At 43.8% G+C, this 419,626-nt stretch overlaps 4 protein-coding genes, 2 long non-coding RNA genes and 1 pseudogene across 9 annotated transcripts; 5 read left to right on the top strand and 2 right to left on the bottom strand.

Moving 5' to 3' along the window:
• The first annotated feature begins 30,410 nt into the window (after window positions 1–30,410).
• On the top strand, window positions 30,411–81,712 carry LOC114502638 (endothelin-1 receptor). 3 transcript variants are annotated; one of them, XM_036031867.1, is made up of 9 exons: window positions 30,411–30,832; window positions 31,496–31,500; window positions 34,991–35,470; window positions 59,921–60,048; window positions 69,074–69,272; window positions 72,599–72,751; window positions 76,702–76,835; window positions 77,256–77,364; window positions 79,249–81,712. In XM_036031867.1, exons 3-9 carry the CDS (start codon window positions 35,051–35,053, stop codon window positions 79,387–79,389), a joined length of 1,284 nt encoding a protein of 427 aa, XP_035887760.1. In that variant the 5' UTR covers window positions 30,411–30,832; window positions 31,496–31,500; window positions 34,991–35,050; the 3' UTR covers window positions 79,390–81,712. The 3 variants fall into 3 exon arrangements, with proteins under 3 accessions (XP_035887760.1, XP_035887759.1, XP_028375516.1); XM_036031866.1 differs by lacking the exon at window positions 31,496–31,500 and having other exon boundaries at window positions 34,987–35,470; XM_028519715.2 differs by lacking the exon at window positions 31,496–31,500 and having other exon boundaries at window positions 35,000–35,470.
• Window positions 81,713–118,517: 36,805 nt separating this feature from the next.
• Window positions 118,518–119,133, top strand: LOC114503582 (annotated as a pseudogene).
• Window positions 119,134–120,520: 1,387 nt separating this feature from the next.
• TMEM184C (transmembrane protein 184C) lies at window positions 120,521–137,044 on the top strand. Its single transcript, XM_028520235.2, has 10 exons — window positions 120,521–121,234; window positions 127,161–127,291; window positions 127,388–127,424; window positions 128,091–128,296; window positions 130,985–131,059; window positions 131,726–131,819; window positions 133,773–133,885; window positions 135,363–135,462; window positions 135,914–136,085; window positions 136,309–137,044. The coding sequence occupies exons 1-10, from the start codon at window positions 121,016–121,018 to the stop codon at window positions 136,563–136,565; spliced, it is 1,404 nt and encodes a 467-aa protein (XP_028376036.1). The 5' UTR covers window positions 120,521–121,015; the 3' UTR covers window positions 136,566–137,044.
• A 1,532-nt stretch (window positions 137,045–138,576) lies between these two features.
• Window positions 138,577–159,041, bottom strand: PRMT9 (protein arginine methyltransferase 9). The gene is made up of 12 exons (XM_028521936.2): window positions 158,634–159,041; window positions 156,194–156,342; window positions 153,214–153,450; window positions 152,292–152,459; window positions 149,970–150,072; window positions 148,827–148,933; window positions 146,676–146,868; window positions 144,704–144,887; window positions 142,324–143,041; window positions 140,584–140,737; window positions 139,236–139,358; window positions 138,577–138,941 (listed from the first exon to the last, which is right to left on the bottom strand). The coding sequence occupies exons 1-12, from the start codon at window positions 158,820–158,822 to the stop codon at window positions 138,726–138,728; spliced, it is 2,541 nt and encodes an 846-aa protein (XP_028377737.1). The 5' UTR covers window positions 158,823–159,041; the 3' UTR covers window positions 138,577–138,725.
• A 25,371-nt stretch (window positions 159,042–184,412) lies between these two features.
• Window positions 184,413–419,344, top strand: ARHGAP10 (Rho GTPase activating protein 10). Of its 2 annotated transcripts, XM_036031868.1 has the most exons (23): window positions 184,426–184,579; window positions 248,113–248,208; window positions 248,282–248,343; window positions 262,733–262,804; window positions 271,485–271,586; window positions 276,192–276,302; window positions 278,320–278,424; window positions 283,182–283,311; window positions 284,601–284,707; window positions 286,578–286,672; window positions 305,818–305,899; window positions 308,817–308,862; window positions 311,090–311,155; window positions 325,569–325,643; window positions 331,871–331,958; window positions 339,452–339,510; window positions 346,746–346,851; window positions 348,199–348,358; window positions 377,453–377,603; window positions 398,622–398,769; window positions 414,921–415,073; window positions 416,209–416,300; window positions 418,572–419,344. In XM_036031868.1, exons 1-23 carry the CDS (start codon window positions 184,426–184,428, stop codon window positions 418,658–418,660), a joined length of 2,349 nt encoding a protein of 782 aa, XP_035887761.1. In that variant the 3' UTR covers window positions 418,661–419,344. The 2 variants fall into 2 exon arrangements, with proteins under 2 accessions (XP_035887762.1, XP_035887761.1); XM_036031869.1 differs by lacking the exons at window positions 248,113–248,208; window positions 248,282–248,343 and having other exon boundaries at window positions 184,413–184,579.
• LOC118501931 lies at window positions 198,365–210,936 on the bottom strand. Its single transcript, XR_004904583.1, has 3 exons — window positions 210,432–210,936; window positions 204,919–204,930; window positions 198,365–198,376 (listed from the first exon to the last, which is right to left on the bottom strand). It is a non-coding gene; the product is annotated as an uncharacterized LOC118501931 (long non-coding RNA).
• On the top strand, window positions 208,495–228,732 carry LOC118501932. Its single transcript, XR_004904584.1, has 3 exons — window positions 208,495–208,506; window positions 225,968–225,970; window positions 228,574–228,732. It is a non-coding gene; the product is annotated as an uncharacterized LOC118501932 (long non-coding RNA).
• Window positions 419,345–419,626: the final 282 nt, after the last annotated feature.

Raw genomic sequence — 419,626 nt, forward strand, 5'->3', positions numbered from 1 at the left:
ACCTATCCAAGAATGTGAGGACTCGGAGCTAAATACCAAGATCAGTCTATTAAATGCCAAAAGCACTGGCCTCAGAGTGTCACTGATCATACTTTCTAATCCCAGAAAACCCAAAGGCCCTAAATCTTGAGTTCTGCTTAGAGAAATGCTCTAATCCTCGGACAGGGGGCTGGATGACCCAGGTGTGGTAGCAATGAGATGGTATAGAGGACCAGTATAATATCAGTAATAGTAGTCATGATGATAAAAAGAAACGCTCACATTTGTTGAGCATTTATTGTTTCCAGGCACTAGCAGTGTATTATCTTTTGTCATCCTCTCCACAAGCTACACGTGATTATTATCCACCGTTTGCATGATCAAACAGCTAGGGCTTTGTGAGGTTAAGTAACATGCCAGAGCATTCAGAGCTAGTAAATGTAGGCAATGAAGCCAATTTCCCTGACTCCGTACTGACATGGCCTCTGTGAGATGCTTTCTGGCAGAGTAAAGAGGGAAGTGCTCACAAACCCCTGGGGTCCTCTTCCACTCTCTCCTGCCTCCCTAAATATACAGCTTGCACACATCCCTAACGCCAAACACACACTCTACACAGAAAGACGGCCGTGTGAACACACAGCAAGAAGGCTGCCTTCTGCAAACCAAGGAGAGAGGCCCCCGGATATAACCAACTCTGCTGACACCTTGATCTCAGATTCTGGCCTCCTTGTCTGTATGGAGAAATAAATTTCTGTAGTTCAAACCACCCCGTGTCTGGTGTTTGGTTATGGCAGCCCTAACAGACCAATATACCTCTCTTTCCTGAGGGGGCGTTTAACCCCCACCCCTCATCTGGACTGTGGGTCGAACTTAGTGGTTTGCCTCCAAAGAACAGAGTAAGGAAAGTGAGAAACAAGGACTTCCCAGCGGAGGGGCCTAGCCAACACCACACCAAAGCGACTGAGGCTACTGTCACCAGTTCTAACTCATGCTGGCAGCATGGACCACCTGATGGGCTGGACAAGAAAGGCATTTCACATCCGAGGTATTTGCCCCAAATATCCTTCGTCCCAGATGAACCATGAAAAAAAAAAAATCAGACAAAGCCAAAGTGAGAGATATTCCACAACATATCGGACCAGTACTCCTCAAAATTGTCAAGGTTATGAAGAACCAAGACGAAAAACTGTCACACAAGCCAAAGGCTAAGGAAACATGATGATCAAGTGCAATGTGGTGACTTGGACTGGATCCTAGAAGAGAAAAAGGACATTAGTGGGAAAACAGATGAATCTAACTAAGTCTGAACCTTACTTAACAGTAACATCCTAATATAGGTCTCTGAGTTATGACAAACATCCCGTGGTAATACACAATGTGACCTGGGTGTGCAAGAACTTTCTGTACTATCTCTGTAGCTTTTCTGCAAACCTAAAATTATTTCAGAATAAACATTTGTTTTCTTCTCAATGGGCAAGGCAAATGAACAGGCCAGTCACAAAAGAAGTGTATAAGGTCAAAAATCTATGGGAATGATATACAAAGAAACCTAAATGGTAACAGGGAATCATTTTTCACCCCTCTGAGTGACAGCAGTTGTCAAAAGTGATAATATCTGATGTTTTTAAAAAGGTATGGGAGAATAAGTAATTTCCCAATGGTATCTAATGTCTTTACCGAGTATATACCTCAATTCATTTCCTAAAGGAATTAGCAAGTCGTCAATATAATAATAATTATTGAAAACTTACAATGCTCCAGGCACTGTGAAAAACAGTACACATGCAGTGGATCCTTTGATTTTGATGATAATTCTATGAGGTAAGTACAATAGTTATCATCTACATTTTAAGGATGAAAAACCTAAACTGTAATACGTATACAACAACTGGCATGTTTATTACAGTAACGACCTCCACCAACGAAGCACGCCTCCCCGTATCCGTGCCCCAGCGCAGTCCTCTCCCGCAGTGACTCTGGGTTTAACCACATCTGCATAGTCCATGGACGCAGACAACAGTGTGGTGACAGCCAGAGGAAGGGACAGGGGCTGGGTGGAGGTGGGCAAAAGGGGGAAATGGGGGCATCTGTAATAGTGTCAATAATAAAAATAAAGAAAAAAATTAATGTAATTGCAAAAACAAAAACAAAAACCCTAAGGCTCAAGGTCAGTCAACAGTCAGCACCAAGCACCAGACATGGGAGAGACGGGGCAGCTTTGCTCCAAGGTGCTCGACGTGACACCCACAGTGTCAGAAAAGCTGAGCGGTTCAGGATTGTTTTTAGAACCTAATAAATATGTGGCCATGGATCGTGGACTGAAAGACCCTGAGGGACACATAACAGTGGTTATCTGCCTCTTCTAGCACACTGGTTACCAATGACTACATTTAATTTAAATCAAGTCAATGTTATATTTACCACCTCCAGTCTCTATTATATGCTGTCATTTTTTTATTGTTGTTCAAGCACAGTTGCCTGCATTTTCCCCCACCTCTTCCCACCAGCCCTGCCACCCTCCACCTCCCTCCTCTGATTCCACTCCCCCCCTTGGTTTTGTCCACGTGTCCTTTATAGTGTACCTGAAAACTATTCACCCTTACTTCCCAAGATAATAATAGAGCAGAGCTTGGTATGTGGTAGTCATAAACACATATAGCATTTAATATTCACGGTGTCCAATGCTGTGAATAAGATGTAATGTATTTGAACATGAACAGGAAACCAATGCAGGTGTCGATTTGTACACTGTAGAGCTGTTTTATCCGCGACATAAGGTTTCACACGGCACCACTAGACACTTAGTCAGGAGCAACGTCTTTTCCCTGTAAGAAATCTCCCGCTCTAAGAGAGCAAGAAAAAAAGCAGAAGTTTGTGAGCAGGTGTAGCATCTTGAATGATCAAAACCACGTATAGAGAGTGTCTAATACTTCCCCAGAAAGGCCATGCTGTCACCAGGTTTGGAGACCCCGGCCCCCAGCACTGAGGCTGGAGACAGAGAGAGCACTCAGAAGAGGTCGCACAAGGGACTCAGACGAACGCCTCCATCTGTGGACTGAGACCGCACGGTTTACATCAGCAATCCTCCAGCTTCCATGAGCACATGCACTGGCGTCGTGTTGCAGCACGGATTCTGGTTCAGTGGGTCTGGAACGGGGCCTGAGAGCCCGCACGTGCAAGAAGCTCACCGATGGTGCTGATACCGCTGGGCCAAGGATTTCGGTCACAAGTAGTAAGGATTTTCATTACATTTTTTATACTTCAGTTGATTCATGAAAAGACATTTGCTTTTACTTGTTATAGTGGCTAATTTTGTGTCGGTTTGACTGGACTAAGGAATGTCCAGATAGCTTGTAACACATTATTTCTGAAAGTCTGCGGAGAGTGTTCTGGCAGAGATTTTCACCTGAATCAGCAGAGTAAAGAAGACCACCCTCATCACCACAGGTGGCATCACCTGATTCTTCAGAGGCCTGAACAGAACAAAAAAGATGGGGGAAGGGCAGATTTGCACTCTCGGCTTAACCTGAGACATCCGTCTCCTCCTGCCCGCAGGCACCAGCAGCCCGGTCTCGGGTTTTCAGACTCAGGCGGGCCTGCACCTTCAGCCTCCCGATCCGATCCGAGGGCCTTTGGACCTGGAGTGAGTTAACCAGCGACTTCCCTGGTTCTCCAGCCTGCAGACCGCAGGTCACCAGACTCCTCAGCCTCCTGATCACGTGACACAGTTTCTGTAACAATTTCCTTTGGGGTTTTCACTGTGCATCATGGTAACTTATAGTATCACATGGCTTTTTAAATTTAAATGACTTTAAATTAAATAAAATTTTAATTTTAATTTTAATCCCTCAGCTACACGAGCCCTACTTTAAAGACTCGGTAGCCTCATGAGGCATATTAGACAGCATGGGAGGGCATTTCCATTGTCATAGAAAGTTCCACTGATCAGTGCCAAAGTGAAGACTGTTCCGTTACCAAATGAAAATCAGAATATAAGGGTTACTCTAAAACAAATCAAAACGTAAAATCTTGAGCTGTCACCTATAAAATTCCGGCCATTTTTGCTCAGAAAAACAACAAACATAGGTCAAGACAACATGATACCACCAAGAAAGGAAGCTTACGCACCTTCTTCTCAGCGAAGTGCCACGCAGCCCACCCTCGAGTGCAACGTGCCAGGGGGTGGGCTGGAAGGCAGAGCAGGGTAACGCTGGACAGCTGGGGCTAAAGCGAACAGGCCCCGCGCTCTTCATGCCTCATTCCACAGCCATGTTCATCACCCTTTACTCCTATCGGTCAGTCTCCTGGCCTGATGGGGAACTAATACCAGTGAGAAAAAAGTTTAGCCGATGATGTGGAGTGCACTTTCACGTTCTATCTGGAATACTCAACTCTGACTATTCAATACAAGTAACAACAAGCAAAAAAAAAAAAGGGAAAGAGTATTTATTAGTTAGAAAGTTAGGTTCTCCACAGAAAACAGAACTAATACAATAGGTAGCTAGGTAGATATAATTTCAGTTATATATATATATATATATATATATATATATATATACACATATATATATATATATATATATGCAAGATGAAGGGGGATCCAAAAAACCTCAGAATTTATTATTAAAAAATTGTATTTATTCTTACATGTTTAAACTTTAGTCACTCTTCAAAGTACTCTCCATTTGATGCAATACACTTATCGAGATTATTTTTTCCACTGCTCAAAATAGTTTTTGAACTTGTCGATTTTCATACCTTTTTGTGTTTCAGCTGTTTTTTGTTTCACCTCTTCCACATCAGCAAAACATTTTCCTTTGAAGACTTTTTTCCTCCAGGGAAACAAAACCAAAAAAAAAAGTCACTCCAAGTGAGATCCAGTGAATAGGGAGGGTGAAACACAGGGTTCATGCTGCTTTTGGTCAAAAACTTCTGAACACTCAGTGTGGTGTGGGCAAGTTGCTTGTAAATTGCCCATCATGAAATGGGCAAACACATTGAAAGTTTTAAAAAAAAATTTCAGGGAAGCAAAACACAGCCTCTCACAACAATGCCAGCTGGTACACTGATATAGCTGGGTTCCCAGAACACTCCCCTATGTTACAAGGGGCCCCACCCTCCAGAAGGTCATTCCAGTTTTTTGATGCCCACCCCCATAGTCAGAGAGAGAGTGGGGGGAGACAGACGTTAAGGAGTGGGCTCCTGTGATTGCGAGGGCCGGCAGGTATGAATGTGCATGCCCGCAGAAGACTCGTGGAAGAACTGGTATTGCAGTTTTGAGTCTGAAGACAATCTGAAGGCAAAATTCCTTCTTCTTGGAAGACCTCAGGCTTTTCTCTTCAGGCCTTCAGCTGATTGGATGAGGTCCACTCACATTGTGCAGCATAATCTGCTCTAATCAAAGTCTACTGACTTCAGTGTTAATGTCATTTTAAAAATACCTTCACAGAAATACGTAGCCTGGTGTTGGACCACACAAGAGGGTACCATAGCCCAGCCAAGCTGACACAGAAAATGAACCATCCCCGCAGGACAGAGGTTGTGAAATCTTGAGCTCCCAGATCCCTAGCATGTGGGGCCTCTCAACCAGCTCCCTCTCTTGTTCCTCAAACCCCAGCGACACCAGTGGAGACTGCAATGACAGGGATGCTGTCATCACAGCACGTAATGAAGGCGGACTTAACTGTGGTGGCCGCCTGTCCCCTGACTCACACTGGACTGTTGACAGAGAGTCTCCATGAGCTCTCACAAGGGGACACCTGATGTCAATACTGAGATTGCTCCAGGCCACGGGCGTAGCAGTGAGCATCAGCCTTCTCTCTGCTTCTAACTGCCCCCTGCAAAGCACACCCAGCTTTGAACACTGGAATTACATTTTGCTGATTATATGACCAGTTGGGAAATCCGGAAAATACAGGAAATGTTTGTCAACTACCCTGGGCATCTCAAAACATCAGCCCTGTTGGAGGGGGGGAAGGGTTTGCACTAACAGAGTCCTTCCTGGCCTCCAAGCCCAACCTGATTTTCCCCTGGGCTGGGTGTATACAGAAGAGAGTTTGCTTACCAGAAAAAAATAATTTTCTCACACCATGTTTTTTGTGTGCTCTGAGAGATAAGATTGCATTTCCACTAAAATGTTCCTTCTGTCTTTAGTCCTAATTTTATATTCATAATTGATGAACATATAGCCCGCAGTGGTGTTATCTCAGTGAGAAGAGGGAATGAAGTTCTAAATCTATACAAATCCTTCCTCTCCATAATAATATTAAATATTCAGGCAGCACTTTTCTGGACTGATTTCCTTTACCGCATTTAAAAATGTAATCATAAACTGTGTGAATCACAGGCACTAATATCCAACTGCAACTTTTTGTATTTGCTTTGGCATGGTCCTTGGGGAGCTTTTTCTAAGCACTGGGTCAGAGAGTGAGCCCCACTTGTGATATTACAGGCCCCATTCTCCGCATTTGTTTATTTCACCAGACATCACTAGACTCCACGGTTACCAGTTACTCTCAACTGTTAATGAGAAAAGAGTATCAAAAGTACAGTTACCCAAGCAAAATATAACCAAAGACACAGAAATAGAGGACAGGCTGACAGTGACCACAGGGGAGAGAAGAGGGAATTTCAGGGGACATTGGGAAGGGTTCACGGGAACAAATTTAAAGGACACATGGACAAAAACTAGGGGGAGGGTGGTAATGGGAGGGAAGTGGGGAGGGTTGGGGGGGCTGGATTGGGAGTAAAAGGGAGAAAACTGTACTTGAACAATGATTAAAATAAAATTTAAAAAAAAGAATAAGGAATGGAAAAAAACTACAGTTACGTAAACCCATGAAAGTATTGGTTTATTTCCACTCCTGATGTAGACTTCGAAAGATTCCACGAAACAAATCCTATCATAACTGGGTGTCATAGGAAGTATGAGAATGATATACAACGAAGGTGACTCAGTTTCCGATAGTCAATGTCAGTTCAGGAAATGAAACCAGTAGGTTCATTCACACGGGGTGAAAAAGCAGACTGAGCATCTGCCCCTTCGACAACTTGGCCTGCGATCCACCCTCCCGCGTCCTAGACTTCTCTCCTGCTGCCTCCGCCTGCTCTATCTTGCATCTCCCCCTTCGCAGATGCATCCCTCCGATTAACTTGGACCCATCAAAGTCCTCTCTGCTAGGTACTCACGACTCAAATCCCATAAACCTCCTCAGAGTGTCTCACTTAGAATTAATCTCTCCTCTTCTGTCCTTTCGAATATATTGTCTTTACCAGATTGGAGCCTGCATCACATTTCGGGTTGGGGTTACTTGTGTGTCTTTCTCACGATTGGTGAGCTCTGACTCAAAAATGTACTGTATGCCATTTTTCTTTCTCTTCCAGCACCTAACACACACACCATCCGCCCAGATGTTTGAAACGGAGTGGGACGGAAAGGAACGGGAGCCGCTGCGAAGAAGGACAGAGTCACAGGCGCGAGTTAAGCTGTGCATACAGCTCTCAGGGAGCCCTGTGATTCCACAACGCAGCACAAGTCTTTAGGACACAGGGGCCCAGAGACGGGAGAAAATGTCCTTAAAGAAGGGACGTTTCTCTACACAGAGAAGTAGAGGAGGATGTGGGGAAGCAGGTTGGGGGTCAGGTGAAGAGACACTTCAGCAAGGACCAGGGTGCACGCACTGTCCCAGAACTGCCTCTCACTTCCTGTACTGGCAAGAAGATTCCCCCAGCTCTGTGAGTGGATCTTCCCTAGCCAAGAGCAGAGGTAAACTACGATTGTTTCTGAACACATGCTACAGTAAATAATAAGTTGTGTTTAAGGCTCTTCCATACACATCACCACATTCTACTTCTATGTGCCCTGTGAGGTAGCATGGTAGGGTTTTCTTTTTTTCTATTTTATAGATGGAGAGAGAGAACCTCAGGCATTAAATAATTTCGCTAAGGTCACACAGGCAGTCTCTGGCAGAGCTGGAACTGTACCTCGGGTCTTTTTGATTCCTGTTTCAGGAGTGGAGGTGCATGCGAACTACACTCCCGCTTTAGCAGGAGTAAGGATTCCAAGCCTTGACCACTGCTTACCACTTCTGCCGCAAACACTGTGGATTGGGAAGGGCAGGGAGAAGCCGGGGTGGAAGCAGGGAAAGCTCAGGCAAGGCAAGGAGTGGGGCAGGTGGGGAGACTGAGCCCTGAGTGTTGGATTTGTTATGTCAGTAAATTCAGACTTCTGTTGAGCCTTTTTCTCTAGAAGCAGAAACTTTGTCTCTTAAGACAAAGCCTTCAAAGTCGTTACAATTACCATGTCGAACAAAAGGACTCCCTGCTGGTGTGGCATCAGAGAGCTTCTGGAAACCCATTTGGGAGCCACTGCTCCAGCCAGGGTGGAGAAGGGACTGACCGTTTCTTGGGAAAAAAAGAAAAAGTTGGGGTTCTTGGAGCTCTCAAAACGTGCGATCTTGACACATTTGATCCCGAGATAACGTGCAAGCACCTCCTTGACTGAAGTCCTGGATGTTCAGCCACAGGCGGCAGCCACTTTTCATGGGCAAGACTTGCTGACAATTCGCCTTATTCAGTGTTGTGACATTTCATGGGGATTGATCCTACTACTGCTACACAGTCATAACAGGTTGGGTAAGAAAGATGTTCCAAAATGCAAGGCAAGGTTGGCCATAAAATCTTTTTCAACTCTCTGGCATTTGGTGCAAAAAAGGGAAGTGAACACATATATTAAGCCAACATGTAACACATGTAAATTGTACATCTGATAACAAGAGGGAAAATGCATGTTGCTCCTACATAAGATCTGACAGCTCCGAGTAGGTCCTCAGAGTGGGCAGGTGAAGGGAAGGAGAAGACTGGAGATAAACTGGGAGAAGAATCCCAGATCCCTGAGGTTGAGGAGGAAAAGAGAAAAGCAAACCAAAATGATGGAAGGAGATGACTAAAAACTGAGAGGGACAGAAAAAGGTTAAGGCTCTGCAAATATGAATATCTGCTCATCAGAAAAAGATTTTGACTTTTTAACCTAGGTTTCAAGAATAACATTTCAAAAATTTACTTTAAACATTATCCCATTTTGCTTTGGTAGATTTAAAGTATACAAAAAGAGCTTAGCTTTTTAAATATTAAAATATATAATTTATGGAGGTGGTGGGACTGTGAACAATTTGTAAGTTTATATAATTTTAACATTGCTTGGAATATGTATGTGTGAATACATACAGGATCTGCCCAGAAAAAATCCAGCCATTGTTAATACAATGAGAGCAGTTTGCACAACATCAATGTACCCTGGCAGCCAAGTAGAATGGACTGGAGTGCACATGCATGAACGATGGTGACTTCACTGTACTAATCAGTGGGGATGGAAGACGCTGTTGAGTGAGTGAGCGTGTGTACTGTGTGGCCGTCATATTCAAAATGACTGAGCAAACACAGCAAGGAATCTGCATCAGATTTTGTGTTAAGCCTGAACATTCCTCCCCAGAAACTGTTCAGATGATTCACAAGTCCACAGCTGTAGGCAAGATGAAGCTGGTGATTGGCAGCTTCATCACAACAACATGCCTGCTCATGCATCACATCTCATGCAGAGTTTTTTGGTGAAACATCAAATCACCACCGTGACTCAGTCCCCCTACAGCCCAGATTTAGCACCCTATAACTTCTGCCTTTTCCCAAAAGTAAAATTACCATTGAAAGGGAAGAGATTTCAGACTGTTGATAAGATTTCAGAAAATACGATGGGGCAGCTGATGGTGATTGGGAGAACTATGTGAGTTCCCAAGGTGTCTACTTTGAAGGGGACTGAAACATTATTGTCCTGTGTGCAATGTTTCTTGTATCTTCTTCAATAAATGCCTCTATTTTTCATGGGATGTGGCTGGATACTTTCTGGACAGAACTTGTATGTTTACATGTGTGCAATACATATGAGGGGGCATGTATAATATATGTGTTGTGTATACATACACTTATGTATTTAGAAAAAAACTATATATGTACAAATATAGTATGTGTCTATGTATATGTATATGTATGTATACATATACTTTTCTTTAAGAACACTGGCAAAGGCCAAGAGATCTTAAGCAGGTTTTGAACTTTGGGTTCACTAGCCTACACAGAGTAATATTTTAGCTAAAAAAACAAATTGTTGAGAAGAATAAATGGCTAGGTTGCTGTTGGTCCAAAACAACAGAGACAAGGAAATGCACATGCCCCCCACCCGCAGAGGACAGCCACGAGGAATAGAAGCAGGAAAGAGATTAGCCCTTCGATTTGGAAGAGGGGGCCTGCAGAAAGCTGTAGTCCACAGCTAATTAAAAGAGCCAAATAGAAAACGTCCAACTACCTCCTTTCAGATAAAACCAAACTACTTCCTTCTGATAAAGAGGAAGAAATTAAAGACTTTGTTACAGGGTTCTGTACAGCATGTATGTGCATGTGTGTGTTAATACCAAGTTAAATCAGACTTGTAATTACTGTCAGACAAGTAGAGTCTAGAGGCAAAGTTTTGACCCTGGAAAAAAACAAACCAAAATGAATTGTATTTTATTCAAAGAAGTAAATCCATTATTATTTATTTATTATTACTTCTTGCCTATTTAAAAAGTGTGGAGGGTGGGAAACCTGATATAGCTTTTGGTTAAAGTCAGGCATAAATGCCGTTGAAATAGAAATTAAAACCAGAGAGGAAGAAATAAATACCCTAAGCACAAAGGATAATTCAGTTACTGTGCTTGAGGTCTAGGCTTGGCCCCGAGCTCCTTGGCAGTCAAGACCAAAAGGAAAACACAGTGAGTTATATAATGCCAACAAACGAGAGCACACAGATGCTTTCTTCTGCTAATAAATTTTCCAGAAATCATTCATCATTAGGTTAAACAATAATTGATAACAGTTGAGGTCTTGTGGAAGGAGCTTGCGTTTGTATTTCTTAAAAAGTGCTTTTTTTTTTGTCTTGGCATAAATGTGTTATTTGCTCTTACTTATGAAAGGTTAATTTATCTAGTGATGTTAAACCTGTATGGTTGTAGAAAAGTGTAAAAGACCATGGACAACACATTAGGGTCTTACTCTCAGGTGTCCATGTGCAAACTTTACCATTTTAATCAAAGCCAGATGCCAGGCCACGGTGATTTTCATCGCAAATCGACTATAGGCTATAACAAACTACCTCTGTCTTCATGAATAAGTGAGCATTCTCCAAAGAGTTATAACGTCCATGGGAATTTAAGATAGCTTGGACATTTATATGAGGATATTTTATTATAAGTCAAAGTGTTTTGGAGTGCAGTAAGTTTATTTCCATTTTAATGTCAGAGTAGGGGGATGGGTGGATTTGCCTTCCTTAGGACGATGCAGAGAAGTATCTCCGTAGAAGTGTCAACACAGGCACAGGGGAAAAGGTCACCGGAAAGATTAAGAAGCGAAGATAAAGGCTTATACCAAGAGACAAAAGGGGGAGGGGGAATGCAGATGCCAAAGGAAACAGGGCTAACAGACACTTCTGAAGAATATGAGACAGAGATACAAGTGAATTTTCAAGGAAAAGGTGAGCTTTAGAAACAAATGATAAAAAATTGCTAGAAATCCTATTTTAAAACTAGAGCTGAAGATCAAATGGGAAAACAACTGACAGAGACTACAGAAATTCTATAGGCCAAAGGGGTCACTGAGAGTCTAAGGTGCACAGTTCTAGAATGTGTGATATATGAAGTTTATGCCATGTAAGAGCAGGGATAATTACAGCCACACGAGGATTTTAAGCCTGTGGCTGTTGCTGTCATAGCCAAGCAAAGTGGAAAGAATGGAGTTAGATATTATAGGAGGTTTGGTAGAGAAGGAGGGAGAAAAGAGAGAGATGATGAAAAGCAGCAGCATTGATAGGAAAAGCATGGGTTTGGAGTTGGACTCACGTGGATGTGAATCCCTTTTCACCGCTCACTGGTTCTGTGATGTGGGACCAATTACAGAACTTCTCTAAGTCTCACTGTCTTCATTCATAGAGTAAACATAACAGTAAAATTATGAGGAGAAGTGAATGAAATAATATTGAGAACACCTAGCCCAGGGCCTTCCACAAAGGTTATTAATGGGGATGGGGTGGGGGAGATAGAGAGTGAAAGAGGGAAAAAGAAAGGAAAGGCAAAAGAAAGAAGAGGGAGAGGGAGAGAGAAGGAAGGGAGGGAGGGAAAGAGGGAAGGAGGGAGAGGAGGGAGGAGGGAGAGAGGAGGGAGGAAGGAAGGAAGGAGGAAGGAAGGAAGGAGGAAGGAAGGAAGGAAGGAAGGAAGGAAGGAAGGGAGGGAGGAAGGGAGGAAGGAAGGGGCTTTACTTAGGGAGCCTGCAAGGAGATTCAGACAGTCAAACAGAACAGTGGGGAAAGCCTATGCTGTTTTTTCTATTGGATGTCTTAGAGCAGAAATGCCCCTTAGAGATATTGAATTCAACTACAACTTTGTGGATAGTTAAAGTGATGCCCAAAATGGTACTATTCAAGGTCACACTGAAAGTTGGCAATAGGTAAAAAATCTATTGTGGTTATTTCAGAAAGAAATTTAATTTCAGGCAAGGTTGGATGATTTACTTACGGCCATCACTGTGGGGGGTGGGGTGAGCATTAACCGTGGCTGGCTTGAATTTCAAAATTTAACCTGAATTTTTTACTTGCTTTTGGCCTAGTCACTTGAAGACTCCTCTACATTTAATGAACAGTGTTTCATATTCTATTTAAATATATTAATCTAAAGAATCGGTTGAACATTTGATTCATTATAAGACTGCTAAGACTGAGCGTGTACCTCCTTGGAGGAAATAGTTACTACCTCTCTGTTACTTTAACCATTGTCTCTGAAGACACTTTAGTCCCGATGTGTCAATTAATAGCAGAATCCTTGGTTCTTGGCAGCCAGAGCTTCTTGATGCCTTTCCCCTTCTGCTAGCCGAATCCTAGCGACCACAATCACAGAGACACTTTTTGACTCCCCATAACCTCATTGTTGTTTTCACAGTGTAGCCAGGAAGAGTATTTCTCAAAGGAAAAAAAAAAGGTTTCTTTCTTCTGAAGAAAAGAAATGTTTCAGCCAGGGAGGCCTATTGTTGAATGTTTATAGAGAGTGTAATAATATATCTCCTTTCTTTGTGTTAAAGTCCAACTCACAAAAAAATACTTGGAATGGGATTTTGTTTATGTTACTTGTTTTACATCAGCCTATGTCACAAGACCTGCTCAGGCTGACTTCAGCTCAGGGACACGGCAGAGGTCCTTAGTTGCACTGCTTAATCGATAACTTGATTCCTGCCTTTATAACACAGAGGAGGCCCAGGGAAAGTAAGATTCCACCTGAGTCCTGAAGGACAGAGAAGAGTTCACTAAATGCAGCAGTGGGAAAAGGTATGGGCACCAGCAAAGAGGTGAGAAAAATCACAGTTTGCCTAGAGCTGAGAAAAAGATGGCAAAGATTGGCTATTGGGAACAACGAAACCACTGAGACTTTAAAAACAAGAAATGGACAAATAAAATGACATTTTAGGAAGATGAATCAACAATCATGTATAAGGTGGATTCAAAAGCCAGAGGACCAGCTCGCACACCCTCACGATGAGTCACACGAAGACCTGAACAAGCAGTGATGGGAAGAGCTGATGAGAAACACGACATAAGGGGCAGCTGACAGGGCCTGGGGAGTCAGAAAAAATGAAGAATCAAAGGTGGTGCTGAACTAAAGCTGGACAAATAAGAGAAGGACATCACTACTGACAGAAATTGGAGAGTTGATTTAACAAAGACAATGATGAATTAATTGATCGTTTTCCCAAAGTCACTGGTCCTCCTACACTGGTGATTCTTCACTGCATTACTTCCGCCCCCCGACAATCCACGTTTGTATTTCCCCAGGTTTAGTCCCTTGAACTCTCCTCTTTTTCTCTTCCTATTCTTTACCCTACAGACAGTGCATTCATTCCCATAGCCTCAATGGTGATATGTATTTTCGTATTCCTCAATTCCTATCTACATCCAGCCTTAGCTTAGTCCTGAGTTCAATCTCTGCACCAGCATGCTAAGGTTTCCCCTGGGAGACACACCCACCATCTCAAACCAACGTGTCCTGCAGTAAGCGAAGTAATGGCACACAGCCAAGCTGAAAAAGCCAGCCTTCGTTGCCAACCCATATGGCCAGTAGATCTTGATCCTTCTTATGCTTTGGACTCAACTAGGAAGCATTAGAAATGCACACGTAGCCAGTCCATAGCCCATCCAGGAGAGGGCATATATGTATGCTTGAAAACCTTCACAGGTCTTCCTGTTGTCAAATGCGGGTTGAAAGTTACTAGACCAATGATAAGGCTGATCAGTGGACCTATAGTCTGGAACGAGGAAATGGAACAGTCAGGAGCTGGAGTCAGGTTATAGAACAAAGCTCGGTGTCCTGAACGAAACAACCCCAGCAAACACGTACAAGGGTTTGGATGACAAGATTAAAATGGGTTTCAAGTCAAAAGCAGGTATTGGACAACAAAGGAATAACAAATAGAGGAAGCATTATGGTTTGGACAGGGATTCCTGTGAGCGTGATCCCAGACCAACAGCTTCGGCATCACCTGGGGACTTAGAAATGCCAAGCTCCTCAACCACACCTGACCTCCTGACTCCCAAACTCTGGTGGTGGGCCCAGCAACATATGTTTTAAGAAGCCCTCCAGATGACCGTGATGCACAGGGAAGCTTGAGAACCACTGCTTGGGAAGCTCAGGGAGCAGACGGAAGGAAAGGACCTAAGCAGAGACCAGGGTACCTGGAGGCCTTCAGCTGTTTCCAGATTTCATGGAAATCTCATTAATTAATCATTCCCTGTACTACACAGGAAGTCGTATCTAATACTAAGGTACGGACAGTAGTCTCTGGCAGCAGTGAAACAAAGTCAAAAATCAAAACAAAAGTCTGTAAAAAATACAATTAAAAATCATGCTTCTAAATAAGTCATTGAGGAAACAAAATTGTACTAAGAATTATAAAATACTTAGAACTGAATGTTGACAAATATACTACATATAAACTTACTTGCACAATGCCACAAAGAGATATTTAAAAGGGAAATTATAATCTTGAATACATATATTAGAAAAGCTTGGTATTAAAAATTGATGAATTAAGATTCCAAACATAGAGGACATACACCATTTTCTGAATTTACCAAACATAACTCCAGAAAAAAATCTGAAGTTGAATAGGCTTACAATCACAACACAAAGGGTCTCAAACTGAGAGCCTCAGACCAGAAATAACCTCTCTTGGGAACTTGCTCTGCAGATTCTCAGGCCCCACTGGTACCTGCTGAGTCAGAGTATCTAGGGGTGGGGCCCAGCAATCTGGGTTTTAGCAAATCCTGTCAGTGATTCTGGTGCAGCTAAAACCATAACGCCCACCCTATAATGGAAGCTACAAAAATCATATCCAGTCATTTTTGTCTCTGATTAACCCAGAGATCTTGCTTGTAATCATTATGGAGGCCGGAACGGGTTTCCGTAGGTAAAGTGAGTGGCAGTCACATTACATGGATTGCGTTAAGATGGTATAAAAGTCTGGGATGCCCTGCGTCCTGCAGGATGGCGCCCTAGCTCAGATCTCTGACTGGTCTGGTGTCCAGCCTTGAATCCAGGGGATCTTAGTTGTCTGAACTGTGCCCTAGAATACCGCCATGTTTGCTTTAACGACATTTTCAAACAAGCTGTGGTCAGAACGCCTAGAGGGACAAAGATTTGAGATTTTTGTTTATTTTTATTTTTGTACTGCTTCTTAATAAATGTTGCACATGTGCCAGGATTGTCTCTGAAACTTGGTTATATGTAACTGGGTAGTGAGATGGCAGAGGGAAGGAAAACCCCCACTTGTTTCTCTTGGTGGATACCATTACCAGCCAAAAAGAACCCAAGTGACATATATGACCAATTAGTCTGGGCTAGTTCCCATTTAATGGATGTAAGAGACAATTTAAAAAAGAGAAATTGAGCCCTGGCTGGTGTAGCTCAGTGGATTGAGCATAGGCTTCAAATTAAAGGGTCGCAGGTTCAATTCCCAGTCAGGGCACATGCCTGGTTGCAGGCCAGGGTCCCAGTAGAGTCCACATGAGAGGCAACCACACATTGATGTTTCTCTCCCTCTCTTCTCCCTCCATGCCCCTCTCTCTAAAAATAAATAAATACCATTTAAAGAAGAATATAGGATTTAAAAAGAGAAATTGAGAACAATGAGTGCATGAGACAATTATTTTAAGAAATCTTATAAATGGGAGCAGAGATTTAGGGCCCTGAGTGGTCTGGAAATGGGGCAGGGTGGGGGGTGGAGCGAAGACAAGAAAGTGGTAGTCAGTAAAGTAATCCTCCCTATCTTTTCTTTTCTAATCTTACCCAATACACTGAGAGTATCACAAAGAAAAATACTGAGTGCTCGTGATGCTCAAAAAACGCACTAAGATGGTTTCAATAATTCACATTCTTAATCTGTCATAGTCTACATTTGAATGTGCACATGTGCAATCTATTTATCATCCCAAAGAGTTTTGCAAATGAGGAAGTATATTTAGACCAATAAAGTCAGTTTTTAAACTTTTAATGTTTAAAGCAGGACAGTCTTGGGCTTTCCATGTGGCATTTACTACTGGGTTCCCAGCTCTATGGGACACCATTCCCCCTCAACCAGCACAGACTTCCAACACTGTTTCTTCTTTGGGACACTTTGTTTCCAGAGCTTCAGGTCACACGAAGACTGGATAGGAGAGAGGGACTATTCATTAATGAATCCCTCTCTTTTTTCAAGTTGCAATCCTAATCCATTAGAATGCTTAATTTTCTTTGGTAATAAATATGCCCCCAAAGTTATTCTCCCTGGTGAATTAGCTGGGCACAAATTAATCCTGAGTTCTCGTCCCCTGACTTCACATTTTCTTTTATAGTTCGCTGCCTGGCAGAATTCTTCTACTGAAGACTGACTCATACAGACTGCCAGATTGGACATTCTGATTAAAAGAATTGGGTCTCCTCAGCTGACAACTAATTATTGGAACAGAACTAATCAAGGAGAGGGTTAGTCCTAACTATCTATTCTAGTAAAAAGGCTTAGTCAGCCAAAATAAATTGAGTATACTTAGACCAGGCAAATTCTAAACATTTCTAACCCACTATCCAGATGTTTCCATAAAAACATCTCTAAATTGGTTCCTTTTGGAAAGCATAATTTTGAAACTGATGAAAACAAATCTCCGTTTCCATCAGATCTAATGAATTATTCTACTTTATTAAACAAAGAACTTATTATTCTGCATCTGGTTTTTCCTCATACAAAAAGGTCCTCGTTTTAATAATAAAAATAATAAATACTTGAATTCAAGTAGTCTTTTCTCCAAGGAAGTCACAAATTCCTATTCATTTTAAATCTAATTGTTTGAAGACAGTCGTCGGCAAAGTATGAGAATCCTTAATATGAAACTTACATTTGACCGACTTTGGTTTCTTAAAGGCCCTCCACACTCATTATCTCACAACCTGGAGATAGGAACAGGCAGGGTTACTGACATTTGCAGATGGAGCAACTAAGATTCAGAAAATGTGAGGGACTTGCTCAAGCTCCCACAGCTAGTGGGTGCTATACGCAAAACCCAGTGATATGAGTCCAAACTCCAAACCCACCGTCTTTCATCACTTTTTTCCCATTTGAGTAACTGAGCAGAAGATAGTGGATCCACCAGTACCGTCCCTGTTGCCGAGGGGGCTACATGCCAATCTTTTCTCCATTGATTTAGCGATTAATTTCCAGATTGGTCTTACTGAATGAACTGCCATGAACTCCTTAGAGTTTTATTTAGAAAACAACACTTTTGAACCCTCAAATAACTCATAGTCAAACATAATAGTCTAAAGTTTAGAATTGATTAAAAGAAGTATTTCTAGCCATGGTTTCATTCATGTCAATGGGTTTGCATAATATTAAACATATCTTGAATGTTGTTTAGCATTCATTAGACAATAAAAAACTCTAACATAAATGCATCAACAGTTAGGAAAAATAGTGTGCATTGTTAGAAAAGGGATGGAGCAAGAGGCTAATAAAGTTGTGCATTGCTGTACAGAGCCCGTAAAGCTTTCAGTTCAAGGTGACAGACAAAACACATATGTTTAGTTTTATACCTTCCCAAACCCCACTTGAAATACTTTAAAAAATTTTTAAAGAATAAATCCTCAACAGCACTGGAAACAAGAAAGGTACAATCAGTAGACAGAAGTTTTGAGAAAATAAAATTCAGATGAGATCAGACAGAGGAACAACCCCAAGCAGAGGAAACTGCAAACACATGCTAGATGTGGGAAGAGCGGCCACGAGAGATGTTGGTCCCTGAGAACTCTGCCAGGGGAGGAACTGGAGCTCTGCACGTACAATTGTGGGATCAAGTGGGAGTAACAAGATGACCGAAACAGTAAAGAAATAGCTATAGAACAGCTGAGCTGGCTGCATCCCTCCTACTGACTATGCAGTCTGGCTGGGGATTTTGCTTCCAGGGAATCTGATTGGGTAGGGCTCCTAGCACAGGGCAAGACATGGCCGCATGCCAAGTCTGAGGGAACTCCAGACATCCACGCTGGACACACGCACACACACTCAGGATGGTGAACAAATTCCACACTCAAACTTGTCTTCCACTAGCAATCCTGGGGTTTCTCAGATGGCACAGCTGTTCCCAGCTAACATACTCTACAAGAAAGCACGTTGAATTACACAAAAATGTTTTAATTCTAGAAGAAAGGCTATGTCCCTAGAAAAGGAAATAGCCATATTTCTAGAATAAGTTGTAGAGCCAGATTGGAAAAATTAGACCATAAGATAAATTAAATATATAGGGGAATGTATGTCTACAAAAAGGCACTGGGCCCAGACCACTTTATGGGAGAATTTCTTCAATAAAACCAATTCTGTCTATTTTATTTAAACCATCTCTAGAAAAACAACAAAAAACTCCTAACTTGCTCTGTGAAGCTAGCACAAACACACTTACCAAATGCTACTTGCTGGGTTTCTCAGGGCCACATCTGTCTTTCCAAGGTTACATTTAGATAGCATCTTTTTTAAACCTGACGATAAATGTTATGAGACCCAACATACATTTTCCTATTACGACAGTCTTTGCTTCTCTGTGAACCTCATCTAACTCTACTCATTTTTTTTTAAATTTGGCTCCTCTAGGCATTTCAGTTTATAGTTCTTACCACAGAACCCACTTGACTAGTGGATGTAATTTTAAAGTTCTTACTAAAGTATTAGCAAATCAAATCTAGCATAGAGTAAAAGAATAAAGCATTATAACTAGAGTTCATTTAAAAAGAGGTTAATCATTAGAAAATTATTTTACAGAATTCGCTTTATTGATAGATTAAAGAACTATTTGATAGACTGATACACATACACACACATACTTGAAAATGTTTATATCCATTCTTGTTTTTTTGTGACTATTAGTAAGCTAAGTATAGAAGGAAACGTCCTAACTGATAAAGAGAATATATCTGAAACAGAAAGCAAATGATATTCTTAAAGGTAAAAGGTGAGAAAGAACTAAGACAAATCATCACTATTATTCAAAATTATTCTGGAGTTCCTAGATAATGCAATAGACAAGAAAGTAAATCAAACATAAACATTAGAAAGAAAATAAACAAGGCTTTGAATTGACATCTGTCAACAAGGTGTTTGGAGGATCTCCTTACAATGTCATTTCCTTATGAGATGTAGTTTTCCAGGAAAACCGGTGAGTCAATGAGATTTGCCTATACCTGCCCTACCTTTTTCATAGTATTACTATAAGTTTTTTCAAATGTTGGCTATAAATGAACATTTAAAAGCTACCTGAATTAAATGCTAACTATTGTTTAAAAACAGTTCCTACCCCAGAAATATTCTATCCTAAGGTACAAAATATGATTGCTATATATGCTCATCCTTTTAGATTTCAAAATTTGTAGGACCAGGGGCTGTATCTATTATATTCTTTTCCATTACAAAGCCCAAAGTAGGCCAAGTCTGGAAAGAGCTCCCTGGTGGGTCAGAGGAGGTGATAGAAAGGCGAGAGTGTGCGTCTGAAAAAGAATGAAGAGGCACTCTGGTCAGAGTGAGTAGCGTAAGGGAAGGCTATGCCAGCAGGAGAGGGTGCAACTGCATAGCACTTGCTAGAAAGTTGTCAAATACATTTGACTAAACTCAAAGAGCACTAGGCTGAAAAGTAGGGCCTTATCTATGAAAAAAGACAAAATACACTCTGGTAGGATTTCAATTTGTAATGCTGATAAAGAGATAAGGCAATGGGTAGTTTTAGTTTCGTGTAGTTGCAAGGAAGAATATGGTGAATGTCTTTGCAGGATTCTGGGCTGGGAGTGTATGTGCAAGCTCACTGCACAATGGTTCTGTTATGCAGAACTGGCTCTAAATAAAGATGGAAAGAGGGATTGGGGTGGAGTCATTCATATAAATGCTTAGTTTAGTTCCTACTAGATATGAAAGATAAAGAAAAAAAATTTCTGGAGAAATCTGACCACAGCCCAGAAATGAAAAAAGGAACATCTCCAAAGAATAAAATGGGTAAGGGCTCAAAGTAAAAGAGCTAGACATGTTGTTAAAAACAACAACCAAACTCACTATCCTTGGGGCATGATTTTTGGGGGTCTCATACGAACAAAAGCCTGGAACTACAGCATAAATAACTTTACCTGGGATGACTAATATGAATATAATACTACTACTAAAATGACGAATAATGACACATAACCACATCCTTGAGATTCACCTAATTAGCGTTTCCTAATGTTACTTAATCACAGAATGCTTTACTATAATAAAATGTTGGTGAAACACCAACCTAGAGGGAATTATTGTGCTTGCTTGATCAAAAAGAGACAGCACCAAATAAGCCTTTCAGGAAATTATCACAACTGAATTGATGTTTGAGAAGAAACATTTAATAAAATCGTAAATAAATTCAACAGGAAAATGTTCTTATATGTTAGAGATGATCAAATATTTAGAAGTGAGTGTTATGATGTTTACAACATAGTTTAAAATATTTCACAGAAGCTCTGATCAGGTGGCTCAGTTGTGGGGGGCATTGTCCCGCACAACAAAAGGTTGTGGGTTCAATTCCTGGGTCAGAGCACTTGCCTAGGTTACAGGACCCATCCCCCATCAGGACACACAAAGGAGGCAACCAATCAATGTTTCTCTCTCTCCCTTCCTCTCAGTCTAAAATCAATGGACATATTTTTTAAAAAATTAAAAAATACTTCCACAGAAATATATACATTTGTGAACATTTTTGTTAAAGTATTCAACTCCAAAGAACAATACACGAAGCAGCAAGCTGGAGCAGAGCCACAAAGGCTGCAGTGTAGCGTGTGAGCGAAATACACCTGCAAAATCACATTGTCGTTCAGGCCACAGAGGGCAATGTCATGGGCTAAATTGTGCCCTCCCTAAAATTTATGTGTATACCTCAGAATGTAGCCGTACTGGGAGACAGGGCTTTTAAAGAGGTAATTAAAGCAAAATGAGGTCACATTTTGAGCCCTAATCCAACATGACCAGTGTCCTCATCAGAAGATTAGGACACACACGTACACACTCAAGCTGGGAAAAGACACTGGGACAACCCAGCAGGAAAGCTGCCGTCTACACAGGAAAGAGGCCTCAGGAGAAACCAAACCTGCTGACACCTTGATCTTGGACTTCTCACTTCCAGAATCTGAGGAATACGTTTCTGCTGTTCAAGCCACCCAGCCCGTGGTATTTTGCTATGGCAGGCCCAGCAAACAAATGCAGATGTCTTCCCAAATATATTCAAATCAGAAGGCTGTACGCAAAGGTCCTTGAGATGCTGTCTAATCTATCCATCCTCGTAGGCAAAGCCACCTCTCAGCCTTCTAGCAAAGATGAGGAGAGTGCCTGGGAGAGTGCCTGATGTCCACGGGACACAACAGCTGTGAGAGACGGCCCAGAGAGTAGAACTCGAAATGTCAATCCTAAATTCTTTACCGCTCAAACCCCATCCTCCAGTAGCGTTAAAGCCTTGGCGAACAAATTAAAATGAGCGGCGGGGGCGGGGGAGAGTGTAAGGCTTTGCTACAGAACACACTCTGCAGTAACATTACTTCATTTTATTCAATAAATACACAGGAAAACCCAGAAGTCTCCCTCATTGTCTCTTCAACCCAGAATTCAGATCAGGTAATGAAAGACATTTTTATATTTTAAAAATATAAATTAGACATTTTAAATCAAGCATTTCTTCCGACTTTACCTCACATGCATGGTTCCTTGTCTCTTCTTCACCTCTCTATTAAAAAAAATAATAACAATAAGTAGGATTGTTTCCCAAGCAAATTCCTTTTCCAAAAGTTACCAAGAAGTCTTGAAAAAAAGTCAAACGTAGCACATGCTAATTATAGATGGTGCTGATTTTTCTTCCACAAATTACAGAAATAAATCTAGCAAAAAGATTTACACTCACAATTCAGCCATATTCCTGCACTGTTTCTAATTACCTAGTTATTTTGAATGTAAAGCAGCAGAGTTTGCCCAAAGGCTTGGCTTGACATCCTCAGAACAATGGCCCCTTATCGCCCTTCTCCATGACCCATGCCCACTCTCCATTTCCGTTGACCTCTCTTGACCACCCGATCACTCCTGAAAGTCTCTTCTTTCTTCATGTCACAAACACTGCCCTTCCCTGGTTCTTTCTCAGATGCCTCTCTCTGTTTGGCAAGTTTCTGGTTCAGCGATTTTCAACCAGCGTGTCACGGCACAGTGCTGTGCTGCACAGATTTTTAAAACATGCGATACCTGACTACTTAGTCAGGGGCACTGACCTCTTTTTCCCTTAGATTGTCAAATTTTTAAAAAATGACAACAGCCAACACAACACTAGCCAGCCGGTGTGAATGAATCAAAATTATAACTGTGTTTTTTCAGATCAGCAAAAAAAATAATCCTTGGTGTGCTGATTTTAGTCATTAGTTCATGTGTGCCATGAGGTGAAAGAGGTTGAAAATTGTTGCTTGGGTTGATTATCCTAACTGACTGCTTTGTACAAGGATTATCCAAGTTAATTTGACCTTTTTCATATTCGGTCCCCGATGGAATGTATCCAACTCACACTTCACTAACTGCCTCATGCGCACTCATATTTCAGCCCCGAAATCCTCACCTAGACCCGGGCCTACAGTTCCTTGTGCCCTTAGATTACAGTCACATCCAACTTCAATGCTTTCAAACAGTTCAAACATTTAATTCTCCTTCCCACATAAGCTACCGTTTCCCCTCAGATCTGGCTTCCCTTTCCAGGTGCCCTGAAGGGTTCACGGTCAGCCTTCCTCACCTGGCCCCTGGTGCACTAACACCAAGTTCAGGAGTTCTGCCGGAGACCATAGGTTCTCAAAGTCAAAATATTTACTAGATAACCATTCTCAGAAGATGTTTCCCCACCCCCTGTTCAGCAGGTAGCTCTATCCTAACACTTAGTAGCTTGTTTTTAGGCTGTTTTTGCATATCTTCCCCTCCCCATTAGGCTTCATTAGAATAGAGTCATGTCTTATTCATTGTTGGTTTTGTAAATTGTTATTTCTAGCACAAAACCTAGTACACAGCATTTATTCAATAAATATTGGTGAGCTGTTTTGAACTCCCTCTAGAAAATTTTGGAGTCATTTTTGACCCTTCCTGCTTCACCCCCTAGGATCACATCTAATCTGCAACTGCTCCCCACTCCAGAAAAACAACACTTGGTTGCATTAGATTGTTTGCAATAATTCCCTCTTTTGCTCTCCATGCCCTTGGCTAGTCTCCCCCAATGCTGACTTTGGGCTTGCGCAGGTTACTTGCTTTGGCCAAGGGGATAAGCGCAAATGCAATGCAAGTGGACACTCGAATAGAATGTGGTCACTAGGCTCGCCATTCCTTGCTGCCCTTGGAACCCTGGTACCACCAGATGAACGAGGCAGGCTAGCCCACTGGATGATGAAAGACACATGGCCCGGAAAACCCCCTACGCCAGCCAAGAGCCAGATAATGTAGGCGAGGCCAGCGAATGCTGACTGGCTGCAGAAACACAAGGAAACTCTACTGTGTGAATGAGCCCGGCCAAGGCCAGCGAAACGCCCACCCAGATGAGCCTAGCCATCACTGCTGACCCACAAAATCATGAGCTAATAAACCATTTTCTTTAAGCCAATATGTTGTAAGTTTGTGTGTTTGTTTTCCAGGGATAGCTACCCTCTCGGGGTAGCTGTATACAGCATAAACTAGCTGCTACATTCGTCTTCTTCATTTTAAATGTTTCTAAGATTTGTGCCTTAAACTTGACGCCCGCAGAACCAAAGCAGTGTCCATCACCATGTTATTCTCAACCCACATGCTATATATATACTAAGACAGCACACCGAGCTGTCCTCTTGTTGCTGACTTCTATTCAGACCTGTAAAACACTTCTGCCAAATCAATCTCCCTCAGACTCTTCTTCCCACCATATCCTGATCCATGATGGACAAGAACAACTTATTGCCTAAGTTCAAAGTCAACGTGATATCCTGAATTCTATTTTTGTATTCAAAACATCCATTTTCATCCTCAAATCATTATAAGATAAGCCGCAGAGAAATGAACCATAGAATCGTAGATAATATACACGGACAACTTCCCTTTTACAGATGAGGAAACTGTCTACCCTGTGCCGCCCCACCGTTGTGCTCGGGAAGCAGGGACTTCGCAGGTGCACAGCTGCAGAGGATGCCTGGCTCTGGGTGAACCCCACCTCCAGTCACACCCATGTCTGATTTTGGTAATATTTCAGGGAGGCTTTGGAGCCCAGACTTCGGAGTTGATGCTGGAATGAATGTAAGACTTCCGGGGCTGTTGGGAGGGAACAGATGCATTTTGCATGTGAGAAGGACAAGAGTTTAGGGGAGCCAGGGGCAGGATGCTATAAACTGAATGTCCGTGCGCCCTCAGATTTCTCTGTGGAAGCTTTGTGACAGTGTGACTTAGTAGGTGTACATATCCGGCCATCAGATGACAAAAATCTATGTCCCACATATACTCGACCTGTGTCACTCTCTCTCGCCCTCTGCCACACTCTCCCTGTGTTCTGTGAGCACACAGCCAGAGGGCGGCCCCCCAAAACCAGAAGGGAACTTTCACCAGCCCCTGAGCATGCTTGTACCCTCATCTTGAACTTCCAGCCTCCAGAACTGTGAGGATATAAATTTCTATTTAAACCACCCGTCTGTGGTATTTTATTATGGCAGCATGAGCTGACTGAGACAATTTGTCAACATCCACAAGGCAAGGATCACTGGCATCTCTACCAATCAAAATTAATATTTTTTTGTCTATGGATGAGAATCCCTTACACTGCTACCAGTTCTCTACAACTTACAGAGTTGTAAAATAGCTCAAAGATGATGGAGGGCGTGGATAACACAGAAAATTGCCCCAGACAGGACACCTGGTAATCCTTCCTGCCAATTTCGAGCTCTACCGCAAGTTTCCCTGCCACACCTAAACAACCTACTAGAAGCTAATTGCCCTGAAGCTACTCCAGAGAGACCTGCTATCACCTCTTTTAAGTCTTTTTTATTCAAGCACGGGCCGTTTTGTTTGTTTTCATTACCAGTGCACCCCACAGTTCCCAGGCCTCCACCAGCCTGAAGGAGCATCCAGGAGTCGGTCACAGTGGTGTCGCCAGAGCATCCAGCCTGGTCTCTAGCCCCTCCACAAACTCTGGAACCCTCAGGCCCTGCTGGTCTTGTTACGGGATCCAGGCTGCGGTGCTGTGTAAGTCCCGCTGTGGACGGTTGGTCTCATCATGGCTAACTGAGGGCATCAGACCCCCTTCCAGCTTTTACCTTGGGGCTCCCAGGACGCCACGGATCTCCTTGGCCCTGGTCACGCCCGCTGTGAAGCTGCTCTTTCTGCTCTACCAGCCACCTCGCTGACACACGGGAAGGAACACACGAAAGTGGATGAGCTGTCGTTTACTGAGCTCTGAGTATCTGCCACGCTCTCAGGTGCTTTTCACTCTTTTACTTAAACTTACGACATTTTTGTTTCTGCTTTGGTACAATAGTTAAAGCTAAGGTATACCTCCCCTAAAAGAATCTCTAAAATATGAGACCATTTTCCTATGTGCCCCAAAATAACAACATTTCATAAAATTAATAATTGCTTAATAATATGTCATAACTAGTCCAAATCTAAATTTTCCCAGTTGTCCAAAAAATGTCCTCTCCTGTCGGTTGCTACAAACCAGGGTCCAGTCCGGGACAGTGCAGCTCCTGTAAGTCTTAGTCTGGAAACACATCCCTTTCTCCTTGACGCCTTGAAGAGGCAGGGCTAGTCGTCCTATAAAACGTCACACTTTCCGGATTTGTCTGTTGCTTCCTCGCGGTATTTATTTACCTTGCGTGTCTATCTCCCACCTTTCCTCAAAACAGGAATAGCTGTGGTCTCAGTGCAAGTTAAGTATTTTGGGCCAGATGGACGCCACTCGCTGGGAGGCTGAGGGATGTGCCGGCCGCCCAGTGAAGCCAGCAGCCGCTTACAGAACATGAGGCTATATCAAGCCTTACGTTTATTTTGATGAGATAACCTGCAGTCCTGCCCGCCAACACACTTCAGAATCCTCCACAAATTAACATTTGGGAGTACTTCCTTTGGAAAACAAACTGCCTGTACTGTAGTGAATTTTCATTAAAAATGGACTTTCAGCTCACAGGCTTGCTTGGTTTCCTCCAGGCCGGTGATGGTCACTGCCAACAGGGAGCTGGCTACGGCGCAGCCCAGTGTGGAGGCTGCGTGACGGACTCCGTCTCCAGTGTGCGCCTCCCCAGTTTCTCCGCCTGTCCTCCCACAACCAGCCTTTCTTTCTCTCCGTGGTGGGTGCTTCTCTGAACCTCACGTGCTTTGTTTCCCCCAGGGAGCCCTACAGGGAGCACAACACACTTAGCAAATACTCTGGGACTCAGATCCTTTGTTGCATTTCCAGTTGGAGGGCCTCAGGAATTAGCCATTGTGAAATGGATTTGCAAATTTGAATCAAGAAACTGAAATTCATAATCACATTTACCCCGAGGACACATGGAAAGTTGGCTTTAAGTGCTATCTTGAGTACTTCCTCTTCAGCAATTACCATTCAGGAAGTCAATAATGATAATACGATGCTGAGAAAAGTCATTGTAATGACCATTACAGTAACGCTCCCTTTAATGAGCTGCTTGAACCGGGTGTCAAGGGAGGTACTTCTGAAACCCAGAAGACTTGCAGATCTGTATAAGGAAAAGAAGTAACCTTTGGAAGTGAAGTTGAGAAACGTAGTCAGATGTATTAATTAAATGTTCGTTATCGGTACGAAGCAGGACAACAGAGATGGGGCAAGTGCATAAAGCCTTGGCAAGTCATTTTCCCCAAAGCAAAGCAGAGAGGGTGAGCATGCAAATCTCCAACAACTAAGGGATGTTTTTGTTTTTCTCACCTAAAACAAAGCAACCCCAGCCCCCTTACAAAAGCAGGTGTATGCTGCTGATCCACAGAAACATATTTATTTATACTAAAAAAACCTTTCTTAGAAGAGGCAATAAATTTATTCGATGAACGTATAGGGGAGATAAACAAGTGATATTCTAGGAAGGCAGATTTATTTTGGCAAAATACATACAATATCAATGTGTCATTTTAACCATTTCCAAGTGTACGGCTGTGGCACTGAGTACATTCACAGAACTGTGCCGCCGTCACCACCATTCACACCCACAGCCTCCTCATCGTCCCCGACTGAAACTCAGACACATTAAACGAGAACCCCTCCCCTCTCCCTCTCCCAGCCCCTGGGAACCACATACCACTTTCTGTCTGTACCACTTTGACTGCTACTCTAAGTACCTCATATAAGCAGAATCCTAAAGATCTGTCCTTTTGCACCTGGCTCATCTCACTTAACATAATGTCTTTGAGTTTCATCTATGTGGTAGCATATGTCAGAATGTCATTCCTTTTTAAAGCTGAATAATACTTCATTTCATATACATCACGTGTCATTTATCAGTGCATCCACAGATGGACATTTGGGCTGTGTCCACCTTCTGACTCTTATGCGTGTGCTACTGTGAACATGGATGTGCAAATACCTGTTCGAGCCCCTGCTTTTGGTTATTTGGGGTTTATACACAGAAGTGGAATTGCTGGATCATGTAATAATTTTTATGTTTAATTTTTCGAGAAATTGCCATCCTGTTTTCCTCAGCTACTGCACTATTTTACATCCCCACAAGCAACACACAAGGGTTCCAGTTTCTCCACATCCTTGTCAACACCGATTGTGCCCAGCTTTTTGGTAATGGCCACCCTAGTGGGTACGGAGGAAAAAAATTTTAATAGCTAGGTCTGCACCGCAGTGGGACAAGCTGTCCCGGGACACAGGGGCTGGTGAATGTGCTCCAGCAAAGACTGGACAGACTGACATGTTCGCCAGGACAAACCATGCTCTGTCCGAGTGTGTCTGATCACAGGGCAGGTAGGGGCTGAAACCCAGCCCCTACTCACAAACACCTTTCACATTCCAAAGCGCAAACCCAGGTATACAGCTGCCCCTTCTGGAGGAAGCAATGACACTTTTCTAAAAATATTGTCAGCCTTCCAGGCCCTGGTCTCCAAGGGGCACTTTTTTCTTTCTTTTTTTTTTAATGCAAATTAAGGCACTTATGAAAGCTACTGGTTATCTTGGCTGGCTGACTCCTCATCATGGGGTTGTGGTAGCTAGAACAGGTTCATGATACCTCGTCCACCTGGACCAGATGACTAACTATTAAGGCCCCTTTCAATGGTGATACTCCATAGATCTCTGACGGTTTTACAAAATGCCCCACCCCGCAATGCTCTGACACTCCATGCACTGACAGTGGAGTTTACCTTCTCTCACCTTGAACCTGGGATCTGTTTGACTATAGAATTCTGCAGAAGTGACACTGGACCAGTTTCCAGGCCCAGACCTTAGAAAACTGGCAGCTCCCACTTTCTGTCTCTTGGAACACTCCGTCTTGGAACCTGGCCACCCCGCTATGAGGAAGCCTGAACCACTTTGTAGAGAGACACACATGATGAAAAACTAACACTCATCACCGAGTAAGCGAACTCTCTTGGAAGCAGAGCCTCCAGCCCCAGCAAAGATGAGCTGTCCCAGCCGAGACCCACCCAAATTGCAGACTGATGAGTAAAGTAAACGACTGTAGTGGTTTTTGGCCGCTACTGTTTCAGGGTGATTTTCTCTAGCTACAGTCGATAACTGACACAGTCTGAGACATGAAGTGACCAGTTCCCCAAGTGCACATGTCCACGACGGGCCTCACCCCAGCAGACCTCCAAGGCAGGACCTTCTCTAAGGGGCCTTCAGTGGTCCCTCATCTCCTCTCCCAGTCCCCAATTTAGGATAAAATAAATCTCTCTCATATAAGGAGGCTGAGTCCCACCTTCTACACATCTGCACCCTCATTGTTTGGGTTTCTTGAGGAATCATGGGTTTCTCTGAGCCACACGCTGGACCCCTCCATGGACTCTCCTGGCGTGTGCTTTGCCCTGGTCTAGTTTTTTCTTTTTTCTGGTTTTTTTTTTTTACATTTTTGAAGATATATTTTACTGATTATGCTATTACAGTTGTCCCATTTTCCTTCACTCCCCTCCACCCTGAACACCCCCTCCCACACACATTCCTCCCCTTTAGTTCATGTCCACGTGTCATAAGTTCTACACTTCCCACACTATTCTTGCCCTCCCCCTGTCTATCTTCTACCTACCATCTATGCTACTTATTCTCCATACCTTTTCCCGCTGTCTTTTCCTCCCACTCCCCTGTTGCTATCCCTCCATGTGATCTCTCTTTCTGTGGTTCTGTTCCTGTTCTCCTTGTTTCCTTGCCTTGGTCTAGTATTATGCCGCCTTGGGGGGCTGGCTTCAAGGGACAAGGTAGAGGCGAAATGTACTTGATCCAGTAAACTGCTGTCCACGTTGGTTCTTTAACTTGCTCTGAGCTTAAGAGATTCACACAAGCCAAGCAAAGCAGGAGGGGGTGCAGAGGAGAAGCCGTGCCTGGGCCCTGGCCAGCTCTGTCTGCAGCGGCTCCTCACAGATCAGACCTGCTGCATTTCCTAGGACGGGACTGGGTTTCTCTCCAAGGCCTTCGGCGGGTTCTCACGCTTGTCAGTTAAACTATCCTCCTTCGGGGATTACCGCCCCCTCCCGCCCCACCTTCATTTCAGGAAGGAAATAGTTAAAACAAGACTCCAGCCCTTCAGGGCCTGGGAGGGGGCGGTGGCAGCTTGTGCTTTATAGTGGTTGCCTCTAAAAAGGGCTGGAAGCTTAGGACATTCTTGCTGTCCTAGAGTGGAGGAGGTCTGGGAGATCTTGGAGGAGAAGGGGAGGTCGGGCAGGCGGGGGGGCGTGTGTTCCTCCGGAGTTTTCTTTTTCTCGCTAGCCCTTGCACGCGCACGCGCGCGCACAGAAGTCATCCCTGTGGACTGGCGATTGTGGACTGGAGGTGGAGAGGCTCCATCCCAGCTGGTGGCCGGAGGCTGGCTGCCTGGGAGACCTCCCCACCGAAGCGGTTCCCAGGAAGTTTTGCAAAGTAGATGCAACAGTGCAGCCGGGGCCGCCGCCGTGCAGGAGCCCGGGACCCACGCCACCCACGCTACCCACTCTCGCCGGCTCCGCTTCCTCTGGTCCAGGCGCCGTGCGCGGACCAGGCAACCGTCTGCGCCCGCCTAGCTCCACGGTGGGTGCAACTCTTTCCTCTCGGGGCTGGGCAGGGCTGGGGGAAAAGCTTCCTGAGCTCCTTGGCTGGGAGGAGAAGGAGCCGGCATCGTTTTTGCCCGGCGCCCTGCGCGCAACCCTCCACCCAAGGGCTGGCACCCACCTGCCCAGGGGCGCGTGGCGGCCCGGGCGCCTTCCTAGAAGGGGTGCACTCGAGAAACGCCTGGGCTTTGGGGTCTGTTTGAAAGCCCCTCAGCCTCCCCAGGCGGGATTCGGATTTTCAGTTAAAGAATATATACAGTTCTCCCTGGGTATCTCTTTTCCCCAGGCATGCAAGAACTTGGTGGAACTTCACGCCCCTGTCCCAGGCTCCAGAACCTACTTGTGAAGTGTGTCCCGCAGCCTTCCTTACTCACTTGCTTCTCCTCCCTGCACACCCGCGGTTACCAAGGGTAGCCATGGGCAATCGGTGTCAGGGACACATCTTTTGGAAAACCCCCAGTGCAGCTGGTTTGGAAACCTGCTTGTGGGTGTCTGGGCGTTTGGTTCTTTGCTGTCCTTTGAAGGGCACTTGTTGCCTTTCACGTGCAGAAAACTAGGGCTGTTTCTAGATTATCAGCTTCTGTTTACACCATCCGAATGGCGCTCCCCGATAGAGCTGGCAGCTGAGGGGGTTGGGTAGGAGGCAGACTGAAGTCAGACTTTGTCAGTAAGGGGAGTTGCTGATTTATTACCCAGCAAAAAAACCCTACAGAAAACTTGCAAAGAGTGCCTAGTTTTTTTGTTTCTCCTTTTGTAGATGCTTACAGCTTCCTCTGTCCCTCTCCCATGCCTTCTGTTTTAAGTGCTAAGAAACACCTCAACAATCGTTTCAGGTAAACTAAGTGCTCTGAATTCAGGCCATTTGGGTAAAGCCAGAATTTCCAAATTATTGTACTAATTACAGGTAAGCATCGATCTTAGGAATCAGAGATGTTAAATGGTTAAAGTGTAATCATTAGGTTCATTCCTCTTCCTTAATAATGGCTTTTGAACTTCAGCAAATTCTTATACGCCACATAGAAAAAATGCTGAATCTATAAACCATGTCCTGGAGGTCCGAACCTGAGATGCTTTTTCTCTAGAGCCGTGACTGATTATCCCAAGCACAGCATGACTTCGACCCGTGGAAATGAGCTACAGGCTCGTCCTGGGAGGAACATGCATTTGAAGAGGCTTCTTTTGTGGGGGTTTGTGTTTTTCACCCAGTGTATGGTATTCACATGCCTTTGCCAGGTACCCCTTACCTCTGCAGCCTAACCTCTGTAGAGAGCTGTGATGAGCATCTCTGTAGAGATGTCATCAGAAATGATCTCCGTGGTGGTGTCCTTGTTGGCGGGGGAAGGAACACGGCTTTAATGATCACTAGCTCACATTTTGTTAAGAACCCACAGCCTTGGCCTTCTTAGCTCCTGCCGTAATCAGCTGACCGAGCGACCCAACGATCCAGTGCTCAAAGACTAAGGTTGTTCATTTCATGGGTGGCAGGATACCCCCATGGCCAGGTTAGTTCACCAGATAGCCTTCCAACAGACTCTAAAGGGCAAAGAGACATTCCATTTCTGGAAGAAGCCTTCCCTCTCTTAGTTGTAAGACAGCTATTGCTGAGGTTTCCATTCCGATTGGGAAACTGGGAGGCTTTAGTCACTAAACAGCACAAGATCCACTGAAGTGTTTTCCCTGTCCCATCTCTGATCTGGGGAGGAGGGTGCCGGTGTGCTGTGTGCTGTGTTCTCGGAGTCCTGGTCCCCACCGCCGAATGGAGGTAGTGTCAATATTCGGTCAGATTTCACTCCAAACTATAAGAAGCTAGAAAAAAACTGCAAACTACTTACAAGTCCAAGTAGATCTGATATTTACATAGTTGCCCCTAGCTTAGAAAATTGATGTTTTTATCATTTATTTTTACAAGATCAGGCTGAGTCAAGTCCTATAAGCGAAGTAAAGTGAGGTATTGTATCTTTCATGCTGCACCCTGGCCATAAAAACTTGACTAAACTCCCTAGAGACTCGGTCTCCTCATGAGTGAAATGGGGATAGTGCCCCTGCTGACCTACGGTTGTCAAGCTCAAGTCAGGGGGCAGATATATGCATAACAGAATGTATTACTGCTATAAATAAAATGTTATTATTTCCGGTTCCTAGGGAAAGTCTCAGGAGAAGGCCCAAGTATGCAGTGTTTGTACCTTACAGTTACTTTAGACCTACTATACAAGCTGAATAAGTCTTATTTCATCCACATATTGACTACAGCTAAGCTTCATTGATAACTATCAAAGATAACTCAAAATTCCTAAAAGCGGTATCATATTTCATCCACATATTGAGTAAACCTAAGCTTTATTGACAACTGGCAAAGATCACTGTCCAAGTCCCTAAAACTGGTTAATGCCAACCATGAATAGATTGAGAAAAGACACAATTTTAAAAAATTCCATTATATGTCATAGACACACACATCACTGCATAAATGAGCTTACTTTATTTAAAGATTTATAAAAACTCACAAAAAAAGAAAACATAAAACTACTTCAATGGGAGGTGCCGCCAACCCCACCCATTTTCCCAACATCTCGTCTCTAAGGGTTAAAGTGGAAACCTAGACTTCCTGGGCAAGAAGGACCACTTGCTCTCTGCCAGTGACGAAAACAAGCGAACCAACACACAAACGGAAGCTTCATTAAAACATTTCAGGCGCTAAGGAAAGCATGAGAATGAGAGACAGTGTAGTCTAGTGGTTAAGAGCTGAGGCTCGAAGTTGGATTGACTTGCCCCAGAATCCCAGCACCGCTGCCCAGAACCTGCGCCTTTGACAGGCATCCTGACGTTGCTGAGCCTCTGTTTCCCAGTCTTTATAATGGACCTGTGTCTGCTTCACAGGCCGTGGTCTAGATCAGATGGCATCGTGCGTGTGCAGTGCTCATCACCGTGACAAAGCACAGGTCTGCTAGAAAACCAAATGGCGTGCCTGGCCTGGGAAGGTCCATTAGTCCCAGTTTCACTCATTGGCAGATAATTATGATAATAATTTATCATATGGAAATGGAATGGAAAAGCCAGAAACTACTGTCAGAATATGTAGGTCATACAGATAAATCATCAAGGTGTTCAATAAAATAAATATTTTGTCTTTATCTGTTATGTCACGTTTAATTAAGACTAAAATTGTGAGCCCTGGCTGGTGTGGCTCAGTGGATTGAGCACCGGCCTGCAAACCAAAGGGTCGCCAGTTGGATCCCCAGTCAGGGCACTTGCCTGGGTTGCAGGCCAGGTCCCCAGTAGGGGGCGTGCAAGAGGCAACCACACACTGATGTTTCTCTTTCTCCTTCCCTTCCCCCTCTCTAAAAATAAATAAATAAAATCTTTAAAAAAACACAACTAAAATTGTTACGTGTATTGATGGTGTTAACCAGAGTTCTGATAGTAAACTAACAGTTTGTGACACTTCGCATGGCTAACTATGTTGCATTTTATCCCCATGTTCATAATTTACCATGTGTAAAACAGCACACGTTTTGGAATATTGGGTTCTTAATTATAGAATTGGTCATTTTATGCTTTAACACTATGTAAATTACTCAGCATAGAATGCCTTTTCTCTTCCACTAATAAAATTTATCCCAATGCTCAAAGATTTTTTAATTCACATTCTTATCAGCCTAGGTATAATGAATAGAAAACAGTAGGATACTTCTAAATCTACTACTAAAACAAAAACCTGACACGTCCTCATGCATTTTATAACCTAGATAATAAGTACAGCAGTGGGCAGAGATGAGAGATGAGAGAGATGGACAGACAACTTGCCCTCACAGAGCTTTGGTCCCTTCGGGTTTGCTCTGCTTTGGGGTAAGCTGACACAGATACAGAAGTAGATACACAAAATTTCACCAACTTTGATAAGTGTTTCTAAATGCATGCTCATATGGCAGCTGTCACAGCACAATCTAACAAAATTGTTTCAAATAAAGTTAAAGAAAACTAAGTGGAACTAGAGCCATCTCACAGAAGAAAACCAAACGAACTCTTGGCCGACCCAATATCTTACCGTTACCCAATAGCAATGCATAATCATTGACTACCATCTTACTGGTAGCTGAATTCTGTAACCAAATTATTTTTTCTCCCACTTTTTAGGTGGAAAAAAAGTGAGTGTGTGAAAGCAGCACAATAAGAGGCATTTCCTCAGATTTGCATCAAGATGGAAACGTTTTGCTTCAGGGTGTCCTTTTGGGTGGCGCTGGTTGGATGTGTGATTAGCGGTCATTCTGAGAGCTACAATGCAAATCTGAGCACTCATGCGGAAGATGTTACCACTTTTCACGGGACAGAGCTCAGCTTCCCGGTGACCACGCATCGACCCTCCAAGCTGGCCCTACCCAGCAATGGCTCGATGCCCAACTACTGCCCACAGCAGACAAAGATTACTTCAGCTTTCAAGTACATTACCACCGTGATATCTTGTACTATTTTCATCGTGGGAATGGTGGGGAATGCAACTCTGCTCAGGATCATTTACCAGAACAAGTGTATGAGGAATGGCCCCAACGCGCTGATAGCCAGCCTCGCCCTCGGAGACCTTATCTATGTGGTCATTGATCTCCCCATCAATGTATTTAAGGTAGGAAGTCACCACAACTATTATTTGCAAGTTTGAACCTGTGCTCTGATTCTACAGTAAGAGAGTTGCCACAGACTCTTCTGACCTGAATTTTATAATCTATTTCTTCCTGAGAGCAGTTTCTGCAATCTTACAGCTAGTGGCATTTTAAATTTTTATTATTCGTTAAATGTTACACTTCTTTTCTAACTTAATTGTTAACCAAGTAGTATTTTGGGAATGACTCTTCAAAGGTGTCTTTCATGCATGGGATTCTCATGCCATCCCTGAGCTTGCTGAGTAGCTGGGCAATCCCGGGGAGATCACTTGCTTTTTCTGAGACTCAATTTTCAGAGAGAGACCTATTGGGCCCCAAAAGTACTTAAAATAAATGCATTCAGTTGCATTTACCTTTCTAACGTGATGCTGTTCAGAAGCCCGATATCCACAGTGTGGCTTGAAAGGAAAAGCGCCTATTTCACTCCGGCGGCCTAGATTCGTGGGTGGAGCCACAGCACATGCAGGCTTTCCCTGGCGCCTGGGCGCCTGAGAGATAGCGGGCCCACGTGACTGTGGGCCGGGGTGGGCCTCAGTGAGCAGAATCACCGAAACCATTCACAGCAGGCATCCGCACACGGTTGCCGCCTCTGCTGCTCCAGTTTACATTTAGAGAGTGCCCACTGTGTGTCGTCCCCCCCACCAAGCCGAGCAATAGGGTCCAAAAAGGCAAATTAAACAAAGTTAGTGCCTGAGTGAGAGAGGGAGATAACTTATTCACTGTTGCTGTGGTCTCCTTGTTTCCAGGGCTATTTAGCACCAAAACGAACTGCAGCCAGAAGGAATTGGGGGAGTCCATATTTGGTCTTGTGATCGTGAGGGGAAATTGCTGCAAGAATTCAAATGAACCAAAATTCAAATAAAACTGTGATCCATGCCAGATACTACAGCATGTCTTCATTCTAAGCCCAGGAAAAGCACTTTCCTCAGCCTTGAGTTCTTCTTCTATTTACTATCCATGCAAATGAAACTATTCTGCACAATCCTATTTTGAAATAGGACTTTAAATGGCAAGTGTTGTCAATTGAAGGCATAGCTTTTAAGGAGAACAGTAGCCTTTTGGTTTCCAACAGATACACTTAAACAGTGGCAAATTATCCTAGAGTACCAGAAAAATCAGTGGTCAGACAGTAAAGATGTAAGCAATGGTCACAATTTTCAAAACTACAAATAAAAAAAAACATTGCAAATTATCCAGCGCACTATAAAATTGAGGAAATTAGACAAGTGATTTTTTAAAAAATCACATACCATCTCTTTCCACAGACTAGCATGAATACATGTTTTCTACTTGAAATTCAAATGGAATTACAGAACCAAACAATGAGGCAAAATGAAAATGTGTAATTAATTTAAAATGTTTAACATATGCTACGGAATTTTATTTTTTTCCTTTAAAAGGTAATTTTCTCTTTATGAAGTATTATGTGTATTCAACACCTGACTTTCTCATGACTTCTTTAATAATAGATTTGAAAATGTTGTTATGACTCACTCAAAATTTGACTTCTCAGCAGTCACTGTGTGGGGGGTTAAAAAGTGATTATTCGTGCTTTGACACCAGTTAACCAACCCATCATGGCTCACAAGAGTAATTAACCATCTTTGAATTAATGATCCCCATTGGAACATATGCAAAGCAGCTTCTGGGAGGGTGACCTGCGTGTCACTTTTAGGTGCCACCTGCCAATTACAGAAGCAAACTTCATTTCTACTGCACAGCAACATTTTTAAGTCAGATCATCTGGAGTCTCTCCAAATTTGTTGCAAATCCCAAAAGAAAAAAACCTTTATTTTAAAAAAAACTTTATTTTAAATCCATATAGTAATAGATAAAAAAAATAACACATTGTTATTTGACTATATGGTTCTTACCTCTTGGAAATCCAATGCAGTCAGACTTCTGTATCCACAGGTCCTGCCTAGGCAAATTCAACTGACTACAAATAGAAAATATTCTGAAAAAAGCTATGTCGTTGCTGACATGACTGTGTGTTTTGGTGTGCAGTAGTCATGTCTGTACTGAACATGTACAGGCTTCTTCTTCTTCTTGTCATTATTCCCTGGGACACAATATGGCAGAATGGCTACCTGCCTGCATTTACATTGTGCTAGGTGTTATGAGTGACCTAGATGTGACTTAAAATGCACAGAAAGATGTGCCTAGGTTATATGCAAATACTGTGCCATTTTATATAAGGGACTTGAGCACCCAAAGATGTGATTATTTGCAGGGGTCCTAGAACCAATCCCCCACAGACATCGAGGGGTGACTGTACTGTAATGCCTACTGTAGTTTTAAATAATATGGACAGTGTGACTGTGGTATTGTTACATCACAGGTATACATCTGTGTAATTCCTGTTTTACTAAAACTTATGTAATGAATCATTTAACCAACATTACTTTTAGAAAGTAGGCCTTTTGGTTTCAACAAAAACTACTCTTTAGTTGTTTCTATCTTTTCCCAGAGGGAAAAGAGAAAAGCAATAGAGGGAGCTAAAAAGACACCCAGTACTTGGAGGCTACTTCTACTTCTCTCAGTCCTCTCCCCAGGTTAGCAGATGGTGCTGCTTCTCTGACTGCAGTCCAGGGTAGGCAAGAGAAACCCTTCCAAACACTGTGGGCACCAGGCCCTCACGCCTTTTCTCCACAGCTGCCTCCTTCTGTGAGACTCTGACGCTTTGGGGTCTCACATCCTGGACCTGTGATTCCTCTCCAACCATGTCGAACTACCTCTTTACTTCAGGGCAAAGTAGCAGCTGCCCACCTCATTTTACTAGTATGTTTAGGTATCCATGAAATGAAAGTAATGTGTAAACTTGGAGAACATGCTATTAAAAGGATAAATGGGGCTTCTTTGTCAACCCCCCTCCCATTAGAAGAATTAGCTTGAAAAAAGATGGAAGTATCTGCCATGCTCTCCAAAGAATGATGAGCTTTCAAACCACATAGGTCGTTGTGTTTAACAATTCTGTCAATTGCTTGTATACTCAGTTGTAAGGTCTCCAAGCAGAGAACCTTACATTCAGCCATAGCAGTGTCAGCATGAGTGGGAGGGGACAGTAGGAGGGCTGCATCTTTGGGCAAGATAGACCCGCTGACTGCACTGCAGTAACACTGCAAGTGATAAAGCGTTCCTTCTGTTCACATTTTCTTTCCCTTCTCTCACTTTGAAAGATACTGTATTGAAAGTGTTTCGTATGTGAATGCGACGTAAAACACAACGGACAAGCAAAGTCGTGGGGCTGTTTCCGGTCTGTCATTACCCCGTTCAGCTGCTGCAGGGCAGCTCTGGATGCTCTGTGGGCGTGGCAGAGGGGTCACTCCACACAGTTCCAAAAGTTTCCAAAAGATATCTATGTCTTCGGGGTTTCTTCCCTCTACTCTTGTATTGCACTTGGCTTCTATTTATTGAGTGTCCCTCTGCCCCAAAACACCCAGGAGCTCCCATGGTGAGCAGCCAAGGCCCTCCCCACTCTGGACATACTCCAACTACTTAACCACTGCCCAGGGTGCATGCTCAGCTCTTGGGGAACGCCATCACTGCCCCGAAGTACAGTGCTGCACCTTAAGCAACAGTCCCAGGGAGGCTGGATGCAGCCACGGAATTGCTGCTGCTGAGACATGTACAGATCCTGCACTGAGTCAGGTCTGTCGTTACATGTGCTGCATTGAGGAAAACAAATAACCCCCAAAATGGAAAGAAGCCCCTCTGACCCTTGCTTAAACTCACACATACTCAGACACATTACATTCAGTGGTGACAAAATCAGACACTCTGTGAGAAAATGCAAAGCAGAAGGAACCTAACAAAGCAAATGAATGCCAGTTACCTTCCTAGTTTTCAAGCATAAAAGGGCCTTGCAAATGGCGATATTGAGGAAAACCTGTTACTAAATTTATCAAAGAATCACTCTAATTTTTAATTGTTCAAAAAATAATATCTCTAATTTCAAGAGAAGACTGAAAAGAACAAGAGGGAGGAAGGGAAATGAGTTAGCAGCCCTTTTCAAATGCCCACACTTACAATCTAAACAGATGATGGAGTCAATTGGTCAAGAAATTACATTATCGGATATCCCGAATTTTCAAGAAATGCAAAAACTTAGCCATGGAAATTAATCTATATACAAAATATGTGCATTCATTACCAAGCAATTAAAGCACTGTATCTGTTTTTAGGGACCAAAAATAACCCCCAATTACTTAATGACAATATAGATTAGAAGTCTACAACTTAATAACTGTATCTTTAATGAATCATAAGATTTTGTTTATGCCATGGAGTGTCGTCCCCAGGGAGTTAGGTTATAATTTTGAATAGAGTGGAACCCTAGAAGTGATGTTTGTGCGTGGGTGGGCCAGAGCTGGGTACCACGTGCTTTCAGGACAACAGCTCCTCCATATGTGCATGCAGATACGGGGCCTAGTAAATAAAAACAGGCATGTGGGAAAGTACATGTGAGAGTAGAGTGAAGGAGATTAAATAATGGCCACGGGAAGAAGGGGGCGTTGAGTCTGATGACTTGACGTAGGACTCTCTGACGTGCGTAGCGGGCAGTTGGAACTGGCGACGTCAGAGATGACACTGTAGGTGAACCGTGTCTTCATTGAACAGGTGGGCTGCAGCAGATCTGGGGAAACAAGCTAAACAGCCAGTGAGAGTGTTCAGTCATGACTGTTGATTACTACTTGGGTCCACTCTAAGCAACCACCTCTTGTTGAGGACAACAACAATTGAACAAATCCAATTTCTGCATGAAATGATTGGGAATATTCTGCAGTGGAAAGTCAAGGCTCCCAGTATGTTGCCCTGGCAGATGGACACATGGGAAATATGAGGAATGCGGAAACCCCAGATGTTCATGCAGAGCAGTTATGCCACTAGGGCCCATCCTGTCAGGGCAGCCGTGCAAAAGTTGCTTCTCCACACCTCAAGGCGATTCACGTCTCAAACACAAATGCCACAACTTACATATTTTTATGCCTCAAACATAAGTTGTTCAATAAATGCTTATTGATAGGATTTGATTTGATTAGGGCCTTTGCTGTTAAAATGAACTCCTAATCGGATTTCTCTGAGACCTTCACATTAAAATAGCGATAATGATAATAGTGATTTCTGAGAGGGCTTCTTCATTTATGGACAAGGCACAGGATATCATCCGTGGGCTGCACATGCTATTCCCCCAAGTCGATCAAATTACCAATGAGTTGCATACGTGATACGGTATTGTCTAACCCTTTTACTCATCAAGCAGATAAACGGACCTTTCTCCTGTATCCCAGCAATAGTGCTGTACTCGTAACATCAGGCATAGAAACTGTAGCCCTGAATTTTAAGACAGGAAATGTGTCCCTTGACAAGGACCTCTGCCCCTTGTTGGGGCACCACCTGCCAGCTAGTTTTCCTTACGGGTAGCTCTGACCCTGCCCCCTTCCAGGGGCCGCTTCGCGATTTTCCCCTGCCTTTGTCCACTCCAGCTTCCCTGGTCCATCTGAGAAGACCAAGATGACCCTTCCACCTGATATATTTGTCCCTCATGCCTTCTCTGGCTTACTCCACTTTATTCTTCAGCTTACACACCCCTTTGTCTGGCAAGTATCCATGGCCCAGCCTGGGTTAGTGCCTTTCTCCTGTGCTGCCATGACGCCCTCTGTTAACCCTGTAATAGCATTTCACACACACTCTCTATTGTATTTGCCAATTCACTCGCCAGTCAGACCCACTAGACTGCAAGTTCCTTGAGGCAAGCTGCCACCATTCCCATTCATCATTGTATCCCCTGCGTCCAACACTGGCCCAGCTTTAAAAAGATTTGATGAATGAGTAAAATAAGAAAATGTACTATAGTCACCTCTATAAGAATGTTTTTCTCCCACATGATTCCGGATCTAAAGGCAGACTTGCTCTTTGAATTTATTAAATTGCTACTTTTTTCCTTCCCACCAGGAATGTCTCAGGGTCCATAGATGTGCAAGCAAAGCAGAGCAGTACATAATAGGATCGCTTTCCCCCTTTCCCTTTGTCTTCAGAGGTCAAGAGTTCGTGTCCTACGGTTCAGGCATTGTGTTATTTAATTTCCTGTCTCTCTGGTGCATATAACCAAAGGAGGGGTTCTTTCCAAGATTTCTGTGCAACATACATTCTTTGAGCATAGCTGCAATTTTGGTTGTGATTGCAATGTTAAACCTACAAATGATTTGGAATATCAAAATGAACATTCATATCACAAATGATTTCATTTGTTCTTTAAGGAATAGAAAAATAGGTTGATTTTCTGGCATTGCTAAGATGTCCACTGCAAAAGTTCGTTATGCTAACTTGGTGATTTAAGAATATATGTGCATATAAAACGACAGAGTGATAAATTTTTTACCCAATTTTCTGCTATAAGGAAGTTCCTGTCTGGAAAGGCTTCAGAACCCTCTCCGACTCTGCCTCCCCTCCGACTTCGTTTCCTGTGTCTGGGAACCTCACTGCTCTCTCTCGGGTTATGCTAAGTAATTATTCTCATGTGAGGTTCCCCTGCCAGCCCCCGCGTTTGGCTCGCAGCACAGCTATTATCATCTCCCATGGCGGATGGAGACCGTCCATAACTGCAGGATTGCTTCCCGTGGCTGGGGAGGCAGAGAGGGTTTTAGAGTTGCTCTCATTAGGAAGGTGTTGAGATGTAAAAAGCATCGCTCCCAATGATATTCCTCCATCAAAGAGTTTCGTTCTTGAAAGAGTTCGCTGTGTTCTAAATAGAACATAAAGTTTTACCTAGAGAAAGGAACTTCCACGTGCTAAACAGGGCGTGTGTGATGTTGCGCTGATTCCAGCATTTTCCTCAGTAAAGGCAGATGTCCTGGCTATTTTATGGTGAAATGTTCCTATAGGGTATTTATTTTGTGAGTTTCCAGGATGCAAGTGTTGTTTCTTCATTATTATGCAAAGTTAACGCAGTTCGTCTGAAGAGTGTGTGAACTAAAATGAAAGAGGATGGGGAATCAAGTTTACTGAGTCTCAAGCTGGTTCTAAGACCACAGCAGTTAAATAAGGAATGTTTTAAGAAATTCTGTCGAAGTAAATTTGATAGACTGCCAGAAATTCTACGACGGCCTTCTAGCTCTACCATATTCTCCTGGGAGTTAGAGTAACTGCTTCCTATAGCTACGACTTTATTTTTAACTAGGTCTAGTTTTTCTTGGAAAAACTTTATTTCATTATAAAAGTAGTACTTGAAATTAAATTCAATAATAGACCTGAATGTAGGTACCATTCAGTGTTAATTTTTGGTAGCCTTCTTTTTAAATTTAAACATCAAAAATTTTACAGAAGCACATACTAGAAAATATTTATTTAAATTTGGAAGGTTTGGCGTCCTCAGTGTTCCTGCACTGAGGAAGCCCAAGTCAAATGTGTCCCCAGAAAGATTTAACAGGGGGTAGGATCAGGGAGGGACGTGGGGGTGGCTGGGGTGGGGGGAGTGGTGGGGGGGAATGGAGATAACTGTACTTGAACAACAATAAAAAATAAAAACTAAAAATAAATTTAAAAATTTTAAGTTCAAAAAAGGAAAGACAATGTAATTTTTGGGTCTGCAAATTTAGAGGTCACTTTTTAGAACTTAAACATCTCTAGGAGTTCTATCGACAGTTTTTGCCATCACAACTTTTGAAACAACTTCCTTGGAGACCAGCATCAATAATGAGAGCTGGTCAAATTATGCTTCTCACAACACTTATCCTCAACCTGAGAGTGCTATTATTTTAGATCAAATTTTATAAAGAAGGTAATGGGAATGGCAACTGGTTAGCCTTCCGGTTATGTAGTTACATCACAATTTTCTTGTCTAAACGTTCTTACTCATTCAAAAAATATTTGAGCTCCTACTGTGTACCTACCAGTCATTGGAGAAATAGCAGTAACAAAAACAACCAAATATCATTGCCCTCATGGAAGAAGAAAATAATAAGCCGGCTAACTAAGTAAATATATAGTATGTGAGATAAGTGCTAAGGATAAAAATAACGTGTGGAAGGAGGGAGAGGATACTAGCCTAAGAGTGGGTGGAGGAACAAGGCCTGGACGCAAAGTGACAGTTGGGTAAAGAATCAGAGAGCTTTAGGAGCAAACCACGCCACTGAGGAAGAGCAGTGCAGCCAGGGGAAAGGGCGAAAGAAAGGCTCTGAGGCAGAAGCCTGCCGGGAGGCCTAAAGGAGGAGCAAGGAGGGAGGGCTAAAGGAGGAGCAAGGAGGCCTTGGCACCGGGAGGGAAGGAGAGAGCGCAGGGATGGGGGGCAGGGCAGGAAATGGGGAAGGCAGATTCCACAGGGCCCAGTAATAGGGTCACCATGTAATTTATTGTCCGAAATAGGATATTTCTGAGAGTAAGAGAAGACACTAGCCATAATTACATCTGAACAGCAGGCATGAATGAAGACTGTCGTAGATATAAACCAGGACACGTGGTCTCCCTACCAATGCGCCTTTATAAATCCTTTACCGTTTTTCTCTGGATGAGACAGGAAGCTTTTAGAAGTTTAAGAGCAGATGAGTGACATGTTCTCATTTAAATTTAACAAGAGCTTTCTGACTACTATGTTGGGAGATATTTCCTAAATTAACGAAGGGAAATGTGCAATATTAAAATGCTATTCATACCAATATACAACTTAGGAATAAAACTCCCTAAAACTTAAAACTCCCATTACTCTGGGCCAGGGTAACTCATTTGCTCCTCACGAGGAACCTGGGATTCACTACTATTGCCTGAAGCCCCTAACTAAAGAAACTGAGGCACGGAGTCTAAGGACTGCTTTAAGGTTGCGTGGCCAGCGCATGGCAGAGCCAGGATTTGAGCCCTGTCTGACGTCAGAGGTCAGAGGCCGGGCTGTTAGCGAGCTGCCCCACTGCTCCTCCCCCTAGGGCTACCTCCTAAGGCAAACTTCATCGCTATCAAAATGGCATGTCTTGTACGGAAATATATTTTCAAAGACTGTGTTCAATGATGAAAGTTACCTTTCTCTCCTCCATTAAATCTAACAGCATCTTTAGTTGCTTATTTAAAGCAGAAGTAATGTATCCCTGGCCAGGCAGCTCAGCTGGTGAGAGGGTCATCCCAGTACAGGAAGAATGTGGGTTTGATCCCCGGCACGGCACATACAGGAATCAACCAATGAACGCATAAATAAGTGGAACAACAGGTCAATGTTTCTCTCTCTCTCAATCAATCAATCAATAAAATTTTTAAACATCTTATTAAGAAAAGAAGAGAAAAGAAAACAGAAGTAGCTTATTATAAAGGAAAATGTGAATGATACAGATTGTCCTCCAGAGTAGCGTGTATGTTGTAAGTCTTGCCGATTGCATGGGAACATCTGTTAAACAGATTTTTGTATCTATACTCATTGCCGAGTTGGTGAGGCCAGCTGACAGAAGAGAGCCAGAAAATAAAATAAACTGAAAGGAAAGTGTGAGTTCCTTGAGGGACGGATCGCCCAGACACACACATCTGCTCCTCGGCTCAGAGGATCACTTTTTGCCATACTGGCGCCCCACCCCCAACCGCTGGAGAGTCTGGTGTGGACACGATACAGAAAGTGAGTGCCTGTAGCTAGCCCATATTTTCAGCTGGGGTCGAAACATCAGATTTTACTGATAAACCAAACGTTACATAGCTAGACCTCCCTTGTAGGTTTATAAGATGCACAGGAATTAAAAGGGGAATGTGAAAGCAAAACGGATGACATTTGGGAATATGTCTCAACTGATATTTTAAAAGAAGCTAGACTGCTTTAAAAAAAAAAAAAAAAAGCCTGGACTTCCAGCCATCACCACCAAGATGCTCAGCATGTGTGGGAAGCCGTCTTGGGCCCGTCACACCAGCCCATTTAGCCAGCTCAACGCCACTGAGTGACCTCAGTTGAGGTAACAGAAGAATCACCTTGCCGAGCCCTGCTCAGCTTCCTGGGCCGCAAAACTGTGAAATATAATAAAATGGATACTGTTTTAGGCAAAAAAATAAAGAAAAGAAGCTAAGAATCCTCAATTTTTTAAATTTACATATCGAGTATACTTTTTTGTGAAATATTCCATTAAATCTAGAACAGTTTGAAAAAGGAACATTATTAATAGCTCTAACTTTAAAGGCAACATGTAACGCAAACAATATTGAACATGTTCAAATGTCCAAAGTCATTGCTTTTCAAAATATGAGATGTAATGGATACACATCTCTTTGCCAAATATTGAATGACATACCATGACCCACCCCACATGAGTGTTATGTCAGATAAAGCAATTCTGCAGAATGTCTGGACAAAAAAATTAAAAGAAAAAAACTCTGACCACTATGAACTTTTACCTTAGTTCCACAAATAAATATGTCTTGGTGTTTTGTCATAAATGTTGTGTTTCTCTGCATATTTCCATCATTTCCACAAATTTGATTTTCTTATAGAAGCTAAATCTATGAAAATCAGACCACGTTACATCACTGAAGAGCCCTAGCATGTTGTAAATTTCTTAAACGTTTGATTGGAGTGTAGTATACATACGTACAGAAAAATGCATGTATGGCAAGTGTTGGCTCTGTGAATCGCCACAAAGTGAACATACCTGTGTGACCGGGATCCAGAAACGGAGCTGCACCTGCGCCCGGAGGCCCCTCAGTCACCAACCTCCCCAAGACCCAGGGCAGCCATTCTCCCGCCCTCCAATGACATGAATTTGTTTGCCTATTTGGGCGTCTTCTAGAAACATACATAAATGGAATCCTGTGATATATACGCTTCTGCCTGGCTTCTTCTGGTCAACAGTATGTTTGCGAGAGTAACCCATGCTGTCGTGCTTACTTGTGGCTCATTCATCTCATGGTTGGTTAGCACTTCGCTGCCTGAATGTGCCACAGATTCCATTCAGTGGTAGGCCTTGAAAGGGTTTCCAACTTTGAGCAAATGTGAAGAGTACATTTATGGGCAGCCTCATATGCACGTATTTGTGAGAAAATATATGCTGAAAAATACATATGTATATACATATATAAGGCCTCCGTATGCATAGTATATAAAAATGTGTGCAATACTTACATATCAATATATATCTATATGGTTAAAATAATTTTAATATAAATCTTGATCATAATCCTTTTATATTTTAATCAGTAATTTGGGAGAGCTATAGCAGGGTGTGGTACAGTATTAGGTACCAGGCAGAATTTCCTAGACAGATTTCTTTCTAATTTTAAAGCTAAAGATCTGTGTGGCCTTTGAATAAACTTTGCTCACTATAACTCTTCTTTGCCTTTCAAGGAAATCTATTACATGCCTCTATATAATGGATAACTCCCAAATAATTCTCACATTTACTAAGTTTTTATAAAAAACACAAAAAATCTAGGATGAACATGAATTTGAGTTGTTCACATTCTATTTGAGGATACAAGCATAGATTCAATCAAGCTAGACCAAATCCCAGAGCAATTTTATACTCGGTGTTTTCTTGAAATTTTTGAAACCACTGAATACATGAAAAAATAACATTTTAAATGTTAAACACCTGTTCCCATTCTCTTTAAATATACAGAAAAACTGTCATTTCTCCTTCTCCCAAAGTAATATATACAGCTAAAACAGAATTAATTAAATTAATCTCAAGAATACAGAAATAAAATTAGGTTTCATTTCCACTACTTCCCATTACTGCTATAATAAATGGTTATTTATTTTGAAACTCTGAAACACACCATGAAACACAGATTAAGAAGCACTGTTACAGACAGTAAATGTTATGAGAGTAAAAGTTATACTGATGAGATTTTCTAGGTAATCTCTCTGAGGTTATTTTTGTTAAATACTATATACTGCATGTACCAGATGCTAGGTAAAAGTGAGTTTTAATTGTAATCTAGTTACTACATTATAGAAGGACGAGATCGTTACGGGAGTATTGTTACGGAAATTTACCAAATTACAGCATGTGAAGATAGATCTAAAAGAAAATCCTTCTTAATATCAACAAAATTTTGCATTGCAGCCTCCAAGAAGCCACTTTATTTATCAAAACTACTGGCTAGATTTTAAATGGAAGTGTCTTACAATGCAAATAACACATATCCCCAAGAAGGTAATCAGAACGGTGTACAATGTGTGAGCACTGAGTTTTACAGCCCTATGAATGCATTTAAACTTAGATTGGTTGAAACTTTTCCTGCTTTTTGTTCTGGGAAAACAGTTAACTTCACACTAATATTTTCATTGGCTTTATGGTGTGACCTCAAAATTGTCTTGAGCTACTGAGCCACCATAAAGGAGGGGAGCTAAATCCAAAGTAATTATCACTAAGGTGATATTCCAAGGCCTAACCAGAAGCACCTTTCTTCTGTCTGAGTCTTTGACCCACTGGTAGGCAAACTACAGCCAGTGAGTCAAATCTGGCCTAATGACTATCTGTATTAATAAAGTTTTTTTGAAACAGCTATACCCATTGCTTATGTGAGTAGTTTCAACAGACACCATTATGTTCCTAAAACCTAAAATATTTACTGTCTAGCCATTTCCCAAAAAAGTCTGTCCACCCCTGTTGCATCTCACCAACCACTCCACCCTGTCTTTCCTTCCTGCCTCTCATTCCCCTTCATTCTGTCCCATTGGGGGGGGGGGGGTCAGAGCTCAAGTTCTGAACTTCAGAAACACAAATAAGAATTCATCGCCTTCAAAACTCAACAGCAAAAAAACAATCCAAATAGAAAATGGATAGAAGACTTGAACAGAAATTTTACTGAAGAGGATATACACATAACCCATAAGCACATAAAAAGATGTTCAACATCATTATCCATTCAGGACATGCAAATTGAGGCCACAGAAAGATATCACTACGTACAAATGGATACAAACTTTTTAAATGACAGCATCTAATGCTGACAAGGATGGCGAGCAACTGGATTGCTCACACATGCCAAGTTTGGCAGTTTATTATCAAAGTAAACATGCAATTACCATAAGACCCAGCAATTGCATTCTTGGGCATTTATCCCAAAGAAATGAAAGGTATGTTTATGCAAAAATCTGTTCATGAACGTTCAAAATAGCTTTATTTGTAATAGCTCAAACCGGGGAACAACCCAGAAGTCCTTCAGTGGGTGGTGAGTGGCTAAAGTAACCGCATTGCATCCATTTCACAGAACTATACGATAAAAAGGAGCTATTGACACTCACACCAGCTGGGCCCTGACCAGTGTGGCTCTGCTGGTTGGGCGTCACACCACAACATGAAAGACATTCACAACAGCTTGGACGAACCTCAAGGGAATCATGCTGAGTGAAAAAAAAAAAAAGCCCATCTCAAAAGCTCACATACTATGTAGTTCCGGTTACATAATATTGTTGAAATGATAGTTACAGAGATGGAGGACAGGTTAAGGGTTGCCAGGCGTTAGGGATGGTGACTGGGGGTGGGGGGGTGTGGTTATAAGAGGACATAATAGGGGATCCTTGTGATGATGGACCTGCTCCGTGTCTTGACTGGTGGTGGGAACCTACACACGTGATAAATTGTGCAGAACGAAGTCCACAGAAATGAGATATGTAACACTGAAGGCAGAGGAATAATATTGGTGAGTCATATCACTGTCAAAAAAAAGTGGGTGCACCATTCTACATTTTCACCAGCATTCTATGAGGGTTCTGATTTCTCCACATCCTCACCAACATGTATTACGTCAGTCTCTTTCATCAAAGTCATTCTAATGATGTGAAGTGCTACCTCTTTGTGGTTTTAATTTGCATTTCCCTCATGACTAATGATGTTGACCATTTTTAATTTTCATGTTCTTAGTTATTTGTATATCTACTTTGGTGAACTCTCTATTTAAACATTTTAGTCCTTATATCTTTTAATTGTGAGGATTCTTTATGTATTTTGACCAAAATCCTTCATCACATATATAATTTACAAATATTTTTCCACACTGTGGCTTTTCTTTTCATTTTCTTAATGGTGTGTCTTTTGAAGAGCAAAAGCCTTTAATTTCGATTAAATCCAATTTATCAAATTTTTCTTTTATGGATCATGTTTCTGATATTATATCTATGAAATCTTTGCCAAATAAAGATCACAGAAAAATTCTCCCATGTTTTAACAGTTTTATATTTTAGATCTATAATCTTCCTTTTAGATCTGTATTCAGTTTGAATTAAGTTTGGTGTAGGATGTGAGGAAACCATCTAAGTTCTTTCCTTGCATAGTCACGTCTGATTCTTCCATTGCCATTTGTTGAAAAGACTGTTCTTTCCTCAGTGAATTGCCTTGGCACCTTTGTCAAAACTCAACTGACGACAAATGTGTAAGGGTTTATTTATGAACTTCTTTTCTGTTCCACCAATCTCTTTGTCTGTTTTCTGCCAGTGCCATCTTGTCTTGATTATGGTGGGATTTAGTGAGGTTTTAAACAGGTACTATAAACCCTGCCTTTTTTCCCCCCCAAAACTCCTTTGGCTATTCTAGGTCTTTACATTTCTATATAAATTCTAAGATCAACTTGTTAGTATCCTTGAATATAGATAAGGAATGTATTCACCTTTTAGACGAATTTGGGGGAAATGTCCATCTTAACAATGTTCTTCCAATCCATAAACATTTGTGCACATCTCCTATGATTTCTCAGATATTTTATATCTTTCAGTGTATCTGTCTTACACTCACTCCTTTTGCTAAATTTATTCTTAAGTATTGTTATGCTATTTTGAGTGGGATTGCCTCTCAATTTCATTTTTTGGTTTTTCTTTGCTTGTACATACAGTGCAATCAGTGTTTGTATATTGCTCTTCTATCCTGTGACCCTGCTGAACTCCTCATCATTACTCTTAACCCGTCCATCCTTTTACTGCGAGTGTGTGATGGCGAAGAACAGTGACTCCTCGAACAGTTGGGTGCCGCCGTCCTGACTCATGCTAGGGTGCCAGTGGTTCTAACCACAATTGCTTTTGCATCAACAGTACACATGTCAACCAGTGAAAAGGGCAATAATCTCTTAATGATCCCTCAACCTTGCAGACCCCCTGGCAGGTTCTCAAGGATAGCAGACAGCCCACAGACATCACTTACAGATCTAAGTGATGTCTGAAATACTATAATTCTAAAAATTGAAGATAAATGTTTCTTACCAGACTGGTGTTACTGACATTCACTTAAATGGCTGATTTTCGTGGAAGTCAATATTCCTTAGGCGATCGCTGCATGCGGAACATCTCAGGTCCTTAAAAAAATGAAAAGAAAAGAAAGCACTGGCCCTAATCTCATGGAATTGGTACAAGTCCCTGAGTATTCAAGTGTCTAAGGAAGGAGGACCAGCATCACTGTGGGCTCATGATATTAGACCCCAAATACTATGTGTTTTGTTCTGCTTGCACTAAAACAAAATTCCTGCAGTGGAGATGTGGCATGTACCAAATATCACGCTGGAAGTAAAACTAGGTTAAAATCTATTGTTCTTGAAGAGTACTAATTAATGTGATCTCATTTCCAAATGACCATAAATAAGACATAAAACAATATCAAACTAGTCTTCAAAATTATTTTAAAAGCCTTAATTTTACAGTATTATTTATAATAGGCCCTTGGCTAGAAGCTTAAAATAGCCACTTATCTACTATTTTCCTGCATTTTATATATAGTTAGGGTTTTGTTTACAGTATGATGCTTATGGCTCACTGGACAGATTTACTATATGTTTTACTTCTTCCCTGGAGAGAGCTGAAATACTACTCATCCATTCAAAGTAAACAAATAGTCTTAAGGCTTCAGTCTGTGGGACTCCACAGGTTCTAACACCCTTAACCTTTTGGGGTAAGAGAGAAAGGCAAAAAGACCAAAATGCTTAATGATGGGAAGATTCAAAGAAAAATGGGAAAAAATGAAATTAACTATATAAAATGAAGGAAAGAATTGAGGTTAGGTTATGGATAAATGGAGTTAATAACAGTTTCAGAGAAACCAGTTACACACTGGACTTCTGACATGAAAGAAATCCTACAATGTAAGAGCTGGCAGGGAATTTAAAGAAAACTGAGTTCTAGCCCAACATGTTTGTTTGTCGGAGGAGGGACCCAAGGCCCAAAGATTTTCAACAGGTTTAGAGCTGGGAGCCAGAATTTCTAACTTCCCCTTCAGTACGTCCCATCCTTCTCTCTTCACATTAAATAAAACTTCTGTAGTTTTAATAACTTTCTAGACCACACACAGCATTTTCCTAGAAGACAGCCAAGGCTTCTACAACTCTAATGGATGCATTGTTGAAATGCACATCATCGTTATGTGATGCATAGTAACAGGACCCGTAACTCAGACACCTTGAATGTCTTCCTGTTTCACTCCGTGCCTCAGCCGCTGGAAATTGTGAAGTTCTATTTTCTAATGAATTTCTGTTACCAAATACTCAAAATCACCTCAGCCTTATTTACTGTAACACATCAGATTTGGCATCAGTTGTAGTTTTTCCCCCAAAAGACACATATGGTATCATTTTCTAATGCCACATACCGTATCTTTGTTCTCTCATTGTTTCCGTCTACACACAGGATAATTATGACCACATGACATACTTTGTGATGAAGAATTAACTCCAGTTCTTGAGATTTTATACATAAAATCATTAAATAAGATGCATGCTTTCAAATATGCCATGGATTTTCCCTTTTTCCTACTTATCACCGCCTTCCTGGTTAGTTTTGGGGGGTTACTACCTAAAGCTCTGTGTGGGGATCACTACTAGTTTGTTTCGTTTTGTTCTACTGTGTTCCTGCCTGCATGTTTCCTTCAAATGAGTGCTAGCATGTACTGCCATGGAGACCACTAATTAAAATAAACAATAAGACTTTTTCATTAGCTATTGGGCCTTACTGTGTGTCCTGGTTGGAGAACTTATTTTCCATCATTAACTCTGTTTGCACATTGTCTGGAGCGAATGTAAGGCCCCACTCAGCACACGTGTGTGAGATCTTTCCGCCATTCAGGAAAAGCCAGGATGCATTCCTCCCAACGTGAATCTCCTCTCTGCTGTGGATGAAGTGTTAAAGCACTGACACATACACAGGTGTGGGCAAAAGTAGGTTTACAGTTATAATACAAATAAATAATAGAATAATTACTAAATAATAATACAAGAACAAACTCTGTGTTTGGCAGACTCACAAGTGTAAAGCTACTTTTGCCAATCCCTGTAGTTAGCACTAGCCTGTGTTATTTTGATATTGAGTGTTTCTGATTTTTCTAACTTTAGCAAAGTTTAATTCTTGTCCATCCAATGATCCTCTGGTTTTATGCATGCAAAATAAGCAGAAATCTCAAGTCCCCTGCTTCTAGATTAGCATCCTTATGGTAAAGCTATCAAAAAGAGACATTTCTTTGAATCACCAGCCTTCAGGTGACTGGCACTATAGGGTACAATGAGCTTTCATCTTGGATGAATCATCTTTTCTCTAAGGAAAAAAACTTCATGGCTCTGGAACTCTGATTTTTAAAAGCATTTTTCCTTTTTTTTTCCTCCCATCTTCTCCACCTGGTTGTTATTAACATCTAAGTGTTTCAAACTCTAAAAGTTAAGACCTCAGCAGAAACCGAAACACTGAATGTTCAACAGTGGGAGCTGCGGGCAGCAAGCAGCTGCAGCAGCTCCGCATCCTTCAAGTGCAGAGTCGCGGGGCAGTTCCTCCGGAACCGCCTCTCACGGGGACCGACCTTGACCATCTGCCATGGGCCAGGGTCACTGCGCTTAGTTCATTTCACACTCACATCACCCAAAAGGCATAGGTTCTCTCTTCTTCTCCATCTTCACTGAAGCACAGTGAACTCGCCTAAGTCATGCCAGGGCCCAAAACAGCGGGTTGCAACGCCTATTCCCTTTGTCATTGTGCCACACTGCCTCCTGCTGCTGTGCCCCCGCTAAATGTTTCTTACGACTTCATTAGGGACCGTTACTTACTTAATCCTCTAGGTAGTTATCTGCATGAGAACGGGGGCTTTTATGCTTCTGTGCTCCACCAGCCCCCTGCCCCTGGGTGCCCTGGGTGATCCTTCTTAGCAGTCTCACTGGAAAACAGGGCAAAAAGTAGGCACGGACCCCCACAGGCCACGCAAATAGCTCACATTCCCAGATGCTTATTTCACCGAAGCCCTTTCTACAGGTTGTCTCTTCGGTTGCCCACAGCAATCCTCTGACGCAGACACCGCCTCTGTCTTCATTTTCTAGAGGAGGAAGCTGAGAAGCAGGGGGTTGACATTGACCAACACACCAAGGTCAGGAGCATAGCAGAGCCTTCTGTCTGACCCAGGGAGTGACGCTTCAGGGCCCACACCTAACTAGTAGGCCAGACCACTCGCTTTACTTTAATTAATTGAGTCGTTGTGCTCCTCCATCCCCCAGGTCACGGAGGGCACCTGGTGCCAGAACGTGAACATTTATGGGGCCCCTGCCCTGCTCGGCACTTGTCATGCACCTGCAGTGCCTGGGCTGGGCAGGAGGCAGGAAGAGTGGTTGGAAGGAGAAAGCATGTGGGTAGGGGAGCGGCCACAGGCTGTACGTGTTTCAGTGAAAGCTCTGCCTCGATCCTGAAGCAACCAAAGCACAATGGAGGAGCAAAGTCTATTCTGGGTCACCCAAAGTGATTGATTTATTATATTTGATTGTAAATTTGCAACAGCCAGGGAGCGTGTTCTCATTCTAAAGGCCCGTGTTGGGTATCACAGACTGTATAATGATCTCGGTCTGTGCTGTCAGAAAGATGCTTTTCTTTCGACAGTGTACCAAATCCTACCTCCCAGCCCCTCCCCCAGCAAGAAAGACCACCTTGAACCCCACTTTTCTAAAGACTGCTTCCTGGTCCATCATGTCCGATTCCACGCGTCCCTACAGTAATTCATGCTGAGAGGAAGAGAGCCTTTTATCTACTCTGAGTTCTTCAGCTATGAGTACAGAAGCTGTGAGTACAGACTGTACTCCTAAATCCCTCATTCCAGTCTAGGGTGGGTGGAGCGAGATGATGGGGAGGAAGGGAATCCCTCAGCCTCACCAGACAGGGTGGAGGGAAAATAAACACAAAGAAAAATGTGCCACTGGTTTTATTTATCCCATTACTTGGATGTCAGGCCGATTAGAAAAATAATGTCCAAATAATAACATTAAACAGCAGGGAATATTAACATCTGGAAGGGATAAAGGGGGAAATTCATTTATATTGGTTTTTAAGTTGTGCATAAATAGTATATTTCAATTTATGATTGCAAATCATAGCAGTTCAAAATAACTACTATTTGTGTGGTGTGCATTCAGTTTGCAGAATTCTTCCAGAAGCATTGTCCCATTCGAGCCTCCCAAACAGTCATCAGCCACGTGGCAGATATGAGAACCACTCCATTAACATAATGAGGAGGAGAACCTCCCCATTACAGCAGGGAAGTGGCTCACCCAGGATCACACAGTTGGTAACAGGTGGATCTTGTCTTTGAACCTCAGTCTCCTGAGTTCGCTACCTCAGCTGAATTTAGGAAAGAACAGCCTTATTTTGTGGCGCCACACTGGCGAGGCCCAGGGCCTGTAACAGTGGGGTTATGCGTACCAGTTAGGTCACATGTACCTTTATGTACGGATGCTTTAAGGGACCAGTAGGGTGGGGGAGGTAATTGGATGCTAACTACACACCCCCAAACTACTGTGATTTTATTTCTTAGGTCTGTTTTAGACTCTTTGCTGCTCCTCCTGCATTATCTGACTGTCAGCGGTCATTATTTCTCTAGTCATGGTGCCTCTAGAGCAGCAGTTCTCAACATGTAGGTGGTGGACCAGCAGCATCAGCTTCACTGGGAACTGGCTAGAAATGCAGATTCTCAGGCTGCACCTCAGATCCCCTGAACCAGAAATGGTGCTAAAGCAACAATTCTCAGCCTTGGCTGCACACTGGAATCCCCTGGGGGCTTTAAAAAGCATGAGGCCTTTGTCCCAACACCGAAGATTCCAATCTAATGGGTCTACAGCATGGTTTCCAACCTCAGCGTTATTGACATTTTGGGCTGGATAATTATTTGTTGGCCTTTCCTATGCATCGCAGAATGTTTAGCAGCATCACTGGCCTCTACCCAATGGATGCTGGTAGCCTCCCTCCTCCCCACCTCCAGCTGTACTAACCAAAAATGTCTCCAGATATTACCAAGGGTCCCTTGAGTACAAAGATGAGAATCACTAATCTAGGTGCACGGCCCAGGCACTGGGATTGTAAATGCTCCCTAAGCCATTCTAATGTACAGCCAAGACTGAGAACTACCACTCTGGAAGGTTCCTATTAATTAGAAGCTTTGAATGTGCAGTGGACTAAAGAACAACAAAAGCTAAGCTTTATAGCATGGGGCATAAGGTGGGAATAAGTCAACCTGCCGTGAAGACTCGGCCAGTCTGCCCATCAGCGAAGTACACAAGCTTAGACTGTAAACTCTGCATTAACCAGTGGCTCCGTAGATTCCTGCGTACTTTCCGGTTGTTGGGTGTGTTCCAAAAAACGGGCATAAACAGGTACATTTGCACTTATCTAAAAGCTCCCAACCAAGTAGATATTGCTTTGCACTAAACATAGCAGAGGACATCCTGCTTTTGGGGACAGTCGTTCTAAAAACAGGGCGCTTATCAGTGCACCATGTGGTACAAGTCCTTAGGCAAATCTGTTTTGACAGGTTAAAAAAATGTAGCCTGTCAATTTTATGATGGTGATTTTGACACAATCCAAAACAGCCACACAAAACAGGATTTCTATGTTAATTTGTACCATTCAGCAGCATTTTAGTTTTCGGATAATGATCGGGACTGTAATTACAGTTCAACTGTGGAAAAATCCCCTACGTAAGAACCAAGGCAAGTGTCCTTCAGTAAAATCCATGCTCCACAGGTCACCCTCCGCTGCCTCGGTGGGTGCTCCTGGGTGTTCCGTGGGGATCCCCTGGGGGGCAGGAGGGCAGGGAGTGCATTTAGGCCACGGATATGCATCATCTCCAGGCACCCGCTATGCAGCTCTTCCAGGCTGAGCAGCCCCATCACAGCCCAAAGTCTCCAAGAAAAGAGCTTGTGTCACGCGCTTCTCAACCTGGGTCGTAAACAGAACAGTATCATCCCACTTTCTTAAGTAACTAGTTGGCAGGTACATTGCTTCTTTCAACAGTAAGAGTAGAAATACTACTTTTAAGATACTAAGAAATAGCTTTTAAACAGAAAGTATGTTGCAAGATGAATGTATTTTCAGGGCAAAATTGGTTCTTTCGCATTTCAAAATATGAATATGTTGTCCCAAGTTAATGAGTTGGAATCATTAATTCACTCAACACCTACTATGTACTAGGTAGCGTATAATGTGATTGGAAATTATAAATATGAAGGCTATGTAAGAATGCAGACCCTTTTATGGCAAAAAATAAGCTATGATTGCTCCAAGGTGCCAGATTAGCCCCGTGAACTAGTTGGTAAAAGTTCGCTCACATTAATGAAACCAACCAGTTCTTTTGCCGTAGTCTAGTTTATCCTAAGCAGTTACTTATCTTTTTCTATCCCAGCCTAACTTGTTTCATCAGTGTGCTTTAAAAAACCAAAACCTTTTCACTAGGCTTCCCAGAAAAGCACTTGAGGACAACAATGCGTAGAATACTGGTCGTAGGTATTATTTTCCATATGGTTCCACTTGTTTTTACAAAAGCCATATGCTTTTGTGCTTATGGGGAGTTTCTGGAAGAAAACACAATTCGCAATTAACGGTGGTTGCCTTTGGGCAGGAAGTTTAGGGGCCTTGGTCAGAGGGGAGGCTTGCTCTTCCTGATGTTTTTAGACAGCTTATTTTCACCATTTTAAAGTTTGTAACTTCCATTTAAAATGCTAGGGTATAAAAGAAAAGATACATTCCCAGTGGTCTTTCGGAAGCTCCAAATGCCTCTGCTAATGAAAGAGAAAAATGGGTGAGCTACACTGCATGCCTCTCTGAGGGCCCCTTCTGTTTACATATATTTTATTGCTACAGCAGAGTGAGCAGAAAGGAGACTTTAAACGGATGATTACTCCAACATCGGCTCCAAGAACGAGATGAATGAGCAGGTCCTACCCGATCTGAGGCTGGGTAGCTAAGGGGGGCCTCTTTGAAGAAGCCACATTTAACCAGAAACGACACAGGCTGCCTCCTGGCAGGGGCCTGCTCTCCCCCGGCTGCACTGGAGCGGTTACTCGCCATAGCTCTTTCAGAAAGAAGCAGACGTAAGCTAGAGAAGTCTACACACACTGTGACTGTACCTACGAAGTCCCTCCAATGATTTCTTTCACTCCCCTTCGTCCATGCTTTCCAAAAAGAATCCATGCTCACCCCTGGGCGGGGAGGGGAGGGGTGCTGAAAATAACAACACACCTATTTATGTGAAGACAGCCAATCCTGTGATCTTTTGGTGCCCACCAATACCGTGATATCTTCCCCTTCAGTCTGTCCTTTACACCTAACTCCAGTTAAGTCTATGCAAGCATGAAAGAGGGGAAAAAATCCACGGAGACTGGAAGGGCCCCAAACGATGCATGCTCAGTTGTGGGATTTTCTGGATCATTTTTTTAGTACTTGTCACTTGGACCTTCACAGGACTTCAGAGTCCCCCTTGTGAAGCAAGACGTACCCTTTTCTCTCCTCTCTTTGCTGGGTGTTTGGACTGGGAAACCCACCCCGGAGGGCTTCAGGATCCTCTGTCTCTGGGAATGAGCCAACGACAACACAATAGTTCAGCCTTTCCAAACCATACCCTGAAACAACTACGCACACTTTAATTACATCTCCGCGGTCTTTAATGGAGAGTTACAGTTCTGGGGTAACATACTCCGCTCTCCTTCTATGTATGAAAAGTAGTTTTCAGGTTCTCTTTTCTTTATAGGGGGTGATTCATCCTAGAAATAGTGTTTTACGTCTTTACTTGCATCAGGCATTAATAACCAGCAATCAGTGATGGTATAATTGTTTGCTAGCTTCATGAAAGCTGTCAGAGTTTATGGCAGTGTTTTTATGAAGAGCATACCAGTTGTTCTCGGACAAAAGTTTATGTGGAAATTCTGAGAACTCACCCACCAAGGCTAGTTAGAGTAAGAGGAAGAAGAAACCAGGGGCAAGATTGGATTGCAGGCAAAAGTTCTTTTAGAAAACTACCCAGAAGAAAAGGAAATATGTTAGAAAACTAAAAACTTCTAGAATAAAGTCATATAGGGTTTTAGCCATAAAAATAGAGTTTGAGAGAACCCTGTGTTACTAAATTCTCAACATGCATAGGTTCTGATTTTCTGTCTAAGGGGTACTTGTTTCCCACCCTCTTTTAATGGACTCGTGTAAATGACCACATTGAGCATGAAAGTAAACCTCATGTAATGTTTTAGACATTGTAGAACAGAAATTCGAAGCTCAGCTTAGAGCTACTATGGCAATAGGTACTTTGCAGAAAAAGACAAATTTGGTGAGTAGTATAGTGTTTCCTAGTGAGTGGAATAAGTTTAAATTATGAATCACTAAGCAAAAATTAGAAAAGAAGTCAACGCCATCTTTACTCTTGAAAAGGCATCATGTATTCAGCAGGGACTTCCTTTCCCCTTTCAATTTTTCTGCTCCTAGTACAATACCAAATTAGATGAATATCAGCGTCTCACAGGACTTCACATTCTTTCTATTTAACCATGACCACTAGAGGGTGTCCAACCTTTCCCATGGACAAAGACGTTACATTGTCCACAAGAAAAAAATAGACTTTCCTCAAATGCTACAAACAGATTACAGGACCCATGTTTTAGGCAAGTTTGAGCCTAAACAGAGAAAGGCCACTTATGACACACCTACCGAAGCAGCTGGCGCCCTAAGTACAGAGGAAAGGTCAGTTCCAAATGGCTTTGGGTGTTGACCAGCGGACAGAGTCAGCACATCCTAACCCGCTTGTCTTCACGGGATGCTGCATAACCTTGCATTCAGAACTTTGGCTGCTTGTCAGAAGATAATATAATCTTCCAATGTCACCAGCTGAAAATGTGAGAATGATCCGCTTAACTCGTGGTTTAGCAAGAATGGATAAGAGGCGACTGCCTGATTCTCTGTTAAGCTGTCACCCAAGCCCCATACTTTTGCTGCTCTTTGAAAAGTAGTTGGTATGCCTACTTCACACGAGATCAAACGTTCCTCTCTTCCATTATTATATTTATCATTTTCCATGCCTTTCCAAATTGCTGAGGCTTTAAAATATGAAAAAAAAAAGAAGACTGTTACCGCCATGCTAAATGGAATGCATAATGAATACTAAAATTTAGAAGTTTGGAAGATAATTAGAAGTACATGTCCATGTATTCCATGCCAGCTCTGCCATTTCTAACTACAGTGTCTCCTTCTGCAGCTGCTGGCTGGGCGCTGGCCTTTTGATCACAACGACTTTGGCATATTTCTGTGCAAGCTGTTCCCCTTCTTGCAGAAGTCCTCGGTGGGGATCACCGTCCTCAATCTCTGTGCTCTCAGCGTTGACAGGTAACGTGGTTCTTTCCCTTTACTCTTTTGTCGGATTCAGAAAAGCATTTTTGTCATAAAGAATGGAAGTCAGAAAGCCTTGAGAGTTGGTGCCAGGACCGTTGTTAGTTTCAAGTGAATTAAAATATTAACAATCTTGCTGTACAGTTTAGGGTTGCTTTTCACACTCGCTGGTTATTAGCCATCTTTGGCTTAGGCAATTTGTTATCTAGAGCATTTTGCCCATTATATTCATTTGGCACCCTTGCGGCAACAAAGAAATTCTAATGAAAAAGCACGGTTCTAATATCTGGCAGGAGCTGAGATTTGAGCAGCCCTTTTGGAAAACTAAATCCTGCAAAAGGTTTTGCCTTGACCTAGTAATTATGATTTTGGGAGTTAATTTTAAGGAAACCAAAATTTAAACAGAAATTTCATCATGCGCAAAGATGTCCTTTACAAAACTATTTATAACAAAAGTTGAAAGCAGCCTTATTGCCTCACGTTAGGAAAATGGATAAGGATGTTACATATAATTTATATGTATAAACATATGAATATAAAATTCCTTGAAAGAAATATGATAAATATTAGTAGTCGTGTTTAGGGAGAGAGTCACAGGTTTTTATAATGTTCTTCTAATAGAAGAAAAAATTTCTAAGTTTATTTACTTCTATTATCTGTTACCATTTTCCCCACATACTTAATGCCATTCTATACATGATACTTTTTCATTTGCACAGCGCATTCCTTTGACCTTTACTCTGTATCAACCCTGATTTTCTCTGGCTGGGCAGCTCTAAAGCACAAGCACATGCAGGCACGTGGACCAGAACACAGAGGCCTGGGCGAACAGAGGCAAACAGGCACATTTCCAGTCCAGAGTTACTTCCATCCCTACTGTTGTCTTTACAAAAGCTCGATCAAGATTGGGGAGATATCATTTTAAAAATTGATTAAACTTTGTCCCAAAATTTAGGCATCCTGGCAAAAACCAAGGTGATGCACTGGCTGGTGTGGCTCAGAGGACTGAGCGCTGGCCTGTGAACCAAAGGGTCGCCGGTTCAACTCCCAGTCAGGGTACATTCCTAGATTGCAGGCGAGGACCCCAGCAGGGGGCATGTGAGAGGCAACCACACATTGATGTTTCTCTTCTTCTCTTTCTCCCTCCCTTTCCCTCTCTAAAAATAAATGAATGAAATCTTTAAAAAAAAAGAAAGAAAGAACAAAAACCCAGCATGATAATGAATTTTAGGAGTTATTCAGCATTCTAAAAGAAAACCACAACTCTAAAGAAACATCTAACCAAAGCCAAAGACACACAAGACAAGCATATGAGAAACAGGAATAAGAAATAGGAGAATGAAGACCAGGAAGATGCTTGGCTCCTATAAACAATAAAATTTCTATTAAGGCTTACAATCATCTGAGAAGAGAGTCATTGATGAAAAGAGAGGCCAAAAGAGAGGAACGAATTTTGTTGGTATGACAATTGGTATATTAATAGGCAACTTTTCATTCCTGTAAAAAATTTTGTTACAAAATTTAGAGTATGGTTTATGGTGTTACATGGCACAGTACAGTGGTCCCTAATATATTTCATATAAGTCTATTTAATAAACTTTCTTGATAAAAAATATTAAGGCACTTAGTCTTCAGTGATAAGCTATGTAATAAAGCATCCCCACACTGAGTGGTATAATGCACAATTCAGTTCACCATAGAGACCTGAGCAACAAGGGTGTGATGGACAGCCATGGAGAGTGAGGCCTGGCTGTGTCCTTTACGAGCTGCCCAGTGGTGAAGACATGGACTTGGGCACAAGGGAGAATAAAATACGTGATACAGGTATTCAGGCAGTGGGATTCCTAAAGCTTCCAAAAAAACCCATTCTGTCTCTAGCTTACCTTGTTCTTCCCCCTCTTCCTTCCTTGAGAGAATCTCAGAGCACCATTGGGGAGTCTAGCTAAGCTTAGTCTCCCCAATAGAAACTAGCTGTGTGGGGTAAGGGTGGGGGTGTGGGTGGTGACTGGGGAAGTGGGGGAGGGCAGCAAGGATAGAGGGATATAGGTTCACCTCACCTCCATGCATGGGGAAAGATTAACTAAATGTTCAATCACAAATGATCCATTCTGTATCAAATGAAGTGTTCCTGGTTTTAATTAAGACTGGGTCTCGGTTTTAGGTCAAGAAGATAAACCATTTTAAAATTCCACTCCCACAAAAATCTACCTTAATCAAGGAAGTTTTTCCTTGGTAATAAGCTCATCATTCTTTGTTCCCTGGGTCCTTTCTTTATTATTTTTACATTTCATTTGGTTTTGACTCTAAGCTTTGGGACCTGTATGTAGGGAATCCGTTTTGACATTTGTTTCAAAAGCTTTCACAGGGGAGAATGAATCACTCACATTTAATTCCTAAAGATAAGATACGTTTGCTCTGAGTCTTCATTTGGTTGCATTGTACTAAAAATATTAAAATCTTTATTTTTTTACTAAATCAAGGAGCAAAAACAGGGAAACTGCACCTGTTACAGAACAAATTACAACTTCCATGCTGTTGTTGCGTGAACTGAATCAAATTACGGCTCAGCAAGCATTCATGATTTTTTTATATTTTTAAAATATTATACGTATCTTTCATTTCAGTTGTTTTGGGGAAAATAATGAGAGTAACTGTACATCCAAGTTCTGTACAGTTTCTTTATTATTCTGTTGATTGCTCAGTGAGCACAGATGCTGTAGGATCGAAGAAAAGCTCTATCAGCTTTCAATCTGAAAAAGGTAAACGAGATGTTTTTGACTCCTACCCAAACCGGTAAACTTCCATTGCTCATTTCCACTCTAGGCTTGTCTCAGTTAACCGTTTCACTAATTCCTCCTCAAACCTGACTCTTATTATTTGTATTTTACATCCATAGTCACTTAAGAAAAAGATGAAGTGGAAATTTCAGAAAAAGACAGGAAATTTAGAAACGAACTTTGATCCCTAATTCAGCTTTATCAGTGAAATGATTTTTCATTTATTTATTTTATTTATGGACTTTAGAGAGGAAGAGGAAGAGGAAGAGAGAGACGGAGACAGAGAGACATTGACTCTGTTGTTCCACTTATTTATTCATTGATTGTTTCTTGTCTGTGCCTTGACCGGGGATTGAACCCACAACCTTGGCACATAGGGACAAGGCTCTAACCAACAGAGCTACCCAGCTAGGGTCAGTGAAATAATTTTTTAAATGCTAAGGCTGGGTCCTTCTAAAAGCATACTTCTAAAATGAATGAATTTTTCCCGACAAAACATGAATAACCCCCCATTACCAATGATCAAAACAGATACTCTCACACGCCTTGAGAAGTTTTATGTGTTCCTGAGCTTGGTGGGAGGAAAAAGGAGAGCAGGAGTGGGGGAGGAGAACCAGTGCTGTTCTTTGTAGTTAATAGTCATGTTTCAAGTGGAAGATGACAGGGGTCAGACCAGTAAAAAGGTCTGGGTACCGATGCAACTTGTAGTTAAAAGTTGCCTGGGGAAGGAGGTTGTAAAAAGATCAAACCCTTTAACAGCTACTCCGGAATGATGTATAATTACATACCCGGACAAGTTGCAAAGACCCATTAATGGGGCAACTTAGATACGCCTCAAACTCAAAAGTCAGTGTCAGCTCTTCATGCCATCATTGCAAATAACTGCTCGGTGGTCTCTATGGTATTCGCAGAGGTGTATCCTAATTTAAGAAGCACGGAGGTGCTCTTCTGAAAACCTTCATTTGTATGTAGACACAGGCGTGGTATCTCCTCGTGCTCCTGGTGGTACCATTTTCCTCTGCTGCGTGCCGGCAGTGAAGACGTGGAAGAAGTGGCTGAGCCGGGAGGGAGATCCTAGGCCCTGGACAGAGTCAACGATGGCTGAAGGACGGCTCAGGGTCTCTCTCTGGGTTCTGTTCCCCATTGCACACAGTTATTCATTTTCTTGATCTTAACTCTGATATCAAAATTAGAAAACTGGTTCATTTCGCTAGCTCATTTTTCTTTGATAACCAACTACCCCCAAACAGTGACTTAGAACATTTTAAGTGATTTCATTATTATCTCACCAGCTGGATTTCAGCTGGCAGCTGAGCGTCTCCTGGGTCCAAGGCTCACATCTGGCCTGACGGCAAGCACAGCTGGAAGGCTGAGAGCTCAGCGAAGCCCATCTCCCTCTCCGCGGAGTCTGGGGCCCTTCAACACATTCTCTGCAGCAGGCTCCGGGCTCCAGGGGAGCCTGCTGCTCCGCTTAGGGGCAGGCCTGACATGGGCAAAGCACCATTCCAGCTCCTCCCCAGCTGCAGGGCTCAGCTGAAGAAGTGTCAAAGCGTCTGCAGCCATCTCTTAACCCACCAAACCGTGTTTCTCTTTAAAATTCTCCTTGCTGGTGTTTTACCTCCAAACCTCCCTGCAGCCGTTGGTTTGTCTATCACATGAGGCATAAATCGTAAGCAAACATGACAAATAGTCGGGTTTGCTGTTCATCAGAGACGTGCAGAGGTGAAGACGGAAGTGCCGCTTTACCTTATAAAGTAGAAAAATTGAAGGAAGAATAATAAATTCTAATGCACACAAGCATTGATAGGTGCTTGATAGAAACGTTTTTTAATGTACTTCAGTTACTCTACCCACTCATACAATTAATTCTGGAAAATCATTGAAAAAGAGAAAAAACATTTGTAGGTGTGTTATCACAACCCTCAAAGACTACCAATGTGAACATAAGAGAAAGGTTTAAGTAAATTTTACCAACATCTTGTTATATTGGGTAGCCATTATATAGAGTCCCCACCCTATATACAGTAACAAACATCTTACTAAGTAAAACATAATTTATACTTTCATGTTGGCACATCACATGACAGGGCACAGAGTGACATCATGGGGAAGACTCCCCGGGAACCAGCAGGCCAGAGCCCCGCTCCAGGCCCCCCAAATCCACCGGAGACCAGGCAGGGGACATGGCAATACCCGTCCTCATGCTGGAACTCGAAGAAGAGAACCACCAGCCTAAAGGTTCCTCCTGGTGATTTAATTATTTGATTCTAAAATTCTGAAAGTATTGGCCCTTTATCTATGGACTAATTCAGAGACAGCCTGAAAAATCAGAAAATGTCTAGAATGTAGTGTGTTATTGCCTTTGGCCAATAAAGACAAATGCACCGGTAAAGAACTACAGACGCCTAATTCAACAAATACTTATTCAGCACCTATTTGTGTGACCAACACACAAGATGTCTACACTATGGAGCTTACATTCTAAAGGGAAGGGTGGGCAAAGACAATAATATATGGTGGAGAGGAGAAAGGGGAATGAAAGCTGACTTTCAAGTTTTGGCCCGAGGTGGTCAAGACTGGAGAGAGAGCAGGCTTGGGGACAAGGAAGAAGACAAGAGACAGTTGGGGTGAGCTTCAATGCCTGTTAGATGAATGGCATTGCCTTGTGGGTTCCCCATCCTATGGCCAGTCCCCTGCCACCGTTTATCCCCTCATCCCCTCCCACACCTCCTGTCCCCCCTCTCCCTCTGATAGGCACCACAGTGTTGTCTATGCCTGTGAGCTTTATTTTATTTTATTTTTGCTTAATCCCTTCACTTCTTCACCTAGGCTCCCAACCACCTTCCCCTCTGACAATGGTCAGTCTGTTTTCTGTATCTATGAGTTTGTTTCTATTTTATTTGTCAGTTTACTTTGTTCATTAGATTCCACATATAAGTGAAATCACAACGGTATTTGTCTTTCTCTGACTGGCTTAGCAAAATACTCTCCAGGCCCATGTGTTCTGTCACAAAAAGTAAGATTTCCTTCTTTTTATGGCCACATAGTATTCCATTGTGTAACTGTACCACAGCTTTTCTATCTACTCATCTACTGATGGGCACTTGGGCTGCTTCCAAATCTTGGCTATTGTAGGTAATGTTGCAATGAACATAAGGGTGCATATATTTTTTAGAATTAGTGTTTTGGTTTCTTCGAATATCTTCCCGTAAGTGGAATCACTGGGTCATGAGGCAGTTCCATTTTTAATTTTTATACATTTAAGTGCCTCTATGTTGGGTACATAAATGTTTACAAGGGTTATATCCTCTGTTGGATTGCTCCTTTTATCATTATGTAGTGTCCTCCTTTGTCTCTTGCTACAGCCTTTGCTTTAAAGTCTATTTTGTCAGATGAAAGTATTATTACCTTAGCTTTTTTTATTTCCATTTGCATGAAATGTCTTTTTCATCCCTTTACTTTTATTTTGTGTTTCTTTTGTCCAGAGGTGGGGCTACTGAATTCCCACAGGCTGATGCCAGAAGTAAGGTGGCATCTGGGGTGCGTGAGGAACTCAGCACAGGGATCCTGGTGGCTGTCCCTTCGGCTCTCTCTCCTGAGCCACAGCCCCCCTTCTCCCCTCACATGACTGTAGTCTGCCCCACCCTCCCTCTGCCAGAGCCCAGTATGACTGGCTGCAATTAAGATTTTCTCTTGCTGGCCCTTTAAGAAGGCATCTGTGTCTCTAGCAGACTCTTGTCTCTCCCTGACAGACAGAATCGCCGTTGATTTTCACAACCAGCTGCTAAGTGGGCACCTCTTCCCAGCTCTGGTGCTCTGGGCTAGGGAACCTGGCTTGGGGTTGAGACCTCCATGCTTCTCAGGGGAACCTCTGCAACTAAGATGTTCCTCTGGAACCTCAGCCGCTGCCATGGGAACAGAGCCAGCCCTTTTCAAGTGTCTGTCCTTCCTACCAGTCTCATGGTGGCTTCTTCTGTAAATACTTGGTGATAAGACTTCTCTCAAGCTAGTCTTCAGTTGGTTATTCGGTCGATTGCTCTATAGTTTAGTTATAATTCTAGTTTGGTCCTGTGAGGAGGTGAGTGTAAAATCCACCTACTCAGCTGACATCTTGAATCCCAGTATTTCTTATTTTCCACACCTGTCCCCACCTCCATCATCAAAATTGGTTTTAATAGCTCTTATGGTATTTTCTAATTTCATCGAGGTTTTTTATTGTTGTTCAATTACAGTTGTCCCCATGTCCCCCCATGAGTCTCCCCTGCCCTCCCCACCCCCCACATTCAATCTTCCTCCCCCCCATTTCATAGAGATTTTACCAAGATCAGTGTGTGTGTTAATGAAGGAGCAACTACGAATAATCTACTAAACAAGACACTAAACACTGCTTCTACTTATTTCTAGAGATTCAGTTTACACTGGATGATAGACATGTAATAGTCTGGGAACTCATGGCACATTGTAAAATGAAACTGGTCTGTGAGCACACTCGTCATACGAACATGCTGACCACATTTTCTTACTGAAAGTAACTTCTGTCTCCCGTGCTGCCTGAGACACCTGGTTTTCTCACTCCCTTAAGAGATACAGTGTTTTATTTAAGTCACCTTTCCCGTAACTGACCTAAGAGGAGGGGAGAAGAGAGAGATACAACTCTCTGCCAGCCTCAGGGTGCAGACATTCCTTCTCCATTCCTTCCAGCTTCCACTGAGCATCAGGCTGCCGGGCTGATCAGGCAACAGAGAAAAGTAAACAGAAATGGCAAGCAAAACAAATAGCAGTCTTGATCCCACTGGAAATAGCCATAAATTTAAAAATGCAATCTTGGCCATACTGTAAAAGGATTTCCTTGGTCTGTTTGCATAGCTGTATTTTATTCCCTTCTGAACTAATCTGGACTTTTTTACAGATTGTATTATACATCAATCTTATTTACCCTAAAAATCTTTCGAGAAACATTTCTTCGGCAAATTGCACTGTATATATGCTATATGGCATCATTATACATACCAAAACTATAGGTTCTAATCTATAGTGAAGACAAAATAGTATAATTCCTAGGAGCTGTGTTTTCACAGATGTGCCTTGAAGGTGTCCTGAGACAGAACACTGCATGTAAGTGTGGGACTCATCTTGATGGACATGGGTAGCTTGTTGGTGGCCTTGGCTTTACTGACGAACCTCCCACATGAAGTCACATGTCCTGTGAAGCCATGCACACCTGTCTCCAATGCCTTGGTCTGTTTTACAGTCTTTTTCTGGCACTGTCTAATGAAGCTATAAAAAGAAAATGTTTCCTTTCCATTACAACAGCAACAAAAATTTGAAGAATGAAGCCACTAAAATACCACACTACATCACAGGTCCCTTCTTAATACCAAGTCCGAAAGTAGTTAGCACCAGACTATCACATCCAATCAAAGACCACAGAGTTTCTGAAACCAAACTTTCTTTAGACTTAACATTTAAATGTGATTATCACCACAAAAATATTAAAGTAAAAAAAAAAGGTCAACACAACTTCTTAGCGCCAATTTGTTTTTTTAATTGACATAATTATTTAGTCACATTTATATTCTATACTTCTATAAAAATGCATTTTTCTATTGGACTGGAAACCCTAAAGATTAGAAATCAAGGCATCGTTAAGTCATTTTTATGTACAGTAGCAACATGGGACCATGATGGGAGAGATATAGTCATTCTTTGACAGTTACCAGAAATGCTGTCCATTTACTAAAACGGCCACCTGCTACAAGCCCACTGTGACCGTGTTTTGAGGGTAGAAGAAGAGAGAGGATGATGGAGTATCTATGGCCACTATTCACTTAAGCGTATCCAGCTCTGTAGGTAAGATTCCAGGTGTTCTGAGTATACAAAGAAAACTAAGATATACCCAGAATAAGTGCCCCCAGCTTTCACTACCTCTTCCATCATCCAATTTCCCCCCGACTTAAAAAGCACAGACACACCTACCTGATGCTGCCACGTCCTACACTCTCACAAGACTTCGCTAAATGCCAACAAAGAGCTCAGACGCAGATCTGCCAGGCAACAGATTTCCAGTTAGGTGGAACTGTTAATAGCCCACCTGTTGTTCACACCAGACCTCACAGAAAGTCCCTAAAAAGCCAAGGCTTGGTCACTGGCCAAAGAAAGGAGCTCTGTTGCATTTATAATTTTGTAAAATGGAAATAATTTAAAATTTCCTCACAGCCTGACTCCGTCGCCCCATTTCATTCCAGGTACAGAGCTGTTGCCTCCTGGAGTCGTGTTCAGGGGATTGGGATTCCCTTGGTCACTGCCATTGAGATCGTCTCCATCTGGATCCTCTCTTTCATCCTGGCCATCCCCGAAGCCATCGGCTTCGTCATGGTGCCCTTTGAATACAGGGGTGAGCAGCACAAAACCTGTATGCTCAATGCCACGTCGAAGTTCATGCAGGTACAAATAGCTTACAGGGAGTTCACTGGGGAGGGAGGGGGAGGAGGGCTTCATTTTAACTTGACCATCAGCAAGATTTGTTGATACCCCCACAGTGCCCGGTGTGGTGGGTCAGGTTCTTCAGTTGCACAAAAAAAGATATTAACCCAGGACTTAGCTTCTGGAGTAGGACAGTTAGCTTGTTTTTACTCTTGCAGCATAATTGTAGACACAACTTTTGGCCTGTACCAAACAGCCCAGAATTCTGAAATACATTTACTAAAAAAGACGAATGCATATGTATAAATTGCTATTTGTTTTTATAATAAGGAATAGAGCACATGCCGATACTTATTTCATGTTACTTGGGGAAATACATGTTCATACACTTTTTAAAGATAGCTTTACTAACTCAAAGTAGTAAGTCATACTTACATGTACAAATCATGTAAACTGGAAGGACTTTTTAAAAAAGTGTCCAGTTTAACAAATCCAGTTGTTGTTGTGTAGTACACCTGGTCTCACTAATGTTTCTCTGAAAAGCTTAACCACATGAGTGTATTGGGAAACATTCTTAAAATGCGCATTACCTTTGCAAAACTAGTCCAAGGGGCACTCAGGAGGAAAATCAGAGGGGTAACTATTTCTCTCAAATCAGCATAATTTAGTGCTTTGATGTAAGTTTCATGCAGCTCAGATTCCACATTTAATCACTTACAGACATCTCGAGGTATGTTTTCCTAACTTGGAAAACTTACAGAATGAGTGGTTTTCCAGCTGACCAGTTATCCTGCTTACACGTTCTTGTTTGAAAGTTAAAAGTATTCATGAAAGCTGCCAACCTGGCAACCTGAAAATGAAGCTCTGCTTATCTACTGACTTTTTTTACTAAGTCAAAGCTCCATGGTGGAAAACAAAATCAGGAGGAGATTATCAGAATTTGGGCAGTGTAAAGAAGCAATATAAATATTTCTGGATAAAATGTTAGAGAGAAGAAGCTTGATGCCCTGGCTGGTGTGGCTCAGTGGATTGAGTGCCAGCTTGCGAACCAAAGGGTCACTAGTTTGATTCCCAGACAGGGAACATGCCTGGGTTGTGGGCCAGGTCCCCAATAGGGCTCATGCAAGAGGCAACCACACATTGATGTTTCTCTCCCTCTCTTTCTCCCTCCCTTCCCCTCTCTCTAAAAATAAATAAATAAAATCTGAAATTAAAAATAAGAAGCAGCTTACCAATCACTAGAACTGGACAAAATGAAACGAGATACTTCATAATGACTGAGTCTCCTTTATAGAGTAGACAAGCAAGGGGTGGCTATCCTTCAGACAGCGGGAACAGAGGGGGTTGTGGAAAAGGATATGAGTTTGAACAGGTGATTTTTTTATATATATTTGGGATTCTCTTTCTCCTCCTGTTCTTTTTTCTAATTTTATTCCTTCTCTTTGTTCCACACGTTTCTCCTCCACTTTGCTCTAACAGACCAGAGGGAGGCCTCTCCATGCCCTTGCTGATGACATCGGTTCAAAGGGAATTTGTGACCCCTTGCTCTACAGGCCTCTGCCAGCAGGGGAGGGGTGGGGGCAGGGGACTGCATCCAGGCCCGCAGGGGTCAGCTTCCAGACCCTGTGGAGCTGCTTTTGAGCCATTCACACCAGTCCCCGATGCACCTGGAAGAAAATGTCACAAACTGAAGAGGGTACTCAAAGCAGTGTTTACTGTGCACTTAAACAAAAAGACAGCCCCTCTGATTTTTCCTGTTTGTTTGCTTTTTAAGTCCAGTACAGAAATGTCCCAACAGTGTGATGTGGGTGTGGAAATATTTGTATAAGCGGATCTGAATAAACCAACTCCTTTGGGAATTTGCACTTAACCTGAGGATAAAATTCAGGGGTCTATGAACTTGAATGAAAAAGAAATGACATGTGTATTTTCGCTAACTCCTAACCGAAAATTTATCATTTCCTTCTATTATGAATATACACAATGAACTATAATCCAATAGTATTTAATAGCATCACAATTTTTTTCACTAGTAGAAACAACACATTTTCATACCATATGACGCTTGTATAATCTTGAAATATCATTTACGCTCATCACTGCTTCAACATTCTGACCGTCATTAGAACCACCATTAGCTATGTCATTTGATTTGTTAATAAATACATACATTATTATATCAGAATTTTATTTTAAATAATTTGATACCATTTCTGTGTAACTGATTTCCATTATAACCTTACATCTTTTAGTTTATGCATGTAAAAATATTATGCTCAGAAAGGATTATCCTCTTCGCCAGGCTTCCAAAGAGGTCTATGGCATAAAAATAGCTCAGAACCTCTGCCCAGAACTTTTGTTCCTCGGGAACCATTTATAGGCTATTTTAATAAACACGCTATAAATGTAGCCCACTCTGCCTCTCTCTATATTCGGAAACTGTCTAGTGTTTCACAGAGCAGCATGATCAGCTTTTACTGTGGGAACTGAGATATCACGGGAGGCTGCACTGCCTGTAGTAAATAAACAATCTGAAAACCAGAATAAGGAAAGAGGCATCTTCTTCCCAAGATGATAAGTAATTTAGTGGGAAGAAGAATATAGATACAACTTTCCAATTTCCACTTTTATAGGGCATTAACTTTTCTTCTTTAATAAGACATAAAAATGAATAATCCTGGTATTTACAAATCCTGCCCACAGGGAGATCATGCCAAACACGCTTTCCGATAAGGTCCTCTGTTTTGATAGTTTCCAGGTGGTAAGCGTTAAAAAAAGAGTGAGAAGAGGCATGATTATTAATGGCTCAAACTGGCTGGCTGCGAGGTCACATTGCAGGCATTCCAGACAAAGGGTTAACTCCCCGTGACCAGAGCTACACAGATAAGCCATTCACAAGCTCCCTGTTTCCAAGCAAGACATTCTCGTTAAGTACACTTTGACCATAACAGTCGAAAGTCAACCAGGCACTAGCAAAATGTGGAGGCTCATTAAATAAAGGTAAATACATATTCCATACGTCTCAGAATCATGTTTTATGGGCTTTGGAATGGAATTCTTTTTATCGACTGGGGTTCTTCCATTTGAATAATTAAAATCAACTTCTGTTTATAAAAAGTATCTTTGCCAGGGTAACTTTTTTAATGCAGTGTATTCATGTACTATTTTGTAAAGCCAGGGGAACTTCTAGAGTCTCCAGTTTAATTGAGTTTTGAGCACCACCCGCAAGCTCACTCATTACCACAACCAGACAGCGAACAGGAAGATGCCAGAGCTCCCAGGGGCACTGCGCAGGCAGTTTGCGTTGTAAAGCCCCCTCCTCCCCTCTCCCTTTTCTTCCTTTACAGTTCTACCAAGATGTGAAGGACTGGTGGCTCTTCGGCTTCTATTTCTGCATGCCCCTGGTGTGCACCGCCATCTTCTACACCCTCATGACTTGTGAGATGCTAAACAGGAGGAACGGCAGCCTGAGGATCGCCCTCAGTGAACATCTTAAACAGGTAAACATAATAAGATTATGAAAATCTGGCCGAGACTCTCTGGTCCTTGACAACAAAAGGCTGTATTTTGCAGATGTAGCCTGGTATCCCAAAAATAAAGATAATTGTCTTGTCTGTCTGTAGGTCTCATTGTCTTTATAGTTAATAGTATTAGGAATTTCTCTTGTGAAATAGGGAGCCTACCTGCAGGCAGGCCCCAAAAGGGAGAAACTATTCATTTATTTTGCCGAAAGTATTTTGACTACATGCTTTGTATGCATTGGCCTGGAACTGTGTCAGGACAAAAAGAAGCATATGACTCACTCCTCTAGCAGGCTTTGCAATCGTACTGTGGAAATAGGATGCACACATGAAAACAACTGGAAAGTAGAATCACGAGGTGTGGTAAGAGTAGCCCATCCTACAGCAAGCCAAGGAGGTCGTGAGGTTAAGTCACAGAGAAACTGTTCATGGATGAGAGGGACTGACTTGGTCATGGAAGATAAATGGGTTTGATGGAAAGAAGAGGACAGAGGGTATTTCAGGTGAGAAGATAGGAGTCTAATTATGACACGGCATGGGAACCACCCATTTGGGGAGTGAGAAAGGAGATGGACCTCATTAGAGCAACATCAAGGACATCAAAGGTAAGGCTCTTGACAGGAAATGGGACTGGATGTATAAGAAGAGGTCAAATTTTGGAGGGACCTAGGTTCTAGAATGAATTTGAATACAGCAGTAGGGGACTGCTGTTGGCCTCTGCAGGGGGGCAAACAGAACAGAGAAAGCTGTGAGCTTTAGAGGGCAACACTTGGGTCTTACACTTTTGCTGGCTCTGTGACATTGGGAAAATTGCTAAACCCCTCTGAGCTTCTCATAAAATGTATATAATAAAACATCAAGTGGGTTGCTTAAAGGTGTCTAATAGAATCCAGCTCATAATAAATACTCAGAAAATGTTGATACGTAGAATTCAAAGAGTAAAGCTAGGACCATAGGTAAGTTCTAAGTCTCAACGGAGGACACCCAACCACAGCAACAGTTAATGGGAGTTACTGATGGAACCTGTAGATCTGCCCTATGTGATTATCATGCCCAGACTCATCCTTCTTTAGCGGGTTTTTGCAACTACTGGGCTTATTTTCCTGAGCTTCAGGTCCTTATCTATAAATTGGGCATAATTGCATATAAATCAGTGTTATGATGGGAATCAAAAGAATTAATGTGAACATACATACTTTGTAAAAATCTAACACACCATACAGAGGGTAGCTATTACCTTCTATTGAAATGTAACAGGAAAATTATACTGAGAAACTTTAGTATAAGTTTGTTCGAGCATGAACATTTCCAGACATAAAATGTTAAGTAATTAAGACCTCTCATTTCTGCAATGGAGGTAATTAATTAGAATAGGTTTATGAAAAACAGTGGTTTAAATGTTGGTTTTTGTGTCAGCACTGTGAGTGAGCCTGTTTGAGCTATATGTGGCATCTGCTCTGAAAAGACTTCAGTAGAGTTTGGGAGCAATAATAACATGATGCTCCTTCACATTCACCTACCATTTCTCAAGGGGTTTTTTTGTTGTTGTTGTTGTTTGGTTGAGGGGTTTTTTTGTTATTGTTTTTGTTTTGTGGAGCATGAGCAAAGACCAGCCATTCGTATGGAAAATCCACTGTTAGCTTGGGCAGGCCTGTAGAGTAGGTGGGGCAGAGCCTCAGGGAATCACCAGGGCATGGCAAACCCTGTTAGGTTGATGGAGTCTCAGATATGGCCCCCACCTGCCGGTTTTGTGGTTCTGTGGGGGGAGGGTTCAGAAAAGAAACAATGGCCTCTCAAGGCTTGGTAGAGCATCCCCACATGTGACTCCTCCAAGCAGGCTGTGAGACAGTCAAAGTGGACACTATCCTTGTGCAGGTGGTTAAGAGACTGACTCAGCCAAATGGAAATCATATCCCATGACTTGGGCCTCATGCAGTAGACATTCCCTGTGTCACACTCAAAGCTGTGGCTGGTCCTAAGAGCAGAAGAGCAAGCCTGGCTGGAAGGCCTTCCAGTGGGGCCATGGGAGAGCTGGGTCAGCGTGGACGGCCCTGCCACCCTCTGACTAGTATCCTGCGGGGCTCTCGGTCTCCCTTCTTGCATGGTTTCTCTCCATTATACTGACAACAGCTTTATCAGGTAGGGACTGTGTTTGAATGCTGGTAGCAGAAAACCCAAAATAACATTGAGTAGCCCAAGGAGGGGTTTCTCTTCCTGCCACAGCAAAAGGTTCATATGCCATTCGTTCAGCAGTGACGGGACCCATCAGCAGGGCCTGCTGCTCTGCTGACCTCCATTCAGTGTTACAAGAGAGCAGCTATGGCTCTGCCCTTACTTCCGATTTCCAGGCAGAAAGAAGGGGAAGAACGTAGATCACACAAGCGTGTGTGCACCAGAGGAGTATCTCCCACTTTCAGGCAGCTCTACAGAAACCTCACACAATAATCTCTGCTAGATCTAATTGGTCAGAGGTGTGTCAGGCAGCCATGCCAACGACTGGGCCAGGTTCCCGTACTGCTGTAACAAAATCAAGAATCTGATTGCTAGCAGGGAAAATAGGAGAATTGATTTTGATTATGCAAATAGCAGGCGGCCGTGGCAAAGTATTAATATTACCTTTTAAAAGGGCTGTCTTCTTTGAGGATATGCTCAGAGGAGGCGACCTCTCTCTCCTGATACTCTCCTTTTTCATTTTTCTGGACACGCTATCTTTTATGACCACCTAAAATGATGCCCCATTCCTGCACATCGGAATCCTTTATTCCCCTTAATCATTGCTCAGTTTACGTGTTCTCTGAAGCACACATTGCATCTAGCCCAATAGCTCCACAAGATTAAAGAACTCTCAGTTCTTTGAGTTAGAGTAGCAATTTGTGATAACTGCTCCAAAATCTTTTAAACAGCTCTATTAATCATGTGGGTTTGTTGCAGGCTTCCTATACTCAATGCTATATGCTTTGAGCTGAACCAGCATTACCCTTCCAAACCCTGTTTTCAATCAGTTTTATTTTGACATTAACTGATCCCAGTTACAAACAAGTTGCATTTTATGTTCCTAGTTAGGCTTCTGAATGCATGCACGCTAATACTCGAGGATAATGCACACAAATGACCAGTTGCTGATAATTCCTAACCTATGGTTTTTCTGATCCTGTGCAGACTTGGCAGTATGTAAACCTTCAGCTGAAGTCAGTCCAGGGTCAGCCTGTCCCAGTCCTTCTAATCATCGTTGCTGATAGTCCTTCCCCCTTGTCCCTCTGTTTGCAAACAATGTATCTTTGGGAAATATATATGTCATTAGTTAAATGTTTTAAAAGCAAAAATATCCCAGTGCTAGCTTTCTTCAAGATCAAAAAAATGGAGATAAAACATACTGCTGGTGCTTTTTATTTTCTGTTTCCTATTCCTGTGCTGTTTTCCAGACATCTTTGCAGCTTTGTTCATTCTTTATCATGGTGGGTTCAGTCACGCTGACTGCCATGCTGTCGTTAATGCTAGTTAGCTACCTGATATTGCGGCTTTTAGCTAATGAGGCTTTCCTTCATACTCGTACATTCTATTCACCACACACACTCACACACACACACACACACACACACACTTGCCCATACTCAGCTACAGTGTTGGCCCCACTCCAGTCAGTTGCCATTTCTCCCTGCCATGGAACCTCTGCCCTTGTCCCAAGAGCCACCTAAAGCCACCATCCTTCCCTGCAGCTTCCCAAAAAAATCAGGAGCAAACCCTTGACCATGAAGTTGGACTCCAAGTCTTAAAGAGGTGGAGGAGGCACTGTGAGGCGGGCCGTTCTGGTTCCTCTTTAGCTCTTCTTTCCCTGCTCTCTACTGCTTCCTGGTTGTGTTGTTGGTCTTTTAATCTAGCAGAAAAACACTGGACTTACTGTACTTTTTTTCCCTCTCTCTTTCCTCTAGCGTCGAGAAGTGGCAAAAACAGTTTTCTGCTTGGTCGTAATTTTTGCACTTTGCTGGTTCCCTCTTCATTTAAGCCGCATTTTGAAGAAAACTGTGTATAATGCGATGGACAAGAACCGGTGCGAATTACTGAGGTACGATCCTATGTGCCCATTGGGAAACTGAAGTTCCTCTGATGTTCACAGTTACAATACTTTTACAAAACCATCTGGCCTATATTCTCATTAGCCCTGAAAATTAGAACTACCAAGCTGATTAATTTTGTTTAGCTGACACAGCCCATAACTGATCCCAAAATGTGTGCGCACCATGTCTACAATCTCGGTGCTCCCTTCCTGAGGCTGTGCACAACCATCTGAGCCAGCCAAGTGGCAAGTAAATGTTCCGCAGCCCTGAAACTGCCATTTAAACCACAACCTTACAGAAGCTCTGACTGCTACCTCCAAGAAATGGCTTCTGGGCAAGAAACGCCGCTTATTCTAGGAATAAATGCTAGTTGTCAGTTTTAAAGACATTATGTTCTAATCATTCAACTCTGTTTTCTTTTGCTCTAGTTTCTTGCTGCTCATGGATTACATCGGTATTAACTTGGCAACTATGAATTCATGTATAAACCCGATAGCTCTATATTTTGTGAGCAAGAAATTTAAAAATTGTTTTCAGGTAAGACTGCTTTGCAAGTATTTTTAAGGACAACCAAATAAGTATATTAAGTAGCCAACAGTCAAGACTAATTCCAGTTGTAAATATTACTTTCGTCAGCTATACAGGGGTCCGGCACAAATAATGCCCCCTTTTTATTACAAAATCTTTTATTACAAAATCATAAGCATGTCATTCTGTAACATAACAATATCACACTCAAGCACACCATATGACATTTTAGGTAAAATGTTCAAATTAAAACTATAAATTAAGCCCTGGCTGGCGTAGCTCAATGGATTGAGCGTGGGCTGCGAACCAAAGCATTGCAGGTTCGATTCCCAGTCAAGGCACATGGCTGGGTTGCAAGCCATGGCCCCCAGAAACTTCACATTGATGTTTCTCTCTCTCTCTCTTTTTCTCCCTCCCTTCCCTCTCTAAAAATAAATAAATAAAATCTTTAAAAAATATATATATTATTACACCCATAGTATGACCCTACCAACCACACTCAAGCATGTGTCACTTCTGCCAGACCCTGTACTTCCAGTAAAGAAGTGAAAATCATTACTTTGTTCATCAGAAAGATGGTTAAATTGTCAGCATAAAAAAAGTAATATCTATTCAGGCAACAACACATTCAGAGGTTAAAATTAAAAATAACTAACTTAATAACATGCCAATTTAGTATGCTCCTTTAAAAAGAAATGCTCAAATGTGAGCTCCAGGCCACAGAGAATACAGAAAAACCTATTCCTTCCTTATCTTGTTTTAGATTTTAACAGTAGTCCCACCATTTCAATAAAACATAAATTACATTTATTGTTAAGAAACCTCTTGCTAAATGCTACTTAATAGTATATTTAATAATACCTTCTTCAAGGAAAGTAAATGCTCATTACTCTGGAAATCTGAACTAATGTAATTGAGTTTGAAATCTGTTTCCTTCTGTTCTTCAACCCCCTTGTAGCTAAGCCAACCCATGTCCTCCAGAAGCTCCATGCACTTCTTACTGATGTGTCATTTTTCCAGTTTCTGGAACGATTTGAGCACGGAGTTAATCCAAACTGGATCCTGTTATCTCTAGCCAGGATGTTAGTTCATAGTACGTATTAGCAAGGGTAGCATAGAGGTCAAGGGTGCAGGCTCTGGAAGCAAACGATCTTGATTTACATCACAGCTCTGTACTTACTGACAAACCCAGGTCTAGGCGGTGCCCCTCCTGCTTCCTTAGTTTGCTGGTCTGTAAAGTCAGACAATCACAGTATCTTTCTCATAAGTAGGATTCAATGGGTTAATATATGTTAAGTGCCAAGTGCTTAAAACAATAATAAGTGCTCAGTACGAGCTTATCATTACCTGGGGATAGAGGGTACAGGAGAAACACAGTGACTGCCCCAGTTGAATTCACAGTCTAAAAGGAGAACAGACATATATTAACCCAGAATCACACAAAGAGATGAAACTTGGTAGTTTCATATAAGTTGGTAGGAAAACAGCACCCGCCACCCACGGCTGGAAACACCAGGTGAGGTGCGCGACACAGACAGCCACCACACCAGCGGTGCGCAGTGAGGAAATGCCAGGCCTCGCCTATCCCCCCACTCGTGCCCACCCCAAGTTACAACACTCTCCCTCCGGCCAAAACTGCTCCTCTTCCTCTGTGACTTGGTGAACAGAGTTAAACAAGAAACAAGGGACCTATTTCTCTCTGCAGTAGAATGGACAGTTCAGCTTCCACCATGAGATTACAGACTCCACACACCTGATTACTGTTAAGGCTCACATTCTGTCCTCAAACGCTTGTGGACATTTACCCCTTGTTGGTGGGGGCCCGGGGCATCTGCATTACACCGGAAACAGGCTGGTAGACTCACGTCCGTTTGCCTCTGTTCCTTCTCCCAGTCTTGCCTCTGCTGCTGCTGTCACCAGTCCAAAAGCCTGATGACCTCGGTCCCCATGAATGGAACTAGCATCCAGTGGAAGAACCATGAACAGAACAACCACAACACAGATAGGAGCAGCCACAAGGACAGCGTAAACTAAACATCTTCAGAACCATTGATCAATATTCCTTCGAATCCTGTTGGAGAAAAAAAAATCACACCGCAACTATGTCTCCGGAAGTCTCTTCTCACGTGGCTCAGTCCCACCCCTGGAAAATGCTTTCCAAAGCGTCAGAGAGTGGATTGGTTTATACCCACAAACTCACTGAATCTGACTTCTTTGATTTATCTTATTCACATATTCTGCCTGTTATATTCAGCACTAAAAAATGGTGAGGGTTGGCAGGAGAAAGGGAGACTGTCCAATGAAACCAGAAGGATATTTACTACTTTTGCATGAAAATAGTTTTCAAGTGCATGACTAGCTTTCACGGCCGTTCTGCCCAACGTTCAGTGGGAACCGGTCACCATGAAAGTTTGGAGATGACGAAATAGAGATATTTTTTAAGTGTTTTGTTTTGTTTTGTTGCCAAACACAGTATGGACTTAAGTCACCTTTATTTGAGATGTTATTCTGTGCCAGTATTTTTAAGCTCATAGTAGTTTAAAAATAATTATTTGAGCCTATTTATACATATTTTGCAAAAAAAGCAAGTAAAACAGAATTTAGGTGATTAGGTTAATATTTCTCATGTCACTGTTTTTTTCTCAACACACATTCTCAAGCTGCGACAAATGCAGGCACTAAAGCACAAACTTGTGACCACACGTGGCAGTTCAATCACTGCTATTCGAAGGATTTTTAAGAACTTAGTTTTTTAGTGGTTTTTCAGTACAGGAGACCTGAACATAGTTTTATGTTAACTTTTAAAAGTAATGTTCCAGTCAAATAGTTCTATTTTTCATAAGCCAAATCATTTTTATGTCCTTTTGGTAAAACCAATAACATACCAAAATATAAGTGTGCATGTCATTGAACTATAGCCAAGACTTTCAGTGCGATGCATGGAAGTCTAAAGTACACCTAGCAGACAAGGACTGAGTATTTTTAGAAGATTTGGAAATTTTCATTGAGGTTTTTTTGTAATAGTAACATGTATATATATGTATATACATATCTATGTACATATATACACGTGTGTATATACATATATACATATATATAGTATACATATCACCTCATATTCCTTTGATTTGTCTTCAATGCTAACTGGCAGTAAGACTGTTTTGGCCATTCCACTGTCCATATAGGAAACATACTTTCCAAGTGGCTGAGTTGATCATGTCACTGAAATGTAATTGCCCCAAAGGCCATCACTAGCTCCTCACTTCTCCGGGCTTCCAGTGTGAACTGCAACCCCTCCCCTACTCCTAGTCCTCACACGGTCACCATTTCAAAGGGCCCGCAGTGACTTCTGCTGGGCATTTCCCAAGATGTTTACAGACTGTGAGTATAGCAGAAAATCTTTTACTGTGTGTACATAAATATATATATATATATACAACTATACATTTCTTTTAGCGAGTTGTTCTGTTACTATCTCTGTGGAGCATATTCATGTGTGTGGTATCTGCATGTGTGCGATGGGATGTGTGGACTCCTGCAACCTAACAACAGTGCCCTGCCCTGGTGCCACAGCGCACGCTCTGAGTGGCGTCCGGGTGGTCATTCATCATGACGATTGGCCTCAGCCAGTTTCAGTCTGTGTGTTCGTAAACCTTGTGACTACGCCACTCTCACAAATGGAATACGGGAGGCAGCAGGAGAGGGGACGAGCCATCAGTTAACGGTAGGGTTTTGTTGGTTGGTCAGTTTGATAAGACAGTATTTGGGGTTGTATATGTTCCTGTGCTAGAGCAAAAGTCATTAAACTTGTAAGTACTGTCCTAGCCCTCAATCCAGCCTGGTGATGAGGGCGTCAGGTGGTCAGCTGTTCAGAGCAGACTTCACCAAACACATTACCAATGACGAACTAGCTAAGAATTTGCTGGGCTACATTATGGCACAGTCATGTACAGAATGTCACCATCAGCTTCCAGTGGGTCCAGTTGCAGGGCTCCTTATGTGTAAATAGTCAGTTCCATCACTCCGCTGGCGCATCACATGCAGTGAGTGCTACATGCACTCCTAAGTTCTCACTGTTTTGTTAACACAATTGTCTTTTTGTTTAAGATGCTTTGTCTCTTGCCTATGAAGAATGCATTTTTTAAGTTCAGAAAGTCATAGATTTCTGAATAACCACACAGGCTTCAATGTACATTGTGTTTATGGACTGGTAAGTAATCATGGTTTACTAGTAGGAATATTTCTGATTTCTACTTTTATCACATCTTTCCAAGTAAATCTGTAGAAATGAGCCAAAAGCCAAGGCCCTGCATTGGCAGTGGCCTGAAAGTATAAAATAAAGTTTACAGAAAACTTGCAAGTGCCTCTTCATTTTTATCTAGTTCTTCAGAGAAAATGCTTGTTACACAATGCCTATTGTAAACTTCTCCCTAGTATTAGCCAGGCAAGGAATTTTACTTTCAAACAGATACTTCCTTACTGTGCTGTATTCTCAACCTACAGGTTGTGCTGAATGCATAACTCTCTCATTCATTTCCTCATTCACCTTTCCAGTACATTTTACTGAGCATCTACTATGCCCCAGGAATTCTTCTAGGTACTAGAGATATAGCAGTGAACAAAGCAGGCAAAGCTCCTGTTCACATAGAGCTTGAATTCTAGAGGAAGGAGTTAAACAATAAACGACGACAGCCCATAAACAGTACGTCAGATGGATATGAGGAATAAACTCATATGTATCCAACTACTTTATGTAACATCTCCAACTGGATGACCAACAGATCTAAAACTAAGCTCCTGGTGTCCCTCTAACCTGTGCCACCATCACATCCCTCTGCTCATGCATCAGTCAGGTTCTCCAGAGACACGGAGCCACTATGTGTAAGAGAAGATTTATTATGGGAATTGGCTCATGTGACTGAGGAGGCCGAAATACGCTATCATCTGCTGTTTGCAAGCTCGAGAACAAGGAAAGCCAAGTCCAATTCAGCCCAAGTCCAAGGCCTGAAAACTAGGGAAGGCGATGGCGTAACTCCCAGTTTGAGGGCAAAAGCCCGAGGCACACCCGGGGCAGCCCGCAGGTGTAAGTCCCAGAGCCCAAAGGCTGAGAACCGGGATCACTGATGTCCCCGGAGAAAACGGGGGACATCTGTCCTCTACGTTCTCTTTTTCCCCTTCCGGCTGTCTGCAGACGGCTCAGGCCAGCCCACATCGGTGAGAGCTGATCGGCTTTACTCGGTCTCCCGATTCAAATACCCGTCTCTCCAGGAAACATCCTGGAGTAACACCCAGAAGTCATTACTGGCTCACTGGGCGTCCCTTAGCCCGGTCCGGCTGAAACATAAAATTAACCCTCAAGGCTCATTGAAAGACAGCTCCAGCCTGTGAGTTGTCAGGAGAGGTCCTTGAAGCCACTCCCATCCCCTCCTCTCACCCCTTCTCCCCAGGGCCTCCGTCAGCCCTGTCTGCCCATCTGCGGAACAGGCCCAGGACCTAACCACTTCTGCACGCTCCCCCTACCACCCTGCCTGTGCCACCACCGCTTCTGGTCAGTACTGCAGTAGCTCCTGTCATGTCTACTGTGTCCAGCCTGGCCAACACCACACGCCCACTGGGGCCTGTCTCTCATAAGCCATAACTGGTCTGAAGGTGTTCACATTTCCAAGGTAGGCTGACCAACACCCCTTGGGGATTTTTCTAAAAACAGCTAAAGTAAGACAGGGCCCTTTCGCATTGCGGCAAGTCTAGGGGGTTGTGAGCCTGGGAGCTGCAGCCACCGCGGTTTGGGCCACAGGCGGAAAGTCCGAGATTGTTGGGAAGCTGAAAAAGAGCGTTCAGGCTCCAGTTCCCCTTGATGCTCAGCCAGGGCTTGAGTAAGCAAATGAACCCATTGACCTTTGTGCCTGTGCTGGTTTTCAGTCTTCTTAAACGTACCATGTGCTAAGGCCACCTCATCTAAGTTATTTACCTTTGGTTGTGGTTGTTTAGATGAATGGGTTTTATGTTCCTTAGAGTAGTTTCAGGTTTATAAAAAAAATTGAATGGGAAGTACAGAGAGTTTCCACATGCTCCTTCTCCTCCTTCCCTGCACACAGTCCCCCCTATCATTTCCCTCCTGGATCAGTGTGGTAGCTATTACTAACTCAAGTCTATACTTACATTAGGATCCACTCCTTGTGTTGCACACTCTATGCATTTTGACGAAGAGACAGTGGCCCCTATCCACCCCCATGTATCATTCAGAACAGTTTCACTGCCCTAACAGTCCCCTGTTCCACCTTTTCTTCCCTCCCTTCCTGTCCCTCTTGATTTATCTTTCCACTCCATGCAGATACAGTGAACACCCACCATACTAAATTGTCTTACTTGCTGACAACACAAGCATAACTAAACAAATGCAGGGAAGTACTCGGGAAGTACTTAGTGGTGACTCAGCAGGTGTCAGCATAGGAGACAGTAAAGGTGGGAGTGGTCAGCTGGCAACCTCAGTGCACACAGTGGGAGGGCTCTTGCTTCAACAATTCCTACTATAGTGAGCATAAATAAGTCACTGCTAGAAGAATGGCATAATGATAGTCAACATAGTATTGGCTCTACAGCACAGGTGGCAAACACAAGGCCCACAGGCCGAATCCGGCCCTCCACCTTGTTTTATCTGCCTGGCACCTTGTTCCTGCCCAGCGGCTGTGCTGAGCTCTCGCTTAACTGTTAAGGAGTAGTTACATTTACACAGTCCTAAAATTATATTTGGCCCTTTGAAGGCAACCATGAGGCTGATGCGGCCCCCAGTGAAAACGAGTTTGACACCCCTGCTCTATAGGATGAATTTGTTAAGTCAGTGAATGCATATTATTCCCCATCCAAAAATAAAGCTATCCAGTATTTTTTTAAATTAAGGGAATTAAACAAATTAGAGATGAAGTCCAGGAAACAGCCAAGACAAATGGGAATCTTCCACTAGTCTGTTAGTTCCTTTGGTATTTTAGCAGCACGCCCACTAGTCCATGACAGAGCATTGAGCACTACATATGTGTGGAGTGAGTCAAGTGCACTGCCGGTCCTTGCCAGCCTCCCCAGGCCTGAAATCCCGAGTCTACAATTCCTTTCTTTATAGCACAGCTTTGTATAGCATGTATCTACTGATTTTTCTCCATGTTTCAAGCAAAGTTAAATCAGGGCACAAGTCCACAAGAGGCAGTTGATTATTTCTGACCTTCCAGTGGGATCTTTACATTTTTTAAGTGTTTTTTTAACTACTCCTGCATTTGTAGAAGCTTCTGTCACACTTTCCTCTGAGCGGTAACAAAGACAAACCAGTGTTTATATTTGGTCAGTGCCAATACTCTCGCTTTTTTTTGTTTTGTTTCTAAAAGTGAAAGCAGACAGGGCACTGTTCTTACATTCAGGGAATAAGGAAGAACTGAAAACAACATGGTAGCTGCAAAGCAAGGCTTGTTCCCCCAAGAAGCTTGCTAGCAGAGTTCACTTTCCGTGCGAGGAAGCCAGAAGTCCTACTATCTCTTGGTTTCCCAAGCTTTTAGCATCAATGTTATCAGTGGATTCTGTGTCTCCTCCTGGGAGGTAATAAATTAGGAGCAGCAATGCCAAACCTAGATAGAATCAAAAGAGTCACAGAATCTTCCTGCGGGAATATCGAGAATTCCACACATTTTTCTTTTGTGGTCCTAAACCACAGTCCTCTTACCTAATATATCTATGCCAAACAGATCAGATTTTATTTGATTTGGTTCGCAGATGCAGGTGCACACTGGGTGCTGTGACAGATCTGTCCCAGATGGGAGGGAGCCCTGGGCCCTGCCCCAACTGTGGTATCGCGTGACCAGCCAAATCCCAGGCCCCAGGCGCCTGCAGGGCACAGGCCTCACTCACTCCACGTACTCCATGTTTTTACAGAAAAAAGCCATTTCTCCATGAGCTGTAGCTCTCTGTTTTTCTCAAACTGTGGTAATTGGCATTAAATGCAGTTAAATTCTTGTGATTTTTAAAAATCCTAAAATGAGAAAATCTGCTAAGTGTGCCCAGGTAAAGGGAACGTATGTACCCTTGTAGCCTTCGCAGGCATGAGCTTGTGCATGATGGGAAACTGCCCTCACCTCCTCCGCCCAGTCCTTCCTCCTCCTTATGAAGCCTGATGGGGTATAGGCCTGGGTCACCGCTCCTCACTCTCAGTCAAGACCCTGTGGGAAGGGATGGAATTCAGCCACCAGCTTAGCCCAAGCAGGGCCGACTCCTGGAGCTGGAGTGGGGGAGCGGGGGAGTGGGGCCAGGGTGGAAAGGGCTAACTTCCCCAAGGAAAGCCCGAGTGGGCCTAGATAGGGGGCGGAGGGACAGCCACACCACTTCCTTTCTTCACGCTTAAGGATATTGTCATACGTACATCCTACTACCACTGTTTCTGCTGCTCTTTTTAGGTCAGTTAATTCCTCAGTTTTTATTATTTTCTTTAAAAAAATTATCTTCAAATTAGCAAAATGATATATAAAATCGATCTATAATATATTTAAAGCCCTTGCCAAATGGAACAATAATTAATGAATGACCTGTGTACGCAAGGGAGAAAAATCCCTACATATGGGACTGTATCTAAATCAATAATGGAAGTTTAATTTATCCAGTTCTTTTTTGCCACAAATAAGGCTACACTGCACATCTCTGTACAGGCCTCCATGGAGACTTGTGTGATTTCTCTGGGACGGTTAAAAAGGAGTAGGATTGCTCTGGGATCATAGGGTTTTTACATAGCTTAGGGATGTTTACATAACATCCCTAAGCACTTCTCAGATTGCCTCTAGAATGGCCCCACCAGTCCTGGGCTGATCCGTCATGAAAGGTCCCAGGGCTGTGGGTGCCTCGAAAACATTCCACGTTGTACTGGCAGTGTCATGCTGGAGGAGCCTACACTTCCAGGCATATGTAACAGACACTTTTGGAGACCTAACCGGTGCCTCTTGGATCCCTTGTACTGGCTTGCTTACTTATCTGCAGCTTCGGTGTTTTTGCTACTAACTGTACCTGCAACCCTGAGGGGCCTGCCCTTGGACGTAGAGGCCCTGAGTTGGAAAGGAGAAGAAGTGCCTGGGAATTTTATGCCCATCCCACCCCTACTGTGACCTGTAGCCAGTGACTTACAGGTATGGGAGCCCAAAAGCCCGGCTCTTGCATCTCAAATTGGGTAAGCACCAAGCACCCCAGGAGATGAAGCTGAATCTGGAACTTCACCTGAAATCTCACCTTTCTTAGCTTCTTCCCTACCCCCAGCCTGCTTCTTCTCGTTCCTTTCTGGTTTCTTCTGGGGGCTGCACCTTAAACAAACCAGTGACACCCTGATCCCTGGTGTAAGGTCCCCTCTGGAAGAAGCTAGCCACAGGTAGCACGCATTTCCATTTCCCTGCCGACCATCAATGACAAGCTCCAGGCACTGAACACGTTAGACTCCTGCAGCATACTAAATGCGGGCTCATATATGAAACCACTCTTTCAGTTTCTCCGCCTGGGACATCTTAGTATGTGTGAGATCTCTCTGCTAACTGGCCATCCAAACTTTCTCACCCCCCACCTTCGGTCCCAGCCACTGGGATGTCATGTGACTTTTCTGTCAAGTACGCATGCAGATCACTCCAGAAATTCTATTTAAGGCTCCTTGGAGCAGGACTATTAACCTTTTTTGTGACTCCCAACACTCCTCATATCAGAAATCAGCTGTAATTAGAGGAATATACCCCTCCTAAATGACTTCCCAATGAAGGTGTAGGTCATTTATGAAGCTGGATGTCAGCGAGAGGTAACAAAATTAGTCAGCTGGGGGTGGGGGAGTGCAGGTCGAAAACACAGGACACTCTTAAAGGGTTTGATGTGAGGGCACTGGAGAACTAGGACGGCAGCCTGAGGAAACCGCCGGGACAAAGAATACATTTTCATTTTCAAGAGAAAAGCAACCCGAGCATCTTTATGACAGAAGAATTGGGGCCAGTGGAAGGAAGCGATCCTGTATGGGTGAGGAAAAGAAGGTCCTTGAGGGATTGAGGTCCCAGGGGAGGTGAGAGGAGTTGCAAAGGCGGCCTTGGAAAGGAAGAGAGATTCTTCTTCACTGAGTAATCGACAGCGTCTGTTTCTGTAGGCGTGTGGTCTCCTGACTTCCTACTCACAAATGTCCTCTCACTCTGTATTTTGGGCTTCAGGATAAAGATAGGGCCTGTTTGTACCACAGATAGAAGTGTACCACTCTAAACAGTACATGACAAGGGCACCCTGGAAGGATACCCATGCAAGTGCACCTGCACACGTGAACTGTTCTCCTTGGCCAGCTCCTAGCGAGAGGGACTGGGGGAAGACAGACCCATAGCTGGCACCAGAAGGGGGTCTCATCCCCACTCAGGGCTGTCTGTGGGTGCCCGTGGAAACCCCATGACTGTGTGGCTTTTTTCTATAACAAACATGTGTTGCTCTGCAATGAGGGTAGAAAGGACATTTCATCAATATTAATTCTTCTGACACATGAACATGGGATATTTTTCCATTTATTTGTGTCTATCAATTTCTTTCATAAATGTCTTCTAGTTTTCAGTGTATAGATCTTTCTCCTCCTTGGTTAAGTTTATTCTGAAGATATTTTACCATTTTCACGCTATTGTAAATGGCATTGTTTTCTTTATATTTTTCAGATACTTTTGTTGTTAGTGGATAGGAACACAACTAATTTCTGTGTGTTGATTTTGTATCCTGAAATGTCAGTGAGTTTGTCTAGTAGGAGAGGAAAACAAATTTAAATGACCAGGAAAAATATTATTTAGTAATATGTGCTGTGCAAAGAATTAAAACCAAGTGAGCAACTGGGTGACTAATTTGCATCATGTAGTTAGGAGAGGTCTCTCTGAGGACGTGACAGTTCCGCTGAAATTAGAGTGACGACCCCTTATTTGTTGCATACTATGTAATCAGCAGAGGCAGAGCCTGTAATATCATGTGTCGTACAATACAATTCCTAGAGGAGAGCTCTCAAGGGGTAACCACGCAGTGTTCCCTGAAGTACTGGGACAAGTCATCCTAAGCATGGTCAGAAGTTATATCATGATTTTTCCTGAGCCAAATCATGGTTAAGCAGAGCATTAAGTTCCCACAACCCTTCTTTTTTTTTTTGATTGAAAGAAACCCTGGGAAGCTGGGCCCATGACAAAAGTGGGGGGGCTGGAGCGACTTGCCCAAAGAATTATGCTATTTGTCATGTACCTGCAGGATATCGACAGATGATGTAGTAAAACAGAGGGTCAGCACGGAGGATGTATTGAACTCAGGCTCCCTTTTCCCCACTGAATATTAGGCCCAGGGGCATTTTGAAATGGAACCCACGGTGGAGGGGGAGGAGTCAGAAAATAGGTGACCCCAAAGAACCTACAATGAAGGCTCTGCCCACGTTTCCCCCTTCCCTCGGCGTCCAGATGCACACTGGTGCTTCTCCGTGTGCCCCCCTCCCCCCCACACACACACCAGAGGCACGGTGGGGCCCCTCTTCTCGGGGTCTCTGAGCGTAACAATCTTTTCAAGGGCAACCGTCTCCTGGCGATTGGTCTTTCCGTGTCCAAGTAACAGGAAAACCTCATTTTAAAGCAAGGCTTCATCAGATTTGCCCTCTCTCCTCTTTAACAATATCCCGGGCAGATCCCATAGCTTTCCTGCCACTTTCAGAAATTTAGAAAAGTCTTGTTTTCAGATGCTGAAATGCCAGTCGAGTTTAAACCAAAACCTTCACCTCTCCTTTGCGTCAAAGCTTTTCCCCTTCCTGCAGTTCAGGCCTGGCCCAACCCAACCCAGAGCAGCAGGAGAGAAGGCAGAATGATCTGGCTCTTTCACTTCTCTCCCCTTCCCGCTGCTGGATCACCTGGGGGAAGGAAAAGGTAGTAAGTACTACAGAAGAAGGAACTTAGACTGTACTGGTGACTCTCCTTTGGGAAACCCTTAGTTACCCTTCCCCTTCCTTGTGGCAGGTGCTTGTAAGGAACATTCATGAACAAAAGCCACACACAAAACGACAGAGACCACCAAAACTCACCATTTCCCGATGTGAGCACTACACTGAGTTCTCCCTGCAGCTGACAGCTCGCACCACCCCCACGCGGCTCCGCTCTCTGGCAGTGGGCCCTGAAGCCTCCTTCTGCTGGGGCCCTCACTCTGGCCGAGGAAACTCACTCAAGTCAACTGGAGCCTGGCCACTGGGCCCAAGGTAACTCTGGCACTCCTGTCCTTCCTGAAGGAAGTACAGCTTGCCCCCACTGCCGCCCCCTACTGCCACAGGAAACTTGAGTCCACCTTCTCCTAGCTTCCAAATCTTCAGCCTCTGTCTGGAGTCACCTCTGCCCTCAAACTCCCAGAAACACCGGCAAGCTCTCCCAACGTGTGCTCCAGTGCCATGGATTTTGGATTCCACATCTCGGCGAGTGTAGGTCAAGGGTGGCTCTAGGCTTGGTCCCAGCAGAGGAAGCTCCCGTGGGCGCCCGGGAAGGCCCCCACCGCCATCTGTACTCCCGCATGTGGCCTTCTCTTAGTGGACTGTTCGGAGTAATGGTAGCAGCACCAGACTGGCTTCCCTTTGGCAAATCCTCAGCAAATAATGATCTTTCTGACACTTCGCTATAAAAAGTCACAATACTTCCTGTTCTATTATGGACTGTTGCTTTCTCGCTCTCTTTTTCCTTTTTATCGAATGCATTGGGGTGACACTGGTCAACAAAGTCATTCAGGCTGCAGGTGCACAGTTGCACAACACATGGTCTGCACACACCGCATTGTGTGCTCTTGGGCTCCTGCTTTCCCAGCCTCTGCACCACTGTCCTCCTGTGACGGCTCATCGTTGAACTCCTGGGTTCCACTCTAGCTTCCTCTTAAGCTTCTTCACTTTTTTTTTTTTGCCAGTGAATATCCTTGGGTAATTTTTCCAGACAAAAGAAAATGTCTTTTTAAAAAATATATATTAGAAATGTCTTCATTTGCCCTTCGCACTGAATTGATCATTTTGCCAGGTACACAAGTCGAGGTATAAAGCCGTGCCCCCCCCAACCTTGAAGGCCTCTGGCATCAGCCTCTATGGTTGCTGCAGAGACACCTGCGAACAGTGAAGTGCGTATTGACTTTAGGTAATCTCTTCTTTCATTCCCACACTTGAGATTTTTCCCTTTTTACTGGGAATTTTGAACCTTCATTTTGAGGCTATTTTTGTCTGTTAATTCATTCACGCAACAAATTTTTACTGAACAAGTGATATAAACAGGCATATGATGCAGCTGCGAACACAAGAGATTACAATGTCATTTTCTGTTCTGCTTTTGTTTGTTATTCTTTGCTTGGGCCTCTGTGAGCCCTTTCCTTCTGAGGACTGGAGTCTTTAAAATTGGGGAGAAATGTATTAATTAGGACTTATTTGGATTTTTATTTGACTCAGGCAGCAAGTATAAGAGTGAAGGAAAAAGATCCCTCATATTTTCCATCTCTTTCTTTTCAGCTCTAATATCTGAAAGATTATCTCATTTCATCTTTTAACTTACCAACTTAATCTTTTCCCGATCAATTTTACGATGTAGCTAGTCCATACATTTTTTTAAAATTTTGCCACTCTTTTTTAAAAGTTCTGTGTGTTGTTCTTATAGTCTGCTTTCTCCTGGCTTTGTTTGTTGGATGAAATATTTTCTTAACTGTCTCTGAAGATAGTACTGAGAAGTTTTAAAATTTTGCTCCATTCCCCAAATTATCTGTTTTCTCCAGGATAAACTGTCGTTTCAACTCTGGCCTTCCATTTTACACTGTTTGCTTTCCTCCTGTGTCTGGTGAGCTGGTATCTATTCGTATTTATCAATGATGGATGACATTAGTTAGCATAGAAACAGAGAGTTTTTCTCCCCAGTTGGGTAGGGCCAGATCTCCAGTTGGCTCTTCCCTGAACACTGATAGCAGATAAGTGGACAGAGTTGTGCTTCCAGGCAGCCAATATGGATGAGGAGCCAAGAACTCAAATATCAAATTATGAAAGGCTTTTTAGGGTATTTTACCCCTGGAAACTTGCTTCTTCCTCCCCTCCTCCTCCTCCCTCTCTTCCATCTGCTTCTCCTTCTTTCTCTTCAAAAAGACAACTTTTGATTTATTTTGTTGTAGAATTCTGGAGTTATTTTAAGATCTGTGCTACTTTTTCACCAGGTAGAATAATCTTTTTAGGAGCCTCATGCAAACCTTTTGTCAACTAAAAGCAGTTTTGAACTTGGGCCTAAGGGTAAAGCAACTGAGGCCCCAATTTAGGAAGTGAAAGAATAGTACCAGCAGCTAGGACCCCAAAATATAATTTGTGGGTCTTGGTGAAAAATGAAAATGCAGGGTTTCTTGTTTTAAAATTGTTCAGCATTTCAAGACCATGTCAGAGCATTACCACAAGAAGACGCCACCTGTGAGCACAGGCATTGTGCAATCCACAGAATCATGAGAAATTAAAACACACAAAGCAATCATTGTTTTAAGCCCCAAAGTTTTGGTGTGATTTGTTACATCGAAATAAATCACTGAAACACATGGGTCACACCATTCATGGGTCTGTTGTGCAAGCACCGACAGAGGCTGGCTGACATCCACTGGACATACACTCTCGTCCACCTTATTGCCAAACAAACGCTCTGCCATGATGCTCTGCTTCCTAGCAGACACTCTTCGTGCACAAAGACTTTTGTGCTCACACTCGTAAGTCCATTCACCTCTCTCTTTCTCCAGATCTTTACTTCAGTCTTCCAGCCTCGCTCTTTTCAGGCCCCTGACAAACCCGACAAGTCATTTGCCAATGCTTAGAACACTTGTGTCATGTAAGACACAGGATGACAGAAGTGTACTGCTGAAAACTCTACCCCCCGGGAGGATTTTGCCTCGTTACTGTCTTATAGGGTACAGTCTGCAGGGGGCGGCATAGAGCAACAGCAGCCATGTTCAGGTACCACCAACATATTAAGCCAACCGTGCACGAGCCAGGCTGGATGTGTTTCTCCTGTCTTGGCTGGTCATAGGGAACTCCTCGAGAAACCACGGGGGCGAGCTGAGGGGAAGCTGTGAGTGCAAGAGAAAACTGTAACACGGGGGTCAGGCTACCTACCCCTGCAACTTTGCGCCCTCTGACCCTCTCCCAGAGATACCCCTGTACCGTACAACATTACAGCATTGCGACCTGGGGGCTCCACCTCCTGACAAAGTTTATGATAGGCAGCCCCAATCACACAGATACTTGATACCCCCATCGTTAGGCATTCAGAGCCTACTACAATAGCTCCTGGAGCTGGCTGTTCCCACCATCACAGTGCTCCTCTACGGGGAAATCTCTGTCCTCTGGGGCTCTCCATTGACCCAGCAGAGACTGGCCCAGGAACCTCTAATTACTGTGATGCTACTACCACCAGCAATAATGTTCTCTTGTGTTGAGTGATCCTGTCCAGCTAAATAGCCGAAAGCCGATTGTCTACTTTCTGGGACCACCTTTAGTACCCCGTCTTACATCTGCTAAAATCTATGTCCACGTCCATGTCCAGGTGGACATGGATTTCATGGGGACACAACTCCACCCGGTATGGTCTTAAAAGACAAGTAACTAACCACATAGTTCTGCTGTTTTGGCCACATGGGCATGTGGCTTCAGGACCCAACAGAGTAGTGACTACTACACACTCACCATGCTTTACATCATTGGATAACCACACAATCTAAGTCTCCCCAGCCTGTACTACAGCCAAAGCACAGTGTTAAACCATGTCAAGAGGATCCTCTAGTTCAGTGGTTTCTACACTCAGCACTCTTTGCTCAAGTGAAATTTTACTAGAAGTATTCAGATAACCATAACAGATAGAAGCTGTTCTGGTAGGAGGACAGCTGACAGGACAAGGGCCTATGTCCCCCTCCCATATCAGATTATTCAGCTTCCAGAATATTCCTGGAAACCCACTGACCCACTTTCCTGCTTAGTTCAGGAGCCACTGATTAGTACCAGTAACAGAGAGCAAAATAGGCCCATAGGCGCTAAGAGAAAGGGTCAAGAGGAAGAAGAAGTGAATTTAGGAATGGCTAGAGAAGAGATAGTTATGGCCACCTTAAGTATTTTGGGTGCAAAAGGGAAAAGTCACAGAATACCAGCCTATGGCCTCCTGGTGATGCCAGGGGAGAGGGTCAAAGGCTGGAGGGGGAAGGACCCCCTCAGACAATGGTTCAGAGTGACAGCTAGGGTTTGCATGGCCCTGTGATGGGTGCACGGTTACAGCTTCAGTTTCCTGGGTAAATGTTGAGGCAGTTAGCTGCATAGTGCAGGCGAGTTTACATCGAATGACTTAGAGATCTTCTGTTTCCCAAATAAGCAGATAAACAGAAGACTTTAGTCTCCAGACTCATTAATCTAATACCTTCTGTGAGCACTCAGCATGCATACAAGGCCAAATAAAAGCACTCAATATAAATAAATCAATACTAATTTATATCTTTTGATCTCTCCAAAGAAAAATGTTGATATGTGGAGAAAAAAAAAACAAATAAAGTGACATTTAAAGGAAAAACCATCCCTCCCCACAAATTCACAGCACATTTTTAAAATGTGAAACATTAGGCCACTTGACATGTCTTTGGAGTCTTCACCGAAGGGGGAAACAGCTGTCCAGGCGCCAGGGCCTGTGAGTCAGTGGGTCGGTTGAGTTTTTCTAGAGTCACGCTCCCAAGGAGGCACTTTAATTTGTTGCCTTAAGTAGTTTAATATTTTAACCTATCAGTTCTCATATAACTAGCTGAGTCTGAAATGGGGCAAAGAGTGAGTTGGGAACAATTCTGATATGAAAATATTGACGACGACAACATCATGAAAAACCTGAGTAAAGGGTGTTTTGTTTAGTGAATGCTGAGCCACCAATTGCAACTCTGGGACTAGTTCTCAGGGCAAGGCTCTCCTTGTGCAGGGGCTGGGTCAGCTCAGGCGGCTACAGCAAAAGACCGCAGACTGGGTGGCTACAGCAGTAAACAATTGTTTCTCATGGCTCTGGAGGCTGGGAAGTCCAAGGTCCAAGAGCCGGCAGACTCTGTATCTAATGAAAGTCGCTTCCTGTCTACCTTTGTGCTGTACCTTCCCATGGTTGGGAGAGGGAACTGCCTTCCTTTTCTTACAAAGATACTAATTCCATCACGGGGATTCTACCCTCAATGCTTCGTGTAAACCGAATCGCCTCCCAAAGGCCCACCTCCATCCACCATTGCATGGGGGACTGGGGCTGCAACACATGAATTTGAGGGTCAGACAAACATTCAATCCATACCAGGGGCTCTTGGTGTTTTTTGGATCATGACCACTTTTGGAAATCTAGTGAATAATATTCTTAAATGCATTTTTTAAAATACATAGAATTTTAAGAACATCAACTGCATTACAATACCATTATCAGAACATTTTTTAAAACAAATTTGTGATGAGGCAAAATATGTCTCCTGTGTTAACAAAATAGCAAAATCTAGTGGCAGGTGAAATACTTGGCATAATTTCAAAGTACCCACGAGTGTAGGTGATGTTTTGAGAGATCTGCCCACACCTGTAACGTGATGAGAAATATCGGTGATTTCTATCATCGGGAAACGCATAGGCACTAACTCTACTGTGACGTGTTGCCTGTATTCATAACTGAAAGAAATGCTAATTTCCCACTGGGACACAGACCTGAACAGAAAAACACACCCTCAGAAACTGCTGCTCTCACAGTCCATGCCCATGCCCCTGCTAAGAGAGAGCATTTGCGCCCCGCTCTGGCACCTGGGCTGCGGCTCTGTGCCTCAGGGCTCCTGTCCCTGGGCGCGGGGAAGAGAACTGTCGTCACCAGTATCAGAGATTCCAGTAGCAAAGATGGAAGGGAGAACAGAAATTATCTGGTCTCTACGACGACGGCACAAAGCGTGGCCAAGTCAGCCAGAGCAGACACCAGGGGGCACAGGCACCCTCGGGTGTTTTGGGTGCTGCGGCCGGGAACCAAACACATGGATTCTCTCAACAGCTCACTGTTTCACACCGCAAACATGTATGGAGGGCCTACTTAGTGCTAGGCCCCGTGCAAGGTGCTGAGGGTGGACACCACAGCTCTGGGCGTCTGCTGTCTGACTGTAAGAACATGAACGTGCCCAAGTACAATAAACAAGAAAGCGTGGAGGCCAGGCATCTGTAACCAAGAGGTCCCTTTCCTAAATGATGCTCTGAACCCAGGATGCAGCTAGTAAAAGAGAGAGTGAAGAGAACTAACACACGTCAACAATCTGCTGGGTGCCAGGCACGTCACATTCGTTACTTCAAGACACAATTAGGAAAGAGAAAGAAAATGGGTCTCCCCGTGGATAAACAGGTTGTTTTTCAGTTCTCGCACTCTGGGGCCGGCTTTGAGGCCCAGTCTGTCCGTTTTTAAAGTATACAGTCCTCTTTCAGGACGTCATCTGGTGCCGACACTGGGTCAGCCTCTTGACCATTCAGAATCAGCTTCCTTATCGGGGCATGATGATGCTGTGGACCATTGGAGAATATGTATACAAGTGCTCTGGAAATTACAAAACACTAAGCACGTGTTACTATTGTTGTAATCAGACATCACTGTTGTTATTATCATTGGATGTTGAGTACACAATTAAATTTGTAAAATTATCAGAAATCCCAGGCACCCAGATGACGCCATCATAAATGAGCCAAAGTGAGGAGTCACAGTAATGGAAGGAATAATATATTCTGATTTTTCCTGGTAATGGCTTTATTTTTTAAGGAAATTGGATATCCCCAATAAGGAAAATAACTTGCAAACTAAGTCCCACTTCCTTAATACAATATTTAGTTTCTAAGATGTTACATAAGAAATAAAGGAAAACAACGAATACCATTCTAAATGTGACACGGGGGTCTCTTAGCTAACACTGAGGTGAGATACAACTTTCGCCAAGGGGGTCTAAATTTCTCACCATTTCTGGACAACAGCCCTGTGAAAATGGGTGTGTGATAGGTAGCTTCTCAATTACAAACTTGTTTTTGATGGTTTCCCCAAAAGGGTTCATCATGCTGTTCAATGAAAGTGATTTGCTTAAAATAACGTGGTTTGTTTTGTAAATTTTTTAATACTGCTTTTTCTTATTTATAAAAACAGCACTTGCTTATTACTGGGGGTAAAAAAAGAGAGGGAGAAATGCAAATAAAAATTAAAATACCAGAGACAACCACTAATTAATACACTCTGTTAACTTTTGAGCCAATTTTTAAATTTTTCAATAAATTCAATACATTTTTTTAACTCTGACTTTTTTTAGCAAGCTGTCTGCCTTTGGTGCATTTAGCAACACCAACTTTCAATATACAGGGCAAAAATATCTTTTCTGGTCAAAGGAATATGTTTCAATGATCAAATACACGCATACAAAGACACATGAGTATAAACCTCTTTGTGGGAACCAAAAGATTATCCCAAACTTGTAGTTATTATTAGGATTACATGGAAGAAACAAGTAATTTCTACTTTGCCCTTAATTCTCCCTAAGAAACTCCTCAAAACCAAACAAACAAGTGTTTCACTAAAAAATAAACTAGTTGAACAAACAAACCACTTTGATCTCACTGTTCGGTTTAACCCAAAGACAGATCGTAACAGCACAAGAACTTTCTTTTTTCTCCTCCACCATCACCCCTGCCAGAGCCACACTAAGTCAAGGGTATGCACATGCTGACGATCACTTTTAGCTTCCCCAGAGGACTGTTCCAGCCCATGTGGCCGGACCTGGAGCTCCTGACTCTTTCCCTGCGCTTCACGCAGTACAGTAAGAGTCCTCCAGAACAACCACCCTCAAAAAAACTGAACCCAAGAGAAAAATACACATAAAAAGCTTTTGTGTATATTTTTCTACTGAGTTCAGTTAAGAGTTCAGATGCTATTTTTTTTCTATCTAAAGACACAATCAGAAAGCCAAATTGGATCCTTCCAACAGTGGATTTTAACATCAATTGCTGGGCAGTGTGATGTGATTTCTAATGTTTCCTGCAGTTGTATGCATTGTGGGGTGTTTGGAAGTTGAAGAAATGATGCTGAATGAAGAAGGCGAGAGAAACTTCCAGGCCCAGGAGGAGTATGTGCGAAGCATGGACTCTTCAAAGGTCCCCCAGTGTTCTGGGAATGGGGAGGAAGTAGCTCATCGCGGCTGCAGCAAAGGGGTTACGTGGGGTGGGGGTGGGAGACAGGAAGAGAGGTGGAGAAAGAGGAGTGAGCCCTAGACTGCTCCGCCCAAACCTCCCCTGCACGGCCAGTGTGCTCACAGAAGGAAGCCTCTGGCAGATCTTCTTCTCCTTCAACTTCTCCTTCTCCTTCAACCTCTCCTTCTCCTTTCTTAAGTACAGTTGGTATATAACACTATATTGGTTTCAGATGTACAGTATAGTGACTCAATGCTTATATATCTTACAGTGTGATCACCCCTCTAAGGCTAGTGATCGTCTGTCACCCTGCAAACTTTTCACGATATTACTGACCACATTCCCCTTCACCTTTGCACCCAGCCCCCCACCCCATCCCCTCTGGCAACCATCAGTTTGATCTCATAGAAACATACATGCTTCTTTGTCATTCAACTCAATGAGGACATGTGACTTCTGACATTTCTCCCTTGAAGTACTCATTCAAACTAACAGCATCTCCCCACAGACAAATAAATACAAAAGTCTTTGACCCTAATAGTTGCTGTAAAGTACAAATACAGAAAGTGAATGTGTAGCTGGGAGTGTTTGCTCTTCTCCATACAAATATATGGGGGTAATAATGTCTTCCTCCCCACTACTAAGATATTGATGAATGCAAATTGCTTAACAATTATTCTCCCTGTTGCATTTAACCAGCATTTTACTTAACAAGAAAAAGTGGTTTTGGTGGCAAATACATACAGCCTGAAATTTATCACTTTAACCATTTTCAAATGTACAGTTCAGTAGGATTAAATACCTTCATAATGTTGCACAACCATCACCACTATCTAGTTCCAGAACTTTTTCAACACCCCAAAAGGAAACTCCATGCCATTAAGCAGTCACTCCCCACACCTCTTCCCCAACACCCAAGCAACCCCTAATCTGCTTTGTGTCTCTATGGAACATCATGTAAGTGGAATCACACACTACACAGCCTCTCAGGTCTGGTTCCCTTCACTTAGCTAAGGAAGAATGTTAACCTACTCAGCTAAGAGAAGGTAAAAAACAGATAGTAGAATATATGTTTGATATACACATTTTGAGATATCCCTAAAACCACATCCCCTTGGATGTAGTTGCTTTACTGAGGTTTGGGGAACTCCTCCGTCACTCATCTGCCCAGGCATTCCACTCTAAGGTATCATTTCTTTCCATGGAGTCTGACGCTGGGAAGCACACGCTGGCATCAGGCCAGCAGGAGAATGTAAGGGCAATTCAGGGGGTTCCCTTCCCTCCCAGAGGCCTTCCTTCCCTGCCAGTGACCTGGCAAGACCAGGGGGGTCATTAGGTCATACAGCCCTGAAGGGCACAAGGATGGATGTCTGTCCCTGACACTTTAGGTCCTGATGAAAAGAAAAGCAAGTACATCCCTGACAGCCGAGTAAATTATACATGGGCTTTATTTAAAAAGAGAGAGAGCATTCATAAGGAAAGAAAATAGACACTACTTCCAGTTTAAAAGCCATTTCCAGGAGAAGAACTATTTCTAGTCAAACGTGAGGCAAAGACCCTGCCCTGGTAGTTCATACAGCACAGCTACTGAGTTATTAAAGAACCCCATGTTTGCTGACATGCCGCTTTCTACAATATGAGCAATGTGAAAGAATACATAGCTTTATTGGGAATGCACCATGCAGACGGCCAGCCCAGACTAGGAATCTGCCGAAGCTGTGTGGGAAATGAGTGGTTTGGCAGCCCCCCAGCCTAAAGGGTCTGCGACGGTCACGCCAGAAGGAGCAGGGACCGTGGGGACCCCTTTAGAAGGCCAGAGGCCCGGAGGCCCCACTGCAGCGCCTTGGATCGGGTGTGCTGCCAGCTCCCACGGCCTGAGCTGAGGCCTTCCTTTCTTCTTCTCCCTTTTTAACCAGTCTCCCGTTTTTATTAATAATTAAACACAAGTAGCTTGCCAATATTTTTAGGCTTTATTTCTATCCTGTTATTATTTCTACTTATGTGAAGATCGAAGTCTAAATCCATCGTCAAATAATGAGTTCATGTTGTTTTCCTGCTTCTGTTTCAAAACGTGGGCCACGTAGTCTTCGTCGTTTCCCTCCAGGATGACTGGCTCTGGTTCAGTCGTGCACACGCATGAGCTCCGGCAGCTCACGGAGCACACCCGGCGAGGACGAAGGGAAGCTCGCAGGCCTGTCTGAGCACGAGGCCTCCACACGTTTCTCCTACTTTTCAGAAGCTTTTGGAATCGAAACACAGCAGACTCTGGTTAAAAATTCACAATGATTCTTTTTTAAATAACAGCGTTTATCTTTTTATGAGGTCTATCATCCCAGAAAGATTCCTATCTGACAGCATAAATACTGACATTTAAAAGACACGACTACATGGCAAAGTCCCTGGATTTTAACAAACACACCAAGTTTATCCACACAAATGAACTATGTCCCCTCCAATAGGGGGCAACATTCCAAGATATGGTTACTACTGAACCCGATTTTGGAACTCCAGTTAAGAACTGCCTTCCTTCACAAAGAAAGCTAATTGCTTTGAATGCCCCCAATGGTCAGAAAACCCTTTTTCTCATCAGTATAAGTTTTATTTTTGGAAATGACTAAGGAATTCAATAAGGCAGATGGTAATCAACTGGATAGAGCTGCTTTAGCCTAAATAGAAGGTGAGGACAATAAAATAAGACTAGCTTGCACATTCCTTACGTAGTCCCGAAGATAATTCTAACAGAAGTTCCTGAAACATCTAGAACAATCACAGTGTGGTCCAAAGGAGAGCCCAGACCTCCAAAGCAGCTCATCTGAAGAGGATGGCTTCCATTTGATTATACAGGATTTTTTAAGAAAAAAAGCTATCCTCCCCTTTTTTTTATTTTCATTGAAACCCATGTTATTGGTTATTAGGTAAGGGGAGCTGGCTATTTTTCAGCTTATTACAGGACAAAAATTTTATGTAACAATTCAGTTTTGGGAATGAACAGAAGTACGAAACCTGAAATACCTTCATAAACTATGCTTTAGTCATTCTCTTCCACAACGGACTTAAAACGTTCCCATGGACGCACAGTCTGGAAGGCACAATGGATCATGTGTATTAAGTGTACATGTAAGTAGGAACCAAACAGAAAACACTGACTTGGCCAACCAGAACTTACACTTTTGGTTCCAAAGTCTTACTTCCAAAGCTAATTTCATTCAGCACATCTGCCAGTGGTCTGCAAGGCTGGCACAGGCTGGAATGGTAGGCAGTGTGCAGGTTCGTTCCAACAAGTGTTGTATTCTGCCCAGGCAGAGGTATTTGAGGGGGCAGTACAGGTAAACGTGTTTTGTTTTTTTGTATGTGTGTCAATGATGAAAAGAAGAAGGAAATCATCACACATTGGGCACAAGACCTGAACACATTACTAATTTAATTCTCTCCACATCTCTGAGCTAAATATTTTTATTCCTTTTTATAGATGAAGAAACCACGGCTTGGGATGTTTAAATAGCCGAACACCGGCGCCCCACTGACCTGGGGAGAGATGCATTCGGAATCAGCCAACCACAGGAGGGGGAAAAAGCAAAGGGCTGGGCCATGTGTTTAGAAAATAAAAGAAAAGTTTCTTCCCACAGAGAACCTTCCCCCCCCCCCCAAAAAAAGCTGATGTTAACATAGACAAAAACTAGGGGGGCGTGGAAATGGGATGGAGGTGGGGAGGGCTGAGGGGGTGGCCTGGGATGGGAGTAAAAGACAGCAAAATGTACTTGAACAACAATTTAAAAAATTTTTTTCAAAAAGCTGATGTTATTATATTCCCTAATTACTTCTTTCATTAATCTCAATAATTCTTTTGTCATACTTTTCTCCAAAATGAAGTAGTGCAGTTACTTCCTGATCTGGGAAAATAAAATGTTCTGTGAATTGCTGACAACCAGTTAAGTGCTTGAACCAGTCAAGTGTTTGGGTCAGACGTATAAAAATAATGCGAGATAAATAAAGAAATGCTGAGGTAAAAAGACTTAAAGTCACTAGGAGCCTTAACCACCCATGGTGGGGGCGGTGATAGATGGAAGATTTAAATTAGGGAAAGAATACAGAGGAGATCCTGCAAATAAAATGCAAGAGGAAATTGTGAATAAATGTCAGGGCATTTCATTTGACCCTAAGACATATTTTACTGGTGACTGTTTTTAAGAGTACTTCTGGGTTGTTGTTTTTTTTTATTTGTTAATGACCCTGATTTTCCAGTTTATCTCCCAGTTAATTCTGCCTAGTAAAGCTTGATCATGTTCAGCTTTTATTTTCTTGTTCAGCTCCCAATGACTGACAATTTGAAAGGAAATAAATTAAAATACACCACCTGGATTAAATAATGAATGTTCATCATCTTGAGAGTTAACAATTCATTTCCAAAATAAATATAAGCTCCAGAGCTTACAAGTATTTTGTGAGATTCATACCTTATTCCTGTAAGGGTTTCAGTCTCATTGCCACTGTCTTTACCATCGCCAAGAATAAATGCTACCAAAATCCTAAAACAGGTGAAACCTGAAGCGATTAATGTTTTGACAGTGATATGGCCAAAAAGACGGTCTTATCCAGAATTTAGACTTGAGACTATATTGTCTCAAAAATGTCAGAATTAGTTGCATAATTCTGGCTGTTCTGTTTTGTTTTGCTTTCTGTAAGTCGGCATCTGCTTTCATGCCAAAAGGATGTACAGAAACGTGTGCAACTTGACGTCTTATGAAGCGGAGCTGAGTATGAAATTTTCTCTCACTTCAAAGGGCACAGCACAGGGTGCACACAAAGCAGGGATCGGGTCCCTGCAGCCGAACGCTGCCGTCTGGCACACTCAGCTCCCCAGGGATGGAAGAGGGCAAACTCTGGCCCCTTGTAACTCTAGGTAACATTTCCCACAACCCTTGACTCATAAATATTGACATTTGGGGAAAACAGAGCAGAAAAGAAAAAAGGGTTTTACTCAAAAAAAAAAAGTTGGTTTCAAGTTGAAATGTTCTTATATCTTCTAAAGCCTGATTTACACCAAAGATACTGCTATAATTTTAAATAAAACATACTCTACTTTGGTATTTTTTTAAATCTTAGCTATCATCAACTAGAGCATCTAGGAAACAAAACTTTGGACTGAGTTTTTTGTTTGCTTGCTTGTTTTTTGTTGGTGGTGTTTTCTTGCTCATTGCCATCAGGAAAGGTTTACTAACGGCTGAGTTGAATGCAGTCTTTCTAGAAGGAACTTAATGTTCTCAGAGAAAAATTTTTTTGACTGAATAACAACTTTTAAATTAAGGCTTTATTTTTAGAAAAAAGAAAAATCTCTTCTTTTTCCTTTTAAATAGTTGTCTTCACTGCTCTTAGCTTCAAAACCAGAAATAAGATGGTTAACGAAGACCTCAGAGAATTCTCCCCCGACCCTGGCCCCTGTGCTTCCATTGTGGAACTGCAGCGCACCCTGGTGGTGCCTGCTGTTATATCCGATGCATGCGTGTGAATGGCCAACATCTCACCCAAATTAAAAGAACGCCCCGTGTTTAAGCTTTTAGAAAACAAAGTATCAGGAAAAGGAACAGTGGAGGAGCTCTCTTAAATTATAATTACAAATAGATCTTTTCATAGTTTCTAATATAATTACCTTTTAAGAACAGTTTTGTAAGGTTTCTGGTAAGTCATTGACATAAACTGATATAATTTTTAACATTCATATATTTTCACAATAATCCCCTTTAATAACTTTTCCAATTATCTAAACAATGTTTCAAGAGCATTTTTAGGGGTAAAATATCTTTATTAAGTGGTATGCTAGTTTTTTCCCTCTCTGTCCTTTGATTATAATAAGCACTGTCAAAAGATGAAAAAAAAAAGAGAAAGGAAGAAAGGAAGAAAGGAAGAAAAAAGAGAAAAAAGATGCATATGTCATATGACTTTCCCCTAGCCATCAAATTTTTACTAACAAGAAAATTAATTAAGTTCACTTCCATTCTTAAAAAGAAAATGTATTTTTTATATTTTCCCCCTAAAAGAAAAGACAGTTTTATGTGGCTTTTGTTGTTGTTGTTGTTATAGCTAGCAACACCACTGATGCAAGACTTTAGGGACAAAGGGTGATTCACAGTATAGTCAGTTCACATCCAGGATTTCTGCATGTGTGGACTGAGCCAACCATAGATCAGTTGAAAATACTCAAGAGAAAATGCCATGTTGTTGCTTATGAGTACTCTGTAGTTAGACCTGCAGTAGCTCCACCTCTACTGAATAAACACAGGCATTTTTCTTGTCATGACCCCTAAATAACACAGTATAAGAACTACTTACACAGTGTTTGCATTTCATTGGGCATTATAAGTCATGGGAGGAAGGCTGAAAAGGAGCCTGGCTGAGATGAGAGAAACAGAGTGCTAGCAAATTCATCTGATCTCCTAGATGCAGCCATACCTGAAGTGAGCTGAGCTTCTGAACTTTCCAACTACATTGACAAATTCTTTTTCTCTTTAAGAAAGTAGAATTAGATTCAATCACTTGCTACCAAAACAAAAAAGGGTTTTTATACAGTTAATTTTACTAACATTTTATTAAAATGTGTCCTGCCTGTGCCAATAGCCCACATAATCTCAGAAGTCATTTTGTTAAAGTTCCCTCCCTGGCCACCCTGGGTGTGCTACCTCTCTAATCTCTGCCTCCCACACCCAGTTTTTGTTTGCATTCACTTTGAAGAAGTTTTATGAGTTTGCTGTAGCAGCACACCCTCTTACATGTGGCCACTAACAAAGGAGGATCTCTAAAAGGGCTTCCAAAAACAGGGAGAGCAGCAAATAGCTAAGCCCACATGACAGCTGCAGCCCTAGCCAACACCTTGATGTCAGTCCCGTGAATACCTGTGCAGACAAGCCAGCCACCTGACCTGTCAAAACTGTGAGATTGGGTGGTTGTAATCCACTCCTTCTGGTTGTTTGTTACCAGCAATAGAAAATGCATACAGGTCAAATGCAATGATTTGTCCCTCGCTTTAGAAGGGACATGTTCTAAGACATGTCCCTCCCAGTCATTTAGAACATGTTCTTGCCATGTTCTAAATGACTGGGACCTCAAAAACGTTGAAATGAAGACATATGAGCAGATTCCAATGGCGCTGGGTACCTGGAATGCCTGTACTGTGTTGAATCTTCTTTGCCAAGAGAAACAGCCCTTCTAACTGTGCTGTTTCATCTTAGCTTTGTCTTCCTTTGCCCGAAGGACTCTTCTGGTTTGCTGTAAAGAAAGGTATCCCAAGGTTTAGGGAGACTGGACCTTCACCTCCAACATAAAGACAACAAATATCCTTACAGAGACACTTAAGTCGGCTCCCACACTTGCATAAGGTCAAATCTCTGTAACAAATGTGTGTGTGTATTCCAGAGTTTCTGCTTTTCTGGAGATGAGCCCATGGAGATGAAGGAAAGGTCATTGTCACTAGTACCATGTTCAAGGTGTATCTTCTGTGTTCCAGACCCTGGTGTCCTCATAATGTACCTTGCTCAAGGAGTTTTTATCTACTGCTCTGGGAGAGGCAAAAGTCAAACATGTGTTCCCCAACCTGGCTCAAGATGGTCATGGCATATGAGACAATTACAATGAAATTTCCATTAGTTATCATAAACCCATTCTTTATAAAAAAAAAAAAATGATGTGAGCCCTGGCTGGTGCAGCTCAGTGGATTGAGCGTGGGCTGTAAACCAAAGGATCACTGGTTTGATTCCCAGTCAGGACACATGCCTGGGTTGCAGGCCAGGTCCCCAGCAAGGGGTGTGCAAGAGGCAACCACACATTGGTGTTTTTCTCTCCCTCTCTTTCTCCCTTCCTTCCCCTCTCTCTAAAAATAGATAAAATCTTTAAAAAATTATGTGAGAAAATTTATCATTTTTCTGCTCTAAAATATACTTTTTTAAAGTCTTTTTGTTTAAGGAATGCAAAAGACCTAGAAAAAATGACTGATACCATTTTGATTTGTATGCAAGTGAAATAAACACACACTAGCTGTTGCAGTAAGACTTCAGAGATGCAGAACACTAGTGTATTATGGGAACAAGAGACTTATTACAAAAATTAGACCTCACACAAATGTGGGAGCAGCTGAGGGAGTGAAGGTGGGAGGACACGAGCGAATCACTAAGTAGGTCTTCTAAATGCACTGGCGTGAGCGGTTACGTTGAAGCTTGCAGGGAAACCTGAGAGGCAGCTACACCCAGCGGCCTCAGTGGGACTGAAGGGGGAGCTCACGGACAGATGTCTGGGAAGATGTTCCTTCTGTGCAGCTGCCGCCTCTGGGGCCTGCAGCCCAGTGTCCAGCCAGAGGGGAGGAGGAGGCTGAGTCTGCTCTGGGTGAGCAGGAGCAGCCGCCCAGTGGGACGAGGAGCAGGACACTGAGAGCAAGAACAAAGTGGGCCCCACAGGTACCTCTGTGTCTACCTGGTCAGGGTGCCCCTCCGAGAATAATGGTCTTTGCTTCCCCTCGGTGTCTGGGAAGCTCCTCTTTAGCCAGCTCCAACCCAGAACTGTACATGGAAGGAGATTTGTGGAAACATAATTCCCAGCTTAACCAAGATGTCATGGCATAATCCAGCACACTAGCTAAGTAAAAGAGAAATTTATTCCAAGGATCCTGGGGTTCCTCACGGAACTGAATCAGATTAGGTCTCAGGAAGAGTCAGAAACAGGCCCTCAAATGCCAGCTTTGCTCCCTGCTGTCTTGCCTCTCCTGTTGCTCTCCACCTACCTGCTCCTTCACCTTCCTCTCCATAGACCAGCCTGCCACACTGTGGGAGACCTATGCTAACTGCTGACCACTCCCAGACTTTTTTCCCCACAGCTTCCTCAGATGGGTTCACAGGAGACTCTCTCAGCTCTACTTTGTAGTGCCTAGTTCGAGAAATTCTGAGAAAGGACTCATTGGCCAGTGGGCTGAGTCATGTTACAAAATGACTACTCCTGCTGTACCATGTGGGTAGAAAGGAAGAGGCAGTTTTCAGGAGAAAGTAGAGACTTGTGAGCAAAGTAGCTCATAGGTGTACACCACATGGGGAAGTACTTACGTATAACAGGCTCCATGGGTATATTGTCTCATTTAATGCTAAGTCAACCCATTTTATAGATAAGGAAATTGAGACTCAGAGAGATATCTTATTGAAGGTTCCTAGAGCAGGGGTGTCACACTCATTCTCACCGAGGGCCATATCAACCTCATGGTTGCCTTCAAAGGGTCAAATATAATTTTAGGACTGTATAAATGTAACTACTCCTTAGCTAGGGGCAAGGACCTCTGCATTCAGCCCTTTGAAGGCAACCACGAGGCTGATGTAGCCCCCAGTGAAAATGAGTTTGACACTCCTGTCCTAGAGCTTATAAGGAGTAATACTGGCCTGGCTCCAGAGTGCTCTTTGTTCTACACCAGTGGTTTCCAGTGTTTCAAGGGGGCCCAGTAGCCCCATTTCATTGTGATTACATGGTGGGCTTTCCCTCAACATTTCAGTAAAATTTACCATGTTTCCTTAAGTCCTTAAAGCCCACCCCACCACACTGCACTAGCTCCTTTCTCGCCTCTCAGGTGGCAGAGACACGGACTGATGGCCTGATGCACCTGTCTGGAGGGAAGCTCTGACCCCTGGGAGGGAGCACACGTCCCTGTTTCGTCCGGCCCCGAACCTTGATCACCCACAGCAGTAAGTGTGGTCAGAGTTACTTTAAATCTCTTACTTTCAGCAAGATAAAAACCTGTGTTCACTTGAGGACATTTTGTTTAACATAATCAAAACAAAAATTCACACTTAATATAATCACGCAAATTGCTGTTGACACTACTTCAGATTCAAGAATCTCCTACCAGGAAGAAAGTGGAGGAGCTTGGAAGTTCACTGTTTCTTTTCCTTCCAGGATTTCATTATCAGCAACAATGAATGCATATCGAGCATGTTATTATAAAGCACTGTACCAAGCATAATAGAAATACATATGTAATATAAGAATAGATTTGCAAAGTTCCAATAAATTCTTCGAATAAAATATGAGAGAAGTTTCCCCCTTGCTGTACCTTCAGAAGCTACCTCAGACCCCAGGGAAACATGTCTTCAGTCTTCTCTGCCATCAGGCATACGGAGGTCAAACCGCTGGAGAGTCATGAGACGAGGTCCTACCTACTGAGAAAAAAGTAAAAGAAAAAAAATGATGAAATAGCAGCTAAGAGAGGTTCTGAGATCCCTAACCTTTTCTTGAAGAGTTGCAAGTTAAGACCAATGAAATATTTTTCTTTACATTAGCACTAAACTGAATCATGTAGCCTACACAATAAATATTATGAGTATAAATATATAATACATAAGTATAATATTTATAATAAATAATAGAAATGTTATAAGTAGAAATATCCATTTATATCAAGAGGCTTCCACAATAAGAAGGTGTCCAGCTCATTTCTGGGGAAAAATCAACCAAAACAAAACCCTGCTAGGTCTAAAAATTTGTAACTGTACACACAGATACACACAACTCCCCAAATTTAAACTAATCTTGTTAAGAAACCACAGTTCCTTCTTAAAACTGAAATTCTTTAAGGCCTTGAATGAAGATGACAATGGGAGAGCTAATGCAACACATGAAAACAGCTCATTATTAGAAATTTTAAGGATCAACTATAACTGGAAAGAAAACTGGACCATCGAGCTTCATTTTGATATTATATATTTTAGCAGAAAATTTTGCTAGTCTTCAGTTTCAAAATTTATTCTCACTTCGTCTTGTTTTGTCTTTCAAAAACTATGTCGTGCCGTTTTGCGCTCCCTGAGGATAACTAGTACGGTCAGTCTGGTGTTGCTATGAACTTCAGATATAAATGCTGTCACCCACTTGCTCGTCCCAAAGATGTCAGGCACTTATTTCAGGACACATGTCCTATTATACTAGTTTTTAAAAATGCTGGTGACAGTGTAGTTGAAAATTCAAATGGAAAAAATTTGGAAGGGTCAGCTTCTTCTCTTCTGCTGATTTTTAAAAACTGATTCTTTAGAAGAATGTCTCTGTGCGGCACGCACAGGCTATGGCACCACTAATCCTATCGTTGCCACTTCGTAATCGGTGTGGATGGTCCCACGGTTCCTTCAGCCCATACTGATGAGGATCCGCCGTGAAGACGGCTGAAGTAATTGGGGCAAATCTGCAGCAGGCCAGCTCTGTGGTCACATAAAAATGAGGTCATACTCAAAAATCATAATGGACCATATTTTCTATGGGTGAAATAGGAGCGATGGTGAGGAGATATCAGCCAGTTTCAGAAGGACACTAGCAAGTCAAAGATGTAAATCATTCATATGTATATGGGTGTGGAATAAAAATAAACAATACTGCTTATCATAGAAATTTAAGCAAATTCGTGTCTCAAAAATCTAATTTCCAGCTCATAATAAGAAAGTTAGCCAGTAATAAACACTGGGAGTAGGACTGGTGTAACCTAACGTATTGTTTTTAATACTTTGTTTTGTTTTGCTGGGTTGGATTTCTTCCATTTGTCACTCCAAATCTATCCTCTGCCCTTCTCGGCTGTGTTCCATGCCTCAGGAGGCTGGTCTATTCAAACCATACCAACAGGCTCCCTTGTCCTCTGACTTTCAGCTGGGTTTGGCCAATGGGCGGCATGAGTGTGAGACCAGAGAAAGGGAGGAGAATGAGATGGAACTGTTTCCATTGATGGGTCAGCCCTCCACAAGGTCCATCAATATACAAGGTCTTTTCAGAAGACCCACTCCACACAGCTTCTCTACCTTCACGTTCCAGTGACTACGTCCTCTCTTTGCCCTGCTACTGCACCATTTCAAGAGGTTTCCATAGGCATTGCCCAAACCTTTGTAAACATCCCCTGTGAAACTCTCAAGTCATCCCGTTTGAGTGACCACGTGTGACTTTGGTTGAATTATATGACCTGCTGATACCCTGACAGAACCATATGACCAGTAATCATTATTTAGAATTATTTGGCAGTTAGTGTTAATTCAGAGCAATTGTTTGATAATAACAAAAGGCGTGGCTGTTTCCCTTCACCATGTGTATGGCTTCCTTGATAAGCCTGAGACAACAGTCAGATCTGCTCCATATGAGGCCCAAGTGGCACGTCAGCCTGCATCCCAGCCCGGACAGGCTGCAGAGCTCATTCTTTTCCCAGGACCCACCTAAAACTGGCAGCTTGGGACGGAGCAGCGTGCCCAAATGTTGTATGCATAATCGCCAAAATCCAAAAGGTTTCATCCTATACTGTGCTTCTCCCTTTATGGTGATTAGTGCAAGGTACTACCATTTGCCTCTTTCTGCGGAAGGAATTTCCTACTATGCCCCAAATGAATGAACACCTTGACACTTCACTAAAGTGGCAGAGCCCTGAACTACCACAGAGTGGGTCTCCCACCTTCTGGTACATGTGTTTTCTACTTTCTGCTCACTATGTTGAATTAACGATATGATAATCAATGTAAAGGACCCAAGTGATGTTTTATAAAATATAATAAAGGTATACCTTTGTTTCTGCTATATAAATGCAAACTGCTTCTGATTTTGCCTACTGATTGAGATGGAAAATAATGCATACCCAGGTCAATAGTTGCATGTCAGGTGCCAGGTGATAACACGTTCCAGTAAATATACTGTATCTATAACTATAGCTGCAACTACCACCACATTCTTTGTAGGTTTGCAATAATCTGTCATTTTCCAAGGTCCTTCAGGCTTTCACTCTGGTTGAGCAGAAACACTTCACACAGCTATAGCAGGAACCACTACCCCCACTTCCCTCCGGGTTTTTATGGCAGTGGTCATTTCCACAGTCTCTCCAGGAGCACTGCTTACCACTTGCCATTGGTGTTTGGCATGGGAAGAGTTCCAGAACTCTAGATGGTTCTTCCTTTCATAATAGCTCTCATTCCACTGGACAGGGAACCAGAGGGTACTCCACCAGCTACCAAATACATGTGTATGTATTCCTACCACATATTCTGGAACTGGAATAATAAACATAGGATGGGTCTGAAGTCCCACTAGACCCACCATTAGATGAATTTGGGCCAAGGCTCCATCTAACTCCTGACATTCATAAGCTCCCACTTTGGTGGACTATCACAGTCTTTGGGGCCTCTGAGTATCAGTGTAAGATTAGAGCCAGTATATGAGCTCCCGAAGTTCTAGGTATTTCTGTTCCCCCGCTGCACAGTCCCGTGGGTAAATAGCTCCAGGCCATTCTGTGGAACACTTTGGAGGCTATTCACTGAGCACATCTCTGGTTGTGCTGAGGGGTCTTTTCCACAGGCACCGGGCCTCCACTTCTGTTGAGGGGCTTTAGGTCTACATACTGGCTGAGTCCTGGAAACCTGGCAAGAAGCCATGAATCCTAACAATAGTACCTGGTTAGCTTCTCCCCAGCTGACCTTAAAGTATCCCCTCTACTATGTAAAGCAGAGCCTCTCTAGGATGCCCATTTGTTTCAAACGCCCCTATTGTTATACCTTCTCTGTGATTCATTATTGTGCCAACTGCATCTGAAGTTGTCTTTGTCAGTTAGGCTGGACTGCCTAGCCTCCATGCCTCTGGAATTCCATTTTCCCCACTGTAACCAGAAAGGCATTTTTTGTAAAATTTCCCACTGTCTTCTCTGGATATCTGAAGAGAGCCAGCACAGACATGCCTTCCTGCTCCCTTACCCATTCATTGCTTGATGGAGAGTGTGGCCTGCAGGCTATCCTAGACGGTCTATGCTGGACAACATGTTCTGCCCTCCAAGTGTGCAGAGAATGCACCGCCACAGGAAGTCTAATCACTGTTTGAAACTTTAGCCAGTAAGGGGTGTGAGAAATGGAATTTCTTGTTGGATGGTCGCATGTCTACCTCAAGCTCTCCTACTATGGCAGAAGAACAGATTTGGGGAGATCACTTCCAGTCGGCTACACCCCGCTCTCCTTCTCCTGATTCCTTCCCCTCAGCATTTAACCATGCTCACAGGTGGCTTTTCCTTTCTTCCACTTTTGGAGGAAAAATAAAACTTTCCCTCATCTCAGTATCCCTCCTTTACTATTTCCCTCCCCTAATTCTATGTAGTTATATGAAATAATTGTCCTCAAATACTTGTCAGTGGATGTAGGAAAGTCTCAGTTAACATAGGAAAGAAAGCTCTAGATATCAATATACAATGTACAAAACTGACAGCTTCACAATGATTAAAAGTTGAGGACCATTTGTTCCATTTGCGTCAGCCCATATTTTAGAATCACCAGGTGCAGTACGCAGAATGATGACCCCCAAAGATGTCCATGTCCTAATTCCGGAATTTCTGAATATGTTACCTTGCATGGCAAAAATGGATTTTGCAGACGTGATTAAGGTTAGGAACCTTGAAATGAGATTAATTTGGATTATTTGGATGATCCCAATCTACTCACATGGGTCCTTAAATGTGTATGATGAAGCTCTAGCCGTGTGGCTCAGTTGGTTGGAGCATCATCCCACACACCAAAGATTGAGGTTCCATCCCCAGTTGGGGCAAGTGCAGGAGGCAACCGATGAATGTGTTCTCACATCGATGTTTCTCTCTCTCTCTCCTCTCCTCTCTCTTTCTCTCACCCCCCCACCCCCTTCCCTCTCCCTTCCTTTCTCTCTCTAAAGTCAGTAAACATATCTTTGGGTGCATATTTTTTTAAAACTATGATGAAAATAAAAAAGGGTACTCTTGATAGGGACTTGGCTCACTGCTGCTGGCTTTGAAGGTGAGGAAGACAGACCACGGAGCAGGAATGTGGACACCCTCTAGAAGCCGTGGGCAGCAATCAGCTGACGGCCAGCAGGGACAAGGGCCTTAGTGTTACAACTTTAAGAAACTAGATCCTGCCAATGGCTCGAATGAGCAAGGAAAAAAGATCCTCCCTGGAGCCTTCAGAAAGGAATGCTGCCCTGCCAACTCCCAGGTTTGAGCTCATTGAGGTCAATGTCAGACTCGACCTCCAGAAATGTTAAGATAATAAAAATACATTAGGCCACTAAGTTTGTGATTATTTGATATGGCAGCAACAGAAATGACATCAGGCAAGGTATGTTTTCCACTTGTCTTCCCTCCTGGGGACACTGATCAGAAGAGCCAGGGTTCCTCAGAACAGGGGAAGTAGAAAACACTCAGCTGGAGGACAATTGCTTGGCTTATATTCGGATTCAGAGAAGGCTCCAGGGAGAGTGCAAGCAGGAAAAAAACAAAAACAAAAACAAAATAGTGACACTGCTCTCTCCTTGTTTTCCTCTCCTTTCCCAAATGAGAAAACTGGAAAACACAAATCACATGATTTGCATTCCAGGAGCAAAAAATGACTCGTTCTGCCCTGCATAACAAAGATGATACATAAACAGCAGCACTGGTTACACTGGTCAAGCCCTGTGGACCCCATTCAGAATTACGCATGCGCAGCACAGTCAGTCCACAGTGCCGGAGAGCAAGGAATTGCCAGCCTACCTCATGTCTTACCTGTGTAAAGCCATACAGGACATGTGCTCCGTAGTTTACACAAAGGCAAATGACAGCCTGAGAAAAGGAAGAGGTAAAACTCAAGTACCACAGAGAGCTCTTCACACTGGAATAAAATCCTCCATGAATTCTCTGAACCTCATGTAATTCAAAGCCTTCTTTCCAAGGGGGATTACCAGAGTCTAGCATCGCATGTACCAATGCCATGGTGATCCTTGTTTAAATCCTAAGAGAATGTGTCTCAGTAAAAAAATTTTTCTGTTTTTATGATGCACAGAATCTTCTTCCTAACCAGAAATACCTTCTATCCAAAATCTTCTGAATTATCTAGTTTTGAATCTGTGATTTCAAGTAAGTGCCCATCAGTAAATGAGTGGATCAAAAAACTGTGGTACATTTAGACAATGGAATACTACATAGCAGAGAGAAATAAAGAGCTCCTACCCTACACGATAGCAAGGACGGATCACTATAATGTGGATGGATCTCAAGAGCATTATGCTAAGTGAAATAAGCCAGGCGGCAAAAGACAAATACCATATGGTCTCACCTATAAGTGGAACTTAACTAACAAAACAAACAAGTGAAACATAACCAGAGACATTGAAATAAGAAAAAACTGACAGTAGCCAGAGGGGAGGGAGAAGGGGGATAATAGAGGGAAAAATGGGAAAGGAACGTCAAGAAACAAGTATAAAGGACCCATGGACAAAGCCAAAGAAGGGTAGGATTGAGGGTGGGAGGCAGGGATGGGTGGGGTGGGGGAGAGTTGTGAGGGGAAAATGGAGACAACTGTACATGAACAACAATAAAAAAATAAAAATAAAGTTATGAGTTTTTCAAATTCCTTTTAACCTTGTAATTCATATTCCACAAGTATCACTTAAATCAGCCTGAAAATAAAACATCAATGGAGATAAGGGAAAAAAATTCTCCACCAGATACAGCTACTAGAAAGGTCATCTGCTGAGGAATAATTCATTAAAAAGGTAATTTATTATTTACTATGTAAGTTGTTTATACCATTCACAGTGCTCCTCTCTTGAGTAAAGAAGCATAGCGTGTACTGTCAAGGATTATCAGGTGGCTTAAGATACTTTATCACCTTTCTTGTGAGGAAACTGGAGAGCCTCATTGTCATTAATCCAGTAATTCAAGTACCGCACCTTTGAAGATGAGGCAACTCTCCCATTTATTTAAATATTTAGTTTAGTAGTTTAAACAAAGAGCCTTTATAAAGAAAATCCCATGTGCAAGTTAATATACTAAAAGAATAAACCTGAATCCAGAACGTAAAAATTAAATCTGTAAGGGAAGAGAGTCACCAGAAATTATTGTTAGAAAAGTTCTGGAAACGTGGGGAGCAGTATCAGATAAAACGAGAGGCAAGGCCTAGGGCAAAGGAAGGTCCATCTCAGAGACACAAATGGGAGACCCAAGGGCAGCAGTTCCAGCAGGGACTGTGCACTGAGGGCCACAGGGCACTGGAGTGAACTCACTGAGGCACCATGGGATATTTTCAGTTTTTGAGAAAAACACCATGAGATACTTTTAATCTTTGAGAGAATTTCTGTTAGACATTATGTCATGTCTACAATTAGGTTGTTTGGACCCAATTATTTGATAAGTGGAACTATTATCTATTATCTCAAGAAACCCTGAAAAAATCACTGAGATTCTAAGGGTGCTGTAAAACAAGAAAGTTTGGGAATCTCCGTCTTAGGAACATGCTCGGGTTCAAAGGACATGGCCTGCTTAGAGCAGAATCAGAAATAGAGACCAAAGTGGGAAAGATGGCGCCTCCATCCACTGCTTAACCCGTCACATGTGGTGTGGCTTTTCTTGCACTCCACCCTGGCTCTAAAGGACTTCTGGGGCCTGTTACTCGCAATTCACTGTGAAGCCCCTTTAAAATCAGTGAATCTTCCTTTTATATCAGAGAATCTTACTCTTACATAAGATAACAAAAATAAATAAATAAAAGCATGATTTTTCAATGTTGGTTTAGGGAACAAACTAATAGTTTCCCAAATATTTAGTGTGAGAAAGTCTACTAAAATGTAAGTACTTTCCTAGTGAAGAAATGAATGAGCTTTATGTTGCGACGCATTCAACAACTTCATAAGAGCCCATTATAAAAGTTTAAAAATTTGCTCCAAATTAAGAGCTGACATACTTTCTGTAAAGACCAGATAGTAAATAGTTTAAAAGTAGTTAAAATATTCTTTTAATTTTTTGTAACTCTTAGTTTTTTAAAGTTTGATAATACAACTTGTACCCTGTTTTGTTTTCTTCCCCACTCATTTGGTGAATAATAGACCATTTTCCCTCCCATTGAGGGAGGAGAGAAAATGGCTTATCACAAAATCAGTTAGAAAGACCTGCTCTTATCTCTTCCTTGCATTTACCAATTAAACCTAAAACTCACTTAGTTCTTTTGACTGGCACAATCAGACTCTTGAGGCAACGTATTCCTTAAAAAGAAAAACCTGGAGTGATTGAGACATTCCTCCCTAGCATGTTGTCAATTTGGCTCAAATAAGTTCTTATAGAAATAAAAATAAAAATAAACACACACACAAAAAAACCTGAGGCACTTGACCTAGGCTTAAATTTAGCTCTAGGCAAAAGGAAAAGCACTTTAAGCAAGAAGCCTCCTTGAGATTAGACACAGAGTTATAAATAGACAGATATGTTTTCCGTTATCTATTCACTGGAACAGGTGCATAACAAACCCCAAGTAAGTGAAGTAAAATACATCATTTCATTATGCTCATGGATTCTTTAAAAAAAAAGACTTTATTTTTTAGGAGTTTTAGGTTTACAAAAAAATTGAAAGGTATAGAGAATTCCCATATACCCAGTACCCCTTTACATGAGTTGCTTCCACCTTTATCAGAATGTTCACCAGAATGGTACATTTTTTAAAAGATTTTATTATTTTTAGAGAGAGGGGAAAGGAGGGAGAAAGAGATGGAGACAAACATCAATGTATGGTTGCCTCTCGTGCGCCCCTCACTGGGGACCTGGCCTGCAACCCAGGCATGTGCCCTGACTGGGAATCGAACCAGCAATCCTTTGGTTTGCAGGGTGGCACTCAATCCACAGAGCCACACCAGCCAGGGCGGTCAGTACATTTTTAGCAAGGATGAATCACATTAACACATCAAAATCACCCAAATTCCAGTTTACGTTAGGGCTCATCCCATGGGTTTGGACAAAAGTATAATGACATATATTCATAATTATAATATCAGAAAGAATATTTTCCCTACCCTAAAAATCCTGTGCTCTGTTTATTTATCTTTCCCCCACTGCCATCTGGAAATCACTAATGTTGTGTCTTCATAGTTTTGCCTTTTCCAGAATGTTATATAGTTGAAATTATACAGCATATACCCTTTCCAGAGTGGCTTTTTCACTTAATAATATGCATTTAAGGTGCCTCTAGGTCTTTTTATAGCTCATTTCTATTTTTAGCAATGAACATATTCTATTGTCTGAATATACCACTGTTTATTAATCCATTTTCCTACTGAAGGACATCTTGGTTGCTTTCAAATTCTGGCAATTACAAATAAAGTTGCCATAAATATTCATATCTGTTTTAGTGTGAAATAAGATTTCAGCTCTTTTGGGTAAATAGTAAAGCTACAACTTCTGGATAGTATGGTAAGAGTATGTTCCATTTTACAAGAATCCACCAAACGGTCTTCCAAAGAAGCTGTACCATTCTGCATTCCCACAAGTAATGTATCAAAGTTCCTTTTCCTCAGCATCCTCACCCACATTTGGTATCAGTGTTCTGGATTTTGGCCATTCTAGTATGTGTTTAATTATATGTCATTCTTTTGATTTGCAGATCCCTGATGTGGAACATCTTTTCATATGCTTATTTGACATCTGTAGGTCTTCTTTGGTGAGGTCTTTGAGTTTTAAGAGTTCTTTGTATATTTTGAATGTCTTTATGAGATGTAACTTTTGCAAATATTATCTCCCAGTCTGTGTCTTGTATTCTAATTTTCTTGAGTTCATAGATTCTCCAGGTCAGGAATCAAGACAAGGCAGAGGAGGAATGGCTCGCCTCACAAGTCTAGGGCCTCAGCAGGGAAGACTCCAAAAGGGTGACAGGTAACTCGAATGGCTGGGAGTGAGAGTCTGCTTCTCCACCCACATGACTGGCACCTGGGCTGGCCTAACCAAAGGTCTGAACTCAGTGGTGACCGTCAATCAGAGTACCTTCAAGGGTTCTCTCTGTCTTAGCTTTTCACAGCACACCAGCCTCAGGCAGTCAGACCTCTTACATGATGGCTGAACGTTCCAAACACAAGTGTTCCAACAGACAAGGTGGAACTGCATGGCCTTTTATGATGTAGCTTCTGAAGTCACATGTGGTGATTCTGATTACTTTCACTATATTCTATTGGTCAAATCAGTCACAAGCCCACACAGACTTAAGGGTACAGTCTTTTCATGGGTATTTTTAATTTTATTTATAAAAGTACTTAGAGAGAGGAGAAGAGAGGGAGAAAGAGTGGGAGAGAAACATCAGCGTGTGGTTGCCTCTTGCATACTGGAGACCTGGCCCACAACCCAGGCATGTACCCAGACTGGGAATCGAACCAGTGACCCTTTGGTTTTCAGGCTGACACTCAATCCCCTGAGCCACACCAGCCAGTGCTTTTTATGGACATTTTAAACCACCATGGACATATTTCTACAGAGATATGGAGATATATGCCAAGAGTTAACATAACATGCCCACCTACCAGAATCCCTCGAATTTTTATTAATGCATTATTTTAAGTGAGACTGATCTGAACATACCTTCTATGGATGACAAAATTCTATCTACCTATTTTCACATGATACAGTGACAAATAAAGAGAAACTTCATTTTATCTATATGAATTTCATCAAGAATGACTAACAGCTTCCTTTTGACCCCAGTATCATCTGCCAGTTACAGGCAATTCTTATTTTCCAAACACTATCAAGCTGGATCCACCCTCAGGCTTCGGCTGTCATTCCCAGAAAGAACAGAGGCCACCTAAAACAAGCAGAGCAGACAGATTAGGATCATGAAAGCATTGTGGCTGCTGAATTCAGTGGCCATTCCCTGTCTCAGTGATTACTAGACTGTAGGATTTCATAGGCCAAGAAAAATTCGTAAATAAAAAATAAATAGGAGTCAATCAAGTTACCAACTTTTTATTCTGCAAAGTAAGGACATTTAGAAAACAACTATTCTATAATTATCATCACATAAAAGAAATTCAGTGAACAATTTCAAAATAAAGCACAATCCTTAAGAGTAAGTTTGACTAAATGAAAAACTCACTGTATATTTTTTCTCATTTCTTTGTTGATTGGCAGAAACTTCACCACAGAAGAACCCCAGTTCGAAAAGAGGTCTGGGAATAACTTGTGCATCTGACATTTTGGCCTCACCCCCCCCCCCTTGCATTACTCTGATAGTTCTAGAACTTTAGCTTGCTCCTAGGAACTCAGTCTAAAAAAACAGACAAGCAGCATCATAGAAGCACCAGTGGTCAAAATGGAGTTCCATCCTTCTCTGAGTTCTAAGCAGAACAAGAACAGTAAAAGGCATTTGCACCTTCCCACATTTGCAGGAAGACGATGTCTTCTCCTCTTTCCAAGGAGCTGAGACAGAAGTACAATGTTCAATCCATGCCCAACTGAAAGGATGATGAAGTTCAGTTTGTGTGAGGACATTACAAAGGGCAGTAACTGGCAACATAGTCCAGGGTCACAAGAAGAAATATGCCGTCTACACTGAATGAGTGCAACGGGGGAGAGTTAATGGTACAACTGTTCATGTGGGCATTCACCCCGGCAAGGTGGTTGTCGCTAGACTAAGCTGGACAAGGACCGCAAAAAGGTCCTTGAATGTAAAGCCAGATCTCGCCCATTAGGAAAGGGCAAGGGCAAAAACGAAGAAGAACAATTGAGAAGATGCAGGAATAAAGTCATCTTACCTACAACTTTCATTACAAACTTAAAATGTCAAGAAGACAAGTAAAAGGTTCTAACATAACAAGAGTGCTATAGAAAACAGGTGGGAAAATCAAGAAAGGTTCCACAAATTTGGCAGAAAAGGTCCACCCATGAGAAAGCATATAGGTGCAATGACTGTGGCTGAAAGCACAGAGGTAGTCTGTGTATGCAGTATATCCAAGGAAGATTATAGTATGTACCAAAAAAGTAAGTAGTGGTTATGCATTAATTTAATGATCAGGAAATTTTTAAAACAATTTCAATTTTGTAGGTTAGCTTAGGAAGAACCAACAAAAAGGCTTATTTCCCCTTGTTTGTATTACAAGACACCAGATTAGAACACGTAGATGTTAGATCTAGAAGAGGAGTGCAGGAATCAAACTCCAGACTTTGGCTAGGATGAATGACACCAGGGAAGTCAGCATTTGCTCACTGCCTCCGTGAGGATCCAAGGTTGGGTGTCTTCAATACACCTGGGCTTCTTGTCCATAAATAAAGTCATTAGTCAAAATTTCTCAGGTGACAGGTGCTCTCTGACCAGCTCTATCACTAGCTCAGAGAGCTCAGGCCAATTATTTAACCTCTTGAATCTGTTTTCTCCTGTGTAACTCAGAAAACTCCTTACCCTTCCGAATTTTTGTGCAGATTAACTGATACATAGATAAAGAATTAGTACATTTTCTGCCCCTCAGGAAATGACAATTATAACAAAGGACGCATTTGTGTATTTGAGAAGCCCGTATTTGTTTGCTCTATTGGTTTAGAAAGGCTTTAAGAGCCCATTTACCATTTCTTATAGTTTTCGCTAAAAGCTTGAAGCACACAAAATCTTTTGTCTGTTGAAACGTCAGCCTTTTGAAACTTAAATGAGTGTGTCTCTAACACAAGTTCCAAACGCAGAGAGGGTACTCAGTATTCGCAGTTACTTCCAAAATTAAGCTGTCTTTACAATGACCTTTCTGCAGGATCCGGAAACAAATATTCTAGCAACCGACACAAACCTAGGCAGAGGTTTCCAATTCTTCTCTGACTTCTTATTGCATCTGGGCGCCCTAACCACTTCTACAAAGAATCGGAGACCTTTCGTACATTAAAAGGTGCGGCTCTAACATAACCGCCTCTTACCCAGGCTTTTTTAATGCTGGGATATAGTCAACAGAAGAATGTAGTACGTATTTGTCCAGCGTTCTCAATTCTTACGGCTTCTGAATCCTACCCATAGGCCCCCGGGCCAAATTCCAAGGATTCTAACCAATTCCATCAACCTTCTCTTCGGCCCAGCGTCTAACCTTTATACACCCCCTTACAGCCCCGCCCGCCGCAAGTGACCAATCAGAAAGTGGGAAATGAACCGGATAAGGCGGGCCCAGCCTAGCACTATCGACGAATCACCAACTTCAGCCTGCGGAGGCGGAAGCGGAAGCCCTGGTTTGGGGTTGGGTTCCGGCTTTGAGGGGGGATGGCCCATAGCACCAAGTGAGGATTCCATAGGGCTGTAGAGTTTGAACCTTCTGTTCGTAAGCGGCATTGGACAAAGAGACGCCTGGGAGCCTGCAAGGTAGGAAGCTCGACTGCCCAAGAAAAGAGCGAGTGGGTCAGCAGCTGAGAGGCAGAAGCAAACTGCGTGCAGGGTTTTTAGAAACCGTTGTTGATCGCGCCGTTCTCCAGGTCATGGTGCAGCAAGAGCTCTGGGCGATCCCCAGGTGAGGGCAGCGGCTCCGCCCGGGGTTTCCACCGCCGAAGAACTGGGTAGATGCGGGGTGGGGAAGAAAGGATGCTTCCCGTTCTGCTCCCCGGTAGCACCCTGAGCGGCCGCAGTTGCCGCAGCTGCAGCAGACAGCACAGCGCAGGCCGAGGAGGCGGCTCGAGCTGCTGGTAAAGTCGCCCAACAGCTATTTGCGTGTAGGATGCGAGTTGATAAAATAGCCAAAGAAAAGGGCTCCCTACTACAGTATCTTTCGAGCTCTTTTTCCTTGCTATTCGGAGTTGATTTTTGCGGAAACATGCCTTGCACTTGCACCTGGAGAAACTGGAGACAATGGATTCGACCTTTAGCGGCGGTCATCTACCTGGCGATCGTAATGGTTGCGGTTCCCCTATGCGTGTGGGAATTACAGAAACTGCAGGTAAGGAGCGTGCACATCGGCTCTATCCTTTCCTCTACCTTCCTGCCCCATTTGAGGTTGCTCATTTTTACCCCGGATGCCTCAGACGTGATATCCTGAAAACCATGCCATGTAAATGAGCCCAGTTTTAGGATATAAACCTGTCTGGTTTCTTCACGGTTTTTCAGAGCATAACACAGGTGGACATAGGATCAGGTCGAGAAAATGGGATATATTAAGAGCCTCGTAGAAAAGCACTGTTTTGGTTTGCAAGTATTTGTCAATTCTTTGAACGTGAGGTAACTTTATTCCTTAAATCTGATATGTTCCAATATTGGACTTGAATATACTACTTTGAAAGCCATGTATTGAGTTTTATTAGCATTTAACTAGCTTCCTGAATTAAAGGATTCTAGTCGGTTTGACTTTGTTGTTTTTACCTTAGAAACTAACTCTTAACCAACAAAGGTTTTGCAAAAGTCCCTTGTATATTTTTTGATGTCATATTCTTATTATGACATCAATAAAGTACTACAAGCTGGAGGAGCCCAAGCTAAATACTTAACTAAGGTATGTACTTTGTAATATTGTATAATGAATTTTAAATTCTAAGTTAATAATAACCACTTTTACCTAGAAACACCTTTTTACAAGGGATGTGACAAGATCATGGCTACTTGAAGCCTTTATTTTCATTTTAAACAATTTTCTTTTAAATTTTCAAGTACAGTTGACCTTCAATATTAGTTTCAGATGTTCAGCATAGTGATCAGATGTTTATAGAACTTATGAAGTGATCCTTCAGTAGGTCTCGCACCCATCTGACACCCTATATAATTGTTAAAGTGTTACTGACTGATCCCTATGCTGTACTTTACATCCCTGTGACTGTTTTATAATTGCCAATTTGTACTTTTTAAGACTTTCAATTTGAGGCCTTTTATTGTGGAGATGATTTTTACATAAGTGAACAAAATGTGTTCAACACACATTTGTTTTCTGTATGTTCATGAAATTACTTCTCCCATACTGGCATAGTCCATGTAGTTATTTTTAATATACAATATTCCACTACATTAAATATTTCCCATTTGTTGGGTATTTAGGTTATTTCCACAGTTTGTTTACCAAAGACATCTTAATACAAATGGGGATTTCTTGCTTTGAAGCATTTCTTTGGAACATGGCATAGGAAATACTTTTAAAGTTGCTGACACTCATAGCATCAACCTGTTGTAAGTCTTCTCAGTTGTTGGTTTCAACTGTAGTGTTTTAAGTGCCAGCTTTTAAGGAAAATTTTGATCTGCAATCTCCACTGCTAACACTCTGCACCGAATGCATTATGTTCTGCCTGGACTCTTGTCAACACACCAGCAAAAGTATTGAATTAAAACGTAAGTCATGTGATATATGTCCTCTTCTCAAAGTTTCCCTGTCTCTCCTCTTCCCAGATTAAAAGCCAGTGTCCCTAACAATGGCCATCAAGGCCCACAGGACCTGACACCACCCCCCTCTGACTTTCCTCGATTCCTGAGCTCCGCCACACCCACTTCACCCACCCATGAGAGGCACGCTCCCTCCTTAAGGCCATGCACTAAATGTTCCCACTTCATGGCATGCCCTTCCTTTGTGTCCTTCAGGTCTCCACTGAGCTGTCACCCGGCCACTCTGTGTAACATTCAGGTTTCCCTTTCTCAACTTTTTATAGACTCTTTACTACTCTATTTTTCTCCCCAGGACTCATCACCATCTAACATGATGTATATTTTAGTTACTTTGTTTTCCTCTCCTTCTGCCCGAATATCTGATATTGACTGTGAGACCCAGTGATAAATCAGGCTTGTGTTCTGTGTGATGAAAGATGGAAACACAGCACCCACCTTCGTGGAACTTAGGGATGGAGGCAGTGGCTACTTGGGCTGTGGTGACTTATGGCCCAAAGCAGGACAGCAGAAACAGAGAGAGAAAGCTGGATTTAAGCATTCTTAGAAGTGAAGAAATAGGAACTGACAGGGCATTCATTGGGTTGGGAAGGGGAGACAGAGCTAGGGCGGTGTCAGGAATGGCTGTGAGGCTTGTGGCTTGACCACCAGCACAGATATGGTGATGCCCGTTAACTGAGATGGGAAATTGACAGGGACAAGTTTGAGAAAAATTGAGGGGTTGTGTGTTTGTTTGTTTGTTTTTAATTTTTATTGATTTGAGAGAGAGAAAGAGGAAAGCGGAGGAGAAAGAAAAACATCAATTTGTTCCATTTATTTATGCATTCATTGGTTAATTCTTGTGTCTTCCCTGACCAGAGATCAAACCTGTAATCTTGGTGTATTGGGACGATGCTCTAACCAACTAAGCTACCTGGTCAGGGCAAGAAATTGAGTCTTTGGGGCATTTTGTTTGAGGTACATGAGAGATATTCAGGTGGGCATGGCAGATATGCAGTTGGGTATGCAAGTCTAGAGCTCAGAAGGTTTAAGCTCCAGATATAAGTGGGAGTTGTCAGAACAGAGATGCTGTTTAAAGCCATAAAGATGAATGCTATTGTAAGGGAGAATAAAACACTGAGGACCTAGCACCCGGAGTTAGAGATCAAGTAGGGGAATTAGGAGCCTAAAAAAGAAGCAGCAGCCAGTGGGAAAGTGCAATGCCAGGAGAGGTATCTTGGTAGCTAGAACACGAGAGTGTTTCAGGCACAAAGTAGTATATGGTCAGGCACATGCAGTCTTGGTATTGCTGAGATACCTTTGGATTTCACGAGATAGGAATTCATTTTATAGTGATCCGAGAAATGGCTTTAATGGACTAGTGGTGGCTGAAGCTAGAGGGGGTTGGTTGAAATATGAATGTGGTGGGGTAAAGAAGTGGAATCAGGATATGAAGGCAAGTTTTTATTTTTGTTTGTTTTGATTATTTTGACTCTAAGGGGACCTGAGAAATGAATAGCACAGTAGATAGGAGTGTGGGATGAGGGGAGTAGTTTTTTTTCCCTTGTTTTTTGTTTTTAAGGATCTAGACACTATAGCATGTTCCCAAGATTTAGGTATACTTTTATTTAATATTCTTAATAACCCTGAAGCGTAGGTATTATCTTCATTTTATGGATTTGCAAACAGAGATAAGAGGTAAAGGGACCTTGTGCCGACGTGTTCTACATACAATACCCTTATCATTCTCTACGTCATTATTCATTAAATGAGTTTGTGTATCTAAAATACTTAATACCCTGCCTGGCACATTGGAGATACTCGATAAGCCCTAATTACCATTGTTGTTTAAACAATAGCCTCACTGTTGTTGCATTGGAACAGCAATTCTTTTTCTCGTGAAGTAGCATCTTAGTTGGTATTAGGTTCTCTCTTGAACACCTGTGGCAAAGTTTTATGCATCTGCCTGAGCCCTAGAAAGTGGTTGACATTTAGGGACAGCCTTGAATGAAAAATACATGTCTTTTAAACACTAGAATCACAGAGCTCACAGTGAGACATCAGTGGAAACTGAGATTGTAGAAAACAGGAGGTTTGTACAGCTGGCCCCATGCCCACGGTGGGGCATACTGTCATTTATGGGAATGGCAAGGTGACTGCGCTATTTAAGCTCGCTCTGTCAGTCTCTCATTTGGCTGAGTATGTATAATTGAAGTCAAGCGAGTTAGGTAAATGCTCGCATGATGTCACGCTGCGCTGCAGTCATCTCGCCCTGCGCTCTGGTCCTGGTGCTCCAAGTAGCCACCCTAGAGGGTGTCAGTGCTGCTCTCGTCCCCTCCCATTCCTCTCTGGCCTGTGTTTGAAAGCTTTCAGCTGAGGGACAGTTAATTCACTCCTGGATGCTCATCTTCAATGGGTTTTTTTTTTTTTTTTTTCTTGTCTTTCCTCTCTACTTTCAAATTACCTTGTGGCGGGGGAAATCTACGCTACTGATCTCCCCGTTATTTTGTGAGCCAGAAAAACCCTACTCATTGCTGATAAGTTTAATAATGTTAATGGTATCCTTATATCGAATGTGTCTTAAGCTTAAATTAAAATCATTGTAATAATTATATTAATTTCTGCAGATACCTAGAGTTGACTTATATGTGCACACATAAGAGTTTAAGTTTCTTATATATAACAGCTTTTTATGTAGCTCAAAAATCAGAACTGTAAATCCAGTGATTCAAATTAATGGTGCTAATGTGTACAGATGGAACTCAGTTACCACTTGCAGTGTTAAAATGATACTAACTCCATGATGCAAGTTTTTTGAAATTTGGCATCACTTTACTGAAATGACTCAATTATTCAGTCACTTGTTTTACGATCATTTGAAAAAGAACTTTTTTCCTTATAGCACACTGAGGTCATTTTGCCTTTATTATTCACAAGCACATCGATTTTCTCTTTTAAAAAAATATGTTTTCTTTATTTTTATTGTTGACACTATTATAGATGTCCCCATCACCCCACCCTCTTTGCCTTCCTCCACAGAGCCCTGCCCCCCTCCCTCTGGCCATCCTCACACTGTGGTCTGTGTCTGTGGGTTATGCATGTGCTTTGGCAAATCCTTTCCCCCTCTTTCATCATTTGTCTCTCAAGTTCTGTGTTTTGGCCCTAAGACCATCATAAAAACAAATGCGGGCATTAAAATTACTTAGCAATATTGTTCCTAATGGCCACCTTATAGAAGATCTAGAATATGCATTATTATTATTATTATTATTATTATTATTATTTTAGGTCATCGTTAAAATGATTTCAATTTTAAATGGAATTCAGCCAAGCAAAAATCCCTGGAATATGATCGCTCAGACATTCCTTTTAAAATCTCCATCTCCACATAGTTGCATTTCACTGACTGCTTTGATTAATTGCCAGCATTCAGCAAGGCTTTTGTATTTGCTTCTCAAGTTTTCCATACAGTGTGATGTAGGAATTTATTGTTGTAAATACATATATTTGTTCTGTATACTTTTGTTTTCTACTTCTTTAATCTTTGACCGCCTGATAAGAAATCTTGTTCAAAACAGTAAAACCAGAAGTTGTGGACTTAGTTCTACTTTAATTAACTGCTCATACCCCTCAAGTACCAAAAATAAATGTTTACCTTTTTTCCTTTAAAAAGTTAGCATTGCATTTTTTTTTTAATTAAAAGGATTCATACCCTTTAAGGCAGAAGTTCAGATAGGCATAAAATTAATTCCCTAGAGCAGCTCAGATAGAACAGAAGTTCAAGTAAATTTGTTTTTATCAAGAAATGAGTAGATTACTTCAACTCTACCTAGAATGAGATCATTAAAAGCATATTTTTAGAAATTGAGTTTTTATAGGATTGAATATTGATCAGCTATTGACCTAAAAGAGAAATTAGAGCCCTTTAAAATGTAATATGCTGAGTTGACATTGTTATATGTAATATATTAACGCAGGTCGCTTGAACAGTAATCGTGGCAGTACTTACCAAATAGGGGGTTTACAAGTCATAATATGTGTAAAGAACTTACCAAAGTGTCTGTAGTCAGCGTTCAGTAACTGTCCTAATGTGATAGAATCTGCAGAAATTGTAGAAAAAACTGCAGAAAATTTTTATTTTTCTAGACATAAAAAATCAGTAAACCATATAAAGATTTTTAAATTGAGTTGCAGAAAATTTGGAAACTCTGTATATTTCTAAACAGGATAATCAAATCTAAAGCGCAAATAAGCTGGGAGGGGGGTGACATGGTGTTACCGTTCTCAATGTGCACATCACTGCTAGAAAAGGCCCCTGAAGAAACATGCTGAGCGCCACGGGGGAAATTCTGCCCCTCCCTGTACAAAAGCAAACACAGGCTGTTGAATGAAGAATAACTAAAAAATAGCTACTGGTCATTTGGAAAATATGGGGCCTCATTAATAATCAAATAAATGAAAATTTAAGAAATATTTAGTTCTTTTAATATCAGAATTTATACTAGCATGTTCTTCTACCTCTTAAGGTTGGAATACACACCAAGGCCTGGTTTATTGCTGGAATATTTTTGTTGTTGACTATACCTATATCGCTGTGGGGGATATTGCAGCATTTAGTGCATTATACACAACCCGAACTGCAGAAACCAATAATAAGGTAAATCTTAACATATTTTGAATATTAGTGTTGTGTTGGCTTATTTCATAAGCATAATGTAAAATGTTTTTAATTTATGTTTTGCTTTCCAAATAGGATTCTTTGGATGGTACCCATATACAGTTTAGATAGTGTAAGTATGTTTCATTGTATCTCATTAACCAAGAACTTTTTTTGATGATATTACCTATACTTATAGAATGCTTAAAGTAATAAAAGTATTTTTATTTGGCAGTAGGAATCAAATTAAGAAAAGTGAAAAGGTTAACTTCTTTTTAATGTTGATGAAGATAGAGTATGACAATAGAAAAGGCAGATGCTTAAAATTTTTTAAATCTATAGCTGTCGTCTTTGCTTAATTTTTTAAAATTTCTCTCACCCTTAATCCTTAGAAGAATATAATGTTTAAATTTACATTATCATCCTTTTTATTTACTAAATCTCTTATTTCAACAACATAAATCTCCCCAGTGGATTCTAACACAGTTCTTATAGGTGATTGCTTTAGTTTGATTTAATATTAAGAAAATGCTTTTCACAGCATTTTCTATCATTATGTCAAGAAAAAATTTGGATTTTTTCTTCATATTCATCATTTACCCACAAACAAATATTTTCATTGAAGATGTTTATTGCTTCTAGAAATTCATCTCTGGTAGCCCTCACAGGGATAATAAACTTTCAAAAGTTTGATGAACATAGCAAGTTCAAAAATTAGCTTATTGTGAATACCGTGAATTGGAATGATAATTGATTTATCTTATTTGCAACTATTTTTAATATCTGTGCTTTCTTATAGTGGGTAGCTTTGAAATATCCCAGGATTGCAATATATGTGGATACCTGCAGAGAATGTTACGAAGCTTATGTCATTTACAACTTTATGGGATTCCTTACCAATTATCTAACTAACCGGTATCCAAATCTGGTATTAATCCTTGAAGCCAAAGATCAACAGAAACATTTCCCTCCTTTATGTTGCTGTCCACCATGGGCTATGGGAGAGTAAGTATGTTTGGTTTTATTTAAGCTCTCAGTTCTCTGCAAAGCAGTGTGTTAAGTACTATGAGCAGAAGAACAAAATCGAGTCCCTACCCTCATGTAGTTCACAGTCAAGTTTGAAGAGTAATGAAGCACATTTTGATAATCCACACATAGTCCGTTTCTTTTACATTATTCATTCTAAATAGAAAACATAAAATATTATGGGTAAAAACATTAGAAATCATTTAGTCATCATCCTTTTACAGTTGGGAACAGGGTCTGCAGAGATTAGTTACCCAAGATCATATAGCTAGTTCATGACAAAATCAAATGCTTTTTCTCTGTTGAGATGATCATGGTTTTTCACCTTTAACATGTTAATGCAGTGAATTAGATTTGTGTTTTCTTATATTAAAGCCCCTTTGCCCTTAAGGATAAATTCAAAGTGGTTTATCATCTGCTTGACTACAAAATTTGATTTGCTGATATTTTGTTTAGAATTTTTGCATGAGTAACATTAGACTATATTTTACTTTCTTACACTGTCCCTGTCTGGTTTTCATATCCTGGTTGCACTGCCTGAATAGGAATTCCTGCCTTTGACTTTTATGTCAGGGGAGGAGATTGTGTCCTTTACCCTGAAAGATTAGGCCTGACTTTTTGCTGTGTGATGACAGTTATAGAACTAGTCAGGCTTCCTGTTGTTTCTGGAATTTTTTTTTAAGTCTTTAGGAATTGGGCAAAGTAGACAATTTTAAAATGTATGGGCCTACATCACTTTAAAGCTTCTTCACCTCTTTTGGATCTGTGGCTCCTTTCCCGTTTCTGATGTCACTAGTATACATTTTTTTCCTTGAAAAATTTTGCCATAAGTTTCCCTGGTTTTTTTAAGAACTGATTTTTGGCTTTGTTAATTCTCTCTGTAATGTGTTTGTTTTCTATTTCATTAATTTCTGCTCTATTTTTACTTCCCTTCTCCCATTTCTTTGGGTTTACTATGTTTTTTTTCTAACATGTCTTTAATTTACAGCTTTTTCTTTTTTTTAACACTGTATTTAAAGCTATACATTTCTTTTCAAGTTCTACATTCATTCCTTGCATCTCAGTTCTTCTATTTAGGATCATTTCCCTCTTTCTAAAGTATAGCCCTTAAAAATTCCTGTAGTTTCAATTTATCAGTGGCAGATTTTCTCAGATATGCTTATCCAAAGTATCTTTATTTTGTCTTCATTTGTGAAAGATAGTTTTGGATACACTTTTATGTTAACTGGACTTTCTACCATTTTGAAGATTTTATTCCTCTTAATTCTGTCTCCATTTATTACTGTTAACCCTCTACTGTCGATCTGATTGTCTTTCAATTATACGTGACCTGTCTCCCAGTTGCCTTCACGATTTTCTGTTCTTGATGTTGGCAGTTTCACTATGAAGTTCTAGGTGGTTCCGGCTGGTTGGTTGGTTTGAAGCCCTGCTTGATTCCTAGTGTACCCCAGTCTGTAGATGCCTGTCTTTCATCAGTTCTTGAAAGGTCTCAGCCATAATCTCTTCCTCTGTTCTCTTTTGTAATTCTGATTAAATGTTAGACTTGATTCCGTTCTGTTCTTTGTAACTTTTTTTCACATTGTCTCTTTGTCTCAGCCTTTGCTATTTGCTATGTTCTGGGCAGTTTTTTTCAGATACATCTTCCAGTCATTGATTTTCCATAGCTTTCAAAGGTATCTAATTGGCTATTTAATGCATCTGCATAGCGAGTGCCTCTTAGTGGTCTCAGCTTTGTTTTGGCAATGAACTCATAGAATATCATAGGTTTAAGCGGTTCCAACTTAACTGAGCTTTGTAGAGAGTATGAGACGGGAAGCACGATTGTACAGCCAAGAAGGATTTGCGTCGAGCTCTTGCAGCAGTCCCAAGGGCAGTTCCTAGAGCCACCCCCGCTGCCTCAGCGCAGAGAAGACTCTCAGCACACAGAACCCCAGCAGTTACTCAGACCTGGTAACACAGCACCTCAGGGGCTGTGTGCCTGACTCAGAATCTTCTCGGTCTAGATGTAATTCTTAAATTAGGGGATTCATCATATGTAACATTGATAACCACTTTTCCTGATAGAAGTGCTGAATGAGCATTTGCCCTCAGAGCCACCTGGTCTTCTAAGTAGGCTTGCGAGTCTCTCGGGTAGAGAACCTTTTTGTGGTAGTTGTGTATAGGGGCTTTTTTGTTTTTCTTTGTTAGTCCTTGTGAATTTTCCCCTAGATTTAGTGAGCCCAGCGATAGAATGAAAACTGTTTTGTCCTTTCAGAGTATCTAGCCAATAATAGTTTCTGGAATGATATTTAAATACCAAACTTGAAACTGAATCCTAAAATGTAAATACTTTCACATACACATATACACATAATTCATTTGTTAGTCATTTTTTTATCCCAGAAACATACAGGGAACATCCCACTTTTGTTCTTTTTGTTACATGCTACGCTGTTCATGAAAGGGGATTCTTCAGAGGTGTAGTTGTCAAATAATTTTTAAAATAGTATTTAAATTATTTGTTTGCTGCCATCCAAGTTCTTCCCCAATTGCCATTTACAATGACTAAATTAAAATAAATATAAATATGGCATCACTTGTCATCGTGATTTTAATTTGGGGGCTTTGGAGAAAAGCTGATGCTATTTGAATGAATAGTTGAAATGCTGTGTTCTTTTTCTTTGGCAGAGTATTGCTGTTCAGGTGCAAGCTGGGTGTACTGCAGTATACAGTTGTCAGACCATTCACCACCATCATTGCTTTGTGAGTAAGCTACCTGGTAAAACTATTCTCTAAAAATTTAAAAATAAATCAGTTAAAGCAGGTAGAGTGTGTGTTGTGTCTGCTACTCGTAACTAACATTCTGCTTGTTTACAGAGGAACAGAAAAGACAGGGAAAGAAACATTCAGTTCTTTATTCTGCCTTTGAGCTGGCAACTCTTTAGTGATATTTACCTTAGAATTAAGATTAATCCACTTATTTGTGAAGGCATGCTTTATTTTCTGCAGTTTAGAAACTGTAATTGTGTAAGTTAAATACTTAGCTCTGAGTCTTCATAAAATTTACCTCTGAGACATTTAGGGGTAAAATCAGAGGTGTAGTTACAGACCTACATTTTATAACAACCATGCTTTTGACAATTAGGCAGCATAATTTTTTCTGAAGCTATATAGAAGTACACTCTCTAGTTCAGTGTATGTGCCTTACTCAGATTTATTTCACCTTGGAGGTATGATCATATTGTAACATTTTGGAAAAATGTTTTGTTTTTATGTTTTGAATCATCTCTAGGACCAAAATCAAGTAATTATCTCTAGAACTTTTTAAATGAACTGACTTTTAAATTTAAGTATTACTGCCCATGCTGTATTTTAAAATATATTTTGATTCAGTTAATTATAAATTTGTCTCATTTTTACCATTCTTAGAATCTGTGAGCTGCTTGGTGTATATGATGAAGGCAACTTCAGTTTTTCAAATGCTTGGACTTACTTGGTTATTATAAACAATATGTCACAATTGGTAAGTAAATAAAGTAAATATCCCTCTCTTTTTTAACATTTTTTTAATTTTAATTGTTGTTCAAGTACAGTTTTCTGTCTTTTCCTCCCATCCTAGCCCACCCCCCAAGCCCTGCCCACCTCCCTCCCATTTCCACCCCCCCTACCCCGGTTTTTGTCCATGTGTCCTTTATACTTGTTCCTGTTAAATATTCCTCTTAACTGTACTAAATTAGTATCTATAATTCTAAATTCTTAGGGAAAGTATCTTTGGGAATAAAGCTTGTTACTTTTTAATCTTGAAATTTGATTTATAGGAAGAATTTGAAGAAACGGTAACATGTATCTTTGTTAATTATTTGGTGACTTATGCCCTGACCCAGTTATTGTGTCTGTTCATTTGCTTCTGGGTACTTATTGCATACGCACAGAGCCCTCACTTAAAAAAGAGAAGGTGCCCTGGCTGGTGTGGCTCAGTGGATTGAGCACTGGCCTGTGAACCACAGGGTCACTGGTTCGATTCCCAGTCAGAGCACATGCCTGGGTTGCAGGCCTGGTCCCCAGTAGGGGGCGTGTGAGAGGCAACCACACACTGATGATTCTCTCCCTCCCTCTCTTTCTCCTGCCCTTCCCCTCTCTAAAAATAAATGTTTAAAAAAAGAGAAGGAAACCAAACATACCCTAGGCACATTCAGTAAGAGCCTCTCATGTATTTGGAATTAAAGGAAAATTGGGAATGTCAAGTATTTAAAAATTATGTTCTAGATGCTGAAATGCTCTAAATAACTATCTGATACTTTCAACTTAATGTAACTATTGAAAATCTTTTAATTAGTGCCTTCAAAAAATCATTTAGATGGAGTGGCATTCATGTGTGGTGTTAGAGGTCTAAAAATAAAAATCAAATGCCTGTGTATTCAGAGCTTTGCCGTGTGTTTATATTCTTTGGAACCAGTAATTCCATTTCTGGAAATGCATCTTCAAGTAATGGTCAGAAGTACTTTTGCTTTGATTATCTTTGTATATAAAGCCTGTTTGTAGTGGCAAAAGGCTGAAACCAATCCAAAGCCCAGAGAAGGGGGCTGGTTAGATGTACTTTGGTCCTTCCACTGGCCAGAATATTTGGCGGTTACTAAAAATAATTTCTATGAAACCTATGGGAAATGGAGAAGAAAATCAGGCAACAAAATTTATATTTAGTTAATGATACCTGTTAAAAAACACTCTATAAATAGGAATGGTTGGATGATAGGACGATGAACTACTTTATACTTTACTGCTTTCATATTCTCAATATCTTAAATGAACATTTTATGACTTTAATGAGGAAAATTAAACTTTTAGAAAAATGTTTACTGCTCTCCAACATTACACTAATTACAATGGATTTTTTAAAATAAGTCTTGAGCATCTATTTTATAAGTAAATTCTGGTGGATTAACATGCTGCCCTCAAGAAAACTGTTTCCCTGATTCCTTACTTGCAGATGGCATGGTGACACTTTTACTGAAAAGTGCTTATTTAATGTGCTGATTTATAATGAATAGCTCAGCCCTTATAAAATAATGGTAATTTGTGTACAAAAGCCATTACTAAGTAGATAGTGTTTTTATTTTGGCGAATGTGAAGGTGGCTGCACATGTGTGGAAGCCTTTTCGTCATGCATGGTCGTCACTTTGTTGTTCATGGGCCCCAGTGAGTGAGCACCTAAAGCCATCGTCAGGGCACAGGCCACACATCTCTTCTGAGAAGTTTCGTATATGTATATATGTATATATGTATATATATTCATCCACTGTAAACTATAAAAGCTTGTTCATCTAAAAATACCATAATACAGCCTAGAATACGTGGGCTGAAACATTACTGCTGAAAACATTATACTAGGTCTCTGCTTTATAACGTCAGCATTTCTACTACTATATTTAGTTATTCTTATCAAAGAAGTTTAATTGTTTATCTTGATTTTTTCTAGTTTGCCATGTACTGTCTGTTGCTGTTTTATAAAGTCCTGAAGGAAGAACTGAGTCCAATCCAGCCTGTTGGCAAATTCCTCTGTGTAAAGTTAGTGGTTTTTGTTTCTTTTTGGTAAGTGTTTCATCTTAAATATTCTCATTTTCTAAAGGACAATAAAACTGTTAACTAGGGAAGATGTAAAAAAAAATGTTTAATACAGAAGGTGAATTAAAATGTCTCTACTTTTCAAAAGTTCATCCTTTTAGCCCTTCTTGGTTTTTTATAAGGAAATAATCACATGGCCACATAATATTTATAGGAAGGAAATAATTTGAGACAAACTAAACGTCTCAACAGGGTGGGTGACAAGGGCCTAGAAACAAGTAGATGGAATTTAACAACATACAAATAAAAAGTGGAAAAAGTCCTTAATGCCACCACCCAGAATGATTGTTATAAAACTTTGCAGAAATAGCCCTGGTGGCATAGCTCAGTGAGTGGATTGAGTGCAGGCTGCAAACCAAAGCATCGCAGGTTTGATTCTCAGTCAGGGCACATGCCTGGGTTGCAGGCCACGGTCCCCAGCAACTGCACATTGATGTTTCTCTCTCTCTTTCTCCCTCCCTTCCCTCTCTAAAAATAAATAAATAAAATCTTTAAAAAAAAATTTTACAGAACTTAATATGTTCAGTATATTATGGATATAATTCTTTGCCAGTAAAATGAGATACAACTTTGTAGTTTAGGTATTTTTTGGTTTTGCTTAGTATTCTGTTGTGTAAATGTAATTTTTAACTAATCTCCTGTTGACATTTAGGTTGTTCCTAATTTCTTTCACCATTATAAGCAGTATTAAAATGAATAGTGTTGTCTATAAAACTATGAAAGCTTATCTGATCATCTCATTGTTAGCTGATTAAATTTAACCTAGGTTCGTATCCCTAGTCTCTAGTTCCAATACTTCAAGACTGGTTTCAAAATTTTTTTTTAAATAATCTGAATAGTCAGTTAACACATGTGAACATTTCAGTATCTACCCTTTCATGTTAAATGCCTGTTGTGGAGTATTAGGCATTGCCTATGGATAGGAAGAACTATAATTCCTTGTGCACACTTTCAAAACAAAAATTTGACGTATAGCCCCGGCCAGTGTGGTTCTGCTGGTCGCGTAAACCGAAAAGTTCTCGGTTTGATTCCCAGTCGGGGCACATGCCCGGGTTGTGGACTTGGTTCCTGGCTGGGAGCGCATGGGGAAGGCAACCGGTGGATGTTTCTCTCCCTCTCCTTACCCTCTCAAAAAAAAAAAAGTATAAACCAAGTACTAAAGTTCTAAGAATACATGATCAAAATTCATGTGATGAAACTGTACTGGAAGAGTAACTTTGTAAAGGAAGTAAGTCAATTTCATGTAGACACACAGTGTCTTTGGGAATGTGCTGTGGTGGTGCAGTGCACTGTGGTGGTGGTGGAGGCGGTGGTGGAGGTGGCGGTGAGGGTCGTGGTCCACAGGGTGTGCTGGGGTTTAACTTTTTTCAGTGGAATATTTGTAAAACAACTGCTCGTTTTATGCTTGATATAGATTTGGCGTTTACCTTTTCCTAACATATAGGCAAGCAGTAGTTATTGCTTTGTTGGTAAAAGTTGGCGTTATTTCTGAAAAGCACACATGGGAATGGAAGACTGTGGAAGCTGTGGCTACAGGACTCCAAGTAAGCAGTGCTGTTTCTGAGTTCAGTGGAACTTTTGTTAGGCATTGTTATATTAAGCGTGTTCTCTCTTAAACCTGACAGCGTGCAGGCTACCATTAGCCAACTTCTCTAGGGCTCTCCCATTTCATTTGTAAAGTGAGGCTATTAATTACTAATTTGTAGAGCCAGGAATACAACCTAGATTTTGTTATTCCTAGTCGATTTATCTTTCTGCACTTTAGCTCTTAGTCCCTGAGCAGTGGATTGAGCATTCAGTGTACTTTGCTAGGAAATACTTACAGTGCAAAATCGATTTTTTTTTTTTGAGGTCAAAAATTATTTTGGAAAATGGAAAAATTATCTTACGGGAGGAAAAACAGCTATTGACATGCACTTTTGAAGGGGAAGAGTGTTTTTCCTTTACCTACAAAACTAGATGTAAACTCCAAGGTGGCTGACGTTTCTGTTGCAGGACTTCATTATCTGTGTCGAGATGTTCCTCGCTGCTATTGCCCATCACTACACTTTCTCGTATAGACCGTATGTCCAAGAAGCAGAAGAGGGCTCGTGCTTTGATTCCTTTCTCGCTATGTGGGATGTTTCAGACATTAGGGATGATATTTCAGAACAAGTAAGGCATGTTGGTAAGTACCAGCCATTCAGTTCATCCAAATAGGTGCTTTTATTAAAGGTAGTTTAGTAGCTATTTAAGAGATGAAACCACTTTGTTTAAGTTTAAAGCATATACCGCAATAAGGCTCTTCAAATAGGGAGGCGGGAGGGGAGCTTACTTTTAGTAAGCTTGTAGTGGTAAACTATGATTACTTAATTTTTGGCTAACTTGGAAACCTTTATATTATTTTGAAGGAAGGACAGTCATGGGACATTCTAGGAAAAAATTTTTTCCTGAGGACCAAGATCAAAATGAACATACAAGCTTGTTATCATCATCATCACAAGATGCAATTTCTGTTGCCTCTTCTGTGCCACCTTCCCCCGCGGGTCTCTACCAAGGCTTTGGACACACTTTGACCCCCCAGACTACACCCATAGCTGACATGTCTGAGGACATATGTGACACTGCAGAAGAACGAGGACCTTCAGACAAACCCGTGGTCTCCTGAACAGTGTGGGAAAGCAAACTACACTACTGCCGTGTTCTTCAACACATGGTATCACATTGCTCAGGATTTTGTGCTTGGGACAAGCCATAAGTAATGGGAAATTTCAACACAAAAATAGGTGAAAGCCAGGTACTGCTGGATTTATATCACTAAATTTTGTATATCAAATAATCAGTCTAAATATCCTAGACTTCAACTTGATTTCTTAACATTAGAGTATCACACACTGAAATGGTAGAAAATGACACTGTATTAAATGTTCCTGATGTTATTTTATCAAGAGAATGGGCATAAAAAAAAATCGCTTCCTACTACCACAGCTGCATGAATATGATGCTCTGGAGTTAGCAGAAAGTATGATGCAAAAATATGAATTATTGGAACGTAATTATAATCATGTGCCATATATGCTAACAATTATTTCTCTACTTCACAATTAGATGTCTTTCAATAAATAAGACTTTATCATTTTCTGCAACTTTGTGTCTCTTATTCTTTAAACGTAAAACACTACTGTTTTAAACAAAAAGTTCTTGATTAGAAAGGCATAGCGTAAAATAAGTCCAAAAACTTAACGGTTAAAAATTATATACCTACAATGAAAGATACAATATATTCATATTAGAACTTAGCATCTTAACATCTTGGACCTAATCTTAGTAATCTTAAAACTATCTAAAAATCATTTTCAATATTGCTAATAGATTAATGAGTTATTCATGACTTTGAGATGAAAAGAAAAACTGGGAAATAAGAAACCTGTGATAGAAGAGTCTACTTTTCCTCAGTGCTATTAAAGGTATCAGCAAATGTAAATCCCGAAACCAGTCAGAAGACCTGTACGTGCTTTCTGGGAGAAATTAACTTAGCATGGCGTTTCTTAAAACCCACTGCGTCACACTTAACACTTTATACTGAAATAAAGATATGGAAGAGTGCCATAGTAGTATGTTGCAAATGGCAGCAACAAGTATTCTCAAAACTCTTGCTTTACATACTTATACACACACACTCACATATATGTACTAGTTCATAGTAGACTTTACTATGTCCACTATTCAAACATTTTATTGAAAGTAAAGGTGGGTAGTATAATATTAGAAATAAGGAGAATAGGGATTGTAGAATGAAGGTACATCTTATTCTATCTGTGGCTTAAAAAGAGCATATAGTATATATAAAACATGATTTATTAATCTAATTCAAGTCTTTAAAAACTGGACCAATTATTATATATTTCTTCTTGTGCATCCAAATCAAAACTGAAAAATACTGGTTTTAGGTGGATTTTTTTAATTAAAGATTTTTAAAATTTTCAGACAGGAACAGGGAGAAAGAAAGGGAGAAAAACATCAATGCATGGTTGCCTCTGGTGTGCCCACTATGGGGGGTGGGAGGCGGGAACCTGGCCCACGGCCCAGGCATGTGCCCTGACTGGGAATCGAACCGACAACCCTTTGGTTCCCAGGCTGGCACTCAATTGAATGAGCCACACCAGCCAGGACTAGTTTAGGATTTATTCTTTCTTGAATTTACCAACTTTTTCATTTTTCTTTGCCAGAGTAGACCAGGAAAAATGCAGCCTCAAGATTTTAGTTTTTTCCTAACTTAATTACATTTAGCTCATAGCTTATTCCTGAAACACAAAACCTGAGAAGGTATTTCAGAAGTACACCAGTATTTAAACGCAGCAAACCTGTAATTTATAGGTAACCAAGTTTTTGATGTTTCCAATTATAAGTTTGGATTTAAGGAAAAATGCCAAGACACCTAAAAATTAAAAGTTGCGCTTTCTTACTGACCCAGGACAATGAAGATGACTCAAAATACTTTATAGCTTTAGCATGTGGACAAAATTTGTTTAGTACAATTTAATCTATAGTGAGTATAAAACTAAGCAATAAAGGCAGTTTCCTAATGTGAAAAACTAATGACAGCCTTTTGCAGAAAGGAAGTCTGCAGCAAACATTTTCGTAATAATGCTACTCGGTAATTTAGCCTCTTTTAAATACACTTTATTAAGGTCCGTTTTTAAAACTATTTGACCAATACAAGGGATTAATTCTTTACCGCCCCCCAACTTGATGACGCCAGTCGCACTCCTCCGACCAGGCAAATGGGGCGCTCGCTCCGCTCAGTTTCTCATCAGGAAACTGCTCCTCAGCGCTGCACTGTGATGCTGACGTTGCTTTTGTGGTGCTGGACCTGGAGCACGAGCTCCTCCCCCGTCTGCACCTGGATGGGGGGATCCAGGACAACTGCAGCTTGTTTCCAGTGGGAGACTTCACTGGAGGTATCCAGTCGAATGTCGTCGTCCAGGTACATCTGATACCAGAATGGAATGGCCGTCACTTGACCAGATTTACAAACGTGTACCTAGGAAAATTAAGAAAATGAATTTCATCGGAACAAATGAATTAGTCAGTCTTTCTCTTTTTAGTCAATTTTAGATCCAAATTTCATAAAGAAATATATTTAATTACCCAATTCAATTAATAGCAACTTATTCACTAATATTTACTTTTCTAAGCCCATTTTTTGATATTGTTCAAAAAAGAAATGACATTTAAATTCTCAAAGACAGTGGCTAAACCAAGTTTATGTACATAAAGTACTACCTAGTTTAAGATAATTATTCTGAATGTGACAAGAGGAGTGATTTTACATTACCTTCACTTGTCTGTTAGAGGTGTTCAAATAGGGAGTCATTAAATCCAGTCTCAGGAGTTCCACTGGCTTACTTAAAGGTACACAGGGCAACGAGGAGAGGTCCAAAAATGCACGTATAGGTACCTAAAGAAAGGACATGTTTTTCACTTTTACTCAATTCTTTTTGTGACCGAAGCTCACCAACTGATTGCTCAGTACTTGGCTCAGTATGATGCAATGCTTTTTACCTCCTCATTTAACTCAATTCCTACATCCATTCTAAGGAATAAGGAGTTTCATGATTCCAGTTTTACAAGAAGACTAAACAAACTAAGGTTTTACACAGGTCAAGTCGTTTGTTTAAACGACTTGGTTTCATGGTTTCAGTTATCTACAGATTTTCTGCTTTGATGAAAGCAGATTAAATTTTTAGTTAAGCCAAATAGCTCAAAAATTTGAAACCAAGGATGAGCTTATGTGTGCAAGATGAAATAACAAATAGTTTTACATTAATTATTAAATTGAGAATATATGCCAAATTCAGCCAAACAACTTAACAGTGGATTTTGTTTGAATAATAAAGTTTATTCTCAACTTGGGCTGCAAATTACAATCGCCTAGGGACATTGTAAAAAGTCTGGCTGTTCAGGCCGCCCACCAGTGACCTGGAGCTGGGATCCAGTTATCAGTAGTTCTGGAAGTACAGCCATGTGCTTAACCGGGGGTATGTTCTGAGAAACGAGTCATCACGTGGCTTTGTTGTGCCGACGTCACAGAGAGCCTTACACAACCTAGGTGGTGCGGCCCACTACCGTAGTGGTATGTGCTAGGCTTTCAACGACTGGCAGCACCGTAGCTTTTTTACACGCATCATCACAAATACGAGAGGAATGCGTGGCTCTGTGACATCACCTTGGCTATGACATCACCAGGCAACAGGAAGTTTTCAGCTCCATGACAATCTTATGGGACCACCGTTGGACACGTGGAACTTTGCTGACTGACAACATTACGGGACACAGGACAAGACAGTCAAGGTGGAGAACCCACTGCCATAAAGTGTCCCATCACTTCGGCCTCCTCATTTGAAATGAGAGGGAAGCGTTTAAAAAGTGCCCTCCTGTCTGAATGAAATGTTTGAGAACTGTTCATGATGAACAGAGGACACAGATACATCAGCCTCTCCCTGGGCATCCTTGAAGGCATCTGACCGTCCCTAGGTAATTTTTATCCACAATAAGCACCTTTGCTGTAGGAAACAGACTACCATCCTAATCCAGCTAAGCACAATGACTATGTAAAACCACACAGAGAGAGAAGGTAGACTGGGTAACAGCCACCTGGCTGAGTTTCTCTTTTAGACACGTACCTGAAACTGGTTAATAAACGGCGCTATGTTTAATCCGAGAGTTCGTGATGCCCCTTGAACAGCATTCTCTTCCACCAGTGTCTGGGATTCCACAAGCAACCCAAACATCAGCACGTACTGAGGAAAGATCTTACCTCCCGATTGTAGCAAACACCTAGAGAAGGAAAAGTGTTTTAAAAAGCATCATTATGCCTTACATTTTATCAATACCAACCACTAAATCGTGATGCATTAGTGAGTAAAGGGTTAGGAAAATCCTATCTCCAAAATTATCTTAGGTTTCATCTTCTGTTTCCCTGGAAATCCCATAGGTTGAACGTTAGCTGTGTTATCAGCAACACTGCTATGATAAAAAAATTTTAAAAATATTAGTAGGGAGACTGCATCTGGGCTGAGAGAACTGTGAACACACTGGAAATGCCCAATGGCAAGAAGCCGCATTGCATGTGGGCCTCCCTGGAAATGCGAAGCGGTGCCCGTGGGAGGTCCTCGTGCCTGGGTGCAGTTTAGGGCTCTTGAGCCCAGGCAGCCCCACACACACACATCCAGTCTGTTCCCTCACCCCTGAAAACTGCGGCAGATGTGAGAGGGTGGAGGGCACTTCAAGGTACTTTAAACCAAATGGTCCTTTTCATTTGACACATTTTCAATCAAACCTTAAATCCCTCAATTTTACTCAATAGTCCCAGCTGGTTCCAGATGGGTGAGAAAAAGCAGTGAAGAACATATTCCTGGGACAGCAGGGGAAATTTTAATATTCACTATCTATTAAATAATAGTATTTTATCAATGCTAAGTTTCTCAAGTGTGACCATTTTGTGTTGTGTAGAGGAAAGCCTTTGTTCTAAGGAGACACACGCTAATTGTTAAAATAAGGGCCCAAGATAAGCTAACAACTATCAAATGACTCAGCAAACAAAACAGTTGTCTAGTGTTCGCTGCTACTACCTTTGTTTTTCTTAAATTTGGAATTTTGAAACTTTTCCAAATAAAAAGCTGATGGAGAAGTTGACAACAGGTACACAGGCTGCTCCTGTAATGGCTTTCCCTTGTCACAGGAAGCCAACTCACGACCAGGCCCCCTGACGGGCACAGAACAAGCAAGGAGAGTCAGGGGTGATTCGGAACTGCAGCAGCAGCAGACCGACCGAAACAAGCCATGCTTCCAAAGCAGGAACACCTCTCGTCACTAACATAAGCACACGATCATATAGTAATAAGTCCTCTACACACACTAGCCTAAAAATGGACTCCACCCCGACACTAATGCTGTACTCATTTGTGTTATTCTTTTTCTGTTAACTTGTAACGTTTTAGGTGAAGTCTGGTAGAAACTGAATCTCCATAATTGGTAAAATTACATCTCAACAAAATTATACAGTTCTTTAAAAAAAATATATGCATACACACACACATATACATATAGCTCTTACCTAAACTCTTATCAATACCTTTACCAAATCAGAGAAAATTTTAATCCCAAATAGCGACAAAAGGGTACCATTCTATGAAATCGGCAAGCTGAAATTTGATTTTTCCTTAGTCGCCCTGAACATCTTCTATTTTTACAGATCTCTACTTATGTCCATCTTACGCAGAGGCAGCCAATCCCAAAGCAGGCTCTCTTCGTCATATCTACAGAGCAGAGGGCCCTTTGGGGGAAAACATCAGTAACGACAAGCACAGGAACACACAAGATCATGACTCACGAAAACCAACAGTTACGTTTTTTGGTGTTACCTGGATATCGCGGCTTTCTCCATTATTTCCTGCTGAATGAGCCCAGATGGCTCAATGACATCCAGTATGATTATGCTCCACAGCTTGTCTGATTTTGGCCTTTGCAACACGGCAGACTCGTCTTCCACATGTCTCAGCCAGAACTCAAGTGTTTCTTTAGGAAAGTGATTGGCTTCGGATATGAGGTCCAGAGTGGCACGATGCTGGTCCTTCTCCACCGAACTGTAAGGCTTCACCCGCCCGAGGGCGCCCGCGATGATGGGCAGGACGGAGAAGCCCTCGGACACGTCTAGCACGTAGAAGGGCTCCGCGGCACCGGGTTCCGACTCGCCCTGCCCGCCCCCGCAGCTCATCTCACTGTCCTGGCAGTGGGCCTCCACGGCCTGGCCCGGCCTCTCCGGGCTCAGGGAAGACAGCACTCGGCTCATGGCCAGCCTAAAGGCTTCGTGGTACGGAACGTTATTAAGCAGAGCGATTTCTGTGGACTCCAAGACACATGTCTGCTCCACGGCATCTGGTTTGCTGGTCTGCAGGTTAGCCAGGGCGCTACAGAGTTCGGCCTCGTTTCCTAAAGACAGCAAGTCTTCATTCTTGCTGAAACTTTTTCCAACATCCATTTCAGGTTCCGAACTGAAGACACTGACACTCTGGATTCTTAAGTAACAGTCCTGACAAGACACTTCCATCATCACATGGTCCCCAGGCCTTACGCAGTAGTCTTCATAAAAAAGAAGGAAAAAAGTTAGAGTTGATGAATACTAGTGTTTATATAATAAGCCTTATGATCACATAAACACATTGGTCCTCCCATTCCGCCACCCCTCCCCATTTTTAAAATTACTACAGGGAGGATTATATCCATTAATTTATTAGAATTAAGCAAATCAATGTATTCATTTCCTACAAAAAAAAAAAGCTAGGACAATCTCTCCAATTTTACATAGGGAAAAACTGAAGTTTGAAGATTCAGTTAACAGCCTTATACGGAGATTCAAGAGCTACATTATTGGACCCTAACTATCAGTATTTAGTGGCTTTGCTATAATCATTAGGTATCCGTTCGTGTCCCCAAATTCGGGGCTGGAGGAAGGGCCACAGGGAACTCTCAATCTTCTTTGGCAATGAAGCCAACAATAACAATGTGAGATGAAATTTCAGGATTAATACCAAACCTCACTTTAGTTTAAGGGGACATTATTCTTTTCTCTAACGGTAATTTCTACAACAGCAAAGAAGCAGTCAAAAATACCTCTTAACTGTAATACCTCTTAACTGACAGTCTTGCATATTTAGGGATCTGAAAATGTAAGGCAAGACTAAGTCCTACAACAGACTCTACCATGCTCTCTTCCATTAGCTTTCTCACTTGATAAAACTTTAAAATGTGAATGTACGATCACAATCCTTTATGAGTGCTCAAGTCAGTTGAAAATATGAGTTGTTATTCTTATGTTTAAACATTTAAAATGTCCTTTCCCTAAAGATTAAAAAAAAAAAAAAGGCTGTCTGTTATTACTGGAAGAGGCTTAGAATAAATCAACACAAATAGAAACTGTCACTTGGTAAGTGCCTGTCGTCACCGTAGCACTTTACATCCATTATCTCTACGAGCCCTGACTACAGTTCTGCAAGGCAGGCAGCATCGCCCACTCTCACGCAGCACAAAACGAAAGCTCTGGAGGAACCAGCCAGGCCGGCCAGGGACCCGAATCCAGGCCACCTGACGGACTCCAGAACACCGCACCGGCCAAGCCGCTGCACTGACTCCACAGCTCAGTGACTGTGCCCAGTTACAGCCTTGATTCGGACAGAGAGAAACAGCCCTTTAAAAAAGGTAGAATTTTTCTATGCAATACAACTGCTGTGAAACGCATCAAATTGCTGGTAAAGAAAAAATATTCTATACAAAAAAATACCTTCAACACAGAACTTCCCTAGAGAAGTTCATGGATTTATGGACTCGCTAAACCTGCAAAACTTTGCACTTATATGAGCATACATGTCTATGGCCCAGGCTCCACAGACGCCGCCAGATTCTGTAAGCGGTACGGACTGCTGCATGGCGAGTACTACTTTCCACTGTGTTCCATTAAAAATGCACCAGCAGTTCTCTTAGCTATGGGTAACTCGAATAATCAGAGCTGAAGAAATGATTTAATGATAGATCCTTTTGAGTGGCAGCAGAGTTGTGTTTTAGTGTCTCTTCTCAACTACATATATTATTTAAAGCTGCTTCTAATATAGAAAAAGAAAATTCTCAAAAATCAGTCTCCCTTGACTAGAAACTTCACATTCAAAGCACATTTTTGACAATGACTCAAGTGTTTAAAGGGTTAAAGCAACAAATTTAGGAAAACAAAATTATTACACAAGATAATACCTGCGAGGTCCTGTACAGGGTAGACGGCCTGTTCCCAACACGTTTCCTCACTCGGACTTGTGCATAAACTGTGCTCGTCATCAAGCTGCAGTACAAACCAAACCACGATAGCATCTAGTGTGCCTTCTTTCATAACAGGAACACCAATTTTATTGGGTTTTCTAGTTGCAAGACTTTTTAATTCCTGTGGAAATATAAAAGGATTTTATACATTTAATATGTGCATGCCCCAGAAGCATATCACTTTTCATTTCTGCAGGTTCTTAGTCCTGCCAGTGCCCTTGGGGGGTCAGTATCTTGGCACACCTATGGCCACTTAAGGCACCCTGGGTGGGAAGCTGTGAGAGGTCATAATGGCATTCCATGCAGCTATTAAAAACAAGGAAGAGATACACAGTACTGACATGGTTCTAAAGAAGTCCATGATATACGGGGTGGGGGAAGAGTCAGTTTACACGTGTGAGTGCAGGAAACACACAGTTTTTTCTTGTATTATTTTCCATTTGAACAACTGCAAGCCTCCTTTCGCCCCACCTTGTATTGTTGAATGAAGGCAGTGAATGGCAAAACAACAGGGTTGTTTTTTTTTTTTATTTTTTTAATTGTTTCATTTCTTTTCCTTTTTTTTATTGTGCAATTACAGTTGTCCCCATTTTCACCCCATTACTCTCCCCTACCCTACCCACCCCCACCTCCCACATTCAATACCCCCTCCCACTGTCTTTGTCCATGGGTCCTTCATTTTTTAACATTTTTAAAATTGTAATTGTTGTTCAAGTATGTTTTGTTTTTGTAAAAAGTGTGTGTGTGTGCGCATATAGAATAGAAAAGCAAATCTGAAGCGATGCACCTGAAACTGGTGACCTGGAAAAAGGGCCTAGATTTAAAAAGAAAGACATTCTTTCATTTCTCCTTTCCTCTTTTCTGTATTCTTGAAAGTATTAAACAGGCAGATATTACTTTTAAAATGAAAGCCTTAATAGAGGTATTTTTTATTGTGGCAAAGAAAAATTACAATCAGAAAAGCTTAAACTAAGAAAAGGGTCGCTTCGGGGTGCTTCGCAGCTGTAATCACGTTGTTCCCTACTGGAATGTGCTATCAGAAAAGAAGTGTTCTTGAAGCTCCACCTTACCAAGCAATGCCAAAGCGTTCATTTAGCTCCACACCATGTCAAGGGAAAAACAGTAACAATCAATAGGGGAAGCCTTTTGTTAAATTATAAAAATCTTAGGTGGAAATGACCCTCATGAAGGCTTCTGCCCCAGGTGGGCTTCATCTAAAACCTTCTGTACTTGAACAGGCAGCCTCACTTACAGAGCTTAGAGAAGGGCTGCACGTAACTTTTCTTGGTTCCTTTGGGCACTCTTCTTCGTCCCTCACTCCCTTCGTCCACTCAGCAACACCCACAGAGACACTAAGTGACCAACTTGTCCTGGCTTGCCCAAGACTGCCCCGCATCTCAGGAACCTCTCAGTCCTGGGCAAACTGGGACAGTTGGCCCCCCTAACAATCATACAACGCCCAGATATGGATCACTACTCATTTCAAGGAATTAACCAGCAACTGAAAGGGCAGCATGACACTAAGGAAAGTCGGAAACATCTGGGCTGGAACTCCTGCCCTGCATTCACACGCCATGTAACCGGGGGAGACTGCTGTAAGCTCCGTTCCTGCACCGGCACAGCACACAGACAGGTAAAACTACACTGCAGTGCGGGTTTCAGAGGGACCTAAGAACACCTGTGAAACACCTGGCAGGTCACACATTCCCAAAAAACCATAGGGATTTTTTTCTTCTGCATTTAAAGTGAATAGTTTCAGGAGGGAATTTTAATTACTGTTTAATCATTTTCTTTACATAGAGTATGTGGAATCCATGCAAACTCATAAGACTGTTCTATGTATTATTTTAAACAACAGATGAAGTTTAATGCCCAAAAACATTTTTTTTAACCTGAACTTTTTTTTTACCTGAAGGTTGTTGAAATCTACTGTCATAATTTCAAAGCACTCTGTCAAAGCCGAATACCCTCCAGGAACTCGACTCATCTTTTCAGTTGTATAAGGTTCACTTGTCTCTTCGGAATCTGCAGAAGAATGAGCTGGACTCTGAAATTTCACACTTGCGGGCAAGCAGATCCCAGCAATGTCCTTCACACCCACCCTGGTGAGAAAAAAGGCAAGGTGCTGAGTAGAAAATATTGGTGGCACTTCTGTTCAACAAAGGACTCATATATAGAATATACTTTTGAATTCCTAAAAATTAATAAAAGTAAAAGAAAAAGTAGCAAGAGACTTAAGACACTTCACAAAACAGCATATCCAAATGGCAAAAAGCATATGAAAACTTGTTCAGCTTAATTAGCCATCAGGGAAATAAAGTTAAAACCACACTACACAACCACCAAAAGGGGGGAAATAAACAGTCAATACAAAGTATTGGTGAGAATACAGTCTCATACACTACTGGCACCAATATAAAATTAATAAGACCACTTTGGGAGACTTTCATTGTATCTATTCAAGCTGAACATATCAGTATTGAAACCTGAAAGTGTCTGACATTTCCACCCTTAGGAATATGGCCCACAAAAATTCATACACACGATCACAAGAATGTTAGAGGATGTTTAAAGCTGTACTGTTATTTCCAGTGCCCCCCCAAAACTGGACATAATCTACATGTCCCTCCACAGTAAAATGGACAAACGCATCGTGGTATGTCCATACAATGGCATACTGTACACGGCAATGAGATGGAGCAAGCTATACACCAGAACATGATGCGTTGGACAAAGGACAAAAGAAAAGCACATGAAAAATACTGGATGATTCCATCTGTATGAAATTCAAAACAAGAAAATAATCAATGGTGTTACACGTCAGAATAATGGCCACTCTTGAGTGGGGGGGGGGGGATCTAGAATTTCATTATAGCAAGAAATCTCAGGAAGCTACACCCTAGCTTTTCTGGTGGACAATTCAGCAATGTGTCTCTATAGCCAGAAAAATGTACATACCCTTCAACTGAGTAGTTTTATTATTAAGGAAGTTATCCCAAGAAAATACTCAACACAGGTCCATATGGACTAAGTACAAAGATATTTACCACTGTTCTTAAGAGGAGAAAAGTGAAAACCAACCCTAAAATTGTAAACTCTGAGACCTACACTAGAAACTGACTTTAAAAATACATGAAACAAATCTATTAACATGAAGAGGTTCACAAAGGAAAAAAAAACACACTTACTGATACTTCTGAAATAAAATTTAATTTATACACACACACATTTACTTACACAGAGCTGACACTTAACCAGTGCACTCTGACTCAGCCAGTGTGCTAAGGCCACTGCCTGTCTGGCCAGTGCACTGTGCCCTACCCAATCCCTACACATTTTTGCTTCTCACCTTGCAACAGGCATAGAAAAGTATAAGGAAGAAAATGTAGCAAAGGTGAATAGTACTTACCTATAATAGTTATCAGGATGATTTTTATTTTATTCTTTTACTCATCAGTGCTTCCTAAAATATTTGTATGTTACATTTAGCACTACTAACTTATCAGAAGGGGGGGGGCTCTTTGAAAAGTCCTAACAAAATCTGGGTCAACTATTTTAGCAAAACAAAATATTCACTAATGTTCACAAAAAATGTAACCAATAAGCTTCTATAACAAGTAAATCTCAGCAACTCAAGGGTAGAAAGATCCTACAATTTCATTCTCTTCAACCACAGAACATTATAATACCAATAAAGTTACTGAGAAGAAATGAGAGAAATAAAACTAAAATTATTTTCATATTGGAAATTTTTACTTTACTTTCATCTAAAATCAATGAACTTAGTATTTTCCTACAAGAATCTATCACATATCAACAGGATACTAAGTTTATCAAAATTAATTTTCCACTAGAAAATTGAGAGCTGGTTTTAATTCTAGAATCCTTAAGCTTTAACAAATTCAAAAAGAAAATTAAGACCAGAATAAACATTATGAATTTAAAGGTCAGAAAACTACAAATTCTCTTCCAAATAAATATTCATTAAATAATCTTTAAGGTAGAGTCTACTCCTTAAAATTACAATTTTTTAATATTTGCTGTATAAATAATCACTTACCTATGATGTCTTCTTATCTCTGCACATTCTACTGCCATGCCAAATACGACAGCACTTGCTGGTATAACTTTCCCATACTTTTCACAATTACCATTTTCACCTTTGGTCTAAAAAATGTAACAGTAAAAATTAGATTCAGCTACATGTATGCAAAAATATCTGTGTATGATGACAAGCTATAAAAATAAGAAAAAACTTAAAAAACAATAGGTAAGGATAAGTAGGTTGTTTTTCTTTAAAATTTTTCTTTTATTTTTATTTGCCTTATGTATGCATTTATATATTGTGTATATATAAATTTTTTAACAGCACAAATAGGAAGGGAAGGAGAAAGGGGAAGGGGGGAGTTACAAGGGTAAAAGTATGATTAAAGCAAAAAACTTTTGGATATAACTCATTGAAAAACCAAAATCACTATCACCTACTTCAAAAACAAACTGCTCTTCTTTTCAACCTTTAATTAGCTATTTTAAATCCAAATCACTTTCTGTAAGCAGTGAATTCTTATCACATGTTAAAAAGCATTTCATTCAGAATATGTATTGTATAAACCAAATCTACAATTTGTGGGCTACACTAAAGGATTTTAATGTAAAATGTACTTTGGTAATTATAAAAGTTAATTCTGTCCAATTAGCAGCCTGGGTTCAACTAGTACCTTAAAACCATACAAAGTCAACCCTGACCAGGTAGCTCAGTCAGTTAGAGCACTATGTGCCAAGGTTGCAGGTTCAATCCCTGGTCAGGGCACATACAAGACCCAACCAATGAATACAGAAATGGGTGGAACAACAAATCAATGTGCCTCTCTCTCCCTCCCTCCCCCCACCCTCTCTCAAATCAATTAAAAAAAAAAAAGTACCAAGACAGCTATCACTATACACTCTTGATAATCCGCAGGGAGGACTGTGAGACTGAAAGTACTCACCTTTCCAACCCTACTCAAGAATCCAATAGTCCCTCCACTACACAGTCTCAATTCCCATGAATTCCTTCCTGGAGCATTTTTTGCCTGAATACCCCACTTGAACACACAAGTACACAATGGGTTTTATATATGGGTTTCTTTCCAGTACGGGCTGGATAAATATCTGTTAAAATAATGAATTCTTAATCCAATTTAAGAATTTCCATGCTGCTTACCTTTGGCTGCAAAAGTAAATGCTCCCACGCATGAATCAAACTCTCCACAATTCCTTCTCCAAATAAACCTGCATCGACAGTTTCTGTTACAACTAGGGACACTCTATAGAATGATGTTTTAAAGATATATGTAAGTAAAATATCATGCTATTTATGTAAAGATGTCAAAGCTGAGAGAAAAAAGGAAGAGTATATTATAAGAACAGTCCATATGTAAAATAAAATTCCCCAATACATTTCATTTTAATATCTACTCTTGAATCTTGAAGAACTTGACTCTAATGTTCTTCAGGCTCCTCTGAGCGCCACGGACAACTTCTGGCGGGCAAGGGGGGAGGGGAACACAACCTTCCCTGGACCCTGCTGCCGACTCAGACTAGTCTCTCATGGCCTAAATCCTGAGAGAGCTCATCCCCCTTATCTTCCCAGTCTTTCTCCTTAATGCTGACTAACTGGACTTCTACCCCTAACACTCTGTAAAAATACACTGCATCACCAATGACTCTCCTACTTATCAAAATGAATAGTTTTTCTCCGTTTTCATTTTCTTTGATCTATAAATAACATCCAATGCACATGAGAAGTTCTGCCCCTCAAAATCCTTCTCTATCTTTCATTACCTCTGTTTTTACCACTAACACGTTGGTTGGGCCTCTCCTGTGACTTCTCTTGCTTTACCAACTTTTCCTCTGTTCATTTTTTCTTTCTAGAACATTTCACTCAGAGACACACCAAAATGATTTCTCCTTTCTCTGACCTTCTTTAGCACTTACTGTATCATTCATTTGTGTAGTTAGAAGATTAAAAGAGTTCCATTACCATTCCTTATCTTCCTACCTAGACTGTAGGTGCCTTGAGAACAAAAACAACTTGGCTATCCCCCACTGTGCCTAACCCCAGTATTCTATTTATACACAAATTTCTCAATATTTTTGACTGCATATATTTACAAAGTGGAAGGTATCACAAACATCTATTCTAACATTTTAAAGTGTCTAGATTTACTCAAGGTCAAGATAAATTAAAAACCGAATGTGTACTTGAATCTGTATCTCCTGATTCAAAGTCAGTAGATCCTTCCACACTATCTGTGAGAAAAGTGTAAATTAAGTTAAATTAACTTTGATTCACGCTATGGACTAAATTGTGTAACACCAAAATCCACGTTGAGGTCCCAGCCCCCAAAGTGACTGCATTTGGAGAGTCTTCAGGAGGTAAGTGAGGTCAACTGAGATCACAAAGGTGGAGACAACTGATGGAACTGGTGTTCTCGTCCAAGTGAAAGAGACACCAGTGACCTCTTGCTCTCCTCACATGCACAGAGCCGGCCGTGTGGGAACATGGTAGGAAGGCAGCCATCTGCAAGCCAGGAAAAGAACTCTCGCTAGAAACCAAATTTGCCAGCACCCTTGATGATGGACTTCTAGCTTCCCAAACTATGAGAAAATAAGTGTCTGTTGTTTAAGCCACGTAGTCTGCAGGCTAAGACAATTCAGGACATTGTTTATTTCTATTAAACGGGTATAATATGTTTCGACAGTCTACTAGGACTTCTATTTCTGACAACAAATGTAGAGACAGACCACTGAAAAGCTAAGTATTATCTAAATATAAATATTATTATACACACATGAAAGAAGACTTTTTAAGATCATAGTCCAAATGACAGGAGTATAAAGTCCTGTTTCAATATAAACTCAAATAAGATGAGAAGAGAGATCACCGAGAAGGAGGAGTAAAGCAAGTGCTACGTAGAGAAAACTCGACCTAAAATGAGAATGCTGGACCAGATGACTTTAAATCCCTTCTAGCTCTAAATTCCATCATCCTCATGACAGGATCAAAAGCTAGGACTTACTGTATTCAAAGCATTTGAAAGGGCCCAAGCCACTGAGATGAAACTCCCAAAACGTCCAATTTAGCTGAAGATATTAACACAAATTATAACATGGGTATCAAGGCTGACCTACTCAGGTATTATTTTACTGAAGAATTTTCAAATAGTTATTGACCACCCAGGAGATATTATTCATTTTTACGACTAGAACGCTAAAATTAACAAAGGTAAAGTAACTTGCTAAAGGTCAAGTTCATTTATTAAGTCCCTTGCCACACATTTTTCTCCAGATCTTTAAATATTATCAAGAATATGACCTTATTTCAAAAACTGATCTTCTGCCAAACTACCCTATTTCCATAACTTTACAATATAAAGGTTTTAGCATTTTTGTTGAGACTAGAAGCCAGAAGTGGAAATATCTTACTGCTTAAAAAAATTGAATACAGGATTATAAATACCAAAGTTAGTTTACATGGTATTACCTTTCGGGAATGTGTTTCGGAATTTCTATGTCGAGCGACTTCATGTGTAAGAGCGTGATCCCTGCTGCCATCTTGTTCGCGGCCACGACGTCGCAGGCCAGTTCGTACATGGTCTGGGACAGCTCACAGGCGTACACCGCGTGCGCACCCGCTCTCTTAGCAAACATGCTACGGGGAAGAGCGCTCCATCAAGAAAACACAGTCCGCTGCATTCTCCCAAACGTTAGTGGAACTGGGATACTTAGCCATGGGGCTTTCCTTTTATTCTTTAACACGACCATTATTTATTCCATATGAAAACATCAATTAATATTCTCGTCAAGGTAAAAGTCATACAATAACTCATGACATTCACCTGATTAAGAAGACACAACTGGTGTGAAGAATGCTAGTGGACTTAAATAACTAGATTCAAACCAGAATATTTATGTAAAAAAATGCTATTAAAATTCATTATTCAAAATTTCAATAATAACCCCAAATTTTTCTTAGTAGTTAAGCTCAGTTTCTTGATAAAGTAAAAGTTATAGTAAAAAATACAATAGTTGCATAAACAATCAAAACAAGACTATGAGAAAAATGCCCTGGCTGGTGTGGCTCAATGGACTGAGTGCCGGCTAGTGAATCAAAAGGTTGCTGGTTCTACTACCAGTCAGGGCACATGCCTGGGTTGCAGCCCAGGTCCCTGGTTGAGGGCCTGACAGAGGCAAACAACTGACAGCTGATTGATGTATCTCTCACATATCAATATTTCCCTCCTTTCCCCTCTCTCTAAAAATAAAAAAAAAATCTTCAAAAAAGATGAGAAATAAATTAATCTCTAGTTTTAAATTCCAGTTAATTATGCCATATTTGGTAAAAAAAAATCTTTCATTTACATTAATATGCATGCATATGTAATTAAAACACAAGTACAACAAACCTTAGTATTCCAGTTCCTGCTCCAATGTCCAAAACACTTTTGGATCCCAAACAAACTGCCTTTTGGATTGCTGCATTATAAATCATATTCCTTTTGGTGTCATTAAGCATGATAAAGTGCCAGCGTTCCACCAACCAATTTGCAACACGATAAAAATTCTCCTTCGCATCACTGAAATCAGGGTTTAGCTTCACTGCTTTATGGAAATACCCGGCTGCTTCATCTCTAAAGCCCATCCTAGAGCAAAAAAAAGGCCAGACAAGACATTCAACTATATGCTATGAATTACAGCGCCTTTGTTCGTGCCACTCATCTGGCCTGAGAGTGCCTCAGCTGCACCCCAATCCCACTCGACCCAAGTGCCACCTCCTTTGGGAAGCCTTCGGTGAGAGCGCAATCCTTGACCACTTCTTTCTTTTCTGAACCCCTATTATGTTTTATGCATTCCAGGACACTAACAAGTGCTTAACTAAAAATTACTATTGTACTATACTATGTCAGAAGCTCTCAAAGTCGTCCTTCATGTGACCAACCTAACAGAACACCAGTGCTTTCCAAAAACCATTCTCTCTATAAAACCTACTAATGCCTATACCTAGTGGGTCCCTTATGAAGCATCTAATCATTTGTCGAGCAGTATGGCTGAACTGCATGTGACTGGCATGTAACTCACACATCAGATTTCAGCAGCACCCAAACTAGTCCAAATTCTCTTCAACAAGTCAGTTCCCTAAACATACGCTTGGATTTACAGCAATGTCAATCTCCTATTTAGATTTCCAAATATTTATTCTCAATTTCTGTATTTATCTGTCATTGATTGGTAATTTGTAAATCAGCACCAGTGTGTGCTCCACACACTGAAAAGAACTGAGCTAGCAGAACCATTTACACTCAGATTTCTTCACAAGGCACCCTAAAGCATTCCACAAATTTTAAAGAAACTGAATCAGACTATTTATTGAGTATGGTTTAAGCCAAATAAAAAAAAAAAAAAAAGGAACTGCACTCTAACAAAAGGCAAAAGCCTTATGTCAAATGATAGGCACTTATGTTATTTTTAACTATCTTGAAAATAGAGCTGTTTTATTCTTATTCTGCAACTGCCGTAACATGCAATGCGAGATATATCGCATGTAATCATTATTTGTTGAGACCAGAGCAATATTTTTAAATTTCAAAATATCAGTGACATGTTGAATCAATGCCAAGCCTACATCTAATAATTTCCTCCATTTGCACTTCCCTTAGGCTTGATCCATACTAATTCAGTTTTCTTAAGCTGCAATGCTAATCTAAAAACAGATGATCCACTCAAAGTATATCTCATATGGAAATACTCAACATGTGTGTCAATAATATTAGCACACTATAAGAATGCCTTTTTTCTTTTAACAAAAAAACATTATCTTCCCGTTTAGCAATTTAATATTTTTGAAATCTGATGAGTGGCTAACTCAATAATGTAAAGACAAGACACCCCAGACACAAATTTCACTTCACAGATAACTGTCAGGAAAGGAAGCTATCATTTACTTGGGAAATCTTTTTCCCCTGGATCAGTGATTCTTCTGGTGGGCAGTCAGTCATGCTGTTTCGATGAGAAAAGTCAAGTAGAACAAAAGCTATGAACCACTGTCCTAAAGAACAAAGGTCAACTGTTTAGCAAAAGCCACATTCACACTGTCACAAATTCTGAACTGCCGAATGTCTAAATTCAAAATGTTGTATGGTTCCATCTCCCCAGAACAAATGAACGCCAAGATTTTTTTTTTCTCAATGACTGGCAATTGCTTAGGCTAATGCCTTACAGAAACAGGTCACCAACAAGTACAATCTGCCAAAAGCATGTAGAGCTCCAATTTTCTGTTAAACTGAATTAACTCTAAAACATGGTAAGTCTTAAAATGTTATGACCGTTACACACATATAATTGTAACTCTGGAAATATAACGGAGTCCTATAAAGTAACTCTACTTACATAAACTAAAGAAAACGTCAAAATTAAAATGTGGATTTCTAACTAATTTAAAGTTATTTTAAAATATTTTTAAACTGAATTCCATTTAAACGGAGAGGGGCCGCTGCTGTGCAGAGATGGATTCCGTGGATCAGGGTCCGGTTAGTGGTCAGTGCGAACAAACAAGCTTCAGGTGGCAGTCTGTCTTATTCTCCCAGTTACTCTCATGCTCTGCAACTGGAATATGTGTCTCTTAAAGGAGTACTCATTTCACTCCCCTGGCCATTTCAATGAAGACTATTAAACTATAAGGTAGTTACATTAGCGAGGCTGATAGGGATATATATTTCTTATGCCTTTTTCACAGAAAAAAAAACTAACATGTCCAGGCGAGCAGAGCAGTAGAACACCAAAGGACAATAGCTGGAACCTGTAAAATGATCTTACTAGATAGCACAGGGCATTATAACAGTGTTCCCTAGACAAGAAATTTCCCCTTTACTTTGTATAGGGAAGTGAAACCAGATTTACTGAAACAAATGCAAAAAAGTTTTGGTTTTTATCAGTTTCCCTAATGATAAAGTTTCTGTGGAGAGTAGACAGAAATTCCAATGGCAGATTCCAGCAAGTTCCAGAGTACAACTTTACAAGTTCCCTGGTGAGGCACACAGGACTTCCCTGCCATCCTGTGAACCGCGGTTATGCCCTCTTCCACAAGGCCTGGATCTCAGCCTAGTGGGGGGCACTCCTCCTTGAGACTCTAGCTCAGCCTCAGGGACAGTGGCTACCACACATTACATGATACAATGCTAAAACTGCTCTGTTATTATGTATTATATCTGCTATTCCTATATTCTTCTGAGTTTACATCTTACTAGCGAACCCCTCATTACTCTGATCCTGTTATAACTAATAATTCTTTATACTAAGCTTTCCCAGTTCAAATTACTTTACAATGTATCCCTGATTGAGACACGATGCAGGGTAAGTCTTAACGAGTCATCAGAAATCACTACACACCTGAAGAGATGCTCCCCCATGCTATTGCAAATCACTTCGTCATCAGGGAACAGCTCTAGGGCTTGCTCATAGCAGCCAAGCAGGTCTTGGGTCCTACTGAGTGCATCCAGCTCTTCGGCCCATCTGAAGAGTGTGTACTGAAAAGTTTCCTTTACAAAAGAGAAAACAGCAAGTTAGTCGATGACAAAAATGATGAAAGACTATACAATACAGGTTGAAGATTCCCCAGAGAATCAAACCTAACTATAACTAATCACCTTAGATTTTATTTAGCTTTAAAAGGCACTATTTGTTAAACAAACAAATACGTAAATGAATAAATGTGACCACCTTCATGGTTGGAAATTAAGATGGTTTGACCATTCTCTATACTCTCAATTCCTAGCCGTCATTTCACATTCTCCACCTACCTCTTTCTGGGGGGCCCCTGCATTTTGGGAGATGGTCCTAGGTCTTCTCTTTTCTCATTCATTCCCAGTGCATTGACTATCACCTATGGATTGATGGATGCCACATCTACTCAATGCATCTCCAACCTTGACCCTCTTCTGAACCTCAGACTCATAATACAACTTCCTATCAACAATACTTTCTCTACCAGGTATTGCTCCTTGTTATCTCAAATTCAGCTCAACTCAAATGTATCCTGAACAATCAGTGTGCAGAGAAGAGTATGAACATAAATCCTGTTCCTGCCCTGAGGTTCCGTGAAGAAAATTTTAGCATATGATTTTGAAAGAATGCAAAATATTCTAGATGAACCTATCATATTCCTCTGGCACAGGATATAAGGTTAAGGTACCACCTGGCTGCAAGCCATGAAGTCACCCTGCCACCTTAACTCCAATTAGTTTCAAACCCAGCCTCTTCTCTCTCAATTTCTTCAAATCTGTCACCTCCTCTCCTTCCCCAGTGTGGCAAGAGAATCTGACTCTTCGAACCACTTGCTGGACTACAGCAGCCACCTCCCACTGTCAGCCCCTCTCCATCTGCATCTCCCTCCGGACATTCTCGAACATTCTCTGCGCTGCCACACAGCGGAGAGAGAAAGGCTTTGGTCACTCCAGCTTTCTCCTGAATACATTTCACATCATCTTCACGTATCTTCCACAGAAGAGTTAATACCTGAAACTGAATTCTGATAAAGTTTACTAGAGAGTCAAGAATAAGGAAGATTATAGGGGATGAGGGGGGAAAAGCACAGATTATATGGAATTGGTCAACAGAGAATCAGTAAGTAGGCTGGTGTGGCTGAAGTGTGGGTATGAGGAGTAGAGGGAGTAACAGGAAATAAGACTAAAGAGATGGATATTTTGCAAAGGCCTAGGACAAGAAATATGGACTTTGTTCTGCAGAAAACAGAGCTAGTTACTGAATATCAGGTATTGAAATACAAATTTTAGATATACTTTTAATACACATTAAGTATCTGTAAAAAAGGTATTATCCCTGTTTTATAAGAGGGAACTAAGGAACAAGGAATAGAGAAAAAGTACTTGAAATGATCCATTATTCTACTGCTGCCTAGAAAAGCAAACTGTATCTAAAACATATCACCACCTCCTTTAAACCAGTTGGTCCTGAAATTTACATTAAACTTTTGTGAACTGAAAATGTCTAAAGACTACTGATAGCGACTGAATGGAGGTCTGGGTGTTGCTAAACCTGCCACAGTGCACAGGACCACCTCCACAACAAAGAATCATCCCACCTAAAAGCTCAGCAGCCCTGAGTTTGAGAGATCCTGAGTAAAATAAAGTAGCTTGAGGTTGAGAATTGAATCCATAGTTGAATTATTTTTGCAAAATGAGATTCTAAAATAACTTGAAAAAAATGTACAGCATTTTAACATAACAACTATCACAGAGAATCCAATAATTGAACCTAAGGAATGCATCATCAAATGAATACTTCAGGCTAATTCCAAAGTTTATTCCACTACAGAAACCCACAACACTGCTTCTGCATACAGTAGGGGCAAGGCGAATACAGCTGGAATTCAATTTAGGAAGTAGGAGATGATCACCTGAGGCCTCACGTGCGATAAGGCCTTTGAAATTTGACTGAGTCGGAAGTTCTGAAACAGAGAAATTATGTCATCTGACTTTTGTTTAAAGTTCTCGCTAACCTTACTGAGATGGACCGCGGGAGAAAGCCTAGCTGCTAGCCTATTCCAACGGTCAGCAGGGGCTAAAACCAGGGTAGCAAAGGAGAAGGTGGGGAGAAGTGCTAAGATTCCGGATACATTTTCACGGTGGAGCAGAGAGGATTTTCTAACGCGCTGGCTGTGGGGCGAACAAAAGGAGTCAAGGTTGAACCGTAAATATTAATAGCACCTCCAGCCCCCCAACTCTGCCCCTTCTCCCAATTTACTTATGCATTTATTTACTTTTACGAGAACAGAGGATCTGCCAGCAGCTGAAAGAGGGGCTCTCCTCACCTTCACGTCGTCTTTTAGCTCCGGCGACAGGCTGAGCACGAGCAGGTAGTGGGCATAGGCGGTGCCGAAGTCCTGGGCACGCATGCAGTGCTCCGCGCTCTGCAGGGACCGCGACACCAGCTCGTCCCGCCCGGCTCCCCCCGCGGCACTCCTGGCGGCCCGGCGGGGCCTGGGCCGCGAGTTCGACATGACAGTCACCACCCTAAGCACTGCGCTAGTGTAACGGAAGGGCAGATGTTTTGGTAAACGGAACAAGAAAACGACTACGACGGCTACACGCCCCTGCGACTAACTAGACTGCGAGAAGCGACAGAGAAGACATCCCTCTGCAGCCGGGGAGCGCGCCCAACTCCGCCAGGAGGAAGCCCCGCCCCCTCCCACCGGCGGGCTCCACCGACCGCGACGCACGCAGTCCATAATTACAGACACTGGTGGGCGGTGCACGCTACGCAAACGTCTGCGCGCCCGACGTCGCGACCCGCCCCCTTCCGTAGGCGGGCACGCGCCAGGGGCGGCCAGTGCGCGTGCGCTTAGGGGGCGGTCCGTGAAGGTGTGCTGCAGTCTCGCGCCCTTTTTCCTGAGTGAAAGTGGAGGGTCCTCTCACCCTTCCCAGGCCTTCGGGACTGTGTGGTGGGTGGGAAAGGGGGAAAGACCGTCAGGCATTTGTGGTGATGCTTCGGGCCTTTGGTCGGTGATGCATCAAGTCTCAAAATGGCAAGACTGGAAGGAACTCCGGAGATCACGGGAGCACCTTAGGTGTGGTGGAGGGAACGCTTTCGCTGGCATTATTTTGTCACCCTCACGAAACCCTGTAAGGTGGGCCCTCGTCCTAAGGTGGGCATCGTACTCGTCCTAAGGACAGAGGGGGGCGTCCTGAGATGTACTTGCCCGAGATCACAGAACCAGCTAGTGCCACAGACACGGTTCGAACCCGAGTCTCCCGACTGCCTGTTCGGTGGTTTTTAAACGGGCTTAGGGTTCAATGCACAGAAAAAGGTTTTCTAAGGTGTGGCCCCTACGAGTTAGATTCTAAACTTTAGAGGGGAACGGACGTAGGAAACACAGCTTGAAAAGTCAATTTCGTTCCTGGTTTCAAACATGTTCATGGTGAATATTTTCCTTAACAAGAAACAAAAACAGTTTATATGATGTCAGACTAAAACTGGGGGCCCTTCACAAGTCCGTCGTCTGCAGGACTTTTTACCTTCTCTTCTGTATCTGAGTCGCCCTTCCTCTGGACACCTACCGATCCATGTAAGTCCTACTCAGCTCTTCAGAGGTCAGATCACTGCTAGGTTGTGATCCTCAAAGGCAGGCTCTGTTCTTAACCATTTTTTAACTTCGCGTCTAGTGAAGCCCAGATCAAAGGAGGGAGTCAAATGTCTTTTTTAATCTTCATGGAAAGACTCACGCCCCACCCCTAGGTTTTGCAGGTAGGCATTCCCAACCGCTTCAGGTCCTTACCCCTTGCATCTTCAGTGACCACTTTCTCTACTAAGCAACTTAAGATTGAACTGTGTTATAGTCCTAACACGACTGAAAAAGTAAGGTCTCGAGTCCCAGCAGAATATAGTAAAACACGAAAAGGCCATTGAACTTATTAAAAAAAAAAAGTATGTTCTAGTCCACACTTGGTCCTTTCTGGCCCATTCAAGAACCTTTCCTTGAGAGTCATTTGTACAAAGGCCTAACAAAGTCACGTTTCCTACTTTGTTTTTTTCATCAAACTTCGTCTTTATTGTTGACATTGTTACAGGTGTCCCCATTTCCCACCCTTGGCCCACCTCCACCCACAGACACGGGCGCCTCTTCCCCCACTTCCCTCTGGCCATCCCCACACTGTTGTCTGTGTCTGTGGGTTATGCATACATGTGCTTTGGCTAATCCCTTAAGCGTGCTGTAACCATTCTATATCAAATACACGTCTATATTATGCTATGCATTGTTACTATTATCTAGAGTCACTTAACACTTACCTGGATTATTAAAATAAAAGTTAGGTCATGAACACATTTAAGCATTTTTTCACAAATATGTGCAACTCATATCCCGTAAACGTCTAAAATAGCAGGCTGGAATCTCCCTTCAGAAAGCAGAGGGAAACCTCCCAATCTTTCCAAAGATTTGGGTTTGGTGAGGAAGCATTTAGGCTCCATTGTTCTAGTTGCCTCTGTGAGTCGCTCTTCAGCCGAATTACTTCACTTCACAGATTATGTTATACCTACCGCAAGGCATACTTTCCCATTCCACAGGGGCAAGGCTTATTTTATCTTATCTTGCTTTGTTTTGTTCCTGGCTCTGGTTTGTTGAGATAACCCAAATATCTAAAACACCTAGGCTGCACGATGCTCAAAGTGCACATATTGTTACTACCAAGTGTATATAGGCCGAGAGGGAGCAAGGAGTTGGCAGGAAGTGGAGAGAGCACAGAGAAGAAACGGAAGAAGTTAGCCTCAATTGTTTCGTCATCACCCATGTATCAACCTGCGGGCAGTGCCTGCTGCCGACACGGTGCAAGGGGTGCTGTCTGTCCCTTGTGAAACACTTCAGATAACTTTGTGAGCGACTACATCTCTGGTTAAAATGCGATTGAATCAAATACAGAAATCACAGGTATTTTGCATTTCTATGGAGTTTCTATCTTAGATACTCTCGGAACTGACACAATATGGGGCATCTGGTCACCTTAAGAAATCTGGAATAGAAAATATATTTTAATTACTATTTTCCTTTAATGCCTCCTTCCTAATTGAGACTTAGAATTTACTCGAGATTATATTTATTGAAGGTTAACTGTACTTAATATATTACCTTTCACTTCTTTTGGAGTATTACAAAGAAACCTGGAGGACGATGCAAAACAGTTGCAGAATGCAGATTTTACTTCTTGATCCTTAGCCAAAGGTTTCTTTAAAAATATTGAAGGCATCACTCCTTTGCTCACAATAGCTCTTCCTCTGTCCACATCCTGAACTGTTAGCTTGCCCTTTGAGAGTGTGTTTGATGCCGTCATTTATGTATTCTTTTTCACCCTCTTCTAGGGTTCTAAGGTAAACCTCACTGATGTAGAAAACCACTGCTGACTCGAGGCAGGTTTCATTGTGGTTGTCTTTCACCACGTTCTGGGCAGCTTGTCAACAAACCACACACGCCAAACAAGGAAGCAAAACTAGTGGAAGGGCTCAGTCAACTTTCCAATGTGCAGAAGCTGACAGTTAGCAGCGGGGGGAATCTCACTGGAAGTTCATTAACAAGGGATAAACAGCTTGCTGGACTTAAGGTATCCTATGTTTACACCTCCTGTGAAGATTTCTATCTTCCTGTGTGATCCTGTTTGTTTTATCTTGTGGTTTGGAGCCTGATTCTCAATTCCAAGCATTTTTAGGATAATTTGAAGAACTTTTAAATACCAATGCCTGGCCCTCGTTCCCAAAGGTGGTGATTTAATTGGCCTGGTGGAGTCTAATGTCCATGCTAGGGATGTGGGGTATGGGGCAGGCTTCTATAGGGTCTGTTAGGAAATTTGAAGTACTTAGAGTATGTAGTACCAGGCATAAAGGCAATGTAGGGAGTCAAAATGTAATTTGTTTATGGTTTAACAAGAATTGTGGCCCTGGCTGGCGTGGCTCAGTGGATTGAGCGCGGGCTGCAAACCAAAGTGTTGTAGGTTCGATTCCCAGTCGGGGCGCATGCCTGGGTTGCAGGCCATGGCCCCCAGCGACCGCACATTGATGTTTCTTTCTCTCTCTCTCTTTCTTCCTCCCTTCCCTCTCTAAAAATAAATAAATAAAATCTTAAAAAAAAAAAAAAGAATTGTGAAGATTCTCTCAATTAAATTATTGAAGTGATTGTTATATGATATATAGAATATACCAGCATATTGAATTACTTGGAGAAAAAAATGTACATTGGAACAACGACATACTATAGCCATGGTCCAGCTGCTTGGGCATTGACATTTGTGTACATGCATTCACACTGCTAAACACTCTGTTTCTTCAATATTTTTTATTTTACTACAGTTAAGATTTTTGTTGTTTTATAATAGACCTTTTCTAATGGTTCCATGTACATTTCAAAATCTAGAACTCAAAGTTAAATATAAAACTCTAATAATGGCCAGACCAATGCTGAGTTCAGAATCTGAGTATACAAGGGCCTATAATAATGTGACAACAGAGTTCAAAACAGTGTGAGAGAATTCTGGCTGGTGTGGCTCAGTGGACTGAGTGCCAGCCTTTGAACCAAAGGATGGACCCAAAGGGTCGCAGGTTCAAGTTCCAGTCTAGGACACATGCCTGGGGTACCAGGTGGGGAGCTGTGTGAGAGGCAGCCACAGATTGATGTTTCCCTCCCTTTCACCCTTCCCTCCCCTCTCTAACAATAAATAAATACAATCTTTTTTAAAATGTGAGAGAAAATTCATTTATTGCTAATTCTGCAACAGGTGCCATGCTTGGTTCTTGAGAACCTGCCTCAATCTCCTGCTTGGAAATGTCAACCAACGTGTTGGTGACAAGAGTGGATTCCAAGGAATCTGAACAGAGCATGAACTAACAAAGCATTCAGGAAAATGCTAAACTCCAAAACAAAGCAAAGAATCTAAACCCAGGAGTCACCTCATCTCTTTGTACTCTCCTCGTTTATTACTTACCAGTCAATGTCCCTGCAGGAAAAAGGCTCAAAGGGATGAATTCAGGAGAGGTCAACCAAAGGACTATTAACCAAAGGAGGTGAGAACAATGAAGAGATTCATTCAGTGAGGTTTGTGAGGTGTCCAGAGACTAGCATAAGGAAAGGACTATACTACCTGAACCCAGAAAGAGTTGTAGCTATGGAAGAGGGGCGGCCTAAATGGATGTGTGGCCTTAAGCAGAAGAGAGAATCCTGTGGCTTTCCCCCACCCTCCCCTCTACTCTTTTACTGATGCCTATTAGCAGAAACCTATGCAAAGACTATAGCTGATAGAGTTTCTAGAGTCAGTCACCCTCCAGGGCACAGAGCAGGGCAAAACAAGGTAGAAAGTGGTTCTGTGGGGCAAGTGGAGAATAACCAGCATCATTGCCAAATTTTGCCTCTTTTACTTTTCAAGTTTTAAATAAAATCTGTCCTCTCCCTTCAATGCTTATTACTACTGCCTGTGTTCATGTTTTCTCTCTTTTAAAAAAGATTTTATTTACTTTTAGAGAGAGGGGAAGGGAGGGAGAAAGAGAGGGAAAGAAACATCCATGTGTGGTTGCCTCTCTCATGCATTCAACTGGAGACCTGGCCTGAAACGCAGGCATGTGCCCTGACTGGGAATCAAACTGGAGATCTTTGAGTTCGCAGGCTAGCACTCAATCCACTGAGCCACACCAGCCAGGGCTATGCTCATGTTCTCGTCATCTTTTACTTTGTCTGTTTATACTGGCCTTTTCATCATCCAGCCTTTAGTCATGTACCTCTTAAATTCATCTTTCATCTTCCCTGATGTAGCTGGAATGATCTAAGATGCAAATTTCCTATTCGATGGATCCCCAACACCCACTGTTGTGTATTATAAACATTTTTCTTAATTATTTATATGGAGAACTTCTGAAATATTAATTAAAGATATTTGTCTTTTCCTTAGAAAAGGGGAAGCAAAAATCATGTTGAATGTGTAGGTTTGTACCCTGAAGTTGTTTGGTTTAGTTAAAGGTCATTTGAGATTCCTTAGTGGTTAAAAGCCCCAAGAGTGTTTAGTTATAGTGTCTTCCCTGAGCAAAATAAAGTAATTGAGCCAATGAAAATTGATCCTTAGAAATAAATTAATTGGTAAGGATACAGCCTCACCTTCTTTTGTAGCAGCCTAGGAGGAACGGAACCATCCCCACCATTCGAAAAGGAAGTCTCCACCCTGCCTCTGATAACAAGCTAGGCTTGCTGGGATTGTCCTTTTACACCCTTCGCCCTACAGGAGATGCTATAGCAGTGATTATGGAATCAAATGCTGGAGCCAGACTGTCAGGGTTTGAAGCCTAGCCACTTACCACCTAGGAATCTTGAACAAGTTAAGTGACTTAATTTCTGCATTTAATTTTCCTCGTCCATTAAATGAGAATCACACAGCACCTATCTCTTTGTTTTGTTGTAGGGATTAAAATGAGTTAATGCACTTACAGAGCCTGGAAAATATTAAGCCCTTAATAAGTGTTACTTATTATCAGTCCATCTTCCCCTGGAAGTGGTTCTCAAAGAGCCAGGCTTGCACCCAAAAGGAGCCAGTCCTGTAAGTCTTTCCTAATACTTGGATCTTGAGACCTATAACTGGGGAGAAAGGAGACAAGAAGTCCTTCCTTCTCCACCTACCGACATCTAATAAATAAACCCTTGAGACAGCTTACTTTGGTTTTCTCCCACAGCTGAGCTAAAGAAAGAGAAGAAATACTTTGTTTTTCTTGGTGAAATAGATCTTAAAACATATAATAGATCTTAAATTGTGGTAGCAAGCCCTTGGAAGGTTTTTTAACTTGATGGAAAGCAAGTGATCACAGTAGATTCCGGTGACCTAGTTTTTGTGCGCATTGCTGATTGGATGTGCACCAGATCATAAGAAGACAGGCAGAAATAGTAACTGAACATCTCACGTTGTGATTTGTCTTCAGAGCGGAGTTAGCTTCAACCCTTCAGTGCTCATGCTTTCCAAGACAAAGATACCCTCTCTGACCTCTTGATCTGTGTGGTTTTGATAAGCACCCAGCACCTGTGGGTAAGGGAAGTATTATGCAAATGATGGGATGAAAGTTAGCCAAGTGGCTCCTGTTGAAGTTGGTGTCAGAACCGAAGCCATCCGCCATCCGCTGCTCCCCCTCCCTACTCAGTGAACTCTGAGGGCCTTTTCTTGAGCCCAGCGTGAACTCACTGTCCTATGAGATTAAGTCTTAGCTCCTAATTAAGTCCCAGCTACTTGACTGGGCTTCCACTTAACCTCTCTGCCCTTGGTCTTCAACATTTCCTACCTTCATGCACACATTTGCTAAAGCAGTCCTTTCTCTAATATTTCCCATCTTTGTTTGCTCTGCTCACTCTTTATCATCTGAATTCAGTTCAAGATTCTCCACTTCCAGAACAGCATCTCTTAGTTGCTAGTTCAGGCAGAGCCTTCTTGAAATGTAGGATTTACCTTATTGTTTAAATGAAATGTCTGTTTGTCTTCCTGACTGGAGAGTGAGTTCCAGGAAGTATGCCCTATTCGTTCTTTATCTCCAGCGTTCAGACTAGCCAGTAGCATAAAAGAAGCCATCAAAAGCCTGATGAACTGATGACTTGTATAATTATGCAAGTAGAGCTGTACAATTGTCCCTCTGAGAAAGAAAACTAAAGAAATGGTAAAGTTTTGTTTGATAACACATCACGTACATTTCTTCCTGAAAATAATACATAGCATAAAGTATAGAAACAATACACCCCATAATAACCTTTTTAAATAAAAGGGCTGAAAGAAAGGAAATCAAATTATGTATATCTGGGTTCCTTTGAACATGTTATAATCTAACAGGATTAAATATTCTGTCGGTAGAAAGTTGTCCATATTCACTAAGTATTGCTGTTTATAATAGTGTTAGTGAGCAAGGAGGGCCTGATTCTAAGGGGGCCCTGGAGCTGTACTGTACAGTCACACTGATGGGGCCAGAGACTGGAAAAGCCCCCAGAGAGAAGGATGTCTTTGGCATATTTCAGCAGCGAGCTATTGGCTTTTTGGTTGGAACGGTCCTGCACATCGCTGGATATGTACCATCCCTAACCTCCAACCACCTAGTGCTAGCAAATCCTGAAGTCACTGTGACCACTGTAATTGTCCTGCACATTTCCAAATCCCCACTAGGGGGCTTGTATCCCCTCAGTAAGCATTTATCATATCTTTACTAATAAACACTGATGAAGTGGAATTCAATTTGGAGGAAATAATGTTTTTCTTCTTCACAGCCTTTTTGGTTCTCCTTTCCCCTAGTCCTCTTTCTCCACCCACTGAATCAGTAGAATTCATTGCTCCAGGTTGAGGGTGAACATAGCTGAGACCAAAGATACCTAAGTTTCTGAGAGGAGTTTGATTCATTAAAGCTGAAGAAGTAGGCTTTTTATCATAAGGGCAGGTTTCTTGAAAGAGGAAACCTGTTTCTTTGTGTTATAAATGAGTAAGGGCTTAGAAGACACAGGGCGGGCCGTTTATACCATGAACCAAAGAGTCGGGAGATATAAAAATAACCTACCAGAAGGAAACAGAAGAGAACCTGAAGGCAAGTGCCGAGAATTCAGATGCTGGCCAGTACCTAAGAAGGTACTGTACCCACTGTCCACTCTCCTCAGTCAGTTGAGAGGACAAGACACTCTCTGGGGGAAGACCAAGGACTTCAGAGCAGAGGGGATCTGCACCTGGCTTCCAGCGGGCCTCAGTGAGAAGGCGCCTGCCCGCCGCACAGCTGGGGCAGAGTGATGGAGGCTTTCCTCCCACCCTTCAGGATACTGGGCAACCAGCACTTCCCTGAACACCGCCCTCCCTCTGCCCCCACACAGAAGCCACACAGGAGTGGCTGAGAGCTGGATGACAGACAGGAGGGGCCTTGTGGTCAGGGTGAAGCCAGCAGGGATGGATGCAGACACAGGGCAGCAAGGGAGAGGAGCTGAAACCAGACTAGAAGAAACTGCCCTTCTCAGCAGGTGCTGGGCCTCCTGCCCTGAGGTCAGTACAATGTGTAAATCCCCAGAAGAGGGAAGGAAAAGGGAGAGGGGCAAAACTCTGGATTGACTTAGTGTAAATCTGCAAATGGTGAAGTTTATGAGGAAGGTCAAATGTTAGGCTCCTAAATAGAAAGAGGGTTTAGCAATGAAATGCCGTAATAAGGACATAAAGAGCCCAGAAAATTTATTCTAAATATGTTAATAAATATTTACCCTCTCTTTAGTGAAGCCCTTTACCTTTGTGGGAGTAATCTAGATGCCAAATGTCAGCTATTCGGGGTTAATTATTTGTGTGGCTCTGGGTTAGTTATTTGTGTGGCTCTCATGGCTATGCATTAATTGTTCAGGGACAATGTTTTGTGTGGCTCTGATGGCTGTGTATTGCCAAACAAGTGTGCCTTTTACTGCTCTGTGATTGTAAATACGGCTGAAGTAGCCGCCAACTACATAGAGGCTGAAGATCTGTTGTCAATGGATGAGATACTTCCGTTGGAATGTGTCCGTGCTTTAATTAATGTTATATTTACTCTCTATTTTGGGCAAAGTATAGTTTTAAAATTAACTGTCACTAAGAAAACAATGCTTAGACCTTAGGACAGTTTACTTGAAGCACCCTTCAAACATCACAGTGCCAAAAATGAGAATCGTAGTGTAAATTCAGAAGAAGGAATTTCACCTTAGATTTGACTAAATGTCTGGGAGCGAATGATGTTCTCTTTGTGCACACTGCTGTAGAGGTTTTTCATTTCGGTGTTATTTAACATTCAGGTTGTAAATTTGATAGACATACCTGGTGCACAGACTCACCCTGCCTACGAAGATGACCAAAATGGGTCCTCCTATCTCATCCCACTCACTTGCCCCAAGGAAGCCCAGAGTCAGCTGATGTCCTCGTTTTGATGCTACTAAGAAGCTCATGTTGCCCATTAGTAATTTCTACCTTTCTCTGTCTCCAGAAAACAAGAGAACTCTAGTTTGTTCTCTGAGAACACCAAAACAGTCTGAGAAACAAACAAATGAGAAAGGCTTAAGCTCTCATAAGCATGTAATCAGATGTTCCCATCCTTTCCTGGGGACTATTGTTTGGTCAAGTCTGTTCCACGTTCCAGAAAGGCACAGTGGTGGCATTCTAATACACCTCTCATTCTGCAGGAAAGTCCCGTCACATTTCATGGTCTCATTATTAGATATGTGGGCTTTTAAGGGCAGCCTGCTTGCCTTATACTGAAACCAATTGATAAAGCAATGTGCTGAAGTCAGTCTATTTTATTGCATACCTGACACCTTTTGCGGTTGAATTTTATTACTTGCTTATGCAAGCGTGGCTTTCAGGTCATTTTTAAGAGATAGCCTCTTGGTTCATTCTGCTACTTAGGAGCTTTGCATTCTGGTTTTCACTTGTTTCTTTGTTTTACTTTTCAGTGAAAGTGAGTCCATAGCTTGAATGGTACCTATGCTATAGTTATTTGAAGAATAAAGAGAGAAGACTTTTTAAACTCCTTAATCATATCAATGCATTCTATAGGTAAATGCCACTGAGGTCTGAATACAACAGAAAGTTTGTGAATGCAGAATTTATTTTATTTTTGATCACTTCATTCAGTAAGTAACAAAAACACATGAAACGTAAAATTCTAAGAACTTTTAAACTCAACATTTAAAAACCAAGAAAAATGTGAGCTGAAAACTGGATATTAGACATTGAGCATACCAAGCAACTTATTTCTTGCACTTGGAACTACTTCTTTAAAGAGGTTAAAAACTGATAAGAAGTTCTTGGGCAACTCTTATCAGTCATTGCAAAAAGAGCTTAACCCATCCTAATCTGCCAACGATTTAAAAGGCCTAAATTCCTAAAAGCATTAGAGGACTTTTTATTTTTTCCTCTTTTCTACTTGTTAAGCATGCTGCATATGAATCATTTTTGTTACAACAAATTGAGAGTTAAGATATCTTTCTATTTAGGTAATTATACTGAGTGTACTTACAGCCTACAAAAAAGAGGGTTGCTTAAGCTGCCACTGCAGAACGCTGCAGGAAGTGTGGACGAGAACTCGCACAGTTGCTTGGAGTTTGTGGGCTCCAAGCAGGTTTACTTGTGGGAAGTGGCAGCTCCTCTGCTATTGTTCAGCTCCAGGTCACGGCTACCTGTGTGTGTTTCCTACGCTGTGAATGTTTTGGTATATGGCCCTCCTGTCTTTTCCTCTTTTCATACACATATTTTCAATTTGCAAAGTTAATCTCATAGTATACTTGCTATTTCATCATCTTTTTTTATTAACAGGTCATTATTATTAATCTAAAAAAATATGCTCAACCATGTCAGATAATCCATCAACTAGCCATAGCATACTTTATTAAACTAGTTTCCTATTGTTAGACACTTAGGCTATTTCCAGTTTTTACCTATTGTACATATTGTTGTGACTAGCATTCTTGAACTTAAATCTTTGGGCGTACCCTAATTATTTCCTATTGGTAAATTCCTAAAAGTAATATTACTGGATCAAAGGCAAATATTTGTAAATGATCACATATAATTTGCCACTCAAAAATGACCACTGCCAACAATTTTATGCATAGTTTGTCTTTTACAAAAATTAATGTGCATGCACATGGTTCATTTATATATATATATTAAAGTCATTGTGTTATGTATGGGGATGTATTGAAGGATTTGAAGCAGAGGCCTGTATGATCTAATGTTCATTTTAGAAGGATCTCTGTGGCTGCCCTGTTGAAAATAAGACTCTAGGGAGCACAGGTAGAACCTGGGAGCCGTTTGGAGCCTGTTGCAGTAATCCAGGGGAGAGATCAGAGCGGCTTACAGCAGGGGGCAGCAGTGGAAGCAGTGTGTGATGGTCAGATGCTGGATATGTTTTTGCAGGAAAGCACACTGAATGTGAAGTATGAGAGAAAGAAGGGAGTGCAGATTAAGTCCAAGTTTGGGAGACCTGAGCAGTTGGAAGGATGGCACTGACATCAAGTGACAGGGGCAAGCCTGTCGGTGGAGCAGGTCTAGGGAGAGGGCAGAACAGGAGCGGAGTGTGGAGAGAGTGAGTTTTGGTATGTCTGCTAGGTATCCCACTGGAGTGGCTAGTAGAGTAGGCTGTTGAATATGAGCCTGGAATTCTGGGGAGAGCAGGCATTGGAAATACAAATTTGAGGCTCGTTGGCATATAGATGATACCTGAAGCCAGGAGACTGGGTAAGATTACCAAGGGAGTGAGTACAGAGAGAACAGGGCCCAAACCCTGGGCAAGAGGGTCATACCAACAGGAAGAGCACCTACCATGCACCACACACTCCTCAGTGTGCTTTGTGCAGACTATAGGTTGACTCGTTTAATCTCCAAATCAGGCCCAGGAAGGGGTACTATTATTATCCCCATATTACAGAGGAGGAATCTGAGGCATAAAGTCAGTAAATCAGTAACTATTTCATGGTATTACATGTATTTCATGAATTGATGAAATATGTGTAAGTTTGAACTTCTTTTTTGAATAATACCAACTTGTTTTGAAATCATATAAATTTTTTCTGTGCAAGCTTTTTCCAGTATGCCTCAAAACTCCTAGTAGTTACACATTCCAGTTATATTTTAAAGAATCAGCATGAGTCATCAGTTCAAAGGTGCTTTTCTTTCCAGCTGACAGAACATTCTAGGAAGGAATATTGGAGAGAGACAAAAAAAAAAGCTTATGTTTAAAAAGAAAAGGAGATTCATTTTTAGTGTGAGGGCAATGTCATTATTTGCTATCACGTGTCTCTTCCTCAAGAACCATGCATTCTTTGGGCGAGCAGAGATGCATAAGGGTAGAATCGGGGCACAGACTCCCAAGCAGGCCTGTGGTGAAGTGGTGGCCCCTGATCTAAGGCAGGAGTTTTAGAGGAGACGAAGGGATGGGTTCCAGCCACGGCATTTTGTAGCTAAAACTGTTCAGCTCAGCCTGAAGTGCAGGCAGGGCAGCCTCAGTGTGATACGCGTGGGAGGTAGGACGCAGATCCTTTTTTGGTTTGTTTTCAGTTTTGCTGAGTTATAACTGGTGTGCAGTAAACTGCACATATTTGAAAAAATAACCATGCATTCTCCAATTATATGTAAGGGTGGGAGAGGCAAGTCAATAAAGGGGAATTGTTATCGCTGCTACCTGTAATGCATTCAGGATGTCTCAGCAGGCAGATTCTAAGACTATACCTTGCCCTTAACAGAAATGTGCCTAAGACAGGGAAAGACAAAAAGCGCTATGGTGGGGGGTTAATTATTGCAAAAGTCTTCCAGAAAAAAGTATTTACAATTTTACCTTTGCTACCCTGGAGATTTTTACGTCTCGGACAAGGATGCAGGTCAATGGACTTGCTGTATGCTTTTCTGCCTTCTCGTCTCCCTTGGGAAAAGGGTGACTGTGGAAGAGGAGGTGGGTAGGAGAATCGAAAATGGTGTTTTTTTTGTTTTGTTTTGTTTTGTTTTCAGACGGATCACTTTTAAGAAAATCAACAAATGGAAGTTGAGGATCTGGAAATAAACATTTCCCTGCCTGCAGTGCTCCTTGGAAAGTCTTCCCATACTTTTCAGGGTTTCTGTAACTTAAGTTGTAGTGTCAATAGGGAGGAAGGAGAGACTGCAAACTTGGTCCTCTACTGAGCCCCAGACCTGAGGCAGCAGATTAGTGCACACATTTACCACATGCCAGAGAGCAGCACGGCCCTTGAATAACAATACCAGGAAAAGCAGACTCCAGAATGAGCCTAGAGATGTGAAAAGTAGTAAAAAACCAAGAAGGATCCTTTTAAGGTCATGTTCATAGCAAGAACAAAAACATAAAGACTCTGGGGAAAGATGATGCAATGTTGAAAAGATAACAGAGAAAGCAGAACTAACCAAAGCCTCTTTCACGCCATTCTTCTCTCGTGAGCTAACCTCCCATGGAAAGGGTAAAAGAGTAACGGTGGGAGGAAACCTAAATGCGAGGGAGTAAGAACTACCTTAGTTATTTTAAAGAGTTCATTTTTATGGCCAGATAAATTGTAATCTGAGATATTTAGAGTTGATAATATTAACCATGCAACCGTGGTTCATCTTAGAAGATGATTTTATAAACAGAAAGCATAAATGAAGAACCAGTGTCATCACACCAACCTTACCTCTAGGAACTTATTACTCAACTTAAGACCTAGGCTTTCTATCTTTTTTTCATTTAACATTACAGGTGACCCTTTAATGGAGTTATGATCATTTTATATAAAATTATAAATTATTATTTTTTAATTTTAGGTCAGATTCCCAGAAGAGGAGTAAATGAATCAAAAGCTTCATATTTCAAAAGCATTTTAATAAGTATCACCAAAATAGCCTTTGGAAAGAACTACCTATTTATATTCTCAAAAACAATAAATTAGTGCTTATTTTTTTAAACCTTATTACTGCAAGATTTTGGTAGAAACACTTTTCTTTGGTGATTGTGATAAAATAGACACAACATAGAATTTACCGTTTTAAGTGTACAATTCAGTAGCATTAATTACATTCATAGTGTAATGTAACCATCACCCCTATCTCTAGAACTTTTCCATCATCTCAAATAGAAACTGTATCCATTAAACAAAGCAAAACTTAAAAATAATTTTTTAAAATATTGCTCTTCTCTTGCTGTCTATTATTCAGTCCCATCAGCAATACTCTTCCCTCCTCTCCAGACTCTGAAACTCTTCTACATGAGTCAGACTAGGACAGGATGTGCTGCAGTAACAAACATCCCCACGATCTTGTCTTGTACAACAAGTGTTTACTTCTCACTCAACTCACATATGAGTGAGTCTCCTTCTCTCAGTCTTTTAGAGGTCCAGGCTAACAGGGGCTCAATCATTTCATCACTTCACCCTTTGGAGCAGGAGGACTTCCTGGCTACTGAGGCTGGGCAAGAAGTGCTATAAAGCCTTGCACCAGCAATCAAATGCTTCAGCTGGGAAATGCCCCAAGCCACTTCCATGACAGCCAGAAGAACTTGGTGAGACCTGGTAACAGGTAATACAGCAGGAGGTGGCAGGCATATCCCTCCCATGTTGCTGAAAAGAGAGAAGAGCTAGATATGGGTAAGCACTGGTAGTCTCTGTATCTTCATTCATATATCAGTTTTTCCTGATACAAACCGGCTTCATTTAACTATTTGCAAAGGTTCTTTTTTTTTTTTTTTTGCTAACAAGGGACCCCAAACATAAATGTTTCACTTTATGTAATGCCAAAGAAATGTTAGAATAAGTAAGAAAACTAATTTAGAAGGATAGCCATTTGATCTGAGTAAAAAGTCATGTGTCACAGAGATATGGAAACACCGTGCTGTGATAAAATGCCATCTTGGGCCCAGTTCTTTTAATAACGTCTAAATTTTGAAGTATTGTAGTGCTGACACTTTCCCAGTGGTGTCGGGCCCTCTGATTTTTATGCGTCTGGGCTTGTCACTGTGGATGCCCCATGGAGAATGGTAAATGTGGACAAACACTTCACAAGTCCATTAGCAATTTTTTTTGAGAAATGGGAAATCAAAATAATTTTTCATTCCACATGCACTCTTTCTTATAGCTCATTCCTACGAAAGGGTTTTTTTTTTTTTGTACAAAACAAAATAAACCAGTGTTACCAAACAATAAAGTTTTTAAATAGTTGCAGATGTGTACAAGACAAAAAAGAACAAAACAACAATAGCAATGGAGTTACGTCTACTCCATATGCACTATGGCAGCTCTGCTAAATGTTCATTTTCTTGCACATCTGTCACTCAGCCTACGGTGGTCTGTGCTTCCTTTCGTCCTTGCTGCCCGGCGGCATGGCAGCGCCACTGATCTCACAGATTCCTGCGTGGACCGTTCGCTCTGGCTGGGACGCCAAGTAGCTGGCAAGTATAGGGGTGTCAACTACTCCTACGGCTGCTGGAAGGAGAAGAAGCTGTTTCTACCTGGTCATATCCCAGAGGGCTTTATCTTACTGACAACTGCCCTTCATGCTGATTTTGAAAGTAAGTATCGGTTATATTGCTTCTGGAAAAGTCAAGAAAAATGAGACGTTATCCTTAGCCATCTCTCAGATTATCCATACGTCAAAGTGAGGGCTGTTCATTGTGCCTTTCTACCAGATGAGCCCCTGACGGGAGATGGAAATACAGGGGCAAGATCCAGCAAACCCACCTCATATTGTTTTTGAAAATCTTTTCCATGCAAGTATTTACAGTGAAACTCTATTTAGAAATGAAAAATCCAGGAATTATTGTGAAAGGGAGAGGATGCCAGGACAATGGGTGTGAAGCAGGCCAGTTCCAAATGTAAGAAACAGAGTCAATAGGATAAAGGTGTGTGTGTGTGTGTGTGTGTGTGTGTGTATTCGTTGTAGGAATGGGCCCATGTGGGTTTTTGTGGAGGCCACAAATCCCCACAGCCTGCCATCTGCAAGCTGGCGAACCAGGAAAGTCAATGATGCAGTCTAGTCAGAGGCTGAAGGCCTGAGAACCAGGAGCCCCGATGTCCAGCGTCAGAGGGCAGGTAAAGGTGGGCGTCCCCACTCAAGAAGAGCAAAGGCATTCACCCTCTCTTCGCCTTTTGCTTCTCTTCGTGCCCTCAGTGGATTAGACTGGGAGGTGCCCGCCCACACTGATGACGGAGGATGTCTTTCCTTTCCACTGAGTCAATTGCTTACCTCTTCCAGAAACACCCGCACAGACCCAGTCAGAAATAACGTTTTACCAGTTCTCTGGGCATCCTTTAAACTAACCGCCACAGCGCTGTTCGGGTCATGTGACTTACAGCTTAGTGATCAAAGATGCTAAGTTCATGACTTGTTTCTCCAGTGTATACCGGAAAGGTCATTGCCTTTGAGTACCGATCTAGGTATTTACTAATCTTTGGCTGCAAGGGGGGGAAAAACAAACCCTGATTCTGGTGATTTAAGTAAGAAGGCATTTCATTCAAAGTATGTGGGGTGCTGAAGGAGCCTGAAGAACCAGCCTGGGAAGAAAAGCTGGGGCGCCGGCCAGGCAGCTGGTCTCTTTCAACACTCTTGGCTGGAACAGATGGACTTTATTTCTCCTGTCGGTGCTTCACTATGCTCAAGGGTCAAAGTCCTGGGAATGAGAGCCTAGTTGGCTGAGTGCGTGTCCAGTGCCCAGCCCTTGGCCCTGGCAGCCTGAGGCGGCATTAGTGGAAGGAGACTCCAGGTATCTCTTCAGGTTCCCTAGTGTGAGACAGGCACAGGAATTTTACCAAGACTCGGTGCTATGTGGGAAAATGGTTCCCCAGGTGGAAATCGGGGCACTGTTGGGAAGTGGGAATGCAGGCTAAGCATTAAAAAATGCCAGTGTTTTACACTGAGAGAAAAAAAAAGTGATCATCGAAGCCCAGAAAGCCACAAGTCTGTTGAGTTGATATGTGCTGATATATTTTTCTATTTTCCAATTGTTAGATTGCTTCCTTTTTCTCCCTCCTGCAACAAATAGCCCTAATCATATACATCTGAAAAATTATCTTCTCACTTAGGACCAAGTGCCGGGTCTGGAATTACTGGGTCGAAAGACAGGACACGAGTGTTCATACTTTCTTCATTTTCTGTCTTGCTCAGGTGCCCATGCACTTTGAGAATATGCCTCATTCGTGGCAGATTGGCTTTTCAGTGCCACGATAAGTTCCCGGTGAGGTCAGTCATCCTGTGGAAACCTCCCTGTGGATAGTAGCAGGGGCATTTGTAGTGCTGGGAAAGACTCTCGAGTGTTCTTCTCTTTCCTTCTAACATATTTTATATCCATGGCTATCTGGATGCAATAAACTGCAAGGTCACTGCTTAGGTCAGTGGATCTGGATGTAATAGGAGAGAGGGCAGCACTGGCCCGAGGGATCTGTGGGCAGTGGGAGTGCTTGCTGATATAGATGATGTGCCCAACCCCCTCTTCTCCACACCAGGTCTCTCTTCCAAAGCCGGCCGCAGGGGAAGCAGTGATTGCATTATGACCTGGGGCGGGTGCTGGCTGTGTGCCTTGACCCACATCTCCTCGAGCCAGGTTCTTCTAACTGCATACAGGAAAAATGGAAGACCCAGATTTCTTCAGAGCCCTTTTATTCCAATGTGAGAGAATTGGAAAATTCCCCTCCCACACTCACCCCACCCACATGCCCATTCCCCATTGTCCTACCCCGGCTTCACTGAGAACGTCCACTTCTCAGGCAGACTGCCAGGTCGGCTGCACCAAGTAGCAGGGTGCTTTGTTTTATAATTATCCATATGTCAGCTTTTTCCTCATGGCCAGAGTACACCAGATTGCAACGCCTGGAAATTAGGGACTGCCTCGCCTTAGCAGTCCTCGCAGCATTTGCACAGTGCCTTGAGCTCTCCAGCCACCCAATCAACATTTATTGACTAAATATCCTGAGGCAAGTGGAATAGGTCTAGGACTGCTTTGGGGTCTCCAACTCAGAAGTTACAATGTCTCGGGTTTCTGGGAAAGGTGCACTCTCCCTAGAAACAATCAGGGGGCCCTGGAGGAGTTCTGAAACCCCCGTGCAGTGTTCTTGAGGACAGAAGCAAGCCTGGTGCGGGAGCAGATGGGATAGGCCGCACCCCCTCTGCGTGGGCTGCGTGGAGAGCCCATGGCTCCAGCCACATGGGCTTTTTCAATTTCCTGTGCTGGTTCTCCAACAAAGCTCCCTCTGCATGTCTCTCTCCTCTCCACACCACACGCACCTTATTCCTACCCACCAACTCCTCATCCTGCAGGTGTCCGCTTACTTGCCAATTCCTTGCTGGCCTCTCAGAATAGGCCCAATTCTGCTGTTGGAGCACCGGGAACATGTAGCTCTTTCCTAGAATTTATCAGAGTGTTTTCTTTTCTTTTTTTTTTTTTTTTAAGAATCAGAGACAAGTTTTTCATTTGTTCACTTCTTACATTGAAGTACACTTCAATGACACCCTCGGCCCGAGACTTTTTGCTTCAGCCATTAACTACCACACAACTGCAACCAACCACTTTACAGGTTTTCCCTCTCGGGCCGTTTTACAGAGGCCTACCCATTCCTCTGGTTTCTGGTTGCCACCAACCTTAATTAGGCTATTTGGCATTCAGCACAAAGGGCCTCCACCAACCCGACAGGCTCATCATAGGTGGGCCCAAGCACCCAGCTGGCGGCCTGACTGTCTTCTTGAACTGCACGTGCTAGGCCCTCGTGGATAAGAGCGGTCTTCAATGCTTCCTGTGAAGCAGTATTAACATCCATTCACATCCGTGCACATCCATGCCTGCCTCGGCCACAGCTACCTGTGGGTCTCAGGTGGAGCTGAATCTTGAGTGCATTGGCTCTGCAGCAGGGAAAGAGCCAGAATTTTCTCTTGATATTTGGATTTGTAATTATTTATTCTGTCTGACTGGAGACTGTTACTTCGTGCGGACATGAATGTGTGTGTGTGTGTGTGTGTGTGAGAGAGAGAGAGAGAGAGAGAGAGAGAGATGAAGATTGATATTTACTCTAGGAATTGTCGCATGGAATTACGAAGGCCAAGAAGTCTCACGATCTGCCGTTTGCAAGCCGGAGAACCAGGAAGGTTGGTCTGTACGGCCCCCGAGAATGGGAAGCACTGATATCTGAGGGCAGGAGAAGATCGCTGCTGTCCCAGCTCCCAGACAGAGGGACTTTGCCCTTCCTCCACCTTTTTGCTCCATTCAGGCCCTCAGTGAACTGCAGGATGCCCACTTGCAATGGTGATGATGACCTTCTTTATTCAGTCTGTGGATTCATATGCTAATCTCTTCCAGAAACACCCTCAACAGACACAGCCAGAGATGATGTTTGTCCGCTCTTTGGGCACCCCTTAGCCCAATCACTCTGACACCTAGAAGCAGCGCTCCAACAGAGATCCTGGCCCGACTCTCGGTAGAGCTCACCCAGTGGAAGTGTTTGCAGGCAGGGTGCTCCAAGCACGTCACCCAGGCTGCCAGTTCGGGAAGTCTCGGTAGGTGTCCTGTGCAGGAAACAAGCATTTAAGTAATATCAGTGTAATGAAAGTGTCAAACACATTTGGATAGTTTTTATTGTGTGATAATTTAAGAAAAGATGTACTACAAACCGCTAATAGTGGTGATATATATATGTATAGTGGGGGATCTTTCATTTTCCCTTCACTAAACTTTTTTGTTTCTTTTTTATTGTGGTAAAATACACATGACATAAAATGTACCTTTTTTTTTTTTTAATTCTAGAGAGAGAGGAAGGGAGAGAGCGAGAGAGAGAAACATCGATGTGAGGGAAAAACATGGACTGGTGCACCCCAACAGGGACCAAACCTGTAACCTAGGCATGTGCCCTGACCAGGAATTGAACCTGCAGCCCTCTAGTTCACTGGGTGATGTTCCAGCCAACTGAGCCACACCAGCCAGGGGTTCTTTTAGCTATTTTAAGTGTATAGTTCAGTGTATTCACATCGTTGTACTATCACCACCATTACATTTTATAGATGACTAGTTCACAAACTTGTTATACTGGGCATCCTGCTATCTTGGCAGATTAACCCTCCCCCACCCTCCACTCAAAGAGTGGCCCTTGGGTGGCTCCCGCTGCTTGGCCTTAACCCTGCCTTTGTCTCAGTGATCAGCTGAGAGACAGTGTTCCAGGTCTAAGTGAGTGAGGGCGTGGCAGTCCTCTAAACCGGTTTCCTGTCCGGGTTGAAGTAGGTACAGGGGAGCATGTTTTTTAGCTCAGGAAGGGAAATCGTTTACAGGGAAGTCTGGAAGTGTTGAAGCCACGGGGTTCTCATATAGGCAGCTCTCTGGAGGCTGAAATCCATGCCAACAAAGGGGCGGATGAGAGCGTCCCCGGGAGCTGGATGAAGCTGGAGCAGTAAAGGCCTTCAGAAGCCCGCCCTACCTCTCCAGGCAGGTTTTCAGTGACGTGGCCCACTCATGTTTTGTTCAGACTGTTTTGGCGTCCCGCCCCCGGCCCCTTCCCCCGCACCCTAATGCTTGCGAGAGAGAAAGCAGCCTAATATACTTTGGAAGACACCCAAAGATTTATCTTATTTTCTTCTCATTGTATCATTTACGTTTTGCCACGGCTATAATTTATGCGGCTCATTCACTCTGCCTGCAGCAGAGGCTGCTAGGTTCCTGCTCAAAATCTGTTGTCCTTTTTCTCTTTGTGAGAAAATTCAGGCTTCATTCAGGGTGGCAGTACACCTGGATAAAAGACCACCATTTTTTCTTGCAGTGAAGTGTGTGGCCATGCGGATAAGTTCTGGCTCATGAGAGGAAAAGCAAAAACGGTTGTCTAATACCTGCAGAGAGGCTGAGAAAAGTGCTGATTCAGTGGAGAGGGGGCCCCTGTTATCATTTCCCTTCTTCCTTCCCAGCAGGAGCTCTCCGGTAGACTTGTACCAGGAGGCGACACTGATGAAGGAAGCCAGGGCTCCCCTGGGGACTGTGGAGTCACGGTAGACTATTTACTTCTGGGCTTGTTTTACATGAAAGAAGGAGCCTTATGGTTTAAAGCACCGTCATTTTGGATTTTCTGCTATCACATGTCTGAACCAATTTCTAACTGACTCACAGCTTTGAAACATACCCAAAGACTCAGTAGAACCCACCTTTGACTTTAGATAAGTAGCAACTTTGTGACTCATCAGGGAAAGACAATCTCGCATGAAGCAGAATCTACAGAGAAGGAAGGTTTCATCCGAGTTAACCTCTGTTTTATCAAGATTGGAACCTGACCAACCTTCATTGATTCGAATCCTCAACACTTCCTGAGTGAAGCAGAAAAATGCCCGTCTGTGATACACGGTGAACGTGTCACCTCAGACTCACCGAGTCTGAAACTGAAACTTATCTTGCCTGTCACTACCACCGCATCAACCTTTGTTTTTAATCTTCACCTGAGGATTTTTTTTTTTCACTGAGAGAGAGAGAGAGAGAGAGAGAGAGAGAGACATTGGGTACCTTCTCCTACCTACGTGCTCTGACCAGGGATTGAACTTACAACCTTTTGGTCTACTGGATGATGCTCCAACCCAGCCACACGGGCCAGGGCCTACATGACTTCTTATCCTGTGGATTCCTTTCAGTAAATGTTCACTGAAGTTCCTATCCATCTGCCTAATTTATCACGTCAGGAGCCTGGGGCCCATCTTTGACACCTTTTTCATCACTTCTCTGTCCAGGCCACAGTCAGGTCCTGGGGTCTGCCTCTAAAGTGTGTTGTGATCTGCCTGTTTTCCTGTCTCCACTGTCACTTTGAGGGTAAAGCTATTCCACTTCTTGCCTAGACAACTCCAAAAGACTTTCCTCTGGATTCCCATTCACACAGTAGCTAGAAAACAAAGCAGATCACGTTACCACCATGTTGAAAACTCTTTAAAGCCTCCTGACAGCATCAGGATAGATGGGCCATGAGGCTTTGCAAGATCTGACCCCTACCCACCCTCCTGCATCCGGCCTTGTCTTGAGCCAGCATCTCCCACTGACTGTGCTGCAGCGCCCTGGCCTTCTCTTTCGGCCTCTTCCGAGTACCAGACTCTCTCCCATCCCAGAGGCTGGCACGGGCTGGTTCCCTGCCTGGACTGCTCTGCTCACACCCCCTATTCAATGGTCACACCCCCTGATTCTTCTGGTCACTGACAAAATGATTTCCTCATTCAGTCTTCCTCGACCCCACTCCCAATTTATTTAGGACCCCCCAATTATAATTTCTCACACACCCTTTACTCTAACTGTATGACATTTAAATTTTAAATTAGATACATATATTTGCATGATTTTTTTGGAGGGGGGTGCAATGTCAGCCTCCCTCCAGAGACCAAAAGCACAGTGAGGACAGACAGGGTCTGTTCTGTCCACTGCCGTATCACCAACCCCTAGCATGGTGCCGGCACAGGGAAGCTCACACACGCCTGCGGGAAGAATGAATTAATGAATGAGCTGGGGATGAGACCTGGGCACTTAGTAGCATTTGCTTTTGGGATAACTTTCCTTGAATTCTGTCTTACAGGGTTTCATGCTGTGGTTTAAGGGGGAGGCCCCCTTGGCCCCCAAATCTATTCCATACTGATAGAATGTAATCTCCATCACTCTCCTTGCCCACCTCTCTCTCTCCAGCCCATCCTCTCCAACTTCCTCCTTTTCTCATCTTTGTCATTATCATGACTTTCAACAGGTGCTTTACAGACACGGTGTCATTACATCTTCTCACCCAGCCTGTAGCTGCCATCTCCATTTCATGGACAGCAAGCCTGAGATTCACAGACAATGGACCTCAGCTAAGGTCAGACTGTCAGGTAGTGAAACTGACTTGGTGCTCCTAACTTTCTGTCTTTCCCCTGTATCAGAAGCTTTCTCTTCACTTGGTCATACTTCTCATTTGTTGCACGGTTACTGATAATCTCTACCAGGCCCAGTACAAGGTGTAATTGAACAAAACTAATTAGACCCTTCCACTCTTGGTGATTACAAAAGTAGACTTATTTAATATTAAGATTCATATCCACCTGCTGTTTTACACTGGGTTATGTGTGTGTGTAAAGGCCCAAGTAACAATGTTTTTTGCAATGTTGTGAAATTGTTTTAAGCAATTTGTTTTGGTCCAAATATTTAAAAAACTGGCCACAGTGAATGAACCAAAGTGTTTGTGGCTGGGAGTGCAATTGGCCACCCCCAGCACACACCCAGACCAGGGATCCAGCCTGCAGCCTCTGTGGTGAGTGGGATGACACTCTGACCACCTGAACACCCGGCCAGGGCAGCCCCTCTTCCAGAGTGGAGATATATTTCACATACCAAAAAAACTGACCTGTTTAAAGTGCATAATCAATGGGTGTATTTAGTATATTCACAGTTATGTGACCATTACCAAAATTTAAGCTTAAATGATTTTCATCATCCCCCAAAGGAACCCCTTGCTTTACCTCTATACCACCCCCAGCCCCTGGCAACCACTCACTTACTGTCCCCATAGACTTCCCTGCTCTGGATGTCTCATATTGAATAATATAGGTGGTATTTCGTGACTGGCTTCTTTCACTTAGCATCATGTTTTCAAGATTCATAATGCTGCAGCACGCATCAGTGCTACATTCCTTTTTACAGTAGATTGATATTCCATTGTATGGATGCACACATTTTGTTCATCCGTTCACCAGCCGATGGACATGTGGGTTGATTCCACTTTCTGGCTGTCACGAACAATGAAATGCTGCTATGAACAAATGTGGTGTTTGTGTGGACATGTGTTTTCAAATCTCTCGGGTATCTGTTTAGGGAGTGGAGTTGCTGGCGGGTGTGTTAACCCTGTGTTTAACGCTTGGAGGAAGTGTCAGTAGCCCTTCCTTATGAGGAAAGGGTTAGACTGCAGCTGGGAGGACTGAGAGCCTGTCAGTGCAGGCCGTTTTGCTAAGCCCTCCCAGTTTGTTTACATTCCTTCTACTCTCCAGTGTGCCCCCTTCCAACCCCACGCCCCCCAGGTATTGGCTGCTTTTATTTTTTTTCCCTGTAGATTCCAGCCCCCCTGCTGATTTTAGTAGGGGACCAAAGCTTTCAACACCTAAAAGTTGTTTGTAAAGCATTTTGGGCTCTCTGGAGGCTGGACATCCAAGTCATAATGTTTATCTGTTTATCTTTGGGTTAAGCACTCACCCTGCTGTTTTGTAACAAAAGAGCTTTTTGAGTAGGAGGCTTATTTAACTTGGTCCTGAGGGTTACACTCCTACAACATGCTGTCCAAACAGATTCTTAATTACACAGCTTCCACACTGAACGTTTTAAACAATCACTTTGAAGTTTCTTGGTGACATTAACATTATCATGAAAACTGTATATGTAAACGTATGTTGTGAGCTTGTAAAAAACTGTAAGCGGGGTTCCTAGTGTGTTCCTGGCACATAATAATTGGGTCATAAATTGTTAGTTGCCATTGTGAAAAGTTACTATAATGAACAATTGCTTTTTTTGGTATAAATTTCAGTAATTTTAAAAGGCTTAACTTTTTTTAGGGACACTCTTGTTTCAGAACACACGGAATACATAACTCTTCCAGGTGCACTGACAAATTCTCATTTGATCCTCACTTCCACCGTGTGAAAACCACGCATAAGCTGGAGTTTGTTTTCCGGTGTTTATTTTCAGAACAATGAAGATCTCTACCTACCCAAGCAAATGCAACCTGCTGAATACTAGAGAAGCAACTCTTCGGTGGTTTAGCTACCCTGTCCCTCTTAAGTCTTCCAGTGTGGAGACTCGGAATGTCATGGGTGATGCCCGCCTTTGTAAGGCTTTCAATCCAAACTGCAGATTTAATATGCATTTTACTCTGAGTGAACGAGGAACGCGACTGAGGAAGACAGCCCTGCGTGTGAGTGCACTCACAGCGGACCGTCCCTTCCAGGATAAATGAGATGAGTCAATCACGTGTCCCAGCAAGCCAGACCTCCGAACGGTGTCGGTGGTGTCGTCGGGCGGCGGGGATTAGAGATCGCTAAGAAGACTCCCCTTCCTAGTCTCAGTCGAGTTCCTCGTCTTAGGGAGCCGAGAGTGAGTCACCCCGAGGAGGGGACTCGAAGAAAAGGGGAGGCCACACGCCCCAGGGTGGAGGGGAGCAGAAGGACGAAGGAGTGAGGGAGCCTCGGAAGGAAGAGGAGGGGCAACTGCTTGTGGGGAAGAGAAGGAAGAGGCGTCCCGAGAAAGGAAGGGAAGGGAGTGGAGGAGAGGAAGAAAGAAGGCGGAGGAAGAAGAAGGGGGCGAGCGGGGAAGCGCGGGGCGGGACGGGCCGGGGAGGCGCCCGGGGCGGGGCCGCCTTGCGCCGCGGGGAGGGCGATCAGCGCGGGGGCCGCGTGGGGCGTGGCCGCGGGCTCTGGAACTCCGGCGAGGCTGTCGGGAGTGGGGCGCCGGTGCTCCGTGCGGCCAGACTCGGCTCCGAGGGACATGTCCGCGCCGCGCTCGCCGCTCGCCCGCTGCTGCTAGCTTCTCCGGGACTTCTCCCCGCGCGGCTCTCCACCTGGCCGCGGCCCCGGCGCTGAGCTCCGGCTGCAGCGGCGCGCGCGGCGGCGGCTGGCTGGCTGTGCGCGCGGACGGTCGCAGTCATGGGGCTGCAGCCCTTGGAGTTCAGCGACTGCTACCTCGACAGTCCGTGGTTCAGGGAGAGGATCCGCGCCCACGAAGCGGAGATCGAGAGGACCAACAAGTTCATCAAAGAGCTCATTAAGGATGGAAAGAACCTCATCGCGGCGACCAAAAGTAAGCGGGGACCTGGGCGCTTCAGGACGTGAGGAGCCTCTCCCTGGGGCGGGGATGGGGGTGGGCGGACCGGCAGTCCATTGCCCGCGGCCGGAGGAACTGAGGTTCATTCGGGACTGGGAGAGCCTGGGGTCTTCTCGGCTCCCAGGCAGCTGGTCCAAAGCCCCCTCACCCGCTCTCACCCCTCTTTGGCGGCCAGAGCCAAGAACCATGCATGGGAGACCCGCTCGCGAGCCCGGAGCCCCAGCCGAGCGGGCGCCCCTCCGTGCCTGCGTTCCTCGCCGGACCGCGCAAGGGCAGGTTTTACTGCACCTTAAAGCAGCTCACAGCCTCCTCCGAAACAGAAACATCAGTTTTTCCCAGTTTTGTTTCGTGATCTTACTGAGGATTCTTTGAAAAACTTCAGGATGTTGAAGTGCACCCTTCCCTTGGCAATTTCTGATCTTCCCGGACACTCTCATCCCGGATCCTTCTCAGTGTCGAACCAGAAAGTCCACCTGGCGTCGTGCTGCTTTCTGCGCATTCCTTCCCTCCTCCTGCGCTGAGGAGGGGTCAAAGATTGGCCTTCTGAGGGCGCGCAGACAGCCTGCTGCTCTCTGGCCCCAGGGAGCGCTGCCTGCAAATAGGGAATTCCACCCCGGTCAAGTTGGATGCCTTCCTCCCTGGCTCTTTTCTGTCTTTTGAAAGACTCAGAAATGAAGTGGTCACGGGAGAAATTGTGTGTGTGTGTGTGTGTGTGTGTCCCCGAGAACAGTCTTTTTAGGAAGGCGGTGGGCGGAAATTCATGCTGGAACCCTGAGTTGGTGACGCTGCTGCTCACGGGGAGGCGTTAGCTCCGTTGAGAAGCAGGGCATCCTGACCACACCTGTGACCCATAGTCCGTTCTGAGGATGCCTCCGTGTGCTCCCTGTTCTGCCTTACAAAGATCTGCCCATACTGCAGACCATGATGGGGGCCGTATCCAACCACGCAAATATGTGTTAAGATCTTTAACTTTTCCCTAGTTTCTGAATTCAGCCATTTGCAGCCTTGGGAGCTCGACCCTTGTATGTTTGTTTGTGGACATCACCTCTAGGAAAAATACCTCACATCACCATGCCCTCCCTTTGGCAGTAGGGAAGATTAAACATACTGAACAAACTGTCTCAAGTCCCCAGCACAGTGCCCGGGACAGTCAGCATTCACTTAATGAATAAGTTGGAATAAGATTTAATGAGAAGAATGTAGTGAGCCACCCTTGTAACTTTGGAAGCAAGTCACTCAGCTGCTCTGGAAAACGTCCCGAGTTCCTTTTGGTTCTATGACCTCTTTGATGTTGCAAAATGAGCATTGGGAATCACTTTGTTTGGGACATGTGACTAGTGGGCTTGTTTGGTTGATGGCTCTCCTGTGCCTTGGCGTGGCGTGTGTGTTGAGTAGGAGGTAGGGAAGGGCTGCAAATGTGTAGGAGTGAGTGTGGAAAGGCAAAGGCAAGGAGAAGGGCAGCGTATGTATGCATGAAGAAGAGGACTCTTTCCTTCTGCAGCTCGGTGTTAATCAGTGTCATTGGCTGGGGGAGTGTGCCTTCTCTCTTACTGGCTGGAGCAGCTCCCTCTGGAGCTAGGGCACTGATGGGAGAGAGGCTTTGGTGTGGAGAGAGACAGATGGCAAAGCCAGTTTGGCCACTGGTAGAAAGCTATTTATGTGACTGCATATTAGCTCTTCTGCCAAACAGGACACATGCCTGGTGTTCCAGCAGCAGCTAGTGCATCGGGGAGTCAGCTGTCAACCTTCCTCCCCAGAGTGTAGACTCTCTTGAATTTGTGAATTGGTATCATATTCCTTTTGATTCTTGTCCTTTACTGTAAGAGACCTAATTTATAATCATGCTTAAGAGAGGATCCAGAAAGCATCCTTTTTGTCATCATGCTTAATTAACTTAATTTTTTTTTTACCAGAAGGTGATAACAACACAGCTTTAGCTCATGTGCTTTTGTCAAGTTAGGAAGATACTGCCTTTGCCCAGCTTGCTCTGTGAAGTTTACTTCTAGTTCCCTGTAAAAGATTAAGAGCGCCGGACTTAAGTCAGGACGTCTGAGTTTAAGTTGCCTTCACTGTTAGGACCTGGGTACATAACAGCTGGGTAGGCCACTTAATTCTTTTGTGTCCATTTTTTCTTGTCCTACTTCTAAGAGGCGTGTAGTAAGGCTTTGGCCGTGTTTGGAAATCGCCTGAGTAGTTCATTGGAAATCACAGCCTGGGCCAATCGTTTGCCTAACCAGTTGAGCCTTCCCATAACATCTGGGAGTCAAGAAGTCCAGGAAGAGCATGAGGCGGAGGGAGGAGCTACAGCAAGAATAACGAGCAGCTAGGACAGACTGCTTCTATTCTGAGGTGCTTTACATTGTTTTCTCCAGGCATGACATTTTGTGCATTTTCAGAATTGTGTGTTTAAGTGGTTTCTGCTTTTAGCTGCTGTGTAAGATCCCTCCTGCATGCATTACACACTTGTTGGATTTATGTAATTTTGATCACCTTGCTGCTTTGAATATTACGTAGATACTTAAAGAAACGGGAGGGTGTTCTGTGGGACACAAGATATTTAAGGCTTACTGCCGTGTTCAGTTGTGTAGCAGTCGGAAACTACTTAGCACCTACAATCTGTTAAATATTGGGATTGAGATAAAAAAAGGTACGTGAGTTCATTGTTCTCAAGTTGAATAAAGTTTAATCTAGGGAACATGTGCTCTCTGTATTGCCTGTGCTAAGTTCTCAAAGAAACAGAGGACACACAGACACATGGTGAAAGGTTAATAATTCAGTGTCCAGCCAGGGACAAGAGTTGGTGGTGGGCCAGAGTGGAGAAGGTTTGCTGGAAGTTTGGGAACCCTTCAGTGTTTTAAGTCAGGAATAGAACCTTGTCAGACTGGAGACTGCTGAGAAGAAACCAGAGCACCACCGTGTTTGAGGACGACGAGGAGCCCAGTTTGGCTGGAATAGAGACTTCCTTTCGGGAAGCAGAATGGGAAGAGTGGGAAGGTCACTTTCAGATTGTGGAGGTCCATAAAAGCGAGGTTGGGAATGGGGCCTCTATCCTGTGGATCATCGCTGGAGGTTTTGTAGCAGAAGCCAGACCTAGCAGGGAAGAGGGAGCTGAGAGATAGTATGTACATCTGTGTGGGGTGCAGACGGCAGCGGGGGCAGGGGAGCTCCAGAGAGAAGAGTTGGGGATCATTCACTCAGTTCAATGGAGTCTTTGTTTACATGGCGTTTTAGTCCTTTTGCCCCACTCCTTGCCTTTCCTAGAACAACCAGTGTCCTCTTTCAGTGCAGTTGAAACTTTTGTGAGCTTTGCACCTGATGTCTGTGTGGTTTCAGATGCTTGGGGTTTGTAGAAACACGGGGCGCATTTGCCAGAAAGAGCAATAAGCCGAATACGCTTTTCTCATACATTTCACATGAGGCCTTCCTGAATGTATTCTGTGCGGGAGGGGAATACTTAGTTTTAAAGCCCTTCCACGGGTATATAAAATGCTCTTCCGTACAATAAATGCAGGTGGTCTAGCTGGGTGTGCGTGTGTGTCTGTGAGAGAGAGACAAGCTGGAGGTGCCTTCGTATGTGAGCCGGCTCTGACCGCAGACACGGAGGAGGATGTTCGTGGCAGCCAGGACTAGCGTTTACGTCGTCCGTGGCTTGGTTTTTGTGCTTTTTAAGGCTTTGCTATTTTAATGATTTTTGCTTTGTTTTTCTCAGGACAACATCAAAGTTCCCTTTTTGCTCTTTTTGTGTTTATTGTTTCTGAGAAATGGTTCACGTGGCCATTCCTTTTAGGAGAAATTTCTCAAGTTGCTGTTGCATTGAAACATAGGGAAATTTGGAAGACTTAAAAAGAATTGCACTTTGTAAGCTCGAGCATCAGTTTCCTTCTTTGTAAATGGGACGGCTACAGACAGCCTTGAGGGTTGCATAAAATGGTGTGGAGATAGATGGGTTGAAAACCCAGGTGTAAGTGGTTGTTGTGTAATTCTGTTTGGTGGGCCAACATTTATTTTTCCTCCTTCTGACAATCCAATTTTATTCAAGGGTCTACACCTTCTGCTGGGGAACTCGGGGGAAAGTGGTTAGGGGGTCCACTCTGATTAGTCTAACTCAGGGGTTCGCAATCATAGAATCACGTGGGAAGGTGTTAAAAACACGTGCAATCACACGTGTTTTGAGGGTTGAGAATCACCGAATTCTAACTCAGTTGTGGTAAATCTGTTTTCTGGGCCGGTAGCTAATTTAAGAATGAGGAGGTAGCGCAGTTCTGGCCAGTGAGACGCGGTGGAAGGTCTTGTGGGGACTTGGGGAGAGATTTTCTTCTGTGCGAGGAGTCTCAGAAAAAGGGTTCTTTACTCTTCTGTGGTGCCTGGTAGCGTTGCCTTGAGGCTCTGCCACCGTCATGGGACTGAGTGGCCCCGGCGTGAGGACCGCGGAACAGAGAGGTAACTGAGCCTGATTCCTGATGCCATTGCGGGAGCCACCCATTGTTCTGTGCCCGAAACCCACCTCTGGGTATCTTGTTGGGTTTTCTGCTACTTAGCACCCTAATTTTGATGGAATGGTATAATAGTAAATTTTGTGCCGGTGCTCCTATTAAGTGGAATTTAGGCAGGTATAGGGAGAAAATGCTATTTAAAAACACAATTGTTTTATTAATAGAAAATAATATTTCTATTCATTGCTCCAAAGAAATCACGTGGACTCTCCCCTTCTTTCTCCCCCTGAGGCCTGCCACTCACGCACTTCAGGACACCTCCAGGACAGTCTTAAACTCTCGCTTGGGGATTTTACTACTGGGACCTGGTCTCCAATGTGAATGTAGACTTGCCGTACAAATAACTACTGTGAGTGGAGGTGGCTGGTGGACCTAGGCAGGCATTAAAAACTTCAGATGCTATGCACACTGCAGGTGGCCCCTGACTCGGTTTGGAGGAGTTCTTAGTTAGAGCGGGGCAGCAGCGGGAGCCTGTTTGCTTAGAACGTTTTCCCGGTCATTTATCTGATGTTCTCATTCCTGTCCCTCGGACACCTTGCTGCTTCTCTGTCCTCCCAACTGTTCCAGATCCTTGGACCACCTCCTTTTTGCTTAGTGTTTTTCTTGGGGGGTGGGGAGGGGCACTAGAGAACATTGTTGACTTTCAGAAGAGGGGGAGGATATTTTTGTGTTTAATCTTTAAAAGAGCTGATGAGACAGTATGGTATAGAAGATTAAGGTCGTAGGCCGACGCATTAGTGTGTCTGGGTCCACAGCATAGCTCAGCCACTCACCGACGGGACCTGTGGTCAGGTTACTGAGCTTTTCTGTGTCGATGTTGTTATCTGTAAAAATAGATGATAATTCTTTCTACCCGCAGGAGTTACTAGTTGGATTAAATGAGTTAGTACATGTAAAGTGTTTAGAATAAGCACTCAAAATGTTAATCATTATGATGTGTTTTGTAGTGTATATTTTAATAATATCAAGGCCCCTTTCTTGACTGAACAATAGCTGCTCGGGCCCAGAGACTAGTATGTATCCTTTTAGGGCCTATTTACCCTAAGAGTGTATTTGTCCAAATCGTCATCGCCAGTGACTGAGAAGATTGACACACATGTCAGACTGTGGAAAGGCTTCCGAGGTTTGACTCTAGTTCAGGATGCTGGAAGATCGTGAAGGCAAGTTGGTAAGTCAAAGCCAAGTGGCATTTTGGGAAAATATTTTCCAGAATTTATTTCTGATTCACAGAGATTTGACGAAGCAATAGGTAACTGTGGCTGTTGTACACCTAGGCAAGCCCTCTGCAGTCCCTGCCCACACAGCCAGCGGTGGGCCTGTCTTCCAGGGGATGGTGAGGATGGGTGGGGAGAACCAGAAGAGCTCTACTCTGGGGGTCCTGAGACGACACCGTCAGTGACTGGGGCCTTCAGATGCTTCAACATCACAAGGACACTTTAGTGATGTTTAATCCGCAGGAAACCCTGACAACACAATGAATGGGCGGTGCTTGTGTTTGCTATGGGACATTCACAGTGAGAAAAAGAAGGCAGTGAGGGACCTCTCTCAAGAGGGGTGGATATTCTGAAGAATTATTAGGGAATCCTGTTCTGTGCCAAAGAATCGGTAACATGCCCAGAACAAATTCCTAAGGGAGCTGCTTTGAAACCTGTGACTCTATCAGCTATGGCTTCGCCTTATGATTTTGTTTTTTGCATCATAAGAGAGGCGAGAATTACGAAAAATCAAAAAAAAATCTTGTAGCCTGGAAGTTACTATAAATCAGGCTTTAAGTGATTGCTGACTGTATGTGGTGGTAAATAGGCAAAGTGTTTGCGTTTGACCACTGTTAATAACGTGTGGTGTCTTTAGTTACTGTTTGAGTTTGATGTTCAATGGCTATGGAACCATTCACTTAGGAGATGCTGTGTTGTCTTGCATTGCCTTTGACTTTCTACATCTTGTTTAAATAAAAGAGTTGTCTTTATTTCAGGATTTGTAGGAGAGTGTTTAGACATTTCTGATTAAGGGTGTCTTGGATGTTTTACTAGGTTTCTTTCAGTGAAATTCCATTCCAGAGACAAGTAGGTGATTCCAAACAACACCTGAAACGTGTTTTATGTTATTTAAGGTGTATATTATTTAAGCGATTTTAATAATAGTTGCTAACATTTATTAAGCGTTTCCTCTTTGCTTTAGTTTGTGTTAAATTCAGAGTAAGCATTATATTATTTTGACATGAGGACTTTCTCAATGAGGTATGTTATTATTTACCCCATTTTGGAGATTAGGATACTGAATTTACAGAGGCTAATAGCTTGTCCAAATCACTCAATTTGTCAGTGGTGGAGCTGGAATGTGAACCCACATTTGTCTGACTCCAAAACCCTTAACCACAATTATAAGCTGTCTCTATAAAGGGGTGTGGCTGCGGTCTCCTTTTAGGGGAAGTTATGATGATAAATCCTGGCTATCTGGAATGTGTATACATTTCATAATCTAGTTAGGAGACTGTTCTTATTAGTTCAGCAGGGACCATAATTTGAAATATTATGACTTTTAAGGCTCCCTGGGATGATTATTGTAAGTAAAATTGATTGCTAATTTGAATAGTTTAGACATGAGAGATTGTATTGATTTAGGACCGCTTACTAGATACAGACCGCCACTCAGAAAAACACATCCCCTCAGTCTCTCTGTCTCTTTACCTCTCCCTCTGCCCATTCTGCATCTCAACCTTTAGTCAATTTTAATTTTGTTCTCATGCTTCCGTATTGGGCTTTTTAAAAATCCTCACCCAAGGATTGTTTACTGAGTTTTAGAGAGAGGAAGGGGTGGGGAGAGAGAAGAACATCGACTGGCTGCCTCCTGTGTGTGCCCTGAGTATTATTAGGCTTTTTTCCTTTAAAAGTTTGGGAGATGCTTTAGAAATGTAAAAATATATTAAGAATCTAATTATAAATAACTCTGTTTTTGCCTCTCAATTTAAGAAATAAAAGTTGCTCCAGTAGCAACTATCTCAAATCTGGTTGTTTATTCCCAGGAATGTTAATTTACTTGAACACATTCCTAAATAATGGCACATTCTGCACATTTTTAGACTTTATATAATGGTTTCATATTATACTGTGCTGTAACTCCTTTTTCCCCTCATCATATTTGTGAGATTTATCCATGTGGTTACATGTAGTGCTATTTTAGTCAGACTCTTTTTTTCTATAAGTGGCATTTAAAAGTCTTTGCTACTTGACTTTATGTAAATAACATAAGATGTTCTATGGGGTACCTTTTATCCATAGATTTTTTATTGTAAAACAATATATTTAGAGAACTTATTCATTCACTATGAAAGCCATACTATAATTAACTTTATAAAATTTAAAACACTAGCTTTGACTACAATTTGTAAATAATGAATCCGTGAAATTTGAAGACATTTAATAATACGCTTTTTGATATTTTAAGTTATGAGCTTAGCTTGGATCATCAGGGCAAGGCAGTTTAAATTTTAGGACTAAGACTCACGAGCAAAAACAACAAAGTCTTTAAAAGCCTTTTTGCTGTATTGAAACTAGACTTACAATAATAGCAGGTGGAGAAAAAAATATTTGCATTCATAAACACAATTCGTGTTAAGCACCGTCAGTCTAGTTAGGTCAGATGGACGTGATTTTTAGGCAGGGATTGGTTGGTATTTTGGGATAGGCCTCAAAACAAACAGGAACCACAGCCTGCTTTACTTGATTATCCTAATATAGGAGCATAATTTATACATTATGCCAAGGGGATGCTTTTGTAATGAGAAAGCCTTGACATCCTTCTCTTTAAACAAATAAACAAACAACACACACACACACTGAAAAATCCCTGACACTACATTCTAAGGGCATGCAACTCTTGAAGCTTCAAGATCTACTGGAATGACTGTATTGCTACCAGTGCTAGAATCTGCCTCCCTGGTCGAACTAGATTTTCCTCCCCGTGTTTCCTGAGGAAGATGTTAACTCTGGGCCACTTAATATTTTAACAGTGAGTGTGATTTTTTTTCCTTCCTCATTGACTTGTTCACCCACAGGCGCCGTCTGCCTTCCAACACCATCGCAGTGAGTCATGGTGAGGCGTGTGGCTGGAGGAAATCAACTGGGCTCAAGTAATGTCACCCCAGGTCTGAAGACAGGATGTCTCATAGTCAAAAAATGAACGCTTTTCTCTTTGACTATAAAAGTTGGCTCAACTATTTACTAGCAGTGTGACCTTGGGCAAGTTACTTAAACCTTCATTGTCTAACTTTCTGTTGAATGGGGCTAGTAAGCCACCTCATTGGGGGTTGGTATTTGTTCCTCCTATTACATTTTGAAGGTCTTAGAACTCTGCTTGGCCCATGGGAGGAGGAGGAGCTTCTCTCTTTTTCTAAGAATGCTACCCTGACCGCCTGTGTTGAACTTGAGCAGTTACAGCTCTAGTAGTGACAGTAGAAATAGTTTGTGAACACATTTTTTCTCTCTTTTAAGCCAACAATGTTGTGAAGCACGGGGCTGAACGTAGGCTTCTCGTGTATTAAATGGGAGAAAACATCTGTAAAAATGAACGCCCCGTGAAATGTGGCCTGGAGGCCTCAGAGAGCATGCTCTGTAGCTGGAAGACCAGCCTCAGGTGGGCTGGGGGCTGAGGGCTGGGGCAGGAGCCAGTGCTGGGCAGGAAGAGCTACAGAGGGGGTGGGGGCGGGGGCAGGATTGGGAAGGGCCTGGTAGAACAGGTTAAGGATTTGAGGCTTCATTCTGAGGACAGCAGGAAGTAATTGAAACATTTTGAACAGGGGATTGGCAGCATCTGAATCATATTTTAGAAAAGCTTCTCATGCTGCATTTGAAAGAATGTATTTAAGGAAAGCAAGATTGGGGGTCAGTCACCTAGGCCTGACTTTGGTATCTGGAGAGGCAGGTTTCCAGAAGTGGGGATGTAGGGGCTGCAGTCTTTGGCATGTGATTGGGTATGGGATGAGGAAGGAGGTATCCAAGGTGATTCCTCAGTTCTCGTTTTGGTCAGCTGAGTGCTGCTGACTGAGGTAGTCCAGCAAGAGGAATAGGTTTTGTGGGGACAGAGGATACATTTTTGGTTTTGAATGTTAAGGCTGAGGTGCTTCTGAGATATCCAGTGGGCATAGTCAGTAGTGTTTCTCTTACAAGTGTGTATTTCAGGATCAGGGAACAGAGCTAGAGAAATGAAGAGATGTTGGGGACAGAGCATCTAAGTGGGATTGACACTGTGCAACTGGAGAGAGAATGTAGAAGGAGAAGGCAGGGTGGCTCAGGGCAAGTCCTGAGAAACACCAGCTTTTGAGGCGGGTATAGAAGAGCTTGAGAAGGATATGTGAGAGCAGTAGCCATTGATAGAGAGGTGGAATGCCTGGAGAGGGTTGCACAAGCCGAGGAGAATGTTTCAGAAAGCAGGAGGGAGCAGACAAGGCCACGCTACAGAAGTCAAGTACCATGGTCTAGGTGACATTGCATTAACAAGACAGTGTCCTTGGTAAAAGCTGGGAGAGGAGTTTGTGGCCCTGCAGGGGTGGGGCCCAGTTGAGGGCAGAGGGTTGAGAAGGCAGTGTAGGGAAAAGATGTGAGCCTGTGATTCAGAGAGCGCTCCCAAGTCATTGGTGAATGGGCGAGATCCGAACAAGCTGAAGAAAATATCCAACAGAGAAGGGAGCGACAGTTCAGGGAATATTCCAGAGTAGAAAGTGGTTCTGAATACAGGAGATGAGATTCAGATCGCAGGGGATGGGTGAACTAGACACCCTTTGTCTAGTTCGGTAACAGGAGGGTGGGAATGGCGGGGTGCACGCCTAGGAAGACTTATAGGTTTGTTTGGATGTTGAGTTGATTATTAACTGATGCACTTGAGTGACAAGATAGTTTTCAGTAATTAATAGTTTTAATTCTCTCCCAACACACTCTTTTTCCGGTCAATGAATAATGTGTGACGGGTAAGAGTTGTCATAGTAAGTTTGAACCAGACCGGATGGGATATAGGAGTTGAACTATTAAGAAGAGTTAGTGGGGGGAAGGGGAGCAAAAATGGGAGTAAAATATCTGGATAAACAATTTTCAAATCACCAGGAAATGCCTTTATTTGAGACTTAATTCTGCTGGCACTTGAATACTTTATTCCAATACTTCTTAATCTTGGTTTTAAAAAAATGTAAATGAGAACATTTTTTCTTCACTTTCACTGGAAGACAGCTGCTGATTTTTGTGTTTTATCTCAGTGGAACCGTGCTGGTTCTCTCTGGATTCCACAGAGAAGAAAATGCTTCTGGCAACATCTGGGAAGATTCTAGAACTTCGAATTTCTGCCTTTTTGTCTGAGAGAAGAGGAGGGAATAGAACCCAGAAGGGTTAAACATGTAGTAATTATCTGTGATCTAGAAATAGCTTTTCTTTCCCTTTTCAGCTGACTGAATAGGCTTTAACTAGTTTAAGAAATGATTGCTAGAGGAAAGACATTCTTCTGAGCGGTGTATCTCTACCGGTGCACTGGCAGGCAGACGGCCCTTGTCTTCCCTTTTCCATCCAAATGTACTGACCTTAGGCACACAGTGGGCCTTCAAGGAGGTGAAGTGTGGTGGCTTTTAGGTTGCTCAAAGTTGGGGGGGATTCTAGGGCTTCAGTGAAGAAGTTCATTGCTTTTGATCCTGGAGCTAGAGGGGATGGTCTGTTTTTTGTGGAAAGCACAAGAGGGTTTAGAATTAACCTGAACCCCCCTTTTACCTCTAGCATAAAACATATTATATTTACTCATTCATTTCCTTCAGTTCCAAGTGAGAAAAACTCAACACAAACCGGTTGAAGGGAAAAAAAGGAATTTTTAGCTCCTGTGAGTGAAGTCGAAGGAGGAGGGGCTTGCTTTTCGTACACCTGTCCCGAGGGTTCAAACCGTGTCATTAGATCTTTTTCTTGCATTTCCCTCAGTGGGTTTGCCCCTCAGGTTGGCACTCCATGGCGGCGATGGCTAAGGTTTATGTCTTTCTTAGAATTCCAGAGGAGAGTGACTCCTTTTCCTTAGAGCTGCTGCTCTCCAGTGGAGGGCTTTGACCCTCAGAGAACATTTCTGGCTGTCGTGAGTGGGGCGTGCTCCTGGCATCTAGCGGGTAGAGGCCGACGATGCCACTAGACCTCCTGCGATGCTTGGCACAGCCCCCATGCAACGGAGAACGGTCCAGCTCGAAGCGTTAATGATGCTGAAAGGGAAAACCCCTGCTTTAGAGATAGGGAGACCATATAGTCTAAGTCAGGGTGCTTTTTTTTTTTAAAAAAAAGACTATTTTTAAAGTTAGGGGAAGGGTGGGGAAAAAGAGGGAAAGAGAAATTGATTGGCTGCCTCTCTCACACTCCCAACTGGGGACCTGGCTTGCAACCCAGGCCTCTGCCCTGACTGGGAATCAAACTGGCAACGTTTTGGTTTGCAGCATGCTGCCCAATCCACTGAGCTACACCAGTCAAGGCTAAATGAGGATACTTTTGAGAGTAAACTTATGCTAGGACAAGAGGCACACAGGCATGAGCTAGGATTGTCCTGAATAAGCCTGGATATGCGGTTGCCCTCCCTAAATGCCATGTCAGTCCCAGTCACCTGGCCAGCCCAGACCACTGAGACATGGCAGGTGGTGTAGTTCGGCCAGCCTGGTGATGCAGCAACCACGGCGCTAAGGAAGCAGGCAGCAGGTGATTGTCTGCTGCAACGGAACATCAAGGCTCATAACAAAGCGATGTGTAGAACAGAGAAGCATGGTGATGTCCACTATGCAAGAGAACCTGTGTTTTTGAGTGACTTGGCTACACTTGTTTTGATCTGGGCCTAGAGGCTTTGCATGGCAAATGAGGCTAGGTGGTGATAGCAGGTCCACACGAGTATGCCTTCTGTTTCCCCATTGTCTGGTTGATTAATTTTAATCAAGACAGAGAAGGGCAGGAGGGATGGTAGGGCAGAAATAAAGACTGTGGTCTGTGCAGCTTGCCTGGATACAAGGTCAATGTTGTTGATATGTGTTAGTTAGTGTTTGTGCCATATAGTATTCCACCTCTGAGGTATGGAGTCACTATGAAGAACATGTAGACAGAGCTTAGATTAAAATAGTTAATGTTTATACCACTTTAACTTGTTATAGGCCAAGAGAATGGTTAAAAAATTAAAGTGTGATTTGCTGGCTTCTTTTAAATTTCTGGCACTGACAGTGCCCCTGTTTAGTTTTGGGGAATTCAAAAATTCTTTGAATGTAATTCATCTCACAGAGCGGGATGAGTACTTCTACGTTATTTTTTTTTTAAATTTATATTTTTTAAAAAAACTGTCACAGGTGGGCACAGGTAACCAGGTTCTTAGTGATCGGGACAAAGAATTGAACTGAACACCCAGAGTTTATAGCAGAGAACATGGGAGCAGGCCAGCTCCAAGCAGAGATTGACCTCATGGGCTGGAGGGACTCTATTCTTACAGGGCGGGTCCTTCCTGGCTAGTTTTGGTGGGCTTTACTGCGCATGTACAAGTAGTTGCATTACTTTAAAGCTACTGCACATGTGGTCTCCCATGATCCTCCCCGATTGGCCACCAGGGAAGAGGGTCCCACAATGCTACCGAATTGACCCCCGTTCTCCTGGGGTCCCCCTGTGCTAGGTTCGTTCACCTTTCTCATCACCAGGGAATTATAGCTCTCCATGTTAGGGATTGGTGAAAAGGAAAGATGTTATTTATTCAAGTTACACAGCCATAAGAGTAATGACTTAATGTCTTCGTCAAAATCCCAAAGTCCCTTAAAACACCCACAAACACACACAGTCCTTCCTTCCCCCCTTTGCCCAGTCTGGGGTACTGTATCTCAGGGAAAGAAATAGAAGTCCGTGGCTCAGGCAGCTTGAGGTTCTTCCCAGTAATCCATGCTCAGCTGGTAGGCCTTCCTCGGCTCCCAGCACCATCAGCTGTGTTGCCAGGATCTCCAGCTAAAGCCGTGTGGTGGTTCTCTGCTAAAGCCACGTGGTGATTCTTATGGCTTTGGGGGGCGGGGGGGTGCGGGGGGGGCTCCCCCTGTGCCAAAAGTGCATGGTCCTCCTCACATGGCTGCAGCCGCGTGCTTCTTTACGTGGTAGGCGTGCCAGTTGTAGATCTGGCGCAGGGGGAAGGGAATTTTTTTTAATTACTTTATTTATTGATATTAGAGAGAGGGAAGGGGAAGAGAGAGAGAGAAAAACCTTGATTTGTGGTTTTACTTACTGATGCATTCAGTGGTTGCATCTTGTATGTGCCCTGGCTGGGGATCAAACCCACAATCCTGGCATATTGGAAGGGCACTTTAACCAACTGAGCTACCTAGCTAGGGCCTAATTTTAATTTTGAAAGCAATTGAGAAATCCTGTAAGCATCCCAAAACGTTGTCCAAAGAAGTTATATTCTTCTAAAATTCGGTGATAGTCTCTGGAAATATTTCTCTTGTCCATTTTATTGTGTATGCTGGATAGTACCTGAAGCAAGGATTTGAAAGTAGGTAAGTGGCCTATTTGGAGTATTTTCATTGATAGTCTAGGGGAAATGAGATAGGTAAATGAAACGTGACGTGAAATCTAAAATCTTGTAGACCTGCCTGCCATGTCTCAGTTGCTGTCCTCCAAAGGGCCTGTACGCTATGCAAATCAGCCTGTGGATGAACAGTCAGACATCCAGAAACAGGATGTATCACTTAGCCACAGTTAACAGTTTTTTGTTTGCTCTAAGATGGTTCAGTGCCTTTTGGCAGGGACTAACTGCCACAGTGTCTGCAGGACTGATTTATCTCGACAGTCACAGGACAAAAAGGTTTGAAAAAGTGCTTCTTTGTCGAGAGAACAAAGGAGCAGGTCTGTAAAGACCTTTAAATTTTGTGGCTTTGAAGTTTTCCTTCCCAAAGCTTCAGAGCTGAAAGTGTAATTTTGAGTGAAGGCTCTTCCTCAGTTTCAGGTATGCCATGAGAACAGAATGGGCAGGCATGCAGAGGGGGTTGGTTCCATGGTGGGAGCTAGTGTGTGTGTGTGTTTGACCTTAGGCAGGTGTGGAAGGACCACCTAGAAGGGAGGGTGCTAGGCTGCGGCATCTGTTTCACGAATGCATACCCAAGAGTCAGAGTTTAGGCTGGGAAGGAAAGTTAGAATGGAATGAATACATATTGAGCTCTGTGGGCTTCTAGAGAGTGAGTGTGTGTGTGAGGGAGGGGGAGAGAGAGAGAGAGAGAGAGAGCTCGAGAGAGATCTAATCATAGTTCAGATATAAGTAAACTGCTTACTCTGAGAGAGGGATCAGTGATGATTCCTTTGAAGTGAATAGTCATTTCACAACCTGTTTTTTGTGTGCATGCGAATATCCATTTTTATATGTTGAATGTATTAGAATGAAGGTGTCTATGACATATCTTCAGTTGAAAACAGCAATGAGTAGATTACTCATCTTGAATTAGAGATGTTAGATTCTGTTTTAATGGACCTGATAATCTACGTACAAGTTTAGCTATTAGTAAACGTTTTCTAAGATGTATGAAAACACATTTGTAAGTTTACTAGAAGTAATGACGATAATGTGTTGGTTGTAGTAGTCATAGCAGGTAAAAGCTTTGTTAAAAAAGTTTAAAATTTTCCTTAGCATTTACTGTGTAAGGGTTCACACCTTTCAGATGAGTTAGCATTTACGTCCTGTGGGCGTCTCTAGGCCACACGGAAGAAGAGGAGTGGTCTTGGGCCACGTGTTAAATGTATTGCAGTAAGTTCTCTCTCTCTCTCTTCTCTCTCTCTCTCTCTCTCTCTCTCTCTCACACACACACACACACACACACCCCTCATAATGTTTTCAGTGAATGTACGGTTTTGTGTTGGGCCACAGGTGGACACCTGTTAGATGCTCATTCTTTGTTGCCGTCGCTGCAGTGCTGCGCAAGCCCGGTTTGCCGTACTACTTTGTGCAAAGGCAAGGGCGGGACGGTTATGTCTGTACAGTGTATTCAGGGAGTTTTTCATTTTTCCATGAAGTGAGAGAAACTTCCTGTAAGCTATGAAAAGTCACAGGAAAGGAAGTCATCTTCAGATGATCTGGATTATAGAATTCTACTTGTATTACTAAAAATAATAATAAAAAGACTGCTGTTTGCCTTTAAACCAAAGCAGAATTTAAAAAGCAATGCAATTGTTAATGAGGGTGCCTAGGTTTGACCGGTACTGGCCGCCAGTATGCACACCATTTTCAGCTTCCCTGGCTTTGCACTGAGAGGCAGAGGCCCCTGAGATTCCTCCCCAGGAAGGAAACCCTTTGTTCTTGCGTCTGGGTGCTTTACTGGTGATGCCTGTTTGCACTTTGCCCGAGTTTGCTGCTCATCTCCTGCCCCCTGCATAGATTGCCACCTTAATTTGTTCACAGGTAATAGCCATTCCTTTTCTTCTAGGTGTGTTCTCATTCCCTTGGGTGATGGTATCCTGAATGTATTTACTCCGAAATAATTTTTCTGCTGGTTCACCTCAGAGGAGTTTGCTGTCTAGAGGTTAAGAATTTTTGTCCAAAGACATATAGTAATGACTTTGACAACGTCTGTGATGACATTGTAGTTCACCTAAAAATATTTCCATAGCCCTGGCTGGTGTAGCTCAGTGGATTGAGCAAGGGCTGTGAACCAAAGTGTCGCAGGTTCGATTCCCAGTCAGGGTACATGCCTGGGTTGCAGGCCATGACCCCCAGCAATCGCACATTGATGTTTCTCTCTCTCTCTCTTTCTCCCTCCCTTCCCTCTCTAAAGGTAAATGAATAAAATCTTTAAAAAAAATTAAAAACCAAAAAAATAAAAAAATTATGTATTTCCAAGTTTTCCTGATGATTATTGAATGTAGGAAATCTCAGTTTCCACATAGAAAGCTGGAATGAGGGTCCTGGTCCCCTGCCTCGGAGGAAGGAATGCCCAACCTTCTTACTCCCCCGATGGGGAGACAGTCCCCACTTAGGTGTCTGCTTTGTTCTGCCTCTTGGTTCCAGAAGCTCACTGTGGTGTTGAGTTTGCACGGAAGCCACTTTTCTTGTCTGTTTGTATTATTAGTGAACAAGTAAAGGAGGAGATCATATTAAAGGGTGATTTCATTTTTTCCTCTTTGAGATTATTGTCTTGATGCTCACATCCCATTCATGGATGTTGGAAATTGAGATCAGGGTTAGAGTAAGAAAATACTGAGGCTCTACCATGTAATCATTCGCATGAGTGAGTCTTTCCTCTTGATGCTTCATTTGACGTCAAAGGACAGACGTTAAAGATTTGAACAAAGACGGAGTGACATTATTTTGGAGGTTGAGCTTCCATTCATCTTTCGCTGGGTTTTAATAAAAGCGAACATTCCTAAAAACTTCAAGCCCCCACCCCCCTTACTCACGCTCCAGATCCCAGCAGATCCCAGTAGACTCTGGGCCCCTCAAGGGCGGGGTCTGCTTTCAGTCCCCTGCTCTGGGCCTACAACACGGCGGGACTCCTGCTTGCCCAGCACAGGTCGGTCTGGCTCCCGGGATGCTGGAAGCTGGAAGTGCTTCCAGGCTCAGGACGCTGGGTGACACCAGTCGAGAAGCAGGGAAGAACCCAGGGCCCGTGTGTCCTGCCCTGTCCCCAGCCACGGGGGTTAAGGCAGAAAGGGCCTTTTGTAACTTGGTGCTGCTACGCGTCGCCGTCCCATCTCCTCTTGTGCGTCCTTGCCGAGTGCTTTGCTCCTGACGAAACTAATCAAGATCCTAATGCCCAGGAAGGGAAAGTGGCTAGAGTCTGCCTACGAAGTTGTTTTGGCTTCAAGGTGACAAAATCTTCGGAGCCAAAGACCAGGCCCAGGAGGAGCTAGGGCACCGTTGGGACTGCATTCAAACCTTTCTGACGTTCCAAAGTGCCTCTGGATGGATACAGTCGGCCAGTTTGTTTCTTTTGGTTGGCTTTCTGTTGTCATTCCTTAATGATGCTGTGTATTCAATGTGCTGACAGTTGTTTACAGATTTTTTAGTCTGTCTCCATATAAAGAGAAATAGTGCATTTTCACAGTTATACATGCGTAAAGATTGGGTATTTGTGTTTAATTTGTTTCACATAAAGAAAAACAGGAAAAAATAAAAATAGCGATTTGGCTACACAGTTGTACATTTTAAAAGTTAGATTTATAGTGCAACATGGTCCTTGAAGGAATATTAAAGTCCTTTCAGGATGATAGTTTTAAAGTAATTCTCAAGCACTAATGATCAAATACAAGCAAACATTATTTAAGCAAAATCAAAGCTGTGATACTACAAGTACTTGTTATTTTTAAGAAGAACACAGTGTCATGATTTTTCTTACATAACCAATTCTTGTGATAAACTCAGCCTGGACATTCTGTGTTCGTTGCATCACTTCCCATTTAATTTCTCCTAGAAAATTATTGCAAGGCATTCCATTCCATTCGACTCTTTGTAAACAGGAAGGGACCCCGGCTATAGGAGTATCCGTACCATGTTACCAAGAAGAGAGAGAGCATTCCTTTTGAAAGCACTACTGTCATTGGCTTTTGCTTCGGCAAGGTGCTGATTAAGTGTTTTTTAGGAAGTAGCTTTACTCTGGCTCTTACAGACACAGTAAATAGGTACCGCTCTCTCCAGCATCTCTCATCCTTGCGTAGGTAACACTTTTCTGTTTTTCCTTTTTAGAAACTGTGCTGTCACTAGAGAAGGCAGGGGTGTGTGTGGGTGCGGGCGTGTATGTAGTAAGTACATGGCGAGTCAGCCTCTGGCTGTTTTCTCTGTGTGTGGTTCTTGGTTTATATTGAAGGATTTGTCCCACTTCCGTCTCGAGGAGCAATGTACCAGTAGCAAAAATGTCTGCGTGTAACAGAAAAGCTGGGTGACAGACCTGGATTGAGCTGCTGATTTTTTTCCTCACGTAACAAGTCACGTAGGAAGTGGTTGCTGGCTGGTCGTCAAAGCTGGGGATGCTCCCAGTTTCTTGGCCTTTTCCTCAGTGGTGGTAAGATGGTCCAGCCATTACAGCCCCTGGCTAGGGGAAACGAAAGAGGATGAAGGGCAAGGGAGGAAAAATTTGTATCATAGGCACTGCTGCCTCTTGTTTAGGGGAGAGTCTGTCTGTCCAGCTCTTGGGAGGTCACTGGCCAGCCTGTCTTTTGGCTTCTCTTGGATCTGGTGCCTGTCCCTGTCCAGGTGTCTGTAACCTGTGCCATAGAACTGCTTTTCCCAAGAGTGCCGCCTCTCAGGCCTGGAAGCAGAGGGGCAGGCTGACTGAGGGACCGGCAGAGAATGAGTAGGAAACTAGCGCACGGGCCACAGCTGCCATTCTGGTTAATAATCATTGCTTTATGGAAAGGAACTTTTTTCCCATCTCACCTTGTGAAGAATGTGGTGTAGTTACACACGAATAAAGCTTTGGCCAGTGCTTTCCTTTGGTATTTTTTTTTTTTTACCAAAAACTTTATTGAACAGGATATTATTCCCTGTTTTGTTCCACTACCTTTTGCCATCTTTCAGGCAACTTCATTAGTCCATCTTTCCAAAACTTTTTATCTTTTTGAGCAAAGAACTGTTCTAGATGCTTTTGCAGTCTTCCAGGGAATTGACTTTTTTTCCCATTAAGAGAATTTTGTGAAGACAAAAATAAATGGAAATCCAAAGGTGCAAGGTCTGGTGAATACCGCAGAGGAAAGAACTTCCCAGCCAAGCTGTAATAGTTTTTGCCTGGTCATCAAAGAAACACGGGGTCTGGTGTTACCCTGATGGAAGATTATGTGTTTTCTGTTGACTAATTCCAGACACTTTTCACCACATGCTTTCAGTTGATCTGACTGGGAACAGTACTTGTTGGAATTAATCATTTGGTTTTCTGGAAGGAGCTCATAACAGAGAACTCCTTTCCAATCCTACGTTTATACAACATCAGCTTCTTTGGATGAAGACGGCCTTTGGTGTGGTCAGTGGTAGTTCATCTCACTTGCCCCACAATCTCTTCCGTTCCGCACTATTGTAAAGTATCCACTTTTCATCGCTGTTTACAGTTTGTTGTAAAAGCAGGATGCTTTTGTTGTTTAAGTAGAGAATCGCATGCAGAAATATGGTCAAGGAGGTTTTTTTCACTTATTGTGGATCCCAAATATCGAAGTAGTTAATGTAACCAAGCTGGTATAAATGATTTTCAGTGCTTGATTTGGATATTTTGAGCATGTTGGCTATCTTTCCCTGGTATAATGTTTATTGATCTCAGTTAATGTCTCAATTTGATCACTATCAACTTCTCCTGGAGGATAGTCCAGTGAGAAATCTCCAGCACAAAACTTCGCAAACCACTTTTGACACATTCGATCCGTCACTGCACCTTCTCCATACACGGCACAAATCTTTCAGTGCGTTTCGGTTGCGCTTTTACCTTTCTTGAAATAATAAAGCATAATGTGCCGAACGTGTTGCTTATTTCTTTCTGTCTTCAATATTAAAATGGAGTGACTGCCCCTTCTCTCTCCGAAGGCTGTTTTGAGGAGCAAATAACTGAGTGCTTGAGAAAGCTCTAAAGACGTCCGTAGATTTGCTCGATGATGATGCTGGGAGAGCAGTACTCTGGCCACCAGCGCTTCTCGGTTCATGTGTACGGGTCTCTTTGGTATTTTTTAAAACAGCCTCATTGAAATATAATTCATCCGCCATACAATGCAGCCATTTAAAGAGTGTAATTATACATGAGTTTTAAGTGTGTTCACAGATGTGTGCAGCCATCTAGAATGTGTTCATCGGCCCAAGAGGAAACCCTGGGGCTCATCCTTGCTGAGGCTGAGGCTGTGTAACCAGCTGCACTGCCTTTCCCAGCCAGTGCTTTCTGGCCACAGTGTTTCATTTCGCGCCCTGCCCCACCCTCTCCCCCTCCCCTCACCTGCCTACCATGTGCACCCGATCGCTTATTACTCAAGGTCTCCTGTATTTTCATGTGTCTCTTTTAATTGTTTTTCTCAGAATGTAAGCTTTTTGGAGACAGGGTTTTTGTCTTAGTGTCTAGCACACGGTAGGAACTCAGGTATCTGCCAAATGAATGAGTGTTAATCAATTTGTTAAGCTTCCAGTCACTTGGACTTGGCTGTGTTAAGAACTCTGTATCTTACCTCATTGAAGGGCTGTTATCTGTTTTACTCAAATAGAAACAAATTAGAGACGGAAAAACTTCCCCCCCCCGAAATGTAACTGGCAGAGCAAATTTGTGATTCAAAGTGTAAGCTCATTGCTCTCCACTAAAGATCTGATGTAAGCCACATGTCTGCATAAATTAAAAAAGTCTAGTAACTGCATTAATAAAGAAGAAACAGGTGAAATTAATTTTAATGTTTTATTTAACTCAGTATATAAAAATATTTCAGCTTAAAAATTATGGTCACTATACAGTTATCGTGAGATATTTTACAGTTTGCTTCCCCCGCCCCCCAAGCAGAATCTTTGGAAGCCAGGGTGCATTTTACATTAACAGCACAGGCCCGTTGAGACGGGCCATGTTTCAAGTGCCCAGTTGCTCCCTGCAGCTGCTCTGTTGCGGCCCAGGTCTGACCAGCAGTCCCGTGGCCTTGGCCTTGCTGCCCAGTATTTCAGTTCCTCCCTCCCCCACCCCTGCATCTTGGGAGGGTAATAGCAATCAATGTCTCCATCTGTGGAGGCTGACCACTTACAAGAAGCTTGGTTACATGCTTTTCTCCCTAGATCATTATTCCAAGAACTACAGGAGGTAAGTCAGCCAGGTCGCAATCCCTGTCCAGTTTGCATAGGAATTCTATAGGTGACTCTGTGGAGAGCTGGGGAGCTTCAACAGCTGGTCCACATTCACCCGGTTTCCATTTAGAGTAGGCTTCGGAGTTGAATCCAACTCCCCCGAGGCTTGGGATAGTCCTTCAGTGTAAAGGGTTTGTCTTTGTCCCCCAGGTCCAAGCGTGGCCTTCTCGGGGACTCGGTCTGTGAGGGAAACCCGGAGATCCTCTGTCACTGACTTCAGCCTTTGCTCATCGTCACCCCTCCCGTCGCTCCTCTTGTTGTGAACACTGTCCCTCCTTCCCTGTGCTGATTCATTTGTATCCATTCTTTCAGACTAGGTTCCCTTTAGGGCTTTCTTCTTTCTCCAAATTCTCCCTTGGGGGTTCCCTGTTCTGTCCCTTTCCTGATAAATAACTCACAAAAACAAACAAACAAACAAAAAGAAGAAATTAATTTCTTGACTGGGATATTTCAGGGCCAGTAGAGGGCTGGTACAGAACTAGGTGAAGATGATTTTCTCACTTGTGGCTGGTTTCCCAGTGTCCCGGTGGAAGGGGGACTGGGCTGGTCTCTTCTAGTGGTGACAGGAAAACCCTGCTTCCCGGTGGGTGGTGGGTGGGGCTCCCAGGAGCTCAGTGGTGGAGTTCCTGGGTGGCTGCTCGCTTGCCAGGGTTGAAGAGATTCTGTGGATTGGAAACAAAGGCTGGGTGTGATATTCAGGACCCTCGCAGGACAACTGGAAAAGAGCTGCTGAGGCATAACAATTTCTGATAGGCAGTGTGGTAAGTTAAGGTTATCCTCTTCATAGTTTTCTGGCGTTAAATTTGTTTCAAATGGTTTAAATCATCTCTAGGGCCCCGCTCCCCCTCCTCCCCTTTATAGTAATTTCTTCACCGACCGCAAGGGAGTTCTGTGTGTGTTTTGCATTTGGATGTGGCTTCTTGGGGACTTTCTTGGGTGGGCGTGGCAACACCACTCAATGCAAACCACATGAGCCTGAAGCATCGCTGGTGGTTCCTCCCTGATTGAAAACTTGATGTTTGCCATTGTTGCCCCGCTCTCCGTGGGAGAATCAGCAGTCTTTCCCGAATGGAAGGTGTGCTTTTGTTGGGGACAAGAATCTGTGGAAAGTGATCCACGATCTGGAAGGCCTGCAACAAGCGGAACACCTGAGAAAGTTGAAGGTGTACGGGCTGCATGCAGTCAACAAAGATCGGTGACTGACAGTGCGAGAACTGGAAGCCGATCTGGGGATCCCAGAACCACTGTGTCTGAGATTTTGGTGCAGGATCTTGGCATGAAACGTGTCCTGGCAAAATTCATCCTGCAGCTTCTGCTACCAGAGCAGAAGGAGCATTGTTTTACGTGGCTAGTGACTTCATTCAAACCACCGCCAATGAACTGGATTTCATCACGAAGGTCGTAAATGGAGATGATGGGCCTATAGCTGTGATGTGGAAGGTGCAGCAAAGTTGCAACAAGATCAAGGCCATGTTCACTGTTTTTTTTTTTTTTTTTTTAAGTGGGAACGTGTTGCCCATCACGAGTATGCCCCTCCAGGCCAAACCATTAATGAGGAGTACTACCTCAATGCTCTTCGATGGTTGAGAGCTACAATATGAGGAAAATGGCCACAGCTATGGGCAACTGGTGATTGGCAGCTTCATCACGACAACGTGCCTGCTCATGCATCATGTTTCATGCACAGTTTTTGGTGAAACATCAAATTACCCGCATGACTCAGCCCCTCTACAGTCCAGATTTGATGCCCTGTGACTTCTGGCTTTTTCAAAACTAAAATCTTGGAAAATGAAGAGATTTCAGACCATGGATGAGATTTAGGAAAATACAAGAGGAGGGCAGCTGATGGTAATTCCAACAAAGGATTTTGCAGAGTGTTTTTGAAAAGTGGGGGAGAAGCTGGGAGAGCTGTGTGAGGTCCCAAGGTGCCTACCTTGAAGGGGACCGAGGCATCATTGTCCTATGTACAGTGTATCTTGTAGCTTTCAAAGCACATGGATGGATACTTCCTGGACAGGCCTTCATATCCTAGAAGCACTAATTCAAACATGGAAGGTGACCTGGTAGGGGTGTAGGAAAATGAAAATGAGTATCGTTGGAGTCGTGGAAGACTACTGGCTCATCAGGAAGATTTAAAAAATATATTTGGGGCCATGGAACCTTTTGTCTCTCTAGTAAAAGCAAGAGCTGCCTTTCCACAAAAATGTACAGAAGATAATTTGAGGCCTTTCGGAGTCACTAAAGTCAGTTCATAACCCCTGTTGACATTTACGGACTCCAAGAGAATCCTTAGAATAGACTGTGGAATAACTGTGATGTGATGTCATTCCATTTTAGGGGAGTAGTGAATACATGTTTTTCCATTCTTTAATTATTAGCCAAAGTTCATCATGAATTCTGTCATGATAACAATTACTCATTAATAATTAATAATTAGGAGTTATCGAACATCTCTTTAGCAGCTAGTCTTTGAATGAAGTTTGCGTAAGCCATACCAAGTGTCTCCATCTCATCATTAAAGTCCACACCGGAACAGGGATAGATGGGGGGTGGCGTGGGATCTCCATGGGTCACATCCATTTTTCGCTCTTGACAGGCGGCAGAGTCCTGGGTGTGTTTCTGGTTAAGTCTTCAGAGGCCAAACACGAGACAGGATTTAATCCCGCCATTCTCAGTGTGTTTTCTGGGAGGTGCTAGTGGGGACAGAAAGAAGCTCCACGAAAGCAGTGTCTGAGGTCGACACCTTTCCGTAACGCACGACACACAGTGTCCTGTCTGGGAGACACACCGCATGTGTGATTGCGTTAAGGGAAGTCTGGCACTAAAGAAACCTATGTAGCTTTGTTTAAACTAGTCCATTTCTAACTTTATTTAACCAGGGGCTCTCTCCTTGAATAGTCTTTAACTTCTCAAAGGTAAATACTGGGAAACATTAATTTAACTGTAATCAAAGTTGGCAGAATGCAAAATATACATGAAGCCATATGGTGTGTGAGCTGCAGAACCCGCCCCCTCCTTATTCAAAAAACCCCTTTGGAAAGGACGACGTGGATGCTCTGGGCACGTCTGTGGTCAGGATTCTGAGAGACATCGTGAAACGAGTGAAATCTGCCTACACCAGTACCTTTAGAAAATAGCTATGTTTGTTCCTATAAAAGAAGACAGAAAAAATATATATATATTAAGAGGTTATTGAGAATCACGTTGAAAATAAGAGAAAAAAAAACTTTACCGTTTTGTTCTACTCACCTGTGACTTTGCTCAACTGGAGTCCATTCCACAGTGTAAACTGGGATTGGAAAACAATCGTGGCGGGGGTGGAGCACCCGGGAACACCGTAATTGAATGATCCAGGGGGTGGGCCCTAACTAATAGGACAGATGAATTAGGGCACTCGGGAAGGGAGCAAAGAGAAATGATTATGGAATCACGAAGGATATTGTATATAAATATACTGAAGAATACCTTTTCCTCTCCAGCATGGTATGTCTATGACATGAAAATTGCCATGTAATTAATGGATCATTCTTTTTTAATAATCTACTTCAGGATTATTTTCAAATACATCATTGATTTAGAGTGCCAAGCCTGAATAAACATGTAATTGACTGCCCAGTCAGTACCCTAGCTGCTGAATATTCAAGGTAGGATAGGATATGACCCTTGCCCTTGATAGGCTCATAATTTTGGAGGATTTGCTTCCCTGAAGCATTTTTCCTGTGGCTTGCATTTTTTTTTTCTCCAAGCCCTCACTCCACTGCACCTCTCCTGCCCCCACCACCACCCACCATTGGGATAGTCTGATTCCAGGCCCAATGAATCGAGCTGAGCACAGCAATACTTTCTTGGCCTTATTGCCTTGCAAAAACACTTCCCCTACGATACATGTGGTTCTGGGGGTCTGGAAACACTGTAATCTTCTTGCCAAATAATCCCAAAGACTCGACTAATAACATCAATTTACAGACTGGTTAGTGATTTAGTTGCCAAAAATCAGTCCTATCACAGCAGTCTCCCTAGTTAAGAAAAAGTCATTCAGGTTTTGAATTTAATGAATTTTACTTACCTACATTTTTCTCAGGAACAAGACACTTCAGCATGTTCTCAAAATTGTTCATTCTAAAAATCTCTACTAAGTTTTTCATGAGAAAATTTTTTTTTGCCATTTTGAGTCGAAATGGATTTAAGTAAACTCTAGACACTGAAAGTACTTAATGTCAACTCTTACATTTTTGAAAGTTTTCACTTAAACCTTAAGTACTGAAATATGGGGGAAATGAATCACGCGCTCCGTTCTCAGGAAGAGGATCAGAGTTCAGGTGCAACTAATCTGTCTCTGTGGTGCTGTGTTTTCTCACCATGTATAGGAGTTCTGGTCTTTAGGGAAAGTACTTCCCAGTAAACGTTCTTGAGGAAGAAACGTAAAATGAAAGTTATCCACTGTGGCCCATGATGCCAAAAGTTAAGGCAAACCCCTCATTATAAAATAAGTATGTCTGCACTTTATAGGCATGTAGCTTCGTGCATGCCCCTATGAGCCGTGCCACTCCCCTTGAAACCAACCATGTGTCAGGGCGGTCTTTCCCAGGGGCCACGGCGCCTCTCTCTCCGTAGTACATTCCCCGTTCGCTGACATTCTGCCACCTGTTACGTTAGCAGGTTCTTTCTACTGCGATGATTAATACTTATAATGACTACCCTGAGGATCTACAAAATCCTCTCGCATTGTCGAAGGTTAAATTACATTTAGTATGCCTTTTATGTCCCATATTTGCTGTCTTCTGATTGCTTGACAATTGAGAATCTGTGCTATTTTTTTCCTCTTGGCTACATGTCTCATTTCCTGATCATTTCAGGTAAGAAAGGATGCTATCTTTGTTGCTTTTCTTTAAAAACAAGTGTGTGGACTTCAATATGTTGGGGGAGGAAAAGAGAGGGACCTGAAGTAACCACCACCTTTCTCTCGGGGGGAATTGAAAAGTCCCCCTGCTTTCGTGCACGTGCTGCTGGTGACACGTACGGGCCTGAGGAAAGCAGGGAAAAATATTGGGAAGTTGCATTTATACATCCGCCCCTCCTTTATCCTTGTTCCAACGTCCTTAGGTCATAATCAGGCCTAATCCGTTCTATACCATTAATCATAGGTCATCTACCTCATTTTTTTAAAATCCTCCCCTGAGGATATGTTTATTGACTTTTAGACAGAGAAACATTGATGTGAGAGAGACACATCAGTTGGTCGCCTCCAGTACGCTCCCTGACCAGGGATTGAACCTGCAAATTTTTGGTGTGTGGAATGACATTCCAATCAACTGAGCCACCCAGTCAGGGCTCTACCTCGATTGTGAAGCTAACTCCAATCCATAGAATCACTGGTACAGCAGTATTTGTCTTCAACGTGCCTAGGAATTATAGTCCTATCACCGTGCATTGCGGCTTTGTCTCAGTGTCCTAGATTCAGCTGTAAACATGTGCGGTGATTAAGGAGTAGCCACTATTTATTGAGCACTTACTTTGTGTCAGGCAAAGTACTCAATTTGGAAAGATTGTATTTTGACGTGTGTTCAGATTCCACCTCTGCTACATACTTGCTAAGTGGCCTTGATGGACTGACTTAGCCTCTTTGAGCCTCAGTGTTTTGTTCTATATTGCGGTTGTACTGGCCTGCTAGGGCTGCCGTGGCAAAGCAGCACACTGGGTGGCTGAAACCACAGAACTTTTCTCACTGTGCTGCAGCCCGGAAGTTCAAGATTGAGGTGTTGGCAGAGTTTCCTCTGAAACTCTGGCCGTTCTTTTCGGCTTGTCGATGGCTGCCCTCTCCCTGTGTCCCCACGTGGTTATCCTTTGTGCCTGGATCTCTTCCTTGCAGAGGGACGCCGGTCGTGTTGGATTAGGGCCCATCCTAATGACCTCATTTTAACCCAGTCACCTCTTGAAAGATCCTATCTCCAGATATGGTCACAACTCGAGGTCCTGGGAGTTAAGCCATCAAGATGAGTCTTTCCGGCCACACCTCAGCAGCCCTCCGCAGCCATGAAGGCAGCCTGTGTTCAGGTATCGTCGTGAGGATTAAAGGCCCTAACATGTGCAGAGACCTGGCACGAGGGTGCTCGGGGTCACCGTCTCCTTGCTGGAGGTGGGGTGGCATCGAGTTTTCTGTAAATCCCATTCCAGCATGAACGGTGGACATCGGTGGAATTCTGTTAGGAAAACGAGGTGTCTGTTTTCCACATGATTCTCACCATGGCTTATCTCCGTTCATGCAGCTGAACGAGTGATTTGCTCCAAGGCTGCCTGTGGACTCTCCTAGGGAGTTCCCCCGCTCCTGTGCACTGCCCACCAGTGCCGTCATCTCCCCTTTTAAACTTAGCTGGGCTCTTCTTTCCTCCCAGTTGGTAGGAATGCCAGCACCCTCTCCGGAGGGCAGCTCTGGGCTCTGACTTCCTCTCTCCCTGGGTTCTTCTAGCGTTTCCACCTACAGCGCGGTCTCTCTGTTGGATGACGCCTTCCAAATGTCAGGGTCTGTGTTTTTGTCGGCCTGCTCTGGCCCACACCCCCCCACCCTCCCCAAACTTGGCCATCTCTCTTCCCCACCCCTTTTCTGCACACAGAGGGTTCAGGGCAGGGTGGAATAGCTGAGTGAGGCATCAGAGCGAAAGAGCAGTGAGCACAGGCTTGGAATGACTGTTCTGGCTCTGCCCCGGCCCACGTGGTTTGTGTGCCGCACGGTGAGCGAGCTGCATGCCTCTGAGGATGTTCTCTGACGGGTGACGTTCAGCCACAGGGCATTGCCTGGCACTGCTCACCCAGAGAATTCCAAATACACACACACAGTTGAAAAGGTTAGGGTGTAAATGCTCACGAGATCATTTCACTTGTTCACTTGTTTACTTCTGGGAGAAAATAACGTGTTTTGGGACTGCCGTGTAAAAAGCTTTATAGGCGTTCTCATGACTCAGAGGCGTTTCCCGCGGTGTTCTCTGGCGTGAAGGGTTACAAATTAGTTTCCTGACGGGGCCCGGTTTCCTGAAAGCTATTCTTGGTGAGGTGGATGCTGCAGCTGTTCTCCTATCTCTCCCTCCGGACTTCAGCTGGAGTCCCTGGGTGGGCGGAACTGATTAGGATTCCAAAGGCAGTACATGCCGGCAGTGAGGTGGAGCTTTCGGAATTTACTAGGAGAGATTTTTGACAGAACTCCCACATTCTGGAGTTCAGTGGTGAAAAGAACACTTGATGGGCAAAGTATCTGAATCTATGTCTTTTGCATTTTACTTTAGGTTTTTTTTCTTTTGGTTGGTGGAAAGGATGCTTGTTTCTAATAGTAAATTATTTAAGATATGTTATCAAGACAACCGTCCTTGGAAATAATTAAAATAATGTTTCCCTTCCAAAAGGATGTTAATTTGTTGTGGGTGGTGTATGACCTCATTTTCACGAGTCTTCATAGGTCCGTACAAGATATTATCTTTTTTTTTTTTCTTTTAAACACTCTACAGAGCTCTATACTAATTCCACCCAAGTTTGAATTTTGCTGTGTCGCATATTCTGCTTGGGAAGAGGACTTCTAAAGTGGCTTTGGGGGTGGCCAACGTAAACATCCCTTGGAGTGGTCCCCGGCATAATAAAGAGGGCAGGGCGAGGCCTCGTGCTTCCAATTCCAGCTGCCCAGTGACAGCTTGGGAGGTGGTGTTATGTTTTAAAGTTTGCATTAGAAATCAACTCGAATCCATATGTGGGCTCGAATGTTGCTACATTCCTGAGTGATGACATGTGCTGACCTGGTCATGTTTTCTGGTGTGTGGTTTCCAAGGTTGCTGTGATGTCATCAGTAAGCCCTAGACACCCCTGGGGGGGTACCCAGGGGCGGGGGATGCTTGGCTCTCAGTGTCGGGCCTACGGAGCGTGAGTCCACACAGTGAGAGCCCGGGCAGCTCCGAGACAGAGGCCCTCCTCTAGAGTGCCTGGAAGCCCCTTTAGGGGGTCCCTGCTCAGTTGTTCAGTGCTCGGTCAGTGGTGCAGCACAGCCTGAGATGGGTCTGGACGCCATTTGTGCAGCAGTGTGTGGGGGGGGTCCGGTCAGGAGCACAGACTCAGCCTGATTGTGAGACCTGGTCCTGCCTCTCCAGCTGTGCCAGCGGGGCAGCTGCCCGCCTCTCAGTGCCCCAGTTCCTCAGCTGCAAAATGGGCACAGTAGTATTCATAGGGTTTGTAGGGGGAATGGAATGCATTAACCCGTGGAAGGCCTTTAGGGTAGTGCCTGGCACACACAGCCCCGTCGAAGTGTTGAGTGTCATTATCATCTCAGTTCATATTCAGTTCCCATATTTGGTCCTGGTCAGGCCAGGCTGGCATCCAGTAACGTTTGCTCACCATTTCTGAGTCATTTTGTTACTGGGAAGGGGACCAGGCCCTGGAGCGAGTCTGCCTCAGGCCAGCTGTCCGTGTGTGGGTTCTTGACTGTGTGCAGGAAAGATTTCACAAGACCAGTCCAGGTGATTTGAGAGAGTACTTTTATTAAGCTGGGGACAGTGAAACGAGGAAGGGCTTAGGAGAGAAGCAGCAGCAGCTTTGGCTCACCGAGAAGTCAGGGAGTAGGGGCCTTTGGGACAGGTGCATGGGATGAGCCTGGTGTGAGCTGCTGCCGCCTACTGCTCCCCTGGTTGCAAGTCTCGTGGGGACCCTCAGAATGCAGGAGGTGCAGGCCTGAGGGGCAGGGAAAGGCATGGGTGTGCTGTCCGGGGGAAGAGCTTGCACATTGGGTCCCTCATTGAGTGTTTTAAAGGCTGGGGTTTAGGGGAGGGCTTGAGGCAGGGGTCTCAAATAGCCACCAGCCTTTCCAGGTGTGCCCTTTCGGGGCCCTGGTCTCTGCTGATCGGTCATGCCAGGGGGCGAAAGGCCACCCTGGGGGTGAGATCCAATGCCAGTTTTACCTGTAGCCAGCTCCTACCCCTGGGGTATCTGGCTGTAAACTGCTCAGCCAGTTTGTTCAGCTGCCTGCCACAGTGTCCCCTTTCCACTTGCCAGGGAATTTTCCTCGCTCCTTACTTACCAGCCTCCATCTGCCCTGGGTTGTCCAGTTGAATCTAAGATCCACAGGCCAGATAAGCGGGAGCCCGCATTCTCTGGAGTCTTCCCGGCAGAATCTGTTTCTGCAGGTATCCGGCATTGTCAGGCAGGTTCGGTTTGCGTGTATGAGTGTGTATCCAGAGACTATGACTTGGGTTTGTGTCTGCAGGGCGTAAGGGTGACTTTGAGATAAAGTTTTAAAAAAATCTCCTTTCCTTTTTCTCTGTTCTGTAACTTGACATTGTTTTCTTTAAGTTTTAAGGCTCAGTGAGCCTCTTCATTTCCTGCGACTTCACTGCGCGGGGCGGCGGCCACGGGCCGTCAGCAAGCCGGCTGCTCGTGTGTTGAGCAAGAGCTACAACGTTCTGAGTGCTCTTACCCAGCCACAGGGTATGTTTTGCTTTGTTTTTCCCTTGGGCTTGCCTGAGGAGGTAGAGATGAAAGAAGCCTTTTGGAATTTACTACATCCCAGCAGGACTCCGAGCTGACAGATACATGGCACTTGCCCTGCGTCTGCTCCATGCTAACCCTTCACCGTCGGTCACTGCCCCTCCATGATAAGGGGGACCAGGTTTTGCTGCCCCCAAATATGTCTTTGGAGATACTGATTTTAAGCAGGTTTTTAAGAAACAAAGGACTCAGAAAGAACCTTTGACCATTCCCGTTTCCTGAAGGAATTCAATGGGAAATCACCTTAGTATCAAAATACAAACTAAATGTGGCAGACTAGGAGAAATCTATCGTACCTGGTTACCACATGTTTGCTCTTTCTGCGGGCTACCTGTAGATTGCCTGCTTTCCCTTTCAAATCCCAGACCTTGGCCCCCACCCCCTTCTCCTTTATCCAGAATGGCACGTAACCCTCAACTGCCCACTGCCTTTGGGTCTCATATTCTTTTGGTACCTCCAGATGTACGCCTGTAATACATTTCGGACATTCTCCTGTTAATCTGTCTCGTGTAAATTTGATTATTAGCCCAGCCAGAAGAACTCCGAAAACCAGGAATAAAACTGTTTTTCGCGCCCCTACAATGGTCCTTAACTGCTCCTCATGTCCTCACTAGCGGAGTCCGGGTGGAAAGCTTACGTCCCTCCTCCTGGCCAGCACTGAGGAAATACAGGGGCTTTAAGGGGGGTCCCTGCCATTTGCTGCTTCACCTCCCTCTCGGGCTGAGGGCGGTGGCCTGTCTCTGCAAGGGCCAGCTGCGCGGGCGGGAGGTGGCTGGAGGAAAGCAGTGCCTGGTGTTCTGGAGGTGTGCTCAGGGCTGGGGACTGCTGAGACCTTTTCTCGGAGCGGCATCGGGGTTGTGGTCCAAACCTGTTCCCGGGTGTGCTGAAACGTGTGGTCACGTGGCCTGGTCAGGCGGAGAAGCGTGGTCGTTGGGAGTGCAATTGGCTTTCGTGTCTCCGGTTCAGCCAGCAGGCAGAGGAAGAATGTGGAAAGATCCCAGGCTTTGTGGTCAGCCCGGCCTGGGTTTGCGTTCCGGGTCTGTGGCGCACTCTTTTACAAGAAGTAAATAACTCCCATGAACCGTCGTTTCCTCCTCTGGAGTATCGGGCTGCCGATTCCTCCCGCGTGGGGTTGTTGTGGCGTGAAACGTGCAGACGCGCGGCCCGCCCGGACAGTGGCAGATGAGGACGCTGACGACGCTGACAATGTCAGAGGGCTCACGTGGTACCAGGTGTCGTCCTAGATGTGACGTGTACGAAGTGACGTCATCCGCTCCACCACGTCTTCATTTCGCTCACTAGGACGCGGAGGCGCGGGAGGGGGGAGTGCGCTGAACGTGCGGGCGCTGCTGGAGCGCAGACCTGGGTCCGGACACTCAGAAGCGTGTGCTTCTGCAGTGACCCAGCTGCGTAATTTCTTAAAAGTAATTTTTCAAGACTTCTGATGTAATAATGCAGAGCTGCTTCTACATTCCGAGTCTCTGCACAACGGCTCTCTGGCTGACCCCTTTCCCTTCTGCAGGCCTGCCAGAGGGGCATGGCGACAGCCTGCGACCGAGAAAACTGTCCCTTTGTGGGTGTGATGGAAACAGCGCTGTGGCTGCTCTGGTTCAGCCGGAAGCACGTTTCTCCCCTAGGACAACCTCTGGCGCTTCCACAGACAGCAGGCGGTGGCTACGAGGCTGAGAGTCACTGCTTTAATACTTTCGATACATGTGTGAAAGGGAAAGTCTCCAGGCCCTTTTGGTTTTTATTATTATTATTTTTTTCCTAAGCCTAAATTGATTTGGAGCGCTCTTGCCACTGTGGAGGGCGGCTTGGACACGACACAGCTCCCCCGGGCCGTGGTGGGCACCGGGAGGTCTGCTCTGGGACTTCCAGTGGAGCACAGGCAGCCTTCTTCTCTGTTGTGAGGCTCCCATGACAGGATGGGGCTCATTCTGATCCTGCGCAGAGTTCTGGGGACTTTTCCCAGGGCAGGGGGAAAGCTTCAGGGTAGGTCCTCTGCTGGGGGAGAGCCTGCTTTCTCTCCTCCCCAGCGGCCTGCAGCCTCAGTGAGGCCTTGGGGGAAGGTGTCTGGCTGTGTTCATCACTGAACAGTCCAGAAAAACGGGGGCTGCACTTGAGCTGGCAGCAGAAAGTACTCTTTGTGACGTGCTGTTGCCATGGACAGTTTTCTTCTTTTGGGCTTAAGTGCATATTAATGGTCAACTGTTTGAAGATGGATGTGCCAGATTTGAGTTTCAGCTGCATGTCTGTGTCCGTTTACCCTTAGGAAATTGGATTTTCTTGCTTTGCCAATAGAATGAAGGTCTGTGAGGTTGGGCAGAATTGTCTGGCTAGGGTGTGTCTTTCAAACTTGGCCTCAGGTTGAACCCAAGGCTTAGAGATGCGGCCTTCCTGGGAGGCAGATCTATGAATTACGCTGAGAGGACTTGAAGGGTGATGCACATGCGTGTTGTTTTCAGCTGTGTCTTCCCTGTACCCTGGCGGGGACATTTTGCTTCTCAAAGTAGTAGTACGAATCTGGAGGGATTGGTGTGTACTCTACTTTTTATTACTTTCAGTAACACACATGAAGTTATTCAGGGTGGGATGAAAGTAGGTTCACAGTTGAGAGTCCACAAAGCACAGAGTTTATTCTTGTGTTATTACTTGTTAATTACAACTAGAAGCCTTGTTTTGCCTGCCCTGTGCACTGGGGCCCTTACACACCCTGAATGTTGTGTTTTTAGTGATCTACTGTGAGTTTCCAAACTGGATTCTGTTTCCTGTAGGTGGGGAGGCATCCTCAGAAATTGAAAACTAGAAAGGGAGTTTGCAGGTTTAGCCCGTATGTGGTTATAGATTTCATCGTAATCTGTGCACAGCACTAAATTAGGTAGCGAGAGGTCGAAATCAGTCCTGCTGATGTCTTCAGACTGCGTACAGCTTAGCTGGAGGTGAGTGAGGCGGAATCTACATGGTTTTGTAACACAGAAGGTCCCATTAGAAATGTCTGAGTGTTGGCACTGAGGGGAACAGAAAGATTTGACATAGGTGGATCCATATCCTCTGAGCTTGGATTTTGCATGTCTTTTTTTCTTTTGCGAATTTTTTGAAGTTTGAGAGAGGTGGGTGTTGTCGGTCATGTAATAGGAAATGGTCGTTTTGCCCCTCACAGGCCTGGTATAGTGTAACTGGACTTGTGGAAGAAATTAGTAGGTGTGCGCTGTGTTTACAGCGCGCTACAGCTCTTTAACTTGGGTGCTTACGCACTGCAGCCTGCCGTGAGCTGGGCTGCGCTCTCAGCCGTGCAGGGGCCCAGGGTGGTAAGGTGGTGGTCAGTCCGCTCACTGGAGTCCTTTTTGTCTCTGAGACTTGGACAGCCCCCTCCCCCCATCTCAGTTGGGTTAAAACCCTAGTGCAGGTAAGAGATGTCCGTAGAAGGTATGCTGTTGCTCTCTCTCACACTCCGCAAGAAACCACTCCTAGGGACATGCTTACTGAGATGCTGTTTCCTTACCTCGGCGTAGCTTCAGAGTCATTCTTAACACATGGCTCCTGGCTGTCACAGCTCTTAAAGTTGGCACATTTTAGGGAACCTGTAATCCCCGTCCTGGAGGTTTGAGGCGTTGTCATCTTTTTTGCTGTCATGTCAATGAGTGTTGGAGTGGTGCAGAGAATGTGTTCTGTTGGAGCTCAGAACACGACAAGAACACATGTGGTCAGGACAGTCCTTGGTCTGTGCTGTGAAGGCGGATAGGATCTGGGTAGACAGGGGTGGGGAGTGGGCCTGTGGACAGAGGGACAGGGAGGAAAGTTCCACCCATGGTCCGGGGACGGGGACTTGGGGTTTGGCAGATTTGGAGGTTTCTGTGGGGAGTGGTTTCAATTTCAGTGTCAGTCACCTGCTGGGCCCCATTCCTAGAGTTTCTGGTCTAGAAGGTCTGTGGTGGGGCGCTGGCATTTGCATTTCTGACGATTCCCTGTGACACTGATGCTGCTCATCCCAGGGCTGCACTTGAAGCCTGCTATAGGGGACTGTGTGAGATGCTGCTGGCGCGCAGTAGAGTGGAGGTGGAGCCGCCGTGATCCGGGGTCCCAGCCTCAGGAGCTGTTGGCACTTGACTCGGGCTGTGGGAAGCCACAGTAGACACCAGGGTATTATTGTTGGCATCTCCTCCAGCTAATTTGGTAGCAGAGGGGAAAGTGCCCGGAGGCGATACGATAAGCTAAAGGGTAGTTCGGTGTCCTGTGCCTGGGTTATTGCAGTAGCGAATTTTGGAGAAAGATCTAGAAGGTAAGATAGAGGAAGAACGCAGAGGTGACCAAGTGTTTGCTTGGGCTTGGGAGCCTGGGAAAAGGTGCTCACAGGGACTGAAGGGGAAATCAGCAGGCGCTGCTTTGGGGGAAACTTCTCCGTTATTTTTAAGCTGAATTTAAATCGTTTATCTTCTCTTCCGTGGGGATTATGGTCTATCCTGTTTTCAAAGCGAAGGGTCCACATAATTTTCCATGCCTTCCCATTGCTTTTGTCTTTAATGTCTAAGCTTTTCCTGAGTCTAAACATGCAACCACTCGTCTCCCAGAATAATTTCCTCTTACTCCGAGGTTTAAAATGGAAGAATATTGTTTAAAAATATCTCTTAGCCCTTCCACTGTAATTATCTCTAGACTTGTACACTTTCATAGCCTTGCCTAAGTGTGACGGAAATAGTGTTGCTAAAAACATAAGTGACTTACAACAATAGAACCCTAATTATAGTGGGTTGCAGTATATCTCTTTAATTTTTCTGGAAGTTGTCAGTTCCTAATCATTTGATCATTACGGACACCCACAAATTGGTTTATAGTTCAGTTTTTCCTTATTTTTCAAAGTAATACACGCTCGTTGCAGGAAATTTGGAACATAAATGTACGATAGACTCAGCTGTGAACTACCAAACATTATGCCTTTAATGTTTTCGTTCACTCTGCTCCGTCTCTCCATGGCTGCGTGTCTGTAGAGGGATAGAGGTAGGCCCATCTGTGTCAGAGCTGAGGCTCGCTATGCCAGTGTGGGGACTTAGGTGACAGATTTTCTTTTCTCCTGCCTCTCTTCTGCCCCAGTGTTTGGGTATAGCCCATATTTTGCATGGGGCCAGATTACTGGGAGTGCCATTAACCACCCTTGCCACACCCCCCCCTTGTAGTGCCACCATTGACAAGAAAGGAGTCTGTCAGACAGTCCCCAAGTGAAGAGGGCAGCATTCTAGCTTTGGTGAGATGCTGTGCTCATTCCACCTTGTTGGGTCTGTCCTCCCGGGCTGGCGGGCCTTGGGGAGGAGGAGGCTGGGAGACAGACGGCAGTAACCTCTGCCACAGCAGGAACCCCGCGGCTCTGTGGTAGGGTTCCCCTCGCCTGACCCAGGGAGAGGGACCTGAGAAGGGGAAGTTTCTTGTGTATCATGTAGAGAGAAGGAAACGTGTGAGGTCGGTGACAGGTCAGCACGCCTCATCCTATGGGTGGCCCCAGCCCGGCAGCTGGGGTGGGACAATGGAGAAGGCTGTAGAGGCAGGTAGTGACAGAACCAACCAGCGGCACACCCCGGTGAGCAGGTGCCCAGAGGGCTGTTTGCCGGAGAGGCACTCCGGTTGGGGGTTAGTGGGGAGGACTCAGGACAAAAGTAGCAGCGGGCACCTGGACAGGCAGAGGCCCATGGAGCAGCCTGACTGTTGGGTGGGTGAAGCCCTTCCCCCCCACCTGTCCCCTCTAGGGGAGGCAGGGGAGAGAGAGAAAGAAACAAGGGGGAGGGGCTCCCATCGTGTGCTTCCATGGTCCTACAGGTTTAGGGCATAACTGAGCGACTGCACTTAGGACCAGAACTATCGGGCATAGGAGTGGTCACCATTTATTGCCTTGACCAGACTGGGGCACTGTTAGTATTTACACTGCGACTCACCTGGCAAGCCAGGATGTGGCATGCCCCTAGATATTGGGGATGTTCAGTTTCCGTATTCACACCGAGAAGCACCAGAGAACTGCTTTTGTGTCTTAGACACCTGCTTCCCACGGCCCTAAACTGTTGTCATACTTCAAATTTTTTGTTTTGTTAAAAAACAAAACAAAACAGGATAATAGTCCATATTATATTAGGACTGCTTTGCTATACTAGATATTTTACCAAAAATATTGTTAATGGCTGTGTTTCATGTCATGCATCCTACTTTTATTAATTACATAATTGTTATCAAATGAGATTCCTTTTCAACTGTTTGCTACTATGAATATTAACAAAAATAAACAAATCTTTGTGTATGTCTCAGTATTTCCGAAGAAGTCCAATTCTTAGAAATAGAATAACTGGGTCATATTGTATCCTTCTTGTTATATATTGCCAAATTCTAGGCATTATTTTAAGTCTGAATTCCTGAATTGAAAAAGTGACCCAGTTGAGTTGCTTTGATTTGGAAATACAGTGGAGTAAATGATTTTTTAAATGAAGGCACCAGATAGTTTCTACCACTTAGTATTTCTCTTGTGACTTTGGACTGCAAAGGAAGTAATACAGGGAAGGAACAACTCGAATACAGAGAACATTGTTACTGCTAATGCAGCACTTCTCAGATTGCCTTGGAGTGCATGTCTCGCAGAGACTGGATGCTACTCACTTTGGCTGGGATGGGTGTGGGCACAGAAGTATTTGAGTCTGACAGTCTTGTGTTTCTGTTGACAGTTTGCACAGAAGGGTTGGGAGGGCGAGTCCTGGGGTGTGTTCACCTAGGTACACCTTTCACGGCGAACGTGATTTTTTATGTCAGAGATGACAGTTGTAAAACATAATTGAGTGCCGGTGGCGCTTTTCACATGCCACCTGCATTTTGTCATCACCGTGAAACTAGCGTGTTTTCAGCAGTGGGTGCCTCCGGGATGAGTCAGCTTTGAAGCTGGCCAGCTACCACTATGTGGAAACGGTGGTCAGCACGCACACACATGTGCACGTGCACACACACCGTCTTCCTTACCTCAGCAAGAACTAAAGCTGGGAAGCTGGCTTTGAGAGACCCAGTGTGTAGATCGCCGGGTCAGACGGAGTGAAGGGAGCTGCGTTGTAAAGACCATGTGGTGATTGGCTCAGTCGTTGCTAGCGTCTGGAGTGCGGCGTGCCAGCCCTGCGTCTGAGGTGCTGATTACGGACTGTGTTGTAACTTGCTCAGAGGGGTCAGACCAGTTTGCAAACAGGAGAGAAGAATCTTCTGGAAAGTTCGCGTGAAAAGACTTCCTGGTTAGTTTGAAAGCATCCCCGAGTCGTTTCCAGCTCAACTGGTCTGTGAAGACCCAAAAGACCCAGGAAGGATTTCCTTAATTTCACATATGATAGACTACAATGACTTCAAAATGATGAAGTGTGTGGATGATTAATGTGTAACAGGAAGCAATGCTGCTGTTAGTGTGCCACTCAGGTCGTAACACTTGAGCTGCAGGGAAAGAAGGACTACTGATTTGTTTAGCTCTTAGAGCCTTTCCGATTAAGACTTAAGATGAGTGTTTATGCCTTTGGAAGCCTCGCTAAGTCTAAAAATAAAATCACAGGACTGGAGTTCTGCTTTTTTTGATTTCCCAGTGTTCCCTTTTTCTGCTGTGTCTGTAATTCAGTGTTCCATTTTGGGCCTTCCTGTTCTCTGGCTCTGATTTAACATGTATTGATAGAGCTTCCTGGTTGTTTGTGAATGGTGGCTTGACAGCGTGTTAGGCCTACGTAGCAGCTGTCTTATGCTCTTCAGGTTAATTGCATGTAACTTTTAGAACATGAGTTTTGTGAATGTAATGTTCTTGATACCTTAATCCCCTCCTTGAATTTCTTGGATGTCCCTGACATGGATGTATGTGTATGGTGTCCAGGACATAAATGACCTGAAGTTTAGTTCTTCAAAAAAAAAAAAAGAAAAAAAAAGTCATCTGGGCAGCCTCCCCTCCCCCCTGCAGCGTTGTCATAGCTGAGCTCATTATTCTTAAAACGGAATACCAAGTCTGTTGAAGAAATGTACTAGGAGGACATGAACTTGATTTCCACTCTATCATTGTTAGCCATGACTTTCGCCGAGTACATTTTCAGCAGTCATTTCATATAAGGAAGGTTGCATCCTGAGATTTTAATATTACACTAGGTTTAAAGATTACTGTAAAGGCTTGGCTCATAGATGACTCTTAAATGATGCTCATTTTCTTAATCCTCTAGGTATGCAAACCACTCCCTGTTTTCATAATTCAGCACTCAATGCATTTTTTTGCATCCCCAAGAAAGTAGTGAAAAAACTGAACCTATGAAATTTTTTTATGGGATAAATTTGTTTCTGATTTTAGGAAAATTGAGGTTGGTGGGTTCATGTATATGGACAAGAATTTTTCTGAGATCAGTCATTTAAAAGGTGTTGCTTTCTGCCCTGGCTGATGTAGCTCAGTGGATTGAGTGCCAACCTGCGAACCAAAAGGTCACTGGTTCAGTTCCCAGTCAGGGCACATGCCTGGGTTGTTGGCCAGGTCCCCGGTGGGGTGTGCATGAGAGGCCACCCATTGATGTATCTCTCGCACATCGATGTTTCTCTCCCTCAAAAAAAGAAATAAAAGCTGTTCCTTTCCTAATTTCCCATGTGCAAGTTTTTTTTTTTTTTTTTTTTTTGGTTAAAGATAAGGCAGAGGCAGCCTGAGGCCAAGGAGCTGTGCAAATTCTATATGGAGTCTCAAAGCCAGTCAGTTATTAAGTGGAACTGCCTCTATTTGAAGACCAGCTGGAGAGCCTGCAAGCCTTTCTTAGGCAGCTGCGTCCTGTCAAGTAACTGATTTGCAAATAATGTTACTACCAAAAGCAGACCAAGCAGTGTCTTTTTAGGTATTTATTTTGGGAGTCTGGCAGTACAGACATTTGAGTGGCATGACCCGTGAGTGACTGCTCCATGAGAGTGGGAAGCGTGGGAGCCCACTGAGGGGTCCATCGGGAGCAGCTGCCAACGGTGGGGCACAGGAGTGCCTCAAAATTCCTAGGGAGGTTTCTGTCCTCTTTCACGTTAATTTATTCCCTTAACCTAGTATTGTCCCATCTGTGAGAGCAAAGGGTGGGAGAATTCCACAAAACATTTTGATTTTCAGTGTAGTAGGGAAAAAGTTACGATATTACCAAGGATATCTGAGGATAGTGTAGTAACTTAAATTATTGGTACATAAAAATTGGTAGTGCATTTATGATGCAGGTTGTGTATACTGGGTGACACAAATTACTTTCCATGTTTGAATCACTTTATTCATCAGTAATTTCTACCTCAGATGTGTAGGACCTGCTCAAGTGTTCTGGGGGTGTGGATGGAGTTTAAGTGGGTACTGAAATGAATATTTAGTCCCTGCCACCTTACTTCCCACTTGTCTAAAGCGCCTGTAGTCTTTTTGCTCTCTCTGCACTAGTGACAGCTGTCCTCACCAAGATCACACCTCTGATGGCCTTGGACTCAGTGTAGTGGATGCCTTTGACTTCTTATCTTTACTTCCTGGCAGCATTCGATTTAAAGTCAGTCACTCCTTTGTTCTTGAAGCACTGCCTTCCCTATTCTGGAGAGGCTCGGAATGCCCAGTCCTTAACGCTGAAGAAGGTCAGCCTCTTGTTCACTGGTCTTATCTCCCCAACAAGTGTCTGGATCTGGGAGACCTAGGTGTAACACAGCTAGGTGCTGGGGGCCTTTAGACCACGGGAGGGAAGCTGGGAAACCAGGTGTCATTTCTCTGTAGACCTAGCAGAATTGTTTTCTTTGGCTAAGTGGCATTTCAGATGCGCGTGGTGAGGTGGGGGCTCAGTATCTGAATGAATCAAGGCAGGGTTGAAACCAACAGATTGGGTGAGGAAAGAGCATGTTTCCGTTAGGAAACAGCAGAGCAAGCCCACCAGCGGAGGGGAAGATGGAGGTGGTGAAGGTAAAACGGAATCGTTGTCTCATGGGAGAGGAGTGGCGGGAGGGCTGAGGCGGGAGGGGAGCAGGTGGGTGTTCTTGCCAGACTGCGGAGGGCTGAGAATAGCACCGAGGAATTTGGGGTGGCCTTTGTCGGGCAGTGGGTGGGCTGGGAGGATTCTGAGCTGGAGGGGTGGTGGGAGTTGGGAAGACTAATTCTGCGGCAGTGGGTTGGATGGGATCAGAATGGGAAAACCCTCATTTTGGTCTCTCCCCTGGACTCTCCTTGGGCATGTTATCCCCATGGGGGCTGACTCCTACTCACTGCCTTCATGCTGCACTGTCTCAGTCCTCATGAGTGACTCCCTTGTTGTCCTTTACCCCCTTTACCCGGGTCACTGGTCCCATGACCAGTGATCATTGATTGAGTTCCCGTCACCGTATGTGCACAGCATAGTGAGTCATAACAGCTTTAACTCAGGCCTTCCGATAACACAAGTGCTAACCCAGTAACCTTAGTAGAAGGCTTCCTGCCCCGTGGGACCGCAGCAGCCCTGTGGTTGCGGTCCGTGCAAGGTCCCAGGTCCCTGGGGGTGGAGGCGGCCGTCATTGAGAAAGTGAGTGGGGGGGACCTGTGGGGTCGGCGCCTCGGGTAGGATTAGCATTCAAGAGTGTGGGGCAAAACCAGGGCTAATTGTTTTACAATCCCAGTAGTTCCTGATGTTAAAAAAAATTCCCGAGAATATGCTTCAGAGTTTATCAGCTCTTGCTCCCCGGGCCTCCTTTCCCCACATCCACAAACCAAACACACCTCCAGCACCCCATGGTGACATTGTAATAGCTTGTTGTGTCTTTAAAAGTGTAAGTGCTTCGGAGGTCCAGTGAAAATATGAAGGAAGAACTCTGACGACGTCTGTTTGTCCAAACCTTGGTGAGCTTGGGGCAAGGACCAAGGGCGAGTGGTCAGCACGCTGGGCTGGGAAGTGGGGTTCTGTCCCTTTGTCTGTGCTTCGTCCTGGACACGTGTTTGGTAATGTTCTGTGCAGGTGACTTGAGCCGTGGGTAATAAACCTTTGGCGTTACATCAGTATTTGATATCCATGCCAGATCTTTCTTGTTGATAAAAATGGGGTGGGGGGAAGCATCCTTATGAGATATTTGTAGAGGACTGTGATTTATAAGTGTTTTGGTACATTCTCGTGACATCAGGAAAGCAAGATATTTTCGTGGGCTTGAGAAAATATTCATGCTTCCTTGTTATTTATAATCCATAAAACAACATCTGGAAAGTTACTCAAATGGGGTAGAACTGGTTAGAACATCCACTTATATGTATTAAATCACCATACATAGGATGTTGATGCCCTAAGTCCATTGAGCCCTTGCAGCAGCCAGTGAGTGGCATTTGCACTGAACTGGTGACATCAGTGTGCCTTTTCTGGGAGTGGCCTCTGCTCTTAGCAGCTCCAGCTTTCTCTGGAAGTGAGCCCTGGGGAAAGGGGCATTTCTTTTCTTTTCTTTTCTTTTTTTTTTTTTTAATAAGCATTGTCTTGTTTTCTTTCAACTTTGTGGAAGTCTGTTTAACTGCAGTGTTCAAGCCAGCCTGGTGGGATGGTTCTGTGGACGATGTTTTACAGGGTTTGTATCTGTGTCCGTGGGTGGGGGCCACTCGGCTCTGGTCTCCGCATGTTGTCAGGGAGCGGTTTAGATGTTCCCGATGAGTATACACTTCCTAATCCTGACACCGAGGAGGCTGGGCTCACGGGGACCCGTGTCACGTCTTTGGTAAGGTTGTCACCTAAGCAGAGGTGAACTGGCCTGCCCACTGTCATACAACGAGGTGGTATCAGAACTTGGACATTTTGTATTTTCACTTCCTCTGGAGGGCTTTCCTCAGCAAACAAACTTTTCTCTGTGACACAGTGATGAAGTCATTTCTTCGAATCAGAGCATTTCTGTTGGTCCAGGAGAAAGGATTCAGCCGATGCTGTGGGAGTCTCATCAGCTTTCTTCCTAACGGTGGGGGTTGCCGAGGGCTCCCATCAGGTGCTTTTCTTATTAGCAGTTAAGGTGTGTTCTTAGTGAGCAGAAAGTTTTTTCTTTGCTTTTTTTTTTTTTTGGTTAAATCCTCTTGTCTTAGCTTGGGTTGTGCAACAAAATATAGAGTGAGTGGCTTAAACAACAGACATTGTTTCTCACAGGTCTGGAAGCTGAGAAGATCAACATCCACTTCACAGCAGATTTGTTCCCGGTCATTTCCTCTTGTAAGGACACTAATCCTGTCAGGGGGCGCACCCTTATGACTGCATCTAAACACGAGTTCCTCCCAAGGCTCCTTCCTTCTCCAAATACCCATCACATTGGGACTCGAAGCTTCACCATATGCAGGAACACACACACACACACACACACACACACTCCATAATGCCTAGTGCGACTGTGCGTTTAAATGGGCTATTGGGCAGAAAGTATCTTTTCAACTTAAGGGAAGATCCAACATGTCAGTAGCTGCTATTCATGCTCACAAATATTCATAGACGTGGTTGAATGTATTTGAAAATATTCAGAGATGGCTAGGTTAATAACTTGACTGTTTTTTACATGCGTGTCCAGTTTATTCAGTAAATACTTGAGCGTGTTTTGTGAGTCAGGCCCTGGGCTGGGTCACAGGCCACCGTGATAGTGCGGTAGAGCCCTTTGTCGGGGGCCGTTCAGTGGCCAGCGGTCAAGTTCCGCACAGTTGTTTTCTTCCAGTTTCCTTTCAGATACGTTTCAGCAAGTCCCAGGCTTGTCCTCTTCTTTCAGTGAGGAACATTCTACACGCAATATGTAGATGATACCGTGAATACTTAAGTGTCTACACTTGGCTTTATCAGATTTTTATCGTATTTGAAGAAATCATGTGAAAATATTTTTTAAAATATGAGAAGTAAACCTCACTGGGACTCGCCCCTGGTGTGCCCCTCTGTCCTGTGTATCCCCCTTTCTAGAAGGGACCACTGTCCTCAATTTGGGCTGCAGCATTCCCATGCCTGTTTTTATATTTTATTATGTATGTATGAGTTTATGAGCAATATAAAATATCACTTTTAAAGCTTCATAACAGCAAACTACATATATTCTGGACATTCAGAGAGAAAAACAGCCCCATTATTTATTCCTCTTGATATATATATATATAGCTCTAGCTTTTTTTTTAAAGTAATGTATGTAGTAACCCATTGTATGATTATTCAACATTATATTAGTCTATTCTAAGGTTGTCAGAAAACCTAGGAATGCTCCCAAATTTCAATTATTGTAAACGGCACTGCCGTGGGCCTTCTTGTACACGTCTCCTGAGGTGTGTCTGTGAGTGTCTGCTCCCAAATTTCCATGATTGTAAACAGCACTGTTGTGGGTGTTCTCGCACATGTCTCCTGAGGTGTGGAGTTGTCCCTGGTTACATATGCGAGTCAGGAATTGTAGGCAATAGGATGAGAGTGTCTGCAAATCCAAGCTCGTCTCTAGCTTTGCTAGAGAGTGCCCCAGTGCTCTGCCCAGTAGCCATTCACCTTCCCCCCACCCACACTGCTTCACCGCTTACTTTGAATCTGCCTCTTCTCCTATATTGGTATTATGAAAATTTTGAATTTTTGCCTATTGGTTGGGTATAAAGTGATACTTTATTATTTCTATCTCTAAAGCCGCATGCCTTTGATTGGGTGTGCTTGTTTTCCGTTCAGGCTGTTGCTTCTGTGAACTGCCTGTTCATAACACACCCCCACTGCTTTACTGGTGGCGGTGTTGGGACTCAGGTGCCAAGAAGTGATTGATCATAATCTTGGTTCATGACATACTGTCATCACTGTGTTTGGCCTGGCCCTCTCATTGATACATTTAATGTGATCAACACCTGGGAATTCATCAACTTCTGAATCATGAGCAGCACCTCACATCCGCCTGGGCTTCTCCCTGTTCCATCCCTCGTCTCCTTCCCCCGCACATACTGTCCTGACTGTGATCATTCTGTATAACCTGTTCTGTACAGTTGTCTTCCTTCTGGGCCTTGCTTTCCTCATTCTCCATTATTAGCATGATTTGTCCACGTTGTTGCATTAGCGTCGGTTCATTCATCGTCACTGTCATACAGCATTCTCAGGTGGTGGTATTATTTTTCTCGTTTCACATTTGAATGGGTATTTGGGGGTATTCTCAGTTGTTAGGAGCTGTTACACTATTACAGACAGTCACATACGTGAATCTGGGAGGCCACCATCCTGATGGTCTCTTGTGTATTCCCTGGAAGTAGCAATGCTGGATGAAGTGTTTTGATGTTTAACTTTGTTAGCTAATGCCACTTTTCTCTCTCAAAGTCGTAAACCATTTATATTCCCACACGCAGAGGATCAGGTTGCTCCAGAGCTTCTGTTCAATTTGTAGTTGTTTTTGCATACATAATTGTCATTAGTAAACAGGTTTTGGTTTGGTGGACTTGGGTGGTGAGGTTTGGTTTCCTTGTGCTGAGGCAGCTGGTGTGGAGTGTGTGGCGGAGGAGCACATGAGCCTACCCTGCTAATCGTTGGAGTTTGTTCGGGTTTAGGAAAAGAACTTGACCTTGGCTGGCTGACCAAGCGGACTTCGGTCAGTTTGCGAAACTTCATGTGTATTTGATTATTATTTTTATATCTGTAATCATGTTAAATTGACTGGTTTTATAGTCTTGAACGTTTGTTATCTAAAATTTATGGTAGATCTAATCTCTGCTCTTTTATAGTGTCTCCTCTGTTTGGTTCATGTTGGATTGTTTCCTTTTGTGTATTTTAGTTTTGGATTGCGAGCTCTCACTTGGGCTTTATCTCCGGAAATCTGGGGGACCTGGGTGAAAGGTATATTACAATAGAGAATAGGGGTTTTAATTTACAAGTTACTTAGCATGATGGATAACATTTAACACACGTCCTTTTAAATGTACAGATGTGATTATAAAAAAATGGAAAAATCTCCAGAATTTGACAGAAATCAAAAGACATAATTGCAGAAGAGTACACTAGAGCTGAATTTTAGCAACACGCTGCTTGGAGTCTTCACACCAGTATGAGAGGAGAGAGAATAGAGTCCTGAGCAAGGAGTCAGGCCTGGGATCTCCCTCCGTATTGAGTAGCCAGGACCCTCCAATGGCTGCACCCTTGTGGAAGGAGTGGGCCAGAGATAGCTTGCCCCCCAGCTCAGAAATGCCAAGAAGTTTATCTATCTTTGCCTGGGCTCTGGGTAGGGGGTAAAAGTGATCTTGTCCTAAAGTTAGAAAGCACAGAGGTTCTTAGGGTTCAAATATATGCCGCCCCAATTCTCCAGGAATTAAGAGTAAAAACCAGTCCAGAGCCAGTGATGCCCCTCTGCTGTGGTGTCTCACGGAAACAAACTGGGGGCTGTTTCCGTGGCTTCCCCACTTACAGTAAACTTCTTGGAACGTGGGAACCTGATCCAGTGCACCTTTGCACAGCAGTGTAATTTTGCAATGAATGGGTAAGTCAACAAGTTAGAACCACACGGGCCTTTTTAGCAGAACTTAAAGTTCACCCGCAAACATGTTCAAGTCTAAAGCTTAGGAAGGGTATTCTTTTGCAGTTCAAGTTTCCTGCAGATCCTTCTTCCATTCTTAGAATATCCTGCAGACCACAGAATCAGCAGCATGTAGGGAGCACCTTTGCTGTGGTCTGTGCTCTGAAGGACGCAGACACACGTGTGCTCTGCCCCCAGGGAGACGTAAGTGTAGGGGAGTGACCCACTTGGACGTAAGTCTTAAAGTGCAAAGTGCAAAATAAGTGACGTAGTGAATTTTCAAAGTAGTTTCGGGATCGCAGGGGTTGTATGTGATTCATTCCGCCTGCAGAATTGTTCATTCAGTGAACATTTAATAGTGCTTCTCATGTGGTTGGCGCTGGGAGGGCTGTTAGAGTTTCTAATATTTATTACGTGTTCACCCATGTATTAGGCAGCCAGATTTTTATAAACAGTTAATCTCTGCAATGCAGTTTTAATTCTCGTGACATCCTATGAAAAAGGTCCTGTAATTATCTTCATTTAAAAAACTTTTTATTGAAGTTTATCATATATATAGAAGTATACTTTCATGTGTGCACAGTGGGTGGACTTGCGTGAATTATATATACCTGCGTAACCAGCACCCAAAGCAAGAACAGACCAAATGTTGCAGACTCTGCAGAAGTCCCCCTCATGCCCCCTTGACTCCCAGCAGCAAGTTTTTCCCCGATCTTGTGTCTGGTTCCTCTCGTTGGGTCCATCTGCCCTTGTGTGTATGTCCTGGCCCCCCTTGTTGCTTCTTGTTGGTGGAGCTCCCGACAGATCCCCCTTTACATGGTGCTGCCACTGGGGCCCTCCTTTCATCTGGGGGTAGGAATGAGGCCACACGGGCTGTCTGCTGTTGTTAGGATGGGGTTTGGGGGTCTGAATGACTTTCTTCCCGGGGTGGGGGGCAGGAATGCCACACGTCCTCTGCTGTGCTGTTCTTCCGGTCCCGGAGTCACAGATGGGTTTGCTTGTTCCTTAGCACCTCCGAGGCTTCTCCTTTGCACATCTCTTCTGTTACTTCTGGGGTTTTTGGAGCTTAGCAGGGAGGAGCAGAGAGAAGGGCATCTATGCTCTCTTGCTCCTACTCCTTCCTTCTTAAATGTTGGATTAAAATGCAATTAAAGTGAAAAGTTCAGCACTTTTTTCTGTGTAGAGAGGCATGTACTGAGCAGTCTTAGTGGTAAGGAGGCTTGAGACCGAGTCAGGTGACATGACTGGTCCAGGGGTCTCATCGCTAGTTAACTGCAGAACCCAGACTAGAGGTGGGATTCTGGGGAGCAGCCCAGTACTGTTTGTCTCATCGCAGCAAAGGAAGTCCGAGAGTTCTCTAGAAAAGCAGCAAATCATTACAGTGCTGTCATGCTCAGGGTTTTAGAACATGAACACACTGAAGAATTTGTACCCAAAATGGAAAACGTATCAGAATACAAGAAAGAATCTAGTCGTAAATGGTACAGACTGAGATGGAATGCCAGGCTGTATACTTCTCCCCGTTTTAACATTAGTCATTTTTTACAAAGTCTAAAGTAATACACCTCCTGTTTGTACTCTGAGACATTTGAATGTCCTTCTTAGATGTTCCTTCCATTTGTGTTCTGTTTCAGAGAGAGGAAAGAATGTAATTAAGATTGGTGGCACCACCAAACAAATTAAGATCATAATTTGGCATTTCACATGGCCTTTTATCAGATAATCTTGGTGCACTTCACAGACATTAGATATTTCTCATACTATTTCTCCCCTGTATTGCAGAGTCAGAGAAATGGAGAAAGCCAGAAGTTAACTTTTCAGTTGTTTGTAATTTTTTTTCCAAGGCCTCCAGGGTTTTAGAGAAACTAGAGTCAGAGCCGACCTGAAGCCAGAATTCTTTGGGGACCTGAGATGGGGAGCAGTTCTCCCCTGAGACTTTCCCCGAGGCACAGCAGGAAGGAGGTACAATACACAGGACTGAACCTGGGCTCCGTTTAATGTCACTGGGGTGATAATGACCAAGGAGGGGCCGAAGGTCAGCACGGGCTCCCTTCTCCCTTTGCACACTCGCTCCTCTGTTTCTGCTTTTCTGTTTCCTTCCTCTTCCCCAACATTGAGTCTTGCTGTGACAATAAAATCTCTGAACTCTGAAGAAGGGAATTAAGCATAAAGGGCTTTGGAGAACTCTTCCCAGCTCTTACGATAGAACTCTAGTGCAGGCAATCCACACGCTAAAAGCAGTTGTTTAGAATTTGGAGTTACAGTTTCACAGAAGGTCCCATCCAGTATGATGGCTAAATTTTCTAACCTGTCTTCTTTGCTCCGTGTCGTTGAGCTATGATGCGGAAGGTGAAGTGGTAGTAGTATTGCCAGTAACTCACCAGGTGTTGATTGGCCTGGAATTGAAGAATGTTAGCATGGGACAGAGCCTTTGGGACCACTGATCTGACAGCCCACCCTCAGGAAGGTGTCTTCACAGGGCAAGTGGTGGTGAGGCCTCCTCATTACCTGCAATGAGGGAGCCCACTGTATTATAGTCGGTGAGTTGTGCTTGTTCCCTGTACTTCCATCTGTGGTATTGGCTTTTGGATGAGTCTCTAGGACCATGAAAGGTGAATCTAAGAATTGTTCTAATTAATGTCCCTCAAAATTCAGAAACAGATGTAATGACTCCCCCTTGCCACGAATGCTTCTTAACTGGTGGGATTTTTCAGGCTCCTTGTCATCTTGATATATATTTTTTCTGGATGTTTGGTTTTGCCCTTTAAAATGTGGCCCAGACTAAACACAGTGTCCCAAAAGTTTGCTTACTCCTTCTGGGAATGTTATTTCTTTAAAAAAAAAAAGGCCCTAAAACACAAAAATTTTTTAAAAAGCTTGTAAACATAACCATTTTATGTGCTTTATCCATGTATAGAAAGGGGCATTTCTGACCTTGAACCTTCACCCACACTTCCTGTGTCTGTTTCCTCATTAGAAGAAGAGGGGCAGCCACATCTGTCTTGCAGAGCCCTTACCTGTGTTAGAGACCATGCATGTCAGGGGTCCAGACATGGAAGGTGAATCTCTGGCCACCTGGGTACAAGGAGTGGGAGGTTTTAAGTCACTGTACGGTGCTGCCATTTTTGTGTTATCTCTGTGAACCAACCCATTTCTCCTTTTCATGACCATCTCTGACCAGGCTCTGTGGCTCAGGGCCCCTCCCTTGCCGTACATAGATGTGCATGCAATATGCAAAGGCAGGGTATCGGTAAGTTCCATTTGCCACTTTCTGTTCATTTCTAACAAAGCTGGTCCTTAGAAAATCAAAGCAAAAGAATAATCTAGAAGTTAGAGTTAATTAGTTTACTCACAGTGCTTATAGGATGGATAGCAAGCCTGTTTAACCTTATGCTAATAAGGATTTAGGGGATATTATGCTCAGTGAAATGTCAGCCAGAGAAAGGCAAATACCATATGATTTCACTTAGATGTGGAATCTAAAGAGCAAAATAAACAAACAAAATAGAAACAGACTCATAGACACAGAACAGACTGATGTTTTCCAGAAGGGAGGGGTGTTGGGGGACTGGGCGAAGAAGGTGAAGGGATTAAGAAGTACAAATTGATTGTTAGAAAATAGTCATGGAGATGTGGGGTATAGCATAGGGATTATATTCAATAAATATTGTAATAACTGGAAATATCAGGGGAACACTTTGTAAAGTATGATTATCATTATCTAGCCACTACATGGTACACCTGAAATTAATACAAAATAATACTCAATGTAAACTGTAATTGAAGAAAATGCTGGCAATGTACTGATTTTATCCCCACTAAGTCACACATGTGACTTGGAGTAGCAGTGACCTTAGGGTAGTATTTTTCAAATGATGCTCTTGATCAGTGCTTGTCTGCAGACTGGTGGCAGCGAGGAGGTAAGGGGTGTGCTTCCCTACCACCCCCACCACTCACTTACACGGTGGAGATGTAATATCTTGCTGCGAAACAGTGTTTGCCAAACTAAACAATGCACTTGGTGACTTGGTGATTCGTTTGCATTTTGTCCAAATTCCTTGTCTGGCAGAGACCTTGGGACAAACAGTTCAGGGTCTGGCAGTTTGAATGGCACTGGCCACATGTACTACAAAATGTTCTTGTCACCCAGTTCTTAGCAATGTGGCAATCAGGTTTCCAAGCCTCTAGTGGATTTGAAACCAGGTGAAGAGATGCCACACGAATTTGCTGTGCCATTAAGTGCCATTTAGTGTGTGAGCAAGTAATTCTGCCAAACAGAGTCTGGGGACGAAAGATCATGAGTTGGGGATCTGACCTGTGTTTAATTCTGGGTTTACAGTGTGATCTATTAAGTCCTGGCCCCATTTATATGATGGAGATAGGATGAGTATCTACCCCATAGGATGCTTCTAAGGATTTGGGTAATAGTTATATAAAATATTCATCATAACAGTAGATACTTATTGTTGTTAGGAAGAATTATGAAATGTTAGAATTACGAAAAAGAAAAATAAGCAGGGTGATTGTTGGTGTATTAGGTAATAAAAGTGTGACATGAGACCCTGCTTCAGACATGGCCTGGAGAGACACACAAAGGGACAGAATGTGGCAGACATGCCAGAATTTAGTTTTTTTTTTTTAAGAAAAAAAATCACATTTAGGACAATTACAAGATATTTAACCAGAATATTTGCAAAAATAATGGGAAAAAATTGATTACTTAAAAATACACAGAATTCAAAGTCATAATCCAAAATAGAGGCCACAAAAGTAAGAGGGAAAATATTTAAAACAAAATTACATATCAAACTTGTAGAGAGGGAAAATACAGTACATTAATGGGGAGTTTATGCCATAAGAATTCTTGTTAAAAGGGTAATAATAAAGATTAAAAAGTATGAAACTCAATTTTGAAAAAAGTCAATCAAATGCAGTAATTTTTACAGAATCCTACTGCATTTGATTGTGTATTCTGCCTCCAGGAAGTCACGGTCCAGTGCTGTGGTGCATAATCAGGCTCAATTCAAGGATGTCTTATTAGTCAGGTTTGTAACTTACAGGTTTGAGCCTTCGGTTTCTAGGGTTATATGTGACAGTGCATTTTAAATATCATTGGGAAGGAATTTATGTCTTTGTTTTATCCACTTGCAGAAAAATAAAAGGAAACTCAATATTTCCTTTTGGAAGCATTCCTTTTGGAAGCTTTCCATCTCTGATTCAGCTTCCCCCCACCCCCCTTTACACTAACTGTCCCTGTGATAAATTTGCTTTCTGTGACATAGCTTGGAGAATAAGGGACTTGGCTAGTTCTTGCTAAGAGTCCTTTGAACTGGAGCCTGGAAGTCATTAATGGGCCAGAAAAATTCATCAGGGTCCTTCCCATTCCTTTGCTTGTATGTGTGGTTTGGTGGGAGCAGGGTAATCGATAATGTAATGAAACCTAGAAAAATAGTAATTAAAAGTTTAACTGGAAAATATACTTGAGCATGTAGATCTTTGATCAGTATACAGGCAATTATTTCTTATACATCTTAGCGTGGTCTTTTCAGTTAGGTACTGATTTAGAATAAAAACCTGTTGAAGTTAGAATGTACTGCAGCTGTGTGCTTCTACCATATATACATCTAGGAACTTGAACCCTCGTTGTAAAAGCCATCAGAGATGAGCCTGCTGGAGCTTGAGAGCCGTTTCTAATGCAGGTTGTACTTGAGTTCTGGAGGAGGTGGAAGAGGATTCCAGGCAGGAGGCAGTGCATATATACAGAGACCCCAAGAAAAGAAAGCACTTGGGCTTTTCGTCCCCATTCCAGGAATAGAAGGGAGGCTGATAGAAGTTGGGGTTCAGTGAGCTCAGGGGGTGAATGAATGAGGCTGGAGAGCCAGCCAGTCAGGGACCAGATCACGTGGGGTCTTTCAGAGCTTTGGTGAGGAGTTTGGGTTTTATCCTAAGTACAGCAGGATGATGTAGAAGGATTTCAGCGGGGCGGTAAGGAGATCCAATTTATAGTTTTGGTTAACTGCTGCTGCTGCTGCTGCTGCTGCTGTGTGGGAATTGGGCTCAGGGGGAATGAGTGGAAGCTGAGCGGCCAGTCAGAAGGTGGTGGCAGGATTAACAGTGGAGACAGACAAGTAAACAGATCCCCGGGGCACTTTGGATGGAGAGTGGATGGTAGCAGGCTACGGTAAAGGGAGGAATCAGGATGGTTTGTCAGAGGACTACCTCTTGCCAAAATCTGTCAGCCTTACAAAACATTTGGTGCCGTGGAGCATTCTCAGTGTCTTCTCTGAATCCGTACTCTTCCTGCCCCTCGCTTTGGCTGCCTTTTCTGAGTCTTTTCTTCTTCTGCCTCCTCCTTTCTCCATTCGTGAGTCATCTTCGTAGTTTATTTCTCTATTTTCATCTCTAGAATTTCTGTACCTTCTCTTCCTAAAAAAAAAATACCAAAAACAAAAACAAAAAATCACTCTTTATTTCTCTCCAGTCACCTCTCTGCAGGTAGTCAGTACAAGCCTCTGGCCTTGACCGCTATCTGCAGCTGCTTTTCAGAACTTCTGTTCGGTTCGTAGGCTACTTTCTGAAATACCTACAATACAGTTATTTGTTTCCTCACCTCAAATTGGCTTCCTCTCTTGACTTCCCTTTTTCTTTTTAATGGTTCTACTGTTTTCTGTCACCCAGACAAGATAACTTAGTAATTTTTGATTCATTATTTTTCTTTACTGCAATTTGTTGTTTAAAATCTGGTATCATTTCCAAGTTGTCAAGGGAAGAAACCAGAGTTCGGCAAGGTTGTCACCTGCTCAGGGTCACCCAGCTGGTCACTGGTGACACCACTGTGTGAGCCCAGGTCTGACACCAGAGCCCATACTCGCAGTGACTGTGCTGTGCTATAGGCCACAGAGCTTTTGTGATAAGGATTTCCAAAGGACACCTAACCTCACTTTGTTCTGAAAATATGTCTGATTTTCAGAGGTTGAGATCACTGCTATTAACAAATCATACTAGTTGTCTGAGTGTTTTCTCTGTGACCACTGTGCGTAGTGCATCTCTTTTATTAGACACAAAATAAATGTATTAATTTGCTATACGAGGCTGAATTGCATGTTTATTAGTCACTATTTCTTTTGTGAATTACATTGATGATGATGATGATGATGATTTTTAAAATAGCCCTGAGGTAAAAAAAAAAAACAACAAAAACAGCTTGGTAAAGATGAAATAAAATGTGCAATCAGTCTTTTAAGTTCTGCATCAGAAATTGGATTGAGAATGTCTTATATGTGACCTCTAAGTTTTAAAGGAAGCTTTACATTAACCATCTTACTTTTGCATCTGATCTTTATAAACTCTGGAAGTGGCAGGGCAGAGTCACCTGTTTGTGGGGAACTGAGGCTCAGCCAGAAAGTGCGCTGGGTCTGAGGGGTACAGACATGACTTTATTCATGCGGACATAAGTCCGAGAACAGGACAGTGAGAACGTTGCCATGCCCCGGACCTCTCTGTAGCGCTCGAGGATGTGGGTGAGGGCAGTAGCCCAGACACAGTGACCTTCAGTGACCCTTTGGTCTTGGAGAACTGAGCCCAGAATGTTGGGTCCCTGTGACACCAATCTGGAGAGTCTTTGAGTCCATCTTGACAGGGTCTGTTATTTCATTAACGCGGCATATATTAGTGGAGCATCTCCTCTTTGCCTGGTTTCATGGCTACATCAGCGAACCAGATGGATAGGGAAATCCTTGGCCTCAGAGATTTTACATTTGGGGTCAAGTAGAGCCATCCTGGTGGGGGGTGGCTCACCTTTCTTGACTTCCTCAAGTTTAGCACCTTTCTTTGCTTCTTGGTTCCCTGCCTTGCTGACTCTCCCCTACGGTGTTTAGACCACCTCTGGCCTGTTCTTTATCTTCAGTGTTCTGCTACTAAATCGAACAGCTTATGGTGATGAGGGGCCTTCTGTTATTCTTGGTTTCACCATTTCCTGTTTGCAACCCTGAATCCTATCCTAAGTCTGGCTGTCCAGGGCTGGGCCTTGGGCCACCAGTGTTCTCCTGTGGGAGCTCTCTTCTGTCCCCTTTCTGTCTTGTCGTAGTAGCTCCCTGTTGGAGCACTGACCATCACTTTAACGCTTGTGTGGTGAAACAAGTGTAGAGTAAGTATGAGCTCACTGTGTGTGATGGGGTTACTGCTCCCCAGGAAGTTGTTTGCCAGAGGCACGTAGTTTGCACTTGTATAGTTCCTCAAGGCACAGCCCTGGTCTGGGAATCCTGTCTTTAAGCATGGCCACTGTGTTAGCCAGGGTTCTCCAGAGAAACTGAACCAGTAGTATATATTTCTATACGTATACATATGAAGTGAGATTTATTGTAAGGAATTTGTTCCTGTGAGTATGATGGCTGAGAAGTCTTATGATTAGATATTTGCCATCTGTAAGCTGGAGACACTGGATGCCCAGTGGTGTCCACTCCACGGGGTCTAGAGGCTGAGAACCAGGAGTGTCGATGGCGAAAGTCCTTGTCCAAGGGCAGGAAAGACCGATGTCTCAGCTCAAGTAGTCAGGCGGAGAGAATGAATTTTCATTTCTTTGTACTTTTGTTTTATTTGGGTCTCTACCAGGTGAGATGATGCCCACCCATACTCGGGAGGGCCACCTGCTTTGGTCGGTGTAGCCATTGAAATGTGAATCTCTGCTGGAAACACCTCTCAGACACACCTAGAAGTCAGATTTAACCAGATACCTAGGCCTGCCGTGGTCCAGTCAAGTTGACGCACAAAATAACCTTCATGGTCATGTTATCTTACATCTCTGCCTTTCCTGATAGTTGGGTATCATTCATTTTGTTTCGGCTTTAACCACTTTTTTTATCATAAAAGTAATTTATGCTGAGTACAGAAATACATACAGAAATAAATACAGAAAAGGGTAAAGAACATACAAAGAACTATTGGTTAGGACTTGGGGGACTTACTGCTGTATGTGGACTCACGTGTCTTTCTCACACTTTCAATGATTTTTATACACTGATCGTATGTCTTCATTTGTGTGACACCCCCTCCCTCCTTGAACTCGGGTAGTTTTTGGGAGGTCCAGACTGCGTCAGTCTGTCCCAAGAAGCTTGGATTTGTTGATGTGCTGTCTGCGATCTTGGTAAAAGTTGACCTTGTCCTCGAGGAAGCAGGAAACCTAGAGGCAGACCTCACTGCCCAGCCTGCACACTCCTTTCTAACCACCACTTTTGTAAGCTTACTGTGTTTCTTCTTCCAACAGGGCCGTGTGCTCCTCAGGGTGGCAGTCTGTCACCCTGCCCTTCTGCTTGGAAAACTTCCCTTCCCCAGGGGTTCTCCACAAAGCCTTTAAAAAAATTTTTTTTTATTCCTCACCTTTCCTCTAACAGGACAACAGCATCAAGATACTGTGATTACTTACGTCCATTCTGTAAGGGCATTGTAGGCAAAGAGTCTTGTGGCCCAGCTGCAGCCGGGGTAGTTTTTGTTCGTATGGCGAGACTGCCTGCTGTGATGGTTTACAGAGGGCTGGCGCCAGGTTCAAATCCCGCCTTGACCATTTCACCCAGTGTGCCCGATCTGTGTCTTCCTGTGCTCACCTGTAACATGCAGTAACAGATGCTTTCCTAATCGGGTCCAGTGAGGATCAAATGAACTAATACCGGCATAAGAAGTGCTAAATAAGTAGTAGATGGTTACTGCACACACTTAAACCTTTTGGAAGCACTGGGTTTGGAAGAATTTTCTGGTCAGTGATGAGTGTTGCCATTTCTTTATGGTGAGCATAGTTCATCATGTGAAAATGGACTCAGGCCCTGTCTGCTGCAGTTTTTCAGAGGGACTGGTTTCTGCCTGTAGGGGCTTTCTGTGGAATGTTGTGTGTTAACATAGGAGAGTCTTAAAAAATTGTTTGCATTTGCTGGCCTGGGACCTGACTTGTCCCTCATGGCATCTACTGACCTCATACATCACAGCTCCTACCAGGGACAGTGGCTCTGCTCACAGGTTCTGCTGAGCAGAAAGCACTTGGAGAACCATGTGACATCTGTCCTGTCCCTGAGCTGGCTGACTTGATTGATTGGGGTGGGCCATACGACAGCTACTTCTGTCATGGCCTTCTGAGGGAAGAAAATGAGCTGGGCCAATTTGATTCTCTTGAAAACATTAATTTGGGGACTAAGAAGGGGAAAAGCAGCAGGAGCTGAAGTGAAAGAATGCCATAAACTAATGTGAGGACGATGAGAGGGCCCTGCCAGACAATGGCAGGCAGCAGCAGTTCCCACAGGGAGAACTGGTCTGACACAGAAGAGGAGGAGCAATTGCAAGAGATTCAACATTCAGCAAGGACCAAGTTACCTTACAAGCAGAGATCAGGAGAGAAGATCCTAGGGGTGGGCTGTAAAGCAAGTTCATGTTGTATTCTGGGCTCTTTGCAATTGTATTTTCATGGTTTGAGTCTTTATTCCTTGTGTTCAACAGGCCCTAATTTACATAGGTCATATGGTACAGTTGACCCTTGAATGTTGGGTTTGAACTGCACAGGTCAATAAATAATGTATCATACTGTAAATATATTTTTTGTTCCTTATGATTTCGTTAATAACATTATCTTTTCTCTAGTTTACTTTATTGTAAGAATGCAGTATATAATACCTATAACACACAAAATATGTTTATCAGTGTTATATTATTGGTGAGGCTTCTGGTCATCAGTAGGCTATTGGTAGTTAAGTGTTTGGGATTCAAAAGCTGTGGGGGTTTTCAGTTGCCTGGAGGGCGGGGCTGGCGTCCCTCACCCCCACATTGTTGGAGGACCAGCTGTCCTTATTCCCGTCTAAGGATTCCCATATTTTGTTCCTAGTGCGTTGACTGTCTTCCCTACAGGTTACAGCGACTTAAACCCACTTTCAGGATGCTGTTCCAGCCCTCCCATTCCATGCTGTGTTTTCCTGATGACCTGAACGTTTGTATTTTTGCTTGTTTGTTTTGAGTTCGTCCTCCATGAATTTCTCTGGAGTTTGAAATCTGGACCCCTCCGTTCCTATGCGCTACATGGCGGTGGTCCCTCCCGGATGGAGGGCATGAGCCCCGTGGGGCAGCCATCACATCCCCTTTGAATTTTTTTTGTGCACACCGGGCTGTGCCGCCTGAGTGGTGTCTGCAAGTCATGGGCGTATCCAGTGGCATTTCTCTGACCTCTGGACCCTGGTTTAACTTGGACACCAAAGTGGAGGCTTTAGGCCCTCTTTCCAGCAAGTCTTGTTTTACACTCTTAAAAATTTGTTTTCAAGAGAATAAATAATAAAGCATTTGAGAGAAATGGGGCAGTTATGTAGTGTCTTAGTTTTGTTGGACAGCTGAGTTCCTTGTTATGTCAGAAGGGTGGAAAAGCTCACATGCATTCAGCCAGAGTAACGCCTGATGTCTGAATCCCTGCTAATATTTATTTTGGGCCTTGAGCGTATACTGTGGTTAAAAGGTAGCTTGTTTGGGCATTGTCCCTGTTCGTGGTTTTGTTTTTCGTTTTCTCCCCTATCTTGAAGACGTTTTAGAAACCACTTTGTTTGCCAAGTTACTATATTCAATAGCGAAATGTGTGAAGACTGTGGTGTTTTGTCATTGAGCTTAAATCCCTGATCTGTGAAAACAATAAAAAACAGAATAATGAACAGTCCTATACCCTTTCCTAGACCCACCAGTTGTTTACCATTTTGTGGCATCTGGGTCCTGTCTTTCTCTCTGTATGTATATTTCCCAGGTGTCTGTGTCTCAGGCTGGCCCTTGGGGGCAGTTCTGGGGTCAGCTGCCTATTCCTAGTCGTTCCGCCCTGTGAACTTTGAGTAGGGTCACGTGCTACAGCACCTCCCAGTGTAGGAAGTGGGGACTCTGGGCCAAGCAAATTGCTTCAGAAAGTGAGAGGTCACATGTTGTGTTTAGTTTATCAATGGAAATCTCAGTACATTCTATGTGTGTCTTGCCCAGAGCCACAATACCTGGGTGGTGACAGAGACAGTATCAGGACCTAGGCCTGTAGGGTCACAGCGCCTTTCTTGTTTCCCTAAACCCTACTGCCTCTAGTTCATTGTTTCTCTGATTTCTCATCTGTAAAATTGGATCCTTAGACTACATTGTCTCTAGGAATGCGTTCCCTGCTAAAGTTCTTTAATCGAGGCTGTGACTTGGTATCCAAATGCCTCCCAGGGTCAGGAAGATGCTGGAAAGGAGGCCAGTGACCATAGGGAGTAATGGGACTAGCGGTAACCAGAGGGTTTGAGCGACTGAGATTAGAGTTTTAATGGAAGGGATGGCTAAACAAGTAAGTTCGTAGTGCCATCAGCTTCTGGCGCTCAGATTTAGGCACCTTCCTGTACATGTCACGCCTTCCTAATTTTCAGCATGCAGTCTTGGCAGTACACTGTTGGTCAGCCTGTCAGCCATTCTTGTTTTCCATGAAGTGTAATTAAGAAAGCACAGGGTGAGAGTGTGTTGGCCTGGACATATTTACATACTTTTCCATACTTAACTTCTACAGCCCCCAAACACACACACACACACACACACACACACATATCCTTTGCAGCCATTCTCTGGGATGTGCCGTCCAACTGCTGGACCGTGTATTCCCCACTCACAGGTGCACCTATTACTGTCTTCCTGTGCCTCCTAAGGTTGTACCGAAACTGGGATTCTATAACAAAACCTAGACTCTGGTTAAAGCTCTCCTTGAACTGGGTGTGTGCCATGGAGCTAGCTGTCCAGAGTTGTGCTTTTATGTCCCAACTGTAAAGCGAAGGGGAGAGACCCTGTCACTGGTTTTCAGGTTGCGTTCTGCAGGGTGCCCTCTCTTTGGGGACCCATCTGTGGGAGACAGGGACCCCGTTGAGTGGAGTTCTTCATCCTGCCTCGGCCTGAGCAGCTTTGATGATCTCTTGGTTGTGCTGCCCACTAGTTGTACAATCTTGGCCAAGTTGCTTCATCTGTGTGTGTGTGTGTGTGTGTCTGTGTGTGTGTGTGTGTGTCTGTGTCTCAGTTTGCTCCCCTGAAAAGGGGGCATAATAATAGAGCCTGCCTTGTAGAGTTGTGATCCTTACATGAATCCATAAATGTAACTACACCTGACCTTACAAGGTATGGTAGGTCCAAAAGTGGTCCTCTAGAGATGTCCCTTTTTAATTCCCTGAACCCGTGCGTATGTGATTGCACATGGCAAAAGGGACTTTGCTGATGGGATTAAACTAAGGATCTTGAGATACTAAGGGTATCCTGGGTCATCCTGGTGGGCCCCTTGTAGTCACAGTTGTCCTCAAAGGAGTCAGAGAAAGATGTGGTGACAGAAGTTGCAGCAAGGAGATTGGTGGCTGGGGACTGTGGGCCGAGGAATTGGGGCATTCTTTAGGCGCTGGAAAAGGCAAGGAAATGGATTAGGCCCTAGAGCCTGCCCTGTGAGACAGGCAGTCCCCAGTTTGGACTCCTGACCTCCAGAACTATAAGATAATAAATTTGTGTCATCTTAAACCACTGAGTTTGTGGAAGTTGGTTACAGCAACAGTAGGAAACTAGTATGTAAGTGTTAGCTGTATTTTCTGTTCTCACGGTGAATAAGATTTTCTTTGAACAGGGGGATCTGTGGCCAAAGATGCTTTGAAAACCAGTGGGCCAGGTGATTGCCAGCATGCCCTTTTTACCCACTAGCCTGTGTGGCAGGGGCTGTCTGTACCCAGAACCCAGCCCAAGTAGGTTCCACCTTTGCCGAATGTGTACAGTGCCCTTGAAAGCCGGATAAGGTAATAGTGAAGGCTGGGTGGTGTTCTCCAGTGGGGACCTCCTTGTGGGATTGTGTGCAGTTCCCAGCTCCCTCACGTCGGAAGACTTCGTTGTGGTTAGTTGGCTGAGTTAGTGAACAGGATCTGGTTGTCTGTTAATGTGCCGTGTTGGTTCGTGAGTCCTGCACTCCATCCAGGTTTATGCATTTGTCTGGGGTGCTTGGATCTTTGTGGACTCAGCTTAGTTTCCTTTTACTGCATAAATTCATCAGTTCAAGTCATCCTAGTGACATTAGACTCTGCTTCTTCGATGATTAAGAAGAACTCACTGCACAAACAGCCCTGTTGGGCTGGATTTGGGAGTTAGGGCCAGGAATGCCTTAACCTAACAGTTCCAGAGGCCATGCTGGCCCATGAGCTGCGCCCAGAACAGCCTGTGATTTGCCCTTCAGGCCTCGACTAGCCCAGAAATGCATTTCGGGCTTGTGAGATATTTGCACAGCTTTTTATATCTACAGAGTCAGTTATTTACTTTCTTTTTTTACGCATACAGAGAGGCCACAGCGCTGTTCCTGTGTAAAGTGCAGCTGCTGCATTTGTAAATGTGGAAAACACGAAGCAAAATGTGAAGCTAGTCTGCAGTCCTAGAGGAATTTTGTTTCCCTTCCAAGGCACTTGGATTAACATCAGCGTTATTTCCTTGGCATGAATCTGGCGCGAAGGATATTAAGTTCTCAGAATCTGTACCCTGCTTTTCTCTAAATAAAACATTGAAGAATTCTGCGACGTGTTTTGATGTGCAGGATAGTGGCAGAGGTTCCCTTGGCAGAGCTTTCGCATAGTTGATAATCTAGTAATTTAGGTCTCTACATGCAAAGGAATGTGAGCTTCCAGGTGCAGTTTGCCTAGTTTTAAAAAGGTTTCAGAATCCAATGTGGTTTGTGAAGAATCCTGTACTTTAAATTTAATGTGCGAGAAAGGTTCATTTATTTGCTGTATCATTTTTCCCATTCAAGCCCAGAATTCAAGAACATGTCCTCGGATGTCCCCATTACTGCTTGGGTTGATGGGGTGGGAAGTTGCAGGAGATGACAACCTTTTTTAGCCAGGTCAGGCTCGTAACCCCAGGGGCTATAGCATGACCCAGGGGGCTGCCTAGAGTTGAGTTCAAGCAGAGCAACCTGAGTAGAGAGGTATCCCATTCACCCCCAAATGCCTCTATGTGTCTGATAGTTCACGGTCTTAACTGCAAACTCTTAATAGGTGGCTGTGCTATGAGGAATAATTTCCTCGTGCGAAGCCGTCAAGGGTGAGCGGTGACAGCCCGGCCAGTGTCTGGAGGCTCTCCGAATCTGGGTTACAGCTGGGCTTGGATCTTTGCACACAGTGCCTTCCATCTCAAACTCAGCAGATCGCAATTGTAATTCCTCATGTCTCAAACTGCTCCTAACCCTGCGAAGGCCCTGGTTGTGGTTTTCTCTCCCATTTGTCTACAGATTGAGGATCTAAAAATGCCAGTGTGGGAGATTTTGAAGTGGCCAGCTCATTTGAAGAGTGCCGATTACATGAAATCTCTCAAGTTAGCTGTGCTTTCTGTGCACACTCTGGCCTGGCCCTGTCCACTGCCTGGGGTCATACCGGCTTTGAAGGTGTTCCAGGAGAGCGGTGTGCTTCAGAGTACTCAGGAGTGAGTGGGCGGGAGAGGATGGGGACTGGGCATGGAGGCCCATGCTAGTGAATTTTCCATTTGGTTAGAATTCTGCATTTGGACCATTTGGATAACTAGTTGACCTCTGGGTAAAGGACCTGGGAATGATGTGAAATCTCTTGAAAGTTGGAGTGATGTAACAGAAAGGACATTTGTTGAAGCTTGAGAAAATGAGCTGATTCTTGGCCTACAGGAGCTATTACCAGCAGTCTAAGAAGTCTGTGACCTTGATCAAGTCACTAGTCTATCTCTGAACCTACTTAAGATAAGGTAGCACCAACACTTACCTGCGGGCTGATTATAAAAAGTAAATGATAGAATGATATAAATTACTTATTTATAAAAGTAAGTGATATAAATGATTGGAGTAAACATTCAATAAAGGTTGTTCTGACTAGTGCTCCCCCACCCCCATCTTTCTGCAGTAGAGGGATATTACCAGCCTTTGTAACTAGTGAATTAAGATGGGATGAGTTTCATGTGCAGTGGTATTGGAAAACGCATTATCCTTCGCACAAAGCAACTTTGTGCTTATTTCGTAGACTCTGCTAAACCTGGTAAGCTGTCTTGTGATTTTATATTATGCTGAGCAAGGCAGAAGATACCTGTGAAAGTGTAAACTGCATGAGAGAAGAAGTACATTTAAAACGTGCTAAGTAATGGAAATATGATGAATTTGTGATTATTAAGGTTACCCTGTATTAGAAGCAGGTTTTCCACTATTTTCTATTACTCTTCCATAAAAAAAAAGACGAGGACCTCTATATAAGTCTTTTGCAGAAAGAATTCTTCCTGACATTTAAGCTGGGCCTTTAGTTACCTCCCTGATGTTGTTTTTTATGAAAACTCTTTGTACACCTCCTGGGATCTCTGCCTGGAGTTTGACAACCAGTTAAGGGCATCTGGTTGGCCAATGTCAGGCTTTTGAGACCCTTATATATATGTGTGTATGTGTGTATTTTTTAAGCAAAATTTTCATTTATAGTTTACATTCAATAATGCCATATTTTACTATGTTTAATGCACACTTTTTGCCCAAGTATCTGAGGGAAAAATAAGGATGTGCATCATACATGGGCATAATGACCACATACCATAGCTATAACAATCTTATGTATAATGTACACAAAAATCGTGGGTGTGCATTTACATGACAGTATATGGTATTTTTGTATGAGTTTCAGGTGTACTGCATAATGGTTAGACAATCATATACTTTCCAAGTGTCTTCTCCAGTACTTCTAGTACCTACCTGGCAGCACACCTAGTTATTACAATATTATTGGCTGTGTCTCCTATGCTGTACCTTACAACCCCATGACTCTTTTGTAACTGCCAATCTTTCCTTGAGACCCTTGTATTTGAAACCTTGGCAGCCAGCCAGATCTCACTGAGCCCTGGAAGACACTCTCGGGGAGGGGGTGTGTGTGTGTGTGTGTGTGTGTGTGTTCACAGCCTGAAGAAACCGGTCAAGCTCTGACCCGATGAAGCAGAGAAAGGGAAAGTGCCTTAGGGAGCAAGGTGAAGCTACGAGACCTCTGAGGAAGAAGAGGCTGGGGAGGCAATAATCAGTTCTCCAGCACCTGCCCTCTGCCGGAATGGAGAGGCGAAGACAAGCAAGCCTGGAGGAGGGAGGGCACCAGGTAGAGGGTGATGGGCCCCGTGGTGCAGGAGTCGGTGGAGCCTCTCTGCAGACTGAGGAGAGGCGAGCTCTCCAGCTGTGCTGCCGGTGGGAGGGATGATCGTCCTCTCAGCCTTGATTTACAACGAGGACCCAAGTCACGATCGAGTCTCTCTCTCTAGGTCTCTCGGCAGCCCAGCGGAAGTTCGCCCACTCGCTCAGAGACTTTAAGTTCGAGTTTATCGGCGATGCGGAGACGGACGACGAGCGCTGCATAGGTACGTGAGGACGAGGTTCGGGTTTGCTCTCCGTGGCTGTGCCCACCAAGTGATTACTCCTCTCTCTCGACAGATGCTTCCTTGCGCGAATTTTCTAATTTTTTGAAGAACCTGGAAGAACAGAGAGAAATCATGGTGAGTCGTGGGATGTAGATGAGCAAGTCCAGCTTTTAGTGGGGAAAACCTGGGTTTCCACGCTGGTTCTGGTGGACCTTTGGTGCATGCATCCACGGCGGACGTGGTGCAGAGAGCTCTCTCTGGGCAAGGTTTCTGGAGCTGGGAGTTTTAGTTGCACCGTGGTGCTGGCTGTGGTGAGATCTCAGACAGGCTGCTGGACCAGACCTGTTTGTTTATTTGCAAAGTAGTGGGTTGGACTTAGGGCCACCCAGGCCTGTGTGAGCAGTAGAGCCTTTTCATTTAAATTGCGTCTCACACAGAACATTAACATATCAAAAAGATAAAAGCAGAAAACCTTGTGTGGAGGCACAGGGAGGGCAGGGCTGTGTTAAATCTGTAGATTTCGAGGCTGTGTGAGAGGGAGAGAACTCAGGCCTGGATGCCTGTGACATCCCGCTTTGCCTGGACATCCAGGATCCCAGTAGTAATAGGAGCTGCACTTCGTTGGGTCTTCTCCACGTGTTTGGTGCTACACTGAGTGCGTCCAGTGGATGATCTTATTGACGTCGGCCATGCATTTTGAGTGTGTTAAATGATACTGGCTTACCTTCCTTAAAAGCTTGCATTTGCCTCTTATTGACGGATGCTCATTCGTCCCCTAGAGATTCGCAGTAGAATTGGAACTGGATTGTGACATACTACCTATTCTCACCTGTTGTTTTAGACTTTAAGAAAAGGACACACACTAGTTTTTTTCTGTTTTTGAGAATGAGTACCACCTGGAAGTATGTTAAAGTGTGTCTGAGTGTGTTCAGATGTGTGTGGTGGTGGTAATGATATTGAACGTGACAGCTAAGTTAGTTAACCTTTACTTTGTGCCCAGTACTCGTCTAAGCTGTTTACTGAGTATTAAGTCATTTAATTTTCACATCAGCTCTATGTATGAGACACTGTTACCCACCTCTCTCCTTCCTTCTTCCTTCCTTTTAATTATCACCTTAGGATACATTATTGACTTGACAGAGCCAAAGTGAAAGCGAAAGCAACATTGATGTGAGAGAGAAACATCAACTGGTTGCCTCCCATATGCACCCCAACTAGGTATGGGTATTGAACCCACAACCTAGGTATGTGCCCCGACTGGGAATCGAACCCGCAAATTTGGTGTATAGGATGGTGCTCCAGCCAACTGAGCCATCCAGCCAGGCACCACCCACCTTCTTTGCCAGATTTCTTGATGTTACTGTAATCTCATGGGCAGTATCTGGTGGGATTTCTTTCCGGTAGAGTTGGAGTAGGGGAAGAAGTGGGAGGGAGGGCACAGATTTTGGTTTAAAAGTGATGGGACATAAGGTCCCTAAAAGCCCTAATATAATCTGCACTCTACCCTAAATTCTGAGATAATTTGTATACATTGAAAACACTGTAGGGGGCATGTGAAGGTACTGTGGCCCTGGTAGGTTTTCCTGGCACAGACTGACTTGTTCAGCCATTCTTCATGTGATCCCGTCGTCACTGATTTTTCAGCTGAGTGATAGTGGATGGCAATAGTCCGTGACGTCACCTTTCTACTACACGCAGTGGGTGCGAGTGTGTGGGTGGTGGTGCAAGTGCACGTCCTTCGCTTTTGTGAATAGTGCAGACTGTTGTCTCAGCTGTCTTTGATGTTGAGTGTACTTTCCTGGGATCCTGAGCATCCAGCAAATCTGTATTGGGTCGCCATAGAATCTGAGCACAGAGGCAAAGCCAACTCCCTGCCCTCAGGGAGGTTACAGTCTAGAAAGGGGAGGTGATAATACAGACAGATGGACAAGCACATACTACATTGTCAGCTAGTGCTAAACACTACAGAATTTAATAAAGAAGGGTAAGTGGCCGGAGAGTGGGGTGGCGTCCTTTTATAGCTAGGGAGGTGAGGGAAGGCCTTCCTGCAGAGAACGGCGTGAGGCGTCCTGGTATCTGGGGGAAGAGAGGTCTGGTTAAATTGGCCCTGAGTCTTAGCTCTGCAGGGATACTGCACAATCTACTGTCTTGATACTCTGTTTTCGCTTCATGTTCCGTGAATTGAATTGACTGGGTCAAAAAAGTGGCATGTCGTCTTAGCTCCAGGCTATGGATGGCATGGTTCTCAGAGCTATTGTTAGCTGACTTATTGATTTAATCTTATCCATCTTAGGTTGGAGGCTGGTTTTCAGTGCAGGGCGGAAGAATTTGATGTTGTCTGTATAAGGCCATGAACTTCAGAGAGGAATGGGAGTGTCTCTCATAGCCCTTTCGTGGGAACAGCAACACCTGCTGGATAGCAGGAAACTGTGCAGAGCCAGAGAGCCACGGGCGCAGCTATGACCAACCATAGAATTAACAGGACGCCTAATACTTCCGCTGTTGCTGCTGCTGCTTGCTGCTGCTTTTTCCTTTTTCGTTTGGAAAATTTTGAGCATGTGCAAAGTAGAGAAGAAATATGTAATTAAGCCACGTGCAGTTATCACCCGGCTTTGATAACCATTGCCACACAACCAGTCTTGTTTCTTGTGTACCTGTTACAACCCCATTATTTTGACAGAAAGCCCAGTCTCATCCATAAATACGTTAGTATGTAGCTCTTGCATTTTGTTAGCTTTTGTGAAATCTTTTGTACCACAGCGTCCTTGTCACACCTGAAAACAATTCTTTAATATTACAAAGAATTAGATCATACTCAAATTTTTGTGATGTATATTCACATGTTGTAGTTCCTACCCCCTCCCCCAGTAACAGTGGGTTTGTTTGAACCTGGATCCAAACACAATACGTTGTATTGATAAGTTTTTAAGTCTTCTTTAATCTATAGGTTCTTTCTCTTTGTCTCCCCACCTGCTTGGTGAGAGTTCTCGATGCTTTTCTGTGAACTTTAAAGGACCTATATGACACTTGCTTTCTGCATTATCAGTTACTGTAATGAAGTTAATAAAAGTTTAATAGTTTGCCACTTAACCCATATTGATGTTATTTGGGTGTTTCTGTCTAATCTTGATAGTTAGTGGTCACTTTTTTTAAGCATGTCAATTGTATCGAATCATTCTGGCTACCTTTGCTCCTTTAAATAGCTTTGCATACTTACGAAAAAAATCTTCAGTGCTTTACTAGACACCAGCCTTAATCTCTTGAGTAAGAGAAGATACCTCTCTCAAGAAGTGTCCCGTGTGGTTCTGGAGAGAAAGCGGTAAAGAGAGAATTAAAATACATTAGATTCCGTGCAGTGACCGAGGTGGGGGGTGTGGCTGTGTGGAGTGGGGAGCGGCCGTGGTGCCTGCCTTCTCCGGAGGGGCTGATGGAAGCGGCGGTTTAGAGCTGGAGGTCGGGGGCCCAGATGCCCCGGAGGCTTTGTGTGGTTTCCCAAGCTCCTGCGTCCCCGGCACAGGGACGAGGCGACAAGGATGATCTTTCGGGAGCTGGATGCCAGTGCACTCGGAGAAAAACTCGTATTTTACTTCAAATATGATAAACCAGCAGCATGTTGAAAACCACATTTTTTTTAAAAAAAAATGGAATGCAAAATGACACAGCTGTAAATCAAGGTAGAAATATTCTAAGATGGGTTCCAAGAATTTAGGAAAATCCTAGTGGTCACTGCATCTCCAAAAGCAGTCAGGGTTTTCTGAAGTCCTGCAGTAAATGATGCTGTAGTATAATAATTGTGTGTCTGTGAGTAAGACTGAATCATCAAAATGTTAAAAATATGTGTTTTAGAAGGCAAAGACCAGTGCCAAATATTTTCAAAAGGCAGTCTGTTTCCTAAATAAATGTTAAAATAGGATTTGGGGTTTCAACGGATAAAGTCATCTGGAAGCTCAGTGATCCAGGAACAAATTCTTCTGGTTGGTTTTGAGCCACCAGATATACGTATCTTGCCATGCCTAATCTGTGCACGCATGGCATGTGTGTTTACACACACACACACACACACACACACTCATTCCTACAAGTGCTGTCGCGTGCCTGCTCCGTGCCAAGCACTTTGCCAAATGCTGTGAAGACCAGTGCGTGGTTCCTACCCTTCAGGAGTTAGCCGTCCACGGGGGGCAATGGCCAAAAGCATGACACTTCGTCCTGCCGTGTGGGGACAGGGCAGGAGCCGCGGTTCCTGAGCTGAGTTCACAGAGTCAGCCAGATGAGGAGGGAGGGTAAGAGCGGCACTAGTTTCCTCCTGCAGGAAAACGAGTTGGTTTTGGAAAAGAGGGAAGGGTATGTTTGCCTGTCCCCCGCACCCGGGTCCAGCTCCGCAGCTGTTACAGGAATTGTTGGGGCGGGAAGTGGAACGACACCAGGCCCACCAGTCGGTGTTTTCCTCCGTGCACAGGAGTCCAGTTCCTCTGAATGGTGTGGCTCGTCTTTTAAATGGCCAGTACTGTCTTGTTCAGGGACAGTGTTTTTAAGTGAATAGTCTGTGCTGAGAATTTTGCCAGCCTTGACTGTGAAAGTGAGCCTGTCCCTTGAGGTGGGGAGCCGGGGACAGCGAGTGGCCAGCCTGGCTGTGCCGTGCCCTGGGAGTGCTCTCGGAGGGGAGCCCCGCGTGGTGTGGACACCAGCATTCCGGAGATGTTCTCTCCGCCGTGGCAGGACAGGGTGTACTTCTCGGAGGTGGGCTGCTGGCCAGGAATTTAAGAACCTTTAAAATAGCCCTGTAGTGTTTATGGTGTTCTTTTAAAAGAGCTTCCCACTGTATTTACTTCTCTGCACGTCTGCGTGAGTTTTGTCCTCCCAAACAGGACGGCTCAGTGCTGGAGGGCTGGCACCTCAGGGCAGCTGTGGGAGGCCTGGGGGCTGAGAACAGCTTTGGGGAAGCGGGGTAGCAGGAGGGAGGAGGCCTGGCTTGCCAGTTGGTGTGCAAAAGGTGCCCCCTTCGCATCCAGAGGGGGCTGGGGCCCAGGGGGCTGGCAAGCAGACGTGAGGAGGAGGTGTCCTGTCCACCAGCCGCATCCCTTTCCCTCGTTAGCAAGATGACCCTGTGCATGCACACACTCTGGAGGTGCTTGAGACCCTCTTCCTTTTTCCCCCTGTCGTGAAAGCGCTGGGCCAGGGAACGCTGGCTGGGTGATTGGCCCTTGGCTTACACCCTGCTGAGGAAGGCCCGAGGCTTCTGAGGTCCAAAGACTTTCTGTCACTAGTTTAAATGGTTCCAGGGAAGACAATGGTGCTTCCTCAACCCTAGTCTGATTTCCTTCACTGTTTTCTCACCCTTTTTTTTCATTGTGTCAAATATCTTACAGTCAGGTAGGTAAGTGGTTTCTATAACTTGGTGGGTTTTCTTGACAATGACTTTTGCTCCATATTTCCTCTTCTTTTTAAATTTTCAAAAGTGTCTCATGATATTACCAGAATAACACACGTTGGTTAAAATGAACGAAACCATTTGTACCTTTTGGTAGAAGTTCTCATGGTCATCTTTCCTTAGTGCCCCTAGGGCATCGGTTCTCTAAGTGTGGCCCCCGGCCCAGCAGCATCGCCCTCACCAGGGATTCGCTGGAAACGCACCCTCCTGGGCACTGCCCTGGCCTGCCGAGTCAGGGACTCTGCGGTGGGGTTCGTCGGTCTGTGCGTGGTAAGCCCCCAGGGTGCTGTCAGGCACGCTGACATCCTGCTGCGATCCGAACCCCTGCCCAGGGTGCCAGTGACATCTGTCTGGCGCCCCGACCTTGGGGCCAGAGCTGTCTGGCGGTGGAGGCGCTGTGAATTGCCTTTCAGTGGCTGTGTCTACTGCAAGGTTAAAATAGTCTTTAAAGATCTAAGCTTTTACCAAAGGATTTCGGACTATATCTTGCTTGTTTATTTTAATGGCACAGGTTTCTGCTGCTGGGAGTTTTCGTGTTACCTTGTGTTCAGCACTGCTTGTGAGCTCCTGAAGTGCCTAGGCATTCTGTGCCATTGGAGAGATTGTGTTGTAGTTTCATCTGCCTTTAATTGTATTTTTTATGGTATATCAGACCTGTTTTAATCAGGTTTTTTTTAACAAAGTGTCACATTTTTGTGCAAAATTCTGTTGGCAGGCATTTTTCAGATTGGGGGAAAATCCATCTTGAATTTATGAAATTTCTCAGTTTAGTTTAAAAGTTGTCAGGGACCTAACTCTATAGACTCTTTCTCCTTGGAACTGACCTTTACAATTTGACCGCATTGTTTTTTTCACATAAAACCTGTTATTTTTTTTCTTATAAACCCATTATAATTCAGTCAGATGTGGATGTCATTGTGACACCTGTTTTTTCTTTCTTTAAAAAATTTTTTTGAGAGTGTCCCTTTTGAGAGTTGGAATTTGACTGGCCCAGAACCCTGTGGAGGTTTCGGTGAGGACTAACGCAAACCAGAATTCTAAACAAGAGAGGACGTCCCGAGGCCAGAGGCCGGGCCCCCCACCCGGAGCCCCTCTTGTGAGAGGCTGTGCCTCTGACTCAGTGTTCTCTCTGTTGGTGACTCATTGTCATCTGTGGCCTCGCAGCCTTGTTATCCTCGCATCCTACTTCCCTACTGAAACCCTGGTTTCCTATATTTAATATCTTTGGGCGTGTTCTCTGCTTCTGAGGAATCAGCTAGCTCTTCTGAAAAACCAGATAACACTGACACGAAAGAGCAGAGAATACACACACACTCTTCCTCCTCCGCCCCACCCCCCACGTCACAAGGGACACTAGGCGTGGAACCAGCCTGAATTGTCTAATTCAGAGAAGTGGTCCCATTAGTGGGAATTAGTTCAGCTGAATGTACAGTTTTATGAGAAGAATACTGTGGGTGGAGCCAGGGCACCTCAAATCAGTCTTCGGATCCTGCCTTGAAGTGCTCAGGGGTATGGCCTTGGCCCCCAAAACCAAGAGCTGAGAGAGGATTTGGGATGATTTATATTTGACCACTGGAACTGGGAGCTGGAATGATCTGATACATTACAACATAAGTTGGTGACAGAGACTAAAATCGAATCTTGCTACTATCCATTGGTATCCTGAAGACATTATTCCTTGCCTTTAGCTCCTTCTAAGATTTAAGGCCCTTCCCCCCGGCTTTAAACACAGGTGAAATGCGTATGTGTCCTTACAGCTGCTGTCCAGTGAGCAGCAGCCACGAAGAAACATTTGGTTGTATTTCTCCTGGCAGGCCTGCCTTCCTTCCTTCCTTCCTTCCATCCTTCTCCTTCCCCTGGGCTCAGACCTGTATCACTGTCTGATCGCTCTCCCAGCCTTTTCTGACTCCCTCCCCCTTTTCTCTGACAGAGGCTTCCCCTAATAAATTTCTTGTATTTTTAGTCCTGTCTTCTTGTCTGCTTCTTAGAGGACCTGGGTTAACACAGCAATAGACTGCTTTGAGTCAGAGATTATGGATACAGGAGACTCAGTGTAGGTATTTATGGGGCCTCTTTATCACCATCAGCAGGAAGTGTTGCATTTGCACAACAGCTCTGTTCTTTATATTATCTGAGTTTACAGGAGATTCCCACTTCATTAATAAAACAAGGATTTTTTTTTTTTTGAGCTCTGGGTCTAAGCTGGGCAGTGCTATAGCACCTGAGGCTGCATTGAGGAAGGAGGCTCTTGTGCAGGCGGAGGGGCTGGGCTGCTGGCCGAGGAGTGGCCAAGGAGTCATCAAGAGACACTCCAGTGGCCCAGGCCCCACAGAAGGGCTGGAGACCTCTGTTTGTCATTGGTCAGAGGCGTAGGGGTTTTCTCTGGACATTCTCTTTCTCTTACATTTTCTTGATTCAACAGTTTATTGTTTTGTTGCTCAGGAAGTTCCCTTTCTCGCTATGCCAGTGAATTATGCCATTCACTTGAGAAGCTAGAATGTTCGCTTATTTAAAGCTAAAAGCAAAATTGCAGATTCTCTCATGATAGTTTTACAGCTGTCTTGACAGGCTCATCTCTCATTTACTTCTAGGGAGTTTTATTCCTTCTCATAATGTTCTGCCCAAGTATTTGCTTTGTTTTAAAAATAGAAGCCAGTTCCGTATTGTCCCTTCTGTACAGACGGAAAGAAGATCAGGGATGAATCTCTGCACGCCCTTATTAGGTTAACTCCTTAATATAGCCAGTATTTTTTTTTCGGTGGAAGATTTTCATTTTTTCCCTAAGCATAATGAAAAATATCTTTATGGGTGGAGTCTATGTGATGTAAATAATTGAATTATAATTACTACTTTCTTTTTTCCATTAATGTTCTTCAGAATTGATTCAAGGGTTTTTTTTTCTTCAGACAAACCCGAAGATACTTGTTCATGGTAGGTAGACAGTAAGGGATTCTAATTTAAGCTTTTGTGATACACTTCCCTAATCTTTTTTTTTTTCCGGGGCCAGGTCATGGTCACGTATTCTGAGAATAAAGTCAGAGAGCAGAAGTGGTCAGAACTTTAGGTCGCATCCTCTTGGTAGGTTTTACGCTGTTCAGAGTTCAGGAATGAAAGTTGGTAAAAACTCTTGTTGGAGACCTTTTGTTCTTGGACTGTCTGAATAGAAAGCAGGATGTTAACTGATGAATTCAGACACAATATCAATTGGCTTCTAATTTTCAAGTTGAAATTTCGTAGAATTAATTTATAGTGCTGTTACAGAACAGCAAGGTGGGGCCTAGGCAATATACTATTACCCGAAAGGAAGCCCCAGGTCCGTTATGTCCGCTGCCGCCTATAGGAAAGATGTCTCTCAATGCCAGAGATTTGTGAAAAGGAAAGGAAATGTTTATTTAATGCTATACAGATTTCAAGTCTTCATCAAAATCCCCAAGTCCCTTAAAACACCCACAAACACACACAGTCCTTCCTTCCCCCTTTGCCCAGTCTGAGGTACCGTATCTCAGGAAAGGAAATTAGAAATATGTGGCTCAGGCAGCCCCTGGTTCTTCCCAGTAATCGGTCTCGGCTGGGAGGCCTCTCACCTAATAAGTCCAGGCAGGATCTCCAATTAATCCAAAGCCATGCAGCACCTTCTCAGGGCCTACTGGTAAGAGTTCTTTCACCCTTCTTCCAGGCAGAGTCTCTCCTCCTTCCCAGGCCATGCAGCCAAAAGGAGCACCCCAAAGCCACGTGGTCCTCTCCTACCAGAGCTGCAGGGGTCTGCACTCTGGCGAAACCTTGTGAATCTCTTCACAAAGCTGCGGGGAGAGGGGTCGCCACTCTGCCAAAGCCGAGTGGCGATTTTCTGCTAAATCTGCATGGTGATTCCCTCTCCCAGGGCTGCAGGAGTCTCCACTCTGCCAAAGCTGCGTGGTTCTCCCTCCAATAATGATGCCGAGTCTGGGTTTAAATCCCCTCACCAATCTTCCTCTGCAGTCCCATTTCCAACTTCGCCCACACTCGGCTACAGTTGCCATCAATTTCACATTCTTCCAGCTTTACTGGGCTGCCATCATGAGTCTGGGCAGGTGTGGCCACATGTCATGGAGCCAATCATCTCCAAGCTCCAACGCAGGCGCTGTAACTCGAGGGACCTGCCTCCCCCAGTTATGTCTTGTTGGGGAAGTTACTTCCATTCCCCTAGCTCAGAGCATGGCCACAGCTATTTAACATATCTATGTAACCAGTCAAAGGTTATAGATGTGTTAAATGACCACCCCAGAAGTTAGCTGCAAGGCTGTTGCTTGCAAAACAGCTCTCAATGGCCCTGCTCCATTTGTCCCTTCCCCCAACCCACACCTGGGGGGGTGGGGAGAGGACATCCTAAAATCTCCTGGACACCTTGAGTTCTGGACCCCATTTCAAATGCCCATTTGGGGCCCCCCTCTTGGCTGCACCCTGTAACAGCACCTCGATACCCATGGACCAGTTAGAGCTTCGTGTGTGGGTTCATTAAGATACTCATTAGTTTCTAGCTGGTGTGAGCTATTACTAAAAATTTAATTTCATTTTCACATTATTATTTTTTTTCTGCCAGGAGGATTATATGAACTTGAACTGTGCTTAAAGAGAAAATACCACACAGGGATTTTTTGGGGGGAAGTTAAAATTGCTTCTACTGTGATATCCCCTTAAGAAGGTAGAGAGCAAGTTGAGACTATTAAGGTAATAAGAGAACATTGTTTGTTACAACAACAAAACAAAAACAAAACTAGTTAGGACTGAGCCCAACTGAGACAGTGCTGGCATCCTATTTGCCATTGAGGCAAGGCTTTTAGCAAAACTAGTTGTGCAACTTTTTCATTTTTGGTCAGTATCAGTCTTTGACTCTCCTTTCTCTTCTTATTTCAGTTACTAAAAAAGGTGGAAGGACTCACTTATTTTAATTTTTCTATTAAAACTTGAGCCCTGATGGGTGGGAGAAGGCACAGTGCAGGGAGGGACTGGCTGGGTGGAGAAAGAGGTAGTAGCAAAGGGTGAGTGTGGATGGAGAGTCATGTAGTTAGTTAAGAATGAGTTGGTTTAAGTGGGAGAAGAATCTTGTTGAGCAGTGTAAAGAAGGGTAGTCCTGAAAGCATTTGGATGATTATTAAGGTTCCAAAAAATGTTAAAATATCAATCCTGCATGAGTCCGGATTCTCAGTTGCCAGTTCTAGCTGTTTTATACAGAAAGGGAATTCATTAAAGAATGTTAGGTAGACTGCAGTCTTTATAAGGTTTTGGGAACCAAGAATGATGCCCCGGATCACACCACAGGGCTGCATTTGGGGAAGACCAGTGCCACTTCGCCTGTGGGCGTAAACAGCACAGGCTGCACCCGCATCACCACGGTCCCTGGTGGCTGCTGGTGTACCTGCTGCCGCTGGAAACTGGCGTAGTGGCCGCTCCCCACTAGAATCTCGGGTCACCGGTCCTTTGAAGCACCAGCTTCCAAATCAAAGTCTTGGGTGGGAGCATCTGATGGGTGGAACTCTGGCCAGATGCCAGTTGAGGGGAAAATGCAAGATGTCTGTCATTTTCCCCTCTTGTAGTGGGAGGTGGGTTCTGCCTCATCAGGGAGAAGAACTGCTCACATGTAGGAAGGGCCCTCAAGTGCCTGGCAGCCCAAGGGACAGCTATCCACTGCCTGTAACATCCAGGCCCGATAACATGGCAATGCCATTTTCCCACAACAAGAGTAAACAAAATGCCTGGATAGCGTCAGTGAACATGCTTTTAGGTTTGCACATGTGTGTCTGCTAGATAATCACATTTCTACTTTTTATTTAGTCGAGTACGTATGTGTCCACATTTTGAAGTTGAATCATCAGTGTATACTTTAGGAATATTTTCACCCTGTCCTTCATGAAAAAGTCACTCCAGTTCTTGGCACCGTGGACGTTAGGCTGATCACAGACGCATCCTGAAGTTCTCAGCACAGCTCCACACGGCACCTCCTGGCCATGTTTGTCTGTGTTCTCTGTGGTCCAGCCTAACCTTTTACACCGCTTTTTGATGCTTTCACTGGCAATTTTATCTGACACCACAAGTACTCATTTGCAGCACAAGTGGACAGTGCTTTTAAAAATTTATCCGAGTTGTGCTTTCATGATTTTCTTAAGGTAACCACTTACCTTTTAAAGTGGTCTTCACAAAATCACGGACCACTAGTAATTTAGATGTCACCTCCAGAATGACCACTCAGTCTCCCTGCATTTCTTACGTTCCCTTGTTTTTCTGACCCAGGACTGCTCGTGACCTCCAAGCAGTTGAAACGAGATATGACCGGGGCCATTTCAGGTTACTGTTCCTCAAATAGTTCTTTGTTGACCAAAATGATGGAAAGTGTACTTCTTAAGGAAACTGTCTCAGAGTTCTTACATAGAACAGGTCCCTTCTTTATGAGGGACAGCGTTGGGGGAAAATATTCCTTGTGTTTGGAGAAGTGCTGTGATGATAGTTCCTTGGCACTCTTTTTAGGTTCTTCCAAGGAAAATAAGGAACGTGTCTTTGCCGAATGGTTCCTTTGCGGCTTTTCTTGACGTTGGGGTGGGAAGTAGCTGGAGGGTCATGGGAGAAAACAGTGGACATTCTCCTTTGCTCTCAGATAATGCATTCCTCTGGGGTCAAGATGACTTGGAATTCAGGCTTAAAATACTCCAGCCTTGGGAAACAGGCATAAAACCTTCTGTCCTACTAGACTCTGTCCGTTCTTGTTCGAACTGAGTGACTAGAGAGGCATGATTCGTACTTAACACCGATTTATTCATGGTTTTACCTAGGCCGAGTCTTTAAAATATTGTTACTAAAAACATCCTCAGATGCAGTTTTGCCCTTGTTGACTTTTTGCCAAATGCGGGCGTCTGTCCTGGAGCTCCGTTCTCTTTAGAATGTGTGTAGGCCTCGGCCTGATCTCAGACGTGGGGGGCATTTAAAGTGGTGGGCGTGGTTCCTGCCCACAGTGGGGCCTCATTCTCTGCTGCTCAGCCCCTTGGTCCACAGGTTGCTCAGCGCTAGCTCCACCTGTGCCGTGGGTAAAGATGCCACCTTACCTGTCCTCTTCTTTTGAGACATTTAATTTCTTCTATTTGAATGTCTAATGAAAGGGGTTTCAGACTTGACTAGTGGGACGGACCATCGTAATCCCCAGACTGTTGTGTAATAGCCTTGCTCTTTTACTTTGAGCTGTGAAGTCCTGCTGGGGTCTGTGGCTTGCCGCCACACATGATAAGGCAACGTTGACATGTGCAGTAGTTCGTGCTCCTGCTTCTCCCAGTGATGTAGTCCTGCCGTCATGGAGGTGGACGGGGCCCCAGAGGTCTCCAGGGCCAGCTTTCTCTAGTGCAGCACGCACAGCTGGGCTGGCTTCTTTCTTGAGTGGGGCAGCCTCCAGGGAAGATGTGGGATGTGCAGGCTCACTCAGCAGTGTGACACTAGCGGCATGATCCGGATGTGGTGCCTGGGACGTGACACTGGTTCTCATTGAAGTATGCCTTAAATTAGTTTGAGACGTTGCATATCACTTGGATAGTTTTTGAAATGTATGGCAGAGCCTCTCATACCTGCTTTCCCAGATGGAACTTGGGGCGTTCCATAGTGTTTTAGGTAGTTGGCTTTTCCTTGCTTTGTGCTTTAGTATAAAAGACTCTGGTTGGCCATTGTTGGGGGAGTCACATGGACAAGAAGAGAGGATAATACTAATGTATTTTGAAGATGATCCCATTTCCTTGGCTAGCCATTGCTCTTAATTCTTACTTTTAGATCTCTGTTGCCCCAGCTCCTTGACAACTAAGTAGCAAATTGTCGGGGTGGCAGTGAGTGGAACCCAGCTGCCGGCCTTGGGAAGACAGTGTCATCACTGTTTTTGAGGATTCCCTATCACACAGCACGAACAGTCGCTTTGGGAGAAACCCTTACATAGTGAACCACTGCAAAGGAGTCTTCAAGTTAAGAATCTTCTTCTAACTCATTTTTTTCTGTAATTTTTAGCTTGACTTTCTAGGGGCATTTTATTTTTTATTTTATTTATTCATTTATTTTTAGACAGGTGAAGGGAGGGAGAAAAATAGGGAGAGAGACATCAATGTGTTCTTGCCTCTCACATACCCCCTACTTGGGGCCTGGCCCGCAACCCAGGCCTATGCCCTGACTGGGAATTGAACCAGCGACCCTTTGGTTCTCAGGCCAGCGGTGCTCAATCCACTGAATCACTCCAGGGCTTTTTTTTTTTAATTTTTAAAAAACTGGTGGCACATTGTTGTAAAGTGTTTTGGTTTCCTTTTCTATTCTGGATATTTCTGGTCTCCTGGAAAGAGAGGCTGAGAAAGGCACTGCCCACCAGCATACTGATGTTAAATGCATTCTCCTTAGGTGAATGTTTCTTTCTATTTGCGTCTCAGCAGTGTTTGTTGTAGATTCTGCTTTAAACTGAAAAGCCCCCACACCAGCCAGGAGGAGGATGAGTGTGGCTGTGGTGGGAGTCTGCACGTGGCTGCTGTCTTGTGCGTCTCCGCTGCTCCGCTGTTTGCCGCCCCGCCCCACCTTTGCTCTGACTCAGGAGCACCCACCAGTCTGCTTTGCTGTTGTACTCTAAATCCTCACAAGGAATTTTCAGCAGTGAAGGGTGGACTGAGTGTGTTTAAACCTGTAGTCACAACCCTAGCCCTTGACATGATGTAGTCTGATAACTGAGTTTTAACTTTCTGAGGAGGGGGAAGGGAAAGGCAACCACAGACAGAAGTGTTCCGTGAGTGGCTGGGATGGGCCCCTTTGTTGTTCAAAGGCAACCCTCTCTCGTGCTCTCCACCCAGACGGAGAGCTGCGTAGGGCTGCGTGGCACATTTCCCTGGCATGTCTCCCTGCCTCCTCGTGCCTGAAAATATTTATGGAGATCTGGGGTGTTAATAAATTCAGGACTGATCCAATGGCTGCGTTGGCAAGGAGAGATAAAGCAGTTAAATCTGTTGTTCATTTTACTTCTGGGCGGGGTGGGAGAGGGAAGTGAAATACTATGCAATACTAATGTTTTCCCTTTTGGAAACCTGATGTTCTTTTGTTATTACTCTCGTTCTCTAGGCGTTAAGTGTCACTGAAACCCTGATTAAGCCATTGGAGAAATTCAGAAAGGAGCAACTGGGAGCCGTAAAGGTCTGTGTCTGATTTGAGCACACGTGTGCACAGAAAATGTCGATGCCTCTGCTGCTTCGGCGTGCACTTTGCTCACATTTGGCAGCGCTGAAGGAGACGTTGGGATAAACCATCTGTTGTTTCATGTTTCAAATGTGCGTTTTCCCCTTGGGGGGAATATGAAATTGAAGACAAAACAAAAACACCTGGGCAGGACAGTAAAACCGCTGGTAGTCTTCTTGGGCTATACTGTTCCATGTGGAGTTTTAAAAATATCTTTCACCAAACAACACGTTTACCCCCGGGGGGCGTGGCAGGGGGAGGCATCTTTCTCCGTAGGACGTGCACTCGTTTCCGTAGGCCTCCGTGTCAGGGAGGGATGGAGCACTGCTGTGGGCTTGGAGGGCATGGTGGAAGACTAGAAATGCTGCCGCACCGCGATGCCAAAGGAAACTGGGACTGTTCCCAGGGGAGGTGGAGCTCTTGGGGCGTCACAAGGAAAGGAATTTCCCGAGACCCTCGTGGGAGGACGGGGTTCCGTGGCTCACTTTATTAATGATGTACAAGGAAGGGGGTTCCCCTCCTCACTTGCCAGTGTCCCATCTCGCCATGGAAGAGGTCCAGTCTTGTCCTCAGCAAGGCCAATGCAAAAGCCAGTGCCCAGAGTTTCGGCTCCATGTTCAAGTTCAGTCCAGGCCAGCATCCAGCCAGCTTGGAGTGCATTTCCAGCTGCAGTCCGTGGCTGTGCCGCGGTGTTCAGGCTCCCTCCTGGAGCCTGCGTGTGGTGACTGCGCAGCCATCGGCTGTGTGGCTGCCAGGGCCACATGGCCTTGGAGAGGACAGGCGAGCACACTGTGCGAGTATGGGCCATTGGCGGGAGGGGTGGGGAGCAGGCAGAATTTCTTCGTTCCCTTGGGCTTATATTAACTTAAGTTTGGGGCAGACTAGAAGTTTTTTCAAAAGAACCAATCAACTTCCCAAGTTTTCGTGGCCTAGTTTGACTGGCAGGGCTCTTTGGTCAAGCACCTCCCGCTGCGCCCTGCAGCAATCCTGTAGGAGGAGGGTGGGCAGAAGGGGAGGGTGTTACTCCCCCGGGGGTGAAGCTGCAGCTCCCTGGCTGAGCTGGCAGGCTTGTGTTCCCCAGGTCATTAATCTCAATGTCTGTCCCCTTTGTGCCCGTTTCCTAGCTAAACACAGTAACAGGAAGACACTATTAGGTTATTGGGATGTAATTTCCTTCCATTCAACAAAAATTGATTGCCCTTCTGTTACCTGCCAGTGCATTTATAGATTCTGGGGAGCCCGAGATGAGCAAGCCACGTACTGTGCTCTCGGGGCAGCGGGAGGGGGCCAGGATTTCTGGGAATAACGCAGAGATGCTGCCCCCGGGGGCCTGGGGTATATTTAGCAGCTACTCAAGTCTTCTGTAGAATTGGGCTTTGAAACGATCCCAGAGAAATATATTCCATCAACCGTTCCTGGATTTCGTGCATGTACTCAAGGGAGAAAAAGTGTCATTCTCTGTGTGTGTTAACCATTTTTGGCTTGGCCCAAGAAGAGAAGAACATCAGTTTTAGGTGGGGAAGAGAGTTTTCATGTTTGTTATCCGCACCACTCCCCCAATATGCCTTGGGAATGTGAGGTGTTTTTCTTTGTCTTCCTAAAAATACTGTCCAACTCCTTTTGTATGAACTAACATGGTGGCCTCAGATGGAGGCAGCTACACCTCCTGGGGGGTGGGGCCAGTGAGGGCCACGTTTTCAGTTGTGTGTGGGATCAGTTTTATGGTAAGGGATCTGCTCACCTGTTAGACTCTTCTCCTGGGTGTGGCATTTCGCAGTTTTAGGCTGTGCTTTGAGGGAGGGGTGCCCTCCAATCCGGGTTCCCTTCCTGGGACTGTCTGCTGGGCGTCAGGAGGCTGAACGGTGTGTCCTCTGGCTTTGGAGCAGGTTGTTGGAGGTCCGGTTTCACGCCTGTGACCTGGGCAATAGTGGGCTTCCGTTCCTACCCGTGAAATGACAGACTTTGGGCTCTGACTGCTTTATTTGATAGTTTATGACCTGTTTTATCTTGTCTTCTTAGGCTGTTTTAAAACTTGAACATCTTGGTTCTTTTTTAACATTTCATTGAAATGGGCATTGGAAGTGTAATGATATCCATTTTAAATTTATCTTCTTGCAATGGGTCGACAGTGATGGGAGGCAAGGATTGTGTTCTGGAAATGAAAAGTGAATGTGACTTAATGAATAAATGTATTTTCTTTTTTATTTGCTACCCACCCTACCGGTTTTTTCTGACTTGCTGACCCTGTATTTTCTCTTGACTCCTTTCTGCCAAGTGTTTCCGGCTTCTGATACTGTTCAGAGGATATTGTGTAAAGCAGCTGGCAACATACAGGGCCCTGAGACAAGGAGAAATTATTTTAATAATCTTAGTTTATGCCTGGAGCTGGTTATGGGCCCCATTCTATCCCGACGTTCCCCCTTTATATCTGTGTATTGGTCTTCCAGCTTCAGGTTTATGACATGTCCATTCCTGCTCTGAACACACCTGTGTTGGCCGTCATACCTGTCGATGTGATCTTTGAGGAGGGTAACTTGTGGGTCGCAGGGAGAAGCCCTTTGTTTTTACTGGCAATTTTGCATATTATAGGAAACAGTAGAGAAAGGTGATTTTCTCAAAATATATAAACATCTGTCTTATTAGATTGTTAAATCTTTATGAGACAAGACTGTGCTTTATTTCTTTATTTTCTGCTAGTTTCTACTCTGTCTTACTGCTTAAGGTACCTAATAAATAACCAATTCTGATAATTCTAGAAGAACCGAGGAGAGGTTTGTAATCTGGACACTGGATCATTTTCTACATCTGTGATTTCTGAACTGTCAGTCATGTTTTGACAAGCACACGGTCTTGTTCTGTTGGTTTATCTACTACCTGGGACATTTAAAAAATCTATAGGAAAGCGGGGATTCATGTGGGGATTTTTAACAAAAAACTCAAAGTTGACCACAGCAGAACTTCTATGGGTATCAGTGTCATAAGTTTATCTTCTTTTTTTCTCTTCTCTTTTTTCCCTTCTGACGCCGCCCTACCTTTTGCCTTCTTGTTGACGCTGTTTCAGTTCTCTTCATTCTTTTCTCCAGGTTCCAGAATCCCAGTCACATATTTAACTTGTGGTTTTACTCTCATCTAAACAGCTAGGTGGTTTTGTAAATTGGATTTTTAAAAAGTCCCGTGGTATTTTTTTCCTACTGTGTGTTCCCATTCGGATGTGTTTTCCTTCAGTCCGTCACCTCTCTGGTTTGGGCTTGTCCCCCAATTCTGTAGGTTCTGCTGCCTGTTCTTATGTGCTTGCCAGCTTCTCACCTGTGTTTAAAAATCCCTGTTTTCCTTCTCAGGACACAGGTGGGTGTGTGCTGTGTCACACCAGGTGGCTAGCTCAGCCTCTTACCTCCTCAAGGTGTCACCTCTTCTAAGAGTTTGTCACTTACTCCTGAGTGTCTGCCCTCACTGTCGATAGTCCAGGTAGCCGAAGGAAACGGATACAGACACCAGACACAGGGAGCCGGGGAGATTGTGTGGAAACTCTGAGAAGTAGCAGAATGCGATGAGAGTTATGGTGGGAGAATTCAAAATTGCTCTTTCAGATACTCAGACAATCAAGTGATGACACTGTGGCTGGAAGCGTGTAGAGACCACCTGGGTGCTGCTAACATTATATTGATAACAGAGCCTATTCAAATGCTGTTTTGCAAAGGGCCAGTTACCATTTTAATTCAGTAGAATAAAACACTTAACCAGAAGGGTTAAAACAAAAGTTCATCTCATAACTTAACTGCCTCAGCTATTACTAACCGCTCATGCCAAATTTCTTTTATTTCTTTCCAAAACTAACGACTAAATGTTGAATAAAAATTGACGTTTTGAGATTCTGTGATGGCAAAATGTGGATACCAAGTAAATCTTTCTGAATAATTTATTTTTAGTTTTTTTTTCAACTGCAGTTTGCATTCAGTATTGTTTTGCATTAGTGGCAGGTGTACAGCACAGTGGCCCGACAGTCATGCACGTTACAAAGTGCCCCCCGTTATTTCCATAGCCACCTGGCACCACATGTAGTTATTTCAATGTTGTTGAAAAATTTCTTAAATTAAGCCTGGTAACGCAGAAAGGAATATTTAATTTTTTTTTAAATTTTAGTAACAAAACTTGTCAGTGCTTATCACATGGCGTAGTGTGCGAGGTCCTGAGATATAATTATGGATTGAAACTCTACTGCCCTTTAAGACATTGACAGCTCGGTGGGGAGACTCTCAAATATAAAAGCAAAAGGGGCACCGTGCACCCTGCTGTAACGGACACAGGTGCTCTGGGACATACCTGCTGTTTCAACCTGGAGTGCCGGGACGATCTTCTAGGGAGACCAGATTCTTCCTTGTCTGAATCCCATTTCTGCCCCTTAACCAGCTGTGTGATTTGGGGCAGGTTGCTCAAGGGCCGCTAATAAGCCTTGGCTTCCTGATCTTTAGGATGAGACCAGTGACCACTGTTCAGAAGGTCATCGGGAGGACTAAATGCATTTGATAATGCCTTTCCCATGTCTAATGCAGGGCTGGCGTACATACTTGCAATTATTTTATTATCCTGTTTATGGCTTGCTCTGCATCAGCTTGCCAAACAAGAGCAGCTCAGGCTTTCGTCCACTCTCTGCAGGCTGGGTTCAGGGCCGATGTGACAGAGCAATGTGGTGTAGCCTAAGGACCCTCCTGGCCAGGCACTAGTGCCAGGGTGACCGGTGGGTGGCTCTGGAGCCACCGCATGGATAGTACTGCTGCAGCCTGGGCTCCCTCCTCCACTCCTCCTCTGACTGAAACTTCCCAGCCCCGGCTGGCCGCTGAGTGCCTTGCTCCATTCTGTGGGGATAAAGGCTGAGCTCTCATCTCCTTGGAGAGAGGCTGGAGGAGCTTCAAGGGAAGGGGAACAGTGGGGTTCCATAAAGCACACACAGCGTCAAGTGGGGAAGGTGACATTTGGTGCAGGAGTAAAAGGAGGGTGTGGTCTCCTCCTGGAGTGGGGAGGGGGCGCTTTCCAGAGGAGGCGGCGCTTTCCAGAGGAGGCGGCATTTCACCTGGGCTCCAGGATGTTGTCGCTTGGATGTCGAGGGTTTTGTTTCCAAAGTGCTCCTGCTGGTGTATTCCATGGGATATCGTCCCACCTTTTTACCCAAATAAAAAGGCAGAAAGAATTGGAATCTCTGAGAAGGTGTTGAAGTGCTTCTCTAGGCTAGTCATGCCTTACTATTTTATATTTATAGTTTGAAAATAAGCCTTTTCATTTCCTCCTCCTAGAAAATACGGAAAATACCAAAAATTTTTAAGAAGTCATCTGGTAACTTAAAAATTCTCCCCTTTTTTTATAACAAAACAAAACAAAGTTCTAGTACTCTGTAGAAATGCAGACAGTTCACAGCTGTATTCAGACTTTTGTGAATTCTTTATTTGCTCTTTATCCATTTTTTATTTTACATAGAATTATTCATGTGTGATTTTAGTAAACATTGCTTAATAATGTTTTGTATGTTACGAATATTTACTTTTCTTACATATTAATCGCATTGTCTTCCTGCTTTGTTTGCCTTTCTGTTTGTTTATTGTGTATTTTTTGACATCCAGACATTCTTAAGGATTCTTCTGTTGCTTTTTTTGCGTGAGAGGCCCTGCTGTCTTCTAATGTCTGTGAAAATACATTTTTATGACTTCATTTTTTACTTGTGACTCTTTCAATCCATCTGGAATTAATTTTGATATGAGATGTGATTCTCACTCTATTTTCAAACAGTTAACCAATCACTCCAGTACCACTGGTTGAGTAGTATATTTTTTCCGTGCAGTGATTGGTAATGACACCTCTCTCTGTTTAATTTCTAATGTACTCACAAGACCTGATTATTTCAAGTTTGGTTCTTAGGTTTATGAATTCCCTCTACCATTTGTAGTGTACATCGTATTTGACTGATTATGTTTTAAGTAACAGCTCTTCTTTACTATCTTTTTTGTGCATGTGAGATTTTATAAATGATTACAGGCTGACTTCCCATCAATGGTGTTTAACCTATAAACATAATTTTGTTTGGCTTATTATGTCAAAAATTAAAAAAGAAACTTGTTGCCACTATTGAAAAATCACAGGGGTTTTCAGCTGTTGCAGAAGAATCTGAGGACGAGGCCTATGAGCTGGGTTTCCACGCGGCAGGAACCTGCCGGGCCCTGTCGTGGGTGCCTGTCCCCCTGGGTCCATGAGGGCTTTCTGGTTTGCCATGGCCCCACCTGCCTCAAGGAGTTCCACGTCTAGCTTGCTGTGTTCATTTTATTACTGCCCGACTTGTACTTGAGTTTGTAATGCAGTTTTATAAAGATGTTTTTCACTGTGTTTAACTTGAGTCTTGAAAGAGCCTTTTGTCTTAAGTTGCTCAATTTATTTTGCATGTAATATACATCATCCATCCATCCATGTATGTATATCCTATACTGCATGTTAAAGAAACATCCACACTACTTCAGCACAGAAAGTTATGTGAGCACAGAGAAACACTAATATTCTATAAGGGCATTGAGAACAAATGCAGGAAAAAATCATTGTCTAAGGCTTACGACTCAAAAACAAAACACAGCGGCATTTGTATGATACCATACCCTGTGTAAAGGAAAGTGTTTCCACTCTCATTGGTGGGTGTAATGTTGATTCTTGGCTAAATTCTTTCTTGACAAAGCCTCGATAGCACCACTTCTTCCATTCCAAGCTTTACCCACGTGCCCATTTCCATACCCGACTGTTGCTGAGTGTGCTGGGGGTTTCGGTGGTGATTTCAGCATCGCTCCCTCTTTGTTCCATGCTGTGATGCTGACGGACTCACACCAGTAAAAGTGTGTTCAGTAGTCCTGGTAGGTAGTGATCTGCAAAGATAGCAAACAGTTTCTACTCTGTGATCTTGCGTTGCAGTAATCTTGTCAGTGCAACGACATGACAAAGGCCATTACTGTTCTCTGTGAGCCTGGGAAGCTGCTGCTGGGGGGTGCTGCGTGGAGTCCTGGCTGCCACCGCCAGGCCTGGAGTCTCCTGCCACCCGATATTGTGTGCACACCATGTGCACACCACAACATCAGCTTTGTTACATAGTGGAGAGTTTGAAGTAATGGCCATATGTTTGCTTTACTTTTTTTTTTTTTTGCTATTAAAATAGTTGATGAGGAGTATGGTCATGAAAAGTAGAAAATAATAACCATATATTCATGCCTCAAGCTTAAAAAAAAAAGGTTGTAAATGAAACTTAGGGCATAAAGGAAAAGTGCTTCTATTTCAACTGGTGGTGATTCTTACATGTGAGTGAATCACAGGATACAGATCTTTAGGATTGGATCTATGAGTGAGTGAGTGAGTACCCCCAGAATCCCCCATGTTGTCAATAAGAAACGAAGGTCCTGTGTCGTTACTTTTATTTTTAAAGTTGTGCAGCTAGTTTGTACTTCAAGTTGGAGTAGAAATGGGAAGAAACTGCAGTTGCTGAGTCTCGCTCTTCTCCATCAGTGAAGGGTCTTCCGGTGAGCTGGCAGCATTTCTGTCCTGGGTTCCCACGGCAGCAGTTCAGAGCACCTCGTAGTGACAGAAATAATGGATAAATGCGAAGGAACAGAATTCACGTGCTGTATTCTATCTCTCTGCCTAGTAGGGAAAAGAACATACCAGAAAGGGCTGGACCGGTTTATTACTTCTGCTTTAGAAAGTGGAAGTTGGAAAGTAGGGAAGAGAATGTTCCTTTCTGGAGGCCTTGCAGAGCCGGGGAGAGCGTCAAGTTCATGGAAACATTTGGACGGTCTGAGGACACAGTGTGCGCTCGTTGGTGCTCAGAAATGTTTGTTAGAAATCTGCTTGAGTTGGCAGGCGCTGCGAGGGGAGGTAGTCTGTCTCTTCTGCACTGGAAATGTTGGTTACTTGTTTTCTCAAAAGGCTGCTCTGGCAGAAGAAAGCACAGGCTCGTTCTAGGCAGGACCTGAGCGATGCTCATCACGTTCCCCATGGGGTCTCTGTATGAGAATGTCAGTGTTGTAGACGGTGTTCCGGAAGTCCCCGGGAAGGTTGGGCAAGTAGACTGCCTCCAACAGTAGAATGTGTAACAACAGGATCTTCTTGTTACATTCACACTGGAGACAGGGAAGGAGATCCTGTCCCAAGATTGTTTTTTCCCCCGAGTGATTAGTAGGATTCTTTTTTATGCAGAGAAAAACTCAGTGTTAAAGAATTCTATTTCTATGCCACAATATATATAGCAAGTTTGCTTTTTCAGGCTTTATGTTCTTGTGATGTTGTGCGTTCCTCTTTAAATTTTTTTTAACAATGTGGGACGAGTGACATGGCAATTCTAAACACTGATAAGTATGCCGAGTTGAAAAAGAACAGGCTTGGGAAAAAGCCCATTTGGGGAAAACATGAAAAGATAAGTGACTCTTCAGTTCTGATGCCGACTTGCCGATTAAGAAGCAGTGGCTGGAGTGCAGATAGGTTTTCCAGATAACTTCACACTCAGTGGTTCTTGGTTTTCCTGGCAGATATTTTTCATATCTTAAGCTTCTCAGTGGATTTCCTATGTGTATGCATTTTTTTCTTATGTAATCACGGTTGTTTGTGTTTTTCTGATTTGTAGGAAGAAAAGAAGAAGTTTGACAAAGAGACAGAGAAGAACTATAGCCTGATTGATAAACATTTGAATTTATCAGCAAAAAAGAAAGACTCACATTTACAAGAGGTATTGACTTTATTTTTCTGTTCATTTGTTTCTAAAAGTGAATAAACAGTGCATTTGTTTAAAAAAATTTTGGGGGTCACATTGGTTAATGAGATTGTCTGTTTCAGGTGCACAGTTCTGTAACATATCACCTGTCTGTTGCATTCATTGTGTTCACCACCCCAGGGCAAGTCTCCTTCCGTCACTGTGTATTATTTGCATGTCTTTTTTTTAAAGGTGCTTTTCTTTCGAAAACTTTTTATCTAGGGTTATTAAAGATGGAAAAAATGAATAGGTATTCCCCCCAATGAAGGAAAAAGTTCTTGTGGAACAAGACAGAAGATCGTTAGTACACCTTACAGTGATTCATTTAATATGGATTCATAGTATTACAATCTTTGGTCCTCTGTATATATTCACAGGAACGGTTTTAACCAGCGTCACTGAAGAACAGACACGTTATTTTCAGGTCTAGATTCATTAACTGGCTTTCAAGATTTCTTGAAGAAAGGAGTTGAATGTAGTAAGTCCCTATACCATTTAGCTTGTATGTGAAGGCAGCCTTCACCTTATTTAACACTGAGGATTCTGGAGGTCCCACTTCGTTGGATGGAGAACATCTGTTTTGCTTTTGTTAATAGACTCTTTTTTTTTTTTTTTTTTTTGGAGGGAGTTGTATGTAAGGAGAAAGGAATTTATATCTTATCGCTGATTTTCTCTTTCTCTTTTCTGAATTTCCTGCCACTTGCTTTTCTCCCCCTCACACACTTGAATGCAAACTCACAGGTTCGCCATTTGGAACATATGCTTTCGTTAAAAATAATGCTGTTTGCAAACTGTTAGGCTCCTGACTCCTCCCACAAAAGTGTTGGTTTCCCCCCCTCATTTGTTGATCTTTAAACACGTAAGGAATCTGGGCATAATCCACCACCACAATATGCTTACTGAAGTACAAGCCTGGGTTATTTTTAAGTGTCACAGGGGCAGTTGCAAATTGTGCGTGGCCATCTTGATGTTGCCCGCAGGTCGTATTTTCTTGAATACCTTTGACACTTGGGTGGCATTTGACAGTTTGTGGAAGAGAAAGGAGCTTTTGTGCCACTCAGCCCTGGGTGTACAGTGCCGTAGGCGGGTAGGTAGGTAGGTAGGGCTTCCTCCATTGTCTCCTTGTTCCGTGCCCTGTAGAAGAACACGAAATGCTTACAGCTGCTCCCTCATCCCCGCCCCTCTGTAGGTTTTGAAACAACAGCTGTTGTTATCAGAGGCCCTCTTTATGCCCCCTCCCTGCTCCCCTTGTCTCTGTTTTCAGGTGGCCTGAAGGCGTTTCCATGCCCAGTGCTAATTCCCATTTCCCCTTCACTATCGAATTAGGGATCACTATTGAATTAGGGATCTCTGCCTAGATGTTGTTTAGGCAAAACCTTCAGGCCAACCTGGGCCCTGTCCCTCATCCCCACCCCCGACCCCCCCAGCCTGTCAGCAGAGGCCTTCTTTGGTTTCAGGTTATAATCAGAATGTGGCCGCTTCTCCCAGCCACCTGCCCCTGGCTCAGCCACAGCATCTCTCAGCAGATTACTGCAAAAGCCTCTTAACTGGTCTCCCTGCTTCCTCCAGTCTCATCCTACAGTTTATTTTCTATACAACAAGCAGAAGGAGCCTTCATATTGTTCCTCCACACAAACCCTTCTGCCAGCTCCCTCCAGTGGGAGGGAGCTGGCAGACCCCCCCACCCCGCACACCCCGCCTGTCCTCCCACCCACATGGGTGGCCTGCCTTGCTCCAGCTGGACCTGGGCAAGTGGATTTTGTGCCCTGGGCCTTTGCATCGGTTTGTCTTACTGCCTGGTATGTTTCCAACCCAGACCCACACGCGTCACTCCTTCAAATACTTGCTCAGATACCCTCCACTCAGAGGTTACCGAACGAAGAGTTTTCCCTGACCGTCCCTACAGTTAATTTGCCGGAACAGCTCACAGACCTCAGGGGATCCTTTGCTCAGGTTGACCAGTTTCTGGTAAAGGTAACATAAGGGACGCAGATGAACAGCCAGATCAAGAAGTACATAGTGAGGTCGGAAAGGGTCTCAAGTACAGAAGCCTCCGTGCCCACTAAAATGGGATGTGCCACCCTCAGGCATATGGACGCATTCACCAACTCTTGTTTAAGAGTTTTATGGGGCTTAATCTGTAATGCCCCCTCCACCGCCCCATCCCTTTCCCAGGGGTGGGGGCTGGGGCTGCCTGTTTCAAGCCTCTGATCACTGGGTCTTTCTAGTGCTATCTGTGGGCCTCACCTCCTCTTCTCATCAGCATCATCTCAGGTGTTCTCTGAAGGGGCTGCCATATAAGGTAAAAGACACTCCCGTCACTCAGAAGATTTCTCGGGTTTTAGGAGCTGTGTGGCAGGAACCTGGGACACAGACCAGTATGTTCATTCTCCCACCAAATGTGAAGATTGCCTGTCAGACCTGAGTAGGGCTATGAAGAGTGCAGCGAGGTGTGCTGTGAATGCCGACAGCATCGGTGTAAATCGTGGGCCACCGACTGTGTGAGGGGTCGTGGTGGTTCCATCACGCGGCACATGGCCCGAAGTTCTGAACCATCAGAGCGTTGGAGGGGCGTGGGAAGACATTCTCTGGTTAGGTTATTGCAGTATTGTGAGTAAGCAGGGAATCTGCTAAAATTAAAAAAAAAAAAAAAGAAAAAAAACAACTTGGTAAATCTGACCCTGGTGTAATTTTTTCTTAAGACATTTTACAATAACAGTAACATGAATCTACTCATAGCTCCTTATATCTTTATTTTATTCAATACTCAAGAAAATGACATTGTTTTTGCTGGGAGTGGTGCCTATTAACTGCTGGTGGGTGAACTGTCAAACTCTGCTTTTAGAGACATAAAAATATGATGAGTATTGGGTAGAAATTCTCATTTTGGCTGAATAACACTCTTAATTTTTAAATTCAAACATCATTTTGCTTAAAGAATCAGATACATGCAAACATTTTCATTATATGTTAAATGCCTTTTTCCTCCCCCAAATTGAAAAAAAGTGTGTTTTGGTAAAGTATGCGAAGTATAAAATTCATGATTTTAACTATTTCCAAGTGTGCAATTAAGTTTATTCACTGCCATCCATCTCTAGAACTTTGTTGATTTTCCCAAACTGAAATTTTGTGTTCACTCAGTAATAACTCCCATTTTCTCTACCCCCCCACCCAACTCCCTGGCAAGCACCATGCTATTTTCTGTCTCAAAGTTACTGTTCTAGGTATTCATATACGTGGGTTTTATATGGTATATTTGTCCTTTTATAACTTGCTGTGGCACTTCTTACAATGTCCTCAAGGCCCACCCAGATGGCATGTAGCAGGTGTCAGAGTTTTCTTCCTTTTTAAGGCTGAAAAGTGTGCCCTTGTATGTAAATCCCACATTTCACTGATGTGTTCACCTCGGGGTGGATGTCTGGATTGCTCTTGCACTGGAGCCGCTGTGCATGATGCTGCCATGAAGGTGCATGAACAAGCATCCGCTGAGACCGCTTCCGTTCTTTTGGGCGTACGCGTCGCATCCCTGCAGGTGGAATTGCTGCTCATATGGTGGTTCTGGTTTAACTTTGGAGACGCGCCGCACTGTTTTCATAGTGGTGGCATCATTCCACATTCCCACTGACAGTGCACAAGGGTCCCAGTTTCTCCACACCCTCCCCAACCCTTACTTCCTGTCTTTTTGACAGCAGCCATCCTCATGGGGTTGGGGAGGGTGGTATCAAGTGGTTTTGGTTTGTATTTCCCGAATGATTACTGTATGCTGAACACGTTTTCATGTTCTTACTGCCATTCATGTGTCTTCTTTGGAGAGGTGTCCAGATAAGTAATTTTAAAAGTAAAATCAGCCAAATTGGCAAACATGTCACACGATGGGATGGGAACTCTTTCTCTGTGGAACTGGGCTCCTGTCCCCGTTTCTCTCCAGTCAGACAAGATGAACCAGAACCTTTTTTTAGTGTCCCGAGGATCCGCTGCCTGCACCCTCCTGGGCGAGGAGCCACGCTGAGGGCCCAGGAGCCTGACCTCCTGCCCGCGGGCTTCAAGCCCTGACCTGCCTTTGAAAGCCGGGCCCTCGGGACGGGGCCCTTTCCTGCCTCCGCCTCACCTGCTGCCTTCCCTCACCAGTGCCAGGGCCACGGGTGATTCCCCGACCTCGCTCCCTGGCTGACTTTGGACTTAGAGGGTTTGTTCATGGAAACAGCGTTTAGGAGACTCTGATTCCCTGTAGGTGCTTCGCCCTTGGGTGTCAGTTGTTTGGGTGAGTTTTTCATAAAGGGCCTTCCTGGAGGGGCCCCATGCTGTTTCCACTGAGAGCCAGAGAGTGAGTGTTTCAGACCTCTGTGGACCCTGAGGTCCCCGGGGCCACCTGCTCAGTCTGGCTGTTGTAGCAGCGCAGCAGCCAGAGCCACAGAAGGTGCCTGAACGAAGAGTCCCGAGTGCATCCTGTTCCAGCTTCTTTCAGACCCAGCAGGTGGTGGGCCACGGTTGGCCTGCGGGCTGGAGCATTGCCGGCCTCTGGTTGGGGGGTGTCACTCCTCACTGCCTCCCGTTTGATCAGCCTCATTTTTCCCAACGTAGGCAGACACGCAAGTGGAGCAGACGCGGCAGCACTTCTATGAACTATCTCTCGAGTATGTGTGTAAGCTGCAGGAAATCCAGGAGAGAAAGAAGTTTGAATTTGTGGAGCCTGTAAGTATCACAGCAGGTGGCTCTGCTGCTAGAATTTTGTGGTAGGACCCAGATGTTTTTCTTTCATTCTGGGTTTAATGTGTGGTTTCTAGAGGCTGCAGTGCACACACATGAGAAGCCCTACTGTGTACAGGTAAAGGTGGACCCAGGTGCCCTGAAGCTGAGAAATCACCGCACACTTGTGGCCCTCAGCCCTGCTTGCACCGCAACAGGTGATGGATGTCACAGCTGTGGCTGCATGGTCTCAAGGCCTCTGCAGCCAGGTGTAGCTTCACCTGGAGCGAAAATCCCTGCGAAGGAAATGATACTGGGACGTGGGGAGAGGGGTGGTGTGGGTGGGGTAGTCTTCACCCCACCCAGGTTTGTTTCTGCAGCAGGCACACCAGTCCACACTGGGCACTTTCAACCATTATTGGCAACAAACTATTTCTAATACAATTCACCATGCTAGTGGCCACCTAAGTCAGGGACCAGTGTGTAGAACATGTCAAACTATTTTGAGTTACTCTGACATTGCTTGATACTTATTTTAGCAACATGCAATTTTTGTTTGTGCTTATATACATGTATTATAATAGCTTCAGTTCTTTATTAATGTTTATGCACATAGGTGAATATATTTAGCTCCTGAATCAAAATGTAAAGGGTGTTTCATACTGGGGGTTTTAGCCAAAAAAAAAAAAAAAAAAGTCAAGAAACACTGGGGTATAATTTTCAGTACTAATCTTAATTTCAATATAAATGTTTTTGTGTCTGATTTAAAAAAAAACAGCTTTATTGGTATAAAATTGACATGTCTTTCAGTCTACCCATGGTATATATAATTTTGAGCAACAAAAAAAATCAAGTTATGATTAATTAAAAATTGGCATTGATGGAAGCTGTAATCCAGTCGGAGTAATAGAATTAACCTAACTTAGAGAAAACTTTGTATTTCTTAAAGCTTTCTTTTTCACGTGGAGCAGCGAAGGACACTTACTGAACGTTTACAGTGCGCACTCATTGTTTAAGTCACTCTGAGTCTGTGTTCATGCATTTCTTCCACAGAATAACTCAGGAGATTTTTCATTATCTCCCTTAGCAAACAAGCACCCTGAAGCAGGGAAAGTTTCAGCGATTGCCCAAGGGCCCGTGACCGTGCTGAAGCCGGGAATGGAACCCTTGTGACCTACCGCTTGATGTCAAGAGTCCCAACTCCTGACCGGTCACTGTGTGACATTCTGAAGGAAATGAACGTCACGATTTTCTTAACTCTCCCCCCAAAGCTCTTTTACTCACACGTGGGGCAGGACCTGCCCCTCACCTTCTCATCAGTCGTGAGGGGCAGGGGGAGAGTCGGTAGGACACGCGGGCCTTGGTTTCCGCCCGGCTTCTGCCCCAGTGTGAGTAGTCCTTGTGACGAAATAGGCTGCACAACGCTGGTTGCCACTTAGCTCTTCGATTCTGCCATTTCACTTTCTTCACGGATTCTGTGGACCTAGTGCAGGGCTGTCAAAGTCATTTTCGCTGGGGGCCACATCAGCCTTGCCTTCCAAGGGCCGAATGTAATTTTAGGACTGTCTGAATGTAACTACTCCTTACCCAGGGGCAAGGAGCTCGGTACTGCCGCTGGGTAGAAACAAGGTGCCGGGCCAGATAAAACAAGGTGGAGGGCCGGATTTGGCCCACAGGCCTTGTGTTTGCCACCTGTGACCCAGAGCGATGAAATTTCAATTGTAAAGGTATACATAGCGATTCTCTTGACTAAAAATAACAAATGGATGATGTAGAATTTTATTTCTCCTGCCCATTATACTATGAAGGCTGTCTAATGCCTCTGACATTCAAGGAAAAACCACAAACCCTTCCTTAAAAAAAAAAAATAAGATGCAATTAGATTTGATCAAATTCTAGTGATCTTTTAATTATTTTACTTCAGTAGAATCACAGTGAGATAAGGGGAAATATGTGGCCGTTTTTTATTGTTTCCCCCTCCTGGTTTTTTGGTGCTAATGTCATTCTTTCTTCTTTGTCTTAGATGCTGTCATTTTTTCAGGGAATGTTCACTTTCTACCATCAGGGCCACGAACTTGCTAAAGATTTCAATCACTACAAAATGGAACTACAGATCAACATTCAGAACGTAAGGAAATGAAAGCTTTGGGGTATTTGAAGATGTTTGAGATGTGCATTTTTGATCTATTATATGAAAATTCTTTAAAACTAAGACCAGGTGCCGGAAACTAAGGCTACATCACCACCTTCTGGTCCATGAGCGCAACAAACTGCTTTCCACCCGGGTGAAGCTCAGGGAATTCTGCCACCTGCTGGCTCTTCTTAAAATTTCATGTAATTTCTTTTTCTCGCATTTTCAGAAAAGTCACTCAGTGTGCTTTTCATAGCCAAGATTCACATACTTTATTTTTACTTTTCCAGCTTTATTGAGATATCACTGACAGACAATACCATGTGTCCTTGTAATGACATGTATGGCCAAATGATCGCCACACTAAGTTCAGTTGGTACTTGTCACCTTCTGATGAGAACTTTCAGGCTCTGCTCTTCTTTCAGCTTTTAGACGTATCCCAGGGCAGTGTTAGCTTCGGTCGTCCTGCAGTCTGTGGGGTAGTTCTGGGGGTAAGTGCTGTTGGTCCTCCCTGGGGCCTCTGTAGGAAGTGGACAGAGGAGCATTTCCCCTTGGAGGCAAAGCGGTTCAGTTGTATCGATCGATCTAAGTGTCTCTCGTGTACTCATGTGTCTCACTTGATTTTTCTTCCCAGGCAGACTTACGGCGGGAGGAGGAATTTCTTTCCAATGTTTTAAGCCTGTTTACTCATACATTGGGCTCACATTTGCCCTTTGCTTTATTATTTTCCTGGGAAAATGCATGCTTTTGGTAGGTTTTGATAAGAGATTCAGAGGCGCTCTGCTAACCAGTGGAGTGTGCGTTGAGATCAGAGGGTGGGTCGGTGTTCTCTCGTCACTTTAGTTGGTTTTGAAAGTGTCCCCATGGCCTTGGTGGCAGCACAGTGAGTGAGTCTGGGACATACTCCCGACGTGTTGTCCGAGGTGCATGAGCAGAAGGGTGGGCGTCTCCGGGCTGGGTGCCGCTCGACTGTCCATTCCTTAACATCTTAGGAATTGAGGGTAATTTTTGGGGTGTGTAGATTTTGCTTCTACTTTTGTTTTGGATAGCTCCCTACACTCGGGAATATAGGTAATCAAATCTCTTGTTTTTTGTAATTTACAAGTTAATTTCTGTGTGTACATCGTTTGAACATTCAGCTGGATTGAACAACTAAAAGAGTACGTCTCCTTTCCCCATCATTTTTTCATGTAAAAGAATTTTTAAAAACATCCATTAGCCTTAACTTACAACATTGTCTCTGTGGGCAGTAGAACATTTAGCCTCATGATACTGTAGTTTTTCAGGTCACTTCTGTGGGCGGCAGCACGCAGTGTTGTGAAAAAGAGCATTACACATGTCAGGGGTCCCCAGCCTCCTGGCCACAGACCAGCTGGTCTGGGCCTGTCAGGAACCCCGCCACCCAGCAGGAGGTGGGCTTGAATGTAACGTGCTTCAATCATCTGGAAACCAGCATCCCCCTTCCGCCCCCTGCCCTCCCCCTGCTCCCAGGAAAAAAAATTGTCTTCTGTGAAACTGGTCCCTGGTGTCCAGAAGGCCAGGGACTGCTGATTAGCTTATAAAATTAGGTTTTAATCCTGATCTGCACCCCCCATCCCTCCCCCACCCACTCCAATACTAACTGGCTGTATAAGGCAGAGCCCGTGTTCCCAAAGGAAACCTTTCAGGACACCGGGGCCCCTGTGTGGTGCTCAGGCTCCTTGCCGTGAAGCCTGCTTTGCCCCAAGGGCTGGCAGGAGGTGTGGGGCAAATCAGTGTCCCCTGGGGGCTCCAGTGAGACGCTCCCTGCAAGGCCCGCTTATGCCTGGAAGTTCCGTTGTGACGCACCTGGGCGGACAGGGGATCTAGTTACTGTGCAGACACCAGCACCGCTTCTCAGAGAGTCAGGATTGCAGCGTGAACCTGGAGTCTCAGTGATGAGATATCCAAGACCAGCGATCCTTTCCACCGGTCCACCAAATGCCCTGGTAAACATCCTTAATGTATTAAGAACTTAGGACATATATTTGGTAACAACATCCATTTCCTGTGGAGAAATGGCCAAAGAACAATGTACTGGGGGAAAAAAAACCCTGTTTCTGTATCATTTGGAACTTGAGGATTGTCGTGAGCCAGTTGCCTGAAGCCCCCTCCTTCCCCCTTTCTCCCCCTGCCGCCCCACTCCCATTGTGTCCAGGTGTTTCCGCAGCAGCTCCCGTGGCCTTTCCCAGCAGAGGCGCTTCTGTTCGCCTCGCCTTCAGCTTCGAGGAGCCTGATCTGGGGTCTTCTTGGACCTTCCTCTTTGCTTTTAGCCAAGTCGTCCCCCTCAGGAACGCGGGCACCTTGGGAACAGACCCCTTGTTCTATCTCACTGGCTCCACCTCAGCGTTGCTGTGACCCAGGCCTACACCCCAGTCCCTGATGCCATCAGCTTTTGGCACATTAGAGGGAAAACTATGTGCTGCTGGAAAAAACCCTCGGTTGTGTGTTATGTATGTTATGTATGTTTATGTATTTAAGGGAACATGTGCACACATTAGAACCAAATGTTGGAGTTTGGTAACAGTGCGATAGAACATGATAGATAATTGAGAGAACTGGGGCCCACTTTGTAGTCTTTCACAGTACTAAAACACAGCAACACTATTCTATAATCGGGAAAAAAATGAAAGTTGTTTAAAAGGTAAAACACCCTTTTCTCCCCAATCTTGTTTCACCTTTTCGATTGTAAAAATGGTTAGATTTTTTTTTTTGGTGACAGATTGATCTTTATCCACTTTCCACACTCTAGAATAATAAACGGAAAGCAAAACACGGAGCAAGATGACTTTTAGAACACAGATGATGTAGAAGATTGCAAATTGCCTCAAAATGAAAGCTTATCTACAAAAATTAACTTGATGCTTCTGCGATCTCTATCCCCAGAGGAATGTGGGAAAGGAGACTAGAGTAGAATTTTTGGAAGAAAATACAACTTGAGAAGTTTTAGGACTCACAAAGAACCCCTGGAAGATGTGCGGAATGGTTAAAAAGAATTCAAGAAGATGCTAAAATGTTTTTGTTGCTGTGCTGTGAGAATAGCACAACCCCCAAAACAACGAACGAGGCTTTAAAAAAAGACTGGAAGTGTGTGTGGTGTGTGAATGTGGCTATTTCTGAGGGTGCCTTACGGCCACTTTTCACCTTGTACGTTTCCTTTCTGCCCCCCCACCCCCCCCACCCCCACGACTGCCTGTGCTCTTTCCTCTCTGTGTTTCATCACAGTGTGGAGCTGTGCCCAGCACTGGTTTCTAGGTACTGCCCTCCACTGGAAGGAAGAAGGGCTCCTTCGGGGAGATGGCTGATTTTAGGACAGGGCCAGAGAAACTGTAGGAGGAGACCCTGGGACTCCTTTCTGGATGCGGAAGTAAGGAATCCTCAGAGAAGGAGGGGGCCTGCCACAGGACACGGGGGCCAGCAAAAAGGGGCCCCGCTGGTCAGATCCAGCAGTTTGAATGTTGTAATAATGAGAGCATTGGGTGAAGAGGAATGTGTGTATTTGTGTGTGCACACTCATGTCTCTGCATGTATGGTTTGCGCGCACACACACACAGGGGAGAAAGCGAGGGCTGGGAGGAATCAGCAAGGTGGTGAGGAAGGCGAGTAAAGTCAGGAGGCGGTCAGGATTAAGAGGGGAATGAGAAACCCTGGAGGCAGGAGCGCAGGGAAGGTGCGGGGGGGGGGGGGGGGGGGCGCGGGGGGCGGGCCTGGCGGTCACCCCGTGAGCTCCATTCTCTGTGCAGCCTCGTAAGTTCTCACAGTAGGAAAACAGGTGTTCAAAAAGCACTCTCCGCTTGCGTTGACGTCTCTGCGGGTATGTTTTCCCCTTCACCGTCTGCATCGGTCAGACGCTTCCTCCCACTAAGAAACATGGACCGTCTGGTCTTCTGCTTGTGTGACCCCTTTCATCATACGGAGGGGAGGGGAGACGTTTTAGTGGTCATTTTTCTTCGCAGCTCCTCCGGTTTCGCATCAGCAGTTTTTCGGTGTTAACTCGGTTATTTCTGAGAGGGGGCGAGTGACGGGTCCAGAAACGCGCAGGTGCTGATGCATCATGTTCGCCTCCGCCGTCCTCTCCCCTCGCCCACAGCCGTGGCCTTGCCAGCGTGGCCGTGTGGCGGCGATGGGGGCCGGCCCTGTCTCCGGGTTTCGGAAACGCGGTTTGGCGCCTCAGCCATCAGAGACATTACTTGTAGGAGATGTTCCCTGCTTGCCCCCCACCCCATTTCTTTTCAGGAGAAATGTCATTTTCTAGTGCAATCGCCTTGATCTGGGGAAAACGACGCTTATGTTTAAATGGAATAAAAGAATGAACTTTTTAGGTTCTGAGCACTTACACATACTGCTAGTATCATAGTAACAATGAGTCCGATTGTTGCAGAGGAAGGACTTCCTGGATGGAGATTTTATGACTTGTGTTAAAAAAAAAATTCCGTGCTTTAGGATGATTGTGGGAAGTGAATGCAGGGATTGTCATTTTGAAGAACAGAATTATTCTTGGTGTTAGCAAGCTTCTAAAGTTATTAATACCCAGTTACGTGGACTCCTCTATTAGCTGTTTTACCACTTTCTATCCTTTTCTCAACAACAAGGCAACTGGAAAGGCTCAGTTGGTTTGGAGAAACTTACAGGAAAATGCTACCAATTTAATTGTACTTACCCAGAGACTTAAAAATACCCGTGAAAAAAACTCACATGGGAACTTAAAACTCACGCGTGGCTTCCCTCCGTTTCAGACGCGGAACCGGTTTGAGGGCACGAGGTCGGAAGTGGAAGAGCTGATGAACAAGATCCGGCAGCGCCCCCAGGACCACAAGCGGGCCACCCAGTTCACGGCGGAGGGCTACCTGTACGTCCAGGAGAAAAGTAAGGGCCGCCCCGGCGACGGAGGGCTCATTCTGCATGGTTTTCAAGTTTCTCATTGGAATTGCGCCGGTATTTTTGATGTAATCCTTATCACTGTCTTCGGCCCCTCCCATCCTAGAAGGTGCTCCAGGGAGGGGACGGTGAAGCCCCCCTAATTCTGCACCACTGTCTGCTGAAACTTGCTCATGAGGGAGCCAGCACTTGGCGTAAGGCTGAAAGGGAGGCGGGGCATTCTGTTTTCCTCCTTTCGCCTAACCTCGTCCTTGCCACCCACACACATACACACAACACGCAACACACACATTCGTATGTAGTTGTCTTGGCCCTGGCCGGGGGGTTCAGTTGGTTACAGCATCATCCCCGTACATCAAGGCCATGGGTTTGATCCCCAGTCAGGGCACCTATAGGAAGCGACCAAGGTGTACATAAGTGGAACACCACATGGATGTTTCTCTCCCTAAAAAATATAAATAGAGAAAAACCCATTAAAAGTGTCTTTAGTTGGTGAAAGAAAAAATAATGTCAACCTGTGTCAGGCTGAACTTTTGTTGTGTTACGACTGGACCTTTACTGGTGCTTGCAATTCTGGCTGCCAGCCCCCCACCCCTGGCCCCCTCCCCGCCCCCAGTGAAGACCCTTCTCCTTTGAGAGCTCTGGTGCTTGCAGTGCTGACTTAGCAAGAGTTCAGCTTTGGTTCTGCGAATGTCCTGCATTCACAGCTCACCCCTGTGTTCTTCACACCTCATTGATTTAGAGCTCAGCATTAACCTTTACTGTCATCAATGAGGGCAGCTGCCTACGGAGGAGGAGCTACAGTGGGCCTAAAACAACTGGATACGTTTCTGCACTGGGTGCCTTCTCCGAGCACTGCGATTCCATAGCCCTGTCATTTCAAAAGGCCAGAAGTGAATCCAAAACAATGACATATATTAAATAGAATTCTTGAAACCCTCCCCAACTGTTAATACCTCGAAACAAACACAGCTCACAGTGAAGAGGGGTTCCGCTGTGAGATGTTCCGCTGTGAGGTGACGGTCCCGCACGCTGTTTGAAGGGTGTGTCTGCGACTCACTTCTGCATCACTGCTAGAGTGGGGCCTTTTCTCAGAGGCTCTCTCTGAGCCTTAATCCCCCTAGACTTTCCCTTCTGTTCCAACGAGCGGTTTTTGCTGGTTCGTGTCCTGAGCCGTCTCGCTTGCTGCCCACTGGGTTTGTCCTCCTTAGTCAGGTGGATCTCTGTGCGTTTGCTCGGTTGTGAGGAGACGAGGGACGTTATGTTTGCCATTGCAGGGCCTGCTCCCTTCGGGTCCAGCTGGGTCAAGCACTACTGCATGTACCGCAAGGCGGCCAAGAAGTTCAACATGATCCCGTTCGAGCACAGGTCTGGAGGGAAGCTCGTGAGTACTTGACACTTCGTGTTCTATGAGCGTGTTGCCTCAATGACGCATAAGTTCACTGGTGATAAGTACAGCTTGTTTTCTAGCATGAATTTTTTGTTGTTTGTTTCTAAATCAGAAAGGCCAGAAAACAAGAGTTCATGTTTTTTGACTTGACTGCATGGATTTCTATGGTCAGATCTTTTTTTTTTTTTTTCCCCCAAGAGGAGAATAGATCCTCTACATCTGTTATTGGAAGATGCTTGGCGATTTGTCAGGTCAGCGTTTACGCAAAGGATCTGACGCACGCACGTGTATTTACACCCTGAAAACATCACAGAGTAGATGATCTGGAATGCATTTTACTGCTTTTCACGTAGATTTCCCAAGTTCTCACGTAGGTGTTCCCCACTGCGTTTGCTCCTCCCACCGCAAAGAGCAGCAAACAGTGCATGACGGCAGGGACCGGGCAGGGAGCCCACGGCACTGGCTGCGCTTTAAATAGAAGTGCGGCTCATCACAGTAGTCAGTAGTGCTCTGGAGGCAAAGGTCTTCCTGCCAGTTGTGAACATCATTGCTCACATATTTTCAGAAAGGTTAACTCAGGGCTTGCTGGTAGATAGGCAGCATCTTGCTTATGGGAATATACAGCTAACCCAAGTTCCCATCTGTTTACATCGACTTTGTGTCTTCCTAAAGAAACTGTTTACCATGGCTTCTCAGACAAAATGCATTTTCGTAGCAGTAAAGTAGAGGTGAACATCAGGTGTATGGACAGGAGGCGGGAGTGAGTGTGCCCCTCTCAAAGGCCGATGGGGTGAGGAAGGAGCACGGGGCGGGAGTCCGAGTCCTTCAGCGTGAAGTCCTGTGATGTGACTGCTTAGTGGTGGCCGTTTTAGCCACCAAATAATCCAGCGTACCTTTTATCATACAGGGACGGTGGTATTGTGAATGTTTCTATATTTCAGTGCTCACTTAATATTATCTGGAGACCCTCACGCTCTAGAAAGCGTGAAAGTATTCTGGGAGTGTGCATGCAGACTTCATACAGTTCCTTCACGAGGACCTGCGTTTCCACGCTGTTTCTGACTCCCGTCTTCTGCCCCTTCTTCAAAAACATATTTTATTTTTCCCATGACCATTTACTCTCCTGCCCCTGATAGTCCCCACCGGTCGTCCATGTCCATGAGTCGTTTCACTTCTCTCTCGACCCCTCCATCCCCAACCCTCCCACTGCTCTTTTTTTTTTTTTTTTTGGCTATACTTTTTTGAGAAGATGGTTTAGTGAGGTAAAAGGTAGCATACAAAAATTAAGAGAGGATAAATCGAGGATGTTTATTTAGGAAAGAAAAACCACATAGAGTGAGTGGTTCTTGTTTTAGATTATCAGGGTAGCTGACCTAGGGCCTTTCGATTTACATGGAATCAAACATTTTATAGGTCAAAAAATGATCATACATTGCCTATGTCATATGGTGTAATATAATAGATAAAAACAAATTACTATTCTCTTTAAAACAGTACAATAAGAGTAACAAATATTCTAGCCTGTAGAAAATGTTTCGTTACCGTAGCTGTTAAAATCGGTGCCTGTGAGGTCTTGTTTAATGTGTCTGTCACCAAAGCAGGGTCTAGAAACCCCTGAGCAAAGGAGAACGACAGAAATGGCTAAGGCTCTAAACAGTGTTTAAATAGACTAGTTTGGAAGATAATACATAGGATAAAGGGACTTAACATCTTGATACCTCTCGCCCTAAACATGGGGTACCTTAGTGTATGTGTTTATATGTTTATACTGTGTGTGTGTTTATATTGTATATGTTTATACTGTGTATGTGTTTATACTGTGGTTTTTGAGAGTGTTTCAAATGATTTTTTTTTTTTTTTGCAGGGGGATGGAGAGGCGTTCTTTTTGAAAGATTGTTCCAGAAGGCACACTGACTCCATCGACAGAAGGTTTTGTTTTGATGTAGAAGCTACTGACCGGTAAGTGATAGGGATTACTAGACTTCCCGAGTCACTTGAAAAATTGGTTTAAAGAAACAACAGTGGCAAAATGCAACTGAGATTTGCAGAACCTGAAAGAATGTTATCTGGTTACATTTCCAGGCTGTGTATTATTATTCACCATGAGCTGTTTAGTCTGGGCCGCTGTGTCTGGCTCTGGAGACTGGACCTTGGCTGGTGTTTGGAGTCATTCTCAGGAGTGTCGTCACTTACTAACTTGGGAGCATTTCATTGTTGATCCGATCCGAATATGTGGCACTAAAAGGAATAGTGGGCGAAAATAAGGAAGTGGGTGACAAAGCCGAGAAGAGGTGCTGGTGACTCTAAGTACAAATCAACGTTGTCTTTTGTGTGGGAGTTTTCAGAGTATGTCCTCTATACGTGAGGGAGGGTCTTAGGCATCGTCTGCTTATTAAAAACAATTGATTTTTTCTCATTGTATGACTTGCAGTTATTTAGTGATGAAAGAATCTTTGCCAGAGAGAAGGAAGTAAGGAAAAGAAAAAAGTTCCCTTGTTAATGTGACCTCGTGTCTGGCATTTGTGTGTATGTCTTCCTGTGCCACCAGGAAAATTGGGGTACTCAGGTTTGTTTCGTTTTTCATGGTGACAGCGTGGTGGTTTTCTGCAAGGCTTGGGTTTAGAAATAATGTTTTGTTTTTTGTTTTTTAGACAGAGGGGAAGGGAAGGAGAAAGAGAGGGAGAGAAACATCGATGTGTGGTTGCCTCCTGTGCACCTGCAGCTGTGGGGACCTGGCCCACAACCCAGGCATGTGCCCTGACTGGGAATTGAACCAGCGACCCTTTGTTTTGCAGGCCAGTGCTCAATCCACTGAGCCACCCCATCCAGGGTGAAACAGTGGTCTTTAGATAAGGCTGTTTAATGTTACTTGTATAATAAAGGTTTTAAATAAGAGATTTTTTAAAAGCAAAAGTTCATTTTAGGTCAGGACCTAAGAAGACAAAAATAAGTAGTGCTTCCTCTTCCCTTAGATGATAGAACTGAATTCCTGAGGTTGGTACAGGGAGAGAAAATCTGCGCTTTTCTTCCCAATGCATGAACCAAAGACCAGGCAACACATAAATAGACGTGCCCTTAAGTGTGGAGATGCATGTGGTATTATCATGAAAAGGACGGGTAGCTTAATAAGTATTTCGCCAAGATTGATTAAAAAGCGAAGGAGAATGTCTATGCAAAAGAGGTTAACTTTCAACCCAGTTTCTACAACTCGAGCATGCGTATGTGTGCGAACACCCCCAGTGACACATACTGCGTCCTTTCTAAGTTCCCGACAGTGTTCTGAATTCCTCTGTGCTTTCTCTCATCGGATCTTCACCCCACCTCTAGCAGGTAGATACGATCCTTCCCATTTTATGCTGGGGAGCTGGGACATAGAGAATGTATGTGGTCTCCCAAGGTCATGCAGCTGGGAAATGGAAGAGCGGAGACTCGAACTCCTGCATGCTGCCTCAGAGCCCGAGCTCTGAACCACTGTGCTGCAGGCCTGAGCATTACTCGTGAGTGTGATGTTGCCCATGTCATTAACAAACGTGAGTCAGCAGTGATGTCTACTGGAAAATGGGTTAAAGGAGGTTAATCTGATTTGTTTCAAAAGCAGGCTACTTCTGGTTCTTCACCTATTGCTTTAATATAATTTATATTATTTTTGCTTAATCCTGTATTTTTCTCTAAGACTTGATCATGCCACATGCTCTTCTCGGGCACTTTGTGATGAGGTAACCTCTTTCCACCCCTCACAAAGATTGACAGGGGATAATTATGCAGTTATTTTTATCTACAAAAGATAATACCCTGGGAGACCTTACAGCAGATATATTCTAGTGGTTCCAACTGGTACCACTAGGGAGCCCTCTTTTCAAATAAACTTTTGTGCATTTATATAAGAGGAAAAAGAGTTTCCTTATTAAGTGGGGTGGGGCCTGTACCCCCTACTCTTCTCAGTTGTCTTCTTTTTTTGTAGAAATCTCCCATGTATTTCTGTTGACACCCAGAACTGCTTTCTGGATCCACCTGTGGCAGGAGGACTGCTGCTCCAGTCCTGGGGGTTAAAGAAAGGCCTACTGAGGGCATGGCATCCGTAACTGAGGCTCGTGTGGAGTCAGCTTGGGTTGGGACTCGTACTTCAGGCTGTGTGAACAGCCTGGAGACGAGAGGGTGTGACACGCAGGTGGGGTTCCGGGGATCACCCAGCCTCATGGGTTCAGAGGGCCTGGGGGGTGGTGGGAGAGGCTGCAGACTGGGGGCACGGGCCTCCCCTGTAGGCTTTCGAGCTTAATTCCTTACGTGGTTTGAAGCAGGCCAGTGAGTGATGTAATTCTGTTTTTCAAAACTTAACTCTGGCAGAGCAAGATTTAGAGATGGCAGGAGTGATAAATTGGATGTTGGAGTATAGGGTGAAGGACAGGAAGGTTTCTTTCTGTCCTCAGTAACTAGATGGTGCCATTTCCTTAGAGGGAGAGGACCAGGGAGGGATAAGGATGGAGAAAGATGATGACTTCAGTTCCAGTCCTGTTGTATTAGATGGTCCTGGCTCGCTCAGCCAGAAACCCTGTAGGGTGCTGAGTGTCGCACTCGGCAGCTTCAGCAGCATTTGACTTGGTCTGACCTTCAGCCTCCCGGAACTCTCCTGTCCTGTGACTTTGTGACAGTGAGCCGTGCTGGGTGTCCCCAAATTTCTTGGATCTCTGGTTGGTTTCATGTCCTTTTCCCTTCCCTCTCCTCCCCTCCCCATGTTACTCACCCCTGCCCGTTTGTTCTTGCACCCCACTGCCTTTTCATTTTTTATATCCTTTCACTGGTTTCTGATTTCCCAGACCTTTGATGTGTGGAGTTCTCCGGGGCTCAGTCCTCAGATCTCTCCAACCCTGACCCCTATGACCTTGTCCAGCCTCATGACTTTAAGTGTCACGTTGGTGATTCTGCTTGGGTCTCCTCCCTGGACTCCGGGTCCTCGTAGCCATCTGTGTGCTCAGTATTGCTTCTGGGGTGTCCAACAGACGTTTTGAACAATGCAGGGGTGGGCGATACTGATACTGTTTTCTGTCAGTTTTGCAAGAATTCTTGGGAAAGCGAAAAGGTATATTCTCTTGATGGGATCCAACATTTTATATAGGTATATTCAATCTGATCACATAATTACTAATATATAACTTTTTTCAAAAGCAATACATGCGAATTGTAAGTCTTTTTGTAAAGCTCTTTGGTTAACTTGGAAACTGACTTTGTTCATGCATGGGTTTCCTCACGTCGTTGGGATGTTTCTACTTTTCCATTGAATTACAGACTCCTGCTGTCTTTGGTTTATTTTCTCATTTCTAAGCAGGGAAACATCTATTTGGGTTGTATGTTACCAATGAACAATGTTTGTGGGGTCCTTGGGTTCCAACTGTGCCCCACTATCTGTTGCTGCTGGTCCCTCATTTTTGGAGTGAAACCTGGAGGAGTGCGGTGAGGGTGCTTCAAGGTCTCAACCCTAATTCTGAGGCCTTGACGACATATTTCATCATAAGTGTCCCTCAGGTAGGCCCTTTCCTTGTCTGTGTCCCTGATTCCTGGCCAGTTGACTATTGGGCATCATAGGTAATCTGTTCTTTGTCTGTTACATTCTGAATTTCAGAAGGGTAGCAGCCCCTCATCTTAACATTACTTGGTACTGTCGAACCAAATGCGATGCCTTATATATGGTGGGCATTCACCAAATTTGTCCCAGATCAAACAAAATTGAATTGTTGCTCAGGAGTGACAGAAGCGGGGTTAGATTCAATCAGGCAACTGTCAGTCAAGCTTCCTTTCCTTCTGTACCGCGGTGCAGCGCTGTTGAGTGCCACTGTTTTCATTCTGCTTACAGGAAATAAACTGAATCTGTTTTGGAGCGTGTGGGCATTGTGAATGGGGTTCTGATGGTGTTGGTGCAGGAGTCTTACTGGGTACCTTCATATTGCAGTGTCACAGTTGATTGCATAATGTTTACTCTAAATGTATTACAGCTTTCCTCCTGGCATTAACTTTGCTGCTGTGTATTCCTTGTGTTGGAGAAGAAGTCAGGTGACATTGTGATAATGGGTGATACTTCATAACCTGCAAAATAGAGCTTGGGCTTGCCTTTGATCTGTGGGGATGTACATGTAGAGCTTTCACTTAATTGTCACAGGAGTTCAGGTCAGATTTGGTTGCCTGTAGCAGAAAACCCTTTCAGAAGAAGATGATGGCTTAAGCAGTGTAAATGTTTTATCTTATCTCTCGATCAGGAAGCCTAGGGGTGGTCAGGCAAGGGCTGCAGCCGTGCTCTCTGGTGTGGGGTCCTGCTCCCTCGTGTGCACGGTTTGCCTTCCTGGTCACGTTGGGCCCAGGTCATCACACAGCGCTGTCTTTTGTTGTGGGAGCACTTTGCAGAGGCTGCTGCACACGCTACTCTTGCAGACATACCACGGGCTTGAATGGACTTGTATGGTTACACCTTGTATGGTTACACCATACACCTTGTATGGTTACACCTTCCCATAGCAAGGGAGTCTGGGCAATTGTTCTCTTTCGTTTCCAGACATCCATGTGCTGTTCTGATACTTGGAGAAGCTATTACTGAAAATGAAGAAATATTCAATTTGTCGTTCCACCCATTGATGCACTCATGGGTAGCTTCTCGTATGTGCCCTAACTGGGGATCAAACCTGCAGCCTTAGTGTTTTGGGTTGATGCGCTAACCAAGTGAGCTACCCGGCCAGGGTTTGAATGCTTTTTACACCAGGGACTTTATTTAGCAGCTGTGTGCATGGAACTGTACTGTTTGTCAGTGTAAAAGAGTGAGTTAAGAACACGTTGCTTCCAGAAGCCCATACAACTGGACTGAATAATAAGAATGTTACTGTAGCACATTCGCTGCAGTAACAGTTATAAGGACAGTATTTTATAGTGCATAGCATTTACGCACCTAAACAATTGTTCATCGTGTTTGGCCTTGAGGATGAAACTAAAAGGCTCCATCCTAAGGGAACTTACAGACCCTGGAGGGTTTATAAACACGTTAACAGTTCAGAAGTCTGTTTAAGGTGCTTTGGGAGCTGAGAAGCAATAGAGACTGGGGTTGGCTGGGAAAGCTTACTCCAAAAATGGATTGTCAGATTGAATTTTGAAGATTTGGTACGAGGTCGGGAGCTCAGAGGAAGGGAGGCCCAAGGCCGAAAGAGTGATAGAAGTCTTGAGAAAACACGTTGAGACGATCCTTTAAGTCAGAGGTTCTGAGCTGTGAGCCGGTTTTCTCTGGGAACCTTTTGGCTGCTGGGGAGGGCCTAGGCCGCCATTGGTGCTGACATCTCGTGGATCCAGTCCAGCAGTGCTGCTAAGTGGTTAGCACAGGACAGGCCCCTCCAGCAAAGCTTACCTGTTCCCACGTGGTGGTAGTGTAGCTGTTGGGAAGCCCTGTTTCTGAAGCGCTTGGTAAGACAGCAGCTCCAGCTAATGTCTGTGGAGTTAAATGGAATTGTGCTGTTCTCTTTTATGTGACTATATTTATGAAGTGCATATTTTAATTAAAAAAGGGTAACAGTAACTATAGTTCTGGGGATGATTTAAAGCCAGAACAAAAAGGGTCGTGTGTGTCTTGATCCTTCAAGAATTTTAAGATGGGAGTGCAGAGAGAATAGGAAGGGGAATTACTTTGAAAGAATTTAGATGGAATCGGCAGAAAATGGAATGTACAGAATCAGAAAGCATTTCTTGTATTCAGGCTCCTGCGTTTGTCATCTGCATGAGAATCTGCCCGTGGGTGATGATGCTGACAGCGGCACGCTCAAGGCCACGTCTCAGTGGCTGCCAGCATTTAAATGGACATCGAATTTACATTGAATGACTTTGTCCTTAAAATCTGTGCTGAGGAACGTTGGAATCTGTGTCGTAGAAAAGTTGGTGGCTTTTGAGTAACGCTGTAATGAGCAGTTGTGGACACGGGTGTTCGTGTTCTCTTGGATCAGTACCTCGGAGTGGGATTGCTGGGGTGCATGTATATACATGTGTGGAAACAGATGCATATATGTGTGTGCATGTTTGTGTCTATATGCTTGGCTTTTTAGGAAATTGACAGTTTTCTTAAGTAATTTTTAAACTTTATTGTTGACACTATTACAGATGTCCTCATTTTCTTCCTACCCTTGCCCCCCTCCACCCACTCCCCCTTCCCTCCGGCCGTCACCGTGCTGTCGTCTGTGTCCGCGGGTTACGCATCTGTGTTCTCTGGCTCAGCCCTTGACCTTCGTTCATCCAGTGAACGAAGTTCATCCTTGACCTTCCCACCAGCCACGTGGGAGAGTTCCAGTGTTTTGCCTGCTCACCAATGTTTCATTTTTCATTTTAACAGTGCGTGACTAGTGGTGCTGTCCACACCTTTCCATGTGCTTCATGGGTGTTCATATTTTTTCCACTGTGAGGTGTCTGCTCAAGTATTCTGTGCATTTAAAAAATGATGTTGGTCTTTTTGTTACTGAATTGTAGGAGTTAGTTAGGTGACCTGGATACAAACGTTTTGTCAAATACATTAGTTGTGAATATTTTCTCTGATCTGTAGTTTGCCTGTTCATTTTCTTAATAGCGTCTTTTGATGAAAAGAATAGTCCCTCCACTTCTCCAGGACAAAGTTGACTGTAGCATAGAACTGAACACCGAGGTTAGAGTAAAACACATCCTTTCCTACACTGTACCTCTTTTCTGACCATAATGTACGGCCAAACCGAACTTCAGATCAGACTGAACAGTGAGTGTAGATGTATCTCCTCTTCTGTAGTCACAACGAGCGAGAACACTGACCAGTGCTTGCAGCTGAGTTAGTCCTGCAGGTCTGCTTCATGCTTCTTCCCTGAGAGGAAACACCATCTCAGACTACGGCTGTCTAGAAATCCCCGATGTACAGCACTAACCGCAGTTTTAAAGGCAACCGACAATTACGATCTAATGTTAATGCTCAAAATCAAGGCTGTAGACCTAAACATACCAAAAAATTTATCAAACTGTACAAAAATGAGAACAAAGATTCCTTAAAACTTCAGGTTTGATTCCCTGGGAGGTCCAGTTTATTCATTGTATACAGAGAAGATTGTGAATGTAGTCTTCCATCACTGGCTAAAACGAGATGGCCAAAATCAAGCTTTAAACGATGCGGCTTCCACGGGGCTGTAACACTTCCCTAGAGTTTTTCCAGAATGAAAGCTGACTGAAGCTAAAAATAGACAGTTGTAGGCATGTTTCCTGCTAGATGTTAGAAACTTTAGGTTCCACACCCTTCTCTACACTGTACGTGCATTTCTTCGATTGAGTAAGGAAAAGAAAAACAGTCTACTTTTGCTGAAGTTGAATTGATCAGTTTAGAAAAATTGATAGAACTCTTTGGTCTAAGAATTCTTGATCCCAAGGTTGCCAAGATATTTCTCCAGATTTTCTTATAAAACCTTTTTTTTTTTTTAATTTTTATTTTATTTTATTTATTTATTTTTAGAGAGGGAAGGGAGGGAGACAGAGAGAGAGAAACATCAATGTGCGGTTGCTGGGGGTTATGGCCTGCAACCCAGGAATGTACCCTGGCTGGGAATCGAACCTGGGGCACTTTGGTTCCCAGCCCGCGCTCAATCCACTGAGCTACGCCAGCCAGGGCTATATAAAACCTTTATAATCAGTCTCTGACCTGTGGAGATTTTTGGGGGTGCATGGTGTGATTTGTGGAGGTTGAGTGCTACTTCCTGCTTCCTGTACTGCTTGACACTCAGTATTTCCGGCCCCTTTTGTTGAGAAGGGCTTTCCTGTCATTGGATTGTTCTGGCACCTTTGTCGCAGGTCACTCGACTGAGTGCATGTAGGTCTGTTTCTGTGTCTAGATTCTCCCTTCTGTTCACTGCTCTGTCGGTCCCTTTTCAATTCCACATCATCATGACTGTAGCTCTACAGGAAGTCTTGAAGCCATGTTGTGGGATCCTCTGTTCTTTATCAAAGTTGTTCCGGCGGTTCTACATTCCTTGTGTTTCTACATAAATTTTAGTCAGTTTATTTCCACAGAAATACCTACAGGCTAATATTATCAATGTGGAACATTAATAATTCATGGGTATGACTGTCTATTGATTTAGTCTTTAATTTCTCTCAGTACGTTTTATACTCAGTATAAGGGTCATGGTCATCTTTTGTTAAATTTCTCTAAGTTTATGTTTCTGGACATTATTTTGACAGTGTTTTAGATTTTATTATCCAATAAACTATTACTATATGGCAATGCAGTTGGTTTTAATATTGCTGAGTTGATTTATTAGTTCTTTGTAGTTTCTTCAGGATTTTTAAAAAATGTATACAATGGCATTGTATACGAATAAACACGCTTTCTTTCTTTCCATTCTGCATGTCTTTTATTGGTTTTTCTAGTCTTACTGCACTGCCAAGACCTTCAATAAAATATTGAATAGCAGTGGTGATGATTTTGGGCATCTTGCCTTATTCTTGATCATGGGGAAAAGCATTTATTATTTCACTTGTAAAGTACAGTGTTAGCTGAAGATTGTAGATGCTTATCTTGTTGAGGAAGTTTTTGTACATTCTCATTTTTAATCATGAGTAGATGTTGACTTTTGATAAAGTATTTGTCAATATCAATGAAATGATCACTGTTTTTCTTGAATCTGTTAATGAGTGAATGACAATGAATTTTCTAACTGAAACTAACCTCGCATTTCTGAGACAAACTTCTGCTGGTCATGGTGTATTAATCTCTATGTATATTGCTGTACTCATTCTGCTAATATTTGGTTAAGGATATTTGTAATTACATCCAGGAGGATGTTGTGTGTTGCATCCTTGTTCTGTAATGTCTTTGTCTGATTTTGATGTAGGGGTATGGTGGTTTTGGAAGACGTGGGAAGTTTTCCACCTTGCTGTTATTTGAAGTGTTTATGTGATACCAGCATTATTTCTTTCTTAAATGTTGGTGAGAATTTGCCTCTGAAGCCATCTTGGGCTGAAATTTTAATTTTTTGTGGGAAGTTTAAAAATTACAGATCCAGCTTATTTAGTGAGTAAAGGGACATTCATATTTTCTATTTTTCTTTTGTTAGTCTGGATAAATTGGGGATTTTCAAGGGATTTGTTTATTTCTGCTAAGCTTTTGACTTAATGGCAAATATTTGTTTATAATAGCTACTTATTTTCATATCTGTAAGATTTGTAGTGATAACTTTTTTGCATGTTTGATACTGGAGATTTCTTTAAACATTTTTTTCTTGTTAAGCCTTGTCTAAAGTTTAATCAGTTGTGTTAGTTATTTCAGATAAATCATGTCCATTTTATATTTCATTGTCTCCTGTTTTTATCTTTATTTACTTTTATTAGCTTTGGATTTTATTTTTTAATCCCTTCTTAAGGTAGAAGGATTGATTTTTCACATTGTTCTTGAATGTAGACAGTTACATGGATAAATTTCTAATGACTGCATAACTTGCATCCCACACATTTTGATGTGTAGTATTTTCATTGTACTTCTTTTTAAATTTTTTTTTGTGATTAGGATGTAGGTGTTGAATTTTAACTCAGGTGTTACTTAAAATGTTTTAAAATTTTCAAATGGTTGGGGATTTTCTACATGTAATATTACTATTGTTTTTCTACTTTGGTCAGAAAATGTATGTATTCTGTATTTTATCAGTACTTGGAGGTTTATTAGACTTGGTTCATTGCCCCAAATGTGGGCTGTTTAGCAAGTGATCAGAGCCCTGCAGGACAGTGAGTTACCTGCTGTTGCTGGGGGCAGTGTTCCCTAACGTCAGATCAAGTAGGTGGATGGTGTTGCTCGAATACCCTGTATTGTTTGATTTCTGGTATTATTCTATTATTTACTAAACTAGGGATGGAAAAATCTCTCACTGTGATTAGAACTTGCCTATTTCCCATTACTTTTGCCAGTTTTTATTTAATGTATCGAATTTTGAGATCATTTTAGTGCATGTACATTTGTGATACGTCTTCTTGATGAAGTGACCCCTTTCATCATTATGAAATGTCTTTTGTTTCTGCTAGTAATCTTATCTTGAAATCTACCTTGTTTGTTATTAATACAGCCACATAAGCTTTCTTGTGCTAAGTGTCTACTTGGAGTATCTTCTTTTTACCTTTTTCTTTACCTGTCCGCGTGCTCAACTTCAGTGTTTATTAATAGCATAAACTGAGTCCATTTATGTATGATATAATTAACCTGTTTGGGTTTAAGCCTGCCATATTGGTTTTGTTTTGTCCTGTTTGTTGTGTTTGTGCTTTGTTCTTCTGTTCTTCCTTTACTTTTTAGTGAATTCAGTTTTTTTTTTAGTATCCCATTTTATCTCCTCTATTTGATTTTTCATTACTTCTGTTTATATGTGTACTTTTTGTCAGAGAGAGTATAACATGCATTTTGAATTTATCATTGTATCTACCTTTTCATAAACAATATAAGAACCTTACAATGCTAGACTCTTGTGCTCCTGTGCCCTTGTTACACTTTAATTCTACCTACACTATAAACCCAGTAACACATACAACTTTTAATTTATGAAACTGATAATCTGTAAAATTTAAAGAAATATAACATTTCATTTACATATATGTGTATAAATACATATATAAGGATGTATAAATACATATATAAGGATGTATAAATACATATATAAGGGTGTATATGTGTATGACTTTTTTATGTCTTGTTTATACCAACACACTTATTATCAATTCTGATTTTCTTTATTTTTTCTGCAGAACTGAGTTTTTAATCTTGTGCCATTTCCTGTACGTTCCTTAAGCTAAATTAATTTCATTCTTGTGATGTAGGTTTGTTGGAGAATAATTCTTCTTGTTTTGTCTGTCTGAAAATGTCTTCATTTTGCCTTCATTTTGGGTGAGGGGAGAAGTCTACATGGATAGTTTCCCACCCCCCACCCCGACACTTCGAATAAGTCACTCCGTTTCTTCCGGCCTCCGATTTTTCCTCCTGGCAAGTCATCCATCTTTCTTACCGTTCCCCTCGATGTGTCTTTTTCTTTTGCTGCTTTCACGATGTCCTCTTTATGATGTGTCTGAGTGCGGTTTTCTCTGTTTTATCCTGCTTGGGGCTCATTGGAATTTTTGGGGATGTGGATTGATGTTTCCTATCAGTTTTGGAAAATCTTAGCCGTTTTCTGTTCCAACAGTTCTTCTGCTCCATTTTCTCTTTCTTCACATTCTCGGGGTCCGGTTGCATCCTGTCAGACTGTTTGATACCTGTTTCAACTGTACCTGCAGCATTTTAATGTATGGAGTGACTGACAAGATAGTGAGGCTAATGCCATTGGGAGAGAAGTTTGTTATTTTTGGTTTCCAAGAGGAGGAGCTGTGCCATGTCACCCAGGGCTACCTGGGGCAACTTCAGGCTTTGGTCGGAGTCAGGATTGGCTAGCGTGAATAACACTGGGGAGCTCCAGGCTGTAGGGGAAATGCTGGCTTGGTTGGAATTAGATGAAGGATATGGAGTCAGGATGGGTTGGCCTGCATATGAAAAGTATCCTCCCACGCCTCATCATTGTTATTTTATTTTCCAGTCTTGCATGTGCAGTTGTCTCTCTGTTAATAGTTTGCATTTCTTTGCTGAAATCCCCTTCTGTTTATACAAGCGGATCACCTTTTGCACTGGATCCTTTAGCATACTTGCAGTTGTTTTTAGGTTTCTGTTGAATACCCCTGTGGGCACACCCCCCGCCCCCCCCCCCCCCCCCCCGCCCCCCATATCTGGGCTATTTCTGGGGATGGTTCTTTTGACTGCTTCCTCACTTGATGTTGGGTTACATTTTCTTGCTTCTTTTCATGCCTTGTATTTTTTTTGCTGTGTGCAAGAAAGCAGTAGAGACTAAGGTGAGTAGTATCTTTACCTGGGTAAAGAGGGCTTGCCTGTTCTTCTGTGAGGTTACTGGTGTGATGTGTGGGGCTGTCACTTCAGTTGGCTGTTGAGCTGAGAGTCAGCACTGTTGTTACTGTAATTAGGTTTTGTTCATCACAAGCTTCCTGTGATTTGAGGAGGCCTCCGCGCCTTCTCCGAAGTTCTCCTGCCCCGCCCCGCATACGTAATGAGCGCCACGCACCTCAGGGCTGCACCGGACTGCCAGTTGAGTCCTAGGTGCGGTCCCCTGGGAAGAAGTGGGGGGAGGGTGGCTTCAGACTTCCTTTGTGTCTGCATCTTCTGGGGATTCTAAAACAGCCCAGCATCCCATTTAAGACTTTGTTAAAGTTCTGTTTTCCCCATCTCTGGTGGCTTCCTCTTTGTCCTCCTGCCTCACCAACGATGAACACAGCCCTGTGTCCCTGTGCGCATGTGCGTGTGTGCTCGTGAAACTTGGCGCATTTTGGCTCGTTAGGTTTCTTTGCATCTTCAGGTCTTAGATGGTCATTAAAAACAACAACAACAACAATTGTGATTCTATAGGTTCTCCACCGTGTTCTTCTGAGGGGGAGAAGGATGTTGTCTTAACTTTCTACTTCTAAGCTGAAGCAGCACTTCTCTGACGGTTAATGCTTTGAATTCACTTTTCTCTAAGGGTATAACTAAGGGTGTAATCCTGCATCTGACTCAATCATTGCTTATTTTCTCTATCTGAAACAACTTTCTGGTGGACAGAAGAAAGAAGTTAATATAGAGTCTCCATCCCTAGTAAAATCAAGCAACATGCTTTTATCATCTCTGGAAAAATGTGCGATTCATAGATTTGCACTTAAAAGTTTTTGCCAGCAAACCTTATGAGACACCGATGATGACATCCATGTTTCTGTAACTTTTAAAAAGTCTTTTGTTTGGCGCATTCCCATTCCCACAGTAAAACTCGGTGCAGGACTTGTAACGTGCTGGTTTGGTTTATTTATTTTCCTTTTTAACATTCCTCTTAGAAAGAACAGGAGAATGCTTCTCATTGTTACTACCACAAGTTCAGTAGCTGCTTCTTAGTTTTTTCTTTTAATTTCCTCTGTTTACAGCACTAGCTCATTAATCGACATTTCATAACTGTCTTGTAGATGTTTGTCTCCACTTGTGTACATTTGTATATTTTCTTAATTGGTGGGTTCATGGATCTGTCATGTAAAATAGAAGGAGAACACATGTCTTCCATATGTTCTGATAGAACCACAAGAGCCGCAGTTGAAAGGGAACGGGTAGATGTGGGGTCAAGTGTAAACACGGATAACAGCTCCCTAGACTGCCTTTCCTGGGTGAGCCTGCGGAGTGCCCGACGCATAATGGTGCGTGATTTTTAAGAGTGAATGGAAACAGAGGGAGACAGTGCTCTAGAGATAATTACGGTTTTAAGTAAAGAGGGACAGATTATCCTGGCAAGTTACCTTCTTTAACCTGGTTCATTTTTTCTTCCTGAAGTTCGTGCTGTTGCCTTTGCATTCACCAAGAATCAGGTTTGCCTCACTGGCACAGTGAAGCATCCCTAGCTCCACACCGTGCCTAAGGCATGTGTTAGGTACTCAGATGTTCGTTTGGGTGAAATGAATTATTACATGAAGAAAAGGAGGCTGTGTCCTCCGTTGGGCCAGTATCATGCATTGTAGTGATAGTGGCTCTGACAACCCCCAAATTGGGACTTTCTCAGTTCTAGTTCTAGCTGTAGTGGAGTGACTAATTTAGTGACCTTAACTCCTCCACTAAATGAAGATGATATAGTAACTCTTTCCTTATGTAAATGTGGATGATCTAGTATATTGTTGTAAAATTTTTTCCTATCCTTATATTCACCATGTTGTCTCCTACACACATTCAACTTGATAAATAACACATGTCTTTGTTTCAAAAACTAGAGCATTTTTTATAGGTTGGTTTAACAGTGAGATGCTGTTAATACTGTAATTTAACATGTGTGTGGTGTTTCCTAAAGTGTCATTTCTGCTTAATGATTTCCTAAGTATTGATTATTGAAAACAAGAAACTTGAGGAATTTAAAATGGTGAAAATGTGCGTTACGTGGACTGCGTTTTATTTTTCCTGCACCGATGTTTTAGAGGCAGGGGCTCCGTGAATGGGCAGTGAGAGCGAGCCCTCGCTGTAGTGACGGGATGGGGATAGGATGGGGGCCGAGTGTTACACAGCACCAGCCAGTGACTGGTCCCTGTAAGGAGCGTGTCGCAAATGTGAATGTTCCGGAGAACTTGCAGTGCGATGAATTCATTCTCAAAAGGGGAGTTGTTTTGAGTTACCGTGTTATTATTTGTCCAAATGTAAACAGAAGTAGAATTCTTTCCCTGTAGGTGAGACAGGTCTACTTCATCTCTCCTCTCTTGACAGATTTGTTTTCCGTGAGAGCCACACAGGGCTGGGTGGCTCAGGTCTGACTCATTCGTTGTGTTTGGAGGCAAGTCCTGCAATAAAGCTTTAGGTTTTATGCCACGTGGGCTTTTTATCCAGACGTAACATGGCTGTTCAGCTGAAGCCTGACGACTGCTTTTTTCCTTACTTCACTATCTATAATTCCAGTTCATAACTCTTCAGATTCTTCATTATTCAACACTTTTTTCTTGTGTTCCAAGTTCCCAGAACCAGTCATCCTTTCTCTTACCCAGCATCTGTCCTGGCTGCTCTCTGTGCTACCTGGTTAAGAATATCCAGCCACCTACCCGTAAATACTATTTCTCCTCCCCTGTCAATGGACCACCTTAGGGGAAAACTAAAAAGGAACTACAAAGCACAAGGAATTTCATCAGGCCCAGTGTCTGATGCTGTCAGTATAAATATAACATTGAGCCCTGATGTGCTGCAGTTGTTTTTGGCTTTCATGGAATTAATTCCTTCACGAGTTACTGAGGCTGTATTGTAATTGATTGCCTTTTTGTCCTTTGAGTGACAGCTTGCTTACTCAGTATTTTGTCGCCCATAGTGTGTAGAAGCGCCTCTTGAATGTGGCTCCAGTGCGTCATTTCCCCCCTCATTTTGCCATTCCATCTCATCTTCTCAGTCTTCTCATGAGTCCTTGCAGCCAGCTCTTCCCTTTCTCCAGTCCACTGTCCACCCAGCAGCTAGTGTTTACGTACACACTTGATCTGATCTTGTTATTCTCCTGCTAAAAACCTCCGGTGACCTTGAGGATGAACCTGATCTTTAGCATGGCCCTGTGTGGCTGGACTCCAGGCTGCCTCGCCAGCTTCCATTGTGCCTGGTTTACAGGCCCAGTGAGGAGGCCAAACCCAGCTTCCCAACGTGTGCCCTTTCTCTCCTGGTCACCTTCTCAACTTAGCGGGCAACTCTGACCTTGTTGCTCTTGACATTGCTCAGTCATCCTTCAGGCCTCAGATGAACTGTCTCTTCCCCAGGGAAGCCTAACATCCAGGCTTAGGCCAGCCTTTTTCTTGCTCTCATTGCACCTTGAAATGCTGAAGTTGCCCCCTGAGACAGGTCGTGGAGTAACCCACAAACATCTTCTCAATAATTTAAAACAATTTTTAAAAATATTTTATTTATTTTTAGAGGAGAAGTGAAGTAGAAAGAGAGGGAGAAAAATGTCAATATGTGGTTGCCTCTTGTGCGCCTCCTACTGGGGATCTGGCCAGCAGCCCAGGCATGTACCCTGACTGGGAATCGAACCAGTAACCCTTTGGTTTGCAGGCCAGTGTACAATCCCCTGAGCCACACCAGCCAGTATGACCACAGTAACTTAACATATATGAAGTTGAATGCTTTTATATTTGGGCATATATCTTCTGATGTGTCCTTATCACTTCTTTTTCTCCTGGGTAGTTGGCTTTACTCATTTATCATTATCTGATTCCTTTGCAATGCTCTGTATAATTGAAATTAATTTATTATTTGTAGTTTATTTACCTTCTGTTTGCTCTGCTATATAGTAAGCCCTTTGTGGGTGGTATTCCCAGCCCAGTGCCTGGCGCACATGGTAGGATATTCAACAATTAAATCCTGACCCTCTGGTATGAGACCTAAAGGTTAGTAGACAGTCACAGCGTTTGCTGAATTGAATGTTTGTAAACCCTGCGTTGTCTTCCCACGACCATGGTTGCCACTTCTGACCTTGGGTCCACGCATCTCTGCTGGTTTTGCCATTTCCAGATTATAAAAGCTGTCAACTTTTTATTATGTATTTGCGATATCATCTTATTTTACATTTCATACTTCTGTCCCCTTAAGTTACATATGAAATGTTTGAATACGTATAACTTTTAGAGAGGTCTGTAGATGTTTCTCTCTTTACAAGAATGGAGCACCTTTGCAGAGCTGAGCCCCCCACACATAAATACTGCTTTTTTTTTTTTTTAAGATTTTATTTATTTATTTTTTTAGAGAGAGAGAGAGAGAGAAACATCAATGTATGGTTGCTGGGGGTCATGGCCTGCAACCCAGGCATGTGCCCTGACTGGGAATTGAACCTGCAATGCTTTGGTTCGCAGCCCGCGCTCAGTCCACTGAGCTATGCCAGCCAGGGCTTATAAATACTGTTTTATCACTTAACTGATGTAGAGAAAAACATCTGTGCCATCTAAAGTTCTTTCTCACAATTTTCATGGACTCCCCTGGATACCAAGTGAGGGCCACTAAAAACAGGGGCCCATATCTTCACATCCCAGTCCAGGAACTTCTGGAAGCAGCCTGACTGTCCAGGCGTCCAGCCTCGGCCCCTGTGCCGGCAGGAGCTGTGTGTGGCAGAGCCGGGGGAGGTGGCCCCTCGCCTCTGTGCTGCCGGGCGCCCAATCGGTGGTCAGGCTGGGCCAGTGCAAGAGGACAAAGAGCCGTTTTGCTTTTCGGGGGTGGGGGTGGAGACAGTTGGTGATTTTTGTTCCCACAGAAATCACAGTGTGGAGAGATGGTCATAGCTGAGGGAGCCTATCGGTTGCAAGTAGAGTTGCTGTGTAGTGAGTGAGCTTTAAGCAGAGAGCTCCCTGCTTCATCACAGCCAAGAGGGGAGGAGGCGTGCCGCCTGTGGGAGTGGGCGCTGGGAGCAGGGAGCAGGGCTTTGGCAGAGTGCTTTTGGAGGATGCTTTATACTTGATAAAGATTGTGCCACTTACTGCATTACCATTGAATCTCACAGCTTGTGTTATTTGGAAAAGATGATCCAATAGTTAGTTACCAACGAGGTGAAGTACTGTGACAGGAATGGTAACTTTCAAAAAGCATATTCAATATCAAATGTGAATTTATATTTACTTTTCTTTTCAGCCATCAATTTTTATTTCTAGTTTCTTGTATTTTGGGGTGTTTTGCCTTTTAATTGCTTGCCAAAAAAGTTTTACTTTAATACTTTTCATCACAGAGACAAATTTGTTTCAGTAGAGAAACCACCCACTGACAGTTAAGGGGAACTAGTAGTGGCTTTTTTATCTAGTATTATCTAGCAATATTTGGAGTTTTCTGGCAGAAGCTCCTTGTGCTGAATAGACTGATGTGAGAAAGATCAACCTTGGCCCTGAGGACCCAACAGGGTGGAAACAGACCAAATGGTTAACAGCGCTGTCCCGGGGGAGGAATTCGAATGGGGCGGAAGTGACTTTTTGGTTTTGTAACGATAACTATGTATTTTTTTTATAAATAAAAATTTAATCATCACTACCACCTCAGGCTGAACTAGGATGGCTACTTTAAAAAAAAATAAGAGGACATAAGTGGTGGTGAAGACGTGGAGAAAAAGGAACCCTTGGGCAGCTTCTGCAGAAAAGAGAATGGCAGCTCCTCCAAAAATTGAAGGTAGAATTACCGTATGACCCAGTGTGAGCAGAAAGCCCGGCTCTTCCCCCTTACAGAATGCACCTCGACTTCCCGTGTGGGGCCTTTCCACGCCACACAGGTCCGCAGTTCTCTGTGGGAACCAGCCGAGTGTCCTGTGATGTACCTCAGCTCCGACACTAACCAGAGCAGGCGCAGATGCCGCAGATCAAGGGCTCAGCCCCACAAGACCGTCCTCTCCCACTTTGGGTGCCATTTGCAATTCCCGGTCGTCACCCGTGCTTTCGGTTGACGGACCCTTTCGGGTTCAATAACACATTGGGGTGTCTCACAGAACTCAAAGTTTATGTACTGTTGCTGGTTTATTATAGAGGAGAATTTTTTAAAGGATGTAAGTTAACAGCCAGATGAAGAGATGCACAGGGCAAGCAAGGTGTGGTGGGGGAAGGGCTTGGCGCTTCCACATCCTCTCTGGGCATGCCACCCTCCCAGCGCCTGCCCGTGTTCCCGGATTCAGAAGCCGTTCAAATCCTGGGGATGTTCACGGAGGCTTCATTGTGTAGCCAACGATTGGTTAAACTACTGGCCACTGGTGATTGACCTCAGTCTCCAGCCCCTCTCCCTGCATGGCAGGGGAGGATGGGGCTGAAAGTTCCAGTTTCTAATCACATGGTTGCTTCCCTTGGCAACCTGCCCCCATCATGAGGCTATTCAGAAGCCCTGGGCCCCCTCATCTTGTTAGTGTGCAAAAAATGACAGAGATTTCAAGGGCTTTTAAGGAGCTTTGTGCCAGGAAATGGGATCAGAGACCAAATATATATATTTATTATGTTTACCCCCCAAAATTGGACACAGGGCCTTGAGGAGATACTTGTATGCCTGTGTTAATAGCAGCATTGTTCACTGTAGCCCGAAGGTGGACGCAGCCCACGCATGCATGGAGGGCTGAATGGATAAGCCAAATGCACAGTGTAGAGTATTACATAGCCTGACAGAAGAAGGGGATTCTGACATATGCTGCTGTGTCGATGATGAAAGGGGAGGGTATTGTCCCAAGTGAAATAAGCCAGGCACAAAAAGAGAAATACGGTGTGATTCCACTTACAAGCGTCACCTGAAGCAGTCACGGCCACAGACTCTGGAGAAGGGCAGCTGTCTGGTGCTGGGGGCGGGAAGGGAAAGGGGAGTTGTTAATGCTAATGGGCACAGCGTTTTAGTTTTACCAGGTGGAGAATTCTGGAGCTTGGTTTCCCAGCGCTGCTGAACTGTACAGTTAAAATGGTTAAGATCATAAGTTGTATGATGTGTACTTGATCACAATTTCAGAATTTCAAAAACAGCTAGAACACATTAGGAAGTAGAGACGGAGGCATGGTTTCGGCTGGGGGGTGACCTGATCTGTCCCGCTGTCTTTCAGGCCTGGCGTCTCCCTGACCATGCAGGCGTTCTCCGAAGAGGAGAGGAGGCAGTGGCTGGAAGCTCTGGGCGGAAAAGAAGCCGTAAGAATCATCAGTGCTCGAATTTTATCTCTACCCCTTTAGAGTTGTGTTCATTGTTTACAGTACTTAAAAAAATATAGTGCCTGCTGGAACTGGTGCTCGAATTACTCTCGGAAGCCTTTCCGTACTCTAGTAAGTTGGCTTGAGCTATCAGCAGTGCATGCAAGACTGGTGCATCGTTAGTTTTTATTTTCGCTCTTTCATGACGTTGCCACCCAGACTTGCCTTGCTTGAGGAAGTCACCTGAGGTCTCCATTTCTTGTTTCCTACCTCGCAGTGCTCTGGGAGATAAACACAGTAAAGACTTGCAATTCGTTTTGATCTTGGTGGAGGGGGAACAGGAAATATGAGGCAGGGCAGCAGTACTAGAAGTGACTGCTGTAGTTATGTTGCTCGATTTAGCAGCTTATGGGTTAGCCTAATGGAATACTAGATGCGGTGCTGTGCAGCCTTAGTGAATGGGCGTCTGTATTCATAACCGTTTGAGGAATAAATTAAAGTCAGGGCTGTAGACCCAGTGGCACAGAAATGTAGCCTGTGTACCCCGTATCCAAGCACTGCTTTCATTTTCCTGGATGGCTGGCCTTTGGGAGTTGAGAACTGGGAAGGTCATGTGTTGAATTGGGGACTCCGTGAGGAAAAGTACAGAACACACCATAGAGCCAATTTAAACAAACTCTGCTTAAAGTGTTGCAATTCTGATCATTCGCCAGCGCAGGTACCAGGTGGGCCCTCTGGAAAGCCTTCACCACCCTGGCAGGTTTTAAAGAAGGGAAAGGGCGTAGTTTGCAAAGTGGAAGAGGCGTCATATACAGTAAGCAGAGAGGGGTGTCAGGAGAGCTGATGAAACAGACAGTGCTACCTGGCGCTACGGGGAGCCTATCCATCTGGGAGAGCAGAGCAGGTGGGGAGGCTAGGGCGCTGGGCTGAGTGCCTGTGGTGATCTCAATGTGCTGTTTCAAAAATGAAAACCCAGATTATAAATTTCAGAAGCAGGTCCCACAGAGGGAATGTACCACCCACATGGGAAAAAGTAGTCATCAGATTTCTGTCTCATTTTATTATATTTACCAGCATTTAGCCTCCATAGTTTTATTTCTGTCTGTATATTCTTAATTTGTCTTTGCAATTTATCTGGAAGTCGAGAGCACTTACAACAGTAATAGTTACCGAGATCCAGAACCATGGTTATGTTAATCCTGTGCTAAAAACCCTGCACTGACTAGGGCTCCTCCCCTCAGAGAACAAAGAAGTGCTTTGGATAGCGGTTTGCATAGAAAAAGGTCACATGACTAAGTTCCTGAGAAACAAATCTGTCACCAAATGCAATCTAACCTTGAAGACATGAGTAGCCCCTTGTGTAAAGAGCCAAGTAATTTGAGACATACAAATAATGGTAATTCTGCAGAAAGAAAACAGTCCTGCACCATGTGTATGCTCCACCTGTATACAACGAGGTCTGTCCAGAAGGTACCCAGCCATGCAATATGAAAAATGGAGGCATTTATTGAAGAAGATACAAGATATGAGAAACATTGTACATAGGACAGTGACGCCTATTTCCTTCAAAGGAGGCACCTTGGGACCTCACACAGTTTTCCTAGTTGCCATCAGCTGCCCTGTTGTATTTTCCTGAATTTCATCAACAATCTGAAATTCTTCCCTTTCAAAGGTGACTTTAGTTTTGGGAAAAACCAGAAGTCTCAGGGCACCAAATCTGGACAGTAGAGGGGCTGAGTCACCTGGGTGATTTGATGTTTCACCAAAAACTCTGCATGAGACGTGATGCATGAGTAGGTGTGTTGTTGTGATGAAGCTGCCAATCACCAGTTGCCCATGGCTGTGAACTTATGAACCATCCAGATGGTTTCCATGGAGGAATGTTCAGACTTAATGAAATATTTAATGTAGATTTGTTGCTGTACTCACTTAATGATTGTGAATGTGGCAGCCACACAGTACACATGCTCACTCAATGGTGTCTATCACGCCCACTGACTAGTACAGTGAAGTCTTCATTGTTCATGCATGTGCATTCCAGTCCACTCTCCTTGGCTGCCAGGTTACATCAATGTTGCACAAACCATTCTCATTATATTAACAATGGCTGGACCTTTTCCCAGCAGACCTCGTCGTATACTATGGTGGTCCCATAGTTATAATGGAAAAAGGTGAAAAATTCCTTTTGTCTATTGTAGCCTTTGTAATGTATTATGTGTTTGTGCAGATGCCTTTGTAAACAAACCTGCCAGTAGTAGTAAAGTGCAGCACTACTTACAATTAGTCTAGTAGGCTGCATTATCTAGGTTTATGTTAGCATAGTGACGATTGCCTAGCAGTGCATTTCTCAGAACGTATTCCTGTTAAGTGGCACATAACTGTATTCAGCTATATATTTTTATGATGATAGTTAAGGTACGGTGTATTTTTTGCAGGTACTATATATGCCTTGCAAGTAATAGGGAGGCCCTAGAATTCTTAGAAGCAGACCGTGATGATCACCTTTCTATTCCAGATGTAGTTATTTAAATTATATTAAATTTCACATTAATAATTATTATTAATAAATATTAAATATTAATTTAATTAATATAGGAATAACAAAAGAGATGACTGGAGTCATCTCTTAAGTAAACACCAGATTTTGGAAATAGTGCTGAAAAAAATGAGTTTTGTCTTGCCAACTAAAATGTATTTTATATTTGCATGAAGTTTCATTAAGTTTCTTAAGAATTGTGGTTTCTTCATGTGATTTTTGCTCCCTCGGTGAGAGACAGAGTAGACGGTCCTCACCATAGAGCATGCCACAGCACTTCACCAGTATCGGTGTGAGTTCTGCATGGTCCTGAGTGTGCCTACTAGGATCACTTTATTAACTTGTTAAAAATGTCGTCTCCCCTGTTTTCTCTCTTACTAGCTGCTCCATAGTTTTAACCGCGCCATCGTCCCAAGACCAGAAGGAAGTAAGTGCTAATTTATAAACCTGTTTGTCTCCCTTTTCCACGAGTGTCTTTGTTTCATTACTGGTGTCGGCATGGTGCTGGTTGCTCACCTGTGCACCTCCGAGCTAACCTCCGAGTTTATGTGTCTTCTAGAGGTCTTGTCCAGTGGCGTCCTGTTCGGATTTTCCCGGACTATTGTGATCCTCATTTGATCCCATCTTTGCACATTGGGGAAAATAAAGTCTTTGTGTACAACTATTTCCTCCACAAAACCCGAAATATGTTCTCTGTAATTCAGTTTGATATATATTCTTATAGTCATAAATGAACATCTGAGAGTTTCAGGTGTGCATTTGTCAACTTCCTAAGTTATAAGTTCCTGTGGGTTGGAGCTGTTTATCAGGTTCCCTGTTTGTAACCCTTTCCCCACTCCGCCCCCCCCCCCCACACCCAATTCCTTAGAGTCTCTGAGTCCGGCTATACAAGTGATACATCATCGCACCTGAGAGAGTAACAGTGGGAACACATAGTCACGTATTCAGGCATGATGAGTTTCACATGCCTTGTATAAACTAGAGGAAAATGAAGTATTGTGTGGCTCTGTAGTGTGGATTTTTACTGAGATAAACCAAAAATATCAGATTTTCTAGAGTCTTTATGAATTTACTTTGGTATCTTTGGAGAAATTAGGAGTACATTTATCACATGTCCACAGTTTGGAAACGTTGTTATTTGCACACAATTTCAGAATCAGGATGTGCATGTTACTTGAGCCAGTGCTTAAATAAAAGGCATCTCTAGCCTGGCGCTGGAAATGGACAGTGCATCACAGGAGGTTGTAAATGTACGGGAGCATTTTCTTAACCTCATTCTGTCCCTGCCTTCTTCTCCCCTCCCTTCTTCTCCCTTCCCTTCTTCTCCCCTCCCCTCCCCTCCCCTCCCCTCCCCTCCCTCTTCTCTCCCTCCCTTCCTCTTTCTCTTCCCTCTTTACCTCCTTTCCCCTTTTCTCTCTTTTCTCCTTCTCTTTCCTTTCTTTATTTAAAGAAGTAGATATTATTATTTCTTAAATTTTATTTATTTTTAGAGAGAGGGGAAGAGAAGGAGAAAGAGAGGGAGAGGAATATCAGTGTGTGGTTGCTTCTCATGTGCTCCATACTGGGGACCTGGCCCCGCAACCCAGGCATGTGCCCTGACTGGGAATCAAACTGGCGACCCTTTAGTTCGCAGCCGGCACTCAATCCACTGAGCTACACCAGCCAGGGCTCTTTCCTTTCTTATATTTCATAGAGATGGAAACATGCCTTAAAAAAAGTTTTGCCAAGCAGAAAGAAACACTTGCATTTTATACAAGGTTGTGAATTGTAGATCCCTGAACAGCAAACCACTGACCGATTTTCCTCATTAAAGTTCTCTTCGAGCTGTGCATTAAACCTACAAAGTTTATATTCGTGGATTGTCCATGCTGCCCCCGCTGAGAGCCACGAGTTAGTGTCACTGTGGCCATTTCTAAACACAGACTAACGTGTTTGCTTCCCGTTTTATTTCAAACAGGAATTGTCTTTTGTTAGCATGCTCAAGTATGCTAGCTAATCCATAGGGAAGAGTCTGTGTCAGAAAAATAATACAGTTGGATGTTCATAAAAGTCTTCTCTGCTACATGAATCATCTGTTTTAAATTCATCACGAATATAATAAAATATTAAATGCTTAGAGCATGGTATAAGATATGAAATTCTTTTCGAAGCTCATGACCCAAATAATATTTTTGAAAAGTGTTTCCTAAATATTTTCCCCTAGGTTTTAAAAAACAGTATGTGTCATTTCTCCAACTGTCAAGTAATTTTAAAACCTTCACTTGTATATAATTTTTTTTTTTAAACTGAGCTCTTATTGGAACTTTGGCAAAGTATGTCTTGACTATTTCTAGAAAGCTTCCCCTAAAGATTTTTATCACTTCACTTCCACTGTTTAATGTAAGTTATATTTATCAGTATAAAATTATTTTAAATTATACATTTATTTATAAATTATTGATATTGGTAGTAGAGGTCTTAATATTCCAGGAAACACTGCTCTAAATATATGGAATTTTCATTTGCATTATTTAGAAAGAGATACATGGCTTTTAGCTTCCTTTTTTTAAATAGGAACATAAATCAATTGAATTTAAACAGTTTTTCCTGTTTTTGTAAGGAAGAGAAGCACAACTAATTAATCATGCCCTTAATATTTTATAACTTTCTTTTAGGTGCACAGTTGGATAAGATGGGATTCACCATTATCAGAAAGTGCATCAGTGCCGTTGAATCTCGAGGTAACGTGGTTGTCTGGGTTATTTTGCTCGTGAAAGGCGATAGGTACGTGACATCTACGGGTCATTGAAGTTGCTTCCTGCACTGGGCGAGCGTGGACAGCGAAATACATTAACAGAAGTGCACACGTGTATCGTGTGTGTCAGAGAGGCGGCTTGTTTGTTTACTATGAGAGGGTGGGGTTTTCTTTTTTATGTACGTGTTCCTCCCCTGCACCGCAACATGGAGCTGGTGTGACATGGGAATCCGTGGAAGAACCAGCAGTATAGACCTGCCAGCCTGAGTCACTTTTTGTACGTGCACTGTTAAGATATTTCCATCTTCCATCTTTATGTGGGCCTCCATTTAAGAAGTAATCTTCACTGATGTCTAAGTTACATGTAAAAAAGTTTGTTGATTTTAACAGTACACATTGATGAGTTTTGACAAATGTAGACAGTTGTGGAACTACTACTGCAATTGTAGATTCTGTCTCTCCTCAAAATTACTTCGTGCCTCTTGGCAGTCAACCCCTATTCTCTCCTTGGCCCTTACAACCACAGACCTGCTTTTTGTCATTCTAGTTCTACCTTTTTAATTTTTTTTTTGCGTTTATATGAATGGAATCATGCAGTAGATAGTGTTTTGAGCGTGGCTTCTTTATTTAGCATAATGCTTTTGAAATTCATCTGGCTGAGTGTGTCCTTAGCTCATCTTCTTTTTGTTCCTAGGTGGTCTAATGAAAAGACCACCTAGTTCATATGGCTGGATGGAACTTGTTTATCCATCCACCTGTTGATAGACATTTGGGTTGCTTCCATTTTAAATTTAAGGGAAGCTGATCCTTTCCCCGACCTCTGGGGCTGGAAAGAAAACGCTCGCAGGTGTTTTCCATACAGTCCCTAAGGGGAAGTAGGGCTCCGGCACTTTGCAGACACCCCAGCGGATGCTCGAGAAACTAAGTATTGAGCCCTGCCAACAGGCTTTCTTGGAGGCTGAAGTTCTTGTTAAGAGACCAAGAGAAGTAGGGATACATCGAACACTTAACTCACTTTCAGACACGTATGTCCTAGTCCTACTTTGGATACTTAGAGGAAGCATTGCATTCAGGTTTTCTGTGAAAACCAAGCAAGGTCTGTGTCACGGAACAAGCCAGGCCCGCCGCTGGGGAAATGGGAGTGCTGTGTCTGAGCCCTTGCGTGATTTGGGGATTTGCCCGTCCCTGACAGAGACCCAGGCGACCGAAAGCCTTTCCTCCCAGCTCTCACAGGGGCAGTTCAGGCTGTGACCGTTTCCTTCATCGCAGCCTGCACTGAAGTCCAGCTGGCCAATGCCTTCATTTTCCTAGTGCTTCGAGAACTTCCAAACTTTAGAAAAGCGTTGTGATTTTCATACCTCTCATTGTCTTATTCTTGTTTCTGTTTTTTTCCCTGAGCCTCTTAAGAACCTTAATTTTAATTGTATTCCTTGCATGCTTATTATTTTGGTAAATTAAATTCTTTCCCCAAAAGTAACATTTTATATGTACTTGCTTTTTCCTGAGCAGATGGAAATCTATCTAGATTTTTTTTCTGATTGATACGTTAACATAGATGACTGTGTCATGTGAATTGAGGAGGAGTTGTCAGGTTTAAGTTTCAAAGTGGTGCAATTTTGGATAGCTCCTGAAATGCCTATTTTGGGTGCTCCTAAGACAGGCATTTTGGAAAGATTCTTAACCTCTCAGACCCTTAATTTCTAGAAGAATACAACTAGGAATTTCATTCATACTGTCTACCTCCACGCATGTTTGTGAGGATAAAAGAGCAAGTTTTTGTACATGGTAGACATTTCATTAAATGTATTGATGACCTGTCTTCATCCTTCCCCTGAACTCTTTTAATTGTGAAATGTCCATGTTCCTTCTGTAACAGTTATATTGCATGGTGGTATTAATTATGTTTCACGTGTTTATCTTATTTCTGGAACATTACTCTCTCCTTGGAGTGCAGAAAGTATCCCAGTTTTTCCTTGCCTCTCTTCATTTCTAAGCACAGCCAGTGTCTTGCACGTACCGTCAGCACTCTGGAAACAATGGCTTTTTGCTCGAGTGTTCCGAGATTTGATTAAAATGCCACATTAGCAATATTACGTGTTCCAGTAGTGTGTAAAATTATTGGAAGAATTTATTTTTTTTTAGTGGCTGGACTCAGTACTTTGAAATAACATGTAGGATTGGTTTTTACCGCTTCATCGGTTTGTCAGCATCTTTCTGAATTCTGGGTAATATTTCAGACCTCAATAGAAAGATGTATCACGTACCACGTGGAAGAGTCTTCTGGTTTTAGATCTTGGAGACTCAGTACGTGATTTTCTTAAGTAAATAACTCCCCTTCCTAAAAGGAACCATCTCCCCTACCCAGTCCATTGTCTTTTTTTGGAACTGCATGGCACTTAGCTTTTCAGGTGCATGCATTGTAAAATTGTAAAATGTGCAAACAGCAAGTAAGCCTCTTTTGCTTAAAAACTTCTTTGGTTGCTATTTTTTAAACATTCACCGTGATTTAAAACTAAATTTGCATGCCACTTTTTGTTTATGACGTTCCCCTTAAAAAATCTTCCATATGTGAATAATTCAGATATTCACTTTAATTTCTAGAGTGTGGCCTTAAAATGTTGGTCTAGGCCAGCTGTCGGTGATCAGATTCTGCCTTGTAACAAGCTGTGAACTCATGGGCTAGAAGTAGGAGCCACCTCTCAGATGTGACAGTCTTAGGTTTGTCACATCTGAAAATGAATTTCTCCTTCTTTGAAAAGTAAAGTTTTCAGGTTTTTAGAAAATCTTTCTGAAGTTGGGTTGAGGATTATTTTTCTGCTTCCAGAGTATTTCTGGAATTGTATGGGGTCTCAAAATGGGCCTGGAAGAAGATCATAATGTAGTCTTAATATTAACCTTGGTGGGCGGGAAGACGCCCGAAGTGAACTTGCAGTATATTTTGCCCTGATTGCACATTAATCTTAAATTGCCAAGGGCAGATGACGTGCAAAATGAAGAAAACAAAGAACAGCTGTCTCCTGGAAATTTACCGCCAGTAAATGAGAGTTTTTCACTCACTGTCTCTTTTTAATCATAGTGTAATGGGTGTGAAATGAGTGTGGGTGGAATCAGAGGACAGTTGCACGTAGGAGGGAGCTGAAGAGTCTTGTGGTGTCTGCAAAAATGCAAATGCAAACCTGAAATACTAAATCCTGGCCAGTCAGGATGGATTATTCGTTTTCTCAATTAGTCATCTTATTTGCTTTAGGAACAAGTAAGCTTCCAAAGCTGTTAGCTTCCAGACGGATGGCTGAGTAAGATTAATAGGAACGGCCTTGCTACAGAGTGGGCACGCTAGGTTCGAGGTGTTTGGTTCAGATTCTGATGAGGTCCCTGGCATTTCATCATGAGGCACTCTTAGCGAGGGGTGAAGAGCATGAGCTCAAAAACCAGTTGCATTGGGAAGACTTGTTAGCTCTGCAACCAAGTTACTGTAGTTACTCCACCTCTCTGTGTCTTGCTTTTATCGTGTGTAATAGGGGCTAATGGGAGTGTCTCCTTCGGCAGGGTGGGTAAGGATGCTGGTGGCATGGGCACATGCTGAGTGCTCAGTAAGTGTGAGTTGCTCATTGAGAGAGACGTCTATGAAGTGAGGCCAGTTGTAGCTAAGTAGTGCCGTAGTGTTTCAAGACCTGGGAGCACTGAGAAACTTTTAGTTTTCTTAAGAAAGAGTAATTTACATAGGGAAATAAATCATGGGAATGTACCGTATCTAGTAACTTCATGTGGTTCTTGTAACAAGCAGCTGAATTTTAACTGGTTTGGCCTTCAGCCTTCTGTTCTTCAGCATCCTGGAGACACTTGAGCAGGAACATGACTCAGGGACGGTGAAGGAAGGGGAGAGGCTTGGCAGGAAGACTATGGCTTTCAGATGAGCTCAAGCCATCCAAAAAAGAGATCCTCCAAGATTACCTAAAATTGTTTTAGTCCCTGATGCCACAGCTGCTCTGAAGTGGAGGGCAGATGGCGGATGGCAGATGGCAGCAGGGAGACTCCATCAGGCCTCTTCCAACGTTCTGAGCTCTGGCGAGAAGGGATGGAAGGAGCCTTGCAAAATGCAACAGCCAACTTTGGCCTTGACGTTGAGTCCCTTTAGTGGTTTATGTAAGTAGAGTTTCGTAACGACTTACACTTAAGCTATGTGAGTGATGAGTTTGAAAATAAAATGTACCTTTATTTAGCTGTCCTCTCCATTCTAGCGTACTTTAATAGTTACCTATACCTGGACATGCACATGTTAAATGGGATTTAGTCAACACTTTTTTTTGGATGTTTCCTACAGGAAAGGTATTGGAGGAGAAAATGGGGAAGATACAATTTCTTTTCTTAAAGGTTAGCTTCAGTCTAGTTTCAAGACAGTGAAGGCCCTGGGATTTTATACTCCGTTTATGTGAACAAATTATTCACATCACTTTGAGGATACTGGTAGAAGATACAAGACTCCTGGACTAGAGAAGAAGGACAGCTTATTACTCTCAATAGACAGAGTATTATATTTTGTGTTGGTGCCTTGTGCCCTGGTTCTCTAGGTCCCTGCAGAGGGCGTCAGATGATACTTACACAGATAGTAGGTTGCACTGCAGGAGAAAAACTCTGAGTTTGGGAAACTGGACTCTTTTATAATGGCGGGCAAGGGTGTCTGCTCTTGCTGTAGCTGGAGACACCACCTCTGTCTTCCACAGTTGCGCGCAAACTTGCTCTCTGCTCCAGGGCGAGATGCTGGGGTAGATGGTGTTCACCCGCTCTGGGGTGTTGCTGGCAGAGGTGCGTGGGTGGGTTCAACGTGAGAAGAGGCTCTGTGAGCCACCGAAGCCACTGTGGCGGGTCCCAGGTGCTGAGCTGCACTTGGTCCTGTGGGCAGTGGGAAGGCCTGACAGGTGTGAGCGACAGGCTTGAGCAGGAGTGTGTTCACATCTCTGACGGGAAGTGGAGTGGATGGCGGCACAGTGGATGGTTGGGTTTTAGAAATAATCCAGAGAAGAGATGGTAGGGGCTTACACTAAGGCATTGACAATGGAAAAAAGAGATGGCTAGGAAGAGAGACTCGGCAGAAGAACAGACTCCGGCCACCTGTTGGACGGAGGAGGTAAGGGAAAAGTAAAAAGCAAAAAGTAACTTAAGCTTTCCAGCCAAGGAAGGTGAAGACACCTTGAGCCAAGGTGCAGACGGCAAGAGGAGCAGCAGTTTTGGGAGGAATATAGGCTGGTTTTGGATGGCCTGAATTCTAGGCACCTGTGGCATGTCTGTAGGAAGTAGAATGATGGCAACAGGAAAGATGAGGGGTATTGTTTTCAGAGAGGTGACGTTCTGAGTGTCAGTCATTTGGGTAGATGGTGAGGTAAGAAGGTAACAGGGCAAAGGGCGGAATCTTCGGGGATCTCTGCACGTAGGGAACCAGAGGAAGAAGAATAGTGAAGGACTCTGTGATCCGTGGCTGTGAAAGCAAGAAGCTAGAAAGTAGCCAGGTCGCACAGGTCGTACTTCTTGACGCGTCGTTCCCACAGGAACCCCGTGAGACAGTGGCACTTCTCTGCTTTATGTGGGCAGCTGCAGAGGCACGATTTGACTTGTATATGTCTTGGAGCTAGAAGGTGGCAGACTGAAACTCAAACTGAGACCGAACTTTCCATGCCTGTGCTTTGAACCACAGTGAGCACGACGAGGTGGAGCCTCTGCAGGCTGATCTTCTGAGCATGTTGATGATGAACAAAAAAGCAAAGAGGAGACACGCTTTCAGAGAACAGGGGTGATCTGAAACTGTAGACAGTGGGGGAGGGGGGTGGGGAGGGGAGATGTAAGGATGTCTGAAGTGCTCGTCCAGCTGTGGGCTGAAGCCGTCGATTCCTTCTTTCTGTTCCAGCTCCGTCATGGCCTTTGCAGGGGCACCACCACCCCGGGGGAGGTTTGCCCCCTTGGCTGAGACTCTCTGCAGGGCTGTGGGGTCTCCTAGTGGCATCACAACACTGTGGAATCTTCATCGGACAGTATTTTAAATCCCAGTAGGCAGCATTTTATGTTTTCCCGTGTATTTTATGTACTCTAGCTCCCAGGTCCTCTAAAACTCAGTAGGTGGTTGAGCAGCTATGAGGGGAGACCCCCAAAACCCTGGAGTTTATTTATAAAAAATTATATATTCTTACATGTTTAAACTTCAGTCGCCATCAAAGTACTCTTCATTTGATGTAGTGGCATCTATTGGGATGTTTTTTCCACTGCTCAAAACAGGTTTTGAACTCGTCCATTTTGATGCCTTTTAGTGCTTCTGCCTTTTTTTGTTTCACCTCTTTCACACTGGCAAAACGTTTCCCTTCGAGGACTTTTTCCATTGAGGAAACAAAAGCCACTTGGGTTAAGATCAGGGGACAGGGGAGGTGGGGCACAGGGGCCATGCTGTTGTTGGCCAAAAACTGCCGAGTACTCAGTGGGGTGTGGGCAAGTGCACTTGTAACTCACCCGTCATGAAACAGGCAAACGTGAAAGAGTTTTCCAAAACAAAACAAAACAAAACAAAAACCCCAAACACTCACTGAAAGCCAAATGCAGCCTCTCACAGCAACGCCAGCTGGTGCACTGATACAGATGGGTTCCTAGAACACTCACCTAGTGGGGGAAGCCTGTACTACAAGGGGCCTGCCCACCAGAAGATCATTCCAGGTTTTTTGGGTCCCCGCACACATATCTTACTTATTACGCTTTAAGTGCCCGTGTGAGTCTGAGGTTCAGAGCAAGGTCAGGGTGACTGCCCAGAGGCTGTGAGGCAGGCTTTCTTGAAGGCTCGCTTGTGAGGAGAGGCGGAAGGTCACACCGAATGAGTCGTAGTGAGAGCCCCTGTTAGATCCTGGGGCAGCAAGACATCTGGCAACTGGGAGAGCTTTGGGACCTCAGGTGTTACAGGGAAAGCAGGAACTCCTTGGTGTTCTGCAGCTCCCCTCCAGCCCCGGTCTAGGCAGCCTGCCCACTGGCTTGGGCGGTTGCACGGGGAATAGCAACACGTCCAGGGGTTGTCTGACAGGAAGCAGAACTGCCTTCTCTTGTGGTGGCTAGAACCTGGAAAGGAGGCCAGCCCCACCGAGTACTGGGGATGTGTAGTTCGTTCTGACCCAGCTACAGAGGCAGAAGCTAGTAAACAAAACACTGCATTTGCACTTGAATTGGAGGTGAGGCTGAGAGTCAAGTCTAGATGTGCCTGCCCAGACCTGAAGTTATCAGTACTTCCAGAAATACTGGGTCGGACCTGGACTTGGGTAGTTGCCGTTTGCCTTTGTGATACTTCTCCCGCAGGCTGGACGGGAAGCAGCGGAGGAGGGAGATACGATGCGGGGCACTGCCGCCCTCAGGTGCCCAGCAGTGGGAGTCCTGAACCCAGCCTCCAGCCGGCTTGGGTGTGGGAGGAGGGTGCGTGAGTGAGAGCCCAAGCCTGTTCCTCGCAGGGCCTGCGGGGGGAGCCGTTCCTCAGGGCACAGGAGGGGATTTACGTGAGGAGGGGCTGTGGAGGCAGAGCTGAAAGTGAAAGCAGCTCTTTCCTCGGGAAGATGCAGATTCGTTCCCCACGGACAGCAGCTCTCTGTAACTCTTCTCTCAGCTGCCCAGTAATTATGGGCCAGGGGAGGAATTCCGCGTGTTACTGGTGAACGGGAATTCTGTGTTTTCCGTGAGTCATTCACATTGGATGAACACCGGCTGTGTTCCCAGCACGTGCTTTGTTTTATGGACGTGGGCCGTGGCCTGTGTGCCTCGGTTAGGATGACTTGCTATTCACTGTGCCTAGTCATGTTGGGATGTGGAATTTTAGGTCCAGTGAAAGTTGTGAATGAGCGTTTGGTATGTGAGGCTCATGGAGATGCTTTGCAGACGTCATCTCTGCTTTTCACAACAAGCCTGACGTCCTCAGCCTCATTGACCAGGGAAAGAAGCTGGGCGGGGGTGGGGGGGGTGGGGGGGGCGGGGACACGGACTGAGGAACTCACGGATGGGGTCAGGTTGGAAGTTTCCAGGCTGCCCTTAACCTCGACCTGTAACAACTTATACCTTACAAACTTAACAAGTTTGTGTTTCCAGGATGTATATATAAAATTTAATGACAGGCCCAGCATCTACAACGTTTAAAATGTTACTGTCATTTTGAACTTCTTAATCTCTGTACACTGTGATCTTCTAAACACTCCCAGTGCTTAGAAATCACCTCCTGCTTTGCTTTTTGTTGTATTGGGTGCATTGTATGTGCTAAAAATAAGGTATGCCTCTTCCAAAGTTTTAGGATTCTGTAATTCGAGAAATACAATGTCTTAAATTTATGATGTTGAAAGTTACATCCCTCTGATGAAATGGAGGAATCGTTCTTGATTGTGTCGGCTCACATTTAAAATAATTTAATATAAAGACACATTTTCGATGGACCCTTAAAATCTTATGAATTGCCCAGTGTTTTGGAAGGATGTCTGTGTATGGACCAGTGTTATTTTGTTTGCTTTTTTATGTAACTCAGCACAGTGGGTAGCCTGGGACATGCTTGCCATTCTGAAACAGACATTTAAACATGGTGTTTGTTGAAGAATAGTCATAGGAACATGTAAGTAACACATTTGGGACATTTTTATCATTCACCCTGTGACCTGGAACAATGTTCACGAGCCTCATCATTGCTTTTCTCTGAGTCACCTTGATAGCGTCTCATTCTTCACCTTTTTGTTTGGTGTTTTTCTCACATCACTGGTGTTTTCCCAATTATTTTACTTACAGTGCATTTTTTTCCTTTTATTTTCAAGAATCTGTCAAGACTGGCTAATTGTTATAGCTATATATATATATATATATATATATATATAAAATTATAAAACACATTTACAATTAATACAGTTTTACACATATATGAATATTAATCAGGTTCACTCATTCCATAGCTCACAGGCGGTGTGTCTTTGCAGTGCTGGTGGGATGTGTGAACCTGTGTTTCTATTTATGTGTGCACGTGTGTGTGTATATGCACGTGTGCCTCATTAACAGTGGCATGTGGCAGACTTTTGATGTGAAGCTCCTGTGAAGGCGAACTTGAACATTAATGACCTTTCACCCCTGCTGTCAACATGCACGAGTGCAAACAAGTGATTTCTTCCCTCCCCACGTATCGATCACTGACCTCCTGCTGTGACAAGTGCTCTGCTTGTTACTAGATGAGAATGGAATAAACGTTAATTTATAGACCCAGGGAAGTTGATCATTTATTTCTTTAAAATCACAGGCCTGTTAAACTTTTAAAAGTAACTGTGTGTCTTTTACCATCGAAAGTGTTTATGTTCCACTTTGAGCCTTACCCCTTCGTATTGTTACATCTGTGTTTTTTGCTTACAAACTTTTCTGTCTCCATTTTCTTTCCATATCCCTTCACTAATCAGGTATCAACTTATTATTCATTTATTCCATTCATTCCCTAGTTTATTCCCTCCACTGGTTAGATGTGTACCAAGCGCTGAGGACTGTGCAGGGTCTTGAGAACGCTGAGCTGTCAGGTACAGAGTCTATTCCTAAAACTATAAAGAAAAGCGAAAGAAAGACTTTGTGGCTCAGTTGGTTCCAAGTTGCTTTCTCCTTTGGCTTTTAATTCTCTTTCTGATTTTACCCGTGTCTTCAGTACGTGACACACAGTGAGCACTCACCAATTCCTAAGAAGTTAACAGGAAATTACATGTCATGTAATTTTTAGCCCATTATCTCCTCAATTATTTCCAGTTTTGCCTGCCTTTCTTGTGTGTACGTTTTAGTTACGTCTTCTCTCCCCTGCCGCTTTTAACTGCCGCTATGTCGTCTTCTTGCCACATCTGCCTGCCAGCCTTTGCCTCCACCTCTGTTGTTTAACCGGATTTCTCAACCCCGTTACGTTTTGTTTGCTTCTTGCATCGAATTCTTCATTGTCTCAGATCGCCTCATTTCCTCTTGTGCTCTGCAGCCCAGCTGCGAGGGCCTCTGGGAGCCGACGAGATTCTGTAGTCCTGCTCAGGTGCTCTCTGGAGCCAGAGAGGCACTGGCGCCATTCGGGTTCTGACAGGGAAACAGGTGGGCAGAGATGATGCCGAAACCTGGCTGGGTCCTACCTCTTGACCCACCACAGGGAGACCCGCGCTGTGTGAGATGGGGGGAGGCAGGTGGGAGGAAGGAAGACGTTCGGTCTCATTGTATTTACTTTGCCCGGGACAGCTGTCCTCACCTGCTCGTCACTGTACAGGAGAGCACTTTTCCTTTCTTTTCCTGCGGATCAGAACCAATCTCATTTATTAAAAGCAAAGAAAAAAAGATATTTTGACCTGTAAACACTTTGATCGGATGTCAGACATTTGTTAAAACTTACAAAGTGTTGTAGTAATGATGTCAGTCATTGGGTGTTGATGTCCTGAAAATGTGAATAACGTGGATATCTTCACTTCAGGTTTTCATTTGCTAACTGTAATGCCTCTTTTGGCCCAAGTCCAATCTGTGTCTGTAGTTCTAAATTACTTTCAAGCCAAAGCAGCTTCCCCACGCCTGTTCTGCACCCAACAGTTCTGTGCAGGGTGCCATGAGAGCTGCTAAAAACAAACCACCAGAAAGCAAGGTCGACCTCATGTCTTTCCAGGTGATACATTTGTGTGCATTCAGGGAGAGAACGCAGAACACAGGCCCGCAGTTCTTCACCGGAAAATTCTGTGGTCAGATGTGTTTTAGAATTTAGGTATTCTTTTAAATTTGGAAAGGAAATAGGGGAGATACACACACACACACAATGGTAGGTAACGTCCCCGCATAGGTGTGGTGTGGCAATTACTTTTTACATGGTAAAACGTGAATATTCACACTCAGTGGGGAAAATAAACATGTAAGCTGGTGTCAGGTCACGCACTCAGATTCCTGATTTGGGGAATTGTGCGTAAGAGATTGTGGGTTAGTTTTAAAATGTAATTAGGTGTTAAAAGGAATTCATTATGAGGCACATTCAGAATAAGGGATTATCACTGTGGTGTCAGAAAGATGAGGTTTTTATGTGGTTTTGGAGGTCTGGGGGGAACGTCAGTTTTGCTCACTGTTGAATCTTGGGCGGCCAGACCAGCGCCTGCCACGTATTTGATGACTAAATGTTTGACAGATGAGTAACCTGTGAGGAAAAGGGGAAGAGCATCCCTCTGCCAGCTGAGACTTGCCCCTGAACGTAGCGATGGAGGAGGGGGAGGGAATGCTTTCGGTTGTTGTGGGCGAGTCCCGGGTCTGCCCTCATGAAGGCAAATGCTCTGCAGTAAGTGTGGGTAGGTGAGGTGGGGGCCATGATCGGTGGTTGTTGGTTCATGCCTTACGTATTTGGCTGACTTTGGACTTGATTGGAGGGCTTCCTCTTAAATGGAGATAGGAGAGACCCTAGGCCATCAGAGTGGTTTGAAATATAAAGAAAAGGTTGGGAAGAAAGATGATGTTTAGGATGGATTATGGACGTGCGTGTTTCCTGCAGGGTGCCCTCATAAATGTGTGTGCATCAAATGTAAGACCGTTGAAGCAGCAGTGATTACTCGGAGTTCAAAGAAAATGCAGACATTGACCTTCTTGAAATTTAGAAAGTGACAGGGAAGAAATCAAAGATGACTTCAAAATACTAATACCTGGTGATTAGAAATAGTGATCCCTTTGGCCAGAAGAGGGAACTTGGAAAGAAGCTGGAGAGAATATGTTGAACCCACTGATAGGACTCGGCCTCTTGAGTGGTTCCTTTCTTCAGATGTCTTTATCTCATATCTTTTGTGTGATGTGTGTATCTGTAGATATAAAGTATATTCTAGTTTTCTTCGTCCAGAGCCTCTAAGAACAGTGTCACAAAAATCGTAAACAATTTGAGTGCATGTATTTTACATGTTATTTTCTAGCTGCTTTGGTACCAGGTTTATTTCATCTTAAGAAATAAAAGCTTTGTTGAGTAGCATTCATTTCCCCTTGCACCTTTTATTATGCATTAGCAATGAACTCTGCTTCTCTCAGGATGATGAATTTGAACTTGGCCAATTACCCGGTAGTAATGACCCGTCCGGAGTGATCGTTATTGCTGAAGTGACATCACTGTTTCGTGTCTCCGTGCACTTCAGGCACTTCCCGCAGCATCGCGTTTCTTGGACGAGAGACTGTGTCTTGCTCTTTTGGCTTCAGGTGCCGAGGTCAACTAGAGGATGAGAGTGTAGGTCTCTCATCCTCTGGTGCTTTGAACTGTCTGGACATGGCCTCCTGACTTCTAGGGGAAGGAAGGAATGAAGCCCAGTCTTTTCTCCCCTGGAGAATTTTTTTTTCTTGTTTTCAATTCTGGGCAGAGCTGACCTGCCATTTACTCCTGTCTTGCAGGCAGTGAGCATCCCCATCCGGAAGGGGCCTCTCGGCTCCGTTGCTTCTGTGAAGTGTTCCGAGAAGACTTGTGTGGACCGATGGGGCAGCCTTTGCCTTCCCGGTCCTTAGCTCTATTGAGGAACAGAGAGAGAGAGCGTCTCAGTTTGCTGGGTTGTGATAATAAAGTACCACAGACTGGGTGACTTAGCAGGAATTAATTTGCTTGCAGTTCTTGGGGCTAGAAATCCAAGATCAAGGTGTCTGCAGAGTTGGTTTCTTCTGAGGCCTCTCCCCTTGCTTGTGGATGTCCGTCTTCTCGCTGCACCATCACGTGGTCTTCCCTCTGTGTGTGTCTGTGCCCTTGTCTGAGCTTAAAAGTCTATGATCATGTTGGACAGGGCCTATCCCAGTGACCACGTTTTAACATAATTACCTCTTTTAAAGACCCTATTTCCAAATACAGTCACATTCTGAGGTACTAAGGATTAGGTCTTCAATGTAAAAATTTGGGGGTGGGGCACAATTCAGCCCCTAACAAGCAGACAAATAGGACATTTGAGAAGCTTTAAGAAAATGAGTAAGGAAAAATAAAAGGCAAAAAAGAGAAAAAGAAAACAGTCAGCTTTTGCAAGGAATCATGAAAGTTCTGTGAGTGTGTGTGTGTGCGCACGTGCGCGTGAGGTGCTTTATAACTAAGAGAACACGTGCTGGTACCATCTTTTTTTTCCCCCCACAACACGCGGTGCTGGCTGGGTGCTCACAGGAATTATCCACACTCTGAGGTGTCCTGTGCTGCCCAAGGTCTCTGCTCAGGAGTAGCCGAGCTGTGATTTGCATCCAGTTCTTTAGATGCTGTCCAGTATGGTATTTTTTTTTTCATCACCCCAGTAGGGAGGTGAAAAGAAAGGATGTTCCCATGGGCAAATTTCATGGCCTTTTGGGGGTTGCTTTGTTTTGTTTTGGAAACTTTAGGGGTAAAGGCGTCATCCCATCAGTGTTCAGTATTCGTAGTGCAGGAAGTAAACACGTGGGCAGAAAGCTACAACGCTTTGGAGAAAGAAAGAGTGAGGCACCTGTTCTGGAAGTCATTATTTTATGATGGAAGTTTTCAAGCATGGAAAAAAGTAGAGTGGTACAAGGAACTCCCACATGTTTGCCGCTCAGACACAATCATTTCCAGGATGTTGCTACAATTGCTTCATCTACCCCTTTCTCCTTCATAAAGTGAATTGAACAGAGGTCCCTCTTTTAAGTATGTACCTTAAAAAATAACATTTTTGACATAAGGCTACTCAGTTTCCTGCTAGCCTCCAAAAGTCCTCTTACAGTTCGTTTAATCAGATCAGTGTCAAAGCAAGGCCGTGTGGCCACCTACTAAATGATGTTTGACAGTAAGTTTTCTTGCCTTTGTTTCTTGTCTGCTGTGCTCAGGGCTGCTTTGGTTGCAGGTTTCTTCAAAGAGAAAATGCAGTGAGTTTAGTTCATTTGGCTGTAGGGTTTGCAGTGATACTTATTTAAAATGTCAGAGTTTCTCACTGGACAGTGCATTTCACAGTTCTTAAAAGCAAAAAGCAAAAACAGTTCTTCAGTTTTGAATGAATTTCTATGGTCTTCAAGAATCATCCAAACACTGATTTTTTTTCCTGTGTATTAATCAGCACCATGTTATTTTTAAAAGGCTAAAATTTTCAAGAAAAGAAAATGTCAAAAATTAGTAAACAGAAAAGTTGTGCATTTTTACATAGTGTTGGTATACAAAAGTATTGCTTAACTAATTTATTTCATTAACATTGACTCATTACATTTTGTCTGCATGGAACCTTGTTTTATGACATTATTTTCCAACCATAACTCATGCATATATCAAGCCACTAAACAAGTTCTTACATGCTTGCTTTTGTCCAACAATATTTTTGTAATCAACAGGAATGCTGCTAACACGAGTTAGCGGAGAGTCTGAATGCAACTGTTTGTTGACAGCTTTTAAAATATGACAGTCTTGCATTTTGCTAACATTTTGTCTCTTCCAATAGGTATAAATGACCAAGGATTGTACAGAGTTGTGGGGGTGAGTTCAAAGGTCCAGAGACTTCTCAGTATGTTGATGGGTATGCCTCTTTTCTAATCATTTTCCATGCACGATTTGTTTATGTTCATTTAATGTCATGAGTTAATATTTCATAGTCACGTCCAGCCTACTTGCGATCCACTCTTTTCTTCTGCCTATGTTCGTGTTCTCCAAGCCGACTCTGAGAAGTAGATTAGTGTTTGCCTCAGCACCAATTATCCGCTTGCTCTTGACTCACTAAGAACTGGAAGGAACCAAGGCGTGCAGCTCACGGGCGAATGTCTTCTCCTGCTTTCCTCTCCTAGGGAAGTAGCAGCCAGCCGCTGTGATTTGTGTGGCTTCCAAATTGGCCGTCCAGAGTCTTGACAGTACATTTGATTGGACAAGACCACTGGGACTCGCTCATTTTTATGGCGCTTCCAAAACTGTCATTTGACAGCAAGAGTCTGGTTCTTGGGGATTCATTGGTATTCACAGGGGCTTGTTTGTAGTTTGCAGCAGGCTCCTCTCCAGAACCGTGCGTGCTCCATCTGCACCGATAACATGGTGTTCTTTGGCACCGCACGCTGGAGGAAGCCAGAAAGTGAATTCGTTTCATTATTCTAGATGCTATGTGGATGACGCAGCGCTTTTCCATTACACACTGCTGTCAGTCCTGTGCCCCCTGTAAGGCGCCCCACTTCTCTCCCCAGCCCAGAGCAGGCTGCCTCTGGAGAAGTGGTGATGAGTCGTCAGGCTTGAGGGCCCCTTGTGTCATTATGACCTTGCTAAATGTTAATTAATTTGACATCTTACTTTAACTAATCAACATTAACAATGCCCTCAGGTATACTATCACTGCATTTAAATGAGTCTGCATCTCAAAGCGTTTCAGCAAACATTCATTTTCTGGAAGCAGAAACCAAGACAAATAAAATCAACTGAGATGTGACAGATAGGATTGCTTGTTTGGCTGTTATTTGAATTAAGGATTTAATAAGCAACAGTCCTTTTTTTTTTTAAAGATATTAACCACAGGAAAAAATTGCCCATCATCAGTTGCAGAGCCTTATTAGAATACATTCACTCTCGTGAGCTGTTTTTACTTTCTGCCTCTTTGGTTTAACTTGGGCGTGCAGTGCGGACAGTCAGATTTTCCTCTTTACCATCCATGGTCTCCAAATGGAGTAGACTTCGGTTGCCAGTGGTTCAGTAGCAGCTGGAAGTGTTTAATGGGAACTATAGCATCTGCTTTTAGTTAATTTTAAAATTAGAAACACTTCTCTCCTTTCCAAGATGGTGTTGCGATGATTAGAACTGGGAGACTGATATTGGAAGGGGAGGTTTTGGCCGAGAGCTGTGCCCTGTGGCAATAAATTGGCCCTAAGGACCTTAGCATTATTTTTATTATCTCCTTGTTCATGGTCACGGGCGGCTGGAACAGGGTGTGTCTTGTGGTCACCTTGAAGTGTTAAATTGTCCCCAAATTTGTTCTTAATCTCATAAAATCCCACATGCTCTGCATCCTTGAACTCAGAGGGTGGTTTCCTCTGCTGCTGGAAAACATCTCATTGACAGTCCTTATGTTGCGAGATGTTTTAAAAATATCTAATCCCTCAAAAATTCATGAGCTGTGGAACTGTTTTCACTTCCCATGGGACTCAGAGTAGAGAAGCCAGGACCCAGCCGTGACGCAGCCCCGCTTATGGTGCTTACAAGGGAAAGGCTGATATTCTGCAAATGGGAAGTTAGAGCATTGATGTGAGAGAAAGAGACTGGCTTGTTAGTTTTTTTATTAAGTATTTATTTAAAGGAGCTATACAACATAAATTGTTTTACTTAATCTGTAAATAATTCCTAGCCTAAGTTTATCAATCACAGACTTTGGACTTTTATTAGCATTAATATCATTTTCTTACTACTTTGTTACAAACGCAAACTTTAGCTCTTAACAAAGTACATTTATTCACTTAATAAATTTAAGATTTCCTTAAGCTATTTCTTTACTTTCATTCTGATTCAGCAGGTGTTCAAATGGAAATAATTTGTTTCTTCCAAAAAAAAAGTTAAGAGTTTCTGAAGAGTCATGTATACACTGTCCCATAGGTATTCTTTCCAACTTTTCCCACCTCTCTACGTCATTTTAAGGTTATATATCTTAAAGAGAAAAAAATTGAGTTCGCCAGATGTTTAACTTTGTATTTAAACCAATCCATATTTCTCCCCTTTTACTATGAGTTAATCAGATAATTAATTCTGATAGTTTGGCTCATTTGTGGTACTATGCACTTATTTTTAAAAAATTACTATTCTTCAGGTAATGTGTATTTCAGAGTTTAATTTTTTCAAAGCATCTTTTGTTTGCAATGCACTTTTCTTTGTACAAAAGAAAAAAATCTAATTTTAAATATCTGAGAAAACGTTCTAAGCCATTTTATATTTTTGGACAAGGACTTCCATTTACTTAGTTCTCTTTAATTCTTGAGAGTTAATTATTTACTTTGGTATATTTTCAATTATTGCTATTTTTACATAAAGTAGTTTAAGTATTCTTTAAATACTCGTGTGTAAAATTTGGGTGATTTCTAAAGAAAGGATGCCTGCTCAAATCTTGCATGTTTTCTTCACTTGTTACCTTTATTGGAGTGTTTTTCCCTTTACATTTAAGAATAAAATAAAGAAAAATGTTTCTCTTATTCTTCCTTCCCTTCATCCTCCCCTTCATCCTCCCCTTCATCCTCCCCTTCTCCCTCCCCTTCTCCCTCCCCTCCCCCTCCCCTCTTCCTCATCCCTTTCTTTCCCCTCTGGCTGCCAGCATGACATACTGATGGCAGATGACCCCAGAAAGTCCTCTCTAGTCCTCCAAATAGTCAAGTCCTTAGCACCCTTTGTAGGCCAGGGGAAGGAGTGGGCAACTGCCCTCCTCCCCATGGTGATGAGAATTGTCTGCCTTCTTAGTCGTCCTCTCTCCTGGGAGCAGAAGGCAGTGGCCTGCTGGGTTTTCAGCAGCCTCTTGCTTTTCCCTGGACGAGCTTCCTAAAGCAAATGTTTAAGTGAGCAGTTGCCTTCTTTCCCTTCACGGGTCCTGTCCTTTCCTCCCCCTGTGGCTGCAACACAGGGCACACATGGTCTCATAAAAGTTTTTGGGTTTTTGTTTGTTTTTAGAGACCCAGAGCAGTTGGGGAAGGCAGGGAGAAATATTAGGTGAGGTGTTTTGGGGTGAGTCATGTTTTTAGTTGATGGGGCGAGAATGTAGCAGATTAATTGCTATCGTTCTTGGTCGTTTAGAACTGAGATGAGTTAGAATTTCATGTAGTCTGCCTTTTCCCCACTTGAGAACGAAAACGATAGAGCAGCGGAGTGAGGGAAAATGTGACAGTAGCTGATGTGGCTGATGGATGTGGTGGTTGTTTCTAAATAAACCTAATGTGCAAAAAAGTTTGGATGGTTTCAAAGTTAGACAGAGAACCGTAGAAAACAAAAAAAACTAATTTAGAAGTGTTTTACTTTTAAAATATTACCGTGTTTGCTTTGTAGGAGAACTTTTTCACATAGATTGGTGAAAAAGAAAACTAACAGCTGAAAAAAACTTCATTTTCAAAATTCATTCAGTCACTGTGCTTCATAAGTTCTTTCAGATGAGACCAGGTCAGTGTCAACACTTGCCTCTAGATTGGGCTGCAAATGTCCTGTTTCAAAAAAATGACCACTGGCTAGTTATAAAATTATGAAACTTTAACCCAAATAAAAAGTCAGTTGTTTGTATCTGTGCTTGTTAATTTTGATTTTTAAGTAATCCACAAGGTGGTTTCTCTTGGTCAAAAAGGAAGCACATTTTTTACCTAATGATAGGACATATATTCAGTTTGAACAGTGAAATGCATTTTTAGTTCAAATCCCAAATAAGTTATAAACAAATTTACCTAGTCCCAGTGTATCCACTGATTGTAAAAAAACTCCTGTGGATGATTGACTTATTTGAAAACAGTAAAATTTAATGGAGGTTTGGTACTGTAGACACAATGGAGTTATTAGCTTCTGATGTAACAGTTTCTTTTTATTTTATGAATTCAAAGGATAGCTTTATTTTTGCATTAAAGCTGTCCTTTGAATTCATGGAATGGTAATTTGGTAGAAAGCTGAAAAGAAAAGATTTCATTTAGAAGCCTTATCATTAGAAGGATTTAAAAATGGTGATTTGCTAAAAGCAAGTTGATTGAAAATGTTATCTGACTTGTGTGTTAAAATGAGATTTAAATAATTGATTTAATGAGAGAGAGAATATTCAGTTACTGAAGTAATTGGCTGGCAAGACCTTCAGAACAGAATTATTCAGTCCCAGTTATAAAGGATTGTGCCTTTAATCAGGGTGCTTAATTTGATTTCTTGCATATACCTGTGGCTTGTCTGACAAGCCTAGTAACAAATGAGTTTTGAATTGGAGAACTGATCAAAATGTAATCAGTGTCAGTTGCCATTGTTGTCGTTTATTGCATATTGCTGTCAGTTGCTGTAATCAAGAACCATTGAAATGCTTTAAAAAGCCTCCAGACTTTTGAGTAATTGACTTCGTATGTATGATGTTATGACCGTGAAATAACCATCACTTCCTGTTTTACTTGATTTCCAAAAAGTTTGAGAGTAACACTCAGCTGCCATCCATCCTGTCTCATACCCAAGCCTCAAACTTTTTTGGTGGCATATATGACATAATGTGGTGGTCCCATTTTGACAGATTGTGCTTTTTAGTGCTTTTAAAGAGGAAATACTAACATGATGTTTCCTTCCCTAGATAGATGAATGCAGTGTAAGGGAGGAGGAAAAACCCCAGCGCAGCTAGGTTTTATTTTTTTGGTCGTAGTTGAAACATTCTGGAGTGAGGGAGAAATGATGTCTCCTCCACGCATCTCTTATTTTCTCCTTTGTGTGATGGGGTTGCAGAAAAGCAGACAAGTTTATATCCATTGTGTGGCTATCATTCACTATAACCTATTTGCTGTTCCCTCCCTTTGAGGTTGTTACCACCCCTGAATGCTGATCCTTTCAGCTATGGTAATTGCCTACTCGTTTAATAATTTGTGGACATCTGAATACATCCCTGATTTGATGCTCCCCAAGAGCTTTTACATGACCTCCTTTGTGCAGATGAGACCCTGGAGTTCAGATTGGTTTGGAAGTGACTTGCGTGGGGTGGGGTGGGAGTTAGAGCTCCGGCAGAGATTTCAGCCCGGGTATGTGATCCTGGTGCTGCAGTTCGCCCTGGTGCTGTGCCACAGCCGGGTGCGGTTGCCAGCCTTACCAAAATCAGAGATGCCGCCCTACTCAGAGGGCTTGCCTTTCTCACCATCTGGGACTGACTTTTTCCCTTTCAGGATTGGTCACCTCCCTCCCTCCCTCCCTCCCTTCCTCCCTCCCTTCTTTCGATCTCCTTCTCTTCCTCCTCCTCTTCCTCTTTCTTTTTTATGAAGCCCCATGTCTTCAGAGCTTCCTAGCTATTTGAAAAGCCATTTGGAAGAACATATCATTAACATACTTTCAGGACAAAGAAAACCGGTTTAATTTAGAATGAACATCAGAAGAGTTACACACAGGCTTCCAATAGATATTTCCAGGATGAGTGTGTAAATTCTAATGTTAATGGGAAAGATTACTCATAAGTGACTTTTTAAGTTTATGTATCACCGTTTTTTCTATTTTATGTATTAATTTTCAGAAAGATACCTAACATGATAAGTATAAATCTTAGATGTGTGGGACCAAACTCATCCTTTCTTCTCACTGGCTTTTTGGTATTCTAATATATAGTCATTTTGCCGTTAACAATGCTGCGTGTTGTCCCTGTCATAACTCTGTGATAGTAACAATGCCATCTGAACAACTGAAAATATACAGGCACTGCACGTGCCACATTCTCTAAGCCACGGCTACTGAGTAGTACTGGTAATAATAATAATATTAATGATGATAATCACGATAGCTGCCCACGCTTTGCAGTGGTGAACACTGAAATGCTACGTTATGTCCCATTCTTCCCTACTCTCACCCCCGCCCTTATCCATTTATTTTGATTTTCCACTACCGATTTTCTGAAGTGCTAGTAGAAGTGTCTAGTAATAGATCATAGCTTACAGTATTATAAGAAATAGAGTATAATGTTTGTACAGGAAACCACGGAATTAATTATTTGTGGTTTGGCCACTTGTAAATGAAAGCTTTGTGAGCCAGTCAAGAGGGCCTTTGAATGTTCAAGGTTTTAATGTTTGTTTTTTTTTTTTGCTTGCTCACTAGATGTAAAAACATGCAATGAGTTGGACCTGGAGAACTCCGTAGATTGGGAAGTGAAGACAATAACAAGCGCCCTGAAACAGTATCTGAGGTAAGCTCCCCTCAGGAACAGAAGGGATGTGTGGACGATTTGGACACTGAACACACAGCGGATGCTGACTCTGCCCATTAATCTTAACAGTCAGGTTAAACCTTCTTAAAAGGAGGACGTTTGTGAGGCATCTGATGATGTCCCAGCGAGCGAGTGAAGCGGATGAACATCAGTAAATTGCAGCCGGACAGAATTGGAGGGAACAGACAGGATTTGCAATAGGCATCTGCTGTAACTGTTCTGGAAGTGAATGCTACCAAACAGTGAGGAGGAGGGGCTTTGCATTCACTGAATCTTTCATTTGTTTTTGGCTAAAATGGAGATTTCTTTTTAAGCTTAAAATTGAAACCATTTGAACTTAAAAGCTTAAATGATAAAACAAATACAAAGCTATTTGAAAATATGTTCACTCAAGTTTTAAGATAAATTTTCTATTTATTACAAAAAAATTGGGCTACAAATAGAAAAGGTTCAGTGCTTCTGAGAATCATTAACCTTTCTCTAAAAAAAGAAAGAAGTCTCTTTCCTCTGCACCCCACTCTTCAGCCCCCAACATTTTTTGGTGATGAACCTCGGTCAGTTTTTAAAATAGGATTTTCTGCTTTTTGGTTATGGCTGTATTTTATATCCCTATCATTTAACATGGTTCTTTAGCTATCATATTTTATGTAAGCTATTAGTTAAATCTATAGGCTTAATTAGGTACAGGTTAAGGTCATTTATTACAAGAATGTTTATTCATTGCAAGACTGCATCACAGTGGTGCTGTATTCTTCATGTTGTACGTCGGGGGGCCTGTGTGTCTGGCTGTTCGGCTTCTTTCACAAATTCCAATCTATCAGTGGGTTCAGGTGTGTATTATATATTTTCAAGTATTTTATCTAAGCTAGATAGTTTCAGTTACTGTTTTAACTTTTTCTCCAAGTAGGGAGTACATCATCATCATCATTCCCAGACTATAAAGGGGTACAATTCAGGCTAAATCTACATGCTTGTGTGTAGTTTGCCACTGGGAGCACCTAAGTGGTTTAGGTGAGGATTACAGTAAAAACGAATCTTGTCAGCCCCTGCCCTGGGATTAGAGCGTAAGCTTCCTGAAGACAAGACATCTCAGGTAGCATGTTCACTGCAGAATGTCCCCAGCATCGAGAGCTTTACCCCAGATACGACAGCAGTGATCCTCCACCGGGTCGGCTGTGCCCTGACCCAGGGGATACTTGGCAATATCTGCAGACGTTCTTGGTTGTCATGGTTGCAGGCAAGAAGGTGCTACTGGGTGCAATGAGTTGAGGCCAGAGATGGACCTGCAATGTTTGAGAGAGCCCATTTTCCTCCCCCAGATGTCCAAAATGTCGGCAGAGTTGAGGTTGAGTGAGCCTATTTTAGATGCACGATGGAAAGAAGGGATGAGGGGTATGAAAGTATAAGGGATTGCAAATGGTACTGACTGGCAAAGGGTGCTGCCACTCCAGGAGGAAGCTTCTACCTGGTACAGGTAAGGGAGTTGACCAAGGGCATTCAGGCGTTGGGGGGAAATCAAGGACAGAAATCCAGTTCTTTTGTAGTAAATTCGTGTGTTTTCCCACTGCTGCACATAGTCCTTTTTTTTTCTTTTTTTTTTGGTTTTGTTTTTCCCTTGTGAGGAGAATTAGTTCAAATTGTCTTGATACTCTCTGCAGCTAGTTCCTTATTGCTCCTGGTATATAGTGTTGCCCTTTTGTCTCATTACGCTGTTGCATCCTGTGGAATTCCACGGTTAAACATCGCTTACAGAACATTATGAGACGTTAGGAGGGAAGTTATAAGACATATATAACCACATAACACCTTCTGCCTGAATGTGATAAAGTAATGATCGTAAAATGGCAGATGACTTGGAAGGTTTGAAAGGTTGCTGTTCTTTTCCTCCGTTATTTTTAGCAACTGAAAATGCAGTAATTAGGATTTAAATGACACTTTCTGATGATGTGCCCCAGGGAGGAAAACTGAGTTTTTCTGTACCTCCATTCTGACTACCCAGTTGGGCCCAAGCAGATGCATTTCTTCCAGCATAAGAAGTATAATAGTCCAGAGCATGGCCCCAGTGCCAGCCTGCCCAGATTGGAATCCCGGCTGCCACTTAGGGGGAGCCATGGCCCAAAGCTGCAGACAGCTTTTCTTACCATTGCCCTTGGATTCTGCTGCAGATACCCCAGTCACCTAATGGGATGGGAGGCTGGAGGTAGTAGAAGGAAGTAACCAACTCCCCAAATGCCAAACTAAAACAAGAAGCAAAACCTCCAGGGTCTGGAAGAAAGAAAAATAGGTACAGCAGACATACAAGGTCTGTCTGGAAAAAATCCAACCATTGTTAATAAAGTGAGAACGGTTTGCATGACATCAATGTAACCTGGCAGCCAAGGCGAGTGGACTGGAATGTGCATGTGTGAACAATGACGACTTCACTGTACTTGCCAGCAGGGGTGGTAGACACCGTTGGGTGAGCGTGTGTACTGTGTGGCTATCACATTCAAAATGACTGAGTGAGTAAAGCAACAAATCTGCATCACATTTTGCTTGAACGTTCCTCTATGGGAACTATTCAGGTGCTTCAGAAGGCCACAGCTATGGGCCTTCTGGTGATTGGCAGCTTCATCACGACACCATGCCCACTCATGCATCACGTCTTGTACAGTTTTTTGGCAAAACATGAAATCACACAGGTGACTCAGCCCCCCTAGAGCCCAGATATGGCACTGTGTGACTTCTGGCTTTTCCCAAAGCTAAACTCACCTTTGAAAGGGAAGAGATTTCAGACTGTCCATGAGATTCAGGAAAGTATGATGAGGCAGCTGATGGCTATCGGGAGAACTATGTAAGGTCCCAAGGTGTCTACTTTGAAGGGGACTGAGGCATCGTTGTCCTGTGTATAATGTTTCTTGTATCTTCTATCCTCTTTAATAAATGTCTTTTTCATAGTACGTGGCTGGATACTTTCTGAATAGACCTTGTACGTATGGCATCTCCCTCTTTTCTACTGACTTGAGGCAATTTGTTTAACTTTGAGTGCTTTAAGAAGGCTGAATACCAGCCCTCTGATTGATTTTCTATCTATTCAGACCATAATTTTGATTTCCAGCAGTGTGTTCGTTACAACGGTTTCTCATGTGATGGGACAATGAACTGTTTGTGATGTTTTTAGTAAAATGATTTTACCTAGAGGAAACTTCTGAAGCCTGCAAATTGGAATGGGACTTTGGGGGAAGAAATTGCCAGCATAGGTAAATACTATGATTTATATTCTCAGGCAGATCCCAGCAGGTGGCCAAGAGCTGTAGCTCAAAACCACATTGGGTTGGGAAGTTGAGAGATAGGGTGACTCAGGATAATACATTTTCTATGGGGAACTTGTCATTTTTATTGCTGCCTCCCTAACATTAGCCGTATCTAATGCTTACTTTCCATGCTGCATTGCCTAGCAGACATATGGTGATGAGAGGCTTATAGGAGATATTTAGATATAAATTCATTTTTGTTGAGAAAAGTTCCCTTGCTGGTGTTTCTGAGTGCCTCCTTCTCCCACTTTCGGCACCCTTCACTTTCGTTCTTTGCCTAATGACAGTTTTCCTTCTTTGCGTGCTTCCTGCTTTTCCACATTTTGAAACAAAAAGTCCCCCAAAGTTTACTTCTCTCCCTTCATTTAGTCAATGGTATAATTGATTTTATTTTTTATCTTTAAATGACAGTGGAGGGGGTGATGGGGAGAAGAGAGGAAACAAGGGAACTGTTCTCTTCAGTAGAGTTCTAAGTGCGTCAGTTTCCCTGTCTACACTTGTCACTGTGTGTTTGTGTGTCTGTGTGAGTGTGCATGCACCATCATAAGTTGTATGTAAGGAGCGTAACCTGTAAATATGTTTGCATCTATTTTGTTTTTAAACAGTTTTATTGAAGTGTAATTGGCATGCCCTAGATTGTCCGTGTGTGTAGTGTACATTTGCCTAAGTGTGGCCTGAATGTGTACCTGTGAAGTCATCGCCGTAATCAAAATAGTGACCCTCTCGTCCACCCCTGCTGCCCCCGCCCCGTTTCCTCTTGCCCCTCTGAAATCCCTCGCTCTCACCAGCCCTCTTCACTGCCTTATTCTTAGGCAACCGCTAGTCTGCTTTCTGTCATGATATAAAAAATTCTGTATTTGCTAGAATGTCACATACATGGAATATTGTGGTTGTATTTATTTTAAATCTAGCTTCTTTCACTCAGCATAATTAGAGATTCACCTATGTTGTAGCATAGCTCTTTCCTTCTTGTTGCTGACTAGTGTTTTATTGGTTCCGTTGTGTGGATACACCCCAATCTTTAAAAAAATCCATTCACCCATTGTTGGATAGTTGGGTTGTTTGTAGCTTTGGCTGTTGAAAATGAATCAACTAGAAACCTTCATGTACACATCTTTCAGCCTAGGCTTTCCTTTCTCTTGGGTGAGCCCTCATGTCTGTGCAGTGTCTGGGTTCTGCAGTCAGTGTATGTTTAACTTCCTGGTAAACTGACAAGCTTTTACCGAAAGTGGTTGTACTAGTTTACATTTCCATCAGCAGGGGAGAAGACTCTCATTTTCTCTGCATCCTTGCCAACTCTCGATATGATCAGTCTTATTAATTTTAGCCTTTCTAACAGCTGTATGGTGGTATATCATTGTGCTTTTAAATTTGTGCTTCCATAATGATTAATAATATTAAACATCCTTATGTGCTCTTTTGCTATCTATATATCTTCTTGGGATAGGTGTCTGTCCATGCCTTTCATGCAATAAAAATTGGGTTATTTTTCTTAGGATGTTTTGACCATTCTTGATGTATTTTGGATGCAAATCCTTTCTCAGGTAGCACGCTTTGCAAATGATTTCTGCTATCTGTGGCTAGTCTTTTTATTCTCTTAACAGCGTCTTTCAAATGGTTTTTAATTTTGATGGAATCCAGTTTATCAGTTTCTTTTTATGTGATGTCTCAAGAAATCTTTCTCTAATTCAAAGGCACAAAGGTTTTCTATTTCCTTCTAGAAGTTTTATAGTTTGAGGTTTTATACTTAGATCTGTGGTCTATTTTGAGTTAATTTTTGTGAAGATACGGGGTGTGGATCCAAGTTCACTTATGAATATGGATGTCCAGTTGTTCCGGAACAATTTGTGGGAAAAACTATTTTTTTCTCCCCTGAATCACCTGTCAAGATGATCATAGAATTTTTCTTTTTTAGTTCACCAGTATGGAGAGTTACATGAATTTTGCTTTAATATTAAGGCAGTGTTGCATTTCTGAGATAAACTTGTGATGTATTATCCTTTTATTTATCTCTGTGAATTTGAGTTGCTAAGATTTTATTTAGAATAGTTGCATCTATATTCATAATATTGGTCTGTAGTTTTCTTTGTATGCCCTTAATTTTGGAACTACAGTAATGCTGATGTCAAAGAATGAGTGAGAAAGCATTCCCTCTTACCTTTTCTGGAAGAATTTGTATAGAATTGGCATGCTTTTTTTCTTTGCTAGAATTCACCAGTGAAGTCACCTGGGCCTAGGGTTTTTTTTACTGGCAAATTTTAAACTGCAAATTCAGTTTGTCTAATAGATACAGGACTACTTAGGTTGCTTGATTCTTCTGAAGTGAGCTGGGAGTTTTCGTCTTTTAAGACATTTGGCCACTTAATCTAAGTTGTTGAATTTGTGAACATCAAACTGTTCATCACATTCCCTCATCTTCTTTTTAGTACCTTCAGAGGCTGTGGTGATTCTGCACCCGTCTCTACCATTGTTGACATTGATAATTTGTGGCTTCCCTGTGTTATTTCTTAGTCATTATGGCTAGCTTTATCAATTTTATTGATTATCTCAAAGAACTGGGTTTATTTATTTTCTGATTTTTGTTCCTATTTCACTGATTTTTGCTGTGATTTATGTTTTCTTCTGCTCTACTTATTTTAGGTTTAATTGACCCCTTTTTTCTGGCTAAGATAGAAAAACATAATCGATACAAGACTTCTTTTCTAATAATACAGCTATTTAGCAGTTAAAATTTATCCCCAAATATTACTTTACAAACAACTCTCAAATTCTAATATGTGATATACTGCATTTAGCTCAAAATACTTCCTAATTTATTTTCCTTGGAGTTTTCCAGATATATTTCTCTTATTGATATCTAATTCCTTTTCTGTTGTAATCAGAAAAATACCCTGTACAAATGGAATTCTTTTCAATTTATTGAGATTCATTTTATGTCCCAGAATATGGTCTGTCTTGACAAATGTCCCAAGTGCTCTGGGAGAGAATGCACTCGGACGAAGTGTCACTTACGTGAAGGTTATACCAGTTAGGTGAAGTTGGCTGATCACTTTGTTCAAATCCTCTGTATTCAAACGGATTTTCTGTCTGCTTGTTCTACCAGTTATTGAGACAGAGAGGTATTGAAGTCTTGGCTACAGTTACACAGTTACAGTTTTCTCTCGTTCTCCTTGTGGTCTCATCGGTTTTGCTCCATGCATTCTGAAGCTCCTGTTATTAGATCCATGAACATTGAGAATTGTTAGATCTTGCTGACGAATTGGTCTCTTTAACAATATGAAATGATCCTTTATTCCTTGGCATTTTTCTTGGCTTTTGAATATGTTTTAAATCTGTGTGTGTGTATCTTTGTTTTTTTTTTTTAAAGCACTTGAGGAATTTCTGGGTTACATGGTTTAAACATTTTAAATATTCTTACTATCTTGCCAGATTGTCCTCCAGCAATGGGACAGGTAGACCAGACTGATTCTTCTCTTAGTGTTTAAGTGTTTGTGGAGTTCAAAGAGCTGTTTTTTAAAAAAATTTAACTACATATACATGTAGAACTGTAGCATTCCGTGGACCACAGGACAAAATATGCTACCATTTATGTAATCTATTTCAGTAGAAGATTATAATGATGTGGGTATTTTTGAAGTTGTCCTCAATTTTACTTCATATCTATATTGTATTATTTCATAAGCATAAACAAAACATGGATTTTATATATTTATAATAGGGATATGTAAGAGGAGAGAATTTGATTTCTTGGAGTTTGCTTAATATTTTCTCTATATATTCTCAATATTTTAGAGATGATTTGCAAAATTATATGATTATGGTTGCTTGAATAGAATGTATAGCTATCAACAAGTAAATGTGTAGAGGGGAGTTTTGTGTATATAATCAGATGCTTGTAAAGGTACTTTCCAAGATGAAATGTGAAATACCATGTGCTTAAATCTGATAGGAATTCCTGGCTGCTTAAGCTGGGGTAGTGCCTGGTACAGATAGCACTTAATAAAGTGATCCATTTGATTTATGGATCTTTTTGATACATAAAAGTATTCCCTGGGGGAGTTTTACGCATTACTGAGAAATGCACAGCATATTGAATGTGCCTGTCTTAAAACAACGGACCCAGAGAGGGTGAGCCTGTGCAGAGCTGCTCGCTGACACTACGCTGTTCTTTCCCTGCAGGAGCCTCCCGGAGCCTCTCATGACCTACAAGCTGCATGGGGATTTCATCGCTCCTGTCAGTAAGTATCACTCTGAGGTGCAGAGGCGCAGGTGTGTGGTCGATAGTGTGTGTGAGCTGTAAATTCCATGTGAAAATGACTTTCCGTCATTACTATAATTGATATTAAAAATAGAATTCACTGTAGAAGATCTTGGGTTTCTTTTCACCTTTTAAAAGGTGAAAAAGTGGATAATTGATAAATTCGTTCATTCACAGTTATTCATTGTCTACTGTATCCTCATCACTGGTCGATATCAGGAATGTGGAGCTGTGAAAGAATTTCTGCTCAGGAGTCAATGCACGCCTCCCACTGCTCATCAGGTGTATAATAATGGGATGAACAGAATGCTGCGGGAACGTGGATATATTGAACTCGAGGAAGGTTAGGGACATGAGCAGATTTGGAGAGATTAGCAGGTTGGAAGTGGCTTGTCTTAGAAAGAGATTTGAAAATTAAAGGCAGAAAACAATATTTTGAGACAATGCCAGAAGTCCACACAGTATTTGATAGAGTGAATCATATGTGATAAAATGTTAAATGAAAAGAGCCCAGCGTTGGTAGAATTTTAGTTTTGATGGCATTTTTGGTGACTCATATTTATTTGAAGTCTTGTTTTTGTTTTCTGTTTTATCATACACCTCTGTTTTTATGTTTGACACACGGTGTTGAATCATTAGAGCCTCCTGAAGTATGCTGCTCTTAGGTACTTAATAGTTAGGGAAATGAAGTTGGAGAGGTGTTCAATGACTTGCCAGGTTACAGGCGTCTTGATGTAAGTTCTCAGCCCCAGCTCCACCAGCTGAGACCTGCAGTTTCGTTTTCACAGGCGCACCGACAGTAGCTGTCGTACATTCATTTCCTTTTATTTTTTTTCCCCTCGGATGTGTTCCGTAGTTCAGTCTGTCAGAAAACTTAGAGCAACCCCTTTGGGTCCTGCGTTACAGCTGCTGGGACATTGCTTTAAATGGCACCTTTCTGGGAGGCCCTTGCTCAGGCCGGTGTGCGGGTTTCGAGTGCGCTGCAGAGGGAAGCCCTGGGTAGGCCCACTCAGACTCTGCATATGAAACGGCTTTCAGAAAAGGGGAAAACTACGGTCCTAGGCAATTTTATTTTTATGTGGAAGAGGGTTTTTTTTTTTTAAGAGAATTTGTGTGATGAAGGAAATGGGGGAAAGTTTTCTTGGCAGGAACTCAAGCAAATGCTTAGTTGTTTTGATTTCTTCCCTGTGGCATTTTTGACAAATGGGGGAGAGAGAAATGAAACTCCGCTTGGAGGACAATTGTTTCATGTTGTCCGCCTCGGAGACTGGAAAAAGCGGGAGGGTGCCAGTTTTCATCTAGGATCCTCTGAGAATGGGAGAAAGATAAAGGGACTGTGGAGTAAGGTTTTACATTACAAGTGAGTGTCACTGTTATCATGCCTTGTAAATGAAGCCTGTGTGGTTGAAATTCTAATGTCAGTGCATTTTCCCAGAGGAAGGCTTCCTAAGAGGTAGGAATTTACAAGTGGTGGTGAAGGAATTTACAAGGAGTGGTGGGTCACGAACTGAAGGAGCTGGTTGAGACTGCCCTTGAGCAATGTGGTGGAAGAGACTGACAAATACAAAAGGTATCCTCACCTACTGGACCAGGGCCTTGCGCCTCGCTTCCCAACTTTGAGGGGTTGCTGTAACGGAGGCTTCCCAGTTTGAGTAACAGGCCCGTTCCAAAGAAAAAGACTGTTGCTGCGACCATTATTGGCATGTGTTCGCACCTCAGTCAAGTTGTGGGTGGAGTGGGACCTGTGGTTACCTTATTTAATGAGAAGAAGGGCACGTATTGACTGGGCATATTTTCGGGGCCCACGTTTGTCATGCAGACTTGAGATTTTTATCTGACTCCTGGGAGTGCTCTTGTCAGTGCTCACTTTTCCTCTTGGGAGCGGATCCTCTGATCTCTTGCCTGTGCAGTTTCACGAATTGAATAAAACAGTTACAGGAATCAGGTGGCCAGAAGCAGTCTCTCCTTTTGAAGATCATTGGAGAGTTGGGATTGTGGTTAAGCTATCATTTTCCATGAACAATGGCAGCGATTACCTTGTTTTGCTGAATGTCTGTTAGCTGAGCTGACTGCTAAGCTTACAAGCATTGCCTATCTTTGTTACCTCTTCTCACTGCAGAATGCAAGGTGGGTTTTGATGCTTGTCAGCCCTGTGTGGTGGTTTCCGACTGTTCTCTGGTGTTGCCATAGTCTCTGTGGCTGTCCCTGCCGAGGCTTCAGAAAGCGTCTCTTGGGTCCTTCATTTTCTCTCATCAGTTTCTCCCCTGTAGAGTTATCTATGAGTTAATAGTTCTGAAGCATGTGATACAAAAATGCATTTAATTTTATTGTCACTGCAGAAGGAAAAAAGTGTTCTTATTTTTCATTGTTAAGAAATACTGACTTACTCTTCAATGTTGAATGCATTGGGAAATTAAACTTTTTTCTTCCTTAGAGAAAATTGAGAGCATTCACTCAACTCTCTCAACTGAGAGAGTTAACTAAATTTACTGAAAGGAACTAGAAACCATCTGTCTAGGAAAGCCACTCCTGTGTTTCTCCTTTCCTCACACACACAGTGCTTCACTTCTCGTCACCAGATGTGTGGGTTTCTCCTCCATACCAGCCAGTGCTGCGACACCGGCGGAGTGTCCTGCAGTTCAGTTCAGTTCTGATTCTAGCTACATAGAATTTGCACCGGATCCCATAAGTTACACTCAGTCCCACAAGACTGTCCCTCCTTCAGATACTAGTCAGAGGTCTCAGGTTGTCCCCAGTAATTCTGACTGGCTAGAGACCAGGGTTCTCTATCTGCCCTTGGATTTGTAATTTGCTAGAAAGGCTCATAGAACTCAGGGAAAATCAGGCTTCAGTTTAGCAACTTACTACATAATACAGGATGTGTCCGTGATGAAGATGGAAGAGTACATGGGGCGAGGACTGGAAGGGTCCCGAGCTCAGGAGCCTCTGTCCCCGTGCGGCTGGGGTGCGCCACCTCCCCAGCGTGTGGATATGTCCAGGCACTTGGAAGCTCTCCAAACCCTCTACTTTTGGGATTTTATGGAAGCTGTAATTTGTAGGCAATAGGGATTTTTAACTCCATTTCCAGCCCCTCTTGTGTCTCTGGAGAATGGGGGGCGGGGCTGAAAATCTCGAGCTGCTAACCATGGCTGGATCTTTTTGGTGACCATGTCAGAGCCCACCCCAAGGCACCTCATTAGAACAAAAGATGTTCTTACCACCTGGGAAATTCCAAGGGACTTAGGAGCTTGGTGTCAGACACTCCTGTCCCTCAATGAATTATGGAGGTCTTGGTAGCTCGGTATCAGAATCTAGGGTCAAAGACTAAATATTAGAACAAAGATGATCTGAGCACACCCCTATTTACAAGGGTTTTGGGAGCTCTGAGTCAGGAACTGGAGGGCAGATATATGTATCACACACACATGTATATATATGTACATATACATATATGTATATATGCACACACACATTTATACATATACTTGTATATATCTATATTTCGTGAGAATATAAAAGTTTACTAGGCCTACACAGGAATGCAAAAGATCGTAGCCACCTGGGGAAAGCTGGAAAGCATCTGCCTGGGTGTGTAGATGGTGTTGATTACCTTTGAGAACGTTGTAGTCCGTGATCTGTGTCTTGGCCTCGCAGGCTCAGATTTCTTGATATATCATATTGGTAAGAAGTGGACCCATGTTTCTGGATTGGACTCATGTTAAACTCAGTGTGAGAATGACAGCCAAAGCCCGGACACCTACTCTGTCATCACACGGGAAAGTTCAGCCCCCTAGACCAGAACACTTGTGTCGGTATGCTCAAGAGTCAAGGTACATGGGAAGCAAAATCATATTCACAAAGGCCTTTAGTCATTTATGATGAAAACTAGTAACTATTATAGGATGCAGGGCACTGGTCTTTGCCTACCCAGAATGTTCTGTTCTCGTTGGTAAATGTGCATGGGAAGCAAGACAAAATTATAGGGTCTTGGTGGGGGAGAACTTGGAAAACTGGAAACTAAAAGAATTGAATGCTTAATGGCATCAAACTATCTTAGTCCGATGCACTCATTTCTGAGGAGATAGGATCTTCCACCGAAGAACTGGAAAACTTGATGTCTGTGGACTGAAGAAGCCCCTTGTCCCCTGGGAACTGAGTGCTGTTGACATATAGCATTTGAATGTTGAGATAATTTAACATTTACCTGCCCATGTATCTTGGATAAGCTCCAGTAAGCTACGAGCATATCTTGCTCAGTCTCCGTTAGTGGGCACAGTGTCATAAACGGAGAGACATTAAGTGGTGGGGATGCCGATGTCTAAGTTACATAGCTAAAAATGCATTTGCTCTTACACCAAACTCCCAGTTCCTTGGCATGTGCTAGGGATTTGATGCTATGGTTAATTCAGTGTCCTAGATTTTAAAAAAGTTATGCCTTTCATTTTTTTTTGTCAGTAATATAGATTAAAACTGAAGAGAATTAATTTATGTTAGAAAACTTTTTTTGAGTACCTTAAAGTTATTACTATGTTGTAGCCACATGGAAATGTCCATGAATAGAAAGGTCTGATCAATGTAAAAATAAAAAGAAATGGAGAAGAAAGTAGTTTTTCTTTAAGAGCCTTATTCCAAAAGTCCTTCTATTTGGAAGAAGGAGGAGAAAGCAGACTTGGAGAAAAAAACGTGTGTGTGATTCCAGTGAGATGGGATTGGAGAGGGAGAGAAACTCAAACAGACAATGCGAGGTTTGGACTCTCTTTTTTAAAACCAATTCTGTTTCTAGAAATGAAGACCCTTACCTTTAGAGGAAGGACAACAATTTCTCAATCTTGTGTTTCTGAATAAGTAATAAATCCAAAAATATTAAATTAGGTTTTCACTGGGGAAAGGTGATTATTACTGACAAGATAGACACAGGAGTTAGAAGGAGCTGTTTAGTGCAGAGTTTTCAGTACTGTTTAATTTTGAATGCACAAAATTCTTATCGTAAGCAGTTATCCTTTTATTCCCTTGGAACTTAAGACTTCTCTGGAGTCCTTGCTTTGATTTTAAAATGAAAGCTGCGAGTGGAAGAGGTATGGGGGGCACAGATGGTGATGGAAGGAGACGTGACTTGGGGTGGTGGACACATAGTACAGTGTACAGATGTATTATAGAACTGTACACCTGAAGCCCATATGCTTTCACCAGTGTAATCACAGTAAACTCAGTAAGAAGTAAAAAGAAATTAACAGTTGTGAATTAAAAATACTAATATAGTTTTATTGCTTTTATTTTTCTCCGGCTTTGATTTAGTAAGATCTTGGTTTCAACCCCAGATTAAAAACTTGATGATGATTTACTACCCGACTCTTCAGATAGTTGTACTGACATGTTCAGTGTCCCATGTAGTCTGTATCTATACGAGTCTTTCATTATGTGGTATGGTTTGGTTGTCTGTGTTCTGCTTTATCACATCCCTTTTCATTTCTTAGCCTTTTTGCTTTTTTTCCTCTGTAGCCACAACTGTGTCCTATGTTGTAAAATCCCATTCCCCACTCTTAAAACACTACTATGGAAGAAGGGTAAGCTGGAGCAAACTTAATCTTATAGACACTGAAAGCAACCTAACTCATCATGAAACTGATGATGTGGAGCTCCATTTAATGACATGGAGGAACGCCCATGATAAATGAAATGGGCTGTTCAAATATCTCATCACAAAAAAAGGAAAACTCAAAGGATTAAACTAGAATTTACTGGCTTACCTTAGGGTGAGATTGGTTTGGGGCAATTTTAATTTCAGTGAACTTTTTGTTGACACATAACAGAAATGTGCATAGATAATAAGTGTACAGCCTAACGGACTTTTGCAAAGTGAAGATAGCCATGTGGTCAGCGCCCGGATCAAGAACTGCTACGTTATCTGAGCCCCGGGACCTCTGTCTCATACCCACTTGTCCACTGTCCACCCCGCCTCACATGCGCACTTGCCCGACTTCTGACCTCGTAGGCAGGGCCACCGCATTTGAACTTTGCATAAATGGAATTAACAGAATATAATCTTTTGCATCTGGCTTCCTTTGCTTATCTTGTGAGATCCACCTGTGTGGAGTGGCTCAGTAGTTCCTTCATCCTGGTTGCACAGTATGCCATTGTATGAATATACCACCATCTGTTCACCTGTTTCATTGTTGATGGATACTTGGGTGGGGTTTCAGCTTTGGACTCTTGTCAAGAGTGCCACTTCCGTGAACATTCAGTGTCTCCAGTATGATCTCATCTTAGCTGATGACATCTCTGCAAGGACCGTATTCCCAAGTGAAATCACTCTGTTAAGCATGTCTTTTTATTTGATGTTTTAACATCTGGGGCTTTACTGATCCTGAGAGACTAACCTCCCGGGACTTACCTGTTCCTGGAGAGAGTAAACCTGAGCGTGCTTTCCATGTGCCATCCAACCAGTCCAGAGACCACCCCGCCCACCTCTTTTGGGCTCGTATATGTTCTGCCTTAATCACCTAGGGCCAGGTACCAGATAGCCGAGAACAGCCCCTATGCCCCAGAGTCCCCCGAATGAATTCAGACCGGTCCTGAGCCTGCTTGCTTTGCCTCTCCTGTTCCTGCACATAGAAACCACAATAAAGCTTCTTGTCTGCACCTCCCCGTGTTCCCTCTGCCTCTGGACTGGCCCAGCGTGGCACGACATGCCTCCTTTTCCTCGGAATCTGTGCGGATAAACTTCTTCCTTTGTGGTAGTCATTTTCATGCCTGCACGTCTCACCGTAATACCCGATTAGCACAAATCCCAGGTGTGTTTTAAAACAGTCACACTCCGAGATACTGGGAACTAGGACGTCAGCATCTCTTTTGGGGGGAAGAATTTATTTGCTGATAATTGTATTTTCCTTCCTCTGTGGGGCAGTGATGCAGTGACAAGCCCCATGCCAGTGCGTGGTGAGCACAGTGGAAGTGCAGTGTGCCGGAGGAGAGGCGGTTCGCCCTTGTGTAGTATCGGTGGTGAGGGAAAGGCGTGAACCCCAGCCCCATGGACACCCCTCGTGGGGGGCGCGCAGAGATTAAGAATAGGGAGAGGGATGGATTTTCTCTTCCTTTGAAAGGTGGCAAACCATATTTAAATGACCTGGAGACATTGAACAGAGGAGGTACTGTATTTGGTAATTTTTAGGAATATGTTTGATTCTGAATACTAACTGTTGTTCTTCTCTTTTAAAGAAAGTGGGAGCCCAGAGTCTCGTGTGAATGCTATCCATTTCTTGGTGCACAAGCTGCCAGAAAAAAATAAAGAAATGTTGGATATTTTGGTGAAACACTTAACAAAGTAAGCCCCTCTCCCTGCCTGCCTGCCTTCGTGTTGCTGTGGGTGTTGCGTGGCATTCTTGGATTTGTAGCGGTTGAAATTTGGACTGTAAGCACCATACCGGGGACCACACCTGGAAGGGCAACCTGGACATCTGACTCACTGTGTGTGTTTTGGACGAGACTGTTGAAATACGATGCTTTCATGAAGCTGTGCAATTATTTGCTTAACATCACTGCCAGCAACTTGGGGTTTGATGTGAAGTAAGAGAAGAGTATTATACACTTCCCTGTACACAGGTTCTGGAAATGTGATTATTAAGTCTGTTAGCAAATTTAGCTTGGTTTCACACCTACCTAACTCTGAGTTTGAAAATGTCCTTTAAATTTGTTTAATCAGTAATAGGTAGTTATTTCATAAGATCCGTTCTATTCTTTTTATTTTCTCTTTAAAAAAGGAAGTGAAATCTAATAATCCAGTAGAGAAATTAGCCCTTTCTTCAAATATATGACTCCTCGATTACAGTAATTACAGAGTTTTTGAGGCTAGAGGAAGCGGAGGAACACTGTGTTTTCGAGCCTTTATTTTACATGAAAAGCAACGGAAAGGCCAGAAGATATTATGACCTGGCGAGAGTCCTAGTGCTGGTGTCGCCATTCGTTCCTTTGGTCAACAAATAGCTATCGAATGCCTTTTTTACATGCTAGTAGATACAGAATTGAATAAGATACTTTTCAGGAAGTCCCGTCTTTCCAAGGGGAAAAGATAATAAATGGAAAACAGACAAGAATGTAAAATACTTGCAGGTGAGACGTGGTCAAGAGGCACAGTAGGGTGTGGAGACAGAGCGTACATGCTGGGTGTGGGGCTGCAGAGAGGGTTGCTATGGAAAGTCTGTTTGCGGATGAGACCTTTGAGTTGCTGAGAACAGTTGTCCAGGTTGTTCACCAGGCCCAAGGGGTGAACGTGGGTGTCCTGACCAAGGTCTCCGTGCTTGTGAAGGTAATTCTTCTAAGTCTCGTAGTCCTTGGAAGCAAGGGTGCAATGATCTGGGGAAGGAGGGGATGTAGTAAGCAGAGGGCAGTAGTAAATGAAGGCCTTGGAGGGACACAAGCTCAGTGTGTATGTGGAATTGTGAAGACAGCCACTGTGGCTGGGGCAGAGAGCATCCGCGAGAGAAGCAGAACGTCAGGCAGGGGCCTCATCATGTACTGTCTTGTGGGATCCAGTCATTTGCAGACAGGGAGGGTGACTGAGTCCTGGTTTTTAGGGAGATGTAGGGTTGCAGAATCCTCTACATTCCACAGTTTTTGCTCATCTTTTAACCAGAGACCTTTCTTCCCCCCCCACCCCGCACATCAACATTAGCGTGTCAGACCACTCCAAGCAGAACCTGATGACTGTGGCAAATCTGGGAGTGGTGTTTGGACCAACTCTGATGAGGCCACAGGAGGAAACCGTCGCTGCCATCATGGATCTGAAGTTTCAGAACATCGTTGTGGAAATCTTAATTGAAAATCACGAAAAGGTAAAGCTGTGTCTTACTTTCTCCTGAAAGGAGTTGCTGTATTTGGCTTGTCACCTTGTGATGTAAAATTATTTCCTTCTCTCTCTCTTTGAAATTACTTTATCGTGGTGATGAGGTTGCTTTTGAGAGATTCGCCTCGAGCTTCTCTCTTCTGATGGAGCTTCACAACGGAAGCCCACCTGGCCTTCTGCTACTTCACTGGGACGAGGAGGAAACATTTAATCCAGATGCAAAGGCGTATTGACTATGCAATTGTGAACTGTTTTTTTTTTCTTTTCCCTCTGCCTTCATTTCTATCCTTGGATTTCTCACTCAGATTCTATTTCTGTGACACAGGGAAAATATTTTTCTCAATCTGTGTCACATTCTCCCCAGAAAACTTCACATCATTTCCCATCTACCCCCAGGAATCTGGAGACCCCAGGTTAAGGATCTCTGATTTGAAAGGAATAATCTCTTAGGTGACACATCTCGTGACTTGTTTCTCTAATCAAGGGGTATACATGATTTTTCAAAATACAGTAGATTTCTTTCAAGGACTTTCAGACTTCTTTTTCTCATTCTGCCAGTTACAGGTCAGGACCTTGCGAATCATTTTTCCTCTGAGAGAGGGAATTTGAAAGCTGTTCAAACTCTTGGTTACTTATTTGTTGATGAAAAGCTTTTTTAAAAAGTAAGATTGCATTATATGCCAAGTGTGTACTAAGGTGCTGGGATGTGAAGGTGAACACTACAGCGCTTGATAGAAAGCAGGTCACAGCCTGGGAGCTGGAAGTTTATTTGGGGGCTTGTATCCTCTAGCATTACCACTGTCTAACATACTGCATAATTTACTTACTCATTTCCTCAGTTGTTAGCTGTTTCTCCCTGCTGGATCCCTGAGGGCAGAGATCTTTTCTGTATATTTAGAGTAAAACCTGGTACATATCTGGTGCTCAGTGAGTATTTGTTGGATGCACTAATGAACTCACTACCTTTGGAGGGGGTCAAAGGAGTGGGAGAGATGGTCACACAGAGGGACAGTCCCTTGGAGCAAAGCCCTGCAAGAGCATTTCTTGGGTCCTGGCTGCGTTTGCCGTTTGCTAGGACAGTTCTAGCTTGTTGGAGTGTTCGTTCTCATTGAAAAAACGTGACCCTGGTCAGAGATGTTCTTTCCCAGCCTAGTGAAAGCAACTTGTTTACGGGTATGAGAAGTTTGTGGGGCATTTTCTGTTTCTTGGTTTTCAGGAGGTGATGGTGCGTCTGTGCCTTTTACGGTCCCGTCAGGTTGTCCTTAAACTTCATTAGTGTGCACGAAGCTGTCCAGAGAGCTTGGTGGCTGCTACTCATTTTTTAAAAAATAAATGTTAGACTACAATGTTTAGTAAATGCAGCTACCATTAGATTAACTCCCGATTAGGACACTTTTATCCAATTCATTTGTGAGAACACTGGCTCTGGGTCTCGCTCTCACGTGAAAGGATCTCCATTGAGTGCCGTGGCTTCCTGCTTTCCTATTTGAAGCTGGGAAGATAAGTGCATGATTTTTCTGCTGGGAAGTAGGTAGGGCAGCTTCCACCCTATTAACAAATTAGAGGAATTTCCAAGTGGCATTGCTGAACCAACTGTAATGGTTGGCAGCAGATGGAACTGGACCCCTTCTCAGAGATCAAGCTTTTATGGAGCAACGTCGAGAGAGGGCTTTCCGTTTCCCCCGCTCCCTTTCTGTGGCCAGGCTAGATAATGCTAAGGAAGCACAACCGATGTTAATTGAAGCTCTGAAGTTTTCTACCAAGAAGGGGGATGGGCCAGTGCTGAGTTTCAGATTCTTCTCCTAGTGCCTGGGTTTAGTGTGGAAACACAGGGTTGCTTGGCGGGGCGAGGGAGCAGTTAGCTGGGATTAGTTACCATTTCTGAGAGTGTATTTCCCCGTAGCATCTTCTTTCTTCTCTAGTTTCATCCTTGTCTGCTGTCGGTCTCACTCCCCAGTTCTTTGTCCAGGATCTGCGATGAGGAATAATACTTATGCTGACAAGTGTGGTTTTGCAGGAAAACTTTATCTAGACGTCTGTACCCACATGAGCCACAGGCTTGCTTGACAGCAAATGCACAGACGCCACCCAAAGACTTGACCATGGTGCGGGAGGGATAGAGATCCTTTAGTTATGGTTGAGAATGAAAAGAAAGAGAGAAAGGAGGTAAGGAGAGGGGAGGTTAAAGACAGTGATCTTGTGAGGAGGGAAAATATTCTAACTTGGAAAGGAGGGGAAACTAGAAAGGGAATGAAGAAACCCAGGCAGTGTCTGTGGAGGAAAGATAGCCATAGAAGAAAGAAAAGATGTGTTCTTTTCCTCTGTTGCTTATATTTCTGCCCTAGGAATGTGAAAAATGTTGACTAACTAGGACAGTCCCTAAAGCAGAAGAAGAAACTTGCAATGTATAATTAAAGCAAGAAAACCTTGGCTTCATTGTGGAGTTAGAACAAGACCCCTAGTGAATCTGCTTTGGAGATCACATTTTATCCTCGCCTCTCTGCCGCTTTCATAAAATCCATGTGTACTTTGTAGGAAATGTAATCCATATGTTTTGGCTTCATCCCCAACGAGATGCTGTTTTAAAAGAAGTGTTCATGGGCCAAAAATATTATCAAGGCCTTTCTTCGTCTGCAAACCAGAAAATTGTGTATTTCCCAGGTGGGAAAGGGCGCTGTGAAATTCCCAAGGATTTTCAGGTTGGGGTTGTGCCTTGGAATTTGTGAGTTTTGCATACGTTTTGGTCTCAAAGTATATAGGTCATGTGTTCGCTCAGTACAGTGCCTGCTTTGAGTCAGGCGTGGCGTGAGAGTTGGGGGACGGGAGACTGCGGGGCCAGTAGGGGAAAGAAGAAATGTCCAGCAGCAACTTCCGGAGATGGGAGAGAATAAGGGCCGTTAGGGAAAAAGCGGATGCGACTTTAGACTCAGGAGTCCCCAGCCTCCGAGCCACACGGTTCGTGGCCCGCCAGGAACCAGGCCGCACAGCAGGAGGTGGGCATGAATGTAGTGCACTCGAATCATCCTGAAACCAGCCTCTCCTCCCTGGTCTGTCAAAAAATTGTCTTCCACGAAACCAGTCCCTAGTGCCAGAAAGGTTGGGGACTGCTGCTTTAGAGGTAGTGCGTCCTGCTGTCGGGCCCTGGGAACGTATCCTGAATGGTGGTTTGCATCGGTTTCAGGATGGCATCCGAGCAGGCGGGGAAGTTTTACGAGGACATTTCAGGTATGGGGGATGATGTCATCAGACAAACACAGAGGGGCTGTCTATACTGCGAGTGCCGCTCCTGCTGCAACCCGAGGGAGTGAGCTGGGATGAGGCTGGGGGTTCGGGCCAGGCGTAGGGAGGTTGGGAATGCCACCGAAGGCCTTTTGGGTTTAATTTTACAGGTAGCAGGGCCTGCCGTGGTTTTCGAGTAAGCTGTTTCAGGAAGTTTAATTTGGCAGGAAGGTTTGCAGTCGAAAGTAGAGGAATAAAAGACCAGGAGAACGGGGAGTTCACAGGCTGGAGAGCTTCATTTTGTGGGGTGGACTTGTGGGGCATGTCACAGGGCGGTGTCACAAATGACGCTGAGGACTCCATCCTGGGGCAGCGTTGGTGCCGTTAACGATGGGAAAGAACACAACGGCCAGGAGCGAGATGAGCTCCCTTTCTAGGAAGCCAGATGGTTGTTGGAGTCCGATGTCTGGCAGGCAGTCGGAGGCGTGGGCCCAGCCTTGTGAGAGAGTTCCGTGGGCGAGAGTGTAATGTAAATAGGCATGAGGTTGACACGTGAGGGTATCGATTGGGTGCTCATGGTATCCAGTGCTTTTGATTTAGTATATTGGGTGTTCATCTTAAATACCCCTAGTGTTTAATGTGTGTGCATGTATGTGTATGTCTACCCACACACTTAAAACATATTAAATACATGCAATTTCCATCGCATATATGTGTGATAGTATTTCTGTGCATGTACACAATTCTTGTGACATATGTTATCCCTTTATTATACATACGAGACAGCCAGAGGGGGAGAGACTAATGTGGTCATGGCCCATAGCTCGTAAGTGGCGATGCCTGGGTTTAAACTAAGGATTGTCCCGCCTCAAAGGTTTTGCTTCCGCCGCTAGGAGAAGGTAAGAACGATATACTTGAGAAATGCCGGGATTTTACTATTCGGCATGAAAATGGAGCCAGAAGAATTGCGGCCATGTTCAGCGTCAGGGCTGTGGAGGGACGTTGTTGGTGATGTCAGGTTCTGTCGCGGGGTGGGAGGCTTTGGGGACCAGCAGGTGGCACATGTTCTCTCCAGGAGTTAAGTGTCTGCTGAGAGCAAGGGCTGAAACCCACTTGTTTGTCAGGGTTTGCATGGGTGTTCAGCAGGGGCCATAGTGCGTCTAGACGCATTTTGTATGTTTCCCGTATGACAGAAGCATGCCCAGGAAGAACAGTCAGAACAGACGTGATGGGGAAGGGCCAACAGAGCAGGACCTGGGCTGCACGAAGCCTGGTAATCACTGTCATACTCTAGTGACCTCCTCTCCGAGTGTCTTCCCCAGTCCCTGGGAGCTCCTGAGGTTCTGAAGAACATTGGAGAATCATCAAGGAAACCTTTAATATCAGGGTCAGTTTCTTTTAATAGCCACCTTATTTTATGTTAATATTTACATTGGCAATTTATACAAAGTAAGGTATATAATGTCATTCTCAACCAAACTGATTTACATAATATATAGAACATAGTTATAATCCAGCTGATACTTGTCTCATTAAGGTTTTTTGTTGGATTTTCAGTGGGAAATGCTGGCTGCAGGCTGGTCTTGGCTCCGCGTGGGTGGCAGTGTGCGCTGATGTTCACTGACAGTCTGACGGTCATGGAGTGTCTTCCCACCTTTGTGACAGTTTCTGTGGGCCGCCAGGTGTGGAGGGACAGTCAGGTTTTGTGTACATAAAACTGTTCCCCGATGAGAATTCTAGCAAGTTGGACAAAATAAGCATCTTAGCCCCTGAAGTGGGCTCCCCGGCAGGCAGCCTGTCTCGAGTTTCCTGATGTGACCGTGCAGGCCGTGCATGACGGTCGTGCTGTGTGGGAAAGGCTCATGTTGTCTGCCTGCTCCTTGGCCTCTTCAGGACACTTCGGTTTTTCTCTCGCGTGTTGCCAAGTCCTCGTCCTTGAATAGCCAGTGTCCCCCGGTCATGGAAGTACCTAGAAAGAGTGAAGGTGAGAAGGGCAGGCATGTTTCCCAATAGGTGTCCAGTGTGATCACCAGAATATGAAATTACAGGCGTGTGTAGAAGAGTGTCAGTGGTGCGTGGTGTTGCTCTTGTTAACTCGGGACCTGATGTGCATCCACCTGTCTTTGCTGAAAGCGAGAGGATGCTTCCCCGTCACGGTTTCAGTGGTGGGCTGGTTGAAGGAATTCCTTGCTCAGTCCCCGTTTGCAGCCCAGCAGTGGCCACAGGCGGACTGTTTTGGACACGGGGCAGCCCACTCTCCATTCCCGTTGCTGCAAAAACAACATGCATCCTCACCCTCTTCTGTGGGTTGGTTCTGTCCTCCCTTAATGTAACGAGACCCTGGTGAGTAGTATGCAAAACTTTCCTTCTTCCAGTACAAGGAACCTCCCAGCCTTAGAACCTGCTTGACATTTAATGGGAAAAAGAAATCTCTTTTAAAAAAAAACATTTCCTGATTTAGCTTTGCTGGCCCCGGGTTGCTAGGCAGCACCAGTATTCACCGGAGAGAAAAATAAATGTCTTAAACAACAGCCAAACAATAAAACTCCCAAGTTTCTCAAAGCTTTGTGTTTGGCCGAGTAGCCACTGTTCAGCGTAAAAGTCAAGACGAGGATATTTGACAAGTTTTCAGGGGGTGTTTTCCTTTCTTCTTCCAGTTCTCACGAATGTTGGCCTCTTTGGCATAGCCGCGGGATCTGACTGTTAGATATTTTTTCAACAGGGTGTTGTATTTTCTAGTGTTTAAAAAGTAGCTTTGAAAGCACAGAAAAGTTTCTGTCATCCTTTCTGTGTCTTTTAAGTAGAGTCAGAAAAGAATGATGGCATGGTCTCCCCAGTTCAGCTCTTTTCATGAGCGGCAACACAGGAAGTCTCTGCTCTGTGCCGTTAGGTGACTCTGCAGAGGGTGGGTCATCGTATCTTCCCCTGGGGTGAGAGTGGGTGATAAGAGGAAATTTTGGAGACGAGGGTCTTTCGTTCTGTGGTACTTTTGGGTCCAGTATGGAGAAAGCACCGAGAACGACTCAAGAAAATAGAGGAGCTGCAGTCTGGAAGGGGAGTAGATTTGTTCTTTGTTGTCTAAGGAAGCATGCTGAGTACAAGTTGGCAGAACTTGCTGGAGGGTGTGTTTTGATTCAGCAGAAGGAAGGACTTCATCGTATTCTGAAATAATGAGAACGTGTTCATGCTGGAGTTGGGACTGAGGAGCCTGAGGAAAGCTAGCAGACCTCGGAGGTCAGATCCATGCTGAAATTCTCTGCCAAAGGCTCTGGGAACGCAAATCAGCAAAGACAGAGTGACGCTCAGTGCTTGGAACTTGGCACTCAATCAGTGTTCGTAGAATTAAAAATGAGGAGGAGTATGACCCTTTGGTTCATACACCTCACTCCTGAGATGCATCTGTTCTGGAGTTACACGGCTGCTGAATGGCAGTGCTGGGATTCAAACCCGGGACTCTGGCTCCGGAGGCGGAGCTGGCAAGTCCTAGAGTGTACGCTGTTGCTCTTTCCATTCTAAATGGCTTAAATGGAAGTCTTTTGTCTTCATGGTCACCATCTAATAGCCTGGATGGCTATATTTTTATCTTTGGAAACAGCAGATTTGGGATAAATATGTAGATTGAACTAAATCACCCAAAACAAAATATTCTGATATTCAAATATATTTTCAGAAATCTGAAGTTACACCAAATACTATAAGTGGGAGAAGAGAAACATGAAGTATCATCACTTCAATATTACGTAAAATGATCTTTATTAACGGTAAGCCAGAGTAGTGAAAATCAGCTGCATGCTTTGGACAAAAACTTTGGAATAAAAAATGATGAAAGCTTACATTAATATAAATGTATACTGTTGAAGCCTGTCCAATGCTAGTTTGCATCAGATTGGGATACTTACAGAGAAAAGTTTTTTCTTTTTTTCCTGGAAAGATACCCTGCTGCTTTGCAAACAGCCAGGGCTGGGCGAAGAGTACTTTTCTAGACTCGGAACTCACAGCCTGTTCCCTTTACACCCTCTCATTCCCCTGTCCCATCTGTAGTGCCCCGTGTCACTTAGCACGAACATATCCTAGCGGACAACCCTGCCCCTCTGAGAACTGCTGCCTCGGGAGATGGACTCTCCAGCATGTCCGTGGGACTGGGAGTCACTGTCCCTGCAACTGCTGACCAGAGGCAGCTGAACAATGAGAACAGGCACCCAGGAATGTGGGCCCAGTCAGAGTCTCCTCGAGATTTGGAGTGGGGATGTGGGGAGGCCCAGCCAGTTACAGTGAGAGGTTTCCTGGGGCCTGGGGCTGAACAAACAAACCCCTGTATTGCGTCAGGTGCAGAGGGGCAGAGGGTCAGTGAGCAGGGGAGGATTTGAAGATGAAGAGGCAAGGAATGGAGAGTTGCTAGGTGATCATTGATGGCCTTGACTTACTCATTTGGAGCAGTCTTGAGTTCTAGCTCTTTCCACTTCCCGCTGATTGCTTTTCATAAATCCATTTTTACTTATGTCAACTTGGCACTGTTTTGGTTGCAACCAAATTGTTTTTTGGACAGTGCGAAAAAATACAGTGCAAGGTACCAGCGTTTTGGTAAATTTATGGATACACAGCTTCTGCACTGGCTTTGTCCTGACTCAGTTTAGTTTGCATTTCAGTGTCTCCTGCGTGTCTGGCTACGTCCTGGGCCTGGTCCTCAGGCAGACAGACCCCAGATGTCTGAGCAACATCATTGTCGCTTGAACTGGGCTATCGAAGCTCCCCAAACCAGAACCTGCGACAGCATTTCCATGGTTTTACAACTAGAATTTCTTTGAACTTTCTTTTTCCACTTTCTCTTGACAAGCCAGAAATGACTTTTCTCTCAACTCTTACATAATTTTTTTTTCTAGGTAATTGTTTTCTGTCTGTAATCCATTCTATCTGCCACTGCATTCTCCCACACCTCCTGGATACGTGGCCCTTGGGCCTGCCATTCGGTTAGCCAGCCCGAGTTTTAAAGTCCACGCCTGCATCTGACATCCTTTTCCTGTCTAGAGCCATAATTTTGAAGCTTTATTTCATTAGGAGCCACTTTGAAAATTTAATGGGAGCTTTGAGTTCTGTTCCCAGAAAACAGTGTACTATATACAGTAAGTCCTTTCATCAGCAGGTTCTGTGACATGAGGCAAAAAGACATGTAATGACACTGATTTGCCATAGGCTAATGGATATAAACAAGAGTTAAGTTCCTACTGCGTCTCATCAACATGATGACAGAATAACGTGGAGTGGAATGATGTTATTCGAGGGCCCGATGTATACCCCAAAGATGCGTATATGCAGTGTTAGGAATTTCTGGGACTCCCAGGTCAGGAACCTATAACCAAGGGAAGAAACCAAGAGCTGCCGTGTAATCTGTGAGAAGTTAGGGTCTGGAACATTCCTTTAGGCTCAGCCTTTCTTGTCTTTGGCTGTTCACTTATTTTCCATATGTCTGCACAGCAGCTTGGAGGGAAGCAGGTAAGGATGTCATTCGTTTTAGATTCACGATTTATGCCACCGGTGACACATGGCTGTTCCTGGTCCCCACCTGGGGCCAGCCACCAAAGAGACCTTTTATTGAAATATTTACTCGTCAGTTTGGCTGAGTATGAGCTCACAGTGAAAGACATTCTGCCTAAGGAAGGAGACACGGCCACTTCCCACCACTTTGATATCTGTGCACGTGGAGGAGGGGGAGGGCATCAGCCTGGGGCAGTTTGAAAGAGGCACCTCTGTTCGGGTCAGGCCTTCATCATGCAGCCTTGTCTTCTCGTTTGAATTCTTCCGAGTTTCCCTAGAATTGAAACGATCCTGAAGCACCGCTGCTGGATTTAGTGGTAGCTGACTGCCAACCGTATGCTCTTATCTCAGTTCCTACATCTTCAGAATGGCAGCCAGTGATATCCAACCTGCCAAATGTTTTGACTTCTGCGTGTTAGCCAGAAAGTGGCTATATGAAGGGTTGGCAGTGTTTGTTCATGCGCAGTGGGACATAGTGGTTCCAGGCCTGCTGGATTCCTGTTCACCCTCTGGTTTCCCTATAGCCAAAGGTCAGGGCCAGGTGGCTGCGTGGTGAAGCAGCGTCTTCCTGGTGAGTGTGGTGGCTGCGTTTCTGGGTGTGCCAGGGGCCTCCGGACTGCGGCCACGTTTCAGGGTTTGCTGGCAGACTCACAGGACTCAGAGTCTGGTTGGACTGACACCTAGATTTGTCACAGAGGTGTAGTGAGGACACAGTAAGGACAGCACAGGGTTGCCTGGAGGGGTCATACATCATCTTCCTTAAGGTGTCTCCTTCCAGGAGGGCACATTCAGAGCAAGCTCTCCGGGGAAGCCCGTTAGAGTCTGAGTGCTTGTTGGAGACAGTCACGTGGGCTGGTACTTTGCGTACTAGCGTGTGCCCAAGTGCCAGGCTGCAGACAGAAAGCAGGTAGCACCTGTACATGCACATTTTTGTACCGTTTAGGCACAGCCAAGCATCCTTACCATTGACGGAGTGTTTTACGTAAGTTTAGAGAACTGTTTGCCAAACACGTTCCCAGATGCTAGCCAAGGGTCAACTCTGCAAGCAGCCTTTCCAAGCGAGGCCCCTAGGCCTGCTGTGTTTATTCTTCCGAGCATGGTGGGCGTCTTTTCACTGCCTCGCTGAGGAGTGTGGGGGCCAGGCGTGAGGGCACCGTTCCCCATCCCTGGGATTCATTCTCTTTGGCTTGGGAAGTGTCTGCCCCCTTCTGCCCCTGAAATGCGTGTCTTCAGCCTTATTACAAAGGGCAGGATCGACTCTACTGAGGCAGGCGCACGGGGACGGAGAAGGATGCGATCAGAGCAGGTTGAGTAAATTACAAGCCACGCAGTCTTAGACTGGACTAATTTGGCATCGGGTGCAAGTCCCTCACACGCCCCCCTTGTTTTAACTTTCCAGTTTGTGCATTTCTCCGGAGAGTGACCTCTGAGGCCAGAGTCAGTTTCATGGGCTCTGCTTCTGTCACTGCCCTTAAGTTCTGTAGAGTGCTGCCGCGCCTGCCCCGCCCTCTCTGCTCCGTGTGCGCTCAAATCTCCCCTCCGTCCCTCCCCGGGGCTGCCCGGCACCTGGGCACACCGACCCTCCTCAGATCTTCCGCTCCCTCCATTGAGCTTCTGGATTTTTCTCTAAAAAGCCTTTTTATAAAAAGTTTTAAAACCATCTATAGCCCTCTGTGAGTATGTTTTAGGTGAGCTTGCCATCCAGTATTAACACTTTTCTTTTAAAAAAAAATGTTTATTTTTAGAGAGAGGGAAAGGGAGGGAGAAAGAGAGGGAGAGAAACATCAATTGGTTGCCTCTCACACACACCCCAACTGGGGACTGAACCCACACCTGGGCGTGTACCTTGACCAGGAATTGAATTGGCGACCTTTCACTTTGAGGGATGATGCCCAACCCACGGAGCCAGACCAGTCAGGGCTTAACATGGTGTTCTTCTTTTCTATCTCAAGGTCATTATTTCTGCTCATGTAGCTATTTATAAAATTATGGTTTCTCTTTTGTTTTAATAACTTAGGAGGTCATACTAAAAGTATCCCTTAATACATAACGATTCAGGTAAAGTGTGTGGTTTTACTTTTGTCTGTGTCACAGGTCTGCTGTGATCAGGTGGCCATGACTTCTGTCTTCGTGCAGTGTTGTGTGTTCTGGTTACCATAGAGATGCTGTAGGTACTGGCTTAGTGTGGTCAGTGGGGTCTGTGACTAGGAGCAGGAGGACTTGGAACGAAACCATTTTTACCCCAGGCTAATTGCTATAAACAAGAGTTAAGTCCCTACAACATCTTATCAATGTTATAATGAGATGATGTTGAATGAAATGTTCAAAGACCTGCTGTGTATCTAGAATTTTAGGGCCGAGTAAGACCTAACCACCTAAAGCTTCCTTAAGTGCTGCACTTTGTCTGGAAATCTGCTTCAGTGAAGTCTGGGAATATAGATAAACTCAGATGGGTCATGGGCTGGTGTTGACGTAGGTACGCAGTGTTCATTGTATTATTTTTACTTGTGTGTATGTGTGTGTGTGTGTGTGTGTGTGTATGTATGTGTATATATCTGAAGTTGTTCCTGGTAAAATTTAAGAGATCTAGTATTTGGTGTTGGCACCCTTTTTTAAAATGCAATTGTTAATTCAGTCAACAAACGTTTATTAAGCTGTTCTTCCATGCCTTGTATGTTATGGACAAGCAGAAAAGGTTAAGAAAAACAAAAACCAGACCTTGCTTTTGAGCAGTTCCATGTTCAGTGAGACAGGCAGCCGTGCAGCTAACTGACACAGGTGGAACCTCGTAACAGGGTCTGAAGATTGGCAATGAGGAGTTTTGACCTATGAGAAGCCTCAGCTCTCTCTGTCCACAGCCAGGTTAAGACCAGTTCTGCACTTGGAGGACTTAAATGAACTTAGCTGTTTCTTCAGAAGATACTTAACCTGTTCCATTCACAGCCGTGAGCTAGGCCTGCGGGCGATAGAATGGGTATAATTAATTATAAAAGGGAAGAGGATTCCCATTCCTGAGCATTCCATTCTGCTTAGGAGGGAGGCTAGGCACTAGGGCTTCCGAGCGCCTGGTCTTCCAGACACTGGCCAGCTGTGGTCGCAGGAGCCGTGAGCCAGGCAGCCAGCTCGGAGAGGGTGGGTGGTATGGGTGCGCCTGCAGTGTATAGATGACTGGCAGAGCCTGCATCTCGAGGGATGGGGGGGGCTTAAATGAACTTACCCAAGGTCGGCCAGCATGCTTTACTCATTCGCAGCCTGACTTGTTCCAGAAAGGATTCCAGGCAGTTAAGCCACACAGTTAGAAAGTTTCTTGTGGTCTTTCTACTTTCCCAAAAAAAATAAGACCGTATTTTTTTTAAGCTTCAATGATCCATAGCATTTCAGTCACTATTGCTACACAAACAGTTCCAAGTTTAAATTGCACGAAAGTGCGTATGTCTGTGTCTGTTGGAATATGTGAGAGTAAGAAAGGAAATCTCTGTATTTGATAAAGTCTGGAGCCTGATATAGTCCACGGAGCCCCACATGCCAGGGCCTGGTGGTGTGCACGAGAAAGTTCTTAGGAATCATCGCACAGCTGGTGTGCTGTTTGTCATCATTATTACTTACTCGTAATTACCAGAAGTGTACACGGGCTACACACTGTAGATTGTGCCAAACCAATTCTCTAATGTGGCTGGACTATTAGATTATGAAGAGGATTTATCCTTGGTAAATGCCAGCGATTCTGGCTGTGTTCATATAAAGAAACTGCGCATCAGAAACCCATACACAGTCTGGATCATAATCCTAGTGCATTATTCTTAGTATCTACTCAGTATCTTTAATTTGTTGCTGAATCAACTTTTTTTGAATATTGAAAACAGAATTTGTAGGCTCTGCCTTTTTTTTTTTTTTTTTTGTAATTCTTCACCCCCCCCACCTCGTCAGTAATAAAAGTAGAGACATTCTTTCTCCAGGGAGGGCTTCCAATACGTGATTTCTCTGGAATGTCATTTCTGTTTAGACACAAAGGAGGAAGGGGCCACTAAGAGGACTTTCAGATTCATGTAGCTACATGATGTATACAGGGGAGTTTGTTCCATTATGTCAGAATTAAGTGAAGGAATTAGGTCATTTGTGCTTAATGTGCTGCTAAGCTCAGAGGAAGCTGTGCTCACTGATGGACTGAAGCGGAAAGGCCCTCGGAGTGATAATTGTTTCTCGTGTTTGATCGTTTCCTTCCCGGGACCCTGCAGGACTGCGTGTCCTGCGGTGCCCAGGGCCCCGCACACGCACAGGGGAACTTTCCTGGACGTCTGCCGTGGCTTTATCCAAATTCCATGGCACTAAAACTTTTTTCCTTGACTTTATTATTCAGGTGAATCCAAACTGTTGTAAATTGTTTCTGATGCTTCCTTGTTTCCCATACTTGGCAGCTTCTCTGTTAATTACTCTAGATCCGTGATTCATAACAAGTTTTTATGTTTCATACCCCCTTGAGAATGTGAAAGATAACAGTTTCACTTTCTGAAAAAACACAAATGCATCTACACCATTTATAGATGATTTTAGGGCAATGCTAATACTGAAGTCTGAAAAGAGAGCTAGCTCAACTAGGAACCTCTGCTTTGGTGAAATAAACTTAGGTGATATTGAATAATGTAATAAAAATATGTGACCCATTTACACATGGGGAGAGCAAGGGAGGGAGTGAAGGTTAAAGTTACAGGTTTCTACATGTGATAGTGTCTTACTTCTTACCTGTAGTACATTATTCTCAGTATCCACCTCCTATTCTCTTTAATTTGTCACTGAATACAAATTATTTATTGTTCATTTATTACCTAAAAGAGGTATCTCAAACACATGCTTTAAGATGGCAAAGATAGGTCTCAAAAACCTTACAGTATAAGCCCAAACTAAGTTAAAAGAGAAAAAACAAAACAAACCCAAAGAAAAGCTTGGTATCAGTCCATGGAGGAGAAGGCTAGAGATTAGCCAATGAGATTTCTACAAATTGGTATAGGCCAGCTCTGGTTTGCTCCTGACAGGACCTTCCACAGATTTGACATGAAACAGGTGCATGTGAAGTCTTCAAAAATCCGCCCCCTATGGAGGGAGGTGGAGGGGATGGTTTCGGCAGCCTTGGGTAAAGACCAGAAACTTCCATGAAGGTAGGTGCTCCTCCTGACCACCCTGCTGTGCAGTGGAGAAGGGAGAAGAGTGGGAGTGTGATCCCCCTCCTGTCGACACCCCGGGGGCCATGATCTCCAGCAAGAAAAGTGTCAAAAAAAAACAAAGCAAAACACAAAACACATGAGAACCAAAAGTATGTTTAAAAACAAGAGCTTCTGTAGGAGAGGAAGGTGAGAACAAATGAGCCCTTCAAGCGGGGGGGTGGGGGGTGGTGTCATTTCCTACCTTGCTAACTTCTAACTTGAGCTTCCATAAGTCATGTGCTTTTTCCTGGTCTGTCTTCTGCCTGGAAAATGATACGAAGTGGTTGATAAATTGACTACCTCGGGCGGAGACTCCTGGCAGGGGGATGAAGGGCCCGGGCCGCTGCTAACATGGTGATAGCCCAGGCAGGGGACATGGACAGAGGTATGACATTCTGGCAAAAGCACAGAGAGGGGGTAGAGACCAGGCTGTAGAGAGCCCTGGCTACGTCTTTGGACTCCCCAGGTCCTTTGGTTGTGGATTGAATTGTGTTCCCTCAAAATGCCTATGTTAAAGCCCCAGTGTGATTCTCTTTGGAGATGGGGTCTTTGAGAGGGTAGTTTTTTTTTTTCTTTTAAAGATTTTATTTATTTATTTTTAGAGAGGGAAGGGAGGGAGGGAGAGAGAGAGAGAAACTTCAGTGTGCGGTTGCTGGGGGTCATGGCCTGCAACCCAGGCATGTACCCTGACTGGGAATTGAACCTGTGACACTTTGATTCACAGCCCGAGCTCAATCCACTGAGCTACACCAGCCAGGGCTGAGAGAGTAGTTTTAAAGTTACACGAAGCCATGAGCATGGGGCCCTAATCCAACAAGACCGCTGTCCTTACGAGGAAAGAAAACACGACATCAGCGGTATATATGCATGGAGGAGAGGCCATGTGAGGACACGCGAGAAGGGTGCCGTCTGCAGGCCATGGAGAGAGGCCGCGGAAGAAACCAGCCGTGGCAGCACCTTGATGCCAGATTCCCAGCCGCCAGAACTGTGAGCAGATAAGTATCTGTTGTTGAAGCCACCGAGTCTGGTGTTCTGCTGGGGCAGCCCTAGCAGACGAGTGCCCCGTTTTCTCAGGCTGCGGAGCACTCGAGCACAGAAGAAAACAGACATCGGAAACATAGGAGGAGGGTCAAGATGTCACCCGTAATGTGGAGGTGCAAAGAGAAAGCATTGACGGAGCCGCCTGTCTCAGATACTAGTGTAATGAAATCAGCCAACCCGGAATACCCAGCGTGTGGTCCACGTGACTGTATCCCCGCAGGAAGGAAACATGTAAACTGTGGGTGAAGAATCTGTTTTGGAAGAAAAACTGATCTAAGGAAGAGAATAGATGGATGAGCTTATTGACGTTTACTCTATAGAAGAACTGTTTAGTCGGTAAAATGGGAATTCAAAATAAAGTGATTACAGAGTGTTTTTTAAAGGTGCTTACTGAGCTAAGAAAACAGACTAACACCTAAAACAACATTTCCAAACAAATGAACACATTAAAAATGGAAATGAACAGAATTGAAAATTGAAAAACAAGGCGCCATTATTGATGAAACAGGCACATTCCACGAATGAAAGAGACAGAAGAAGTCAGAGAAGACGGTAGGTGTGTGGGGCACAGGTAACCCGCCGCGGGACGGTTCGTTGTCACGGGAACACCAAACCGAGTTCACAGAACAAATCATTTTAACGATAAGACAGAAAGACCTTAATCCAATCAGAGTGGTCGCTGAATTTTAGGAACTGAATTTTAAGCCCTTCAGAATTGTTCAGGTGGAGGCGCACTGGGGCTCAGTTACTGGGTTTTTGAGGAAAAATATTCTCTGCGGTGGGACCCAGCTGGTTGCCTTGTGTGTGCTTACAGCGACTCGGAAGACAAGTGTTGTTTATACATCTTGCGTATCTATTTTTGGGTACAAAGAAAAACTCCAAATTTCAAACTGCAGAAATAGTGCAGACCACTCTTTCTGATCCATAATACTGTACTCTAGCTCTAGAAGTTAATGACAGTAACAATAGAAGCCAAATAAAAGTCCGTGGTTATCTGGACATTTTAAAGCTTTCCTGATTCATGGATCAAAATAGAAATACCAAAATTGCAGGCTTCCTATAAAAGATTATGAAAACGTATCAAAACTGAAAGGGTAGAGTTAAAATTATATTCTCTGGGGAATTTACAACCTTAACTGATTAACTAAGCCAAAAAGAATGAAGTAAGTTAAGCTTTGCCCATTTACTCCCCCCAAACTAGAAAAAACTAAAAATAAAAAGGTGAAATTAATTAGAAGAGAGAAAAAAAGTTTTTTTTTTTTAAAAATTGGTAAATAACTTTTACGTTTTTGATGGACTGGGGAGCATAAAATAAAACAGACTTCTTTGGCTAGGCCAGGCAAGGGCAAAAGGGGTGGGCGAGGAGGCTCACGTAGGTAAATAGAAACAAACGTGGAAATAATCCACAGATAATGCAGTGAACAGAATTTTGAAAATCTGAAATTAGTGACTAACAATAATGAAAGAAATGGAGAAGATTTAAAAAGAGCCACCACTTATTTCCCAAAAAAGTACCAGGCTCAGATATTTTCAGAGGTGAATTCTTTCAAACTTGGAAGAAGCAGTTACATCTGTTAGTATTTAAACTAGTCCATAGCAGAGAACAGAAAAACTTCACGTTCCTTTTATGACTCCAGTTGGGTGCTAAGGCCAGAGCCTGTCAGGGACAAATTTACCCATCAATTTTACTTAAGAATTTTATGCAGATATCTTAAATGATACACTAGCAAACAACAGCAGTACTTTGCCAGCATAATATTTCAATCTAAGTTGAGTTCATCCCTGAAATATAAGGGTGACTCAGTATTAGGGTATACATTAATATAATGTATCATGTTATTAAGTCAAAGGAGAAAATTTTTCAGGAGATGCCTAAAAGCACTTGGCAAAATTTATGTAATTCCTAATCCAATACTTTAGTAAAGTAGAAATTGTGGCTACTTCCTTACAGTGATTTAAAAAGTATTTTAACCCATATTTCCTTCACCAAATTAGGAAAGTTTTCTTTGATTATTTTTTCAAATAAGTTTCAATTTTTTGCTCTTTCTCTTTTCTTTCTGGCACCCCTATGTTTTGAATGATGGTACATTTCAAGTTGCCTCAGAGGCTGCTTACCCAGCAAAACTATCATTGAGAATTGAAAGGCAGGTAATGTGCTTTCCAGACAAAGTAAAGCTAAAGGAGTTCATCATCACAAACCATTATCACATGAAATGTTAAAGGGACTTATGTAAGAAAAAGTTCAAAACTATGAATATTAGAATGGAAATAAATTCACAACTTTCAGCATCTGAGTGTAAAAAACTAAGCAAACAAGCAGAATAGAAACAGAATCATAGATATGGAGGTCATTTGGAGGGTTATCAGTTGGGAAGGAGAAGAAAGAGATTGGGGGAAAAGGTGCAAGAATTAAGAAGTACAAATTGGTAGGTACAGAGTAGACAGGGATGTTCAGAACAGTATAGGAAACGGAGAAGCCAAAGAACTTCTGTGCATGACCTGTGGTCAGGAACTACAAGGGGGGGGGGGGTATTGTCAGAGTGAAAAGGGGAAAATTGGGACAACTCTAATAGCATAGTCAATAAAATATATTCTAAAATATTTTAGAATATTTGTTATTCTAAAATATTTTATTCTAAAATGTTTATTAAATATTCTAATCTAAATATTAAATATTCTAAATATTCTAAAATATATTCTAAAACATTTTATTGACTATGCAAGGGAAAACTGAAAAATATCTTAACTCTCCAGTTAGCATCCTGTTTAATTGTTAAAATGCTTAAAATGCTGAAGCTATGACTCAGCTCACTATTACTAATTATTGACCTAGAATTACGAGTCTAGAAAGGGAAAAAAAATGATATGAAAACTGAAAGGGGAAAATTGTGCCCTGTTTAGAGATAAGATTGTGTACATTGATAACCCAGAAGAACAGAGAACAGAACCAGTGAACACATTAAAAGGATTCATTTGGATGAAGGATTAACAGTACTTACCAGAATCGATGGCTTGCTCATGTACAGCCAGCACCTGACCATACAGTGGGAGCGTAGACCCTGTTACCAATGTCATTTGAAAGGTAAATGACCTGAGTATGAGCCTAAGCCGCCCGGCTGCGAGCCTCCACGAAGAGGTGAAGAACACCCATTTCGAGAATACCTTAACGTCCCACTGATGTGAGGGAAGTCACTTTGAGGGGAGGAAATAAGTGGTCCCATGTACCACGGGCGGGGGGGTGGGTGTCGGAGCAGCCTTTCTGAGACAGTTTGGCAGTGTCAGCGAAGCGTCAAGTGCACTGCTGCTTTGAAGGCAGTCTCTCTGCTACACAGTACTGTGCAGATAACGCTCTCAAAAGTTTGCAAAAACGGAGGGCACACTGACTGCCTCTTGGAGCTCTCAGTGTGGAAACTGGAGACAGCCTTTGGTGGTGGGGAAGAGGGTTTACTGACTGATGTGGTGGCCATGAGAAGACACATTTGGTAGCTTGCTGAAAAAAAGGAGGTGGAAGGAGAAATACTGACTCTGGGGGACATGCCCTGTGGTGACCCAGAGATCCAGGCCCGGGGGGTACCGGTAGGACCTGTGGCTCGGTTATAACTGGTGTCATCAAAGGTGGTGGGACGCCGTTCATGATTGTCCTATCAGACTCCGTTGCAGCAGGGTGGGGGGAGGGGACTGGGCAGAGCAGCCAGTGCAGGCTGCCTGGACGCCTGACCCAGGGAGGCTCTGAGAGACGTGAGAGCTTCCCTACACACCACGCGAATCGGGAAACACAGCATAGTAAATGCATTGTTTTCAGCCTCTGAGTTGGTGGTAGTGTGTTGCACAGGAATACTTTGTACTTTTTACTTCTCATGTCCATAACGTTGCATGTCTCATAGTAGGCATTCAGTCAGTGTGCGAACGGATAATTAAAAATTGAGGTATGGAACTATATTGTGATCCTTTGTGTGTTCAAATGTATACGTGGAACTACACACATGTGCAGGCAAGTGCATAGGCAACTTTTAGAGTTTTCTTAGAAGGAATCAGAGAAGCTGTTGGCAGTGACCACCTTGCTGGGGCCGGGACTCAGTGGTTTTCCAACATTTCATTTGTCAGTGTGATCATCAGCACTGTTTTCAGGATGAGGAGATTATGGCTCATGTGTAGTTTCTTCTTTGACTTTATAAAAATTAACCAACTACCACATACTTAATTTTGCATGACAGAAGGAACAAATACTCTAGTTCCATATCTCAGAGCATAAAAGTATCTGTAAACCTGACTAATCTATTGGAAAAAAAAACCCTGGAAATTGCTGGGGAGTTCAGTTAATAGTTGCAGTTTGAAGAAACTTTTAACAGTGAATCTGAGTCTTCCTGACCGTGAACTTCTTACTTACCTTCTTCCGTGTCCTCCCTTTCTGATGCACAAGCCCGTGTGTGGCCATCTGGTCCCTAGGTGACAAAAACTTGAACCTGTGGAGAGGGAAGTGTGTGTGATCTGTTTAGCTCGTTACTGCAATGAAGTGCTTATATCTTCAAGTGACTTTGGGAATGCTGGTTTTGCTCATATCTAAAGTACCCTCATCCGGTAATACACATGATATCAGATGAAGAAATGAAATAAATGTCTTTATGTGGCAGGTTAGCGATGGCTACGGATTCTTGCACATTCCTTGCAGAGAGAGATGAGACTGTCTCCTTTCTTTAAGTCTTGGTGGACCCTGAGATTGCTTTGATCGTTAGACTGTGGCAGAGATGGCTCTTAACTGTGGCTTGAAGAGACCGAGACGTTTTGCTTCCTTTCTCTTGTAACACTCCTTCTAGGAGACACCAGCGGCCTTAGAAGAAGCCCACCTCGCCTCTCCCCCTAGAGTGAGGAAGCCCACACTCACCGTGCAGAGGCTGTGTAGGGGAGAGGAGGAGCTGAGCCCCGCCGGTCCTGGCTGTCCCAGCCTTCCCATCCTAGGCATCAGGCGTGCGGACAACCAGCTCAGCCCTCCCAGATTCCAGCCCGCAAACTGAGGGACCCAACTGACATCTAAAACTGAGCTCCAACCTGCAGCTCCAGTCCCGGCCACCTCCAGCCATGTGACAGCCCCAGCTGAGGCCACATATCCCTGGTGTGTCATGCCCCAATTCCTGAGCCAGAAAATCAAGGACATAATAAAAGGGTGGCAGTTTGATGCCACCGAGCTTTGGAGAGGCCCATTATGCAGCAGTGAAGAGAAGGAATGTTCCACTAATTCACTGAAAATGAATTTTGGTTTAGTGAATTCTCTTTCCCCATTGACTCCCAGAGGAGTGTTCTTTTAGGTAGAAAAGGGAATGTTTTTAAGAGTTATGTATTTAAAGAACAACAACAGGTTATCTGCATTTTTGCATATGATACAAAGTCTAAAAATGAAAATGCAGTGTGGGGTATGCAGGTGATTAACTTCTCTCATTATTCTCCCCACGCTGACAGTGAATTTAGAGCTCCACCCGCCTGGCTCGGGTGTCCCCCTCCCTGTCCTCCTCTCTCTGGTTCCCCCGAACACAGAGGCTTCACTGGTCAGTGGGACTCCACGGCCTTTTCTGGGGTGGACTCACTACTACCATAGTCTCTGTATAAGTTGCCTTTTTTACATATGTTTGCATAATAGCGTGTAGGAAAACGAGGTTCAAATAGCTGTAGGTGTTAGGTCCTTAGTAAACTTCAAGAGGCTAATGACCATGCCCTTGACAAAAATCCCCGTGGAAGGAAGAATGCTAAGGTTGTTATTTGGGGAGCCGAAAAAGGGTGACTTTATTTTTAATGATTGTAGCTATGAAATGGTAAGTTTTCAAAGCCTTTTCATATACATGCTAATATTTGACACGTTCTCTTTTTGGAAAAAGAAGGCCGGAATGAAAGGAATATTAAAATGGGATTATTGCCTAAACAGTCAGGGCTGTCCCTGTGGCATGTGAACCACGCGTCACAATGTCCTCGGAGCCCACAGAGCCCAGAGCATGGCCGGCTTGAGGCAGGGAAGAGGAGCGCTCGGGGCTCAGCGTGGTGCGGTTATCAGGAGGCAGGGAAAGTCTCCCCTGTCCTGCAGAGAATGTGACAGGTCAGCTGGACAGTTGCTTCCGTCTTGAGAAGAGCGAGTCACTTGGCTCAACTAGTTTGGTGAAGGAGGCTCTCTCGGCACTCGGTGTATAGTGCTTCTCACCCGTAGATTCATGTCAACCTGCTCAAGCCCTGCATGCAGTGTGTGGACGTCTTTTGGAATGCCCCTCGTCTTCCCTTGTAAAACTCTGAGGACACAGAATTCATTATCTCCCAAATTAACCTGCCCAAGAGTCATGTGATTTCCACAGTTCAGAAGGTTTTTTCCACTCATGCTCAGCGGACAGTTGCCTTCTTATAGTCTCAACCTGTGAGCCCTGGTTTTAACCTCTGGGGCCAATGCCAGACCACTCCCTCAGCCATGTGACAGTGTGTTTGCATCTGGGGTCTGGTACCGTTGGGCCTCTCTTCTGGTCCTTCAGTTATATGACTTCGCTTTGAATTTCTCACCTTCCAGGTCATACTCTGTCATGTGATTTGTAATTAGAAATGTATCTTTGGTTCTTCATCCACAGTTCCTGGCTTACAACTCCCCAAACCCTGGGAATTTCCTCAGCGTTAAGAGCAACGGACTTTTATTTTGGTTTTATTTGGTGTCTTGTCTTTGGTGCTTGACAACACTTCAGATCCATGAAGATGAAATGAGGGTCTTATTATTCACGACAGGCTCCTTTCCACCACAGCTGCGTTTGTGTTCACTTTTGGAAAGCACCAAAGGGTGGGGGCTAGTTGCCAGGTAAACTGACCCTGAATTAGAGGATTGGAAATTTCAGTCCCACCCCCTAATTTTGGGAGAGGAGAAAGAAGCTGGAGGTTGAATCAGTCGCTAGTGGCCTATGATTTAATCAATTACACATAAAGTACCAACCTTGACCACCTTTAAAACATGGTTTTGCTTTAGGCACTTTTTTTTTTTTACGAGAACTAAAATGAAGAAGAAAAGGTTTGTTGCATTACCTCTGAAGTATAGGCCATGCCTGGGCATACGTACGTGCTTGGAGAAGATGTCAGGTGCTTCCGATAAATATAATTATATATGTGCTGCCAGGATGTGTTTTCTTCACTGTGGACCCACTAGGATCCATGCTTAGTTTTTCTACCTAGGGAAAAGGTCATTCCAGCCTTCCCAAATAGCTAGGGGTCATCACTTATTTTCCAAAGGGAAAATGTCATTCACCTTGAATATCTCAGAAGATAGGATGAGTCAGTTCTACACGTGTTTACCTGGAGTCGGTTTGGAGTCTCACAGTTAACAGCGAGGCAGGGTCCTCCTCTTTGTGAGGGCTTGAGCTCCCCTGGGCAAGCGAGGCCTCTCCCTGTGGGTCCCCAGCCCTTTGGGGATTACAGGTGGTAGCCTTCCTGTGTTACGGTTCTCTGTGCTGGTGTAAGAGAAGAAAAACAACCTCGGAAGAAGTTGTGCACCCAAATTGAAGGATGAGGAGGAAGTGAGAAAACAAAGGCATGTCATGTATGGAGTATGCCTTGTAGTTGACAGAGTATCTGTATTTCTTAATGTTACTTCAGGCTTTTATTGCTTAAATGCAAGCTTTTGCTTTGCATGTGAGCAAAGGACATATTGATTGGGGGAAAATCTAGTTTAGCACCAGCTCTTTATTCAGTGCAGAATACTTGTAGACAGTTGGGGTATGAAAGTCAAAGTTACAGCTATGTTTGGGTAAGCATTTTCCTCTGACTTTGGAAAATGTTTGCTGCCGTTTTCCAAGTGTTTGCAGCTGCAAATTGATTAAACTGTGCCCAGAGTGTTTTTAAAGGTTTGCAAACCAGAAAAGAGCATTTTACAATCGGGGTTATTTGTTCACACCACAAATGCAAGAGCTTAATCAGGAGAGGTTCCCTTGTGTAGATTAGGGGGAAAGTTACTTAGTGAGCAGCAGAAAACGTCCTTTGTGCCACTGGGTTCCCGATACATCATCGGAGTTATTTATTACTATTATTCCTCTGTTGGTTTTTGTTGAACACTAGAAAGAATCAGGGTACCAAGAGACTAGTTACGCCCACGGTTAATGTCCTTTAAAATGTTCATGGTTTGGAATAGGTAGTTCTGGGGTGGTTTTAATTTTATACAGCCTGGTTGATAAAAGTCGTCATTTACTGAAATCTTGAAGCCAGAACTCAAAGTCAGTTATGTGTTACTGTAGCACGTTGAGTGCTACCCAGATTGGTGTGGTACAGCCCACTGGGACTTAGGAAGGGGGTCTGAAGGTGTCTCCTGAAATTCAAGTTCAAAGCTTACAAAGGAAAAGAAAATCAGAAAGTCTGCCATTTTGTGAATTCCCCCAAGTGCACCTTTTACTTTTCTTTTTTATTGTAAACCAAGATTGAAGTTGTTTTTTAAGAAGCTTGTGGGAAGTCAGGGCCACAGTCAGACCGGAACCTGTGGGCTGAGTGACCGTGGGACTGGGAGTGTCTCCTGCCCGCTTCCCTGCCGCCCCTGACATAGTGGAACACGCTTCCGTTTTCTACCTCACAGGCCTGCGTGTCCAGGCTTGCATCAGATAACGCATATGAAAGCACTTGGAGGAATTTCATCTATTGAGCAAAATCTCCCCCATGAGAAAGTACGTGATAAAGGATGGTCTGTTAGAAAAGAGTAGCCAGCAAGCAGGGAAATAGCAATTGGCATCGAAACCTTGGTCTGGGAGTAAAGCCACTAACTAGTGGTGTGAATATGAACGAATCTTTAATCATAGGGCCCTCAGTTTATTCGACTGTGAAATAAAGGGACTGGCCTAGGTGGTAACTAGGCCAAGTTTCAGCTCTGAGATTCTGCGTTTTAAAGAGCCAGATCAAACATGAAGACGTAGTGTATTTCCAGCATCAATCCTGAACCCAACTGGTATTTTACTGCCAGTCCCTATTACCAATTCTAGTTAAATTCTCTATGAAAGACCATATTTAGTCATTGGGTGGCACTGATTCAAGGACAGGCAGCTGGGAAGTTTTCAGAGCTCCCTGGGTACCAGTCCCATGGGATCCGAACTCTGACCTTACGTGGTAGATGGAGGCTCAGGCTGCCTTGGAGCCAACTTAGAGCTCAAGAGTCAAATGGCCCCAGGATGATGAGTGTTTTTATAAACACTGAAGCTGAAAGTATGTTTGGCCATTTTGTAGTTACGTATTTTAGACAGAAGACTGAATACATTATTTTTGTCTCTCCTTTCTATTGCTAAAGGCTTTCTAAGGAGAGTGTGCATTGAGTTCCAGCTGTTTTCTGGTCATAGCCCCGTCTGTTGTGTGAGATGGGTTCTCACCAGTGAGGATGCAACAGGGCCCAGCACGACTGGGTCATGTGGGAGGCAGGCGAGCGTGGTGTCGAAGGCATGCACACGGAGATCAGGAAACCTGGGTTCGGACCTTCATAGGTCAGCCACTTGGCAGGCATATTGCAAGCACCCAGTCGCTGTAACTGTTCTTGTTCAAGATGACAGGAATATACAAGCATGGTGGTAGGCTATTTATGATAAAGACCAGTGAACTCGTCTGTAAAACATCTTTTTGAAAAAGAATGACCTCATCCTCTTTGATTTCCTTTAACCATACTGTTTGTTAATTGAGCTGAAGCAAATGCAGCAGGTTTGAATTGAGTACAAAACAAAATTTCCAGAGACCATGCTCGCTTCTTGCTTTGTGGAAAGTATTTCTGGCGAAAGTGGACCAGCCGTGTCCCCATGTGGCCCCTGGGAGCAGAACATGAAGGACGCTGGGAGGAATTTCTATGTATGGCTGTTGCCTACGGGCACGAGCATCCAGTTGTTGAGTCTGAGGAATCTGTGGCTCTGAACAGTGGTGCCAGACTTTTGTTTGTGCTGGCACTCCGAGGAGACCTGAGCAGGCGCCTGCTTCCTTGACACGCCTACACGTGGAGTTTTGTTTTTTGTCATTGCCTTGTCTGGTGCGAGTGTTTATTATGTTGTAAAAAACGTAGGTGCGGTGAAGGAACTTTCTACCCTGAAAAAAAAGAAGTTTTGAGTAGACTTGATCTCTTGATTCCGAGTGCTGGTTAAGACGAGTTCGTCTGGCCTCCAGCAAAGGTCACGTGGGACACGATGCTGGAAGTCAGGGGCGTCAAGGTATTTTGGAAAGAGACGTGAACAGTGGAGGCACCTGCACTCGTGCAGTGGCCCCGGAATTGGGAGATCACTGTTGTGTGTGAGGGTGATGCCCAGCTTGGCTCTGCGGAGCAGAAGCTGAACATTAGCTTCCAAAATCAGGTGTCCAAGAGTAGGTCAGAATTTTGAATGGTTTACTCTTTTCTCCTCTTGTAAGTGTAAAAAGAATATCCTTTTAATTGTTTCTGGGGTTTCAGAGAGGACCATAGTTTTGTAGCTTAAAAAGAGCATTTAGGACAGAAGCTAGTGCAGGCAAGGTAACCACCTGACATGTTTAGGAAGACATAGGACAATAATGGTGCATCTGTACGGATGTTCTCCCGTTTCAGTCTTTCTAAACACCGAAGGAACAGTAGTAGTTGGTGATTTTCTTGTTTCCTGAGGATTAAATTGTGTTCGTTGTGTAAACTGGCAGCGGGGGCTTTGGAAGCAGAGTTGAGAGCTCAGGTACCAACTGTAAACCATTTTCACATTGTGGAGACTTGGGCTGATTATTTAATCTTGGAGCTTTTCTCATTTTAAAACATGGAGAATAATACCTCAAAGGTTGTTGAACATATTAAAGTGCTTCAGAGAAAACCTGGTAGGTGTTTATTAAATTTTAAATGCATTCAAAGAAATAGGAAGTCATTTAACTACAAAATCCAGCGTTGAAGTGCAGAAATAATTACACAAAACAATGATATGATTCTAGATGACTTGGGAATTTTGAACAGATGCTCTTTGGCTTCTCTTTGACCCATTACTTGTTGAATTTTCCCCACCAACCTTTAGAATAACTAAACACTGAACTTGAGGAATATTTAAAACCTCAACAAATTGTGGTGTCTTCTCAAAACGGTGATTGAGTTGAATCATGAGGGTCTGCATTCGCTTTTATTATCATTATTTACTGGGTGTTTTCATATTATAAATACCAGTAGCTGCCATTTATTTCTGGTTACTGTGTGCCAACTACCGCACTAAACACTTGATAAACTTTATCTCAAAACTTAATCCCTGAAATAATTGAAGATGTAGGTGTTATGGCCCTTACCATCCAGATGAGAACATGAGGTGCCCAGTGTTTTAATATATGGAAACTTCCGTAGCTGGAGGATAGCGCTTCTCAAGTGAGCGCATTTGCTTTGCTACCAGGTAATCCACGTGATAGCTTAGCTCTTCGAAATGCTAACATATCACAGTTTCTCGAGGGAGTGGTTGGCCTTTAGAATCTTTGAAACATTGTGCACCTAATCAGGACTTGGGAAGGTCCAAGGAATTGACTGCGTATGTCTAGTGCCAGTTTTTTGGAAATAATTTTTTCGGTGTTTTGATTTGGACATTGGCCCATCCAAGACAAGCCCAGAATGCTGTGGAATGACTGTTTAAAGGGGGGAGTTTTAAAATGCAAACTAAAAACAAAACAAAACAAAACAACTCTGAAATCCAGTCCTCGTTCCCAGAAACTGTTTTTTTTTTAAATCCCAGTTATATTGAGATGTTATTGACATATATCATTGTATTAGTTTTAGGTACACAACAATTGACACACACACACACACACACACACACACACTTTAGAGAGAGAGAGAGATGATCACCACAGTGAGGTTAGTTATCAGTCATCACCTCACGTAGTATACATCTTTTTCTTGTGATGAGAACTTTAAGATCTACTCTTAGCAACTTGCAAATATACAACACAGCAGGAAGTGTAGTCATGCTGTAACTTACTCACCTTACAACCAGAAGAAATTTCCACCTTTACCGATTTTCTTCTCTCCTGAAGACCCCTGCCTCTGACAACCACCGATCTGTTCCCTGTTTCTATGAGTTGGGTTTTTTTTTTAGATTCCAGTGTGAATGTGATCATAAAGTATTTGTCTTTCTCCGTGTGACTCATTTCACTTAACACAGTGCCCTTGAGATGCGCCCAGGTTGTCACATGTGGCGGGAGTCACAGTCCTGGGTCCTGTTTTGCTGGGTAGCCTGATGCTGCGAATTGGGGCCGCCCCCATGCCTCACTCCTTACTCTCCCCCCCGCCCCCCCGTTCCTCATGAGTCCGTGGTGGTGGTGGAGGAAGAGGAGAAGGAAGAGGAGGATTTGTCAGCGTTTGTACCATTTCAGTCTGTGTGATCTTCCAGAAAGTTCTTCCTGGAAGTTTATCAGCTGTGCAGTGCCAGTTCTTGGGATATAACTTTTCCATCGCTTATTTAGGCTCTGGGTGCCTTGGCTCTTTGTTTTGCTTGGTTTCCTAGTCCAGTAACACCCGAGAGGCATTTGTTGTGTTTGTGAAGGCAAACAGAAGTCAAGGAGCTCTTGCAAATGTTGGTCACACACAGGTGCTGCTTTGTTACAGTCGAATTATGTTTTCCCGTCTTTTCTTACTGACTTCAACCTACTCTTCTCAACCTAACTTGTCTCCTATCCCCACCACTCCACATACTTTTTTTTTTATGTGACAGTGACAGACAGCAATAAATTTAGCTGCAGACAGTAATCTGGACAGCAGAAGATTTTTAAAAACAGATAAGTAACGTGCTCTTTGTAGCATGCTGTTTGCCAGAGTGCCCTGTTCGAACACAGGGTCTGTAGAAACACGGTGTGCGCAAGTTACCAGTTGGGGCACCACATTAAATTTTCACTAGCAAATATTTGTCCATGGCCGTTTAAATCACTTTTTATTCTGTTTACACATAAGGGGGCAGTATGGTACTATGTGTGCTGGTGAGATGCTTATTTATATTGGTATATAATAGTTTTTAGGTGAGGATTTCCAGACTCTGATTACAACTCCGATACAGTTTTCTCATGTGAACCGTGATACACAGATGTGATACCCTCACTCATCTGCCCAGGTCACATGGCTGTTTTTATTCAAATACATAAGTCTATAATAATCTCCTTGTAACAGTGGGGCTTTTATGCCGTGCCTTCTATTGTTTTGTATTTGTTTTGTTTCCTGTTCGCTGGCTTTCTTCCTGTTCCTTGCTTCTTCCCGAGGAGCATCAGCCCTCCGGCACGCCGTGTCTGTGCAGTGGTTGTCTTTAAAGACTTTATTTCATGCCCTCATTGAAGGGGGACGGGTCTCCTGTGTTGTTGGGGACAGGAAGCCTCTGAGCCCAGGTCTTGGCAGCAGTGGAAAGTCCACTATAAATCACCTGTGTGATATACTTCCCTTTATGGCACAGAGTGCTTTTCTCAAAAGACAAAAAAATTGCGAGGCAAAGACACAGCACGTGGTAATGAATACTATTGCTAATACGTGAATGGCACTGTGAATAATCATGGTGCTAATCTTCTAGGTTTCATAAGCGGAGGGGCTATTATTAACGAGAGGTTGGAGGGTATTAAAGTGACTTGATAAAATCTACAGAACAGTTTATGGAAAATGTATGTGGGAATCTGAAAAGTAATTTCATAAACACCAGCTATTTTTTAAAATGTAAAAATATTTGCAGTCATATGTTTTTGTTTGTGCAGTTTGAAAAAAAATTGAGACCAGCTTTTTGGCATGACTATAATGCTGTGTGAAATTTCAGGGATATTTGTTTGTAATAATTTATCCTGGCTACTTCCCTTATGGCTAAAGAGCTGTGCTATTGTCTATAGCTGGTGGAGACAAGTACACTTGTTTAGTTTGGGGAATGAATTTATTGTGAAATGGAAAGATTTCATGTTGCTTTGACTTAATTTTAACGAGAAATATTCTTTGGAAATCTTCTGTTAAAAAATAAAGACTTACAGCTTACACCCAAGCTTTGAAGGAATGGAGTTTTGGCTCCAGCTCACTTTTGGATGAACTCCAAATCAAATGTTGCTTGATGCTGGTTTACTGTTGGAATACACAGGTTTCTGCTCAGGGGAAATAATTAACGTCCTTTGTGCTTTGATGGCAGATTTTTAGGACCCTGCCTGATGCCACCTTCCCTGAGCCAGTCTCCCTGTCAGCGTCACCCCCAAATGCTCCACCGAGACAATCGAAGAGACCAGGCCAGAGGACCAAGCGACCCGTGGCTGTGTATAATCTTTGTCTTGAGCTGGAGGATGGTAAGATGTTCGTCACATTTTTCTGCCAACAGTGTGTTGAGACTATGGCATATCGTATGGGCCCCCAGGCAGGCCATGGTTTTCCGCCTTTTGTATTTTAATTTCTTTTCCCATAAGATTATAATTTATGAGATTAACAGAGAGGGTAATGCTTTCTTGTCAGGGAGAGAATGTAAGTTTCAGTTTTGTGTTTGTCTTTGTTATGCATGGTTCCTTTCATACTTTAAAAAGACGGCTTAAATTTCTTTTTTTGGGAGACTCGTATGACCTACTGTGAGGTTACATAACCCTGAGACAAATGGAAGGGGAGCTAAAATTAAAACAGACCTTTCATGAGAGGAGCAGATAGAGCCTGATGTTAAATGCACTTAGATTAAAGGCAAGCGTGGTTCACCATTGCACTGGTTACTTGTGGTATTTTTCTGATTTCTTATAAGGCAGGTATCTGATACTATGGCAGGGGTGGAAAGCTTGACCTGCTTTTAGGGGCTGAGAGGACTGAGCTACAGTGGGACTCTGGGAAATGGAAGTTGAGGCTACTGTGTTCCAGTGAATTCTTGTCACGTGATCACGTCTCAGCATTGCCAGATTGCCGAGTTTTTAGAGAGTCTGGAAATTTGAATTTTAAACTCTAATCCCTACAAAACAAAATGGTGAGCCGGGTAGAGGCCACCAATGGCTGGTTTGTACCCATGAGGGTATTGGTGTGAATGATAAGATGATCGTGGTCACAAAACCTGCGTTTTCAGGGCGCGTGTGTGCACGGGGGACTATTCTGCCGTGGGGCTCACCCCTGCTGAGGACGTTTCCTGATTTTGAAATACGCTTTCGTTTTCCTTTCTCGTCTCATCCTCTTCCTTTTTGTATCTTTCATTTATTATTCTTTAAAGCTGCAGAGCTGATGTTGGTTTGGAAGTGTCAGTGATTGTGGAGGGGAGGAAAGGAGTGAAGATAGAAACAATATGTTGGTACAGTACCATCATCATAAGCAGCTGTATGGTCAGATGTCCAGGTAGTTACTATCCGAAGATCTATGCCAACAAGCTTCGCTGGCTGAGTTGACCTGGGTCTGTGGGAGGACTCAGAGCGCTTCCTGTAATTATGTGGGGGAGGGGGAGGGGCGGCTGTGCTGCTTTATTTTTTAGATATTTTTAATTATTTAAAAAATTTAAAGATTTTAAATTTTTGTGGGTGATTATTTTCTTTCTTTTAAAACATTACTGAATTTATTGGGGTGACATTGGTGAATACAATTACATAGGTTTGCAGTGTACACTTCTGTGATACATCATTTATGGATTGATTTGTGTGCCCAGCACCCGAAGTAAAATCTCCTTCCATCACCGTTTGACTCCTGTTAGCACCTTCCCAGCTCCCTTCCCCTGTGGTAACCACCATGTTGTTGTCTGCGTTTTCTGTTTTTGTCTTACCTGTTCATTCGTTGCTTTCAGTTTTATATCCCACACATAAGTGAAATCCTATTATTGCCTGTTAGTGAAGCAGACTTATTGTCTGACTCAGTGCTCTGGTTTGTTATGCTTACTGCCTGATTCCCTTTGCTCCCTTCTTTAATTAATACTAACTAGTTACCCATGCTAACAATATGGTGGTTGACCTTCTCTGTCTGACTTATATCACTTAGCATGATAGCCTGCAGATCCATCCATGTTGTTGCAAATTGCAAGTATTTCATCTTTTCTTATGGCTGATTAGTATTCACAGTACATATGCACCATATCTTTTTTATCTAATAATCTGTCAAAGGCATCTTTGGTTGTTTCTGTGTCTTGTCCATTGTGAGTAATGCTGCAATAAAAATAGGAGTGCGTACATTTTTATGAATAATTGTTTTCGATTTTTCTGGTACCTACCCAGAAGAGGCATTGCTGGATCATATGGTAATTCTATTATGACTTTTTAGAGGAACCTCCATACTGTTTTCCATGGTGGCTGCACCAACTTACATTCCCACCAACAGTGAATGAGCATTCTTTTTTCTCCACAATCTCCCCAGCACTTGTTCATAATAGTCATTCTACAGGAGTGCAGTGGTATTGCATTGTAGTTTTGTTTTGCACTGGGAAAAGTGTCTGTTCAGGTCCTCTGCCCATTTTTTAATTGGATTGTTTATTTTTTGTTGTTTAGTTGTACGGGTTCTTTATATATTTTGTATAATAACCTCTTATTTGGGGAGGTGTTTGCAAATCTCTTCTCCCATTTGGTTGATTACCTTTTTGTTTTGTTGAAGGTTTCTCCTCTTGTGCAGAAGCTTTTCAGTTTGATATAGCCCCACTCTATAATTTTTGCTTTACTTACCTTGCCTTTGAGGTCAAATTCATTAAAATCTTCTCTAAGACCAAGGTACATAAATTTAGTACCCGTGTTTTCTTCTGTGCAGTTTATTGTTTCTGGTCTTATGTCTTTGATCCATTTTGAGTTAATTTTTGTATTTGGTGACAAAGAACAGTCTTGATTCACTCTTTTGCATGTGGTTTTCCAATTTTCCCACCAGCATTTATTGAAGAGGTTTTCTTTTCTCCTTTGTATGTTTTTGGCTCCTTTGTTGAAAGTTATTTTCCTATATATGTTTTATCTTTCCTGGAAGCTTGTTTAAGACATATTTCAAATCATACAAAATTAGTTCTACAGTCAGATCCTTATTTTCCAGAGGAAGAGGCATGGATCATTAAACTCAACCTCAACCTATAATTTCAGAGCTTTCTTTTAGACATTAGTTTCAACTTTCAATCCCAGCTAACCTTATTCTCTCTCTCTCTTCTCACTTTCACTCTCTCTCAACAGAGTTGCTAACAAGGAGTGAAACTGACTGGTTAGAATCGCATCTCATACTTCACTTGTTCTCAGGTAGAAGTGTTAATAAAGAAAGAAAGAAGTGTTGAAAAGTAAAATGGGAAAGAGACATCAAAACTGGATTGACTATATTTCATTAAGGAGATGACCAAAGGGGGACCTTTTGGCTTAGAATTACATTTAATTTTTTGGCATTAGTAGGAATTGAATGATAATATCCAATCAGTGATTGTTAATGGGTAAGAAATTGTTGAAGTGGTATTTAGCACATCTTTTATGGGAATATTCATGATGTTTTGCTATAATTTTTTGTCATATAATAATTCTTAAAGTTTTGATTGTAAGGGAAAAGAAGATCATCAGAGAGTCAACTCCTTTAGTCTAGTTTTATGTTCATTTATATGATGTTTCATTCGGCATTTTGTATTTTATAACTTTACATTAATTCTTTTTGATTGTAGCCTTAGATTTTTTGGGGGGGAGGCAGTTGTCAGAATCAGAAAACCCCATAATTTTCATCATGGAGTGATTTTATCTTACCCTAGAGGCCATAAGATCAAGCAATTAAAAACTATTATTTATCCCTTACTCCCTACCAACCCCCATTATTTGTAGCTAAGCTTTAGTGAAACTTAAGTTGTATGAAAAGAATTATTTTAGAGGGAACGAAGTAGGGGTATGTTTTGCATATTCTAAAAGAAGAGAAATATATGAAGAGAAGTGTGTGTGCTTTTGAAAAGAGGTGTGCAGGGAGAGGGCACTAAAAAATTACGTTAGTAAATATGAATCAGCATACTGAAAACTCTACCCCTTCAAAAACATCTGTTCTTATCACTAGGACTTAATTTTTCTTCTGTAGAATAATGTCAGTTACGTGGATGTTTCAAAATTATAATCTTTTATTGTATGTTTTTTTCTCATTGTTAGTAGTAGAGTCACCATGTTTAGTTTTGGTTAAGATATGAATGTTAGCCAACTTTGGTGCATTATTTTTCCAAATGTTTTCCAAGTGTTAGTTTATATGAGCCTGATAGAAAATTTAAATGGCAATATGCCCTTTTCTCTCCCTCACTGTAGTATAAGTTAAATTTGATTTAATAGAATCCAGAACAAATAAATTTTGTTTAAAAGTTAGGCAGATGGCCCAGCAAGATTCAGGAAATGAGAATGGGCACCCGGAGAGCTTCTGCAGCACTAGAATCTGGGCACAAATGAGGTATTTGAGTGAAGTGGTTGGTGGTGATGTTTCATCTTCAGCTTTGGTAGGCTATGGAACTGATGTCCCCAACAGCGAACCCTGGAAAACACTCAGTTGGTTTCAGTTTAACATCAGACAGATCAAAAGTCATTATTAGCAAGGACTCAGCAAGCCTGTTAGCATGAGCTGGGAAGCAGAGAGCCCAAAGTTGTGTGGAACAGGAGAGAAGCCCTGCTGGTAGACAGGACTTTTATTATGTTATATTTAACCCCACCACACTCCCAGCTGCGACGGTCTTGAGCAAATTTAGCCATACTACATATACAGAGCTCAATGTTTTTCTTTGTAATATATGATTAAATGGTATTAAACTTACTATTGATATTTAACTTAATCAAAGACTTTAACATTCTAGTTACTTGCTTAAATATCTTTATTGATGATTATCATGAACTAAAATGGGTATAGTATCTAGCTAGATTTCTTTAAGTAGAGTAGCTGTTAAATATTTACTGAAATTGCCCTTTTGTTATTTTGTAGAAGCTGTATTGTTCATTTTTACATAGCATCGAATAATCTCACAAACTTCAAAGCTAAGTCGATTCAGCTAAGCCAGTTGTGAAACAGCAAAATATGATGTAGGCTGCCAAGTGCTTAAAAAAGATGAAAAATCAAAGAGTTGCTTTCATTTCATTCTCAAGTTATCTTCTTGTGATTTTATTTCTGTAGAGCCAGTAATGAAGTAACTCTAAAGATTTTTAGTGTGTGTTGTGTTTTTGTTTTCTCCTGCTCACCCCGAATTTATGTCCTCACTACTTCTGTGTAAAGAGGCTGTTATGTTTGTTGGAACCTCCCCTCCATACAAGGAAAGCTCGTGAGGCTACATGAGATTTATTCATTGTCATTTCCTTATTCAAGTCAGGAAACAATTTAAAAAGTTTCGGTGAGTGAGAGAGAATATCGTCATCTGAAATCTGAGTACACACTCCCTTCTTCCTTTATATTAGCTCTAATTTTAAACAGAACTAGACAGTCACGGGACTAGTTCTTATTCGTGTCTTCTTGGATAATTACATGCTCTGTGCTTATCTTTTTTATACATGGTAGAGTGTTTGTTTATTTAGGCAATATAAAAATACAGCTACAGTGAGTCGAAAACAAATTCATCTTGCGAGCCGACTGGCAGGACTTCATGCTGTTTCCGAGTGGGTCTCATTCAGGTACCATCGGGAGGGCATTTTCCCACCTGACTCCCGGGTGTGCTCCCCGCAGCACGTTTTGTGAAGCATGTGTCGTCGCAGTGACAGTAGATATATGATGAAGACACAGGGCCTTATAAGGAAAAACGTGGACATGCAACTGTTGATGGCGAGATGGATATGCAATGAAGCATGACCATGTTCCTTCTAAGGACGAACACACCCTGGTAGGGATCAGTCTCTAAAACCAGAGGACAAGTCGGCGTGTAGGAATCGGGAAGGCCATGGTCAAAGGCTGGTTAAGTGATGTAGCTTAGGCCGATTTTGGCACAAACCAGCAGCACTGGAAGTGGAGAATAAAATGGGTATCTGTGAGAGATGTTAACGCAAGTTACTGGGACTTCTTAACTGACTGGATGTGGAGGACGAAGGCAGGGGACCAACACGGATGTCATGAGCCACATTTTAGGCTCGTAAGTAAATCTGTTCTTGTGTTTATGTCTTAGTCTTTGCCCTGCTGGTTTTTAAAACTATTTAGACCATTTTTCCATCTAAGGAAGGCAGTTTCTCTTTTTGTTAGCATCTTCAATGCATACTGCTAGATAGGACTGCTTCGGAAAGTAGGTTTGGTAGAAATAGTGTGGGCCTTGTGATGCCGCTGCTGCCGCGGGCCTCCCCGTGCCCGCCGTGGTCAGCCCCGCTGTGTTCTTTGACGTCACTGCTGATGGTGAGGCTTCGGGCTGTGTCTCCTTCGAGCTGTTTGTAGATAGCGTTCCAAAGACACCAGAAAACTTTTGTGCTGTGAGCACTGGGGAGGAGGGGTTTGGTTATAAAGGTTTCTGCTCTCACAGAATTATTCCAGGATTGATGTGCCAGGGTGGTGACTTTACACGCCACAGTGGCACAGGTGGCAAGGCCATCTATGGGGAGAAGTTTAATGAAAAACTTCATCCTGAGGCACACAGGTCCTGGCATCTTGTCCATAGCAAATGCCAGACCCAACACACACGGTTCCCAGTGTCTCCATCTGCCGAGACTCCATGCTGGACGCCAAGCATGTGGTCTCCGGCCGGGTGAAAGATGACAGGGATGTAGCCAGGGGGCACTTTGGGTCCAGGAATGGCAGGACCAGCAAGACCATCATTGCTGGCTGTGGACCACTCCCATGAATTTGACTTGTGTTTTAACCTGACCCCCAGACCATTGCCTCTGTAGCTCAGGAGAGCACCCCTTCACCCCCATCTGCTTGGAAGGTGCTACAGTCTTCCTGCTCTCGCCACAGTTCATTGGGTTCCGAGCTTCCCTTACCCCTTCCAAGTCCTGGATTGCAGGGTTAAGTTCATGGTTATGAAAGAAAAACTAAACAACAACAACAAAGAGAAATAGTGTAAAATAATATCGGTATAAATAGTATCTTGGAAAGTCAGTGGAGAGAGAAGTGTTAAATAATTACTAAAATGTTACGTCTTCTTTGAGGAAGGAATGGTCTCGTAACCATGAGCAGTGAGGAGGTCCATTTTCCCCGCCCGCCCCTCACGCTGATTTGTAGTCTGTTGTAACGGACGAGAGGCAGGCACTGTGCTGAAACATGCCCCCGTCCTCAGAAGTCAAGGATGGATGGTGGATGCTCGCTAATCTCAGTCCCCAAGAGAGTATCTATAGAAATTGCCTTTATGAAAACATGCTTTTGTAAGTGAATTGTACCTACCCCGTCCTCCCCCAAATGTTATCGGGACATTTAGGTGTGAGAAGAACCACTTTAAAAGCAGTCGTGGGCCTGGATTTTTAGTGATGCCAGCTAGAGCTATCGATGTTTCTTGTAGACAGACATATCTCATCAGCTTGACACAGAAGTGTAATCAACCCAAGTAACCAGGCATGACCTTATCTTTGTTTTAAGCTTAGTAATCTTCTTCCAATTCTTATCATTTTTTCTCCTGACACTTCATAGGCGGGCTCTGGGTAATAACTTTCTGAGTGCCAAGACCTCTTGCAATGTTATGATTCCTTGACACGGAATAACTGTGTTGTGAAGTGAAGTTTAAGACCAGGTTTGAATCAGTGACAGCGTATATAGACAGATTATTTCTTAACTCAGTTTTACAATGTTCAGATCAATGGGTTGGAAAAGGCCGTCAGAAATTTCAGGGCTGCAATTGAGTTTTGGTGTGCCCCCCATACATCATGCAAGCCGCCTCCCCTGCATTACCGGTTCCCCAGGAACCTTCCAGAACATCAACCCCTCCTAATGACAAAGCACCAGGCATCTTCTTCTGTGACTTCTTGTATAATCTTAACTCGGCTTTGGTGTGGGATGATCATGTTCCCTTTTCAATGGAGGGGGGGAAAGCGTATTTAATGCCTTTAAAAAATACATAGCTGCTTCTGTGATGGAAATAAGTTCATGGCAGGTAACTAGGATTTATAGGAGAGAGAAAAAACTCTTTAAAGCTTGTCTCCCTGTGGTGTGGGTTTTTTCTTCACTTCTAATAGCTTTTATTTTAATTTCTAGTTCTGAATTCAAGCAGCTGTCACTCTCTTTATAGCCCTCTTTGAAACTCCTACAGCGTAGGAGGTAGCCAGGCTGTCTAAGAAACATCTTTTCAAACCAACCAAAGTATTGTTTATCCTGAATGAAATAGAATTTTTAAGGCTGTCAAGAGTGACTGATTTGAAAGGTTCCTTGGGTAGCTGGGAAGATGAGCAGAAATCTTGCAGGGGAAGGGGAAGGTATTATCTCAGCGTGACCAATTCCAAGTGACTTCTATTACTCAAAAAATTGCTATGGACCGTGACACAAATTACCAGGAAATAAAGGTGCCATTGACAATTAATATGAGCAAACAAACCTGTGGCCAGTTAATTTTTACCGACTGAATCTTACCAGCTATGGAGGAAAAAGAAAAGATGTGAGATTGAGCCACTGTGGAGGATACGCCTGTTAACTACTTGTGTCTGGGTTACGATGAGCTCTGGGTAGCAATGATGCCACGGGCCTCCCTCTGGATGCTCATTCTACTTTGCAAGGCATTCCCATGTGCCTTCGGAGCCATATTCGGGAGTCCAGTGTCACCCTTGGATGGAAAAAAAACCTTCCAGCCTATTAAAATGAATTCTTGAGCTGCAATTTTGCAAGTACTACTATTCTTTAAAATCAACAGTGTGATTTTTTTTGAGCTTGAAGTGTAGTTATGGTCATGATTTAATTTTTCTCTTTAGGGCAGAATAGAACTAATGGTTCTTTAAGTCTCTGACTATTGATTATCTCCCTTATTTTAGAGATATACTCTTTCTTAAATTTTTAAATAGTTAGTGTAACAACAAGTCACAAAATTTGGGGGGCAATAACAGTGAAGTTACTCACCCCATGTCACAGACCAGATACTGTTTTTAGCAATGCGTGTTAAAGTTAGGCAACCACAACCGTTCCATAGGTATGTTATTATCCCTGTTTTACAGTTCAGGTGACGGAGGCACAAAGAGGGTCAGCAGCTCAGCCTGTCTCACAGCTGGTTAGTGACCCAGCCAGTCTGGGGTCCCAGCAGCCCGACCCAGAGTCGGGGTTCCGTAACCACTCTGCTGGGGGCGCTGGGCACCTGTGCATTTCAAACAATGCATTGATTTATTATTATTATTATTATTTTAAAGATTTTATTTATTTTTAGATAGAGGGGAAAGGGAGGGTGAAAGAGACTGAGAAAAACATCAGTGTGTATTTGCCTCTTGCACTCCCGCCACTGGGGGCCTGGCCTGCAACCCAGGCATGTGCCCTGACTGGGAATTGAACCTGCAATGCTTTGGTTCACAGGCCTGCACTCAATCCCCTGAGCTATACCACCCAGGCAGATTTATTGTTATTATTTTTTTAATTTTCTTTCTGTCTTCTTCTGTCTATTACTTTTTTTAGTTTTCTTCCTGTCTTTCTCTCTCCCCCCTTCTCTTCTCCTTCCCTCAAATGAATAAAGCAAGTTATGAAACAGAATTTTCAGTATAATCTCGCTTCTAAAGGAAAATGTCAAGAGATGTATAAGCATTCAAATAAATTTGGAAGAATATTAATCAGTCCTGACAATGGTTATCCTTAAGGGTTGGGAGCGTGATGATTTTCTTCTTCTACATATCTATTTTTTTTCCTATAGAATATCCCTTGTTACATATGCATGTGCATATATACACATATAAAGGCATATGTGCACATGCAACCAACACACACACACACACACACACACACAGTAATTATTTAAGCTACAAAATTTCAACTTGATGCTGATGCAAGCTGTACTTGGTACTTGGTGTGCTGAGTGTGTGTGTATATATAGGAGGAAGGATGGAGCAGGGCCCTGGTAAACGGACACGGAGTCCCTCAAGCGTGAGTCGGCCCGGGGAGATTTGATTGGCACCACATTGAGAGTGGGTGGCACTTGCTGCCTGGTGATTTCCTGTTAGAACTAACACACCTTTCGCCTTCTACCTGGGCTGCTCTCTCAGAATCACATTGACCTAGCATTGGGGGGACCTCTATCAGTGGGACTACTTAGGCTGCAAAGAATTTTATTCAATAGTCAAATTATTTGTGGTTAAACGTGGATTCAAACTAACCTAGACTTAAATCTCTGTCACTTCTTGCTAGCTTTTGTGGTCTCAGCACATTCTCCTCTTAGCCTCGTGCATTTGGGGCAATAAAATTTTATGTGGTTTTTGCCGAGAACAAATAAGTTAATGGCTCTACACCACCCAATAGGTAATAAATACTCCAGAATTTGAGCTTACATTTTCTTGAGGGCTTGATGTATGTAGTAGAGGGCTTAACATCATAGAAAGTGAAACTTAGTCTTTTATATTTGAGTATTTCTGTCCTGCGTAATTAGTAGGCTTATTGGTTGCTAGCGTCTTAATCTGAGAATGGATAGTAATAACATTCTGGGTGTGAGGAGACTGGTGGGGGAGGAGGAGGCTCGAGCAGAGGAGTCCCCCTGCCCCACCCCCCCGCCTTGTCTCTGCTGGGTGGAGTCTGTGTTCTGAGCGCCCTGCTCTAAATTTCCCGAGCTGTCGGAGTGTCAGCCTTCCTCAGAAGTTTATGGAAGACAGTATCTGATTACTTTTTGATTCCCAAGCATAATGGCACATGGTTGTTATATTTTTTGTTTGTTTATGTCGGCAGAAACCTCAGTCTGTAAATAATGCCCCAGGTCTGTGATTATGATATAAAAAAGCTCTCTGCTTTATAGAGGAGAGCAATTTACTTTGACTTCTATTGACATTGCAACTGAACTGGCCTTATTCATTTTATAATTGAATTGCTACTGACTTCCATTGACCTTTGCAAGTCGGAGAGGTGGTTCCTGGCATTGCAACTAATGCCTATTAGCTGCTGCTCTGACGTTCTAACGGGGCCTGTGTTTTATGTCATAGGGTTATAACACAGCTGAGTCCCTCATCAGCGTTTCCTAGCATGCGCTTTTGGCAATCCTAGCCATCCAGTAGCTTTTGGGGGCAAATGTTATGCTTAAGTTTTTAAATCTTTGGACAACAGAAAATAAAATCTGCTGTATAATTTTATGGTATTTCATTATATTTTTTCATGCCTTAATGTGACATTTTAATTTACAGTTCAGGTGTTGCCTTTTCTCTTATTCATTTTTGGTTTTTTTGGCAGGGAGGGATGCATATCTACATGTAGTTCTGTTTTTGTACTTTTGCTATTGGGGGTGGGAGGCCATTCCTCTGAGAGACATGTTTCCCTTTCCTAATCATGGTTTCAGCTGGAGGCCTTGTATTACCTGATTGAATTATTCCCATCCAGCCACTGACTGCCATAGATCTGCGTATCACTTCGCTTCCTTATGGCTGGTCTGGTTTGATGAGGGCAAAGGGGAATGCGAGGAACTGGGGCATCTTGCCCCCTGCCCGGCATGGCATTGATCTCACTCGCAGTGGAACTGAGAATTGGGGTAAGTGGGCCTTTAGAAACCTTTCCTTCTGCGTGGCAATTGTAACCTGTCTCTCAGTGCACCCCCCCACTGCTGAGAAACACAATTAGCTTTCTTCCCTTAATGGGCATTTGGCAGGGTTAATTCCTTATACTCTCACCCCGTTTTCCCTAATGTAAAACCTAGGGAACTTTTTCTGATCAAAGAGTCTATACTTTTTTTTTTAAATACTAATTATTTACCACCTACTTATTCTAAGGAGAGTAAAGAATTCCCTTTGAGTGGTAGAGTTGGGCTTGCTTTTTAAAGAAAGATACTAAACAATTACATTAGCAATTCTAAAAGTTCCGTTTTAAGGCCAAACTTTGAGTTCTCTAACCTGTCTTCATTATTCTAATTAGTTTAAGAAAGAAATTAACTCACTTGAATTTTTCGTCTAACTTAGGATTTTTTTCTTTCTACAGATCTTACCTGTTTAATGTCACCATGGATAGTGCCTTTTAAAGCAAGTTACTGCAATTATTTGGCCATTTTAGTTCGAGGTGACTAGCATGTATTATAGAAAGATGAGAAAGATGAGGAGCGCTGGGTTTTCTTTGGCCGGTGAGGGCCACCTGGGTTTTGGATTTGACCGTGCCTTTGCTCACGAGAAGCTGTGCTTCTCTTGCTCGGCTGTGCGCCAGCCATGCTGATTTTATACGACAGCTTCCCGCTACAGAAGGGCAGAGAGCTCCGCAGGGTTCTCACTCAGCCAAGCATCTGAGTGGGTTGCGTAGAAACACGCCTGTTCACTTGTCTACAGTAACCAAGGAGTAGCCTACTTGGATGGAAGCATCTTAGATAATGCAGCTAGACAGGAGCAGCTGTTCTTCTGTGATGTCTGGGTGTGACCGTTCCCCGTTTTCCTCAGTCTTGCAGTAAGACTGGTTATCTGCACCCCCCCCCCCCAACATCTGCAAATCAGTAATTATGGGAATGCTGGTGCTAAAGACAAGATGCAAACACACAGTACTGGACTGAACTGTGATTTCCTCCTTCGGAGCCATGGTGAGTGGTGGGCTGTTCTGGAAGTCAAGCTCCTTTAGAACTCTTGAATGTTTCACTGTTGACAGTGATTTGGAAGCAAGTGGACCTTATGATACTTATAAGACTTGGGTAGGAAAGGTGAGGCCATGTGCAACTGCAGTGTCCTCGGATGTCCTTGTTACAAGTGGAATTCCGTACCAAATGAGTTGTTGCTCCGAGGTAGTGTGGCAGTTCTGTGGTGTCTCATTTCTCATGAGTCAAGTAGTACACTTTGACCTTCGTTAGCTGCTTTTCAACCGTCAGCACTGCTCAGTGCGTGCTGCTGTTCCGATGCGCTTGGTTGGTAAAGGATGAATAGCTACATCTTTTGAGCTTCATCAGCCATTAAGTTCCATTGTTGGCCTCATCCTAGCTGTCATGTTGGCCGTATGACAGTCCGTGGACATGTGCTTTCTTGCTACTGTTTCATGTATCTGAAGCTCCTCACCAGCTCCTAGATAGGTTTGGCCTCGTTCTTACAGAACACTTTCATCCCAGCTGTTCAGCATTAGGTTTTATTTACAATGTCAAGTTCAACGGCATTTTGCGCCGAGGTGAGGGGAAACAAGTTCTGGCTTATTCTGATGTACACTGGTTGGTGCAGCGTTAGGAACTGGTTTTGACACGGTCAAGTAGAGCAGCTCAGACTTTACGTTAGCAAACTATGTCAGAATACGTGTGACGTGAGTTTGGGAGTGCTGTTCTTGATGCTGGACACTCGTCTCCTTTTCAGTATACCCTCTGTCCTGGGTAACATTTGGAGGAAGGACCACAAGGGTTCCAGGGAGATTTTATCGATGTCATCATATCCGCCACATGGTGGTAGAAACCAGGGCAGCGTGAATATTTCCTGCTTAGTTCAGAGGTTATGTCTTGAGTAGGCTTATGTAAGCCAGCAAAACAAACGGCACTCTCCTCCTCCTGCAGCATTTTGTAGTTCCCTCCCCATTTTCAGCTTCTTCCTGTCCATGTCACTCCCAGAGCCATTAGCTTGTCCGCTGCTGTGACTTGTACCCAGAGAAGGCTTGTCCTTGAGCATGTCCCTTCTCTTCCTCACCCCCTGAGCGTGCTTCAGCATCAGGAATTAAGCCTAAATTTTTGGTGTTCTGGTCTTCTTTGGGTAGAGCATCATTAGAGCAGATGCACCATTTGGGCAAAGAAGTTGAATTACTCTAAGCAAGACATTATAGGTTATTATTGGGCAGGCCACTTGAAAGACAGAAAAATGCGGAATGACAGAATGAATGAAGGCAAAGAGGGGTGGGGTGGGGTGATGTTAGAGCAGCTTTGTGCATGCCATGTTGCTAAAAGAGCCCATCTGATTTTATTGTTTTTATTTTTTAATTTCTGTTTACTTAGTTTTTAGAGATGGGGACAGGATGGAGAAGGAGAGGGAGAGATGCATTGATGTAAGAGAGAAATATTAATCGGTTGCCTCTTGTATGTGCCCTGACGGGGAATTGAACCAGCAACCTTTTACTTTGTGGGGCAGTGCCCAACCAACTGAGCCACACCCATCAGGGCATAGCCCACCTGGTTTTTGTTGAAGCTGCCCTCAAAGTAAAATAGATTGTTTAGTTTTGAGATTTATTTCTCTGTACTTAGGGTGAGTTTTTATACACTAAGCTACATTTTCTCATCAGTGTCCACTGTGATTTGGGAGATTATTTTCCCCCAGCAAGTCTTACATGCAAGTAGATAATAGTAATAGTGATGAGTAACAGCTTTTCACTTTATGGAGTAGCCTGTGTATATTAACTATAGTGTTCAAGTAATCTCTGTTGAGTGAGTCAACTAAAATTCAAAAAGACATCAAATATATTGCAGTAACGTTTTAAAATTCTAAGTATTTTACAATTTTGGCCTGAGAATGTTTGGTCTGGTATGCATAATATTTACTCTTTGGAATCTTAAAAAGACTTCAGTCTTCCTTCATGAACATTCTATGTGTTGTGTGTGTGTATGTGTGTGTGTGTGTGTGTGTAAAGCAGATCGGCTTTGTGTTATTGATTACAGATATCTCTCTCATTTTTTCCTACCTGATGACTGTATCTGAGAGGAGTGGGTTAAAATCTTTAATCACAACTGTTGAATTTTCTGTTTTTCCTTGTAGTTCTATTTGTTCCTTGAGGCTGTGTCATTTAGGTGCTTTTCTTCTTGTTTGTCTTGTCCTTTTATCCGTATAGAATGACCATTTATCTCTCATGTGGATTAAGAACGTTGTCTTTCTTTGGGTCATATTTGTCCAGTATATTTATTTATTTGATTTACTGTTCGCTCTCTTTGTTTTTGCTTTAAGCATGTTTTTTTGTAGTTAACATATTGTTGGATTTAAAATATATACTTGGAGAGTCACTGACTTTTTAAATTGGTGAGTTGAATCCATTTATATATATTATAGTTACTATTAGGTTAGGGTGTCTGTCACTTTATAGTTTTTATTTAACGAATTTTGCTACATGTTTTTCTTTTCTGCTTTTTCTTCAAAAAAACAAATGTGTGTGTGTTGAGGGGTGGGAAACGGAGACAACTGAACAATAATAAAAAAAAAGGAAATGTTGTTTTGCTCTTTCCAATGATATATGTTATTTTTTTCCTGAGGTTTCCCTTATTTGGGGACTTAGAATTTCATGTATCTGTTGGTTTGTTAAATTATTTGTTTCTTTCTCCACCCCTAATAAGACAAATTTTTAATTGACTCTCATCTCCCTCCGGGCTGTCCATCCTCACCACGTTGATATTTTCTAGAACTTTGGCTCTGCATCATTTTGGTTATGTTTTTACCCTCCCTTTTGCCCTAGAGTTTTAAAAGACAATAGACATTATCAAGTTTGTTGAACATCTCATTTGCTTTTATTTAAATATTTAAAAAATAGTGTTATCAATATAGTTCTATGTGTGCAAACCTTGATTACTTTATGTGTAATGATGTTTTTATGACCTCACATTTGAATGGCAGTTTGAATATATAATTTCAATGCTCAAAATTCTTTTAATTGTTTAAAAATATTACTTCACTATTGTTCATGCTGTTGAGAACTCTGATGTCAATCTTTTTTTTTTATATGATCTGCTCTATCAGGATTTTTTTTGTATTTGATATTCTTAAATTTCACAATAATGTGTCTTAAAGCAGTATTTTCTTTATCTCCTTGTTTGGCACTCTGAGTCCTTTGGATTGAAGTCTTTGAAGGTTCTTTAATTTTGATGAATTGGTCTTTAGGTCTTTAAATATTTCTTCCTCTCAGTTTCTTCTTCTGGGACCTGGATGCTGGCGGTTTCACTTCTGTTCTCCACATTTCCAATCTCTAAATCTCTGATTTTTTTTATTTGTCACGTTTTCCGACTAGGTTAGTTTTCCCTGAGTTCTTAGACTCATGCTTTAGGAGCCCCCTGTGAAGGGGGGATAATGTGTGAGGGTAAACAGGGTCAGGGTGAGTGGGTGACTCCTCTTCTCCTTTCCTCTTTCTCCGTCCGCCCTTTCTGGCTCCTGCCTCCAGCAGGTTCACCTCTGTGCCTTGGTTCAGAACCAGGCCTTTTCGTTTCTGCATGAAAACCTCATTTTGGGGATGAGAGGGGTAGGCATATCACACCCAGATCCCTACATGAGTGGGGAACTTGCTCATAGATTTTTGTCCTCTGTTTAGTGTGGCGAGCATCTCGCAATCCCCTGCTTCCACTTGGAGAGTCTGATTTTAGCACCCCTCCCCCCTCCCCCCGCCAGTGCATTGAAGGTTTATTGCACGAAGACGCCAAAGGATTTAGAAGTCTGGCGGGTCCTGCTGGATCCCAGAGCCAGGAGACATTTGGCTTGCGTTCCCCCGGCCCTCTGGACCTCTGTTCCCTTTCTGTTTGTTTCGCAGAGACGCGTAACTGTTTTTAGTACAGTTACAATTTTTTAATTTATTTTTAAAATGTTATTTTATCACGTTTTTGTTGTGGGGCACATGCGGGAGGAGGACTGGCTTTTAGTGTACAGATGTTTCTGTGTTGCACACGCGATGACTTTGCTCTCAGTAAGTCTTTGATGCGAGCGAGCAACTGTTTGATACTTAGATGCTTCTGTGGTATTCCGATCTGAAAGGAAGGGTATTTGTTTACCAGTGGAACCGCACTAGGAGTCTGCAGTTGTCTTCCAGTTAACCAGATGTGTACCTGCGAAGTTCGTTAGAACTCAGGCCAGCGAATAGGTTATAACGAACTCCCTCCCTCTCTCCCTCCCTCCCCCTCACTCCTTCCTTCCTTCTTTCTTCCCTTCCATATGCCCAGGGGCATACAGAAGTCAGACTAAATGGTGCAATCAGTAGCTGTCGTGAAAGGCATGTCCTCTTAAATGCCTTTTTCTCCAATTTTTGGGTATCTGTGGGGGAATCTTAAGTATGTGTAAAATAGCACTTTTCTGTATTTACAATATTAATAACCCCCCACCCCCCAGCCACACTGCTTTGAGAAGAAGCATGCTCCTTACACCTAAGGTTCCCCCAAGGCTCTCTCGCATTCCTGCGTTTTTTCCCCTTTGTGCTGCGCCCACCCAGTGCAGTGGCTTCAGCTCTGTCCGGGTGGCTCTCATGAAACTCGCCCGGACCTCTTTCTTGAGCTCTGACGCCGTGTAACCAAGTCTCCTCTAGACACTTTCAGCTGGGATTTTTACCGACACCTCAAGCCCAAGCTGTCTACAACTGGTATTATTATCTCTCACACCCCATTTTTCCTGTTTTCTTTTTTTTTTAATTCCCTGGGTACCATTAAAAAAAGTCTTGACCCTTAAGTCAAGACTTTGAGGGCTTCCCCTACTCCTTGTCACTTTGATTCGTAACATTCTAACAACTGTTAATACCCGAACACCTCTTGACTCCATGCTCTGGGTCCTGTTACCTCCCTGCCTAGCCTCTGCAGTAACTCCCCAGTGCCTGCAGAACGAATTCACACACCTCGGTACACCCCAAACTCTTCACCCCCTTCATGCTCCTGCCTCTTGCTTCGGACCCTTTACTCTAGACAGATCCAGCTACTTGGAGCTCCGAAAATTGCCACATTCTCATTTCTGTGTGTTCAGTCTTGATATTTTCTCTCTGATGGGTTCTTTACTTGAGTGTCTGGTAATAATTTCTCCCTCTGCCTGTTGCCTGACCTCCGCCGCGCCCTTCACCCCCACCACCAGCGGTTGGGCAGTTCCGTTCTCTGGTCTCGAAGCTGCTTGATGCGCCACGTTACAGCATGTTTCACCTTCTGCTCGTGTGTCTAGAGCTGACTCTCCTGCACTGAGCTGTGAGCGTCTTTGGTTAGGGGCTGGTTCTTCACCTTGATAGCTCAGCAGCCGTGGTAGGACGTGTCCACAAGTAGAAACACAGTAAATACATGCGTATTGATTGAATATAGGAAATCAGAGATATATGGTGCTTGAAGGGGGGAGGAGGACAACTGGAAGCTGTGTGCAGGTATTGTAAAAACACTTAGAGGTTTGTAGGTCTTTGCACCTCTCAGTTCCTATGGGCGTGGGCTTTGCGTTTGTGATGTTTCACATGGCAGCGAGTCAGTCAGTCTTTCCTGAGGGCTCCTGGTTTGCCGGGCCCGGCTGTGTGTTCTTGAAGCATCACCAAGACTGAGACATGCTCCGTCCTCAAAAAATGGGTAACAGAGATGGGGCACTAAAACCAGGTATGGAACCATCAGAGGACAGTGACACTTGAACTTGATTTCTGCTTACAGGTGGGAGACAGGCCAGAAGAGGCCCGGAAGGTGGTTGGCAGGGGCTCTGCTGGAGGCGGTGGGGTTCAGCTGGGTGTCGTGAGGGAGTCATTTTCTTGCCTAGGTGGTGGGAGTTCTGTTTCCAGTGAGTTTCCTCTCTTGCAGTTTGTTCATAACCAAAGCCCCTCGGGACCAGTGTCGTTCGCTTGCCTGGAACAACCTTGTTTCGCCCAGGTGACCCTTCCGTCTGTAGAAGCCTGTTCAAGGGTGACACCTCGGGAAGGAAGCTGGGTGGCACTCAGGTGGAATGTGAAAAGTGACAAGAGCACATGACTTTCATTCCCAAGTACAAGTTCGTTTCGTAGGAGTTAAAAATCTTCATTCCAGAAATCACCGAATATAGAATTTTTATTTCTATTAAATGGTGTTGTTTTCATACTAGGTAGAAAGTACTAATGTGATGGTGGTGAACTCAGGTTTCAGACATGTTTAAGCGTATTTAATGTTTATGTGCTTGGTGTTAGTGTCTCCTTGAATTCAGCGATTCTCAAGTAGACGAACTCACTCCTGGGCTCGCCAGGGAAGGCTTGCCCTGGACTCCAGGGAAGGCAAAAGGGGTTCTGCACCCCCAGAGACAGGGCAGGGTGACACATCGCTCATCTGGTCGCCTTGCGTATGAACACATTCCCTCCTCCTGCCGGTGTTGTTTGCACCTGCAGGTTCAGATCGCCGCTGTTTGGCAGGAGCCAAGAGAGAAGTCCTCCTGAAAGAAAGTGGTTCAGGGTGCTGGGTGACAGCTTGTGTTGCCCGGGGGAGAGATTGGAGACAGTGTTGACGAGCCGGGGCATCTGGTTGTAAAAACAGTTCAGGTGTCTCTTGAAAGTCACCTTGGACCCTTGCTCCCCAGCTCCCCACAGTTGCTTCCCACCGGCAGGTTCTCCTTGTGGGAGGGAATCCGGCTGAGCTAGCTCCAGGCTCTCACTTGCTGCTTTGGCTGTGGCCTGCCCTACAGCCAGGGAGGGGGGCCCAGGGAGCTGAGGGCCCACGGCCAGCCTCCGAGGCCAGGAAGCTGCTTGCGTCTGGCTCACTGTTAAGTTATCCTGTCTGCTTCAGGGCTGGTCGTGTTTTGCCCCTTCTAGCCAAGCCCTGAACTGGCAGCTGTCGTGCAGGTACGTGCTCAGCAATATACTTTAGACCCTGTGCTGGGCTCACATTTGAGACGTTCTTAATTTGGAAGGAAGCCCTCGCTCACGGTGATGGAGGGACGCCCAGGAGGGGCCTGGCAGGGTCCAGCCCCCTGTTCTTGGGCTCATTTGCAGGCAAGAGCTGGATGGACCTGAGCTGTCCAGGCCCAAGGGAGGACGTGGCCTTCGCTTCCAAGTGGGCTTTATCCCAGAACAAAAATAAGTCAAAAGGGAATCATCGTGTTCTGTCATGGGGTTTCAGTTCATTTGTCTGAAAATTGGCCCTTCTGTTTGGGGCAGAATGACTCCAATTAGCTAAACACGTTTGTAGTGAAAGGCCATAGAAAAGGCAACTTGACCGGAAGGAGCACAATACTGTATCCTGGACTGCCCTGCACATGTAGGGGTGGGGACGGAGCAAGGCTTCATGGGGAGCCCGAGGCCACGGAGATTGTGCGCGTCGCTTGCCCCACCGCGTCGCCCACCCTCCCTGGCAGCACACTTCCGTCTGCTGCCCAGGGTCGCCCGGGTGTCTCCCATCACTGCCCCCATACGGGTCCCTTGGTCCACCATCACCACCCCTCCAAGGCCTGCACCCCTGATATCATCGTTTCTAGGTTTCCATTTCTAAGATTCCCTCTCTTAGCCTTCGTTGTGTGCTGGGTCGTGACTAAATAAGAATTATTTCATACAGTCAGTTTTCAAGGTGAGCATCTTGGGAGCTAGCTTAATCAGAGCCCAGAATTCCTCTTGTGCTTTATGACTAGTAGATTTGAAATCCGTCTAAGATCGTTTTCTGAGAGCAAGTTTGTTGCTGTTCCTGGCATTCAGGCCCACTCTGTTTCTAGGACGTAGACCTGGGGGAAATCGTAAGCTTCCTGGGCTAGAAGCTGTTTGTGCCCGGGGCTGTGGACTCCCACGTTAGGTATTTATCTGCTTTCACTTTGTTAACCAGCTGTGTATTGTGACCCATCGTCTATAAAACCCAATGCCGGATCAGTGCCCTTTTAATGGCACATCGCGGCCTCTGCAAGGCACCGCAACAGCTCACGCTGATTGGGTGTGTCAGTCTGCCTGAGGGGGTCCGAGCCGTGATGGGTGCGGTTCAGGTGTGTCTGTCGTAGCAGCTGGGATGCTGGGATGACAGGAGGACCAGCGGAGGGAAACAGCTGCTGGGGGGTGAGGGGCAGCCTCTCTTTTCCATCTTCCACTGTAATGCGTGCACGTGGTACTAAACCCATTTCATGAAAGGGTCTGTGTGAAGCAACAACCCAGGGGCCCCATCTAAGGAATGCCTTTCAGTTTTGGTTTGGAGTCCATCTCTGGAGCCACTGCAGAGACCCGATTCTTGTACAGCATCGTCCCTAATGTTCACAGGGAAATGGAAGTTGCTCTCTGTCCGGAATTTTAAAAAGTTGGGCAATTCCATTGTAATCCAGCTTTGGGACTTTTTAATTTATTAAGCGCTAAGTGGTGACTGGCAGTGGCTTAAAGAAGCGTCAGACAACTAGCAAGAGACAGGCCGGACCCTGCAGGGCCAGCGTGTGGCTCAGACTGTTCTGGAGGTGGTGGTTGTACCTGCTCACGGTGCTGCTTGTAGACGGGGGTGTCACTGGGGCTGCCACCGAGGCTTTCCTCGTCCCTTCAGTCCGATGTTCATTAGTGGATTTTTTCGGGGGGGGGGGGGGCACCCTCCTTACTGTGTAGTATCTATGATATATTTTAAGCATCTCTGATTTAAAAACACACACACACACACACACACACACACAACATAATCTTTAAAGACAGACCCCCGGATGCTCGCACGCTGAATTGTAAATGTAATTTTGGATAAAATGTGATCGGCTAATCAGGTGACGTTGTACAATTATTAGTGGAGTTGTGTTTTCTCCTCTGAGTGTTTGTTTGAAAGTTGATGCCTTGTCTTCTCCCCTCCCCAGGTGACAGCCCTCACCCTGCTAAGGAGGACACCCCCAGCAGCAGTCTGGACTCACTTCCCTCCCCGTCTCCCACAACTGCCGCTGTCCACGGGCTTCCTGGGGCGGACAAAAACCACCTTGTCACGGACGGGGACTCGGCGTCCACTGCGTAAGTATCACGGGCATTCCGCTTGGTGCTGGGGGAAGGAGGGCCGTGGGCTTCATCTCCACCTCACATGGCCCGTGGGTACTGAAGCCGTCAGAGCTAAGAACCTCTGTTGCTTCTTCAAATCAGTGGGGCTGCCCAAGGGAGGGAGGTCCGTGAAAAAGGCCCTTCCTGAGTAGCTCTGTGTTCCCAGGGTGGAAGGGGGGTAGGTGGGTGCTATTTCCAATCCGTTTCAAGTTCGCTTCATGCCAGTTTCGGGTTGCCCCAAGGAAACTTGTTCTTGTCCTGCTCAGGATGTTTTCCCCGGGTTCTGCGAACTTTCAGAGACAGGACAAAGTGTGCAGTGCGATTGGGGGACCATTGAAACTGTCTCTAGAATGATACTTCACTTGTGTAAATTTCTGAGGGCTCTGGAGGAAATCCAGCATTCTTTTCCGTTTCCTTCGTAGCACCCTGCATAATTGCCAGTTGCTGGGTGAAATAGCGGATTTTACCTTCTCAGTGGGGTGTAGCGCCAGGCAGTGCAGATCAGCTCAGGTGTGTATCAGCACAAGTACTGTATCAGGTATACACCAACACAGACGCACTTCCGTGGACCTGGTTTGACTACTCGAGGGGGTCTGTCTGTCTGTCTGTCTTCCGGTGCCTTCCAGTGCCGAACTGTGGACTGGGGGTGCCTAGGGGCATCAAGGAGTGCCAGGCTTCAAACAAACGCTCAGAAAGAACAAGGAGAACTGCACTGATACTCACGTGGCATTACTTGATTAGTCAATCAAATGGCACCCAAGATTCCTCTTATAATGCAGTCTGAGAGTGTCTGGGTGTCCTGAGCTTCAAGTTAAAGTCTAAAAAATAAAAGTTACTTAAAATAAACTCATGGATAATGATGTCATTTGACCCTAGTTGGGTGTTCTTGGGGCTTTAAATGGAATTGGAAAGTGTCCTTCACATTATACACCTTTTTATAGTTACTGCTGGCTTCGCATGAAATCATTATGAACTTATTAAGTATTAAAAGAGGCTGGGAGAAATTTTGTATGCTAAGATTTGGGGGTGATCAGAAGACACTGAACATGTAACCGAGAATCAAAGTGAAACTCAAAGTAGGGAATCACAGTCTCAGATGAGATATTTCCCCACAAGATGGTCATATATGTATTTTTTATATGCCGAAGGCTGTGTACTAGGGATTTAAAGTGCATATTACTCAAACATGCTGGCCAGTTTTGCTTTTTTTTTTTTTCCCAAAATGAGTGTCCTTTTTTTTTCTCTAGTAACCCTAGCAGCAATGACAGTGGGACCGGGGAACTTAGAATCTGTAGTCCTGATCACTCCCTGGGTGGAGTTTGGTGCATGTGCGTGTGTGTTTAAAGCGAAAACCCGATCTCTCAAATACTGTTTTCAGTAAGCGTTGACTGGTTGGTGGAGACCAGTTCAGTTGGTCATCCTTCCGTAGCAGTTCTGGGGAAAAGTGACATTATGCACCCCGATGGAGCCAGTGCTCAGCTTACAGCATGTCCATGCCTGAAACATGGAGGGCTTGCTATGCTGGTCATAAATCAAATGAGGAGTGAGTTCCCCAGCTTCCCATTCATACAGATGCTAAAGTGTCATGGGAACTACTGACTCCAACACTGAGAGAGAGGCCAAGGGGGTGGGGGGGATCCGTAGTGAAGGAAGGTTGGAAATCAAGAACTTGAACTTTTTTTTGTGCTTTAGATAAAATAGATCCATATTTCTCTTAAGTGTATAGACTGTGTCTTGTATATCTTATCTATTTAAATTCATTTACATGCAGTATTGTTTTGTATCAGTTTCAGGTATGCAGTATAGTGGTTAGACAATGACATACTTTAGAAAGTGTTCCCCTCCCTCCTTCCGATGTTTCCAGTACCTCCCTGGCCCCATACAGTTATTATAATGTTACTGACTTTATTCCCTGTGCTGTACTTGGCATCCCCAGGACTGTTCTGTAACTGCCAATCTGTATCTCTCAATCCCTTCACCTTTTTCACCCACTGCCCCAGCCACACTCCCCTCTGGCAACTGTCAGTCTGTTTGCATATTTCTTAAAGGATTTACTTGAAAAGCACATTGTAGTCCAGATTTGCCGTTAAGTGAGGAGTGCTTCTTGAACTTGTGCACAAATCAGGACCACACGGGGTTGGGGGGGAGCTCCTTCAGCTCACACTGCCCGGGGTGATGCTTAGGTTTCAGGAGCCTGAAAACCTGCATTTCTACCCTAATTCCAGGCGGTGCTCAGCCAGCCCTGGTGTTCACAGCTGTCCCCCCCAACCCCATGGTTCTTGGTGTCTTGTTGACTGTAAACAGCGTTTCTGAGGAGTGTAACTAGGATAGTGACATCTCATCTTAGTTTTTTTCTTTAACCTCTTCTAGGATGGTGTGTTTTCGTCAAGCCGCCCCTGTGCGCCTCACACACACTTGGGTTCCCTCTGCCTGAATTGTCTCCCTCCTTTTTTTTGTCTCAAGATGGATCTGACCTGTCTTCAGGGTCAAGTTTCATTTCTCTTTCAGGAAGCTTTCTCTAGTCCTCTAGTCTACAGGATGATTCTAAACACGGCCTTTCTCTGTCTGTACCCAACGCTAGAGAGTAGGAAACTATTGCCTGCCATACTAGTTAATACTGACCTTTTAGTGTTAGTGAATAGTTATTTGTATGTGTGTGTTTATATATCTCTATCAAATCTCATTCTGCCCACTGGCCTGCCTATCTTCATCAGTTGGGGCCGCTGTAACAGAAATACTTTGATTGAGTGGCATATAAAGAACACAGATTTATTTCCCACTGTTGTGGAGGGGGGATTGCCCGGTTCTGGTGAGATCCCCCTTCCAGGGTGCAGGCTGCTGGCTCTGAGACTCTTACAAGGACACTGATCCCCCTTCGTGAGGATTCTACTCTCATGACCTCATTGAGTCCCAGCCGCCCCTGAAAGGTAACCCCCTCTTCCCACCATGACATGGTAGGGGGCAGGGTTGCAACCTACACATTTCAGGGGGACGCACACATTCGCTGTGTAACATTGTCTAGTCTCTCTCGCCCTCATGCCAGGGTAGATTGTAAAATTCTTACTGATAGGAACTGGTTCTCATAATATTGCCATAATTATTAATAAACATTTTATATTCCATCTTAATTTTTATGTGTTTATTTTAAAAAGTTTCCTTGTGGAAATCTCATGTCTTTCTGTACATCCCTGAGTGTCTCTTAGGCAACTGTGTTTGGTTTCTGAGCCATATTCCTTTTTTCTAAACATTAAAAACTCTTCCTTCCGGAGTTGCACAGAATTAATCTCACCATTTTGTCTTTAGAGGATTTTTTCTTTGTTTTCTTAGCTTTTATAAATTCAGTTTTCATTGAGTGTGTAGTTTTTTTTTTTTTAATCCATTATCTCTGCATACCAGCTGTACAGTACGGAGTCTAGTTGGATCTGAGGAAATGCTGGTTAAGATCCCTTTTAATAAACCAGCTTTGCTGTGGGGCCATGAAAACCCCGCATGGGGCTTCAGAAGGGAGGCGGTGCCTGGGCTGCCTGGTTCTAACCCAAGGCGGCAACTCCCCGTCCCCAGACTTCTATGTGCCTGGTCTCAGGTCTTGAAGAAGGGAGTCCAAACGTACACGGCCACATCTAGGAGCCCGGTGGCTCTGCTGCGTACAGATGCCGCGACCCCAGCCCCTGGAGGGCAGACTTGCAGGGAAGACCTGCAGCCGCCAGGGACCTGCTCTAGAGGCAGCGTGTACACACAGCTGCCGCCTCTGACAGGTAGAAAACAATACGGCAGAACTGGGTGTCTGGGGTTCCTGCTGGTGCTTGTGACCTGTGGGGATGATTCATTGCAGTCCATCAGGCTGGAGCCATTACTCACCTGGACACTCAGTAAGGCGGTAGGTGACTTCATTACCCGTGAAGAATTGCCAGCTCCGTCTCCTCGGAGGACATTACATCATAGGTCAAGGTATTTCCAATGTTCCAAAGTCATTTTTTTCCCCAATAAAGTAGTTTTCTCTAAACAGGTTTTCTTCCATTGTGAGTGAAGGAGCAGGTCCTCGACAAGGAATCCTTTTAAGTCGCCTGCCACAAAAGAAAGTCTCTTTTAAGAAATAGCAGGCATTGCCACGGGCGTCCTCGACCGATTGCCAATGAAAAGGAGGGCCTCCTCTTCTGCAGGCACAGAGAGGTGGGGAGCTTCTTAGATCAGCTCTTCGTAGTGGGGAGCGTTGGTACCCCGAGGGGCAGCTTACTCTGTACTCTGGCCGGCAGATCCCTCTCTCTCGCTGGAGGGGAGCCTTGGCCCGCTTCATCCTAGCATGCCGGTATTCCCAACACGGCTCTCCAGGCGGCGCCCCGAGCCGCTGCGCTGCTTCGGCAGAGATCCCTGCCCACCGGGTTGGCATCGGCTGCTAAAACCCCCATTCCCGTTGGCTGCCTCGCGCGTGTCATCTCCGGCTGTGTGTGCTCTTGCTGGGACCACACTTACTCTTGTCCAGACATAGAGAACTTCCTCCAAGTTGGGCAAACAAAGAGAAGTGTCCCATGCACAACTGTGGCATTTCAAATTACTTGCCCGTTGCTTGCATGATTGCTTTTTAGGGAGTCAATGAATTTTTCTGCAAGTACCCTTTAAATCTGATTGGTAGCTTAGTATGTATACCATGGCATGCCCTGAGTGATTTGTCTCAAGTTCAGAAAAATCATCTCACATACTCAACACATCTGTGAAATTTGGCTCACACCTAGAGATGATAAGGTAGCAGCAATAGGCATACCTTGTAGTCACCTCCTTTCTGCCTTACCTGTTCCCTCCCCTCCCCACTCTGGGAGTGTATGTCAGCCCCCGCCCCTTCCCCCACCCCCACCCCCGCCCCTCCTCCACCCGAGGGCTCCCAACCCTTGTGGGGCCCAGAGCAGTCAGGTCTCCCTATAAGGTGGTGGCTTCCAGTTTTACCTCTTCAGTTATGATTATTGCTTGAAGAGAAAACAGAGAACTTATATTTAAAAAAATTTAAATTTTTTAAAAAATCTGCGTTATTGCTACCCTGACTAAATGAACACATGTTGCTTTTGTACCAAGGGGAGGAAAGCTGTGCAGATTTTAAAAGAGCTCAGGAGAGGGCGATACTTACCCCCAAGGAATGAACTGCCCATCCTGGGCACCTCCAGGATCTTCCTTGGCCGGTACGGAGATCATGTCCTCATAGGGTTGCAGATAACCCCAGTTAGGGAATGCGGTGGGGTTCGTTGGCCGAGATCTGTAGTAGAGCTAGTGCCTTCACTTGGAAGGACGCACCGTCTGGTGCTGGGTACTGTGAAGGGGGATTTGGAAGTCAGTTCGCTCTCCCACACCTAAGGGAGCAGCGAAGAAGTCTCCTGTGGGTTCAGAAAGTTTGAGGTCTGAGACAGCTCCAGTGAGAAGGCCGGGTGAGTAGGAGAAGTGTGAGAGCCAACAGGAGCCTTGGGGATTCTGCTCAGAGGCTAGCTGTCTTCGGGACTTCCTGCTAGGGGGCCGGCAGAGCTGTTGCTCCAGCGGTGGCTGGTTGGTTAGAGGCTGCAGAGAAGGCTGGATTCGACAGCCATCCTCTTGGCATTTCTCAGGCTCAAAGACCATTTCGTTCTTTATTGAATGGGAGCGTTCATTATCGGTGGCTACCAGACTTTGTTTTAGCTGCTTTATAAATGATGTTTAAATTCTCACGGCATCCCGGTGGGTTAGATATATCTTTACTTTTAAAGAGAGGGAAACTGAGGCACAAAGAGCATAGGGAAGTTGCCCCAAGCCACAGGAGTGGTAAGGGGCAGAGGTGGAGTTGCATGTCTTTGTCCCAGGGGTCATGGCTCCCTTAAACTGGTTTCCCTGTGGGGGTTGAAGTTGGTTGCATACGGGGACATTGTGTGCATGGCAGGCTTCCCCCAGTTTGGAGACCCAGCGAGCTAACTGGCTGTCAGCTGGCCAGCGCCCTGTTGTGAGGGGGGCGCCCTGACCCTACAGTCAGGTGCAGTCAGGTGGCTGTGGTGTACCCTTACCTCCGGGGAATGAGCACTTGAATCTGGTTGCTGCCCATTCATCATCCAGCAGCTTTGCTGGAGATTTGGGGGTGAGGGCGTCTTCCCCCAAAATGGAGCCGAGAGACTTGGAAATTTGATGTTTGGCGCAGAGCAGCAACCCTAATCTTCTCTGAGTAACGTGACACCCCGTGGTCTCCCTCTAGCCCTTGGAGCTAATCTCAGGGCCCACACACTTGGCTGTGGACCACGAATGTCTGTTCACATTCATTTCTTTGGAGTATGACGCCTGTCCCATGTATTTCCTTAATCCTCTCTCCAACTTTGTATAGAGATTGTGCCATACTGACTGCCTTGCACGCTCACACCTTTCCGTGCACACCCCTTGTGTCCTGCTAGGGTATTTTTGGTATTTTTGTTGTGCTCTTGGCGCTTATGTGCGGCCTCATTCACATCTTCTTTGCTGTGCTGTAACTGCAGGGTCTGAAATTGGGAGGTTTTATTTTTAAGTCAGAATGTTCATTAAAGCCCCATAATGAAAAGTCAATGTTCCAAAATAAAGAGACACATCTGAATTTTATAGTAGCTTTTCTTCTGCTTATGACTCAGAAAATTTATTTTCTCACTGGTCTTGTTTTTCTTTTTTGTTTCATTGGTTTTTGTTGTTGTAATTCATCATTTGCTGGGCAAGGATTGGCTGTGTCTGTCTCCATATCGGAATGCAGGCTGGGCCCTGGCGAGCTCTCTGTGTGTGGGAAGACAGTCTAGAGTGGGAAAGCACTGATTTTAGGGTCAGGCCGGGCTTTGCAGCCTCATTCTGCTTCTTAAAACTTTGGGGGCCTCTATCCATTATTTATGCAAACCAAGGCTTTAGCAAGATTATATGTAAAAGGAGAATAACGACATCCATCCCTCTGGGCTGTTGTGAGGTTTCAAGGAACCCCATGCAATAAAACCAACCCCTGCTCCCCAGGCTGGGTGGGGACCTGCTTACAACCCTCTTCCTTCCCAGAGCCTACCTTGATCTTCTTAGTCTAACCCAGCCCAACTTTCCTGGGTCACCCGTTCTGTCATCTCCTCCCTCACTGCTCAGGGAGATCTCCTCTCCGGTTCTGTAGAGGCTGTAGGTGTTGGCCGCAGTGGTGGTGTTTCCAGAACTTACTGTAGGTTTTCCAGGAGGACTCGGCCTGGGGTTCCTCTCCTCGCTTCTCTGTGTCAGATCCACCACGGCCGGGGCTTTCCACGGGGCCCCTGCCAGCTCCGTGTATTCCGAGCACTGTGGGTGGCTCAGCTGTCACAGCGGGTAACCCGTGAAACAGTTTGGTAAGAAGCTGCAGGATCTCCCTTAGCTGGGTGGGGGTGCACGTCCTCCCCCCCCAAACTGCAGCCCGTCTGGTGTGTTCAGCCCTCTCATGTTGGGTGGCGGCCCTCCTCCGTGCGAGAGCTGAGCTGGTGGAAGCATTCCTGCCGGCTACCCCGAGGGACCACAATGTGGAGACCTCCAAAGCCCCCCCACTTTCTGAGATGAGGCCACAGTTCCTTCTCGGTTCAGCCCTCCTGCTTGATTCTACAGGGGTTGTCTGGCAGGAAGATGGATGGAGTTCACGGGGCACTCTGTGAAAGATTGTTCAGAGGTGATTCTAAGACAGTTCTTTTATAGTGAAACCCAGGAAAGGGATCACCCAAGGAGCAGCCCTTTTCAGGTGACAGTGGCATCCTTTCCTTCCTGTGAAGGGAGGGCACTTGCCCAGGAGCCTGAGCATCCCACAAGCCGGGGACCGAGTGCTCCGTGTGGCCCTGTCTTCCTTCGAAAGGCTCTGTCTTCTCTGTGTCGACTGGTTTTCTGCGGTGCCCTTCTCTCCCTGCCCTCCCCGCTCCTGGAAAAGACATCTTGTTCTTGAGGGTGGCCAGTTATTGCTGGTCCATGCTGGCTTGAGAGACCGGCTGCCTCCCTCTGCTGGGGAGGGACCCTCTGCAGGGGGCGAGGAGACCTGCTGTTGCAGGGAGGGCCTGGGCGTGTGGCCGTCGGCATCCCATGAGGATGGAGCGGGGTGCAGGAGCCGGGGCTTCCTGAGCCCAGGGGTGTTGGCTGCCGCCATCCTCACCCTCATCCCCCCGACTCGCCACCACCAGTGCATTCTCGTCTGGCCTGTGGAATCCAGGGGTCAGCCCACTGTGGCCCCTGCTGCCTGTTTTCATAAATAATGCATTATTGGAACACAGCCATCCTGTCCTTTGCGTTTCGTCTGTGGCTGCTTTTTCAGATGCAATGGTGGCAGACCCGAGGATTATCTGTGGGGCCTGCAGACCCTACAGGGTTTCCTGCCTGGCCTTTGGTAGGAGACGTTTGCTGACCTCGATCTAATCTACGAACAAAACTAATCTAGTTGGGAGAGCCCGTGTTTCCTAAAAGTCAGGTTCAAGAAGTGTGGTTTATTGTCATTTCTCAGATGGGCAGTGCAGGTGGTTTTTCGAAGTGACCTTCAGGGATTTTGTTGTCATTGAACCAACCACAATTTTTTTTCTTATGCTTGTGATTGTCATTTCAAAAAAAGCTGTGGTGTTTCAATGATTAAAAATGTTTATTTGGGGTTGTTCTTTCTTACAACCTATTGTTCAAAATAAAAATTTTGTTTTGAAATAGTTTTAGATTTACAGAAGAGTTACGAAGGTAGCCCTGGCTGGTGTGGCTCAAGTGAACTGAGTGCCAGCCTGCAAACCAAAGGGTCGCCAGTTCAATTCCCAGTCAGGGCACATGCCTGGGTTGCAGGCCAGGTCCCCAGTTGGGGGGATGTGCGAGAGGCAGCTGATTGATGTATATCTCACACATCTGTGTTTCTCTTTCTCCCTCCCCTCTCTCCAAAAATAAATAAAATCTTAAAAAAACAAAGTTAAGAAGGTAGTATGAGAGCACCCATAAACCCTTCTCCCCCACTGCTGACATCTGACACAGCACCATGGGACTGTCATTTAACACAAGAAGTTTCTCTCGGTGCAGCACTGCTAACTTACAGGCTGTACTCAGATGTCACTGGTTTTTCACTCCTGTCCTCCTTTTGTTCCAGGTTCCGGTCTAGAATGCCACTCCATTGTGTTTAGCAGCTTCGTTTTTTTCATGGTGATATCTATTCAGTACCTGTATTTTCCCCCTTTGATGTCAATTATTTGTTGTTGTTTTGGTCAAGAAAGTGACTTGTTATTGATGATGTGCTGGAAACCAGAGAGGTAGGCTCTGACATGGAAATACCTCATACTGGCAGTAGGGCCTCACCTACCACGTGCTGACCCTGCTCCCGGCCCTGCCGGTGCTTTGCACCCATCACGCCCTTGCAGCCTCGCAGCGACCAGCCTGTTAATGGCTACCGTCATTTTAGCGAAGGGAGCTGACCCCAGCATGTTTGTGACTCACCCGAGTTTCAGTTGTGAACCCTCAGCCAAGGCTCAAGAGTGCCGACTATGCACTGGTCTCCAAGAGGCACTCTGAAATCAGTCCCCTCGTCCTGGCCACAGCTTCTAGCTCATAAGGAGCCTCCTCCTTTTTATTTATAAACAAGAAGGAGAACAAGCTTAGGGGGCTTGAGACCTGGGCGCCCAGCCAGAGCTGGCTCCGGAACTCTCGTCTCTCCGTAGAGGGGGTGGCATTTCCTGTCCTTGCGGTTTCCGTGATTAAAATTCTTCAGTAGCTCACCCTTGCCTTGTGCACGTGGACCTGCCCCGAGTGTCTCTGACTGCCATCACTCTCCGCTCTCCTCCTCGTGTTCTGGCCCAGTCTCAGAAGGACTGGAGGCTAACACCTGTGTGCGGTCTTATCAGAACAGGGTGTTGTGCCCATCGAGCCTTGAGGAGGCTGAGTTCGCCTGTGTCAGGTTCAGTCTTCTTGCGTGTGCTGTGGAGCCCTGGTGCAGCTGGGGGTCTGTGGGCTGATGTGTGGGGGTCGCGTCGAGCTGGGTGCCGGGCAGGCGTGTGGGGGTAGGGAGGTGGTGGTGATGTTGACAGATGGAAGCCTGAGCTGAGGGTGGACACGGCCTCCTCCAGAAAGCCCTCCTGGATGCTCCTTCCTGTGTTCTCCAGAGGGCCGGCTGGGCAGCTGTATGTGACAGTGGTCACATTGCATGGTGATCAGCAGTTTGTCCTCCTCCTCCCACTTGACTTTGCTCATGGAGGGCAGTTGTCATAGTCTCCCGGGTCCCCCCAGGGCCTAGCATGGGGCCTGACGGGGAGTTCTCGGACCATGAGTGAAGTGCAGACAAGGGCCGTGGGGCCCCCTCCTGTGGGCGCTGGAGGCCCGCTGGCCCCCGCGGTGGATCACAGCGCCTCCCTTGTCAGGCCGATGGCTGCTCTCCACCGCTGTCTCCTCAGTCCGCTCCTCAGGAACCGGCGCTGCTGCCTGTGCCCTTCTCCCCCTCTCTGGCACTCAAGGAGTAACGGTGGTGTTTATTTGAACAGAGATTTCCCATAACATACAGATCTGCCATATTTCCTTCTGTCTTTATTAACATGTTCAGACCCTTTGGCCCAGGACAGCTGTTCCAGACTGACGCTGTGCGTTTCTCGGGCTGGAATGAAAGACCATTTCACTAACGTGCTCGCTTCTGCTCGGAGACCTTCGCAGATGAGGTTTTCAAGTCTTTCCTTGCAAACTTCTGATTTGATCTTGGTACCATATAACCGCCATCAACTGTCTTGGTGTTTGGAGAATGGAATTGCTCAGAGAAGCAGCCATTTCTTTTCCTGGCGTGCATTCCCCCTGTTCTGTGTTCTCCGTATGTTAGGTGAAGCTCGCAAGAGCCCGGGGCTGGGTTCCGGTTTCGCCGGCGCTGCCCAGAGCCCGACCCGCCTGTGCAGTGTGAGAAGTGTGTGCTCCGCGCAGGCGCTGCCTGGTGGCCCTGCAGCTGCTGTCGGATTTGAACAGGGAAAACACTAGCCTCCCTCCCCCATTCCTGCAACGTTGGTGCTTTTTCTGCTGCCAGAAAGTTTTTAATATGCACGGAGCGTAGAGTCTGATATTGGAGACGATTGGGTCACAGTTTGAATCGGAAGCCGCATTACTGCTGATTTGTTACATTGTAGAAAAATAAACTCTGTGAAGTGTCCACACACACACAGCTACTGTCCGAACTTCATAGGTTTGAGGGTGTATTCCTCCCCACCGCAAAAGCCGTAGGGTCTTTTCCCTGAAATGCCGACCTGTTTTTCCAGAGCAGGAGCGGTGATGCCCCTTATAGAAGAGGGTTCCTTGCTCCCTGTCAGAAATGCATATTCTGATCCCTGTTGGCTGCCCCCGAGCCCTCTGCCTGCCTCCCCCCAGGAGCCGTCTCTGTTACTTTAGGAAGAGCTAGGTAGACTTTCAGTATAAGCATTTTCTTTTTTTCCCTTTTCCTTTATTTCTATTTTTATTTCCATTACCATTTAGTCCCTTCCTACTCCCCCCACCCACAATCTCCACACTTGTCCATGTCTATGAGTCCTTTTTCCTCTTTGCTCCATTGTTTCACCTGCTTCCCCGCCCCTTTGCTGCCCTCCAGCTCTCTGTCTATGAGTCTGTCTCTGTTTTGCTTGTTAGTTCAGTTCACTAGATTCCACATACGAGTGAAATCGTATGGTATTTGTCCTTCTCTGACTGGCTTATGTCACTTAGCATAATGTTCTCCAGGTGCATCTGTACTGTTACAAAGGGTAAAATTTTCTTCTTTTTTTATGGCCGAGTAGCATTCCATTGTGTAAATGTCCCATCGTTGCTTTATCTGCTCATCTGCTGATGGGCACTTGGGCCGCTTCCGTATCTTGGCGATTGTCAGTAACGCTGTAGTGAACGTGGGGGTGCTTACCTTTGGAGTTGGTGGTGGGAATTCTGTGTGTGTGTTCAGTGAAACCCTCTTGTCTGGCCATCCCTGTCTTCAAGGAGGGGACGTTTCTCCTTAAGGAGGGTGGGGACGTTGGCTTCCCCGCGCGGAAGTGGAAGGGGGGGGTTCTGCTTTAGGAGGCGATCCCTTCCCTTCAGTGTGTGAAGTGGGGAGGAGCGCCAGTAAGCAGATGTTAGTGTTTCTCTTGAATTTCTGTTTTGGGAAATACTGTTTCCGAGCCTTTCAGGAAGAGCTGACTTCTGTCTCCGTTTCTGTAAACCACAGCTTGGCTTTCAGGAAGCTCGCTGCCCTCGGGTACTTTTCCATGACTGGTCAGCAGCCCATCACTGAATGAAACGGGTGGTTTGTTACCCCGCCAGCTTTGTTCATCAGAAGTCCTTGGTTAAAGCGGCAGCAGGAGGAAGGAAGTGAGCGGATTTAGAAAATCCGTTTAGGATTGGGAAGTGGTAGGTGAAGATGCTGGACACGCTCCATCCCGCTCTAGCGGGCAGTGAGCCTTCACGCCCAGTCCCCATCATTTCTGATCTTCAGCCCAAAGGCTGTCTTAGCCAGGATTCTCCTCTGACCACAGAGTACAGAGATGACCAGAGTGCCTCCTCAGTCCTCCCACGGGTGTTCATGTCCAGAAGTGTGAAGTCTGGGGTTTTACTCTGTTTGTATCTGCTGCACTGGCCTGTGGTGGTTTCACAGGTGCTGGTGGAGGACCAGGGACTCCTGGTCAGAGCCAGAGGACCCTGCTGGTCCCAGCAGGAGCTGGAGCATCACTTTCCAGTCTCAGTTCCTAAGCAAGGCCCTAAGGAGTGTGATGGGAGAGGAGGCCAGAGCTTAGGAAACCCAGGGCTTCTTATGATGGGCAGTAAAACCCACCCTCGGCTCCAGGAGAAGACAGAGGCTGTTTCCTCTACAAGCATCCTTGAAAAGATCATCTAGAACAAAGGCAGCCCATGGCTCTGCTTGTAATGTGTGCAGAAACAGAGACCCAGGGAGAACTGCCTCCCAGCACACCGTGGCAGAGCCATTCGAGAGCTCGTTCACTACTGAGTATGCCTTAGGGCTTAATTCCCTCCTGGGGCCCAGGCTGAGAGAACTCAGACCTCTGCTGCGGGCTACCATTTCCAAAATACCTGCTAATCCTCTAAAGTGCTTTAAATCAAAGAAGAGAAATAAAGATAATATCGGAATGCTCTAGTAAAAGTAGTATTTTCCTGTTGCTTTTTGAAAAAATATAAGCATTGTAATTTAAAGAATTAAATTGTTAAAAATTTTTTGATACTTATTACCGCATGTGCGCACACACACACACACACACACACAAAGAAAAACCACAACAAACAAACAGCCTATCCAAATTCTGGAAGAGAGGAGGTGGTTTATATAAAGAGGTTCGTGTTTATGATTGTTTAGCTTCAAACAGCACAGACAGTTAGGTTTTGGGAGACACCTATGGAATGTACCATCATCCAGCCTCTACTGGCTGAACGTGAGAATTCTTTTTTCGGTCTTGAGTGTATTAGTTAACCAGTTTTTGCCTCATCCCTTTCCTCCCCAGTGGAAAAGCCTTTGCCGGTTTCTTGTATCCAAGCAGCTGCCCCGTTCTGGTTCCCCAACTTTGTTTTGCTCCATGCGTCTCCTTTTTCACAGGACTCCGACGCTCCACGTGACTTCTTATGCCTCATCTCCAGAGGCCACTTCCAGACTTATGTTTTGCTCCCTCTTACGAATATTCCAGCCTGCAGTGTTTGTGGCCCCATGGCATCCTGAAACCTGGAGAAGCACCAGTTGAGGCTTCTGAGATACTGTGGGGAAGACCCAGGTGCTCACCTGCAGAGGTTCAAGTCCAAGGGGGAAGCCTGACGGGGTATTTGGTGAACTGGTTGGTTAGCGTCGGGTTATGTGACACACTGGTGTGTTGAACGACAAGGAAAAGATGGCAGAAAACAAACAGAAGGGTGAAGGTCGGGAACTTGACCCTGGCAGGGGGTTGCCAACTCAGGGTTCTGCTCTGGGACCCGGCGGAGAAAGCCCCGCAGGCCCTCACCTTCTGCGGCTGCCATTCCGACGGCTCTTTCGTGTTCCCAAAATGGCATTCTCCCGTTATAAAAAAACAAAGGCACTTAGAAAGAAAGAAAGAAAGAAAGATGTGAGGTTTAAGTAGATAATAGCTGTAAAATTCATGATCTAAATTTTTAAAGAGCCTTGTAAATACACCGCATGGGTACTTCGTCTTCATCCTGTCACTGTCCTCCCCTCTGTGCGGAGGGATGGCCTTCGTGTAATCGCCTGACTCTCTGTGACCAGCGCTGCCGGGGGTGTGGGGACACCGCTGCTCTTCCACCCTCGCTGCTGTCGGGCACCTCAGATAACTGCCCGGAAAGAAGACGGTGATTGGCTGACGGTGGCCTTAAATTCTCTGTCCGAGCTTCCCTCATCCCTTCCTCCCCCTTCTTTGATGAGACACCCTTTCAGGTTCATTTTCGGATCAAGATTGCAGTGGTTTCGGCTGCTGGGGACACAGATCACTTTGAGATTTATGGGTTTCTTTGCTGCGTTTTATGACTTCCAAATGAACAGCTGGGTGGTGGGCTGTAAATAAGTTGTTCAAAGACTAATGTTTTTTAAAAGCGCATCCCCCACCCCCTTTCCTGATGAAAGGGTCGGGAACCTTCTGTGTTCTAAATATCTCTCGAGTCAATAGCGTAACATCTCCGGCACCTGATTTATAAAATCCAGCTCCAGTGAGAGCACACCTGAACTGGTATCTGGGTTGCTGGTTGAGGAGGCCGTGTGCCCGGCACCCCCCTGGCCCTGTGAGGTCCACTGGAAGAGCCCAAGCCTGGGTCTTGGCCCAGAGGCAGGAGAACCATCTGAAACCATCACAGAACAACTCATGTCACCCTGCCCTCCTGTTCACTAGTGTGGCCGGCCTTCGGGGAGGGTGACTTAGAGGCCAAGGAGAAGTATTGGGACAGGCTGGCCTGGAGCTGAGCTGAGCAAGGGACAGTTTGAGCCGGCAGAGCAGCGGGGGAGGCTGAGAGATGAGGGAAAACAGAGGCAGAGTATGCGCAGAACCCTGGGAAACAGTTGCAGGCAGACGGGCGGTCTGCTAGGGCAGAGGAGCCCCTGGAGGGCGGGTGGGGGGCACACTGGTTCTGGGGGAGGCAGGTGGGGTAGACCGGGGCTTAGGGGCTGAGTGTGGCTGATTGAGCCAGCAGAGTCGGAGGAACGCGCGGGGGTGAGCCAGGAGACCACGGCGGTGACAGACACGGAGTGGTGAAAAGGGAAGGGGCCTTTTGAGAATGGGGAGAAGGTAGGTACAGAGACAGCCCGGGAACCATTTGAAGTAAACACGGACAGTGCAAGGTGTTAGTTCTGCTAGAGAAGAAGGAGTCAAAGGTCAGGCTCGGGAGTGTGGAAGGACAGCCAGGCAGCTGCCCATGGGAACTGGCTTTAGCCGAAGAGGATGAGTCTGAGGGGACGAGCCTCTGCGTGCAGCAGGTACTGAGCACCCCTGTGCTGCAAGTGTGACGGAAGGGAACGCGCCCCTTTTGGCACTGGGTTGCCGAAGGGCTCCGTGCACCCTGGCCACACGCCTTCAGTCGGAGGTCGCTGAGGAACCCTGCGATTCAGGCCAGTGCGCACCCGGTGCCCTCCCCCTCACATGTACAGGCCCTTCCAGGAGTCTGTGCGCTGCCCTTTCCGCTATTTTTTTTAATTTGCGAATATTAGGGAATGTTCAAGTCGCCAAAGATTTTTGCTATTTGTTGTTCTCTCCTTTAAAGTCTACTCTGCTCCTCTTTAGAGGAATCTCGATCCCCAGTGGCATTTTTGCCCCTGAGTGGCTACATGTACATGACCGGGTAAGAGAGCTTCACACATCCAAGGGCCGCACACTGAAGTTTTGGAGCCGTAGGTCACAGTGGTGACAAACAGGGCCATTGGACCTTCCTTAGGAAAGGAAAACACGATCGCCTCAATAGTCTGGGCGGCGGTTTGGTGCCCTTGGATGCCGGTGCTCTAATGCGTGCACTTGGGGGTGCTAGGTTGCCCAAGACTGGCCCTTCCCCACTAACCTGGAGAAGTACCATGATGTGTTGCAAGTTTGGGGTGTGGCTCTTGGGTTTATAAGAGCCTGTGGAGAGGACTCTGTCCTTTTGGTCTTCGGGAGAGACAAGGGAGCCACCATCCCAGCTGTTTAGGATGGAGGTGCCACGTATTTGGTTTCAGTGGCCTTTACACTATTAAATCCTGTTCTTCGAACTTCCGCCCTTAGCTCAAGCCAGACCCGACCGTCGATGGTCCAGTGGCTTAACCCGCAGTCTCCGACCACACCCAGCTGCAGCCCAGCTCTTACGCCGTCTTCACCCAAGTTGTCGCCTTGCCTGTTCTCTCCTCCCACCACCGTAGCCGACAAGCCACCTGAAAGGTACGTGGTTTGGGGTATGAGGTGGAGTACGGTGGCAGCCCACGGAAGGGGCTCACCCACCTGAGCAGGTTCTCGAGTTCTCTGCGGGAAAAGGCGGGCTCAGGCTCTTCCGGCCTCCCGGACAGGACTTACACCCTTGCCTCTGGGCCCAGCCTGAGTTCAAGTACGTTCTTAGGAGAGTTGACCGTATCTGACACCGGCTTGAACCTACTGTTCCTGGTGCTGATGGTGCACTTTTGAAACTACTCATTCATTCTGGAGGAACTTTTTATACATAAATAGAAAGCTCATGCTTTGTTTTAAAGGAGGGTTAACTGGACACTGGAAACAGTGACCATTCCATGGGCCAGTTGTGCAGGGGCCCGTGGTGCCGGCTTCGATCAAGCCCCTCCTCCTGGGGTCCGGCTGCCGCTCTTCTGCCCTCGGCGGCTTCCCCACGACGGCGAGGTGGGGGCCGCTCTCCTGCTCCGGTCTGCCTGTGGCTTGCAGCGGGGGGCCCGTGCTTCCCCAGGATGCTCTTGCCCCACCAGGACGCGTAGGACATCTAGAGAAGTGGTGAGCCTGCCGTGCCTTTTGGGGGGCAGGCGTGAGGGGGTCTGAACAGAACAGACCCAAGTAGGAGCAACAAACAAGCCCCTTTCCAGAAGGGCACGGAAACCGACTGTCAGTCCCAGCAGGTCAGAGTGCACAGAGCATCACTGCAGACGCTTAGTATGTGCGCGCCTCCTTCTTGCAGTGCCGGGTCGTCTGTCCGAGACGCTGGTGCTTTTCCTCGTAGGCCCACCAAAGCGCTTAGGAAGTGAGCATGCCCCGAGGTTCTGACGGCACCAAACACTAGGAAAGGGCGTCCCACCCGGCGGAGGGGAGAACTGGGTGGAGCTGGGTGAAGGGGTTCAGGAATGCTGCTCAGAGAGGCTCCCTAGGAAAGATTTGAATTGGAAGCCCATCCTTGCCTTGAAAATCAGGTGCTGTGCTTTTGCCTCGTGCTCACTTCCCTTCCAGTTTCTTTCGTGGAGGTTGCCCCACCAGTGACAGAGACATGAGACTTGGGGGGTGGGGGATGGCAGGAAGGTGAGGCTCCTCTCTCCCAGTGTCTCCACGTGTTAACTTGTGTCTCTCACGGCCCCCCTCTCAGCGTCAGCAGCCGGAAAGCTCGAGCGGTGTATCCATGCGAGGCAGAACACAGCTCCGAATTGTCTTTTGAAATAGGAGCCATTTTTGAGGATGGTAAGTGCTTTGTGGTAGGGCGGACCCTGTCTCCAACCCAGAAGGCGCACAGCCGGGCCAGGCGGTCACTGGTCGGGGTGCTGTCAGGAGCACAAGTCCGTCCCTTGATATTTCGGACAGGGGAGAGGCGGCCCACTGGGCTGCCGGGACCTGGATGCCGGCGGGCTGTGTCCGGGAGGCCGGCCCGCCACCTCCGCCTTAACCTTGGTCATTCCCCAGCCCTCAGAGCTCCTGTGGGTCCTCAGTGGGGACACCTTTCTCCTGACGTGGGGGCGCTAGTGCCACGGGAGCTGGGGAGTGTTTCTGATTTCCTCCCCCAGAGCCCCCAGCCAAGCCTCTCAGATGCTTCAGGTTGCCGAATCCCAGTCACAGAAAGAGTGTAATGGTAGAAAAATTTGGTTTCTGGTCCTCTTACTAGCCCAGTGCTCTACGACTTTTGCTGATTTGAATGATGCGTGACTGTTTAGACACGGGCCTCGACTTGGCACACTGAAACACGGGTGCAGATTCTATTTGTGACTCATGTTCGTACACAAGCATTTAGGGGCTATGCCCGGCCTGATAGCTCACAGATTCTCTGGTTGAGTGTGTGTCTTTCCCCCCCTCTCCTGATTTCTTCCCTCTCTAGTCTGGCTCATGATGGAATTCATTGGTTGCTGTGGAAACAGTGATGTCGTGTGTGGGTGGAGCTGCCCAAAGGAGTTCTGGGAACCAGAACCTCAGATCCCCGGGCTGGGATGGTTGATTAGCCAGAATGTCTGGGGTACACGGAACATGTCAACACAATGCCTAGCGGTATATTGTCAGGAATGCGGCATTTGCCGGTGATTGTTTTTTCCAGAAAGCAGGTTGTGTCTTTCAGAAGAGATTTCTCTGTGTGTGTGACATGTCCTTCGGAGACCCAGGGACTCCCGATAGTGTCAGAAAACAAACAGTGACCACAACACACCCTCCACGTGACAGAACTGTGCTCTGCGGAGAAATTTTATCCTTGGAGTAGATAGAAGCCAGGTCATTCCCGTGCCGCTGTGACGTGCACCCACGCGGCTCTGCCAGGAGAGCGTGGTAACACGGCTGCTCCGCCCCAGGCCAGTTGCCGGTCGGCACACGGTGCGGGGAAGGGAACGCGGAGGGGGCAGCACCGGAGCCCACGCACCGGAGCCCACCCACCCGAGACGCGATGGCGAGTGTTTGCACCATGGGGCTGGGCTTGTCCAGGAGCCCCTGGAATCCCTCCCACAGTGCTGTGTGTGGGATTTTTGCCCTGGGAGAGGGCGTGTCTGTTAGGACACACTTGGCCGCGGGGACAAAGCCCGACACGGTGGGTGACTGTGTCGCGGAGGCGGATCAGCTCCCACAGTGGTGCGTCTGGCAGTGAGAGCTCTGGGTCGCCCGGTTCACCTTCTCCCAGACCGCGGTGTGTCCACCTCCGCTGAGACGGTCTCTGCAGGTGGACGGCACACCAGCCGGCTCTGCCCGTGGGGTCGAGGTGGCTGTGCAGGCTTTGGGGCCGCGCTCCACCCCAGCAGAAGGGACACCTCCACCTGCATTCCTTTTTTTTTTTTAAATGAGAGTGAGAAAAGTTTTCCAGAACTTCTTTCCTAGTTCACCTGCTCTCCTGTCTTGATGGTCAGAATGGGGTTACAAACTGACCTTGCACCTGTTCCCCGCAAGGTCTTAGGCCAGTCAGAGCCACTCCGGGCACAGGGACCCCTCCCTGGGCCTGCAGACCTGCGGGGGAGAGTCAGGCCCCCCGTCCAGTCCAGCTCTGCCAGCGAGGGAGAGGACGGCGGTGTCCGACACTGGAGGCTGGAGTTCTCCGCCTCCACGGTCCTTAGTGACTGGTGGGGCTTCTAAAAACAAGTGTGTGTGTCTCTACATACACCTGTGCACACACACACATGCATACACAGATACCAGCATCTCTGTGTGTGTGGGAAGAGGAGAGGTTGAGAGCAGGGGGCTCTGGACTGTCACCCCCGGAGTTGTTTTGTCTGAGATCAGACCCAGGCTTCCGCTCTCTGTGTGACTCTGGACAAGATCCTCGAGCTCTCTGTGCGTCCCCTCCTTCACCCTACACCTCAAGGACGTCCACGAGGTGGATGCGTCAAGCCGTGGACGTAGCACGCTGCTGCCCTCGGAGCTGCGCCCGGTGCACAGAGGCCCCAGTCTCCAGGGGCTGGGCCTTGATGGTACACGGCAGCACAGTGAGTTCTCGGGGAGCACGTGCTGGGGGCATTCCCGTAAACAGTGGTTTCTCTTCCCTTTCAGTACAAACCTCGAGGGAACCCGGCTGGCTAGAAGGGACTCTGAATGGCAAGAGGGGGCTGATTCCACAGAATTACGTCAAGCTCCTCTAGCGCCTGGCCTGGGAGGGCCCCACCCGCACCCAGGCTCCCACGGACCTCCCTGGGGGCCTCGAACTAACTTCCTCCTCCTGGGCGGAACCCACGGCTGCCCAGACACACGGGAATTACAGATCACGGATCGGCACTCCAGGGGTGGGGAGGGGGACGTACTCCCAGAGGTGGGTGGGGAGGGCACATGCCGCCCGGAGCTGTGCAGGTCTGTGGAGCAGGAGAAGAATGTCGGGGCTGACAGAGTGGACTTCGCATTCGTCGACCCCGGGACGTGGGGCTCTTGAGTATCCAGGCTCCAGAGCAGGAGGGAGGGCGGCCTTCTGCCTGCGCTTGCTCCCCGCCGGCGGCTGCCACACTGCCAGACGTCTGCCCGCCCGCCCGCCCGCCTGCTGCTGAGACCCGTCCGCCTGCTGCTGAGATGCTGACGGTACACTCAAGGTGTTTGCTCTCGGCTCCGGCCACGAGCTGCGGAGGGGCCTCGGCCGGGATCCGGGCAGTGGGCGAATTGGCCTCAGCCCACAGGTGCTCCTGCCCACTCGGCCGGCCCCTGCGCACTCTCCCCCGGAACACCGTCCTATTTATAACAGGCCTCTCCTCGGTGTTTCTCGCCTGTCCGCCCTTTCCCAGCCACCGCCTGTCTGCCCCACGGTCTCTGTAAGTGAAATAAAGTGTAATTTACTACGTGCTGTGTGTCCTGATGTGGGGGCAGTGGGACTGCTTCCCTCTGAAACGCTTAGGATCTGCCAGCCAACGACGGAGGTGTGTCCGCCGCCGCTGCTGCCCTCGCGCGGGCACAGGCTCACGGGTGGAGTTCCTTACCGGGAGCCGAGCGTACCTGCCGCCAGCCGTGTTCCTGGGCGGGGGCAGCCTCCTGAACAGGCCCTCCCCCGGGGCCTGCTGACCCTGGCCTGCAGCAGGGCTGGGCGCTGTGGTCCCGTGGGGCCAGCCCTCCTGACTGTTGGACTC

Source organism: Phyllostomus discolor, chromosome 8, assembly GCF_004126475.2.
Source record: "Phyllostomus discolor isolate MPI-MPIP mPhyDis1 chromosome 8, mPhyDis1.pri.v3, whole genome shotgun sequence".
Taxonomy (NCBI): Eukaryota; Metazoa; Chordata; class Mammalia; order Chiroptera; family Phyllostomidae; genus Phyllostomus; species Phyllostomus discolor.

What these genes read in the sequence shown, in the direction of transcription:
- TMEM184C (XM_028520235.2), top strand. Translation starts at nt 121,016, where the DNA reads ATGCGAGTTGATAAAATAGCCAAAGAAAAGGGCTCCCTACTACAGTAT. An exon ending in CCACCATGGGCTATGGGAGA is followed by an intron (nt 128,297 to 130,984) that starts GTAAGTATGTTT and finishes TTTCTTTGGCAG; the next exon opens with AGTATTGCTGTTCAGGTGCA. An exon ending in CTGTGGCTACAGGACTCCAA is followed by an intron (nt 135,463 to 135,913) that starts GTAAGCAGTGCT and finishes TTTCTGTTGCAG; the next exon opens with GACTTCATTATCTGTGTCGA.
- ARHGAP10 (XM_036031868.1), top strand. Translation starts at nt 184,426, where the DNA reads ATGGGGCTGCAGCCCTTGGAGTTCAGCGACTGCTACCTCGACAGTCCG. An exon ending in CAGTGCCGTTGAATCTCGAG is followed by an intron (nt 311,156 to 325,568) that starts GTAACGTGGTTG and finishes CTCTTCCAATAG; the next exon opens with GTATAAATGACCAAGGATTG. An exon ending in GCCGACAAGCCACCTGAAAG is followed by an intron (nt 415,074 to 416,208) that starts GTACGTGGTTTG and finishes CCCCCCTCTCAG; the next exon opens with CGTCAGCAGCCGGAAAGCTC.
- PRMT9 (XM_028521936.2), bottom strand. Translation starts at nt 158,822, where the DNA reads ATGTCGAACTCGCGGCCCAGGCCCCGCCGGGCCGCCAGGAGTGCCGCG. An exon ending in CCGAAACACATTCCCGAAAG is followed by an intron (nt 150,073 to 152,291) that starts GTAATACCATGT and finishes ATCATTCTATAG; the next exon opens with AGTGTCCCTAGTTGTAACAG. An exon ending in CCCTGTACAGGACCTCGCAG is followed by an intron (nt 143,042 to 144,703) that starts GTATTATCTTGT and finishes TTTTTTATGAAG; the next exon opens with ACTACTGCGTAAGGCCTGGG.
- LOC114502638 (XM_036031867.1), top strand. Translation starts at nt 35,051, where the DNA reads ATGGAAACGTTTTGCTTCAGGGTGTCCTTTTGGGTGGCGCTGGTTGGA. An exon ending in TGTGCTCTCAGCGTTGACAG is followed by an intron (nt 60,049 to 69,073) that starts GTAACGTGGTTC and finishes ATTTCATTCCAG; the next exon opens with GTACAGAGCTGTTGCCTCCT. An exon ending in AACCGGTGCGAATTACTGAG is followed by an intron (nt 76,836 to 77,255) that starts GTACGATCCTAT and finishes CTTTTGCTCTAG; the next exon opens with TTTCTTGCTGCTCATGGATT.